General features: G+C 44.9%; 1 protein-coding gene across 3 annotated transcripts; it reads left to right on the forward strand.

The window, feature by feature from the left end:
* The first annotated feature begins 21,837 nt into the window (after nucleotides 1–21,837).
* GRIK5 (glutamate ionotropic receptor kainate type subunit 5) lies at nucleotides 21,838–467,961 on the forward strand. 3 transcript variants are annotated; one of them, XM_073570753.1, is made up of 20 exons: nucleotides 21,838–23,281; nucleotides 182,800–182,942; nucleotides 215,602–215,766; nucleotides 290,524–290,621; nucleotides 307,283–307,448; nucleotides 323,170–323,348; nucleotides 323,422–323,475; nucleotides 323,804–323,965; nucleotides 324,483–324,635; nucleotides 338,848–338,952; nucleotides 339,152–339,259; nucleotides 339,583–339,786; nucleotides 380,748–380,861; nucleotides 390,791–390,900; nucleotides 410,926–411,099; nucleotides 411,221–411,386; nucleotides 411,523–411,748; nucleotides 428,547–428,675; nucleotides 466,236–466,357; nucleotides 466,803–467,961. In XM_073570753.1, exons 2-20 carry the CDS (start codon nucleotides 182,852–182,854, stop codon nucleotides 467,256–467,258), a joined length of 2,982 nt encoding a protein of 993 aa, XP_073426854.1. In that variant the 5' UTR covers nucleotides 21,838–23,281; nucleotides 182,800–182,851; the 3' UTR covers nucleotides 467,259–467,961. The 3 variants fall into 3 exon arrangements, with proteins under 3 accessions (XP_073426854.1, XP_073426855.1, XP_073426856.1); XM_073570754.1 differs by lacking the exon at nucleotides 21,838–23,281 and adding an exon at nucleotides 179,138–179,224; XM_073570755.1 differs by lacking the exons at nucleotides 21,838–23,281; nucleotides 182,800–182,942; nucleotides 215,602–215,766 and adding an exon at nucleotides 290,137–290,441.
* Nucleotides 467,962–576,716: the final 108,755 nt, after the last annotated feature.

Consider the following 576,716-nt stretch of genomic DNA (forward strand, 5'->3'; position numbering starts at 1 on the left):
AGGAGGGGTCAGCTGCAGCTAAGAGAGGGAGAATTTCCTCATAGTGTTCAGATGGGCCTGGGTGCCCAAACCGCCTGCACGGGCATAAGAGCCCAGGATTATAGCACTGACTTAAGTGTCCAGATTCGAAGCAGTGACCACGCAACATTATGCTAAGTGAGGAGTCCAGCCATCTGCTGTAACAGGCCAGGAAAGCAGCAAGACAGAACTACAGTGGGCTACAGCAGTGTGGTGCAGAAGGAAAGGCCAGGAGAGAACAGGGACGTAGGAGACTCCTTGATGTGGCAGTTTATCGCATGGACTGATGCCCTCAGATCCAGGTCAAAATGACTGAGGGAATCCCCAACTGCAGTGAGTGAAAGCAAAGAGGACACTGCATTACCATTATAGGTGGTAGGTCCCCATAATATACTGAAGGCCATAGGAAGTACCACCGGACAAGTTGTGACAGTGCAGAAGGGCAGGTCACTCACCATGTGGCAACTGACTTTGAGAAAAGATGATCTGATGTCTGGGGCGAAACAGACAGAGTGTCTAACTGTGGCAGAGCTAAACAGGGAGGATGCTGAGGAACCATATGAGATGGTCCAACCTGAGTATGTACTGTGTGACAGTGAGAGAAGTACAGGGAAAGAGGAATTACAACATTAAAAATGTGATTAATGCTGTGAAATACATGGATGTGCTGAGAAATGAAAACAGTAAAGTTGTTCAGTTTCAAGTTGAAATGGACTGTGTCTCATTCCATGCGAAATTGTTTGCAGACAGCCTTCAGTGGCGTAGAAGAGAACCTGATGGTGCTGGACCTGAAAACACAGGTATGCTGACTAATGGACACTATGTTTATGTGAGGGGAAGTCAAAGTGTGATGGAGCAGAAGTCCTCAGCCACGACTACCACCCTGGCAATCCCCCACAAAGGGACCATTGACTTTAACAATGCAGAAAGAGTCACTTTAAGCTCTGTCTAGCATTTGTTTTGACACTTCTTCAGGTGTGCACCATGTGACTTTATCTACCTATTTAAAGTAAATTACTTACAGTGGTTCCGCTCAAATCCCGTTGTTTCAGGGTTTCAGACAGAAGTCCCGATGGAGTCGCCGACGTGTGGTCCAAATGCAATACGACCACAGCCTCAATTGTAATATCAGGGAAGGTGAAACACGTCTCCCTCAGGTGCAACAGCTCCTGCTGCTATGCAGACATTTTATATATGAGAAATCAGAGAAAGTCGATTTCCATCAATGTTAAAATATTTCAGGGCTAACCACCCAATAAATGGTCCAACAACATAATAAAGTAATAAATGCTTATCAAAAAATGTGGCGGGGGCTACAAACCGGGCAACTAATCAGGACCAGTCCATCTTACGATAGGAGCTGTCACTCATCCGTCTCAGACTCTTAATAGGCACGTTTGTCATTTAGAAGGAGCAAAAAGTTCTCTCTGTATGAATAATTCCTGGAAGAAAAAAACTTGCAAAAAGTCTCATAAAAAGTGACGGCAGCCATATTGGTTGTCAGTCATCTTTCCCTGGTGAAGGGTTTATTGCCGGAGCAAAATGCCCACCGTGGGGGAGATTAAAAAAAGGTTTTGCGTCCCTGTTTGGAGTTAAATAAAATGCAAGCTCTTGGCATAATGTGCGTATAATTGAAAGCGCTGTGTGTATAATCATGATAGATTATTGGATTTAGGGGGCGCTGGGTATGTGGTTGGTGTACCAGGCACTAAGATGTATTTAATAAGCCAGCTGGTCTTCATCTTTCTGCAAAATGCTGCTGCTGAGGATAATTGTGTGTAATTGCTGGCTGTGCAGCAGAAAGATGCCGGATGGGTATGTGTGCGTACGTAGGCAGGTTTTAAATCCTCACCTGCTTGCTGTCAGAGAATAAAATCATTCATTATTTATAACAAATCCTTCTATGAAAACCTTACTTGATCAAGCTGGGCACAGCCGTATGACTTTTTTTAAAGAGGTATCTTAAATACTGATAATATTTCCTGTAAGACCATTCTGTCATTGTAATATGGGTAGGGGTTGGACCTCCATGACCACCATTAATCACTATAGCCAAATGGCAATTTACGGTCTCTAGAGAAGATGCAAAGATGGTGGTTACTCTCTCACTTCGTGGGCAACAATTTCATAGTTTTTGGTTAAGGCCCCAAGATAAGCGATGGCTCTTGCCTAAACCCATTGCTACTACGCAGGGTTGGCTTTTGTCGAGTCGAAATCAGTAAGTATGTAGTCACTCTGTGGGACGTATGAATCCCCCAGAGCATGGAATGTTTCCAGCCCGTGACCGGAGAGTATGTATGTGTTATACATATCAGCTGTCAGTGGGCGCAGCCTTGCTCTCCATACACCTGCATGGAGCGAGGCTGCACCCTCTGGTCGGACACGACCACTGGCTGTCTGCTTTATTGGTCGGGGCGTGGCCTTGGCTCCATACAAGTGTATGGAGCGAGGCCGCGCCCACTGGCCGGGAGTATGTAGAACACACACATACCCTCCGGGGCCGGGTTGGAAACTGGCGAATCCAGACATAAGTCTGCAGACTTATCTATTTGGAACGGACAATCCCGTTAAGGGAGTTAAGACTGGGCAATTGCCCAGGGCATCAACTCTCTTACAGGCCCCCAGGATCTACAGTAGGATCTAAACTAATAATACATTACAACACTAACACTTAAAAAAACACATACTTGATATCGCTGTGTTTGTATATATCCGATCTATCAAAATAAAACCTGTTCGCAGAGGATTATTCAGGATACTCTCCAAGCGTGTGACAACAGAGCATATTTATTCAGGAACAAACAGGAACAATATGTGATAAGCTTAATAGATCAGGAATAAATCATTTGTGTGTCTCTATCTGTGCGGCATCTGCAGCAGGCTGCTTCTCTCATACACAGACACAGGAAAAACAGGAAATACAGTCACATGCTTTCCCTGTGTGAGCCTCTGGGAGATTTTTTTGTTCTAACTTTATAAACAGCCTCCAACTCTAGTAACTAAACACTCATAGACAAGAATGGAGTTGTTGCACCAAACATATTCCAACACCCCCACTCAACAACTACTTACCCTGTTAGTCCCATTGCGGTCCTGAAGTCCACAAACCGGGCTCTTGATAATGGCTTTGTCATCCCATCAGCTATCATCTTGTCAAATCGCAATAAACAAACTCGAGTACACCACGTTCCACTAAGTCATGTAAGTGGTGATGTTTTACATCAGTGTGCTTAGTCCTTGCATTATTCTTCTCACTGCTAGTAAGTTTAATGCATCCTTGGTTGTCCTCATAGATAACTGTTGGTTGAGCTAATGGCTTACTGAAATCTTCCAAAAGTTGTTTCAACAAAATTACTTCTTGACTTGCATAAGCAGCAGACATATATTCTGCTTCTGTAGACGATAGTGTGACTTTCACTTGTTTTCTGCTGGACAAAGAAATTGAATTTTCTCCTAACTTGAACAAATAACCACTTGTTGATTTCCGATCACTTGAATCTTCAGCCCAATCTGCATCCACATAACCTCTGAGAGTGAGATCTTCTGATGTAGATATCTTAAGATTTAGCCTTTGAGTTTCTTTAAGATATTGAAGAATTCTCTTAATTGCATTCCAGTTACTTTGGCGTGGCTTGCTTACACGTCGGCAGAGAATTCCAACTGTGGCTGTGATATCCGGACGAGTTGTGGTTGCTATGTACAGAAGCACCCCCACTGCTTGTCTGTAACTCTCATTGCTGGGTAGCAGATCTTCTTCCAACTTTAAGTAGGACGGATCTATTGGTGTTGACGCACCTTTGACATTCCAAACTGGTTGCAGAATTTTTAGAACTTTGTTTGAGAAGAAAACTCCCATCTTCCTCTCTCTGGATTTGGATTCCCAAAGAATATATCACATTTCCAAGGTCCTTAGTCTCAAAGTGCTGGTTGAGAATTTCACCTTGCTTTGCAATTTCTTTTTCATCTTGATGACACATGATTAAGTTGTCTACATTTAGGAGGAGAACATACATCCACTCCTTCGCTACATTTTTTGTATACAAACATGGATCAGCTTGAGATCTTTTAAATCCTTAATACATCAAAACTTTGTTCATTTTCGAGTTCCAAACTCTTGCTGACTGCTTAAGTCCATAGAGAGATTTCTGCATTTTACAAACAAGGTGCTCTTCACCCTTTTTAACATATCCCTCGGGTTGGCTCATATATAACTCTTCTTCAATGTCACCATGTAGGAAGGCTGTTTTGATGTCAAAATGTCTCACTGTCATCTGTTGACCCGCAACTACAGACATTAAAGGGAACCTGTCCAGCGCCTCCCATCTTCTTGCAATGCCGCCCTCCTGCTTGCTTCATCGCTCCCCAGCAAAGTGCTCCTGCGCAGGCGTACTTCTGTGCCCTGTAAGAAGATGAATGGGACCAGGGATACCTCTCTTGCGCCGTTTCTGGAATTACCGGGACTGTCACCAGTGTTGCATAGGGGAAGCTTTTAAACCCAGACCTACCTTTGCACTGGACAGCAGGGGGCGGGTCTGAGATAAAAAGGGCTGTGCGTGGGAAAAGGACAGGAGACCAGGCGGGAAGTCTGAGCTCGCAGCAGATTGAGGTGCAGGTCCTCACAGCAGAGCATCACGTGAGTGCAGGCCTACTTCGCATATCTCCTGCTACCGTGTCCGCTGTTCACGTGCATCAGACTGTTAAATCCCTGTTGAGTCCTAACCCTGGAGGTGACTCACACTCTGGAACAGTTACTGCTGCGTGAGTGCGGTCCCGCCCGGAACAGGTGACTAGGCCTGAGCCACGCTCCGGCGGTATCTCCCATTGGACTAAGCCCTGTACAAGGAAACCGTTGGAACAGAAGCCCACCTAGGACAACAATGATCCGCTCTTGCATCGAGAATCCGGACCTTCGTCTACTCAGGACAACCCCGGGATCTCACGTGCCGCTGGTGTTGGCGCCACTGTTGGAAACCGAGACGCTGCAATAAAAAAACCGACAGAATGATAAGTTTACTCTCTTTTGAACATTCGCCTTATCCCTGTTCCCCCCACAGATCCCTTCTGTCATCGCATTGCTCTTTACTTGACCTCCCATACACCCTTTCTCCCTGCGTGGACATTAACTCTGTTAATAAATTTGCTAACTGTTGATCTGCCTCCTGTCCGTGACGATATCCCAATCTTTGCAGTTCTTCAGCCCTGTTGACGGCAGAGCAAAGTACTGCAGTGTGCAGGCGCCAGGAAAGGTCAAAAAGGCCCGGCGCCTGCCCACTGCAGGAATCTGCTCTGCCTGCGCAGGAGCGCAATTTCAGGGAGCGATGAAGCAAGCAGGAGGGCGGAATCGCAAGAAGATGGAAGGTGACGGACCCGGACCTGCGACACCCATTGGACCAGATCACACCGGACCGCCCCCCCGGGTGAGTGTAATTAAACTTATTTTTCTTATCTTTCAGGTCAGACCAGGGGCTTATATACAGCATTATAGAATGCTGTGTCTTTAATGCTGTTTCTGCTCTGGATTTATTACTGCTGCTTACATTCTGTGTTTTTCTCTTGAATTCATCCACAAGTTTGCCTTTAACATACTCTACTGTCAGCTTATCATTTGGCTGTGCATCTAGTGCAGTCACAAGTGTGTCATAACTCTCTCACTTAATAGAAGTGCAGCAACATGAAAATCTTTAATTTCTTCTCCAATACCCCTGAGACGCTCCACAATCTCTAGGGTGTTTCTTACACAGTCCTGCATATTCTGTCCATCACTTAGCTTAGATTGATACAGCTTTCTCATGTGATAAAGCTTATTGCTGAAATTTGATCTTTCATGCACTTTCTGTAACTCATCCCATATCTCCTTTGCATTTGCACACTTGCATATATGCACAATCTGATTATCATCTACACTGAGGGAGATCGTGCATTGTGCTTTCTGATTCTTTTCTAGCCAATCATCTGGTAATGGATGAGGCACTTGTTTCTGAGTATATTTCCACATACCTTCTCTTAAGAGCAACATCTTCACCTTGAATTTCCAGGACTGGTAGTTCTAGTTAGTGAGGCTTGGTACTGAGAACTTGACAGGATTGCTGCTAGTGGACATCTTCTCTGTTGCTCTGTGCTGCTTTTGCTCTGAGCTTCTGTTGCTGTGTTACTCTGGGGTTCTGTGTGACTCTGGGCCCATAACCTGTTCGCAGAGGATTATTCAGGATACTCTCCAAGCGTGTGACAACAGAGCTTATTTATTCGGGAACAAACAGGAACAATATATGATAAACTTAGGAATAAAGCATATCTGTGTCTTTATCTATGCAGGATCTACAGCAGGCTGATTCTCTCATACACAGACACAGGAAAAACAGGAAATACAGTCACATGCTATCCTTGTGTGAGCCTCTGCAAGTTTTTTTTGTTCTAACTTTATAAACAGCCTACAAATTTAGCAACTAAACACTCATAGACAGGAATGGAGCTGTTGTACCAAACATATTCCAACAGACTTCAATATTGTCACGGATAACGATCACATCGTATTGCAAAATGATCGCCATCGGTGTTATACGGCCACATGTCTGCGTCCTTCAACTCAAAGTAGCAGAGCCAATTTTAGACAAAGTGGGTAAAAGTTAAAAGTGAGGTCCTAAATGCTCACATATTGCACTATCACACAAACATGTACCATCTGACTGCGTGCTAAGGGAAGCTACTCCCTAACATGGCATAAACCCTTTTAGTGTTGATTTGGGAGCTGCTCTAGCCACTTCTGTCAGCAGAAAAATTCCCGGTTGGATGAAACTTGAAGGCTGCAGCCAATCAGTGGCTACTGATTGGCTGCAGCCATCAAATGTAAATGTCAGAAAACCAGTCGGGGACAGGGGGTAGCCTTTAAATTTCCCATTAGCCCCTACACAATAAGTTTAAAGTAAAGCCAAAGAAATGATCTGTAAAACATATTGGTATAAGTGCGATGTGTAGGTGCACATTCACACTGTGGCCATAAATGGGATAACGAGCAAATAACCAGCAGTAAGTAAATAGATAGTAACAGTCCATGTAAATAACATAGGGTACTTAGTTGACAATATTTTGATAAAAAACGTGTAAAAGCCATCCCACCTCGACAATCAGGATGGTCCTTAACCCTTGTAGTTCACCACGCTATGTACCAGTGAGACTCAAAATAGAAGGGGGCTGAGGAATAAATTTAAAGTAGGGAAAAACACCATTAATAATTACTGTATATACCTGTGTAAAAGCCGACCCGAGTATAAGCCGACCCCCTTAATTTTTTTGCCACAAAAAACTGGGAAAACTTATTGACTCGCGTATAAGCCTAGGGTGGAAAATGCAGAAGCTACTGGTAAATTTCAAAAATAAAAATAGATCCCAATAAAAGTAAAATTAATTGAGACATCAGTAGGTTAAATGTTTTTGAATATCCATATTGAATCAGGAGCCCCATATAATGCTCCATATAGTTCATGATGAGCCCCATAAAATGCTCCATGCAAAATACACCCCATATAATGCTGCAGAAAGGTTAATAATGGCCCCATAAGATGCTCCATAGAATGAAATGCCCCATATGCTGCCCCATAAAGGTTATGGCCCCATAAGATGTTCCATAGATTATGCCCCATATACTGCCCCATAAAATGCTCCATAGATTATGCCCCCATATGCTGCCCCATAAGATGCTCCATAGACTATGCCCCATATGCTGCCCCATAAAATGCTCCATAAATTATGCCCCATAAGATGCTCCATAGATTATGCCCCCATAAGATGTTCCATACAAAATACACCCCATATAATGCTGCACAAAGGTTAATAATAGCCCCATAAGATGCTCCATAGAATATGCCCCATATGCTGCTCCATAAAGGTTATGGCCCCATGAGATGTTCCATAGATTATGCCCCATTTGCTGCCCCATAAGATTCTCCATAGACTATGCCACACATAATGCTCCATAGAATATGCCCCATAAGAGGCTTCATAGATTATGCCCCCATAAGATGCTCCATAGATTATGCCCCCATAAGATGCTCCATAGATTATGCCCCCATAAAATGCTCCATAAATTTTGCCCCCATAAGATGCTCCATAGATTATGCCCCCATAAAAAAATGACATACTCACCTCTTGTCGCTGGAGGTCAGGTGCCGGTGTCACCGCTGGCTCAGGACCCCGGCACCTGAGATATTCACCTGTCCCCATTCCAATGCTGCTCGCTGCTGTCTGCTGGGTCCTCTATCAGTGACTGAACGTCACTGACAGAGGACCCGGAGGACAGCGGCGAGCAGCGTTCGACCGGGGACAGATGAATACTGCATATACTTACCCCCTCCTGGCATGGTCTGTGCAGCTCCCCCGCTTCTCCCACGGTCTCCCTTCCTTCCTTCAGTGGTCACGTGGTACCGCTCATTAAAGTCATGAATACGCACATATTCATGACTTTAATGAGCGGTACCACGTGACCGCTGAAGGAAGGGAGACCATGGAAGAAGCGGGGGCTACAGAGACGCGCCGGGGGGGTAAGTATGATCTGACACCCCCGCTCCCCTTTTCCCGTCAAACCCCTGGCATATATGACTTGCGTATAAGCTGAGAGGGGGACTTTCAGCCCAAAATAATGGGCTGAAAATCTTGGCTTATACGCGAATATATATACGGTATGCAGTAGACAGGGAAATATGAAGAAAAAGTCAAAAGTGGTCTCAAAGTATCATCACTGAGCTTCAAACCCAGCTTTTATAGCATCAGCAGCAGTTTCAGAACCGATCACCAAACTGCAATCAAGCTTTTCCATTGTCAGCAACTTTCTGAGATCATATTATAAATCAGATGTAACCAAGCTTTCCCAGCAACAACAGCATTCTCAGAACATAGTACTAAGCTGCAATAAAACTTTCTGCTCATCTGCAGTCTCAGAACTTATTTCATCTGCTGTCTCAAGACCTTTGCAACCTTATTATTGCAAAACATATTGAAGGCATTGGTTATAGAGAATTTCTAAACTACTGAAGGCGCCAGTGAGTACTGTAAGGAGGTGGCGGGCAACCTCACATGCCTCCACTCCCACTGTTCACACGATTACCTGCAGCACCTCATTGTTATTAATGTGTAGTGTAATGTTTATGTACTGCAATGTCTTGTATCTGCAAAGGCAGCATGTAGATGGGAGGGGCACAGAGCAGAGCAGCACAGAGCAGGGAGATATAGGAAAGGCACTGACAGGGAACTGGGGATGCTGAAGGTACAGATGGGACACAAACTGTACAAAGATGCTGCCCGGATGGCAGAGGAAAGGAAAGCACAGACAGGAAAGAGTCTGGCTAGAGTAAAGAGAGAGAAATGACAGATATACTAGTGTCTGCCAGGAAGGCAGGGAATGGACAGGAAACGTTGCCCTGTGTGAACTGTGCTGTCAATGTGAAGAATGCTTTACTTTTAAGTAAAGTTCAACTGTTAGATAAGAACCATGATTTTGTGGTGTTTCATGGAACCTGGGAGCCAGAAGCTGGAGTAACATAGACTGAGGGAATTCCAGCAACAGAAATGAGTACTCTACTGTACCCATCTTTCCATGTGCAAGGTGCTGGGGTGCTCACTGACTGTGACTTAGTAGACTCGTCCACAACTACCACCCCATGCCCCTTTGTAATAGGCCCATAACCCGGAAGTGGAAAGAACATCAATTCAACATAAACCGGACACAACCAGGTGCTCCCCGCAAGATTTCAGACAGAGGAGTGAAAAGAATTATCAGAAGAGTTGTCCAAGAACCAAGGACCTCCTGTGGAAAACTACAGAAAGACGTGGAATAAGCAGGTACAATTGGTTCAAAGAAAACTATAAAGAAATGCACTCAACCTCCGTGGCCTGTATGCATGCTCACCAAGAAAGACTCCATTGCTGAACAAAAAGCTTGTTCAAGTGCATTTAAAGTTTGTTCAACAATATTTAGACAAACCTGTGAAATACTTTGAGACTATAGTGAGGTCAGATGAGACCAAAATTGAACTATTTGGATGCCATAATGCACACCTTATTTGGAGGCCAAAAGGAACTATGTATCACCCCCAAAAACACCATACCTAGATTGGGGGTGGGAACATCATGGTGTGGGGCTGTTTTTCCCCATACGACACAGGAAAAGTTCATATGGTTGAAGGAAGGATGAATGGACAAATGTATGGAGTCAGTCTTAATAAAAATCTGATGCAATCTACCAGGATGATGGACATAAGGCGAGGGTAGAAATTTCAGCAAGACAATGACCCCATTCAAGGAAACTCTCGATTGTTTTTATAAAGAGAAAATAAAGCTGCTAGAATGACCCAGCTAATCACCTGACCTGAATTCAATAGAAAATGTATGGAAGGAACTAAAGATCAGAGTTCATAGAAGGAGCCCCAGGACCAGGATGTGAAGATTGTTTATGTGGAAGAATGGAACAAAATCACACCTGAGCAATGCCTGTGACTAGTTTCTCCATACAGGAGGAATCTTGAGGCTATCATCACCAACAAAGGCTTTTGTATGAAGTTTTATGTAGAGGAATACCCCTTTATTAAAGGGGGAAAAGTTGTTTCAGAAAATTAATTGAAATACAAAAAGCCTAATTACTGAACTGTAACAACTTTCCTAGCATCAGCAGCCGATTTAACTTAGCTTTCCCAGCATCAACAGCAGTTTCAGAATTTACCATCACTGGCCTGCAACCCAACTTAAAGTAGCATCAGTACAGTGCCAGCAATGGGAAAGCCGAATTACAGATGGGTAGTGACCTTCGGAGCTTGGTTACAGCCCAATAGTCGAGAGTGGACTGCCATTATCATGAGGCGCTTAGAAGCAGCCCGGCTCACCCATGCACTTGAGAGCTTAATTTTGGCTACCCATTCATGTGATTTCAATGGAGAGGTAGGGGAAAGCTACTTTCAGACACTTCTACTCTCTTCTAACTTTATATTAATCTAATACACTGCATCGTGGCCTCACCCGTCTTTTATATACTGGGAGCACTCAAAAGGTAGAGAGCGTTAGATCAGTAACTAGGTAAGAAAGGCTAAAACATTATACCAAAAGTCAGACAATCCTGTAGGAAGGTGCAGAGCACGTTTTTCCTAAAAAGAAATCTTATAAATATTGATACTGTAAAAAGAAGTAAACATCAAAAAATGCAAAGTGCTTGTAAAAAAGGCAACTTTGTAGTTTTAATCTAATTAAGAAATAAAAAGGGATTTTTTATTATATTGTTTAATGCTCCTCGTCTAGGTTACTAGCCATCTCGGAAATCTAGCAGCAGTGGCTGAGAAAGTGCCACACTTACTAGTCTTTTTAAATAGAGCATGTAAGCACTGATCTTAAGCTCACTGTATCAAATTTAGTGTCACTGCGCTCTTCCACAGCCGTGCTGCTTGTCTAATTTTCATGAGCATATGGCCCTTAACAAAGCCAGGAGGCAGTGGATAAGTGCCCCTGGGAAAGCCATGAGGCAATGTCGAAGTGCCCCTGCCAAAGCCAGGAGGCAATGGAGTGGTGCCCCTGACAAAGCCAGGATGCAATGGAGTGGTGCCCCTGACAAAGCCAAGAGTCAGTGAAGTGGTGCCACTGACAAAGCCAGGAGACAGTGAAGAGGTGCCCCTGACAAAGTCAAGAGACAATAGAGATGCACCTGTGACAAAGCCAGGAGGCAGTGAAGTTGTGCCCCTGACAAAACCAGGAGCCAGTGGAGAGGTACCCCTGATAAAGCCAGGAGACAGTGGAGAGGTGCCCCTGAAAAATACAGTAGGCAGTGGAGAGATGCCACTGACAATGTCAGGAGGCAGTGGAGAGGTGCCCCTGACTAAGCCTGGAGGCAGTAGCGATTCCCCTGAAAAATACAGTAAGTAGTGGAGAGATGCCCCTGACAAAGCCAGGAGGCAGTAGATTCCCCTGAAAAATACATTAGGCAGTGGAGAGATGCCCCTGACAATGCCAGTAGGCAGTGGAGTGGTGCTCCTGACAAAGCCAAGAGGCAGTGGAGAGGTGCCCCTAACAAAGCCAGGAGGCAGTGGAGAAGTGGCCCTGACAAAGCCTGAAGGAAATGGAGTTGTGCCCCTGACAAAGCCTGGAGGCATTAGAGAGGTGCTCCTGACAAAGCCAGAACACACTGGAGTGGTGCCCCTAACAAAGTCAGGAGGCAGTGGAAGATGCTTCTGACAAAGCCAGGAGGCAGTAGAGAGATTTGCCTGACAAAGCAAGGAGGCAGTGGAGAGGTGCCCCTGAAAAAGACAATAGGCAGTGGAGAAGTGCCCCTGACAAAGACATGTGGCAGTGAAGGGGTGCGCTCCAGAAAATAAAACTTTAGAGCCACCCTTTAAAGCCTTATCTGTTCATTCTTATTTATCTGGCTTATGTACAAATAGCCTGTGCCACATGGAGCTAAACCACAACCACTAGCCAGGACAGTGAAAAGTGGATGAGTGCCTTTCATCCCGACAGAAACTCGCTCACCTATGATGATTCGTTATATCACATGGAAACTAATAATTGTGAAGATTGTTTTGCCACTATTCCTAATGCTCAATCTTCAGAGCCTCTCCTACCTGATGTAGGAGGAGTACTGCAAATATATTGCCATGTATCCAAAATTTAGCAATAAATGCAGAATTGTTAGTTATCGAAGATGAGGACTTCTGACTGCACAGCACACGTAACGGTTATCATACACTTTAGGGCCCTGGATGTAGAGGTGGCCACTCATTCATTTACTATGGCACCGACTATTCTGTGTATAGGTAATAACTTGTTGGGAAAACCCCCTTAAGCTGCTGAATACAGATTATGGGAAGGATTTTGTTAGACTGGTGTTTCCCATGCCAGTCTTAAAGGGGATGTCCAATACCAAAATTGAGCATCCCCCATGTCGAGATCTTGCTCTTGTTCCCATTTCACGCCAAAGACTACATTTCCCATAAACGTGAAAGATGGCTCCTCAGCCAGCACCCACTGCACTGGTGATGCTCCCTCTTTCAATGAAGTACCACCCCATTCCTTGCGGACGTATGAGTCATTGCATGTTTAAAGTGGGCAGTTTTTGCTCTTGTTTTATTCCGGCTGCTCCTCTGAATATCCCAAATTTTTCTTTAAAATCCGTCATGGGGTTCTGCAGATAACCACCTTTTTATTCACTGCTCATTTTTATAGGCTTTACCAGGGGGTGTGGCTCAGAGGATCCTCTGGGGCGTGTCTGTAAGCCGCTCAGCATGGCCAGATGTCTGGTACTGTATGAAGAGTATAAAAACAAATAAACAAAAAATAATGTATTACTCAGGGGAGAAACAGGAGGAAAATCGGAGCAAAAAACTGGCTTCTTTTAGCAGGATGAAATATTTAGGCCAAAGTTATTAGAATCCCTCAACCACTTCAGACAAAAAAAAAATCAAGTCATGTATTAATTTGGCGCAACACAAAGAAGAAACAAAATTTTGGGTAGCTACACGCCCAGGCGCTCTTACTAAGTCTCACCATTTTTATTTTTTTTAAGAACACAGGTGTGGATACATTTTTTTTTACTTTTTTCCCACCAGAATTCTCGCAGACATCCTTTCACAAGTTCCCCTCTGGGGTTGACTGTTTAGCTGTTACATCAGTGGTGGCAAGAACCAAACACGGGATGGGCCATACATCCCCACCTGGGTCAAAACCCACAAAGAGTGTCCACCACGGGGAGCCGCTGAAAACCTTCTGAATCTGGACTCTTGGAAAGTTCAGAATATAGTCATATGGTGAGACCACATCTCCAAATATCATAAAGCATAGAAGGTTGGGCTAGATGTGCGTTTAGGAGCAAATGGACTATGATGGGAAGAAACTCCAGCAGTAGTCAGGGAAGGAATTACAGGAATGGTTAATGAAAGAACTCCAGCAGTGGTAGAGGAAGGAACTCCAGCAGTGGTAGAGGAAGGAACTCCAGCACTGGTCGAGGAAGGAACTCCAGCAGTGGTCGAGGAAGGAACTCCAGCAGTGGTAGAGGAAGGCACTCCAGAAGTGGTTGATGAAGCAACTCCAGCAGTGGTCGAGGAAGGAACTCCAGCAGTGGTGGAGGAAGGAACTCCAGCAGTGGTCGAGGAAGGAACTCCAGCAGTGGTCGAGGAAGGAACTCCAGAAGTGGTCGAGGAAGGAACTCCAGCAGTGGTCGAGGAAGGAACTCCAGCAGTGGTCGAGGAAGGAACTCCAGCAGTGGTCGAGGAAGGAACTCCAGCAGTGGTCGAGGAAGGAATTCCAGCAGTGGTCGAGGAAGGAAGTCCAGAAGTGGTCGAGGAAGGAACTCTGGCAGTGGTCGAGGAAGGAACTCCAGCAGTGGTAGAGGAAGGCACTCCAGAAGTGGTTGATGAAGCAACTCCAGCAGTGGTCGAGGAAGGAACTCCAGCAGTGGTGGAGGAAGGAACTCCAGCAGTGGTCGAGGAAGGAACTCCAGCAGTGGTCGAGGAAGGAACTCCAGAAGTGGTCGAGGAAGGAACTCCAGCAGTGGTCGAGGAAGGAACTCCAGCAGTGGTCGAGGAAGGAACTCCAGCAGTGGTCGAGGAAGGAACTCCAGCAGTGGTCGAGGAAGGAATTCCAGCAGTGGTCGAGGAAGGAAGTCCAGAAGTGGTCGAGGAAGGAACTCTGGCAGTGGTCGAGGAAGGAACTCCGGCAGTGGTCGAGGAAGGAACTCCAGCAGTGGTCGAGGAAGGAATTCCAGCACTGGTCGAGGAAGGAAGTCCAGAAGTGGTCGAGGAAGGAACTCTGGCAGTGGTCGAGGAAGGAACTCCAGCAGTGGTCGAGGAAGGAACTCCGGCAGTGGTCGAGGAAGGAACTCCAGCACTGGTCGAGGAAGGAACTCCAGCACTGGTCGAGGAAGGAACTCCAGCAGTGGTCGAGGAAGGAACTCCAGCAGTGGTAGAGGAAGGAACTCCAGCACTGGTCGAGGAAGGAACTCCAGCAGTGGTCGAGGAATGAACTCCAGCAGTGGTCGAGGAAGAAACTCCAGCAGTGGTCGAGGAAGAAACTCCAGCAGTGGTCGAGGAAGGAAGTCCAGAAGTGGTTGAGGAAGGAACTCCAGCAGTGGTCGAGGAAGGAACTCCAGCGGTGGTCAAGGAAGGAACTCCCGCAGTGGTCGAGGAAGAAACTCCAGCAGTGGTCGAGGAAGGAACTCCAGCAGTGGTCGAGGAAGAAACTCCAGCAGTGGTCGAGGAAGGAAGTCCAGAAGTGGTTAAGGAAGGAACTCCAGCAGTGGTCGAGGAAGGAACTCCAGCAGTGGTCAAGGAAGGAACTCCCGCAGTGGTAGAGGAAGGAACTCCAGCAGTGGTTGAGGAAGGAACTCCAGAAGTTGTGGAGGAAGGAACTCCAGCAGTGGTTGAGGAAGGAACTCCAGCAGTAGTAGAGGAAGGAACTCCAGCAGTGGTTGAGGAAGGAACTCCAGCAGTAGTAGAGGAAGGAACTTCAGCAGTGGTTGAGGAAGGAACTCCAGCAGTGGTCGAGGAAGGAACTCCAGAAGTGGTCGAGGAAGGAACTCCAGCAGTGGTAGAGGAAGGAACTCCAGCAGTGGTCGAGGAAGGAACTCCAGCACTGGTCGAGGAAGGAACTCCAGCAGTGGTCGAGGAAGGAACTCCAGCAGTGGTAGAGGAAGGAACTCCAGCACTGGTCGAGGAAGGAACTCCAGCAGTGGTCGAGGAATGAACTCCAGCAGTGGTCGAGGAAGAAACTCCAGCAGTGGTCGAGGAAGGAAGTCCAGAAGTGGTTGAGGAAGGAACTCCAGCAGTGGTCGAGGAAGGAACTCCAGCGGTGGTCAAGGAAGGAACTCCCGCAGTGGTCGAGGAAGGAACTCCAGCAGTGGTCGAGGAAGGAACTCCAGCAGTGGTCGAGGAAGAAACTCCAGCAGTGGTCGAGGAAGGAAGTCCAGAAGTGGTTAAGGAAGGAACTCCAGCAGTGGTCGAGGAAGGAACTCCAGCAGTGGTCAAGGAAGGAACTCCCGCAGTGGTAGAGGAAGGAACTCCAGCAGTGGTTGAGGAAGGAACTCCAGAAGTTGTGGAGGAAGGAACTCCAGCAGTGGTTGAGGAAGGAACTCCAGCAGTAGTAGAGGAAGGAACTCCAGCAGTGGTTGAGGAAGGAACTCCAGCAGTAGTAGAGGAAGGAACTTCAGCAGTGGTTGAGGAAGGAACTCCAGCAGTGGTCGAGGAAGGAACTCCAGAAGTGGTCGAGGAAGGAACTCCAGCAGTGGTAGAGGAAGGAACTCCAGCAGTGGTAGAGGAAGGAACTCCAGCAGTGGTCGAGGAAGGAACTCCAGCAGTGGTCGAGGAAGGAATTCCAGCAGTGGATGAGGAAGGAAGTCCAGAAGTGGTCGAGAAAGGAAGTCCGGCAGTGGTTGAGGAAGGAACTCCAGCAGTGGTCGAGGAAGGAACTCCAGCAGTGGTCGAGGAAGGAACTCCGGCAGTGGTCGAGGAAGGAACTCCGGCACTGGTCGAGGAAGGAACTCCAGCACTGGTCGAGGAAGGAACTCCAGCAGTGGTCGAGGAAGGAACTCCAGCAGTGGTAGAGGAAGGAACTCCAGCACCAGTCGAGGAAGGAACTCCAGCAGTGGTCGAGGAATGAACTCCAGCAGTGGTCAAGGAAGGAACTCCAGCAGTGGTCGAGGAAGAAACTCCAGCAGTGGTCGAGGAAGGAAGTCCAGAAGTGGTTAAGGAAGGAACTCCAGCAGTGGTCGAGGAAGGAACTCCAGCAGTGGTAGAGGAAGGAACTCCAGCACTGGTCGAGGAAGGAACTCCAGCAGTGGTCGAGGAATGAACTCCAGCAGTGGTCGAGGAAGGAACTCCAGCAGTGGTCGAGGAAGAAACTCCAGCAGTGGTCGAGGAAGGAAGTCCAGAGGTGGTTAAGGAAGGAACTCCAGCAGTGGTCGAGGAAGGAACTCCAGCAGTGGTCAAGGAAGGAACTCTAGCAGTGGTCGAGGAAGGAACTCCAGCAGTGGTCGGGGAAGGAACTCCAGCAGTGGTGGAGGAAGGAACTCTAGCAGTGGTCAAGGAAGGAACTCCAGCAGTGGTCGGGGAAGGAACTCCAGCAGTGGTAGAGGAAGGAACTCCAGCAGTGGTGGAGGAAGGAACTCTAGCAGTGGTCGAGGAAGGAACTCCAGCAGTGGTCGGGGAAGGAACTCTAGCAGTGGTCGAGGAAGGAACTCCAGCAGTGGTCGGGGAAGGAACTCCAGCAGTGGTAGAGGAAGGAACTCTAGCAGTGGTCGAGGAAGGAACTCCAGCAGTGGTCGGGGAAGGAACTCCAGCAGTGGTGGGGGAAGGAACTCTAGCAGTGGTCAAGGAAGGAACTCCAGCAGTGGTCGGGGAAGGAACTCCAGCAGTGGTAGAGGAAGGAACTCCAGCAGTGGTGGAGGAAGGAACTCCAGCAGTGGTAGAGGAAGGAAGTCCAGAAGTGGTTAAGGAAGGAACTCCAGCAGTGGTCGAGGAAGGAACTCCAGCAGTGGTCAAGGAAGGAACTCCCGCAGTGGTAGAGGAAGGAACTCCAGCAGTGGTTGAGGAAGGAACTCCAGAAGTTGTGGAGGAAGGAACTCCAGCAGTGGTTGAGGAAGGAACTCCAGCAGTAGTAGAGGAAGGAACTCCAGCAGTGGTTGAGGAAGGAACTCCAGCAGTAGTAGAGGAAGGAACTTCAGCAGTGGTTGAGGAAGGAACTCCAGCAGTGGTCGAGGAAGGAACTCCAGAAGTGGTCGAGGAAGGAACTCCAGCAGTGGTAGAGGAAGGAACTCCAGCAGTGGTCGAGGAAGGAACTCCAGCAGTGGTCGAGGAAGGATCTCCAGCAGTGGTCGAGGAAGGAATTCCAGCAGTGGATGAGGAAGGAAGTCCAGAAGTGGTCGAGAAAGGAAGTCCGGCAGTGGTCGAGGAAGGAACTCCAGCAGTGGTCGAGGAAGGAACTCCAGCAGTGGTCGAGGAAGGAACTCCAGAAGTGGTCGAGGAAGGAACTCTGGCACTGGTCGAGGAAGGAACTCCAGCACTGGTCGAGGAAGGAACTCCAGCAGTGGTCGAGGAAGGAACTCCAGCAGTGGTAGAGGAAGGAACTCCAGCACCAGTCGAGGAAGGAACTCCAGCAGTGGTCGAGGAATGAACTCCAGCAGTGGTCGAGGAAGGAACTCCAGCAGTGGTCGAGGAAGAAACTCCAGCAGTGGTCGAGGAAGGAAGTCCAGAAGTGGTTAAGGAAGGAACTCCAGCAGTGGTCGAGGAAGGAACTCCAGCAGTGGTAGAGGAAGGAACTCCAGCAGTGGTGGAGGAAGGAACTCTAGCAGTGGTCGAGGAAGGAACTCCAGCAGTGGTCGGGGAAGGAACTCTAGCAGTGGTCGAGGAAGGAACTCCAGCAGTGGTCGGGGAAGGAACTCCAGCAGTGGTAGAGGAAGGAACTCCAGCAGTGGTGGAGGAAGGAACTCTAGCAGTGGTCGAGGAAGGAACTCCAGCAGTGGTCGGGGAAGGAACTCCAGCAGTGGTCGAGGAAGGAACTCCAGCAGTGGTCGGGGAAGGAACTCCAGCAGTGGTCGGGGAAGGAACTCCAGCAGTGGTGGAGGAAGCAACTCTAGCAGTGGTCGAGGAAGGAACTCCAGCAGTGGTCGGGGAAGGAACTCCAGCAGTGGTAGAGGAAGGAACTCCAGCAGTGGTGGAGGAAGGAACTCTAGCAGTGGTCGAGGAAGGAACTCCAGCAGTGGTCGGGGAAGGAACTCCAGCAGTGGTCGAGGAAGGAACTCCAGCAGTGGTCGGGGAAGGAACTCCAGCAGTGGTCGGGGAAGGAACTCCAGCAGTGGTGGAGGAAGCAACTCTAGCAGTGGTCGAGGAAGGAACTCTAGCAGTGGTCGGGGAAGGAACTCCAGCAGTGGTAGAGGAAGGAACTCCAGCAGTGGTTAAGGAAGGAACTCCAGCAGTGGTCAAGGAAGGAACTCCAGCAGTGGTCGAGGAAGGAACTCCAGCAGTGGTGGAGGAAGGAACTCCAGCAGTGGTCGGGGAAGGAACTCCAGCAGTGGTCGGGGAAGGAACTCCAGCAGTGGTAGAGGAAGGAACTCCAGCAGTGGTAGAGGAAGGAACTCCAGCAGTGGTCGAGGAAGGAACTCCAGCAGTGGTCGAAGAAGGAATTCCAGCAGTGGTTGAGCTCCCCAAACCTTAGAGTGGATCCTGTGGCACCAGCGAGGTAGCTTTTTGCCTGGCTGTCAGCCCGATTTCTACTTGAGCATTATAGAGTTAATAGCGGGAATAAACGATGAAGCGTCGAATGTGTGTCCCGGTCGCAAGGTCAGAATGTGCACTTATGTAGGAGGAGGAGTCCCCGCTGTGTATCCGGGCTGGAACCAAGGGGGCCGTCACCCAGGTTCCTAGGGAGACTGTTTCAGGGGGACACAATTGGGGGACGGACCGCAGAGAAAGGTTGGGGGAGGAGCTACTATAAAAGGGGCTGAGGACGCCAGCAGGAGTCAGTCGACGCAGCAGGAGAGGAAGCTAGAGGGCGCCAGAGCGAGAGCCAGAACCAGAGCAAGGAGAGCCGAGCAGCGACGGGAGAGACTGAAGGGAGACTCACCACTAACAGAAGGGAGACGACACCGAGCCGTCCAACGGAGAGCCGCCGCCCGGCTCCAGCCTGCTCCCGCCCGCGGTAGCCGACGCCCGACTCCACCCCGCGGGTGTGGCCCGTTCTCGGGTGCCCGCGGCTGCCGCTGCTCCACTCCAGCCCACAGTTGCGGCTTGGCTGCTGCCGCCTGCGGCTCCTGCAGCTCGGCTCCGGCCCGCGGCTGTGGCCTACGCCGTCCGGACCCCGGGCAACGCCTTCCCACCTCCACCGGGAGGTGCGACGCAGAGGAACTTTTCAGGGGCCTGCTGTGCCCCCACTTCGCCGCTGCGTAGGAACGCCCAAAGTCTCCGCCAAATCCACGTAGTCGGCCATACCGCAGCCCTATAGTGACCGGTCTTTGCCGGGTTAGTCGTGTTTGTGTTACCACTGTAATCTTTTGTTGATCCCTGCGAGGATAACTGCTGTTAACGTGTTTGGTTGCTCGAGATAGCCCCTATAGGCATATATATATATATATATATATATATATATATATTAAAAGTTACATCTTAAAGTTCCTCCCGTCTCCCGCCTCGTCACTGCATCCCGCGTTCCTGCGATTACAACACTTACACCAAGGCCGATAGGACGGTAAATGGGTGAGTACGGGAGAAGCTCCGGTCAAAATGACATCATGCTTCATCCTAATCCTCCTGGTTCATGTACTTCCAAGAATTTGGATACTGGCGGTAGAAGAAAGGGAGCTGGGCAAATGTCAGATTTAAATAATTTTTCATCCTGATCTGCCTGACTCATGCACTTGCACAGTCATTGCATTAGGGGACAGAGAGCAGGACGGATGTTAGATTTTCACAATTTTTTATCCTGATCTGCCTGGTTCATGCACTTGCAAAGTCAGGGCAGTAGAGGACAGAGAGCAGGACGGATATCAGATTTACATCATTTTTCATCCTGATCCTCCTGGTTCATGTACCTACAAAGTCAGGGCACTAGGGGACAGAGAGCAAGACAAATGTTAGATTTACATCATTTTTCATCCTGATCTGCCTGGTTCATCCACTTGCAAAGTCAGGGCAGTAGGGGGCAGAGAGCAAGGCGAATATCAGATTTACATCCTGATCCTCCTGGTTCATGTACTTGCAAAGACAGGACAGTAGGGGACAGAGATCAGGGCGAATGTCAGAGTTACATAATGTTACATCCTGATCTGGTCTGGTTCATGTACTTGCAAAGTCTAAACAGTAGGGGACAGAGAGCAAGACAAATGTTAGATTTACATCATTTTTCATCCTGATCTGCCTGGTTCATCCACTTGCAAAGTCAGGGCAGTAGGGGACAGAGAGCAGGGCGAATGTCAGATTTACATCCTGATCCTCCTGGTTCATGTACTTGCAAAGTCAGGACAGTAGGGGACAGAGATCAGGGCGAATGTCAGATTTACATCATTTTTTCATCCTGATCCTCCAGGTTCATGTACTTGCAAAGTAAGGACAGTATGGGGACAGAGAGCAGTGCGAATGTTAGATTTACATCATTTTTCATCCTGATCCTCCTGGTTCATGTACTTGCAAAGTCAGAACAGTAGGGGACAGAGAGCATGGCGAATGTCAGATTTACATCCTGATCCTCCAGGTTCATGTACTTGTGAAAAGAAACTGAGAATATGATTTTGATCTATGGCCAAATTCACGTTTTGAACCAAATTTTGCTTCGGATACCAAATCTGAAAAGGCAAACGCCATTTCCATGCGGTGCACACCTGCGCGGATTTTCACCACAGTAATTCAAGTATCACAATCCTTATTTTCCATTAATTCCGGATGGGAAAAAGATAAAAATTCTCCCCATTAAATAAGGCTCCAGAAATCGAATGGATGGAATGTGCACATCTACAGAGCGGTGGCTTTCATCTGCAGCTGAGGCAGGGGCCATGCAGCCCCCCAGATCATCGCACCAATCTATTTTTCCCCCGAAGCCGCATACATTTTTTTTTTCCTTAATTTTAATGCCAGTCAGTAAATTTACTGACATCCGTCCTCCGTACACAGTGGAAGCCTCTATGAATAAATCAGTGCATGGATTTATCTGACCGACTGCAGCAGCAGAACAATGGGGGTCTATGTGCGTGAAATAGAGGGTCTATAGTAAAAGGGGATCTGCATGTATAATGTACACGGGGGTCTGCGGGAGGGGCGGGTGGGTGTAAGAATAATTCGATGACATTTTGTGCGGACGTGAACGTGACACAATGCGATGTGATGAGTATCCTTCATGACTCTGCTGCATCGCTTCCCCTCCAGCAACCCTTGAATGAATGAGGATCGAGGAGGGGGGCGGGAGGGATGAGGACGACGTCTTCTGGTGTGGACACAACCTCAGCACCCGTGCAAGAGGACGCAGGGATAACGCAAGGGAACTAAGTGACTCTAGCAAGTGGGAAAAAAAAGGGATGAAAGAGAGCAAGGATGGATGGATGGAGGCGTGGTGAACTGATATAGGGAGAAGTGCGAGACTCCTGCAAAGGGAGGGAGATAGGAAAGGAAACGACTAGGAAATGGGAATAGAGACGGCAAATCTGGACTTGTCCCTTTGCTCACTGCACCCTCCTGCGCACCATGTATAAGTATACAATCTCCGCTCTGCTGCATCCTCTGCACGATGGCACCGCCGCTCTGCATTCGTAGCTCCCTCCGCCTGCACACCGCTCTTCAGCCCTGCTGTCCATTTCTCCGCACCGACAGCCACTTTACATGCAAATTCCGCTCCGTTCTGCACACACAGCTGTACTAGGGATTTTAAAGGAGGCCTACAGTCTGCATCCCACCCTCCTGGCGTTGCCCGTCTTCAGCTCGCCGGATGGAGAAGATCTTCTTTGTGAGCCAAAGACCTCCAACCCATTGACTTTGGCCCCCACACCCATATTTGGCCCCCATTTCTCAGGATTTTCACGTTTCTATGCTACATCCAGTCTTCCTGCGGTGAGAACCTTGATCTACCTCTCCTCCTCCTCCTCCTCTCCATCCCTAGGAAGTCTACACATCTGTATTTCGCAGCCCCCTGTGGACTCCTGGCTCTATGGACATCAATTTCCCATCTGTCGGGACTTGGTAGCAGGGTGGGTATCAGCATGGCCTGCTATAAGTGCCCCCCTTTTAGACTTCTAGTCCTGTTCTGCCAGATCTGTGCCATCGCAGGGGGATTGTCGTGATCGCCGGCTAAGTCTAGGGGGGGCTTCGAGGTTTGTTTAGTCCCTCTTTCTGGTACCATCACGTCAGCGGAAGCCCCCTCTCCTGTGGGACTCTGTGCCTTAATGACATTACCATAGTCTTGCATCGGATTGCTGGGGGGATAAAAGAGTGTCAACTGCCTACTCCCCACCCCTCAAAAAAGGACGTGATTGTCCCTTTTTGCAGATCAGGCTGAATATCACCCCCCACCCCTCCGCGCGCTGTCTCCGGGAGACGAAAAGGAATTGAGGAGGGAGAACTGAATTGTGTAGACGAGGGAATGGATTCCTTGTGTTTTGTCTTAGGGGGCTCTTGGAAAGGAGTGTGATCCACCTCTTCCTCCGTCCACATCATAATTCCCCCTCCAGCTTCCCTGCATCCCACCGGTGTGATCTACTGAGGAACCAAGGACCAGAGAGGAGAGGGCTCCCCATCCTGCACTGCTCTGGCTGCATCCTCATCTCTCTGTGAGTACATCCTACTACTCCTTCTTTGGGGGGGAGGCCCAGAAAATAGGGAAAGGAGGGGTGAACATTCACAATTGGGTGGGCAAAAAGAAGGTGATATGAAAATTCATTAAGGGGCCCTTTAAAAATGGCGGTGCAGTTTAGCATCACAGGTTTGGGTCTGTAGAGAAAGGGTAGAAGAAGGATGGGGTACAACTGCAAATATTATATTCATTAGGATAATCCCCCCATTATTTATTCATCTCCATTGCCAGCCTTGACCATGAATGAGGATGGTAAAGATTCAAAGTGGGGGTGCAGTTTTCCAAGTAGCTCCCCAACAATCTTCAGTTAGGCCTGGTTTGTAGAGAGGGTACAGAAGCTTCTTAGTGTCTCTGACACTTGATGAGAAGTCATGGTGCCAAGTTGGTGGCAACCTATGGGGGGCAACGCCACTTAATGAACCATCATTCTGTCAGGTTGATGGCAACCTAAGAGTGTCAACGTCACTTAATGAACCATCATGGTGTCAGGTTGGTGGCAACCTAAGAGTGTCAATGCCACTTGATGAACCATCGTCGTGCCAGGCTGGTGGCAACCTAAGGGTGTCAATGCTACTTGTTGAACCATCATGGGGCCAGATTGGTGGCATCCTAAGGGTGTCAACACCACTTGATGAACCATCATGGTACCAGGTTGGTGGCATCCTAAGGGTGTGAACGTCACTTGAACCATCATGGTTACAAGTTGGAGGCATCCTAAGGGTGTCAACACCACTTGATGAACCATGATGGTGTCAGGTTGGTGGCAACCTAAGGGTGTCAACGTCACTTGATGAACCATGATGGTGCCAGGTTGGTGGCAACCTAAGGGTGTCAACACCACTTGATGAACCATCACGGGGCCAGGTTGGTGACAACCTAAGGGTGTCAATACCACTTGAAGAACCATCATGGTGCCAGGTTGGTGGCAATCTAAGGGCGTCAACGCCACTTGATGAACCATCATGGTGCCAAATTGGGGGCATCCTAAGGGTGTCAACGCCACTTGATGAACCATCGTGGTGCCAGGTTGGTGGCAACCTAAGGGTGTCAATGCCACTTGATGAACCATCATAGTGCCAGGTTGGTGGCATCATAAGGTTGTCAACCCCACTTGATGAACCATCATGGTGTCTGGTTGGTGGCAACCTAAAGGTGTCAACACCACTTGATGAACCATCATGGGGCCGGGTTGCTGGCATCCTAAGGGTGTAAACACCACTTGATGAACCATCATGGGCCCAGGTTGGTGACATCCTAAGGGTGTCAACACCACTTGATGAACCATCATGGGCCCAGGTTGGTGGAATTTAAGGTTATTGGCATTTTATGGGTTACACTTAATGAGCCGTCATGGTGCCATGTTTTGGGGATATATTAAGGCTTACTTAATCACTTGATGAAGTCATGGTGCTGTGGCATTTTAAGGGTTACAGAGCCATTTGATGAGCTGTCATGGAGCAAAGTTTGTAGCATCTTATCGGCCTACAGTACGTTGCCACTTGGTGAGGCCTCAGGGTACCAAGTTGGTGGCATTTTAACGGTTACATTGCCTCTTGATGAGCCATCATGGTGCCAAGTTTGGTGACATTTTAAGAGTTACATTGCCACTTAATGTGTCATCAGGGAACCAAGTGGGTGGCATTTTAAGGAGTTGCACTTTGACGTGAGGCTTCATGGTACCAGGGTGATGGTAATCTAATAAAGTTGACATGTACTCAACAGATGTAAGGGCGACAATGCCACTTGATAATACGTCATGGTGCCAAATTGGTAGCGTTTATTGGATTACATTTCCACTTGACGAGGGTCTTGGTACATATTTGTTCTCATTCGTACATGTGCACAGGTTGGGTGTGAATATTCTACGCTCGTCTCGCTCTACGTATATATGACTTGTACTCTTGTATCCCTTGTTGCAGTTGATACATTGTTACATATTTCTTCCCACCTATATAACAATCTCCATCTTTCCCGATGGTCTATACATCATATTTTTATTCCGCCGTCTGGCTTTGTGCACATTTACATGACGGATAATGTGGTTCTCCGCACTTTTGTCTGGCGCTCTGGATGTATAGAAAGAGAACTGTACACGGAACATGCGGTCTCATGAATCTGATACAATCTCTTATGGAGGGAAGTGTTTCCAGAGTCGCACACAGGAGACCACATGAACGCACGCTGCCGCCGACCAGATGGGATTCTGGATGGAGACGGATTTTTGATGCTTCATGTCAGATATATTGACGAAAGATAAGATTTATTCCTGGTTTGATTAAATCCCGGCAGTGACATCTGTATCCACTCGATCTTATCCTGACCTCGGCTGAGGTCTCTGGATGAGCAAAATGTCTGCTCACCGATATCATGTCATGCTCAAGTGTGCGCTGCACCGGCAACCGAGCCTTACAGGGTTTTATAGGAAGAGTCATTACTACAGGAGTTTAGATTTTTATAAAGAAAATTGTTACCCTCCAAAATAAACAGGTGATCTGTATTATAGGGTTATTGCAAGTATTGTATTACACCTTCCATTAGGCCACTCACTGGGCAGATGAATTATAAGAAAATCCATCAAAGGAAAGAAAAACTACAGCCGCCATAGATACATGAAAGTAATATACTTCAGAGCTGCACTCACTATTCTGCTGGTGCAATCACTGTGTAGTAGTAATCTAATGTATGTACACGTTGACAGCAGAATAGTGAGTGCAGCTCTGGAGTTTAATACAGGATGTAACTCAGGATCAGTAATGTATGTACACAGTGACTGCACCAGCAGAATAGTGAGTGCAGCTCTGGGGTATAATACAGGATGTAACTCAGGATCAATAATGTAATGTATGTACACAGTGACTGCACCAGCAGAATAGTGAGTGCAGCTCGGGGATATAATACAGGATGTAACTCAGGATCAGTACAGGATCAGTAATGTATGTACACAGTGACTGCACCAGCAGAATAGTGAGTGCAGCTCTGGGGTGTAATACAGGATGTAACTCAGGATCAGTAATGTAATGTTTGTATGCAGTGTCTCCACCAGCAGAATAGTGAGTGCAGCTCTGGGGTATAATACAGGATGTAACTCAGGATCAGTAATGTAATGTATGTACACAGTGTCTCCACCAGCAGAATAGTGAGTGCAGCTCTGGGGTATAATACAGGATGTAACTTAGGATCATTTCAGGATCAGTAATGTAATGTATGTACACAGTGACTGCACCAGCAGAATAGTGAGTGCAGCTCTGGAGTATAATACAGGATGTAACTCAGGATCTGTAATGTATGTGCACAGTGACTGTACCAGCAGAATAGTGAGTGCAGCTCTGGAATTTAATACAGTATGTAACCCAGGATCAGTACAGGATCAGTAATGTGTTTACACAGTGACTCCACCAGCAGAATAGTGAGTGCAGCTCTGCTGTATAATACAGGATGTAACTCAGAATCAATAATGTAATGTATGTACACAGTGACTGCACCAGCAGAATAGTGAGTGCTGCTCTGGGGTATAATACAGGATATAACTCAGGATCAGGAATGTAATGTATGTACACAGTGACTCCACCTGCAGAATAGTGAGCGCAGCTCTGGGGTATAATACAGGATGTAACTCAGGATCAGTAATGTAATGTATGTACACAGTGACTGTACCAGCAGAATAGTGAGTGCAGCTCTGGGGTATAATACAGGATGTAACTCAGGATCAGTAATGTAATGTATGTACACACTGACTGCACCAGCAGAATAGTGAGTGCAGCTCTGGGGTATAATACATGATGTAACTCAGAATCAGTACAGGATCAGTAATGTAATGTATGTACACGGTGACAGCACCAGCAGAATTTTGAGTGAAGCTCTACGGTATTATACAGGATATAACTCAGGATAAGGTGGTAAATGCAGATTTATAAGTCACGAAGGGTCTACAGAGAACTGAGTGTCATCTTACAAAAGTAATAGATTTATCCAATGTAGAATATATGGAGGAAACTAAGAAGCACTATAGTATTAAGCGATTCACAGAAGATTTCTTTGTCAGGGCAGTTCAAGCGTTGTGGATTTGTAGAGAACAGCGAGGTATTTTGTATGATAAGTGATGCTGAGCACTTTATTACATAAGTCGTATCTACAGGGAGAAAAGATTGGACTTTACAATGTCTCAGACTAGAATAGGCGGGTGTGTGACGTGTGCCTGCCCGGCTCTGCACATCTCTGCTTGCTTTAATATATTTTATTATAGAAAAAATAATGGAAAACAACTTTACTCCTGACGACATATCGTCTGTGGACCATTGTCAGCGAAAAGACTGCAATCACCCAAGATTAGTCGCAGAAATGTGAAGTAGATTTGAACACTTGGTAATTGCCTCTCTTACTTCTAAGTAGTTCTCATGTCTGAACAATCTGACATTTTTTTACCCAGCAGAGACTGGAAGTTCGAGTCATTCAAGGAGTTATCCTCAGAGTCAGCCATATTTGATTAGTAAGGATATGCAAAGCAAAGGTGTCCACCATCCTTACCACTCGAGGCTAGTTCCGCTTTTGCAATTATTTTTATTGCTTCTGTTCATCCACAATTAAAAAAATGAAGCAAAGTTGCCAACAGACATGATTAAAAAGCTTCTGCCGTTTTTTGTATACAGCTCCTTTGCATAGGTATGTGTTGCCATGGTTACAGCCTTCAAACAATCTTTGTGTAGTACAGTCTGATCCTGCAGTCCACAGCTCTGTACATTGTCTTGACCATGAATGGTACTGGCGGCTTCTTATTTTCTCTACAGTGGCCACTATAGGTGAAAAGGGGTATTGCAGAGCACCCATTTAGATTATTAAGCAGCCAGCAATTTAGATTATTAGGCAGACGCTCACTGAAAGATATTTGTGTAACACACTCATAAATACCATAATTGTAGAATATATTACCGTTGCTTTCTTTAGGATAATATGTTAGTCAAACTATATCCTAAATATTTTAAAGATTACAGATTCTGAGAATATCTCGCAGATCCTTACATACACCGGGAACTAAGGCCCGGAGTTGGGTTTATGGCTCAGAGCTGTTTTAACTGTATGACTTATTTATATGGTATTAATTATAAGAAATAACAAATAAACATCTAATTAGAATATTAATTAACACGACGTTCCCCCGACTCTGCAGTAAATCCCCACAGGCAGGTGTGTGCTCTGCATTGCAACTGACTGATCATTCACTGACCATACTTTGAGCCCAAAGACATTGAATTGTGAGATTGCAGCTAATGATTGACATTGGGGTGTCACTGGGATGAGCATGTTCCAATGAGACCAGAGCAAAAAAGTCACAGATTTCGAAGCAAGTTATCAGAAACTTGCTTGCATATTATAGGCGGATTGCACCAATTGAATGTGGCTAATCTGTACGTAAACCCCTTGATAGTTAAGCGTCAAATCCTCATGAGAAATTTCAGTGTCCACCTCGGATTTCTGCCACAGATTTCATTGTACTCGTAATTACATAAGAGCATTGCCTAGGAGTTTAGTGACATGACCATATAGTGGCTATAATTTTGTTCTTGGGCATAATTTATAACCTGACTTTGGTTCTCAAGACTTGAACTAATGGCATCATAGGCATATACTGTATGTTGTTGATGGTTTCAGGACTCAAACTCACTGTTGGGCTGGGACTCGCGACTGTAATATGGATGATAAAATATTAAATTCCTGTGGCACATGCCATCTTGCCTTCACGTTGCCGAATCATCTCAAAGCAGATTTAGGTCCAAACCAGAACTTAATTAAAAACTTTCAGGAATTTCACCTTACAGATGTTAACCTTTCCAATCTATACATTTAAAACATAATTTGGGAGCCATAAAAAAATAACCCAGAGGCCTTTAACCCCTTTACCCCAAGGGTGGTTTGCATGTTAATGACAAACCAATTTTTACAATTCTGACCACTGTTCCTTTATGAGGTATTAACTCTAGAATGCTTCCATGGATCCCGGTGATTCTGACATTGTTTTCTCATGACATATTGTACTTCATGAAAGTGGTAAAATTTCTTTGATATACCTTGCGTTTATTTGTGGAAAAAAATGGAAATTTGGTGAAAATTTAGAAATTTCTCAATTTTCCAAATTTGAATTTTCATGCCCTTAAATCACAGAGATTTTTCACATAAAATACTTATTAAGTATCATTTCCCACATGTTTAATTTACATCAGCACAATTTTGGAACCAAAATGTTTTTTGTTAGGAAGTTATAAGGGTTAAAAGTTAAGCAGAGATTTCTCGTTTTTACAACACCATTTTTTTAGGGACCTCATCACATTTAAAGTCACTTTGAGGCGTCTATATAATAGAAAATACCCAAAAGTGACACCTTTCTAAAAACTGCACCCCTGAAGGTGCTTAAAACCACATTCAAGAAGTTTATTAACCCTTCATGTGCGTCACAGGAATTTTTGGAATGTTTAACAAAAATGACCATTTAATTTTTTTTCACAAAAAATTTACATCAGATCCATTTTTATTATTTTACCAAGGGTAACAGGAGAAACTGGACCAAAAAAGTTATTGTGCAATTTCTCCTGAGTACGCTGATACCCCTTATATGCCGTTTGACTTTTCAATGCAAAATTGGCTGGAATTGAGATTGGATGCCATGATGCGTTTGGAGAGCCCATGCTGTGCATAAACAGTGGAAACCCCCATAAGTGACACCATTTTGGAAACTAGACCCCCTAAGGAACTTATCTAGATGTGTGATGAGCACTTTGAACCCCCAAGTGCTTCACAGAAGTTTGTAATGTAGAGCCGTAAAAATAAAAATTCATATTCTTTTCCCAAAAATTATCTTTTCACCCCCAATTTTTTATTTTCCCAAGGGTAACAGGAGAAATTGGACCCAAAGAGTTGTTGTGCAATTTGTCCTGAGTATGCTGATACCCTATATGTGGTGGTAAACCACTGTTTAGGCGCATGGCAGAGCTCGGGAGGGAAGGAGCTCCGTTTTACTTTTTCAACGCAAAATTGGCTGGAATTAACATCAGACGCCATGTCGCATTTGGAGAGCCCATGATGTGCCTAAACAGTAGAAACCCTGCACAAGCAACACTATTTTGGAAACTAGACCCCCTGTTATGAATGAATCACCGAGGAGGAAAAACAAAAACATGCTAAGCCACAGAAAACCAGAGAGGCTGGTAACTAAGCGGATTGCAGACCCCTGATCCTATCCACACAATTAGCAGTAGCCGTGGAGCGTACCTACGATGATCCGAGACGCCTTGTCACAGCCGGAGAACTAAATAAGCCTAAAGCAAGAAAAGGGGAAATCTAAACTGCCCCAGATCAGACCCCAAAGCAATAGACAGCCCCCAAACATGTATTGTCGGTGAGACAAGATGAAAACACAAACACAGATAGAAAAATAGGCTGAGCAAACGAAGGGGCCCACACTAACTAGAAAGGACAGGAAAGGAAAGATGCTGTCTGCAATCACGCACAAAACCCTGCCAAAAAATGTCCAACACTTTCTGATAACAAAAACCCTGAAGTCGCTAGACTACAATTCCCTATATCAGCACTCTGGTATATTCTGAAGACAGAGCAAAAAGACCAATCTGATCAGGGACAAAAAGCAAACTGGCATAAACAGAGACATAAGAATGGAAATTCAGCACAGCCCTAGCAGGGGCTGGCTGACCACAAAAACTGAGTAAACCAGACCAAATCTCATGTGAAAAAATAGCAGAGCACACTTAGCTTGAGAAGGCAAGAACAGAGCTGGAAACCAGAACCTCAGGGCAGGAAAAAATCACCAGCACAAAATAAGGGAGTCGGCTGTCTTAAATCCAGTCAGAGACTCCTGATGTCCACTCACAGTCCTCCTCCTCAGGTGGCAGGTCTCTGCCATTTAGATCAGCTTCATTACCTACTGTCACCACTAGAGGGAGCCCGGATGGAGAACTCACGACTCCTCTGTTAACACAGCCAGCTCCACCACCCTCACCAGAAGCCAGAGGTAAACCAGAAAATGAGTTCACAACAGTACCCCCCCTTGAGGAGGGGTCACGAACCCTCATCCACGCCACCAGGCCGATCAGGATGGGCCCGGTGAAAAGCACGAACCAATCTATCGGCATGAATGTCAGAGGCAGAGACCCAAGAATTGTCCTCTGGCCATAACCCTTCCACTTGACCAAATACTGGAGTCTCCGTCTAGCCAGACGAGATTCCAGTATTTACCTCATATTCCACATTACCTTCAACCAACACAGGGTCAGGAGGTGCCGCCATAGGAACCACTGGCTCAACAAACCTCTTCAACAGAGACTTATGAAACACGTTATGGATCTTAAACGTAACTGGAAGAGCCAATCGAAAAGAAACCGGGTTAAGAATCTCCAAAATCCTATAAGGTCCAATAAATCTTGGCTTGAACTTTGGAGATGCAACCTTCATAGAGATATTTTTTGACGACAATCAAACCATATCACCCACTTTAAACCGGGGACCAATGGTCCTATGCCGGTTGGAAAACCGCTGGGCCTTTTCTTGAGAGAGGGACAACTTATCCACCACTTGGTCCCAAATCTGCTGCATTCTCTCTACCATAGTGTCAACACCTGGGCAGGCTGAAGATTCCACTTGCCCTGAAGAAAATCGAGGATGAAACCCAAAGTTACAGAAAAAGGGTGACATCAATATGGCAGAACTAGCTCTATTATTTAGGGCGAATTCGGCCAAGGGTAAAAATGAGACCCAATCATCCTGATCAGCAGATATAAAACATCTCAAATAGGACTCCAAAGTCTGGTTTCTTCTCTCAGTCTGCCCATTGGTCTGTGGGTGAAACGCAGAGGAGAAGGATAACTGAATTCCCAGCTTGGAACAAAAAGCTTTCCAAAATCTGGAGACAAACTGGACTCCTCTGTCCGACACAAAGTTCTCAGGAATCCCATGCAACCGAACCACCTGTTGTAAAAACAAGGGCACCAACTCTGAGGAAGATGGCAGCTTTGGGAGTGGTACAAGATGGACCATCTTAGAAAATCTATCACAAATCACCCAGATAACAGTCATTCTCTGAGATACAGGAAGATCAGAATTAAAATCCATTGAGATATGGGTCCATGGCCTCTTGGGCACCGGCAAGGGCATCAACAACCCACTAGAATGAGAACAGGGTTTAGACCTGGAACAAGTCCCATAAGACTGCACAAAATTCCTGACATCACGAGCCAACGCGGAGCAATGAATTTCAGAAATCACTCTCTTCCTCCACTGGTCAGGAACATACAATTTTCCCATAGGACAACGCTCAGGTTTGTCCTCCTGAAATTCTTCCAGGGCATGTCTGAAATCGGGCAAGATGGCAGAAAGAACTACCCCCTCACCTAGGATGGTAGTAGGTTTGGTCACAATAGGAGAATCAGCAAAGAAACTCCTAGAAAGGGCGTCTGCCTTAACATTCTTTGTGCCCGGAAGAAAGGAGACCACAAAATCAAAACGCGTGAAAAACAAGGCCCACCTAGCCTGTCTAGGATGCAAGCGTTTGGCCGACTCCAGGTAAATCAAATTCTTGTGGTCAGTGAGGACCACAACTTGATGTCTAGCTCCCTCCAACCAATGTCTCCACTCCTCGAATGCCCACTTCATGGCCAACAATTCCCGATTCCCCACACCATAGTTGCGTTCAGATGGGGAGAACTTTCGGGAAAAGAAGGCACAGGAATTCATTTTAGAAGTCACAGGATCTTTTTGGGACAAAACAGCTCCTGCACCAATGTCCGAAGCATCTACCTCTACCTGAAATGGAAGTGAGACATCAGGTTGCAGTAAAACCGGAGCAGAAGTGAACCTCCGCTTCAGCTCCTGAAATGCCAAAACAGCCTCTGGAGACCAATTCAGCACATCAGCGCCCTTATTGGTCAGATCAGTCAGTGGTTTGGCAATACCAGAAAAATTAGCTATAAATTTACGATAAAAATTAGCAAAACCCAAAAACTTCTGGAGAGCCTTCAAAGAAGTGGGCTGAACCCAATCATAAATGGCCTGTACCTTGGCTGGGTCCATTTCAATAGTTGACGGAGACAAAATAAATCCCAAAAATGAAATCCTCTGTACACCAAAAAGGCATTTCGATCCCTTAACATACAGGGAATTCTCTCTCAAAATCCGGAACACAGTCCGAACATGTTCCACATGAAAATCCCAATCACTAGAAAAGATCAGAATATCATCCAAATAGATGATCAAAAACTTATCCACAAAGTCCCGGAAAATATCATTCATGAAGGATTGGAAGACATAAGGGGCATTAGTGAGCCCAATTGGCATCACCAGGTACTCAAAATGTCCCTCCGGAGTATTAAACGCCGTCTTCCATTCATCCCCATGCTTGATGCGAATAAAATTATACGCCCCCCTGAGGTCAAGCTTAGCAAACCAGCAGGCACCTCTAACTTTGGAGAATAAATCAGAAATCAGGGGTAACGGATACTGATATTTAACCGTAATCTTGTTAAGGGAACGATAGTCAATACAAGGCCTTAATGAACCATCTTTCTTAGCCACGAAAAAAAACCCAGCACCTAAGGGTGAAGAGGATGGTCTAATATGACCCTTCTCCAACGACTCCTTAATATAAGATCGCATAGCCTCGTGTTCAGGTACAGATAAGTTGAAAAGCCGACCCTTGGGAAATTTACACCCAGGGCTCAGCTCAATTGCACAGTCATAACTCCTATGAGGAGGCAGGGATGCAGACTTACTCTCACTAAATACATCATAAAAATCAGCCAAATAGTCAGGAACATCATGAGACTGGGGAGAGGTGGAGAAAACAGGAGTGTCACCAAGAGCACACCGACAGCCCCAACTCACCAAAGACACAGATTTCCAATCCAAAACTGGATTATGGATTTGCAACCAGGGAAAACCCAGAACAATAGTATCATGCAAATTATGCAGTACCAAAAATCTACCATTTTCTTGGTGGTCTGGGGCGACCCACATTATCACCTGGGTCCAAAACTGAGGTTTATTCTCCACCAAAGGAATAGCATCAATACCCCTCAAAGGAATAGGTGTCCGCAGAGGTATCATGGGAAAACAACAACGTTTAGCAAAATCCAAACCCATCAGATTCAAAGCCGCTCCTGAATCCACAAAAGCCTTGGCGGAAAATGTGGATAAGGAGCACATCAGTGTAATTGCCAAAAGAAACTTAGGTTGCACGCCACCCACAGCAAAAGTGTGTGCAAAACGTTTCTCTCGTTTAGGGCAGACAGAAATAATATGAGAGGCATCTCCACAGAAAAAACACCTTCTACACGCCTTCTATACTCCTGACATTGCACCCTAGACAAAACTCTATCACATTGCATAGGTTCAGACATTTATTGAAAAGGTGGCAGCGCCTCCCGTGTAGTTTTACGCTCACGTAAACGCCGATCAACTTGAATGGCTAATGACATAGAATCGTCAAGACCAGAGGGAACAGGAAATCCCACCATAATATCTTTTACGGTTTCTGATAAACCCTTGCGAAAGAGAGCTGCCAAGGCACCATCATTCCATGTAGTAAGGACCGCCCACTTTCGGAATTTTTGACAGTATAACTCTGCAGAATCCTGACCCTGGTTCAATGCCAATAGGGCTTTCTCAGCTTAATCAATAGCATTAGGTTCATCATACAACAACCCCAAGGCTTGAAAAAATGCATCCACATTAGTCAGAATAGAATTTTCAGGTGTCGCTAGCAGAGCAAGGGAGAATGATGAGAGCCATGTTCAGCACCCAGCATCTGGCACTGGGGAACAGCGCTTACTGTAACGCTTGTTCCCTGGCACCTGTCCTTGTGGTACTGATGCGACACACGCATGCCAAATGTGTGCTGCAAGTATTACACACACGGATACTGATATCTCCAATACCGGAAATATCAGGACATGTAAAATAGGCCTTATAGCTGGTTTTTATGTTTGGCTGCTATCACATGCTAAAAGATGCTTTTTATTGCAAAAAAAATAGTTTTTGCATCACCACATTTTGAGAGGTATAATTTTTCCATATTTTGGCAGAGTCATGTGAAGGCTTGATTTTTGGTGGACGAGCTGATGCTTTTATTGGTACCATTTTCGGGAACATAACATTTTTTTATTGCTTTTTATTCTGATTTTTGGGAGACAGATTGAGCAAAAACCAGCAATTCATGAATTTCTTTTGCGGGGGTGTTTACACCCTTCCGTGTGTGGTAAAACTGATAAGACAGTTTTATTCTTTGGGTCAGTGCGATGACAGCGATACCTCATTTATATTTTTTTTATGTTTTGGCGCTTTTATATAATAAAAACTATTTTATAGAAAAAATAATTATTTTTGCATTGCTTTATTCTGAGAGCTATAACTTTTTTATTTTTCCGCTGATGGAGCTGTATGGTGGCTCGTTTTTTGTGTGATGTTTTCAGCAGTACCATGTTCATTTATATCCATCTTTTTGATCGCGTGCTATTCCACTTTTTGTTCGACGGTATCATGATAAAGCATTTTTTTTGCCTTTGTTTTTTTTTATTGTTTTTCACTAAAGGGGCTAACTGGGACAGTTTTATAGGTCGGGTCATTGCGGACGTGGTGATACCAAATATGTGTACTTTTATTTTTTAGATTTTTTTCATTCAAATATTTATTTAGTGATAGATTATATTGATTTTTTTTATTATTATCTTTAATTTGTTTTAAAATATTTTTACAATTATTTAAAAAAATTTTTTTTTAACTTTTTCCTAATGTTTACACTTTGTCCCACTATGGGACAATCAGCTTTTTGCAGGCTGATCCCTTCTATAGCAAGCGGATGAAGCAGCATCTGCATACCATAGAAGCTGTCAGTGATGCACTGACACAGGAGACTTGCTGATCATGCACTGAGCATGATCAACAAGTTTCCTAGCTCTGGTGATGACGACATCCGCTCACTATGGCAATGAGCGGGACCCCACGTCACGCCGCAGGGTCTCCGATCTAAAGGCAGAGGGGCTGTCAGCCCTGCGCTGGCTCCCTGAATGCTGCGATCTTGTTTGATTGCGAGAATCAGCTGACACCCGGCCGCGGTCGGCCGAGCCCCCGCATGAGCGCGGCCGATCGCGATGACTTACTATTCCGCCCATGGTCAAATTGTGCAAGGTCACATGGAAAGGGGTTAAAGGGGATCTGTCACTAGGGGTTAAAGGGGATCTGTTACTAGGTCAAATGTGACCAGTTTTTATGCCTATTTTTATTATCACTGCTCCCCTGAGTATCCTATTTTTTTATTTTTTATTAAATATGCCATACGGCTCCAGAAATATGGGCCTTTTTATTGGGTAACATTTTTATGGTCTTTACAAAGGGTGTGGCTCGCAGTGTAATTATGCAGCCTAAAGACACGCCCCAGAGGATCCTGTGAGTCACGACCCCTGAATAGAGACTGTTTAAAAGTTAACACTAAATATAAAGGCCCATATCCCTTGAACCGTATGGTGGATTTAAAAGAAAACAACAAAAAATAAAATACTCAGGGGAACAGAGGGAATAAAATAAGGATGAAACTGGACACTTAGCTTGTTGACAGATCCTCATTAATGAAGTATTTCCTTATGGAAAACCATTTTTTTTAATTAAACAGCTCCAGTGATCAACTGATCACCATAATCTCATTGGCAAGCACCACCACTGAGGGGAAATATAGTATTATAAAGTTCTTAAGTTAAACATCAGTGACTCTACTATGGCTCATAGAGGGGGTCCTAAGTAGGGGAACACCCACCTTTAAAGAAATTTTGGAATTTGGGTTTACAAAGAGGTAACGCCCTCAAATTATTCATAAGGGAAAAAAAAGAAACAAGGAATTTGTCAGCAAATTGTGACTAGTGTATTATTCATGTTAATGAGCGGATTGGAGGGGGGTGGGGAGGCCACAGATCAATAGCTTATTAACAGAAGAGGCAGCGACAAGCGTGCCACAAGTCATCCTCCGGGAATAGAAATGCTCACAGTCATCATTCCCAAATACACAGAATAGAAACAGAACAAACTAGTTATTCTATTCTATTTTCTATACAAATAATATACTTTCTATATTTCCAAACTATTTCTTACATTAAATATATTTTTTGCACCTTTTTCACAGTATAAGAAAGTGCTGGCAATCACTGAGAAGTGAGAAAGAGAGAATTTATGGCCGATATGATTTTATATTGCATTGACATGATATAAATGTAAAAATGTCAACACTGCACATTAAAAATGTGATGAAGAAAATAATAAAAAATCTAATCCAATTTTAAACACAGCTTAAAAGTTTGAATTGGACAACTCCTTTAACCCCTTAATGACCGAGCCAATTTTGACCTTAATGACCGGGCCAATTTTTACAATTCTGACCACTGTCACTTTATGAATTTATAGCTCTGAAATGCTTCAACGGGCCCTACTGGTTCTGAGAATGTTTTTTCGTGACATATTGTACTTCATTTCAGTGGTAACATTTCTTTGATAAGACTTGCATTTATTTATGAAAAAAAACCCAGAAATTTGGCAACAATTTTGAAAATTTTGCAATTTTCAAATTTTTAATTTTTGTGCCCTTAAATCAGAGAGTCATATAGCACAAAATAGTTAATAAATAACATTTCTCACATGTCTAGTTTACATCAGCACAATATTTGAAGCAGAATTTTTTTTTTTAGGAAGTTATAAAGGTTAAAAGATGACAAGCAATTTCTCATTTTTCCAACAAAATTTACAAAACCATTCTTTTTAGACACTACAACACATTTGAAGTGACTTTAAGGGGTCAACATGACAGAATTTAACCAAAACTGACACCATTCAAAAAACTGCACCCCTCAAGGTCCTCAAAACCACATTCAATAAGTTTACTAACCCTTCAGGTGCTTCACGAGAACTAAAGCAATGTGGAAGGAAAAAATTAACATTTAACTTTTTTAACCAGAAATTTACTTTAGACCCAAACTTTTTTATTTTTACAAGGGTACCAGGAGAAAATGGACCACTAAATTTGTTGTGCAATTTAACCTAAGTATACCGATACCTCATATGAGGGGGAAATCCACTGTTTGGGGGCATGGCAGGGCTCAGAAGGGAGGGAGCACCATTTGACATTTTGAATGCAAAATTGGCTGGATTCGATGGCGGACGCCAAGTCGCATCCTGAGACCTCTGATGTGCCTATATAGTGGAAAACCCCCAATTCTAACTCCAACCCTAACACAGCCATAAATCCAACCCTAACCCCAACACACCCCTAACACTAATCCCAACCATATCCACAACCCTAACCCCAACACAACTCTAACCCCCAACCCTAACTCATAATCCTAACACAACTTTAACTCCAACACACCCTTAACCCCAACCCAACCTTAATCCCAACACAACCTTAACCCCAACACAACCCCAACCCTAACCAGAAACACCAACACAACCCTAACACAACCTAACCACAGCTCTAACCCCAGGTCTAACCCCAGTGGGTCTATTTCAGTGCTCAGAATGAACCAATAGGAAAAATCTCCTGTTGCTGTTGGTAACGACTGGCAGATCGTGCCTGCCATTTTCTTCCAGGAAGATGACGTGGAGGACCGGGGGATGGAACAGGAGGATCCAGGGATGGCGAAGGTACTGGGAGGGACTCGGGGGACCCCATTTCTCTCTCCTCTGGTATACTAGATCATATCAGAGGAGAGAGAAATGAATGGAAAATCTGGCTTTTTTTGTGATCGCCATTATTCACTGATCACGTGAAAGGGGACGATAAAAACCGCCCCGAATTTTCCGATGCTGAGGAATTAATACCCTTAATGGCAGCCATTAAAAGGTGTATCGGCAGTTGTTAAGGGGTTAAAGACTGGCACAATGTTTTTTGTACATTACTTTAAAAGACTAAGTGGATTCAAAAGGTGTTGAAAATATAAAAAAGGAATAAATAGTTATCCTGGCTGCTGGATACTGTGACTTGGAGTAAAAAAAAATAAATGTGTGCGCTTTTCAGCATTAAGTGGGATGGGTACTAATTTTAATGTGTCCTGGGGGGTTAAAAGAAACAAATTATGTAAATAAATGTATTATTTATTTATATACAGTCATGGCCAAAAGTGCTGTCACCGTGGAAATTGTTCCAGAAAATCAAGTATTTCTCCTAGAAATTTATTGTAATTGCACATGTTTTGTTATACACATGTTTATTTCCTTTGTGTGTATTGGAACAACACAAAAAAAAGGAAAAAAAGGCAAATTGAACATAATTTAACACAAAACCCCAAGAATGGGCAGGAAAAAAATGTTAGCACGCTTTAGAAAATTGTGGGTAAACAACTTTGTTTCAAGCATGTGATGTTCGCTCAAACTCACCTGTGGCTCATAACAGGTGTGGGCAGTATTAAAATAACACTTGAAACCAGATAAAAAGGGGAGAACTTGACTCAATCTTCGCACTGTGTGTATGTCTGTGTCACACTAAACATGGAGAAGAGAACTGTGTGAGGACTTGACAACCAAAATTGTTGAAAAATATCAACAATCTCAAGGTTACTAGTACATCTCCACAGATTTTGCTGTTCCTTTGTCCATGGTACACAACATAATCAAGACGTTTACAACTCATGGCACTGTAGCTAATCTCCCTGAACATGGACAGCAGAGAAAAATTGATGAAATGTTGCAATGCAGGATAGTCCAGAGGGTGGCTAAGCAGCCCCAATCAAATTCCAAAGAAATTCAAGCTGCCCTGCAGGCTCTAGGTGCATCAGTGACATTGCAAATTATCTGTCCACATTTGAATAAAATGAAACACTATGGCAGGAGACCCAGGAGAACCCCACTGCTGACACAGACATAAAAAGCTATACTGCAGTATGCGAAAATGTACGTAAGACAAAATCCTTCTGGGAAAGCGTCTTGAGGACAAATGAGACCAACATAGAGCTTTTTGGTAAAGCATATCATTCTACTGTTTACTGAAAATGGAATGATGCCTACAAAGGAAAGAACACAGTACCTACAGTCAAATATGGTGGAGGTTCAAAGATGTTTTCCTGCTTCTGGCACTGTGTGCCTTGACTGTGTGCAAGGCATCATGAAATCTGAAGATCCCCAAATGATTCTGGGGCATAATGTAGTGCCCAATGTGTTAGGTGTTGTGTTCCTGTCTCTGCACAGCAGGTATCCTGAGCCTTGCCGTCTGCAGTCTCCCATTCCTCTCCGGCCGCAGTGGAGCCTGCTTAGGAAAGACATCATTCTCGGCGTCTTGCTCAGTCTGCTGCTGTTGGCTTGGCTACTGCTGCTAATCAGGGTTCAGCTATTGTAACCTGCAATAGCCAGCAGCGAGCAGCTCCTGGGACTAAGTCCTTCTTTCGGCCCACTGAGAATGCCCGTGGGAAGTCCTCTCATTGGAGGTCTGAGGTCACATGCTCAGGTCCTATTGCTGCTCCCATTGGACCACTAGGAAGGTCCCGGAAGGACGCTGCTATAAAAGAGTTGCATGGCCGCACGGCCATGTGCTAGTATAGACAGTAATGGATAGTGATGTGTGTGATGATAGATGCTTGTGAACCACTGAATGACTCAACAAGAAACCCCTTCCCTTTGATACATATGTTGGTAGGGTTTAGAGTCTGAGTCAGCGCCGAGCGGTGGCACTGAATAGCTCCCCGCAGTGCTTCCAGCACCTCTCGCACATTAAGGCAGAGAGTGTAATCTGCACAAGATATCTCTGTACCGCATACGCCACAGTGTCTGTCTCAGTGGTGCCGTGCGCAGTTACTGCGCTTTCCAGCGCTAAGCTTAGACTGGTTAGTGGAATTCGCCAGGGCGGCACGGTACACACGCAGTGTGGTAACACAACTGTCGGCTGCGCCCTGTGATTGCTAACAGGGCACAGCGTTTCTCTGGGGTTAATCCCTGGCTCCGCAGTAGCGGTTCCCTAAAGCCGTAGTCTGTGAGGTAACAGGCCTCGGCGTCTCTTTCTGCGGCTCTGTGCTGTAACAGAGTTCGCTACTGTGCACACCGGGTCAGCGGTTACTCCGCCGGGGTTCAGCTAGCGTCCGCCATTACCGAGCAGCAGGTTACCATCTCTGCACGGTGGACTCCAGGTTGCGATCGCACTTTATTGTATTTTATATTTAGTGCGATCCGCAACCCTAACACAATGTCACAAAATTAGGTTCACATCCTAGGTCATGTGTCTTCCAGCAGGACCCCAAACATACTTCAAGAAGCACCCAGAAATGGATGGAAACAAAGCACTGGCGAGTTCTGAAGTGAACAGCAATGAGTCCAGGTGTAAATCCCATTGATCACCTGTGGAGAGATCTTAAAAATGCTGTTGGGAGAAGGCACCTTCAATATGAAAGACTTGGAGCAATTTACAAAACAAGAGTGCTCCAGAATTCCAGTTGAGAGGTGTATGCCCAGGTTCATATTGCGTTAGAGCAGTCCGTTCATCGCATGCGTTAAACAGACTGCGCTAACGCACCTAACGCGATCGCGGCAGCGCAGATGCTCCATGTGCGCTAGAAGTGATGGATCCTCGAACGCTGCAGGCCGCGTCTGAGGGTCTGTCACAGAATGACGGCAGAAGCCGCGGAGACACCATCACGTGTTTCTCAACGCAAGCAATGACCAGCCAGGTCTTTGCCCGGGAAGGAACAAGGTGGTTTCCTTCATTGGAGACTGCCCTTCCCGTGGTTGTTCCTTCCCGGGCAAAGACCTGGCTGGTCATTGCTTGCGTTGAGAAACACGTGATGGTGTCTCCGCGGCTTCTGTTTTGCATGTTTTACATATTTCCCATAAGGGATGGGGGCAGTGCTCTAGAATCACTGCGTTGAGAAACACGTGATGGTGTCTCCGCAGTGTCGGATGTTGATCTCCATGAGTTCATTCATCCTCCTCTTCATAGTCTTTTTACTAGGCATTGCTCCTACCAGCCAGTTTCCTACTCCACACTGATGAGGGGCAATACCCCGAAACAGCTGTATGTGGATGGATACCATGTTTTGGCATAGGTGGTTTCCTTCATTGGAGACTGCCCTTCCCGTGGTTGTTCCTTCCCGGGCAAAGACCTGGCTGGTCATTGCTTGCGTTGAGAAACACGTGATGGTGTCTCCGCGGCTTCTGTTTTGCATGTTTTACATATTTCCCATAAGGGATGGGGGCAGTGCTCTAGAATCACTGCGTTGAGAAACACGTGATGGTGTCTCCGCAGTGTCGGATGTTGATCTCCATGAGTTCATTCATCCTCCTCTTCATAGTCTTTTTACTAGGCATTGCTCCTACCAGCCAGTTTCCTACTCCACACTGATGAGGGGCAATACCCCGAAACAGCTGTATGTGGATGGATACCATGTTTTGGCATAGGTGGTTTCCTTCATTGGAGACTGCCCTTCCCGTGGTTGTTCCTTCCCGGGCAAAGACCTGGCTGGTCATTGCTTGCGTTGAGAAACACGTGATGGTGTCTCCGCGGCTTCTGTTTTGCATGTTTTACATATTTCCCATAAGGGATGGGGGCAGTGCTCTAGAATCACTGCGTTGAGAAACACGTGATGGTGTCTCCGCAGTGTCGGATGTTGATCTCCATGAGTTCATTCATCCTCCTCTTCATAGTCTTTTTACTAGGCATTGCTCCTACCAGCCAGTTTCCTACTCCACACTGATGAGGGGCAATACCCCGAAACAGCTGTATGTGGATGGATACCATGTTTTGGCATAGGTGGTTTCCTTCATTGGAGACTGCCCTTCCCGTGGTTGTTCCTTCCCGGGCAAAGACCTGGCTGGTCATTGCTTGCGTTGAGAAACACGTGATGGTGTCTCCGCGGCTTCTGTTTTGCATGTTTTACATATTTCCCATAAGGGATGGGGGCAGTGCTCTAGAATCACTGCGTTGAGAAACACGTGATGGTGTCTCCGCAGTGTCGGATGTTGATCTCCATGAGTTCATTCATCCTCCTCTTCATAGTCTTTTTACTAGGCATTGCTCCTACCAGCCAGTTTCCTACTCCACACTGATGAGGGGCAATACCCCGAAACAGCTGTATGTGGATGGATACCATGTTTTGGCATAGGTGGTTTCCTTCATTGGAGACTGCCCTTCCCGTGGTTGTTCCTTCCCGGGCAAAGACCTGGCTGGTCATTGCTTGCGTTGAGAAACACGTGATGGTGTCTCCGCGGCTTCTGTTTTGCATGTTTTACATATTTCCCATAAGGGATGGGGGCAGTGCTCTAGAATCACTGCGTTGAGAAACACGTGATGGTGTCTCCGCAGTGTCGGATGTTGATCTCCATGAGTTCATTCATCCTCCTCTTCATAGTCTTTTTACTAGGCATTGCTCCTACCAGCCAGTTTCCTACTCCACACTGATGAGGGGCAATACCCCGAAACAGCTGTATGTGGATGGATACCATGTTTTGGCATAGGTGGTTTCCTTCATTGGAGACTGCCCTTCCCGTGGTTGTTCCTTCCCGGGCAAAGACCTGGCTGGTCATTGCTTGCGTTGAGAAACACGTGATGGTGTCTCCGCGGCTTCTGTTTTGCATGTTTTACATATTTCCCATAAGGGATGGGGGCAGTGCTCTAGAATCACTGCGTTGAGAAACACGTGATGGTGTCTCCGCAGTGTCGGATGTTGATCTCCATGAGTTCATTCATCCTCCTCTTCACAGAATGACGGCACACCGCTAACGCATGCCGATTATGACATGCGTTAGCGATGCACTACCTTAAGGGAGAAATGCTTCATTTTCTAGAACAATTTCAGGGGTGCAAACACTGTATAATGATAAATTTTTTTAACCACTCAGGATCCATTAAAATTAATAGGTAACCCACAAAACATATATATTACCAATTCTCCATTCTGCTGCTGGTGTACTCCCCTGGGTTTATGGCTTCCTCCTCTGGTAGGGGCGTCACAAAACAGTTCCTTTCAAGCTGAAAGAGAAAAAAACAGCAAGAAAACACACATAAAAAAACTGCCATTGTAACCCCCTTTCCCCCCAGAAGTGGAAGCCAGGAGTCAGCGGGGAAACGTGGTAACAGAACAAGAGGTCCATTAGAAGACAACTCCCAGCCCCAGAGGATTTAGCTATAAACAACGGTAAGCTGAGAAATTGGAAATGAAAAACTAAAGTATTTAAATACCCTACCCCGAGGCGCAACTCCACAAAACATTCGGAACAACTGGAAATTGGCTTTAAACATTGGAAAATGCCAGGAAATAAATACAAGCCCCGAACAAGAAGAAGGATATACAATTGATTTACCAGGCTATGAAATAAAGATGTAATTATCACATAAAATATAATAATATACAAATAAAAAAAGCGGAAGAAGAGAAACGCAAAAATGATTCTCTCGTTAGAAAGGATATATTTGAAATTTGTTATAGCAAATTTCTCCCCTCCTCCACCCTCAGTGACGAAGCTCAGGCCGGTGCAGCCATTGTGCTGGAAGAGGAAGGACAATGTGAAAGTTGTATAAAAATAACTTTATGAATGACTCCAGGAGAGGTTTAATTACACAAGGTCAGGACCAGCCGGGGTGTACATTTCATGCCATAATATTTACTCTCCTTGTTATTCCTTGAAATAGATTCCAGGACGTTTCATTCTATGACCTGACTAGGTCACAATGTGAAAAGTAACAGGAGGAAATCAGAAGAAGAGCCGATGTGTGAACTTATTTGCAGAAATGATAGTGACCTTCTGTTTCCATGTGGGGCACATACATTCTAAGCTGAGAATTTTACATGTGATAGGAAGAAAAGTGCATAAAATAGTGAGCTGCACTCTGCTGGAGTCACTGTGTACAGTACATACATCACATTACTGATCCAATCCAGAGTTACATCCTGTATTATATCCCAGAGCTGCACGCACTATTCTGCTGGAGTCACTGTGTACATACATTACTGATCCTAATTATATCCTGTATTATACTCCAGAGCTGCACTCACTATTCTGCTGGTGCAGTCACTGTGTACATACATTACTGATCCTGTACTGATCCAGAGTTACATCCTGTATTATACCCCAGAGCTGCACTCACTATTCTGCTGGTGCAGTCACTGTGTACATACATTATATTACTGATCCTGTACTGATCCAGAGTTACATCCTGTATTATACCCCAGAGCTGCACTCACTATTCTGCTGGTGCAGTCACTGTGTACATACATTACTGATCCTGTACTGATCCAGAGTTACATCCTGTATTATACCCCAGAGCTGCACTCACTATTCTGCTGGTGCAGTCACTGTGTACATACATTATATTACTGATCCTGTACTGATCCAGAGTTACATCCTGTATTATACCCCAGAGCTGCACTCACTATTTTGCTGGTGCAGTCACTGTGTACATACATTACATTACTGATCCTGAGTTACATCCTGTATTATACGCCAGAGCTGCACTCACTCTTCTGCTGGTGCTGTCACTGTGTACATACATTACATTACTGATCCTGTACTGATCCTGAGTTACACCCTGTAATATACCCCAGAGCTGCAGTCACTATTCTGCTGGTGCAGTCACTGTGTACATACATTACTGATTCAATCCTGAGTTACATCCTGTATTATACTCCGGAGCTGCACTCACTATTCTGCTGGTGCAGTCACTGCGTACATACATTACATTAAGATTCTGAGTTACATCCTCTATTATACTCCAGAGCTGCACTCATTATTCTGCTGGTGGAATCACTGTGTACATACATTACATTACTGACCCAGTACTGATCCTGAGATACATCCTGTATTATACTCCGGAGCTGCACTCACTATTCTGCTGGTGCAGTCACTGCGTACATACATTACATTATGATTCTGAGTTACATCCTGTATTATACTCCGGAGCTGCACTCACTATTCTGCTGGTGCAGTCACTATGTACATGTGGCGCCCCTGAGGGTTCAGTCGCCACAGAGGTACTGCACCTTGTAACGCCGCTGTTTGGACCTTGATTCACGGCGTTACTCTGCATCTCTGCTTTAACCCTTCACTCTTTTTCCCTCTAATGTGCTGGAATGCTGTTGTCAGTTATCTGTGTGAATGCTGCCCTGTGTCCGGCACCGCCGCATAGCCGTACATGCGTGCGTGGTTCCTCTGCGCTGCATGACCACCTGTGTGTGCGGTCCCTGGCAGCCACCCATGGGTTAATAGGTCTGCTACACATTGCGTGACTTACCACTGTGTTCAGGCTTCAGCTTCTGCCAGGTGTCCTTTGCATTGCTGATTATGTTCTGTCTTGCTTAGGGCACACGCGGCCACACCTCCCTTCCTTTTATCAGGAATGGGTGTGTGCTACAATTGCTGCTCCAGCCTATGGCTGTGTGGCAGCTCCTATATAAAGGTCCCTCCCCCTTTGGGGCGTTGCCAGAGCTTCGCATTGAGTTCCTGAACCTTGCTATGTGAGTCTGTGTTCTGCTCCTGCTCTAATTCTGTTCAGTTCTGGGGGAGCTGTTGCTCTTTATCCCTCTGTGAACTGTATCTCGGCCTGCTCTGGGGGCATAATACCCAGATCGCCTTTCCTGGAGGCTGCATATCCAGGCCTGTCTGAATTGTGTCTTGTTTCTCCGCCTGATCTGGGGGCAGTAATTCCCAGATCGCCCTTCCTGGAGGCTGCATATCCAGACCCCATGCATGTTATGTGTTGTTTCCTGAATCCTGGATCTGCTCCTTTACCTGACCCTGTCTGAACTGTGCTCACTGTGTGATGTTCCTGAGGTCCTTCCGTGCCTTGAACCCTGTGCCCAGTGACTGAGACTCTTTGTTACCTGACTTTCTGTGATCTAACCTGGGTTCATCTAGGAAGTAGGAGTCCAGTGTGTCCACTGAGTTTCTGCTACTCAACTCAGTACTCAGCTGGGGATTCGGTGCAATTCCCTGCTGGCTCCTGTCCAACTGGCAGGGTTTGCACCAGACCGCTTGGGTTCCTTTCTAGGTCGTCTCCAGATGTTCGGAGCCTGATGACCGTGGTCTCTCATCCGGAGCCTGTCGTCCACGGCCTGATGTCTGGTGTCTGACGACCCCTTCCAGATGTCCACCTGATGTTCTGATGTCCACCTGGCGTCCAGATGTCCTGATCTCTGATGTCTTCCTGATGTCCACCTGGTGCCCCGATGTCCGACCCGGTGTCCTGATGTCCACCAGATATCCTGATGTTCACCAGATGTCCTGATGTCTTCCTGGTGCCCCGATTTCCGCTCCGTGTTCCCGATTTCCGCTCCGTGTTCCCGATTTCCGCTCCGTGTTCCCGATTTCCGCTCCGTGTTCCCGATTTCCGCTCCGTGTTCCCGATTTCCGCTCCGTGTTCCCGATTTCCGCTCCGTGTTCCCGATTTCCGCTCCGTGTTCCCGATTTCCGCTCCGTGTTCCCGATTTCCGCTCCGTGTTCCCGATTTCCGCTCCGTGTTCCCGATTTCCGCTCCGTGTTCCCGATTTCCGCTCCGTGTTCCCGATTTCCGCTCCGTGTTCCCGATTTCCGCTCCGTGTTCCCGATTTCCGCTCCGTGTTCCCGATTTCCGCTCCGTGTTCCCGATTTCCGCTCCGCATCCAGATATCCAGTCCATGGTTCTGGTGGTCCAAGTTGTGCTCTTAAGCCAGTCCCGTTCTCCTTCCTGGATGGAATCCTCCTCCATGGTTTCCGGGAGTTTCCAGCTCTGCTCCCTGGTGACGGTCCCACCTGCGAGCCCTGGATCTGACCAGCCTATGGCCGGTGCTGTAGTGACACCACTTCTGGACCTGCGCTCTCCGAGTCCTGTTCTGTTGTCCTGCCGGTTCCCTGGGGTCTTACCCGTGATGACCTCTGCCATCATCTGAAGTCCGCCTGTGGTCGGCGTCTGACATTCTCCTGCTGTGCCTGTGCTACGCCTGTTGCCGTACATGCGTGCGTGGATCCACTGCGCTGCATGACCACCCGCACGTGCGGTTCCCCCTGGTAAGCCCGTGCCAGACAACCCTGGACCGCGTCAACCCATGATGACCTCCTGCTTCGCCTGTCAAACTGAGATGGGTTTCCTTCATGATGTGCATATTCCGGAACCTGGTGTTTCTATGTTTTTGCCTTATTTCAGTAAACTTTGTTTTTTCTTCATACCTGAAGTTGTGCGGTGTCTTTTAGTCCTGCTTATGGCCATCTTGTCCACAAGCTCAGCTGCCACAGACCCCGGTCGCTACCCTTCCCTAGTCCGGGTCCCCCCTGTTGCCCAGTGGGTCCACATTCCACAACCGCCTGGGACGCATACCCCGTCGTCGTTATAGCTCGACGACACGGGAGCGTTGGCTGTAAGCCATGCTGCGTCCACGATCGTAACACACCTCCTCCTGAGATGTGGTGCCCCACCATACAGGTAAGGTGAAGACACCTGACCACACTCCAACACCTGCATCCCACATAACATAGTAGTGTAGCAAAGCACCTTTGGTGGCTCCCTGCTTGGAACCCGAAGAGTGCTGGGAGGTGGGTGGAGCTTAGTCTGCACTGAAAGATTAGGAAGAGTTTAGGATTTAGTCAGTCAGAGAGTCTAACTTGGTGAGGAGGAGAGAGAAGATCCCCGGAGAGGGATGGACGAGGGAAGTGCTGCAGCTGACCTCAGTGACCTGGGTCTGCTGGCACAGGAAAGAGACATTGATGGAAAGCCTGACTCTTTATAAGAAAGATAGATTTGAACGGAACATAAGGAGAAGAGGAGGACTGAGGATTAGGGTTAGAGCAGAACCCTTCCCAAGTTCACAGCGCAAGGCCGGGGTCCGGTCCCCGAGGTTGTATGGATACTAATGGTCCTGCAGCAGACACCGGAGGAATAGAAGTTGTCACCACTTTATTCCCACACAAGACATGCGGGCACAACAGCAATGTGAGTGAGCCGAGACTTAGTAGCAAGGAGTCCCCGAAGCAGGCTACAGCTGTCTGCCGTACAAGTAGAGTTCATAGGTACATCTGACAGGAGGAACTCCAGTGTAACTCAGTACTGAGAGTACTTCACTATAGGCGCAAAAGGGAGACGTTCAGAAAAGGCACATATGTTGGAACGGAGTACTTCATCTTGCCTGGACGTTGGCTGAGCTCCAGACCCGGAGGACACGGCACGGATACGGGCACCTGTAGGCAAAACAGACTGTGAGTAAATCTTTGGATCGACATGCCCTGGTGTCCTCCGCTTATTCCCGTGCCAACACCCTCAGCACTGCTACATCTCTGTGCCTGACACTGCACCATCTACGTCTCTCCCCTATCTCTCCACCTACACTGCCCTGGGACTACTGCCCTACCTGTGGAGGGCCACAACATCATTGCTGCACTACACCATCTGTTCCAGAGGATCTGTCTGCAGCATCGGCTTAACACCTTTCTTGCCGAACACCACAGGTGGCATCTCGAATCAGTCAATGAACATTTCTGCTGTTTACAATGGGCGCCTAGGGCCACGGACCGAGTCATAGCTGCTGTGACAACAACCCCACTCGTGGAGATCCGCGGGCCCGGTACCGAGTACCCCACAGCCCTGGATGTGAGGGCGACCCAAAACAAGGCGTCACGAACAGGATAACGAAGTCCCGTACCACCGGGTTCTGTGTGCTGAAGATTTATTGGACTTAATTACTGAGAATGTGCAAAATAAACAAATTGATAGACTGTAAAATGGACTCTCAAAATGACCGCCGGTGCGGTGAAGAAGGGCGTGATAACATGGGTGGTCCTAAGAAAAGAGCGCGGACTATCCTGGGCCTCCCCTGCCTTAACTTCTATGCTACAGCAACATGGCCCACCCCCAGAGGGGTTCATATACTGGCTTGGTATGGAGGAGTAGGAAGAAGACACCGCCCCCAGAAGGAGGAGCGAGGCCCGGTGGCGGGAAAGAAGCCCGGGAAGGGAGAAGAACGCCAGGACACCATGATGGAAGAAGGAAGGAGGCCCGAAGAATGCGAGGAGGTCGAGAAGAACTTCCCCGGCGCAGAAGCTGAAGGCTCTGACCCTGCTTCCAAAATGGACTGCCAGCAGCTGGAGGATGAGATTGCCCAGCTGACACACCGCCTGCGGCTGAGACAAGAGGCTCTCTGGGCCCTGAACCTGCGGCGCGCCCAGGAGGGGCCTATATCTCCGGTACCCCCACCACCAGTACCCACCGTCGCTGCTGCAGTTCTTCCTCAGGCAGCACCTGTGGAGCCCGCAGCTGTTGAGATATCACTGGCCGTGTCTGTCACCACCTCCACGCTGCCACTGCCGCTGGGCGCTGCCTGTCTGGAGGAGTTATCGGAGGGCCTGGGAGCTGAAGCTATGCTCCTGCCTGGACCTAGCGCGGTTGCACAGGTCCCACCGGAGACCCCTGCAGACCCGGAGCCGCCATGTGCTCCACCACCATCTCCAACCTTGGACTGGGCAGCCTCCGTCACCACCGCTGCCACCGGTAGCCATCCAGAGCCTGCACCGGAGCCAATATCACCATGCCAGGAGGCTCCAGGTATGACCGCCGCTCCTGTCATCGGGTTGCCACCTGAGTTGTTGCTTACTGTGACCAGCATGCCTGAGCTCCGCAAGGGACAAATGGAAGAGCTGTGTTCTCAATTTAGAAGCACTAAGCTGACCGCAATGGGGAAGTGGAAGAAGTCCCTGTTGAAAAGAGTGAGGCTGGAGCAAGCGCGTCCCATTCAACATCTTCTGATCGCAGCAGAGGAGTCTGAACAGCTGATAGGTGTTACTATGCATCATGGGTTCCCCCTTCCAGAGATTCATGATCCCCGCGTTTCACCCTACAAGCGGCCACAGGCAAAAGATTCACCTGCGGTCCGACCAGAAACCAAGGCAGCAGCACTGTTGGCTGTCGTATCATCTGGAAATGAAAGGCAACAGCCATTAGTACCTACCATGGTTCCTGTAGAATCACCAGCAACAGTTGCATCAGCTGCCACTCCATCTACACCGGCAGAGACTAATCTCACTCCATGGTAAAAAGAATATATGCAATTTGTGGATAACAAACAGGAAGAGGATGTCCACAAGTTCTCCCCTGGAAGCAGCTCAAGAAACCAGCTTCCATCACCCCAGAAGGGAACCCGCATTAAAGAACATGCCCAAACTAACTAACTGTTACCCAGGAGGGTATTGGCACCATTGTGCCCCATTGTTTACAATTATGTTCCAGTTTTCTTCAAGCTGCCTAGTTGCGTTGGCAGCCTTTATTATGAAAAATTGAACTGCAGTGATCATGAACTTGGAGTGAATCACAAATTTTCTTGTATATAGTTGCGCCTCTTTAGGTGCCCTTTCTTGGTTTTACGTAGGCTTTCTAAGAGTGAAGACTACCTCAACCTGGAGCATTGCTCCAACCTAAGGACACTGCAAGAAATCCCGGCTGGGAGCGGTGTCCAGCACTTACAAGAATTGTGATGTTTTAATGTGAAGAGTTATATAATGTGTCTTATGAGAGTATAGTTATAGAATAGCTTTTATATAAAGTTTAAACTGATAGTAATGACTAGGTATCTAACTAGGAGTAAAGAGATGAAAATTTAAATAGAGAATATTCAGGTGACGAACCAGGTACCAGCGGTTGTCACTTATGGTTAGGAAGAAGTGGAAATGTGATAAAGGGTATTGAATAGCACTTTAAAATAAGGTAATGCAATAAATCATAGTTAAGATGTTTGTAACGTTCAAAGTGAGTGCCTCCTACAGTGGGAAGTTTAGATAAGAATTGTTTATCAGCATTCAAAAACTTTTGTATGTTCCTTTGTTTGTCTAACTTTATTCACTTGCAGCCCGCGGACGTGCTGTGTTTAACAGGGGGGTATGTGGTGCCCCTGAGGATTCAGTCGCCACAGAGGTACTGCACCTCCTCCTGAGGTGTGGTGCCCCACCATACAGGTAAGGTTGAGACACCTGACCACACTCCAACACCTGCATCCCACACAACATAGTAGTGTAGCAAAGCACCTTTGGTGGCTCCCTGCTTGGAACACGAAGAGTGCTGGGAGGTGGGTGGAGCTTAGTCTACACCAAAATATTGGGAAGAGTTTAGGATTTAGTCAGTCAGTCAGAGAGTCTGACTGGGTGAGGAGGAGAGAGAAGATCCCCAGAGAGGGATGGACAAGGGAAGTGCTGCAGCGGACCTCAGTGACCTGGGTCTGCTGGCACAGGAAAGAGACATTGATAGAAAGCCTGACTCTTTATAAGAAAGATAGATTTGAACGGAACATAAGGAGAAGAGGAGGACTGAGGATTAGGGTTAGAGCAGAACCCTTCCCAAGTTCACAGCGCAAGGCCGGGGTCCGGTCCCCGGGGTTGTATGGATACTAATGGTCCTGCAGCAGACACCGGAGGAATAGAAGTTGTCACCACTCTATTCCCACACAAGACTTGGGGGCACAACAGCAATGTGAGTGAGCCAGGACTTAGTAGCAAGGAGTCCCCGAAGCAGGCTACAGCTGTCTGCCATACAAGTAGAGTTCATAGGAACATCTGACAGGAGGAACTCCAGTGTAACACAGTACTGAGAGTACTTCACTATAGGCGCAAAAGGGAGACGTTCAGAAAAGGCACATATGTTGGCTGAGTGTTGGAACGGAGTACTTCATCTTGCCTGGAGGTTGGCTGAGCTCCAGACCCGGAGGACACGGCACGGATGCGGGCACCTGTGTGCACAACAGACTGTGAGTAAAGCTTTGGAACGACATGCCCTGGTGTCCTCCGCTTATTCCTGCGCCAACACCCTCAGCACTGCTACATCTCTGTGCCTGACACTGCACCAACTACGTCTCTCCCCTATCTCTTCACCTACACTGCCCTGGGACTACTGCCCTACCTGTGGAGGGCCACAACATCATTGCTGCACTACACCATCTGTCCCAGAGGATCTGTCTGTAGCATCGGCTTAACACCTTTCATGCCATACACCACAGGTGGCGTCATGAATCATTCAATGAACATTTCTATTTACAATGGGCGCCCAGGGCCATGGACTGGGTCATAGCTGCTGTGACAACAACCCCACTCGTGGAGATCCGCGGGCCCGGTACCGAGTACCCCACAGCCCTGGGTGTGAGGGCGACCCATACATACAGTGTTAGGGCCTGTGGAACGCACCAGATAAAATAAAAGGAGATATGAGGTGAGTTCACAGCCCGGGGTCCACCGTGCAGAGATGGAACCTGCTGCTGAGTAATGGCGGAACAAGATGGTGGATGAACGCTTGCTCACATGTGGGTTAAATTCACCCAGTGTGAATGGAAGCGAACTGTGTTGCTCCACAAAGCCGCTAAAACAAACAGAGCTCGGCTGGGGGAGCGCTAATTAAAGGTCACAGAACTCGGCCCCTGAGGCACAGGACTAGAGTTCCTCTAGACCATCAGCGCTCGGGGCCGCGACTGCGGTGCCAGCAACAGGATGCAATATATACAATCGCGCCAAGTGCACACAGTACCGCTTCGGCGGACGCCACTAACCACCCAGGGTAGGGAGGAAAGCGTACACACGGCATTGCACCGGCGGTTACTGCTACCTGGCGCAGTACGACAGTGCCCTGAGCAGGGAGGCAAAATTGGACGTTAGATAGTGCAGAGGACTGGGATGCACTGTGGCGTATAGCCTAGCCACTGACAGGCGCTGACTCTAACCTCTAAGCCCTAACAACAGACACAACCAAGGGTAGGGGTTCCATAATGAGTCATTCGCAGTAACAAACATTCGTCATCATACACACCATAAGCCACAAAAGTCTATACTAGTGCATGGCCGAGTGGCCATGCAAACCTTTTATAGCAGCGTCCTTCCGGGACCTTCCTAGTGGTCCAATGGGAGCAGCAATAGGACCTGAGCATGTGACCTCAGACCTCCAATGAGAGGACTTCCCATGGGCATTCTCAGTGGGCTGAAAGAAGGACTTAGTCCCAGGAGCTGCTGGCTATTGCAGGTTACTATAGCTGAACCCTGACTGGCAGCAGTAACCAAGCCAACAGTAGTAGACTGAGCAAGACGCTGGGAGTGATGTCTTTGCTGAGCAGGCTCCTCTGCGGCTGGAGTGGAATGAGAGACCGCAGAAGGCAAGATCTGGGATTCCCGCTGTGTAGAAGCAGGACGCTGATGCCTAAAATACAGACAGTGGAACAAGCATTGAACACCTTATCTAAGTAAATATATTTTGAAAGATGCTATTTACACAAAATTCCCACCAGATGTTGTTAACAACCCATCCAATCCACACACGCAAAGAATCAAACCATCGATGTCCATAAATTAAAGGGTTTTTTTCCCATGAACAATAATTTGTTCCACAATTGGATGAGTTTATATAAATTATTCCTGTGCTGAGATAATCTTATACATGTGTCCCTGCTGTGTACTGTGTAATGGTCGTTTGTGACTGTGCAGTAACATGGTCTGAACATACCACAGCTCCTGGGCAGGGGAGGAAGCAGAAGAAGGTATACAGATATTACAGCACGGGATCGCAGCTGATGCTTTTTGTGAGGCAAAACATTTACTTGCCTGTTTTTCAACAGTTCTTTAATTCAAAGAAGGAATCATTTGTGATCCTGAGCTGTAATGTCTGTATACGTTTAAGCTTCCCCCTTGCCCAGGAGATGTGGTATAATGACACCTTGCCCTTGTATAGTCAGACACGACCATTACACAGTACACTTCAGGGGCACATTTATAAGATTATCTCAGCACAGTAACATTTTATCTCAACTCATCCAATTGTGGAACTTCTTATTATTCCAAGATCTATTGATTAAAATGAACTTTTCTTCTTTGGAAAACCCCTTTAAATTATCTGTAGTAATGGAAAATGACACAGAGAAAAGTATTGAACACCCTTACTGAAACTTAAAGGGACTCTGTCAGCAGGTTTTTGCTACCTCATCTGAGAACCACATGATCTATATAAAGAGACCCTGCCACAAACAATGTATAATTTAGTATACAGAGTGCAGCGGGTCTGACATAATCAGGGTTTTTAGATTTAGCAATGCGGCAGAGCTGAGAAAGCTAACACCGCCTACACCAGACTGGACCCTGCCCACACTAGGCCTCTGTATGTACATTGACTATAAACAGTGAGCTGCTTATCACTTTAGGGGCTCAGAGTCAGACTATCATGCACACACTGCTGTAGTCTGGCAAATGATAATCACCAGGTGAAAAACCTTCATTGTAGGTAAGCAACAGCACATAGCTTGATAAATGACACCATTAAAATCTATGCTTTAACCACAACCTCAGGCTGTCCTCAGATTACACAGTAAAAACTTGCTGACAAATTCCTTTTAATACTTCATACAAAAGTATCTTTTGGTGATGACAGCTTCAACATGCCTCTTGTATGGAGACACTAGTCGCAGGCATTGCTCAGGTGTGATTCTGTCCCAATCTTCTACCCAAACACTCTCACATCCTGCTGGTCCTGTGGGCTCCTTCTATGAATTCTGAGCTTTTGTTCCTTCCATAAATTTTTTATTGGATTCATGTCCAGTGATTGGCTCTGTCATTCTAGCAGCTTTATTTTCCCTGAAACCAATGGAGAGTTTCCTTGGCTGTGGGTTTGGGATCATTCTCTTGCTGAAATGTCCACCCTCGTTTTATTTTATCTTTATAATCCTGGTAGATAGCAGCAGATTTTTAAAAAGAATGTCTCAGTGCATTTGTTTATTCATCCTTCCTTCAATGATAAGATGTTTGTCAGTGCCATATGCTGAAAAACAGCCCCACACCATGATGTTCCCACCTCCACACTTCACTGATGGTATGGTGTTTTGGGGTGATTTGCAGTGCCTTTTGGCCTCCAAACATGGTGTGTATTATAGCATCCAAAGAGTTCATGTTTGGTCTCATCTGACCAGACTATATTCTCCCAGTATTTCACGGGCTTGCCTAAATGTTGTTGAGCAAACTTAAAATGCGCTTGAATGGGCTTTTTGTTCAGCAATGGAGTCCTGCATGGTGAGTGTGCATACAGGTCTCAGAGGTTGAGTGCATTGCTTTATACTTTTCTTTGAAACATTTGTACCTGCTGATTCCACGTCTTTCTGTAGGTCTCCACAGGTTGTCCTTGGCTCTTGGACAACTCTTCTGAATTATTTTCACTCTTCTGTCTGACATATTGTGGGGAGCACCTGTTTATCGCCAGTTTATGGTGACATGATGTTCTTTCCTCTTTCGGACTATGGTCCCAACAGTGTTCAGTAGAACCTTCAGTAGTTTATAAACTCTTCGGTAACCAATACCATCAGTATGTTTTTTTTTAACAATGAGATTGCAAAGGTTTTGAGACAGGTTTAAACCAGTGAGCTATCATGAGATGTTTCTTGTGTGGCACCTTGGTAATTACACACCTTTTTATAAGCCATCTGTTAAACTTGCTGATATTTTTTTTTCACTAAGTGGCAAAATTGCTTTCTAATTACTTGCTTTTTGTGCCTCTCTTGCTACACCTATTCTATTAGTTTATGGACATTTAAGGCCCCATCTCACATAGCGAGATCGTTAGCAAGATCGCTGAAACGTCACAGGTTTTGTGACGCAACGGCGACCTCGCCAGCGATCTTGCTACGTGTGACACATAGCAGCGACCTGGCCCCCGCTGCGATATCGCTGATCGTGCTCGAATGTCCTAGGCCATTTTTTGATCATTGGCGTTCCGCTGGCCAGCATGCATCGCTGTGTTTGACGCCGACGAGCGACCTCGTTGGCGACTCAGAACTCAGGGACGCAGGCGTGAGTCGTCAGAATAGCTGCTGTGTGACAAGGTCCCAAAGATCGCCGAGGTCGTTATACAGATTGCCGGATCGTTGCTGAGTCGTTGAGTAGATCTGCCTGTTTGACAGCTTACTAGTGACCATGTAGCGACGTACCAGCGATCCTTACCAGGTCGTATCATTGTCGGGATCGCTGGAGTGTCGCTATGTGTAGCAGGACCCTTAGGCTGTGTGTGCATTTGCTGTGCAAATTTGTCACAAAACTTAAAGGAAGTCAGTCAAAAACGCTGTACAAATATTGGTCTAAAATGATTTTGGATTGGCTGCATTTTTATAGCGCTTTGGCTTGCTTTTTTAGACATCAGTGAATTCTATAGAGATAAATAATTACCTTTTATGGCCTCAGTGTCAATAGGAGAGTAAAATGCACTCTACTTGCCCCTGGAGCCCATTCATATGGTAACTATTCTCCTGCATTGCCTACAGGTGTATTAAACATATTATAATGGTTATATGTGTTTGTTACTTGATTTTGCACCTTTGTTGGCACTGGCTGAGTACTCCCTTTGTGAGACTCCCATACTCTGGGATCTTGGAGCATTATTTGCACATACCATGTTGTTTGCTTTCTTCGGTTTTTATAGTCATGGTATATTTATTTTCTCTATGCATCACACTGCCATACATTATTTAAATGTCATTTACATTGTGTGTGTGCATCCCTTTCCATCTTATATTTACAACCAATGTGGTGGTTCAATTCAGAGGTCACCAGGTATATATGGATGGTATTTTGTTGTAAATTTTAGTTACCAGTACCAACAATGTTTTTATATTGTTTCCTAGGTCTGGTCTTTGCATCCTTTGCATTTTTTTAATGTTTTTAATCTGTATATCCCTTTGAATTGATGTACCAATAAAGGATTTTTACATTAATCATTGGAGAAGAGTCTCTTTTTTCCTGTTGGATCTATAGAGGTAGATAATATATAGATAGAGAGAAATATAGACATATAATTGCACAACCCCTCGATAGTTAATAAATTGCACCCTGCTTGTTGAACAGGTTTTTTTTAAATAATTAAATAAATGAAAAAAACAACTTTTTTTGTAACCAGCAAAGGTAAAGCAGACAGCTGTGAACTGATATTATGAAGCTGGAAGGTCCATGGTTTTTGGGCCCTTGCCAGCCTAAATATACCAGAATGCATTCACCCTAGAAATGGAGTATCACATTAGATGCGCCAATTCTGGCTTTTAGAAAATTGGTGCCGTGTTCAATACTCATTTCACCCACTCTACATAACATTAGGAATTTGATCTTAACTGGCTAGAAGGAACGTTAACAATAGCTTGATTACAAGGTGTTCCTATGACATTAACTGTAATCTGTGTTGAGATCTAGCAGAAAGTGTGCAATTCCTCTGCAGTGCCCCCGCAGGAAAAAGATATGCATTACACTTTGCCTATTCAAAGGTCTGAACAACATGAGAAAAGACGCCCAGCGGCATCTTATTTTCAGTAGGTCGCACACCCTACCGGGCACAAAATACGATAGCTGCCAATAATCTGAATACTGTTAGGTACTTGTCTCCCATTAACGTTTAATATTATGGCTGATCAAAAAAATCAGTGTGGCAGCTCAGCCAGTAAGCAGGGTAATGTTATGTTGTTATCGACTCCCTAAAAGGTTCACTTAACATTTCCTTCAAAATCATAGATTAACCCCTCCTCCCCCGAGGAAGAAGGAGGTTGGCTGTCATCCCATATTTACCAGGTCTGGAGTTACCATTAATGAAAACTCAGGCAACGGTATATTTCTTGTAGTGGAGGATGCAATATAAGGAGCGATGAGTGAATTGATTCGCCTGATTTGCTGATCCAGTGACCCACTGATCCGCCAAGAGAATAGATGAGCGAATCAATTTGCAGATTATTTGCTTTGATTCACCCAAGTGAACCACAAGCATTTTAAATCGCCCAATGTAACCTAATGATGGACAGATGGAGTGTCAGCAGACGCAACATTAACTCTGAAGCGAGGAACGGCCTATATTCAATTTACTTGAAATGGTTTTATGGTTTTAGACCGCTGCTTTTTCAAGTTTCCATGACAGTTTTCATTTCCAGTATACCTTAGGGCTCATTTACATATATGGTGCCGGAGAATTATATATATGGAAGCAGACCTTGTCTTTGAAGAAGTGTAGGACACTGACTAAAATTGCACAAACCTGTTATATAATGCCAGTCCAGTGCCCACTCTGACCTCTCCTGAGAATGACTTAACTATTTGGTGCCACCAAGAACATCTACAAAGAATGAGATGGCTATATGGTGCCACCTAAAACACAACTATGAAAAATGAGACGCTTATATGGTGTCAAAGAAACCACAGCTACTAAGAAGGAGATGGCTATATGGTGCCAACTGCAACACTAATAAGAAGGCAATGGCTATATGCTGCCACCTGGAACACAACTACTAAGAATGAGATGGTTATAAGGTGCCATCTGTAACACAACTATTAAGAATGAGATGGTTATATGGTGCCATCTGGAACACTACTAAGAATGAGATGGTTATATGGTGCCACCTGGACCACAATCATTAAGAAAGAGATGGTTATATGGTGTCATCTATGGAAGATACTAAGAAGTAGATGATTAAATGGTGCCACCTGGAAAAACTACAAAAAATGAAATGATTATATGGTGCCACATGGAACACAACAAATAAGGAGATGATTATATGGTGCCACCTGGAGTGCAACTACTAAGAAAGAGATGATTATATGGTGCCACCTGGAACACAAGTACGAAAACTTAGATGGTTATATAGTACCCCAGAACATGGCTCTTTAGATTATAATGGCTACATGGTGCCAAGTATAACATCTCCTGAGAATGAGATGGTTTTATGGTGCTACCAATAACACGTTCTGGAGAATAAAATGGATATGTACTGTAGTGCCATTTGTAACTAATTTCTTAATAAAGATATTGTTATATGGTACCAACTATAATATGTCTCCATGGTGCCACCTACAATGTGAATTATTTGGTGCCAATTGACAAATATAAAAATGGATGAATGTATTGGAAAAATAGTACTAACCAAAATATCTAGCTATCACCATATAGCCTTTTCATTTTCAGGAATTATATGTCATGGTTGGCACTATTTAACCAAGCCATTCATCCATTTTTTTCCGCAAGTCACATTATAGGTGGCACTACGTTGATGTGTTATAGTTGGCACCATATAACTATATCTTTGTTAGGAAATGAGTTACAGATGGCACTGGGGACAAGTTATAGGTGGCACCATAAATTGATTTAATACTCAGGAAACTAGTTATAGTTGGCATCATATTATCATGTTGTAAAGTTTTTAAGAAAATTGGTGAATTGTTTACGGTACATCCTTTAATTTGTCCTCTGGATCCTGGTAAGTGCAGCTTCATAGACAGGATGACAGGTTGTCGTTTACTTATTCATAGGTTGTAGATGATCTTATGACACTTGTCCCCAGTGGGGGTGCTGCAACATGGATACATTTTGCTTTGATGTATTGGCATGGATCATGGCACACAGCCATCAGTTTGTAAGAAAAGTTAGAAAGGCTGAATTATTTGATTAGAGACTAGAACGTAGTCCCGAGTGTTGCAGTAGACATGTAGTTGATGCAATCCTGGTATAAGCAGTTGGAGGAGTTGGCGCCACCTTTATCTATAGGTCAATCGACGTGGGACAGGTTTCAGCAACAAGTCTATAAAGCAGAATTACTCTCTGATTAATTCTGGGGAGAACTTCCATTCTAACAAGCCAACCCGCTGCTCTGCCGAACATGATGGACTCAAGTAGCGAAAACATAAAATCTCAGAAGTATATTCTCTGCTCAGAAATACAAATTGTTCAATATATACTCATGTCAAACACCGGCCTTACTAACGCTGGGGCTGAAACATCCCTCAAATGTCGTCTTGTGGATACACAGGCTGTGTGAATTTATATTAATGAATCTGTACATGTGCCTTGAGAATATCCGTACGTGTGTCTGGAAGGAAGAGGAATATATTTAGCTCATAAGAGAAAATTTATATATATATATATATATATATATATATATATATATATATATACACACTCACTGGCCACTTTATTAGGTACACCTGTCCAACTGTGTGTTAAGACTTAATTTCTAATCAGCCAATCACATGGCGGCAACTCAGTGCATTTAGGCATGTAGACATGGTCAAGACAATCTCCCGCAGTTCAAACCGAGCATCAGTATGGGGAAGAAAGGTGATTTGAGTGCCTTTGAACGTGGCATGATTGTTGGTGCCAGAAGGGCTGGTCTGAGTATTTCAGAAACTGCTGATCTACTGGGATTTTCACGCACAACCATCTCTAGGGTTTACAGAGAATGGTCCGAAAAAGAAAAAAAATCCAGTGAGCGGCAGTTCTGTGGCCGGAAATGCCTTGTTGATGCCAGAGGTCAGAGGAGAATGGGCAGACTGGTTCGAGCTGATAGAAAGGCAACAGTGACTCAAATTGCCACCCGTTACAACCAAGGTAGGCAGAAGAGCATCTCTGAACGCACAGTGCGTCGAACTTTGAGGCAGATGGGCTACAGCAGCAGAAGACCACACTGGGTACCACTCCTCTCAGCTAAGAACAGGCATCTGATGGCTACTTTCAGCAGGATAATGCGCCATGTCATAAAGCTCGAATCATCTCAGATTGGTTTCTTGAACATGACAATGAGTTCACTGTACTCAAATGGCCTCCTCAGTCACCAGATCTCAATCCAATAGAGCATCTTTGGGATGTGGTGGAACGGGAGATTCGCATCAGGGATGTGCAGCCGACAAATCTGCGCCAACTGTGTGATGCCATCATGTCAATATGGTCCAAAATCTCTGAGGAATGCTTCCAGCACCTTGTTGAATCTCTGCCACGAAGAATTGAGGCAGTTCTGAAGGCAAAAGGGGGTCCAACCCGTTACTAGCATGGTGTACCTAATAAAGTGGCCAGTGAGTGTATATATATACATATATATATATATATGTACTTTTCAAATCAAATATTTTTTAAACGCTATTTTTTTATGGAATCCAAGTGTCATGACGTTCATGGTTGGTTTTCTAGTTCCCTATGCAATGGGAGGTATGGTATAACATTTATATTATTAAACCTATGTAGGATTGAGATCCTCATGGCAATCTAGACTACACGCACTAAGCATCTTGCCTTGGATAGAAGTCTAAACGACAAGCAATAAGCATCTTGCAATGGGTAGAGGTATACCATCCTCAAGCTTCTTGTCTCGTGTAGCGGTCTACCAGCAATGAACGTCTTGCCTCAGGTGTTAGTCTACCAGCAATAAGCATCTTGCCTGAGGTGTCAGTCTACTAACTAAGCATTTTGCCTTGGGTGACAGTCTACCAACTAAGCATCTTGCCTGGGTGTCGGTCTAACAGCTAAGCATCTTGCCTTGATTTGTGTTTTACCAGCTAAACATCTTGAATTGGGTGGTGGTCTATCAGCTAAGCATCTTGCCTTGGGTGGTTGTGTACCAGCTAAGCATCTTACCTTGGGTGGTGGTCTATCAGCTAATTATCTTGCCTTGGGTGGTGGTCTACCAGCACTACAGGGGGTGATAATTTAGACCTCCACAACTCTGCCCATATTTGGGTCATTATGGATGTGCAATAAACACTATTACATTCACAAAACCCCGCCTGAGTGCGAGTCTACTGACTTAATGGGGCAGAGGGGCCTTTTAGCCCCCTCTGACTTTATACCCTTAGTGCAACAGCTCTTTCCGTGCTCCCTACAGTTACAGCATATACCTCTATGTACCTCATTTTCTATCATTTGTTACATACGCATCCAAGTTATGTACTTTGAAAATACCCATATAGATGAGACAAGTGTCTGGCTGGTGGCCAAGATGGTAGAATCTGAAATGCAATGTGCATCGTATGGAAATAGACAGGACTCAAGAACTGCAGTCTCAGAGGTCTCCTTGCAAAAATAATTTAATTTGTAGGACATGACATCCATTAAACACATCTAAAAACATTCGATTCTGCACCTTTAAAATCAAATTTACAGAGTGGTATTTTAACATCTTATGTATAAAATATGTTTGTGGATGGAAGAATGGAGTCGCTCGGTCTTTTGAAATGGCACAGTTTGCACAAACCCATTTCTAACTTGTTCTCGATACGAAAGTAGGAAGTTATTGGCTTTGCACCAGTTTTTTTTGGAGTAAAAAGCCCACAAATTTATGCTAAAATTATGATTTTTTTTCCCTTTTTCCTTTTTGTGAGAACAGTGGTTTGGAGGGTACGTGGAAGACGGAGTTCCTCTATTGGCCCGATGGAGTTATTAAACCTTTGCCAGCAGTCAGTCTCTAAAAAACTTTTTCTTTTTAGGTTTTTGAAAAATGATGAAAAATGTTTTTTTTTTTTAAAATCATAAAAGAGTATCTGTGAAGGACTTTGTAAGCTGTTGCATTACACTGTCAATTAATACCAATGACAACAGCGCCATGCCTTCTTGTTCTTCCAGTGCAAGGAAATTGAACACTTGCTTTCAGGTTCCACCACAGATCACAACTGATCACTGGGGGATCGAAGCAGAGGAACACACTGTGATTGGGTTATTATCAGAGGAGCATTTTACAAAAATGTATTTCATAGAGAACAACTCTTAAATATTTTGAGGAGCATGATACCGCTAACCGAGTCTTAGTCTTGTTTTCTCAAAAAGTTTTCCCAAAGCTATAAAGAAAGTGTCATGGTTTGAACAGGGTTCTTGCCCTGCACTCACAGGGTTAAGTGTTCGTTGCCTCTTTCTGGATCTGGGAGGGGTATTTATACTCACTCTTTACCAGGGTTCTCTGTCAGCTATACTGTTGTTCTGGTGTGTCTGGCCCCTGGTGTGCGTGTATTCTGCGTTGCTTGTTTGCTTCCCGTGTATGACCCGGCCTGTTCCCTCACTCTGTACTCCGTTTCTCGCTTTGGTACTATTGTCTTCTCCGGTTCTGACCTCCTGGCTTGGCTATCGTTACTCCGTTACAGTTTGTCCCTATTGTACCGTCTATTGCCCATTCTGGTTTTCTGACCTATTGCTACGTCCTGCCTATCCATTCTGTCTAACCCTTTGGTACTGTATTGCTATCTTGTGCTTTGACCCTGGCTTCATCTGGTTTCTGTCTCTGTCTATGCCCCTTGGTAACATTGTCCTGTAGGTACCTTTCTAGGAGTTTTCCTGCAGCTCCTAGATCTGTGGAGCTTAGGCCACGCCCCCAGCAGTCATGTGCTTCAGGTCCTGATACTCTGAAGCATGCTGCCTTGCTCCACAGGTATCTTTGAGCACTGTTTTTGTACTCAGGACACCCGCACTGACTCAGTGAGCAAGTGCAGTGCGGTGCTCCTGACAGATAGAAGTCATGATACATTTTTTTTAAAGAGAGCCCAAAGTAGGAGACCTTCAAAATAAATGGTTCTAATCCACTATTGAAAAAGTGGAAGGTGTGGAGTGGACCTTTAACATTACTGACCAAGGTCACCAGTAGACTATAGATTAAAAAATTGGGTACATTTTAGATTTAACAATGGAAAACAGATCCATGGTTTGGACTCCTGGTCAGAATAAGTTTTATACGTAAGGATGGAGAACAAGGGTTTTCTTGGAATGATTCTTGAAATCATCTCCATGTAAGGTTCATTTTTCTTCCCTGCCTCAAGAAGAGCAAAGTCTCACTTTAAAGTGTGTCTCGTGGCTTTTTCTAAAACCCCACAAAAACTTTTTTTTATTCCAAATCTCCACTAGTTTTCCAGCCTTGAGGAAGAAAAGTTTATCCCATACGTCTGAGGAAAAGGCTGTTTAAATTGAATTTCATTGGTTGCACCAACACCACCCTTCTCCATTCTTGAAAATATCAGTGTACCCCTTCTATAGCGCAATAATTGACCTACAGTTGCAGTCTTGGTGCTGTGGTGTAATGACCACTGTGTCCGCTAGGGGGCGCTGTGTGGATGTCCCAAGAGAGAGGATGAGTGGCAGAATATGGAAGGACCGTTATGTATCTCAAGGAGGGTGGCCTTGAGATGGAGACTTATGTATGTGTGTGGATCAGCAAAGACATTGCTGAGGTGTTGCTTCAATGTGTCAGGGAGAATTCTCCAGGTAACTAGAGAGATGGGCGGACCTGGTTACCTACAAACCCACCCAGGGTGTGTGTTTAAAGAACACTGTTGTAAAGAGTGTGTAAATGCTTGAAGGACCTGTGATGAGGTCAGAGTCATGTGACCCGGTGGGCGTGGCTATGGACCATATAATGTGGCCAGGGTAGGTCACATGAGATGAATGCTGGGACCTGGTTTGCCCAGTGTGGAAAGCCCTGTCTGAGAGAGAGATGGGGGCTGCCTTTTGACAGCAAGTGAACGCTGTGTGTAATGGCTGCACGTGCCTGGTTATTCCCTGGAGGGAATGGACGTCTGCAGTATGCTTAGGGTATGTGCACACGCTGCGGATTCCGCTGCGTTTCCGCAGCGGTTTTGGCCACTGCGGACCCGCAGCAGTTTTAGCTGCGGTGTACAGTACCATTCAAATGAATGGGAAAAAAAACCCGCTGTGCTGACGTTGCGGAAAAATCCGCGCGGATTTGCTGCGGTTTTGAAACCGCAGAAAGAATTGACATGTCAATTCTTTCTGCGGAATCCGCAGCGGGTTCCTATCTCCCCCATTGTGGAGATGGTGAATCCGCAGGACCAAATCGCAGGCAAAACCGCAGATAATCCGCAGGTCTTTTGACCTGCGGATTATCTGCGGTTTTTGCAAAATCCGTGCGGATTAATCCGCAGCGGATTCCGCAGCGTGTGCACACACCCTAAAGGAACCATGAGTGACCCTGACGTGGGTGAGATAACCGAGGCTAGAAAGCCTGTGCATGTTTAACCTGTATGACTACAGAGTAACAGAGCTGAACTCTGTCACGGACGCTATGCTGTTAAGTGAACTTTATGTTGCTGTTATGGGTTTACGCTGCTGAATAAACCACATGGACTGTTATGTCTTTATGGAAAACCTGTGCCGGATCTGATTTTGTGGCTGCTGAGCGAGTATCCCCTACTTGAATGACCGCACTACCTCACAATTGGTGGAGAAAGCTATGGGCATTATTGTAGCCTTGTTGCTGGGAGCAACGGAAGAGGACTGCAAAGTCGGTTGCTAAGAGCAACACTGAGCCAGGAAGGCTGACGGTTGGGGAAGCCACTGCCTGGCTGTGGTTCTGGAACCATAGGGCGGCCTAGTGAGTAAGGCACGGTCCAGATCAGTGAGCCCAGTGCGGCCATTTCCCCAGGAGAAAGAGACTTATAGGATACCTCTGCGGTAGAGGGGTCCGAGAACCTGCGCGGCCAGCAGGTGACGGTTGTGAAAACCGTGTTGTACTGACCGGGGTCAGAGAGAAAGAGACTGGTGATTGCTATAGGGTGCCTCTGTGGAGAAGAGGTATCCGAGGACCTGTGCGGCCGATACAGGTAACGGACAGGTGTTCGTGTTGTACTGACCGGGGTCAGTGGGAAAGACTGTGTACCTGGAGGGTTCAGTGAGCAAGGTCCTGGAGGGTCAGTGTTGGGAGGTTCTGGGAGAAGAATCGGATCCCTGGAGCACGTGGTATGACCTTGGACCTGGTGAGGCGTGAGTGTTGGGCAGTCTCAGGAGGAGATGGATGTCCTGAAGAGCATCCGCTGAGCCCCTGGACCTGGTGAGGCTGGTGTGTTGAGAAACCCTGGGAGGAGGGTCGGCTCCCTGAATAGCACCCGGTGCGCCCTGTGTGTTGGGAAGGAGTCTCTGGTAGACTAGAGTCAGGTGACTCTGATAGGAACGCCTCTTGTTTTATCTCTGACCGAGAAAAACGCCAGGGTTCGCTGTAAACATGGGGTCACGGTGAACTATGCAGTAGACAGAGTAATGTTCGAGGGGACCAAAGGTGGTGAGTGCCAAGGGGGCGGGATACCACGGGACTTAATCTATGCCTTGGAGAGGGGCCGGGACTTTGTTTTGTTTGATGATGTATGGTCGGACAATGGAGATGTTTCGACTGTGGGGCCAGCAGACACTGAGACAGTGACGGCTCCTGACGTGGACAGGTCTGAGGTAGAACTGACCAGAAGAAGTACATCTGCCCAACTTACGGACCTGACGTCTCATGATATGACGGATGGTGGGCTGGGAGATGAGACGACTGGGGGGAAAACACGGTTAAACGGTAAAGGGACGGTTCACTCGGCTGACGGGACTGACCCAGTGGTACCCTTTGACAATATAATCAATGAAGTAGTGGTGCGACACGTGCTGGCCAAAAGGGAGCAAGATCATGAGATACAGTTGATAAAAGAGACAGTGGAAGAACATCTCGAACGAGAAAGAGTCCTGAGACAAATGGCCGAGCACAGGGTGGAGGGGCTCGAGAAAGAAGTCTTGGAGCTCAGAGGTCACCTGTCCACCTGGCAAAGTGTGAACAAGAACCTCAAGGAAGAGATGGAGGAACTCAGAGGAGTAGTAAAAAGTCTTCTGCGGGAGAAGTTGGATGAAGACTTACCGCGGGTGAGCGCGAGTGATAATAAGACAGAACTGTCAGTAGCCATTGTGGCAAAGGGTCATGAAGTGATCAAATCGTGTGAAGTTGGTGAGTTAAGAACTGAAGAAGACAGTCACCCGGTCGGGTCAACAGTAGTGAGGGAAGTGTCTGTGGTAAAGCTAGAGCCTTCGGTCCAGGAAGGGAGCAAGACCACGACCTTCCAGTCTGTGATTGATGTACCAGAGGACATGCAAGAAGCCTGTGCTGAGGAAGGTGTGCATGAGGCTTTCAAAGAGGCGGTCAAAGCGTGTAAGGTGCACTGGGCACCTGAGACTCGGCAGTTGGTGATAGTCTCAGCCAGAGAAAATACATCAAACCGAGTAGCTGTCCTGAAAGAGATGCATCTACAATGTCTCCGAGCCAAACAGCTGGTTAGGCGGAGTAATGTGAAGGCTGCTCGACGCCTAGAGTTAGCAAGGGAGGCTATGGATTGGCTGGGTTTGCAGAAAGATGTGGTTCCAGTACCCAAAGCTCTGATTGGGAGAGTCATTGGAAGATACGGGAAGGTAATGCAAGACCTTGTGAATATCTCCGGAGTGGTGAGGGTGATGATCCCTCCTGATGATGAAGACCAGGTATCAAGTGAAGAAGGTAGGATTCCTGTCCTGGTGGTTGGCTCCGTGGAAAGCCTGAGAAACTTTTGGATGCTCTTGGAGTATCGAGTGGGCTACCCACAAGAGATTGAGCAGTTGAGGCTGGACCGCCGACAAATTAATAAAGAAGTACGGAATACCAGGTGGCGGCCGCCTTCAACTCAACATGTAAGGACCCGAAGGGTTCCTCCAAGTAGTGACGTGGCAAGTGGCCGAAGAATGTCAGCAAGTGGTAGTTCGACTGGCAGGATGACATTGAGAGACCATAGTTCCTGTGAGACACTGAATGAGTCAGACTCAGGCCAGACAGTAGGCCCAACTAAAACTGATGACCGTACCAACCAGGGGAGCTGGTCGGGGAACGGAACAAACAGGGAGAGGAATGTGGTGACTAGACAGTGTCTGATGACGCAGACAGACTGTAACTGGAGGGCCAAAGATCAGGGCCGATATTCTGACCGCTGGGAGCGGGGGAGGTCTAAAGTAGAGATGAGGCCGTATGATAGAAGGAAACGGCTGTCTCGACCTGTGGGGCAAGGTGTAATGAGTGCCCGGTCTCGAGAGCCTGATGTAAGGTTGTGTGTTCAACTCCACAAGTTTGAACAGAGGGGGGAGGTATGTGGTGTAATGACCACTGTGTCCGCTAGGGGGCGCTGTGTGGATGTCCCAAGAGAGAGGATGAGTGGCAGAATATGGAAGGACCGTTATGTATCTCAAGGTGGGTGGCCTTGAGATGGAGACTTATGTATGTGTGTGGATCAGCAATGACATTGCTGAGGTGTTGCTTCAATGTGTCAGGGAGAAGTCTCCAGGTAACTAGATGGGCGGGCCTGGTTACCTACAAACCCACCCAGGGGGTGTGTTTAAAGAACACTGTTGTAAAGAGTGTGTAAATGCTTGAAGGACCTGTGATGAGGTCAGAGTCATGTGACCCGGTGGGCGTGGCTATGGACCATATAACGTGGCCAGGGTAGGTCACATGGGGTGAATGCTGGGACCTGGTTGGTTCAGTGTGGAAGGCCCTGTCTGAGAGAGAGATGGGGGCTGCCTTCTGACAACAGGTGAACGCTGTGTGTAATGGCTGCACGTGCTTGGTAATTCCCTGGAGAGAATGGACGTCTGCAGTGTGCTAAAGGAACCATGAGTGACCCTGACATGGGTGAGATAACCGAGGCTAGAAAACCTGTGCATGTTTAACCTGTATGACTACAGAGTAACAGAGCTGAACTCTGTCACGGACGCTATGCTGTTAAAGGGAAGGTGCCATTCAAAAAAATTTTTTTCAGCAATTGAAAAAATGTGAAGAATGAATGTTTACATTTTCTTAAAAAATATTATCATGTTTTTAATTTTGTAAAATATGAAAAATAATTTTAAAAAGTTTGGCATTTCCACTTGTTAACACTAGGGGGAGCAGCTACTGAAATTTGGCACAAAAACCTAGTGTACAACTAGCTCACATTACTGCACTGCAGTAATTAGGGCAGAATCTGCTGACATGGGTGTGGTGTCATTCCTCTCCTCCCCTTCTGGGTGTTTGCTAAGAGAAAAGAGAGGATGACATCTAGGAACACAGTGAGCAGCCATTTTGATGGGGCCTGCAAAGGTACTGACTGTCTTTGCATGCAAAGTCTGGATCAGGGCAGGTCATCAATCAGCAGAAATGTTTCCTGGATTTCTGTGGAGCAGACAAGCAGACGGTTCGTCCATGTGTATAAAACACAGCGCTCTATGTACAATCCCTGGCACTGAACAGGGCACCCCCCCATAGACCAGCACACTGCTCTCCTGAAATACTCTGTGCTGCTGTCGCTCTGCTCCTTCCACCATATATCAGGCCCCTGTCGCCTCGCTTTCACACATCGCCAGGACGGGATCTGAGGAGAGGAATGGGGTTTTCGGTCACCGAGGATGGCAGGCAGCAAGGATTCTGGGAGTAGGGTGACAGCAGAACAGAGTATTTCAGGAGAGCAGTGTGCTGGTCTATGGGGGAGGTCACAGAGGGAGATATATGGCGGAGGAGCAGGGTGACAGCAGCACAGAGTATTTCAGGAGAGCAGTGTACTGGTCTATGGGGGCACAGAGGGAGATATATGGTATATTTTCTTTTTTACATTAAATTATGAAAAAACACGGCACATTCCCTTTAAGTGAACTTTATGTTGCTGTTATGGGTTTATGCTGCTGAATAAACCACATGGACTGTTATGCCTTTATGGAAAACCTGTGCCGGATCTGATTTTGTGGCTGCTGAGCGAGTATCCCCTACTTGAATGACAGCGCTACCTCACAGTGCATACAACTCCCTTTGATAGTCACTCAGCCAAATGTTAAGCTATGAAAATTCACCATATAGCCTGTCTAATACAAGACCATACTGGATGTCCATGAACAACGTTGTCCTAACTCCTGCCGAATACGCTGTGAGACTCGTCTGTTCTCCATTCATGAAAATGAATATTGTCCTAGATATTGCCCATAAATTGCATATTGTATTATTGGACCACAAGTGTTTTAAACTAAATTTTGCACTATATATCTGAAGAGGATGTTTCCCTGATATGCACTGCAAGGAATCTTCTAAGACCCAAATTAATATGCATTCTCAGTGGGTTTCTGTATTAATATTTCATATTGATTTGAGCTCTGAATACTGACAAATTGCATTCTTCTTTAGAATTACAATAGTTGGATAGTTCAATATTATTACTCACCGCACAGTTAGGTCTGAAGATGATGTGACCCAAAATTCTTTGCAGGGATTGTTCTTTTTTGTCAACTTTTGTAAATGGTTAGAAGATAGGGTTTGAGAGCAGTGAAGCACGCAACTGATTTTCTTGGCCTATACATGTTTCCCGTTTTATGGACCACGACTCCTTTTCCATTACACCCCCTTGAAAATGTATATGGAAATTAGTGCTCGGCATTTCTGTGGAGGAAACTTTAGAGGATTACTGCCTTATGGAGGATTGGGTCCCCCTTGATTGACTCACCACCTCTTCTGGAAGTCTAGGATGTCTCTCCTTCTTGGAGGTACTTGTTCTGGAAGATTTGGAAAGTATGAAATTGTTATAGGATAGCACTTGTTCTCAAATATTCATAACAAAGTTTCTACATGTTTGATAAAGATATTATATGAAACGCATTGCGTGTATTTTAAAGGCTCCACACATGGAAAATAAAGTCATAGTAAAAGAAGCATCTTATTGTAAGATGTTTGTGGAGGATACTTGCCGACTCTTTTGGGTGTACAGGTTCTCTCTGGTTCGGGGACAGAAGTTTTGGAAAAGTTGGCAAGTCTGGGATTGTTACAGAAAGGCACCTCTTCTACAATCATAAGAATGCGGACCTGTTCACACTGCGTTCATCAGTGCACTCAGGAAGTCCACTAAATTTTTGTGCCCATGAATGGCCACTGCTAGAGTCAAACGCTTGATACTTTGCGCTACGTTTGACTTATTCAATCTAATGGCTTTTTCAGGGCATACTTGAAGCCAGTTTTTTTAGGGACTCATATAAAACATGGAAAAAAGAATGTGCTTCAAAACGCTCTGTGACCAAGTCCGACAGTTATCTCTATATGTTCGATAAAGATATTACCTGAAACGCGTTGAATGTACACTTATAGTACCACAATTGTTTTACACTGTGAATAAAGTAATGTCGAAGTATATATTGGAAGAGCACTATATTGTGGAGAATTTATGTGGCTGTCAAGTAGACTCACTAACTCTCCTGAGAGTCTAGGAGGTCTTCTCCATTTGGGGGAGCCTTTTGGATGTTACGGGAGACTTGGCAAGTATGTTATTTTGACGCGATGGCACCTATTCTTCAATCTCTAAATTAATCCTTGTTTTATACGTTTGATGAGGGTGTAACCCGAAACAAATTGAATTTACAGTTATTGAACCACAACTGTTTTACATTGAGAATTAAAAGTTATGCTGGAGGTTTGTGTAGTGCAAGGTAGATTCACTAACTCTCCTGGAAGTCCAAGAGGTCTTCACCATTTAGCAGAGCCTCTTGGAGGTTATGGGAGAGTTTGCAAATATGCCATTTTTACACGACACCTGTTCTCCAATCCTGAGATTAATGCTTGTCCTCTATGCTTTATGAGAATGTAACCAAAAACGTATTGAATGTATGTTTGTGGGACTACAACTGTTTCACATTGAAAATACAGTCATTTCGAAACAAATATTGGAAGACCATCGGAATGGAGGTTTGTGTAGCGCTAGGAAGACTCATCAACTCTCCTTTTAGTCCAGGAGGTCTTTCACATTTGCTGGAACCTCTTGGAGGTTAAGGGAGAGTTGGCAAGTATGTTATTCCTGTTCTTTAATCTCAACAGTAAAGTTTGTCCGACATGTTTGAAGAGGATGTAACCCAAAATACGTTGATTGTACAGTTATAGCACCACAATTATTTTACATTGAGAATAAAGTCATGTAGAAAGCAATATTGGAAGATCACTGGTTTGTAGATTTGTATAGTGCCAGGTACACTCATCAACTTTCTTGGGAGTTCAGGAGGTCTTCCACATTTGTTGGAGCCTCTTGGAAGTTATGTGAGAGTTGGCAAGTATATTATTCCTGTTCTTCAATCTCAACAGTATGGGTTGTCCTAAATGTTTGAGGAGGATGTAACCTGAAACGCGTTGATTGTACAGTTATAGGACCACAATTTTTTTACATTGAGAATAAAGTCATGTAGAAAGAAATATTGGAAGGTCACTGGATTAGAGGTTTGCATAGTGTCAGCTAGACTCACCAACTTTCTTGGGAATTCAGGAGGTCTTCCACATTTGGCAAAGCCTCATGGATGTTAAGGGAGAGTTTGAAAGTACGCCATTTTGACACGATGGCGCATGTTCTTCAATATCAAGATTAAAGCTTGTTCTATAGGGTTGATGCGAATGTAACCCAAAACACGTTGTATGACTTCTTACAAGACCATTCTCAGTAGGGTATCCTTAATAATGTTATATTGATCGGGGTTCCGAGAAGAGGAACTAATAATTGCATTCTTCCTTAGAATTAAGTTGGCCTTGCAGTATGGTTGCTCATTGCGCAGCCATATTTGTATTCTAACCGTACGCCCATTTCCCTGCTAAAAGTGCCGTGGTGAGATAGCACTTTATGGTGCTGGTATATGGCTCTTTTTATAATGGCCTACCATGGACTACTACTGTTTTACAGTGCTAATTTACTACAGCAGTAATGGACCATCCCGATTTACTGCAGAAGGAGGAGTGCATCAGATTAGTGTTTGTGATAACGTGGGAAAACTGATGTTCCAAAATTGAAGCCATTAAAAACACACTGTTTTATGCCACCTACTAGCCAAAGGATACAAAGCTCTGAAGTGCATTACTGAGCGCTGTGGATATATGGTTCACTTACTTACCGGGAAATGTATGAAATTCCTGCAGCGCTATACTTTTATATATATAAAAATCAATTAACAGGAAGCATTTGTTCACGGGGAGAGCGCTTGTTGTGCGTTTCCTACACATAAAGTTTGATGTAATTTATGAGCCCGTTAATGTCTTTGTTTTTTTCCCCATTTGTTTCAACATTGTAAAAATAAGAAAAATGAAGACCGAATAACGATAAAGAAAAAAAAATCTGAATCAGACGGGGGCATTTAAAGGACAATTCTTATCAAATTTGATACTTATATCAATAACATAGGAAATAATTCTAAGTCAAATGCAGCCAAAATTTAGTTCAAATATCCTTCCCATGATGCGTTATGTTACAAAAGAGATTTCTAATGGGAGGAGTTTGCTTCTTGGTTCATCATTGCCCCCTGCTGGGTAATAGTGCCAGTGTATACGTTCTGTTGTGTTATGCCCCCCGTGTACAGATCATGGGCTTGAAACTGTAGTAGGATGCTCATCTGAGTTTGCCGTTGTAAGTTTTTGTTCACTTTCTTCTTACCTTGATGTTTTACTCATACAAGGATTCATTTTATAAGATGCAAGTTCTTACTTTAAATAGCATCTTTAATTTTATCATACTGCATAATATTTTACAAAACTGAAAAAAAAATAATTTGGAGGTGAAATTCTAAAAAAAAGGAATTATGTTATTGTTTTTTGGGTTTTGCTTTTTTTATCAATTGCTTTCATTTTGCTTCAGGTATCTACGAATTTGGCAGTTCCAAAACTGTACAGTATTTTTTAGGTTTTACTATTGTTTAAAATCGGAAACTATAAACACTTTTTAGAGATCTTCATTCTGTACCAATTCTACATTACATACTGCAGTATACTCCAGAGCTGCACTCACTATTCTGCTGGTGCAGTCACTGTGTACATACATTACATTGCTGATCCTGTACTGATCCTGAGTTAAATCCTGTATTATACCCCAGAGCTGCACTCACTATTTTGCTGGTGCAGTCACTGTGTACATACATTACTTATCCTGTACTGATCCTGAGTTACATCCTGTATTATACCCCATAGCTGCACTCACTATTCTGCTGGTGCAGTCACTGTGTACATACATTGCATTACTGATCCTGTACTGATCCTGAGTTACATCCTGTATTATAACCCAGAGCTGCACTCACTATTCCAGTCACTGTGTACATACATTACATTACTGATCCTGAGTTACATCCTGTATTATACCCCAGAGCTTCACTCACTATTCTGCTGGTGTAGTCACTGTGTACAAACATTACATTACTGATCCTGAGTTATATCCTGTATTATACCCCAGAGCTGCACTCACTATTCTGCTGGTGCAGTCATTGTGTACATACATTACATTACTGATCCTGTACTGATCCTGAGTTACATCCTGTATTATACCCCAGAGCTGCACTCACTATTCTGCTGGTGCAGTCGCTGTATACATACATTACTTATCCTGTACTGATCCTGAGTTACATCCTGTATTATACCCCAGAGCTGCACTCACTGTTCTGCTGGTGCAGTCACTGTGCTGTACATACATTACTGATCCTGAGTTATATCCTGTATTATACTCCAGAGCTGCACTCACTATTCTGCTTTTGCAGTCACTGTGTACATTCATTACTTATCCTGTATTGAAGCTGAGTTACATCTGGTATTATACTCCACAGCTGTACTCAATGTTCTGCTTTTGCAGTCACAGTGTACATACATTACATTATTGATCCTGAGTTACATCCTGTATTATACTCCAGAGCTGCACTCACTATTCTGCTGGTGCAGTCACTGTGTACATACATTACATTACTGATCCTGATTTATATCCTGTACTATACCCCAGTGCTGCACTCACTATTCTGTTGGTGCAGTCACTGTGTACATACATTACATTACTGATCCTGATTTATATCCTGTATTATACCCCAGAGCTGCACTCACTATTCTGCTGGTGCAGTCATTGTGTACATACATTACATTACTGATCCTGTACTGATCCTGAGTTATATCCTGTATTATACCCCAGAGCTGCACTCACTGTTCTGCTGGTGCAGTCACTGTGCTGTACATACATTACTGATCCTGAGTTATATCCTGTATTATACTCCAGAGCTGCACTCACTATTCTGCTTTTGCAGTCACTGTGTACATTCATTACTTATCCTGTATTGAAGCTGAGTTACATCTGGTATTATACTCCACAGCTGTACTCAATGTTCTGCTTTTGCAGTCACAGTGTACATACATTACATTATTGATCCTGAGTTACATCCTGTATTATACTCCAGAGCTGCACTCACTATTCTGCTGGTGCAGTCACTGTGTACATACATTACATTACTGATCCTGATTTATATCCTGTACTATACCCCAGTGCTGCACTCACTAATCTGTTGGTGCAGTCACTGTGTACATACATTACATTACTGATCCTGATTTATATCCTGTACTATACGCCAGTGCTGCACTCACTATTCTGCTGGTACAGTCACTGTGTACATACATTACATTACTGATCCTGAGTTACCTCCTGTATTATACTCCAGAGCTGCACTCACTATTTTGCTGGTGCAGTCACTGTGTACATACATTACATTACTGATCCTGATTTATATCCTGTACTATACCCCAGCGCTGCACTCACTATTCTGTTGATGCAGTCACTGTGTACATACATTACATTACTGATCCTGATTTATATCCTGTACTATACCCCAGTGCTGCACTCACTATTCTGCTGGTACAGTCACTGTGTACATACATTACATTACTGATCCTGCATTACATCCTGTATTATACTCCAGAGCTGCACTCACTATTCTGCTGGTGCTGTCACTGTGTACATACATTACTGATCCTGAGTAAGGCCTGTTTCACACATCCGTTTGTGACCATCAGTCAAAATCCGCCGTTTTGGAAAAAAAACGGCCGTCCGTAGCATCCGCATTTTTGCGGATCTGCCAATATTTTGGCGTCCGCTGACCTGACCGAACGGACCCTGTAATGTTTTTTCTCCCTCCGTATCTGCTATTCTGTGTTTTAACCCGCAATTCTGTCTGGCTGCTGGATGAAAACTCTCTCTCTCCTTACCGTTCCAGCGAAACCCCCACATCACGGCTGGTGCTCAGTATATCCCTCCCGCGATCCATCGCAGCTACTCATGTCACCTGGTCCCGCGAGATCACGGCCGCTACATTGCTCCTGCTCCCACCCCGGCTCCCGCGAGATCACGGCCGCTACATTGCTCCTGCTCCCACCCCGGCTCCCGCGAGATCACGGCCGCTACATTGCTCCTGCTCCCACCCCGGCTCCCGCGAGATCACGGCCGCGACATTGCTCCTGCTCCCACCCCGGCTCCCGCGAGATCACGGCCGCTCCCAGAGAACACTACATCACCGGTATTTTTTCATTTTTTTTCCCAGGCGCGGTTCCTTTAAATTTTCACCATCGGCGGATCCGTACATCCGCCGATCCTCGGCCACACGTTTCTATCAGTCCGCCTGTGGATCCGTTTTCCGCTATTTTGGCGGATTTGGACTGACAGAAAAAACTGAAGTGTGAAACAGGCCTTACATTCTGTATTGTACTCCAGAGCTGCACTCATTATTCTGCTGGTTGCCACTGGAAACAGTCTAAAAAAAAACTTATCCGAGCCAACATGACATTTCCATATGAACTGACAAAATTGCGACTTTTGCTTTTACTCGAGGAAACTGGCACAAAGCTGATTCTAAATCCCTCTTAAAGTCTGTGTAGAGAGCTTGGATCTCTGTAAAACATAAATGTAATTCAATTATAGATAAATTCAGAAATTGATCACACAGAATTTCAGATGTATTTAGACGTAAAAAAAGCAAGAAAACAGCTTCAAGAGTTAACATTCATTTTAAAAGTTGTTTTCCAAATCCGTGTAAATTTCCTGAGCGAGTTCACTTCTAGAAGGGGGCTGGAGGGGGCACAGCCTAAAGGAAGCCCCCCATGACTGCAATGGGCGGGTAGGTTTTTGAATTTGTTTTGGCCGGGCAATAATGGTTGGCTGGGATGGGCCAGGGGAGGGGTTTGGGGTGGGGGGGGGCAGCCTGGTCAGGGAAAAGTGCGGGAAAGCCACACTTCACCAACGAATCTGAAGGAGAGAAGACCCACCCACCCTCCCTTTTTTTAGGCAGCAGGATTGAATTAAAGGTGTTTAGGGGAATTTTGTAATTAAAAAAAAAAAAAAAAGAAAAAGGAGGAAAAAGTAGCAGAGGCATTTTGGTGTGAATTTATGCGAGGCGCTGCTTGTTGCTGTCGTCACAGTGGCTAAGGGGCGGGGGGTGGGGTTCTTGGAGTTGACGGTGATTGGTCGGGGAAGGAGTTGGATGTAATATTCCCGACAGTTTAAAAATGGTATGGGGGATCTGGCTTTTTGGTTATGGGCTCTGGACGGGGTTTTTACCTCGGGAGCTCTGGTGGTGAGTCTCCCGGAACGGGAGTTACGGTGCCCTTGAGCTGGGTTGGACGGCTGGGGGTAACATGGTGGTTTAGTTTTTGGTCTTGGGCCAAAAAGGTTTTCTATAGCCAGATCTTTTAGCTCCAAGAACCCTCCCCTCATATTATTTGTATTTAATATTTGGATGTTTATTGTTAATATTTGATTGTTTGTTAATAAATTGGCCGCTGTGGCCATAATTATCCAAAGGAAAAGTGGTAGTCTGCGTTATTTTAAGAGTATGGGATACGAGGAGTCGGGGTGGTTTTTGGGAGAAGAGAGAAAAACTGGATTCGCCATATGCGGTCAAGCACTCTCATTTCCTGGAAGCTCAGAGTAGAGCGACTGTTACACTAAATCTTTTATATGCAAAAATCTCTATATTTACCTGTACTTTACCTTTATTCTAAGGTCTATTGTATAGAAAAAAACAGCATTAAAAGGGCACGTATCCCCACCCCTCCTAAATTGGATAAAAAATATGGAGTCCCTAAAGTTAGAGTAATTTTTTTCCATAAATCAATAGTACACGTGAAAGAAAGAAATGTTTTAATTTATTTTATCAGCTAAATCTATTTCTTTCGTCTGGACTGATTATTCAAACTTTATATTCTCAATTCATCCGTAAAATGTTTCTTCAGTGAATACAGAATTCCCCATTACTGAGATAGGAGATGACATTTGGTGCACATAAAGTTCTATGGAGAACTGTAACTCCTCTCCCTCCATAGAATTTTAAAAGCAACATCTCTCATCTCCTATCTCAATAATGGTAAATTTTGTTGTGGAGACTTGGGGGGGGTCAGTGGGTGCTCTTGCCGGCTGGCCCGAGACAGCATGGACCAGAGCTCATCCCACTGAACACCTGCTATCCTTTTAACATGGGCATAATACTACCCAGACAACACAGGGTGAGGACAAAAACATTGTGGCAATACCTTATTGAACTACTAAACAGACAATAACATATATAATAGTACCAGCAAAATACCCAAGATGATGAAAAATTACAATCTCACCCTTCCGCTGACTCACCGAGATTACAGCTGCAATTTCAAGGCTTCCATGGCTGACTATCCCCACCCGTTGCACCCTGCTTTTGGTGGGCACTGACAGAAAGGACATAACGACAAGCTTAGGAAACTGACAGTCCATTGAGGCACGTGACCAGGTGACCGAATGGTCCCAAGCTGGCTTCTCCGAACGTCTCCATGGAGCCAGGTGATCGGAGGGTACCCACCTGATTTCTCTAAATGTATCCACAGGGGTCAAGTAACCAAAGGGTCCCAATCCTGACTTCTCCAAACGAATGCATGGGTTCCAGGTTACTGAAGGGTCAGAACCTGGATTCTCTCAACTTCTCCATGGAGCCAGGTAATCGGATGGCCCCAACCTGGCTTCACCAAACGTGTCCATGAGTTCCAGGTGTAATCAACATATTAACTAATATCAATTGTTCAACTAACCTATGTCCTGGTCCTGCAAAGATAGCAGACAATGATTTGCATCTAACAGCAGCTCAAAAGTCAACATCCAGGCTTATACGAACAATAGTCTGTGTTTCTTGACCAACCAAAGAAAAACACAAATTCAAAAGTCACCATAAAGATAATAGCCTATGTCTCATGGCCTACTGAAAATGGATGCCTGGATAATTAAGATTAAATGATGTGTTTTCACATTTGTCTTCACTGAATACAGATTTTACCCATGAATTGGGAGTGAAAGATCAGTCCAGGAGGAGAAAGAAGTAGATTTCTCAATCAAGATATATTACAAAGTTGTCTATTTTCATATGTACTATTAATTTATGAAATTAATTAAAACAAGTGTTACTCTTTAACATTTCCCTTTAACATCAATGCTGGAAATCAAGTGGTGCTAAAGAGGTTATCCTATTGTGGAGTGATGCTCTGAAAAGAGTAATTCTTTATGGAGGACTCATTGCAACGAGTGCCATGTAAAACCACATTTCACCTACAGTGGCCGCTAATCAGCAGAAGTTGCAACTTCTAAACCTGCAGTGATTATCTGATCATCAGAAGGTGCAGGTGGGATAATCCTTTAGAATGCTCCACTGTATCTTCCTTAAAAGGGCATTCCTGTTTCTATCTTTTACAGCCATAAATGCCTAATAAGTGCAGGTAGACCCTCAAATAATCGAAGAACTTGGGTCTGCATAAGGTTTAATAGATGGTGCTGCTCTCGCAATCAAAATTCTATATAAATTGCATAAAGCACCAATGGCAGCTACTTTGGCGTCCTGATATTGGGGAACAGCGGGGGGTCCCCTATTAGGCATTTATGGCTTAAATAATGACCTCAAATAACTGCGAGACTCATTGCAGTGCAAATATTGATACTGATCTCCATCCCCCTATGGAGCAGTGGATTGGGTGTCTACTGCGGGGCCGATGTGGATGCAGCAGAGATAGAGGGGGTTTTATGAGGTTCAGAGAGTGCAGCCTGGGTATTAGCAATGTAATTATTATTTGTGTATAAATCCAATATTTTCTGCAAAGCTTCTAAGTCCCTAGAGCTGGCGTAAAGGACAGGGCACAAAGGCCCAGAACATGTTTTCTAAGCCTTTTATTCTGCAGCTGTGAATTCATGCTTTTCCTAAACTGGAATTCTAGAGTTAATTGTTGCTCCGTGCTGGAAATACGGGTCGGATAATCACACTTTTCAGACTTTTGGATGTTGGATTAACAAAATGTAACTGTACTTTTGGGATGGGAACAATCTAAAACCCCTGCAGTATTGTACAATGGATAGCTGGTAGGACAGAGTTAAGTCATAGCTCTGCAGGATTTGATTAGATGCACCTGCCTAACTTTGTACAGCAACCACGGCCTGTGTTCGTGTGAGGTGAGCCAGAGCCGTAGTCGTGGCTGACATAGATTGCTCAAACACGCCCTGGTCTCTTGCCACATACATGCAATGTACGCTTTGCAGCGTACCTTCTTTAACGCCTTTGGTGCCATCATGGTCCCCTCTGATCTGCTGTGGGATCACTCCTATTGACTTCACACAAAGAGAGACAGAGTCTAGTTTCAACTTGTAACAGACAACTTTACTTGAATCCTTTTGCAGTACATCCAGCTCAGTTACAGCAACTTCACAGGGAACATCACAGTACACATGCTTGGCTGATCCTATGCTTTTCCCTACTTCTTCTAGAATGTACAGTCTTGTCCGGAACCGCAGCGTTCCTGTCCAGCTTAACTACTTTCAGTAGTTCCCCTGTCCGTTTCGCCCCAGACATAAGGGCATCTGCTCACATAGTAAGCTGCCACATCTTGGTGCTCCCCGGCATGCCTCTGCTGCTGTGACTTTCAGTTCCCAAGCCCTGGGCGACTGGCCTCCTAGCTTGTAATGTTTCAGGGTCCACTGTGTTGTCCTGGGCTCTAAGGCACTACAGGACTGTCTGGGCTACCTGGCCCTACTAACTACCTTCAGGAAATACTCCTGTCTTACCCCTCCTATATTAACTATTTGTTATACTAAACTCCTATTCCTATCCTACTAAGCCTCCTTCTAGTGGCTAGCCCTATAACTGCACTGTCCCTATCTACACAACATACACACACCTATATATATAGCAACATACAATAGATGAACAATATAATACCAACAGGAGAAAAGGGAGTGGACCATCACGTGATCTTGGTACACCCCTTACATTCATTAGGTGTATCAGTCTGCTGGATGCTGAGCAGAGACGAGTGTGCTGCTGGTAAGTGACCAGCCAAAATGCAAGCTGTAGCTGAGATAGATGTGCTGGGTTCTCTCTCTGGATGGAGACTGCATGGGTCAGCTAGAAAAGTTGAGCAGTCTGTGTGTTGGACTTGCAGAGAAACTGATGGAAGCTGCAGCTAGCCTGTTCAGTGTGAACCGTGCCAGGGGTTGAACACTTCTGCTTGGGGCTGGTAGCTGCTGGAGCTGAAGGGGATACTGAGACTGTTGGGATCGGGCCTATGCTGTGCATGAAGTTTGCTTCAGGAGAAAGTACTGTAATCTGTTCAGGTGAGCCCACACTGACATATGTGCCCTCCTGAATGAACTGTTTATTTGTTGTGATACCTTTGTTCCCAGAAGAGGCTGTTTTTGATTTTGAATACCTTGGAGTTTTAAGAAAGCAATAAAACTGCACCTGTTTGGACCAAGCTGTATTGTGTGTGTGAACGCTACCTAATGCCTACCTTAGAGCATGGATCCCTACTGGTGGTATTATTGTGGACTATATAAAAGTATTATGTGCGGAGTACTGCATATTTTTGGAGCACTATATTATATGGGATACATATATAAATTATAATCTTGACCCCCATATGTCGGTATTATGTGGTCACACACGTTTGGATAAATCAACAGTACAAGTAAATTTAAGAAACTTGGTCTTATCAGAAAAAAAACTGAGGGATTAGATGACAGTTGCTAATTGAAGTCCATCTAGAGGGGAGAAGACAGGATTATGCTGCTGCTTTCTTGTAAGTGTTTTAACTCACCCTAGTGCTGGATTCACAGTTACACTGCTGTATAATGACGTCCATGCCTCTACTGCTATATAAAGATTGGCGAGCTGGAAATCCTCACGTCAGTAACCTCTCCATCCACTAGCTCAGAGACAAATGAAAATTAGAGATAGAGCCTTCAAAGGGAATAAATGCAGGATACAAGTCACATATATTACAAGACAGTATTATTCCTTTGAAATGTGGTATTGAAGAAGGATGTCATTAATCCCATGGATGGCAAGAGGAATAAATAAATTAATTTTGAAACAAATCAAACTAGACATGTCAATCGAAGCAAGATTTACCAATCTACGACTTGCCTACTTTAGACACATCATACAAAAAGAGTAATCACTGGAGAAGGACATCATGGTCGGAATAGAAGGAACAAGGTGAAGAGGAAAACCTGCAACCAGATAGGTTGATACCATTAAGAAGAACCTGATGGACCTATCAAGTCTTACACAAGATGGATCTTCCTACAGATCGTCCATCCATCAAGTCGCCACGGCTCGAGATCGAGGCAAAGACCATTAACAAAAAATAAATGATTACTCATGTACAGTCACACGACAGCTTATTCTATAAAGTCAACTTAACGGAGAGGACCACCAAGTCCAACTGCCATAATGAATTTAATATCTTTTTTTTTTTTTTAGATAATGGCCTATCTGGTTGGCATGAGTTTGACGAGAAGTTTGGGTACTTCTCTGTTTTGTTTTCATGCAGCATTGGAGCTACTAATTGGCTGATTTTTCATACAATGTCAGAGTTGTCAGTGCAGATAGCACTGTGAAATGGTGGTCACACAGCAACACAATGTAGCTTCTGAGCAGCAATATCATCAAGGGACCGAAAACTAAATTGTCATATAGAGTAAAAAACAGACAGCCACATAGAGAATGCTTACAATGTACAATGGCCGAATCTTGGCACTCAGGCCAGTTTTAATCAAGAAAACACAGTAATCATTTTTTGTGACTGTATTATGGCTGAGTGTTCCAGCCTCTGCATGGTGTAATAGGGGTCTATGATTCTGTCTGTTGGGGTGATTAAACTCATAGCTGAGCATGGCACTTAGACTTAATAGAGGCGCAAAAAAATATACCATATGCTTTTGTTAAAGCCCGTCTAGTTTTTCTTAAAATTGTGGCAATTTTTTTGGAGGGGAACAAAAATGCATAATACCAACATGAGAAAAAGGCTAGAGCTTCCGTTCTTACAGATGGTGCCAAAATGCAGTTCCTCTGAGGAGGGACAAGTCCTGCACAAATGCTTTCCACCCAGCATAGGGGACTGGACTAATCAGAAATTGTCCTCCTCCCTCCACGGATCCCAATGCAGCTGAGTGATCTAAATTGTAGGTATACCTTAGAAATGCTGTGGTTTTTGAAATAGCAGGATAGCCACAGGTTTAAGACCACTGTTTTTTCAGTATCAGCTGCTCTTTTTAAAGTTACATTACTATGAAGTAAACTGATTGTGGGTCTATAAGTTTCAGCCTGCTCTGCCCAACTACTGCTTGTTTCTAGCAATACAAAAAAAAATAAAAATATATAGATTATTTTTTTATGACAGAACAGATTATTGCTAAGAAACCAGAAGTCTTTACGGAGAACAGAGATTAATTGGTTTACTATTGATTCATTAATTACTGCGAGATTTAATGAACATCCAGTTTCCTCACATCTTAAAATTTAATAATATCCTTCACTAAATCACATGGTGTACAAACAATAAACAGTTGTGTACACATCATATGAGAGAAAGACTTAGTTTTCGATTGTGGGGTTCATTGAACAATCTATGTACAGAGTCCGAAGCAAAAACAAAACATTAATTATAGCTAACATTGTCAAATCTGTAATCAATTCGATCAGAAGATTAAGTATCCATATTAAAGGGGTCATTTGCATGAAAGCTGAGTCCCAGCATCCCTGGAGCAGGTTTCAGCGTGGCCCTGGTAAGACCTAATGGTTCCTTGAGAAATGCAATAGAAGGTGGGACAGGTGAAATCTCACCCAATGGTTCCTTGAGAAACACAATAGAAGGGAGGACAGTGAAATTTGATCCAATGGTTCCTTGAGAAATGCAATAGAAGGTTGGACAGGTGAAATTTAACCCAATTGTTCCTTGAGAAACACAATAGAAGTTGAGACAGATGAAATTTAAACCATTGGTTCCTTGAGAAACACAATAGAAGGTGGGACAGGTGAAATTTGACCCAATCGTTCCTTGAGAAACACAATAGAAGGGAGGACAGGTGAAATTTGACCCAATGGTTTCTTGACAAATGCAATAAAAGGTGAGACAGGTGAAATTTAACCCAATGGTTCTTTGAGAAACCCAACAGAAGGTGAGAGGTGAAATTTAACTTAATGGTTCCTTGAGGAATGCAATAGAAGGTGAAACGTGAAATTTCACCCAATGGTTCCTTGAGAAACACAATAGAAGGTGATACAGGCAAAATGTAACCCAATGGTTCCTTGATAAACACAATAGAAGGTGGGACAGGTGAAATTTGACCCAATGGTTAATTGAGAAACACAACAGAAGGTGAGACAGGTGAAATTTAATCCAATGGTTCCTTGATAATCGCAATAGAAGGTGGGACAGGTGAAATTTGACCCAATGGTTCCTTGAGAAATGCAACAGAAGGTGAGACAGGTGAAATTTAACCCAAAGGTTCCTTGAGAAGCGCAAAAGCACAAAAGAAGGTGAGACAGGTGAAATTTAAGCCAATGGCTTCTTAAGAAACACAATAGAAAGTTGGACAAATGAAACTTAACCCAATAATTCCTTGATATACGCAATAGAAGGTGAGACAGGTGAAATTTAACCCAATGGTTCCATGAGAAACACAAGAGAAGGTGAGACAGGTGAAATTTAACCCAATGGTTCCATGAGAAACACAAGAGAAGGTGAGACAGGTGAAATTTAGCAAAATGGTTCCATGAGAAACACAAGAGAAGGTGAGACGTCCTGGCCTGACTACGGGACACTGATTCTGTGTGTACTGTAGTCACAAAACCCCTGGTTGGGCAGGGACACTTAGCCTTAATACAGGCCCAAAAGTGTGAATGTAGTACGCCTTTGTTGAAGCATAACTAGCTTTTCCTAAAATTGTGGCACATTGTTTTTTGCTGCCATTCGATCTCTTGCAAATTGTATCAAAATTGAATTACTACCTGTGTGAAAAAAGGAACTCATGTGATCATCTCAAATTACCTGCTACCTTTTTCCTAGTCTTCTTTGTCAAGCAAGATGGTCTACAATCAGCTTTACACATGGAGGCTCATAGTCTACCAGGGTTGTCCTGGAAGACCAATGCACATTTGGTCCCCATGCACGTTTGATATTGTCGGGTTTAGCCAACACTAATGTTTTCGAGAACCCCGGACAATTTATTGTTGGGGAGAAATCAATCTGGCATGTGCAATTTCGTATTGCTTCCTAGAGATATGCCACCAGACATCTCGCAGTGAACAAAGGAGAGCTCAGACAACCAGCTTCTGCGTATGTGAAACCGGTCGAGATAGATACCAGCCATATGACAACCATCTCATGTGTATGGTGGGCTTAAGGGGAGAGGTATTCTGGACTTGAGGGGCAAGGTATTTCTAAATGGAGAACTTCTCATTCACCGAGCTGTGGGTGCTGACAGGGCACCGGTTCCGGAATTGCTGGGGTCAACCCTCTTGTTGAAGAGCACTTTCAGCGACTGGAACAAGTGCTAAGTCAGCTGCAAAGCCATGGTCTGAAGGTAAAGCCGCAAAAATGTCAACATCTTCGTAAGCAGATTGAGTATCTGGGGCATGTTGTATCCGGTGAAGGAGTGAGATCCACGCGTGAGAAGATAGAGGCTGTACAAGATTGGCCCACGCTGACAACAGTGAAAGATGTTCGGGCCTTCTTGGGGCTTACTGGGTACTACCAAACATTCATAAAAAAAACTTTACCTGCCTTGCCAACCCATTACTAGAACTGCTAAAATGAGTGCTGGTCGGCTCGAAGAACCGAACTATTTAATGGGGAAGCAGTCAAGAAGAAGCCTTCAGAGCCTTGAAAATGGCCTTGACAGAAGCTTCAATACATGCCTATGCAGATTTCTCACAGCCCTTCATTCTCCACACTGATAGAAGCTTAAGTGGTCTGGGGGCAGTTTTATCACAAATGCAGGGAGGAAAGGAACGAGTGATAGACTACACAAGCAGGTCTCTTCATGACTCTACACAAGTAGGTCTCTTCATGACTCGGAACGGAACCCTCACAATTATAGATCCTTCAATTTGGAACTGCTAACGTTGGTGTGGGCAATGACTGAGAAGTTCGAAGAATACTTGTCTTGGTCAGAAGTCCTGGTACGGACGGATAATAACCCTCTGGCCCACCTGGAAAATGTGAAGTTGGGGGCCTTAGAACAATGATGGATGGTCCGCATGGTGAAGTATCAGTACAAGATCGCTTACCAGGCCAGGGCTGAGAACACCCAAGCTGAAGTCTTCTCAAGGGTGACTCATGAGCGACCCGAAAGTGACCGAGATGAAGAGTTGGAAGCGGAAGAGACAGTGGATGGTCCTCAAGCAACTTCCCAGCCAGTGAGAAAGAGATGTGCTGCCTCCAGGAACTCTGCGGATTCTGAGACAGTATGAGAGACTGCAGTTGGAAGATGGGTTGCTATACCAGAGAGTACAGCTGCTATGAGAATTGGGGGTCACTTGGCAAGTAGTGCTCCCGGAAAAGTTGGTCAGCGTAGTGGCTACAGAGGCCCAAGAGAGGGACGATGGCCTGAGTTCATGGCTGAGTTAGTATGGGTGTACAACAATTGAGTGCACAGTACAACGGGGTTCACTCTGTATACCTTGTTGTTCGGGAGAAAGGCGCGAGATATCACAGAGTTGGAGTTGAACCCTGAGGAGGTCTACCCATGGATGGGGGTGTCTTCTTGGGTACTAGAGCACTGACATTGGCTGCAGACCCTCCGCCGGCTGGAGCAAACAAAGTTTCAAAGAACTGAAGCATCATGAGGCGTCACCTATTCGAGGGACAGCTCTGAGACCAGGGGACTGGGTGTTTGTCCAGAACAAGCAGCCCCAAGGAAAGTTGGAAAGCAGATGGGAGGGGACCCCACATCGAGTGATACGAGTCGGTTCTGACGGGCAGGTGTATGAAGTCCAGCCTGAACGAGTAGGAGCGCCTACCAGGGTTGCACGGAAGCATGTTGCATCTCTGCCTGTCCAAAGGGCCCGAGAGTGGAGAAGAATCGCCGAAAGCTATCAATTTGCCCATTTTGACGGTTCTCGACTTGGACGAGGAAGAGATGCCGGCCTCACCCCTAGACGTCAATGGTCACTGCATACCACTCCCAGGGAAATGAGCAATACGGAGCCAGTGCTTGAAGCTCCAGGCGCGGCAGGCTCATCCAAAGTAGCTCCCCACCTCCCATCAGTCAACCTGGATTATGCCGATCCGAGTGAACAACGACTGGAGTGCCCCCCACCCATTATGAGCAAGATCAATTCATTTGGCAACAAATCATTCGAGAAGTGGAAGAATGTGAACTTCTGGTGAAAGAGCTCTTGCCCATGGAATGGTGAGTTAAAGGAGATCGGGGGTGTAGGGGAGAAGACCGGGCTGTGCGTGCTGACAGAGCACCGGGTCCGGAACTGCTGGGGCCGACCCTGCTGTGGCAGGGGGGAAGGAAATTGAGGATGGAGACACATGACCTGTGTAGAGGGGGCATGGTGAGCCAGGAGAGCTTAAGGGTTTTTGTGTGGGAAGGCAGAAGGGGTTTCCGCCAGAGAGAAGTGAGAGTGAGGACCTTCATTGCACCGCGAGCAACAATAGGCCATGCGGCAGCGATAAAGGTCGTGTGCAAAATTGACTCGGGGACATCGTCGGACATGCAGCAACTGGGAGATTGCTGTGAGAGACTCTTGGCTGCAGCGCAGCGTAACGGACAAGGGGCTCATCGGGTCAGACCAGTGACCGCCCGCTGCTGACAGAAGAGAGAAGACTGAATAGTTAGGCAGGGAAGCCGGAAGACCTCAGCACCGGCCTTAGCCAGCATTCATTTCAGAAGAAGTGACAAGCATCGGACTCACGCTAAGTGAAATAGACATACATATAAACTTCCACCTTAAGTTGCTCCGTTCTATTGTGATTCTTAACATTAATCTAATTTATCCTCCGTCACTCCCTGCGAGGAGATTTCTTGAGTCCCTGTAACAGTTAAATCAAACAACTGTTTACCCCTGTTATCCCTTGCTCTGTGCCTCTGTGTCATTGCATCCAATTACTTGTGTTACACACCTACTGGATACAGTGGTAAGGGTGGTCTCCTGGTGCAGATAGTTGCCTTACTGAAATATTTTGTCTAGTGCTCAGCAACTCATCGATCTTCCTTTTCACATTTTGGTCCTGATTCATCAAGGCTGCTGATTAGTATGTCAGTCTTGAGGAAGAGTGCCATGTCGTAAAGGTTCATTTAGACGAATGTCCAAATCTGTCCAAAATTAGAACGCCATGCATGGACTAGCTGTGTCCCTGGAGTGCCCGCAAGGGCAGTGGGGATACTCGGTACCGGGCCGCTTTTTAAAGGGGCGGTGTCACGGCAGCGGTGACCCGGTCTGTGGCCCTGGGTATCCAATAAAAGGGGAATAGTGAAAAAGGGAAAAATAAAGTGCTTGTAATAAAGTGTTCATGACGCCACCTGTGGTACTCGGTAATAAAGATGTTAGCCTACGCTGCAGATTCAGTCCACTGGGACAGTTGTTGATGCAGCAGAGTTGGTTCAGCTCTCCACAGGCAGAGCTATGTCTCAGGGCAGTTAGGATATTAAAGATAATGTTGGAGGTGAATGTGGTGCAGGGCAGATGATGCAAGAAAGATTCAGAAGACACAACAGAGTGCAGTTTCCTTTACCTTTTACTGAGCTGTGCAGGTACAGTCCGGGCTCAGGTTACAGATGGTTCTGGAGTCGGCCAGCCTGTAAGCAATTTGGGGATCTCCTTATTCAGGGGGGTTGTGAGGCCTCCTTCCTAGCGCTATTCTCTGTGGTACTTGCTGCTGTAAACTCTATTCAAGTTCCTCTCCCTGTCTGCTACTTAGGTAGTACTCCACTCGCATGACAGGCAACTGTAGCCTGCTTCAGGGATCGCTCCTGTGTGGCGTCTCCGGCTCACACGTGCTGCTGTGTCATCGAGTATCAGTTGGGGACAGAGGATCTGCGGTCTTCTGTCCTCCGGATTCGGCTGCTGGGACTTTAGTACCCACACAGCCTCCGGGGCCCGGTCTCTGGCTCTCAAGCCTGGGGGTGAGCTCAGCTATAGCTCCTGTCCCCCAGCTCCTTTCCACACATCCTCTCTCAACCTCATTCAGGCTCTAATTCACTCTAACTTCCTCCTCCAGACCAGAGAAAGCAGCTCCCCTGAAGTCGGGTTTAGAGCTTCCCCTGCTGGCCTGGAGCAGGAACTGTGTTGTATGCTGGAACTACCTGTCAAGGGGATCCCTTCTTTGCTTCCAGGCATGACATCACTCCCCCCTGGAGGGAGGCAAGGCCATTGGGGCAACCTAACTCCTGGGGTACCATATCTCACCCAAGCATGACAACCTCATAGAAATACATGAAGCTGTCATGGTCGGGTTGGGAGACTCGCGGCCAGTCCATGCATTACAGGGCCATGCTCGGACCGATTTGCACGGATGTTTGCATGAGTTCTAAGATTAATCTAATTCATTGAGAGGTGTGCACCTCTTAATGAATTAGACTCATTTTTTAGCTGCTATGTGCCAACCCAAAAAATGTACTCCAGTTACAGACACATTTCTGACACCATTTTTGAGCATAAATTATCATGAATTTGTTGACCACTCTTGGCCTCCACTTGGGTAAATTCCAGGCACTTTATAAAAAGATGCAGGAACTGGTGTAAAAACGAGTTGATGAATTGATGGGCTTAGTCTTGACATTTACTATAATTGAAGGGATTCATTTTCTGTTACCTCCTGTCTTCCTTGCTACACTAGTGTCTCCCCAGTTTCTATTTAGTTACAGCGCTGCGTAATTCTTCACATTTCTTTCCTAATCCAACAGCAGCAGCGTTCGCACCAGTAATTAGGTAAAAACTAATGTTTTCTGTTGCAGCCCTGTTTCAGACATCATTAAGTATTACCCTTGTGACTGAATGTTCCTACCAGAGATGCACACACAAGAGCCAAATTCATAGGAAGCCAATTAAACTTTCAGTATGTTTTTGGAGCATAGGAAGAATCTAAAGCCTCGTGTATGCAGAAGAAATAAAGAAAATCATCAATATTTTATGTCAGAAGAAAAAAAGGAAAAAAAGTGCCCTCGGGAGGGAAATGTGATCTTAGACTAGGAAAGTAATGAAAAAATTGTAATGCAGGGGCGTAACGAAAAATGGGGTTGGTCTTGAGTAGGCATTGGCTCTAGTGGTTGGGGGGCGGGAAGAACTTGCAAGTCCCCGTGCATTGGTCCAGGGTATGAAGGTAAAAGTTCCAGCTTTACAAGGATTCAATTTACTGAAACATCAGTGCACACTGACACAAAGGTGTCCCCCTGTATGATGGTGGCACGTTCTGTAGTAAAATTACAACAGGACCAAGTCAAGGGGTGCAGAGTATGGATGGCACGGGGCACAGCCTGCCTACGCACCCTACTTATACTAGTCCTCCCCAAATTAACAATTTCTACAAGGCTAGAATTTTTTCCAGCCCCCCACCCCGAGCTGCGGGACGCTGCACCAATCGTCACAATCTGCTGACTCCAATATCCTGCTTCATCAGACATAAAGCATCAGAATCTTTTCTTGTACGTAGGGAAACATGGTGCAGTATGTACAATCAGGGCTGCATAGCTCATTAGTTGACATCGGTTTCTCGCCTCAGGCGGCACTCCATCCCGGCGGTGGACATTTAGCCTCTAGCTCTATACACATTTGTGTCTTTAGGGATTATTGAAGAATGTGTGTTTTTAGGGTTTTCTACAGATAAGATGACAGGACCATATTTTTTTAAGGTCCTCAAGCCCGGGGCACGACAGTATAAGCTCCTCATGGGAGGATCAGGAGAAGACAGTGAGCTTGTGTGTTATATGGCTGTGTGATGTGTTTAGGGTCTAAATATGGTTCCTGTATTATTTTAAGGGTTATAGGGTCTGTATTTATTCTGGGGTCTATATGCATTAATGGGTCTTGGGTTTGCGCTAGTTTAGGGGGTGTCTATTTACTCTGGATAACTGCTAACCCTAGAGAAGAGCCCAGACGTCTGGAACATTGGACATTGATTTTGGGGTCTGTAGTTATTCAGGGGTTTAGTATTGGTTTGTGGGACTGACATATTTTGGGTTCTATTTATTCAGGGGTTTGTATTTTTTTAGGGGTCTGGATTTGGGGTTTGCATTTATTTTAGGGTCTGGTTATTCAGGGGTGTGGTTTGGGATGGGCATTTCTTCTGGGATCAGTCATTCGAAGGTCTGGATTTGGGATCTGCATTTATTTTAGGTCGGTAGGTATCTAGGCATCTGGATTGGAGGGTTTGCATATATTTTAGGGGTCTGTATTTATTGCCAGGTGTACTCTGGGCATCATATTATTTTGTAACAGTTCTGAATTAATTTTAGATCTGAAATCTTAATTTTGAGGAGTGATGCCATAGTGTATGTGCAATGTTGTGAGTGTATTTCACTTTTCTCCTCGAGCTGCAGAAAGTCCATGAACACCCCAACCTCTGACCACCCTAATAGGGAACAGTTAGTCTAAAGCTTGGAAGTTTAGTACTGGAAAATCAGACAGCGGAGAACCTGTAATTCAGGGGAAGTAGTAAGTAAAGAGCTGAGCGATAATTATATGTGATGTCTGGAGAAAAGAAGCTGAATTGAGCCGAATACGATGTTGGTCTAGTGAGATGGGATAATGAAGATGTAACTGCCATAACGTTATAGGCGATAGTGAGATATTTAGTGGAGACGAAGCAGCTTTGACAAGTCGTCTTCCAGTGAAGTAGAAGCTAATTAGTGTTGCCGGGAATGGAGAACAAAATGATGTGTTTTGATTATATTTCAAAAATATCGAACGTCATTGGAAAATTTTTCAGAGAGTTCGAGATGGCGTTTTAGGCCGATTCCCTGGAAAATGGGGGAGAGGGCAACCTGACCTGACGCTGTCACAACACCTGAAAAACGAACATAAGACAAAGGTAAGAAAAAAGTTGTCCGCTCGCTTCAGAAAGCAGCTCACTTGGCCGAATGCTCTCTCGCGACCATACTTTACGTGCGTATGCTCAGCTCCCAATGCTCATGTGTGGGGAAAGGGGGCTCAACTTCTTCTGGCAATGGATTATATCCCAATCCACAAAGGTAGGACCCCAACCAGTCCTAGAGATGGATCCTAAAATGCCCCAAAGAAAGAAACAGTGACCATGCATGTGCACCATGGCTCCACTCATTCTGTTAGGGCCGGCATTAGGGGAGGGCTGACTGGGAACTTGCCAAAAGGCCTCTTATCCTGTGCATGTGCACCATTACTCCACACTGGGCACTTGCCCAGAACTCCATATCCTCTGCATGTGCACCATCTCTCCACTCATTCACTTAGGACCGGTGTTAGGGGGAGGGCAGACTGGGCACTTGCCCAGGGTCCCTTATCCACAGAGGGGCAACCTGATGTAAGCTCACACAGTATTTGCTTGTAACTCCATCACAGCAGCAGAACTTGGGAGTGCACTGTTCACCTCAAGAGATCCCAAGACTGTAGAGATGAGCATTGTTCTCCTGACATCTGGCCGTGATAGAGCGGCACTCACCAGGACCAGAGGCAGAGAGGGTCAGTGGACATACTGGTAATATTATTTGACTGAAACATTTGCAACCCCACTTTTATTTTTTCCCTAGGCATCACTTTGTTTAATACCGGCCCTGCTGTCAAGTACAGCCGATGGGGAAACTCAGAGCCCTGTTCTTAAGCTTAGTGGGTGTCCAAAGTGTCAGACCCCAATGATATGCAAGTTACAACGAATTCTTTGGATGGATGATAACTTTAAGGTGCAATCACATGAAGATTTTGGGATGAGTATTTTTCAGCATGAAAAACACAGGATACGACCAAAAAACCGCAGCAAAGGTTATGAGCTTTTTTTTTTCCGCCAAGCCATATAGACTTCAATGGGGAAAACTGTGATAAAAACACTAACAAAGGCCTTATTCACACGTATCATTCCCCATCCAAGTCCCCCCACCTTTTCATTAAAAAAATGACAGTACAGTAAAAGCAAAATAGAGTGAGATTTCTCAAATCTCGTTCATATGATGCATTTTTCCTTTTTCTTGTTTTTTCCTCAATTCTCAGTGTTTTTACAGCAGTTTTCCCCCTATGAGATAAAACAGACTCATACAAAAATAAGTTAAAAAACAACAATGCATCTAAAAATGGTTTCTGGTCAAAATCTGCATTTCTAATGCAAAAAAAGGATAAAAAAAATAAAAATTACCTTGTGAATAAAAAAACAGTGTAAAACCGCAAGGAAAAAAAGGCCTAGTGTGATTGAAGTGTTTTCTGTAATTGTAAAATGCTGCCTTTTATTCTTCCACCCCACAAAAAAAAAGATCATAGTGTGAATTTGCTGCTTCACGCAAATGGGGTTTATTCTTGTAAGGGTATTGCAACAAAGTTTTTGTTTGTAGTCACATAAATGTGTCTTTGAACTGAAGAATGCTGAAATACAATACCAGATTCAACCTGTGGAGAGGGGTGGCACTGTTCCTGGAAGAAAGCAGCCATGTTTATCTAATCTCGTATAATCTCTACAGATTTTCTGATTCTAGTAAATGACAGTCATATCCACATAATTATGTACAAGTGGATGCTCAGCGGTGCCGGCACTGACCTTCCTGGAGCGCGTCATGGGAACCTGATTTCTGTCCATGGGAATACCTGTAGGGGAATTTGTCGTCTTTACCTGTGTGTGTGGCCCTCATCCAGTTTCTCTAAAATTTCCACCTACAAATCCACTGTTAGGTTAATTGACTCCCAATGAAATGATTTGTGTTTTTGGGCTGCGCAGATTGGCAAATTGAACCTGATGTAAATCATTAATCATCGCAAAGGAATAAAAGAAAATATAAAAAAAACAATAAAATGTGAATTTCAATAATAAACCAATCTTTTAAATCCACAAAACCCAGAACCCAGTCATTAAAATATCAGATTGATATCAGAGCTCCGTCACCTGCAGAGATGGCTGAAAATAAAAATAATTTAAAAAAAGCGCATGCGCAAGCAAAAAAAAGTGCCTGTGCAAGCAAATCCTTCTACAAAGATGTAGTAGAGGATGAAAAGAAAATTCAAACGGGATAAGCGAAGAGACGGCAGGTAGGAGTGCACAAAGGATAGGGGATGAGGACGGCTGCTACACGGAGGCGACATATCACCGGCAACACGTAACTTGCATTTGCTGTCTCCGAGTTGAGGGATTGTAATTAGTGGTGAGTGAACGTGCTGCGATAAGGTGTTATCTGAGCATGGTCAGGGCCTCACCCAGTTATTTCGGCGTGCTCGAAAAATAAGTTAGAGTCCCCGCAGCTGCATGTCTCGCGGCTTTTCGACAGCTGCAACACATGTGTTGCGGCTGTCGAAAAGCCGCGAGACATGCAGCTGCCATCTGTTCGTTCTCCATTCGGCTTCTGCTCCGAAGATGCTCCAAACTTTACACTTCAAGTTAATAGGAAGGCAGAAAGAAAAAAAAATGCCCAGAAGACGCCTTTTTTGAGCATATTAAGTGTTTTTGCCTAAAAAAAATAATGTTTTATTCAATGCTCAATGGATGTCTGAAAATGTCAGCGAAATCCACCCAAAAACAAAAAAATCTTGAAAAAGTGAACAAAAACATTCCAGAAAAAGAACAAACAAAAAAAATTCTTTTTTTTTTCCCCGAAACAGTCTCAGCTTGAAAAATAAGTCGGTTTTGACCACTGAAAAAAAAAACTTAGTGTGAACATGGACTAATCAATATGGAGCATGACCGGACAGTTTCAAAATATATCGGGGAGATACTAAAGAGAGTCATAAAAGATGCTTTTTATGGCATTTTATTTGCTTTTTTAGGTGCAGTGAACACTTATGACTATTTCCGTTTTCCGTCTTTAGAATCAAGCACTGTGCAGCCGCTGGGTTATTTAATTTTTTTTTCTAATTGTTTTTTATGCCTTTTATTATATCCAAATTGTAATTTTTTTACCACCTTATAATCAATGCGTTCATTCCATATTTTTAGTATTTAATCCCATCACCTCCATAGGGGGTCTGGTTTGTGGTAAATCCACCTGTGCCAGTCATCTGATATCACAGCGCAAACATACATTATATGTACATATATATAAATTCTATATTTTAAAGTAAATAGAACGGTCTCATCAGGTCTACGAGATCTATTGTATGTATATTAGAAAATCAGAGATCAGAGGTCGGGCAGATTTCACAATCCAACTGCATACATTATTAAATTGATGTCTTAGACCTGATGAGGCTGGCGTGCTTACTATGAAAATCCATGTCAGAAAGGCTGTATAATCCTGATGTTAAACTTTAACGAGTCCAGCTATTTTAGTTTTAGGAAGGGCATAAAAAAAAAAATACACTGCTGTTCTGACATGGATTTCAACGTAAGTAGAACAGCCTTATCAGGGCTACAAGATGTATATGTCTGCAGCAAAATCTCTAGTGGACGATTCACAACATTGATCTTGCTGCGGAGATGCAGTGGAGTAACTTACACGTTGTAAGGTTGCAAAAGTAAAATTGACAGCGTCACTCAATTTATACTGCTGTTTTCTCTTCAATGTGTGGATGAGATTTCATAACATCTGGTTGTGTCTCACCTGGTGTGGTAGATTCTCAAATCTCCGGGTCCAGAAGATCAGTTCTTGAGCAGCACGGACAGTGACACGGAAGAGCAGGATGGAAAGTGGGTTGCTGCCAAGCCGATGTAGCGGGATTGGCATATTGATGACTGGTATAGCAGAGCCAGATCACTGGTGAAGCAGAGTAGTAGAACCGCAACACTGATGTAGCAGAATTGTATTGTGATGCAGCAGTGTTAGTACAATAATGCAGTGTTGAGCCTCTGATGTAGGAGAATTGACACAGAAATTTGGAATTGATGTAGCAGAGTTGATTTTGCAATGAAAGTACACTGCACCAGATATTTTACAGCGATGTAGAAAAGTTGAGTTTGCAATGGAGGTGCAGTGTAGCAGAGCCGGAACAGCAATGTAGCAGAGTTTAGTTTGCAATGGAGCTACAGTATAGCAGAACTGGAACAGCAATGTAGTACAGTTGAGTTTGCAATGGAGGTACAGTAATACAGAACTGGAAAAGCAATGTAGCAGAGTTGAATTTGCAATGGACATACAGTGTAGCACAGCTGATACAGCGATGTAGCAGAGTTGAATTAGCAATGGAGGTACAGTGTAGCAGAGCTGGAACAGCAATGGAACCGAGGTGAGTAGTGGCAGGATGTCAACTACTTGAGTAGTCAGGCGGTGCTCTGCTGCCTAACTGGAGTTAAATGTCCTGATCCTGGTGATACCTAAAAAACACCCAAAAAACATATTCTGCCAGAGCTGCGCTCTTCCAATTCTGTTACAGATGTCTGTTGAGTTGCTTTTTACCCGACATGGAGAAGAGGAGATGTAGATGGGAAGCCATACACAGTGGATTTCCATAATTTGCTGCTGCTTTTAAAAATATGCTACATAGATACCGGAGAGCAGGAATCCCTCATGTCTGTGTGCGCTGTGTATGGGAGACAGCATAGCAGCAAGTCTCCACCCACCAGCTCAGAGACAACTGAACTTGGAGAGACTGTAAAGAGGAAAACTGGTGAAAATACAGCATACAAGTATATAATGGCCAGAAATTGTCTTATTTCGCACACGTGACGGCTTATTCTGAACCGTCACTTTAAATGACAGGTCCTCTTTAAATGCAGGATCGCGCAGCCTTTTTTGAAAAATCTGAACTTGAAAAACGTCACCTGCGAAGCCAATTCTCCCCCGTCTAATCATCTCCTGTTTGATAGGTTGTTATGGATTCTAGAAAATGTGTTCTTTTTATTGCTTAAACCTCCAGGTGATACTAAAAAAACACCCAAAAAAACATATTCTGCCAGAGCTGTGCTCTTCCAATTCTGCACTATACAAATGCAATAGTTATTGGGTCTCTACATTACGGCTCGTCCCTCCGAGTGGATACATGTTATTTATACAAATTTCTCTTTTGCTTTGGACTTGGAGACAAGCTTTCCCCACGGTCCCATAAGGTCTGGACCCAGACATTAGCAGCTGAAAAAAAACCTCAACCCAAAATGACAGAGCAGGGAAAATAAAAAAGTAATAGGTTATTATGGCACAGAGATAAAATACATAATGTGCAGAATCTTCCTAATAACATCACATCTGAGCTGGCGTTTCTGGAGATACCTCGGGGTGCTGTAGCGCCGCTAGACTTGGCTGCTTGCAAGAAACTAATTTGCTAGAGTGGATATACTCAGAGCACTGACCAGAGGTGGGAATTCTCCGGCTGGCTTCAAGGGCAGCCAGGTTGTGATAGGGATGGTGCATTGGGTATGCAATGTGGTTTGGAGGAAGCTATGGACTCAAGTGTTAAAGCAGAGTCCGAGATGTGATGTATTAGAGGCAGATGAAGGGCGACATGGCTAATATGGAAGGAAAAGGTTTCTACTTTGGAAATATAAACCATGCTAACAGTCACTGAAAACTCAATCTGTTCCCAGCACGGTGGCCGACATAGAAGCCTGATTTATTTACCTGCAAATAAGAATTCAATGTCTTTGGGAACGGGCACCAGGAATGAGTCCGTGTCACCTATTACAGAGGCGGCTTGTAGATGACTTAATATAAAGTGAAAACAAGCTGTTGTATTCCATAGCCAGATCTGGTTAACCGGTTAGAGCAGGTGTCATCGCATTAGATTATGAGAAGAAGCTGTGAAAAAGTGCTGGTGGGTCCATTACTCCTTCATTACCCATGGTGCATATATATATATGTGACGAACAGTCCACGGCCGTTCGTCTACTTACGGGCGACACCAACGGGGGTCCCGCTGCCACCAAAACGCGACGGACAGCGGACCCTGTGTCACCACTATGTCACAGTCCCACCACTGACACAGGTGTATCAGCGGACGGAGGGGCGTGACACGGTGCCGGCACACGGCTATCACAGGCGCAGTGGGGCTTATCTTAGTTATCCCAACACTGGCACCATGTGACCAAAAATATCCAGCAAGCTAATCTCGCTCTACAATTTGCCGCAGGGGGAGTTTAATTTGGATACCCCACCACTGCTATCAATCTTCCAAGCACTGCGGGGATTTATGTATATCCCACTTTCTCAGTTCCACTTTGGAACTCGCAGCTCTCCGGCGCCCCCCCTTACCCTCAGGTCAGTCAGGGAACTGCACCTAGGATAATTGGTCGCCGGACGGGCTGCCTGTTGTGAACCGGCAATTAGGCTTCTGCAGTAAGGGAATTATCAATGCTGTGGCTGAAGCCCCTTACTCAGCAATATAAGACCCTTCTAGACTGCCAGCAAGCCGTAATAGCCGTACACAACGCGCTGCCACCAGTCACGGTTACTTAATTCACAGTGTTAAATTAAGAGGGTCCGTGGCAAACCCCTCGAATTAGTAGCGATTATCTAACAAAGGCGTATAGTTCGAGTCTTAGAGCATAGAGACAGATCTAAATAATTATTTCATTTATTTTCCGAAAGAGGACAGTGATTACAGATAAAAGTTGCTATAAAATTGAGACATAAAATATGTACAGTACAGGTATAAAATAAAAGTGGAGAAAACAAAGAGATTACACTCACAGTTCCATATTGTTCCTTAGGCAGACCATGCGGCTAAGGTGGGTGGAGGCGGAGCTGCACTTCTCCGCTCATCTGAGTTCCTGTCAGCACGGACTCTGCAGCTGTTCTGAGCTGGTTTGCCCAGGGAATGCCTTATAGGCTTTGCTTTGTGACATCACGGAGAGATGCATTCTGGGTTGATCCCTCCTCTCTCATCCGAGTTATGTTTTGGCTACAAAACTTAGATTAGCTATAACTTTATGGGAGAAGCTGGTATGGACTCATCAGTGGTATCATGTTTCCCAGCGTAATGAGCCTATCAAGAAAACATCAAACATCTATGCGATATGACCATCCATTTGGGCGCAAATCCTATCTCATGTTCTGGACAGGGTAGAACTTCGAAACATACGCGGTCTCGAAGCTGGGACCGCTCAGGTTAAAAAATATGATTTTCATATCTCTACTTGGTACGGTTTTCGCAGGGCAGGCTCTTAAAGTTTTATTTCAAACAAAGACCTTTTCCCGCATTTTTCTTTCAGCTGAGAGAAGCCAAATGGTGTGAGGAAGATGGTCTAGCTAATTAACATTCCTGCTCTTCCAGAGGAAGTGGCAGGGTTGGTAAAACCTGGGGGGAAGGAATTCCTACTACTGACAGTTTACAATGTCCTAGGATGGAGGATTTGTTAGCACATTGCAACAGAAAACATATCTTGCAGATATTGTACATCACACCTCCCCCCTTAAGAGGGCGCTAAGGAGGCATTACCTCTCGGTAATCGGCCATGCGCACCTCAGCGGGTTCGCCCCGGCGGGACAACCCATCGGCATTGCCGTTTTCACTGCCCTTCCTGTGTTTTACAGTAAAATCGTACTGTTGAAGGGCAAGGCTCCAGCGGAGCAATCTTCCATTGGTTCCAGACACTGTGTGCAACCAGCTCAGAGGGTTGTGGTCGGTTACCACCGTGAAGGCGCGCCCATACAGGTAGGGCTGCAAACGCTGCAGTGCCCACACCATGGCCAGACACTCCTTCTCGATGGTCGAGTATGCCACTTCCCTCGGCAAAAGTTTCCGGCTCAGGTACAACACGGGGTGCTCTTGGTCCCCCGAGTCGACCTGGCTAAGCACAGCACCGAGGCCAAACTCGCTGGCGTCGGTCTGTACCAGAAACGGGCGACTGCTGTCGACTGCTCTCAACACTGGAGAGTTGCACAGGGCTGCTTTCAAAGCTTGGAAAGCCGCCTCACAGTCATCTGTCCAGTTGACTGTTTGGGGTAGCCTCTGCTTGGTGAGGTCAGTCAAGGGTTTGGCAAGGGCGCTATAGTCCTGGACGAACCGCCTATAGTACCCTGCAGTGCCCAAGAAGGACTTCACCTGTTTCTTGGTCCTGGGGGTGGGCCAGGACACGATTGCGTCCACTTTTCCTGGCTCCGGACTCATGGAACCCCCGCCTACCCGGTGCCCCAGGTAGTGGACCTTGTGCATGCCTATCTGGCACTTCCCCGGCTTGATGGTCAGGCCTGCCTTGTGAAGACGCTTGAGCACCTCCTGGAGGTGCTGAAGGTGTTCCTCCCAGGTGGAACTGAAGACGGCAATATCGTCTAAGTACGCCACTGCGTACTCCTCCAGTCCCCGAAGCAGGTGGTTGACCATCCGCTGGAAAGTGGCAGGGGCATTCTTCATGCCGAAGGGCATGACCGTGGACTCGTACAGTCCAAAGGGGGTGATAAAGGCGGATTTCTCCTGCGCCTCAGGGCTCAGGGGAATCTGCCAGTATCCCCGACTCAAATCCATGATGGATATGTAGTTGGCGTTTGTCAACCGCTCGAGCAGATCCTCGATGCGCGGCATTGGGTGGGCATCAGGGGTTGTGATGGCGTTGAGCCCCCTGTAGTCCACGCAGAACCGGGTGGTTCGATCCTTTTTAGGCACGAGGACTACAGGTGAAGCCCACGCACCTTTTGACCGTCGAATCACTCCCAGCCTTAACATCTCATCGACCTCTTGGCGCATGACTTGTTGCACCGTTTCAGAGATCCGATAAGGTGTTCGCCGTAATGGGGCGTGATTCCCGGTGTCCACCTCATGAACCGCTAACTCCGTCCTCCCAGGACGGTTGGTGAACACGGGCCGGAAGAGTTCCAGGGTGGCCATCAACTGCAACCGCTGGGACACAGTGAGCGAACCACTTATCTCCATGTCCTCAATGGACCCATTGGCCTTGGCCTGGGCCAGCATGTCCAGGAGGGAATCTTCCTCCCCATCCTCTGGCAGATTGCAGACCGGTAGGATGCAAGCTTCACGTTCGTAGTGCGCCTTCAGCATGTTGACGTGAAAGGCCTTGCGCCTACCCCGAGCATGGTCAAGCGTGACCACGTAGGTGACCGGGTTGAGCTGTTGGTGGACGACGTACGGGCCTTCCCAGGCTGCCTGAAGCTTATCCGTTGGTACAGGGACCAGCGCCCACACCTTTTGACCCACCTGGTAGGTCCGCTCCCGGGCGTTCTGGTCATACCAGTGCTTCTGGTCAGCCTGAGCCTGCGTCATGTTGTCATGCACCAACTGCGTCAAGGTCTGCATCTTGTCACGGAAGCGCATGACATAATCCACGATGGACACTTCTGTGGGGTTTGGCTCATCTTCCCAGGATTCTCTTATCAACCCAAGGGGTCCCCGGACTCGCCTGCCATACAGGAGCTCGAAGGGGGAGAACCCGGTCGAGGCCTGCGGAACTTCTCTGTAAGCGAACAGCAGGTGTGGGAGGTACCGCTCCCAGTCGCGCCCTTGGGTCTCAACCAGTATGCGGAGCATCTGTTTGAGGGTACCGTTGAAGCGTTCACACAAACCATTAGTCTGTGGGTGATACGGACTCGATACCAGGTGCGTCACCTGCATTTTCTCACAGAGAGCCTCCATTAGGCGAGACATGAATTGGGGCCCTTGATCGGTAAGCGTCTCCCTGGGAAATCCTACTCTTGAAAAGATGGTCACCAGTGCGTCAGCCACCTTATCTGCCCTGGTTGAAGACAGAGCTACTGCCTCTGGGTACCGGGTAGCGTAGTCTACCACGGTGAGAATGTATCGCTTTCCGGAGCTGCTGGGGACGGACAGCGGTCCTACAATGTCCACCGCGATTCTCTGGAAAGGCTCCTCTATCACCGGCAAAGGAATAAGGGGAGCCTTAAGAGCAGGCCCCGCCTTACCCACTTTTTGACAGGTGGCGCAGGAGCGGCAGTAGTGTGTTACATCTGTCCCCATCTTGGGCCAATAGAAGTGTTGAGACAGCCGTGCCTTTGTTTTGCTGATCCCCAAGTGTCCAGCGAGTGGAATCTCATGGGCAATCCGCAACAACTCGGTTCTGAACTGATAGGGGACGACCAGCTGTCTTTCCCTCAACCACTCCTTTTTAGGATCTCCGGGTACTGTCTCCCGGTACAACCTTCCTCGTTCCCAGAACACCCTCTCCTTATCAGACTTGGAGGTGGGCGTCCCGGCGAGACCTCTCAATTTCTCCAGGCTGGCATCTGAGTGCAGAGCAGCCTGGAACTCCATGCTGGAGGCTGCCAGAAGTGACGTCAGGGTACCTCCTTTACTGGGACCCTCTGGAACCGGCTCTGGGTTCACCTCTGGTTCAGTCTCTCCTGTAGCAGCAGAGGGTCCAGAAGACAGTGCGTTACCTGCGATCTGGGCACTCTGACTGCGTGTGACAGCTGCTATGTATGCTGTCTCCCTGGGGATTTCTACAGACCCACCAGCTGGTGCTGCCCTGGGCTCTACCTCCCCATCCACCCCCAACACTTCAGGAGCAGTGCTACTTATGGGCCAGTTACCTTCCTCGGTGGCACTGGTCAGCTGCATGGCATTACCTTCCTCATGGTCCCCATGCACCTCCCCATTTCCTTGAGCACCGTTGCTTACTCCTGCCAGGGGTTCCTCAGCCGTCTCACTCCGCAGAGTGACGGGGCTGAGCACCTCGGTACCTGTGGACACATCTACCGCTTCAAAGAAAGGGTTAACGGGTTCAGTCGGCACAGATACATCAACATCATCATTCCTAGGAAAAGAATGGTTATCAGTTTGCTTTGGTACATTCACATCAGCATCAGCATCGTACCTGGGGAAAGAATGGTTGTTAGTTGCATCATTACTCATCAAGGCATTAGCAGGTAACACATTCAGTTTCCCGTCATCATCATCATCATCAGGGTTAACGTTACCCTTATTATCAGTTTGGGGAAGGGTGTCAGGGACATAGTAGGCAACCATCCTCCCCAAGTCAGTCCCCAATAAAACATCAGTGGGCAAATTTTCAGACACTCCCACCTCCCTCAACCCACTCCCGGCACCCCAGTCAAGAAAAACTCGTGCCACTGGCAAGGGACAACGGGTGCCTCCAATCCCGGTGACAGTCAGGGTTTCCCCCTCAACAAACTCTTCAGGGGCCGCCAGTCCAGGACGGATGAGGGTTCGTTCAGCCCCGGTGTCCTTGAGGCCTGTAGCAGGACGGGCCCCCACCTGAACAGGTTGAACGTTGTCATCAGCCCTCCCAACCACACCTCCCACCAAAAGAACAGAGGCGTTGGGCCCGGGGGCCTTGGCTGGGGGGTTCTTCGGCCTATTCGGACAGGTGTAAAAGAAGTGACCAGGCCGCTGGCAGTGGTGACACAGGCGACTGTCAGTAGCCGGCCTGCTGTTGGCAACAGGGACTGGGCCTCCGGAGGGACGGCTAGCTGGGGCATTGGGGTTGGTTGCTGGCTTACCCCCTTTCCAGCTGGTGGCGACTGGCCTCCGCGTCTCGGGCTTCCGGTTGGCCTCGTGGTTGTCGGCGATCTGCGCCGCTTTGTCCGCGTTCGTTGGTTTGCGGTCCAGGATGAACTGTCGGACCTCAGCTGGGCAGAGATGCAGGAACTGGTCTTTGATCATCAGGTCCCGTAGCTGCTCAAAGGTTTCAACGGACAGTCCATGGATCCACTGGTCAAAGTGGGTCCTGAGTCCTTGCACCACATCACTGTAGCTATCATGTGGGCCACGTTGGAGGTGCCGGAACTTCTTTCGGTATACCTCAGGTGTCAGCCGGTATTTGGCGATCAGCGCCTGCTTTATGGCATCATAGTCATCATCGGCTTCTGGCGGAAGAGAAGCAAATGCCTCCAGGGCTTTGCCTTTTAGCCCTGGGGTCAAGTACCTTGCCCATTGGTCTCTAGGCAGCTGGTACTGTCTGCAGGCTTTCTCAAAGGCTCGCAGAAATGTGTCCAAGTCCCCATCCTTTTCCATCACGGGAAAATGCTCTGGCCGGGGTTTAGGAGTCTGGACGCTGCTGGGCTCACTGCTTCGGGCTGTGGGGGCATTCCCACCCCGCTGGAGTACCTCCAGTTCATGGGCCCTCTGCGCCTCCCTCTCGGCTCGCTGCTCTGCTCTCTCAGCCTCAGCTTGGCGCTCACGTTCGGCTTGGGCCTCCTGCCGATATTGCTGGATCAGCCTCACCCGCCCATCCCTGTCTTCGGCGGGGAGTTCGTCCAAGGCCATTTGCAGATAGGGGTCCACCCCGTTCTGGTTGAATGTGGGGCCAGCGCTCAGGAGTGGAGCCTCTGCTGCAGCCCCATTGCAACTTGGGCCAACTTCTGCGCTCGCTGGATTCTGGTCGTTGTCCAGCTGCACTAGAGCCGCGATCATTTGAGCTCTGTTTTTGTTTGTGGCGTCAAGGCCTTGGTACGTGCATAACGCAGCAAGAACTTCCTTTGTCTGCCGGTTGTACCAAGGTTCTCCTTTTGCCGCCATGGTTGCCAAATAAAAGATAGAAAAAGAAAAACGAAGAAATGGGAGGGAATACTTGTACGTACACACAAATGTCTCAGAACTAGTAACCACTGAGTCTGTTCTCCAAAACCTATGATGCAGGATTCCCGCAGGAACTGTGCAGGTTTTTAGTGAGAGGAATGATTGCTCAAACCAAATCACTAATGCTCTAGGATGATCCCACCGCTCTGCCACCAATATGTGACGAACAGCCCACGGCCGTTCGTCTACTTACGGGCGACACCAACGGGGGTCCCGCTGCCACCAAAACGCGACGGACAGCGGACCCTGTGTCACCACTATGTCACAGTCCCACCACTGACACAGGTGTATCAGCGGACGGAGGGGCGTGACACGGTGCCGGCACACGGCTATCACAGGCGCAGTGGGGCTTATCTTAGTTATCCCAACACTGGCACCATGTGACCAAAAATATCCAGCAAGCTAATCTCGCTCTACAATTTGCCGCAGGGGGAGTTTAATTTGGATGCCCCACCACTGCTATCAATCTTCCAAGCACTGCGGGGATTTATGTATATCCCACTTTCTCAGTTCCACTTTGGAACTCGCAGCTCTCCGGCGCCCCCCCTTACCCTCAGGTCAGTCAGGGAACTGCACCTAGGATAATTGGTCGCCGGACGGGCTGCCTGTTGTGAACCGGCAATTAGGCTTCTGCAGTAAGGGAATTATCAATGCTGTGGCTGAAGCCCCTTACTCAGCAATATAAGACCCTTCTAGACTGCCAGCAAGCCGTAATAGCCGTACACAACGCGCTGCCACCAGTCACGGTTACTTAATTCACAGTGTTAAATTAAGAGGGTCCGTGGCAAACCCCTCGAATTAGTAGCGATTATCTAACAAAGGCGTATAGTTCGAGTCTTAGAGCATAGAGACAGATCTAAATAATTATTTCATTTATTTTCCGAAAGAGGACAGTGATTACAGATAAAAGTTGCTATAAAATTGAGACATAAAATATGTACAGTACAGGTATAAAATAAAAGTGGAGAAAACAAAGAGATTACACTCACAGTTCCATATTGTTCCTTAGGCAGACCATGCGGCTAAGGTGGGTGGAGGCGGAGCTGCACTTCTCCGCTCATCTGAGTTCCTGTCAGCACGGACTCTGCAGCTGTTCTGAGCTGGTTTGCCCAGGGAATGCCTTATAGGCTTTGCTTTGTGACATCACGGAGAGATGCATTCTGGGTTGATCCCTCCTCTCTCATCCGAGTTATGTTTTGGCTACAAAACTTAGATTAGCTATAACTTTATGGGAGAAGCTGGTATGGACTCATCAGTGGTATCATGTTTCCCAGCGTAATGAGCCTATCAAGAAAACATCAAACATCTATGCGATATGACCATCCATTTGGGCGCAAATCCTATCTCATGTTCTGGACAGGGTAGAACTTCGAAACATACGCGGTCTCGAAGCTGGGACCGCTCAGGTTACAAAAATATGATTTTCATATCTCTACTTGGTACGGTTTTCGCAGGGCAGGCTCTTAAAGTTTTATTTCAAACAAAGACCTTTTCCCGCATTTTTCTTTCAGCTGAGAGAAGCCAAATGGTGTGAGGAAGATGGTCTAGCTAATTAACATTCCTGCTCTTCCAGAGGAAGTGGCAGGGTTGGTAAAACCTGGGGGGAAGGAATTCCTACTACTGACAGTTTACAATGTCCTAGGATGGAGGATTTGTTAGCACATTGCAACAGAAAACATATCTTGCAGATATTGTACATCACATATACTAGCTTGGCCCGTGCAAAATTTTCACACATTGGTTGTCGGGGGTGCAGGCAATTTCAGTAAAAGCAAGCTGGTCAAATGTAGATGTATTTCATGAGATGATGAACACAGACAAGTATTTATATATGTACATTGGTAATACAATAAATTGGTTTGATAAGTAGAGGCCAAAAAATGTCACCTGCAGGTCATTGTGTCTTTCTGCAGGTTTATGAAAATGAATGTTTAAACTGTATTTAGTGATAATATCGTGAATGTGTGGTTTGTTTGGCTCTTTTCTTGCTGAAGGGAGCAAGTTTACCTTTCAAATGGTGTATCATTTGTGTGTGTGGGGCGAATTAGTCAGTGAAAAAGCAGTGCATATTTACAAAAGTGTTTGCATATGTGACTCACCATTTGTGTGTGTGGGTCGAAGTAATCACCGAAAAAGCAGTGCATGTATACAAATGTGTTTGCATATGTGACTCACCTGCAGTGAAGTGTGTAATCCTCCAATGTGCCTGAAATAGGCTGGGCAAGCACTTGAGCAAGCTGGAAGGACCCCAAGGCATGCACAGTACCGATTATATGCTTTGCCCACAGTTGGGCAAAGCATACTGCGAAAGAGCCGGAGGCCTTTTGAATGCGCAAGCGCGGAAAACTATGGCATCTGTGATATTCACAGATGAGATTACGTTCAGCAAGCCGAGGAGGGGGGGAGAAGGTGAATAAGCCCTGCCCATCGGACCGGACCACGGTGATTTCCATACATCTCAACCAAGATAAAAATGGTATTTATGCATCAAAGGTGCGGGGTCAGGGGGAATCAAAAATCCTAATAGAATCCTTATGTGACACAGAATTGAATGATATCTTTATATGATATCACTAAAAATGGGTGACAGATTCACTTTAATGACCAGGCCAATTTTTACAATGCTGACCACTCTGGAAAGCTTCCATGTATCGTGGTGATTCTGACTTTGTTTTCTCGTGACATATTGTACTTCATGATAGTGGTAAAATGTCTTTGATGTGACTTGTACTTATTTGTGAAAAAAATGGAAATTTGGCAAAAATTCAGAAAATTTTGCAATTTTCCAACTTTGAATTTTCATGTCCTTAAATAACAGAGATATATCACATAAAATACTTAATAGCAACATTTCCCACATGTTTACGTTACAGCAGCACAATTTTGGAACCAAAATTTTTTTATTACGAAGTTATAAGGGTTAAAAGTAAACAGCGATTTCTCATTTTTACACCACCATTTTTTTAGGGACCACATCACATTTGAAGTCACTTTGATGGGTCTATATGATAGAAAATACCTAGAAAGTGACACCATTCTAAAAACTGCACCCTTGAAGGTGCTCAATACCACATTCAAGAAATGTATTAACTCTTCAGGTGCTTCACATGAATTTTTGGAATGTTTAAAAAAAAATGAACATTTAAATTTTTTCACAAAAAATTTACTTCAAATCCAATTTGTTTTATTTTACCAAGGATAAAAGGAGAAATTGGACCCCAAAAGTTGTTGTATAACTTGTCCTGAGTACTGTGATATCCCATATATGCAGGTAAACCACTTTTTGGGTGCATGGCAGAGCTCGGAAGGGAAGGAGCGCCGTTTGACTTTTCAATGCAAAATTGGCTGGAATTGAGATCGGACGCCATGTTGCGTTTTGAGAGCCCCTGATGTGCCTAAACAATGCAACCCACCACAAGTGACACCATTTTGGAAAGTAGACCACCTAATGAACTTATTTAGATGTATGGTGAGCACTTTGAACCCCCAAGTGCTTCACAGAAGTTTATAACGTAGAGCCGAAAAAATAAAAAATACTTTTTTACAAAAATTATCTTTACACCCCCAATTTTTTATTTTCACAAGGGTAACAGGAGAAATTGGACCCCGAAAGTTGTCCAATTTGTCCTGAGTACGCCGATACCCAATATGTGGGGGTAAATCACTGTTTGAGCACACAGCAGAGCTCAAAAGGGAAGGAGCACCGTTTGACTTTTTCAACGCAGAATTGGCTGAAATTGAGATCGGATGCCATGTTGAGTTTTGAGAGCCCCTGCTGTGCCTAAACAGTGGAAACCCCCTAATTCTAACTCCAACCCTAACCCCAATACACCCCTAACCCTAATCCCAACCCTAACCATAACCCTAACCACAAACCTAACCCTAGCACACCCCTAACCCTAATCCCAACCCCAACCCTAATCGTAATCCAAATCCTAACCCCAACTCTAGCTCCAACCCTAACTTTAGCCCCAACCCTAACCCTAAATTTAGCCCCAACCCTTACCCTAACTTTAGCCCCATCCCTGACTTTAGCCCCAACCCTAACTTTAGCTCCAACCTTAACCCTAACTTTAGCCTCAACTCTAACCCTAACTTTAGCCCCAACCCTAACTCAAACCCTAATGGGATAATGGAAATAAATACAATTTTTTATTATTTTTCCCAAACTAAGGGGGTAATAAATGGGGTTTTGATTTACTATTTTTTTATTTTGATCACTGTGATAGAGCCCATCACAGTGAACAAAATGAACCCAAAAGACAAAAACTTCTATTGTTGCCTGGTGCCGGCTGGCAAATCTCGACGGGCACACTGCGCATGCGCCCGCCATTTTCTCCTGGAAGAAGCCGGAGGACCAGGGGACCTCAGGGGGGCCTGTAGGGACAATGGAGGTATGGGGGGGTGATCGGGTGACCCAATTTCTCTCTCCTCTGATGTGCCTTCACATCAGAGGATAAAGAAATTAAATGGAAAATCTGACTTTTTTTGCAGTCGCCGTTACACTGTTAATAATGGCGATCGCAACACCGGGGTCGGTAAAAACCTACCTGAATCATGTTCTCTGGGGCCTCGGCTACCCCTGGCAGCTGAGACCCCAGAGATATTCTAACGCTGGGGGGCATTATTACCTTAAACCTCAGCGCTATTAAAAAGCGGCGCAGTGGTTAAAGTGCCCTTAAATGCCGCCATTAAAAGGCGTATCAGCAGGGGTTAAATGTAACTCATCATTCTCCCCTGCTCTCGCTGATCGTGGGCAGAGCGGGGGAGAATGATGAGAGCCGTGTTCATCACCCGTTGCCGGGAAACAGCGCTTACTGCTGGCTTCCTCCCTGGTGCCCGTCCATGTGGTACTGATGCGGCACACACATGTGCCGCAAGTATTAAACACGGACACTGACATCTCCGATACCGGAAATATCAGGACATGTGAAAGAGGCCTTATAGCGTTTTAATGTGGGAAAAGATGATGTTTTCAGCGGTACCATGTTTATTTATATCCGTCTTTTTGATCACGTGTTATTCCACTTTTTGTTTGGCGGTATGATGATAAAGCATTGTTTTTTGCATTTTTTATGGTGTTCACTAAAGGGGTTAACTAGTGGGACAGTTTTATAGGTCAGGTCATTACGGATGCGGCGACACCAAATATGTGTACTTTTATTGTTTAGATTTTTTTTCATTCAAATCTTTATTTAGTGATAGAATAAATATTGATTTTTTATTATTATTATTTTTAAAAAAATATTTTTACAATTATTTTAAAAACTTTTTTTTAACTTCATTCTAACTTTTACACTTTCTCCCACTATGGGACAATCATTTTTTGCATGCTGATCGCCTCTATAGGATGCAGATGAAGCAGCGACGTTGACTCTTGATTGAGTCTTCGGTACTTGAATGGTGTAGCCTGAACTCTCGGTCTCACTTAGTGTTGCTGGGGTCCGGTCTGAAACCAGACAGCTGCCCACTAACACACGCTTTTTGATCAGGTCTGTCACTTTGGCTGCAGCATCTCCTCCTGAACACACCTGGTCAACTCTCTCCATTGATACTAAAACCAACTCCGGTTTGGAGATCAGACCCTTTATATTGAGAAACTCTGTCATCAAAAGCATCTGACTAGGTGTTACATCCAAACTCGTTCTTCCTGCAACTCTTCCTCTTCTGGTTAGTTCCGTATGGTTCCTTCTGAACAGTGGGAGACAGCCTTCTAAAAAGGGGAAAATTCACATGCGCCAACATGACAGTTTGGACACGGCCAATCGCTTATCACAATTTTTAAAGGGATGGTTCATAAATAATCTTTTAGATCTTTCTGATGATCTTTCCGGTATGTATCGGATAAAAACAAAGGCTAAATCCATTAGAGGATGAGAAATATATCTGCCCTTGTCTTCTACATCTTCAGGAATGGATACAACTTTTTCTGTAGACGTTTTGGAATTGCATATTTGTTGTTACTGTTTTGAGGGATCAACATAACATATATATTTACCAATCGCTGCAGATACAGTAAATTGAGGTGATCTTTTTCCATCAGTGGCAGCACTTCTTGTAAGATGCTTTTCACAAACTCATCCCTTTAGCCTTGAGATTTATCCTTACAGCAGTAAGGCGCTGATGGTTGTGTCCAAAGATGTATAAAGGGCTTTACAGGGTTGTTGAAAAAAGCAAAATGTATTTATTTCTGCTCACTGGAATAACGCAGCACTTTAGTGTATATATATATATATATATATATATGACTTGTATGACACATGCAAACTCTGCACACAAACTGATATAAAATGAGCAATGCAAATTATGCAGAGACTTGAGCTGACATAACGTGAGCAATGCAAACTGCACACAGTCGAGCTGATGTAACATGAACAATGCAAACTGCACACAGCGGAGCTGATGTAATGTAACAAGGTGGCATGGGGTGGTAAGGCACAATCAGTCCACACCCCGGCCCCTTGCACATGAATAAACAAGACAGATACAACCCCAGGGGATTTATATCTTCTCCTCGGTCACTGTAGCCCAGCCAATCAGGATCCAGAAGCACAGTTATGATCCAACAGGGAAATTATTTATTTGTGAACAAATGAGGTAGAAAAGGGTAGAAAAAAGTAGTTGCAGTAATCCTATACAATTTCCTGCTCTGTCCCTATTGCTAGTCACTGCAGTGTCAGAAGCAGCAGAAGTGGAGTTGCTTCAGTGGCCGGTATCTGGACGCTTATAGCCCTTCAGCAGAGCACTCACAAAGTCCTATTGCCTTCTTTACTGCCCATGGGTCTGGGGCAGCACTCCTCTCCCCTCCAGGGGAGCCTTTTCCTCCTCACAGTCCTGAGTACCTGCCCAGGGCAAACATACCTGGGCAACTGACTGGCTTTTCTGGCTGCTAGTCCAGCCCTTATGTTAACCCTTCCTGTCCCTGCCTCTAACAAGTACAGGGCAACACAATACAATTCAAAAGTGATACATTACAGACTAAAAGAAACATCACACATTGCATTAATACAAATGGGAAACATTGCAAATAAACTATATTACAATACATGTTAATAACAGTGCATAAACGGTATGCAACTTACAGGTACACCACACGTGTACCAAATAAAGCACACTGGACCTGCACATGGGAGAGAGGAGAAGCAATGAGATTCTCTGCCACCTCCTTACAGTAACATGAGCAATACAAACTACACATAGTCGAGCTGATGTAACATGAGCAATACATACTGCACGCAGTCGAGCTGATGTAACATGAGCAATACAAACTGCACACAATGAAGCTGATGTAACATGAAAAATACAAACTGCACACAGTCGGGCTGATGTAACATGAAAAATACAAACTGCACACAGTCGGGCTGATGTAACATGAGCAATACATACTGCACACAATGAAGCTGATGTAACATGAACAATGCAAACTGCACACAGTCGATCTGATGTAACATGAAAAATACAAACTGCACACAGTCGGGCTGATGTAACATGAGCAATACAAACTGCACACAGTCGATCTGATGTAACATGAGCAATACAAACTGCACACAGTCGGGCTGATGTAACATGAGCAATACAAACTGCACACAGTCGGGCTGATGTAACATGAGCAATACAAACTGCACACAATAGGGCTGATATAACTTGAGCAATGCAAACTGCACACAGACAAGACGATGTAACATGAGTATCGCAAACTGCACACAGTCCAGCTGATATAACCTGACGTAATCATATGTTCAAACAGCCCATGCAGCAAACAAAGCTGGTGTCTTCTCAAAAGCTCAGTTTAACACTTACCACGACTGTGTCTAGACTATAGCACAATGCCCTTTTAGTGAAATACCATACCTCATATACATGTAAATATCTGCACATTACCAACTGCATTGAGCATGAGGATCAGCCTTTATTATATTCCTAAATTCGGCTAGATCTTACACCAAGAAATATCAGAATGTTCTGATTACAGCAGACAGGTATTTACAATGTGGGCTTGAGATACTGCAGAAAAAATAAATCACCGTCAAGAATGACAAGAGGAATTCATCCTGAGAGCCACCGCTGAGTTGAGTAGACAGAGTGAATGAAACACAAAGATTGAAGCGTGTTTAAAACAAGCAGGTGTCGGAGCTCACACGCCGCTCCTTTTATTTTAGTGCAGCGGAAATGTCTCGTTTGTCTATGGGCGTTCGGGGATTGTTGTCATTTTGGGTAAGGAAAGATGCAATGGGATTAGTAACCTGATTTAATGACATCTATTTTGTAGCAAAAGGTGATAAAAACAACCGTTTTGCTTCTCGGTGCGATGCTAAATTCTGAAAAATTACATAAATAGTAGAAGTTTTGTATCCAACAAATGTGTATAAAATGGCCCTGTGAAAAAAAGGCAAATGAGGACTGTCCTAGCTTGTGATGGACCAATTCCTAGAGCGACTGCTGAACTGCGCGTGTGTGCACTTGCACTGGTACTGGCTGTGCTGGTGGCTCATGTGCACAGTGGCAGTGTGCGTTCTCCTTTCTGGTTCCTTGGCTTGTGCACCAGAAAGTGGCGTCCGCAGAGAGCCGGATAAGAGAATGTGCCCACTCACTGTGTGTGCTCGGCTGGTACAGTTAGGGGGTATAACAGTGCATACATTGGGGGACACAGACAGAAAAGGGATCTTGTACAAGATCAATATATTGGCCCTTTGCAGCCCAAGAGCTCTTAAAAATGTAAAAGTGCATCTTATTTGGAGGTAGAAATGGGCCCTATTACCTCTTGGGCCCCTGTGGGGTGGCATAGGTTGCATCAATGATGTGTTCTCCCCACGGTGCAGAAAACATTTTGGCCACACCATGGGTACACTGTTATGCCCCCTCAATTTACATTTTTGGTGACTGCCCTAGCTTGTGATGAACAGCACTCACTTCAAGAGAGAAAACAAACAGGAAAACAACAAAGAAAAAAAAAATTCTGGACACAGTCCATACATTTGTGGGTAGCTGACCGCTCTGTAGCACGACAGGTCCAGTCTATCCTCCCCTGGACACAAACCACCGGAGATCCTTTCTCCAGTCCTGCTGAACCAAGTCTGCCTCTGGAGCCCAGCTTTTTAAGCACCAGACCACACCCTGGGGTAGAGATAAGGTGGACATCCTCCCACCCATTCTATGGATGTCCACATAAAAGCCAGCCCATTATATAAATTAGCTTAACCCCTGACAGCACTTAGTGTGCTTGAGGATAAAACTCTGGGTTTTATATCACTGATGCCATTAGGCTAGTGACACATATCTCCTCTCCAGAACTTTACCAGTGACTTTGTCACAGTGTATACATAGAAAATGTTGGAGGTTAGTAAGGCGACAACGTGTGTAGGTTTATGAACCATGGAGTAGAAATAACTCAGATATAATTGAAACTTGAAGTCCATGAGAGTAGCCTGGATGGATAAAAGTGTTAACAGCACGTCTTCCATACCTGGGAAAATAATAATAAACTGGTTTCATAGCGTCAGTCTAGGCTGAACGATTGCATATACCAGCATTGAATGACAGAAGGGAAGAATGTGAAAAAAAGGAGGGAGAGGAAAGAGAAAATATGAAAATAAAAGAGAATCATAGAGCAGGAAACATGGGGCTAACTGTATGTTGGTGTCTCCAAGATCATTGTATATTGTATCATTGAATTTTGTATATTCAATCCAAAGGGTTCCCCTTTTGAGCATTCATAATTGACCAATGGAGTCGAAAGCATCCAACAATGGGGACAAGGTTTTGGGGAGCCATTGTTGTCTATTCTCCAACTGCCCAGCTCTTCTCACTTTGATCTTGTCATGCGTCTGGGTTCAAACCCTAGAGCCTGTGCTTTGTGGTTGGCTTCTTTTTTGCCAAACCAGAGCACATACACCTTTTCTCCCAGTGTTTAGCTTCTGTTATCCTTGCTTCAGTCTTTTTAAGGGTGAGAGGTGTTTTCATTTTCTCATTTGTCTGCCCTATCACCTTTTAGGTGCTGCTTTATATAAGTTCCCTCTGCTGGTATTTCCTGCTGGTGATAGTCTCATTTAGATGTCCAGCAGTGAAAGATCAGCTAGAGTTTATCTCTTAGCTGTTTTTTTCTTTTTCCAGTACTTAGTCCTTTATTTTGTATTTTGTGATTTTTTTTTTACTCACTCTGGAATCTCTTTCTATTTCAGTATACTTTCCCTTCTGTAGGTAATTTACACTCTGCTCTGCCCTCCGATTCTTTAGGAGGAACGTGAAGTGCTCAATGGCCTTTCAGGCAACATAGGTCCGAGTTGCCATCTTCTAGTCTGTTTTGGGGCCATATCTGCTCATGGAGGAACTACTAGGGACTGTGGGGTCAGGATCTCTAGTCTATACATGAACTGGCAGGATCAGTTGCAGTTTCTAATGTGTTACCTATTTTCTCGAGTGAGTTGCTACACTATCATAACACATCTTTCACGAATAATTTTAATCCAGAGTGGTTTGCTGTAACTAAAGTCGTTAAGTGGTTGGATTAAGTGGTTGGATTAAGTATTTGGTGGCGGCTATTTGATGTTTATCGGGGTGAATTCTTAATGATCTAAACTTTTGACATTTTAACTTTTTGTTAAGAATTTTGTACAGCATGGAAAGTTATCAAAACTTTTCAAATCGCTTTATTAGTAGTGATGAACGAACCTGCTCGGATGAGGTGTTATCCAAGCATGCTCGGCTGCTAACCGAGTGTCTTCGGTGTGGTCGAAGAATATGTTCTAGTCCCCAAGCATAACACAAGCAAGGATTGCTTAACAAACAGGCAATCCCTGCATGTGTTGCGCCTGTCGAACAGCTGAGGCGACTTGGATGTTTTTTTTGAGCACGCTGAAGACACTCGTTTAGCACCTGAGCATGCTCACCTAACATCCTATCCGAGGACGTTTGCTCATCACTAGTGCTCACCCATCACTGCCATCATTTGTACTCCACATGAATATGTATGTACTGATATCATTGCATCTGAAGACAATGGAATAGACTGGGTAAAATCCAGGGTTTAGAAACCACTTACGTGCAATTTCTTTTTATGAGAAATCCTCCTAATAAAGTAATTTGAAAAGTTTTATAACTTTCCGTGCTGGACAAAATTATAACAAAAAATGAAAGTTTAGTTACTTTTTAAGGATTGCAACCTGAGAGTTCACATCAGGCTCTACTGCTAAAATATAAGGCTTTGCACAAAAGACTTGTGACCAATACACTGTTTTCCCAGGGAAGCAAAAGTTTGTATTGCACAGGGTGCCATCTAGGGGCGTAGCTACAATAGGTGTAGGGGTTGAAATCGTACCTGAGCCATGGAGCCTAAGGGGCTCAATAAATCCCTTTGGCCTATACAAAGGGTCCAATGCTTTAAAAAACTAGCAATAATTGAGGGCCCCATTGGAGCTTTTGTATTTGGGCCCATGAGCTTCAGGTTGTGTAAGTGCTGCCATCCAGACCCTATTGAAGGCAATGGTTTTTGTTTGCAATACCGCACATCTATGGTGTCCAACGTGCAACTTTCTGGTTGTCCCAAGGATACAACTCCCAGCCGAAGGCCACCATTGAGACTCCATAGACTGAAGAAGTCTTAGTCATTGATGAGTTATTGAAAGAAAAAAAATGAAAATGATCCATGTCAGATATATTTTGGCATTTCTTCTCTAAATTCCTTCCTGTCAGACATTTTCAGGCCTTACGGCTGATGCCGTGTAGAGATTTACTGTGCATATAAACGGCCGGTGAAGACAATGTGCCTGACGATACATCTAATCAGACGACGAGATTAGCTAAAGACTGTAAAAAGTCCCCCAGGCTTCTGCTCACCGTGAAGAGGACAGAACGGAGAAGCCCATCTCCACCCATGTTACCGGCTGGAAGTAAACTTCGGGGCATTTACATGGAAAAACACCGGAGTGCAATCTGTGCTTTAAAGGGACGTTGTAGGAAATAAAGATTCGCTCTGAAGACTGGATTCAGGTAATTCGCTAAGTTCGTTCCAGGTGTGCGGGAGGATTAATGATGTGATTGTGCACCGATTATATCATCCCGTTTGTTAGCATGCAAATGACATCCACTGCAGGGTAAATGGTGGCAGCTGCTTTTGCACATGGGTTGTTTAATTAGCTTCTATCTCTCTTCCACATTTTGGAAAAGTGAGATGTGTATCCTGCATGAAATACAAAGAGGTAACGTTTCTCCTTAAGGTGAATGACATGTCAAGCTTGACATGCCAAAGAGAAGAGACTTAAGCCTTGCAATGCTCCTCCAAAAGCATAAAAGATTCTTGTACTAGGCGTTATTACAAGACCCTTAGATCTGCTATGCGGCCCCCTTAAGGAAATAGGTTAAGCTCTCAGTTCCTCTAGGGCGGAAGCTTTAATCCATGACCTTCGTTGGGGCCTTCTGGTCTTGGGGGACAGGGAAGGGTTCATTGGAGGTCCCATTCCTTTTTGGAGCGGGCTATAAGAGACAGTGATCAACAAGACTTGCAGGACCATAGACCAGTGACAATCATGCTGAACCTCTGATAGGCATGAGGTGTCAACAGATCATATAATCAGAAAAGATGCCTGTAGGTTGGAGGAGGTTCACAGAGCTCGGACTTGGGTAGTTCAATCTGGCCACACATAGAACATGACATTGGGCAAAGAATAAGCGATCTTCTCCGATAGCTGCATTCATGGCGCTCCATTGACTCTACTACCGGATTGCAAATTGGTGCCATCTCTGGATCCACAAGTATGTGTTCTGCATACATTTGGTCACGTGCCAACTAGACATGCATGGCCTCACTCAGTGCAAGTGTATTGAGTTTGGCCGGACATGTCTCGTCGGAATGTGGCTGGAAATATGCAAATCACATACTTGCTGTTAAATGACTGAACGCTCTGACATACTGTGCGGATTCACAAGTCTGCAGTCACATGGAGTGACTGCAGACCTGAGCCCCAAGTCTGGACAATCCCTTTAACATCAGTTTATGTAGCACCTAGTTATTATAGTTTTGGCTTCACCCATCATATTTCATCTTTCTATTGACCTCCTAGATTGGATAAGGCATCAATATCAGATCAGTGGGGTCCGACTCTAGGATGCATACAACAAGCTGTTTAAAGACCCCCATTCTTAGTAGACTAATGACAGCCAAACCCAACAACATTGGTGGGATCGGCCAACTTCCATGTGTAACTCTCCTGACCAGGGAAAGGAGGACCGGCATGTCCGATTTTGAACTGCCAATCCATTAGGATATAAAGGGGTGTCAAGGACAATATATGGGCCTTTTGCAGTCCAATAGCTCATCACCTGCTCCTTTACCCCAATTCCGCTACCACCCTCCACTACTCTTCCCTCGTTTGAGGTGCACTCCATCCGCATCTACTCCCCCTCCAACCTCCAGCTGGCTGTCATCTACCGCCCCCCAGAACTAACCATCTCCACCTTCCTCGACCACTTCACCACCTGGCTACTTCATTTCCTTTCTGTTGACATACCCACTATCATCATGGGTGACTTCAACATCCCAATCAACACTTTCACCTCAGCTGCCTCTAAACTTTTATCACTGACTGCCTCCTTTAGTGTCGCTCAATGGGCCTCCATGGCCACTCACAAAGATGGCCACACACTGGATCTTATCTTCACCCGCCTCTAATCTCACTAATTCACCCCTCCTCATGTCTGACCACAACCTACTGACATTCTCTTCCCTCTCCTCTCCTAGTGCGCAACCCCCACTCCACAAACTCACTCCTTACCTTTTGGAAGTGCATTGAGCAGCAGGGTGGTTTGCTGGTAAAAGGGAAAATCTCTTTTAAATCTTCTGCCTGAGCGAGTGTGAACGAGCTGAGTGTGACCTGAGAGTAAGTGCGAACTGTGCTGTGTGACTTGTGATTCAGTGACTTTGGATTCAGGGAGTTTCCAAGGGAGGTATTACTGAATTACTGTTTTATTTTATTAATACTTTTTATTTATTTTTACTTATCTTTTCTGTCTAGTGCAATCCCATTAGGATGTGCTCCACTATTGCCAATGCCATCCAGTGTACATCTTGCCGCATGTATGAAATCCTTGAACAGATGGTCGAGGGTGCATACTGCTGTGTGAGATGTGAGCACATTGTGCATTTGGAAGCCCAGATACTGGATCTAAATGTGCAGCTGGCAACACTGAGATCCATAGACAATATGGAAAGGAGTCTTCTGCTCAATGGGATAGATGAGGGGGGGATACTAGGTTGGAGCTGCAGGACAGTGAAGCAGCTAGTTGGGTGACAATTAGAAGGTGGGGTAAAGGGAAGAGCACCAGGGAGGCTAGTCCTGATCTGGCACACCGCAATAAGTTTGCTAAGTTGGCAGTTGAGGGGAGTGTTAGGGCAGGAGTAGCACTGCTGCAGCAAGGCATGTCCTCTGAAAGCTGGAGGAGTGTCTACTCCAGTAAGGGGGGAAATAGGAGAGCAGGGCAGGCCAGACAGGTGATTGTAGTGGGTGACTCAATTATTAGGGGAACAGATAGGGCAATCTGTCACAAAGACAGGGATCGTCGAACGGTGTGCTGCCTACCTGGCGCTCAAGTCCGACACATCTCTGATCGGGTTAACAAATTACTGGGAGGGGCTGGTGAGGATCCAGTGGTCATGGTGCACATTGGCACAAATGACAGTTAGAGGTAGGTGGAAGGTCCTTAAAGATGATTTCAGGGAGTTAGGCTGCAAGCTTAAAGCCAGGAGCGCCAAGTTGGTATTTTTGGAAATACTTCCTGTACCACGTGCCACGCCAGAGAGGCAACGGGAGATTAGGGAGGTTAATAAGTGGCTCAGGAATTGGTGTAGGAAGGAGGGGTTTGGGTTCCTGGAGAACTGGGTCGACTTCTCAGTTGGCTACAGGTTCTACGCTAGGGACGGGCTGAACTTCAATGTGGAGGGTGCAGCTGTGCTGGGGGAGAAAATGGCTAGACGGTTGGAGGAGTGTTTAAACTAGGGACTGGGGGGGAGGGTATTCCTTTTATAGGAGGGGAAGACAGTGCAGATAGAGACCTGGGCACAAATGATGAAATTGGGGGTGGGGGTGGCATGGGGGGTGGGGTTAGAACCGTTAATAATTTCAGAAAGAATAGAGGTACAGAGAGATACATAAAGTGCATGTATACTAATGCCAGAAGCCTCGCCAACAAAATGGAGGAATTAGAATTAATTTTGTTGGAACATAATTATCATATGGTGGGGATATCTGAGACATGGCTGGACGAGAGCCATGACTGGGTGGTTACTTTACAGAGCTATAGTCTGTTCAGAAATGACAGTACAAATAAGCGAGGGGGAGGTGTGTGTTTATATGTAAAATCATCCTTAAAACCCACCCTGCATGATAATATATGAATCTAATGACAACGTAGATTCCCTGTGGGTGGAGATAAGAGGAGGGGGAAAAATAATAAATTACTGATAGGGGTTTGTTATAAGTCTCCAAAAATAATGGAAACAATGGAGAATATCCTCATAAAGCAAATAGATGAAGCTGCGACTCAAGGAGAAGTCATTATTATGGGGGACTTCAACTACTCTGAAATACATTGGGGAACGAAAACCTGCAGTTCCTCCACACCTCGCTCCCTGTCTGTCGGTGTTCCCTAAGGCTCAGTTCTAGGACCCCTACTCTTCTTCATCTACACTTTCGGCCTGGGACAGCTCATAGAATCACACGGTTTGCAGTATCATCTCTATGACAATGACACGCAGATTTACCTATCTGTACCTGACATCACCTCTTTACTGACCAAAATCCCACAATGTCTGTCCGGTATTTCATCTTTCTTTTATGCTCACTTTCTAAAACTGAACATAGAGAAAACAGAATTCATCATCTTTCCCCCATCTCACTCTACCCCTCCACCAGACCTATCAACGTCAATGGCTGCTCACTTTTCCCAGTCCTGCATGCTCGGTGCCTTGGTGTGATCCTTGACTCTGCCCTCTTTTTCAAGCCACATATCCAAGCCCTTGCCTCCTCTTGCAGACTCCAAGTCAAAAATATTTCCTGGATCCGTGCTTTCCATGACCAAGAAACTGCAAAAACGCTCGTGCACGCCCTCATCATCTCCAACCTCGACTATTGCTCCCTCCTACTCTCTGGTCTCCCCTCTAGCACTCTTGCACCACTCCAATCTATGCTAAACTCTGCTGCCCAACTAATCCACCTGTCTCCCCGTTATTCGCCAGCCTCTCCTCTCTACCAAGCCCTTCACTGGCTTCCTATTGTCCAGAGGCTCCTGTTCAAAACCCTAACTATGACATACAAAGCCATCCACAACCTGTCTCCTCCACACATCTGTGACATGGTCTCCAGGTATTTACCTACACGCAACCTTCGATCCTCTCAAGATCTCCTTCTCTACTCCCCTCTTATCTCTTCTTCCCACAACCGCATACAAGACTTCTCCCTGCTTCCCCCATACTCAGGGCCAGCGTTTGGGACAGGCAGACCAGTCAGATGCCTGGGGCCCCCACTTACAAAGGGGGCCCCCTGCCTCTGCAGCCCATTTATCAAGTGCCCAGAGGGTGTACAGCAGTGAATAATGCTGTGCATTGCTCTGAAGTCTTGGAGCATCTCTCGCAAAGCCCCTTGAGCCCCCTGTCTTTCTCCCTGCAGTTAGGTTAAAAGTTGAGAGAGATGGGGAGGGGCCGATTACAGCACAGTGACAGCAAGGAAGATGCCTGAAGCTCTGTATGTCTACTCCTGAGTCCTGATCATGGCTGCTCCTAGCACTGACCTGAGAATGGATATGCCTAAGTGAAGCTGGAGAACCTGGTAAGAGCAGCAGTAACAGGTCAGAGTGCAGTGATTTACTCACTGTGGTCCCAGAGCTCTGTGCTGATCGCTGCAGCATCAGGATTCACAGCCACATACAGCAGAGATCAGCATCAGCTCTGACCACAGTCACTAATCACTGCTAGTCATGTGACAGGGCGACCTCCTATCACTACTGTCTGGATGGCACAAGACAGGGATATTGTCTGCTGAATCAGGGGATTTATGTTATAGAAATAAATGAATTCCCATGTGAAATAATAAGGGTAAACCATACATATATATAGTACAGGTGTGCATTTGAATCAGGGTTTTTGGTGCATTTTATTTTTTTGCTGCCAAAGCCTGCTCTCTTGGCAGTAAAAACACTGCTTTCAAAATACCCATTTTTTAGGGTATGTGCAGACGATCCGGAAATGGCAGCACTTTGGACGCAGTGGACATGTGCTCCGTCTAAAGTGCTGCCATCTTACTCAGGTGATTCCACATGTGTTCATCCCATCCACTATGCTGTAACATCTGGCCGCTGCGGGTTGGATGCTGCGGATGTACGCAGCATCCAGAGTTTACTGATCGTGGACACATACCGTTAGAGCTTTTGCTGTTTTTTTTTTTTTTTACAGTATGCATTTTGTCTACAGTATATGTTTAATAAAGTTTGTTTTATTCACCAAAAACAGAGCGACAAACAACGTTGTGACATTTGCAGCTTTTCTATAACTTTTTCATTGCTTTCTACGGGTGAAAAAAATTGCTGAAAGAAGTGACACGCTGCAGATTTCAAAAACACTGCAGTCGTGAAATTCAGTCAGGGGAAAATAAAAGGAGGAGATTCCTGAAAATCTCAGTCTTTGCTTGTGCTGTAAAATGCTGTAAACTTCTCATTTGCAGAAGAAAAAGCTGCAAAAATTCTGCATATGAACGTGGCCAAAAGCTGCTTTTTAAAGTGCCAGCAAAACATATGAGATTTCCGAAATCTCCTGCATGCGCTTGTTTTTTTCTGACTGAATTTCAGAACTGTACCGTTTTTTAAATCTGCAGCGTGTCACTTCTTTCAGTGTGTTTTCACCCGCAGAAAGCAATGAAAGAATATAAAAAAAGAAAGCTGCAGATATTGCAACGGCATTTTTCGCTGCAATTTTTTAAGTGGTTTTGGTGAATTAAAATATTAAGTGTCGTTCACACGTTCAGTATTTGGTCAGTATTTCACATCAGTATTTGTAATGCAGAAACAGCAGTGGAACAATCAGAGGAAAAGTATAGTAGAAACACGTCACCACGTCTGGATTTCTCACCCTCCTGGTTTTGACTTGCACATACTGATGTGAAATACTGACTGAATACTCAACGTGTGAACGTGGCCTTAGACATACTGTAGACAAGCAAACATCCTCACTTTAAAAAAAGCTGAAAAAAGTGTAAATAATACCAGAAAACAAGCTGAAAAACAGGTGTTTTGAACGCAACATTTTTACTGCCAATAGAACAGGTTTTGGCTAGTGAAAAAAATGCATGTGAACATAGCCATAGCGTTTCAGAGTAAGACTATCTGTGGTGTTACATAGGACTGCAGGTGACATCTACTATATTATCTGTTCTCAGAGAGTTATCACTGCTATCTCTGGTGTTACATAGGATGAGGTCACAGTCATGTGACTGGTTCACTTGAGCCACGAAGGGCTTCTGTTCTGGAGTGTGCTGTGCATAGAGGGAATTGCATGGCGATCGTTACACAGTCTTTTCTGAAATGACAGGTGGGCGTGGCGGCTGATTTGCAGTGCGGGAAAACTACAATCCCACAGGTGGGAGTGTGAAAATCGGGACTGTCCCGCTGGATCCAGGACAGTTGGGAGCCCTGCAGTGTTAAAAAAAAAATTAAGAGGGGGTTTGGGGACAACTCTATGTCTTTGGGGCTTGGGCCCCCCAATCTTTTCTGACCCTAGCAACACTCCTGTGTAATGCTAATAGTGGCAGACCCGTCGGCCGATGTAAGGCCCCTGAATATGGAGGCCACAGTGCCAGCACTGGCTCCAGGCCCCTCTGCCAACTGTTCATGTAATGTAACCTAAATGTATGATTTTACAATGTTAACATTTGGAGCCCCACTTTAAACTTTTGCCTAGGGCCTCACTTTGTCTAAAACCGGCCCTGCCCATACTCTGGAACTCTCTACCCCATCACATCAGACTTTCCCCTACCACGGAAACCTTCAAAAGGAACCTGAAGACCCACCTCTTCCGGAAAGCCCACAACCTGCAGTGATCCTCAGCCTACTGAACTGCCGCATGACCAGCTCTTCCCTCTCCTAGTGTATCCTTACCCATCCCCTGTAGACTGTGAGCCCTCATGGGCAGGGTCCTCTCTCCTTTTGTACTTCTGTGTGCCTTGTATTGCTCATTTTTATTGTACTTGTCTTTGTATGTCCCTTTTGCACAAGTAAAGCACCATGGAGTAAATGGCGCTATAAAAATGAATAATAATAATAATGCACAATTCCACATCTTTTCAACAAATGGCCCCCTTACCTCCTGCGCTTCTGTAATGCTGCACAGGTTGCACCAATGAAATCCGCCCCTGTATCTCCATACTCGTCTCTCCCGTTAAAGGTGCAGATCTGCAGCGACGACATGCTTTACATATTCCAGGATTCCTTGCTGGAAGAAATCAGCAGGAGCATAATATTTGATATCTTCTGGTAGAATCCACCTGGATGTCAGCAGCACTCTACTTACTGACAGTGTCAACCTGGATATTGGATGAAAAAAAAACCTTCTTTCCAGAAGTGACTTAATACAATTTGCAGCTCTTAAAATTGGTTATTCATGTACAGAAGCACGAAAATAAAGTGGATCATTAGTAATAAAAAAGTGGATAGCAAAGGACAGGAGCTGGGAGAATGTCTGGCTATTACTAGGAGACATTTTGAGAAATGGCAGACATGTGGGAGGTAGGAGAATTTGTACTACACCCAGTGTGCAATATTGCTGTCTTGCTTAGAAGGTATAGCAGGATTCTTAAAGGGTTTTTTGCATTTTCATAGATGGATATTTTTGGATAGAGCTTGGAAAAACAACCACGGACAGCGCTGGTTATAATTTAAAGGGTTTTTCCCATGTTTATTGATTTGATATGGTCAGATAGAGCTTGTAAAGAAAAGCACTTTTGCAATTTACTGATTTTTAAAATTTGCATCCGTTCTTGAGATATTAACACTTTTCCTTTGTTTACATCTCGTTGCCTAGGAGACCGACCACCACTTGTAAGCATTGCGATGAAGCTAGCCTGGATTAGTAGGTAACAGTGCACTCTAGCAATCCTGTCCAGCTTCAAAACAGAGCTTACAAGCTCTCTAAAGAAGAGCTTGTGGATACTATGCATGTTCTGCTGTCTAGCAGGAGTGGTCGGTCTCCAAGGCAACGAGATGTAAACAAAAGAAAAGTGTTAATATCTCAAGAGCGGATGAAAATTTTAATAAGCAGTAGATTGCAAAATTACTTTTCTTTACAAGCTCTATTCAACCATATAAAATCTATGAGCACAGGAAAACCACTTTAAGCATATCAGGCACTGTCCGTGGTGCTGAATGTGGCTTACAGCCTCCTTCCGTTGACTGCACCTAATTTCTACAGCAGCTGTGACGGGCGGTATAATTCCTAGTTTCTATGACAGGCAGTCTGCAGTCAATGCTGTTGTGACATTTCAGTAAATAAAAAGCAGGCGCTCAAGATGGAGTTCTTCTCTCCGCCAGGAGTCTCATTCATATAAACAATGCACATACCAGCGAGACCGTCTATTATAATAAGATTATGCACTATTCATTACAACTGGATGAGACTGCATGCATTATAATGGGACTGATTGGAAATCTGCACCTTGAAGCTTCCAATGTTCTCTGTAGGTCACATTTTTAGGCTGTTGCTTTTGAAAATTAGCTGATATTTGGCTTGAATTGATCAAACCTCACCCAAAATGTGCTTGCTAATTTTGTGGATGCAGCAAGGCTGTAAAGTTAATGGATACATCTTTTGCTGATTATTGAAAGGTGTGTAACGGCTGCGCTTCATTCTAGATGATTGCATCATCTCAGATTGCACATCCGCAGCTTATCAGATTGCACATCCGCAGCACATCAGATTGCACATCCGCAGCACATCAGATTGCACATCCGCAGCATCTCAGATTGCACATCCGCAGCACATCAGATTGCACATCCGCAGCACATCAGATTGCACATCTGCAGCACATCAGATTGCACATCCGCAGCACATCAGATTGCACATCCGCAGCTTATCAGATTGCACATCCGCAGCACATCAGATTGCACATCCACAGCACATCAGATTGCACATCTGCAGCACATCAGATTGCACATCCGCAGCATCTCAGATTGCACATCCGCAGCACATCAGATTGCACATCCGCAGCACATCAGATTGCACATCTGCAGCACATCAGATTGCACATCCGCAGCACCTCAGATTGCACATCCGCAGCACATCAGGTTGCACATCCGCAGCACATCAGATTGCACATCTGCAGCACATCAGATTGCACATCTGCAGCACATCAGATTGCACATCCGCAGCTTATCAGATTGCACATCCGCAGCACATCAGATTGCACATCCGCAGCACATCAGATTGCACATCTGCAGCACATCAGATTGCACATCCGCAGCATCTCAGATTGCACATCCGCAGCACATCAGATTGCACATCCGCAGCACATCAGATTGCACATCCGCAGCACATCAGATTGCACATCCGCAGCACATCAGATTGCACATCCGCAGCTTATCAGATTGCACATCTGCAGCACATCAGATTGCACATCCGCAGCACATCAGATTGCACATCCGCAGCACATCAGATTGCACATCCGCAGCATCTCAGATTGCACATCCGCAGCACATCAGATTGCACATCCGCAGCACATCAGATTGCACATCCGCAGCACATCAGATTGCACATCCGCAGCACCTCAGATTGCACATCCGCAGCACATCAGGTTGCACATCCGCAGCACATCAGATTGCACATCCGCAGCATCTCAGATTGCACATCCGCAGCATCTCAGATTGCACATCCGCAGCACATCAGATTGCACATCCGCAGCACGTCAGATTGCACATCCGCAGCACATCAGATTGCACATCCGCAGCATCTCAGATTGCACATCCGCAGCACATCAGATTGCACATCCGCAGCACATCAGATTGCACATCCGCAGCATATCAGATTGCACATCCGCAGCACATCAGATTGCACATCCGCAGCACATCAGATTGCACATCCGCAGCACATCAGATTGCACATCCGCGGCACATCAGATTGCACATCCGCAGCACATCAGATTGCAAATCCGCAGCACATCAGATTGCACATCCGCGGCAAATCAGATTGCACATCCGCGGCACCTCAGATTGCACATATGTGGAGTATCAGATTGCACATTCGTGGCAGGAATCTGTGCCGGAAATTCCCTAGCAAAATGGGCAAATATATCCAGCATTCGACTCGCATTTTCCCAAAATTTTACCATTCTAGCACTAGATTGTGATGAAGAGGGGGCTAAACAATGAGAAAAAAGATGGAGCTAAAGTGGGGTGGAAATGAGGCACTGATGGATGTCGCAACCATCTAGAAATGTATTGGCTCTTTGTTGTTGCAGCAAGGCATTGGACGTAGGTGTACAATTAGCCAATGTTCACACTGAGTTTTTTGTGAACGGATCCTCTCCAAAAACTTCCTCTAAAACTGCTTCAAAAACTCTTGAAAATCCCTTCTAAGGGTATGTGCACACAGCATGTTTTAAACCGAGTTTTCCAAGGCAAAGGCGCTTCAGGAAACACCAAACACCGGAAGTTTTTCCTGATGCATATTCGTTGGTGTTTTTTCCATCATTTTTGCAGTGGCTCTGTCTGTAGCTTTTTTTTTTAATTAAACTTTAAATAGTTAATGAACATGCAACTTTTCTTCTTTACTGTTACCGAAGCCTGAAGCGGTTAAAAAAAGAAAAGGAAGGAACAAGTGTGTGCACAGCAAGCTGTTTTTACATTGCTGTTCATTATCTTGATTTTTGTGGCGTTTTTTAGAGTGTGCACATACCCTAAGGCTTTTTTTTGCTCACTTTTAGAGCAGAATCTCTCCAACGCTCCAATCAAAACTCACAGTGAACATACGCTAAATCATTTCTATGAGTGATCCACTTTGTGGTTCATATGAGGAGTTTTTTTTTCTTTTTTGCTACTGAAGAAGTTTTAAAAATAAGCCTGATGGCCAAAAAAAAAAGAGGAAGGGCATGCCATTTCTTTGACGAGGATTTTGAAGAAAACTCCACACTAGGCACTGTCCAATCAAAATAGTGAAAAAAAACAACTCACCAAACCCTTCAAAACAAAAATTATCTCAGCAAAACAGTTTTTTCTTGCTTGAAAATGCTAGGAATTTGAATGCATCAAAAAACTCAGTGTGAACAACCCCTTAACCATGATGTGGGGTCAACGTGATCAGGTCATAGTAATTTAAAGACAACAAGGTGTCCACTGAAGTTGGGAATCTTATCTCCAGGAGTTGCAGTGACGCCGAGGATCTCGGCACGACATATGGTGAGAGGTGTTGACATGTCATTATACTGGAGTAATGCTGTTTGTATGGTTTTCTTGTTCTTTTGTGCATCTGTATATGTTTTGTGTGATCTTGTGTGATTAGGCTGCGGATGAACATCTCCTGACTGTGCACCTGTATCCTGTCTGTATCGCTGAGAGATTGCATCTACTTTGTGTATGGAGCTGACAGACTAAGTAGGTGGGTGTTAGACTGCTCTGCTAAAAATACAGTCGCTGTGAGTGAATGTCAGAGATATGGTGCCATCGGATGCCATCACAACTGTTCATTGTCATTAAATCGCGCTCCATAGACAGAGTATTATGTCTAACCCACTGACGCGGGATGAGATCTTGGGGAGCAAGAGGGAAGTGTCCCTAGTCGAAAAAAATGGCCTGTCACAATGAGATACCCATTTCTTCCTGGGACAAACACTTTTTTTTTTACATGATAATTTGGTCCATCCATATTTGGATAAGCAAAGCAGGACTCATAGGCTTTCTCTATGAGTGAGTGGCAGAAGAAGAACTCACAGGCTTTCTACATGAGTAGTTGAGAGAAGCAGGACTCACAGGGTTTTTCTATGAGTGGGTGAGAGAAGCAGGACTCACAGGTTTTCTCTATGAGTGGGTGGAGGGAGCAAGACTCACAGGCTTTCCCTATAAGTGGATGGGGAAGCCGGATTCAAAGGTTTCCTCTCTGAGTGAGCAGGACTCACAGGCTTTCTGTATGAGTGGGTGGGAGAAGCAAGACTCACAGGCTTTTTCTATGAGTGGTTGAGAGAAGCAGGACTCACAGGCTTTCTATATGAGCGGAAGCAGGATTCACAGGCTTCCTCTCTGAGTGTGCAGGACTCATAGGCTTTCTGTATGAGTGGGTGGGAGAAGCAAGACTCACAAGCTTTTGCTATGAGTGGTTGAGAGAAGCAGGCTTCACATGCTTCCTCTCTGAGTGAGCAGAGGGAGCCGGACTCACAGGTTTTTTCTATGAGTGGTTGAGAGAAGCAGGACTCACAGGCTTTCTATATGAGTGGGTAAAAGAAACAGGGACTCACAGGCTTCCTCTCTGAGTGAGCAGAGGAAGCAGGACTATCTGTTATTTGCAATGTAGGACTTATAGCCTTTTTCTATGAGCGGGCAAAGGAAGCAGGATTTAATGTGCACAACTGTAATGTAAGAAAAGCTACTTGAAAATCTGTAAATGATGAGAACCCACATGTCTGGCCCCCCTTGTGTATCACCATTAGAAAGTAATTTTCCTGATGGATTTAGGACACCCATCACTGGACATTGATGGATGAGGGGTGACCAATGCCATTCCTTAAGAAACTGAATATAAACTCATCTCAGATGTGACGCTTCCAGGCTGTAGACACATGAATCCTGATAGATTTACCAAGTTCTGATGAATTTAGGACAGCGATTCCTATAGTCTGACACACGTACACATTATTATGGGACAGTGCCGGCCTGCGATACACATCTCTTGTGTTTATCACCAATGGGATGAGAATCCCCATGTGTGCCATTATCACATCCACGACATACATCTACGTCTGAGAAGTCGTTTTCGCGTAGGAAATGCTCCTCAGCCTTGTGTGACACTAATGGGGTACAGATCCCAGTCACATGGACACTATATAGGGGGGGCACAGTTGCAGCCGCCCCTATATGTCATCTCTGTGACAGTGACACATTCAGGCGTTCAGTGGAAAAGAGTGAAAAGCGAGTATGCCAGCCAGCCGGCAGGGTGACATGTCACTGTGGGCAGTGCTCTCACTTGCGGCTGCTGTCCCCGCTACACTGTAATTGCAGGCTCTCTGGTGCGTGAAAATTAACTTTAATTAACCTTAACTGGATGAAACCCGAATTACAGAGCAAGAGGCGCAGCCAAGTTATAGCGTATGTAGAAGAGAGACTGCAGGGTTCTGTCCTCGCCATGCCTTCATCCAACCTCTCTCATTATACAACCTCATTACAGGGGCCAACGTCGTCGTGACCAGGGCACGGCTCTCACAGCTGGGCAGATGTTTCCATTCACCAGCGTGGACCCTGATATCCCTCATCCAGACACAGGGCATACAACGATCCTCTGCATAATCGCAGGTGACTCAGTCGGCCGCTTCTTCTCACTAATAGAGCTGTCTTTGTAAATGATAGGGCTGTCTCTCTCCCATGCCGCGGTCTCTCTCATCTTTCCCTGATGAAATTCTCATCATCTCATTAGTGGTGCTGTTTGTCAATGGCGGCTCTGTATTTCTAATACGACTGCTGGGTTTTGTGTCAGCCTTGTCTCTGTCGATGTCCCTTCTTCCATCCTTGACATCGTCTTCTACAATTTTTGAGTTTTTCTTAACAAAAAGCAAAAAAAAAAAAAACCGTCTTGGATAATTTCTTGCGTTGGCACTCGTTTGCCTTGCCCCGTGTCTCTCTCACCAGCTCCCTGGCACTGTGCATATTGATAGGCTGCATAGACATCAAACAAAGGGGGTGAGAGCGAAGAAGGATGAAAGAAAAAGCATATGGGTGAAGATGTAGGAAGAAGGGGTGTTGCAGAGAAGGGAGATGGACGGAGTCAGACCACAGGGCGTCATTTGTATTCTCTTTATAGCTCCATCAATGTGCAAAGAAATGTCAGATTAGAAGAAGGTGCGACTCCTGGACTCTCTTACATCCAATGAAAATGGATGATTATACTACTTCAGTGCTCCATGTATGCCCCTTCCAGTGATCTCCAACTCTAGAAGAGCACTGGGAAGCCCATACCAATATCTGAGATAAAGTAGTGCTCATGGAGGAATACATTTTTTAGAAATATCCTGTTAGATATAATCCAGGATCACTAGTCAGCCTCTCCCAAAAACAAAAAGGGTTTTGCGGTGTCCTTAAATCCTAAGTATAGGGCTTGTTAGCAGATAAAGTGGTCAGTTTTTGCTCTTACTTGGTTCTCGATGCTTTCCAGACTACTCTGGTTTTTGTTTTTTGTAACTCCACCATACGGTACCAGAGATATGGGCTTTTACAAGGGGGCATTTCATACAAGATCCTCAGGGGCGTGTCTTTAGGCTATTCTGCATAATACCCATATGAGCTACACCTCCTCCATAAAAATTAGTATTAAATAAAAAGGCCCATATTTCTGGAACCGTATGGTGGAATTTTAAAAGACAAAAAGTGGAATACTCAGGGGAGAAGCAGGAATAAAGTAAGAGCAAAAACCATATGGTAGCCAAAGCCTCCTCTACATGGTGATTAGTTACAGTTAGAACTGTGCAGCAGGAATTAATTTGAGCATTAGATTTTTTACATCGGTCAGTAAATCAGTCAACGCATTGACTGCAGGTCAAGAATGATAATCTACAATACCGGGTAGAATCCTGTTGGCCTTGAAAGGTTTACAGTGGGTTGCCTGCTCACCCCTGTTATTTTCTGTAATTGTACCATGGGGCTAAGAATTTAGAGATAGGGCTACTGAGGAATAAAAAATCCTGATCCAGGTTTTGAGAAACAGAAACCGTCCGTTCTGGGGTTTATGGAATTTAAAGGTTGAGTCTGGGGTTTGAGAAATATGGAGGTTTGGTGTCTGAGGGATTTATGATCTCGTCTGAGATCTGAAAAATATGTGGGTTTGATCTTGAATCTGAGAAAAATAGAAGTGTGTTCTGAGGAATTTAGGGACGGCGGAACGCACTAAATATTAAATAATAGAAAGTGCGTTCGCCGCCCAGGCTCCACCGTGCAGTAAGTGTTAAAACCGCTGCTACACAATGTCAGACACGCTATATGGCGGTATAGCACACGCGGGTTATACGTCACCCGATGTGCGCTGGGCGTACTCTGTTGATTCACAGAGTCGCCTAAGGCATGAACATAAATGCCGTGCCTGTACCCCTCACAGAACTCAGCGAAGTGCACGCACGGTATGTGGTCACAGGACTAAGCCCAAGACTCAGGGAGATGTTCGTCTAGACCTACCGTGCGTACGGCGTCGCTACCGCGGACGCCAACTAGTGCTGCTACAGCAGTGCAGCAACTGACCCAGCTGCAATGCGACAGTGCCCAAGAGGGGCGCACTGTCGGATGCTAGCACTGTGGAGGATGTGCCGTGTGGCCAGTAACTTGCCACTGACTGGCGCTGACTCTATAACTAGATCCCTAAACGCACTTGTAATATCAGAGGGAGGGGAATCTTAATGAGTCATTCGCAGTCCATACATCCATCACCATTCACACAGTAGCAATTAGAGTTTATACTAGCGCATGGCCGAGCGGCCATGCGGGCCTTTTATAGCCGTGCGCTTCCGGGACCTTCCAGATCTCTGATATGGACCAATCAGATCAGGAGAAGGACCTGAGCACGTGACTCCCGATCTCCGATGGGAGATCGTCTAGTGAGCATGCCCAGTAGCACGACGAGAGGACTTAGCCTCTGGAGTAGCTTGCTGCAGGAGAGCCTGCGCCGCTATTGCTGACCCAGAGGTGGCAGCAACAACCAGTCCTACAGAGCTGGTCTGAGCAGAGCGCCTGGGATGCTGAGATTGCTGTGCAGGCTCCTGAGCGGTTGGTGGAGAATGGGAGACCACTGGATGCAAGGCTCTGAATTCCCGCTGTGCAGCTGCAGGAACCCGACGCCTAACATTACTCCCCCTCCTAGGGCCCCCTCCTCTCTGATCAGGAGCAGGGCGTGGATGTTCTTCACTGGCTCCCAGGTCCGGGCCTCAGGACCATGACTCTTCCAGTCCACCAAATAAAATTTTTTGCCACGCACAATCCTGCGTCCCACAATGGCGTTGACCTCAAACTCATCCGAGGACAGGTCTGATGTCCCGGCGGATGACTCGGAAAACCGAGCCATGTGAACAGGCTTGAGAAGGGACACGTGGAAGACGTCAGAGATGGCAAAGTGTGATGGAAGAGCCAGACAGTAGACCACTGAGCTGATGCGCTCGAGGACTTTGAATGGACCAATGTATCGCGGAGCAAACTTGGAGGACTCGGCCCGCATCTTGATATTTCGGGAGAGCCACACCAAGTTGCCAGGGGCAAAAGTTGGAACGGACGCCGATGTGTGGTGGCTGACGCTCTCATTCTCTTTTTAGAGGCTCAAATAGCATCCTGACTGTGATCCCAAATGTCACGAGCCTCCACTGCCCAGTCTGCCACCCTGGAATCAGTGGAAGACACTGGCATCGGGACAGGGACGCGCGGATGCTGGATGTAATTAAGAAGGAACGGCGTATGACCAGTGGAATCAGCCACTGCATTATTCAGGGAAAATTCAGCACACGGTAGTAAGGATGCCCAGTCATCCTGCCTGGCAGAGACAAAATGTCGCAGGTACGTGACCAGATTTTGATTGGCTCTCTCAACCAACCCGTTCGTCTCGGGGTGATAGGCGGAGGACAAGTTTAGCTCAGTATTGAGTAGACTGCAGAGCTCCCTCCAAAACCGAGACGCAAATTGGGGAACTTGGTCACTGACTATTTTGTCCGGCATACCGTGCAAACGAAAAACATGCTTTAAGAGCAGTGCGGCGAGACCGCGAACGGAAGGCAGCCGTGCGCGTGGCACCAGATACACCATTTTAGAAAGATGATCGGTAACCACTAGTGTTGAGCATTCCGATACTGCAAATATCGGGTATCGGCCGATATTCGCTGTATCGGATTTCCGATACCGAGTACCGATATTTTTACAATATCGAATACCGGAATCGGAAGTTCCCATACTGCAATGAGCCAGTTGTGTTAGCCATGTTAACTAATGGCATGGCTGTGATTGGCTGCTGAAATTATGTCATCATGATGCGCGGTCTGTGCGGGCCCGCCGGGGGTCTGTGTGGGCCTGCCGGGGGTCTGTGTGGGCTGCCGGGGGTCTGTGCAGGCCTGCCGGGGGTCTGTACGGGCCTGCCGGGGGTTGTGTGTGTGTGCAGGCATCGTCCGATGGGACTACAAGTCCCATCGGGCTATGCCTGCTACAATGACAGTGATTGACACATTAGCCAATGATGGGACAGTAGTAGTCCCATCATCCGGCTAATATGTTGAATGTAAAAAACCCCCCCAAAAAAACATATATACTACATACATACTACATATATACAACATACATACATACTACATACTACATTCATTCAACATACATACATACTACATATATACTACATTCATACAGCATACATACATACTACATAATACATACATACATACTACATTCATACAACATACATACTACATATATACTACATTCATACAACATACATACATACATACTACATACATACTACATTCATACAACATACATACTACATAATACATTCATAGAAAACAAAAAGCAAAAAACACAAATATAACTAAAAAGTAAAAAATATACTGCAAATAATGCATAAAGGTAATGATAATAATAAGGGTATTTAGTAAACATAATTTTGATCAAAATAATGTACAAGCCATCCCGCCACGTCACGGCAACCCTTGTGGGACAGTCCCTACTCTAGTATTTAAAACCTTTTCACTTGCCAAGTGGCGTGAATGTGAATAAGGGTCGAGCGACTGAACCACTAGTAACAGCTTAGGCCAGACTGGATGGCTTTCCCAGCTCAGAAAAAGGGCGGTCACACCCATATATGCACTGAATGCACAATGAAATGAATAAAAAACAAATCTGAACTGAGAAAAGTAAGTTAATGCGTATGCACAATGTAAGTGCATATTAACACATGACCATTAACCAGAGAAAACAAAAAGCAAAAAACACAAATATAACTAAAAAGTAAAAAATATACTGCAAATAATGCATAAAGGTAATGATAATAATAAGGGTATTTAGTAAACATAATTTTGATCAAAATAATGTACAAGCCATCCCGCCACGTCACGGCAACCCTTGTGGGACAGTCCCTACTCTAGTATTTAAAACCTTTTCACTTGCCAAGTGGCGTGAATGTGAATAAGGGTCGAGCGACTGAACCACTAGTAACAGCTTAGGCCAGACTGGATGGCTTTCCCAGCTCAGAAAAAGGGCGGTCACACCCATATATGCACTGAATGCACAATGAAATGAATAAAAAACAAATCTGAACTGAGAAAAGTAAGTTAATGCGTATGCACAATGTAAGTGCATATTAACATATGACCATTAACCAGAGAAAACAAAAAGCAAAAAACACAAATATAACTAAAAAGTAAAAAATATACTGCAAATAATGCATAAAGGTAATGATAATAATAAGGGTATTTAGTAAACATAATTTTGATCAAAATAATGTACAAGCCATCCCGCCACGTCACGGCAACCCTTGTGGGACAGTCCCTACTCTAGTATTTAAAACCTTTTCACTTGCCAAGTGGCGTGAATGTGAATAAGGGTCGAGCGACTGAACCACTAGTAACAGCTTAGGCCAGACTGGATGGCTTTCCCAGCTCAGAAAAAGGGCGGTCACACCCATATATGCACTGAATGCACAATGAAATGAATAAAAAACAAATCTGAACTGAGAAAAGTAAGTTAATGCGTATGCACAATGTAAGTGCATATTAACACATGACCATTAACCAGAGAAAACAAAAAGCAAAAAACACAAATATAACTAAAAAGTAAAAAATATACTGCAAATAATGCATAAAGGTAATGATAATAATAAGGGTATTTAGTAAACATAATTTTGATCAAAATAATGTACAAGCCATCCCGCCACGTCACGGCAACCCTTGTGGGACAGTCCCTACTCTAGTATTTAAAACCTTTTCACTTGCCAAGTGGCGTGAATGTGAATAAGGGTCGAGCGACTGAACCACTAGTAACAGCTGTTACTAGTGGTTCAGTCGCTCGACCCTTATTCACATTCACGCCACTTGGCAAGTGAAAAGGTTTTAAATACTAGAGTAGGGACTGTCCCACAAGGGTTGCCGTGACGTGGCGGGATGGCTTGTACATTATTTTGATCAAAATTATGTTTACTAAATACCCTTATTATTATCATTACCTTTATGCATTATTTGCAGTATATTTTTTACTTTTTAGTTATATTTGTGTTTTTTGCTTTTTGTTTTCTCTGGTCAATGGTCATGTGTTAATATGCACTTACATTGTGCATACGCATTAACTTACTTTTCTCAGTTCAGATTTGTTTTTTATTCATTTCATTGTGCATTCAGTGCATATATGGGTGTGACCGCCCTTTTTCCTGAGCTGGGAAAGCCATCCAGTCTGGCCTTAGCTGTTACTAGTGGTTCAGTCGCTCGACCCTTATTCACATTCACGCCACTTGGCAAGTGAAAAGGTTTTAAATACTAGAGTAGGGACTGTCCCACAAGGGTTGCCGTGACGTGGCGGGATGGCTTGTACATTATTTTGATCAAAATTATGTTTACTAAATACCCTTATTATTATCATTACCTTTATGCATTATTTGCAGTATATTTTTTACTTTTTAGTTATATTTGTGTTTTTTGCTTTTTGTTTTCTCTGGTTAATGGTCATGTGTTAATATGCACTTACATTGTGCATACGCATTAACTTACTTTTCTCAGTTCAGATTTGTTTTTTATTCATTTCATTGTGCATTCAGTGCATATATGGGTGTGACCGCCCTTTTTCTGAGCTGGGAAAGCCATCCAGTCTGGCCTAAGCTGTTACTAGTGGTTCAGTCGCTCGACCCTTATTCACATTCACGCCACTTGGCAAGTGAAAAGGTTTTAAATACTAGAGTAGGGACTGTCCCACAAGGGTTGCCGTGACGTGGCGGGATGGCTTGTACATTATTTTGATCAAAATTATGTTTACTAAATACCCTTATTATTATCATTACCTTTATGCATTATTTGCAGTATATTTTTTACTTTTTAGTTATATTTGTGTTTTTTGCTTTTTGTTTTCTCTGGTTAATGGTCATGTGTTAATATGCACTTACATTGTGCATACGCATTAACTTACTTTTCTCAGTTCAGATTTGTTTTTTATTCATTTCATTGTGCATTCAGTGCATATATGGGTGTGACCGCCCTTTTTCTGAGCTGGGAAAGCCATCCAGTCTGGCCTAGCTGTTACTAGTGGTTCAGTCGCTCGACCCTTATTCACATTCACGCCACTTGGCAAGTGAAAAGGTTTTAAATACTAGAGTAGGGACTGTCCCACAAGGGTTGCCGTGACGTGGCGGGATGGCTTGTACATTATTTTGATCAAAATTATGTTTACTAAATACCCTTATCATTATCATTACCTTTATGCATTATTTGCAGTATATTTTTTACTTTTTAGTTATATTTGTGTTTTTTGCTTTTTGTTTTCTCTGGTTAATGGTCATGTGTTAATATGCACTTACATTGTGCATACGCATTAACTTACTTTTCTCAGTTCAGATTTGTTTTTTATTCATTTCATTGTGCATTCAGTGCATATATGGGTGTGACCGCCCTTTTTCTGAGCTGGGAAAGCCATCCAGTCTGGCCTAAGCTGTTACTAGTGGTTCAGTCGCTCGACCCTTATTCACATTCACGCCACTTGGCAAGTGAAAAGGTTTTAAATACTAGAGTAGGGACTGTCCCACAAGGGTTGCCGTGACGTGGCGGGATGGCTTGTACATTATTTTGATAAAAATTATGTTTACTAAATACCCTTATTATTATCATTACCTTTATGCATTATTTGCAGTATATTTTTTACTTTTTAGTTATATTTGTTTTTTGCTTTTTGTTTTCTCTGGTTAATGGTCATGTGTTAATATGCACTTACATTGTGCATACGCATTAACTTACTTTTCTCAGTTCAGATTTGTTTTTTATAATACATTCATACAACATACATACATACTACATACTACATACATACTTCATATATACTACATTCATACAACATACATACATACTACATACATACTACATTCATACAACATACATACATACTACATACATACTACATTCATACAACATACATACTACATATATACTACATTCATACAACATACAGTGGGGCAAAAAAGTATTTAGTCAGTCAGCAATAGTGCAAGTTCCACCACTTAAAAAGATGAGAGGCGTCTGTAATTTATATCATAGGTAGACCTCAACTATGGGAGACAAACTGAGAAAAAAAAAATCCAGAAAATCACATTGTCTGTTTTTTTTTCATTTTATTTGCATATTATGGTGGAAAATAAGTATTTGGTCAGAAACAAAATTTCATCTCAATACTTTGTGATATATCCTTTGTTGGCAATGACAGAGGTCAAACGTTTTCTGTAAGTCTTCACAAGGTTGCCACACACTGTTGTTGGTATGTTGGCCCATTCCTCCATGCAGATCTCCTCTAGAGCAGTGATGTTTTTGGCTTTTCGCTTGGCAACACGGACTTTCAACTCCCTCCAAAGGTTTTCTATAGGGTTGAGATCTGGAGACTGGCTAGGCCACTCCAGGACCTTGAAATGCTTCTTACGAAGCCACTCCTTCGTTGCCCTGGCGGTGTGCTTTGGATCATTGTCATGTTGAAAGACCCAGCCACGTTTCATCTTCAATGCCCTTGCTGATGGAAGGAGGTTTGCACTCAAAATCTCACGATACATGGCCCCATTCATTCTTTCATGTACCCGGATCAGTCGTCCTGGCCCCTTTGCAGAGAAACAGCCCCAAAGCATGATGCTTCCACCACCATGCTTTACAGTAGGTATGGTGTTTGATGGATGCAACTCAGTATTCTTTTTCCTCCAAACACGACAAGTTGTGTTTCTACCAAACAGTTCCAGTTTGGTTTCATCAGACCATAGGACATTCTCCCAAAACTCCTCTGGATCATCCAAATGCTCTCTAGCAAACTTCAGACGGGCCCGGACATGTACAGGCTTAAGCAGTGGGACACGTCTGGCACTGCAGGATCTGAGTCCATGGTGGCGTAGTGTGTTACTTATGGTAGGCCTTGTTACATTGGTCCCAGCTCTCTGCAGTTCATTCACTAGGTCCCCCCGCGTGGTTCTGGGATTTTTGCTCACCGTTCTTGTGATCATTCTGATCCCACGTGGTGGGATTTTGCGTGGAGCACCAGATCGAGGGAGATTATCAGTGGTCTTGTATGTCTTCCATTTTCTAATTATTGCTCCCACAGTTGATTTCTTCACTCCAAGCTGGTTGGCTATTGCAGATTCAGTCTTCCCAGCCTGGTGCAGGGCTACAATTTTGTTTCTGGTGTCCTTTGACAGCTCTTTGGTCTTCACCATAGTGGAGTTTGGAGTCAGACTGTTTGAGGGTGTGCACAGGTGTCTTTTTATACTGATAACAAGTTTAAACAGGTGCCATTACTACAGGTAATGAGTGGAGGAAAGAGGAGACTCTTAAAGAAGAAGTTACAGGTCTGTGAGAGCCAGAAATCTTGTTTGCTTGTTTCTGACCAAATACTTATTTTCCACCATAATATGCAAATAAAATGAAAAAAAAACAGACAATGTGATTTTCTGGATTTTTTTTTCTCAGTTTGTCTCCCATAGTTGAGGTCTACCTATGATGTAAATTACAGACGCCTCTCATCTTTTTAAGTGGTGGAACTTGCACTATTGCTGACTGACTAAATACTTTTTTGCCCCACTGTACATACATACTACATATATACTACATTCATACAACATACATACATACTACATATATACTACATTCATACAACATACATACATACTACATACATACTACATATATGCTACATTCCTACAACATACATACATACTACATATATACCACATTCATACAACATACATACATACTACATAATACATACATACTACATATATACTACATTCATACAACATACATACTACATACATACAACATACTGTGATAAAACACTCCGGGATCGCCTTTGCTGGGGTCAAAGGTCACGTGCATTCAGCATGAAACTCAGGCGCACAGCCGGGGTCCGGGTATAACTGACACTGGGTCAGGTTTATTAAAGGTGAAAGCAATGCATAAAGGAAAAAAAAAACATAAAACAAATCCTTGCCTGTCCGGCACTAACTAAACAAGGTACAACCTAACTACCAACTGGTGGGCTTCTCCCGTCCAGCCAAACCACAGTTACAGTGGGCACTGCTTTCACTCACGTCTGTCTCTCACACAGACAGGCTCTCTGTGTCCCCAGGCTGAGACACTCACACAACCACCTGGCATCCTTTTATATCCGCCTCCCATTATTCATTAGTAGCCAGGTGCGATACTGACCAGACTAGGCCACATAGGAAAGGTATCTGGGCGAGATATACCTGCCCTCATCCACTGTTCCCACATGATTCTCACATATCCCCCCCCTCTGCTCAGACCACTCCGGTCGAGCAATGACACCCGCCAAACAGTGCACTCGGTACAGGGCATCTGCATTCCCCATCTGTACCTCGGGGCGGTGCTCCACCGTAAAAGTGTAGGCCTGCAGGGCAAGGAACCACCGGGTCACCCGGCTATTCCGTTCCTTGTGCAAGTGCATCCACTTGAGAGGGGCATGGTCAGTGATCAGCCTGAACTTTCGGCCCATCAGGTAACATTTGAGGGCCTCTAGAGCCCACTTAATGGCTATGCACTCTTTCTCTACGACTGCATACTTTTGCTCATGTTTATTCAGCTTCCTGCTGAGATCGAGGACTGGGTGTTCCACTCCGTCCCTCACTTGTGACAGTACGGCCCCGATACCGGTATCCGAGGCATCCGTTTGTACCACAAACTCGCTGCAGAAGTCCGGAGTCACCAGTACGGGTTGAGAGCAAAGTGCCCGTTTTAGGCTATGGAAGGCTTCTTCAGCCGCTAAATTCCATTTAATCATGACGGAGTCTTTCCCTTTGGTAAGATCCGTCAGGGGGGCAGCGATGGCTGCAAAATTGGGTATGAACCGGCTATAATAGCCGGCGATCCCCAGAAAGGCTTGCACCTGCTTCTTGTTGACAGGTTGCAGCCTGTCCTGAACCGCTTGAATCTTATCAACCTGGGGTTTAACAACACCCCTCCCAATTACATACCCCAAATACGGGCTTCTTCTAGCCCGATGTCAGACCTCATCTGGAATATTGTGTCCAGTTTTGGGCACCACATTTTAAAAAAGACATCAACAAACTGGAGCAAGTTCAAAAAAGAGCGACCAGAATGGTGACCCGTCTGCAAACCCTGTCTTATGAGGAAAGGTTGCAGGATTTGGGAATGTTTAGTTTGCAAAAGAGAAGACTGAGAGGAGACTTAATAGCTGTCTACAAATATCTAAAGGGCTGTCACATTGTAGAAGGATCAACTTTATTCTCATTTGCACAAGGAAAGACTAGAAGCAATGGGATGAAACTGAATGGGAGGAGACACAGATTAGATATTAGAAAAAACTTTTTGACAGTTAGAGTGATCAATGAGTGGAACAGGCTGCCACAAGAAGTGGTGAGTTCTCCTTCAATGGAAGTCTTCAAACAGAGGCTGGACAGACATCTGACTGGGATGATTTAGCGAATCCTGCTTTGAGCAGGGGGTTGGACCAGATGGCCCAGGAGGTCCCTTCCAACTCTACGATTCTATGATTCTATGATTCTATGATTCTATGACATTTCTTGAGGTTCGCGGTTAGACCTGCCTCCCACAGGTCGTCAATCACAGCTTGTACTTTCTGGAGATGAGTCTCCCAGTCCAAGCTGTAAATGACAATGTCATCCAAATAGGCTGAAGGGTACTGCCTATGTGGCCTCAGGACGCGATCCATCAGTCTCTGGAAGGTCGCCGGTGCTCCGTGCAGTCCAAACGGCATATACACATACTGAAATAGACCTTCCGGCGTAGCAAATGCCGTCTTTTCTCTGGCCGCCTCCGACAGAGGGATCTGCCAATACCCCTTTGATAGGTCTAGGGTCGTAATATACCGGGCTTTTCCTAACCGATCTATTAACTCGTCGACCCGGGGCATAGGGTAGGCATCAAATTTTGAGACCGCATTCAGTTTCCTGAAGACATTGCAGAACCGGATTGTGCCGTCCAGTTTAGGAATTAACACAATCGGGCTGGACCAAGCACTGTGTGATTCTTCAATGACACCTAACTCTAACATTGCCTTCACTTCTCGGGAAACGGCTTCACGGCGCGCTTCCGGAATTCTGTAGGGTTTCACGTGAACTGTGACACCAGGTTCCGTTACGATGTCATGTTTCATTAGCGTAGTCTGCCCGGGTTTTTCTGAGAAAAACTTTTGGTTGTGAAGTAGAAACTGCCTGACCTCAGTCTTTTGCCGCTCCGAGAGAGTCTCTGCCACCCGTACCTTTGGTACGGTATGCGAGCAGACGGGACGGGCCAGCTCCGCTGACAAGGCAGACCGATCTTTCCAGGGTTTTATCAGATTTACATGATAAACCTGTTCAGGTTTCCATTTGCCTGCCTGGTATACTTTGTAGTTTACTTCACCAACTCTTTCCTTAATCTCAAAGGGGCCCTGCCACTTTGCTTGGAACTTACTGTCCACCGTGGGGACCAGGATCAACACCCTATCTCTGCAAACGTACGGATCTTGGCGCCCCTATCATAGATTCTTTTTTGGGTTCCTTGAGCCTGCATCATGTGTTCTTTGACGATAGGCATAACAGCCGCCATACGGACCTGCATTTGGGATACGTGATCCATCACCGTTTTAAACGGAGTGACCTGACCCTCCCACGATTCTTTGGCGACGTCTAACAGTCCGCGAGGACGTCGGGCGTACAATAACTCGAAAGGCGAGAACCCCGTGGAAGACTGGGGCACTTCCCTGATGGCAAAAAGCAAATACGGAAGTAAATAGTCCCAGTTCTTCCCATCCTGTCTATCGCCTTTCTCAGCATCTGCTTCAGAGTTTTATTGAACCGTTCGACCACCCCGTCTGTTTGAGGGTGATACACGGATGTGCGTAACGGTTCGATTTGTAACAACCGGCAGAGCTCCTTCATTACCCTGGACATAAAGGGAGTCCCCTGGTCGGTGAGTATCTGTTTTGGTATACCGACCCGACTAAACACATGCACCAGTTCCTTGGCAATCGTCTTGGTGGCCGTGTTACGCAAAGGGATGGCCTCCAGGTAACGAGTGGCATAATCCAAGAGGACGAGGATATGTTGGTGTCCACGTGCAGACCGTGGAAGGGGCCCAACTAAATCCATCCCAATCCTCTCAAACGGGACCTCAATAATAGGTAGGGGTACCAAAGGGCTACAGAACCGGGGCTTAGGCGTAGAGGCTTGGCAGTCAGGACAAGACTCGCAATATACACGAATATCGTGATGCATGCCTGGCCAAACAAAACAGTGTAATATCCTTTCGGTGGTTTTCTGGACACCCAGGTGATCTCCCATCACATGTCCGTGGGCCAGGTCCAGCACCTATCGCCGGTAGGGTTTTGGCACGACTAATAGTTGCACCGTGTCTTCCCCCTTTTTCTCTATCTGATATAGTAAATCATTCTCCAGGACCATGTAAGGATATGCCATCCTAGAGCCAGGTTCTACAAGTACCCCATTTATCACTTTTACATTTGTCCTAGCCTGAGAAAGGGTAGGATCCTTTATTTGCTCGCTTTGGAAGTCATCTTACCGAACTTCCAAATCCGGCAAACGGGGAGGTGGACGGCTGTCGGCCTCCTCCTCTTCTTCCCTGGTCTCCTCCGTATCACCCTCCATGACTGAAAACGGGAACTGCAGGTCATTTCCAGCAGACTCTTCCCCCGAGTCTTCCGGGGGGACCTCTTCCAGGGGTTCGCGACCCACACGCGCCCTGGGAGAAGAATCATGTACACTATTACCCGGGGGCATCAACTGATTCTCCCACAATTGTCAGAAGTGGGGAAAATCCCGGCCCAAGATAACATCATGCAATAACGCAGGGACGAGTCCCACTTTATGTTGCACAGACCCATAGGAAGTAGTAATGTATATGACCGTGGTGAGGTACGAACAGGTGTCTCCATGCACACACGTTACAGAAAATTTGTCTGATGATCCAGTCGGGACTGACACCAGACTGACCTTCACCAGAGTCACCACACTTCCCGAGTCTAACAATGCCACCACATTTTTGCCATCAACAGTTAAATCACACAAGTGTTTTTCCACATCCTTTTGACCGCCATTCACACTCACTACCCGTGCAACCATAGATATGCGGTTTTTAGAATCTGTGACGTCGCACTGCATGGGTTCAGTAGTGACCGGACAGTTCGCAGCAATGTGGCCCATCTCTTTGCAGCGGAACCACCTAACGGGCCCCTTGCTTAGACCATAGTTTGTTACTCTTGGCCTTGCATTGCGGACAGTCCCGGTTTCCTCCCCCTTTGTCTTAGGGATTTTTCCTTCTCCCCTACTCCCTGGAACAGTCTTACCGGTTCCACGTGGAGATGATGAAGAACGAGGAGAGGTAGCGTCGTCTCGGAGTCCTTCCGCCACGGAGTAACGTTCAACCAGATCCACCAGTTGATCTGCCGTCGTAGGATTTCCATGGCTTACCCACTTCCTCAGGGCTGGCGGTAGAGCTCTCAGGTACTTGTCCATGGATCAGGTCGAACATCTGTGACCGCGGTGGTTTATCCGGCTGATAAGTCCATTGATGCCATCTCTCTGTGCACGGACAGCGGTCGTCACTCCCAGCCGGGCCAAGATCTCAGCTTTCAGTTTGTCAAAGTCCTGGCGGCTTCAGGTTCTAAGTCATAATAAGCCTTTTGGGCCTCACCAGAAAGAAACGGGGCAATCAGGCCGGCCCATTGTGCCTTCGGCCATTTTTCTCGCACCGCCGTCCGTTCAAACGTGGTCAGGTATGCCTTGACGTCATCTTCGGTCGTCATCTTCTGCCAGTACCGACTCACGTGAATCACTCTCGACTCGGCTTCCAGGTTAACCTCAGGTAAGCCTGCCAGGCGCTGCGCCACCTGCTGGAGAAGCGAACGATCGGTAGCTGTCATGTCCACCTACTCCTTCAGCTGGGCCATCATCACCCGAGTAGCTTCTTGCTGGACGGCGGTGGACTGTAACAGCGCTTTCACCACCTCCTCCATGCACATGCTTCCAACGTGATGCCTGCATTCTCCACCACAATGTGATAAAAAACTCCGGGATCGCCTTTGTTGGGGTCAAAGGTCACATGCGTTCAGCATGAAACTCAGGCGCACAGCCGGGGTCCGGGTATAACTGACACTGGGTCAGGTTTATTAAAGGTGAAAGCAATGCATAAAGGAAAAAAAAACATAAAACAAATCCTTGCCTGTCTGGCACTAACTAAACAAGGTACAACCTAACTACCAACTGGCGGGCTTCTCCCGTCCAGCCAAACCACAGTTACAGTGGGCACTGCTTTCACTCACGTCTGTCTCTCACACAGACAGGCTCTCTGTGTCCCCAGGCTGAGACACTCACACAACCACCTGGCATCCTTTTATATCCGCCTCCCATTATTCATTAGTAACCAGGTGAGATACTGACCAGACTAGGCCACATAGGAAAGGTATCTGGGCGAGATATACCTGCCCTCATCCACTATTCCCACATGATTCTCACAATACATACATACTACATACATACTACATATATACTACATTCATACAACATACATACATACTACATATGTACTATATATATACTACATTCATACAACATACATACATACATACTACATACATACTACATACAATACATTCATACATTCATACAATACATACATATAGACATACAGTACATATAACATAGAGTACATACTCACCATCACTTGTCACTTTGATCCCCGAAGCCCGTGTCATTCTCACTGTAAAAAATATTAAAATAACAAACAACCAGTATACTCCCTGATCCACAGAAATCCACGAGTGTCCCACGACGATCTCCTGCAGTGCATCACTGAGAGGTTACTATAGTTCACTGGTCTCACTTTATGGCAAAAGCTGCGGGGGAACTTTCTCACACAGCAATGCCAAAAGTGAGACTAGGGACTATTTTTTTACAGTGGCGGAGGAATACAGTGCGGAAGGATACCTACCTCCCGTCATTGTATTCCTAGGGTCCCTAGAGAGCGGTCGCATCAGCTGATGCTGCTGTTCTCCATGGGAGATCGTCGTGGGACACTCGTGGATTTCTGCGGATCAGGGAGTATATTGGTTGTTTGTTATTTTAATATTTTTTACAGATGACACTGGCTTTGGGGATCAAAGTGACAAGTGATGGTGAGTATGTATTCTATGTTATATGTACTGTATGTCTATATGTATGTATTGTATGAATGTATGAATGTATTGTATGTAGTATGTATGTAGTATGTATGTTGTATGTCTGTAGCATGTTTTATGTATGTTGTATGTATGTAGTATGTATGTAGTATGTACTATGTATGTTGTATGTATGTAGTATGTATGTATGTTGTATGAATGTAGTATATATGTAGTATGTATGTAGTATATGTATGTATGTTGTATGAATGTAGTATATATGTAGTATGTATGTATTATGTAGTATGTATGTATGTTGTATGAATATAGTACATATGAAGTATGTATGTAGTATGTAGTATGTATGTATGTATGTTGTATATATGTAGTATGTATGTATGTAGTATGTAGTATGTATGTTTTTTTTTACATTCAACACATTAGCCGGATGATGGGACTACTACTGTCCCATCATTGGCTAATGTGTCAATCACTGTCATTGTAGCAGGCATAGCCCGATGGGACTTGTAGTCCCATCGGACGATGCCCGCACACACACAACCCCCGGCAGGCCCGCACAGACGCCCGGCAGCCCGCACAGACCCCCGGCAGGCCCGCACAGACCCCCGGCAGCCCGCACAGACCCCGGGCAGGCCCGTACAGACCCTCAGCAGCCCGCAAAGACCCCCGGCAGGCCCGTACAGACCCCCGGCAGGCCCGTACAGACCCCCGGCAGGCCCGCACAGACCCCCGGCAGGCCCGCACAGAGCCCCGGCAGGCCCGCACAGACCCCCGGCAGCCCGCACAGACCCCAGGCAGGCCCGCACAGACCCCCGGCAGCCCGCACAGACCCCCGGCAGGCCCGCACAGACCCCCGAGAGGCCCATACAGACCCCGCCCGCACACACAGACGTGCACAGTCTCCGCCTACGCACCGCCCACACTCTTCCCCCCTCCCGAACTGGATGTGCAAGGAAAGAAAGGGTTTATTTTTATTCCGATATTTGTGCCCCATTCACTTGCATGGGTTTCCGGTATCAGAATCGGCGATACCCGATATTTTTGGGGTATCGGTCCGTTCCAATCCGATCCGATATTTCCCGATATCGGAAGGTATCGCTCAACACTAGTAACAACCCAGATGACCGTGCTGCCACACGACTTGGGCAGGCTGACCACAAAGTCCATGCTGACCATCTCCCAGGGTCTGTCTGCCACCGGCAAGGGATACAGCAACCCAGCCGGCCTCTGCCTAGAGGACCTGTTCCGAGCACAAGAGACGCATGCTAGAATGTACTCTTTTGTGTCCCGAGCCATGTGCGGCCACCAATAAGACCTTGCCAGGAGTTCTGTGGTCCGCTTAATGCCAAAGTGACCACCCACCCTGGACGCGTGTGCCCACGCGAGGACCTCCGGCCGCAGGCGAGGAGGGACAAAGGTCTTGCCTGGCGGAACTGCCTCAAGAGCGACCGGAGCCACGGTCCTCAGGCTCTCCATGGGGACGATTAGCCAAGGCTCAGCCTCCTCTTCCTCCGCTGAGACCACCGAGCGAGAGAGAGCATCCGCACGGACGTTCTTCTCTCCAGACAGATAGTGCAAGGTTAAGCGGAAGCGGGAGAAGAGCGACCACCTAGCTTGACGAGAGTTCAAGCGCTGGGCCGTTTCAAATAGACCAGGTTTGGTCAGTGTACACCTGGAATAGAAACCGGGCTCCATCCAGGAGATGTCTCCACTCAGTTTCATGGCCAGCAACTCCCTGTCCCCGATGGAGTAATTCCTCTCCGCCGGTGAGAAGGTCTTTGAGAAAAAGAAGCAGGGATGCTTCCGACCTTGAGCCTCCTTCTGGAAAAGGACTGCTCCTGCACCGACGGATGATGCATCCACCTCTAGAATAAAGGGTTTATCCACATCGGGACGGTGGAGGATAGGAGCGCCAGCAAAATGGGACTTCAGAGAAGAAAAGGCCGTGGAGACCTGCTCTGACCAAACCTTAGGATTGGCTCCTTTCTTGGTAAGAGTGACCAAAGGAGCTACCAGTGTGGAGAAATGGGGAATGAACTGACGATAATAATTAACAAACCCCAAAAAGCGCTGCACCGCTTTCAAAGAATGGGGCTCCTGCCAGTCTATTACTGCTTGCAATTTGGCAGGATCCATAGCCAACCCCTGGGCCGAGATGATGTAACCCAGGATAGGCAAGGACTCCTGCTCAAACTGGCATTTCTCCAGCTTGGCGAAGAGAGAATTTGCCCGCAAACGGTCGAAGACCTTGCAGAGGTCAAATCTAGAGAAAAGATGAGAATGTCATCCAGATAGACCACCACCGAGGTGGAAAGCATATCGCGAAAGACGTCATTTACGAAGTCCTGGAAGACAGCGGGCGCATTACAGAGGCTGAAGGGCATGACCAAATACTCGTAGTGGCCATCCCTGGTATTAAAGGCTGTCTTCCACTCGTCTCCTTCGCGTATGCGGATCAGGTTGTACGCCACCCGTATAGATCCAATTTCGTAAAGATCCGGGCCCCTCGCAACCTGTCAAACACCTCAGAGATCAAAGGAAGAGGGTATTTGTTTTTTTACAGTAATGGTGTTGAGACCTCTGTAGTCAATGCAGGGGCGCAACTCTCCACTCTTCTTCTGCACAAAGATGAACCCTGCACCAGCCGGCGACACTGATTTTCTGATAAAACCTCTTGCCAGGTTCTCCCGGATATATTGTGACATAGCTTCCATCTCGGGGAGAGATAGAGGATACACACGGCCTCTAGGAGGTTCCGCGCCTGGCAATAGGTTTATCGGGCAATCGTATGGACGGTGTGGCGGAAGTGTCTCCGCAGACTTTTTGGAGAAAACGTCTGCGAACTGCCGGTAGTGTGTAGGAAGCGCGGAAAGGTCCGCGGGCACTTCTGTGGAGGCTACTTGGATACTGCCCCTCATGCACCTCCCCTCACAGTCCTTGCTCCATTAACCACCCTGCCCCGGAGTCCACTGTGACCTCTACCTCCCAGGTGGAAGCACTGCTATCTAACGTCCCTCGGAATACCGGTTTGGGAGAAAAGGGTTTCATATCAGATAGACCCCCTCCTACGACCACGGGGTGTGATCGTTTTTTCGACCGCTGTGGACACGTGTTAGCCGAGTGACCAAACTGCCGGCACTGATAATAGTGTGCGGCGTTTCGCACCAGACGCGGCTTAGAGCCAGTGCGAGACACCTCCATGGGTTCAAGAGGTATAGAGAAGGCAGGAGCCAACCTAACCCTCTGTTTGGATTGAGCTTGCTCCAACCCGCGCTCAATATAACGGAGATCAATGCGGGTGGAGATAGCAATCAACTCCTCCAGAGTTACGGGAACCTCCCTGGTAGCTAGAGCATCTTTGACATGCTCCGCCAAACCCCTCCAGAACACAGGGACGAGCGCCTTATCAGGCCGCTCTAACTCGGAAGCCAGTGTCCGAAAACAAACGGCGTAGTGGCTGACTGAGAGGGAGCCCTGTGTTAAAGCTAATAGCTGGAGAGAGGTGTCGTGAGTGACCCGTGGTCCCAAAAAGACCTGTTTTAGAGAGGTTAGGAACTGAGCGGCGCTCAGAACCACGGGATCACCACGCTCCCACAGCGGCTTTGCCCATTCTAACGCCCTGCCCGACAAGAGGGAGACGATAAACCCCACCTTAGCTCGCTCTGTAGGGAATCGCATGGCCAGTAACTCAAGCTGGATAGAGCCCTGGCTCAAGAAACCCCTGCAGACGGCGCTGTCACCAGAAAATTTATCGGGCAACGAGAGGCGGGACATTGTCGGCACAGGCGTGGGTGTGGGCACACGCGAGACTGCCTGGGCAGCGGCCACTGTAGCATTCGCAGCGGAGGTGGAGCTCTCAATAGCCGCCAATCTGCTGCAGGTCCGCCATTACTAGCCAGACCCTGGCGCTAGTATAATGTTAGGGACGGCGGAACGCACTAAATATTAAATAATAGAAAGTGCGTTCACCACCCGGGGTCCACCGTGCAGTAGGTGTTAAAACCGCTGCTAGACAATGGCAGACGCGCTATATGGCGGTATAGCACACGTGGGTTATACGTCACCCGATGTGCGCTGGGCGTACTCTGTTGATTCACAGAGTCGCCTAAGGTATGAACATAAATGCCGTGCCTGTTGACCTCACAGGACTCAGCGTCGCTACCGTGGACGCTAACTAGTGCTGCTACAGCAGCGTGGCGACTGACCCAGCCGCAATGTGACAGTGCCTAAGAGGGGCACACTGTCGGATGCTAGCACTGTGGAGGATGTGCCGTGTGGCCAGTAACTTGCCACTGACTGGCGCTGACTCTATAACTAGATCTGTTGTGAATGAGTCACCAAGGAGGAAAAAACAAAAAGCAAGCTAAGCCCAGAACACCGGAGAGGTTGGTAACTAGCGGATTGCAGACCCCTGATCCTATACACACAACTAGCAGTAGCCGTGGAGCGTGCCTATGGTGGTCCTAGATGCCTCGTCACGGCCGGAGAATTAAATAAGCCTTAAGAAAGAAAGGGAAAATCTAAACTACCCCAGAGCAGACCCCAAAGCAATAGACAGCCCCCAACAAGTATTGTCGGTGAAACAAAATGAAAACACAAACACAGATAAAAAGATAGGCTGAGCAAACGATGGGGCCCTCACTAACTAGAATGGACAGGAAAGAAAAGCTGCTGTCTGCAATCACGCAAAAAACCCTGCCAAAAAATGTCCGACGCATCTGATAGAAAAAGGCCCTGAAGTCGCTAGACTTCAAATCCCTATATCAGCACTCAGGTATATTCTGAAGACAGAGCAAAAGAGATCAACTGATCAGAGACAAAATGGGGATTCAGCCCAGTCCCAGCCAGGGTTGGCTGAACACAAAAACTAAGCAAACCAGATTAAAACTCATATGAACAATAGCAGAGAAAACTTAGCTTTAAGAAGGCAGGAGCCAAACTGGAAACCAGAAGCCACAGTCAGGAGAAATCACCAGCAAGAAACTAGGGAGTTGGCTGCCTTAAATCCAATCAGAAATTCCTGATGTCCAATCACAGTCCTCTTCCTCAGGTGGCCGGTCTCTGCCATTTAGATCAGCTTCATTACCTCCCTTCACCAACAGAGGGAGTCCAGATAGAGAACTCACTACTCCTCTGTCAGCACAGCCAGCTCCATAACCCTCACCAGAAGCCAGAGGCAAACCCGAAAATGAGCTCACAACAAGATCCCTAAACGCACTCGTAATATCAGAGGGAGGGGAATTTTAATGAGTCATTCGCAGTCCATACATCCATCACCATTCACACAGTAGCAATTAGAGTCTATACTAGCGCATGGCCGAGAGGCCATGCGGGCCTTTTATAGCCGTGCGATTCCGGGACCTTCCAGATCTCTGAGATGGACCAATCAGATCAGGAGAAGGACCTGAGCACCTGACTCCCCATCTCCAATGGGAGATCATCTAGTGAGCATGCCCAGTAGTGCGTCGAGAGGACTTAGCCTCTGGAGTGTCTTGCTGCAGGAGAGCCTGCGCCGCTATTGCTGACCCAGAGGTGGCAGCAACAACCAGTCCTACAGAGCTGGTCTGAGCAGAGCGCCTGGGATGCTGAGATTGCTGTGCAGGCTCCTGAGCGGTTGGTGGAGAATGGGAGACCACTGGATGCAAGGCTCTGAATTCCCGCTGTGCAGCTGCAGGAACCCGACGCCTAACATTACTCCCCCTCCTAGGGCCCCCTCCTCTCTGAGCCTCGGTACGCTCAAATGCCGTGATCAGGAGCAGGGCGTGGATGTTCTCCACTGGCTCCATACAGTATTATGGGAAACCACATAATACTGTATGAGATTATACATACTATTACACACTGCATAGGTGACCACTGTGGGGGTCCCCCACGGTGGTCACCTACGCAGTGTAATGGTATATTTCACCACCCTCCCTGGAAACTGTGCCGGCTACCTGTTGCCTATGCAGTTTAATAGTATATCATTCTCGTCACCATGCTCCCTGGAAGCTGTGTCGGCTACCTGATGGGGCCCCAATGAGAGGAAAAATAGGTTTCTGGGGGCCCCAGAAACCTATTTTTCCTCTCATTGGGGCCCCATCAGGGAGGGTGCAGAGACATCAGAGCAGCTCACCACGCCAGGCTAGCCATCATTCTCTGCACAGGGCAGGCTGCAGGGCAGGAGTCAGACAGGGAGCCCGGCGGAGAGCAAACACCACCACCACCACACAGCCGGGCCGGCACTGCAGGACAGCGGTAGTCAGGGGCTGGCAGAGCAGAGCTGCCTGACTCCGAGGAGGAGGACACTGGATGCAAAGGGCAGCCCGCAGGGCTGCAGGAGTCAGACAGGGAGCCCGGCACAGAGCACACACCACCACACAGCCGGGCCGGCACTGCAGGACAGCGGTAGTCGGGAGCCGGCAGAGCTGCATGACTCCGAGGAGGAGGACACTGGACGCACTGGGCAGGCCGCAGGGCTGCAGGAGTCAGGCTGGGAGCCCGGCAGAGAGCACACGACACCACCACACAGCCGGGCCAGCACTGCAGGACAGCGGTAGTTGGGAGCCGGCAGAGCTGCATGACTGAGGAGGAGGACACTGGACGCACTGGGCAGGCCGCAGGGCTGCAGGAGTCAGACATGGAGACCGGCTTAGAGCACACAACACCACCACCACCACACAGCCGGGCCGGCACTGTCCGGCACTGCAGTACAGCGGTAGTCGGGAGCCGGTCGAGCTGCATGACCGAGGAGGAGGACACTGGACGCGGCATTGGGCAGGCCGCAGGGCTGCAGGAGTCAGGGAGTCCGGCAGAGAGTCCACTACCACCACTCACCACCACACAGCCGACAGAGAGTCCACCACCACCACCACACAGCCATCAGCTGAGGACATTGGACTAGTCTGTGACTGTCTGTCTCCCCCAGTGTCCCCTGGACCCCTTCCCCTGCTATTTTATACACTCACCGGACCCGTGGACCGCAGGGCTCAGGGCTGCCTGGCTGTTAACACACAGGAGCGGGAGCAGCAGGATGAGCGGCGACGTCCTCTTCTGTTCTGTGTGTTGGCGCTGCTATTAGCCAGGCAGCAGCCAGCTACAGAAGAGGAAAGAGCGCGGGGTGGTGACTCACCCGCCCATCAAGAACAGGCCGCCACCGCGCGAAACACTGCAGCAAGGTCACGCGGCGGCCAGGGTGAGAGTGATTCATCGCGCTCTCATCAGAGATCAGACGCTCAGGAGATGCCGCCGAAGACAGCCAGCCAGGGGGCCGCCTCCAGACCGCGCGCATTGCGCGTAAAGCCGCTGCCAAGGTATGTGCACACGCGCTCTTAAAGGGCCCGGCCCCTAAACATTTAAAGGGGCAGGAAATTTAAAGGGCCCCACGCGACCCTTGGGGCCCACCGGGCATTTACCCGGTACCCCGCCAGGCCAGACCGAGCCTGGACTCCCATATATTGTCATCTCTATACATAAAACTGAATGTATGTATGTATGTATGTGTGTGTATCACCAACCAATCACAAAGCATCTTTCATTTTACCAGAGCTGTTCAAAAGAAGCTGAGCTGTGATTGGTTGCTATGAGCAACAGTTTTCCTTGCAACCAATCACTAAGCATCTCTCATTTCACCAGAGCTGACATGGTGGGAGAAATCTTGCATCCCCGTAAACATAAGCTCCCAGCCATTGTCTGCCCCCCAAAAAGGAGCAGAGAGCACATGACAGAAATGAATCCCCCCTCCCTGCCCATATACCCATCACACATCCTCTATCCCATAGGCACATCTTCCCTCGTAAAGGGATCATTGGCATGGAAGTCAGAGCAAATCCATCCAGCGCTGTGGTTCTGACCCCAGGGATCATTGGTATGGAAGTAAGGGCAAATCCACTCTGCGCTTTGGTACTGATCCCAGGCCTTTCTTAAAGGGATCTCCGGTATGGAAGTCAGGGCAAATCCATCCAGCGCTTTGGTTCTGACCCCAGGCCTCTCTTAAAGGGATCCCCAGTATGGAAGTCAGGGCAATTGCCTTCAAATGCTCTGGTAATGACCCCAGGCTCTCTTAAAGGGATCTCCTGTATGGAAGTTAGGGCAAGTTCCTCAGCACTCTGATTCTGACCCCAGGGTTCTATTAAAGGGATCATTGGTATGCAAGTCAGGGCAAATCCACTCAGCGCTCTGGTTCTGACGCCAGGCCTCTTTTAAAGGGATCCCCGGTATGGAAGTTAGGGTAAATCCCTCAGCGCTCTGATTCTCACCCCAGGCCTCTCTTAAAGAGATCCCCGGTATGGAAGTTAGGACCGTTCCACTTAGCGCTTTGGTTCTGACCCCAGGCTCTCTTAAAAGGATCCCCAATATGGAAGTTAGGGCAAATCTACTCAGCGCTCTGGTTCTGACCCAAGGCCCCTCTTAAAGGGATCTCCAATATGAAAGTCAGGACAAATCCACTCAGCGCTCTGATTCTCACCCCAGGCTTCTATTAAAGGGATCCCCGGTATGAAAGTTAGGACCTTTCCACTCAGCGCTTTGGTTCTGACGCCAGGCCTCTCTTAAAAGGATCCCCGGTATGGAAGTTAGGGCAAATCCACTCAGCGCTTTGGTACTAACCCCAGGCCTCTCTTAAATGAATCTCCGGTATGGAAGTTAGGGTAAATCCCTCAGTGCTCTGATTCTCACCCCAGCTTCTATTAAAGGGATCATTGGTATGGAAATCAGGGCAAATCCACTCAGCGCTCTGGTTCTCATGCCAGGCCTCTCTTGAAGGGATCCCTGGTATGGAAGTAAGGACTGTTCCACTCAGCGCTCTTGTTCTGACCCCAGGCTGACGGGTTGATGTGGGATATTAGGGGTAGTAGTCCGGTGGCTCTGGCTGACGGGATGATGTGGGATATTAGGGGGACTAGTCCAGTGGCTCTGGCTGACAGGATGATGTGGGATATAGTAGTCCGATAGCTCTGGCTGACGGGATGATGTGGGATATTAGGGGTAGTAGTCTGACGGCTGTGACCGGATGATGTGGGATATTAGTGGTAGTTGTCCGGTGGCTCTGGCTGACGGGATGATATGGGATATTAGGGGTAGTAGTCAGGCGGATGTGACGGGATGATGTGGGATATTAGTGATAGTTGTCCGGTGGCTCTGGGTGACGGGATGATGTGGGATATTAGGGGTAGTAGTCCGGTGGCTTTGATGGGATGATGTGGGACATTAGGGGTAGTAGCCCGGTGGCTCTGGCTGACGGGATGATGTGGGATATTATAGTGAATATGGCTATGCGTAGTGGGCGGGGCTCTACACTCAGCTTTATATATATAGATATAATCATTATAATTTGTTATAACTAACCGTAGTTAGTTACTATGCCCGGGTAGCACCGGGCTCTTCAGCTAGTATATATCTAATATATAAAGCTCAAGTGTGTGTATGTATGTATGAATGTGTGTGTATGTCCGGGATTGACATCCGCACCGTCGCAGCTACAGCCACAAAATTTGGCACAGTCACACGTCTGGACCCCGAGAGTGTCCTAGGCTATGTTGTGAGGCAAAATTTTAACCCCGCATGTTCCAATTCACCAAACAATTTTGCCCCTATCTACATAATGGGGAAAAAGTGTGTGTGTGTATCAAGCCCCGCCCCTCATTATGATGTCATAATGGTTGCCATGGCGACGCTGATGTCATCAAAGGTTGCAAGCCCCACCGCTCATTATGATGTCATAATGGTTGACTATGGGATGGAGGATATGTGATGTGTATATGGGCACTGGACTATGGGATGGAGGATATGTATGACGGGTATATGGGCACGGGACTATGGGATGGAGGATGTGTGATGGGTATATGGGCACTGGACTATGGGATGGAGGATATGTATGACGGGTATATGGGCATGGGACTATGAGATGAAGGATGTATGATGGGTATATGGGCACTTGACTATGGGATGGAGAATATGTATGATGGGTATATGGGCATGGGACTATGGGATGGAGGATGTGTGATGGGTATATGGGCATGGGACTATGGGATGGAGGATGTGTGATGGGTATATGGGCACTCGACTATGGGATGGAGGATATGTATGATGGGTATATGGGCACGCGCCTATGGGATCGTGGATATGTATGATGGGTATATGGGCACGGGACTATGGGATGGAGGATAATTTTAATTTGCCATAACTAACCACAGTTAGTTACTATGCCCAGGCAGCGCCGGGCTCTTCAGCTAGTATATATATATACACTCACTGGCCACTTTATTAGGTACACCATGCTTGTAACGGGTTGGACCCCCTTTTGCCTTCAGAACTGCCTCAATTCTTCGTGGCAGAGATTCAACAAGGTGCTGGAAGCATTCCTCAGAGATTTTGGACCATATTGACATGATGGCATCACACAGTTGGCGCAGATTTGTCTGCTGCACATCCCTGATGCGAATCTCCCGTTCCACCACATCCCAAAGATGCTCTATTGGATTGAGATCTGGTGACTGAGGAGGCCATTTGAGTACAGTAAACTCATTGTCATGTTCAAGAAACCAATCTGAGATGATTCGAGCTTTATGACATGGCGCATTATCCTGCTGAAAGTAGCCATCAGATGTTGGGTACATTGTGGTCATAAAGGGATGGACATGGTCAGCAACAATACTCAGGTAGGCTGTGGCGTTGCAACGATGCTCAATTGGTACCAAGGGGCCCAAAGAGTGCCCAGAAAAAATTCCCCACACCATGACACCACCACCACCAGCCTGAACCGTTGATACAAGGCAGGATGGATCCATGCTTTCATGTTGTTTACGCCAAATTCTGACCCTACCATCCGAATGTCGCAGCAGAAATCGAGACTCATCAGACCAGGCAACGTTTTTCCAATCTTCTACTGTCCAATTTCGATGAGCTTGTGCAAATTGTAGCCTCAGTTTCCTGTTCTTAGCTGAGAGGAGTGGTACCCAGTGTGGTCTTCTGCTGCTGTAGCCCATCTGCCTCAAAGTTCGACGCACTGTGCGTTCAGAGATGCTCTTCTGCCTACCTTGGTTGTAACGGGTGGCAATTTGAGTCACTGTTGCCTTTCTATCAGCTCGAACCAGTCTGCCCATTCTCCTCTGACCTCTGGCATCAATATGGCATTTCCGGCCACAGAACTGCCGCTCACTGGATTTTTTTTCTTTTTCGGACCATTCTCTGTAAACCCTAGAGATGGTTGTGCGTGAAAATCCCAGTAGATCAGCAGTTTCTGAAATACTCAGACCAGCCCTTCTGGCACCAACAATCATGCCACGTTCAAAGGCACTCAAATCACCTTTCTTCCCCATACTGATGCTCGGTTTGAACTGCAGGAGATTGTCTTGACCATGTCTACATGCCTAAATGCACTGAGTTGCCGCCATGTGATTGGCTGATTAGAAATTAAGTCTTAACACACAGTTGGACAGGTGTACCTAAAAAAGTGGCCAGTGAGTGTATATATATATATATACATATATATACACACCCTACATGACAACACCCTTACTCAATCCTATGTTACCATGCAGGTTGTAAAATATTATATTTTGCATGACAAAAAAAGGGATCAGATTGGTTCCTATCAGTAGAGAAGACCCATTTGCCTATTTTACTTATGGCATAAAAGAAAGTTCATATATAATTTTCTCCAAACTATTCTTTGCAACCTATTGAGAGCATCGCTGCTCTACCATGCTACAAGACAACTGTGGTTGTGCATATGAAATAAAAGGACTACTTCATACACGACCCAGAGTGACCAGTATTACATATTACATAATACATACATGTTTCCGTAGACGCATATATACATATATATATATATATATATATACTAGCTGAAGAGCCCGGCGTTGCCCGGGCATAGTAACCAACTGTGGTTAGTTATAACAAATTATAATGATTATATTGCACATAAAAACATTTCACATCATATATTCAACACTACAGATTTGCAACACAAATTAACTAAGCTATTACCCAAGTATCCTCTCCTGTGTGATACTTTCTGCTGAGCTGTGTATCTAATCCTTTCCTGTGTGTTACTGACTGCTCATCCGTATATCTAATCCTATCCTGTGTGATACTGACTGCTGAACAGTGTATCTAATCCTATCCTGTGTGATACCGTCTGCTGAGCCGTGTATCTAATCCTATCCTGTGTGATACTGACTGCTGAGCCGTGTATCTAATCCTATCCTGTGTGATACTGATTGCTGAGCCGTGTATCTAATCCTCTCCTGTGTGATACTGACTGCTAAGCCGTGTATCTAATCCTATCCTGTGTGATACTGACTGCTGAGCCGTGTATCTAATCCTATCCTGTGTGATACCGTCTGCTGAGCTGTGTATCTAACCCTATCATGTGTGTTACTGACTGCTCAGCCGTGTATCTAATCCTATCCTGTGTGATACTGACTGCTGAGCCGTGTATCAAATCCTATCCTGTGTGATACTGACTGCTCAGCCGTGTATCTAATCCTATCCTGTGTGATACTGACCACTAAGCCGTGTATCTAATCCTCTCCTGTGTGATACTGACTGCTGAGCCGTGTATCTAATCCTATTCTTTGTGATACTGTCTGCTGGGCCGTGTATCTAATAGACGATAACACCGTAGAAATGATAAGACTAATAGGCCTCAGTTACCACAACTATCTACAAAGAAAACTGTTGCTGATAGCAACCAATCACAGCTCATTTTTCATCTTTTAAACAGCTCTGGGACAGCGTGGCGAGTTTTGAGTGGCGACTTTTGTGTTTTGACTTTTATGTGGCGAGGTTGGTGTATGTGTGGTGAAATGTGTGCTGAGGGTGGTATATGTGTTGAAGCACGTGGTAGTGTGTGGCGCATTTTGTGTGTGTGTTCATATCCCCGTGTGTGGTGAGTATCCCATGTCAGGGCCCCACCTTAGCAACTGTATGGTATATACTCTTTGGCGCCATCGCTCTCATTCTTTAAGTCCCCCTTGTTCACATCTGGCAGCTGTCAATTTGCCTCCAACACTTTTCCTTTCACTTTTTCCCCATTATATAGATAGGGGCAAAATTGTTTGGTGAATTGGAACGCGCGGGGTTAAAATTTTGCCTCACAACATAGCCTATGACACTCTCGGGGTCCAGACGTGTGACTGTGCCAAATTTTGTGGCTGTAGCTGCGACGGTGCGGATGCCAATCCTGGACATACACACACACATATATACACACACCCACATTGAGCTTTATATATATATATATATATATATATATATATATATATATATATATATCGAGTGGAGGAGTTGTGCTGATATGAGCATTGTCCCATTTATCACAGGAGAGCTCCATCTCCATATAATGACCTGGGGACACTAATGGAGGCCATCACTCAGTGTGACAGCTCCGAGCTGGAGCGTTCCTCGCTGGGTCACTTTTTTGCTCTCTTGCCTTAAAAATCCTATCTCTTCCTCTGTGTTCGCAGGTGTTTTCCTGTGTCCTACTGTAGCAGTAGGGTCATATTGGTGGTTGCTAATAATAGGAATAGTCATCCCCTTAACCGTTACATTATTGAGAATAGAATTGAGCATAGAACAATATTGGTAAGGAAAATTACAAAAGACATCGTGGATTGCCTTGGGAATGTGCATACGTCACATAAAACTCCACTTCTGAGAATTGTTCCGTATGCGTTTCAATAAGTGTTTCTTCTGGCCATTCGTGCTGCAGAGGGTTGATAGACATGAGGGCAAACACTTACAAAGTGAACTCTTTCAAGGCTACTCTCTCAGCTTAAATAGAAGATTGGTTCGATAGCCTGTAATGGACCACAATGGTCAAGCAGAAGACAACCCATATTGGAGGTAACTTTGGATATAAACATTTGAAACTAGGGTTGTTTTCTTCTTCACGATTCACGAATAACCATTTTGATTTTTATCGATTATTGGCTTTCTGTCTACAAGGATGGGAGCAAGTTTTGTAATACAATATATAAAGCAGGTATGCTCATGTATTGTAAAAATGGAGGATGGGCCCCAAAGGAATTCCAGTCTGACATGGATCCCTCTAGATAGAATTTCAGTAAGTCTGAATATTTCTGAATCTTGACTTCTATACTTCCACTCTCAAGATCGTGAACTGTAGGGTGCACTTAGACAAAAAAAAATTGCTTTAAAAGATTAAAGAACCTGAAGGGATTTGAAAATCTTCCCAGAGGCTGCCATGTTCCTTTTTTGCTCTCACTTTTGATTATAGTACAATTTAGTTAACACAGTTGACATCAGGAAGAGATGGATGGAGAAGGCAACCTAGTGTGGACCACCAGTCACTGGAGCTCTTTGTTGTGCCAATCTTACCAATCCAGCTGGAAAGGTAATAACTTGTAGACCGGTTGTAGTTCTAACCACTGGGACCCCATCAATTGTGAGAGCTTAGGGTTTCATTTTCCCCATAAATTGGTAGATCCATTGTAGAAAAACTTTTAATGTCAGGGTGTGATACCTTCCCACTAGAAATCACTTGAATAAATATGCGAGAGACCACCCAATCTCGACATAACATAATTCATCATCTTTCCCTCATCTTACTCAACTCCGCCAACAGACCTATTCATTAAAGTAAATGGCTGCTCACTCTCCCCAGTCCCATAAGCTCACTGCCTCAGGGTAATCCTTGACACTGATCTCTCCTCCAAACCACATATCCAAGCCCTTTCCACTTCCTGCTGACTTCAACTCAAAAATAATTCTCGGATCTGTACATTCCTCAACCAAGAATCTGCAAAAACCCTAGTCCATGCCCTCATCATCTCCCACCTTGTCTACTGCAACCTACTGCTCTGTGGTCTCCCCTCTTACAATCTCGCACCCCTCCAATCTATTCTAAATTCTGCTGCCCGACTAATCCACCTGTCCCCCCGCTATTCCTCGGCCTCTCCCCTCTGTCAATCCCTGCACTGGCTCCCCAATACCCAAAGACTCCAGGTCAAAACCCTAACCATGACATACAAAGCCATCCACAACCTGTGTCCATACATCTGTGACCTCGTGCTTACCTGCACGCAGCCTCCGATCCTCACAAGATCTCCTTCTCTACTCCCCTCTTATCTACTCTTCCCACAATCGCATACAAGATTTCTCCCTCTCATCACTGTACTCTGGAACCCTCTACCCAACATATCATACTCTCGCCTGCCATGGAAACCTTCAAAAAGAACCTGAAGACCTACCTCTTCCGACAAGCCTAAGATTTGCAGTAACCACCAATCCACCAAACCGCTGCACGACCAGCTCTACCCTCACTTACTGTATCCTCACCCATCCATTGTAGATTGTGAGCCCTCGCGGGCAGGGTCTTCTCTCCTCCTGTACCAATTGGGACTTGTATCGTTTAAGATTACTGTACTTGTTTTTATTATGTATACCCCTCCTCACATGTAAAGTGCCATGGAATAAATGGAGCTATAATAAATAATAATAAATTGCTTTTTGACTGTAAGGGTTATGCAATTGCACCTAGGAGCCCCCAATCAATAAAGACTTATTATTTACAGGGGTGTTCTAGTTAGTGGATAGGTGATAATTAGTGGATGGGTGAGTTATGATCACCAAGACCTCATCAATTGCTGAATGGGGAAGGGATTTCATGTCCTTCGTGTAAATGAAGTGAAGGTTGAGAATGCACCCTACTTCTCCAGACGTGGTTCATAAGACTGCCAGATATAGTCGAGCTCTATACTTGTCTCTCTCCATCAACTTCATAGTTAATGTGTCCTTATTGATTATGGGCATCTATGGGCAAAGGTATCAGAACATTTTAAAAAGTGATCAGATATGTTGCACTTGGTTTGTATCATATTTGGTTGGTCTATGGTTGGTCCATGGTTTTGCCATTGATGTCATGTCTTAGTGTTTTCTTAGAGTGTAAGGACTATATAAGTAAATATGCAGCAAGAAGGTAATTCTTATGCCACTCACAATCCGTTCCTTAGACATGAAAAGAATGACAAACATGGCAAACGAGACCTCGCCATCACTAGGTATCTGGATGATGAATCTTCAGTTCTACGTGAACCTCCAAAGTATATGCACAGAAGGATTAGCATCTCTTGAATGCGGCAAGTGTGTTTACTGTATTTGCACAATAAGGCACATAGCAGGCGTCTTTGTAGAGAATCCCCAGTGTCCCGAGACGACGTTCAAAGACTCGGTGCATTCAAGAGCTTGTGCGGAGGTTGTTTGTACAAATCTACCATCTATCTGCAATGGAGATGTATGGGAAAATCTGAAGGGCACACAGTACCAAAAGTATCCAAAATTAGAAAGAAAAAATAGACTCTAACTATGAGGAAAACAGGAAACAAATTCCTAATGAGAACCTGTGACCAAAACACACTCTTTAAAATTCTGTTAAAAAACAATGGTGTACATAGAGCATGGCAGGGTTTCACTGAAAATATATCAATTAGAATCCTTACAGGCTCTGCTTGCTATGACTCCATTGCTAACCACCCACGTCAAGAGATCATGGTCCCCATCCCATTTTTATCTCTTCATTTTCCATGTATGTTGCATTTATTGCGGCACTTATGGAGACCACCTCCATGTCCCGATTTTTTTTATGAACCTAGCTGACCTTGTAAGTTTAATAGTATCGACCAAGTAGTTCTCCAAAGTGTTGATCAAATGTGTGGCCACCATGATAAAATAAGTCACTTCATCATCCGCTGTCTGCCAACTTCTCGTGCTAAAAGAACTTTCAACTCTTGCAATTTACAAGAGAAAAAGCAGTAAATGGATGATGAAGAGGCTTTTTTACCACGGTGGACACACATTTGATTAACACTTTGGAGTATTATTTGGTTGATGGGACGTCTGTCTGAGCCACAGGCTCAAAAAAGTTTTGGGCAAACCCGTGGATGTTCGGGTCTGGCAGGTTCGGCCGAACATCTAAAAAAAGTTTGGTTCCAAGACCCAACTGAGATGAATGAAGGGCCCGAACATCCGTTGTTTGCTACACGACAGCATGAGCCAGCAGCTGTGACTGGCAGTAAAAAGGTTACTGCCGGTCATAAGCAATGGCTGATGAGAGAGTAGTACTCTCATCAGTGTTTTCCATGCTGTTGCTGATAACAGTGATATCAGGCACTGCTGAGGGGAGTATTCATCAGCCAGTGCCTGTGCTATAAATAAATAATAAATCTTCATGTCGGGCAGGTGAGGCATATGGTTGCTTATTATTTTTATTCCTTTACAGGGGACATGTGCTTCAATGGATTATGCTTAAAGGTGAGTATAACTGTGTTTTTTTTTCAAATAAAGGTGTCAGTGTATTTATTTTAAAGGACTTTATTCTGGCTGTGTCTTTTTGCAATCAAACTATGGAGTTAGTAATGGGGGTGTCTTATAGACGCCACTGCATTTCTATCCCCTGGGCTCCTTTTGTGGGGTGGCTGCAGGCCACTATTTTTAGGCTGGGGGTGCCCAATATCCATGTCCCCTTACCAGTCAGACAATGCCATCCTCCAGCTGTCAGCTTTAGTTTGGCTGGTTGTCAAAAATGGGGGGACCCACGCTAGTTTATTAAAATTATTTATTTAAAACATTTTAAAAAGCCCTCTATTCTTGATAAGCAGCCACGATAAAGTTGACAGCTGAAGGTTGCAGCCTGCAGCTGTGGGTTTTGCCTGCACTGGTTATCAAAAATAGAATAGATCCCACATAATTTTTATTATTTTTTTTAATTTCTTTATAGCCTGGTCTGTTATCAGTGATAGCAGGCGTATGCTGATGAGAGTAGTACTTTCTCATCAGCTGACGTATGTGACTGATGGTAACTTTTTTACCATCGGTCACAGCTGCTGGCTCCCGCTGTCATCTGACAAAGTAGGAACTGCAGCTCTATGACCGGTGGTACCTAATTTACCGCCGATCACAGCCGTTGGTGTTTCTTGCGCCGTCATACATATGACAGCGTGGAAAACAGCTGATGTTTGGGATTCCGAACCTGAACAGTAACATGGACTTCCTGGAGAAGTTTGTGTTCGGGGTCCATCGATGGACGCTAGGTGTCCCGTACGGACCCCAAACTTTACTGTTCTGGTTCACTCATTACTTGTTATCTTACGAAGATATCTGTGTATTTGCATGCACTATTAGGACACATAAACATAGACAGCTACCATGTCATTCTACACTTCTCTAACAATAAATGCTGTGGGAAATATGCTTTGCAGATGGTGGCTTCCTTAGGATCAAGGGTGCCAAGAACAGGCCTCCATAATTGCCCCATGAGCTGCATTCCGTTTGTGTTGCCTGATATATTTTAGGTAACATTGTATCACCACTCGTTGCATGTATTTTCAAACATGAAACATCTTATTGCCATCTACATTTGCAAATCAACCCAGTGTTTTGACTTTGGACGTATCGTTTGTGGTCTACCCTCTCGTGAAGCAGTGAAGTGGCGATGCCGAAGAGGACAATTTTCTATAAGAACATTAGAGGAAAATGAAGTACGCAATTTTCAGAACTTCAACATTATTGTAAATGATTGAAAATAAATTTCTGAAATTCAGTTTTTGCAGCGATTCAGATGCCAGGAGTTTAAATGAAATGATAAAAACATAAAGGGGATTCTGACAAAGAGGAACGCAAGACAAGAGGAATGAATGGAGCAGAAGAGTCTATTAGAAGCTTTCGTTATAGATTGGAGCGTGGATAATCTAATGCGCTCTTGGCCATGGGTAGATGAAGTAATGTGTACTGGATTTTGGCTGTCTTGAAGCATAACCTTGCAGGTAAAAATGACAGGTGATGAACACGAGTAAAGGAAAATATATTGTACATTAATATTGCTCTGAAATCATCTAGGAGCATTGGAGAAAGAAACAGCACAAATATCTGAAGGCTTGTAGAAGTCCATACTTCTTTCAACACTTTAAATCAAGAGTGAATGGTGGCTCAGTGGATAGCATTGCAGCGCTGGAGTCCTGGGTTCAAATCCCACCAAGGACAACATCTGCAAGGAGTTTGTTTGTATGTTCTCTTCGTGTTTGCGTGGGTTTCCTCCGGGTGCTCCGGTTTCCTCCCACACTCCAAAGACATACTGATAGGAAATTTAGATTGTGAGCCCCATCATGGACAGTGATGATAATGTGTGCAAAACTGTAAAGCGCTGTGGAATATGTTAGTGCTATATAAAAAAAAAGATTATTATTATTATTTACTAAGGAGCTAAAGGAGAGGTATGATTAACCCCCTGGTGGTGTCATCTTCAATGGTGCATGTGCCATAGAGGAAAACCATATGGTCTTCCATGCCCTGGTTGGTCTCATCTTGTAGTGAGAACCTGTACATAGCTCCCAAAGAAGTAAGGAGGGGAAAAACTGGCAAAGTCTTTTGGCCAAAGTGGGAAAACCCAACATCATAATGGATGACCAAGTTTGATCTTTGCGATAAAGCCCCTACTTTCCTGTCCACCTCCTTCACTTTGTTGCCCATATATCTGAGTCAGCCAAAACGTAAAAAATTGCTATCTTGGATGACTTCCATAGTTTGGAAATTATACACAAACGAAGGAGATTATTGTCTGCCAAAATGTGGACGCATCAGGTTTGTTTGTAAAAAAAAAGCACATAGCATGATCAGCCGAATTTGGCCTCTTATTTGTCACTTAGCTTGAGCCCACTGGATTTTTTATTAAGCTTTTTTCCTTATTCTACGATGTTGATGGTCTGATCAATCAAACGACAGACGATCGATCAATGACATTCAAAGCCCCATGTGCATAGACAACTTTATGTCACTTGTGGAAGGGAGGAATTTGCTCTGAAAGGTTGGCTCCATGATGATTCTTTCAATAGCAAGTCTATTCCTTCCCCAAACCATTTTTTGTCACATGGTTTATTTTTTTCTAAAGTTTTATCGTTTCCATACATCCATTTTCCTGACATTATAAATAAAGGATTCTGATTCATTTACACAAAACCTTGATGAATTTCTTGGAAAATTCTCCACCCTCCTATGTTGTTGTTGAATGGAGGCATTGCTAGCATGAATTGATCCAGTAAGAGCGCTAACAAAAAAACACAGCATGGTACTGTGATAATGCTGCACTTAACATGTCAATATACCTACAAGATGAGATGAACCTTAGATCTCCAACAGCTTTACCTTGTGGACGGGATATCTACTTGATCTTTTCAATTTGGACTACTGAATCCTTGATGGCTTTACAATGTCGATCAATATATCATCTGTGTCTTTATAATACACAAATCAAGTCTTGGATTGTCACATAAACCAAATGCATTATTATTCTTAGTTATGGCTACCGCGGTCTCACATCATCTCCTTGCAGCTGGGCTGCCAGGGAACAGTTATTAAAGCTATGGCTCCAATCCCCAAACAGTTTATTACTGATGTGCCAAGACCATCTGCTCCATGTCAGGGCTTCTTCTTCTGCAGACTAAAATGACATTGTTTGAAAAGATGCAATATTTTATGCTGAAGATGAAGGGAGGAAACCATATGCATGACACATGTGACCAGAATTTGCTGGCCATCAAAAGCAAACCTGTATCAATACATAATATATATATTAAGTCCTAAATGCAGGTAGTACATCATAGAGCAAGAGGAGGTGAGAAGATTGATATATAGGATTTAGGGAAAAGATCCAAGATAAAGTATATGGTAATTTATTGATTTAAATAGCTGCTTAGTCTGGAGTCCCATGTGCTGACCTGCTTAGTTTGGAGTCCTGTGTGCAGACCTGCTTAGTCAGGAGTCCAGTGGGTGGTCTTACTCAGTAATTGACAACTATGCTTAAGAAAAGGCTATTAATTGTTTGGTAGGTTCATCAAAAAGAAAAGAGGAGACACATGGGAAAAATTACAATTTGTAATGCAATTTGCAAAAAAAAATAAAAATATAAGATATTATGAAAGAGTTTTTGGAAGGTGTGGAAGAAAATGTTGCAAAATTAGAATACTTCCAAAAATAGAAGTTTTAAAGATGTAACGTGAAGGAACAAAAGAGCCATCTAAATCAGATCAATATCTGGTGATCGTCCTTTGCCTTCATCAGTTCTTCTCAGTACTTGCACACAGTTTTTGATGGAACTTGGCAGGAGGTTGTTCCAAACATCTTGGAGAACTGATATCATTTGTGCAAATCCTTCTGTTCCTCCATGTGATCCCAGACAGACTTGATGATGTTGAGATCAGGGCTCTGTGAGGGCCAAATCATCTCTTCCAGGACTATTTGTGGTTAGTTCTCCAAGATGTTTGGAACAACCTCCATGCTCCCTCTCTGAATTCCTTTAAATACTACATGCAAGTGCTTTCATACTGTTTTGAAGGCAAAGTGTGGCCACACCAAATATTGATTTGATTTAGATTTCTATTATGTAGTGTTCCCTCCCCTTCTTTTGTAGCTATAAGAGCTTCCACTCCTCTGTGAAGAGTTTTGACAAGATTTTTCTGATGTCCATGGGAATTTTTGCACTTTCACCAAGAGGAGTATTTGTGAGATCAGACACTGATGTTGGACAAGAGGCAGGGCTCCCAATCGCCATTCTAGAGTAGGGGGGAAGATAAAGATGTCAGGGCAGCTGTTATGCCAGAAGGTCAGTGGTACCAAAACCCTGTAAGGAAGATGTCAGCCGGGTCTCAGTGAAAGGGAAAAATGATGGGTTTCAGGGAAGCTGTTATGCCAGAAGGTCCATCGTACCAACAGAGGAAGATGAAGCGGGGCAAGGCCGGGTGCAACGGAGTCTAGGATTGATAATACACTAGACAAAAGGAACATCATCCGAAGTGGATTCTGTCTCATTCTGTGTGCCGCAACCGCATGTTTCTGAATTGCACAGTAAAGCTCAATCTGTTGAACTGGACCTAAGGTCTCCTGTCTTATCTGTAGCTGTAACCAGTCTCATGGATGGAGAGATAAGAAAGACTCCCAAACAACACCCTAAAGGTACTGTCACACTAAGCGATATCGCTAGCAATATCACTATAACTTGTGACGTTATAGCGATATTGCTAGCGACATCGCTGTGTCTGATACTTACCTATGACCGGCTCCCCCGCTGGTTATCGCTGAACGTCCAGGACTGTTTCTCGTCGTCTGCTTCCTGCAGCGCTTCCTGTGGAGAGACGAGCGACGAGCGTGGAGCCGGGCGGGAGGACGCAGGATCGCCTAGTGTGACAGGTAAGTAGCGACCCCCATCCCCAGCGATGTCGCTGGTGAGATCTGCCTGTGTGGCAGCTCACTAGCGACCACTTAGCGATGTACCAGCAATCCTGACTGCGTCATATCGCTGGTCGGGATCGCTGGTACATCGCTAAGTGTGACAGTACCATTACAGCACATCACACTCAACTCTATAATTCCTGTTAAGAAGAGGGGTTTCAGGGCCCACAGCAACCGGCCCTAGTTCATCCTAAAGGTGTTGGATGGGGTTGAGATCCGGGCTCTCTGTGGCCATCATGTTCTTCCACATCAAACTCCCCTAACCATGTCTGTATGGACCCTGCTTTGTGCATTAGGCACAATAATGAGAAACAGAAAATGGCCTTTCTCAAACTGTTCCCATAAAATTGGGAGCTACAATTGTCCAAAATGTTTTGGTGCGCTGAAGCATCAAGATTTCACAGGCGGCATGGTGGGGGTCAGGATCTTAAACACACGGGGTGAAGGTCCGATGTTATACATGGGGGTCAATGTTGCCGAATGTTATACACTGGGGGAAATAGGGCCAGATGTTACACATGAGGGGAAATGGGGCCTGATATTATATACTGAGAGCAGTGGGGCTGGATGCTATACACTGGAGGCGATGGGGCTAAATATTATACACTGGAGGCGATGGGGCTGGATATTATACACTGGAGGCATTGGGCAGATGTTTTACCCTGGAAGTGATGGGTGGATGTTATACACTGGTGGTGATGGGGCCGAATGTTATATACTGGAGGCAATGGGGCCGGATAGTATACACTGGAGCCAATGCAGCCGGATATTATACACTGGAGGCGATGGGGTCGGATATTATACACTGGAGGCAATGGGGGCGGATATTATACACTGGAGGCGATGGGGTCGGATGTTATACACTGGAGGCAATGGGCTAAGGGAAAAAACATGTTTCAGTAATTAAGATGTTTGTTCCAATACTTACAGATAGGCAGTGTCTATTAACCTTTCTTCTAAGCGTTGAACAAAAATGTATATTTATGAAGTGAAATCCTAAAAAAAAGTCACAAACCAAATGAATGTACAACACCAGTGCTAACAGAGAAAATCTCATTGAAGTCCATGCCTTGTACACAGCCGAGCTCCATTAATTTACCATGGAGTCTTCATTACAGCCTTAGACAAGACTAAATAGTGCAGTATTTTAGGAAATAGATTTTTTTTTTTAATTACATGCAAGAGATGATTCCCCGGTACAAGATTTGATTTTTTTTTTCCGGTCTTGTTTACGGTTTAGCACAATGCACCACTCCAAGCTTTTCCTCTTCCCACACGTTGGGGCTTGTCTCTTGTGGGGGTGTTACTTGTGAACAGAGTGGGTGACCGTTGATGTGCGCTGGATGGACCTGATAGATTTCCACATCACCCGCTCTTCATATCTCAGGTCATCATTGACAGCCGGCTTCTTTTTTACCCATCTGAGTTATAGGACCTGATACAATATGTAACAGATTAATGGAATCACGGTGCGATTATATGGAACGTGGTGGATTATTTTGTTCTGTTTTCTCCAGAAGCTCTTTGATATATCTGACACATTACAAAAACATCTACAGGAGATGGAGAGAGTATAATGTTCTCTCCAGCTTCCACAAATCTGATGAATAACCCTTGTGCTACACCCCGTATTATGCCGCAAGCGCATTCTCTCCTCTTACTGGTCAGGTTTTTCCCACTTGTCCCATTTTGCCTTTTAATGGCTGCCTGTAGTTCTTCACAATTATTGTTTTACTTCTTTTTTTATTTCTTATGTTCTGTATTATTTAATAACACCCGTGCTTGCTGTCTGCTGCTTCTGCTCTGTGAATATCGCTGCAGTCGATGGCACATAGAAAAGGAAGGTGTTTATGGGACTAGAGGTGGCTGTGGAGACACGGGGATCGGCAGGCACCTTGGTCAGCTAGCCAAAACTGCATGGACGAGGGATCGTCCCACCGCACACCCGCTCTTCCTTTAACGTGGGCAAAACACTACTCAGACAACACAGGGTGAGGGTGAAACAGTGTGGCAATACTTTATTGAACCACAAAACAAACAGATAACACATAGAACAGTCCCAGCAAAATACCCAAGATGGTGCACATTACAGAGTCTCACCCTTCCACTGATAAGAGCAGCTGTGACTTCAGAGCTTCCAGGGTTGACTACCCCATCTGTGGCAAGCACACAGAGAGGAGGTAACGACGAGGAAGATGACAGTCCATTCAGGTACAAGACCAGGTGACTGGAGGGTCAAAACCTGGCATCTACAAACACATCCATGGTGGCAGGTGACTGGATGGTCCCAGCCTGGTTTCTCCAAACGTATCCATAGGTGCCATGTGACCAGATGGTTCCAACCTGGTTTCTCCAAACATATCAATAAGTGCCAGGTGACCAGATAGTCCCAACCTGGCTTCTCCAAATGAATCCATGGGTTCCATGTGACTGGATGGTCCCAACTTGGGTTTCACAAACGTATCCATAGTTCAGCGATGGTCCATGGAGCAGATCTATATTCTTCCAACCGGGTCCGAGGTCCACTAAGTTGGCATCCTGTAGAAGTATAATTCTGTTACCCTCGTGATGGAACCATGATGTATTCTCTGCGGTCCTGTCTCTGGTCCTTTGGATGTTTTGATGCCTTGGCTGAATCTCTGTGTGTCTCGCTCTCAGAGACGCATATCACCTATTTTTTATTATATCAAGTGTCCTTCAATCCAGCATCACAAATAAGGGGAAGAATGGTGACAACCAAGTCGCATTGTTTGATTATGTAATCTATTTGCATAGATTTTCCTCCTCTGTTTGGAATTTCAACAAACTATCTGGCCTAGACAAAGCGTAATTAGCTTATCGCTAAACATCAAGGATAAGAGCACAATGTTACATCAAATGTCAACTTACAAGTCAATATTTCAGGCATACACAAGCAAAAGTCTGTTTTCTTGACCAATCAGAAATAAACACATACATTCAAAAGTCAACATATAGATAACAGTGCATTCTTTCTGGCTTGCTAAAAATAGTCATCTGGTTAATTAGGATACACTGTGTCTGCACAGTGGCCATACACATTACATTGTCAGCCAAACCCATTGTTATCAAAGGGAGATCAAATATCTAATATGCATGGGAGGGGGAGGATGTCTAGTGAAAGGATTGGCAAGATAGATTGCAACATGCCTGATCCTTTTGTTCTCAGAGGAGATAAACCATTGCCGGAGCTCCTTTTGTTCTGTAAGTTGTATATTCACTTCTCCCTGTACAGAATAAATTAATTCTTGACCTAGCTGAGTGTGTTGCCAGTCAGATGAGATATTGCAGCTCTTAGACAAACATCCATTTGGCCAACAGGTGCCTAAGGATTATGGGCAACATAAAGGCCCTCTTACACATTAGATTAAAGTTGGCTAAACTCACCGATATTAGTGGGATCAAGTCTGATGAGATGGCATTCTGCGGAACGATCGTTTTCCTGACCGTGATCTAATTTCTTTGGCCAGCTAAATTCTTCTGGCCCATTTGGCACATTTCCATTGGCTCCTCAGTTCTTCTTCCTGACCCATAGCATAGCAGCTCTCAAACACATCTAGACTAGTCTTTGAGTTCTTGTCTTTACAACATGCAGCACATGAACATATCCCTGCTCCATATGTCCTTCGTTTCACACACTATGTAAGCCGTAGATGCCATTTCTTCCAGAACATTTACAGTTGTGGCCAAAAGTATTGACACCCCTGCAATTTTGTCAGATAATACTCAGTTTCTTCCTGAAAATGATTGCAATCACAAATTCTTTGGTATTATTATCTTCATTTAATTTGTCTTAAATGAAAAAACACAAAAGAGAATGAAGCAAAAAACAAAACATTGATCATTTCACACAAAACTCCAAAAATGGGCCAGACAAAAGTATTGGCACCCTCAGCCTAATACTTGGTTGCACAACTTTTAGCCAAAATAACTGCGACCAACCGCTTCCGGTAACCATCAATGAGTTTCTTACAATGCTCTGCTGGAATTTTAGACCATTCTTCTTTGGCAAACTGTTCCAGGTCCCTGATATTAAAAGGGTGCCTTCTCCAAACTGCCATTTTTAGATCTCTCCACAGGTGTTCTATGGGATTCAGGTCTGGACTCATTGCTGGCCACCTTAGAAGTCTCCAGTGCTGTCTCTCAATCCATTTTCTAGTGCTTTTTGAAGTGTGTTTTGGGTCATGGTCCTGCTGGAAGACCCATGACCTCTGAGGGAGACCCAGCTTTCTCACACTGGGCCCTACATTATGCTGAAAAATTTGTTGGTAGTCTTCAGACTTCATAATGCCATGCACACGGTCAAGCAGTCCAGTGCCAGAGGCAGCAAAGCAACCCCAAAACATCAGGGAACCTCTGCCATGTTTGACTGTAGGGACCGTGTTTTTTCTTTGAATGCCCACTGGACTTATATGAGTAGGACCGCCCAATGGACTCATGAGTAGGACCACCCACTGGACTCATATGAGTAGGACCGTCCACCGGATTCATATGAGTAGTACCGCCCACTGGAATCATGTGAGTAGGATCGCCCACTTGACTCGTATGTATATAAAACCAGGGAATTTAATGAATAAAATACAATTTATACTGAATCTTTTCCAACAAACCACCACATATATCTTTCTGCTCAGCTTCTCCTCCTCTGTACTATGCTGTACAGATGGGACTTGCTATACAACATGACAGGCCCTCTTTACAGTCCAACAGGCTTGAGTATTTGCATCAGTTGTGTCTCGTGCATTGCAATGCAACTGTTTTGACAGTCATTAGCTGCAACATCACAAAGTGACATCATGATCTTCAACTTTGCACCTCTTGTCATCCTAGCCCATAGTCTAGGTCCTGGATAGCCCATAGCCCATCCATAGTCTAGCTAACTTTTTTTTTGCTTGTGTAAATCTCAAACATATTTCATTGTGTTCATTTTAAGTTTTTGGTAAGTTTTTTAGAAATATTTTTCAATTACTTTTTACATTTTTTATTGGACTCCATGATGCACTTACCGATTATCGCTTTTACAATTCAATGCAAAGTCGTAATATTGCAGTGTATAGTAAAGTTACAATATAGCGTCCATTCACAGCCTGGGTCTGCTGGATACTGGTGCCGGATTTGCCTAAGGTCACGTTCACTTGCTCAGTACTTGGTCAGTACTTTGCATTTGTAAACCAAAACCAGGACGGGGTAAAAAATGCAGAAATGGTGACGTGCTTCTATTATACTTTTCCTCTGATTGTTCCACTCCTGGCTTTGACTTACAAATACTGATGTAAAATATTGACGAAATACAGAACGTGTGAATGTGGCCTAAGGCTACTTTCACACATCAGGTTTTCGGCGTCAGGCGCGATCCGGCGTCGTGCCGGAATGCCGGATCCGGCAAATGTTTTGTAAAACCTGATGTGCCGGATCCGTCTTGTTCTTGACAGACAAAACCGGATCCGTCTCATCCGGTTCATCCGTTTTTCTATCCGTTTTTCGACGGATTACGCCGGATCCGGTTTTTAAAATTGACCCTTGTGGCCCCTCAAGGCAGAGTACACTGGCAGGATGACAGAGTGTGAAAGATTTGTGCCCTAACCAAACTTGTGTACCTTCTGGACCAACAGTATATACCTTTGCCAACCAAAGTTGGCTATCTTGTCATGGTCTACTATTTTTAGCTTTAGGCCACAGGTGTGTACCTGGTTGTGTTTTATGCAAAGTATTTCACCTTTTAACAAAAGTTGTGTACATTGTTAGGAAATCACCAACAATAAACACAACTTTTTAGGTGAAATACTTTGCTTCAAACACAACCAGGAACACAACTGTGGCAAAAAGCTAAAATTTACCCACAGTTATATACCTGGTTTTGAATACCTTTTTACCTTTGAAATACCCTGTATTTAACCTTTTTTTTAAACATAGTTCGCCGCAGAAAGAAAAGACAGACAACCATTGTGAAACGATAATTTAACTTTTATTTAAAATTTTTTTTTTTTTTGTAAAATGTTTTTAAGGTGCAAAAAACTTTTTTAATAAAGGTTTTAAACCCAATGGGCATTTTTATTAAAAAACACACATTACAAATCTGTGTAGTGTGGGGTGGAAATACTGCTGGAGGGGCTGCGGGACACTTCGACACTGGGTGTGTGGAGAGAGGACTGGGATCGTGGTGGGGAAGGAACAGTTAGAGGTGAAGGTGTGGAAAAAGCTACAGAATGGGTGGACATGTTGGAGGCAGAAGAGGTGGTGGGCGGTGGAGTGGAGGGTTGGGCAGGGACTGTAGGAGCAGATGATGTTGATGGAAAGTTGTATGGGGAAGGAGTTTGGTACGGGGAAGGAGTTTGGTACGGGGAAGGAGTTTGGTACGGGGAAGGAGTTTGGTACGGGGCAGGTTGCTGGAAGTGGGGAGATGTCTGGTACTGGGGAGGTTGCTGGTACTGGTGAGGTTGCTGGTATGTAATAGGAGGGGGAGGATGGAAAGTGGCTGGAGGGGGAGGATGGAAAGTGGCTGGAGGGGGTGCAGATGTAATAGGAGGGGGAGGATGGAAAGTGGCTGGAGGGGGTGCGGGTGGAGGAACTACAGTGGTGGGAGGTGGAGGTTGGGAGGTAACCTGCTGTAGAGCACCGTGGCACGAATGCATTACATGCATCTGCTGGGTAGGAGATAGTGTTGCCATGCGCTCCACAACAGACCTGAAAAAGGTGTGGTTTGGCGAAGATCTTGCTTCTGAATGCATGGTTTGCAGAAGTGTCTTCACCTCCAGAATGCTGGAGTTGATCTGCTGAAAGCCTGCGAGATTTGCTCTGACAAGACTTTTAGACAGTTCTGGAAAGATGCATTCAGATGCAAGAACTCTTGCGCATAACTCTTTTCCTGACCCCTCTGCCGCTGCCGCCCAGTACCCGCAGGTGTACTAGAGGTGGCAGGGGCAGAAGGGTGGGGTAAAGGGAAAGCGATCTCCTCACCAGCAGCTTCATGTAATGTAGGCGGCCACGATGCTCCTGTGCTGGTGGATGGGACAGATGGGTCGAATGTGTGGGAAGGCTGGGAAGGTGCAGATGTACCGGGGCGGTCGAAGTGTCCCTCGGTGCCGGTCTCCTCAGGGATCGCCTCAGAAGGGTCCAATCGTGCAGGCTCCCGAGTGCTGCTCACCATGCTGTGGAATAAAGAGAAAAAAAAACAATTAAAATACTGACATGGTATGGCCCTGGCTGAAAAAAAAAAGTTACATCTAACATTTTTTTTCACATGTGGTGTGTAATATTTACCTTCTGGTGAGCATTGTTTCCTGGAGGAACGACAGGGCTTGTGCGTACTTGTACTTGCTCCTGCGTCCTCCAGATCCACTCGGGGCCCGCATCTCTTTATTGAACTCCTTCTTGAAACGATCCCTCACAGACCGCCACTGATTCACAATTCTGTTCTCTGAAACGAGAAAGGAGTGGTTAGTATACAACATCAGTGTTTCACAAACTCCAGTCCTCATGGTCCCCAGGGGTCATGTTTTCAGGATTTCCATAGTAAATAGAAATCCTGAACACATGATCCGTGGGGACCACGAGGACTGGAGTTCGGGAAACACTGGTTTACATCAAGCAACCGGTACTGTATATACTTACGCTCTTTAATCTGGGCCCGAACATCGAGGTCCTCCCAGCGGCCCACAAGGAGCGAACAGATTTCCTCCCAGAGTTGTCGGGTAACGATAAGGTCAGCGTGGCGGCGGTCAGCCATATTCCAGAGCGGCTCCCTTTGTCTGACGAGATCGATGAGGTGGTCCACATCGAGTCCTCCATCCTCACCGTCAGAGTCGTGAGCACGCTGTGAAGGCTGTTAAAGAAAAAGACAAAAATAACATTAGCCTCCACAAAAGAAGTGAAATAAAAAGTGGAAAAAAACAAAGCAAAAATATTTATACTTACACGCTGGTGACCGCCGCGTTGCTGTCGCCGACGACCCTGGGAGGCACTGCGAGGACCTCTTGGCCAAGCACCAGATTGGGAAGACTAGAGAAGAAAACAAAAAATGTTATGTCTTTGGATGTAGGCATTTGTTTGCTGTGTGTGGTCTGCAGAACATTGTTTTCTATGTGTTGTGTGTAGTGTGATGTTGTGTTTCTGCGTTTGATGCAAAAAACTTACCAATTGTGAGCCCACTCCAGGTGTCTGTCCACCCCTTCCTTCTTCTTCTGGGAGCTCCTCTTCATCTTGTGATTCAAGTTTTGAAATAAAAGGCAATGAATAGACATATATTACAGAGATGATGGATTTTGGAAATAAAAACTTACCGGTAAACGCTGATGATGCGAGGGAGGGCTCCCAGAAGAAGATGTGCTGTCCTGTTGATGGCCAGACTCCATGGCTGTGGGTATTGCTGCTGCTGTTGCTGCTGCCAGTGATGCCATTTCTGCTGCTGCTGCTGCTGCATCTCTTTGGCGGCTGTTGAATAAAGAGAAACAAAGGGCCAATGAATATCTTGATATTCCATGGCCCTAGTTTGGAGGAATGGGTGATTTGATAATTACCGTCTCTCATCTGCTGCTGGACTTCCCTCCTCAGCATGTTCCATTTGCTGCTCCATTTGGGGTGGTGCTGATGGTGCTGCTGCTGTCTGCTGCCTTCTCCTGCTCCTGGTTCTTGGCTTGGGTGGCATGTTGGGTGTGGCTGATGGTCCCATTGTCTTGCTTTTATATATCTCCTGTGGGCAGAGCTACTGAGCATGCTCAGACCAAAAAACTGGATCCGGCGCATTGCGGCGCTCATAGGCTTTCATTGTGTGAAAAAGCCGGACGCGCCGGATCCGGCGTGTCCGGCTTTTTCACCGGAGACAAAAAACGTTACAGTAGCCGTTTTTTCCAGACGCCGGATCGCGACACATTGCCGGATCCGGCGAAAACCGGATGAAACGCATGGCCATCCGGCGCGATCCGGCGCAAATGCAAGTCAATGGGGGGGAAACCGGATCCGGCATTGCATTTCGCCGGATCCGGTTTCTGTCAAAAGCGCCGGATCGCGCCTGACGGCGAAAACCTGATGTGTGAAAGAGGCGACTTCAATATTTCCATTGAAGAGCACTACAAGCATGCTCCATAGACCAATAGGGATTGTTCACACATAGTGTTTTTAATACATTTTTTCTTCCGTGCTGAAAAAAAACTGCATTTTACGGTAGCAGCAAAATAAATGATATTTCTAGAATCTCATTCACAAAATGCTGTTTTTATCCTTGCGCTTTTTTTCAGCTGCGGGTGAATTTTTATTTTTGAACCTCAGCAAGTCAATTCTTTCATTGTTTTCCCTTCAGTGTGAAAATGACTTCAAGCAGCGTAAATTATTTGTTTTTGTTTTTGCAGGATTCCGCACCAAAATGTGCAACTGCAATCTTCTCTGATTGTTGTGTTTTTGTTGTTTTTTTTTATGGGCTCCTCCTTTATTTTAAGCGTTTTTGGTGCAGATTTCAATTACCTTTCTTTAGTTCAGAAAAGCATTCATTCTGTACTGGATATTTTTTGAATTTTTTATTTGTAAGGCTCCCCATAAAAGCTTACAGAGAAAAGCCGCACCAAAAAACACGAGCTTTTGTGAAATAACATCCTCTTTCCTTGGACAGTTAAATGCAGACTATTTTCTGCATAAAAAACTGCAGTATGTGATCATGTCCCTACACGTTGATCCAGTTTTTAACGTTTTCACCCTATTTTACATTGCAGATAGCGAGGATCGCCGCATCCGCAAATTCTACGTTGCTGCCGTCGTGTTTCTTTACGTACAAGAATGGTGGACGTCTTCCTTGTCCACCCCCCCCAATCTCTGACAGGATCTGTCTCTTCTGCCGAGATGGTTGGTGTTATATAGATCCACTGGTGTCAGTCAGGCCTTCTCCTTCATGATGTGCCGTCATGTCATCTTGTCTCTCCTAATGTCGATAGTATCTGTACGGAAGACGCCACAGTCTGCCTGAAGGTGATTAACCTGTCTTTTCTTCCCTCTCGTCTTAGTCCTCCTTTTCTCATTGCATATCCTTCCATCACATTGCATCTTCAAGAGGAGCCATTGTCATCCTGCCACCGAGGTGTCACCATGTCACACAGCCCTTTTCCACGTAGACGGCGCCTGGTGCTGCCCCGTCTCCGCGAGGCGTGTCACCCAGTCCTTCGTCTCTGCACACAATGTCTGCTTGTCCTACATCTCATACTATGTAGGTCACCACATCCAGACACGCGGCAACAGTGGTGACATGCTTTCTCCAAAAAGGACCTTCACGCTGTCCTCTATCTCTACAAATTTAACTACGCTTCCCTTAGTCTAAATCACCCTGCGGATTACCAACTGCACAAATCTACGACTCTCACCGTATGGATTACTGTAGTTTTACTTTCGCCATTGCAACCAATAACAGGGCAGCTTCCGTTTTCCAGGAGATGTTTAAAAAATGAAAGCTGAACTCTGATTGGTTGCTATGGGCAAAACAGGCAGGTTCTCTTGTCGACAGTTTTCATAAACCTGCCCCATGTCTACCTTTCCTTAATTTTCCTCTGTGTTGACAACTTTTTACAGAGAATCTTCTACAGAAGACCACCCCAATCTAAATTTAGCTCTAGATTTCCCTTATAAGCTTTATTTATTGGCCCTCTTCTTTGAGAGTACCACCCCTGTAAGAGACCATTGTTATTGTGGGTGGTGTGATATCAATATTGTTATGTTATTTTGGATCGAGTGATAATATATCGTTTTACTACCAGTGATAAACGTACTCTTAGGCTCCGCACCTGTCCTTACCCGGTCTGTACTGCTTCCTGGGTGAAGCCTAAAGGGGTTTTCTCCTCAACTTTGCATTTTACCTCAAAAATCTTGAGGATGGAGAACAGTTTTTAATTCTAAAGCTTACCCACTCATTGCCTAGTTACCCGCCACCTTTGGAACCCCTGCACTTCTCCACGGTTTCATGGGAGATTGCACAGTACGGACCAGTGCACAACCATGCTGCTGGTCCGAACTATCTGTCTTTAGGAGCGCACTGACCTCTGACAGTCAGGAAGCCTGTAGGTAGGGGAGCGCTGTGCTCCTGAACACAGAAGGTTCCCTCTAATGTTTACAGGGCACTAGAGGTGTTGGCATCTTCATGTAAATACAGTATGTGATAGGGTAAATGCATACAAGGATGACATTATCATCTCATTAATGGGGTGGGTGCAGCTGAGCTTGTGGTTGGTGAGACATCATGCTGGTGCTCATTGACTAGACAATCATGCTGTGAAGCTCAGACATGTTATATGTTACATCCCTTTATCCGAACCAGCTTTCTATCCACAGAAAGAAAGCTGTCTATCTGATGACACCTATCAATGATAGTCTGGATGTGAGCTCTGTGTGTCTCTCCCAGTAATTTAGTCTGAATGTGAGATCTGTGTGTTTCTCCCAGTAATATAGGCTGGATGTGAGGTTCATGTGTCTCTCCCAGTAATATAGTCTGGATGTGAGCTCTGTGTGTCTCTCCCAGTAATATAGTCTGGATGTGAATTTAGTGTGTCACTTCCAGTAATATAGGCTGGATGTGAGATCTGTGTGTCTCTTAGTAGTATCGGCTGGATGTGAGATCTGTGTCTCTTAGTAATATGGGCTGGATGTGAGGTTCGTGTGTCTCTCCCAGTAATATAGTATGGATGTGAACTCTGTGTGTCTCTCCCAGTAATATAGTCTGGATGTGAGATATGTGTGTCACAGTAATACAGGCTGGATGTGAGTTCTGTGTCTCTTAGTAATATAGTCTGGATGTGAGGTCTGTGTGTCTCTCCCAGTAATACAGTCTGGATGTGAATTTTGTGTGTCACTCCCTGTAATATAGGCTGGATGTGAGATATGTGTGTCACAGTAATACAGGCTGGATGTGAGTTCTGTGTCTCTTAGTAATATAGTCTGGATGTGAGGTCTGTGTGTCTCTCCCAGTAATACAGTCTGGATGTGAATTTAGTGTGTCACTTCCAGTAATATAGGCTGGATGTGAAATCCGTGTGTCTCTTAGTAGTATCGGCTGGATGTGAGATCTGTGTCTCTTAGTAATATGGGCTGGATGTGAGGTTCGTGTGTCTCTCCCAGTAATATAGTATGGATGTGAACTCTGTGTGTCTCTCCCAGTAATATAGTCTGGATGTGAGATATGTGTGTCACAGTAATACAGGCTGGATGTGAGTTCTGTGTCTCTTAGTAATATAGTCTGGATGTGAGGTCTGTGTGTCTCTCCCAGTAATACAGTCTGGATGTGAATTTTGTGTGTCACTCCCTGTAATATAGGCTGGATGTGAGATCTGTGTGTCTCTTAGTAATTTAGGTTGGATGTGAGCTCTGTGTGTCTCTTCCCGTAATATAGTCTTGATGTGAGATCTGTGTGCCACTCCCAGTACTATAGTTTGGATGTGAGATTTTTGTGTTTCTTCGAGTAAGATAGTCTGGATGTGAGCTATGTGTCTCTCCCAGTAATATAGGCTGGATGTCAGGATTGTGTGTCGGCGGGGTGCTGAGGTTCTGCTGTCTTGCATAGTAACATAGTTATTAAGGTTGAAGGGAGACTTTAAGTCCATCTAGTTCAACCCATATCCTAACCTACATGCCCTAACATGTTGATCCAGAGGAAGGCAAAAAAAACCCATGTGGCAAACAGTAAGCTTCACATTGGGGAAAAAAATTCCTTCCCGACTCCACATACGGCAATCAGACTAGCTCCCTGGATCAACACAATATTAAGGAAACTAGTGTATATACCCTGTAATATTATACTTTTCAAGAAAGGCATCTAGTCCCCTCCTAAATTTTAGTAAGGAATCACAACATCATATGGCAGAGAGTTCCATAGTCTCACTGCTCTTACAGTAAAGAATCCGTATTTGTGAGTATGATTACACCTTCTTTCCTCCAGACGTAGAGGATGCCCCCTTGTCCCCGTCTCAGGTCTAAGAGTAAAAAGATCATTAGAAAGGTCTTTGTATTGTCCCCGCATATACAGTATTTATACATTGTAATAAGATCACCCCTTAGCCTTCGATTCTCCAAACTAAATAACCCCAAGTGTAATAACCTGTCTTGGTATTGCAGACCCCCCAGTTCCCTAATAACCTTGGTCGCTCTTCTCTGCACCCGCTCTAGTTCAGCTATGTCTTTCTTATACACTTACTTTTTGTATCAGCACATTTTTTATCCTGCACTTATTTCTTCTCTATATGCCTTCCTCCTTGTAAGTAGCTTGTATTCTCTGCACTCCCTGAGATACTTTCTCCCCTCTCTGCTTCCTCCAGCTATATACCGAGAGAAGGGAGTGGGGAACAGAGCACTAAATGTATTAAACGTTGTACAAATGCACTGGAGCAGCAAAATGGTAGAAAATATTTAATGAAGTCTATTCAGAAAGTTGCATTTAGGAAGCAAATGAACAATAAAAAAAAATTCATTGCAATGGTGTACATGGCCTTTAACGATTCAGCCATATAGTCTCGCCATGGTGTTTAACCCTATAAGTAATAGCACATTATTTCTCGTCCTGACAGGTGGTGTCAGCCTGGCTGCGCCTCGATCCGTCTCCATGAGGAGTAGAAGAAGATGCTGCAACCTGAGCTGGGAGCTCCGCTCCTCCTACTGCTCCTGAGCCTCACCTCCCCTGGTGCCTCATTGCTGTCATCCCTACGTGTTGGTAAGAACTTTTGATTATTGTACCTGTTTGTTGCATGGTCGATGGATGAAATATGGTGTAATTCAGGTAAAGACAAATAATTGCACATTTTTTGCAAGTTTTTTTTGCATTTTTTGTTCAAAGTTGTGCACAAATGTTGCGGCTTTTCGACATTTTTTTACCACAGTCCTGGACAGTGGCACCACATAGACACAACTCTTTCTTTACTGCAGGACATATCTGTACAGGTAACCTTTAGGGCCACATTCATACACGGCATTCTACATGACCGGCCTAATGATGGCGCCTAAACGAGTAGGAAGTGGAGAATTCATTAGGAAGTGCACGCCACGTAATGCTACTCCAGTCTGTACTAAAGTGGCGGAACTTATGAAGAATTCGGTGGGCGCCACCACACCCCGTCCTGCAAATGTTCAGCCTGCTTTGGCGAAACTGGCCGAACCTGGTGTGAAAGTACCAAAAGACACAACATTTTTGCAAAACTTCATGAACCTCACACACCTCAGCTGCTGCAGAACCTCGTAATACACCTCAGCTGCTGCAGAACCTCGTAATACAGAATACAGAATACAGAAGATTAAATAAATTCTGTAAAAAGCAAATCAAGACAGCAAAGATTGAGACAGAGAGACTCATTGCCAGAGAAAGTAAAAATAATCCCAAAATATTCTTTAACTACATAAATAGTAAGAAGCTAAAAAATGATAGTGTTGGTCCCTTTAAAAATAGTCTGGGTGAAATGGTGGATGAGGATGAGGAAAAAGCCAATATGCTAAATGACTTTTTTTCAACAGTATTTACACAAGAAAATCCCATGACAGATAACATGATCAGGGATAAAAATTCTCCATTAAATGTCACCTGCTTAACCCAGCAGGAAGTACGGCGGCGTCTACAAATCACTAAAATTGACAAATCCCCGGGCCCGGATGGGATACACCCCCGAGTACTGCAGGAATTAAGCACAGTCATAGATAGACCACTATTTTTAATCTTTAAAGATTCCATAATAACAGGGTCTGTACCACAGGACTGGCGTATAGCAAATGTGGTGCCAATATTCAAAAAGGGGACAAAAACTGAACTTGGAAATTATAGGCCAGTAAGTTTAACCTCAACTGTGGGTAAAATCCTGGAGGGTTTTCTAAGAGATACTATACTGGAGTATCTGGAGAAGAATAACCTTATGACCCAATATCAACATGGGTTTACAAGAGGCCGTTCCTGTCAGACTAATCTGATAAGCTTTTATGAAGAGGTATGTTCCGGACTGGACCAAGGGAATGCAGTGGACGTGGTGTACATGGACTTTTCAAAAGCTTTTGATATGGTGCCACACAAAAGGTTGATACATAAAATGAGAACAATGGGGATAGGGGAAAATATGTGTAGGTGGGTTAAGAGCTGGCTCAGGGATAGGAAACAAAGGGTGGTTATTAATGGAGCACACTCGGACTGGGTCACGGTTAGCAGTGGGGTACCACAGGGGTCAGTTTTGGGCCCGCTTCTTTTTAACATATTTATTAATGACCTTGTAGGGGGCATAGAGAGTAGAATTTCAATATTTGCAGATGACACTAAACTCTGCAGGGTAATTAATACAGAGGAGGACAATTTTATATTACAGGAGGATTTATGTAAACTAGAAGCTTGGGCTGATAAATGGCAAATGAGCTTTAATGGGGATAAATGTAAGGTCATGCACTTGGGTAGAACGAACAAGTTGTATAATTATGTGCTTAATTGTAAAACACTGGGCAAAACAGTCACTGAAAAAGACCTGGGTGTATGGGTGGACGACAAACTCACATTTAGTGGCCAGAGTCAAGCAGCTGCTGCAAAGGCAAATAAAATAATGGGATGCATTAAAAGAGGCATAGATGCTCATGAGGAGAACATAATTTTACCTCTATATAAGTCACTAGTGCGACCACACTTAGAATACTGTGTACAGTTCTGGTCTCCGATGTATAAGAAAGACATAGCTGAACTGGAGCGGGTGCAGAGAAGAGCGACCAAGGTTATTAGGGAACTAGGGGGTCTGCAATACCAAGACAGGTTATTACACTTGGGGTTATTTAGTTTGGAGAATCGAAGGCTTAGGGGTGATCTTATTACAATGTATAAATATATGTGGGGACAATACAAAGACCTTTCTAATGATCTTTTTACTCTTAGACCTGTGACGGGGACAAGGGGGCATCCTCTACGTCTGGAGGAAAGAAGGTTTAAGCATACTCACAGACGCGGATTCTTTACTGTAAGAGCAGTGAGACTATGGAACTCTCTGCCATATGATGTTGTAATGAGTGATTCACTACTAAAATTTAAGAAGGGACTGGATGCCTTTCTTGAAAAGTATAATATTACAGGGTATATACACTAGTCTCCTTAATATTGCGTTGATCCAGGGAGCTAGTCTGATTGCCGTATGTGGAGTCGGGAAGGAATTTTTTTCCCCAATGTGAAGCTTACTGTTTGCCACATGGGTTTTTTTTGCCTTCCTCTGGATCAACATGTTAGGGCAAGTTAGGATAGGATATGGGTTGAACTAGATGGACTTAAAGTCTCCCTTCAACCTTAATTACTATGTTACTATGTTACTATGTAATACACGTCAGCTGCTTCAGAGCCTCATAATACACCCTCAGCTGCTGCAGAACCTCGTAATACACCTCAGCTGCTGCAGAACCTCATAATACACCTCAGTTGCTGCAGAACATCATAATACACCTCACTTGCTGCAGGACATCGTAATACACCTAAGCTGCTACAGAAAATCATAATACACCTCAGCTGCTGCAGAACATCGTAATACACCTCAGCTGCTGCAGATCATAATACACCTCAGCTGCTTCAGAACCTCATAATACTCCTCAGCTGCTGCAGATCATCAAATTACACCTAAGCTGCTGCAGAACACCATAACACACCTCAGCTGCTGCAGAATCTCCTAATACACCTCAGCTGCTTTTGCAGAACATCATAGTACACACTGTGGCTGCTGCGGAACATCATAATACACCTCATCTGCTGCAGAACATCTGATGTATACGTCGGCCATGACTGGCGGTTTCGGTCTTGCTGGATATTGAGGTGGGCAGTGCACTATTCTCTGTGCTCCAATGTAATCTATTAACCCTTTCCTGCACTGCGGGCAGCACACGCCTGATGTATAATTGCTTTTGGCACAGTGGCATCATGTCTGTGAATATTAGATCCCGGTTTGGCAGCTTTGCCTTTGGCACTTGTCAGATGCTCGGCCTGATTGCCAAAGGTTGCTAGGGCAAGCTGTAAAAATGCTGGCTATGCACTGAGCAAGCTCCTGAGTATGTACCAAGACGGCTCCGCAGCTTCTCTCCTTCCTTCCAGTGGTTAAAGTTATTACACCATTGTTCTCCGATCTGATTTACCCTATTGATTATCCTCAAAGATGTTATTTTAGCTGAGGACAGTCCCAGACATCAGTACTGCTGCCAAATCCATTTACTTTTCCCCTGCTATCTGCAGGTTATTTCATAGCGCATCAGGGTATGAGGACTGGATTACCCAGAATTCAACAAACCGGGGTCTTTCATGATCAAGATGCATGGACTGACTATAAATGATACGGTAGGCTATGCTAAAAAATTCTGCTGTGCTGCAGGTGCATATTGTATATTCTGCTCCCTTTAAAGAAGTCCTGCAAACTTAGGAGTGAATAGGCATATCCTTCCCGTGTGATGTCAGAGCTTTGCTATGCGAGCTGAGCCAATCAGATATCTCCCTATACTGTCTCCTCCTCTTTTTTTCTGTGAAGCATTGAATAAGAAACTGCAGCTGCATCTCCCTCCTCCCTCTCTGTAACTTTCCTTTTCGCACCAGACTTCTGTTCAATGAAGGGATTGTCTATTGTTTTTTTCTTGTAGCCTGGAGATAAATTACATTTATAAAGGTATGACATCTAGACTACTGCACTAATTATCCCGGCATGAGCTATAATCCAGGTGATAATGTTCGACATTTCATAAAGGCATATCAAAAGTTTTTATTTGTAAGGGTTTAGGGGCTAAAACACAGAGATGGAAGAGATCAGAAAAGTACTGCACTCGTCTAGAAATAATGAAAGTATGTAGAGTACATATCAATTCTTAAAAAAAGGACTCAGCTGAGAGGTTTTGTAGTTCCATTTTGCTAATTTGTGGTCACAATGTTTAGCAATACAAAGTTATGACGTGTCGCTTTAAGAGCAGACGTCTCTTCCTGCAGGGCTTCCTTAGGCACGCACAGGCCTGTTAGAGTGCCGGATAGTGTTTTAGTGTCATAGATCTTAACTGAGTTCTGCAGCTCCATATTATTGACCGGTGGTGCTCACTGTCATCAATCAAAACTTCTATTGCATCACTTTAAGAGCATATACCCCTTCCTGGAGGGCTGCCTTATGCACGGGCCCGTTACTATGCCAGACAGTGTTTTGGTCCCATATACTGTATGTTAGCTCAGTTTCTGCGCTTCCATTTTAGTGAATAGTGGTAGCCACCTTCACCGGTAAAAGCTTACTACTTTAAGAGCAACACCCTTTTCTGGAAGACTGTCCTAGGCAGAGGCCTGTTAGAGGACCAGACAGTGTTTTAGTCCTTTAAATCATAGATAAGGTTATGCACCATCATTTTAGTGATTGGCAATGGTCATCACCTAAAACTTCTGACATGTCAGTTTAAGAGCAGATGCTGTTTCCTGGAGGGCCGCCCTAGGTACAGGCTTGTTAGTGAACCAGAGTTCTTGTCCCTTAAATCTTAGTTGAGGTTCTGCACTTAATTTTTAGTGATTGGTGGTTGTTGTCAAGTTCATCAATTAAAATTTCTGAAATGTAACTTTAAGTGCAGACGCCATTACTTGGGGGGCCGCCCAAGGTACAGGCCTGTTAGAGAGCCAGTCAGTGTTCTTTTCCCTTAAAACTTAGTTGACGTTTTACACCTTCTTTTTAGTGATTGGTGTCAGTTGTCAACTTCATCAATTAAAACTTCTGTCATGTAACTTTAAGAGGAGGCGCTGTTTCTTGGGGGGCTGCCTTAGGTACACACTTGTTAGAGAACCACACAATGTTCTTGTCCCTTAAATTTTAGTTGGAGTTCTGCACCGTCTTTTTAGTGATTGGTGGTGGTTGTCAACTTAATCAATTAAAACTTCTGACATATAACTTTGAAAGAGTAGATGCCCTATCCTGGAGGGCAGCCCTAGGCATGGGCCTATGAAAGTCCCAGTGTTTTGGTCCCATAGATTATCTTGGCAGAGCTTATTGTTATTAGCTTGGGCAAATCAAACCATAAAGCTTTTCTACATCAAGCAGATCCATAGTTCTCTCTAAATATACAGCTTTCTGGGCACCGATGTGTCATATTTCATTGGCCCTTTTAGGTTCATGATTCCACGTTCAGTTTATTGGCTATGAATCAGTTCTTTAATGATGGTGTCTTGTTCCTTGTGTCTCAGTAATGTCCTTGCGATTTGATAAAGTTCAATATCGGTTAATTCTATAAAATGGCTGATATCACAACAAGGTGTCAATATGCCAAAAATTTCACTGGCCTGGACATTTACTGCCCTGGGGGACCAAACTGAACTGTCCATCAAAATGACTTGTCTATTGATTAACGCTCTCGGTTTTAGGTAGGAAGATCTATAGAGTGCAGTATGCGAGGAGCCTTTGAAGGCTTCAGCTATTCCCCATCTGCTTGTGCTCGGCAATCTGCTCCGATTCATTTCCATGATTCAGGTTTGTCCTTACTCCTTTGTGATCCTTCCCTCAGGCTTGTCATATTGGCCTTGGTGTATTTATTTCGCTCTGTTTTTTGGGGGGCTACCGGAGGAGATAATGGGCTTGAAAGCACCGGGAGATTCATGAGAAGCGAGAGAAGCTGTCCTAATTTAGGTTATTTGTTTCCCTCTGTCTTTTTCCTAAAGAGCAGATGAGAGCGAGGCATCCGTGAGCCGGCAGGACCCTTGCTGCGTTTATCATCATGGTGGATGCTCGCTCTTCTGATGCAATGAGCTCTCTTTGAAGCTCAGACTCTCTGGCAATAAACTAATTCATGGAGCTTGGTTAATGTAGGATTAATTACGTAGTGTGTATTTATCTTTGCTGTTCCACATTTCTTTTGGATTTTGCTATGTGTACTTATTGCCAATAAAATCGGCATGCGTGATACTACCTGTCCCGGAGTCATTAAAGATGGGATTAATCCTGTAGGCACGTTATTTCTTACAGCTCGATACTTTATTATTGACCATCTATGGGAGGAACACTCCCTAATTTTGACCCAAATCCTTCTCCTTCTCAGACCCTTCCTTACTGAAATCTTCAATCTTCTTGGAATGAACATTTATCCATAGAAGTCCTGCATGGCTGCTTTTTCCCCCTTGCAGATGGCTAGGTTGGCTTTGATATGATACAAAACCCTCCTTGGTGTCCCTCTTTGACAGTCTGAAACGATTGGAGTAAAATGAATAACAATGGATAGTTTGCAAAGTCGATAAATTGCTCATGAGCTTTGCACCTGTTGCATTGGAGGCTACTCCCAACACATTGGTTTATATGATGAAGCTCATGGCTGGATTATTGAAGGACATGAAGCACTTGCCTGATGGCTTCTACCCTTTGTGGCACAATGAAGCTTTCCATACCCACTAAGCCTCCCTTTTCTGATATCCAAACCCAACAAATTGCTTATAAGCCGTGCAAACTTCATTCGTGGCTCATAACTCAAGTCATGGCACTTACGACATTTGAGGCTACTCCAAACATATTGACCAACATGATAAAGATAAAGACCTCTACATCTTGGGGACTGAGGGAGCTTCCCTCACCCACTCACCCTACCGTTTCTAATCTACAAACCCAATACATTGCTCATGAGCCTTGCAGAACTTGATTTTGAGGCTTCTACCAACACATTGGCGAACGTGTAAAAATTCATGTCTGCATTTTAAAGACAGACATAGAGCTTCAACCAAAGACCTTGAGTTTGGAGCTTCTCCTAGCCACTCAACCTACGTTCTGATCTGGTTGTTAAAACAATACTTAGATGAGAACCAGTATTTCAGAACGTGTAAGAGAGCCTTCATCTCCCTATCCCATCATCCCCCTAGTCTAGTGTTACGAAGAAGGGTAAGATAGCAATTACTAAGTATTTTTTAGCTATGTATCCAATGTAACTAACCGTAATTTTATATGAGTAGTGAAAAGAAGTAATGAGGTTACCCTTTGGTTCTCTGTCCACTGAGGTCAAAGGGAGCAGGTGGGATGGAAGTCTCTCCTGTTTCTGGCTAATATAGGGGTCATATAGCAGTCAGGTCCCATAGTTTGCCCGCAATCTCCACCATTTGTAATCCAGTCCTATGCAGACTCTGCAGAATGATATACAAAATTGACGCCACAATTTTTTTCTATAGATGATATTTGAGTGTAATGACTTTTATTGTCTTGTGAGACATCATATTGGCAAAGGAAGCCTGTCAATGATGGAGAAATCGTGATGACTAGCTCTTATTTTGGAGTGGCTTGTGTCCTCAACATAATGAACTCTCTCTAAAATTGCTTTTGGACTGAACACGATGCATTTGCAGAGTAATATTTCTGTCCCGACTCCAAAAGCACTCTCTAGGACACCGTATTGGCTCCAGCACAATATACGTTTCTTTTCCCCATGACAGTCCTTTGGACTGAACACACCGCTGTTTCTTGGGTAACCGTCATGAAACACTTTGCATTCTCCAGATGAGTTTTACTTAGAAAGCTTTCCAGCTCGACCACTGTAGACTGCTAAAAATGTTTCCGTGTGATTTGTAGGAGCCGCTCACAAGCTAAATTCATTAGGACATAAAGCCGTTACCTACAAAGAGTGGAGTGAGCAGAAATGCAGAATTTTAAGAGAAGCCTTCCTGATCCATCAGATATCAATGGATCTATCTCTTTCTATTGCAACTCATCCCACAAAAAGGAGATGGGAGATAACGTGCTGATTTGTGGGGGTCCGACCTCTGGGACATGCTCCGATCAGCGAATCAAGGAACTAATATCACCGTTACAAAATGTACTGGTAGATCAGACGCCTGGCTACCGCTGCAATCATTATGTATGGGGCGTCCAGAAAAAGCCAAACGCAGTGTGCGGCAGCCCAAAAGAGAATGAGTGGAATAGCGGTCGAGCATGCACACTCAGACTTCATGCTAACAAGGATGAAAGTTTCCTGTTCTGCCAATCGGTACAGGTAACAGCGGACAGACCCTCACCAATCAATATGTTTTCACATGTCCAGGGGATAGGGGGTCCACCATTCACAATAGGTGATGTTACAACTCACCTCCTCCTCCTGTACAAAGACTGATAACACCTCTATATACAGTAGATAACACAGGATCCACCATTCACAATAGGTGATGCCACAGCTCACCTCCTCCTCCTATACAATGACTGATATCACTTCTATATACAGTAGATAACACAGGATCCACCACTCACAATAGGTGATGTCACAGCTCACCTCCTCCTCCTGTACAATGACTGATAACACCTATCTATATACAGCAGATAACACAGCATCTACCATTCACAAAAGGTGATGTCACAGCTCACCTCCTCCTCCTGCATAATTACTGAAAACACCTCTATATACAGTAGGTAACACAGGATCCACCACTCACAATAGGTGATGTAACAGCTCACCTTCTCCCCCTCCTATAAAATGACTGATAACACCTCTACTGTATATAAAGTTGATCACACAGAATAACACAGGATCCACCCTTCACTGCAGATGTCACAGCTCACCAGAAACCTTCTTTCTCCATATCATGATCTTTATTAATAAGAAAAATTAGTATGTTTTCCGTTTTCATACTGACCAATTGGATTATTCTAAATTCTTACTTCCTGTACGTTCAGGAAGAGTTTTCAGAACGCTCATTATCACCAAAGGCAGGATTACAATAACAGGTGACACCTCTATACACAGCTGACAACACAAGATCCGCCAATCTCAAAAGACAATGTCACTGCTCTCCCTGCCTTTGCACACGCTCATTAGATGCATCAATACAAAAGATGCGGCTAATATATTTGTGCATTTCCTGAAACAACAGGAAGTTTGAGTCTAGAAAAGCCCCTGTGGCCAGTGTGAGAATTACAAGATTTTTTATTTTTAATACAGATTGTGGTATGGAAATAAAACAAAAACAAACAAGAAGTAGCCCAAACATTTTACTAAAAAATGTACTTAAACATTTCATCATTTTTGATGACACATTTCCTTTTAACGAAGTGTGTGAAATAAAACATTAATTCTAGTTCCAACAAAATAGACTGGACCAAATCTAGCTTTATAGACTGGTGCCATATGAGGGCAGTCACTTCCCATTATCCCAATAATAGCACATGCCCCGAGCCTATGAATGCTGGGCGTCCCCGCTCGAGGAGCACAGAGCGAAGAGCCTTAAAGGCACCCCTATAATTGGTCTGCAGGAGTTATTATAGGCAGGGGAAGAGGCAGTGCGGTGGGGTTAATACTAGGGTGGGGTGTCTTTTGTATGTTTTGTGTTCTGCTCTGCTCATAGAAGCTGTAATAAAAAGACACACATTTAATACTCTACAATTTGTGAAAATTAACATATCAAAAAACTCAGAAGAAAGAAATGTAATAAATCCCGAATAAAGAAAAGAGATGAAAAGCTTCAAAGGATCTGCCGATCCTCCCCCCGATATCACCCGTAGCTGTTCTCTCTGCGGAGAGCCGAGGACGGAGCTGGTCTGAATAGTGCAGCAAGGGACTTGAGTCACTACTACCGAATACCTCGTGTCATGCGACTCTGGAGTGATTCTTCAGATGTGCGCCATCATCACTGCTGAGTGTCTGAAAGCGACAATCGGTAAAATCCAATGTTTAATGCCTGGTTATGATATTCTCAGCCAATGAGGTCTGTAAGGGAGGCGATACCAAGAGGTTCTCATGTTCTGGAGGACCCAGCTAATTCGTGCATTACAAGAACGGTGTAATACTTTTTTTCCCCTGCGGAGGTGCTGCAAAGAATTGGAACATTTGCTGTCATTAGCTGATTTCTGGTGGTCCTTACTGTGGAGCATCTTGTGATCAGATCCTTGTCAAAGGATCCTCCAAAGAAAAAGGGACTGTCCAAAAAATACTTCTTTACAGCTCATTGTGTGCAAGAGCCACAGAAGAATAGTGAGTGCTCGTGCAGTCACTATGTACATACATTACATTACTGATTCTGAGTTACATCCTGTATTATACTCCAGAGCTGCACTCACTATTCTGCTGGTGCAGTCACTGTGTACATACATTACTGATCCTGAGTTACATCCTGTATTATACCCCAGAGCTGTAGAATAGTGAGAGCAGCTCTGAATTATAATAGAGGATGTAACTCAGGATCAGTACTGGAGAAGTAATGTACGTACACAGTGACTGCACCAGCAGAATAGCGAGTGCAGCTCTGGAGTATAATACAGAATGTAACTCAGGATTAGTACAGGAGAAGTAATGTAATGTATTTACACAGTGACTGCACCAGTAGAATAATGAATGCAGCTCTGGAGTATAATACAGGATGTAACTCAGGATCAGTAATGTAATGTATGTACACAGTGACTGCACCAGCAGAATAGCGAGTGCAGCTCTGGAGTATAATACAGAATGTAACTCAGGATTAGTACAGGAGAAGTAATGTAATGTATGTACACAGTGACTGCACCAGCAGAATAATGAGTGCAGCTCTGGAGTATAATACAGGATGTAACTCAGGATCAGTAATGTAATGTATGTACACAGTGACTGCACCAGCAGAATAGTGAGTGCAGCTCTGGGGTATAATACAGGATGTAACTCAGGATCAGTAATGTAATGTATGTACACAGTGACTGCACCAGCAGAATATTGAGCGGCAGCTCAGAGGTATATTACAGGAGGTAACTCAGAATCAGTAATGTAATGTATGTACACAGGGACCTCCACCAGCAGAATAGTGAGTGCAGCTCTGGAGTGTAATACAGGATGTAAATCAGGATCAGTAATGTAATGTATGTACACAGTGACTGCACCAGCAGAATAGAGTGCAGCTCTGGAGTGTATTACAGGATGTAACTCAGGGTCAGTAATGTAATGTATGTACACAGTGATTGCACCAACAGAATAGTGAGTGCAGCTCTGGGGTATAATACAGGATGTAACTCAAGATCAGTACAGGACCAGTAATGTAATGTATGTACACAGTGACTGCATCAGCAGAATAGTGAGTGCAGCTCTGGAGTGTATTACAGGATGTAGCTCAGAAGCAGTAATATAATGTATGTACACAGTGACTGCACCAACAGAATAGTGACAGCAGCTCTGGGGTATAATACAGGATGTAACTCAGGATCAGTAATGTATTTCATGAGGGTCATTCAATTCAAATGAGGATTAAAACATTGAATGTATCCATTTTTCTGTATATCTATATGCACACATGCACCAATAGACGGGGTCTGATCCTATCTTTTGTTTTGAGTCATCTTATAAGCTTGTGCAAAGCTCATTGTGAAGAGAGGTTGAGTAGGGTGAGCTGTGACATCACCTATTGTGAATGGTGGATCCTGTGTTATCTACTGTATGTAGAGGTGTTATCAGTCATTGTACAGGAGGAGGTGAGCTGTGACATCACCTATTGTGAATGGTGGATCCTGTGTTATCTACTGTATGTAGAGGTGTTATCAGTCATTGTACAGGAGGAGGTGAGCTGTGACATCACCTATTGTGAATGGTGGATCCTGTGTTATCTACTGTATATAGAGGTAATATCAGTCATTGTACAGAAGGAAGAGGAGGTGTGCTGTGATATCACCTATTGTAATTGGTGGATCCTAAGTTATCAGCTTTGCATAGAGGTGTTACCTGTCAATGTAATCCAGCCTGTGTTGATAAGGAGCCTGCTGAAAAGGAGAAGTATGAGTCTAAAATCACTCCAATGGTCAGTGTGAAAGTTCTAAGATCTCTAATTTTGTTTTTGTTTTTAATAAAGTAAATCATGATTAAAAATCATGTAACACAATCCTGATTTAAACAATGTGTGTTTTTCTGATGACGCATCCCCTATAAATTGGCTTTGGATCCTCCGAGCAGCAGCTCCGCAGACACTCTTGCCAGTTGGTATAAGACGCGGTTTATTCTCCGGGGGGTCTATAGTTAGACTTCAGGATCTGCCGAGCGCTGTGCCGTCTGGGAGCCTGACGACCATTAATGAAGTTTAAAATCTGTCAGGAGGACGGTAAAAGGGCAAATCCTGTGAAGGCTTTGCAGCAGAGGTAGGGATTAGCATTTATACAAGACAGGGCGTGCGGCCCTTTTACCAGGGCGAGAGTCTTCTCTTTCAGTAATGTTCGCTCCGTCTAGACGCCAGCGAGACCTCGGCGAGGTGATCTATGACTCATTCTGCTAATTTACCTTCATTGTTTGGGCTTTCAAAAAAAAAAGCAAAAAAACAACAACCATGTTGGCAACTCGCTAAAGGTCTCGGCTTTGTGTCACCTGCTAACTAGAATCCGAAATCGGGAGCCAGAACTTCCAGGTATAATAATAACCAAGAAAAGTAAAAAATAACATATATCTGTATTAATGCGCCAATTATCGAATTTTACATGATAGGGGGGAAAACATGGGTCCATTTTCCCCTTATCTGACCAATGCCTCCATTTTTCGGACTTGTTAAATTGCCATAAATTGCACAACTTTCCCTTCTGAGGCTGGTTTCACACTTGCGTTTTTTTGCGCTGGATTTTAGCGCTAAAAAACGCATGCATTTTTTTCCCTATATTTTGCATGGGATGCGCTTATGTGCACATACACATGCGTTTGTATGCGTTTTTCCGCGCATGCGTTTTTTTGCGGTATGCGCTCGGGCGCACAAAATACATCCTGTTGCATTTTTTGGGCATCCGACTTGCCTCAAAAAAACGCATGCACGCGCAATGCGTTTTTTTTACAGCAAGACACCCATTATAAGTCTATGGGTGCGCATATGTGCGCACTGGCATGCTTATGTATGCGTTTTTTTGCGCATGCGTTTTTTTTTTTACCATTAGTTAGACAATGGAATTTAGGGGTTTGGGTTAGAGTTAGGGTTAGTTAAGGGGGTTTAGGGTTAGCGTTAGCTAGGGTTTAGGGTTAGGGTTTGGGTTAGGGTTAGTAGGGTTTGGTTAAGGGTTAGGGTTAGTATGGTTTGGTTAAGGGTTAGGGTCAGGGTTAGGGTCAGGGTTAGGATCAGGGTATGGTTTGGTTAAGGGTTAGGGTTAGGGTCAGGGTTAGGGTTAGTAAAGTCATGGTTTGGGTTAGTGTGAGGGGCCACCTAATGTTGGAAAAAAATGCAAACGCGGTAAAAACGCACTAAAAATGCATACAAACGCATAAAAACGCTGCATTTTTTCATGCATGCTCATAAAAATGCTTGAAAAAAATGCAGCATTTGTATGCGTTTGTATGCGTTTTTTCAATGCGTTTTTTTGCGGGAAAAACGCGCTGCAAAAAAAAGCAAGTGTGAAAGTAGCCTCACAATTACATTTTCTTGCAAAATAAATAAATGAATGTTAAAAAGTCATTAAACTCAGTAAAAATACTTTTTGTTTGCCTTTTGATTGCTTTCTGTAAATGGAAACAATGTTTTCGCTCCCAGCTGAGGGTTTGTTACAGTTGCATCCAGTCTAGACAATCTGTGTTGTAACTGATACATTGTAGAAACCAGAATTATAACATAGTTACAGGGCCCCATTAAAGGCAGCAAAAATATCTTTTTCTGTGCTTTTCTGCTTGCTGTCTATGAATGGGAACCTTGTTTCCATTCACAGCTGAGGGTTTGTTACAGTGGTATCCTGTCTAGGCAATCATCTAAAAGCCTGGAGTTCAGACTTATACATTGTAGCAAGCCACCACACCCTGAAGATCAGGACTGCCAATGGAAAATCTGTAAAAGGGGCTCTTAATATTCAGACATTAGGGGGTCAGGTTCGACTGCTGCCCGCACACACCCCAAATATTATACCCCTATGGCAAACATGAAAAATTAGACCACTTGATATTTATGACTTATAAGGAATCTGTCACCTAATCATCATGTAGGGGCAGAGACCCTGATTCCAGTACGGTGTCCATTACTGGGCTACATGCCATAGTTTTCATAAACTCACTTTTTCAGCAGGAGATTATCACCAGAGGACTAGTAAACCTTCTACTATGTAGTCCTCCATATTCATGAGCTCTGCATAACCCTGCTCCCAACACTGATTGGCAGGTTTCTGCCTGTGCACAGAAAGCAGCCAATCAGCGGTGTGGGTGGAGTCATACAGGGCTCAGCATTCAGAACACTGTTAGATCTGCAGCAGAAAAAGCAGAGATGTTATCAAAACTACAGCAAGCAGCCCAGTAAGTGAGGCATCACTAGAATCAGGGCTTCTGCCTCTATATTTTGTTGCTGTCAAATATGGTAGCAAAAAACTAGTGACAGATACCTTAATAGATATGTGTGTAGAAAATCTTCATCTTTAAGAAGTATTTAGTTTTTATTGACTATCAGTAAGCCGAGATATTAAAAATGGCAATACAGGTGCATCTCACAAAATTAGAATATCATCAAACAGTTCATTTATTTCAGTTCTTCAATACAAAAAGTGAAACTCCTATATTCTATAGAGTCATTACAAACAGAGTGATCTATTTAACGTGTTTATTTCTGTTATTGTTGATGATTATGGCTTACAGCCAATGAAAACCCAAACGTTATTATCTCAGTAAATTAGAATACTTTATAACACCAGCTTGAAAAAATGATTTTACAATCCGAAATGTTGGCCTACTGAAATGTATGTTCAGTAAATGCATTCAATACTTGGTCGGGGCTCCATTTGCATTAATTACTCCATCAATGTGGCGTGGCATGGAAGCGATCAGCCTGTGGCACTGCTGAGGTGTTATGGAAGCCCAGGTTGCTTTGATAGCAGCCTTCAGCTCATCTGCATTGTTGGGTCTGGCGTCTCTCATCTTCCTCTTGACAATACTCCATAGATTCTCTATGGGGTTAAGGTCAGGCAAGTTTGCTGGACAATCGAGCACAGGGATACTGTTGTTTGGAAACCAGGTACTGGTACTTTTGGCAGTGTGGACAGGTGCCAAGTCCTGCTGGAGACTGAAATCTACATCTCCAAAATGCTTGTCGGCAGAGGGAAGCATGAAGTCCTCTAAAATTTTCTCGTAGACGGCTGCGCTGACTTTGGTCTTGATAAAACACCGTGGACCTACACCAGCAGATGACATGGCTCCAGAAACCATCACTGATTGTGGATACTTCACACTAGACCTTGGAAATCAAGGTCCCAGAGTCTGGAGGAAGAGTGGAGAGACCACAATCCAAGCTGCTTGAGGTCTAGTGTGAAGTATCCACAATTAGTGATGGTTTGGGAGCCATGTCATCTACTGGTGTAGGCCCACTGTGTTTTATCAAGAACAAAGTCAGTGCAGCCCTCTACCAGTGCTCTCTGGGAAAGAGTATGCAAATCAGGAGTAGGAGTTGACACTCTAGTGCCACCTAGTGGATGTGAGTCAGATGATCATTGTAACATGACTTAGGATATTTGCCCAAACCAGATCCTTCTCCTGAGGGCAGGTGCAGACGATCGTTTTTCCCTCCATCTGAGAAAATCGGTCTGATTATGCTAATTAGACTCTGATCACAGTGCGATCCGATTTTCTCAGAGGTGGCGAAATATAAAAATGTCTCTGTAGACATTGTTTCAGTCCGTGAAAATCGGAGTGCACTCGGATGCCGTAGGGACAGTTCTTGGGTTGATCTCATCCCCCTCTCTTTCTCACTGAAGATCAGGGCTTTCCTTTGGACCAGTACCCAGTTCTGGGCACCACATTTTAAAAAAGACACTGAATTAAAAAATGGAGCAAGTTCAGAGAAAAGCGACCAGGATAGTGAGCGGGCTGCAAAGTATGTCCTACAAGGAACGGTTAAAAGATCTGGGAATGTTTCACTTGCGAAAAAGAAGGCTAAGAGGAGACTTAATATCTGTCTTCAAATATCTGAAGGGATATCACTGTGTAGAGGGGTCATCCTTATTCTCATTGGAAACACGAGAAGTAATGGAATGAAACTGAAAGGGGGAAGACACAGACTAGTTATTAGAAAAAACTTTTTGACAGTGAGGGCGATCAATGAATGGAATAGGTGGCCACGAGAGGTGGTGAGTTCTCCTTCAATGGAAGTCTTCAAACAGAGGGTGGACAGATTTCTGTCTGAGATGGCTTAGTGAATCCTGCATTGAGCAGGGGGTTGGACATGATGACCCAGGAGGTCCCTTCCAACTCTAACATTCTAGGATTCTATGAGAAGGGGGAATGTAAATGACAAGTTTCTTGAAATATTAATTATTATGGCATAAAAATGAGTATTTCCCTCTGCAACCGTAACACTGAAAAATTAATTTTTTATTATGAAAAATTTCAGAGCCTTTTCCGTAGTTTATCTTGTATTTTTTCGGGTTGTGTCTATCTAGACTTTGCATATAATCTCGGCTAGCTGCCTGATAACAGCGGCCCCTGAGCTTCTAAGCCCCTGTTTACAGCCAGAGCCACTGCTGCTCCGTCAATGGGCTATTGTTTAACTCATAATTGTACATTGCTCCAGTGACTTCTACCTTCATGGTTTGGTGATCTGCATAGAAATTGGATGTTCGTTTTTCGTGTCCTGTTTTGTAGTCAGAGCACTGGCTCCTCGGCTGTGCGCTTATGTACGCTCTTGCTGAGCCACAATGTCCATGCTAATACGTATATTGACTCCAGCCAGATAGTCGGCCTGAGTCTTTATGCCTGATCACTTTTGCTTCCTTATGTAACCTCCTTTTAGTCACTCTTTATCCAGAGGGTTAACCCCATACGCCACCATCATCAAGGCTCCGACTCATCATTTGCCTTTTTGTACGTCACTTTCCTCCTTCTTTGTCGTTTGGTGTTCAATACTGTTTTTTTTGCCCCCAATTTTTCCAAGATGGCAGTTCATGAGTTTTGCGCAAAGTCTTTTTTTCTGTCTTGAAACAATTTTTTTCTTTTGCTATAAAGTAAAAAGTTTCCCATAATGGTGCAAAAATTGCGCCAATCGCTTATGGGAATCAGCGGAGGGACTGGAGTGCTTTTGCACCAAATTTTGTGATTTTTTTTTTTAAAGTCGCACATGAAGGATTAGCTGACCATATCAGGAATATACTAAACAAGATGGAAAATTGACGCAAATGCAATGATGAATAGACTTTTGGATGAAAATCCTGTTTTCTACGTATCACCAATTATAATATTTTGTCTTTTATTAGTCTCCAGTTAAAACAATCCAGTTTTCTCCTGTTCTCCAGTTAAAACAATCCAGTTTTCTCCTGGTCTCCAGTTATAACAATCCAGTTTTCTCCTGGTCTCCAGCTATAACAAACCAGTTTTCTCCTGGTCTCCAGTTATAACAAACCAGTTTTCTCCTGGTCTCCAGTTATAACAAACCAGTTTTCTCCTGGTCTCCAGTTATAACAATCCAGTTTTCTCCTGGTCTCCAGTTATAACAATCCAGTTTTCTCCTGGTCTCCAGTTTTAACAAACCAGTTTTCTCCTGGTCTCCAGTTATAACAATCCAGTTTTCTCCTGGTCTCCAGTTATAACAATCCAGTTTTTTCCTGGTCTCCAGTTATAACAATCCAGTTTTCTCCTGGTCTGTCTCCAGTTTTAACAAACCAGTTTTCTCCTGGTCTCCAGTTATAACAATCCAGTTTTCTCCTGGTCCCCAGTTGTAACAAGTTTTCTCCTGTTCTCCAGTTATAACATTCCAGTTTTCTCCTGTTCTTCAGTTATAACAATCCAGTTTTCTCCTGGTCTCCAGTTATAACAGTCCAGTTTTCTCCTGGTCTCCAGTTATAACAGACAAGTTTTTGCCTGTTCTCCAGTTATAACAATCCAGTTATAAAAAGAAAATCCCAGAACCACACAGGGGGACCTAGTGAGTGACTTGCATAAAGCTGGACCACCGTAACAAAGGCTACCATCAGTAACATATTACGCCACCAGGGACTCAGATCCTGCAGTGCCAGACATGTGCCACTGCTTAAGGCAGTAGATGTCCGGGCCCGTCTGAAGCATTTGGATTATCCAGAAGAGTATTGGGAGAATGTCATATGGTCTAATGAAACCAAAGTAGAAACAAAACTCATCATGTTTGGAGGAGACAGAATGCTGATTGTATCCATAGAACACCATACCTACTGTGAAGTATGGGGGTGGCAACATCATGCTTTGGGGCTGTTTCTCTGCAAATGGACCAGAACGACTGATCCGTGTATATGAAAGAATGAATGGGGCCATGTATCATGAGATTTTGTGCGCAAACCTCCTTCCATCAGCAAGGGCATTGAAGATGAAACATGGACGGGTCCTTCAGCATGAAAATGATGCCAAGCACATCGCCAGGGCAACAAAGGAGTGGCTACGTAATAAGCATATGAAGGTCCTGGAGTGGCCTAGCCAGTCTCCAGATCTCAACCCCATAGAAAACCTTTGGAGGGATTTGAAAGTCCGTGTTGCCCAGCAACAGGCCCAAAACATCACTGCTCTAGAGGAAATCTGCATGGAGGAATGGGCCAACATGCCACCAACAGTGTGTGCCAACCTTATGAAGACTTACCGAAAATGTTTGACTTTTGTCGTTGCCAACAAAGGATATATAATGAAATATTGAGATGAACTTTTGTTAATGACCAAATAATTATTTTCCTCCATAATTAGAAAAATAAATCTTGCCAAATCAGACAAGGTGATTTTCTGAATTTTGACTCTCATAGTTGTGGTCTGCCTATGATGTCAATTACAGGCCTCTCTCATCTTTATAAGTGGGAGAACTTGCATAATTGGTGGCTGATTAAGGCTAGGTTCACATTACATTAAACAGCCCGTTCAACGCATAGCGTTGACGGGCTGCATTGACGGTACAGCATAACGCGATCGCGTTATGCTATATTCTTTAGCGCAGATGAATCATCTGTGCTAGCACAGATGATTCATCTGCGCTAGCGGTGACGGAGCCTCAGACGCTGCAGACCGTGTCCGAGGCTCCGTCAGTGAATGACAGCACATCGCGAACACGTGCCGCTTTACGGCATGCGTCGCAATGCGCCCGACAAAGGGGCTGAATGGCAGCGTTAACGGACTGCATTACACCGCGTTATACCGCGGTGTAACGCAGTCCGTCTAATGGACGGCCTAAACGTAATGTGAACCCAGCCTAAATACTTTTTTCCCCCACTGTACATACTATAGAGGCAGACCTCATCATTGCTGTGTGGTCCTTGAAGAGTGGGATCCCACCTCTGATTAATCCCATTATATTGGCTTATTGTGCAAAACTTCCTTATAAGCAGCTTCATTTTTACGAAACTAAGATAGTGGAAAATTGTTAGGTTCACTATGTGGGGTGGACACTCAAAGCCCAAGGCCCAGGTGGGTACACGGGCCTCGGGTGTTGGTGCAGTAGGCAGTTAATGAACTAGGGAAACAGGTATCAGAGGTACGAGAGACCATAGACAGACAGAACTCGAGGAACAGATAGCGGAGATCCTGGAGACCGCAGACAGATAGCAGAGGTCCTGGAGACTGCAGATGGGATGCAAAGGTCCTAGATACCACAGACAGTTTATGGGGAGGAGGACTCCCAGACAGTGAAAGGACAGGTACCCAGGGGATCGCCATAAGGGTTCCTGAGGGAACGATACTGGGAGGACAGTAAAAGGAATGACTTGACTGAAGTTGTCAGGGAAGCAGGGGCGGCGCGCTGAAGTGGCAGTTGACAGAGAGCAGGACAACAGACAGGAAGCCGTGTGAGACAGAGAGGACCGAGGGAGCAGACGGTGTGTTGTGGAGAGACCGACAGGGGCCTGTGAAAGGAAAGCTGCGGACTCACTGACTAGTGACACGGCCGCTCCCCGCATACGTTCCCATACAGCCACTCCCGCTGCTTCCCACCCTGTTGTGACAAGGCGGCTACCTCAGGCGACCGCTGCGATGACAGACCATTCCTTTACAGCGGTCAGGATACTGCCCCCCTGCCTTCTCCCACAGCTGCGGCCCTGTCATCACCGGCCCCAGGGGGCGCCACCTTGCTACAGGCGGTAGTAGAGGCCCCCGTCCGGTTTGCTAAGGGACCCTGAGCAGAGTTTGGTGAACGGTTATATTTAGAGACTGCGTCATTACCGCGCCCCATCAGCACCGTTTCTTCAGGGCCTGTTGCGCCCCACCAGTATCGCTTCTTCAGGGTCTGTTTTGCCCCACCGACACCGTTTCTTCAGGGCCTGTTGCACCCCACCGGCATCGTTTCTTCAGGGCCTGTTGCGCCCCACCGGCACCGTTTCTTCAGGGCCTGTTGCGCCCCACCGGCACCGTTTCTTCAGGGCCTGTTGCGCCCCACCGGCATTGTTTCTTCAGGACCTGTTGCGCCCCACCGGCATTGTTTCTTCAGGACCTGTTGCTCCCCGTCGGCACCGTTTCCTCAGGGCCTGTTGTGCCCCACCGGCATTGTTTCTTCAGGGCCTGTTACGCCCCACCGGTATAGTTTTTTCAGGGCTCGATGAGCCCAAACCTTCCCGGAAGATCGAGGCGTCAAGGTAGCCGCATCAGCGACCTCTAAGCGGCCGCATCTGCAATCTTGAGCGACGCATGGAAGGATAAGTGGACTTTTGAAAATACGTGTTATAGTTTGGCCATAGTCTGGCTTCCGTCACCCGGACTAGCCGGGTTACTCGTAGTTACACAAAAAGTACCGTTTAGTTTATTGAGTCCCTGCGAGGACAGATTGCTTGTTCCCCCGTTTTGTCTGTTCAGTATAGCCCAAGTGACTTCAATTTATAAAAGTTCATTATACAAGTCATACCCTGTCTCGTGTCTCGTCACTGCATCCCGAGAATCTGCCACCGACCCTACACTTGGCGTAGTCAGCAGGATGCAGTCTCTGAGCACAGACAGTGGTGCACCAGATCAGGGTAGAACTGTAAACTCTACAAATGATGAGGGTCCCCGTACCAGCATATCATTGGGGGCCATGCTGAACAACCTGCCTACATTTTCTGGCTCCAATACTATGTTATGGAGCTGGACACAGCGGATGCGGGGGCTCTTTCGGATGCACCCAATGACCCCTGATCTGGAGGCTGAGGTGGCACTCATGGCACTGGACGGGGAGGCGCGGAGGTCAGTGATGTTGAAACCTCCGGGTCACCGCAACACTTTTGAAAAAGTGTTACAGATAGTAGAACAGACCCATGGGGACCCTACTGATGTGGGAGAGTTAAGAACCCGTTTGTTTAGTCGGATGCAAGTAGAGGGGGAGACGATCACAGTATGTCCTCCAAGAATTGCATACGGCTATAGAAAGAAAAGACGGGGTAGGGGCAGGACCTGTTGACATTACCCTACGTGACCTACTGGTGACTGGTTTGCAAGATCCATTAGTCAAACAGGCACTGCGGGAACAGATCAGGATGAATCCCCGAATAGATTTTTCAGAGGTGGGAAGTCAGGCACGTGCTCGAGAGCAGAAGCAGGGGATGGCAGTCCCCATGGGGAAAGTCCGAGGTGTGGAGGCCTCCGCGAATGTAGTCAACGAGCCTCAGTGGGTGGAAGAGATGAAGCAAGAGCTGAAAAGTATTAAGGGCGAGTTGGTCGAAGTAAAGAGAAGAACCGAGATCGGGACTGGACGACCTGGCTTTAACCCCGGCTTCTGGGGATCACGCTCCCCGCGGGGTGGTCAACCTACACAGGCCCAGTGTTTTGAGTGTGGAGAACCAGGCCACTTTGCCCGAGAGTGTCCGCGGCGTGGGAGATACCCACCCTGGCCGCCATTAAACTAAAGGGCTCCGGGCTGGGGGGACGCCGCTCGGAGCCGAAAACCACAATTAGGGGTGGTGGAAGTCCCGAAGATTAGGTAGCAAAATGCCCGGTGGTTTGGGCAGAAGTGGAAGGCCGGGCCGTCCGGTGCCTGGTGGACATGGGGTCACAAGTAACCACTATGCCCGCAACGTATCTTCAACAGAACTTCCCGGAAGCAGCAAGGCCTCAGTGGGGGCCCGTGATCAGACTAGTAGCTGCCAATCAACTGCCGGTCCCAGTTGCCGGGGTGGTGTGGGTGCAAGTGACACTGTGCGGTAAATCCCTTGGTCGCAGAGGGGTGGTACTGACTCAAGGAGAAGCTGATAAGCAACACCCCGTCACCCTAGGCATGAATGTTCTACGAGAGTTCGGCAACCTACTGCTCAATGACCCTACACAGAGGATTCTGAAGCAGTGGGGTTCTCGCACAGTCTAGGGACAGGTATTCCAGCAGCTGGTGCGGGGAGCATGAGTACATCAGGACCGCCAGGAAGGCGAGGCTCTGGGTAAGGTCATCATGCCAGCGACTCCCCTGCTTGTGTTACCTCCTGGACAGACTGTGGTGGCCCTGCCCCTTCGAGCCCCAATACCCTTGGAGGGCGTGGAGGTGCAGGTGGAGCCGTGTCACTCGGAGCGCTTACCTCCTGGCATACTGGTGGCCTGTTCCCTGGCTACCGTGCAAAAAGGAGCCGTCCTGGTGCGCTGCGTTAACCTTGAAGACCAAGACACCGTTCTGAAAGCATGGACTGTGCTGGCCAAACTAGTAAGACCTTTAGAAGAAGTGCTGCCAGCTCCTGCGGTTCAATTACAAGTACACCCCGAGGATCCTTGGGAAGTCACAATACGAACCTTACAGGCCCATGAAGTCTCGGCACAAGAGAAGGGCCGAAAGATTTTGGAGCAGATGCGGGCCGAGCTTTCTGGATTAACTGCAGCCCAACTCTCACAGATAAAAACATTGCTGGGACAGTACCATGAAGTATTTGCTAGTCATGCGGACGATTTTGGGTGTACTACCGCCATCACTCATGAAAACCCCACAGCAGGAGAGGCCCCTATCCGGGAACGATATCGACAGATTCCACCACAACTATATCAAGAGGTGAAAACTTTGCTGGCCCAAATGCTGCGAAAAGGGGTGATACGGGAAAGTCAAAGCCCCTGGGCGGCCCCAATCGTGTTGGTCCGGAAGAAAGATGGTACACTACGATTTTGTGTGGATTATCGTAAACTGAATGCTTGCACTATTAAAGACTCATATCCACTGCCCCGTATAGAAGAATCCCTGTCCGCCTTGGGAAAAGCAACATATTTTTCAACCCTGGACTTGGCCAGTGGGTACTGGCAGGTGCCCATGTCAGAAGAAGATAGAGCCAAGACGGCGTTCATATTGCCCATGGGACTGTTTGAGTTTAATCGGATGCCGTTTGGGCTGGCCAACGCCCCCGGGACCTTTCAGCGATTGATGGAGCGGTGTCTGGGAGATCTCAATTTTGAGGCTATGTTGATCTATCTGGACGACATCATCGTCTATGCCGCCACCTTTGAGGACCACCTGAAGCGGTTGGGACAGGTACTCAGCCAGTTGCAAAAGTACGGGTTGAAGGTGAAGCCTCAGAAATGCCACCTATTTCGCTCCCAGATTGAGTATCTGGGTCATGTCGTTTCGGCAGAGGGTGTGAGGCCATCCCGGGAGAAGGTTGCTGCTATCCAGGAATGGCCTACCCCCGAGACGGTGAAAGATGTGCAGGCTTTTCTGGGGTTAGCCAGATATTACCGTCGCTTCGTAAAGAATTTTGCATGTCGAGCTCGAGCCCTGCATGACCTGCTGAAGGGGGCTCCCGCTGGGGCCAATGGGTGAAAAATCCAGTGGCAACACCCTCAGGAAGAGGCCTTCCGAGACCTCGGATGCCCCAGTGTTGGCTTATGCGGATTTCTCCCAACCGTTCATCCTGCACACTGACAGGAGTCTTCACGGGCTGGGGGCTGTGTTGTCACACGTTCAGGAAAGCCGGGAGAGAGTGATCGCATTTGGAAGTCGCTCACTCCATGACTCCAAGCGTAACCCTGACAATTACAGTTCTTTTAAGCTCGAGCTCCTCGCAGTGGTGTGGGCTATGACGGAGAGATTCGCAGAGTACCTAGCGGACTCCGAGGTGGTAGTGCGAACTGACAACAAACCCGCTGGCTCATTTGGAAAACGCCAAATTGGGGGGCTCTGGAACAGCGATGGGTGGCCCGGATGGTGAAGTACAATTATAAGATTATCTACAAAAGAGGGGCCGAGAATGTCCATGCAGACGCCCTCTCCAGAATTCGACATACAACTCCAGGACAGAATCGAGACGAAGAATTAGAAGGAGAGGAAATGCTGTTCGCTCTCACTGCGGCCGTGCTCACAACTGACAATAAAAAAATATCTTCCTCTGAGACCCCAAGGGGCATATTAGAACATCCCGGGATAAGTGGATACAACAGCAACAAGAAGACGAAGAGGTTGGCCTTCTCAGGACATGGGTCGCCGCTGGGCAATTACTCCCTGACTCTCAACAGCAAAATTTGACTCATGACCTGTTGCTTATGCTGCGACAATGGGAGAGGTTGGTTATCCGAAAGAGATTATTGTATCGTAAAATAACATCACAAACAACCTCAATGACGGTTTAGCAGGTGGTTAAGCCAGGAGCCCAACTTCACATACTGGCTCGGGAGGCTCAAGAAAAAGGGGCCCATTTCGGACCAAAAAAACCTTTGCAATGGCTGCAACAGAAAGCTTACCACCCGCGCTTGCCGGCTGTTGTGGACGAAATTTGCTGGACCTGCCGCTTGTGTGAACTAGCCAAACCACCCGCTCAGCGAGCCACAACACAGACTATTGTGACCTCAGCGCCCCTTGAGCTCCTGACGGTGGATTATCTGACCATTGGGCCCGCATTTCAGGGATACGAACACTGTCTCGTTATGGTAGATCATTTCACCAAGTTCGCTGTGGTCACCCCCACTCGGGATCAGACCGCAGAATCAGCTGCCTCCGCCATTTGTAGAAACTTTATACAAAGTATACGGCTGTCCTCAACGAATACATTATGATCAGGGAGCATGTTTTTTGGGAAAAGTCATGGAAGAACTACATCACCTCTATGGAATTGACAAATCCCGGACTACACCGTATCACCCGCAAGGGAATGGGGCATGTGAACGATTTAATCGGACATTGATTCAGATGTTGCGCACTCTGGAGAGTGACAAGAAGGCCCGTTGGCCCGAATATGTTTCCGAATTAGTTTGGGTCTATAACAATAGGGTACATCGAGTGACTGGCTATACCCCCTATTCCCTGTTGTTTGGGCGAGAAGGTAAAGGGATCACGGAGGTGGAGTTAGACCCCGAAGAACCTCAGCCCTGGACTGCAGTGTCGTCTTGGGTCCGAATTCATCGCCATCGGCTGCAAACTCTTCACCGAATTGTACACACCAAGCTCCGAGACTGGGAGCACCCAGGGAAGAGTGCAACCCCACCTCCTCACCTCCAAAGCGGGGACCGGGTGCTTGTACTAGATCAACGCCCCCAGAACAACCTGGAGCTGCGTTGGGAAGAAAGTCCATATCGGGTCTTACGCCGTATCCATCCGGACGGACCGGTGTACGAAATACGTCCCGAGGAGGATGAAACACTGCCCACTCGTGTTGTGCATCGTAATATGTTACGCCCATGTACTTCCTCCGACCCGAAGCAACCGGAGCCTAATAGGTCGACATCTGAACCGTCTTCCGTATGTTGGGACCCGGACGACGACGAAGATTGTCTCCCCGGACCCGGAAGCCCTCCACTCAGTAATAAATCATCTGACACAATTAACCCACCCGCACCAACCAGCCCACCGATGTCCACCACCCCAGATGACTCTACCTCAGTCGAACTTAGACGCTCCGAGCCGGCAAACCCCCTGAACGATATGAGCAAGATCAATTCATATGGCAACGAACATTGAAACCTCTACAGACCGATCTCAATAGACTAAGGCCCTCGCCCGAGGACTGGCGAGCTTACAGGGTGGAGGAGTGTGGGGAGGAGGACTCCCAGACAGTGAAAGGACAGGTACCCAGGAGAACCTGCCACCGACCCTACAGGGTAGCAAGGATCCTAGAGCCCACAGACAGGTAGCAGAGGTCCTAGAGACCACAGACAGGTAGCAGAGGTCCTGGAGACCTCAGGTGGGTAGCAGAGGTCCTAGAGACCTCAGACCGGTAGCAGAGGTCCTGCAGACTTTAGAAGGGTAGCATAGGTTCTGGCCTGCAGACCTTAGACGGGTAGCAGAGGTCCTGCAGACCTCAGACATAGCAGAGGTTCTGCAGACCTCAGATGGGTAGCAGAGGTCCTGGAGTCTTCAGACAGGTAGCAGGGTTCCTAGAGACCTTAGGCAGGTAGTGGTGGTCCTGGAGACTTTAGACGGGTAGCAGAGCTCCTGGAGACCTCAGAGGGGTAGCAGGCACAGGTCCTGAAACCAGCAGATGTTAGCAGATGTCCTGGACTCCTGGAGACAGGTAGCAGAGGTCCTGGAGACCGCACACGGGTAGCAGAGATCTTAGAGCCGCAGACAAACTAAGAGTCTTAAATAAAAAAAAACACAGCTGTGTTTCTTGGGAGGCCTTATCTAGGCCCAGGTAGATGATCACATGTGAGCACACCAGGCTACTTGCAAAGCCTGACATGGAGCAGCACAAGAGAGTTTAGAGGAATGGGGAAAGGAGCAGAACCCAGACCCAGGACAGGTGTGTAATAGAAATTGGCCCTAAATTTAGAAAGTAACATGTTGGGGAGGAGGGGGCAGCAAATCAATAGTTTGCCAATCAGAGCAACTCTCATAGCTTATAGATCTTTTTGCCTCTCATTTAATGTTTTTGGATATACTCTTCTTGGTTGTAAACGTCTTCGCTGGCTGGATGATGTTGATTGTGCGCCTGCTGTGCGTTTCTTCTATGTGCCAGCCCCTTGTTTTACCGCGGCGCTCCTGTGTCTAGTCCCTGGTTATAATGCTTGTTTCTGTTTCTGATCCTCCGCTATAATGTTCTTGTTTTTGAGTCTCTGCTATTCTGTTGATATAACATTCTTACTTGATATTCATTATTTACAATGACAGCTTTAGCTTGGATGACATCGGCTACATCAACCATTTCTAAAGCAGTGTTTGCAGGTTCTTTGATGCTGTCATGCTCATGTAATAGCATTCACAATATTAATGCCATGTAATGTATTCTCTTTTTCCATCTCTTGTAAATACACGCCCTTTTCGGGTCCTTTGTGACATCTGCCTTCATGCAGTGACATATAAGAACAAGCTTTATTTTTTTGGTTCCCGTGAACTGAAATAGCTTATCCTCTACTTCATGACTGAATATATTTCCCCGGTTGGTGTGTAATAGTTTCATCTTTTATTAATTTTATGTTCATTGTCCATTTCTGTATTGATCTTTAGTTATCCGTTTTCTTTTTATCCAATGCAAACTCTTTAAAGAGTAATAGCAAAAGTTTTGATAGGAGGAGATCCGGGTGCTGAGATCTGATTGCTGAAACAGAGGATAAGAACTACTCTCCTCTTAAATTTAAAGGGTTATCTAGGAATAAGTTTGTACTATGGGTCTAAAAACTAACAGACAGTCAATTGCTACCTAATTGCCTGTTACGGTCGGCGTCGATCTCTATCAGCACAGCGTGGTTCCAGACCACTCCTGCCAGTAATTCAGTAACTTCTGCTGATATCATGTCTACAGCGTAGGGGCTTTTTTCTGCTCAGGTCTGTTGACGTCTTTGCTGATTGACAGCCGGCTCCCCGCTTCCTAACTGCGGGGAGCCAGATGTCAATCAGCATGACGTCAGCAGTCACTCCATGTTGACAGAGCAGCCAAGAAGAGGAATAGCTGCTCTGTTGATGTGGAGCAGCTGAATAGCTGGCAGGAGCGGTCAGACACTCTGAGCTGGCACCGTGTAGAACAGGGGTCCTCAAACTTTTTAAACAGGGGGCCAGATCACGGTCCCTCGGACCACTCGAGGGCCGGAATATAGTTTAAAAAAAATTAGGACCAAATTCATATGCACATTGCACATATCTTATTTAGAAATAATAAAACAAAATGGGAACAAATACAATATTAAAAATGAAGAAGTAGTTAAATTATCAAACTTACCGATTTTTTTGGGGTTCTTCGAATATCCAACACTTCGAGTCAATTTTTTCGCTTTCTTGATATCATTGTTTCCTAGGGATTCAAAATTGCTATTAGTAAAATACCAACATATATACAGCGCTACAAAAACAATATACCAGCAATAAAATTTCCCACACAGAGACATACAGACTGCACTGCCCATCAATGCGGCCTGATCAGCGCCCATCAATGCGGCCTGATCAGAGCCCATCAATGCGGCCTGATCAGCGCACATCAATGCGGCCTGATCAGAGCCCATCAATGCGGCCTGATCAGCGCCCATCAATGCGACCTGATCAGTGCCCATCAATGCGGCCTGATCAGTGCCCATCAATGCGGCCTGATCAGTGCCCATCAATGTGGCCTGTTCAGTGCCCATCAATGCGGCCTGATCAGTGCCCATCAATGCGGCCTGATCAGGGCCCATCAATGCGGCCTGATCAGCGCCCATCAATGCGGCCTGATCAGCGCCCATCAATGCGGCCTGATCAGCGCCCATCAATGCGGCCTGATCAGCGCCCATCAATGCGGCCTGATCAGCGCCCATCAATGCGGCCTGATCAGTGTCCATCAATGCGGCCTGATCAGTGCCCATCAATGCGGCCTGATCAGAGCCCATCAATGCGGCCTGATAAGTGCCCATCAATGCGGCCTGATCAGCGCCCAGCAATGCAGCCTGATCAGCGCCCAGCAATGCAGCCTAATCAGTGCCCATCAATGCGGCCTGATCAGCGCCCAACAATGCGGCCTGATCAGTGCCCATCGATGCAGCCTGATCAGTGCACATCAATGCAGCCTCACCAGTGCCCATATTGGTGGAACTCCACTTTTACCACAGGCTCAGACTAGTGTGGTGCAAGAATCCCCAATAGGCAGCATTGGTCCCTAAAAGGTAGGTAAATGTCCCCAATAAGCAGCACAGGTCCCCAATAGGTAGCACAGGTCCCCAATAGGCAGGTAAATGTCCCCAATAGGCAGCACAGGTCCCCAATAGGCAGGTAAATGTGCTCAATATGTAGCACAGTTCCCCAAAAGGCAGCACAGTTCCCCAATAGGCAGCACAGTCCCCAATAGGCATCACAGTCCCCAATAGACAGGTACAGGTCCCCAATAGGTAGCACAGATCCCCAATAGGCAGCACAGGTCCCTAATAGGCAGGTAAATGTCCCCAATAGGCAGCACGGGTTCCCAATAGGCAGCACAGTTCCCCAATAGGCAGCACAGGTCTCCAACAGGCAGCACAGGTCCCCAATAGGCAGGAAAATGTGCTCAATATGTAGCACAGGTCCCCAAAAGGCAGTACAGTTCCCCAATAGGCAGCACAGGTCGCCAATAGGCAGATACAGGTCCCCAATAGGCAGGAAAATGTGCTCAATATGTAGCACAGTTCCCAAATAGGCAGCACAGTCCCCAATAGGCATCACAGTCCCCAATAGGCAGCACAGGTCCCAAATAGGCAGCACAGTCCCCAATAGGCATCACAGTCCCCAATAGGCAGCACAGGTCCCCAATAGGCAGAAAAATGTGTTCAATATGTAGCACAGGTCCCCAAAAGGCAGCACAGTTCCCCAATAGAAACGCACGTAGGGGCTACACGTGTGGCATACTAATCAGCTATGGGTAAGCGTTTTTGAACAGGTTTTCAATATGTGGCCTCCAAACTAAGATTTTGAGCTACTATGCTGTGACGGTTTATTACTGTGAGGGGGTCACTTTGTGGGATGTTTTGGATATCTGAGAGTAAGACTTGAAGCACTGGCACTTTATTCATTTCTGTATATCCATTATACACACTTTTTACTCCATTGCTCTTAGTATTGCTGCATGTGTGTTTTTTCTGCACCTGAATTCTTCATCATATGGAGCTCTTTAATCATGTGACCCGTCTTTATGTGTTTCTTGTTTATATCATGAATCTTTGAGAATAAAACTATTTTAATTATTCTTCTTGGTGGATGTCTTTACTCCAAGTGTTTTTGTATACAAGGTATTGGGAGTTATTCCACAGCTCCACAGCTAGTGCATGTTATGGGGTGGTCACCATGGGTCAGGGCCACCTGTAATCATATGTTCACTGCCCTTGAAATCTTGTTTGCTACAGTTCCCCAATAGGCAGCACAGGTCGCCAATAGGCAGCACAGGTCCCCAATAGGCAGATACAGGTCCCCAATAGGCAACACAGGTCCCCAATAGGCAGCACAGATCCCCAATAGGCAGGTACAGGTCCCCAATAGGCAGCACAGGTCCCCAATAGGCAGGTACAGGTCCCCAATAGGTAGCACAGGTCCCTAATAGGCAGGTAAATGTCCCCAACAGGTAGCACAGGTCCCCAAAAGGTAGCACAGGTCCCCAATAGGCAGGTAAATGTCCCCAGTAGGTAGCACAGGTCCCAAATAGGCAGGAACATGTCCCCAATACGTAGCACAGGTCGCCAATAGGCAGCACAGGTCCCCAATAGGCAGATACAGTTCCCCAATAGGTAGCACAGGTCTCCAATAAGCAGCACAGGTCCCCAATAGGCAGTTACTGGTCCCCAATAGGTTGCACAGGTCCCTAATAGGCAGGTAAATGTCCCCAACAGGTAGCACAGGTCCCCAATAGGCAGGTAAATGTACCCAGTAGGTAGCACAGGTCCCAAATAAGCAGGAACATGTCCCCAATACATAGCACAGGTCCCCAAAAGGTAGCAGAGGTCCCCAGTAGGCAGCACAGGTCCCAAATAGGCAGGAACATGTCCCCAATACGTAGCACAGGTCCCCAAAAGGTAGCACAGGTCCCCAATAGGCAGCACAGGTCCCAAATAGGCAGGAACATGTCCCCAATACGTACTGTAACAGGTCCCCAAAAGGTAGCACAGGTCCCCAATAGGCAGGTACAGGTCCCCAATAGGTAGCACAGGTCCCTAATAGGCAGGTAAATGTCCCCAACAGGTAGCACAGGTCCCCAAAAGGTAGCACAGGTCCCCAATAGGCAGGTAAATGTCCCCAGTAGGTAGCACAGGTCCCAAATAGGCAGGAACATGTCCCCAATACGTAGCACAGGTCGCCAATAGGCAGCACAGGTCCCAAATAGGCAGATACAGGTCCCCAATAGGTAGCACAGGTCTCCAATAAGCAGCACAGGTCCCCAATAGGCAGTTACTGGTCCCCAATAGGTTGCACAGGTCCCTAATAGGCAGGTAAATGTCCCCAACAGGTAGCACAGGTCCCCAATAGGCAGGTAAATGTCCCCAGTAGGTAGCACAGGTCCCAAATAAGCAGGAACATGTCCCCAATACGTAGCACAGGTCCCCAAAAGGTAGCAGAAGTCCCCAGTAGGCAGCACAGGTCCCAAATAGGCAGGAACATGTCCCCAATACGTAGCACAGGTCCCCAAAAGGTAGCACAGGTCCCCAATAGGCAGCACAGGTCCCAAATAGGCAGGAACATGTCCCCAATACGTACTGTAACAGGTCCCCAAAAGGTAGCACAGGTTCCCAGTAGGTAGCACAGGTCCCAAATAGGCAGGAACATGTCCCCAATACGTAGCACAGGTCCCCAAAAGGTAGCACAGGTCCCCATTATGCAGCACAGGTCCCCAATAGGACCCGGAGTTAAAAAGGAAAAAAAAAACAGTACTCACCTATGTCCCCTGCTGCTCTGAAGAGGCGCCCGCTCATCTCTGTCTTCTTCCAGGACAGGCACAGGCAGCGTGACGTCATCAGGCCGCGCAGGCGGCGTTATGATAATCACGTCGCCTGTGTGGTCTCTGCTGCACACTGAGGGCTGCGCAATGACTTTCCTCGGTGCCTCGTCCCGCCCGCGATTACAGGGCCCGTCGGCCCTGTAATCAGTGCAGTTTAATGTCGGCCTGGCCAGGGGCCAGATAAAAGTCCTTCACGGGCCGCATGCGGCCCGCGGGCCGTAGTTTGAGGACCCATGGTGTAGAACAGGCAGGTAGCTGCCTACCTGCCTGTTAGTTTTTAGGCCATAATAGAAAAAAATAAAATAGTCCTAGGCAATCTATTTAAGATGAGTTCAATAAAACTGCGTGGTTGACTCAGCACCGATACTTCCCCTCAAACTTCTGATATGTCTGTATAACCGGGCAAAAGTTTTCTAAAAGTGTAGTTACATTATAAAATGTAACTGTGCTTTCAACAAACTTTGCATAATTCAATAGTACAGATGAATCTAAGAAACTTTGTAGCATACTCTATCAGAGAAATCAGCTTCATTCCCCACTTCTCAGACACTTCTTCACTTCCCAACTACATCCTGAACATGTCATCTATTCAGGAAAAAACAGCTCAGATCAATCTTGCTCAGTGAAGATGGACAGCAAGCTCCCTCTGCAGCTCATTATACTCTATAGTGAAATGAGTGAGGAGCAGGGAGAGTAAACAGGCAGAGGAGAAATAAAAAGATTGATGTGAGCTTTCTTACAAGTCTATTACCTCACCCTAGAGCTTTATTCATATTCAAATTTCATATTCTTCCTTTACAGCTGCAATCCTTGACGATCAGACTGTTTGTGGTCGAGGTGAAAGGTTGGCATTGGCGCTTGCCCGGGAACACATTAACAGCCACACACAAGGATCCACGAGTGGTCGTGTAGAGGTGGAGATCTTCGAGTTGCAAAGGGACAGTCAGTACGAGACTACAGATACAAGTGAGTGCTGGATAGTATCACTTTAAAGGCAATCTCCCTCTTCTATAAAATCGTAATTGTTGAATGAAGCTGTAAAACTGTATCTATAGCAATCTATCAGCACATACTGTATGCTTTTTAGAGATGATCAAAACTATTTGAGGTCTGTATCCACAGGATGGGAGCCTTGCAGACTGCTTCCTACCTTCCTGCATGCCCAGGTCCTCTTTTGATTTACCAGCCTGGTGTGACGTCATCATTGCAGAGTGATGCACCAGGGCGGCTAAACCAAAGAGGGGCTGCGAAGGCAGTTCCGCCTAAACACCCATAGAATATAGATATAAATGCTGGACTAATGTCCTATGAATTCACTCACTCATCTTTTACACTTTTTATCTTTTGTGAAGCCACATAAATAAAAGTTACTTGTAGGTGAGAATGTTTCTGTGGTATTGTGCCATATGGATGCAAACGAAGGTGTAACTTAAAGCACTTGGGCCCCAATGACAGTTTTTAACAGGCCCATCACCTACCATGGTCGATTTATAATGTTTTGTGTCCTCATATGGGGCGTTGGGCCTTTGGTTTCTTCAGGCACTCAAGTTTTGGTGCGACAACTACAGCCCTGAGCCCATGCCCCCAATGGTACTATAGTATGCAATTGTTTTGCAAAAAGTTTTGTAACATAAAACGCTCAATCGAATACTGTTTTTTTGGCTATTATCCTGGTATCTCAGGGATAGACTCACCAAGTGAGGCTGATCCCCAAAGCTTCAGCTCTGTGTGAGCACACGTGTGGGTAGAAGGGCCCCCGGCGAGTGTCCGGGCCGGAACCAAGGGGACCGTCACCTAGGTCAGAGTTCAGGGACGGACCGTTGAGATGGACAGATGGGCTGGGGGAGGAGCCAGTATAAAAGGGGCGGGGAACGCTAGTCACCGTGAGTCAGCAGACTGGGACAGAAGCAGCAGGAGACCGTGGGAGCAACCGAGAATCAGAGCGACTTATCAGAGCCAGGAGAGACGTTCCTCGAGGATATCAGAGGGACGGCGCCCAGACGACCGTCCGAGAGCCACCCGCGGCCGCTCTGCTCTTACCCGTTGCCGCCGGCGGCCACCACTGTCCTGCTCTGGTCCGCGGCAAGGGCGGGGCCGTTGCTCGCCGCGGATTCCCCGTCGCAGCTGGTAGCTGCGCAGGTGGCCTGCCCCTCTCCACCCCACATCACTGCCGCTTGCCCCAGTCCGGGGGCTGCGGCCCACCCGTCCAAGGAGTCCTCCGGGGCCTGTGGTGCTCCAGTGTCATCAGAGCGCCGGAGTGCTCGAAGACTTCGTCAACGCTTCAGCAACTGGGCCCAGCGACTACTACGCCGAAAGACCACCATCCCAAACGGCGAGGGACATCTGGATGGCTAAGTTGATTATATAATTAAGGACCCGTAGTCGGCCATACCGCGGCCCCATAGTGACCGGCTCTTGCCGGACGTAGTCGTGTTCTACCCCATTTGTGTTTGCTTGTATAGAGCCCCTGCGAGGGCAATTCTTGTTACCCCTTTGGTTGGTTAGGCTACAACTGAGGCCAGTTACCTCTAGGCCTTTAAACGTCAATATTAAAAGCACTAAACTGTCTCGCGCCTCGTCATTGCGTCCTGCGTACCTGCGAGTACCACATTTGGCGTAGTCGGCAGGATGCAGTCTCCGAGCGCAGACGGCGGTGCGCCCGACCCAAGTGGGGCCGCGGGTGCTGCTAATAATGGGGGCCCCCGCTCCAGCCTCTCTCTGGGGGCTATGCTAAGTAATTTGCCCCGGTTTTCTGGCTCCGATACGCTGTTGTGGAGACCCCCGGGGCACCACAACACCTTTGCCAGGGTCTTGCAGATTCTGGAGGAAACCCACGGGGATCCAACAAACGTGGGAGAGTTGAGGACCCGGTTGTTTAGTCGGATGCAGGGGGAGGGAGAGACCATCACCCAGTACATGAACGGGCTCCAGGAGCTATACACAGCCATAGAGCGGAAGGACGGAATAGGGGTAGGGCCCATCGACATTACCCTGCGTGATCTGTTAGTGACCGGACTCCGGGACCTGTTAATCAAGCAGGCATTGCGGGAGCAGATCCGAGTGAACCCACGCATAACCTTCTCTGAAGTGGGGAGTCAGGCCCGGGTGCGAGAGCAGGAGCAGGGGATGACGATTCCCGTGGGGAAGGCCCGGAGCATGGAGGCTTCCGTAAGCGTTGTCGGAGAGCCTCAGTGGATGGAAGAAATGAGACAAGAGTTGAAGAGAATCCAGGGCGAGCTGGCCAAAGTGTAGAAGAGAATAGAGCCTGGCCGGCCTGGCAACCATCCCAGGCCTTGGGGGCCTCGCAATACCCGGGGTGGTCGGGCCTCACCACCGCGGTGTTATGAGTGTGGAGAACTGGGCCACTTCGCACTAGAGTGTCCGGCATGGGAGACACCCACCCCGGCGGACATTAAACTAGAGGGCTCCGGGCATGGGGGACGCCGCTCGGAGCCAGAAGCCACAACAAGGGGTGGTGGAAGTCCCGAAGATCTGGTCGCTAAGTGCCCAATAGTGTGGGCCGAAGTCGAGGGTCGTGCTGTACGGTGCCTAGTGGATATGGGGTCACAAGTAACGACCATGCCTGAGACTTACTTCCGGCAGCACTTCCCGGAAACGGCAAGACCCCAGTGGGGGTCCATGATACGACTAGCAGCCGCAAACCAACTGCCGGTGCCTGTTGCCGTAGTGGTGTGGCTCCAGATGACGCTGTGTGGGAAATCTCTCGGTCGCCGGGGAGTGGTTCTAACCCAAGGAGAAACTAACGACCATCATCCAGTTATCTTGGGAATGAACATACTGTGGGAATTCGTCAATCAACTCCTCAACGACCCCACGCAGGAGACCCTGAGCCAGTGGGGTTCTCGCACGGCCCAAGGGCAGGTTTCCCAGTGGTTGGTGCGGGAGGCGCGAGTGCTCCAGGAGTGCCAGGAGGGTGAGGCACTGGGCAAGGTCATCGCGCCGGCGGCTCCCCCACTCGTGCTTCCTCCAGGGCAGACGGTGGTGGCCCTGCCGATCCACGCCCCGATGCCACTGAAGGGCGTGGAGGTGCAGGTAGAACCATACTACTCGGAGCGCCCTCACCCTGGCATTCTGGTAGCCCGCTCCCTGGCCACAATGCGGGAGGGGACCATCCTGGTGCGTTGTGTCAACCTGGAAGAAGAAGATATCGCCTTGAAGCCCCGGGCTGAAATGGCCAAACTAGTGAGGCCCTTGGAAGAGATGCTGACGAACCCTGCGGTCCAGTTGAAGGTGCAACCCGAAGATCCTTGAGCACTAACGGTATGAACTCTACAGACTGCCATATCCTCGACCCAGGAGAAAGGTCGAGCTATCCTGTAGAGAATGCGGGCCGAACTCTCCGGCCTAGCGCCAGCCCAACTTCTCCAGGTAGAGACACTTCTCGGACAATATTACGGTGTCTTCGCCAGCCATGAGGATGACTTCAGGTGTACCACGGCCATCACGCATGGGATTCCCATGGCCGGAGCGGCCCCCATCCGGGAGCGATATCGGCAAATACCACCGCAGCTATACCAGGAAGTGAAAACCCTATTAGCTCAAATGCTTCGGAAGGGAGTCATATGAGAAAGCCAGAGCCCCCGGGCAGCCCCCATTGTACTGGTTCGCAAAAAAGACGGTACTCTGCGGTTTTGTGTGGATTACCGAAAGTTGAACGCTTGCACCATCAAGGACTCGTATCCGCTGCCCCGCATAGAAGAGTCTCTGTCCGCCTTGGGGAATGCGACATACTTTTCGACTCTGGACCTGGCCAGGGGGTACTGGCAGGTTCTAATGTCGGAGGAAGACAGAGCCAAGACGGCATTTATCCTTCCCATGGGACTGTTCGAGTTTAATTGGATGCCGTTCGGGCTGGCCAACGCCCCAGGAACCTTCCAGCGGTTGATGGAGCGATGTCTGGGAGACCTCAACTTTGAAGCCACGTTGATATACTTGGACGATATTATCATCTATTCCGACATGTTCGAGGATCACCTGCGGCGGTTGGGGCAGGTGCTCGGCCGGTTGCAGAAGTACGGGTTGAAGGTAAAGCCCCAGAAATGCCACCTGTTCCGCACCCAAATCGAATATCTGGGGCATACCGTCTCGGCGGAAGGTGCCAGACCATCCCTGGTAAAGGTTGCTGCCATTCAGGGGTGGCCTACCCCTGAGACAGTGAAAGACGTGCGGGCCTTCCTGGGGTTGGCCGGCTACTACCGTCGGTTCGTAAAGAATTTCGCATGCCGAGCCCGAGCCCTGCAGGACCTGCTGAAGGGGACTCCAGCCAGGGCGAATGGACGGAAGGTCCAGTGGCAGCAACCACAGGAGGATGCGTTTCAAGATCTCAAAGCCGCCCTCTCGAACGCCACGATATTGGCATATGCGGATTTCTCGCAACCGTTCATCCTGCATACCGACGGGAGCCTCCAGGGACTAGGAGCTGTGTTGTCACAGGTGCAGGAAGGCCGAGAGAAAGTGATCGCCTACAGCAGCCGGTCGCTGCACGACTCCGAACGCAACCCGGACAATTACAGCTCCTTTAAGCTGGAGCTCCTTGCAGTAGTGTGGGCAATGATGGAGAGGTTCGCAGAGTACCTAGCGGGCTCCGAGGTGGTAGTGCAGACTGACAACAACCCACTAGCCCATTTGGAGAATGTCAAACTGGGGGCTCTGGAGCAGCGGTGGGTGGCTCGGATGGCCAAGTTCAACTACAAGATCATCTACAAAAGAGTGACTGAAAACGTGCACGCTGATGCACTCTCCAGAATCCGACACACCACCCCAGGGAAGAATCGAGACGATGAATTAGAAGGAGAAGAGACGCCGTTCGCCCTCACCACCGCCGCACTTACAGCCAATGCACAAGAAGCACCTCATTCGGAACCCTTAGGGAGAATGCTGGAACAGCCGCGCGACCAGTGGATCCAACAGCAACAGGCATATGGAGAGATTGGACTCCTACGTCGATGGGTGGCCACCGGCAAACTGCCCACTGGCTCATAGCGACAGACTATGACCCAGGATATCTTGCTGATGTTGCATCAGTGGGAAAAGCTAGTCATCAAAAAGGGACTTTTATATCGGAAAGCTGTGTCACGAACAACATCTGCTACCATATGGCAGGTAATCGTGCCCGGAGCCCACCTCAGCCAGCTGGCTCGGGAAGCCCACGAAAAGGTGGCTCACTTCGGTGCAAAAAAAACTTGGCAATAGTTGCAGCAGATAGTGTACCATCCACGCTTACACACTGCTGTAGAAGAAGTTTGCCAAACCTGCCACCCGTGTGAGTTTGCTAAACCTCCCGCGCAACGAGCCCCGGTGCAGACAATTGTAATATCAGCTCCCCTTGAGCTCCTCACGATGGACTATCTGACCATAGGTCCGGCCTACCAGGGGTATGAACATTGTCTCGTTATGGTGGATCATTTCACCAAGTTTGCCGTGGTCACCCCCACCCTATACCAAACAGCGGAGTCAGCCGCCTACGCAATTTGTAAAAACTTTATCCAAGTGTACGGCTGCCCGCAATGAATACACTCGGACCAAGGAGCGTGCTTCCTAGGAAGAGTCATGGAAGAACTACATCATCTCTACGGTATTGATAAGTCTCGGACTACACCATACCACCCGCAGGGAAACGGAGCCTGGGAACGATTCAATCGGACACTGATCCAAATGCTGCGTACCCTGGAGAGCGACCGAAAGGCCCGCTGGCCTGAATATGTTCCTGAGCTGGTGTGGGTATATAATAACTGGGTGCACCGAGTGACTGGTTACACCCCCTACTCATTGCTGTTCGGACGGGAAGGTAAAGGAATCACAGAAGTGGAGTTAAACCCGGAGGAACCCCAGCCCTGGATCGGAGTGTCCTCGTGGGTCCGAAATCACCAGCACCGGCTGCAGATCCTCCACCGAATTGTCCATACAAAGCTCCAGGATACAGAACACCCGGGGGGAACGCTGCCTCCACCGATTGACTTCCAAACTGGGGATCGGGTACTCGTGCTAGATCAACGCCCCCAAAACAAGTTAGAACCACGGTGGGAGGAGAATCCGTACCGAGTGTTGCGCCGAGTAAGCCCCGACGGGCCTGTGTATGAAATACAATCCGAAGGGAACGACACACCTCTCACTCGTGTTGTGCACCGTAACATGTTATCACCTTGTGCGTCCACTGATCCCCCTACAACCCGAACCGATCCCGCAGGTCCCTGACCCCCCACCCATGATCTGGGACCTGGACGATGAAGAGGACCCCCCAACTGCATCCGCGGGTCACCCAAGTAGTAACACCACAGTGGACCCGGGCATCCCACCAGAATGGACTTTCCTACCACCATCCACCACCCAAGAAGACTCCATCATACCCGAGCTTCGACGCTTCGAGCGATCAACAGCTGGCAAACCCCCTGAACGTTACGAACAGGACCAGTTTGTATGGCGACAAGGATTGCCATCTCGAAAGGCTAACCTGAGACTACTAAAACCCTCACCCGAGGACTGGCGAGCATACAGGATGGGGGAGTGTGGGAAGAAGGGCCCCCACTGAGTGTCCAGGCCGGAACCAAGGGGACTGTCACCTAGGTCCGGGGGAAACTGTTCCCGGGGGACAGAGTTCAGGGACGGACCGTTGAGATGGACAGATGGGCTGGGGGAGAAGCCAGTATAAAAGGGGCGGGGAACGCTAGTCACCGTGAGTCAGCAGACTGGGACAGAAGCAGCAGGAGACCGTGGGAGCGACTGAGAACCAGAGAGACTTATCAGAGCCAGGAGAGACGTTCCTCGAGGACATCAGAGGGACGGCGCCCAGACGACTGTCTGAGAGCCGCTGCCCCGCGGCAGCTGCCACCTCACCTCAGCTCGCGGCCGCTTCCCCGTCGCAGCTGGTAGTTGCGCACGTGACCTGCCCCTCGCCACCCCACATCGCTGCCACTTGCCCCAGTCCGGGGGCTGCGGCCCATCCATCCAAGGACTCCTCCGGGGCCTGTGGTGCTCCAGTGTCATCAGAGCGCCGGAGCGCTCGAAGACTTCGTCAACGCTTCAGCAACTGGGCCCAGCGACTACTACGCCGAAAGACCACCATTCCGAACGGCGAGGGACATCTGGATGGCTAAGTTGACTATATAATTAAGGACCCGTATTCGGCCATACCGCGGCCCTATAGTGACCGGCTCTTGCCGGACGTAGTCGTGTTCTACTCCGTTTGTGTTTGCTTGTATAGAGCCCCTGCGAGGGCAATTCTTGTTACCCCTTTGGTTGGTTAGGCTACAACTGAGGACAGTTACCTCTAGGCCTATAAACGTTAATACTAAAAGCACGAAACCGTCTCGCGCCTCGTCACTGCGTCCTGCGTACCTGCGAGTACCACACACGGACCCTGGGTGTTGGTGCTGCAAGCAGGATGGTACATGGGAAGCGAGGACTTGGCACATTCGGGAGTCGCATGAGCAGCAGGACAAATTAAGTCGAACCCAGCATGGATGGAATCAGGTTGAAGCACAAAAGGGGGAGCACATCAAACAGTTGTCTAGAGCCTCAATCCTAAGACACGGGTGTGTGTCCTAATGTTCTTAAATAGGATTAGGAAGATGGTCCACACTGGGCAATCTGCAAAACCAGACATGGAACTCGACAAAGGGCAGCGTACCAAGGTGAAGGAAGCAGAGCTCGGGACAGGTGTGTAACACCCGGTCTACAGGTATTTCAATGTCCCCCACCACCTTTCTGACAAGAGTGGTCATTCAACAATACTTAACTCTTGAAATGAAAAATCAGTGACCACCCCTGTATAAGCTATACGTCACCCATCCTTCCTAAATATACAGTATTTCTGAACATATAAGGATAACTCAAGTTTTATTCCTCTAGCCTACAACATGTTCGTCCCAAATTGCAGGACATTTTAAGACCCCCTTTGTCACAGAAATGCTAGGAAAATGGTACAGAAATTCATTTTACAAGACTTTACTATAGGGTTACAGATGTTGGCAGGCAGGGCCAAAATATTAGCAGGGCATACCAAGAAATAAACCTAGTGGACTTTTGCCATTTACTTTCATGCTAAAATTGTAACTTGGTCTTGAGAAAGTTTTGTTGGTGCAAGGGACAAACTGCTGATCTCAAGGGTGGAGAGGTGGTCATGCGGGAGGACTTCCCATAGGAAAGTCCATAGAAGTCACTTGCTTGACTTTTCCTATGCTTCATCATGGTGATGAGGCCACCATGGTCCACCATCACCACCCTGGCGGCCCATGAACTGCCTTCACCCTTAATCTGGTCATTTGAGGAGGTTTCAAAATGATTAAATTCTGTCGGCATAACTCATAGACAAGTCGATCGGCGCCATCTAGATTTACCGTGAAAAAAAAATCTATTCTTCAAAACGTGAGTCTCTTTGAGTGTAGGCGGAACATGTGCTGAATATAAACTGAATCTATAAGCAACATTTGGTATTTATGCTCAGAGGTGATGTGATGTATTTCACTGTGAAGTAGTATAAGGGAAAGCAGATGGCATTTTGTTATGTTTTTGTAGCACATGAATTCCCTAGAGGTCTCTGCATGACATTCCAGACCCAACTAATGGAGGTGGTACGCATCTGCCATGGCTTCTACGGGCATCCTGGAACGGCCTTCATTTTTTTAGCGAGGCAGGTCACTTTAACCGATCTTTTCATCTAAATGTAAGAGAGATAAAAAAAGGCGCCAGGAGCTTCTTTACAATAAACTGATTTATCGTACAAAGAAACAGGTACTGGAGGACGATTCATTGCAGCTGCCAACACGGAGGCAGCGGTTCATTCACTTTGCGCTGTCTTTTCCAAGCCTATTAAAGGACTCTTCCAAGGACCGAACACAAGAAGAGGCCTCTTTTAAGTTTTGAGATGACAACAGTCATCAAGGGCTCAATTCATTATTGCATTTGTCCCTTTTTTTCAGTCTAATTTTTGGAGTTTTTTATTTTGCGTCTCTCTTCTTTCAATTTGCATTTTTTTTAAGTTATATGTTCTCCTGTGTTTTTATTTTATAATTAAGAGCGAGGTTTGGTGGGATTCCAGATTTTTTACACTGATTCAATTGCGATTTTTTTTTTTTTAAAAAGTCACAATATTTTTGTGTAAATGGACTCCAGTCCCTCCTCAACCGGAGTGATTTTATGTATGTCCAACCTGTTTTTAACAGTTTTTCAGCCTAACTTGACTTTTTGCATTAAAATGTTGCAAATCAGGTTAAGGACAAAGATAAAATTCTGTTTTTATTTTGAGCATAAGTCACAAACTACATATACCGTTTTGAAGAATTTGGCACAAAACACATCAAGAATACCACAAGTCAAAGAAAGAGAAATTAATCCAGCTCACCGCACTGCCTTGCTGGTAGGATCCAGATCCTGCGCACGGATTTGACTAGGCAGTCAATCAATAATAGGAAAGAAAAAAGAAGTTCCAGCGCCAGGAATGGAAAATTAAAAATCCATTTTATTGTGCCATTGCATATTAAAATTCCAGCAGGTACAGCATATCTGTCGGATGTCTACAGAACAACGCGTTTCGACGCCACATGATTAAGACCCTAGGCGTCGAAACGCGTTGTTCTGTAGTCATCCGACAGATATGCTGTACCTGCTGGAATTTTAATATGCAATGGCACAATAAAATGGATTTTTAATTTTCCATTCCTGGCGCTGGAACTTCTTTTTTCTTTCCTACAAGTCAAAGAAAGTTGAAAAAAACAAATAGAGAACAATTAAAACTTAATTGAATTAACGAAAAAGCAAAACTATCCTTTACTCAACCTCCCCAGGTCCAGTTCAAAGTCTCTGTCTCTGCTGTGATGATTTTTTTTTGTCTACAGCATTGATGTCAAGTTGATAGCGCTGCTGCCGACCAGTGATCTCAGCGACTCTGTGTGGCTCGTGCCGTCAACTAAGGCAGAGTTGCAGAGCTCAGTTATTGGCTGCAGCGCTGTGGATGTGGCATCAATAACAGACACTAGGTGCAGTGGTGGAGATTCAGTGCTAGACCCGGGTAGAGTAAGTAGAGCAGAGATTTTTATTGGCTGTCTGTCACTTTAACACTGATGGCCTATCCTTGGGATAGGTCATCAGTGTCTGATTGGTGGAGGTGCGACCCACCGATCAGTTGTTCCCAGTGTCAGTGACTGCCAGAGTTGCACATCATACTTCCGTCAACAGAATAGTGACCACGGCTGAGTACTGCATATCTTGCCCCCTATTGATTTGAATAAGGGGCAGATCTGCAGTACCCAGCCGCGACCACTGTACAGTTGATAGAGCGGTGTAGCTCCGCAACTGGGCAGTTCTGGCTATCACCAGCAGCGGGATGAGCTGATCAGCGGAACGCCAGGTGTTGTACTCCCACTGATCAGGCATGGATGACCTATTCTAAGGATAGAAAATGTTAAATCCCTTTAACACAAACTGCAGTGCAGTAGGGGTGTGAAAGTGTTTTCGGAAAATCAATTTAAGACTCCCACACACATTTGAAGTCGGATTTTGAGAGGCGCATACTCACATATGAGCATACGAAGGAGCCCCTTTAAATCCTTACAATTTCTCACAGGTGTTGTGGCCTACAATTTCCCTAGGAATATAGCAATGCCCCCGATGAGTATTCTTAAAGAGTAACCCTTTGTCACTGCAGAACTTTTTCTATGTACTAGAGATGATTTGATCTTTGGTGGAAATCTTCTTCGAAGAGCTTAGTAGACGACTGAGTCATTATCATTTGGGTTTGCTTTCCTCTAGGATCTTTTCCAGCCCAGCTGTCCTTATTTTCAGTGCTTTGCATCTTCCATTCAGTAATGGTCACAACGAGAATCATTTTGGATGAAGACCCAAGCTAGTTTTGCTTGGCAGTAAAACCACTTGTCCTGACCATTCGTACTTGCCCAATAACTCCATTACAGAGGTTTACATTGATTAGGAAACTGTAGGAACTAACACCACAGAAGTAAATTAGCTCTAAGTACTCTACAAAAACTTCTCCTGTTTGTTACCTTTCTCTGTGACTTCCATAGTTGTAATCTCTTGATGTATTCTGAACATCTCCACAATAAAGCAGCAGGAATCTGTTATTGTGCCTTTCCATAAAAATAAATCAAGAAAGCTCATTAACCACAAAGAGCTGCCTTAACAAGAACAAAAAAAGTTTTGTAATTATTGCCAACTTTATAACATACGTTACAAATAAAGTATAAACTGCACGTGTTAAAAATTGGTTTCCTCTTCTGATATAAATGCGGAAATGAAGCTTGAGACTAAGATTCCCAATAAAGGATCAGTACGAAATGTCATAGTATAGGTGTCAGATTGTTAATGGATCCAGCTCCCAAGGTGAGCCTAAGTCTCAGGTCTGGGTAGGCGCACGAACCCAGGACCTTGATGCAACAGGCAGGATTGCATATGTGGAGCGAGTACTTGGCATGCTGGAGACCACAGGAGGACAGGTAAAGAGAGGCCACAGGCAAGTCAAAGCAGCAATCAAGGGAGGCAGAAGAATCACACGCATGGTTCAGGCACGAAGGCTCAAAATTATCAGAGTCCAACTGCAGCATCGTAGTCCACTGCAACCGAGGGGTAAATCCAGGAGGTGGAAGGCAGAAGATCGACCAACAATGCAAAGGTGATGCAAGGTGAAATAATACTTGCTGAAGGTGGATCACACCAAACAAAAAAAACAAAGAAGTCTCAACCCAAGACACGGGTGTGTAACTTAAGGTACTGTCACACTTAGCGATGCACCAGCGATCCCGACCAGTGATATGACGCGGTCAGGATCGCTGGTGTATCGCTAAGTGGTCGCTCGTGAGCTGCCACACAGGCAAATATCACCAGCGACATAGCAGTGGTCGGGGGTCGCTACTTACCTGTCAGACGAGGCGATCCTGACGTCCTCCCGCCCGCGTCCACGCGTCGGCACCACAGGAAGCTCAGCAGGAAGCTGACGACGAGAAACGGCCCAGGCTGTTCTTGCGCGATCAGCGATAACCAGCGGGGGAGCGGTCGGAGGTAAGTATCAGACATTGCGATATCGCTAGCAATATCGCTATAACGTCACAAAACCAGTGACGTTATAGCGATATTGCTAGCGATATCGCTTTGTGTGACAGGCCCTTTAGTGGACCTTAAATAGGCCTAATGAGATGAGGTCATAGAGCCATGCTGGGCAATTTGCAAAACTTGATGTGGAGCACAACAGAGGGCAGCTTCCTTCAGACAGATGAAAAACTTCTTCCACTTACTGTGGACACAAGAAGACTCACGCCACCTTCCTGTAGACAAAGACTCTCGCCACTTACTTTAGACAGATGAAGACCCTCCACCATTTTCTGTAGACAGATGAAGACCCTCCCCCTCCTCCTTTGGACTGATCAAGAGTCGCCATTGCTTTCTGTACACTGACTACCAGCCACCTTTTCCTATAGACTTATGAAGACCATCCACCACTTCCTGTAAGCTGATGAAAACCTGCTCCCAATTCCGGTAGACTAATCAAAACCCACCTCCACTTCCTGTAGAATGATGAAGACCAGCCCCACTTCCTATAGACTGAAGATGAACTTCCCTCTCTTCCTGTAAACTGATGAAGACCAGCACCACTTCCTGGAGACTGATGAAGACCAGCCCTCACTTCCTGTAGACAATTTATAGAAAGTGGGGGCTGGTCTTCATCAGTCTCGGCATCTCTTCTAGAGATGCATTACAATTGACAAAAGACAGTGGACAGCAAGTAATTCAGAATGGAAACACCAAGTGGCCAGCTCTTTGGAATAATTTTTCTCAAGGGTAAGATGATCCAAATAAAAAATAGATTAGCAAATTTTCTATTTATCCCATTATCTATCAAATACGATCTAGTTGTTTTAGTGACGACTAAGGTTACAGAATACAAAAGAGACAACTAATTTGCACGATAAATGATAAATGTAGTAGCTATTTAAGTCAAACTTTGAAAGCAAACACTGAAGGGGGCAAGATAATTACTTTAACTTTATATTTCAGAGATTTGAGGTTTCCACTCAACAGTTGCCTTCCAAAACTTCACACCAGGCTTTAAAATGAGAATTCACCCAATTTAGCAGAAATTCCTTTCTTGTACTGCCTGGAAGAGCACTAGAGAGGAAGCTAGATGGACCAAGTGCTCCCTCTCCAGAACATACTTGGTGGTCATCTATTAAAAATACCTAGGAATTCTCGTTTTCAGATACAATCAGACAGTGTGTAGAAGTTTGTCGATCACTCGACAAATGGGCAAAATGCTTGTTTGTTGGATGAAATTTATTTTGAGCTTGCTTAAAAATCATCGTTCTCACCAGCACATCATCCTGTGTAACCAGGACATGTGCTGCCGAGAACAATGACAGTTTATGCACATAAAAGACCATTCTGCGTAGATGTGAAACGCGTTAGATCTGTCTAAAGAGGCTGTTAAACGACTGCCGATCGAGGTTGAAAAAGTGAAGTGAATTTTGTGCACCTATAAGAAAATGATCAGCATAAAAGGCGACGGATTCTATCCTTCATTTTCGCTCTTTCAATAGGACCTCGCCTTGGCAACTTCTCTAGGTTGGTCACAGTTGCTGACTCACACGTTTCACGCCTCCAGTTTATCATCTCTATAAGATACAGTATATGCTACCTTGGTGACCGGATTAAGGAGTCAGAATGCCTCAAGGGTCTTGAACTCAAGAAGCCATTCATACATGTGGTGAAATATCCGTCTTAGCACCACAGTATACTTTAAGACATGTCTAATCTTACTTTTCTCAGCTTCCCTTTAATGTAAGGAAGTGTCTCCGATAAATATTGTGTCAACATGTTGACAGAGCTGTCATTAGGTGTTTCGGTTTCGTCAGAGTGTGTGAATTTGGCTCTGCTTAAATAATTAGCTCTTTTTCACATGTCTGTTTAAAGCACAATATTCTGTTTCAAAGCCCATGGCTTACATAGGAAAAAAAATAAAGATTCAGCACCTCCACCAGTGTTTTATCATTCCACCACACTATGTTGCTCCTGGTGGAATGGAGACCAATGTATCTTTCCCAGATTCAGAAGATGGGAACAAGTATGATATGGAGACATGGGGGTCGGCGGGCGCCCTAGTCTGCTAACCGAAACTGCATGGACCAGGGACGTCCTACTGAACGCCCGCTCTCACTTTAATGTGGGTGTAACGCTACTCAGACAACACAGGATGAGGGTAAAACAGTGTGGCAATACTTTTTTGAACCACAAAACAGGCAGATAACACATAGAACAGTCCCAGCAAAATACCCCAAGATGATACACATTATAGAGTTTCACCCTTCCACTGACTTGCCAGGACATTAGCAGCTGCTACTTCAGATTTTTCAGGGTCGATTACTTCACCTGTGGCACGCACAGAGAGAAGGTAACAACAAACTTAGGAAGATGACAGTCCATTGAGATACAGGGCCAGATGAGCCGAGGGTCACAACTTGGCTTCTCCAAACATCTCTATGGATTCAGGCGACCAGCAGCTCCCAATCCTTGTTTTCTCCAAACATATCCATGGATTCGCAATGGTCAATGGAGCAGACCTATATTCTTCTTGCCAGAGCCGATGTCCTCTAAACCAGCATCCTGTAGAATAAATCTATGTCCCTTGTGATGGAGCCATGATATCTTGGCTGTAGTCCTTTAGAATCTTCTGGATATTTGGATGTCTTGGTCAAATCTCTGGCTCTCTTTGTCTCTCTGTAGAGGCATGTAACCTCTTTTTATAATTAACAAGTGTCCTTCATTCAGTATTTACATAAAGGGTAAGAATGGAGATGAGATCAAGTAGCATTATTTGATTTTTTAAACTATTTGCATAATTTTTCCTCCTCTGTTGTTGAAGTCAACAAACTATCTGGCCTAGACAATGCATAATTAGAATATCAGTAAACATCACTAGTCATCAAGGATAACAGCTCAATATGTTATATCAAATGTCAACTTACAAGTCAATATTACAGGCTTACAAAAGCAAATGTCTGTTTTGTGGACCAACCATAAAGTAACACATAAACTCTAAAGTCAATATATACTGTAGATAACAGTATATTCTTTCTGGCTTGCTAAAAATAGACATCTGGTTAATTAAGATACAATGCTGTGTCTCCACAGGGTACATTTAGGTTGATACTAGGATTTTAGGTAAACCAATGCCTCTCTATAGGAAACATAACACCTAGTGCATAGTGATGAATGATTATGCGTGGATAAGGTGTTATCTGAGCATGCTCTTGTGCTAACCGAATGACTTCCGTGATCTCGAAAAATATGTTTGAGTTCCCATGACTACATGTCTCGCGGCTATTCGACAGTTGCAACACATGCAGGTTCTTGTTTGTTAGACAATCCCTGCATGTGTTGTGGCTGTCGAACAGTTCCGAGACATGCAGGTGCGGGGAATCGATCATATTCTTCGAGTGTGCCAAAAACACTCGGTTAGCACATGATCATGCTTAGATAACACCTTTTCCAAGCACGTTTGCTCATCACTACTAGTGTATCAAGAAAATACAAATTTTTGGGCCCATAGCAAAACTTTGAATTGTCTAACCACTTAAGATGCTGAGGTTGCTGTTGAGTACAGAAGCTAAGGGGGTTAAGATGCTGTGATCAGAGCCAGCTCGTGTCCAATCATGTGGGCGTCTGCCATACAAATAAGTCAGCACCTGCTAAGTGTGAACAGGGTTTGACACATGAATCCGCTATATACAACTCCTGTGTATGCAGCCGTTTTACACCAGGCCTTCTCTATCACAGCATTACAGGCAGTTGCTTAGTCTGATTTCATTGGTGGTATGCCACTCCTCATAACTATGATAGATATACTCTTACTCTATGCTTTGTAGCTGTTGTTCACCTTTGGGGTCACTTTGTTTTATTTTCATACTCAAATGCATGTATTTTTGGCTAAAAATTATTTTTTGTGATAGGGTTTCATTAAAAATGTTTGCACCATTTGCCTTTTCTAGTCTCCGTGTTGCCAACTCTATTTCTGACCACATAATGAGATAACCGAGCATCTGTTGGTGAACTCATTTTGTGTTGGAATATGTTTGGTGCAACAATTCCATTCCTGTCTATGAGTGTTTAGTTGCTAGATTTGTAAACTGTTTATAAAGTTAAAAAAAACTCCCAGAGGCTCACACAAGGAGTGCATGTGACTGTATTTCCTGTTTTTCCTGTGTCTGTGTATGAGAGAAGCAGCCTGCTGTAGATGCTGCACAGATAGAGACACACAAATGATTTATTCCTGATCTATTAAGCTTATCATATAATGTTCCTGATTGTTCCTGAATATAGAAGCTCTGTTGTCATACACTTAGAGAGTACCCTGAATAATTCACTGCCAACATATTGACATTCCAACGGCAGATTTGTAGCTTTTTTATGATTTTGCTGGCTTTTTTCAGCTGATTTATGAACACAGACCACATCAAAGTTAAATGTGCAGGGAAACAAAGAACTCGTAAAGCCAAACGATCCAAAGTTTTTAATGAAACTGAAAAACAAAAATAATTTTTAGCCTCAATTACATGAATTGAAGTAAAAAAAGAAATGTCCCCAGAGGAGGACTGATTACTATCGTATTGATTGTATCAACATGCTTGTGTTCAGTGGTGGATTGGGAACTTAAAATGGCCCTGAAAACATAGTCTGATCTGTAGGTAACTCCAAAACAGGAGCAGGAGGGGACAACAACATAAATAGGCAGGGCCACTAAACCATTATTAGTATCCACATTTCTAGAGGTCAGTAGAGAATTTGGACTTAAGGGGGGCAGCATTGGAGTAGAAATTCTTCTGGAACTGTGTCCTATGACTTTCCCATGGAAACACAGAGAGTGGTGCCACTGGGTGGAGTACCACTCTCCCCAGCACAGTTCTTTCTAGTGATGTCCACTAATACCCAATGGTCCCAGCATCCATGCGCAAAGGTGAAGGACATGGCCCACTGCACAAATCCTATAGAAAGCTAACTCCTTTTAATCCTTCCTGCAAGCATGATATATGATGAATCATTGGGTTAGGTGGATATACTCAGATCTTCCTTCAGCTCCAAGGACAGTACCTAAAATCCAGGTATCTTGCATGGTTGAAATACTCAATTCTGCATGATGTCACGGCCTAGGCCCAATGCTCAATCCATCCCATAAGGCTATAGAGGTAGCTATTTTGTTGGCATGACTGTCTACCGGGAATATTTTTGTGAATACATGTCAGTGACATTTTAGAGGGGTCACCTTTTGATCATCTTACTGCACGGGAAACCTCTAAAACAAAAATTAAAAACATTGTCCTAAGCTCTCATAAAGACAACTGTGGAGGCTCGAGGATCAGTGAGTACTCTCGTCTGCTGGCCCAGCTGTATTAAAAAAGACCGCATGGACCAGGGCTCATCCCACTGAATGCCAGCACTCCTTTTCCGTGGGTAGAATACCCCTCAAACAACACAGGGAGAGGTTAAAACAGTGTGGCAATAATTTATTAGATTAGATCATTAGATCTAATCAGAGCAGCTGCGACTTCGGGATTTCAGGGCCGACTACCCCCACCAGTGTCACTCCACTTTTGGCGGCCACCCACAGAGAGGAGGTAATGACAAGCTTAGGAAGCTGACAGTCCATTAAGGTAAATGACTAGGTGATCTGATTGTCCCAACCTTGCTTTTCTGAACAACTGCATGGGGCAAGGTGACCACAGGGTCCCAACATGGCTTCTCCGAACGTCTCCATGGAACCAGGTGACTGCAGAGTCCCAGCCTGGCTTTTCCGAACCTCTCCAAGGGGCCATTTGACTTGAGGATCCCAAATTGGCTTCCCCGAACTTCCTACATGGGTTCAGTGATGGTCAATGGAGAAGATCTTTATTCCATCAGATAGAGCCGTGACCTGTTAAGCTTGCATCCTGTACAATGTCAAACCTGTATTTCTCTTGATGGAGCCATGGTGTTTTGACTGTTGTTCTGTAGAGTCTCTCTGCATTAGGATATAGGTCCCTTTTTATACTGTGAGGTAGCGCTGTCATGTAAGTAGGGGATCACTCGCTTGCAGCCACAAAACCAGATCCGGCACAAGGTTTTCCATAAAACATCATAGTCCATGCGGTTTATTTAGCAGCATAAACCCACAGAAGCAACATAAAGTTCCTTTATCCAGCATAGCGTCCATTATAGAGTTCAGCTCTGTAATCCCTGTGGTCACACGGGTTATATATGCGCAGGCTTTCTAGCCTCAGTTATCTCACCCACGTCAGGGTCACTTATGGTTGCTTTAGCATGCGGCAGACGTCCATTCCCTCCCTTTGCTGTGTCTTCCTGGCTGACATTATCACCAGCTGCTGAGTCTCAGGCGCCCAGTGCACCTTACACGCTTTGACCGCCTCTTTGAAAGCCTCATGCACACCTTCCTCAGCACAGGCCTCTTGCATGTCTTTTGGTACATCAGTCACAAACTTGAAGGTCGTGGTCTTGCTCTCTTCCTGGCCAGGAGGCTCTGGTTTTACCACGGACACTTCCCTCACTACAGTTGCCCCGACCGGGTGACTGTCTTCTTCAGCTCTTAGCTCCCCAACTTCACGAGATCTCATCTCTTCACGACCCTCTGCCAAGACGGGCACCGGCAGCTTCGTCCCACCACCAATTGGACCCGGCCGCTGTTCATCACTGTCCAAGTTCTTCTCCCGCAGAAGACCACTTACAGTTTCTTTGAGCTCCAAGACTTCTTTCTCGAGCTCCTCAACCCTGTGCTCGGCCATTTGTCTCAGGACTATTTCTTGTTCGAGATGTCCTTCCACTGTCTCCTTTATCAGCTGTATCTCACGATCCTGTTCTCTTTTGGCCAGCACGTGTCTCACCACTACCTCTTTAATTATATTGTCAAAGGGTACCACTGGGTCAGTCCCACCAGTCGAGTGAACCCTCCAGTTACCGTCCACCACCAATGTGTCTAGCCCAGTCGTCTCATCTCCCAGCCCACCATCCGTCATATCACGGGAGGTCAGGTCCGTAAGTTGGGCAGATGTACTTCTTCTTCTGGTCATTTCTACCTCTGACCTGTCCACGTCAGGAGCCATCACTGTCTCAGTGTCTGCTGGCCCCACAGTCGAAACGTCTCCATCGTCCCACCATATGTCATCAAACAATACAAAGTCCCGGCCCCTCTCCAAGGCATAGACTAAGTCCCGTGGTATCCCACCCCCTTGGCGCTCACCACCTTTGGTCCCCTCGAACATTACTCTGTCTACTGCATAGTTCACTGTGACCCTGTGTTTACAGCGGACCCTGATGTTTTTCTCGGCCAGAGATAAAACAAGAGGAGTTCCTGTCAGAGTCACCTGACTCTCTGAGTCCAGTCTACCAGAGACCTCTTCCCGATGCAGCATCACGGTACACACCTGTGGCCCGTCATTATCCGGAAAATACATGCCGCACTCCTCAAAACTCATACGGACACACTGCGGTTCCCTAGACATACCCACTGAGGCAACCAGTGCTGCCATTTCCTGAACCACCCCAATTTGGGTCACCGCCCCCTCCCGGGACTCCACCCCTTTTTGGGTTACCACCCCAATTTGGGTCACCGCCCCTTTCTGGGACTCCACTTCTTTTTGGGTTACAATCCCCTTTTGGGCTACCACCCTGATTTGGGCCACCGCCACCTTTCGGGATTTCTCCATGTCCGTTATACCGGTCTTCTCAGACCACAGTTCACACAACACAGTTTGTCTCTTTTACGATACCCCACAAGTCTTTGTTGGCACCACCTCAGCTCCTGCTGTCACCGATCACTGACACCACCGGCTGATGTTCACACACAGCGGCTGGTGTCCTCTTCGTAACCCCGCCGAGTTACAGGAAGCCGCTTGTCCCCTTTGTAACCCCGCTGAGTTACCGGAAGCCGCTTGTCCCCTTCGTAACCCCGCCGAGTTACAGGAAGCCGCTTGTCACCTTCTTGACTCCCACTGAGCCACCGCAGGCTGAGTTGAGAAAAGAAGAAAAAATCACCACACAAAACTCACGTGTCCTGTCTGTGTGCTATTCAGGACATACCGTCTCCGCCTGAGACCGTCCAACACACAGGGCGCACCGGGTGCTATTCAGGGAGCGGCCCTCCTCCCAGGGTTTCCCAACACACCGGCCTCACCAGGTCCAGGGGCTTAGCGGGTGCTCTTCAGGACATCCGTCTCTGCCTGAGACTGCCCAACACTCACACCTCACCAGGTCCAAGGTCATACCATGTGCTCCAGGGATCCGATTCTTCTCCCAGAACCTGCCAACACTGACCCTCCAGGACCTTGCTCACTGAACCCTCCAGGTACACAGTCTTTATCACTGACCCAGGTCAGTACAACACGAACACCTGTCCGTTACCTGTCGGCCACACAGGTCCTCGGATACCTCTTCTCCACAGAGGCACCCTATAGCAATCACCAGTCTCTTTCTCACTGACCCCGGTCAGTACAACACGGCTTTCACGACCGTCACCTGCTGGCCGTGCAGGATCTCGGACCCCTCGACAGCAGAGGTGTCCTATAAGTCTCTTCCACTGACCGGCTCTCCCCGCTCAACGTTGCCAGCACTGCACCATGTGCCTTTGGAAACCGTTGCCCTTAGCAACTGAAATTTTGCAGTCCTCTTCCGTTGCTCCCAGCAACAAGGCTACAACACTGCCCATAGCATTCTCCACCAATTGTGACGTAGCGCTGTCATGTAAGTAGGGGATCACTCGCTTGCAGCCACAAAACCAGATCCGGCACAAGGATTTCCATAAAACATCATAGTCCATGCGGTTTATTTAGCAGCATAAACCTACAGAAGCAACATAAAGTTCCTTTATCCAGCATAGCGTCCATTATAGAGTTCAGCTCTGTAATCCCTGTGGTCACACGGGTTATATATGCGCAGGCTTTCTAGCCTCAGTTATCTCACCCACGTCAGGGTCACTTATGGTTCCTTTAGCATGCGGCAGACGTCCATTCCCTCAAGGGAACTCCCAGGCACGTGCAGCCATTAACACAGCGTTCACTTGCTGTCAGGAGGCAGCCCCCATCTCACTCAGCGGGACCTTCCACGCTGGACCAACTAGGTCCCAGCATTCACCCCCATGTGACTCACCCTGGCCACATTATATGGTTCATAGCCACGCCCACCGGGTCATGTGACTATGACCTCGTCACAGGTCCTTCACACACACATTTACATTTTACAATAGTGTTATTAAACACACCCCCTGGGTAGGTTTGTAGGTGACTGGTCCCTGACACATTGAACCAGCACCTCAGCAGTATCACTGCTGATTAACACACACATAAATCTCCATCTCAAGGCCACCCACCTTGAGAAACATAACGGTCATTCAGTATCTTGCCATTCATCCACTCTCCTGGGACATCCATACAGCGCCTCCTAATGGACACAGTGGTCACTACACCACAATACCCACATCTGTGTTTCAGGCCATCATCCACAGTTCAGGGGGGAATGTGAGATGAGATTAAATTCATTTTTTGAGTATTTAATCAATATGCATAGTTTGTCCTTCACTGTTTTGCGGGTCAACAGGCTACATGGACTAATAAAATGAGTAATCAACATATTAGCAAACCGATTGTTCAGTGACTCTGAGTCCCTGTGCTCCAAAGATAGCTCCAATAAACTGTAGGATCTGATATATTAGGTAAACAGCAGCCATTCAACAATTCACAAACATCAATTCAACAGTCAGAGTTCAGACTTATGTGACCCAATCTGTCTCCTGGCCTACTGAAAATATATATGTCTGGCATGATCAGGGCTGCCACTAGGAATTTCGGGGCCCCATACTGGCAAAATTTTCGGGGCCCCCTTGAGACTCCGCCCAGGCTCCACCCCTCAAACTGTCCAAAGTCCCACCACTCTCTCTTGGAAAAACTCCACTTCTCACCAATCACACATTAACAGTTCCCATCGCCAGATTACACATATAGCCGGCAGCTTTTGTTTTGGCCAAAAGATTTTTTAAGCCGCCACCATAACACGGTAGACTCTATGGCCGTGCCCTAATCTACTGTAACCTATTAAATATTTGTTAAAATATGTGATACAATTTAGGTATATTTTTATTTTTCAATTTTGAAAATGACCAATAATAGCACATACAAGGGAAAAATACCACCGCACCATGTCCAAACCACATAGTGACCTATAATACCACACAGAAGGAACAATTACCGCCAGACCATGACCAGACCACATATTACTACCACAGTGACCGAATAATATCACATACAAGGAACAAATACCACCGCACCATGACCAGACCACATATTACCACCATAGTGACTGAATACTATAATACTGATCAGTATTAAAAAAAACGCGATACTATCACCATAAGTGCCATTATACACAGGAGATCTGTACTTAATATGCAGTGTCTGTGTTTAGGTAATACAGTGATCAATGACATTATACACAGGGCCTCTATACAGTGTATAGTGTCAGTGTATAGGTAACACACTAACTCACCAGTCACGTCTCTAGGTGAAGTCCTTCATCTTTGTTTTTCATCTTCCATCCAGCACAGATCGCCATCACATCTTCCAGCCAGGGCTCATCTCTGCAGGAAATAACACAATTTCCTAGAGCTCCGCTTGCAGAACACATTACTTATTTTTCCCAACTTCTACATTATATCACATGAAGAAAAAAAGGCGACATAGTGTCGCTCTACACAGTAACAGTACCGCCCCCCCATTTAAAACAGTATACTCAAAAAATAAAATAAATACATCACTACAGTAATAATATCCCTTAATTAGACCCTGTGGTAATAATATCCCCCATCCTAGCCCCCGTGTGTCTCATTCCTGGCTTCAGCCATACGTTCTCCCATCCCACCCTAATGAGTATCCATTCTGCCCCATATGATCTCCCCATCCCGCCCCATCTGTCTCCATCGTATCCATCCTGCACCATGATCCTGCATGACCTGTCTCCAACCCTGCCCCATCTGTCTCCAATCCTGCCCCCAGTGTCTCCAGTCATGCCCCCATGTCTTTGATCATACCCCGTGTCTCCAATCATGCCCCGTATCTCCATTCTGCCCCGTGTCTCCATTCATGCCCCGTATCTCATGCTGCCCCTTCCTGTGTCTCACTGTCACATTCTGCCCCCATCGTGTCCAGCATTCTGCCCCCATCATGTCCAGGATTCTGCCCCATCGTGTCCAGCAATCTGCCCCATCGTGTCCTGCAATCTGCCCCATCGTGTCCAGCAATCTGCCCCATCATGCCCAGCATTCTGCCCCCATCGTGCCCAGCATTCTGCCCCCATCGTGACCAGCATTCTGCCCCCATCATGACCAGCAATCTGCCCCATCGTGTCCAGCAATCTGCCCCATCGTGCCCAGCATTCTGCCCCATCGTGTCCAGCATTCTGCCCCCATCATGTCCAGCATTCAGCCCCATCGTCACCAGCATTCTTCCCCATCGTCACCAGCATTCTGCCCCATCGTGTCCAGTATTCTGCCCCCATCGTGTCCAGCATTCTGCCCCCATCGTGTCCAGCATTCTGCCCCATCATGTCCAGCATTCTGCCCCATCATGTCCAGCATTCTGCCCCATCGTGTCCAGCAATCTGCCCCCGCCCCCATTGTGCCAAGCATTCTGCCCCATCATGATCAGCAATCTGCCGCATCGTGTCCAGCTATCTGCCACATCGTGCCCAGCATTCTGCCCCATCGTGCCCAGCATTCTGCCCCATCGTGTCCAGCAATCTGCCCCATCGTGCCCAGCATTCTGCCCCTTCGTGTCCAGCATTCTGCCCCCCATAGTGTCCAGCATTCTGCCCTCATAGTGTCCAGCATTCTGCCCCATCGTCACCAGCATTCTGCCCCCATAGTGTCCAGCATTCTGCCCCATCATGTCCAGCATTCTGCCCCATCGTGTCCAACATTCTGCCCCCATTGTCACCAGCATTCTGCCCCATCGTCACCAGCATTCTGCCCCATCATGTCCAGCATTCTGCCCCCATAGTGTCCAGCATTCTGCCCCATCATGACCAGCAATCTGCCCCATCGTGTCCAGCATTCTACCCCCATCATGTCCAGCATTCTGCCCCCATCATGTCCAGCATTCTGCCCCATCGTCACCAGCATTCTGCCCCAACGTGTCCAGCGTTCTGCCCCCATCGTGTCCAGCATTCTGCCCCATCGTGTCCAGCAATCTGCCCCATCGTGTCCAGCAATCTGCCCCCGCCCCCATTGTGCCAAGCATTCTGCCCCCATCATGATCAGCAATCTGCTCCATCGTGTCCAGCTATCTGCCACATCATGCCCAGCATTCTGCCCCATCGTGCCCAGCATTCTGCCCCCATAGTGTCCAGCATTCTGCCCCCATAGTGTCCAGCATTCTGCCCCCATAGTGTCCAGCATTCTGCCCCATCGTGTCCAGCATTCTGCCCCATCGTGTCCAGCATTCTGCCCCATCGTCACCAGCATTCTGCCCCATCGTGTCCAGCATTCTGCCCCATCGTGTCCAGCATTCTGCCCCTTCGTGCCCAGCATTCTGCCCCCCACAGTGTCCAGCATTCTGCCCCCATAGTGTCCAGCATTCTGCTCCATCGTCACCAGCATTCTGCCCCCATAGTGTCCAGCATTCTGCCCCATCGTGTCCAGCATTCTGTCCCATCGCGTCCAACATTCTGCCCCCATTGTCATCATCATTCTGCCCCATCGTCACCAGCATTCTGCCCCATCATGTCCAGCATTCTGCCCCCATAGTGTCCATAAGAAAAAAACTAACTCGTGATGTGAATGGGAGAACCAGAATAATGGGAATGTGTATGTAAAGCACAAAATAAAAACAAAAATATATACAAAAATGTGTGTAATAAAATAAGCCTTTTTTGTAAATTTTGGCCAGACAACAACAACGGCAATTGAAAAATATATATAAGAACATATAATAAAAATGGCAAGAAGACCGCACAATGATTTAATTATGAAGTATTTATACTTGTAATAATGTCACCACTATATAGCAGAAATTCAAATGAAGCATATGTAATAATCCCCATGTGGAACAGCAAAAAAGATAATAAAATGAGTGCAAAGAATAGTGAGGTAGTGAAAATTATATATACAGTGGGGCAAAAAAGTATTTAGTCAGTCAGCAATAGTGCAAGTTCCACCACTTAAAAAGATGAGAGGCGTCTGTAATTTACATCATAGGTAGACCTCAACTATGGGAGACAAACTGAGAAAAAAAAATCCAGAAAATCACTTTGTCTGTTTTTTTTTCATTTTATTTGCATATTATGGTGGAAAATAAGTATTTGGTCAGAAACAAGCAATCAAGATTTCTGGCTCTCACAGACCTGTAACTTCTTCTTTAAGAGTCTCCTCTTTCCTCCACTCATTACCTGTAGTAATGGCACCTGTTTAAACTTGTTATCAGTATAAAAAGACACCTGTGCACACCCTCAAACAGTCTGACTCCAAACTCCACTATGGTGAAGACCAAAGAGCTGTCAAAGGACACCAGAAACAAAATTGTAGCCCTGCACCAGGCTGGGAAGACTGAATCTGCAATAGCCAACCAGCTTGGAGTGAAGAAATCAACTGTGGGAGCAATAATTAGAAAATGGAAGACATACAAGACCACTGATAATCTCCCTCGATCTGGTGCTCCACGCAAAATCCCACCCCGTGGGGTCAGAATGATCACAAGAACGGTGAGCAAAAATCCCAGAACCACGCGGGGGGACCTAGTGAATGAACTGCAGAGAGCTGGGACCAATGTAACAAGGCCTACCATAAGTAACACACTACGCCACCATGGACTCAGATCCTGCAGTGCCAGACGTGTCCCACTGCTTAAGCCTGTACATATCCGGGCCCGTCTGAAGTTTGCTAGAGAGCATTTGGATGATCCAGAGGAGTTTTGGGGGAATGTCCTATGGTCTGATGAAACCAAACTGGAACTGTTTGGTAGAAACACAACTTGTCGTGTTTGGAGGAAAAAGAATACTGAGTTGCATCCATCAAACACTATACCTACTGTAAAGCATGGTGGTGGAAACATCATGCTTTGGGGCTGTTTCTCTGCAAAGGGGCCAGGACGACTGATCCGGGTACATGAAAGAATGAATGGGGCCATGTATCGTGAGATTTTGAGTGAAAACCTCCTTCCATCAGCAAGGGCATTGAAGATGAAACGTGGCTGGGTCTTTCAACATGACAATAATTCAAAGCACACCGCCAGGGCAACGAAGGAGTGGCTTCGTAAGAAGCATTTCAAGGTCCTGGAGTGGCCTAGCCAGTCTCCAGATCTCAACCCTATAGAAAACCTTTGGAGGGAGTTGAAAGTCCGTGTTGCCAAGCGAAAAGCCAAAAATATCACTGCTCTAGAGGAGATCTGCATGGAGGAATGGGCCAACATACCAACAACAGTGTGTGGCAACCTTGTGAAGACTTACAGAAAATGTTTGACCTCTGTCATTGCCAACAAAGGATATATCACAAAGTATTGAGATGAAATTTTGTTTCTGACCAAATACTTATTTTCCACCATAATATGCAAATAAAATGAAGAAAAAACAGACAATGTGATTTTCTGGATTTTTTTTTCTCAGTTTGTCTCCCATAGTTGAGGTCTACCTATGATGTAAATTACAGACGCCTCTCATCTTTTTAAGTGGTGGAACTTGCACTATTGCTGACTGACTAAATACTTTTTTGCCCCACTGTATATATATATATAAAAATAATGTAATTAACAAAAATGTGAAAATCACTGGTAACACAGGGTATATACACTCACTGGCCACTTTGTTAGGTACACCTGTCCAACTGTGTGTTAAGACTTAATTTCTAATCAGCCAATCACATGGCGGCAACTCAGTGCATTTAGGCATGTAGACATGGTCAAGACAATCTCCTGCAGTTCAAACCGAGCATCAGTATGGGGAAGAAAGGTGATTTGAGTGCCTTTGAACGTGGCATGATTGTTGGTGCCAGAAGGGCTGGTCTGAGTATTTCAGAAACTGCTGATCTACTGGGATTTTCACGCACAACCATCTCTAGGGTTTACAGAGAATGGTCCGAAAAAGAAAAAAAATCCAGTGAGCGGCAGTTCTGTGGCCGGAAATGCCTTGTTGATGCCAGAGGTCAGAGGAGAATGGGCATACTGGTTCGAGCTGATAGAAAGGCAACAGTGACTCAAATTGCCACCCGTTACAACCAAGGTAGGCAGAAGAGCATCTCTGAACGCACAGTGCGTCGAACTTTGAGGCAGATGGGCTACAGCAGCAGAAGACCACACTGGGTACCACTCCTCTCAGCTAAGAACAGGCATCTGATGGCTACTTTCAGCAGGATAATGCGCCATGTCATAAAGCTCGAATCATCTCAGATTGGTTTCTTGAACATGACAATGAGTTCACTGTACTCAAATGGCCTCCTCAGTCACAGATCTCAATCCAATAGAGCATCTTTGGGATGTGGTGGAACGGGAGATTCGCATCAGGGATGTGCAGCCGACAAATCTGCGCCAACTGTGTGCCATCATGTCAATATGGTCCAAAATCTCTGAGGAATGCTTCCAGCACCTTGTTGAATCTCTGCCACGAAGGAGGCAGTTCTGAAGGCAAAAGGGGGTCCAACCCGTTACTAGCATGGTGTACCTAATAAAGTGGCCAGTGAGTGTATGTATATATACACCGATGTAGGTGAATAATACGAAAAACTAATGTGAAAATTTTATTTTTTATATATACTAAAGACCAAAAACACTCAAAATGGTGAAAAAACAATTTTTTGCAAGAAATAGATGCTGAACTCACACAAAAAATGCTGGGAGAAATATAATAGAAATAGCGCTGTATAGAATAGGATGGCTGTATATGAAAATACAAAAAATAATAAATATAATAATACTAAAAATGATAATGCCCGTGTAAGATTAGTAATAAATGTGCACCATATAGTAGCTATATAGGGGGCCACTTAAATATGCCATACAAAGCGCTATATGGTAGAAATGAGCCAGAGCCAAGAACCAGACAGCACACACGCTTAACAATGCTGCACAAGTAACATGGGCCACAATGAACACAGACCTAATATGTACAAATGGATAATGAAGCGCTTGTGCAACAAAAAGCTGGCCCAAATTGAGCAGCACGATACAGCGCGATGTGCTGCCTGGAAGGCAAATAACCAGAAAGTGGTAGGAGCGGTATGTCAATGGAACACGCATGACGTCAATGACGTCAGACGCCGGCGAGGTGCGCGCTGCGGCGGACGTCAGCTGCCAGCCTCCGATTGGCTGGCGGCTGTTAGCTATTGACGTGCGGGCGCGGGCCCGCATGTCAATAGCGATCATCTGCCGCCGCGCCGAGGACCCGGTTTAGCGTGCCGGTAGGGCCCGGTGAGCAGAGGAGAACGGGCCCGAAGCGGGCCCCCTCTGCCCACCAGGCCCCATACGCCAGTCAGGGCAGTAATGCCCAGATGGCGGCACTGGGCATGATGAAGATTAAATGCTGTGTTGTCATAACAACCCTTGACTACATACTCTGGTTCTGGTGTATCGACATCACATAGATGGGGCTCTTCAGTTTGGGTAACAGTGTCTCCTACTCATGTTGGTCTGGGCATTTCCATGTATTAAACGACCTGCAACTGCAAAAAATACCCCAACAGATGGTAAATTCTGTCTCTTGTCATCGGCGAACGTGCGATATCTTATCGGAACACTGAATTTTGAAATATGAATTTGAAATGAATTCCAGAATAATAGAACCTGATGTGAATGACGTGGGATCTGCAGGTGTCTTAACAGTCCTCACGTCGAGGCTTCTTCGCGAGACGATCGGTTTGAGCTGCTGACTTTTTGCAGCTGTTTATTGCTGGTTGTCCTAGCACATTTTTGCAGGTTGGAGGGGGTACAGTGAAAAGTCGAATTTGCTTTCTTATTAAGATCCACCAATAGTTTCCATAGAGACATTGGTGGTTCGGGCTCCGGGCCTGCTTGTTAACAGCTGTGAAATCAGACACTGTGAAACAGTGATTTTATTCCTCATAAGGGGATTGTGTGTTATGCAGCCCGCCCTGACCAAGCCGGCAGTTAGGCTCTATATTATTTGCTGGAAAGCCTCCCATGGGCAAATGCGCTTTATTGCAATGAAAAAGAGAGCGATTATCAGCGTATGCAAGAATGACTATCACCGACGGTCCTGATGAAAAATGCATGATAACGGGCAATGCAGATTTTAACCCTTGCTAGGGAAAAACGTGTAGCTGAAACGTAAATTGCAAATGAGACCGATATTACAGGAACATCCATAGATGCAGCACTACTTAATGCTGAAAATCAGGAATCATAGGAGATTAAAAAAAAAAACCTATACTTTTTCTGGGGGCTTTTAACCCCTTCACAACCAAGGGTGGTTTGCACGTTAACTCCCGGGCCATTTTTTACAATTCTGACCACTGTCCCTTTATGAGGTAATAACTCTGGAACGCTTCCATGAATCCCGGTGATTCTGACACTGTTTTCTCGTGACATATTGTACTTCATGTTAGTGGTAAAATTTAATTCATATAACTTGCGTTTATTTGTGAAAAAAATGGAAATTTGGCGAAAATTTTGAAAATTTCGCAATTTTCCAACTTTGAATTTTTATGCTCTTAAATCACAGAGATACGGCACTCAAAAAACTTAATAGATAACATTTCCCACCTGTTTACTTTACATCAGCACAATTTGGGAACCAAAATTTTTTTTTGTTAGGAAGTTATAAGTGTTAAAATTTGACCAGCGATTTCTCATTTTTACAACACCATTTTATTTTTAGGGACCACATCACATTTGAAGCCACTTTGAGGGGTCTCAAAAGATAGAAAATACCAAAAGTGACACCATTCTAAAAACTGCACCCCTCAAGGTGCTCAAAACCACATTCAAGAAGTTTATTAACCCTTCAGGTGCTTCACAGGAATTTTTTGAATGTTTAAAAGAAAATGAACATTTAACTTTTTTTCACAAAAAAAATTACTTCAGGTTCAATTTTTTTATTTTACCAAGGGTAACAGAAGAAATTGGACTGCAAACATTACTGTGCAATTTGTCCTGAGTACGCTGATACCTGATATGTGGAGGGAACCACTGTTTGGGCGCATGGCAGAGCTCGGAAGGGAAGGAGCGCCGTTTGACTTTTCACTGCAAAATTGGCTGGAATTCAGATTGGACGCCATGCCACGTTTGGAGAGCCCCTGATGTACCTAAACAGTGGACCCCATTTTGGAAACTAGATCCCCCAAGGAACTTATGTAGATATGTGGTGAGAACTTTGAACCCCCAAGGGCTTCACAGAAGTTTATAACGTACAGCCGTACAATTAAAAAAATCATATTTTTTTCCACAAAAGTGATCTTTTCACCCCCAATTTTTATTTTCCCAAGAGTTACAGGCCCCCAAAAGTTATTGTGCAATTTGTCCTGAGTACACTGATACCCCATATATGGGGATAAACCACTATTTGGGCACATGGCAGAGCTCGGAAGGGAAGCAGCGCCATTTAACTTTTTTGGCTGGAATTGAGATAGGACGCCATGTCGCCTTTGGAAAGCCCCTGATGTGCCAAAACAGTGGAAATCCCCCAATTCTAACTCCAAACCTAACCCTAACCCTAGCCCTAATGGGAAATAAATAAAAAAAAAATTATTTTATTATTTTTCCCTAACTAAGGGGGTGATAACAGGGGGTTTGATTTACTATTTATGGTGGGTTTTTATTTTTGGCAGCTGTCATAGGCTAAAAGACGCTTTTTATTGTAAAAATAGTTTATGCATCACCACATTTTGAGAGCTATAATTTTTCCATATTTTGACCCACCGAGTCATGTGAGGTCTTATTTTTTGCGGAACGAGTTGATGTTTTTATTAGTACCATTTTCGGGCACGTGACATTTTTTGATCGCTTTTTATTCCGATTTTTGGGACGCAGAATGAACAAAAACCAGTGTTTCATGAATTTCTTTTGGGGGGTGCGTTTACACCGTTCCGTGTGCGGTAAAATTGATAAAGCGGTTTTATTCTTCGGGTCAGTACGGTTACAGCGATACCTCATTTATGTCTTTTTTTTATGTTACAGCGGTTTTATGCAATGAAAACAATTTCTATATAAAAAATAATTATTTTTGCATCGCTTTATTCTGCGAGCTATAACTTTTTTTATTTTTTTGCTGATGACGCTGTGTTGTGGCTCGTTTTTTGACAAGATGACGTTTTCAGCGGTACCATGGTTATTTATATGCGTCTTTTTGATCGTGCGTTATTGCACTTTTTGTTCGGGGGTATGATAATAAATCATTATTTTTTGCTTCGTTTTTTATTTTTATTTTTTAAGGGGTTCGCTAAAGGGGTTAACTAATGGGACAGTTTTATAGGGTGGGTCATGATGGACGCGGCGATACCAAATATGTGTACTTTTATTGTTTTTTTGTTTTTTTATTTTCAAAAAATGAATTTATTAGGGAATATTTTTTTTTAATTATTTTTACACTTTTTTTTTTTTTACTTTATTATAATGTCCTGTGACAGATCAGCGATTTGTCACAGGCACTGCTGCAGGCTTCCTCATGCCTGCGCTCTCCGGGCAGTGAGGAAGCCAGCTCCCTGCAGGCCCCCGTCGCCATATTGGATCAGGGGACCTGCAGGGAAAGTGACCCACGCAGCGGCGCGGCACATTGCGCTGCTGTGGGGGGTCGCAGGGAAGCACGGAGGGAGCCCCCTCCCTGCCGATGCTTCCTTTAATCCCCGGTACACCGCGATTATGTTTGATCGCGGTGTGCCAGGGGTTAACGTGTCGGGGGCGGTCCGTGACCGCCCCTGACACATTGTGCCGGGTGTCAGCAGTGATAATCAGCTGACACCCGGCCGACCACGTGAGCGCCGCTGATCACATTAGACGTACTATTCCATCCTTGGGACTTAGGTCGGAATAGTACGTCCAATTTAGGAAAGGGGTTAAAGGGGTTAAATACTGTACATTTCATGCCGTTTTTGTTGTATTTAGTAGTGTTTTTTTTCCTGTTCTTTACAATTCTATCATGCATTTTATTTTTTTCAAGGCAAGTGGAGAGGAAAAAAAAGAAGAAAAAAGCCAAATCCAAAGCAAACAAAAATAAATGTTGATCCTAAAGAAACCATAAATAAAAGAACATAATTTGTACTTTATTCAATACTGATTTGAAGATACACCTGGCTGTAGTTTATTGGGGAAAACAGGAAAAATGGCATAAAATAAGTGAATTTTTCAGCAAAATATGAAGCATTTTCTGCAGACTTAAATCGGCACGTTACAAAAGGTAGAATATGCAATGAAAATCAAAAGAAAGAATGAACGTGCCATGGTTTTCAAAATTCGCCCCACAGGTCAATTTTCCACATGATTATATTTTTGCAGTGTACAGATGAGATTTCTAAAACTTATTTGCAGTAGTTAGTATTGCATTCTGCTGCAGATTTATCTTTAGCAAATGGGGTAAGTAGGAATGTACCTGTCAAGGATCACAACCTGGGAGTTTGCGCAGTTCACACGCTGTTATCTTCTTGTCACAAACAGCTCTCCGCTGCCCGCTATCGTCCAGAAAATTACGCGATTGACCGACAATTAACGGAGGAGGTCTTAGGCTGTTTCCACTAATAGGCCGGTTATTGGGAAACTAACAGTGAGCGTATGGTATATATTCTCATATTCCAACGCGTGGAATATATAAATACCCCAGTATGGTCACTGCTAACTCCGCAATATCCCAAGAACTACTCTCTGCCACCACCAATCGTTTATACAGGCCTATTGGATACCCGACATTTAGTGTATGGCTTTGGGGTGTGGTTTACAGAGCAAAAGGAACAGAATTGTTACATCTTATATTTAATGCATAAAGATAGGCAGTGTTTATAAAAAAATATCCCAAAAATTCACAAAGGGGACAAAACAATAAAGCATATACAGTTACATAAAATAAAATGGATTAACAGAGAAACTTACTATGCTGATAACTGATGGCTCAGCTAGTGGATGGAAGCAATCTGAATGAAAATGTCTGGTTAACGTAGATCAAGCCTACAGTGAGATGTATTTTCGTTAGCATTGAACACCGATCATAATTCACCTTGACCTTTTATCAGCACCTAAGTTACACCCACACACTTCCCCCTGACGACCTCACGTGGGTCAGGTTGCGGGATGTTCTCAGCCCTTCAGGACTTTGTGAAATCCCCAACATTAACAATATCTTCACTCCTGATGACTGCAGAAATTTGAAATTGTCGCCATATTTTATATCGGTATTTTACCTTTCCATAGATAATAAACATGACATGGCTTGTATCAGTGATCTGACTATTGATTTGCAGCTTATAGGCAGATGTCACAGTAATGAGAAAATATGCATGTTACTCCCCGATTAGTCCTAAAGTTGAAAATACATGTCTCATCATTATCGGATCTAGAGAAACTCCAATTTTCATAACTTTCCATCGATGCCCATCTGTCTATTGTAGATATTTTGATGAAAGGAAGCTCATCCTGAAGAGCACAATAGTATCTTGCCTTAATTGTTTGTTAGTCACTTCCCTTCCTTTCAAAACTTAGACTCTATGGCTGCCTCCCTACAATAGATATGCTCTTTCAGTCACCTAGTCCGGGTTTCAAAAGGAATTTTAATTAGATTGGTCACTTCCAAACAATACGCAATTTCCCATATGTCAACTGGGCAATTCTTTTTCAAAGAGACTCTTAGATTGCAAGCTCTTTCTTCTTCTGTAAATTCTGTGTGTGAGAGGAGGTGGATGAATACCCCCTGAATGGAATTGTTTTATGGATTTCAATGTTTTCTATGACAGTACCTTATTCACTTCTTAAAGGGGTTGCCAAGGCTTGGAACTCAAGTCTATATGTGACTGCAGACTTGTGAATCCTCACAGCGCGCAGGGTGCATTCTGTTAGGATTCTCTGGTGCGATATACTGTACATACTTCCGGCCACATTCTGGAAAGACATGTCTGGCCTCACTCAATACACTAAGGTCACACATGTCTAGTTGGCACGTGACAACATATAAGCAAATTACAAATTACATATGTGCGGTCACACGACTGCCTACTTCTGGCACCGACACTGCAGAATCCTGACAGCGCACACACTGCATACTATGAGGATGCAAAGGTCTGTTATCACATAGAATGACTGCAGCTTGAGCCCAAAACCTGGACCACTGCTTCAAGTTTTTATCATCTTATGTGAGTAGAGGCAAGGTTCACTGCCATAGGTCACCCAGAGAAGAAGAGAACCCATCATTGGGGACCCAAGAGGGAAAAGAAATAAAGAACAGAGAAAGAAAGAAAGAACAGAGAGAGAAAGAAAGAGGGGAAAGAAAGAACAGAGAATGAAAGAAAGATAAGAAAGAAAGATGGGAAAGAAGAGAGCGAGAGAAAGAGAAAAAAAGAAGAACAAAGAGCGAGAAAGAACAGAGAGAAAGAAAGATTAGAGAGAGAAAGAAAGAGGGGAAAGAACAGAGAGAGAAAAAAAGAAAGATTAGAGAGCGAGAGAGAAAGAAAGAAATGAGAGAGAGAAAGAAACAAACAGAGAAAGAAAGAAAGATTCTATAAAGATACTATAGCAGCCTGGCTCCCATTGTAAAGCCCACCTGAGCCTCCCAATGCAGGACATATCATGATCTGCTCACATGGCCGGAATCCCCGATTCCAAGGCAATCCCGCTGTCCGCGCTGTCGGAGGAGGACACGGTGATGGATCTGAAGCATTCCCTGAAGTGCCTCCATGGTTCTGTCACAACCTCCTCCCAAAATTACCTCATTTCCAGTCAGCTTCTAGCACGTCACTTCCGGTGGAACATCACGTGCAAATTTTAAAGTGCTCCTTGGGGCTCCGCCGTGTACTCCTGTGTCCGCAGGAAAAGTAAGCTCACGGCTGGGACAGACTCTCTCTCAAAATCGGGACTGTCCCACTGGATCCGGGATGGTTGGGAGGTATGAATGCTCCCCACCATACACCTTGTACATGCATGGCTCCGCACACCTCATGCACACACGGTTACGCTTTGTATGCCTCGTACACACATGGCTCCGCTCCGTACACCTCACACACACACACGGCTCCACTCAGTACACACAGGGCTCCACTCCGTAAACCTCGTACACATGCGGCCACGTTCTGTACACCTTGTACATAAATGGCTCCACTCCGTAAACCTTGTACACATGCGGCTTTGCTCCATTCACCTCGTACACATGTGGCTCCACTCCGCTCCGTAAACACATGGCTCAGCTCCATACACTTTGTACACACAGGGCTCCATTCCATAGACCTTGTACAAACATGGCTCTGCACACCTCGTACACACACGGCTCCGCTCTGTACACATCTCCGCTCAGTACACCTCATACACACGTGGCTTCGCTCTGCACACCTTGTACACACACATCTCCACTCCATACACCTCGTACACACGCATCTCCGCTCTGTACACCTCGTACACACGAGGCTCTGCTCTATGTACTTCGTACACACGTGGCTCCGCTCCATACACCTCATACACACACACACGGCTCCGCTCCATACACCTCATGCGCACACACATGTGGCTCCGCTCCATACACCACATGCACACACACGTGGCTCTGCTCCATACACCTCTTACACACAAACGTGGCTCCGCTCCATACACCTCATACACACACACACACACATGGCTCCACTCCATACACCTCATACACACACACGTGGCTCCGCTCCATACACCTCATACACACACACACACATATGTGGCTCCACTCCATAGACCTTGTATACACGTGGCTCCGTTCCATACACCTCGTACACGAACGGCTCCACTCCATACACCTCGTACACACATGGCTGGCTCCGCTCCGTACACAACATACACACGTGGCTCCGCTCCGTACACCTTGCACACACGGCTCCGCTCCATACACACGCTGCTCCGCTCCGTACACCTCATACACACGCGGCTCCGCTCTGTACACCTCGTACTCACGCGGCTCCGCTCTGTACACCTCGTACACGCGGCTCCACTCCGTACACCTCGTACACACGCGGCTCCGCTCCGTACACCTCGTACACATGCGGCTCCGCTCCGTATACCTCGTACACACACGGCTCTGCTCTGTACACCTCATACACACACGTGGCTCCGCTCCGTACACCTCGTACACATGCTGCTCCGCTCCGTACACCTCGCACACACGGGGCTCCGCTCTGTACACCTCATACACACACGTAGCTATGCTCTGTACACCTCATATACACGTGGCCCCGCTCCGTACACCTCATACACACGTGGCTCCGTATACCTCGTACACACATTCATGGTTGTGCTCCATACACACGTGGCTCCGCTCTGTACACCCCGTACACACACAGCTCTGCTACATCACCCTGTTAACCCCTCCTGACCCCACACAGAAACTTCCCCTCACCAGCATCATGACAACCAGCCAGCAGAGTCCTGCATACACCAAGACCCTGATCATGTGACTTCTGACTCCTCCCCTCTTGTGACCTCATCACAGGTCCTGTGCCGCTGCCGCACAGATACAACAGACTAGCAAGTCATTGCCGGCTGTGGGGGGCACTGCGGGGGGTTTCTCTGAGCGTGAGGATGAGGTCGGTGCATAGGGGGGCGTGGCGGCTCAGTGCAGTGCGGCTGTGTGGGAAAAAAAGAAGCCCACGTGGGACAGTGGGACAGGCAGTCAAAAACGGGATTGTCCCGCCATAACCGCGACGCTTGGGAGCTATGGTTTGGCCATGAGGCAGAATAGTAAAAAGAGACTCCTGCAGTTACATCTGTAAAGTCATCTCCAGCTTCTGCAAATCAGAACAGACATCAGAAGATCTGCTTACATCATATAGCTACCATCAGCTTGTATCAGCCTGTGTGCAACATAGCCCCTCCCCCAGCCTTCACCCTGCAGTGACTGTGGCAGCTCATATTACACAGATCTCAACTGCCTGTGAGCTACAATGGCTGAAGGACAGTCTGCAATATCTTTACAAGAATTCTCAGCCAGCGACAGACCAAAGCGCTCGCCATCAAGGAAAGCTATAGAGAACCTTGAAATCATTAAACATGAACTTTCTGGTAATATATCCGTCTTATGGCAAAGACTGCACTGCAGAGTCACATTAACAGCTTCTCCCAGTATGCCTTTCATGAGTTACCACCAGAGGGAGCCCTTGAACAATTGTACTCTGCATATCAGTCTTACAAAGACACTTGCAAAAAATACATCTCAACTCTACTGAAATTAAATATGCCAGAGTCAATAAAGGAATGCCAGGTCTTCCAACAGCTCAATGCCGAACGAGATAGCACTGTGCACGACATCGTGAACAAGACAGAAGCAAAAATCGCACAGATGTCAGAAGCTGCATCGCACAGATCCAGGTCCGCTAAGAGCTCAAAGCACTCAGTCAAGTCAAGCTCATCAAGGTACTCAACCCTCAGTGAGCAGTTCATAAGAGCACGTGCTGAAGCAGAATCTACGAAAGTGCAAGCCATTTTCGCTCAAAAGAAAGCAGAGAGGGAAATGGAATCTTCACGCAAGAAAGCAGAGATGGAAATGGAATCTGCATGCAAGAAAGAAGATGGAAACGGAATCTGCATGCAAGAAAGCAGAGATGGAAGCTGAATCTGCACGCGAGAAGGTGGAAATGGAAGCCCTGCAGAAGAAATACGAACATGCAGCAGCCATGGCAAAAGGTAAAGGTCTTTGAGCAGGCTCTAGGTGGGAGCCAAGGAGGCAACCTCAATTCGTATGAAGTTGACACGGAATACCCACTTAAGCGCACAAGAAATTACATGCTGAGCCAAACCAACGAACCCCTGACCACCAACAACATTCCCGTCAACACCGACCTCTCTCTAGAGCATCAGGACATTGATCCTCCTGCAGCTCCCAGCTTTCAAGGTCAGTCCAATGTACCACAAACATTCAAACCCGAACCTCCTTGATGTGTCAATACACGGCCTGACCCTACACCTCAACAAACACCATACGCCAACGTCTACATGCAACCTAACATGCCAAGGCACTACGCTCCCGACAACTGTGTGGTTCTAGCTTCGCATATGGATCGCCCACTCCCAGGGCTGGTGGGGTACTTGGAACCGGGCCCGTTGGTTTCAATGGGAGTTGTCACAGTGGCAGTGACCTGGTCCGTGGCCCTGGGTGTCCATTGTAAAAGGGGAATGTCTAGCTTGTGGGTGATGCTTAAAGTTTGTGAATAAATGAGTCGTGACGCCACCTGTGGTGTTCGGCAAGGGAGATGTTAAGCCGACGCTGCAAGCAGATCCTCTGGGACAGATGGTATAGTGCAGCAATGATGGTGTAGCCCTCCACAGGTAGGACAGTAGTCCCAGGGCAGAGTAGGTGAACTGACGGTGAGGGGAGACGTGGATGGTGTAGTGTTAGGCACAAAGATGTAGCAGTGCTGAGTGTGTTGGCGCAGGAATAAGCGGAGGACACCAGGGCATGTAGTTCCAAAGCTTTACTTACAATCTGTTGTGCGTACAGGTGCCCGCATCCGTGCCGTGTCCTCCAGGTCAGGAGCCCAGCCAACTTCCAACACTCCGCAAACATATGCCTTTTATGAATGTCTCCCTTCTTGCGCCTATAGTGAAGTACTCACAGTACTGAGTTACACTGGAGTTCCTCCTGTCAGATGTTCTTATGAACTCTACTTGTACAGCAGACAGCTGTAGCCTGCTTCGGGGACTCCTTACTACCTAGTCCCGGCTTACTCACGTTGCTGTTGTGCCCCCAAGTCTTGTGTGGGAATAAAGTGGTGACAACTTTTATTCCTCCAGTGTCTGCTGCAGGACCATTAGTATCCATACAACCTCGGGGACCGGACCCCGGCCTTGCGCTGTGAACTTGGGAAGGGTTCTGCTCTAATCCTAATCCTTAGTCCTCCTCTCCTTACATTCCGTACTAATCCTTCTTTCTTATGGAGAGAGTCAGGCTTTCCATCAATGTCCCTTTCCTGTGCCAGCAGACCCAGGCCACTGAGGTCGGCTGCAGCACTTCCTTCATCCATCCCACTCAGGGGATCCTCTCTTCTCCACTGACTCTATCAGACTGACTAAATCCTAACCTCTTCCCGCTCTTTTGGTGCCAACTAAACTCCATCCGCCTCCCAGCACGCTTCGTGTTCCAAGCAGGGAGCCACCAAAGGGTGCTTTGCTACACTACTGTGTTGTGTGGGATGCAGGTGTTGGAGCGTGGTCAGGTGTCTCCACCTTACCTGGATGGTGGGGTACCACACCTCAGGAGGAGGTGCAGTACCTCTGTGGCGACTGAACCCTCAGGGGCACCACACATACAACAGAGATCATATGCCACAAACCGGTTGCTGGTCTAAACGCCTACACCACTCCATATCTTCCCATGTTCTTGAACCAAGAAGCTCCGACTTATGCTAACAGCATCACTCAGTCAGCAAATGTTTCTCCAAATTCAGAAAGAACAGACATGTCCGAGCAGCCTGAGAATTACAGAGGTTGGAAATGTTCCTTTAAAGCTGCAATTAGTGACCTTGGCATCACTGCTGCTGAAGAGCTGGATCTGCTAATCAGGTGGCTCGGACCTCAATCCACAGAGCGGGTCAAGAGGCTCAGATCCGTCCACATCAGCAAACCAGCAGCTGGTCTCATTACTGCATGGGAAAGACTGGAACATAGCGTTGGCAGTCCTGAAGCCATAGAGAATGCACTTTTTAAGTGTCTACAGGATTTCCCCAAAATATCCTGCAAGGACAGTTCAAAATTCCTAGAGCTCAGCAACCTGCTCCTAGATCTCCAGTTAGCCAAAGCAGACATGCACTTACCTGGTCTCAGCTACCTGGATACTGCTCGGGGCGTTAACCCAATAATTTCTAAGCTGCCATTCAATATACAAGAGAAGTGGACAGCTATTGGATCAAAATACAAAAGGGCCAATCAAGCCTCTTATCCTCCATTTTCCTTCCTCTGTGATTTTATCAAGGATATTGCAGAGCGTAAGACAGACCCAAGAGGAGATTCCAACGCCAGAGGCTGCTCTTCACCACCCTCATCTAATGATGGTAGCCAACAAGATACCAGCTCTTGACAAGAGTGCAGATATCCTGATCCCGCTCGGTAGAGACATTCTCCGACTACACAAGGTACGTCAGCAGATCAATGGACCGCTTGATATTCCATTTGCTCAACGCTTTGATCTAGGCTGGGTTATCATAGGCAACGTTCCGTATAGACAAAATGAAGAGGTCTACAAAGATTTACTCATGTAAGACTCATGTCTTGCCAAATGGTCAAAGTACATACTGTCAACCATGCCCACATGACTACTGGGTGAAAGAAACGCTGAGTGACTGTAAACTGCAGCGAGAAACCCATGACAACATGAACATGTTCTGGTCCCTCGACGACAACCTCGGATCAACGGTGTTTGATTCTACAAATGAAGATAACAAGTAGGCACCAGCAAGAGAGGACAAAGAACTCATTAAGGTCATCAACAAGGAATTCACTCATGATGACTCATAGTAACATAGTAACATAGTTATTAAGGTTGAAGGGAGACTTTAAGTCCATCTAGTTCAACCCATATCGTATCCTAACTTGCCCTAACATGTTGATCCAGAGGAAGGCAAAAAAACCCCATGTGGCAACAGTAAGCTTCACATTGGGGAAAAAAAATTCCTTCCCGACTCCACATACGGCAATCAGACTAGCTCCCTGGATCAACGCAATATTAAGGAGACTAGTGTATATACCCTGTAATATTATACTTTTCAAGAAAGGCATCCAGTCCCTTCTTAAATTTTAGTAGTGAATCACTCATTACAACATCATATGGCAGAGAGTTCCATAGTCTCACTGCTCTTACAGTAAAGAATCCACGTCTGTGAGTATGCTTAAACCTTCTTTCCTCCAGACGTAGAGGATGCCCCCTTGTCCCCGTCACAGGTCTAAGAGTAAAAAGATCATTAGAAAGGTCTTTGTATTGTCCCCACATATATTTATACATTGTAATAAGATCACCCCTAAGCCTTCGATTCTCCAAACTAAATAACCCCAAGTGTAATAACCTGTCTTGGTATTGCAGACCCCCTAGTTCCCTAATAACCTTGGTCGCTCTTCTCTGCACCCGCTCCAGTTCAGCTATGTCTTTCTTATACACCGGAGACCAGAACTGTACACAGTATTCTAAGTGTGGTCGCACTAGTGACTTATATAGAGGTAAAATTATGCTCTCCAACAACAACTGCACAGCACCCTTTCGTTCTCCAAGGACAAGGTTGCCAAACAATCTGTAGCAAGAAACTGCAAGACTTGCATCTTTAAAACGCACTTTAAAAAAGAAACCAGAGATCGAAAAACATTTCATCGACTTCATGCAGAAGGTCTTTGATAGAGATCATGCGGAGCCTGCTCCACAACTAAAGGAAGGAGAAGAATGCTGGTATCTTCCATTCTTTGGTGTCTACCATCCTCACAAACCCAATCAAATCAGAGCGGTGTTTGACTCCAGTGCTCAGTATGAAGGTATCTCTCTCAATATCCTGCTCCTCACCGGACCCAACCTGAACAACAGTCTCATAGGCATACTGGTTCGCTTCAGACAAGAACCCGTTGCAGTAATGGCCGACATCCAACAAATGTTTCACTGTTTCATCGTGAGGGAAGACAGTAGAAACTACCTCAGGTTCCTATGGCACAAGGACAATGACATCTGCAATGAGGTAATAGATTATAGGATGAAGGTACACGTCTTCGGTAACAGCCCCTCACCTGCTGTGGCAATCTATGGACTGAGACGGACAGCCCAACAAGGTGAGAGAGAGTATGGATCGGATGCTCGTCTATTTGTGGAAAGGAACTTCTACTTTGATGACGAACTTAAGTCTTTGCCCAGGAGTGAAGAATCAATTGATCTGCTGTGCAGAACACAGGAAATGCTGTCTGCAGCAAACCTCAGACTGCACAAGATTATCTCCAACAATCAGGAGGTAATGAAAGCATTCCCATCCGAAGACCATGCAACAAGCCTGAAGGACCTTGATCTGGGTTCTGATGTCCTTCCCATGTAACGTAGTATTGGTCTGTTGTGGGACATTAAACAGGACATGTTCACATTCCAGGTATTGGCCTGTGATAAGCCTTTCACCAAACGAGGAGTCTTATCCGTGGTCAACAGCATTTACGATCCCCTTGGATTTATAGCACCCATCACTATCCAAGGCAAGATACTGATGAGACAAAATACATAAGAGAGACAGAAGATTCGGCACTGCTTCTTAACCCCAAAGCAGTTCCATGACTGCTATTCAAGTTGAAAATCACACACCTGGACCGACAGCCAAAATACCGTCAGAACGAGTGCTCAATCCAGAAAAGCAAATATGTAATCTGATTTTGTACAAAAGAGAAAAAAAAAAGTGATGGCACCCAGCGTTCTGTTGTGAAAATTCTTTATTAATTAAAAGGCATTGGCACGGGAGGAACGTACAGAGAGTGGACAACGGCTGTTTCACGCACTAGCGCTTCAACGGGTCCTGAGGCTGGAATACAGGCAGGTGGGAATTTAGAAGCGCACACATGTGGACACACCTCCTGATTTCCGACTCATACTCCCCCAATGGAGTGAAACATGTGAACTAATTAGTCAAACACAGAATTAAAAACAAGGGTTAAAAAATCTCTATCATAATAAAATGTGGAAATACAAACACTGAGCAGTTCCTACAAAAACACCGCCATATCTATTTTCTCATTCAACCCTAAAGGTCCTGTGGCATTCGTTCGTAGAATCCACTTAGATTCTCTTTGTAAGAGAATTCTATGATGGTTTCCCCCTTGGGTTGGCTGTGATACTTTTTCTACACCTGCGAACCGCAGCGACTCTGCATTACCCACATGCACTTTTTTAACATGCTCTATCAAACGAGGGACCCCTTTTCCTGTGGAAATAGACTGAAAATGCTCTCTAAATCTAACATACAATGGACGAATAGTTTTTCCTAAATAGTTTTTACTTCGGCGACTCGCAAATAGATTGTCAAGAGAGGTCCTCTATTTGCGAGTCGCCGAAGTAAAAACTTAAAAGACCTTCTGGTCTGCAACAGATATAAAAGTGATAAAAAAAACTGGCTAGGTCTGAACAGTCCTGTAGGCAATTATAAGTGCAAAAACTGCCCCTTCTGCCCCTTTAAATTGACAGGAAAATCTCTCAAAATCGGAACAATTCAGCATGAGGTCCAGAACTTTATTTCTTGTAAAACAACCCACGTTGTGTATGTCATCTTCTGTCCCTGTGGTTGTTATTATTTAGGAAAACTATTCGTCCATTGTATGTTAGATTTAGAGCGCATTTTCAGCTGTAAAAAGAGACAACTTTATGCAAAAAAATTTCGAAAAGTTGACAAATTTGGCCCATGCTCATAGCTACAATAGAGCTGTACATAGCTGTATATAGGACAAGAGCTGTATAGCAAACGTAGAACACAATTTAACCATGATAAAATGGGAATCATCTGATAAATGGACTTGGCCTAAGAAATGTAAATGGAATATCTTGTCACATTGATTTTATGATTATCGCTAGAGGATTATACAGCCTGCTGGGTTACAGGTGCCGCATAGCTCCATATTGTGATGAATGGCATCTCAAATTCACATTACTAAAAAATGCTGAGTCCGTGTATCGTGTCTTGACACTTGTTACAGATTACCGGTAATGATGTCACTTCATTACGCTCTGCGGGACGGCAAGAGAAAACACAGGTTGGCATTATAAATCTCGTCCATCTTATCGTATTTTCTATTCATTTCCATTCCCAATTAGCAGACCTCGATCCGCTGCCCCCATCTCTTGGTTTTATGCACAGCGATTCTCCAGATCGTGGATGTTTGCTGGAATATTCAGGTGTAGAAATGAGGGAGCAGAAGCACGGTTTTGGTGCTATTTCCAGGGTCCAGCTGGAGCTAGACTTTCTTTCACCTGGACCAAAAGGTTCAATATTGCACCCTTACCGTGTATCTACATACCCTGCCCAAGAAAAATGTATTATTGGTGTCTCTTTCTTGACACTCAGCAAAGGACCTCCAATAAATCTCCACCTGACTATAGGACTGTTGGAAATAGCTGAGTTCAGGGCCGTTCTTGGGATCACAGGATTCCCAGCACGTTGGATCCATAGTGGTCAGCATCCCCTATCCTATAGATTATAATGAAAGTCACAACAAAGTCCAGATCTAATGTACAATATATCTTGAAGGTGCCCAAACGATTGACCCATAACGGGATTCTTCGGTTTGGTCGTGTTTTCTGACCTTGTGATGGGAGAAATATGACTGTCTCCAAAAGAGCTTTACTAGCCTTTGGCCAACAATTTTATCACTTCATTAGAATTAGCTCCACTATTACAGTAAGTGATGGAAGGGCACAGAGACATGTAGTGGTGGCCAAGCATCAACAGGTGAACTGGCTACAATTCTGGGCAGTTTTCAAATTAATCATTAATAAGAGTCTGTCAATGCAAAATGACTGCCCAAACCAAGCAAAGACTCGTGGTACACCTTTGACAGTGGTCAAACAGTTCAGCACACCTTCCCACCTACTTCCGCCTCGCTATTCTTGGATTGACAGCTATGGATTTACAGGAGGCAGAAAAGGGTGATGATAGATGTAAAACATTAGGTGGCAAGAAGGCGCCAAGTGTTTCATTAGTTTGAGCAGTCATTTTGTGCTGGATGTCTCCTTAGTGGCCAAGGTGGATTGGCAAATACACACATTTTTCCACTTTAGATTCTTCATACCCCAAAGCATGGTCAAGAAGACCCTTTGCCAAGACCCCACCTCCACTACATCCCTTTTCTGTGCCTACATGCCTGAGTCCCTTCCTCCACGAAATTTCAAGGTATTGGAGTTGAGTCGGAAGATCAATATTTATCTACACCAGACTCCAGTCCCTTACTCCATGGCAGCTAGACCTAGAATGTCTTCACTCCTCTGCCCAGAATACACCTCTGGCAATGTCCTCCTGACATCCTTTGTGCTTGCAAGTTTTGGCGCTCCAGGAGGTAGAAAATGCAAAAGGCACCTAAGAAGTACAATGGTAGTTAGCTGTGGCTTGTAATAGTGTTCTTGGCTGCTTCGAGTCAAAGTGGGAGTCAGGCAGGGGCTTTGTTCGCATGGGGGCTTGGTGGGGTATGCATTCTTGCAACAGATGCAGGGATAATCAAGCCAAGTAGATGGGATTTAGCAATATCAAGCTCAAAACTAGACACCTTGGGGGCGTGTTGGGCATTAGTAGGGCTTAACTGGGCATGATCCTACGGTGCAGGGCACCAAGGAGCAGCAGAGGCACTAACGAGCCTTTCTTCTTTGGCCAGAATATTTAGATGAAAGGCTAAATCAATGTTCTTGCCTCCAGGAAAGGAAAGCATAGCCATGCCTCTGGGGGAATTGGGTAATTGTATTGCTCTATGACCCCATTGTTTGTTTTTTTGGTGAGCTACAAGTCTAAGTGTTTATAAACAGTCAAAATCCGACAATTTATATATCCAGTACATTTGCTTTTCACCATTTTTAAATTGTTATTAACAAAAATCAGGTGCTCAAAATACTAGCAAATCAAATTTTTCTAAAAGAACATCACTGTTTTTGTTCCATTAGAAGTGAAAAAAGCCAAAAGTTCTCTCTTCTTTTTTCTTTCTTCTTCTGCAGTTTAACAATCACCACCATAAAATATCCTGATTGGGGTGAAAGCAATGCCTAATCCTAAATTCTAGAGAATGAAAGCGATGCATTTTGTGCTAAACTCCACGCGTTTTGGTTCCTGCTGGTCGCCATGCATTATAGATGACAGTCTTTTTATTACCTTATTTCCCATATAACAGTGTTTACAGCACACCCTTCATTGTGCGTTGCCTTTTTCTGAGACTCGCATCCCTGCCGGTATGTTTTTTTTGGGAGTGTGAGAAGGAATTGGATGATATGTATAATTATAGAAAAAGTCAATACAAGGATCAGTAAAGTGATTTGTACCGAGGCTTACAACAATAACAGGGGGTACTTCTGCCTGCAGAGTTAAGTAGCTTTCACTATTACTTTACCAATTGAAGTGATGAGGGCTTTAACTAGTTTTAGAAATGGTTTGCATACCTTTTAACACTTTGCAATGGAAACATCAATATAAAATGTCCTGTTAGGTGAATGGGGAGTACATTAGCAATGTTTTTCCATGTCACTGCTTTCAAAAAGATGAAAGAGATTTTGTTATCAGAAAATGACATATTGTTTAACCACATTTTAAAACATTGAAGAAAAGGCGAAAAATAGGAGTAATGGATTCAAAAAGTAATATAAAAAAAGCAAATTTTATTTAACAAATGCAAAGACAAATATCGTATAAATAACATGATTGCAAAAAGTACAGAGACACAAGCAGGACAAAATGGGGAAGCGCCCAGTGTGAGCATAAAAAAACGCGCGTCGGGGGTCGCCCTGCTGGATCTGGGTAACTGTGCACCATTTGGTAAGCTGTCTGCCTGATTTATTCACTATTCATCATGGTTATATTGATACTTCTTATGGACATGACTTGCCACCATTACCGCTAGCACTTTGTTGTCTTGCCTGGCATCTTCGCCCCTATTCAGACTACATGTGCATACTATGGCCTGATTTTTACTTTTTGATATGGGTACTTGTATATGCCACATCCTGATACCTTTACAACCTCATGTGCTATTGTGTTTATGGTTCTTGGTGCACAGGGCTATTTTTATTCCCCTTCCCTATTTTGTCCTGCTTGCGTCTCTGTACTTTTTGCTATCATGTTATTTATGCGATATTTGTCTTTGCATTTGTTAATTAAAATTTGCATTTTTTATATTAATTTTTGAATCCATTACTCCTATTTTTCGGCTGTTCTTCAATTATATATGGAGTGGAAATTTCACTATAATGGCAGTTTATTTGATTAGGTTACCGCCCTTTTTCCTCTTATATAGTGTTGGGCTCCCTTTTTTGTTTTAACATTTTAAAACATTTGGTTATGGATTTTTTAAATTTTCTGCATCACTATCTACACTCACTGGCCACTTTATTAGGTACACCTGTCCAACTGTGTGTTAAGACTTAATTTCTAATCAGCCAATCACATGGCGGCAACTCAGTGCATTTAGGCATGTAGACATGGTCAAGACAATCTCCTGCAGTTCAAACCGAGCATCAGTATGGGGAAGAAAGGTGATTTGAGTGCCTTTGAACGTGGCATGATTGTTGGTGCCAGAAGGGCTGGTCTGAGTATTTCAGAAACTGCTGATCTACTGGGATTTTCACGCACAACCATCTCTAGGGTTTACAGAGAATGGTCCGAAAAAGAAAAAAAATCCAGTGAGCGGCAGTTCTGTGGCCGGAAATGCCTTGTTGATGCCAGAGGTCAGAGGAGAATGGGCAGACTGGTTCGAGCTGATAGAAAGGCAACAGTGACTCAAATTGCCACCCGTTACAACCAAGGTAGGCAGAAGAGCATCTCTGAACGCACAGTGCGTCGAACTTTGAGGCAGATGGGCTACAGCAGCAGAAGACCACACCGGGTACCACTCCTCTCAGCTAAGAACAGGAAACTGAGGCTACAATTTGCACAAGCTCATCGAAATTGGACAGTAGAAGATTGGAAAAACGTTGCCTGGTCTGATGAGTCTCGATTTCTGCTGCGACATTCGGATGGTAGGGTCAGAATTTGGCGTAAACAACATGAAAGCATGGATCCATCCTGCCTTGTATCAACGGTTCAGGCTGGTGGTGGTGGTGTCATGGTGTGGGGAATTTTTTCTTGGCACTCTTTGGGCCCCTTGGTACCAATTGAGCATCGTTGCAACGCCACAGCCTACCTGAGTATTGTTGCTGACCATGTCCATCCCTTTATGACCACAATGTACCCAACATCTGATGGCTACTTTCAGCAGGATAATGTGCCATGTCATAAAGCTCGAATCATCTCAGATTGGTTTCTTGAACATGACAATGAGTTCACTGTACTCAAATGGCCTCCTCAGTCACCAGATCTCAATCCAATAGAGCATCTTTGGGATGTGGTGGAACGGGAGATTCGCATCAGGGATGTGCAGCCGACAAATCTGCGCCAACTGTGTGATGCCATCATGTCAATATGGTCCAAAATCTCTGAGGAATGCTTCCAGCACCTTGTTGAATCTCTGCCACGAAGAATTGAGGCAGTTCTGAAGGCAAAAGGGGGTCCAACCCCTTACTAGCATGGTGTACCTAATAAAGTGGCCAGTGAGTGTATATTCAAAAAAGATCTTGAAATTTTGCAGTTTTCACTCTGAGTCTCATTAACAGAGTGATCTTACCTGTTTTATAGAGATCACTTCTCAGCAGTCAACTGATTACTTACATATAGACAACAAAGGATCTGCCCCTGAAAATAGGATCAGTTCTCTACCCCCATTAAATCAGATAGACAGGGTTGACAGCAGTGTGAGCAGCCTCTTCTTACATCAGAACTCCTGGTAACTCCAGTATCAGATCAGAAAGACTGGGTGGACAGCAGTGTGGGCAGCCTGTTCTTACCTCAGTACCCTTAGTAACTTCAGTATTAGATCAGAGAGACATAAGGACAACAGTGTGAGCAGCTTCTTCTTACCGCAGCACCCCTGGTATCTCCAATATTACATCAGATAGACAGGGTGGACAGCAGTGTGAACAGCCTCTTCTTACCTCAGAACCCCCAGGTATCTCCAGTATTAGATCAGATAGAGTGGACAGCAGTGTGAGCAGCCTCTTCTTACCTCAGTACCCCTGGTATCTTCAGTAATAAATCAGATAGACAGAGAAGGCAACAGTGTGAACAGCTTCTTCTTACCTCAGCACCCCGGGTATCTCCAGTATTATATCAAATAGACAGGGTGGACAGCAGTGTGAGCAGACTCTTCTTACCTCCAAACCCCCTGGTATCTCCAGTATTAGATCAGATACATAGAGTGGACAGCAGTGTGAGCAGTCTCTTCTTACCTTAGCACTCCTGGTATCTCCAGTATTAGATCGGATAGAGTGGACAGCAATGTGAGCAGCCTCTTCTTACCTCAGAACCTCTGGTATCTCCAGTATTAGTGGACAGCAGTGTGAGCAATCTCTTCTTACCTCAATAGTCCTAGTATCTCAAGTATTAGGTCAGATAGACAGAGTGAACAGCAGTGTGAGAAGCTTCCTTCTTCTTACCAGTATTGGATTAGATAGACAGGGTGGAAAGCAGTGTGAGTGTTAGGAACGGCGGAACGCACTAAATAAAAATAATAATAAAGTGCGTTCGCTGTTTGGGGTCCACCATGCAGTAGGTGTTACAACCACTGCTGAGTAATGGCAGACGAGCAGTATGGCGATATAATGCGCACGAGTTCAACTTCACCCGAAGTGCGCAGAGCGGGCTCTGTTCACACACAGAGGCGCCGCAAAAAACATACAAAAGGCTGAGCCTGTTAGAGTCACAGGCCTCAGGTAAATGCACACACGGTATAAGGTCACAGGAGCAGGAACTAAGGCAGACGGGCTGCGTCCGTCTAGACCTACCATGTGTGCGGCGTCGCTAATACGAAGGCCAAGAAGGGCTGCAACTGCAGCGCGGCGCAGGACACTGCTGCTGGACGACACAGCTACAAAGCAGGCGCTATGTCGGACGCTAGCGCAGAGGTGCGGTGTGCACAGTGGCCTAAAGCTTGCAACAGACTGGCGCAGACTACTGAACTAATTCCCTAACCACAGGCATAACATCAGAGGGAAGGGGTTTCATAATAAGTCAGTCACCAGAATCATACATCCGTCACCATTCACTCATAGCAGTATAGTCTGTTGTGAGTTCTGTTGTGAGTTCATTTTCCCCTTCGTCACTGAGGTCTGGTGAACTCCCTATTCTGGTAAAGGAAGGTAATGAGCCTGATTGTCAGGCACCTGAGCCTGATGAGGATGACTGGCTGAGTGGAGTCACGGACTGGATATAAGGCTGCCGACGCCCTTCTGCCGTGCGGGTGATTTCTCTGTGGACTTCTTGGACACCAGTCTGATTCCTGCTCCTCTAAAGCTAAGTTTTCTGCTTTTTCCTGTAATATTTTTGTTTTGTTTTTTGTTTTCCTTGCTTTTCTGTATTCTGCCATTCCCTGCTGGGGTGAGCTGAATCTCCTTTTGCCTGTAGCTCTGTCTTCAGAATATTCCTGAGTACTGACATAGCTTTTTTGAAGCCTAGCGTCTTCAGGGCCTTTTTCACTGTCAGTCTGTTGGCTCTTATTTTCATAGGGTTTTTCACGGATTGCAGACAGCAGCCTTCTTGTCCTTTTCTATCTAGTTAGCTTGGGCCCCGTCTTTGCTCAGTCTATCTTTCTGTCTGTGTTAGTATTTTCATCTTGCTTCACCGTCATTATATGTTGGGGGCTGCCTTTTGCTTTGGGGTCTGCTCTGGGGCAGTTTAGATTTCCCCTTTCTTTCTTTAGGCCTATTTAATTCTCCGGCTGTGATCGAGGGGTCTAGGGCATCGTAGGAACCCCCCACGGCTACTGCTAGTTGTGTTGATAGGTTCAGGGGTCTGCAATCCGATCGATAGCTGCCAACTTCTCTGGTTTTCTGGACTTAGCTAGCATTTCTGTTTTTGCCTCCTACGGTGACTCAATCAAAACAGAGTTCATTTTCCCCTTCACCGTCAATGTCTGATGAACTCCCTCTTCTGGTGAAGGAAGGTAGTGAGGCTGATTACCAAACACCTGATCTGGTAGATGATGACTGGGTAACAGGAAAATCTGACTGGATATAAGGCAGCCGACACCCTTCTGAGTCGCTGGTGAATTCTCTGCTGGATTCTTGGAGACCAGTCTGATTCCTGCTTCCCAAAGATATGTTTTTGCTCTGCTATTGAACTTATTAGTTTTGTTTTGTTTACCTTGTTTTTTGGAGTTCAGCCATCCCCGGTCGGGGGTGTGCTGAGTTCCATTTTTGTCTCTGATCAGTTTGTCTCTATGCTCTGTCTTCAGAATTTACCTGAGTGCTGATATAGTCTTTTTGAAGTCCTAGCGACTTCAGGGCCTGTTTTTCCTATCAGACGGTTGGGACATTTTTTGGTAGGGTTTTTTACGGATTGCAGACAGCAGCTTTTCTATCCGGTCCTTTTTAGTTAGCTTGGGCCCCATCGTTTGCTCAACCTATCTTTTTATCTGTGTTAGTGTTTTCATCTTGCTTCACCGTCATTATCTGTTGGGGGCTGCCTATTGCTTTGGGGTCTGCTCTGGGGCAGTTTAGATTTCCCCTTTCTTTCTTTAGTCCTATTTAGTTCTCCGGCTGTGATCGAGGGGTCTAGGGCATCGTAGGAACCCCCAACGGCTACTGTTAGTTGTTGTGGATAGGATCAGGGGTCTGCAATCCGATAGCTACCAACCTCTCCGGTTTTCTGGACTTAGCTTGCATTTTTGTTTTTTCCTCCTTCGGTGACTCATTCATAACAGAATCACCAGCCATACCGCAGATTCTAGGGTACTCAATAGCCGGAAAGAATTGTAAAAAAAAAAAAAGTGTCAGAATTTTTATTTTTTCTTTTTGTGTATATTTTTTCCTCTATTTCTCTGAGGCCGTAGGAGGAGTTTTTTCTCAATGGAGATTAAGCCATTGTCTGATCATGTGGAGCAGCTCACTGCTGAAGTGCGGGGAATTTCTGCCTATCTTGCTCATTCACATGCTGCTGAACCAAAGATCCCTACTCCTGATGTGTTTTTTGGGGATCGGTCTAAATTTTTGAATTTTAAGAATAATTGTAAATTATTTTTTGCCTTGAAGCCTAACTCATTGGGGAGCTCCGCGCAGCAGGTTAAAATTGTCATCTCTTTGCTGCGCGGCGATCCCCAGGATTGGGCGTTTTCTTTGAAACCTGATGATCCTATTCTGACTGATGTGAATGCATTTTTTCAGGCCTTGGGGTTGTTGTATGATGAACCTAATGATATTGATCAGTCTTGACGATTCTATGTCATTAGCCATTCAGGTTGATCGGCGTTTGCGTGAACGCAAAACCGCACGAGAGGTGTTGCCACCTGTTGAACAAATGTCTGAACCTATGCAATGTGATAGAGTTTTGTCTAGGGCGCAACGTCAGGAGTTCAGAAGGCGTAATAAGCTGTGTTTCTTCTGTGGTGATGCCTCGCATATGATTTCTGTCTGCCCTAAACGAGTGAAACGTTTTGCATACACATTTGCTGTGAGTGGTGTTCAACCTAAGTTTCTTCTGGCAATTAATCTGATCTGCTCCCTGTCCACATTTTCCGCTAAGGCTTTTGTGGATTTGGGAGCAGCTCTGAACCTGATGGACTTGGATTTTGCTAAACGTTGTGGGTTTCCTATGACACCTCTGCGGACGCCTATCCCTTTGAGGGGTATTGATGCTACTCCTTTGGCGAAGAATAAACCTCAGTTTTGGACCCAGGTGGTAATGCGGGTTGCCCCAGACCATCAAGAAAATTGCAGATTTTTGGTGTTGCATAATTTGCATGATACCATCGTTCTCGAGTTTCCCTAGTTGCAAATCCATAATCCAGTTTTGGATTGGAAATCTGTGTCTGTGGTGAGTTGGGGTTGTCGGTGTGCTCTTAGTGATGCTCCTGTTTTCTCCACCTCTCCCCAGTCGCATGATGTTCCTGACTATTTGGCTGATTATTATGATGTATTTAGTGAGAATGAGTCTGCGTCTTTGCCTCCTCATAGGAGTTATGACTGTGCAATTGAGCTGAGCCCTGGGTGTAAATTTCCCAAGGGTCGACTTTTCAATTTATCTGTACCCGAACACGAAGCTATGCGATCCTATATTAAGGAGTCGTTGGAGAAGGGTCATATTAGACCATCCTCTTCACCCTTAGGTGCTGGTTTTTTTTTCGTGGCTAAGAAAGATGGGTCATTAAGGCCTTGTATTGACTATCGTTCCCTCAATAAAATTACTGTTAAATATCAGTATCCGTTACCCCTGATTTCTGATCTATTCTCCAGAATTAATGGTGCTTGCTGGTTTACAAAGCTTGACCTCAGGGGGGCGTATAATCTTATTCGCAATAAGCATGGGGATGAATGGAAGACGGCGTTTAATACTCCGGAGGGACATTTTGAGTACCTGGTGATGCCTTTTGGGCTCACTAATGCCCCTTCTGTCTTCCAGTGCTTCATGAATGATATTTTCCGAGACTTGGTGGATACATTTTTGATCATCTATCTGGATGATATTTTGATCTTTTCCAAGGATTGGGACTCTCATGTGGAACATGTTCGGACTGTGTTCCGGATTTTGAGGGAGAATTCCCTGTATGTCAAGGGATCGAAATGCCTTTTTGGGGTACAGAGGATTTCATTTTTGGGATTTATTTTGTCTCCGTCAACTATTGAAACGGACCCGGCCAAGGTACAGGCCATTTATGATTGGGTTCAGCCCACTTCTTTGAAGGCCCTCCAGAAATTTTTGGGTTTTGCTAATTTTTATCGTAAATTTATAGCTAATTTTTCTTGTATTGCCAAACCATTGACTGATTTGACTAAGAAGGGTGCTGATGTGCTGAATTGGTCTCCGGAGGCTGTTTCTTCCTTTCAGGAGCTGAAGCGAAGGTTCATTTCTGCTCCGGTTTTGCGGCAACCTGATGTCTCACTCCTGTTTCAGGTAGAGGTGGACGCTTCTGAGATTGGTGCAGGAGCTGTTTTGTCCCAAAAAGATCCTGTAACATCTAAAATGAATCCCTGTGCTTTCTTTTCCCGAAAGTTCTCCCCATCCGAACGTAACTATGATGTGGGGAATTGGGAACTGTTAGCCATGAAATGGGCATTTGAGGAGTGGAGACATTGGTTGGAGGGAGCTAAACATGAAGTCGTGGTCCTTACTGACCACAATAATTTGATTTACCTGGAGTCGGCAAAACGCTTGAATCCTAGACAGGCTAGGTGGGCCTTGTTTTTCACACGTTTTGATTTTGTGGTCTCTTTTCTTCCGGGCACTAAGAATGTCAAAGCAGACGCCCTCTCTAGGAGATTCTTTGCTGATTCTCCTGTTGTGACCAAGCCTGCTACCATCTTAGGTGAGGGGGTAGTTCTTTCTGCCATCTCGCCCGATTTGAGACGTGCTCTGGAAGAGTTTCAGGAGGACAAACCTGAGCGTTGTCCCATTGGAAAATTGTATGTTCCTGACCAGTGGAGGAAGAGAGTGATGTCTGAAGTTCATTGCTCTGCATTGACTGGTCATCCAGGTATTTTTGGTACTAGAGATTTGGTGAGTCGGTCTTTTTGGTGGCCCGCCTTGTCTCGTGATGTCAGGAATTTTGTGCAGTCCTGTAGGACTTACTCTCGGTCTAAACCTTGTTCTCGCTCTAGTGGATTGTTGATGCCTTTGCCGGTGCCCAGGAGGCCATGGACCCATATTTCAACGGATTTTATCTCTGATATGCCTATCTCTCATAGAATGACTGTTATTTGGGTGATTTGTGATAGATTCTCTAAGATGGTCCATCTTGTACCACTCCCTAAGTTGCCATCTTCCTTAGAGTTGGTGCCCTTGTTTTTGCAACAGGTGGTTCGTTTGCACGGGATTCCTGAGAAGATTGTATCTGACAGAGGAGTTCAGTTTGTGTCTAGATTTTGGAGGACTTTCTGTTCCAAGCTGGGAATTCAGTTGTCCTTCTCCTCTGCTTTTCACCCTCAGACCAATGGGCAGACGGAGAGAACAAACCAGACTTTGGAGTCGTATTTGAGATGTTTTATTTCTGCTGATCAGGATGATTGGGTTTCATTTTTGCCCTTGGCCGAATTTGCTTTAAATAATAGAGCTAGTTCTGCCACTTTGATGTCACCTTTTTTTTGTAATTTGGGTTTCATCCACGATTTTCTTCAGGGCAGGTGGAGCTTTCTGCCTGCCCAGGTGTTGACACTGTGGTGGAGAGAATGCACCAGATCTGGGACCAAGTGGTGGATAAGTTATCTCTCTCCCAGGAAAAGGCCCAGCGGTTTTCCAATCGACATAGGACCATTGGTCCCCAGTTTAAGATTGGTGATATGGTGTGGTTATCATCAAAAAATATTGCTATGAAGGTGGCTTCTCCTAAGTTTAAGCCTAGATTTATTGGACCTTACAAGATTTTGGAGATTATTAATCCGGTCTCTTTTCATTTGGCCCTTCCTGTCACATTTAAAATCCATAATGTGTTCCATAAGTCCTTGTTGAAGAGGTTTGTTGAACCAGTTGTTCCTGGGGTGGCACCTCCAGACCCTGTATTGGTTGAAGGTAACATGGAATATGAGGTAGAGAAAATACTGGATTCCCGTCTGGCTAGACGGAGACTCCAGTATTTGGTTAAGTGGAAGGGTTATGGTCAGGAGGATAATTCCTGGGTCTCTGCCTCTGATATTCATGCCAAAAGATTGGTGCGTGCATTTCATCGGGCTCACCCTGATCGCCCTGGTGGCGTGGTTGAGGGTTCGGTGACCCCTCCTCAAGGGGGAGGTACTGTTGTGAGTTCATTTTCCCCTTCGTCACTGAGGTCTGGTGAACTCCCTATTCTGGTAAAGGAAGGTAATGAGCCTGATTGTCAGGCACCTGAGCCTGATGAGGATGACTGGCTGAGTGGAGTCACGGACTGGATATAAGGCTGCCGACGCCCTTCTGCCCTGCGGGTGATTTCTCTGTGGACTTCTTGGACACCAGTCTGATTCCTGCTCCTCGAAAGCTAAGTTTTCTGTTTTTTCCTGTTAGCATTTTTGTTTTGTTTTTTGTTTTCCTTGCTTTTCTGTATTCTGCCATTCCCTGCTGGGGTGAGCTGAATCTCCTTTTGCCTGTAGCTCTGTCTTCAGAATATTCCTGAGTACTGACATAGCTTTTTTGAAGCCTAGCATCTTCAGGGCCTTTTTCACTGTCAGTCTGTTGGCTCTGATTTTCATAGGGTTTTTCACGGATTGCAGACAGCAGCCTTCCTGTCCTTTTCTAGCTAGTTAGCTTGGGCCCCGTCTTTGCTCAGTTTATCTTTCTGTCTGTGTTAGTATTTTCATCTTGCTTCACCGTCATTATATGTTGGGGGCTGCCTTTTGCTTTGGGGTCTGCTCTGGGGCAGTTTAGATTTCCCCTTTCTTTCTTTAGGCCTATTTAATTCTCCGGCTGTGATCGAGGGGTCTAGGGCATCGTAGGAACCCCCCACGGCTACTGCTAGTTGTGTTGATAGGTTCAGGGGTCTGCAATCCGATAGCTGCCAACTTCTCTGGTTTTCTGGACTTAGCTAGCATTTCTGTTTTTGCCTCCTACGGTGACTCAATCATAACAGAGTTCATTTTCCCCTTCACCGTCGATGTCTGATGAACTCCCTCTTCTGGTGAAGGAAGGTAGTGATGCTGATTACCAAACATCTGATCTGGTAGATGATGACTGGGTAACAGGAAAATCTGACTGGATATAAGGCAGCCGACACACTTCTGAGTCGCTGGTGATTTCTCTGTTGGATTCTTGGAGACCAGTCTGATTCCTGCTTCCCAAAGATATGTTTTTGCTCTGCTATTGAACTTATTAGTTTTGTTTTGTTTACCTTGTTTTTTGGAGTTCAGCCATCCCTGGTCGGGGGTGTGCTGAGTTCCATTTTTGTCTCTGATCAGTTTGTCTCTTTGCTCTGTCTTCAGAATTTACCTGAGTGCTGATATAGTCTTTTTGAAGTCCTAGCGACTTCAGGGCCTGTTTTTCCTATCAGTCGGTTGGGACATTTTTTGGTAGGGTTTTTTGCGGATTGCAGACAGCAGCTTTTCTATCCTGTCCTTTTTAGTTAGCTTGGGCCCCATCGTTTGCTCAACCTATCTTTTTATCTGTGTTAGTGTTTTCATCTTGCTTCACCGTCATTATCTGTTGGGGGCTGCCTATTGCTTTGGGGTCTGCTCTGGGGCAGTTTAGATTTCCCCTTTCTTTCTTTAGGCCTATTTAGTTCTCTGGCTGTGATCGAGGGGTCTAGGGCATCGTAGGAACCCCCAACGGCTACTGTTAGTTGTTGTGGATAGGATCAGGGGTCTGCAATCCGATAGCTACCAACCTCTCCGGTTTTCTGGACTTAGCTTGCATTTTTGTTTTTTCCTCCTTCGGTGACTCATTCATAACAGAATCACCAGCCATACCGCAGATTCTAGGGTACTCAATAGCCGGAAAGAATTGTAAAAAAAAAAAAAAGTGTCAGAATTTTTATTTTTTCTTTTTGTGTATATTTTTTCCTCTATTTCTCTGAGGCCGTAGGAGGAGTTTTTTCTCAATGGAGATTAAGCCATTGTCTGATCATGTGGAGCAGCTCACTGCTGAAGTGCGGGGAATTTCCGCCTATCTTGCTCATTCACATGCTGCTGAACCAAAGATCCCTACTCCTGATGTGTTTTTTGGGGATCGGTCTAAATTTTTGAATTTTAAGAATAATTGTAAATTATTTTTTGCCTTGAAGCCTAACTCATTGGGGAGCTCCGCGCAGCAGGTTAAAATTGTCATCTCTTTGCTGCGCAGCGATCCCCAGGATTGGGCGTTTTCTTTGAAACCTGATGATCCTATTCTGACTGATGTGAATGCATTTTTTCAGGCCTTGGGGTTGTTGTATGATGAACCTAATGCTATTGATCAGGCTGAAAAGGCCCTGTTGGCATTGAGCCAGGGTCAGGATTCTGCAGAGTTGTACTGTCAAAAATTCCGAAAGTGGGCGGTCCTTACTACCTGGAATGATGGTGCCTTGGCAGCTCTCTTTCGGAAGGGTTTGTCAGCAACCATAAAAGATACTATGGTGGGATTTCCTGTTCCCTCTGGTCTTGACGATTCTATGTCATTAGCCATTCAGGTTGATCGGCGTTTGCGTGAACGCAAAACCGCACGAGAGGTGTTGCCACCTGTTGAACAAATGTCTGAACCTATGCAATGTGATAGAGTTTTGTCTAGGGCGCAACGTCAGGAGTTCAGAAGGCGTAATAAGCTGTGTTTCTTCTGTGGTGATGCCTCGCATATGATTTCTGTCTGCCCTAAACGAGAGAAACGTGTTGCACACACATTTGCTGTGGGTGGTGTTCAACCTAAGTTTCTTCTGGCAATTAATCTGATCTGCTCCCTGTCCACATTTTCTGCTAAGGCTTTTGTGGATTCGGGAGCAGCTCTGAACCTGATGGACTTGGATTTTGCTAAACGTTGTGGGTTTCCTATGACACCTCTGCGGACGCCTATCCCTTTGAGGGGTATTGATGCTACTCCTTTGGCGAAGAATAAACCTCAGTTTTGGACCCAGGAGGTAATGCGGGTTGCCCCAGACCATCAAGAAAATTGCAGATTTTTGGTGTTGCATAATTTGCATGATACCATCGTTCCGGCAGCACGGTGGCTCAGTGGTTAGCGCTGCAGCCTTGCAGCGCTGGCGTCCTGGGTTCGAGTCCCATCAAGGACAACATCTGCAAGGAGTTTGTATGTTCTCCCCGTGTTTGCGTGGGTTTCCTCCGGGCACTCTGGTTTCCTCCCACACTCCAAAAAAAAACATACTGATAGGGAATTTAGATTGTGATCCCCATCAGGGACAGTGATGAAAATATGTGCAAACTGTAAAGCGCTGCGGAATATGTTAGCGCTATATAAAAATAAAGTATTATTTTTATTATTATTTCTCGGGTTTCCCTAGTTGCAAATCCATAATCCAGTTTTGGATTGGAAATCTGTTTCTGTGGTGAGTTGGGGTTATCGGTGTGCTCTTAGTGATGCTCCTGTTTTCTCCACCTCTCCCCAGTCGCATGTTGTTCCTGACTATTTGGCTGATTATTATGATGTATTTAGTGAGAATGAGTCTGCGTCTTTGCCTCCTCATAGGAGTTATGACTGTGCAATTGAGCTGAGCCCTAGGTGTAAATTTCCCAAGGGTCGACTTTTCAATTTATCTGTACCCGAACACGAAGCTATGCGATCCTATATTAAGGAGTCGTTGGAGAAGGGTCATATTAGACCATCCTCTTCACCCTTAGGTGCTGGTTTTTTTTTCGTGGCTAAGAAAGATGGGTCATTAAGGCCTTGTATTGACTATCGTTCCCTCAATACAATTACTGTTAAATATCAGTATCCGTTACCCCTGATTTCTGATCTATTCTCCAGAGTTAAAGGTGCTTGCTGGTTTACAAAGCTTGACCTCAGGGGGGCGTATAATCTTATTCGCATTAAGCATGGGGATGAATGGAAGACGGCGTTTAATACTCCGGAGGGACATTTTGAGTACCTGGTGATGCCTTCTGGGCTCACTAATGCCCCTTCTGTCTTCCAGTGCTTCATGAATGATATTTTCCGAGACTTGGTGGATAAATTTTTGATCATCTATCTGGATGATATTTTGATCTTTTCCAAGGATTGGGACTCTCATGTGGAACATGTTCGGACTGTGTTCCGGATTTTGAGGGAGAATTCCCTGTATGTCAAGGGATCGAAATGCCTTTTTGGGGTACAGAGGATTTCATTTTTGGGATTTATTTTGTCTCCGTCAACTATTGAAATGGACCCGGCCAAGGTACAGGCCATTTATGATTGGGTTCAGCCCACTTCTTTGAAGGCCCTCCAGAAATTTTTGGGTTTTGCTAATTTTTATCGTAAATTTATAGCTAATTTTTCTGGTATTGCCAAATCATTGACTGATTTGACTAAAAGGGTGCTGATGTGCTGAATTGGTCTCCGGAGGCTGTTTCTTCCTTTCAGGAGCTAAAGCGAAGGTTCACTTCTGCTCCGGTTTTGCGGCAACCTGATGTCTCACTCCTGTTTCAGGTAGAGGTGGACGCTTCTGAGATTGGTGCAGGAGCTGTTTAGTCCCAAAAAGATCCTGTAACATCTAAAATGAATCCCTGTGCTTTCTTTTCCCGAAAGTTCTCCCCATCCGAACGTAACTATGATGTGGGGAATCGGGAACTGTTAGCCATGAAATGGGCATTTGAGGAGTGGAGACATTGGTTGGAGGAAGCTAAACATGAAGTCGTGGTCCTTACTGACCACAATAATTTGATTTACCTGGAGTCGGCAAAACGCTTGAATCCTAGACAGGCTAGGTGGGCCTTGTTTTTCACACGTTTTGATTTTGTGGTCTCTTTTCTTCCGGGCACAAAGAATGTCAAAGCAGACGCCCTCTCTAGGAGATTCTTTGCTGATTCTCCTGTTGTGACCCAGCCTGCTACCATCTTAGGTGAGGGGGTAGTTCTTTCTGCCATCTCGCCCAATTTAAGACGTGCTCTGGAAGAGTTTCAGGAGGACAAACCTGAGCGTTGTCCCAATGGAAAATTGTATGTTCCTGACCAGTGGAGGAAGAGAGTGATGTCTGAAGTTCATTGCTCTGCATTGGCTGGTCATCCAGGTATTTTTGGTACTAGAGATTTGGTGAGTCGGTCTTTTTGGTGGCCCGCCTTGTCTCGTGATGTCAGGAATTTTGTGCAGTCCTGTAGGACTTGCTCTCGGTCTAAATCTTGTTCTCGCTCTAGTGGATTGTTGATGCCTTTGCCGGTGCCCAGGAGGCCATGGACCCATATTTCAATGGATTTTATCTCTGATATGCCTGTCTCTCAGAGAATGACTGTTATTTGGGTGATTTGTGATAGATTCTCTAAGATGGTCCATCTTGTACCACTCCCTAAGTTGCCATCTTCCTCAGAGTTGGTGCCCTTGTTTTTGCAACAGGTGGTTCGTTTGCACGGGATTCCTGAGAAGATTGTATCTGACAGAGGAGTTCAGTTTGTGTCTAGATTTTGGAGGACTTTCTGTTCCAAGCTGGGAATTCAGTTGTCCTTCTCCTCTGTGTTTCACCCTCAGACCAATGGGCAGACGGAGAGAACAAACCAGACTTTTGAGTCGTATTTGAGATGTTTTATTTCTGCTGATCAGGATGATTGGGTTTCATTTTTGCCCTTGGCCGAATTTGCTTTAAATAATAGAGCTAGTTCTGCCACTTTGATGTCACCTTTTTTTTGTAACTTTGGGTTTCATCCACGATTCTTTTCAGGGCAGGTGGAGCCTTCTGCCTGCCCAGGTGTTGACACTGTGGTGGAGAGAATGCACCAGATCTGGGACCAAGTGGTGGATAAGTTGTCTCTCTCCCAGGAAAAGGCCCAGCGTTTTTCCAACCGGCATAGGACCATTGGTTCCCAGTTTAAGGTGGGTGATATGGTTTGGTTGTCATCAAAGAATATCGCTATGAAGGTGGCTTCTCCAAAGCTTAAACCTAGATTTATTGGACCTTACAAGATTTTGGAGATTCTTAATCCTGTCTCTTTTCGATTGGCTCTTCCTGTTACATTTAAGATCCATAACGTGTTTCATAAGTCTCTGTTAAAGAGGTTTGTTGAGCCAGTAGTTCCTGTGGTGGCACCTCCTGACCCTGTATTGGTTGAAGGTAATGTGGAATATGAGGTTGAGAAGATACTGGATTCTCGCCTGGCTAGACGGAGACTCCAGTATTTGGTTAAATGGAAGGGTTATGGTCAGGAGGATAATTCTTGGGTCCCTGCATCCGATATTCATGCCAAAAGATTGTTTCGTGCCTTTCATCGAGCCCATGCTGATCGCCCTGGTGGCGTGGATGAGGGTTCGGTGACCCCTCCTCAAGGGGGAGGCACTTTGTGAGTTCATTTTCCCCTTCACCGTCGATGTCTGGTGAACTCCCTCTTCTGGTGAAGGAAGTTAGTGAGGCTGATTACCAAACACCTGATCTGGTAGATGATGACTGGGTAACAGGAAATTCTGACTGGATATAAGGCAGCCGACGCCCTTCTGAGTCGCTGGTGATTTCTCTGCTGGATTCTTGGAGACCAGTCTGATTCCTGCTTCCCAAAGATAAGTTTTTGCTCTGCTATTGAACTTATTAGTTTTGTTTTGTTTACCTTGTTTTTTGGAGTTCAGCCATCCCCGGTCAGGGGAGTGCTGAGTTCCATTTTTGTCTCTGATCAGTTTGTCTCTTTGCTCTGTCTTCAGAATTTACCTGAGTGCTGATATAGTCTTTTTGAAGTCCTAGCGACTTCAGGGCCTGTTTTTCCTATCAGACGGTTGGGACATTTTTTAGTAGGGTTTTTTACGGATTGCAGACAGCAGCTTTTCTATCCGGTCCTTTTTAGTTAGCTTGGGCCCCATCGTTTGCTCAACCTATCTTTCTGTGTTAGTGTTTTCATCTTGCTTCACCGTCATTATATGTTGGGTGCTGCCTATTGCTTTGGGTCTGCCCTGGGGCAGTTTAGATTTCCCCTTTCTTTCTTTAGGCCTATTTAGTTCTCCGGCTGTGATCAAGGGGTCTAGGGCATCGTAGGAACCCCCCACGGCTACTGTTAGTTGTTGTGGATAGGATCAGGGGTCTGCAATCTGATAGCTACCATCCTCTCCGGTTTTCTGGACTTAGCTTGTATTTTTGTTTTTTCCTCCTTCGGTGACTCATTCATAACAGTAGTCCATACTAGCGCATGGCGGAATGGCCATGCGCGCTTTTTATAGCAGCCGGGACCTTCCGGAAGCTTCCAGATCTCCGAGATGGACCAATGAGATCGGAGCAGGACCTGAGCACATGACTCCCGATCTCCAATGGGAAACCGTCTCATGAGCATGCTCAGTAGTAGGACAGAGGGACTTAGCCCCTGGAGAGATTAGCTGCAAGGCAATCTCCTCTGCAGTAGATAAAGAGCAAGAGACCGCAGAATGTAAGGGTCTGGATTCCTGCAGAGCAGACACAGGAACCTGACTCCTAACATTACCCCCCCTCCTAGGGCCCCCTCCTCTCTGAGCCTTCCAATCCACCACCCTGTGCCCATCAGAGGCATAGGCCTCAGACTCGTCCGAAGGCAAGTCTGATGTCCCGGTAGGTGACAAGGAAAACTGGGACACGTGGAAGGTATCAGAGGTGGCAAGATCGCCAGGTTTAAGAAGGGACACGTGGGAGACAACGGGAGCGGCAAAACCGCCCGAAGCATAAGTTGAAGTGGGACGCCGTGGTGTGTCGGCGAACCTCTCCACTCTCTGTTTAAGGAAGCTTACCTGAGCACACGAGGCGCATGCCTGAATATATTTCTTAATGTCCCGAGCCCTGTGCGGCCACCAATACGACCCTGCCAGGAGTTTTGTGGTCTGCATGTAGCCACAGTGATCATCCGCCCTGGACGTGTGTGCCCACGCGAGGACCTTCGGCCGAAGGCAAGGGGGACAAAGGTCTTGCCCGGCGGCACAGAGTTTGGCCATTGCGGGGTCCCGATAACCTGGTGAACAGAGTGCTGACAGTGGCAGCCGCAAGTGGAACTTAGTGTCGGACGTACCGCGAAACACCTCCGTGGGCTCTGGGAGTGAACACTCTGGCTCGGGTGATTCCAGAGGTTCAAAGAGGTTGGGAGCCGGAGTAACCTTCCGTCTGGATTGAGCACGCTCCAGCCCGTGCTCCGAAAAACGGAGATCAATACGGGTGGCAATGGCAATCAGCTCCTCCAGACTTGCAGGAACCTCTTGTCACGTGGACCCGTCCTGTTTGACACGGCTCGCAGTCTGGTAACTAAAACAACAGGACGCGGCACGTGATACTGTCCTGTGTGACACGGCTCGCAGGCCGGTAATTAAAACAACAAGACAAGGGGTAGGGAAACAGTTACAATGGTGGGCCCTGCGATAGGGAAAGGGGATGTGGAGACCTCCTGCACTCCCCTGAGTCAGTGTCCCTAACGCTCCTAACGTTCCCTATGCCGGTTCCGCACCAGGCGCCGATCACAAACCTGTCGCCCTAGCACACCCTACACCTATCCCTTGCTAGGGAGCTGGGTAGCGCAGGCACTGGCCCCACCACTGTACTAATACACACTAAGGAGAAAACACATACGGGGAAACACAGCTTAGCTTTACTCTGTTGCACTTGCTCCTGGCAACAGAGTCCACCACCAGCATGCAGCTCTCCTCCTGAATCGCTGCCACCAAGCTCTGTCAGAGCTACCAGGAAATCCCCTATGACTCCTTTCACACCAAGGCTCTGACTGAGCTGCCAGGACCTCTCTCTTGATCCTTCCTCCACCAAGGATGGTTGAAATGAACACTATCACCAACACTGATTGCAACACCTGTGACTCTTTTATAGCAGAGCCAGCAATCACACCTGCATTATAATCATGTGCACTTAACAAACGAAACTAGAGTGCAATGATGCTCACCACCATCGGGGGGAAAACTTAGAACAAATGACACACAGTGCAATAATCCTAATGGCCACCGGGGGCAAAAACACCTTAAGCACAGCTTAGGAAAAAAAAAAGGTTACCTGTGCTTTATATCAGTCATGATCCAGCATGGATCATGACACCTCTCTGGTAGAAAGAGCATCCTTAACATGCTCAGCTAAACCTCTCCAAAACACAGGGATGAGGGCTTTGTCAGACCACTCCAGCTCGGAAGCCAGTGTCCGAAAACGAACGGCATACTGACTAACCGAGAGGGATTCCTGAGTCAAAGCCAGTAGCTGTAGATAGGTGTCGTGCGTGACCCGTGGTCCCAGGAAGACCTGCTTAATAGCTGTTAAAAACTGAGCAGCGGTCCGAACCTCTGGGTCACCACGCTCCCATAGTGGCATAGCCCACTCCAACGCTTTGCCTGACAGAAGGGAAACAATAAACCCCACCTTGGCCCGCTCCGTAGGGAATCGCGCAGCCAGTAACTCCAGCTGGACAGAGCACTGGCTGACGAAACCCCTACAGGAGGTGCCATCGCCAGAAAATTTATCGGGCAACGGGAGGCGGGTAACTGTCGGCACGTGGGAGGACGTGGACATACGAGAAACCGCCTCTGCGATCGCCTGTACAGCAGCCCCCGAAGACTTTGCCGCTGCGATAACTGTTGTGAGTTCATTTTCCCCGTCGTCACTGAGGTCTGGTGAACTCCCTATTCTGGTAAAGGAAGGTAATGAGCCTGATTATCAGGCACCTGAGCCTAATGAGGATGACTGGCTGAGTGGAGTCACGGACTGGATATAAGGCTGCCGACGCCCTTCTGCCCTGCGGGTGATTTCTCTGTGGACTTTTAGGACACCAGTCTGATTCCTGCTCCTCTAAAGCTAAGTTTTCTGCTTTGCCTGTTAGCATTTGTTTTTGTTTTCCTTGCTTTTCTGGATTCTGCCATTCCCTGCTGGGGTGAGTTGAATCTCCTTTTGCCTTTTGCTCTGTCTTCAGAATATTCCTGAGTACTGACATAGCTTTTTTGAAGCCTAGCGTCTTCAGGGCCTTTTTCACTGTCAGTCTGTTGGCTCTTATTTTCATAGGGTTTTTCATGGATTGCAGACAGCAGCCTTCCTGTCCTTTCCTATCTAGTTAGCATGGGCCCCGTCTTTGATCAGTCTATCTTTCTGTCTGTGTTAGTGTTTTCATCTTGCTTCACCGTCATTATATGTTGGGGGCTGCCTATTGCTTTGGGGTCTGCTCTGGGGCAGTTTAGATTTCCCCTTTCTTTCTTTAGGCCTATTTAATTCTCCGGCTGTGATCGAGGGGTCTAGGGCTTCGTAGGAACCCCCCACGGCTACTGCTAGTTGTGTTGATAGGTTCAGGGGTCTGCAATCCGATAGCTGCCAACTTCTCTGGTTTTCTGGACTTAGCTAGCATTTCTGTTTTTGCCTCCTACGGTGACTCAATCATAACAGAATCACCCGCCATACCGCAGATCCTAGGGTACTCAATAGCAGGAAAGAATTGTGTTTAAAAAAAAAAAAAAAAAAGTGTGTGTATATTCTTTCCTCTATATCTCTGAGGCCGTAGGGGGAATTTTTTTTTTTCTCTCAGTGGAGATAAAGCAATTGTCTGATCGTGTGGAGCAGCTCGCTGCGGAAGTGCGGGGAATTTCCGCCTACCTTGCTCGTTCGCATGCTGTTGAACCAAAGATCCCTACACCTGATGTATTTTTTGGGGATCGATCTAAATTTTTGAGTTTCAAAAATAATTGTAAATTATTTTTTGCCTTGAAGCCTAACTCGTCAGGGAGCTCCGCGCAGCAGGTTAAAATTGTCATCTCTTTGCTGCGTGGCGATCCCCAGGATTGGGCGTTTTCTTTGAAACCAGATGATCCTATTCTGACTAATGTGAACGCATTCTTTCAAGCTTTGGGGTTGTTGTATGACGAACCTAATGCTATTGATCAGGCTGAAAAGACCATGTTGGCATTGAACCAGGGTCGAGATTCTGCAGAGTTGTACTGTCAAAAGTTCCGAAAGTGGGCGGTCCTTACTACCTGGAATGATAATGCCTTGGCTGCTCTCTTTCGGAAGGGTTTGTCAGAAGCTGTAAAAGATACTATGGTGGGATTTCCTGTTCCCTCTGGTCTGGACGATTCTATGTCATTAGCCATTCAGGTTGATCGGCGTTTACGTGAACGCAGGATTGCACGAGAGGTGTTGCCACCGGTTGAACAGACGTCTGAACCTATGCAATGTGATAGAGTTTTGTCTAAGGCGCAACGTCAGGAGTTCAGAAGGCGTAATAAGCTGTGTTTTTTCTGTGGAGATGCCTCGCATATTATTTCTGTTAGTCCTAAACGAGAGAAACGCTTTGCACACACGTTTTCTGTTGGTGGTGTTCAACCTAAGTTTCTTCTGGCAATTACTCTGATCTGCTCCCTGTCCACATTTTCCGCCAAGGCTTTTGTGGATTTGGGAGCAACGCTAAACCTAATGGACTTGGATTTTGCTAAACGTTGTGGATTTCCGATGACACCTCTGCACACGCCTATTCCTTTGAGGGGGATTGATGCTACTCCTTTGGCTAAAAATAAACCTCAGTTTTGGACCCAGGTGGTCATGCGGGTTGCCCCAGACCATCAAGAAAATTGCAGATTTTTGGTGTTGCATGGTCTGCATGATGCCGTTGTTCTGGGGTTTCCCTGGTTGCAAATTCATAATCCAGTTTTGGATTGGAAATCTGTGTCTGTGGTGAGTTGGGGTTGTCGGTGTGCCTTTAGTGAGGCTCCGGTTTTTTCCACCTCTCCTCAGTCGCATGATGTTCCTGACTATTTGGCGGACTTTTATGATGTATTTAGTGAGAATGAGTCTGCGTCCTTGCCTCCTCATAGGAGTTATGACTGTGCAATCGAACTAAGCCCGGGGTGTAAATTTCCCAAGGGTCGGCTCTTCAATTTATCTGTACCCGAGCACGAGGCTATGCGGTCCTATATTAAGGAGGCGTTGGAGAAGGGTCATATTAGATCATCCTCTTCACCCTTAGGTGCTGTTTTTTTTTTTGTGGCCAAAAAGGATGGTTCTTTAAGGCCTTGTATTGATTATCGTGCCCTCAATAAAATTACTATTAAATATCAGTATCCGTTACCCCTGATTTCGGATCTATTCTCTAGAGTTAGAGGTGCTTGCTGGTTTACCAAGCTTGACCTCAGGGGGGCGTATAATCTTATCCGCATTAAGCAGGGGGATGAATGGAAGACGGCGTTTAATACTCCGGAGGGACACTTTGAGTACCTGGTGATGCCTTTTGGGCTCACTAATGCCCCTTCTGTCTTCCAGTGCTTCATGAACGATATTTTCCGAGACTTTGTCGATAAATTTTTGATTATCTATCTGGATGATATTTTGATCTTCTCCAAGGATTGGGATTCTCATGTGGAACATATTCGGACTGTGTTCCAGATCTTGAGGGAGAATTCCCTGTATGTTAAAGGATCGAAATGCCTTTTTGGAGTACAGAGGATTTCATTTTTGGGATTTATTTTGTCTCCGTCAACTATTGAAATGGACCCGGCCAAGGTACAGGCCATTTATGATTGGGTTCAGCCCACTTCTTTGAAGGCCCTCCAGAAGTTTTTGGGTTTTGCTAATTTTTATCGGAAATTTATAGCAAAATTTTCTAGTATTGCCAAGCCATTGACTGATCTGACTAAGAAGGGTGCTGATGTGTTGAATTGGTCTCCGGAGGCTGTTGCTTCCTTTCAGGAGCTGAAGCGAAGATTTACCTCCTCCCCGGTTTTGCGGCAACCTGATGTCTCACTCCCGTTCCAGGTAGAGGTGGATGCTTCTGAGATTGGTGCAGGAGCTGTTTTGTCCCAAAAGGATCCTGTAACATCTAAAATGAATCCCTGTGCTTTCTTTTCCCGAAAGTTCTCTCCATCTGAACGTAACTATGATGTGGGGAATCGGGAACTGTTGGCCATGAAATGGGCATTTGAGGAGTGGAGACATTGGTTGGAGGGAGCTAAACATCAAGTTGTGGTCCTCACTGACCACAAGAATTTGATTTACCTAGAGTCGGCTAAACGCTTGAACCCTAGACAGGCTAGGTGGGCCTTGTTTTTTACACGTTTTGATTTTGTGGCCTCTTTTCTTCCTGGAACTAAGAATGTCAAGGCAGACGCCCTCTCTAGGAGATTCTTTGCTGATTCTCCTGTGGTGACCAAGCCTGCTACCATCTTAGGCGAAGGGGTAGTTCTTTCTGCCATCTCGCCCGATTTGAGACTTGCTCTGCAAGAGTTCCAGGAGGACAAACCTGAGTGTTGTCCCAGTGGAAAGTTGTAAGTTCCTGACCAGTGGAAGAAGAGAGTGATGTCTGAAGTTCATTGCTCTGCATTGGCTGGTCATCCAGGTATTTTTGGTACTAGAGATCTGGTGAGTCGCTCTTTTTGGTGGCCCACCTTGTCTCATGATGTCAGAAATTTTGTGCAGTCCTGTGGGACTTGCTCCCGGTCTAAATCTTGTTCTCGCTCTAGTGGGTTGTTGATGCCTTTGCCGGTCCCCAGGAGGCCATGGACCCATATTTCAATGGATTTCATCTCTGATATGCCGGTCTCTCAAAGAATGACTGTTATTTGGGTGATTTGTGATAGGTTCTCTAAGATGGTTCATCTTGTACCACTCCCTAAGTTGCCATCTTCCTCTGAGTTGGTGCCCCTGTTTTTGCAACAGGTGGTTCGCTTACACGGGTTTCCTGAGAACATTGTATCTGACAGAGGAGTTCAGTTTGTGTCTAGATTTTGGAGGACTTTCTGTTCCAAACTGGGAATTCAGTTGTCCTTCTCCTATGCTTTTCACCCTCAGACCAATGGGCAGACAGAGAGAACAAACCAGACCTTGGAGTCGTATTTGAGATGTTTTATTTCCGCTGATCAGGATGATTGGGTTTCATTTTTGCCCTTGGCCGAATTTGCTTTAAATAATAGAGCTAGTTCTGCCACTTTGATGTCACCTTTTTTTGTAACTTTGGGTTTCATCCTCGATTTTCTTCAGGGCAGGTGGAGCCTTCTGCCTGCCCAGGTGTTGACACTGTGGTGGAGAGAATGCACCAGATCTGGGACCAAGTGGTGGATAAGTTATCTCTCTCCCAGGAAAAGGCCCAGCGGTTTTCCAATCGACATAGGACCATTGGTCCCCAGTTTAAGATTGGTGATATGGTGTGGTTATCATCAAAAAATATTGCTATGTAGGTGGCTTCTCCTAAGTTTAAGCCTAGATTTATTGGACCTTACAAGATTTTGGAGATTATTAATCCGGTCTCTTTTCGTTTGGCTCTTCCTGTCACATTTAAAATCCATAATGTGTTCCATAAGTCCTTGTTGAAGAGGTTTGTTGAACCAGTTGTTCCTGGGGTGGCACCTCCAGACCCTGTATTGGTTGAAGGTAACATGGAATATGAGGTAGAGAAAATACTGGATTCCCGTCTGGCTAGACGGAGACTCCAGTATTTGGTTAAGTGGAAGGGTTATGGTCAGGAGGATAATTCCTGGGTCTCTGCCTCTGATATTCATGCCAAAAGATTGGTGTGTGCATTTCATCGGGCTCACCCTGATCGCCCTGGTGGCGTGGTTGAGGGTTCGGTGACCCCTCCTCAAGGGGGAGGTACTGTTGTGAGTTCATTTTCCCCTTTGTCACTGAGGTCTGGTGAACTCCCTATTCTGGTAAAGGAAGGTAATGAGCCTGATTGTCAGGCACCTGAGCCTGATGAGGATGACTGGCTGAGTGGAGTCACGGACTGGATATAAGGCTGCCGACGCCCTTCTGCCCTGCGGGTGATTTCTCTGTGGACTTCTTGGACACCAGGAAGGAACTAAGACAGAGGGGCTGCGTCCGTCTAGACCTACCGTGTGTGCGGCGTCGCTAATGCGAAGGCCAAGAAGGGCTGCAACTGCAGCGCGGCGCAGGACACTGCTGCTGGATGACACAGCTACAAAGCAGGCGCTATGTCGGACGCTAGCGCAGCGGTGCGGTGTGCACAGTGGCCTAAGGCTTGCCACAGATTGGCGCAGACTACTGAACTAATTCCCTAACCACATGCGTAATATCAGAGGGAAGGGGTTTCATAATAAGTCAGTCACCAGAATCATACATCCGTCACCATTCACACATAGCAGTATAGTCTATACTAGCGCATGGCGGAACGGCCATGCGCGCTTTTTATAGCAGCCGGGACCTTCCGGAAGCTTCCAGATCTCCGAGATGGATCAATAAGATCTGGAGCAGGACCTGAGCACACGACTCCCGATCTCCAATGGGAAACCGTCTCATGAGCATGCTCAGTAGGAGGACAGAGGGACAGCCCCTGGAGAGATTAGCTGCAAGGCAATATCCTCTGCGGTAGATAAAGAGCAAGAGACCGCAGAATGTAAGGGTCTGGATTCCTGCAGAGCAGACGCAGGAACCTGACTCCTAACAGTGAGCAGCCTCTTGTTACCTCAGCACTCCTGCTATTTCTAGTATTAGATCTGGTTGACAGGGTGGACAACAGTGTGAGCAGCCTCTTATTACCTCAGCACTCCTGGTATCTCCAGTATTGGATCAGATAGACAGGATGAACAGCAGTGTGAACAGCCTCTTCTTACCTCAGCACCACTCATATCTCCAGTACTAGATAAGATAGACAAGGTGGTTAGAAGTGTGATCTGCATCTTCTTGCGTCAGCATCACTGGTATCTCCATTGTTAAGGCAAATAGACATGTTGGACACCAGTGAGAGTGTGCTCTTCTTACCTCAGTACCTAGTGTCTCCAGTATTAGATCAGGTAGACAGGGTGAACAGCACTGTGAGCAGCCTCTTCTTACCTCAGCACCTGCTATCTTCACTATTAGATCAGACAGATGGGGTGGACAACACTGTGAGTAGCCTGTCCTTATCTCATCCCTACTGGTATCTCCTGTATTAGATCAGATAGATGGAGTGGACAGCAGTGTGAGCAGTCTCTTCTTACCACAGTTCCACTGGCTATTTTCAGTATTAGATCAGACAAACAGGGTGGACAGCAGTGTGAACAACCACATTTAACCTCAGCATCCATTGGTTCAGTATATCCTATGGTAAATCCAAAAATGTTTGATCCTTCTTTTGTGCCCTCATATAGAAATTTTCAATATTATCAGCAGATCTTCAGGATTTGGTAGCAGACCGAAAACCATTACTAAGTTGATATTTATATTTAATTTACTCTTCCTGTTTGTCTATTCTCAGTATCTTGAGTGCATGAGGGTGTTTTGTTCATAATGGGCTTTTAGAGTATTTGGCACAATAGCTCTGCAGCTGAGCTAGATATAGAAATTCTTCAAATTTGATAACCAGGTGTATGTGTCCGATTAGAGCAAAAGGAAATTATAGGGTCGGCTTTACTCTGTCTGACAATCTTGCTACGAATATGGAGCACATGGATGCCCATTCATTTTCCCATGCAGTGGCTGCCCACGGTTTCCATTCATGTCTTTAAGTGGCTGATATAAGTGGATAGCCCCTCTGTAAAGCAATCAAATAACTTATTGCTGCGGGTTGCTGAAATTGTTTTCAAGAAAACAGTGATTCTCCGGGACATTGTGCATTTAATAAACTTTTATTCATGTGGGAAAAACCCTTTATTTCAGAATTTCTCAATGCATACGTTATTTTGTGAAAATCTTAATTTATTAATAAGTGACTCATAGCAAAATATTAGGAAGTATTGTGAACTGTCATTATTCACCAACCTACATGTTGATGGTTTCCACATTTTTAATGTAAACTGTATGTGCTAACTGTTTAGCTAATGTTAATTGTGGGGTTCGGGCTGCTGAGATCCCACTGATGCACATGAGCTATGGGACTGATGAAGACACCTGTGTACAGCTCTTAATGAGAATGGTGGGGTCTCAGCGTCGGGACCCTACTGATCTAGTAGTTATCCCATGAATAGCTGATTACTGTTTGTAACTCTAACATCCCTTTAAGGTCGTTGCCTTAAATTATGTTCACCTGTCAAGACTGCAGAGTTGATACAGGGGAACTAAACTCTCAACAGAGTCCAATGCAGAGCTTTCAGAGGTGACGCAGAGTTACCAAGCTTTGTAGCAGAGCTGTGTTTGTCACAAAGTATGAATCAGACCTGGCCAGCTAGTATAGCTAATAGTTACCCATTGTTGTACTGAGCTGGGTTCATCACAAGGTCTGAGGTAGAACTGGCCATCTGTATAGCATTGCTACCTAGTGTTGTAGCAGAGCTGGATTTGTCACAAGGTCTAACCTAGAATTGACCAGCAGCATAGCAATTACCCACAGTTGAAGCTGAGCTGGGTTTGTCACAAGGTCCAAGGCAGAACTGACCAGCAGTTTAGCAGTTACCCAATGTTGTAGCAAATCTAAGCTTGTCACAAGGTCTAAGCCAGAACTTGCTAGCAATATACTGTAGCAGAGTTATCAAGGGTTGTAGATGAGTTGTCTTTGTCACAACGTCTAAGCTAGAACTGACCAATGGTCTAGCAGAGCTAAGCAGTGTTGTAGCAGAGCTGGATTTGTCACAAGGTCTAAGACAGAACTGGCTGGTTAACCAGCATTGCTGGATTTGATGTGAGGTCAAAGTTGGAATTAGTAAGGCCGCTTTCACACTTCAGGCTTTCGGTATCCGGCATGGTGCGGTGAAAAACCGGACTACCGAATCCGGCCGCAAACGCAGACACCGGATCCTTCTTTCTGCTGGATATGTTCCTGGCAGAGAAGGTTTCCGGGCATGCACAGTGCGAAGAACCGGTCCGGTGTTGGGAAAAAACGTTGCATGCAAAATTTTTTCCAGACGCCGGACCGGCTATTTTCTCCGGATCTGGAAAAAAACGGACGCGCCGCATTGCCATCCGGCGCAATGTGGCAGCATTGATACAGCACGGGGAAAAAGCCGGATCTGGTCGTAACAGGCGCCGGATCCGGCAGTCCGGTTTTTCGCCGCACCATGCCGGATACCGAAAGCCTGAAGTGTGAAAGTGGCCTAAGAGGTATAGCAGATTTTCTCAGCATTGTAGCAGAGCTGGATTTGCCATAAGGTCCAAAGCTGAACTGGCCAGAGGTATAGCAGAGTTACCTAGTGTTGTAGCAGAGCTCGGTTCGTCACAAGGTCCAAACCAGAACTGGCCAGTCGTTTAGCATAGTTACCGTAAATAGTGTTGTAGCAGAGCTGGGTTTTTCACAGGGTCCATGGTAGCACTGACGTGTTGTAGCAGAACTGAGTTTTGTCACAGGGTCCAAAGCAGAACTGGCCAGAGGTATAGCAGAGTTACCTAGTGTTGTAGCAGTGCTGGGTTTGTCATAAGTCCCACTGACCAGTGGTTTAGCAGAATTTCCCAACATTGCAGCAGAGCTAGGTTTGTCAGGAGGTTCATGCAGTCCTCAGTAGCGGAGTGGATGGCAACTACCGGAGTTCATGGGGATTTTTGGCTGACTGGCAGATCTGCAGGAGGATTAGCCTCATTGAATTGTGTTTTTCCAGGACATAATTATGGAGAACATACCTCCCAGTGATATTTTTTTTTCTCCGGCATGGGTACTTATCTACTATGCATACAAATCAGGTCACAAAAATCCCTTAGCCTTGCAACGGAGGCAGAGTGTGTGCAGCTTTGATGAGGATTTCAGATTGGAGTCCATACCGGAACATGTAACCCGGCGCTGACTACAACCTGCAGTATAATACCGCAGATCGCTACGCTGTGACGCGACTCGTAAGGCAGCGATTAGGGGTTTAACAATTACAACAATCCAATTACACTAAAAGAAGGGACAGGATCAGGAGTGAAACGTTCCTCTATTTGGCCTAACGAAAAACCCTTTTACAAAATGCTGCGATGACAGAATTTATAAGTGCGGTGCCGGGAGCGACTTTTACCATTATTTTATTTTTCTATATATATATACAATTAGCATTTCCTTTCCTTAAATGACAAAATAAATGTCCCTCACTGTGTAAATTAAGCTCTAATGAGCGTGTTCTGTCCAGAGCGGTGTTTGCCGAGTGTCGGGTTGTAGAAGATGATGGAGGCGGGCGAGCCAAGGCTAGAATGCAGGGGACACAATTATCAACTATGACCCAGACCCCTGTATTTAATCAGAGGGGGCGCCCTCCATAATGTAAAGCCACGGCTGCTGGAAATGAATGTTCAATAACCTACAAGGAAAAGGAATATAAAGCGAGGGGAAACTAATGAGATGAAAATAATGGACCGGCAGCCATAACTGCCTGCACCGCCGCCGATACTGATTGATGATCGAAATGGGAGAATGGGGTAAAGGAGGGAGCCGCGGCAACTGTCAGTAATTTGGCCTTTGTTTTGCTGATTTTGTTTATTTTTTTTTCTTTTTCAACAGTGTGTCAAATCTTACCAAAAGGGGTAGTCTCTGTACTGGGACCCTCGAGCAGCCCGGCCTCTGCATCTACCGTCAGCCATATCTGTGGAGAGAAGGAGGTAAGAATATATTCAGGTAGAGACAATGTGGGCTTTTACTCTCCTCCCATTTCCCTCTTCTTTCATTTTTTAAAGAAATTTCTGCCATAATTTCCATCTGTCCTAATTGTTTAGGAGATCTAAGCTCCATGTTTCATAGGTTATAAAGGGATAGGGGGCGCTATGTAGACGCAGCGGATCTCAGTAATTGGGTTTCATCTCAGATTTATTTTGCAGTTAATTTCTTTTCCTCTGCCAACCGCATTGTAAATTATTCTTTTAAAAAAGAGGTTCTTCAGCAGCTGTGATGCCACAGAACATCATTATACACACCACAGCTGCTGCAGAATCTCATAATACACCTCAGCTGCTGCAGAATCTCATAATACACCTCAGCTGCTGCAGAACCTCATAATACACCTCAGCTGCTGCAGAATCTCATAATACACCTCAGCTGCTGCAGAACCTCATAATACACCTCAGCTGCTGCAGAATCTCATAATACACCTCAGCTGCTGCAGAACATCCTAATACACCTTAGCTGCTGCAGAACCTCATAATACACCTCAGCTGCTGCAGAACATAATACATCTCAGCTGCTGCAGAACCTCATAATACACCTCAGCTGCTGCAGAACATCGTAATACACCTCAGCTGCTGCATAATCTCATAATATACCACAGCTGTTGCAGAACCTCATAACATACCACAGATGCTGCAGAACATCATAGTACACCTCAGCTGATGCAGAACCTGATAATATACTTGAGTTGCTGCAGAACCTCATAATACACCTCAGCTGCTGCAGAACTTCATAACACACCTCAGCTGCTGCAGAACATCATAATACACCTCAGCTGCTGCAGAACCTCATAACACACCTCAGGTGCTGCAGACCCTCATAATACACCTCAGCTGCTGCAGAACGTCCTAATACACCTCAGCTGCTGCAGAACATCATAATACTCCTCAGCTGCTGCAGAACCTCATAAATCACCTCAGCTGCTGCAGAACCTCCTACAACTCCCTTTTGCTGCATTATTCCGCTGTTGCTGTGCAGTGGTGTGATCGGTCCTTCTCTCCTGTCTTCCTTGCAGATCATTTTCCTCCCTTTCTCCAAATTTCACACTGGGGACAATGTTATATGAAGCCAATTATCCTGTAGAGAAAACTGGAGTAAACGCACAGAAACAGCATAGAACCAGTAACCCCAGTACAAAGTGCCAGGGCCAATAAATAAGCGGCCAGGCTTCACCAGTAATTCAATGACACATGGCAGTATTAAGGCTTCGTGCACACGTCCGGAATTCCTGCTTATTTTATGAGTTTTTGCTGCGTTTTTTCGCCGCGCAAACACATAAAATAAGCAACCCATTGAGTTCATTGGCATTCCGCACATGCTGTGCTGATTCTGCGTATTTTTCCGAGGCAAAATCGCATTGCGGAAAAATATGCAGCATGCTCATTCTTTGTGCGGAATCGCGGCAATTCCGCACACATTGGAATGCATTGTTCTGCCTACTTTCCCCATGTGGCTATTCCCACCATGCGCAAAGTAAGCGGAAAATGTGCGGATGGTACCCAGGGTCTGGAGGAGAGGAGATTCTCCTCCAGGCTTTGGGTACCATATCCCTGTACAAAATAGGCCTCAGTGATGCTCCCAGCAACTCCCGTTCCCAGCGATGTCTTGCGACAATGACCTTTGATGACGTAGCGGTCTCGCGAGATGCTACGTCATCTGGGGTCATTGTCGCAAGGCATCGCTGGGAACGGGACTTGCCGGGAGCATCACTGAGGTCTGTGGACTCTGCGTGGGACGCCGGAAGGTGAGAAAAACATGACTTTTTATTTTTAGGCAGGGAGTGTATGTGGCTATATACTGTAGATATCATTGCATACATCAAGAGGATCCATTCCATTACTGTCTGCTGCTGCTGCCCATTACATATATTGAACGTATATATCTAGCCCCAGGTATCAGTGGCCAGGAATAATTTTTTTTTCATCTTAATCCTGATTTTTTTTTTTCCAAAGCAATCAAGAACCCCTTTTTTTTTTTCTCCAATTGCTTTTTGACACTGCAGACTACAGCCAGATATTTTTCATAGTACAGCATGAAAATCCAGCAATTTTAAATGGGTTAGCCCTACCCAGGCATCACATCTGAGTGCGCAGAAAAATCTACAATTTTTTGTGGTACTGCAGAATTTTTTTGGAGTGTCTTATACAATTTTTTCACACCATTTTGCTGCCAAAGAAATCTTAAGCTACAGGGCAGATATTTTACACTGGGTTGTGTCCGCCACACGGATCCCATTTCATTGCGCTCAAAATGTTGCCATTTCAGGCCTCCATACAATTTTTTTGTTGTGTCATAGCCTACTTATTGACACAATTTTGCTGGCCAAAAAAAAAAAAATACAGGGCAGATATTTGAAAGTGGGCTATCTCTGTCAGACGCCTCATCTATCTGTGGGCTACAAATTGTGGCATTTCAGGACTCCATTCCACTGTATTTGCCCTCTGTTACCCTAGTTCTATAGACTATTTTGGGGTAAAAAATAAAAAATACATGCCACATATTGAACAGTGTGGTATCTCCGTCTGACTCCTCATCTATCTGTGGGCTGCATAGTCTCACTGCTCTTACAGTAAAGAATCTGCGTCTATGATTATGCTTAAACCTTCTTTCCTCCAGACGTAGAAAAGAAGGTTTAAGCATACAATACTATTCCTCTCAGCATACCTTCATCTCCAGATTCGGACCACAATAGACTGCTTCCCAGTTCCTTCGAGGTCTGACCGCACTGTTTCGCCCCAGACATGAATTCATCAATTACTACGTTTGGTGACCCCTGGTGAAGCACCCTGCCCATCTGTACCAGTCTCGTCGAAGCTCCAACTCCTTTCATCTCCTTAGTCCAGCCAACTGCTGCCCTAAAAGCATTAGCCCAGGCGGTAAGACTCCACATCTTCCTTTTCCTGTTCTGACCCACTGCTAAGGCATGGAATGGCCATGGGTAATGTGGGCAATAACGACTTAACGTTACGTGACTGCCGAGCTGTCCGTGCCTATAGCCCATGTGGACATTTGGGCGCCCTGGCCCCCATCTGACTAACCATTCTTCATCACTAACCTTCTCTCAGCAGCCCCTCCTACAATTAACCCTCTAAGAACCTCCTATCAGGCCCCACTAGTATACCCCCATCTAGTGGCCTGCAACATAATTGCAACTACCCAGTCTATGGGGGAACTATGTACTAAGAGTGCCCTCCTCTAATGTCCCAAGAAGGCATGAACTAACTTTCCATGACAGTACATACACAAATAACACATAATATTTATGCAACATTATCATACAGGAACACAAGACAATATATAGTTTTCTATATAATGGTAACATATTCAAGTGGCAATACCATAACAATGAGCAGTAATACAAAATTATAAATGTAGCAGTACCGCAGGCAGTAATCATAAAACACGTCTGTAAACATTAAGAACTGGAAGACAATCAGAGGGAAGGGACACATCATATCTTACCCCCTTACACTAATATCCTCCAAGATTCCTCTGTGCCTTTTAATTATTGGGTCTCAAAGCTGGATATGTGGCATGAATTGGCTCTCTACGCCTTGGAGGTCCTGGCCTGCCCTGACGCTAGCGTTTTGTCAGACCATGTCTTTAGTGCCGCTGGTGGAATTATAACTGATAAGCGCATCCGCCTGTCAACTGACAATGCTGACTGGCTGACTCTTATAAAAATGAACAAGGGCTGGATTGGGCCAGACTTCTGTACACCACCGCATGATAACAGCGAAGCATAACCTCAAATCCAGTCTTTTTTTGGGAGGTATATTCACACCCACACATGGGTATACGCTTCCTGTTATTGGCTATTTGCTGTTATCCTCCTCCTTCTCCTCATCCTCATCATCCACCACCAAATCACCAGGGTGACCGTGGTCCGTGATGCAACAGCCACTAGAAATTTTTGCAAGGGTGTTTATGATGCCTGTTCCAAAAATGTTTACACTCTATGTTGAGGTGTCCCCCCCAGGGGAGAATGTTTTTCAACCTATACACTTAGTGTATGAGCATTACAAGTATAGGAGACCCGTTCCTTTAAGCTGGGAAAACATTTTTAGGAGGCCATCCTCCATGTCCCTTCAGACACCACCACTACTGTAGATCACCAGCATGAACGTGTTCCGTGATGTAATTGCCAAGTAATTTTTTTCAAGGGTGTTTATGATGCCCGTTCCAAAAATGTTTACACTCTATGTTGAGGTGTGCCCCCCAGGGGAAAATGTTTTTCAGCCTATACACTTAGTGTATGGGCATTACAAGTATATGAGACCCGCTCCTGTAAACTGGGAAAACATTTTTCGGAGGCCATCCTCCACGTCCCTTCAGACACCACCACTAGAACACGAGGGTGAACGTGTTCCGTGATGCAACAGCCACTATAGTTTTTTGCAAGGGTGTTTATGATGGCCGTAACAAAATTATTTACACAGTAGGTTGATGTGTACCCCCCAGGGGGAAATATTTTTCAGCCCATACGCTTAGAGTATGGGCATTACAAGTATAGGAGATCCGCTCATGTAAACTTAGAAAACATTTTTCGGAGATTATCCTCCACATTTCTTCCTTCTGGGATTGGAGTGTGTGCAAATTTTGGGCAGTGCTTGTATTCACTTCATGGGCAAACTTTAGGTGACTTAAAAAAACCAGAACATTGTGAACTTGGTTTTCATGTGGCCATCCAGTACGTGGCTTCAAAGGCTTATTGGGGTGCGTGTAACTTTAGTGCAGGGCAGGCCTTGCATTCAATGCATAAGCAAACAGTATGGGAATACCAAATGAATACTTGGAACTTTGTTTGCATGTGGTCATCCATGATATCTGTTCAATGAGTTGTTGGGGTGCGTCCAAATTTAGGGCAGCCCTGCCACTCACTGCATACGCAATAACAGTATGAGACCCACTGTTTAATAATGGTAACATCAAAGTATAGCCGGCTGATGGTTCTCTAAGAATAGTGAGGGCCGACTGCTGGCCCTGTAAAAATAGACTTTGTGACTTTCAGAGTCCCTCCTTCATTAATGAAACATGATGTGTCTGATGATGTGTCACACACCACATGGCCAAAGAAGGTTGTAAACTGTTAAAATGACATTTCCCAATGACTGCATTTGTCTTGGTTGAAAGCAATGCTAGAGTTGAAAAACGCATCAAAAACGCTGTGTGTGAACATAGCCCAAGTGGTGGAGGAACATTTTTGTTTTGGGTTAATTATTTTGCCTTATATAAAAGTCATTACCCTGGAAAGGATGTTCCTTAACATATTTCATAGGCAAATCCATTTTGGTTTCGTTTTCGTATGTTTTTGGATGCGCCTGTAAAAATGGCGTAAGACTCTGACAGCATTGTTCACAGCTGTGACCTAGGAGTCAGGAATGCTTCCGCATGATGTTCCCGTGGCATTTGAGCACTGTTTCCATCATTTTCAGATGTTTTTAGACTTTAAAAGGACCCCCGGGGGGGTCGCGGTAAAAATACTCGGTTTTTCGATAGACTTACATTGGGCTCATTGCTCGGGTCGAGCACCCAAGCATTCCAATTTGCTCGACCTGAGCAACGAGCACCCGAGCATTTTAGTGCTCGCTCAGCAATATTAAATACATATTTTCACATATGATTACATCCCTTTTTAGGAGGAATTTCTTAAAATCATTATTGTGCTGCTAAAAATTGCCATATTTTTCGGACCATAAGACGCACTTTTTTCCCCAAAAATTTTGGGGAAAAGTGGGGGGTGCGTCTTATGGTTGAAATATACTAACCTCCGGAGGCTGGTGTGGGTGCCACGGGGCTCTGTAGTGCGGTGGTGGCAGCGGGCTGTGCTCCGATGCAGGGGTAGCGACTCTCTGTGTTCCGGTGCAGGGGCGGCGGCTACGCCGGCATTTCCTCCAAGCCCGGAGGCCCCCGCACATCCCTTGCTGGCCGCCGCCATGTTGCGGTGGCCTCCGGGAACATGGACGCCGGGAAGACGGACGTCGGTCCGGGGACGGCGCATGCGCAGGTTCAGATCTCGTCCCGAGATCTCTGGGGACGAGATTCAAATCTCGGCAATGAGATCTCGTCCCCCGAGATCTCGGGATGAGATTTGAACCTGCGCATGTGCCGTCCCCGGACCGGCGTCCATCTTCCCGACGTCCATGTTCCCGGAGTCCACCGCAACATGGCGGCGGCCAGCAAGGGATGTGCGGGGGCCTCCGGGCTTTGAGGAAATGCCGGCGGAGCCGCCGCTGCCCCTGCATCGGAGCACAGAGAGCCGCCACCCTCACCCCACAGAGCCCCCCTGCTCCTGCCCCAGCACAGCACAGCCCAGCTGCCCCAGCACAGCACAGCCCAGCTGCCCCAGCCCAGCTGCCCCAGCACAGCTGCCAAGCCCAGCTACCCCAGCACAGCTGCCCGAGTACAGCTGCCCCAGCCCCAGCACAGCTGCCCCAGCACAGCCCAGCTGCTCCAGCACAACCAACCTGCCCCAGCACAGAGCCGCCACCGCACGAACCTGGACCACTGAATGACCCCTGTGACCACTCCTCCACCTGTGCTGGATCCCTTCCCAGGTAAGCTGAATTCAGACTGTAAGATGGACCCCCATTTGACACATTATTATTTTTTTCCCTATTTTCCTTCTGAAAATTGGAGTGCGTCTTATGGTCCGGTGCGTCTTATAGTCCGAAATTCTTTGGTTTGCCCTTGCTACTTCTTTATGAAATTCCCTTATGTTCAAAAACTTTCTTCGTGAAACAAGTTTAATCATATTTATTAATAAAATTTTTTGGAAATTTTAAACTTTTCATGTTGATGTCTCTTTAAATCCCTTTGAATGAATTGGGACTTTGTGTTTTGATCCTCCTGTCACTAGTCTGCTGCTGTCACACATATTATACTGCTTCTCTTGTCACTAGTCTCCTGCTGTCACACATATTATACTGCTCCTCCTGTCACTAGTCTGCTGCTGTCACACATATTATACTGCTTCTCTTGTCACTAGTCTCCTGCTGTCACACATATTATACTGCTCCTCCTGTCACTAGTTTTCTGTTGTCACACATATTATACCGCTTCTCCTGTCACTAGTCTCCTGTTGTCACACATATTATACTGCTCCTCCTGTCACTAGTCTCCTGTTGTCACACACCTTCTTATACTGCTCGTTAATGTCAGTCTCCTATATTCACACACCTCCTTATACTGCTCCTCTTGTCACTAGTCTCCTGCTGTCACAAATATTATACTGCTCCTCCTGTCACTAGTCTCCTGATGTCTCACACCTTTTTATACTTCTCCTGTCACTAGTTTCCTGCTGTCACCCATCTTATACTTCTCCTCTTGTCACTAGTCTCCTGCTGTCACAAATATTATACTGCTCCTCCTGTCACTAGTCTCCTGATGTCTCACACCTTCTTATACTTCTCCTCCTGTCACTTGTCTTCTGTTGGCACACACCTTCTTATACTGCTCCTCCTGTCACTAGTCTCCTGCTTTCACACATCTTATACTGCTCCTCCTTTCACTAGTCTCCTGTTGTCACACACCATCTTATACTGCTCCTCCTGTCACTAGTTTCCTGCTGTCACACATCTTATACTGTTCCTCCTGTCACTAGCCTCATGCACCAATACTAATCATTCTGGCTGTTGCGTTGGATCTAATGGATGCGCCATTTCTGGGGCATCTGAGAGCTGCTATATATAAGGCTGGGAAGGGGCCAATATCCTTGACCTTCCCAATCTATTAATATCAGCCTGCAGCTGTCTGCTTAGCCTTTGCTGGTTATTAAAAATAAGGGGTGACCCGATACGGATGATGCGCACACGGATTGCCCACTTGACGTCATCCGTGTGCAGGGGCGTATTGAGGTCCGTGCTGCAGGAAATAAACTGACATATGCGCAGCCCCATAGATTATAATAGATGTGAGTGTGTAAGTCTCTCTAGTACATGTGGAAAGTGTCACCACAAGGACCAGAGAAACTGAAGTGTGAAGGGAGTCTTATACTGCATAACCCCACCCATGCCCAGCGCTTCCTGCACCTGACATTGCGGAGATGACCTTAACACCATATTATGCGATATATTGGATGTATCCCATTGAGCAGCTGATGGATGGCACGTTCTAGGTCACCGATCCTGTCTCCTTTACAGGCAGATTTTTTTCTGAGATCATTTTCTGCCTTACATTTCAATGTAGGCGCAGAGGCGATCAGTAGCAGATGAAGCAGAGCTGAGTTTGTGATTTACTATAAAACCATGAATGTTATGTTATTTTTCAAAAGGGGAGACTTTCCAGACTCCCATTTACCACCACAGTCTAAAAAGTGGCACTTCCACATAGCTTCCTGTTGCTTTCTCATTGGTAGGAACTTCAGCGTCAAGATGCTCATTTTGGAGGTGGAAAAAATGGGATTGAATTGGTGAGACCATTATTGTGGGTGCAAAGTTGGGAAAACACCTTATAATCGCCTTCAGGAGCTCCACAAGTTGTCAAATATTTTTGTTAGAACATTAAATGCTGTCTACTTTCTGAATGATTACTTTAAGGTGACTATCCCTTTAGAAACATTCAGGGACAGGAAGTGTCAACAAAGAGATAACATTTTAAAGAGTTCTTGTTTTAATTGCAAGCTTCAATAAAATTTAACAAAATATAAAAAAGGAATAAAAGTAATATAAACATGTAAGAATTTCTATGTAGACATCACTAAAACTTTGCCATGAATCACTGTAGACATAACGAAGCCCCCGCCATGCATCATTGTAGGCATTACCAACCACCACCATGCATCATTGTAGAGATCAAGAAGCCCCTGCTATGCTTCACTGTAGTCATCACCAAGCCCCAGCCATGCTTCATTGTAGACATCACTAAATCTCCACCCTTGCTTCATTGTAGGCATCACTGAGACCCCGCCATGCTTCACTGTCATCATCACCTAGCCCCCACCATGCTTCACTATACACGTCAATGAGCCTCCATCATCTTTCAGAGTAGACCTCACTGAGCCCCTGCCATTCTTCACTGTAGACATCACTGAGCCCCAACCATGCTTCACTGTAGGCATCATTGAACCACTGCTATGTTTCACTCTAGGAATCACTGAGCCACCACCATATTTCACTGAAGACATAATCAAGCCACTACCATGCTTCACTAGACATCACCGAGCCACCACCATGCTTCAATGTAATAATCAATGGACCACTGCCATGCTTCACTGTAGACATCACCGAGGCACCACCATGCTTCACTGAAGTCATCACCAAGCATGCGCCATCCTTTACTCTAGATATCACTGAGCTCCCACTATGCTTCACTCTAGACATCACCAAGCCTCCACCATTCTTTACAGTAAGCATCACCAAGCCCTTCCATGCTTCACAGCAGACATCACCAAGCTGCCTCCATGGTTCACTGTAGGCATCAATGACCCACCACCATGCTTCACTGTAGGCATCAATGAGCCCCCACCATGCTTCACTGTAGGCATTACTAAGTTCCCGCAATGCTTCACTGTAGGCACTGCCGAACCCTTGCCATGCTTCACTATAGGTATTAACAAGCCCCAGCTATACTTCAGTGTAGGCATCATCAAGCCACCTAAATGCTTCACTGTAGGCATCCCTGAGCCACTGACGGCTATGATTTACTGTAGACATGTAGACATCACCAAGCCACCACCATGCTTCACTGTAGGCATCAATAAGCCACCACCACACTTCACTGTAGAGATCACCAAGTCACCGCCATGCTTCACTGTAGGCAGGGTATTCCTTTCAGCATATGCTTCATTCTTTCTCCTCCATACTGCTGATTGTGAGCATATTAGATCCTGATTTTCTTGTACTTTCGGGTCAGTATGGTGTACGTCTTTGGGCATGGAGAATTTCAGCTTTTAGCATATGCCTTATTGTTCAAACTGAAATCTCCGTCCCAACGGCACCAAATCTTGCTGCAGATTTTTTGCTGTGAATTGATTTTTGGAGCACCCTTCTTACAACCCAAGAATATTAGTGACTTGGAAGCCATTATCCATGAGGAATGGGCAAATGCTCCTTAGGAATGCTGCCAGGAGCTCGTGCCTGGCTATGCATCACATCTGCAGCAGGTCATAACAGCTAGAGGTGCTCTACTAAATACCAAAGACACTTTTCATGTAGGGGTAAATAATCCTGAGACTGCAGTAGTAAGGAAAAGTGACATTTTGTGCTGAATTAGGAGAAACCACTTGTTATATTAGTTGTTTGAGTTATTTTCATTGACAGTTTATTGCAGATGTCAGAAGGTTTGTAAAAATATATAGAACTTAATAATAAATAAGTAACCACAAGACAAAAATGAGGAATAATTTATGTTAACATTAATATTTAAATAACAAGGGGATTGTATTAGAATAGAAATAGGTTTCCCCACCCCCCAAAAAATAGCACCTCTATTGTCAGTGGCTGGTATAGCAGACATATACCGTATAAGTGAATGTAGCAGAGTTGCAATACCATATATAACCTATGGACAAGAGTGCCTCTATTACTAAAATAATCCAGTCTTCTTTTTTAATCTTATATCCACTTCAAAGACAGAAAGAATTGTTAGCCAGAAATCTAGTGGTTGTAATATGAAAGGGAGCGCTCATGAAATGAACATGACTATTCCCAATTGTTCCTTTCCAGGAACTCCGTAATTGCCTCCTGTCCCTTGTGGTGGTCAATCGAAGCATATAACGAGGATACATTACAGTTAACCAATTTACATATGTGTGGAGCTACTATACAAGCTCATTACATTGCCTGCACCTGGACTTCTAGGGTGAAACTGCTGATTCTATTAGAGCATTCATTTTGCTGTTTTGTGGCGCTTTTGTCTTTATAATCTTTTTATAGATCTTACGTTTTGGTTGGCGGGTTCTATAGAGGTGCAAAATATCCTGATGAAAGGAAGTCGCTGAATAGGCTTTAGACTAGATGTGAACCAAGTGATGGTTACCGAGTCAAGCGATAGAGGAGATGCAGGTCAGAGGATATTTTTTGCAATGGGCACGGCCGTATTTAGAGTTTATGCTGCCCTAGGCACTTTTAGTGCTGCCTCCCCCATTGGTGAGTATGACTAATGCAGACACTTTGGCAAAAATCGCTGATGTGAAAGTAACCTTTCTCCCCAGTGCAGCCGTCTCCCCAGTGCAGCCGTCTCCCCAGTGCAGCCGTCTCCCCAGTGCAGCCGTCTCCCCAGTGCAGCCGTCTCCCCAGTGCAGCCGTCTCCCCAGTGCAGCCGTCTCCTCAGTGCAGCCATCTCCCCAGTGCACCCGTCTCCCTAGTGCACCCGTCTCCCTAGTGCACCCGTCTCCCTAGTGCACCCATCTCCTCAGTGCACCCATCTCCCATTGCACCCATCTCCCAGTGCACCCATCTCCCTAGTGCAGCCATCTTCCCAGTGCACTGAGTGCAGCCTCCGCTCATTCTCCACCCGGTTCACTCTTCCCACACGCCGCTCACTCTTCCCCCACCACGCCGCTCACTCCCCCCCCACGCTGCTCACTCTCCACCCCCCCACGTTGCTCACTCTCGATTCGGCTCACCTGGCTGCTGCTGCTGCATGTCTCCTCTAGCCAGGCGCCGGTATCTGTTCTTCCTGTTTGTGTGAGTGCGCGGTCACGTGGTACCGCTCATTAAGCTCATGAATATGGGTGCCACGCCTATGAGAGTGGAGTGGCGTCCATATTCATTACTGTAATGAGCGGTACCACGTGACCGCGCACACAGTCAGGAAGCATAGCGGTGCCGGAGATCATCGGTGCTGCAGGCACCGCTGGAGGTGCCAGGAGGTGAGTATGATGTCATCGAGGGAGGGGGAGGAGGGGGGGAGGGATGGACCGACCGGAGGGAAAAAAAAACATTGCTGAGGTGGCGCCCCTCCGCAGAGTCCCACGCCAGGCACAGGTCCACGAGTGCCTAATGGGAAATACGGCCCTGGCAATGGGGGAAAAATTTTTTTGGTCCCCCAGGATATATATATATATATATATACTTATAAAATATAAGCACGGTGGCTCAGTGGATAGCACTGCAGCCTTGCAGCTCTGGAGTCCTGGGTTCGAATCCCACCAAAGACAACATCTGCAAGGAGTTTGTATATTCTTCCCATGTTTGCGTGAGTTTCCTCCGGGTACTCCGGTTTCCTCCCACATTTCAAAAACATACTGATAGGGAATTTAGATTGTGAGCCCCATCAGGGACAGTGATGACAATGTGTGCAAACTGTAAAGCGCTGCGGAATATGTCAGCGCTATATAAAAATAAAGATTATTATTATAAAATATATAACTTTAATCATGACTTCCTAAGGACATAGTAAGCTGCAGAGACCCCAGGTAGAGAACTGCTGCATACTCTGCCTTGACTTGGAGGCTGTGGAGGACCGAACTGGACACTGGAGTACATTTCTATTTTAAGAGGGTCTGGCATCTCCACTTAGCAGCTGTTTGCAGCTTTACTGGATGTGCATAGTGGTGTTCCAGCTGTGTGGTGGCTAGAGATGAGCACATTGATTTGATATACAAATTTAATTTGAATAAAATGTTGGGAATCGCCAAAAACATGTCCACGTCAGTTTACATTTTACAGAAGATTGCATCAGCTAGCTGATGTCAGATGCAGCCTTGAGGGCTTCGTCATAATGCCTTGCAGATATCACATCACGTGGACTGGCACAATCAATCAGGGAGGACTGTCAGAGCCAGTGTAAAAGCCAAGGTAGGGAATGCAGCAGCCATAGTGATTTAGAATAGTGAGAGGATGTCAGAGCTCACATCTCAGCAATAATGATTGTAAGAGAAAGCCATGAAACATTAGGCAAATATTATAGACAGCATTTCATTGCACCCTATTCACCATAATGTCTTGCAGCTATCACATTACGTGGACTAGCACAGTCAATCAGGAAGGACTATCAGAGCCAGCATAAAAGCCAAGTAGGGAATGCAGAAGCCATAGTGATTTAGAATAGTGAGAGAACGTCACAGCTCACAGCTCAGCAATAATGATAGGAAGAGAAAGCTATGAAACATTGGACAAATACTATATATAGTAATGTATTGGACAACTATTTCGCCATAGTGCCTTGCAGCTATCACATCCTGTAAATGGCACAGTCAATTGGGAAGGACTACCAGAGCCATTATTAAAAGCCAAGGTAGGGAATTCAGCAGCTATAGTGATTTAGAATAGTTAAAGGATGCCAGAGCTCACAGCTCAGCAATAATGATAGGAAGGGAAAACCATGAAACTTTGGACAAATACTATAGACAGTAATGTGTTGCACAACTGCAGCAGTGAAGAAAATCAGTTTAGTAGTCTGGGAATAATTAAGAGATTCAATTGATCGGGGGAGCGAGAGATAGCAGAGGTGCGGGACTTAGTGTGATAAATCAGTGATATGGTGTAGATGGGCTGGCAGCTTGTCCTGCTGTGTTTGCATTAAAAAGGTTTAAAAGGGTTGGATGCAGTCCTATGAGACTTCAGAGTGTTACATGTCTTTTCCTGGCAATTGGAGGCTTTGCAGTATTGCGATTTTTCAAACGTTTTGCGGCTAATCAAAATTTTAGGAAAAATTTGGTGAAGCTGGTGAATCTCCAGCATTGGCCATTCTCGGGTATTGCTACTCAGCTCCCAATCACTTTAAAAGAGAGCTGAGGTGCAGTGGTCATAAGTCCTTTTACTGGCATTACCAGCAACGGTAGGAGCCATGATGCTAGTAATATAGCATGTGACCGCTGCAGCCAATCAGTGTTTGCAAACAAAGTCTTGAAACACCATTGGAGGGTTAACACTGGTGGGTGAGTAGTACTGCCCCATTATTCTTCAGGGCCAAGATGCAGTTACAACCTCTTTGCCAACTTTAGTTCTGGTGTTCATTGATTGTGCCCCTATTGAGACAGGACGCACCCTAGCCGCTTTCTCTTTCTTGCCCCGGAATGTCCGCTAAGACTCGTCATCATAGCAGTGAAAAATATTGGGAGAGATCTTCTTTCTAGAGGTTCCTGGAGGATTCTTTTACTGCCATGAAGAGTTGTCAACTCTCCCAGGAGTCCGGGAGGTCACTTTTATTTTAAAATCTCCCAAGCACAGCCCCTTTAATAAGCATTTGTCCTGCTCTGGACCCAAATTACTCTGTGTTAATGGCACTAAAAGACATATTGGGGAGAGCCGATTTGATTTTCTGAGGATCAAAAAAGACCATTTCATGGAGACATCACACATATGGAACAAAGAGATACTCTACAGTACATTAATTAAGGCAGCATTTAAAAGTAAATAGGATTATTAAAAAGTAATTATTGCTTTCCTTTACAGCAGCAGAGAGAGAGAGGCAGTGAAATGAGGCAGAGGAAATTCACTGTGCCCATACATTGCAGAAAGGACACATCAGCCAGCAGCCTCTCCAGGCTCACACAAGATAATTACTCAGCGGCAGAATAGGGGGATGCAAGAATATTTAAAAACCGCAGTGAAATATTATTAAAGGGGACTCATAGCAATTTGGTGCTCACATACTGGGTATTACAAATCATGGCTCCCCTACCAACCAGAAGATGCACTTGGGTGTATAATCCTGTAACATGGCGCGGGGCGGTAGGAGAGGTAATTGTCTTCCAAGCCCCGGCACCCTGCATGAAAATGGGGATCCTGGCTGGATGTGTAGACTTTGTCTGCAGTGTTGCTTAGCCCTTGCAGGCATGGGGACTATGCCTTTTGCCCCAGAACCCGCCTCCGTTAAAATACTTGCGCCTTCTGTCAATTTCTCTTGCCTCTTTCCTGGATCTCCCTATCCCTCGGTCTCCAATCACATCAGGGACACCCACTTCATGAGTCTCGGCTTGTTGGTCAAACCATACATCTGCCTTTACTGCACGATGGTCCTTATCTGATCTCCTGACAAGAAACTGTCTCTGTACCTTCGGCTTAGCCCATCCCACTGAGGGCTAGTCCCAAACATTATCCATAACACTCTCTACTGTCAGGTAAAATACAACATTGTCACTGATACCACATTTCGCTTTATACATCACAACAATACGTGTGTCTTCAATCGGTAACGTGGGCGAAGTATGTCCATCTCCTTACAATCCGATAATGTATTGCCACTCGTGTAGTATAACCACTCCCATAAAATCCACCAGGTTGGGTTCACATAATTTTTTTATATTCTTACAAAAAAAGAAACATTGCACCAAAAAGTACATCTAAAGAATTACTGTAGTTAAGCAATGTAGATACAAATAAAAAAATGTTTGTCTTCCATGCTTGTTGCCCCTTGTTGGCTCACCTGGTGAAGTAGATTCGCTATGCCCCAGGTCTGGATGAGCAGCGTAGACTGGAGGCGTTGGAGCAGCTGATTGAATAGAATTGGAAAAGCTAGATGGTACAAGCTCGATTTTCAGGACAGCACATTGAAGTGGAGCTGGATATGCTGGATAGCATGTGGAATAGAGGAATTGGAAATGCAGATAGGCACCGTAATATAGCAGACCCTAGTGGGTGGACAAGCATCTTTAAACAGCAGAGTCTTGTATGAAGACAGGTAACTTGATACAGCACAACTAAGTGTGCGGATAGGCATCTTGAAAGCAGATTTGAGTGCTGAGTGTGCAGATGAGTACCTTGGAACAGTCAAAAGGCACAATAAATAGAAATACATGGTTGACAGAATGGTCTCTACCTGAATATTCAGGCAGTTTGCTGCCTGAGTCAGCCTAAAAGGCCTAGGGGACTGACGTCACAGGCGTGCACCAGGTTATCATTCTAACCCAAAGAGCATTAGAACAGAGCGAGATGGCCCCCAGTGAAGAAAAATATGGAGTCCTGTGGTGGATCCGGGACAGGGAACACTCTTGCTAAACTTTGTGTCCCAAATCTGACATTTGTTGGACCAAGATTATTCAGAGATGCCTAGATTACTTATATTTCAAAAGTATTTCTTGCAATCTTATCGGAAATCCTCTTCAGATACCGATTGCATACCATTTATAGTTTTAGATATTAATTGACTGTAGCTACCATTTTTAAGACATTGATCTAATTACCCGACCCACAAGTAATGACAATTAGTAACATACTTTAAATGGTGTCCACCATGAATAATGTGAATCCTTACTGAGACAACTGCCAAAAAAATGTTGGTTTTTTTTCTACAGGGATTTTCATCTCAAAGTAGAGACTCAAAATACATAAGACGTATGGGAACAGAAAATTCATTTCATCACTAAAAAAAAACCTGTTGAGACCAGTTGTGGTCTTCTCAAAAAGGGAGAGGTCCTTTTGGAGAAGTTTCACTCTACTGAAATGGCCAACTCATAAGCTTTGGTAGACAATGACCAAAGATGACCATGGTTGTTCTTCAAGTGTCCATTTTCCAATGTAATACATAAATTTTTTGGTCTGAGAATCAGTTAGGAGCATCTTTTCCAGTTTGGTTTGCATTATGCATCCACCCAATATCTCCACCCTCAACCTTACCACCTCATTTGGTCATGCCATTAATGGATCTTCTGAGCTGGTTAGAAATATGTAAGTTTGTAATTTTTTTTTCATATTGCTTTTCTCTCTTCCTGTAGATTCCTCATATAAAAGTAGGACCAGAAGAAGCACCCAAGCTACAATATTTACGGTTTGCATCGGTCAGCCTGTACCCGAGTAATGAAGACATAAGCCTTGCTGTGTCACACATACTGAAGTCCTTTCACAACCCTTCCACCAGCCTTATCTGTGCCAAGGCCGAGTGTAAGTCTAAACTCATATATATATTAGCATCATTACACCCAGAAGGATAGCTATGTACCTATGAGCTTAGGTGGTCAGTAAATTAAAGTTTTTTTTTCCCCTACTCTGCAAGTAATCACCTACTTTACAGGATAGGCAACAACTTGTAGATTGCCTGGGGTCCGACCACTGAAACGTCCACTGATCCCAAGGATGGGGCTCTTAGGCTACTTTCACACTAGCGTTTTTTTGCGCTGCGCTGTGTGCGCAGTCCAAACGCATACAAAAACGCATCAAGCGTTTTGCATGCGTTTGCTTATTTTATGCGCATGCGTTTTAACCAGTTTGACTCTTAAAACGCATGCGCTTTTAAATGCTGACGTGCGCATGTCCATGCACACGCCAGCGTTCCCATAGACTGTAATGTGTTTTTTTTGCGCATTCCATGCGCATTTGTGCGTATGCGTTTTTTTGACACAGGTTGGGCGCACAAAAAATGCAACAGGGTGCGTCCGGCATGCATAGGCGCACACTGCAAAAAAACACATGCGCACAAAAACGCATACAAACGCTTACAAACGCTAGACAATGCACACCCATGTTAACCATAGGGGCTAGGGGCGCATGCGCATGTATGCGCACGCAGCGCAGCGCAAAAAAACGCTAGTGTGAAAGTAGCCTTAGCCAAGTACATCCACCGTTCCATTCTAACTCCGGTAGTCCCTTAGACATTGTTTAGAACAGTGGTGAGCATGTGTGGCTACCCCTCCATTCTAAAAGAGCACTTCAGAGCCCGGTTTTTCAAATAGGTGTGGGTCTCAGTGGTGGTGTAAGCAGGTTCAGGGATGCAGTAACGCAGGGAATGCAGAGCAAGGGTTAACAACAATGCGGTTTATTTTATAACAATAATGAACTCCTCGCAGGGAGGCAACAGCTAATTAACAATAGAATTACGGTATAACACAACAGTCTTGTTATTAAACTTCACTAATCGTGACTTCTCTATTCCTCAATTACATGCAGTCTGGTGAGAGTTGTAATACCAGCAACGGCAGGTACAGCGTATTCAAGCGTAATCCAACAAGCGATCCAGCTTCTGGTGGCAACGGGTGTTCACCGGTTTTGTCCTTTGAACCCCTAGTTCATTAATCTGTAAAGCCAAAGTAGGTAATGCCGTGGAAGTCTCTATCCGGGGCAGACTCCGGCGCACGCCTGTCAGCAAGGGGGAATAAATCTCTCGATCCTGCACCTGGCACTCGCTTCACAATGCGAGCACCGCACACTGTCTGTCTGAGCGCCCAAAGCTCTGCCCTCTCACTGGTTCGGCGGGACCCTCACGTAACCTCTGTTGGGTCTCAGCTCTGCACTCACTCTCCCCTCACAGAGTGCGGCGCACATCTGCTTCCTCTCGCTGTCGGCAATAAACTCTTTTTTCCCGCGCTTCATGCTCTCTCTCCTGTCTCGCCACGCCCCCTCTCACCAGCTCATAGGTCCTGTCCGGCTCCCCATTCTTTTCGTCCGGCAACACTGGACGCAGCCTCGTGAGTTCCGGACCCAGCATTGTGTAGGTACCCGCAGCCCAGTCTTACTCCGAGTCCTTACAGTGGAAACATCAGTATGGATAGATGATAACTTGCCGAGTTGGAACCACCCCTAGTTTTCTAGTCTTGGGGGAAATTTTGGCTAACAATGCAGCTTGCCAAATTCTAACAGTATGAAATATACAAGCTGTTAGGACTTCACTTGCCGATTCCAGTGGTCGTCATGTATTTGCAGTCATGTGCCAACTAGATTCTCACACTCCATTTCTCTCAATATATCTTTAACTTCACATGTCAAAAACATTAAGAGAAGCCGATGAGAATCTAGTCGTCGCGTGCCCGCAAATTTGAGAACCGCAGCAGAGCCGATTCTTAACAGTGTGCATATTTCACACTGTTAAAATTCGGCAAGATGCAACGCTTGTCTGAAATTTCAACAGGGCTGGACCTTCCCTTTAAGGCACAGTAGGAATGATTGGTTACCTTTTATATGGACTAAGTTACTTTCTTTTTTTAATTAGTTTATATCCTAATATAACATATTTTAGTAATATACCACATTAATAGTATCCTCTATGATCTGTTGTGATGTGGTGCTTGGTTGCCCTCCCAGGTAGGGTGAATTGCTGCTTTTAACAGCTCATGCGTACAGTTTGTGCAACGTATGTGCAATAAGGAGCTGTATTTCAGATTCACTCATGATAAGATGTACATTGTAGATGCGCCCATATCTCATGCACAATTGACAGCACATTAGAGGACCCATCACTGGAAAAGGGGACAGAGCTTCACATGACCATATCGAGGCTATAAAGTCATTAGTCCTAAAATTCCCATTAAAATGGGTCCAAGTTGAAAAGTATCATGGAAATTTAACACATTTGTTGAATTCTCAAAAACTTTTGGAGCTGTAATGGAAGCCATATTGGGTGTTGGTATTGTAGATAATGCCAGATGACGGTTCTCCAAATGATGCAAAAATAAAGCTCCCGCGAAGTCCTGGACTTCCCTTTAAAATGGTTCAAATTTGAAAAGTACTACCATAGAAACATGGAAATGTAACACATTTGTTGGGTTCTCAACTTTTGGAGCTGTAATGGAAGCCACATTGGGCATCAGTACTGTAAATTATGACAGATGGTGGTTCTCCAAATGATTCAAAACTACAGCTTCTGCAAGTTCCTAGAATTCCCTTTAAAATGAGTCCAAGTTGAAAAGTACTACCACATAAACATGGATATTTAAAACATTTGTTGGGTTCTCAACCTTTGGAGGTGCAGTGGAACCCACATTGGGTATGGGTACTATAGATAATGCCAGATGGTGGTTCTTCAAATTTTGCAAAACTGAGGTCCTGGAAGTGCCATAGGGTGAAGACCTCTGTCCTAGCCTATTTAGGTAATATTGTAATGCCAAATTACTAAAAAAAAATGCCAATTAATAGTGATAATTAAAAGAAGTACTATTTAATATATTCTATCACTCGGGAGGCATGGAGATGCTCTATTATACGGCACTTTATTTGCTGTTGCTGTATTATGCATGCATTTATACTCAAGTGTTTAGTACCACAAGTCAGTACGGGCTGACCTGTTTATTAATGATGTAACTTAGAAGTTGTGTCTCTAGTATTTCCCTAACTGACATATTTATGAATATTTGATTCACGTGTAAAATCGACCTCATCTTGTAAAATCAGAAAAAAATCATAGCACATCTCATTAGGAGCTCTGATTATTTCAGAAGCGAATTAGGAGAAGAGCGCTGTTACCGTGTTCAAATATTTGAGATGTGTATGTCGGTATTATGAGGGCACAGTTTGGCGTTATTATTTAGGCACTTTATTTAGGCATTAAATAGGCATTAGCTGAACATTTTGGCATTTTGCATGATATAGTAGTAGTGATAGCATAGTAGTGTGGTATTGTTTATGAGGATATTATTAGGGCACCATTTGGCGCTATGATTTAGGTACTATATAGGCAGGTTAGCTCAGCTCGGTTGAGGGCACTTTTTGTGCATTGCATAATATATTTATTAGATCTAGTGCAGTGGTATAATTTTAGCCAGCGTATGATGACAGTGCTATTTTGTTATTGTTATGTAGGCACTATATTCTTGTCTTATTTGGGCATTGTGGTGCCAATTGCCTGTGTATTTGTATGGTGAAATTACACAAAGGAACCAGAATTGAAATCCAGATAGAGAAAATTGTAAGAAATGTCTATAACCAAAATAAAAATGGGAGTTCAGACCGGATACTTTGCTTTAAATTGTAATAGATGTAACACTTCAGACAGATTCACAGTAAAGCAAAAAGCGGAAAGTTCAGTGCTCACCTTCCAACGGTGGGCATTTCTCCAAAGCGCAGCGTATGAGGTCTCTAGGAATATTTAGACCAATCTCATTGGTTTCCATTTGCTGTTGGTCAGTGTGCAGTCAAAACTAATAGATACTCTGAAAACGAGCATTAAATAGGTAGATACATCTCCAAAATGCTGTTGTACACTATTAAGGAGAAAGTACCTCAAACCAGCTGCCCACAAACAGGTTTCTGGGTGCATCTGCCCGTAGATGAGCATCTGTGTACAGCTGCATTTAGATGGGTATCTGGCTACAGCTGCACCTAGATGGGTATCTGTGTACAGCTGCCCCTAGATGGGTATCTGACTACAGCTGCCCATAGATGGATATTTGTGTACAGCTGCCCCTAGATGGGTATCTGGCTACATCTGCCTTTAGATGGGTATCTGGCTACAGCTGCCCCTAGTTGGGTAGCTTGCAACAGCTGCCCATAGATGAGTATCTGGCTACAGCTGGCAGTTGATGGGTATCTGTGTACATCTGCTCGTTGATGGGTGTCTGGCTACAGCTGCCCCTAGATGGGTATCTGTGTACAGCTGCCCCTAGATGGGTATCTGTGTACAGCTGCTTGTAGATGGGTATCTGGCTACAGATGCCCCTAAATGGGCATCTGTGTACAGCTGCTCGTAGATGGGTATCCGTGTACAGCTGCTCGTAGATGGGTATCTGTGTACAGCTGTTTGTAGATGGGTATCTGGCTACAGCTGCCCCTAGATGGGTATCTGTGTACAGCTGCTCGTAGATGGGTATCTGGCTACAGCTGGCAGTAGAAGGGTATCTGTGTACAGCTGCCCCTAGATGGGTTTCTGGCTACATGTTAGCCTAAAGAGAAATCCTAGTGAAAGAATGTGAAACCTAAAACAAACATGGGTGTCAAGGAATGGCTAGATGTAAAACGTATGTATACAGTATACAGGATTAGAGAAACAACATCAAATTTATTAACAAAAAGTACACATACAGTATTTATAATATACATAGTAGTTGGTGAGATAGACAGCTAAAAAATAGTAAAGGGGAAAGGATGGAAAAAAGAAAATCCCTTATGGAGACCCGTTTCTTTCCTGAAGCCACATGTCCTTGACAGGTAAACCTATCGTTTTGTAGCAATATCAAATGCAACTGAAATAATGACTGGTCGATATGCTGCATAACATTAATGGGTATAGATTAACCCAAAATATTCAGTTGCTAAAAGATATTGCACAAATACAATTGAGCCGTGCTGAAGGATATATAGCAATGAATAAAAGATGGAAACTATAACCCAAGGATATAAATAAGAGCACTGAAACAGTAAATACTGTAAAGGGGTCATACATATGGCAATGTGACAGAGTAGATATAATACCTAATAGAAAAGAACCAGTGACTAACGATAACTCCTATAGATCTCAATTGCTATGAAGAAGCCATTAAAACAAACCAACTAGCATATAAATGGGAGGAACACTCACGCTGTTGAGCCTGTCATAGAATAAAGTGCATAGAGTGAGCAGGAATGCATTAATGGAAATGTTACTTCTGGATAGAAATACCTTGTGTCACAGTGTCGGCACCTAGGCGTGTGGCAGGAGATAAGACGCACGTTTCACCTGGGGTGGCTTTATCAGGAGGCGTGGTGTAAGTTAAGAGCGATGGAGTCTAAATAGTGATGTGTTAAATTGTCTGGGTAATCGGCGTGCTACTGGCATGTTGTGCCTCCCGTATGAAGTGGCGGGGCGGGAAGTGCCACGCGCGATGGAGGCGAGGACATGCATCATCACCTCCATCCCAACGACAACCAGCCCGGCCCGCGATGCCACACGGGAGGAACAGCACATACAGCACATGTCTGCACCGAATGTGAAGTAAGCAGGGGTAATACCGTAAGTGAAGTCATGTGTCTACAAGCGCACTGTGATACTGGGGTATCTGGCTCCAGCTGCCCGTAGATGGGTATCTAGCTACAGCTGCCTATAGATGGGTGTCTGGCTACAGCTGCCAGTAGATGAGTGTCTGGCTACAGCTGTCTATAGATGGGTATCTGGCTACAGCTGCCCGTAGATGGGCATCTGGCTACAGCTGTCAGTAGATGGGTATCGAGCTACAGCTGTCTATAGAAGAGTAACTGGCTACAGCTGCCAGTAGATGAGTGTCTGGCTACAGCTGTCTATAGATGGGTATCTGGCTATATCTGTCTGTAGATGGGTATCTGCCTACAGCTGCCAGTAGATGAGTATCTGGCTTCAGCTGTCTATAGATGGGTGTCTGGCTACAGCTGCCAGTAGATGAGTGTCTGGCTACAGCTGTCTATAAATGGGTATCTGGCTACAGCTGCCCGTAGATGGGCATCTGGCTACAGCTGTCAGTAGATGGGTATCGAGCTACAGCTGTCTATAGAAGAGTATCTGGCTACAGCTGCCAGTAGATGAGTGTCTGGCTACAGCTGTCTATAGATGGGTATCTGGCTATATCTGTCTGTAGATGGGTATCTGCCTACAGCTGCCAGTAGATGAGTATCTGGCTTCAGCTGTCTATAGATGGGTATCTGGCTACAGCTGTCTGTAGATGATATCTGACTTGGCTAATATTCCCACTCATGTTCCAAGATTTGTTAATGGATCAGATACCATATTGACTTATAGGGTTGCTACTTCCAGTATGGGTCCCTAGTATTTCTTTCTTTCAATGAAAGAGCTATGTTGTTGCTGCTTAATCCAAAAATGTAGTTGATGTTTAAGGACCCTTATTTGGTACGTAACTTATTTTTTCTTGCACTCCTCTCCATATGGTCTTCTGCCAGCTGTAGTTAAAAATTGTGTATTACTTCAAGTGTGATTTTATTTGCCTTTTCTGGAGACAGGGTAGCTGAAATGAAATCTGTGAAATTCGTTGAACACGTCTTATTTTCTTAACCTCATAACCTCGGCAGCTATGAAACGCTGACTTACGTTAAGCATGAGCGGAATAATCTCAGTTGACAGCGCAAGTGTTTTTTTCATAGTCTTTATGGACACTGAAGTAAATCCGAGAGTTTTACAGAATGAGCCAAGCCACGCCAAATGCTACTAAAGCCAGCGAACGACCTCGATTAGATTCAGATTTAAAGCCACACGGCCGGCACAGTCCTCAGCTTGCACCCGCTACTAGTCCTGATGGAAATATTGGGCCACACAAATGCCTACAGTCTGTGAGTTGTCCTTACTGTACAGTTTTGTCTTATCTTGGCCGGCACTTAAGTTTTCAAGTATGTATCCTGCAGGGAAAGTTCTTTTGTTCCCGGAGATTTCCCACAGGTGCCTTTAAAAATTCTGTCAGACGCTCCCTGGCAACTGACTGCACGCTGGCACTTTGGTAGTAAGTAGATTTTATCACAGTCATGTCACATTCCGCTGCAAAGAAGCCTCGGACAGAATTTTGAATGTCAATCTGTCATTCAAGTTTTCTTTTAAAGTGATGATCGCTATAAAATGCCATTACTTTACAATTTTCACAATGGCGTAACTTGTAGATAGGTATCTGACTTCAGCTGCCCACAGATGGGTATCTGACTACAGCTGCCTCTAGATGGGTGTCTGGCTATAGCTGTCCATAGATGGATATCTGGCTACAACTGCCCGTAGATGGGTATCTGGCTACAGCTGCCCGTAGATGGGTATCTGGCTACAGCTGCGTCTAGATGGGTGTCTGGCTATAGCTGTCCATAGATGGATATCTGGCTACAACTGCCCGTAGATGGGTATCTGGCTACAGCTGCCCGTAGATGGGTATCTGGCTACAGCTGCGTCTAGATGGGTGTCTGGCTGTAGCTGTCCATAGATGGATATCTGGCTACAGCTGCCCGTAGATGGGTATCTGGCTACAGCTGCCCGTAGATGGGTATCTGGCTACAGCTGCCTCTAGATGGGTGTCTGGCTATAGCTGTCCATAGATGGATATCTGGCTACAACTGCCCGTAGATGGGTATCTGACTACAGCTGCCCGTAGATGGGTATCTGGCTACAACTGCCTGTAGATGGGTATCTGGCTACAGCTGCCCGTAGATAGGTATCTGGCTTCAGCTGCCCCTAGATGGGTATCTGGCTACAGCTTCCTGTAAATGAGTATCTGGCTACAACTGCCCGTAGATGGATATCTGGCTACAGCTGCCCATAGCTGGGTATCTGACTACAGCTGCTCGTAGATGGATATCTGGCTACAGCTGTCTATACATGGGTATCTGGCTACAGCTGTCTATAGATGGGTATCTGGCTACAACTGCCCATAGATGGATATCAGGCTTCAGTTGCCCGTAGATGGGTGTCTGGCTACAGCTGCCAGTAGATGGGTATCTGACTACAGCTGCCCGTAGATGGATATCTGGCTACAGCTGCCCGTAGATGGATATCTGGCTACAGCTGCCCATAGATGGGTATCTGGCTACAGCTATCCATAGATGGGTATCTGGGTACAGCTGCCCCTAGATTGGTATCTGACTACAGCTGTCTATAGATGGGTATCTGGCTACAACTGCCCATAGATGGATATCAGGCTTCAGTTGCCCGTAGATGGGTGTCTGGCTACAGCTGCCTGTAGATAGGTTTCTGGCTACAGCTGCCCATAGATGGGTATCTGGCTTCAGCTACCCGTAGATGGGTATCTTGCTACAACTGCCCATAGACGGATATCTGACTACAGCTGTCTGTAGATGGTTATCTGGCTACAGCTGGCCAAAGATGGGTATCTGGCTACAACGGTCCATAGATGGATATCTGGCTACAGCTGCCCATAGCTGGGTATCTGACTACAGCTGCTCGTAGATGGATATCTGGCTACAGCTGTCTATAGATGGGTATCTGGCTACAGCTGTCTATAGATGGGTATCTGGCTACAACTGCCCATAGATGGATATCAGGCTTCAGTTGCCCGTAGATGGGTGTCTGGCTACAGCTGCCAGTAGATGGGTATCTGACTACAGCTGCCCGTAGATGGATATCTGGCTACAGCTGCCCGTAGATGGATATCTGGCTACAGCTGCCCATAGATGGGTATCTGGCTACAGCTATCCATAGATGGGTATCTGGCTACAGCTGCCCCTAGATTGGTATCTGACTACAGCTGTCTATAAATGGGTATCTGGCTACAGCTGCCCATAGATGGGTGTCTGGCTACAGCTGCCTGTAGATAGGTTTCTGGCTACAGCTGCCCATAGATGGGTATCTGGCTTCAGCTACCCGTAGATGGGTATCTTGCTACAACTGCCCGTAGATGGATATCTGACTACAGCTGTCTGTAGATGGTTATCTGGCTACAGCTGGCCAAAGATGGGTATCTGGCTACAATGGTCCATAGATGGGTATCTGGCTACAGCTGCCCCTAGATTGGTATCTGGCTACAGCTGCCCATAGATGGATATCTAACTACAGCTGTCTGTAGATGGTTATCTGGCTACAGCTGCCCATAGATGGTTATCTGGCTACAGCTGGCCAAAGATGGATATCTGGCTACAGCTGCCTGTAGATGGATATTTGGCTAAACCTGCCCATAGATGGGTATCTGGCTACAGCTGCCCATAGATGGATATTTGGCTGCAGGTGCCCATAGATGGCTATCTGGCTACAGCTGCCTATAGATGGTTATCTGGCTACAGCTGCCTGTAGATGGGTGTCTGGCTACAACTGCCCATAGATGGGTATCTGGCTTCAGATGCCCATAGATGGGTATCTGGCTACAGCTGCCTGTAGACTGGTATTTGGCTACAACTGCCCGTAGATGGATATCTGGCTACAACTGCCCATAGTTGGGTATCTGGCTACAGTTGCCTGTAGATGGGTATCTGGCTACAGCTGCCTGTAGATGGGTATCTGGCTACAGCTGCTGGTAGATGGATGTCTGGCTACAGCTGCCTGTAGATGGGTATCTGGCTACACCTGCCTTTAGATGGGTATCTGTCTACAGCTGCCGGTAGATGGATGTCTGGCTACAACTGCCCATAGATGGGTATCTGGCTACAGTTGCCTGTAGATGGTTATCTGGCTACAGCTGCCGGTAGATGGATGTCTGGCTACAACTGCCCATAGATGGGTATCTGGCTACAGCTGCCTGTAGATGGGTATCTGGCTACAGCTGCCGGTAGATGGGTGTCTGTCTACAGCTGCCCATAGATGGGTATCTGGCTACAGTTGCCTGTAGATGGGTGTCTGGCTACAACTGCCCATAGATGGATATGTGGCTACAGCTGTCCATAGATGGTTATCTGGCTACAGCTGCTCGTATCCTATCAAAGAAACTGGAGAACTCTATTTAAAACAATTTAAACATCTTTATTAATACAATGATTACAAAACATAAAGGTTACATGATGATATATGATCAAACAATACATGGTGCACTCTATTGAAAAAGTAGTTCTAATTTATTATACAATAATTTCTTTATTATTTCACATAGAAAATGATTTGCCTTTAAATTGTGCATGCGAGAACTTCAAAGTCCATCCCCTCTAACAAATTATTAGAGAAAGTTACATACTAAAAGGGGGAGTACGCCAGTTATCCAGGTAATAGGGGAATATTTAATGGAAAAAAGGGGAAGTGACTCCATATCAAATTAAATTGTCAATTTCACATAATTAAATTAATCACACCCAGAGCTCCATTTAGTCAAAGTATATGTTTATCAAATGATGAAACATAAGGGAGTGGTATCCCATAAGCATTACTATTCCCACCTAAGCCTAGATATAAGTTCCCTTTGTGGATTGTTAAAAAACAGCTGCCAAGATACCAACATGGTTTTCAAAAGTAGAAGGTCTGAAAAAGGTGCCAATAGTGCATATGCAAGTGCTTATGGGATACCTTTCCCTTTTGTTTCATCATTTGATAAACATATACAGTATACTTTGAATAAATGGAGCTCTGGGTGTGATTAATTTACTTATTTGAAATTGAGAATTTGCTTTGATATGGAGTCACGAGTTGTAACCCCTTGTGTTTCAATTAAATATTCCCCTATTACCAGCACAAGCAGGATTACTGGTGTACTCCCCTTTTAGTATGTAACTTTCTCTTAAATTTGATAAAGGGGATGGACTTTAAAGTTCTCGCATGCACAATTTAAGGCAAAGTCATTTTCTATGTGAAATAATAAAGAACTTATTGTGTAATAAATTAGCACCACTTGCTCATTACAGTGTACCCTGTGTTGTCTTATCATATACCATCATGTAACCCTTATGTTTTTTAATCATTGTCTTAATAAAGATGTTTAAATTGTTTTAAATAGAGTTCTCCAGTTTCTTTGATAGGATAATTTGGTAATTTGGGAGATACTATATATTTATTTGGCCCATTTATCGGATATTTATACAGCTGCTCGTAGATGAGTATCTGGCTACCGTTTGGCGCAAATGCAAAAAATTCAACAAAGCCATCCAACTATTCGGGGTCATTAACAGCATTGGTCTTTTGGGCAAGGTACCACTTGGATCCCTGTTGGCTCTAAAACCCTGGTACAACTGGCACTGCTGCACCTTTTAGTGTTTCACCCCTGATAATCCTGCCTTTGGGACTGACTCTGAGGATGCTCAGGATGAAGCACTGGTATAGCGCCACATTCCCATCCAATAGTTTTGCTGCAGAGCAGCTCTCCCAGACATGTGATTTCGAGGCTTGATGCAGTTTCTTACATAGTTATGTTATGGCAGATGGCCGTGCAAGGTAAAAAAAAAATGAAGGGGGATGCAGAGCTGGTGTAGTCAGTAGGTAAGGATAGTTGCAAATTTATAAAAAAAAATGCATATTGACCTGTTCTAGCCACAGTGACAATTTTAAAGGAGTATTCCAACAATTGAAAAATATTACCTATCTTTTTAATAGGGGACAACTCACTGATTGCTGGGGTTCTAACCGTTGGGACCCCCAGCAATCCCAACATTGGGGCTCTAACTCCCTAGAGTGAGGTTCTGCAGAGTCCTGTCTGGAGTGGAGCAGAGGTGTTGAATGAATGGAGCAGAGGTCGAGCCTGCTCTGCAGTCCTGTTGTTGAGAGTCAGTGCCCCTTTCTCTGTCTCGCCGTGGGTCCTGGTGGTCGGTTGCATTTAGCGATATCTCACTTTTTGCATTGGTTTTTGTAGAAATATTGTCGTGTGCTATTATAATATTTACATACCTTTTTTTTCTTTTACTTTTAACCTACTTTTTGGGAACTGGTAGACACTGTTCCTTTCTTATTTTTCATTACATAAAATCCTCGAGCTTCTCAGCAGTCCGTGAGCTAGGGAGCTGCGTCGGCTGCGAAACGCGTGTGCTAGGTGTCAAGTGTAATTTAAGTCAGATGCTAAGAGTGAAATTAAAATAGAACAGTGATGTTATGCGGCGTTGGCCTCTCATGGGCACATTCCGTGCTCTGCCCTCACCCATACTTCTATTCTTATTCTGCCAGCCGGATGCAACTTTCCTTACGTCATCTATGGATTTTATGTAAATCGCTTTGTTATATTCAGCACTGAATCCTATTGTTTACTGGTAGAGTCTTTGTCATTATTTTTGGAAAAATGTAGAGAAGAAGCCTGTGCCGATGGTATATAGAAAAGATGGGGATTGTTCTATAGCAAAGACCTTGATATTGATGGCTAATGCTTAGGATAGATCATCAATGTCGGGTCAATAGGTGTCAGTGTACGGAGTCGGACGCTAAAGCTCCACATAGTGGTCATTCTTGGGTACTGATGCTCAGCTCCTATTAAAGTCAATGGTAGCTGAGCCACAATGCAACCTACTCTACAGACAACCCATTATTTTTAAGCCCTGACAATCCCCTTTAACCCATAACTAAGCCTCTGTTCACGTAGGCGGCATGGCTTTGTAATCTCCTGATCCAAATCCAAATTGATCCTACTGATTTGAAACTGGAGGGGAATATCCCAACCATATTACTGTCTACATGGATCTAGGGAAGAGAAAACCATGGGACCCCCTGGCTTTCATCCTTTAACCATGGTTCATGGATCTGAACTTTGCTGCAAGGTTTACCAGGACACCGAAATGTTTGGCCAAGATGAGATCGGAGAGAGTATTCAGACAAGCAGAAAGTCAGGACAGGCGGATGTCACTAGTAGTAGGTCAGACCTGGCGGCAGTCAAAAATGAAGGTCAGGACATAGCCGAATCGATAACTGGAAATTAATCTCATCTTTACATATTAAGGAACCAACCAGGAGCATACAGATCAACTGTCCCAAATTTGCCTGGACTGTCCTGATTTTACAAAAGCAGTTCCTACAAGCTGGATTTTCCTGAACCAAAAGGGTTGGGGTTTATACACACTCTGCCCACAATGTGCATTTTGGGAGGGATTGAGGTGGGGCATAATAATGCTTCTAAAGCATCTCTAAATTGCCAATACCAATGTTGGTAATTACAAAGAAGCATTGGGGAGCGCCTCTTAAAGTGTCACCATGATTTTAAATTTTATTTCATACATCAATAGTAGACATAATAATAATAATAATAATAATAAATTTTATTTCTATAGCGCCGACATATTCCGCAGCACTTTACATTTCAGAGGGGACTTGACATGAAAATAATCAGCTGTGTAATATATCTTATCAGAGAAATCTGCTTCTTTCTCCTCCTGGACTGATCTTTCAATTCATGGGCAAAATCTGTATTCCGTAAAGGAAGATTTTACCATTACTGAGATAAGAGATGATAGCTGGTGCTTTAAAAGTTCTATGGAGATGGAAGGACTTCTGAAAACGACAGTTACAGTCGCCTCTAAGGGATGACAGTTGGTGCTTTTAAAATTTTATGAAGAGGAGGATCTAGAGGCAGAAACAGACATTCTGCTGACACGACAGTTACACTCTAAGTATCCTGGGTCAGCAGATTATGGGTGGCAGAAAATAATCTTTAAGATACTGGAAGTCAGTGGCTTGCACCTTAGAGGCAATACCAGAGGAAAATGACCACAACAAGGTGCCATGACGATGATCTATTCGATAGATCAATTATGATCTGCTTTTTCCACATTGACTATTTATGAGCCCGTCAGGATCCTGTTCTATATTTTTTTTTTTCATTCCTTCCTAGATTGATTAGTGGAGCATGCAGCTGGCTGTCTAATAGCAAAAGAAAGCCGGCGCTCAATGCTGATCTAATGACAAGTGGCAACTGAGGGTTATAATTTATTCAGTACTGAATGATTTATAATTGATCTGAGACAGGTTGAACTTGATAGACGTCCATGTAACTATGTGACTCAAGTGTGAATGGAAGGCTTAGATCTTAAAGGGGGGTTGTTTCTTAGAAGACAACCCCTTGTCTTTGTGCCCTATTAGTGATGGGAATCATCTATCGAGCTGAGTAGCTCTGGCTAACGAGGACCGTCCATATGTCACACGGTCAGACATTTCTACAAACGTATAACAGTAATGGTAGCTTCAGTTAATCATCAAAGACCGGAATAGATGGTGATTGTGCAGTACCCGGCCACGGCAACAATTTTGCCGATGGAGCTGTGCTGCTACACAACTGAGCAGTTCAAGCTGACACAGGGAACAACTGATTGGCGGGGTTCCCCACCGATCAGACATTCATGACCTATCCTAAGGATAAGCCTTCAAGGATAAAGTCCCTTTCAGACCGATTGGACACCAGCCTACAATTCCCGGCATTGGTAATAACTCTGATCCTGGCAGTTAACCTCTTTAGATGCCACGGTCAACAGCGATTGCAGCATCTAAGCAGTTAAAGGGGGCTATCTCACCAACAACCTCCACAATGTGATTACAGGGTTCCAAGAGGGTTGCCATTGCATCCAAGAGCCAGACTATGGAGAAATTTTATGGTATATTGCAGTAGCAATTGAACGATCGCATGTTCAAGTCCCTTAGTAGGACTAAAAAATGTAAAAAAATGTAAAAAATTAATAAAGCGTTTAAATAGCCCCCTTTTCCGAATCTTATAAAAAATATCAGCTAACCACGACCGTCGTTTCTACCTCCATAAATTGTACCAATGAATACTACCACTCTTACAGAGCTCCATTGATGGTGAAATATAAAAAATGTCTGAAAATAAAAAGTTTATTTTAGAAAAGTAGTAAAATAAATAAATAAATTTGGTATCGCGGTAACAGTACCAAATAAGGATTTCATTTTAAACTTGTAGCTGTAACTGTTAGAAATTACATAAAAAATAAGTTTTTATTTTAATTATTCCACTCTATGAAGTCTTTTTTTTTATTTTCCAGCACATTATCTAATATATTTAATGGTTACATTAAAACGTGTAAATGGACCCTAAAGAAATATAAATTCTCACAGGTCTGTCAATGGAAAAAAAAAGTTGTATGGCTTTCAAGGTGGGAAAGGAAAAATGAAAAAAAAAAAAAAGTATAACAGTCTTGGCGGGAGGTGGTTAAAATCAGCACCGTGGGTCAATTTTAGCACTGGAAAATTCTGCAGCATGGGGAAGAGATTGGTTAAAAAAAAATCTTATCCACATGCTCGCTGCTGTATTCCGCTGTGGTTTTTTTTTTACCTCCGCAGCTTTTCCAACCAGTGTGGACCTATCCTTAGGGAAGAAAAATCACCGCTGAGCACAGTGTTTCCTCCAAGTCACAGGCTGGCTCGGGGGCAGCTAAAGCTCTCACATGTCAAGTGACAGCAATATGTGTATGTGCTTGGGGCTACCGGATTCATGCAGAAGGATACAAGATTATTCTAGTAATTTATAGCGTCTATCACCGGCAAAAAAAAAAAGTAACTTTTTACTGCTTATCTTCTCTAAATCTATTGCAAATGTTCCAGTTCTGCCTAGAGCAGTGAATTCCCCATTGTGCTCCCCAGCCATCTCCTTCTTCTGTTCTCCAGGTTTACTGCGGCTAGAGGAGTTGGTCCGTCAGTTCCTAATATCAAAAGATACACTTTCTGTGCGGATGTTGGATGACACGAATGATCCCACGCCTTTATTAAAGGAAATTCGCGATGATAAGGTGTCCACCATCATTATCGACGCCAACGCAACCGTGTCCCACCTCATCCTGAAGAAGGTCAGGCTTCTCTTTAGTTTTTGACTTTGATTTGTTTTTCCCAGTTTTCAATCAGTTTGTTTTCTTTGCACAGGCCTCCGAGCTCGGGATGACATCCGCTCATTACAAATATATCCTGACAACAATGGTGAGAACTGGTGGTCAATGGGGGGGGACCATTCATATGTGCGTTAAGGGGTTTCCACTTCTCTTAAGGTTGGGTATTGGAAAATGGGCCAGTCAAGACGTGACTTGATCCGAGTGCTCATCCACATGTCAGATGGATGCCTGAGCTGCCTTTCATGGCATACATTATTCCGATGCATAAAAACGGACCAAAATAATGTATACTGAGATGTTTTTCCATGCAGAATGGGTCCATGTGCTCTACGTGTGAGGTCCATGTTGCTTGCCCTAATCCATATAATGAGTCGAAGTTGGATCATACTTGACTACATCTGTTTTTTTACCCCTAGGATTTTCCCTTGTTATCATTGGAAGGAGTGGTCAGTGACCATTCCAATATCCTAGGCTTTTCCATGTATAATAGCAGTCATCCTTTCTACTTGGAATTCCTAAGAAGCCTCAACATGTCCTGGAGAGAAAACTGTGAGCTCAGCACATATCTGGGACCAGCGGTGAGCCATTACATTATACTATTAATTTCTGCAATTTTTGCCAAGGTCACAAGTTCGTCCATTCCTTTGTCTTCTAGAGGTTGACCATGACTTATGTGCAACTATCTTTCAACTTATATCCCCATCCTTAGGCTAAAATTCAACAAAACTTACCCAGAATCTACATGAAAATGAACCAAAAAATATTGATGGTTTTGGTGTGGATTCTTCACATCAGATTCAAACGACAAAGCTGAAAAATAAAAAAATATGTTTGCCTTTTCCTAGTTGAGCCTTCCATGGTTTGCATACTCCTAAGTTCAGTGATGGCCTTCACATGTAGCCAACAAAGATGTAGTGGGCATGTGTCGACACAATGCGTTATTGGAAGAGACGGAACAGGGGGACAGGGAAGACTAGTAATGGAGTATGAAGTCCCATTTTTCAGTCTGATTTTAGGGTAATACTATGAAGATATTGGTGCTCTTGAGACTCGTCTTAGATGAGTTTGCTGACATTGTCCATCTCTTTTCCTCAGCTCTCGGCTGCGCTCATGTTTGACGCTGTACATGTTGTGGTCAGTGCCGTAAGAGAATTAAACCGGAGCCAGGAAATTGGTGTAAAGCAGCTGTCCTGTAGTACTTCACAGATATGGCAACACGGGACCAGCCTCATGAACTATCTACGAATGGTATGGAGAAGCCGCCACACACAGGCGTGACAGAAATGGTGGCATTATTAGTTATTGCTTAATACTTTGTTTTATTAGAAAGCACTAGACTAAAGTATGAGCAATAGTATTGGTAGAAATAGTAGTAGTCAAAATAGTAGAAGTAGCAACAGTTGTAGTAATAGTAGTAGTACAGGTAGAAGACAGTAGTTTAGTAGTAGCAGCAGTAGACTAGTATTAGTAGGATTTATAGCAGTAATATTAGTAATTGCAGTAGATGTAGTAGTAGCAGTGGTGTAAGAAGCAAGTATTAGCAATGGAAGTAGAACAAGTAGTAGAAGAAGTGGTAAAATGGCTCACTGCGCCATTTTGCTAGAGAAAAAAAAATTGTCACCACTAAGATGGCAGTAACATCTATCGGAGAGAAAAAATTTTTCTGAATAAATTTATATCAGCAAATAAAATAAGTAAATGCATATTATACATGAGGATTATGCCGCCGGCGCCTGCCTGCTGAATGGGATTTTTTTTCAATACATATAATATTCAGTATGTTAAATGGGGGACAGATCACTAAGGGATCAGTGACCTGTCAGAAGCCATCAGTATGAATACCTAATCAGAACACCACATAAAGCCCCTCCCACAGCCCCTCCCACAACTACACCTATAGGTCGCCCCTGAGCAAGAGCATATCATTAACTAAAAACTGAAAACAAAGATTAAACAACAACCACAAGATGGATTTCATCACCAGGTATCATTTTAATTTGTATAACAGCGCCAACCTGACACTGTCTGGTCCTCATAAACCACATCACAGGAAAACATTACAGGTGTCATGTCCATTTTTGGATTTGTGGCAGCTCTGGTTCCACTCTGTTTAAATGGAGCTTTTTTCCTTTTGGGCCATGAGGGGTTAATGTCAGTTTTTCCCTGCTGACAATCTGGTGTAACTGCAGTGCTGCTGGGTCAGCTGATGTGGGTGGTGACCACTCCCACCATCCTTTTAATGGTTACCTGATGCATCAGCTGACTGTCGGTGATAGAGCAATCTTCAGTGACCAAGCCTGAGTAAGGAGGTCTCTGGGTGCAGTGTTGCTTCGGCTGGGTTCGTTATCCTGTGCCTTTATTCTGCTGTGTGGTGCTTTCCTGCAGAGGAAGCTAAAAGATAAGTTGTTATTTCCCCGTCCCTTTTGCGTTTTCCACTGTCCCCTGTGTGGTAATACCTGCAGAGGTGAAGCTAGTGCCCCTTGTCGGCCAGTGTACTAGCCAGGGCAGTGTGAGGTTACAGCAAGGGTTGAGGTTTCCTGATGGCGGTGGGGGGAAGAACCCACTTAGGACATTAAGGGAGTGCAGGAACAGGATCAGGATAGGGCTCAGGGGTGTCCCTTCCTTCATTTCCCTATTGCTTAAGGCCTTACTCCCCCCTTTTCCATCCCATTTGTTTGTGTGTTGCACCGTCCACTGACCGACGACCAGTTGGGTCGTGTCACACCGTGACAACAGGCTTTTGTTCCCCACAAAGTGAAACATAAAGTAACAAGTCCATACAATTAGAGTCCAGCTTCTTAGTCCTTTAGCAAAGCCACTCAATCCAGGAGATCACACACAGCCATGTGTCAGCCAAAGAGCTCTCAATTTGCAAAGTGAACCACACCCAGGGGTGGAGATACGCCACACAGCCATCTCTCCCAACTCATCAGCTGCTCACAATCAATCTGTCATGGCCGATTAACCTCTTTTAGTCCTTTATGTATACTAAAGCATTACTCCAAGTTTGTCTCCTAACCACTAGGTGTCCAACAGCCACCTTACAGTAGTATAGTAGTAGTAGTAGTAATAGTGGTAGTGTAATAGTAGTAATTGTGATAGTGATAGTAATAGTGGTGAGAGCAGTAATAGTAGCAGGAGTAGTAGTATTGTAGTATAGTGGTGTAATAGTAGTTTTAGTAATAGTGGTAGTATAGTAGTAGTATATTGGAAGTATAATAGTAGTAGTACTAGTGATAGTGGTAGTATAGTAGTAATGTATTTGTAGTATAGTGTAATAGTGGTAGCAGTAGTAATAGTAGCAGGAGAAATAATATATTGGTAGTATAGTAGTAATAATAGTAGTGTAATGGTAGTATAGTAGTAGTAATAGTGGTAGTAGTAGTAATAGTAGCAGGAGCAATAGTATATTTATATTATAGTGAAACTAATAATAGTAGTAATAGTAGTATATTGGTAGTATAGTGGTAGTGGTAGTAGTAGTAGTAATAGTAGTATATAGGTAGTATAGTAGCAGTAATAGTGGTAATAGTAGTAATAGTAGTATATTGGTAGTAATAGTGGTAGTAATAGTAATAGCAGGAGTAGTAATATATAGTAGTAACAGTAATATCTTGGTAGTATAGCAGTAGTGATAGTGGTAGTAATAGCAGGAGTAGTAGTAATAATAGTATATAGGCAGTATAGTGGTAGTAGTAATAATAATAGCAGGAGTAATAGTAAAGTAGTAGTAATAGTAGTATATTGGTAGTAATAGTGGTAGTAAGGCCGGCATCACAAAACCGTAGAATACGGCAGAGTGTTAATATATGGGCAGATCACATCACCGTTTATTTTCTCAGCCATATTCGGTATGCGTGTAAAATCGCAGCGTACTGTGATTGTCACCGAGAATCGTCCGCGACTTGCCAATGCAAGCCTATGAGTGCGAGAAAAAGGCGAACGGCACTCGGACCATGCAAGTGCTGTCCGATTTTTACGCACCAGTGTCCTTTGAATAGCCAACAATTCATGTGCGGTATACAGTAAAATCACACTGACAGGTTAGAACAGAATAGATAGAATACATAGATATATAGATGTCAGTGACACACACTTGTATATATATGTATGTATATTACATATATAGATAGAAGAAAAGCCGGCAATACATCTGCCACGTAGTGTAAAATCACAGCGTGACGGATTAGAATAGAATAGATAGAATAGATATATACACATAGAATACATAGATATATTGATGTCAGTGACACCCACATATGTGTATGTATATATATTAGATATATAGATAAATAGATAGAAGAAAAGCTGGCTATTCATCTGCCGTGTTCTGTAAAATCACTGTAGGAGTCTGTCATTCTTACAATCAAAGGACTTTTTTCTGGGTGTCTGTGTTTTCATACAATGTGATTATGGGCCTAGTAATGGAGGTGTCTTATTGACGCCTCTACATTACTAACCTCAGGGCTTGATGTCACCTGACAATACAAAGGTGTCATCAACCCCCCTAACTATCACCCCACTTGCCACCGCTACAGGGCAAGTTGGAAGAGCAAGGCTAAGTGCCAGAATTGGCACATGTTGGAGATGCACCTTTTCTGGGACGGCTGAGAGCTGATGTTTTTAGCCTGGGGTGGCAGTATCCATGGCCCTTTCCTATGCTATTAATATCAGCCAGCAGCTGTCTGTATAGCCTTTGCTGTTTATTAATTATTGGGGGACCATACGTCATTTTTTAGGGTCCCCCGTTTTAATAGCCAGTAAAGGCTAAGTATACAGTTGTAAACTGACATTAATAGCCTGGTAAGCTCCATGGGTATTACCCCCTTCCCATTCTATTAACATCGGCACCCAGCCATCAGCTTTCCCTCTGCTGGTTATGAAAATTGCGTGGAAGCCCAAGCCATTTTTTTTTTTTAAATCAACTTTTATTAATTAAATACATGTACAGTAAGCTGCACACACAACTGTACTAATTGTATATGTCACTAACATCTATATACCTACCTATTCTATATGTATTTACTGTATGTAATCCATCTCTTCTATCCTGTCGGCTCCTGCAGTGATTTGATGCACGGCAAACGAATTGCCAGATTTTCTTGTATCTATTATTCTATTCAATATATATACATGTATGTATATATGTATATGTGTGTTTGTCACTGACATCTACAACCTCTGGCAAAAATTATAGCATCACCGGTGATGCCATAACTTTTGCCAGGGGTTGTATATATCTATGTATATATCTATTCTATTCTAACTAGTGTTGAGCATTCCGATACCGCAAGTATCGGGTATCGGCCGATACTTGCTGTATCGGAATTCCGATACCGACTTCCGATATTTTTTCAATATCGGAATTCGGCATCGGAATCGGAAGTTCAGTTGATTGACAGCCTGACGTCATCATGATGCGCGGTGTGTGCGCATCATGATGCGCCGTCATTTCGGGCCTTCCGGGGGTCTCTGCCGGCCTGCCGGGGGGCTGTGCCGGCCTGCCGGGGGGCTGTGTGGACTGCCCGGGGTCTGTACCGGCCTGCCGGGGGGCTGTGCCGGCCTGCCGGTGGTCTGTGCACCCTGTGGGGGTCTGTAACGGCCTGCCGGGGGGCTGTGCCGGCCTGCCGGTGGTCTGTGCACCCTGTGGGGGTCTGTACCGGCCTGCCGGGGGGCTGTGCCGGCCTGCCGGTGGTCTGTGCACCCTGTGGGGGTCTGTACCGGTCTGCCGGGGGGCTGTGCCGGCCTGCCGGGGGGCTGTGCTGATGTCCGGGGGTCTGTGCAAGCATCGTCCGATGGGACTACAAGTCCCATCTGGCGATGCCTGCTACCATGACAGTGATTGACACATTAGCCAATGATGGGACAGTAGTAGTCCCATCATCCGGCTAATGTGTTAAATGTTAAAAAAAAAAAAAAAAAAAAAAATACTACATACATACTACATGCATGCTACATACATACTACATGCTACATACATACTACATATATACTACATACATACTACATACATGCTACATACATGCTGCATGCTACATACATACTACATACATACTACATGCATGCTACATGCATGCTACATGCATGCTACATACATACTACATGCATGCTACATACATACTACATACTACATATATACTACATGCATGCTACATACATACTACATGCTACATACATACCACATACATACTACATACATGCTACATACATACTACATATATACTACATACATACTACATGCATGCTACATACATACTACATACATACTACATGCATGCTACATACATACTACATGCATGCTACATACATACTACATGCTACATACATACCACATACATACTACATACATACTACATACATACTACATGCTACATACATACCACATACATACTACATACATGCTACATACATGCTACATACATACTACATACATACTACATGCATGCTACATACATACTACATACATACTACATGCATGCTACATACATACTACATGCATGCTACATACATACTACATGCTACATACATACCACATACATACTACATACATACTACATGCTACATACATACTACATATATACTACATGCATGCTACATACATACTACATGCTACATACATACCACATACATGCTACATACATACTACATATATACTACATGCATGCTACATACATACTACATATATACTACATGCATGCTACATACATACTGCATGCTACATGCATGCTACATACATACTACATATATACTACATGCTACATACATACCACATATATACTACATACATACAATACATTCATACAATACATACATAGACATACAGTACATATAACATAGAGTAACATACTTACCAATACTTGTCACATTGTTCCCCGAAGCCATTGTCTTTTCCGGAATAAATATTAACATAACAAACCACAAAAATACTCACCCACGGAAGGTAGGTATCCTTCCGCACTGTATTCCTCCGCCACTTAAAAAAAAAAAAGTCCCTAGTCTCACTTTATGCCATTGCTGTGTGGGAATTTGTAGTCCCATCGGACGATGCCTGCACAGACCCCCAAAGCCTGCACAGCCCCCCGGCAGGCCGGCACAGCCCCCCGGCAGGCCGGCACAGCCCCCCGGAGCCTGCACAGCCCCCCGGCAGGCCGGCACAGCCCCCCGGCAGGCCGGCACAGACCACCGGAGCCTGCACAGACCCCCTGGCAGGCCGGCACAGCCCCCCGAAAGGCCCGTACAGACCCCAGAGAGGCTGTACAAGGGCAGGAAAGGGTTTTTCTTATTCCGATACCGGAAGTCCCATAGACTTGAATGGGACTTCCGGTATCGGAATCGGCGATACCGATACTTTTTTTAAAGATCGGCCGATACCATCCGATACGATACTTTGAAGTATCGGACGGTATCGCTCAACTCTAATTCTAACCTGTCATGCCTTGATTTTACATTATGAGGCTGCGGAATTGCAGGCTTTTCTTCTATCTATCTATCTATCTATCTATCTATCTATCTATCTATCTATCTATCTATCTGTCTGTCTATGTAATATACAGTATAGACATATTGTATGTGTGTGCAACAGACCTATATATCTACTGTATGTGTATATATCTATTCTATCTATTCTATTCTAACCTACCACGCAGTGATTTTGCTGTACAAGTATGGCACCTGAATCGCCAACTTTTATTCTATCTATCTATTATACAGCTCTGACAAAAAATTAAGAGACCACTGCAAAATTTTCATTGTGTTTGATTTTTCTCTTTCTAGGTATATTTTTGAGTAAAATGTAAATTGCTCTTTTATTCTGTAAACTACTGACATGTCTTCGAATTTCCAAGCACTACATTTTGTATTTATTTTCTGAAAATGAGAAATGGTCAAAATAACAAAAAAAAATGCAGTGCTTGCAGACCTCAAATAATGCTAAGAAAACAAGTTCATAATCATTTCGAAACAACAATACTAATGTGTTAACTCAGGATGAGTTCAGAAATCAATATTTTGTGGAATAACCATGATTTTTAATCACAGCTTTCAAGCATCTTGGCATGCTTTCCATCAGTCTTTCACACTGCTTTTGGGTGACCTTATACTACTCCTGGTACAAAAATTTAAGCAGTTCTTTGTTTGATGGCTTGTGACTATCCATCTTCCTCTTGATTACATTCCAGAGGTTTTCAATGGGGTTCAGGTCTGGAGATTGGGCTGGCCATGACAGGGATTTGATGTGGTGGCCCTTCATCCACACATTGATTGACCTAGCTGTGTGGCATGGTGCATTGTCCTGCTGGAAAAACCAGTCCTCAGAGTTGGGGAACATTGCCTGAGCAGAAGGAATCAGCTGTTTTTTCAGGATAACCTTGTATGCGGCTTGATTCATACGTCCTTTGCAAAGATTGACCTTCCCAATTCCAGCGTTGCTGAAGCATCCCCAGGTCATCACCGATCCTCCACCAAATTTCACAGTTGGGTGCAAGATACTGTGGCTTTTCAGGTAGCTGTCTAACCATTAGATGACCAGGTGTTGGGCAAAAGCTGAAAATTAGACTCATCAGAGAAGATTACCTTACTCCAGTCCTCTATGGTCCAATCCTTATGGTCTTTGGCAGACTTCAGCCTTGCTCTCCTTTGCTTCTCACTGATGAAAGGCTTTTTTCTAGCTTAACATGACTTGAGCCCTGCCTCTTGGAGCCTGTTACAAACTGTTCTTGACGTGTATTTCACCCCAGCTGCCATTTGCCATTCCTTTTGTAGGTCACTTGATGTCATCCTGCAGTTGCTGAGTGACATTTCAACAAGATGACGGTCATTTCGGTCAGTGGAGAGTGGTTTTCGCCCTCTGCCGGTCTGTAGCTTTGTTGTCCCCAATGTCTGCTGCTTGACCTTGTTGTAATGGACTACTGTGTTAGAAATTTGAGCCCTTCTTTTCCTCAGTCAAAACTTTTCTTTTCAACTCCTTTGGCATGGTTAAAAGTTATTTTTTCTTTCCTATTACTTTTGGGATATTACTAGCACCTGTGTCACGATCCATCCTTAGATCCATGGCAGATCTGGATTCTCACATATAAACCTTTTTCCTTTCATGCCATCGGTGGTTAATGTCAGTTTTTTCCCCCGGTGGCCGCTGGTGTAACTACATGGCTGTTGGATTTGCTTATTCAGGTGATGACCACTCCCACCTCCCTTCAAAGGGTCACCTGATACATCAGCTGGCAGTCGGTGTTAGAGGTCATTCTGCAGCGACCACTCTGGGAGAATGAGCTTGCTGGGAATGGTGGTGCCTCAGCTGTTCATGTTGTATCTGGTGTTGTGATCCCACTGTGCGGTGGTTTACAGCAGAAAGGGAAGTGTTGTTTGTCTTTACCTTGCTTGCCATATCTTCCCTTGGTGTTGTATTAGTGCAGCGGTGGGACCAGTGTCCGCACTTGCCAAATCCCTACTTAGGGATAGGTGCAGGGCAAGCGAGGGCTAAGGTATCCTGCTCAGCGATGGTTTGAAAGAAACCATATAGGGACGTCAGGATAGACCAGGGAACAGCCTCAGGAGAGTGCAGGAGGTGTCCATTCCCCATTCCTTATCGCAGGGCCCACCATTGTAATTGTGTCCCTGGTGTTTCCTTGTTTATTGTGTTGTTGGTGACCGACCTACTGGTGGGTCGTTTCATACCTGGTCAGTCATTATTGTGACAACTTGTTTTGCCATCCAGCTTGTCCTATTGCAAGAGGATTGTGAACACCACAGCAGGGTTTTTTATGCTTTCCTTCATTAAATAAGATTTAGTTCAGGTGATCACCTAATCAGAAGCACATTAAGAAGAATGAGGTGTACTCTTGAATTCAACTGACACTGGAATGGAATGGCTGTCAGACATGTAGAGAAGCTGATTTTTATAAAACTGTGCAGTGGTCTCTTAATTTTTGACAGAGCTGTATATATATATAATGTGTGTTTTGATGAATATTTCCTTTGAAAATGATGTGCAAATGACATAGAGAATTTCTCTATGTAAAAACTAAGTTAAAATCGCATTGCAATTGGATGTAAATCGGATGCTAGGTTTGAAAAATCGGATTGTACTCACATGACACTTGTATTACACTCCTGCGACTCTCGGCAGGGAGACTCAGGCTGTGTGCCCACGTAGCGATTTTTAAGCGTTTTTGCTGCGATTTTCGGCGCGAAAACGTTTAAAAATCGTGTACAGAACGCCCCCCATGCATTCCTATGGCATTCTGCACATGCTGTGCTAATGCTGCGCTTTTTTCCGCGGCGGAATCGCATCGCGGAAAAAATCGCAGCATGCTCATTCTTTTGTGCGGAATCGCAAAGAATTGCCGAGATTCCGCACCCATAGGAATGCATGAGAATCGCTGACTTCCCGCATGTGGCTATGCCCACCATGCGAGAAGTTAAGCGTCTCATGTGCGGTTGGTACCCACGGTGTGGAGGAAAGGAGACTGTCCTCCAGGCTCTGGGTACCATACCCCTGTAAAAAAAAGAATAAAAAATAAAAAATCGGGGTATATTTACCTTCCGGCGTCCCGCGCTGCATTCCCGGCCTAAGCGTTCCCAGTAATGCCTTGCGGCAAGGTCCTGTGATGACGTAGTCTCGCGTGACTCTAGCGGTCTCGCGAGATCGCTATAGCAACGCGAGACTACGTCATCACAGGTCTCGCAAGGCATTACTGGGAACGCTGTGGCCCGGGAATGCAGCACGGGACGCCGGAAGGTAAATATACCCCGATTTTTTTTATTTTTTTTAGCATTTTAACATTCTATCTTTTACTATTGACGCCGCATAGGCGGCCTCAATAGTAAAAACCTGGTCACACTTGTCAAACACTATGTTTGACGAGTGTGACCAACCTGTCAATCACTTTCCAAGCGATGCTTCAAATCGCTTGGAAAGTGCTTGAATATCGCACACGAAAATCACGGCAAAATCGCGATCATAATCGCGGTGAAATCGCGCGGAAAAAAACGCGCGATTTCTGGGAAGGAGTCCGGTTTTTGGTGTGCGTTTTAACACGCACCGTGGGCACATAGCCTCAGACTGATTTTTCATACGTTTAGTGTGAGTTTGGCCTAACAGTAATAGCAGCAGGCAGGGGCATAACTACCGCGGTCGCAGCCGTCGCAGCTGCGACGGGGCCCGGAGTGCTTAGGGGCCCGCTCATGAGTTTGCACTTCAAAGGTGAGATGTGTAGTGGGCGTGTCAGGGGAGTAGCAGCCTCTGGGAGCTGCAGCCACTCATTGGCTGTGCAGCTCCGTGCTTTGATTGGCTGCCAGGCTGCAATTGGCCTGACGCTAATTTGTTCATTAGGGCAGCGAAGGCGCGCATTCAGGAGCACGCTCAGTCCCTGAGGCAGGCTAGAAGGTGGAAGGTGTGCATTCAGGAGCGCGCTCAGTCCCTGAGGCAGGCTAGAAGGTGGAAGGCGCTCATGCAGGAGCGCGTGATGGCTGTTCTGTGCGCACAGGACCTGTGATGAGGTCACAGGAGGGTAGCAGTCAGGAGTCACATGATCAGGGGCCTCACTGTATGCAGGACTCTGCTGTGCTGGTTGTCATGGTGCTGGATGAAGGTAAGTTTATGTGTGGGGACAGGAGGGGTTTACAGGGTTGATGTAGCAGAGCCGTGTGTGTACGAAGTTTATGGAGCGCAGCCGTGTACGAGGTGTGCGGAGCCATGTGTACGAAGCGGAGCCGTGTGTGTACGAGGTGTATGGAGAGGAGACACGTGTGTACGAGGTGTACGGAGCGGAGCCACGTGTGTACGAGGTGTACGGAGCTGAGCCGTGTGTGTACGAGGTGTACGGAGCAGAGCTGTGTGTGTACGTGGTGTACAGAGTGGAGCCGTGTGTGTAGGAGGTGAACGGAGCGGAGCTGCGTGTGTACGAGGTGTACAGAGTGGAGCCGCGTGTGTACGAGGTGTACAGAGTGGAGCCGCGTGTGTACATTTGAAAGTTCGCACCGGGGCCCATAACTTTGTAGTTACGCCATTGGCAGCAGGAGTAGTAGTATAGTAGTTGCAATAGTAGTAGTAGAAGTAAAAGTTGTAATTAATTTTGCATTTTAAGAATACAACCAGACATCATGATGTAAACATTCTCCAGAAGAGATATATAATCAGCTGAAGCTGGCCAATGTCAGTAACTTTACATTTCAGGCAGCCAACTCTACTAATTTCATGCCAGCTGTTGTCTCCATCACTGATGGCACCAATGCATTTCACTTCCCAGGAGAAATGTTTTTTTCTTCTTGTTTGCACCAGTCCCCAACACCATTTTTTTTTTTTTTTTAAATGTAAACCATAAAGACTAACAATTCAAGCGATTGTTCAGGACTTAAATGTTGATGGCCTTACCATAAGTCATCACTATCACATTAGTGGGGGTCTGACACCCAGAACCAGTTATTCGCAGGTCCTATGGCATGGGAGAACATGGAAAATACAGAGCCAGAACACCAGAGCTCCGAGCACTGCATACGGACTGTTCTATGGCATGACGGCTCTGCTCACATTCACTTCAATAGGAGCTGAAGTGGCCATTGTTCTGCCTCTCTACACTGTGCGGTTGCAGAAAATTGTGGGGCTGCCGTGCCAGGTGTCAGTCCTCCATCAACCTGATATTAATTAGCTTTCCTAAGGAACATCCTGGACATTCCCTTTAAGGCGCCGGTCTTTCTCTATTCCGGCAACACTGTCTGTAAGCAATCAGTGTGTGAGTATGTATCCCCAGAGCTAGTTATGTATTTGTAAGTATGGGGCGCGTCAGCGCAGACAGATGAGGCTGACAGCGCACGATACTACGGGATGATATACAGACACATTTCTGTTATTAGTATGTTACTATTTCATTGCAATGTCGTAGCGAGTGATCTGAGTGACGCCGCACAGCACCAGGAGATCATTATAGTGCAAGACAGAAAAAAAATATAATAAAAGTAGATATTGTTCTGGAAATATCACACAATTTCTTCCTTAAAGAGAACTTTCAGAAAACTTAACATGCTATCGAGATCCCCACCAGTCACTTTCAACAAAGGGTCAGAAGCGTTCAACCAAGCATTGATTCTCCTCGTTAGCTGAAGACGAGCTCATAGACTATTAATCCCGTCTTTTGTCCTGGAGGAGAGCAGCGCTCTGCTGAGCTCTTTTTTTTCTCCGTTTTAGCAATTGGTGTGGTCTCGGCACCTGGACCCCCACCGTTCAAAGCTTCTGACATATATCTATGACAAGTCAAAAGTTTTGTGAAAGTGAAGCTAGTCTTCAAGTCACGCTGTGCCAAATCAGAGGTGGGGGTCCCAGAAGTTGGACTTCAACAGATTAGGATATTCTAGTGATATTTTATCACTTTATATGATGGGAATACGTCATATAACAATTAAAGAGATATATCGCAATAGTACTCCAAAAACAATGATGGACTAAATACCACTACAACATGGAAACAGCGAGAGGCACAGTCACCCAACACAGAGGCCACTCCAGCATCACCATAACAGACATTAACAGTGCCAACCTCGGTGCCCCGATAACAAAAAACAGAGTATTCTCCAATTACACAGCTACAGTTTCCCCATAACAAGTCAGACTCACTTAACCTGTGTTATCTGCACCTCAAAAACATTTCTAGAATTCGACCCTTTCTTACCTTTGACTCTGCAAAAACTCTTACTGTTTCTCTTATTCATTCTCGTCTGGACTATTGTAACTCTTTACTAATCGGTCTCCCTCTTAACAAACTCTCCCCTCTCCAATCTGTCCTAAATGCAGCAGCTAGGATCATGTACCTCACCAGTCGTTATACGGATGCCTCTACCTTGTGCCAGTCCTTACACTGGCTACCCATCCACTCCAGAATTCAGGATAAACTTATTACCCTCACCCACAAAGCCCTCCATGGCTCAGCACCACCCTACATCTCCTCCCTCGTCTCAGTCTACCACCCAACCCGTGTCCTCCGTTCTGCTAATGACCTGAGGTTAACATCCTCATTAATCAGAACCTCCCACTCCCGTCTCCAAGACTTTTCACGAGCCGCGCCAATTCTTTGAAATGCGCTACCCAGGCTAGTACGATTAATCCTCAAACCCCACAGTTTTAAGTGTGCCTTAAGAACTCATTTGTTCAGACTGGCCTATCGCCTCAACGCATTAACGTAAATATCCCTGTGTGGCTCATTTCTACATTTTTTACCATAACCAGGTTCCTCGCATCATGTTCTCACATGCTTTTTGCATTTAATAGCCCTCTGTGTCTGTACTGTTACATAGTTAGACTGTTAACTGGCTCATGCAGCAACAGGAACACCCGATTCTTACACTAGGGAAGGTCCAAACCATAAAAACAATAAAAGCAATTGTTACCATCCACCTTTCGTGTCTCCCCTTTTCCCTTATAGATTGTAAGCTTGCGAGCAGTGCCCTCATTCCTCTTGGTATCTGTTTTGATCTATGTGTTTATTGGTATGCTATGCTGTAATGTATATTGTCTGTACAAGTCCCCTCTATAATGTAAAGTGCTGCGGAATATGTTGGCACTATAGAAATAAAATTATTATTATTAGTTATTATTAACCTATTAATAGAGGCTGTCACAGTGCCTCCATAACAGAGAAAATTACTGTGCCTCAGTTCCAGAGCCAGACACTGTGCCCCGTACCAAGGCCAGCCACCCAGCCACCATGTAGGTCAACTAAACCAGCCACCATGCCGCCCCTATACCAGAGGCAGCCATCGTGCTATACCAGAGGCAGCCACGATGCCCCTATACCAGAGGCAGCCACTGTGCCCCTATACCAGAGGCAGCTACTGTACCCCTATACCAAAGGTAGCCACCGTGCCCCTATACCAGAGGCAGCCACCATGCCCCTATACCAGAGGCAGCCACCATGCCCCTATACTAGAGGCAGCCACCATGCCCCTATACCAGTGGCAGCCACCATACCCCTATACCAGAGGGAGCCACCATGCCCCTATACAGAGGCAGCCACTGAGCCCCTATACCAGAGGCAGCCACTGTGCCCCTATACTACACTTCTGCAGACACTTTGTTCGGAGCCAATGGCAGCCACAGTAGCCACATCAGAACCAATTACAGACCTCATTATAAGTCAGTCCGTTATGCAAAGGATCTGGCAGAGTGCAGTGACTTCAGTTAAAATCGGGCGTCACAACAGTAGTGAAGCAGTGATAAAGACTTGGGTGACCAAGTCCTCTGTACCAAAATATGGAGTAAGACCTCATTGTGGTGATTTGTGATGGAACTAATGACGTGGACATATCTTCTGTTTTAAGAAATTCTGAGCTTTTTTTTCTGGAGGACTTTATGGTTTCTATCATCCCACCACATCATAACCTCATCGGTCTTTATTAAGAAGGTGTTGTCAACAGTTGTTCCAAGTTCTTAAGTTCTTCTTTGACGTTCTTTTATTGTCTTTAATCCTCCCAGGTAGAGTATGACGGACTGACCGGACGAGTAGAGTTTAACAGCAAAGGACAAAGGACAAACTACACTCTACGCATCCTGGAGAAGGCTGGAGATGGCCATAGAGAGGCAAGTATTGGTATCTTTCACGGTTGTTTATTGTGGATAGATTTTCTAATTTGGCCACTTAGACAACTTTTGAAGACACCTCTTTGGTCAAAGTTTGACCATTTAATCTTTTCACTTTGAATTAAAGAGAAAATTTAGGTAAAATATTGAAAAATTTGGGTAAAATTTTAGCAATTGTTATTCAATTTTGTTCTTGCAGGTTGGTGTTTGGTATTCAAACCGTACGTTGGCCATGAATGCCACCAGTTTGGATATAAACATCTCGGACACGCTGGAGAACAAGACCTTAGTAGTAACCACAATTCTTGTAAGTTCCTTATAGCTTCTTTAAAAACCTCTACGTATGTGAAATCCCATATATATATATCTTGGCCAGTGTGTATAAATATTTTAGCAGCTCCGTAAATCTGGCGAGATTGCTCTAGATGTTATATCTCGGCTACCTGCAGGTTTATATAACACAGTTGACAATCTCATTCTTCAGCTTATTTAGTTCGGGGTTTTTTTTTATAGCTCTGCATTTTGATTTCTTCTGTTTTCATCCCATCTCTAGAAGTAATCACACATTCAATGCCTTTTTTTTCTCACCATCTGATCCACCTGACCGTGTTATCTACTTTTTCCTTCCAGGAGAATCCATACATGATGCGCAAAGCAAATTACCGATCCCTATCTGGCAATGACCAATATGAAGGCTTCTGCGCGGAGATGTTAATGGAGCTAGCTGCACTCCTGAGGTTCAACTATAAAATAAAGCTGGTTGAAGACGGGTTGTATGGAGCTCCTGAGTCTAATGGCTCTTGGACAGGCATGGTGGGAGAACTGATCAACCGGGTGAGTAATAGCATGTGGATAACCCAGCTTTCAATTAAATCCAACCAAGTCTTTAATTTCATCAATTTTCATATTCACCCTGGAATTTTTGCGGGGAGAATTTTCTTTCACAATCACATAAAAAATTTTTTTGCATTAATGCATGTATTTTGGGCTAAAAAAAAAAACATTTTTGTAATTTGATTTCATTATAAATTTTGCACCGTTTTGGTTTTACAGGATTTTTGCTCTCCTGCAGATCCCACTTTATTGTGGTCTTTGGTCATAAATCAGCTGAGAGGACCTAAGAAAATGATAGATAAAGAAGTTACAAACTGAACAGCAAACTGAGGAGTCACAAACTGCCCATCAGAAATACTGAGCTTACTGACGGGTTCCAAATTTAATAATTCTGGAGTCAGCAATAGACAGTGCAGAGGCTGTAGATGGGAAAAGGTGCAACATTTTTAATGTATCCCAATTGCAAAAAGGATTTTTTTTTACCCATAATTACATCAATTTAAGTAAAAAAAATGCATAAAATTGGGGCAAAATTTTTAAAATCTTGGAAACTCCTTTAACTTCCCTTTTCTCTGCATGGTATGGAAAATTTTGTAAAGGTAAAATCTCTAGTTTGTTAATTTTTGTAAAGTTATTTAGCATTCTGCCTGGTATGGTTATTTGGACACCTTATAGCGATGTTTTATGGGCACCATATTGTATGGCTCTTTAGGCAGGAAAAGTATCGATGGAAGGTAATAGTCAAGTAAAGACCAATACCACCTATAGTTGTAGTCCCTTCGTAGGCCAATAAAATAACAAGAAATTGCCTTTTTTTTGGACCTGAAGGTCCAATGTTCATTCTCACTGCTTCACCTTTCATTATTTCAAGAAAAGAAAGCTTGGCTGGCCCATGGATTGGTACCATGATGTAGTACCTTTGGGTTTGAGGATTGGAAACCATTAAAAATGGCGTCTCTAGTAGAAATGGAGTTCTACATCCTGGTCAACCATGAATGGGCAAATATGTAATACATGGACAGAGCAGATCTGTCAGAGCAGAAGAGGCTCAAACTTTATGCCTCGTTGCTTTGGTTAGGAGAAGTTGATTCGTAAGAATGTAACCCTCCTCCACTGCAATGTTCACATGCCCTTATAAAGGGGGCAAGAAAATAACTCTAAATAGGATCTTCTTCCATAACTGCCAAATTGTATAAATGATGTGTGTTTTTTGTATCAGGATCTTTAATGTGACGCTGACCTTGCCGTCCTGAAGAATGTGTTGGCGTCCATGCTTCGTTTGCTTGCTTAATCATGTAATCAGTGTTATGCACATAAGGTCCATAATTATTGATGAAAATGAGCAGAGATTACACGAAGCTGCTCGCTCAGTGGAAACATCACTTGCCGCAATTTTCACATTTATAGATTTTGAATGTAGGATATTCAGAAAAGCTAGGACTGCTACAGGCCTGAGTAGGGTCTGGTGTGTTCTCGCTACATACAAAGACATATTCTCACACCAAATTGCTGAGCTACAGCTATAACCACAAAAGTATAATACCTTTAAGAATCTGAATCATAAAATTGGTCCACAATGTCCCAGGCCAACAAGGCAAGTAGTACTACCAGCACTGTGAGAGGTGCCTGGAGTTCACAGCATTAAACTGCTCTTCAACCATTCTCCAATTTTAGAATTGACACAGGGTTACCCATTTATCTAAATGGTTGTCCTCAGGGCCTATTCATTTTGTTTGCTGCTTGGTTTGGCAGCATATGGGACAAATTACTGTTTCCTATGAAGGAATACAGCACAAGAACCATCATCAGTACATGAATACATGAATACATCACCAAAACCACTATCAGTAAATGAATACAGCACCAGGACAACTATCAATACATTTAATAAGAACCAGAATCATGTTTAGTACATGAATACAGTACTAGAACCTCCATCAGTACAAAAATACAACACTAGAACCACCATCAGTACATGAAAACAGCACCAGGACCACCTTCAGTACAGTACATGAAACAGCACTAGAACTGCCATCAGTATATTAATACAGAACAAATCTTAGTGCAGCAATCAATTGCAATGTCAGATCAGCCCCTGTGATATAATTTTTTACTTGATAAACTTACAACTCCTAGTATATCCTTAACAATGATAAGGATATACTGGGATTTGTAATTACTAGTCATTATCAGACTGTGGACCATACAAGAACCACAGTACTGATCAGATGCCTTCAGTATCTACTATATAATCGTCTAATTCTGTCTGTCTGTAATGGAAATCCTGCGGCGCTGATTGGGGTCGCGCCCGGCCAGCCGCGACCAATCAGCGCATTCGAACGAAGCATGCCTCTGTCGGGAGATCTGCGGTGCGGGTGGGGGAGAGAGAGAGAGAGAGATTCTAGAATACCCTATGTGTTAGAATCGGGCCACCATCTAGTCATACATAAACATTTACATACAGACATCTTCCTGGTGAAATCTTCTTTGTTTGGAGTCATTTGTTTTTACTTTATCTTGTTCAAACACCATGAACACAACTCATCTCCGAAGACTACATCTTTTTCTGGTCTTCTGCAGCACCTTTTGTACAAATTTCAAATAAAGCAAAGGAATTCAATCAAAGTGTGAACATATATTCCCTTAGAAATATTCTTTTAATAACGATATTAAAAACACACCTGTCCCAGTGAACAACAAACTGGAAAATACCACAATACCTAGACCAAAAAGCCCTACAAAGCCCAGCGATAAGCCACATTAAAGATCACTTATTGTGCATAGGGATGTATCCTGTGCACAATAAGTGATCTTTAATGTGGCTTTCTGTTTTGCTGTTTTTAATGCATTAACTATATTGGGCTTGTAATTCCATTTTCCAAATAGCTTTATTGAACATTTTTTAAATTAGAAGACAAAGGGGAGGAGAGGGTAAGGGGTTCGGAAAAGGTTTAAGTTGCTTTATTAAAGACATACAAAGGACAAAGCAAAAGGAGAAGGTAGGGGAGGGTAAATATAACAGTAATGTTACATTTTAAAGAAATAAGTAGAGATACATGATATATATCTATAAATTATTAGAAACTAACAATATCGTGTCTCTTCGATATGTTTGGGGATTACGGTAAATAAACCCCTATAAGGAATAAGACAAGATATTAGAAACTAACAGTATTGTGTCTTTTCAATATGTTTAGGGATTAAATAAACCCCTATAAGAAATAAGACAAGCATACATATATCATTACACCTGTAAAAAGAAAAAGGTATCATAACCGCTTAATACATTGCTTAAAAATAAATATTAATTCCGCTTAGTAAACTGCTTATAAACAGAAATGCTTATACAAGTAAAAATATCCTCAAAATAAAATATATGTAAACTTGTCGCGACTGGTCCGAGTACCCTGGTAACCCAAAGACCAAAATGGAGGAATGTTTGGCTTCTTTCTCAAATTATACTAGTGGAATATGTACACCACAAATCATTAAAGTCACTTTTTCGAGGTAACTACTAATTGTAATCCAAAATAGCGAGTAATTAACTTTGACAGTCCACGATAGTGAGCATCCTTGGCAGTCCACAGAGTTCAAGTATGGTGAAGACGAAGGTCCTGTGCAGATGGATGGAGAGTATTGGGAGGAGATATGTAAGGGATCAGTTCGGCATTTTTAAGAAAGTCAATACCCTCTTCTGGAGATCGAATGGGAATTAGCTTCGAGGCAAATTTCATGAGCAATGTGGACATTTGGGACCAGTTATAATTAATACCAGCACGCCGAAGCTCTTTTGTTGTCTTGTAAAATGACCTGCGTTTTTGTATAGTATTCCTAGATAAATCTTTAAAGAAAATTAAATTTGATTCTTTAGAAATACCAAGGAGGGTGTTTCTCACCCAATTAGGGTAAAACGAGATGATGACGTCACTAATTAGGTCAGACGGCAAGAAAGAAGGTCTTCGAATCCTGTATACTTTCTCGATGAGGTTTTTTCCTTTAGTTTCCGGTATTAGATAACACACCATTGAGGAGACGTATTCTCTCAATCGGGATGGATGAATTGACTTCGGGATACCTCTGACTTTCACATTATTCTTTCTCTTTAAATCTTCATAGTTCGACAAACAGCATCTAAAAGAGGCAATATCTTTCTGAATATTTCTCAGAGAATTCGAGAGTTCATGAAGATTTGAAAAGTCTTTAGAACACAAGATTTCATGGTTGTTAATCACAGATTTCGCGTTTTGAAGAGAGATATTGGGTGTGCTATTAGGTTTTACTTCAATATCCTTGACTATTATTGATAATGTGTCTTTAAAAAGTTGCTTGATTAAACTTTCTGATGCTTTGACTTTGTCTCTTCCTGAATTACCCTCACTGTTGATTCCCAAGTTGTTCAACGAAGTTAAAAAAGCTTTACGTAACTTTACCAGAAAATTTTCAGTAGGATAATTTTCAGAAACTGGGATATTATCTAATGAAAGTGAATTAAGAAATGTCTCTTCAGAGCCCACATCAAGTTTCTTTTGGGCCATAGTAGGCCTATCAGCTTGAAATATCTGTTCGCCTTTAATATTCTCATAGTTGACAGAATTCTCCGAAGAAAAAGAGCAAAGCGAAGAAGCCTCATCAGAATCACTCCTATCAATCAAGTTGCTTTCTGAATTTTTAGCAGAGATCACCTCCTCAAAAGATTCTTCTGAATTAACACTTTCTGACTCTTCCTTGTTATCAGAAGATATGTCTGATTCATAATATGTGTTATAGTTTAAGTCTGACTGGTCACTCATTAACATGAAGCTCCTTGGAAATATGTGTAGAAGAAGGATCTTAATGTCTAGAGTTATTAAATCGACACTTATTTTCCTCAAATATGGCAGTTAAACAATCAATTGATTTCTTACAGGTATCTGCAATGAGCTCGCGAACAATAGCTGTTGAATTAATGCAACTATCACCTATAGAATGATTAAAGGAAGCATCAAAAGATTCCCTCTTTTCTGAAGAAACGAAAAATAATTCCTCCTGTACCACATTCGATAGGATTATAGACCCATTCTCTTGCAGTCCCTCATTAATGTTAGTGTCCACTAGTAATTTGCCCCTCTCATTATTTTGATATTCCGCCTGAGTATTTAACCCAGAAGAGGATTGGACCTCACTATAATTTAGTAGCGGTTTTTTACTTACTTCCCCATTTAATAGCTGATTAGAAGCGTTTCCTGATGACTTTTCCTCTTTGAGAAAAGTGTCGATGGGGAGTTTCTCCCTATGTCCCGATTGGATCTGAAGCTGTGGTACCTCCTTGTTATTATTAAGAGATCCTCCCAGTGTGTTATGCTGCTGCAAGGATTCCCTCTCCACCACCAATCCCTCCGATAACAGCCGGCTTTTCCTTATACCCGCGGCACCCGGCACAAATTCCGCTGCATCATGCCGCAAATTGCTGCTGAAATACCTGTTGGAGGATGAGGGTCCAGCGGGTCTAAGTAGCGACAGATCAAGAGCTTCATGGCTGTTATTCCCCTGCAACTGCAGGACCACGGCAGTCACTGCAGTCTCCCGGTGTTTCTTTAAATCCTCATCGACTGAAGCCAGGGCCAGGCTGAGCCCAGGGGACCCCGTCGCCAATGTCCGACAGGCTGGCTGGACTCCAGGTGGACCCGGGTTCCTCTTACACCGGCTGAGGGAAGATGGTCCGGCAGGTTCATATAGCGGCGAAGTAGGCGTTTCAACACTGATATTCCCCTTCAGCCGCACGGCCGCGGCTCTCACTGCGGTCTCCTGGCTTTTCTTCTGACCTTCATCAGCTGAAGCCGGGACCGCGTTAAGCCCAGGGGACCCCACCGCCAATGTCCGACTTGCTAGCTGGACTCCAGATGGATACGGACTTCTCTTATACCGGCTGAGGGAAGATGATCCGGCAGATTCACATAGCGGCGAAGCAGGAGTTTCATCATTGTTGTTCCCTGCAGCCGCACGGCCGTGGCTCTCACTGCGGTCTCCCGGCTTTCCTTCAGATCTTCATCAGCTGAAGCCGGGACCGCGCTAAGCGCAGAGGACCTCACCGCCAATGTCCGACTTGCTGCCTGGACTCCATATGAACTCTTTTTCTTCCTCCTGCCGCGTGGATCAATTGTATGAAGCGAAGGCTTGTCTTGTTTACCTCCAGCAGGAGGAAGGCCTAGGCCGGACATCCTCCCGGAGCTTCTTAGTCCTGTCAAATGATCCTTCTCCAAAGGAACTGCTTTTTTCTTCCTGTATCTCCTTCCAGGCATGTTCCCCTTAAATTAGGGAAGTGCAGGAGCTCCCGAGAAACAGGACCGCTCCCTTCCCTTGCAAGCCACGCCCCCTTTGGGCTTGTAATTCCAAAGCCATATTTATCTTATGTTTTTGGTGCTACTTATTGTTCATGATGGTGCATGGGAATAGCATTTGGATTTGATCCTATGCATGCTAAGTGATTTTGAATGTGGCTTTTTGTTATTGCTGCTATCAATGCATTGACTAGATTGGTCGCAGGCTATTTAAGCTGATGTTAATGGTGTCACTTGCTGCTTATGTTAATGCATGGGAATAGGATGCTCATTGTTTTAATGTATGTTGGTCCACAAATTACCTGCTAGTTTCCTTGTTTCTGCTTCCTTCATCTCTTCCCTATTATTGTTTTCCCACCTTTTTAAGTAGGGTGAGATAGGGGAGTGAGGGACAGTCTTCGTTGAGTTGGGGAGCCAAAACCGTTTCTTCTTAGGGTGCCAACCTCCACAGCAAGGAAGGTGTCAAATAGGCTTATCGCAGGGCTTTGTAGGGCTTTTTGGTCTAGGTATTGTGGTATTTTCCAGTTTGTTGTTCACTGGGACAGGTGTGTTTTTAATATCTTTATTAAAAGAATATTTTAAGAGAATATATGTTCACACTTCTGCAGCACCTCCCGACATGATACCCCCAAAAAATAACTGTTTTTTTAAGGACCTAAGGCTGGTTTCACATTTGCGTTTTTTAGCGCTGGAAAAAAACGCACACCTGCGGATGCGTTTTTTCCCCTATATTTAACATGGGTGCGCATACCTGCGCACTGGTCAGCGCATGTATGCGATTTTCATGCGCTGCGTTTTTTTGGGGTGTGCGTTGGTATTTTCCAGACGCAGCATGTTGCATTTTTTGGCCCTGCAAAAAAGCGCATGCGCACATATGCGCACGTTTTGCGCTAAAAATGGCCATTATAGCCTATGGATGCGCATATGTGCGCACTGGCATGCTCATGTATGCGTTTTTTTGCATATGCGTTTTTTTTTTTAAACCATGGAATTTAGGGGTTTGGGTTAGAGTTAGGGTTAGTTAAGGGGGTTTAGGGTTAGGGTTATGGTCAGGGTCAGGGTTAGGGTTAGGGTTAGGGTCAGGGTTAAGTATGGTTTTGTTAAGGATTAGGGTCATGGTTAGGGTCAGGATTAGGGTTAAGTATGGTTTTGTTAAGGGTTAGGGTCAGGGTTAGGGTTAGGGTTAGGGTCAGGGTTAGGGTTAGGGTCAGGATTAGGGTTAAGTATGGTTTTGTTAAGGATTAGGGTCAGGGTTAGGGTCAGGATTAGGGTTAAGTATGGTTTTGTTAAGGGTTAGGGTCAGGGTTAGGGTTAGGGTTAGGGTCAGGGTTAGGGTTAGGGTTAGGGTTAGGGTCAGGGTTAGGGTCAGGATTAGGGTTAAGTATGGTTTTGTTAAGGATTAAGGTCAGGGTTAGGGTCAGGATTAGGGTTAAGTATGGTTTTGTTAAGGGTTAGGGTCAGGGTTAGGGTTAGGGTTAGGGTTAGGGTCAGGGTTAGGGTCAGGATTAGGGTTAAGTATGGTTTGGTTAAGGGTTAGGGTCAGGGTTAGGGTTAGGGTTAGGGTCAGGGTTAGGGTTAAGTATGGTTTTGTTAAGGGTTAGGGTCAGGGTTAGGGTTAGGGTCAGGGTTAGGGTTAGGGTTAGGGTCAGGGTTAGGGTCAGGATTAGGGTTAAGTATGGTTTTGTTAAGGATTAGGGTCAGGGTTAGGGTCAGGATTAGGGTTAAGTATGGTTTTGTTAAGGGTTAGGGTCAGGGTTAGGGTTAGGGTTAGGGTCAGGGTTAGGGTCAGGATTAGGGTTAAGTATGGTTTGGTTAAGGGTTAGGGTCAGGGTTAGGGTTAGGGTTAGGGTCAGGGTTAGGGTTAAGTATGGTTTTGTTAAGGGTTAGGGTCAGGGTTAGGGTTAGGGTTAGGGTCAGGGTTAGGGTTAGGGTTAGGGTCAGGGTTAGTTAGGGTTTAGGGTTTGGGTTAGGGTTAAGTATGATTTGGTTAAGGGTTAGGGTCAGGGTTAGGGTTAGGGTCAGGGTTAGGGTTAGGGTTAGGGTCAGGGTTAGGGTTAGTAAAGTCATGGTTTGGGTAGTGTGAGGGGCCACCTAAAAATGTTGGAAAAAAACGCAAACGCGGTAAAAACGCGCTAAAAACGCATACAAACGCATAAAAACGCTGCGTTTTTTTCATGCATGCTCATAAAAATGCTTGAAAAAAACGCAGCAGTTGTATGCTTATGTATGCGTTTTTTCAATGCGTTTTTTTGCGGGAAAAACGCGCTGCAAAAAAAAGCAAGTGTGAAACTAGCCTTAGCGTAAAAATATCTACCCATACTAAGAACACTGAATAAATAATTGTACCTACAAAAATGTGAACTCCACACTATAACTCTTATGTCTTTCTCCTGTGGTAATTACATAACTGGTCTTTTTTCTGTGGTAGGTACATCACTGGTCTTTCCCCTGTTGTAGGTACATTATTGGTCTTTCTCCTATGGCAGGTACATCATTGGTCTTTCCTCTGTAGTAGGTAAATCACTGATAATTTCTTAGTGGTGGGTACATCACTGATCTTTTCTCTGTGGTAGGTACATCACTGGTCTTCTCTGTGGTAGGTACATCACTGGTCTTTTCTCAGTGGTAGGTACATCACTGGTCTTTCTCCTGTGGCATGTACATGATTCGTCTTTCTCATGTGGTAGGTATAGCAAGGTATAGCACTGGTCTTTTCTCAGTAGTAGCTACATAACATCTATTCTCTGTGGTAGATACATCACTGGTCTTTACCTTTTGGTAGGTACATTACTGTTCTTTCCTCTGTGGTAGGTACATCACTGGTATTTCTCCTGTGGTAATTACATCACTGGTCTTTTCTCTGGTAGGTACATCACTGGTCTTTCTCCTGTGGTAGGTACATCACTGGTCTTTTCTCAGTGGTAGGTACATTACTGGTCTTTCTCCTGTGGTAGGTACATCACTGGTCTTTTCTCTGGTAGGTACATCACTGGTCTTTCTCCTGTGGTAATTACATCACTGGTCTTTTCTCTGGTAGGTACATCACTGGTCTTTCTCCTGTGGTAGGTACATCACTGGTCTTTTCTCAGTGGTAGGTACATCATTGGTATTTCCCCTTTGGTAGGCACATCACTGGTCTTTCTCCTGTGGTAGGTACATCACTGGTCTTTTCCTTCTTGTAGGTACATCACTGGTCTTTTCTCAGTGGTAGGTACATCACTGGTCTTTCTTCTGTGGTAGGTACATCACTGGTCTTTCTTCTGTTGTAGGTACATTACTGGTCATTCTCCTGTGGTAGGTGCTTCACTGGTCTTTCCCCTCTTGTAGGTACATCACTGGTCTTTTCCCTCATGTAGGTACATCACTGGTCTTTCCCCTCTTGTAGGTACATGTCATGTCGGACACTGTTCACACCAAGGTGTCCAGCAGACAGCGGTAATACCCTGTTGGGTATTCTGTTCCAGTCGGGATAGGGTTAACCAGGTTGTCATGCTGGCTGAGGGCTGGGCCACGCCCTTGGTCTTTAAATAGTTCGTCCTGACTATGGGCGTCGCCGACTATAGCTTTAGCCTAGTGCTAGCAATACCAGTCAGCAGTGGTGGTGTTGGAGCGTCTGATATCTGGTGCAGTATATCCCTCAGTGGTTCTTTCTCAAATCTGTTATATATATGTTTGGTTGCCCTTGCACATTATTGTATTCCCTTGTGTATTAACTGTGTGGTGTTTCTTTTACCCCTGTCCATACGTATTTGTGGGGTCTGGTGTCTGGTCCCCTCACTGGGTGGAGGGTGGTGGGTTCAGCTTAGGGCTGGACAGGAGACAGGGACAGGGTGGAGGCTCAGGCAGGCACACCTTCAGTGTAAACCCTGGGTAGAGGGACAGACAGGGTTCCCCTAGTCTGAGGGACATCGCAGGGGTCCCGGGGTTTTTGCCTAAAGTAACCTAGGCATACCATGACATTATAGTCGGCCCAAATAATAAAGTGAAAAAAAAAAATAAATAAATAAAAGAAGTTATAGATAGGGAATATAGGGGTTACTTACGATGGATCCTATACTTTCCCTAACCAAGCAGCTGGAGGCTCTATCCATACAGGTCACTGAACTTAGGGGGGCGGTCCAGCAACAAGGCCTGTCAGCTCCTGCAGTACCTGCTGAGGCTGCAGCCAGGGCAGCTGACCCCAAGTTTCCCCTTCCAGAACGATTTGCTGGTGATCGTGGTAAGTTCACGGTGTTTCGTGAATCATGCAAATTGTATTTCCGTATGCGTCCACATTCCTCAGGTAATGAGGCTCAATGCGTGGGCTTGGTGATTTCTTTGCTGAGTGGTGACCCACAGGCTTGGGCCTTTTCACTCCCTTCAGACTCACCGGCATTTGAATCTGTAGATTTTTTTTTCTCTGCTCTGGGTTTGATCTATGACGATCCGGATAGATTAAACTTAGCAGAGTCTAAGATACGCTCACTGCTACAGGGTGATCGACCAGCTGAGGATTACTGCACGGAGTTCCGGCGCTGGGCGGTGGACACGCAGTGGAATGACCCTGCGCTTAGAAGTCAATTTTTGCATGGGGTTTCTGGAAGGGTTAAACAGACTCTCCTAATGTACGAGACTCCCGCCTCTCTGGAGGCTGTGATGGCACTTGTAGTACGCATAGACCGACGTCTCCGTCAGGGGGCGCTGGTTTCGTTGCCTCCGGGAGGTGGGGGAGTGGTCGGTGAGGTTGCCGCGGGTGAATCCGTGGAACCCATGCAGATCGCTGGTATAGCACAGTCACCGAGTAACAAGCCTAAACGTCCTTGGCACAGAAGGCAGGGGCTCTGTTTGTTTTTTGGCAAAGGAGGACATTTTATTAACGCTTGCCCCCTGGTACCTAAGAAGGGCGCGCCCGCGGAAAACTGATAGGCTCAGAGGGTTTGGAGGAGTCTAGTCTGAGCCTTTGTGTATCCTCCGTCATGGTTTCCCAGTGTATGCTCCCTGCTAGGGTGGTACTTGGGGGGCAAATGCTCTCTATTACAGTATTTATTGATAGTGGCTCAGCTGCCAATCTCATTGATGAGAGGTTCGCGCATACAGCGGGATTTCCGGTGGAGAAATTGCCGAACCCCATCCGGGTGGTTACCATCAATGCTTCCCCGTTGTCTCAAGGGGAGATCACAGAGTGTGTGTTGGATGTACAACTCCACATCGGAGTATTACACTCAGAGTGGGTAACTTGTAAGGTGCTTAGTAACTTACTGGCTCAGATGGTTCTGGGCTTTCCATGGTTGTCAATGCATAATCCTGTTATTGATTGGAAGACCCAGGACATAATTCAGTGGAGCAGGGAGTGTCAGGAGAGGTGCCTGGCTACATGTATTTCCGCTTTGACCCCCAGTATCCCGGAGCCGTTGCTGGATTATGCGGATGTATTTTCTGAGAAGGGTTGTTCGGAACTACCACCGCATCACCCCTATGACTGTGCTATTAGGATGAAACCAGGGGCCAAGTTACCTAAAGCTAGAATGTTTAATATCTCAGGTCCCGAGAGGCTAGCTCTCAAGGAATACATTGCGGATAGCCTGAGCAAGGGTCATATTAGACCTTCCTCTTCTCCTCTGGCTGCTGGCTTCTTCTTTGTTAAAAAGAAGGATGGCGGTTTACGCCCGTGTCTGGATTTCAGAGAACTCAACCAGATTACGGTCCATGATCCTTACCCTATGCCACTTATACCCGATTTATTCAACCAAGTGGTTGGTGCCAGGTGGTTCTCCAAACTGGACCTCAGGGGGGCGTACAATCTTATAAGAGTCCGTCAGGGGGATGAGTGGAAGACAGCGTTCAATACCCCTGAGGGTCACTTTGAGAGTTTGGTAATGCCGTTTGGGTTGACTATGGCACCGGCGGTCTTTCAACACTTCATTAATGATGTCTTCTCTCAGTTGTTGGGGAGGTTCGTTATAATTTATCTTGACGACATCCTCATTTTCTCTCGCGACCATGATACACATATAGAGCATGTTAGACAGGTTCTGCAGTTGCTCAGAGAGAACAGGCTCTATGTCAAGCTTGAAAAATGTGTGTTTTTCGTACAGGAGCTACCGTTCTTGGGTTATATAATCTCCGCCTCAGGTTTTAAGATGGACACCGCAAAGGTGCAGGCGGTACTACATTGGGATCGGCCTGATAATCTTAAGGCGCTTCAGCGATTTCTTGGCTTCTCCAATTACTATAGGAAATTTATTAAGAACTTCTCTATGATTGCCAAACCACTGACTGACATGACTAAGAAGGGTACCGACTTTTCTGACTGGTCTGAGCCTGCGGTACAGGCGTTTGAATTCCTCAAGAATAGTTTTGCCTCAGCGCCCATTCTGGTGCAGCCCGATGTCTCCTTACCATTTGTCGTGGAGGTGGATGCATCGGAGGTTGGAGTGGGGGCTGTACTGTCTCAGGGCCCTTCTTGGGCCAAGTTGCATCCGTGTGCCTTCTTCTCCAAGAAGCTGTCGCCTGCGGAGCGTAATTATGATATTGGCAACAGGGAACTATTGGCCATCAAATTGGCATTTGAGGAGTGGCGACACTTCTTGGAGGGGGCTGTTCATCAGATTACTGTGATAACCGACCATAAGAATTTGCTTTATTTAGAATCTGCTAAGCGCCTGTCCTCCAGACAGGCTCGCTGGGCATTATTCTTCACCCGGTTCAACTTCATTGTTACCTATCGACCTGGGTCGAAGAATGTTAAGGCAGACGCTTTATCCAGGTGTTTTCCTGGTGGAGAGTTATGTGAAGAGCCGGTGCCTATTCTCCAAAAGGGTGTGGTGGTATCTGCCATCATGACAGAGATTGAGGCAGAGATTGCGGAGGCTCAGGAGGTGGTACCGCCGGGGTTGCCTGCTAATAAATCTTTTGTGCCGCTACATCTACGCTCTAGAGTGTTGGGCGAACATCACGACACGGTACTGGCAGGTCATCCAGGGGTTAAGAGCACTCTGGAACTGGTATCGCGTCGTTTTTGGTGGCCTAAAATCCGGCAGGATGTGGCCTCATATGTGGCTGCCTGTACCACGTGCGCACGGGCCAAGACTCCTCGTTCCCGTCCCGCTGGTAGCTTGCAGCCTCTCGGGGTGCCCAGTAAGCCATGGACTGAGATTTCCATGGATTTTATTACTGACTTGCCCGCCTCGGCAGGGAACTCGGTCATTTTGGTAATTGTTGATAGGTTCTCCAAAATGTCACATTTCGTTGCTTTACCGTCTTTGCCCAATGCTAAGACTCTTGCTCAGATATTTATTCGCGAGGTGGTCAGACTTCATGGTGTCCCGTCTGACATTGTGTCTGATCGAGGTACGCAGTTTGTGGCAAGGTTTTGGAGAGCTTTTTGTTCTCGCCTTGGAATCAAATTATCTCATTCATCGGCTTTCCACCCTCAGTCGAATGGACAGACTGAGCGGATGAACCAAAACCTGGAGCAATACTTGCGCTGCTTTATTTCCGACAATCAGGAAGAGTGGTCAGCGTTTCTTCCTCTGGCAGAATTCGCAATAAACAACCATTGCCAGGAATCGTCTGGGGAATCTCCTTTTTTTTGGGTGTATGGTCAACATCCTCAATTTTGCACCTTGCGTCAGGGGTGCTCAGTTGGCGTCCCTGAGGAGGACCAGTTGGGAGCTCAATTGTCGTCTGTTTGGAGGAGAGTCAAGCAGCGCTTGTTGAAGGTGGGTTCCAGGTACAAACGGGTGGCTGACTGCAGACGTGTGCCAGGTCCGGACCTGTGTGTGGGTGATTGGGTGTGGTTATCTACTAGGAACATTAAGCTCAAGATACCGTCACTTAAGTTGGGTCCCAGGTTCATTGGCCCATTTAGAATCTCCGCAGTGATCAACCCCGTGGCATTTCGTTTGGAGTTGCCGGCTGTGTATAAGATTCATAATGTATTTCACAAAGCATTGCTAAAGAAGGTCGTGGGTTTGGTGGATGGTTCCCCCGGGCCACCACCTCCCGTCTTGGTGGATGGCGCGTTGGAATTTGAGGTGTCCAAAGTGGTGGACTCTAGGGTTGTGCGTCGCACTCTACAGTACCTGGTCCACTGGCGTGGCTATGGTCCTGAGGAGAGGACATGGGTGCCGGCCTCTGACATTCATGCTGATCGACTGGTTACTATGTTCCATCGTCGCCATCCGTATAAGCCAGGTCCTCGACATGGTGAGGTTCCGGAGGTCCCTCGTAGAAGGCGGGGTACTGTCATGTCAGACACTGTTCACACCAAGGTGTCCGGCAGACAGCGGTAATACCCTGTTGGGTATTCTGTTCCAGTCGGGATAGGGTTAACCAGGTTGTCATGCTGGCTGAGGGCTGGGCCACGCCCTTGGTCTTTAAATAGTTCGTCCTGACTATGGGCGTCGCCGACTATAGCTTTAGCCTAGTGCTAGCAATACCGGTCAGCAGTGGTGGTGTTGGAGCGTCTGATATCTGGTGCAGTATATCCCTCAGTGGTTCTTTCTCCAATCTGTTATATATATGTTTGGTTGCCCTTGCACATTATTGTATTCCCTTGTGTATTAACTGTGTGGTGTTTCTTTTACCCCTGTCCATACGTATTTGTGGGGTCTGGTGTCTGGTCCCCTCACTGGGTGGAGGGAGGTGGGTTCAGCTTAGGGCTGGACAGGAGACAGGGACAGGGTGGAGGCTCAGGCAGGCACACCTTCAGTGTAAACCCTGGGTAGAGGGACAGACAGGGTTCCCCTAGTCTGAGGGACATCGCAGGGGTCCCGGGGTTTTTGCCTAAAGTAACCTAGGCATACCATGACAGTACATCACTGGTCTTTCTCCTGTTGTAGGTACATCACTGGTCTTTTCCCTCTTGTAGGTACATCACTGGTCTTTCCCCTCTTGTTGGTACATCACTGGGATATCTCCTGTTGTAGGTACATCACTGGTCTTTCTCTTGTTGTTGGTACATTACTGGTGTTAGGAACGGCGGAACGCACTAAATAAAAATAATAATAAAGTGCGTTCGCCGCTCGGGGTCCACCGTGCAGTAGGTGATATAACCGCTGCTAAGTGGTGGCAGGAGCAATATGGCGGAAATGCGCACAGGGTTAAACTTCACCCAGGTGTGCAGAGCAATCTCAGTTAATTCACAGGGATGCCAAATAAGTACAAACACAAAAGACTTGGCCTGTTGCGGTCACAGTACTCAGTAAAAACGCACACACGGTATCAGGTCACAGGAGTAGCCCCAGACGGCGGCGCTACGTCCGTCTAGACCTACCGTGTGCGGAGCGTCGCAACTGCGGACGCGAAGGGGCTGCTACAGCAGCGCGCCGTGGACACTGCCGCTAAACGACAAGGCTAAGGCGCAAGTGCAATGTCGGACGCTAGCAGCTGTGGATATTGCAGCAGAGGAGCGCTGGCGCTGATTCTAACTCAGTACATAACCACATGCGTAATATCAGAGGGAAGGGGTTTTATAATGAGTCATTCACCAGAATCATACATCCGTCCTCATACACACAGTAGCAACTAGAGACTATACTAGCGCATAGCGGAACAGCCATACGCGCCTTTTATAGCAGCCGGGACCTTCCGCAAGCCTCCAGATCTCTGAGATGGACCAATGAGATCTGGAGCGGGACCTGAGCACATGACTCCCGATCTCCAATGGGAGATCGTCTCATGAGCATGCTCAGTAGGAGGACAGAAGGACTTGGCCTCAGGAGAGATTTGCTGCAAGGCAATCTCCTCTGCAGTAGATAAACAGCAGGAGACTGCAGAATGTGAGGGTCTGGATCCCTGCGGAGTAAACGCAGAAATCCGACGCCTAACAACTGGTCTTTCTCCTGTGGTAGGTGCTTCACTGTTCTTTCACCTCTTGTAGGTACATCACTGGTTTTTCCTCGTGTATAACATTGAAAATAAAGCTTCTCAATCTTTTCCAAAAGCATTGCCACCTCATTTGATAGGTTGTGTTTGATTTTGCAGCTCAGCCCCAGTCAAGTGTGCAAGCTGCAATATCTAGTCTTGCCTATAGGATTGAGAATCTCTGTTTTTGGAGGAAGACAGCCATGTTTTTCTAATTCCTTACAATCCCTCAAGCTTTTTGTTTTCATTACATGATCCTATTTTCAGCCTATATCCTTCTTCATATGCAGCGAGGATCTAGTGTAATTATAATTTATTGAAGGCCACGATGGTTACAGTTCGGTCATTCTCGGGAAGCGCGATCTCTGATCAGAATTCCCAGCATTAATCAGCAGCTAATATCCATGTATACTGGCACGGTGACAGAAAACAAGATTTTATTAATGAACACGCCGTGGGTGGAGGTGGAGATCTCATCTCTCTAACCGTGGCAGCAGAGATTGGAAAGACTTGAGGCCTGCTGGCTATAGCGCGGGGGAAATGGGATTTGCCTATTTCGAGCCCAGGCAGTTTAATATGGAAAGTATGATGGAGCTGTGGAGGGTCCTTTCAGGTTTTTCTACTAATAGATGGTATTACGGGGACAATTGTATCTGTCAGAGGTGCATCGGGATCAAATTAGCTATCTCAGTGATGGAAATGGCCACTTAGGCGGCCCTGATGGGAGATGGAAGGTGACATTTATGAAAAAAGGGCTCTGGCTCCTCTATATTGAAAAAACTGTAACATTTTATCGGAATAGGCAGCCATTAGATAATTATTTGTTTGTGCAGATAATATATGGATGCATTATATACACTGATTCACATAATCCCCTGCCTATACATAGCTGTAACTGCAACGACTTGTATGGAACGGGTTTAGGAGCTGATATATTTGATTTTACCTTATGCATAATTACCCAAGCTAACAAAATGTTAAAATATTTATCCCACAAGATGGCTGCCGATGCAAAAACAATAAATAGCAGTCACCACACTTTTCCAAAAATGCAATTAAAAGGCAATCAAAACTTCATATACACACCAAAATGGTATCAATAAAAAAATACAGCTAGGTGCCAAAAAATCACGCACTCATACAGTGCGACAGAAGAATATGTTATAACTCAAAAAAGGGTAACAAATCACAATTTGTTTTTTAATCAAAGTTCCAAATTTTTGAATCACTAAAATGTGTGTCTATGTATAAATAAAATGTTTGGTATTTTCGTATTAGTACTCACCTGGGGAACCAACTTATCAGGTCGTTTTCACAACACTTCTGACTCTATAAGGGTTTTTATTTACCATTTCACAGCAAATTAATTTTTTTAACATTTTTTATTACATTATATGGTAAAATGAATGATGTCATTCAAAATTGGTCAGCAATATATATATATATATATATATATATATATATATATATACTTTTGTAAAAAGGGGAGGAAAAATACAAAAGAACAAAATAAAAAATTATCAGTGTGCTAAGGAGTTAAAGATGCACTTGCACTATTTTTTTTTGCCTATTTAGTGTAGTATAGGCTATTATGAAAAATAACATGGAAGTTTTTGTGCCTTATGAATAACTGTTTTAGGTGATGTCTTGTGGATATCTGACTTGTTTATTGCTTCTTCCCCTATGATGTGTTACCTCTCATACAGCTTACAGTTCTCATAATGCCTCTGGCTCTTGAGACTTTGTTTCCCTTGTGTTTAAGTATTGCACTGCTCCAGTAGTTATAGTTCGGCGCGTTATAACTCCTTCTGTTCCCTTATTCATATGGCAGAGTTTCAATGTATTCTAAGTTAAGCAACTTCAGTCTTTCTCCTCTGTCTCCTGCTTGTGATAGGTTTTTGCATGTCAGCTTGTACAATCAGGATGCAGGCAAAACAGATTAAAGCTTTATCTCATAAAATACACTTGAAAGCATGCAAATATAATAGTATAGACAGGCATTGTGAGCCAGGCAAGATTTATAACACTGCAGCTAATCATTGCGATATGGGAGATCATTTGTTGGTCAGACTGTGATCAAATGGCAAAAGTGCCCATAAGGACGGTAACGTTACTGATCTTTCAATTGAATAGATTACATTAGTAGACAGTAGTGTACCTTGAAGCTTGTGGGCCCCAATGAAAAATTTTCAACAGACCCTCTAACTGTCACAAACTTTTAAAGGTATTGGTCTTGTGATATGGCCCAAATAGACCTTTTGGATCTCTCTAGGCTTCAGAGTTCAACCCCTTCATCTACTATAGTTATGCCCCTGCTGGTAGAATATTGGTGTTGAGTTAATATTACACATAATGTTGAAAAAATTAATTTGCTGGAGTGCTCTCACTAAAGATACCATAGTGGCTACGTAGTACAACAGCATATAGTAAGCTCCTATACTCCCAATATTGACAACATAAAAAGATCTGTCAAAAGCAGATGTTTGTTTACCAGGCTTAGGATGAGACATCAATGTTACATTGATGGGGTCTCGCATCAGGCACCCCCTATGATCCAGTGACCAGAGCCCAATACTACAGCTCCGTTCACTGTGCAGTGGCCATTGCCGGTACTGCAGGCTCTGTTCAGATTCACTGAAATACAAATATATAAACTAAATAAATGATAAAAGTAAAATTACAATGAAGAATTGAAGATTGTGAATGTCCGATATGTTACTGACCTGATTAAAGAGAACAGGCAGAATTAGTGAATGAAAATGAGAAATGTTAATCTAGACACTTGACTTTATTATGTTTAAACAGTGTAATCATCCTTGGCCTTTTTGTCATTAGACATTTTAAGTATGTTTTGATAACTAATAATTGGAAGATTTTTTTTTAATATATTGAAAACTATTAATTTTTATTTTTTAAGACTGCAATAGAATTTTTAAAGGATTACGGCTCTGATTTATCAAGCACTTTTTGCCAGAATTCTGGAATAAAACAGCTCAAAATTTCACAAAAATATTTTCACAACTCGAAGTTCTGCAGACATTTTGTGGATTTTGGCCTTTTTACGCCAGTCCCGATCAGGTCCGCTCAAGTTTTGGGAAGAGGGAGGGGCTTCGAAGGAAGTGATCGTGGCCGATCACATCACAAAAGTAATGTAAATAATGACAAAAATCTACTACATCCTTGGCTGAAGGACATTTCTTGTGATGGCGCGCAGAAGCTGGAAGATGCAAAAAATTCTATAAGACCTGATGTTGTAGAGCTGAAACAGCAGAGTTGTTGTAGTGGAGACTTGATATAGTAGAGCTGGAACAGCTGAGCTTTGGTAGAGGAGACATAATGTAGCAGAGCTGGAACAGCAGAGTTTTTGTAGTGGAGACCCAATGTACCAGAGTTGCAACAGCAGCGTTGTTTTAGCAGAGACCTAATATAACAGAGTTGGACCAGCAGAGTAGTTGTAATTGAGACCTCATATACATAGCTGAAAAAGCAGAGTTGTAGACGCAATGTAGCAGAGCTGGAACGACAGTGTTGTTATTGTGAAGTCCCAATGTAGAAGAGCTGGAACAACAAAATTGTTATAGCATGTCCTAATGTAGAAGAGCTGGAAGAGCAGAGTTGTTATAGTGGCGTCCTAATGTAGTAGAGCTGGAACCGCATAGTGGTTATAGTGATGTTCTAATATAGCAAAGCTGAAACTTAAAGTGGGTTTTATTGTAGAAGAGCTGGAACAGCAGAGTTGTTATATTGGAGTCCTAATGTAGTAGAGCTGGAACAGCAGAGTTGTTATAGTGAAGTCCTAATGTAGCAGAGCTGGCACAACACAGTTGTTATAGTGGAGTCCCAATGTAGCAGAGCTGGAACCGCAAAGTTGTTGTAGCGTTATCCTAATGTAGCAGGGCTGGAACTTATAGTGGGTTTTAATGTAGCAGAGCAGGAACAACAGAGTTGTTATAGTGGTGTCCTAATGTAACAGAGCTGAAACAGCAGAGTTGTTATAGTGGAGTCCTAATGTAGCAGAGCTGGAACCGCATAGTGGTTTAAATAGTGTCCTAATGTAGCATTGCTGGAACTTATCGTGGGTTTTATTGTAGCAGGGCTGGAACAGCAGAGTTGTAATAGTGGAGTCTTAATGTAGCAGGGCTGGAACAGCAGAGTTGTTATACTGTCAGTCCTAATGTAGCAGAGCAGAAACAGCAGAGTTGTTATAGTGGTGTCCTAATGTAGCAGAGCTGGAACAGCAGAGTTGTTATAGTGGAGTCTTAATGTAGCAGAGCTGGAACCGCATAGTGGTTATAGTGGTGTCCTAATGTAGCAGAGCTGGAACATATAGTGGGTTTTAATATAGAAGAGCTGGAACAGCAGAGTTGTTATAGTGGAGTCCTAATGTAGCAGACCTGGAACCGCATAGTGGTTTAAATAGTGTCCTAATGTAGCATAGCTGGAACTTATCGTGGGTTTTATTGTAGAAGAGCTGGAACAGCAGAGTTGTTATAGTGGAGTCCTAATGTAGCAGAGCTGGAACAGCAGAGTTGTTATAGTTGAGTCCTAATGTAGCAGAACTGGAACAGCATAGTGGTTATAGTGGTGTCCTAGTGTAGCAGAGCTGGAACAACAGAGTTGTTATAGTGGAGTCCCAATGTAGCAGAGCTAGAACCACATAGTGGTTTAAGTAGTGTCCTAATGTAGCATAGCTGGAACTTATAGTGGGTTTTAATGTAGCAGGGCTGGAACAGCAGAGTTGTTATATTGGTGTCCTAGTGTAACAGAGCTGGAACAGCACAGTTGTTATAGTGAAGTCCTAATGTAGCAGAGCTGGAACCACAGATAGGATAAAGTAGTGTCCTAATGTAGCAGAGCTTGAAATTATAGTGGATTTTAATGTAGCAGAGCTGGAACAGCAAAGTTGTTATAGTGGAGTCCTAATGTAGCAGAGCTGGAACAGCAGACTTGTTATAGTGGAGTCTTAATGTAGCAGATCTGGACATACAGTGGGTTTTAATGTAGCAGAGCTGGAACAGCAGATTTGTTATAGTGGTGTCCTAATGTAGCAGAGCTGGAACAGCAGAGTTGTTATAGTGGAGTCCTAATGTAGCAGAGCTGGAACAGCAGAGTTGTTATAGTGGAGTCTTAATGTAGCAGAGCTGGACATACAGTGGGTTTTAATGTAGCAGAGCTGGAACAGCAGATTTGTTATAGTAGTGTCCTAATGTAGCAGAGCTGGAACAGCAGAGTTGTTATAGTGGAGTCTTAATGTAGCAGAGCTGGACTTATAGTGGGTTTTAATGTAGCAGAGCTGGAACAGCAGATTTGTTATAGTGGAGTCCTAATGTAACAGAGCTGGAAAAGCAGAGTGGTTATAGTGGTGTCCTAATGTAGCAGAGCTGGAACAGCAGAGTTGTTATAGTGGAGTCTTAATGTAGCAGAGCTGGAACTTATAGTGGGTTTTAATGTAGTAGAGCTGGAACAGCAGACTTCTTATAGTGGAGTCCTAATGTAGCAGAGCTGGAACAGCAGAGTTGCTGTAGTGATGCCCTAATGTAGCAGAGCTAGAACAGCAGAGTTGTTATAGTGGAGTCCTAATGTAGCAGAGCTGGAACAGCAGAGTTGTTATAGTGGAGTCTTAATGTAGCAGAGCTGGACATACAGTGGGTTTTAATGTAGCAGAGCTGGAACAGCAGATTTGTTATAGTGGTGTCCTAATGTAGCAGAGCTGGAACAGCAGAGTTGTTATAGTGGAGTCTTAATGTAGCAGAGCTGGACTTATAGTGGGTTTTAATGTAGCAGAGCTGGAACAGCAGATTTGTTATAGTGGAGTCCTAATGTAACAGAGCTGGAAAAGCAGAGTGGTTATAGTGGTGTCCTAATGTAGCAGAGCTGGAACAGCAGAGTTGTTATAGTGGAGTCTTAATGTAGCAGAGCTGGAACTTATAGTGGGTTTTAATGTAGTAGAGCTGGAACAGCAGACTTCTTATAGTGGAGTCCTAATGTAGCAGAGCTGGAACAGCAGAGTTGCTGTAGTGATGCCCTAATGTAGCAGAGCTAGAACAGCAAAGTTGTTATAGTGGAGTCCTAATGTAGCAGAGCTGGAACTGCAGAGTGGTTATAGTGGTGTCCTAATGTAGCAGAGCTGGAACATATAGTGAGTTTTAATGTAGCAGGGCTGGAACAGCAGAGTTGTTATAGTGCAGTCCTAATGTAACAGAGCTGGAACAGCAGAGTTGTTATAGTGGAGTCCTAATGTAGCAGGCTGGAATCGCATAATGGTTATAGTGGTGTTCTAATATAGCAAAGCTGGAACTTATCGTGGGTTTTATTGTAGAAGAGCTGGAACAGCAGAGTTGTTATATTGGAGTCCTAATGTAGCAGAGCTGGAACAGCAGAGTTGTTATAGTTGAGTCCTAATGTAGCAGAACTGGAACAGCATAGTGGTTATAGTGGTGTCCTAGTGTAGCAGAGCTGGAACAACAGAGTTGTTATAGTGGAGTCCCAATGTAGCAGAGCTAGAACCACATAGTGGTTTAAGTAGTGTCCTAATGTAGCATAGCTGGAACTTATAGTGGGTTTTAATGTAGCAGGGCTGGAACAGCAGAGTTGTTATATTGGTGTCCTAGTGTAACAGAGCTGGAACAGCACAGTTGTTATAGTGAAGTCCTAATGTAGCAGAGCTGGAACCACAGATAGGATAAAGTAGTGTCCTAATGTAGCAGAGCTTGAAATTATAGTGGATTTTAATGTAGCAGAGCTGGAACAGCAAAGTTGTTATAGTGGAGTCCTAATGTAGCAGAGCTGGAACAGCAGACTTGTTATAGTGGAGTCTTAATGTAGCAGATCTGGACATACAGTGGGTTTTAATGTAGCAGAGCTGGAACAGCAGATTTGTTATAGTGGTGTCCTAATGTAGCAGAGCTGGAACAGCAGAGTTGTTATACTGGAGTCCTAATGTAGCAGAGCTGGAACAGCAGAGTTGTTATAGTGCAGTCTTAATGTAGCAGAGCTGGACATACAGTGGGTTTTAATGTAGCAGAGCTGTAACAGCAGATTTGTTATAGTGGTGTCCTAATGTAGCAGAGCTGGAACAGCAGAGTTGTTATAGTGGAGTCTTAATGTAGCAGAGCTGGACTTATAGTGGGTTTTAATGTAGCAGAGCTGGAACAGCAGATTTGTTATAGTGGAGTCCTAATGTAACAGAGCTGGAAAAGCAGAGTGGTTATAGTGGTGTCCTAATGTAGCAGAGCTGGAACAGCAGAGTTGTTATAGTGGAGTCTTAATGTAGCAGAGCTGGAACTTATAGTGGGATTTAATGTAGTAGAGCTGGAACAGCAGACTTCTTATAGTGGAGTCCTAATGTAGCAGAGCTGGAACAGCAGAGTTGCTGTAGTGATGCCCTAATGTAGCAGAGCTAGAACAGCAAAGTTGTTATAGTGGAGTCCTAATGTAGCAGAGCTGGAACTGCAGAGTGGTTATAGTGGTGTCCTAATGTAGCAGAGCTGGAACATATAGTGAGTTTTAATGTAGCAGGGCTGGAACAGCAGAGTTGTTATAGTGTCAGTCCTAATGTAGCAGAGCTGAAACAGCAGAGTTGTTATAGTGGAGTCTTAATGTAGCAGAGATGGAACTGCATAGTGGTTATAGTTGTATCCTAATGTAGCAGAGCTGGAACTTATAGTGGGTTTTAATATAGAAGAGCTGGAACTGCAGAGTGGTTATAGTGGTGTCCTAATGTAGCAGAGCTGGAACATATAGTGAGTTTTAATGTAGCAGGGCTGGAACAGCAGAGTTGTTATAGTGTCAGTCCTAATGTAGCAGAGCTGAAACAGCAGAGTTGTTATAGTGGAGTCTTAATGTAGCAGAGCTGGAACTGCATAGTGGTTATAGTTGTATCCTAATGTAGCAGAGCTGGAACTTATAGTGGGTTTTAATATAGAAGAGCTGGAACAGCAGATTTGTTATAGTGGTGTCCTAATGTAGCAGAGCTGGAACAGCAGAGTTGTTATAGTGGAGTCTTAATGTAGCAGAGCTGGACTTATAGTGGGTTTTAATGTAGCAGAGCTGGAACAGCAGATTTGTTATAGTGGAGTCCTAATGTAACAGAGCTGGAAAAGCAGAGTGGTTATAGTGGTGTCCTAATGTAGCAGAGCTGGAACAGCAGAGTTGTTATAGTGGAGTCTTAATGTAGCAGAGCTGGAACTTATAGTGGGTTTTAATGTAGTAGAGCTGGAACAGCAGACTTCTTATAGTGGAGTCCTAATGTAGCAGAGCTGGAACAGCAGAGTTGCTGTAGTGATGCCCTAATGTAGCAGAGCTAGAACAGCAGAGTTGTTATAGTGGAGTCCTAATGTAGCAGAGCTGGAACAGCAGAGTTGTTATAGTGGAGTCTTAATGTAGCAGAGCTGGACATACAGTGGGTTTTAATGTAGCAGAGCTGGAACAGCAGATTTGTTATAGTGGTGTCCTAATGTAGCAGAGCTGGAACAGCAGAGTTGTTATAGTGGAGTCTTAATGTAGCAGAGCTGGACTTATAGTGGGTTTTAATGTAGCAGAGCTGGAACAGCAGATTTGTTATAGTGGAGTCCTAATGTAACAGAGCTGGAAAAGCAGAGTGGTTATAGTGGTGTCCTAATGTAGCAGAGCTGGAACAGCAGAGTTGTTATAGTGGAGTCTTAATGTAGCAGAGCTGGAACTTATAGTGGGTTTTAATGTAGTAGAGCTGGAACAGCAGACTTCTTATAGTGGAGTCCTAATGTAGCAGAGCTGGAACAGCAGAGTTGCTGTAGTGATGCCCTAATGTAGCAGAGCTAGAACAGCAAAGTTGTTATAGTGGAGTCCTAATGTAGCAGAGCTGGAACTGCAGAGTGGTTATAGTGGTGTCCTAATGTAGCAGAGCTGGAACATATAGTGAGTTTTAATGTAGCAGGGCTGGAACAGCAGAGTTGTTATAGTGCAGTCCTAATGTAACAGAGCTGGAACAGCAGAGTTGTTATAGTGGAGTCCTAATGTAGCAGGCTGGAATCGCATAATGGTTATAGTGGTGTTCTAATATAGCAAAGCTGGAACTTATCGTGGGTTTTATTGTAGAAGAGCTGGAACAGCAGAGTTGTTATATTGGAGTCCTAATGTAGCAGAGCTGGAACAGCAGAGTTGTTATAGTTGAGTCCTAATGTAGCAGAACTGGAACAGCATAGTGGTTATAGTGGTGTCCTAGTGTAGCAGAGCTGGAACAACAGAGTTGTTATAGTGGAGTCCCAATGTAGCAGAGCTAGAACCACATAGTGGTTTAAGTAGTGTCCTAATGTAGCATAGCTGGAACTTATAGTGGGTTTTAATGTAGCAGGGCTGGAACAGCAGAGTTGTTATATTGGTGTCCTAGTGTAACAGAGCTGGAACAGCACAGTTGTTATAGTGAAGTCCTAATGTAGCAGAGCTGGAACCACAGATAGGATAAAGTAGTGTCCTAATGTAGCAGAGCTTGAAATTATAGTGGATTTTAATGTAGCAGAGCTGGAACAGCAAAGTTGTTATAGTGGAGTCCTAATGTAGCAGAGCTGGAACAGCAGACTTGTTATAGTGGAGTCTTAATGTAGCAGATCTGGACATACAGTGGGTTTTAATGTAGCAGAGCTGGAACAGCAGATTTGTTATAGTGGTGTCCTAATGTAGCAGAGCTGGAACAGCAGAGTTGTTATACTGGAGTCCTAATGTAGCAGAGCTGGAACAGCAGAGTTGTTATAGTGGAGTCTTAATGTAGCAGAGCTGGACATACAGTGGGTTTTAATGTAGCAGAGCTGTAACAGCAGATTTGTTATAGTGGTGTCCTAATGTAGCAGAGCTGGAACAGCAGAGTTGTTATAGTGGAGTCTTAATGTAGCAGAGCTGGACTTATAGTGGGTTTTAATGTAGCAGAGCTGGAACAGCAGATTTGTTATAGTGGAGTCCTAATGTAACAGAGCTGGAAAAGCAGAGTGGTTATAGTGGTGTCCTAATGTAGCAGAGCTGGAACAGCAGAGTTGTTATAGTGGAGTCTTAATGTAGCAGAGCTGGAACTTATAGTGGGTTTTAATGTAGTAGAGCTGGAACAGCAGACTTCTTATAGTGGAGTCCTAATGTAGCAGAGCTGGAACAGCAGAGTTGCTGTAGTGATGCCCTAATGTAGCAGAGCTAGAACAGCAAAGTTGTTATAGTGGAGTCCTAATGTAGCAGAGCTGGAACTGCAGAGTGGTTATAGTGGTGTCCTAATGTAGCAGAGCTGGAACATATAGTGAGTTTTAATGTAGCAGGGCTGGAACAGCAGAGTTGTTATAGTGTCAGTCCTAATGTAGCAGAGCTGAAACAGCAGAGTTGTTATAGTGGAGTCTTAATGTAGCAGAGCTGGAACTGCATAGTGGTTATAGTTGTATCCTAATGTAGCAGAGCTGGAACTTATAGTGGGTTTTAATATAGAAGAGCTGGAACAGCAGAGTTGTTATAGTGGTGTCCTAATGTAACAAAGCTGGAACAGCAGAGTTGTTATAGTGGAGTCCTAATGTAGCAGAGCTGGAACCGCATAGTGGTTAAAATAGTGTCCTAATGTAGCATAGCTGGAACTTATAGTGGGTTTTAATGTAGCAGGGCTGGAACAGCAGAGTTGTTATAGTGCAGTCCTAATGTAACAGAGCTGGAACAACAGAGTTGTTATAGTGGAGTCCTAATGTAGCAGGCTGGAATCGCATAATGGTTATAGTGGTGTTCTAATATAGCAAAGCAGGAACTTAAAGTGGGTTTTATTGTAGAAGACCTGGAACAGCAGAGTTGTTATATTGGAGTCTTAATATAGCAGAACTGGAACTACAGAGTTGTTATAGTGGAGTCCCAACGTAGCAGTGCTGGAACCGCATAGTGGTTTAAATAGTGTCCTAATGTAGCATAGCTGGAACTTATAGTGGGTTTTAATGTAGCAATGTAGCAGGGCTGGAACACCAGAGTTGTTATAGTGGTGTCCTAATGTAACAGAGCTGGAACAGCAGAGTTGTTATAGTGGAGTCCTAATGTAGCAGAGCTGGAACCACAGAGTGGATAAAGTAGTGTCCTAATGTAGCAGAGCTGGAAATTATAGTGGATTTTAATGTAACAGAGCTGGAACAGCAGAGTTGTTATAGTGGAGTCCTAGTGTAGCAGAGCTGGAACAGCAGAGTTGTTATAGTGGAGTCTTAATGTAGCAGAGCTGGACTTATGGTGGGTTTTAATGTAGCAGAGCTGGAAGAGCAGATTTGTTATAGTGGTGTCCTAATGTAGCAAAGCTGGAACAGCAGAGTTGTTATAGTGGAGTCTTAATGTAGTAGAGCTGGAGTTAGAGTGGGTTTTAATGTCGCAGAGCAGGAACAACAGATTTGTTATAGTGGAGTCCTAATGTAACAGAGCTGGAAAAGCAGAGTGGTTATAGAGGTGTCCTAATGTAGCAGAGCTGGAACTTATAGTGGGTTTTAATGTAGTAGGGCTGGAACAGCAGACTTCTTATAGTGGAGTCCTAATGTAGCAGAGCTGAAACAGCAGAGTTGCTGTAGTGATGCCCTAATGTAGCAGAGCTAGAACAGCAAAGTCGTTATAGTGGAGCCCTAATGTAGCAGAGCTGGAACTGCAGAGTGGTTATAGTGGTGTCCTAATGTAGCAGAGCTGGAACTTATATTGGGTTTTAATGTAGCAAAGCTGGAACCGCAGAGTTGTTATAGTGGAGCCATAATGTAGCAGAGCTGGAACAGCAGAGTTGTTATAGTGGAGTCCTAGTGTAGTGCAGCTTGAACAGCAGAGTTGTTATAGTGGAGTCCTAATGTAGAAGAGCTGGAACAGCAGAGTTGTTATAGTTGTATCCTAATGTAACAGAGCTGGAACTGCATAGTGGTTATAGTGGTGTTGTAATGTAGCAGAGCTGGAACCTATAGTGAGTTTTAATGTAGCAGAGATGGAACAGCAGAGTTGTTATTGTTGTATCCTAATGTAACAGAGCTGGAACTGCATAGTGGTTATAGTTGTGTCCTAATGGAGCAAAGCTGGAACTTATAGTGGGTTTTTATGTAGCAGAGCTGGAACAGCAGAGTTATTATAATGGAGTCTTAATGTAGCAGAGCTTGAACAACAGAGATCTTATAGTTGTGTCCTAATGTAGCAGGGCTGGAACAGGAGAGTTGTTATGGTGGAGTCGTAATGTAGCAGAGCTGGAAAAGCAGAGTGATTATAGAGGTGTCCTAATGTAGCAGATATGCAACCGCAGAGTTGTTATAGTGGTGTCCTAATGTAGTAGAGCTGGAACTTATAGTGGGTTTTAATGTTGCAAAGCTGGAACCGCAGAGTTGTTATAGTGGAGCCATAATGTACCAGAGCTGGAACAGCAGAGTTGTTATAGTGGTGTCCTAATGTAACAGAGCTGGAACCGCATAGTGGTTATAGTGGTGTTCTAATGTAGCAGAGCTTGAACTTATCGTGAGTTTTCATGTAGCAGAGCTGGAACAGCAGAGTTGTTATAGTGGAGTCCTAATGTAGCAGAGCTGGAACCTCAGAGTGGTTATAGTGGTGTCCTAATGGAGCAAAGCTGGAACTTTTAGTGGGTTTTTATGTAGCAGAGCTGGAACAGCAGAGTTATTATAATGCAGTCGTAATGTAGCAGAGCTTGAACAGCAGAGATCTTATAGTGGTGTCCTAATGTAGCAGGGTTGGAACAGGAGAGTTGTTATAGAGGAGTCTTAATGTAGCAGATCTGGAACTTATAGTAGGTTGTAATACAGCAGAGTTGTTATAGTGGTGTCCTAAAGTAACAGCTGGAACAGCAGAGTTGTTATGGCGGAGTCGTTATGTAGCAGAGCTGGAAAAGCAGAGTGATTATACAGGTGTCCTAATGTAGCAGATATGGAACAGCAGAGTTGTTATAGTGGAGTCCTAATGTAGCAAAGGTGGAACCACAGAGTGGTTAAAGTAGTGTCCTAATGTAGGAGACTTGGAATTTATAGTGGGTTTTAATATCGCCAGGCTGGAACAGCAGAGTTGTTATAGTGGAGTCTTAATGTAGCAGGGCTTGAAAAGCAGAGATCTTATAGTGGCGACCTAATGTAGCAGATCTGGAACAGCAGAGTTGTTATAGTGGAGCCATAATGTAGCAGAGCTGGAACAGCAGAGTTGTTATAGTGGAGTCCTAATGTAGAAGAGCTGGAACAGCAGAGTTGTTATAGTTGTATCCTAATGTAACAGAGCTGGAACTGCATAGTGGTTATAGTGGTGTTGTAATGTAGCAGAGCTGGAACCTATAGTGAGTTTTAATGTAGCAGAGCTGGAACAGCAGAGTTGTTATAGTTGTATCCTAATGTAACAGAGCTGGAACTGCATAGTGGTTATAGTTGTGTCCTAATGGAACAAAGCTGGAACTTATAGTGGGTTTTTATGTAGCAGAGCTGGAACAGCAGAGTTATTATAATGGAGTCTTAATGTAGCAGAGCTTGAACAACAGAGATCTTATAGTTGTGTCCTAATGTATCAGGGCTGGAACAGGAGAGTTGTTATGGTGGAGTCGTAATGTAGCAGAGCTGGAAAAGCAGAGTGATTATAGAGGTGTCCTAATGTAGCAGATATGCAACCGCAGAGTTGTTATAGTGGTGTCCTAATGTAGTAGAGCTGGAACTTATAGTGGGTTTTAATGTTGCAAAGCTGGAACCGCAGAGTTGTTATAGTGGAGCCATAATGTACCAGAGCTGGAACAGCAGAGTTGTTATAGTGGTGTCCTAATGTAACAGAGCTGGAACCGCATAGTGGTTATAGTGGTGTTCTAATGTAGCAGAGCTTGAACTTATCGTGAGTTTTCATGTAGCAGAGCTGGAACAGCAGAGTTGTTATAGTGGAGTCCTAATGTAGCAGAGCTGGACCTGCCGAGTGGTTATAGTGGTGTCCTAATGTAGACGAGCTGGAACTTATAGTAGGTTTTAATGTAGCAGAGCTGGAACAGCAGAGTTGTTATAATGGAGCCTAATGTAGCAGAGCTGGAACAGCAAAGTTGTTATAGTTGAGTCTTAATGTAGTAGAGCTGGACTTATAGTAGGTTTTAATGTAGCAGAGCTGGAACAGCAGATTTGTTATAGTGGTGTCCTAATGTAACAGAACTGGAACAGCAGAGTTGTTATGATGGTGTCCTAATGTAACAGAGCTGGAAAAGCAGAGTGGTTATAGAGGTGTCCTGTTGTAGCAAACCTGGAACAGCAGAGTTGTTCTAGTGGAGTCCTAATGTAGCAGAGCTGGAACCACAGAGTGGTTAAAATAGTGTCCTAATATAGCAGAGCTGGAACTTATAGTGGGTTTTAATGTAGTAGGGCTGGAAAAGCAGACTTCTTATAGTGGAGTCCTAATGTTCCAGAGCTGGAACAGCTGTAGTGGAGTCCTAATGTAGCAGAGCTGGAACTGCAGAGTGGTTATAGTGGTGTCCTAATTTAGCAGAGCTGGAACTTATAGTGGGTTTTAATGTAGCAAAGCTGGAACCGCAGAGTTGTTATAGTGGAGCCATAATGTACCAGAGCTGGAACAGCAGAGTTGTTATAGTGGAGTCCTAATGTAGCAGAGCTGGAACTTCAGAGTGGTTATAGTGGTGTCCTAATGGAGCAAAGCTGGAACTTTTAGTGGGTTTTTATGTAGCAGAGCTGGAACAGCAGAGTTATTATAATGCAGTCGTAATGTAGCAGAGCTTGAACAGCAGAGATCTTATAGTGGTGTCCTAATGTAGCAGGGTTGGAACAGGAGAGTTGTTATAGAGGAGTCTTAATGTAGCAGATCTGGAACTTATAGTAGGTTGTAATACAGCAGAGTTGTTATAGTGGTGTCCTAAAGTAACAGCTGGAACAGCAGAGTTGTTGTGGTGGAGTCGTTATGTAGCAGAGCTGGAAAAGCAGAGTGATTATACAGGTGTCCTAATGTAGCAGATATGGAACAGCAGAGTTGTTATAGTGGAGTCCTAATGTAGCAAAGGTGGAACCACAGAGTGGTTAAAGTAGTGTCCTAATGTAGGAGACTTGGAATTTATAGTGGGTTTTAATATCGCCAGGCTGGAACAGCAGAGTTGTTATAGTGGAGTCTTAATGTAGCAGGGCTTGAAAAGCAGAGATCTTATAGTGGCGACCTAATGTAGCAGATCTGGAACAGCAGAGTTGTTATAGTGGAGTCCTAATGTAGCAGAGCTGGAGCAGCAGAGTGGCTATAGTGGTGTCCTAATGTAGCAGAGCTGGAACAGCAGAGTTGTTATAGTGAAATCCTAATGCAGCAGAGATTGAATTTATAGTAGGTTTTAATGTAGAAGAGCTGGAACAGCAGAGTTGTTATAGTGGAGCCTAATGTAGCAGAGCTGGAACAGCAGAGATCTTATAGTGGTGTCCTAATGTATCAGACCTAGAACAGCAGAGTTGTTATATTGGAGTGGAAATGTAGCAGGACTGGAACTTATAGTGGGTTTTAATGTAGCAGGGCTGGAACAGCAGAGTTGTTATAGTGGAGCCTAATGTAGCAGAGCTAGAACAGCATAGATCTTATAGTGAGTTTTAATTTAGCAGAGTTGTTATAGTGGTGTCCTAATGTAGCAGAGCTGGAACCTCAGAGTGGTTATAGTGGTGTCCTAATAGAGTAAATCTGAAAGTTATAGTGGGTTTTTATATAGCAGAGCTGGAACAGCAGAGTTATTATAATGGAGTCTTAATGTAGTAGAGCTTGAACAGCAAAGATCTTATAGTGATGTCCTAATGTAGCAAAGCTGGAACAGGAGAGTTGTTATAGTGGAGTCTTAATGTAGCAGACCTGGAACTTATAGTAGGTTGTAATGCAGCAGAGTTGTTATAATGGTGTCCTAAAGTAACAGAGCTGGAACAGCAGAGTTGTTATGGTGGAGTCGTAATGTAGCAGAGCTGGAAAAGCAGAGTGATTATAGAGGTGTCCTAATGTAGCAGATATGGAACAGCAGAGTTGTTATAGTGGAGTCCAAATGTAGCAAAGGTGGAACCACAGAGTGGTTAAAGTAGTGTCCTTATGTAGCAGAGTTGGAACTTATAGTGGGTTTTAATATCGCCAGGCTGGAACAGCAGAGTTGTTATAGTGGAGTCTTAATGTAGCAGAGCTTGAACATGAGAGATCTTATAGTGGTGTCCTAATGTAGCAGAGCTGGAACAGCAGAGTTGTTATAGTGGAGTCTTAATGTAGCAGAGCTGGAGCAGCAGAGTGGTTATAGTGGTGTCCTAATGTAGCAGAGCTGGAACAGCAGAGTTGTTATAGCGAAATCCTAATGTAGCAGAGCTTGAACTTATAGAGGGTTTTAATGTAGCAGAGCTGTAACAGCAGAGTTGTTATAGTGGAGCCTAATGTAGCAGAGCTGGAACAGCAGAGTTGTTATAGTGGAGTGTAAATATAGCAGAGCTGGAACTTATAGTGGGTTTTAATGTAGCAGAGCTGTAACAGCAGGTTGTTATAGTGGAGCCTAATGTAGCAGAGCTGGAAAAGCAGAGTTGTTATAGTGGAGTGTAAATGTAGCAGAGCTGGAACTTATAGTGGGTTTTAATGTAGCAGGGCTGTAACAGCAGAGATCTTTTAGTGGTGTCCTAATGTATCAGACCTGGAACAGCAGAGTTGTTATAGTGGAGTGTAAATGTAGCAGAGCTGGAGCTTATAGTGGGTTTTAATGTAGCAGGGCCGGAACAGCAGAGTTGTTATAGTGGAATCTTAATGTAGCAGAGCTGGAAAAGCAGAGTTGTTATAGTGGAGCCTAATGTAGCAGAGCTAGAACAGCATAGATCTTATAGTGATGTCCAATGTAGCAAAGCTGGAACAGCAGAGTTGTTATAGTGGAGCCTTAATGTAGCAGAGCTGGAACAGCAGAATTGTTATAGTGGTGTCCTAATGTAGTAGAGCTGGAACTGCGGAGTGGTTATAGTGGAGTCCTATTGTAGACGAGCTGGAACTTATAGTGGGTTTTAATGTAGCAGAGCTGGAACAGCAGAGTTGTTATAATGGAGCCTAATGTAGCAAAGCTGGAACAGCAGAGTTGTTATAATGGAGTCTTAATGTGGTAGAGCTGGACTTATTGTAGGTTTTAATGTAGCAGAGCTGGAACAGCAGATTTGTTATAGTGGTGTCCTAATGTAACAGAGCTGGAAAAGCAGAGTGGTTATAGAGGTGTCCTAATGCAGCAAAGCTGGAACAGCAGAGTTGTTCTAGTGGAGTTCTAATGTAGCAGAGCTGGAACCACAGAGTGGTTAAAATAGTGTCCTAATGTAGCAGAGCTGGAACTTATAGTGGGTTTTACTGTAGCAAAGCTGGAACCGCAGAGTTGTTATAGTGGTGTCCTAATGTAGCACAGCTTGAACAGCAGAGTTGTTATAGTGGTGTCCTAATGTAGCACAGCTTGAACAGCAGAGTTGTTATAGTGGAGTCCTAATGTAGCAGAGCTGGAACAGACGAGTTGTTATAGTGGAGCCATAATGTAGCAGAGCTGGAACAGCAGAGTTGTTATAGTGGAGTCCTAATGTAGCAAAGCTGGAACAGCAGAGTTGTTATAGTGGAGCCATAATGTAGCAGAGCTGGAACAGCAGAGTTGTTATAGCTGAGTCCTAATATAGCAGAACTGGAACCGCAGAGTTGTTATAGTGGAGTCCTAGTGTAGCAGAGCTGGCACAGCAGAGTTGTTATAATGGAGTCCCAATATAGCAGAGCTGGAACCACATAGTGGTTTAAGTAGTGTCCTAATGTAGCATAGCTGGAACTTATAGTGGGTTTTAATGTAGCAGGGCTGGAACAGCAGAGTTGTTATAGTGGAGTCCTAATGTAGCAGAGCTGGAACCACAGAGTGGATAAAGTAGTGTCCTAATGTAGCAGAGCTGGAAATTATAGTGGGTTTTAATGTAGCAGAGCTGGAACAGCAGATTTGTTATAGTGGAGTCCTAATGTAGCAGAGCTGTATCCACAGAATGGTTAGTGTCCTAATGTAGCAGAGCTGGAACTTATAGTGGGTTTTAATGTAGTAGGGCTGGAACAGCAGACTTCTTATAGTGGAGTCCTAATGTAGCAGAGCTGGAACAGCAGAATTGCTGTAGTGGTAGTAGGGCTGGAACAGCAGACTTCTTATAGTGGAGTCCTAATGTAGCAGAGCTGGAACAGCAGAATTGCTGTAGTGATGCCCTAATGTAGCAGAGCTAGAACAGCAAAGTTGTTATAGTGGAGTCCTAATGTAGCAGAGCTGGAACTGTAGAGTGGTTATAGTGGTGTCCTAATGTAGCAGAGCTGGAACATATAGTGAGTTTTAATGTAGCAGGGCTGGAACAGCAGAGTTGTTATAGTGTCAGTCCTAATGTAGCAGAGCTGAAACAGCAGAGTTGTTATAGTGGAGTCCTAATGTAGCAGAGCTGGAACCGCAGAGTGGTTTAAATAGCGTCCTAATGTAGCATAGCTGGAACTTATATTAGGTTTTAATGTAGCAGAGCTGAAACAGCAGAGTTGTTATAGTGGTGTCCTAATGTAGCAGAGCTGGAACAGCAGAGTTGTTATAGTGCAGTCTTAATGTAGCAGAGCTGGAAATGCATAGTGGTTATAGTGGTATCCTAATGTAGCAGAGCTGGAACTTAAAGTGGGTTTTAATATAGAAGAGCTGGAACAGCAGAGTTGTTATAGTGGAGTCCTAATGTAGCAGAGCTGGAACCGCATAGTGGTTTAAATAGTGTCCTAATGTAGCATAGCTGGAACTTATAGTGGATTTTAATGTAGCAGGGCTGGAACAGCAGAGTTGTTATAGTGCAGTTCTAATGTAGCAGAGCTGGAACCGCATAGTGGTTTAAATAGTGTCCTAATGTAGCATAGCTGGAACTTATGGTGGGTTTTAATGTAGCAGGGCTGGAACAGCAGATTTGTTATAGTGCAGTTCTAATGTAGCAGAGCTGGAACTGCATAGTGGTTATAGTGCTGTTCTAATATAGCAAAGCTGGAACTTAAAGTGGGTTTTATTGTGGAAGACATGGAACAGCATAGTTGTTATATTGGAGTCCTAATGTAGCAGAGCTGGAACAGCAGAGTTGTTATAGTGGAGTCCCAATGTAGCAGAGCTGGAACAGCAAAGTTGTTATAGTGGTGTCCTAATGTAGCCGAGCTGGAACATATAGTGAGTTTTAACGTAGCAGGGCTGGAACAGCAGAGTTGTTATAGTGTCAGTCCTAATGTAGCAGAGCGGAAACAGCTGAGTTGTTATAGTGGTGTCCTAATGTAGCAGAGCTGGAACAGCAGAGTTGTTATAGTGGAGTCTTAATGTAGCAGAGCTGGAACTGCATAGTGGTTATAGTGGTATCCTAATGTAGCAGAGCTGGAACTTAAAGTGGGTTTTAATATAGAAGAGCTGGAATAGCAGAGTTGTTATAGTGTTGTCCTAATGTAACAAAGCTGGAACAGCAGAGTTGTTATAGTGGTGTCCTGTTGTAACAGCTGGAACAGCAGAGTTGTTATAGTGGAGTCCTAATGTAACAGAGCTGGAACTGCATAGTGGTTATAGTGGTGTCCTAATGTAGCCGAGCTGGAACATATAGTGAGTTTTAACGTAGCAGGGCTGGAACAGCAGAGTTGTTATAGTGTCAGTCCTAATGTAGCAGAGCGGAAACAGCTGAGTTGTTATAGTGGTGTCCTAATGTAGCAGAGCTGGAACAGCAGAGTTGTTATAGTGGAGTCTTAATGTAGCAGAGCTGGAACTGCATAGTGGTTATAGTGGTATCCTAATGTAGCAGAGCTGGAACTTAAAGTGGGTTTTAATATAGAAGAGCTGGAATAGCAGAGTTGTTATAGTGTTGTCCTAATGTAACAAAGCTGGAACAGCAGAGTTGTTATAGTGGAGTCCTAATGTAGAAGAGCTGGAACCGCATAGTGGTTTAAATAGTGTCCTAATGTAGCATAGCTGGAACTTATAGTGGGTTTTAATGTAGCAGGGCTGGAACAGCAGAGTTGTTATAGTGCAGTCCTAATGTAACAGAGCTGGAACAGCAGAGTTGTTAAAGTGGAGTCCTAATGTAGCAGAGCTGGAATTGCATAATGTTTATAGTGGTGTTCTAATATAGCAAAGCAGGAACTTAAAGTGGGTTTTATTATAGAAGACCAGGAACAGCAGAGTTGTTATATTGGTGTCCTAATATAGCAGAGCTGGAACAGCAGAGTTGTTATAGCTGAGTCCTAATGTAGCAGAACTGGAACAGCAGGGTTGTTATAGTGGAGTCCTAGTGTAGCAGAGCTGGCACAACAGAGTTGTTATAGTGGAGTCCCAATGTAGCAGTGCTGGAACTGCATAGTGGTTTAAGTAGTGTCCTAATGTAGCATAGCTGGAACTTATACTGGGTTTTAATGTAGCAGGGCTGGAACAGCAGAGTTGTTTTAGTGGTGTCCTAATGTAACAGAGCTGGAACAGCAGAGTTGTTTTAGTGGAGTTCTATTGTAGCAGAGCTGGAAGCACAGAGTGGATAAAGTAGTGTCCTAATGTGGCAGAGCTGGAAATTGTAGTGGATTTTAATGTAGCAGAGCTGGAACAGCAGAGTTGTTATAGTGGAGTCCTAGTGTAGCAGAGCTGGAACAGCAGAGTTGTTATAGTGGAGTCTTAATATAGCAGAGCTGGACTTATAATGGGTTTTAATGTAGCAGAGCTGGAACAGCAGATTTGTTATAGTGGTGTCCTAATGTAGCAGTGCTGGAATAGCAGAGTTGTTGTTGTGGAGTCTTAATGTAGCAGAGTTGGACTTATAGTGGGTTTTAATGTCGCAGAGCTGGAACAGCAGATTTGTTATAGTGGAGTCCTAATGTAACAAAGCTGGAAAAGCAGAGTGGTTATAGAGGTGTCCTAATGTAGCAGAGCTGGAACAGCAGAGTTGCTGTAGTGATGCCCTAATGTAGCAGAGCTAGAACAGCAAAGTTGTTATAGTGGAGTCGTAATGTAGCAGAGCTGGAACTGCAGAGTGGTTATAGTGGTGTCCTAATGTAGCAGAGCTGGAACTTATATTGGGTTTTAATGTAGCAAAGCTGGAACCGCAGAGTTGTTATAGTGGAGCCATAATGTAGCAGAGCTGGAACAGCAGAGTTGTTATAGTGCTGTCCTAATGTAGTGCAGCTTGAACAGCAGAGTTGTTATAGTGGTGTCCTAATGTAACAGAGCTGGAACCGCATAGTGATTATAGTTTTGTTGTAATGTAGCAGAGCTGGAACTTATAGTGAGTTTTAATGTAGCAGAGCTGGAACAGCAGAGTTGTTTTAGTGGAGTCCCAATGTAGCAGAGCTGGAACCTCAAAGTGGTTATAGTGGTGTCCTAATGGAGCAAAGCTGGAACTTATAGTGGGTTTTTATGTAGCAGAGCTGGAACAGCAGAGATCTTATAGTGGTGTCCTAATGTATCAGACCTAGAACAGCAGAGTTGTTATAGTGGAGTGTAAATGTAGCAGAACTGGAACTTATAGTGGGTTTTAATGTAGCAGGGCTGGAACAGCAGAGTTGTTATAGTGGAATCTTAATGTAGCAGAGCTGGAAAAGCATAGATCTTATAGTGAGTTTTAATTTAGCAGAGCTGGAACAGCATAGTTGTTATAGTGGTGTCCTAATGTAGCAGAGCTGAAAGTTATAGTGGGTTTTTATGTAGCAGAGCTGGAACAGCAGAGTTATTATAATGGAGTCTTAATGTAGCAGAGCTTGAACAGCAGAGATCTTATAATGATGTCCTAATGTAGCAAAGCTGGAACAGGAGAGTTGTTATAGTGGAGTCTTAATGTAGCAGATCTCGAACTTATGGTAGGTTGTAATGCAGCAGAGTTGTTATAATGGTGTCCTAAAGTAACAGAGCGGGAACAGCAGAGTTGTTATGGTGGAGTCGTAATGTAGCAGAGCTGGAAAAGCAGAGTGATTATAGAGGTGTCCTAATGTAGCAGATATGGAACAGCAGAGTTGTTATAGTGGAGTCCTAATGTAGCAAAGGTGGAACCACAGAGTGGTTAAATTAGTGTCCTAATGTAGCAGAGTTGGAACTTATAGTGAGCTTTAATATCGCCAGGCTGAAACAGTTGTTATAGTGGAGTCTTAATGTAGCAGAGCTTGAACATGAGAGCTCTTATAGTGGTGTCCTAATGTAGCAGAGCTGGAACAGCAGAGTTGTTATAGTGGAGTCTTAATGTAGCAGAGCTGAAGCAGCAGAGTTGTTATAGTGAAATCCTAATGTAGCAGAGCTTGAACTTATAAAGGGTTTTAATGTAGCAGAGCTGTAACAGCAGAGTTGTTATAGTGGAGCCTAATGTAGCAGAGCTGGAACAGCAGAGATCTTTTAGTGGTGTCCTAATGTATCAGACCTGGAACAGCAGAGTTGTTATAGTGGAGTGTAAATGTAGCAGAGCTGGAACTTATAGTGGGTTTTAATGTAGCAGGGCCGGAACAGCAGAGTTGTTATAGTGGAATCTTAATGTAGCAGAGCTGGAAAAGCAGAGTTGTTATAGTGGAGCCTAAAGTAGCAGAGCTAGAACAGCATAGATCTTATAGTGATGTCCTATGTAGCAAAGCTGGAACAGCAGAGTTGTTATAGTGGAGCCTTATTGCAGCAGAGTTGTTATAGTGGTGTCCTAATGTAGTAGAGCTGGAACTGCAGAGTGGTTATTGTGGTGTCCTATTGTAGACGAGCTGGAACTTATAGTGGGTTTTAATGTAGCAGAGCTTGAACAGCAGAGCTGTTATAATGGAGCCTAATGTAGCAGAGCTGGAACAGCAGAGTTGTTATAGTGGAGTCTTAATGTAGTAGAGCTGGACTTATAGTAGGTTTTAATGTAGCAGAGCTGGAACAGCAGATTTGTTATAGTGGTGTCCTAATATAATAGAACTGGAACAGCAGAGTTGTTATGATGGAGTCCTAATGTAACAGAGCTGGAAAAGCAGAGTGGTTATAGAGGTGTCCTAATGTAGCAAAGCTGGAACAGCAGAGTTGTTCTAGTGGCGTTCTAATGTAGCAGAGCTGGAACCACAGTGTGGTTAAAATAGTGTCCTAATGTAGCAGAGCTGGAACTTATAGTGGGTTTTAATGTAGTAGGGCTGGAAAAGCAGACTTCTTATAGTGGAGTCCTAATGTTCCAGAGCTGGAACAGCAGAGTTGCTGTAGTGGAGTCCTAATGTAGCAGGGCTGGAACTGCAGAGTGGTTATAGTGGTGTCCTAATGTAGCAGAGCTGGAACTTATAGTGGGTTTTAATGTAGCAAAGCTGGAACAGCAGAGTTGTTATAGTGGAGCCATAATGTAGCAGAGCTGGAACAGCAGAGTTGTTATAGTGGTATCCTAATGTAGCGCAGCTTAAACAGCAGAGTTGTTATAGTGGAGTCCTAATGTAGCAGAGCTGGAACAGAAGAGTTGTTATAGTGGAGTCATAATGTAGCAGAGCTGGAACAGCAGAGTTATTATAGTGGTGTCCTAATGTAACGCAGCTTGAACAGCAGAGTTGTTATAGTGGAGTCCTAATGTAGCAAAGCTGGAACCGCAGAGTTGTTATAGTGGAGCCATAATGTAGCAGAGCTGGAACAGCAGAGTTATTATAGTGGTGTCCTAATGTAGCGCAGCTTGAACAGCAGAGTTGTTATAGTGGAGTCCTAATGTAGCAGAGCTGGAACAGAAGAGTTGTTATAGTGAAGTTCTAAGGGAGCAGAATTGGAACAGTGGCATTTTTTGTAGTGATGGCCCAGATGAAGCAGACATGAGTCTTGGTGAATGGATAAGTAAAGTAGCTGCAGGACTGGCAAATTCCTGAATACTCAGGCGGCGTCCCACTGGCTGATTTGTGTTTAAATGACCCTATAGCATGACTGCAGCAAAGTGTGTCGGGCTGCTGTGACTTTAGAGAGAGGAGTGATGCAGAGCTCAGAGCTGGGACATTTTTATCATCATAATGGACAGTACTCAGATTAAGAATAACACTTTGAAATGCAAATGCCCACATCAAGCTTTTTGTGAATACCTAACAGTTTTTAGAAGATTAGGAGATTTCAGCTCTGAAGGCTGCTACACTATGAATTCAGCTCTGAAGTATAATACACACTGTTGTAATGACAAAGATAATTCACTTTTAATGCAGATTAATTCTACATAGTGTATACGTGGCAAAATTGTCTCATAAGTTTATATACGGTACACTTTAGAGATCATCAAGGAAAGTATCTGCTTTTTGATGGTTTCTAGATAGCTTCCGCCGCTGCTCACTACAGGAGCCATGCTGTAGGCTGCTACATCTTGACATCCATCTTTAGGTACAATTTTACAGTTTTCATACTAAGTTAATAGCAGGTTGATATGCAGGGCATCACATCATCGTATCCGCGGCTGTAGAGAGGGGGCGAGAGATGGGAATAGGAGGGAGGATAGCAAGCTACATGAGTTAGCTAGTTAGTAGTAATAAGGATAATAGTTAGCGGGGGCAGCGTGCGAAAAATGAGTGAGCGGTAACTGATACGGTCAGGAGCTGCACAAGCCTCACTACCCATAAACAACCCATGATGAAACGCACACACCTGACGGACAATTTATTAGCGCATCCATCTTCGTAATCTACATCTCCATCAATTGGAGGCATTACATCCGCGCCCACGTCTTCGGGCCGTAGCTTCGATAGGATGAGAGAAATCAAGTCGGCTTCAGTATCCATCTCTGAAGACAAAGGCTTCAGTCGCCTATTACGAAGCAATGGATAGCTATCCAGGATGAAAGCTAATGAGGATAGCCTCCAGTTTTGTATGACAGCCATTATTTCTCATTAACTGGCTTTTTTTTATTTCTCTCTCCGCAGAAGGCAGACCTGGCAGTCGCTGCATTCACCATCACGGCTGAGAGAGAAAAAGTGATTGACTTTTCCAAACCTTTCATGACCTTGGGGATTAGTATTCTGTATCGGGTTCAAATGGTAGGTAACTACTTGCACTCCTATCCTAATACCATTCTTCCCCTTTTTTGTTGCATGTAACCAATGTGTATGTGTGCCTAAGAAACCTCACAAACAGCAAGTCAGAAGAAAATTACTTTCCCCCGAAAAACACATCCAATAAATATACTCATCTGATACATGATATGATGAGTAAGTGCCCCTTGGAAAAAAAAGTGTCCAGTTTTTGTTCTTATTTTATTCCCTCTGCTTCCCTAAGTATTCTGATTTTTGTTTATTTAAAATCCCTCATACGGTTTCAGAGATATGAGTCTTTTTAGTTGGTGAGTATGCAGAGCAGCGTAAAGACACGCCCCTGAGGAGCACTTTGAACCATCTGGAACCATATAGCGAATTTTAAAAAAACAAAAGGCGTAATAGACAGAGGAGTAAAATCTTGTCACTTTTGGCCTGGTGAAAGGTCCTTTTTAAAAGGTCCTGCATCATATAAAACTCAAACACACCATGATATTTGGGTACACACATTTCTTGTCTTGTGGAATTAGTTAATTGATGGGTCCCCCCCTCCAATGTGGATTATGGGGATCTGAAATGACCCATTGAAATGGAATGGTGGCCATCATCAATGGTCATCAACTATGGGGCTGCCAGAGAGTCTCATGCAGAATGAATGTCTGCAGTCGGAAGGAGACCTGTTCATGTGATCAGGGGGAGATCGGCAGTTAGACCCATGGCGATCAGCTAGTTATAACTTCTGGTGCTATGTACATAAAGAATATTATAAATAATGCCACTAAATCATGTTACGCACATGTGCCACATTTAACACTATCATAAGTTTCTTTTCAGCCAATCACAGAGCATTTTCTAAGCGCAACTTAAGCTGTAGGCCATGTTCACAAAATAACTTTTTTTTTCAGAGATTTTAGAGCCATTTGGGTATGTACATAGAGTTTTTTATGTGGTTTTTGAAGTGGATCAGCTTAAGAAAATCCATGTGTTAACATACTTTCTCTGCTCTAAAATCTGCATCAAAAACAGCTTCAAATACTCTAAGAATAATCTTCCTATTCCTAAAATTCTCTAAATTTGACACTGGAATAAAATTAAGCAGATAAAATGCGCCATAGTAAAAAAAAAAAACACATACAAAAAATAACTTGGACCTTCCAAGTATTTTTTCTTTTTTTGTGGATTTTTTTCAGCCAGAAAAATGCTCGTCAAAAAAACATTGTATGTACATTTAGGTGTTTGGAAGTATTTATAAAATACACAAAAATCATTGTAGCCGTTGACACATTTGTATGGTGTAAACTTAGAGACATCATGAAGTGGTCGCAACATGTGGACAAGACCCCTGTCCATATGCCCAATAAGAACCACTTGGAAGGAGGATTTCACAATTTCTAGGTGGTCCTGTGCATGTTTCTCCGACGATCAGCATCTTGACCAAGAATGATCCTACAGGAAAAGGAGTTGCTTTAGACTACACTTAGGCAATGGGGTGGGTTAGATGCAGAGTTGGAAATTGGGTAGGCATGACTAGGCTAAAAGGAGTTCCCACTCAGTCTACCGGCTGCATCCAGAAATTCTAAGATGAGGTCATCATTGGACCAATGCAAGCACGTGGTACCTGAAACAATTGAGTAATTGTCATCATGATGTAACCCATAAAGCACTAAAATATCGTCTAGAAACCTAAAAAGAACCAAACCTTACCCCCCCAAAAAAAAAGAAGGGCTTCAAGCTTGTAATGGATGGCTGGTTCCCATATTGTAACTTTGAAGGAATAATAGGCACTTGGGTTAGCCTCATTGGTGTGATGGGGTTGGTGTAAGAACCAGAATCCACTAGATTCTTACAATCTGGCCCTGGTTGGTTGATTGGGTGGGTGGTAGAGTTTGGGTTGTACTTGGCTTCAGTTTACATGAGACCTTGTTGATAGTTTTGATAAATGAAGCGCTATATGACATTACGGTATGTGCCTCACTTTACCCATTGTGCCATTGAGACCATGGGCCAACTGTACCACCAAATCATGCACATGTAACACATCTACTCTGAGATATACTTTGGATAATTGAGTTTTCAGATGTTTGTGAACCCCCACCTTCCATCTTGTACATATTAGCAGACATACTCCAGCATGTCCTCCTCTATTCACCCAGCCCCTTGTCTCCTATCCGTACAATATATACGCTTTTCACTGAGCCCTGCTTCATTTTTATTCTTCTTTGTGCCCTGCATTATTTATATGTAGATCCCTAACGGTGTAACTAGTCTTCCGAATGTACGAAGTGCGATCAAAAAGTTCCAGGACTCATCATTTATTTCAAAGAATGGTGGACATGCATCATTTTTATGCGCTGTCCCCTTCAAAGTAATCTCTCCCGGATGATATGCATTTGTCCCAATGTTCCTGCCACTTTCGGAAGCAATGTTAAAGAGTCTTCAAAAGTGATGGGACTAAGCTGTGCCTGAACATTATTTCGGATGCCTAAAATGTAATCAATTTTTCTTTTCTGTTACATTTTCAGGCAGAGGGCGATAAGGTCCAGTCATGGAGGAAATTATGGAATTAATGGATTTGGGTTTAATCTAGAAATTTTTAGGTAGAGAGGGAAATAGAAGATGTCAAGTAGCAGAAATATATATTTATATAAAACCCCAAATAAGTGTCAAAAAGCACTGGACTCAAACATATCAGAATCTTGGCCCAACTTCTACCTAGCCAGAGGGCTTCAATTTCCCAATTCGAAGGTGACACATTGGACTGCAGATTCTCATGTTGCCACAACCCCTGAGATTATTGACCTCGGGATGTAGAAGTCATGATGTTAAGTGGCCCACTACATTAAGTCACTTTGCTCGTGGCCAATAGGAACCTCTTTCAGGACTTATTGGCATTTGCCCAATGCAAAGTTTCATCTGAAGAGTCTCAAGGTGTCCAAACATCTTAGATAGCTGATAGCCAAACACTATACACTGGTGACCAAAGTCACATGAAGTTGGGTTTGGCACAATGTTCATGAGTTGTTCATAGGAAGAGGAAAATAAAACAACATCAAACACCTTTGGCGGCAGTAGATTTCTGGGAACAAAAAGATTAGATGCTGAAATGTAATATGCCCCATCCTTATTTCTCCCAACATCATCTGTTGGGGGAGAATTTGGAAGTGCTAAATACATGTTGAATGATCATCTGGTCCTACAGAAATTTGCAGGTTCAACCCACACTAGTCAACACACTGTGAGCCCAGGCAAATACAGGGGTCCACTGCACTGGGGGACCACTTGGCTAAAGCTTCCAATTGCAACTAATCATATATGGAGCGGGCTCAGGAGCTCAGCCTGCTCCATACAGTGTGAGTATTGGCTGTGTTATACTGCCAGCAGCTGAGTCTTAACTTCTGCAAATGGGACTAGCAGTAAAACCCCCTTAGATGCCACAGCATTTAGGAGGTAGGAAATTAAGAGGAAAGTGTCCCTTTTGACACCCATTTGCTCCTCCACAATCCGATTTCTAGAGTGCTGAAGTAGAGGAATTTTTTCCCTATAACTTGTCCCTAAAAAAACAAGCTATGCAATGGAAAAATAAAAAATAAAGAGGTTGACCACTACTTTTTCATTGATGACCCATCCTTAGCATATGTCATCAATGTCTGACAACTGACCTTGATTTGAATAGGAGGCGGATGTGCAGAACCAAACCTTGGTCATCACCAGAAGACAGCCATCTCTGCAACTGAGAGTACTTCTGGCTGCCGCTGAAACCGACAATAGCTGATCGGTGGAGGTGCAGGGGGTCGGAACCCGGCTGATCAGTCATTGATGACCTATCCTAAGGATAAGTCCTCAATGAAAGAGTAGTGAACAACCTCTTTAAAGCACTGGGAAAGTGAGTAGGAAAAATTAATCCAAAGCGAAGAGGGGTCTCCACTGGGACTCCATTGCCCCAAACTGGAGCCAACTCTACTAATGCGTATGGGACTCCTAAAAGTATCATGTTAACGTTCTGAACAATTTTTGTTCACCTATCTTGGAATGTTGTGGTCACACGTCATATCTATAATCTCACGTGTCTTCGTACCATACTACAGTGAAGGAAATAATTATTTGATCCCTTGCTGATTTTGTAAGTTTGCCCACTGGCAAAGACATGAACAGTCTATAATTTTAAGGGTAGGTTAATTTTAACATTGAGAGATAGAATATCAAAAATAAAATCCAGAAAATAACATTGTATAAATTTGTTTGCATTTTGCAGTGAAAAATAAGTATTTGATCCCCCACCAACCATTAAGAGTTCTGGCTCCTACAGACCGGTTAGACGTGCCTAAATAACTCGTTACCTGCATTAAAGACAGCTGTCTTACATAATCACCTTTATAAAAGACTCCTGTTCACAGACTCAATTAATCAGTCAGACTCTAAAGGCCCCGTCACACTAAGCGAGATCTCTAGCTATATCGCTTAAGCGTCACCGATTTTGTGACGCAGCAGCGATATTGCTAGCGATATCGCTGTGTGATACTTACCTCCGACCGGCTCCCCCGATGGCTATCGCTGATCGCACGAGAACATCCTGGGCCGTTTCTCGTCGGCCGCTTCCTACTGGGCTTCCTGCTGTTGCCGACGAGCGACGTGTGGACGCAGGCGGGAGGTTGTCTTCATCGCCGCGTCTGACAGGTAAGTAATGACCGCCGACCGCTGCTGCATCGCTGGTGAGATCTGCCTGTTTGGCAGCTCACTAGCGACCATTTAGCGATGCACCAGTGATCCTGACCGGGTCGTATCGTTGTCGGGATCGCTGGTGCATTGCTAAATGTGACGGTACCCTAACCTCTACAACATGGGCAAGGCCAAAGAGCTTTATAAGGATGAGCTTTATCAGGGAGAAAATCATGGACCTGCACAAAGCTTGAATGGGCTACAAACCCATACATAAGGCACTGGCTGAGAAGGAGACGACTGTAGGTGCAATAGTAAGAAAGTGGAAGAAATACAAAATGACTGTCAATCGACATTGATCTGGGGCACTATGCAAAATCTCACCTTGTGGGGTATCCTTGATCATGAGGAAGGTGAGAGATCAGCCTAAAACTACACTGGGGAAACTTTATTGATCTCAAGGCAGCTGGGACCACAATCCCCAAGAAAACCATTGGTAACACATTACGCCGTAAAGGTTTATAATCCTGCAGTGCCCGTAAGGTCGCCCTGCTCAAGAAGGCACATGTACAGGCCTGTCTGAAGTTTGCCAATGAACACCTGGATGATTCTGTGAGTGATTGGGAGAAGGTGCTGTGGTCAGATGAGACAAAAATTGATCTCTTTGGCATTAACTCAACTCACCGTGTTTGGAGGAAGAGAAATGCTGCCTATGACCCAAAGAACACCGTCCCCACTGTCAAGCATGGAGGTGGAAACATTATGTTTTGGGTGTGTTTCTCTGCAGATGTCTACTTCACCACATCAATGGGAGAATGGAGGGAGCCATGTACCGTAAAATCCTGAGTGACAACCTTGTTCCCTCCACCATGACATTAAAAATGGGTCATGGCTGGGTCTTCCAGCAAGGCAAAGACCCAAAATATACAGCCAAGGCAACAAAGGAGTGGCTCAAAAATAAACACATTAAGGTCATGGAGTTTCTTAGCCATTCTCCAGACCTTAATCCCATAGAAAACTTATGGACGGAGTTGAAGCTCCGAGTTGCCAAGCGACAGCCTCAAAATCTTAATGATTTAGAGATGACCTGCAAAGAGGAATGGACCAAAATTCCTCCTGACATGTGCGCAAACCTCATCATCAACTACAAAAAAAGTCTGACTGCTATGCTTGCCAACAAGGGTTTTACCACCAAGTATTAACTCCTTCCCAACATATGACTTACTATCCCGTCCATGGGCATTAAGGTCCAGGGCACATGGATGGGATAGTATGTCATCGCGATCAGCTGTACTCACGGGGGGAGCGCAGCTGATTATCACAGCTGACACCCGGCACTATGTGCCAGGAGCGGTCACGGGCCGCTCCCAGCTCATTAACCCCCGGCACACTGCGATCAAACACGATCGCAGTGTACCAGGGGCATAGGGAAGAATCACGCAGGAAGGGGGCTCCCTGTGTGCTTCCCTGAGACCCTCGGAACAACGCGATGTGCTCAAATTGTTCCGAGGGCCTCCTCCCTGCAGGCCCCCAGATCCAAAAAGGCCGTGGAGGCCTTCCGGGTCCTGCAGGGAGGTGGCTTCTCAGTGCCTGCTGAGAGCAGGCGCTGAGAAGCCGCCTGCACTGCCTGTGCAAAGTGCCTGTGCACTTGGTGGGGGGTAAAGGGGTTAAGTCTTGTTTGCCAAGGGATCAAATACTTATTTCTCACTGTAAAATGCAAATAAATTTATATAATTTATACAATGTGATTTTCTGGATTTTATTTTTGCTATTCTATCTCTCAATGTTAAAATTACCCTACCCTTAAAATTATAGACTGTTCATGTTTTTGTCAGTAGGCAAACTTACAAAATCAGCAAGGGATCAAATAATGATTTCCTTCACTGTATCTAGTCAATATATTACCATCCTATCCTATAGACCTATTGGGGGTATGGATGGCACTAGGAGGTCCTCCTCTGGTCCTAGATATATTCAGATATTCAACATTTAGATGATTGACACGGAAAGATCCAGGAAAAGAAATATAAAATTCTGCTCTTATTACTAGAGGTCAATGTCAGTCTGCTGCTCCTAAAGCCATAAAGAAAAGTAAGTGTGAGCCCAATGGAAAAAAGTGGATGAAGGTGTTATTTCCATGTTACACGTTCATGTCTGCACTTGTCCTCATCTTCATTTTTTTTGTTCTTTTCATCGTAAATCTTGTCTAAGTGTCTACCTTGTTGACTTATTCTGGGTTTTTTTTTCGGGAAAAGAAACCTTTCATGGAATTTTTTTAGTTTTAATTTAGGACACCATTGTGCATATAGATCACCTACAACACTGCTTTCCCCCAAGTACCCAATTTGTAGGAGATCCTGTTCCGTATAGAGAAGCCCTTTAATGAGAGGTAAAGAATAATGGTAGACACGTACAGTCCTCACACGCGATAAAGCATGACATGTCCTCTACCTGATCTCTGCCATTGCTTCTACCCGCTTCCTTTCAGTCATGACACCCTCATTATTTATTCATAGCAGTGTCATGATCCTCCCGCTGGAGGAACTGATGAGAGGGGCCATGCTTTTTAGGAATCAGACCAGGAATTTGCTATGACTTTTTAATCACCTGGCTATGTTGCAAAAATAAAAAAAATAATGTGTATACTTTTGCAACATAGATTTTTTTTATGGCATCATTACAAATAAAAAAAGAAACAAGTAACTCCTATTGTACAGAGCTCTTATGCAGAACCATGTGTATCCATAATTACAGGCTACGATCCTGCTGGCATCATCTGGCAAACCTAGTACCGCCATTAAAAAGCAATGCACCACCATTTCCATAGGGGTTTTAGATGATGGATATTTGACCACTGGGGGTCTCACCTGTAAAATAGGGGTACACACTCCCATTCTACCTAGCTGCAGATGGGATGATATGGTCAGTCTCATAGACAATGAATGGGGCGCGACCATGGTGCTCTGTGCTAGTTTGACCGCAGCTCTGTACCCGAGTTTTGGGACTTCCAGTAATCACAATTCTGTACATAGGAGGGGCTTATATGAGATCAGGGGCAGGTTTTTTCTCTGAGATAGCGCCACTCCTGGCCATGGCTTGTCTTACAGTATTAGCAGCAGCCATATCTATAGAACTCGCTGTGATACTGCTGGAAGTAATGTCCTTTATTGACACATTCATCACTTCGAGCTGTCACTCCTCTGTCACTTGATGTCCTTTCCCGTTCATAAATCCACCTCCTCATCTTTATTCATGTCTCTGCTCGAGGTTCTGCACGAGTATACTGGTCAGGCCTCCTCCATGTCCTCCTCCTCACCCACACTGTCTGCAGCCTCCCGTCTTCTTCACTTTATGGCATGCTGCGCCTTCCCCATTTCCTGTATATTATATGTATGCAAAGATTTTTTTTATACACACCTCAGCTGCTGCAGAACCTTTTTAAAGATTTGAGGGTGATAGGGCTTCCTTCACACCAATCACTGATATGAAATCATCTCAACTTGTTTTTTAAAGGTTTGCATCATCTAAGTGTGTGTGTTATGATGATCTCCAGTAGCTCAGGTGTATTATGGGTTTCTGCAGCAGCTGAGGTGTATTATGATGTTCTCCAGCGGCTGAGTGTATTATGAGGTTCTGCAGCAGCTGAGGTGTATTATGAGGTTCTGCAACAGCTGAGGTGTATTATGGGTTTCTGCAGCAGCTGAGGTGTATTATGATGTTCTCCAGCAGCTGAGTGTATTGTGAGGTTCTGCAGCAGCTGAGGTGTATTATGAGGTTCTGCAGCAGCTGATGTGTGTTGTGAGGCTCTAAAGCAGCTGAGGTGTATTATGATGTTCTGCAGCAGCTGAGGTGTATTATGATGATCTGCAGCTGCTGAGGTGTATTATGATGATGATGTTCTGCAGTAGTTGAGGTGTATTATGATGTTCTGCAGCAGATGAGGAGTACTATAATCTTCTGCAGCAGCTGAGATGTATTATGATGTTCTGCATTAGCTGAAATGTATTATGATGTTCTGCAGCAGCTGAGGTGTATTATAAGGTTCTGCAGCAGCTGAAATGTATTAAGATGTTCTGCAGCAACTGAGATGTATTATAAGGTTCTGCAGCAGCTGAGGTGTATTATGAGATTCTGCAGCAGCTGAGGTGTATTATGATGTTCTGCAGCAGCTGAAATGTATTATGATGTTCTGCAGCAGCTGACGTGTATTATAAGGTTCTGCAGCAGCTGAGGTGTATTATTACCAGAGTTAAATGAATTTGTTTGGGTTCGCTCTTATTCGGCAAGCAATAGCTGATCAGTGCCGCCACTGCATGTGTCACGGCTGGGTCACAGTCACAGCACATGCATGGAGAGCCCAACACACAGGTTCTCCATGCATGTGCTGTGACTGTGACACAGCCAAGACACATGCAGCTGCGGCGCCGATCAGCTGATCGGCTGGCGCGATCCAGGAAGCCAGGTTCCAACTGCAGTTAATTTGGTAAAGGTAATCTTGCGGAATAAGAGGGGACTCGAACAAATTCGCTCAACTCTAATTATGATGTTCTGCAGCTGAAGTGTATTATGAGGTTCTGCAGCAGCTGAGGTGTATTATGGGGTTATGCAGTAGCTGAGGTGTATTTTGAGACTCTGCAGCAGTTGAGGTGCATTATGAGGTTCTGCGGCAGCTGAGGTTTATTACGATGTTCTGCGGCACCTGTGGTGTTTTATGAGGCTCTGTATTATGAGGTCATGCGGTATCATACAGGTGTATTTAGAGTTTCTGTGGTGTGTATTATAATGTTATTTGTTTATTGGGTTACACATCTGTGTAAAACATACAGCAATTGCTGCAGAACATCTTTTTTAATGTGGGGTCCTAAGCACTACATCTCAGACAATTGTTGGTTTGAACAGGCAAAAAAACTTCCTGCAAAACTGGATTGCGGCAAACTGTCTCTAGTGTACAGGAAAAGATAAGCTTATGTGATACTGCTTATGTCGGGTTAATTCTATTTCGGAAAGTATCCCCTTCACTAGGCATTTGAGGATTGTATTATGTAGCACTTTGTGCTCCATCAAAAATACTTTCCACACTAATTTTTTTTCACTTTTGGCACATATGTAATGTTACACTGTAATCTCTTCTGACTGCTAAGAACTTCCTGCTCGATTTTGTCATTGATGAGTGCACCCTTCTCACCATGCTCTTTTTTTGTATTGTACACCCTAACCCTCTCACTGTACTTCCTGTATACATATGTTCCCTCCTGTATATATTCCCATGTCTCCCACAGGGCCGGAAGCCTGGGTACTTCTCCTTTCTGGATCCTTTCTCTCCTGCTGTATGGCTCTTCATGTTGTTGGCTTATCTGGCAGTCAGCTGTGTGCTGTTCTTGGCAGCCAGGTAATAACCCTTGTTTATCCAACCTCCCTGTGCACTGAATTGTATAACATCCTCTGTAATAAGCCTGCACCTGCAAAGTAGTGAATGACCCCTTTGCATCCTTGATATTATTTTTGCACACTCCATATTTCACAATGTAATGCATGTGCCTAACCCTCTGCACCTGATATATTTTTAGTTTTGCCTTCTTTTACAAAATGTAAAATGTAGTATCTGTATGCCTGGTATCTTATACAGTTTCCATTTGGACTAAAAATCATCAGATATAGAGATTTTTCTTATATACGATGAGATTATGCATACAACTATCATCTTTTCTGCACACAGAAATATAGGGCTTGGTACCGTACCCATTACGGTTCCCTTAAATATATATTAGTTTTCATTTTCTATTACCAGGAACCAAAATAGCTACAGTTTTCAATTTATAAGCAATGTATTGTGGAATCTACTGGGTTTTTAAACTGAACCTTACAATTTTCTAACTTTATACTATACAATACCCGTGAATGTAAATATATATATATATATATATATATATATATATATACACAGCTCTGGCAAAAATTAAGAGGTAACTTCCAAATGTTCAGTTTGTCTGATTTTTCTCTTTATAGGTATATTTTTGAGTAAATTGCAAATTGTTCTTTTAGTCTACAAACTTCTGACAACATGTCTTCGAATTTCCAAGCAATAAATTTTTTATTTTTTTCTGAATAGGAGAAATGGTAAAAATAACAAAAAATGCAGTATTTGCAGACCTCAAATAATGCTAAGAAAACAAGTTCATAATCATTTAGAAACAGCAATACTAATGTGTTAACTCAAGAAGATTTCAGAAATCAATATTTTGTGGAATAACCATGATTTTTAATCACAGCTTTCATGCGTCTTGGCATGCTTGCCACCAGTCTTTCACACTGCTTTTGGGTGACCTTATGCCACTCCTGGTACAAAAATTTAAGTAGTTCTTTGTTTGATGGCTTGTGACTATCCATCTTCCTCCTTATTACATTCCAGAGGTTTTCAATGGGGTCCAGGTCTGGAGAATGGGCTGACCATGACAGGGATTTGATGTGGTGGTCCTTCATCCACACACTGATTGACCTAGCTGTGTGGCATAGCGCACAGTCCTCAGAGTTGGGGAACATTGTCTGAGCAGAAGGAATCAACTGTTTTTCCAGGATAACCTTGTATGCAGCTTGATTCATACGACCTTCGCAAAGATTAACCTGCCCAATTCCAGCCTTGCTGAAGCATCCCCAGATCATCACTGATCCACCAAATTTCACAGTGGATGCAAGACACTGTGGCTTGTATGCCTCTCCAGGTCTCCATCTAACCATTAGACGACCAGGTGTTGGGCAAAGCTGAAAATTAGACTCAGAGAAGATTACCTTACGCCAGTCCTCTATAGTCCAATCATTATGGTCTTTGGCAAACCAGCCTGGCTCTCCTTTGCTTCTCATTGATGAAAGGCTTTTTTCCAGCTTTACATGACTTGAGCCCTGCCTGTAGGAGCCTGTTACGAACTGTTCTTGCCATGCACTTCGCCTCAGCTGCCATTTTCCATTCCTTTTGTAGGCCACTTGATGTTACCCTTCGGTTGCTGAGTGACATTCGAATAAGATGGTCATGCAGGTCAGTGGAGAGTCGTTTTCGCCCTCTGCCGGTCTGAAGCTTTGTTGTCCCCAATGTCTGCTGCTTGACCTTGTTGTAATGGACTGTTGTCTTAGAAATTTTAAGGATGGAGGCAACATGATGCTCACTATATCCCTCTGCTAGTAAAGCCAGAATTGAGCCCTTCTTTTCCTTACTCAAAACTTTTCTTTTCAACTCCTTTGACATGGTTACAAGTTATTTTTTCATTTCTATTACTTTTGGGATGTTAATAGCACTTGCTACTAGCATCCAGCTTGTCCACAGCAGGGTTTTTTTTATACTTTCCTTCGTTAAATAAGATTTGGTTCAGGTGATCACCTAATCAGACACACATTAAGTAGAATGAGGTGCACTCTTGTTGGAATTCAACTGACACTGGAATGGAAAGACATGTAGAGAAGCTGATTTTTATAAAACTGTGAAGTGGTCTCTAAATTTTTGCCAGAGCTATATATATATATATATATACAGTCATGGCCAAAAGTATTGACACCCCTGCAATTCTGTCAGATAATACTCAGTTTCTTCCTGAAAATTATTGCAAACACAAATTCTTTGGTATTATTATCTTCATTTAATTTGTCTTAAATGAAAAAACACAAAAAGAATTGTCCTAAAGCCAAATTGGATATAATTCCACACCAAACATAACAAAGAGGGTGGACAAAAGTATTGGCACTGTTCGAAAAATCATGTGATGCTTCTCTAATTTGTGTAATTAACAGCACCTATAACTTACCTGTGGCACCGAACAGGTGTTGGCAATAACTAAATCACACTTGCAGCCAGTTGACATGGATTAAAGTTGACTCAACCTCTGTCCTGTGTCCTTGTGTGTACCACATTGAGCATGGACAAAAGAAAGAAGACCAAAGAACTGTCTGAGGACTTGAGAAACCAAATTGTGAGGAAGCATGAGCAATATCAAGGCTACAAGTCCATCTCCAAAGACCTGAATGTTCCTGTGTCTACCGTGCGCAGTGTCATCAAGAAGTTTAAAGCCCATGGCACTGTGGCTAACCTCTCTAGATGTGGCCAGAAAAGAAAAATTGACAAGAGATTTCAATGCAAGATTGTGCGGATATTGGATGAAGAACCTCCACTAACATCCAAACAAGTTCAAGCTGCCCTGCAGTCCGAGGGTACAACGGTGTCAACCCGTACTATCCGTCGGGATCTGAATGAAAAGGGACTGTATGGTAGGAGACCCAGGAAGACTCCACTTCTTACCCCGAGACATAAAAAAGCCAGGCTGGAGTTTGCCAAAACTTACCTGAAAAAGCCTAAAACATTTTGGAAGAGTGTTCTCTGGTCAGATGAGACAAAAGTAGAGCTTTTAGGGTAAAAGCATCAACATAGAGTTTACAGGAGAAAAAAGAGGCATTCAAAGAAAAGTACACGGTCCCTACAGTCAAACATGGCGGAGGTTCCCTGATGTTTTGGGGTTGCTTTGCTGCCTCTGGCACTGGACTGCTTGACCGTGTGCATGGCATTATGAAGTCAGAAGACTACCAACAAATTTTGCAGCATAATTTAGGGCCCAGTGTGAGAAAGCTGGATCTACCTCAGAGGTCATGGGTCTTCCAGCAGGACAATAACCCAAAACACTTCAAAAAGCACTAGAAAATGGTTTGAGAGAAAGCACTGGAGACTTCTAAGGTGGCCAGCAATGAGTCCAGACCTGAATCCCATAGAACACCTGTGGAGAGATCTAAAAATGGCAGTTTGGAGAAGGCACCCTTCAAATATCAGGGACCTGGAGCAGTTTGCCAAAGAAGAATGGTCTAAAATTCCAGCAGAGCATTGTAAGAAACTCATTGATGGTTACCGGAAGCAGTTGGTCGCAGTTATTTTGGCTAAAGGTTGTGCAACCAAGTATTAGGCTGAGGGTGCCAATACTTTTGTCCGGCCCATTTTTGGAGTTTTGTGTGAAATGAGCAATGTTTTGCTTTTTGCTTCATTCTCTTTTGTGTTTTTTCATTTAAGACAAATTAAATGAAGATAATAATACCAAAGAATTTGTGTTTGCAATCATTTTCAGGAAGAAACTGAGTATTATCTGACAGAATTGCAGGGGTGTCAATACTTTTGGCCATGACTGTATATATATATATATATATATATATATATATTCATGGTCGAAAGTGTTGGCACTTCAAGATCTCTGGAGATGGACATGTACCCTTGAGCTTGTTGATATTTTTCAACAATTTTTGTTCTCAAGTCCTCAGACAGTTCTCTTCTCCTCTTCCTGTTCTTTGTGCTTAGTGTGGCACACACAGATGCGCAATGCAAAGATTGAGTCAACTTCCTCCCTTTTCCTCTGGTTTCAGGTGTGATTTTCATATTGCCCACACCTGTTACTTGCCAAAGGTGAGTTTGAACGAGATTCACATGCTTGAAACAAAGTTGTTTACCCACAATTTTGGAAAGGTGACAATAATTTTGTCCAGTCAATTCCTGTGGTTTTGTGTAGAATTTTATACAATTTGCCTTTTTTTCATAATTTTTTTTGTATTGTTCCAATACACACAAAGGAAATAAACATGTGAATAACAAAACATGTGAATTGCAAACATTTTCAGGGAGAAATACTTGCTTTTTTGGAACAATTTCAAGGGTGCCACCACTAAGGGCCATGACTGTATATATTTGAACTCTTAACGTATATTTTTGTTTCTTACATAATGCAGTTTTTTCTTTTTTTTCTTCTTTCACATTTTGAATAGTTGGGTAGATAAATGTGAGATATGCATTGACATATAGGCAGGTTGCTTTGTCCAGCCTGATGTTGGGTGCAGACCAGACCTCCAATTTTGCTACCAGGAGACCCTGGGGATCGTTCTCTTTTCATCCGTCCTGATTACCTTACCATCTTGTTTTTTGAGGATGCAATTGACCTTTTCTCTGGAAACACAGAAATTCAGAGAATCGATTGCTTTTGTCTGACTGAAGGCAATAATTGCTCTACTAACACCTAAAAGAACTGGTGATTTGTCATTATATCGAGTGACTGAATATAAGAAAATGCTGAAATCTAAACTCTGTAAAACGCGGCGCATCACAGATATCCTACAGAATAACACATAATTGCTGGTAGAGGATCAGACACAACAGAGAAGATCTACGATTACTATTTACATTGTTTCTTTGTGGATCTTGGACGTTGTCGGTGCGCTGCCTGCACGATATTGTGTATATGACATAATATCACCTTTATTCTTACCATATCATCCCTATCTCAGAATAGTCTGCAAACCAGTGAATGATAAGAATAAAGGTGATATGTCATATACACAATATCTTGCAGGCAGCATACCGACAATGTACAAGATCCATAAACAAACTATAATATCACGGGGTGTAATATCTATAATAATAAATGCCCTAAGCAACTTCCGGTTGTAACAACTTCCGTCCAGTTGTAACCGGTGACGTCACCGCACACCTCTTTCCATGTTAACCCTCAACACACACACTCCTCTCACCTTTCACCATCTCCACTCACTCTTTCACTCCACATACGACCCTTTCTCTCACTCCGTCTCTCATACTCACGCCGTCATCGCCGCTGATCCACGATCCCCGACATCTTCTTCCGCCGGCGCCATCCTGGATCCAGACGTCCTCCACGCCGGCAACATGTTCTTGCGGCGACGCCATTTTGGATCGGCAAAATCCCGCGATAGTCAAGATGGCGTCGCCGCAAGAACATGTCGCCGGTGTGGCGAACGTCGGGATCCAAAATGGCGTCGGCGAAATCTCGCAAGATTTCACCGACGCCATTTTGGATCCCAACGGCATCCACGCCGGCGACATGTTCCTGCGGCGATGCTATTTTGGATCGGCGAAATCCCGCGATACTCAAGATGGCGTCGCCGCAAGAACATGTCGCCGGCGAGGACGACGTCGGGATCCAAAATGGCGTCGGCGAAAACTCGCGAGATTTCGCCGACGCCATTTTGGATCCCGACGTCGTCCACGCCGGCGACATGTTCTTCCAGCGACGCCATCTTGACTATCGCGGGATTTCACGATACTCAAGATGGCGTCGCCGCTAAAACATGTCGCCGGCGTGGACAACGTCTGGATCCAGGATGGCGCCGGCGGAAGAAGATGTCGGGGATCGTGGAGCAGTGGCGATGACGGCGTGAGTATGAGAGACGGAGTGAGAGAAGGGGTCGTATGTGGAGTGAAAGAGTGAGTGGAGATGGTGAAAGGTGAGAGGAGTGTGTGTGTTGAGGGTTAACATGGCAAGAGGTGTGATGCTATCGCATCCTCGCGATGCGATAGCATCGGGCCATAATCTAGTATTTTAATAAGAAGGCTCCCCCTAAAAATAAGCTGGTCTCAGAGTGTTCCACTTCTGACACAATCATTGATCAGTTGTGATCAGAGCAGGAAACCTCTAGCAAGTGTTCAATTTCCCTGCAACACCACCACAGGCTAAATGAAGCATTACACAGTTCACAATAAAATAGTTGGAATGTATGTGTAATATATAGACACTAGCTGAAGAGCCCGGCGTTGCATGGGCACAGTAACCAACTGTGGTTAGTTATAACAAATTATAATGATTATATTGCACATAAAAACATTTCACATCATATATTCAACACTACAGATTTGCAACACAAATTAACTAAACGATTACCCAAGTATTGATAGTATTTTATTTTCAACTCATTCAAGAGCCTTTTGATAAACAACATGTGTATAAACAACATGTGTATCTGTGTATCTAACCCTATCCTGTGTGATAATGTCTGCTGAGCTGTGTACCTAATCCTCTCCTGTGTGATCCTTTCTGCTGAGCTGTGTATCTAATCCTATCGTGTGTTACTGACTGCTCAGCCGTGTATCTAATCCTATCCTGTGTGATACTGACTGCAGAGCAGTGTATCTAATCCTATCCTGTGTGATACCGTCTGCTGAGCCGTGTATCTAACCCTATCCTGTGTGATACTGACTGCTGAGCCGTGTATCTAATCCTATCCTGTGTGATACTGACTGCTGAGCCATGTGTCTAATCCTCTCCTGTGTGATACTGACTGCTGAGCAGTGTATCTAATCCTATCCTGTGTGTGATACTGACTGCTGAGCCGTGTATCTAACCCCACCCTGTGTGATACTGACTGCTGAGCCGTGTACCTAATCCTATCATGTGTGTTACTGACTGCTCAGCCGTGTATCTAATCCTATCCTGTGTGATACTGCCTGCTGAGCCGGGTATCTAATCCTCTCCAGTGTGATACTGACTGCTGAGCAGTGTATCTAATCCTATCCTATGTGTGATACTGACTGCTGAGCCAGGTATCTAATCCTATCCTGTGTGATACTGACTGCTGAGCAGTGTATCTAATCCTATCCTGTGTGATACCATCTGCTGAGCCGTGTATCTAATCCTATCCTGTGTTACTGACTGCTCAGCCATGTATCTAATCCTATCCTGTGTGATACTGACTGCTGAGCCGTGTATCTAATCCTATTCTGTGTGATACGGTCTCCTGAGCCGTGTATCTAATACTATTCTGTGTTACTGTGTGCTGAGCTGTGTATCTAATCCTATCCTGTGTGATACTGTCTGCTGAGCCGTGTATCTATTCCTATCCTGTATGATACTGACTGCTGAGCTGTGTATCTAATCCTATCCTGTGTGATACTGACTGCTGAGCCATGTGTCTAATCCTCTCCTGTGTGATACTGACTGCTGAGCTGTGTATCTAATACTATCCTGTGTGATACTGCCTGCTGAGCTGTGTATCTAATCTTATCCTGTGTGATACTGGGCTCCCCCTGCAGTCTGTGTCAGAGGGTGGTCCGTGTTGGCACGGTAATAAATTGTGTTATTTCCAGCTTTACAGACGATAACACCATAGAAATGATAAGAATAATAGGCCAAATTGTTTGGTGAATTGGAACACGTGGGGTTAAAATTTCGCCTCACAACATAGCCTATGACACTCTCAGGGTCCAGACGTGTGACTGTGCCAAATTTTGTGGCTGTAGCTGCGACAGTGCAGATGCCAATCCCGGACATACACACACACACACACACTGAGCTTTATATATTAGATGTCGGGTTCTCCAGTCTAGGAGATGAACTTTGTAGCTGTGTAATAGATTAGGGTCCTGATTGAGGGAATCTCCTGTAATAACACAGAATTCCCTTATAGGATGTACAGTAGGAAAATTAGTTTTTAAATCAGACACCCCCTTTAATGCATAAACGTGATAGCTTATTTTGCAGTTTGTTGACATATACTAGACCTTGGCATGTTTCAGCTAGACCTAGGAGGTAGCTTCTCTTAAGTCAATGTTTGAAATTTTTAAGGGGTTCTCCCCAAATCACAGTTTTTTTTCCTATGAATGATAAAATTGATAACTTGGCGAATATTAGGGGTCCTTCTGCTGGGACTCCCAACGATCCTGATATTGTGGCTCTGGAAGGGCCAAGAGCGCTGCTTAAATGTAGAGGAGATGCATATGCTCAACTTCCGAGCAGGGACATAACGATCGTGGTCGCAGAGGGTGCGACCTGGCCCATGAAGGAGGCGGGCTTGCAACACCAGCGCATGTTTTAGCTGGCTCCCTGCATCTCTATACATACTGCTGGCCAATAAGATGCCATCAGCTGACATCAGCATGCCTGCCACAGACAGCGCATAGTAGTGATGTCATGTGTCGCCCATAGCGGTACCGCCGAAGTCAGCTGCCAGCCTCTGCGCCGGCTGCAGAAAAGGGCATTGCACACCGTAGGAGAGGGGGAAGATGAAAAAAAATCAATTGTTTGGGTTTTATGTACAAATATTAGAGAACAGCGCCAGAACAGTTGTACATTATAACAAGATGAGCCCAGGAGCTGCGACATTATACCAGGAAGGGGCTCAAGATGGGGGATATATATTACTGGAAGGGGCCAGGATGGGGGCATTATACCAGGATGTGGAACATTATTACTGCAAGGGGTCCCGGATGGGGAACTTTATTAATGAAAGGGACTCAGGATGAAGGATATTATATTAGGAAGCGGCACAGGTTGGGTGACCTTAGTACAGGATGAGGGACATTATTACATTATGAGGGGAGCATCACATATGTCTTTATAGGATTTAGAATGCTACAAGGGCTAATAGATCTGACGAACATGCAAGTGGGGTCCAAGGTCCAAGTTTTGCACCGGGGCCCACTGGACTCCAGTTACGCCACTGCTTTAATGCCATTTATTATCTAAGGAACTTCCAGAAAAAGTTAACTACAGAGCTCCATTGTTTCCATTAATCCAATGGACAATTAACGGAGCAGAGGCCAAGCATTAGCACCTCCTCTCTATTCTTCAGAACCCCATTTGTCAAGAGTCCAGAGCTCCAATCTTTGGATTGTGGGGGGGGTCCCATCACTTGGACACACACAGATCAGCAAGTTATTCCCCATCCAGGTGATAACTTGCAAAGTTGAGAAAACTTCTTTTACAACTTAGCCAAATCAGAAACTCATTTGCAGACTGAACTTGCCCTAAAATTGGTGTAGAACAGGGTAAGGCAAAAATCAGATTGAGCCTAACTGAACGCTCCAACATAATCCATTGTTATAGGGGTCAGAGGTTCACTGAGATCTCCTGCGTGTTTAAAGGGGTTCTCCGTTGAAAACATAATATCAACTATTCATGTCCATCTGTCTGAATGCTTCCATTTTTTTTACCTGTTACAAGCAGAGGCAGGTCAGAGGCATGTTGTAAAAAGTCCCATAGGGAATGAATGGAGCTCTGGATAAAAGTGATCAGTGCAGATCTCATTGACTCTTGCCAAATTATACTGGCAAATAGGTGATGAATTGTTTTCACCGGACAATCCCTTTACTGCTAACATGTTATCTCAGCAGGGAACTTCATTTGCAACTTCTTCCAAAGGTGACGGATACATCCGTTTGGCTGGGGAAGGTGTAAGAATAAATTGCGCTCCAGTTTACGGAATCGCTTTAGATTTACAATATATTTGACCTATTCCGATTCATATCTGTTAGATGAAAACTTGTTAGGTGGCCGAGATGGCAGAACCCGGAGGCGTAAAACACAGCTAATTTCCCTTTTACATTTCACAGTTGTTAGTTTTAGAATTTAGATCCGAGGAAGTTTCATTAAATGCAGTATAAGCGAAGGTCCGAAAGCAAGGAGGGACAGTAATAAGGTAAATTAGATGGCCTTGCGGTCCCCCATAAGTCAAATAACCGCAGGCTTAAAGATACAGTCCAGATAATGGAGGCACTCAGCCATTGTAAAAATGTCCGTGGCTTCTTCAGAACGTTTCTTTAACCCCTTAAGATGTGATGTGGTCTTTGGTCATAAATCAACCTAGAGGAAGTAAAAATCACAGATAAAAAAGTTACAAACTTTCAGTTAGAACCAGCCCACTGTTGGATATCCAGTTGACTCATTCTGCAGCCAGAAGGCAGATAAGAGGCAAACAATGCAAAATTTTTAATGAAACCGAATTACAAAAATTTTGTAACCAAAGCTAAACGAATCTAAGTAAAGCGGGAGTCACACATAGCAATCTCGCTAGCGAGATCGCTGCTGAGTCACAAGTTTTGTGACACAACAGCGATCTCACCAGCGAGATCGCTGTGTGTGACAGCGATCAGCGACCGGCCCCCCTGCCGGTATCGCTGATCGCTGCAAGAAACCTCTGGACATATTTTTCGTCACTGGTCTCCCGCTGGCCAGCACGCATCGCTGTGTGTGACAGGCGGGAGACCAGCGATCAGCTGTAAAAAATAATTAAAAAAATAAAAAATATTGTTATTCTCGCCTTCCGACGTCCCGCGCAGCCATCCCGCCTCTCTCCACGCTCCCGGTCCCAGTGATCCTTTGCACGAATGACCGCGAGACGTCGCGCTGCCGCGAGATTGTGACATTCTCGTGGTCATTCTCGCAAAGGATTACTGGGACCGGAGCGTGGAGAGAGGCAGGATGGCTGCGCGGGACGTCGGAAGGTGAGAATAACAATATTTTTTATTTTGATTCTATTTTTTTTTACAGGGATATGGCATCAGCGCTAACGAACACAGCGATGCCGGGTGCTCGGCATCGCTTTGCTGATCGCTGGTGAAGCTGTCTGTGTGACAGCTCACCATCGATCACATAGAGACTTACCAGCGGTCCTGACACGTTGATATCATTGTCGGTATCGCTGGTAAGTCGCTATGTGTGACTCCAGCTTAAGACAAGTGGATGATCTCTTTAACTTCATCTATCCCCAACCTCCATAAACCTCATATCCTACTGCCACCCCCAATTCTGAGCATGTTATTGCCCCTAGAAATTAATAATAGCCCAGAAAATGTGTTTCCTTTTAGCCTATAATCAGTAATAATGTTCCGTGAGCTCTTATAAAGTAATAATGTCCCTTGAGGGCTCGCTTAAAAAGTATTAACACCTAGAGTTCTCCTTTAACAGATAATGCCCAGGGTGCCACAACTAATAATAATGCCCATAGTGCCCTCTTTGTCAATAAGAATAATGCCCAGACTGCATCCTTAAAGGGATTGTCCAGGCTTGGTGTTCAAGTCTGCAGTCACTCTATGTGGACATGACAGATTCATGTATTTTGGGTTAAAAAATATATTTGCATTTGGGTTTTATTTTAAAATTGACACCATTTTGGCGTAACAGTCTCTTTGTTTCCCTGCACGTTGCAGGCTGCAGAATGAGATTAACTAAGAATCCATCAGTGAGCAGGTTCTTACAGAGAGTCACTATCTCTTTATCTGTATTTTTCTGAGCTTCTCTCTGTGAATTTATGACCACATGTTATATCAGAACTGAACTTTCCTGCGGTCAACTCTATCTGTGGTCTCAACTGAGAGAAGGTCAGTAAAAGCCAGTTAAAAGAGCTACAAACTATCTATCAGAAGGAGCTCACTGACATATTCTCAGTTAACTCATTATGTAACCAGCAATACACAGTTTAAGGCCGGAGTCACACTAGAGAGAAATACGGACGAGTGCTATGCGAGAGAAAATCGCATAGCACTCGGACAAATGTTAAGCTATGGGGCAGCTCCCATCATCTGTTTTTTTCTCACCCGTATAATACGGGCGGGTGAAATCGCAGCATGCTGCGATTTGCACTGTATTACGCCCGAGACTCGCCAATGCAAGTCTATGGGTGCGATAAAAAAACGGATTACACACGGATCATGCGTGTGACTTGCAAGAAATACGCACCGGTGTCCTTTAGAAAAGCCGGCAATTCAGTATGCTATACTGTAAAATCACACTGATATGTGATAATAGGATAGATAGAATACATGTATACACATAGTTTAGGTATATATATATGTCATTGACACACTATATATATATATATATATATATATATATATATATATATATATATATATATATATATATATATTTCATAGACAGCTAGATAGCAGAATAGGTGAAAATTCAATTGTCGGCATCTGTAAAATCATTACAGAACCCGACAGGATATGAGACATAGTTTACATACAGTAAACCAATGCATATCCGTTAGATTTATATATGCCACTCACTAATAATGTTAGTAGTGTGTGTGTGTTAAATTTTGGAGCTGTAGGTGTTAAATTAAAGAATTAATTCACGGAAAAAACTGGCGTGGGCTCCCTCCCAATTTTCTCCGCCAGTGACTGAGGGCAGATATTAATAGCTGAGAGAGGGACCATTGTTTTGGCCCCCACCCCCCGGCTAAAAAAATTTGCCCACAGCCACCCCAGAAAAGGCGCATCTATAAGATGCGCCAATTCTGGCACTTACCCACTCTCTTCCCATTGCCCTGCAGGGGTTGGCATATGGGTAATAAGGGTTAATGTCATCTTGCTATTGTCAGGTGACATTAAGCCTGGTTAATAATGGAGAGGTGTCAATAAGACACCTATCCATTATGAATCCACTAGTCTGAAGGGGGTTAAAAAAACACACATTAAGAAAAAAGACTTTTAATGAAATAAATAAACACACATTTTTTCCATATTTATTACACTCCCAATCCATTCGAAGCCAAAAATCCAAAATAAAAAAGCAACAACATCCCATACCTGTCCAACGTACAGTCAAGTCCCACGCCGCAATCCATCTGAAGGGGTTAAATAGTTTACAACCGGGACCGGCGCTAATGCGACCGGCCCGGCTGTAAAGTTTCTGAACATTTTCCCACGTTGGTGAGTTCACCCGAGGTCAGGCGGGGAGTCTGCGCAGCCTCAGTAACGTCAGTGGCTATGGATCCATTATATGTCCATTTTGCAAGCCGGCGAGCGTATGGATGCTATACGGAAGTCACACGGATACTTTGATGCAAGGAAATTGCATCCTCGCATTGCTCACAGATGACATACGGATCACTGAAACATTTATGCGATTCTCGTCCATGAAAAACGAACCGATATTTTATACGTCTAGTGTGACTCCGGCCTAACAAAGAGACTGTAGAAGGCAATCAGTGCAATTTTTTTAATGAAACCCAATTGCAAAAATAATGTTTAGCCCCAAATACATTTAAGAAAAAAAAGACCCCAATAGTGTCCATACCATTTAGTTAAAAAAAAATAGTGGTGAGAATTATTATCATTATTATTATTTTATTAATAGTATTATTATTTTACTATTATTTAGTATTGTTATTATTTCGTAATATTATTACTATTTAGCATTGTTATTATCTAGTACTATTATTATTTAGTAATATTATTATTCTAGTATCATTATTACTTAGTAATATTATTGTTATATATTATCATTATTTTGTATAAAAATGATGATTATCATTATGAATAATAATAATATTAATAATTATTATTATATTATTTAGTGCTATTATTATTATTATTATTATTATTATTATATTATTGTTATTATTATTATTGTTATTCTTATTTATTATTATATTATTGTTATTATTATTACTGTTATGGTATAAGAAGGTTATTATTATTACCTGGCAGCAGCATTGGAAATACTTGTATAAATATCGTCTTCCTCTGATATTGCTGCTCAACCCCTTCAGATGTATACTGCAGTACCAGCCACGTACCCAAGTGGCGCCATTTCCAGGCGAGAAAAAAAAAAAGCCTTATTTTTCTCATTTGATATAACCCCCTCCTTGTAATTATTAATGTGTGTTGATAATTCAGCTCTTGTGCTGTATAATGCCGCAACGATTAATAGGCTCAAAGGTTGACATTTGTATAAAAATATCTGTTGCACTGCTAGCTAAAATCTTTGAAAAGCCTCGATGACATTTAGCAAATTCGCTTTTCTGTGTTAGACCTTGTGGGACCAAGCGCTTAATTATGGTAAAGTGATAAAAAGGCAGAAATGTCCAAGGTTTACAGATGTGTAAGATCCCAGTGATAATGCGGATAAATATAAATAGTCGTGTGCGGATATTTCCATCTTGGCAGTTTCTCCAGTTGTACTCTCGTCAAGGACGACGCTGTCATTACACCGCTTTTATCCACAGACTAAACTATTATGGATAATAATAACAATAGTAACACTTAGCGGACCGTCCGGCTCGTCTGACGTGTCTGGTTTACTAAATCTTTGATTTTCACATGAAATATCAATATCAAGGCTGGAACAATTCTGTTGTGTCGTTCCTCTGTTATTCCTCCTGAAAATGGTTTAATTAATAATTCTTCATTACTGATTTCCCTTATCAAAGAGCCATCCCTGTGTTACTCCTGACAATAGGTTGTGTCCCCACACACAGGTCTGGACTGGCCCACGGGAGAGCAGGAGAATCCTCCGGTGGGCCACCACCCTCTTATATGAGCAGTGTTCTAATCACTATTTACAGACAAAGGCAGAATCTTATTAATTTAACAATCTACCCAGATCATTGTTATATAAATTTGTGATTGAGGATAATGTCACATTTGCATGTAGCAGCTGAAAAGTGGGGCCCTGCAGTTGGTTATTGGCGGGCCCTTGGATCCCCAGTCTGACACTGGCTATACAGCCTGTGACAGTGTCAGCATTGAGGTAGGCCGCCCTGATGAGACTAATAGTGACACTAAGTTGTCAAATCTTGTTATACTATTCCCAAAGAATAAGATTAAGAGCAGCACAAAACAGTTAACTGGCTATATATGTGTATATGCATTTGTGTGAGTGTGTAATATATACTGTATAGATCTATATCAATACACACACATTATATATATATGCCATGGACTTCTATAGCCCCATCCTGGATCTGCCCCCATCCACCTTCCTACAGCCCCTACCCAACATCCCTACAGTCCCTATCCCTATTCCCTTTTGTACACTTGCTTTGGCAAAACTAATGTGTATTTAGTCCTGCCAATAAAGCTTCTTTGAATTTAAATTTATATATATCTACATAGATAGATACATAAATGTGTATGTGTGCGTATATATGTGTGTGTGCACATATATATGAATGTGTGTATATATAAATGTGTATGTACATATGTGTGTGTCTATATGAACGTATGTATGTGGGTATGTATGCGTATATGTATGCGTGTGTATGTATTTTTGTGTACATGCGGATACAGTATGTGTATGCCTGCCTCTGTTTATGAATGTATTTATGTGTATGTTTTCGTATATGTATGCATATATGTGTATGTATATTTATATGTATTATATACTGTATGTGTGTATATTATTTATATGTATGTATATGTACCCATGTGTGTATATTTATGTGTGTATGTACTGTATGTATACATATATGCATATGTGTGTGTGTATATTTATACGTGTGTGTATATACTGTATGTGTGTGTATATGTACAAATCTGTATATAGAGGTGTGTATATTTATTGTGTACGTATGTATACATGTATGCGTATGTATACATGTATGCATTTATGTGTATGTACGGTATGTATGTGTGTATATATATATATATATATATATATATATATATATATATATACACACATGTACATGTATTCACTGAAACGGACATGTAAAAAGAGCTGATGAGACCTCTTTAAGGAGTCATGTAAAGAAAAAGTTTCAGGTGACCTACCATTGGGTATATATCACCAATATCAGATGGGTGACAGTCTGACTCTCCACTTCCCCACTGACCAGCCCATTGCCAGGGCCTCAGATGGCCGATAGTGGAACAGCGCCAAACACTGTGTAGTGGCCATAAATAGTTCCTCTATATGGACCTCTATTGTTTTGCATTGATGAGCTAACCTAAGCATAGGTCATCAAAATTAAAGTCCTACCCCCACACCTCCCCCCAGAGTTCTCTACAATATTTAAAGGTACACTTGTTTTTATATATATAGACTAGCTGAAGAGCCCGGCGCTGCCCGGGAATAGTAACTAACTGTGCTGTGGTTAGTTATAGCAAATTATAATTATCCTCCATCCCATAGTCTCATGCCCATATACCCATCATACATATCCTCCATCCCATAGTCCCGTGCCCATATACCCATCATACATAGCCTCCATCCCATAGTCCCGTGCCCATATACCCGTCATACATATCCTCCATCCCATAGTCCAGTGCCCATATGCCCATCACACATCCTCCATCCCATAGTCAACCATTATGACATCATAATGAGCGGCGGGGCTTGCAACCTATGATGACATCAGCGTCGCCATGGCAACCATTATGACATCATAATGAGGGGCGGGGCTTGATACACACACACTTTTTCCCCATTATGTAGATAGGGGCAAAATCGTTTGGTGAATTGGAACGCGCGGGGTTAAAATTTCGCCTCACAACATAGCCTAGGACACTCTCGGGGTCCAGACGTGTGACTGTGCCAAATTTTGTGGCTGTAGCTGCGACGGTGCGGATGCCAATCCCGGACATACACACATACATACATACATACACACTTGAGCTTTATATATTAGACTAGCTGAAGAGCCCGGCGCTGCACGGGCATAGTAACTAACTGTGGTTAGTTATAGCAAATTATAATTATCCTCCATCCCATAGTTCCGTGCCCATATACCCATCATACATATCCACGATCCCATAGGCCCGTGCCCATATACCCATCATACATTTCCTCCATCCGATAGTTGAGTGCCCATATACCCATCACACATCCTCCATCCCATAGTCCCATGCCCATATATCCATCATACATATTCTCCATCCCATAGTCCCATGCCCACATACCCATCATACATATTCGCCATCTCATAGTCGAGTGCCCATATACCCATCACACATCCTTCATCTCATAGTCCCATGCCCATATACCCATCATACATATCCTCCATCCCATAGTCCCATGCCCATATACCCATCATACATATCCGCCATCCCATAGTCCCGTGCCTATATACCTGTCTTACATATCCTCCATCCCATAGTCCCGTGCCCATATACCCGTCATACATATCCTCCATCCCATAGTCCAGTGCCCATATACCCGTCATACATATCCTCCATCCCATAGTCCAGTGCTCATATACATATCCTCCATCCCATAGTCCTGTGCCCATATACCCGTCATACATATCCTCCATCCCATAGTCCAGTGCCCATATACCCATCACACATCCTCCATCCCATGGTCAACCATTATGACATCATAATGAGTGGCGGGGCTTGCAACCTATGATGACATCAGCGTCACCTTGTCAACCATTATGACATCATAATGAGGGGCGGGGCTTGACGTGCACAGACTTTTTCCCCAGTATGTAGACAGGGACAAAATTGTTTGGTGAATTGGAACGCGCGGGGTTAAAATTTCGCCTCACAACATAGCTTAGGACGCTCTCGGGGTCCAGACGTGTGACTGTGCCAAGTTTTGTGGCTGTAGCTGCGACGGTGAGGATGCCTATCCTGGACATACCCATACATACATACACACACACACACACACACACACACACACACACACACACACACACACACACATACACACACTTGAGCTTTATATATTAGATAATGAGCGGTGGGACTTGCAACCTATGATGACATCAGCGTCGCCATGGCAACCATTTTGACATCATAATGAGGGGCGGGGCTTGATACACACACTTTTTCCCCATTATGTAGATAGGGGCAAAATTGTTTGGTGAATTGGAACGCGCAGGGTTAAAATTTCGCCTCACAACATAGCCTAGGACACTCTCGGGGTCCAGACGTGTGACTGTGCCAAATTTTGTGGCTGTAGCTGCGACGGTGCGGATGCCTATCCCGGATATACACACATATACACAATTCAGCTTTATATAATAGATTAGCTGAAGAGCCCGGGCATAGTAACTAACTGTGGTTAGTTATAACAAATTATAATTATCCTCCATCCCATAGTCCCGTGCCCATATACCCATCATACATATCCACGATCCCATAGGCCCGTGCCCATATACCCATCATACATATCCTCCATCCCATAGTCGAGTGCCCATATACCCATCACACATCCTCCATTCCCTAGTCCCATCCCCATATACCCATCACACATCCCATAGTCCCGTGCCCATATACCCATCATACATATTCGCCATCCCATAGTCGAGTGCCCATATACCCATCATACATATCCGCCATCCCATAGTCCCGTGCCCTTATACCCGTCATACATATCCTCCATCCCATAATCCCATGCCCATATACCCATCATACATATTCGCCATCCCATAGTCGAGTGCCCATATACCCATCATACATATCCGCCATCCCATAGTCCCGTGCCCTTATACCCGTCATACATATCCTCCATCCCATAATCCCATGCCCATATACCCATCATACATATTCGCCATCCCATAGTCGAGTGCCCATATACCCATCATACATATCCGCCATCCCATAGTCCCGTGCCCTTATACCCGTCATACATATCCTCCATCCCATAGTCCCATGCCCATATACCCATCATACATATCCGCCATCCCATAGTCGAGTGCCCATAAACCCATCATACATATCCCCATCCCATAGGCCCGTGCCCATATACCCATCATACATATTCTCCATCCCATAGTCCCGTGCCCATATACCCATCATACATATCCTCCATCCCATAGTCCCGTGCCCATATACCCATCATACATATTCTCCATCCCATAGTCCCGTGCCCATATACCCATCATACATATCCTCCATCCCATAGTCCAGTGCCCATATACCCATCATACATATCCACGATCCCATAGGCCCGTGCCCAAATACCCGTCATACATATCCGCCATCCCATAGTCCACTGCCCATATACCCATCACACATCCTTCATCCCATAGTCAACCATTATGACATCATAATGAGCGGCGGGGCTTGCAATCTATGATGACATCAGCGTCGCCATGGCAACCATTGTGACATCATAATGAGGGGCGGGGCTTGATACGCACACAGTTTCCCCATTATGCAAATAGGGGCATTATGACATCATAATGAGGGGCGGGGCTTGACGCACACACACTTTTTCCCCAGTATGTAGACAGGGGCAAAATTGTTTGGTGAATTGGAACGCGTGGGGTTAAAATTTCACCTCACAACATAGCTTAGGATGCTCTCGGGGTCCAGATGTGTGACTGTGCCAAATTTTGTGGCTGTAGCTGCGACGGTACGGATGCCTGTTCCGGACATACACACATACACACATACATACCCACATACATACATACACACTTTGAGCTTTATTTATTAGATTGTATGTGTATCAGCGATGATATAATGGTTGCCATGGTGACGATGATGTCATAAAGGTTGCCATGAAGAAGATGATGTTATAAGGGGTATATGGGCATGCAACTATGGGATGGAGGATATGTACTGTATGATGGGAATATGGGCATGAGACTATGGGATGGATATGTGTGATGGGTAAATGGGCACAGGACTGTGGGATGGAAAATGTGTGATGGGTATATAGGCACTGGACTATGGGATGGAGGATTATACGTATGATGGGTATATGGGCACGGGACTATGGGATGGAGGATATGTATGATGGGTATATGGGCACAGGACTATGGGATGTACTGTAGGATGGGTATATGGGCACTGGACTATGGGATGGAGGATAATCATTATAGTTTGTTATAACTAACCACAATTAGTTACTATGCCCGGGCAACGCTAGTTGCTAGTTATAAATAAACTCCTAAATACTTTTAATGAACAAATCATATTAGTTTTTTTTCTAGCTAGGTAATAATTAGTATGGAAGTAAAATGTCCGCTGTTTGGTTACACTGACAGAAACCTGTGCTACCATGTTAGAACCACAGCCCGTGAGCATGTGCACTATAAACTCCGCTGCTGTGAGGGAAAATACTGCAGCATTAGTCATACAGTCAGGTCCGTTGGTGGCATGGCCCTCACGTTTGCATTGTTTTGCCCTCAGATTGAGTCCTTATGAATGGTACAATCCGCACCCATGTCTGCGGGAGAGACATCACATCCTGGAGAACCAATACACGTTGGGGAACAGCCTGTGGTTTCCTGTAGGAGGGTTTATGCAGCAGGGGTCAGAAGTCATGCCCAGGGCGCTGTCTACACGATGCGTTAGTGGAGTCTGGTAAGTTCGGAGCCCCATTGATTGCCTTGTAGGTTCCCCCCTGGCATCAGCAACCCTAAGCTGTTCTCCTAGCTTTGCCTCTCCAGGATACAGACCATGTCATCCAGTGTTTCTCCTCTAGGTGGGCCTTCACTCTCATAATCATCTCTTCCTACACTGCCAACCTCGCTGCTTTCCTGACTGTGCAGAGAATGGAGGTCCCGATTGAGTCCGCCGACGACCTTGCAGATCAGACCAATATCGAGTATGGAACCATTCATGGTGGATCTACTATGACCTTCTTCCAGGTGGGTAAACTTGCTATCAATGTCAACTGCTCCCTTAAATTATGTCTATATGTATAGGGCCTTCATAAGTTTGTTGCTACAACCTCAATATCTGATTCCAATGGATTTCAATTTTAATTTTCCATTCCGTCGACAGAACTCGCGTTATCAAACCTACCAGCGCATGTGGAATTACATGAACTCAAAGCAGCCCAGCGTGTTCGTGAAGAGCACGGAAGAAGGAATTGCGCGAGTGCTAAATTCCCGTTACGCTTTTCTGATGGAGTCCACCATGAATGAATACCACCGTAGGCTCAACTGCAACCTCACCCAAATTGGGGGCCTACTCGATACCAAGGGCTATGGCATTGGGATGCCGCTAGGTGAGTGAATGGGACTGGCTGTCATTTGATCCAGTCCATCAGCCACATTAGACATCTGTGGCAGCCAAAGAGGAACCGTGAGTCGCCTCTTACATGACCGCATCCATGACTCTTCTTTTGATTTGCTGGCCCACTTCAATGTCACATGTGCCATCAGGTAAGAAGGTGGTTCTCACAGATTCCGTCCAGCAGCAGATTACTTATGTATCCAATTGATGGACTGGGTCTTGCAAATCGATTAGCGCCAACTCTACTTGTTCATCATTCCTTGAAAACGATTTTTCAGCTATCCCCAGAATAGGTGTAATGGTTAGACCAATGAGGAGGATCTCACCACTGCAACCACCACTGCTCTCATTCGACTATTTCCATATCTCCCCTAAAAAGCGGTATGAAGCTGCAACATTTAGCCTTGACCACCTCTTCTCCCAACATGTTGATGTACAGGGAGTATTGCAAGTAAGTCGGTTCCATTGTGCCGTTACTTGGCTCCATGTTATCAAGAGAATTTCCATTTTTCATGGCGAACAAGAAGCACATAGACGTACGTAAGACCCCCCACAGAATACTATGAGTGTTGCATTATACACTTTGCAGCTTGTACAAACATGTAATACAGAACTGAGCATGAGCTCTTAGCCCTGGAGGCACATTAATGCATTTGCAGAATGATAGATCTGTGAAAAATAAGGGATTATTAGAGAATGTATGCATAGATTAGCACTTAAAGCTCATGATTATGAAAAATGGCTTGCAGCTTGTTGTTGAACCCTTTCCTCCCTAACCTTCCCCCCTGCTCCCCATCATATACAGCAGTACCTCCCCATGCATGGTGCACCTTGAATTATTGCACATCTTGCTCTTATAGATTGGGTAGTTGGACCTGCTAGTAATAATACCACGTCAGAAGCCCACCAGCACTTCAGGGAACAGGAACTTGGAATAGGATCGAATATCTACTGTTATGGTGGATGAGTTATGTTGCTTAGCGGTACAGTAATTACATGTGGAGCTGAATCCATGTAACAGATCCAAACCTAGATGCCCAGTTTTATAGAATGTGCTCAGGATGCAACTGATTCCATAATTTATTGAATGGGTGGTATTTTTGGGCACCTTTTTCGCAGTGTTATTTGGGTGCTGTATGGTTACATACAACTGTATAACTTTGTAACAAATAGGTACCCCGAAAAAAGCATTAATAGAAAGTGCTACACATGGCACTATGCAGGAGCGTAACTGTAGTGGGTGTGTGGGAAGAAGGGCCCCCGCCGAGTGTCCGGGCCGGAACCAAGGGGACCGTCACCTAGGTTCCGGGGGAAACTGTTCCTGGGGGACAGAGCTCAGGGACGGATCGCTGAGATGGACAGATGGGCTGGGGGAGGAGCCAGTATAAAAGGGGCGGGAAACGCTAGTCACAGTGAGTCAGCAGACTGGGACAGAAGCAGCAGGAGACTGTGGGAGCGACTGAGAGCCAAAGCGACTTACCAGAGCCAGGAGAGACGTTCACCTAGGACATCAGAAGGACGGCGCCCAGACGACCGTCCGAGAGCCGCTGCCACCTCACCCCAGCCCGCGGTTGCCAGCGGCCGTTGCCACCCCACGTCAGCTCGCGGCTGCGTGCCCACTGTCGCTCGCAGCCGTTGCCGCCTCCAGCCCGCGGCTGTGGCCTGTCTCCCGCCACCCGCAGCCGCCCTGCTCTCACCCGTGGCTGCAGCAAGTCCAGTGCCGTCGGCGGCCACCACTGTCCCGCTCCGGTCCGCAGCAAGGGCTGGGCCGTTGCTCGCCGCGGATTCCCCGTTGCAGCTGTTAGCTCCCCCGCATCGCTGCTGCTTGCCCCAGTCCGTGGGCTGCGGGCTATCCGTCCAAGGACTCCTTCGGGGCCTGTGGTGCCTCAGTGTCACCGGAGCGTCGGAACACTCGACGACTACGTCATCTCTTCAGCGGCTGGGCCTAGCGGCTGCTACGCCGAAGAACCACCGTCCAGAACGCCGAGGGACGTCAGGACGGCTAAGTTGATTATATAGTTAAGGACCTGTAGTCGGCCATACCGCGGCCCTATAGTGACCGGCTTTCGCCGGACGTAGTCGTGTTCTAACCTGTTCGTGTTTGCTTGTATTGAGCCCCTGCGAGGGCAACTCTTGTTACCCCTTTGGTTGGTCAGGCTACCACTGAGGACAGTTACCTCCAGGCCTATAAACATTATTACAAACAGCACTAAACCGTCTCACGCCTCGTCACTGCGTCCTGCATACCTGCTAGTACCACATTTGGCGTAGTCGGCAGGATGCAGTCTCCAAGCGCAGACGGCGGTGCGCCCGACCAGAGTGGGGCTGTGGGTGCTGCCGATAATGGGGGGCCCCCGCTCCAGCATCTCTCTGGGGGCTATGCTAAGTAACTTGCCCTGGTTTTCTGGCTCCAACACACTGATGTGGAGCTGGACAGAGCGCATGCGGGGCCTCTTCAGCATGCATCCGATGACTCCTGATTTAGAGGCTGAGGTGGCCCTCATGGCGCTAGATGGGGAAGCCCGGAAGTCAGTGATGTTGAGACCCCCGGGACACCGCAACACCTTTGCCAGGGTCTTGCAGATTCTGGAAGAAACCCACGGGGATCCAACAAACGTGGGAGAGTTGAGGACCCAGTTGTTCAGTCGGATGCAGGGGGAGGGAGAGACCATCACCCAGTATATGAACGCTCTCCAGGAACTATACACAGCCATAGAGCGGAAGGACGGAGTAGGGCTAGGGCCCATCGACATTACCCTGCGTGACCTGTTAGTGACTGGACTCCGGGACCCGTTAATCAAGCAGGCATTGTGGGAGCAGATCCGAGTGAACCTACGCATAGCTTTCTCTGAGGTGGGGAGTCAGGCCCGGGTACGAGAGCAGGAGCAGGGGATGACCGTTCCCGTGGGGAAGGCCCGGGGCATGGAGGCTCCCATAAACATTGTCGGAGAGCCTCAGTGGATTGAGGAAGTGAGACAAGAGCTGAAGAGTATCTGGGGTGAGCTGGCCGAAGTGAAGAAGAGAATGGAGCCTGCGCCCGGCCGGCTTTGCGACAATCCCGGGCCCTGGGGGCCTCGCAATACCCGGGGTGGCTGGGCCTCACCACCCCGATGTTATGAGTATGGAGAACTGGGCCACTTTGCACGAGAGAGTCCGCGGCGTGGGAGATGCCCAACCCGGCGGATATTAAACTAGTGGGCTCCGGGCATGGGGAACGCCGCTCGGAGCCGGAAGCCACAACAAGGAGTGGTGGAAGTCCCGAAGATCTGGTCGCTAAGTGCCCAATAGTGTGGGCCGAAGTCGAGGGTCGTGCTGTACGGTTCCTAGTGGATACGGGGTTGCAAGTAGCGACCATGCCTGCAACTTACTTCCGGCAGCATTTCCCGGAAGCGGCAAGGCCCCAGTGGGGGCCCATAATACGACTAGTAGCCGTGAACCAACTGCCGGTTCCTGTCGCCACACTGGTGTGGCTCCAAATGACGTTGTGTGGTAAATCCCTCGGCCGCCGGGGAGTGGTCCTAACCCAAGAAGAAACGACCATCATCCAGTTATCTTGGGCTTAAACATATTACGGGAGTTCGGCAATCTACTCCTCAACGATCCCACGCAGGAGACCCTGAGTCAGTGGGGTTCTCGCACGGCCCAAGGGCAGGTATTCTAGTGGTTAGTGCGGGAGGCGCGAGTGCTCCAGGAGTGCCAGGAGGGTGAGGCGCTGGGCAAAGTCATCGCGCCGGCGGCTCCCCCGCTCGTGCTTCCTCCAGGGCACACAGTGGTGGCCCTGCCAATCCGCGCCCTGATGCCACTGGAGGGCGTGGAGGTGCAGGTGGAACCATGCTACTCAGAGCGCCTGCACCCTGGCATACTGGTAGCCCGCTCCCTGGCCATGGTGCGGGAAGGGACCATCCTGGTGCGTTGTGTCAACTTGGAAGACCAAGATATCGCCTTGAAGCCCCGGGCCGAAATGGCCAAACTAGTAAGGCCTTTGGAGGAGATGCTGCCGGACCCCGTGGTCCAGTTGAAGGTGCAGCCTGAAGATCCTTGGGCAGTAACGATACGGACCCTACAGACTGCCGTATCCTCGACCCAGGAGAAAGGTCAAGCCATCCTGGAGAGAATGCGGGCCGAACTTTCCGGCCTAGCGCCAGCCCAACTTCTCCAGGTAGAGACACTTCTCGGACAATATTACAGTGTCTTCGCCAGTCATGAGGATGACTTTGGATGTACCATGGCCATCACGCATGGGATCCCCACGGCAGGAGCGGCCCCCATCCGGGAGCGATATCGGCAAATTCTACCGCAGCTATACCAGGAAGTGAAAACCCTATTGGCTCAAATGCTTCGGAAGGGGGTCATACGAGAAAGCCAGAGCCCCTGGGCGGCCCCCATTGTACTGTTTCGCAAAAAAGATGCTACTCTGCGTTTTTGTGTGGATTACCGAAAGTTGAACGCCTGCACCATCAAGGACTCGTATCCACTGCCCCACATAGAAGTCTCTGTCCGCCTTGGGGAACGCAACGTACTTCTCGACTCTAGACCTGGCCAGTGGGTACTGGCAGGTGCCGATGTCGGAGGAAGACAGAGCCAAGACGGCATTTATCCTTCCCATGGGACTGTTCGAGTTTAATCGGATGCCGTTCGGGCTGGCCAACGCCCCAGAAACCTTCCAGCGGTTGATGGAGCGGTGTATGGGAGACCTCAACTTTCAAGCCACGTTGATATACCTGGACGATATCATCATCTGTTCCGCCACGTTCGAGGATCACCTGCGGCGGTTGGGGCAGGTGCTCGGCCAGCTGCAGAAGTACGGGTTGAAGGTAAAACCCCAGAAATGCCACCTGTTCCGCACCCAGATCGAATATCTGGGGCATACCGTCTCGGCGGAGGGTGTCAGACCATCCCTGGAAAAGGTTGCTGCCATCCAGGGATGGCCTACCCCCGAGACGGTGAAAGACGTGCGGGCTTTCCTGGGGTTGGCCGGCTACTATCGTTGGTTCGTAAAGAATTTTGCACGCCGAGCCTGAGCCCTGCAGGACCTGCTCAAGGGGACTCCAGCCGGGGCGAATGGACGGAAGGTCCAGTGGCAGCAACCGCAAGAGGATGTGTTTCAAGATCTCAAAGTCGCCCTCTCGAACGCCACGATATTGGCATATGCGGATTTCTCGCAACCGTTCATCCTTCATACCGACAGGAGCCTCCAGGGACTAGGAGCTGTGTTGTCACAGGCGCCGGACGGCTGAGAGAAAGTGATCGCCTATGGTAGCCGGTCGCTGCATGACTCCGAACGCAACCCGCACAATTACAGCTCCTTTAAGCTCGAGCTCCTTGCGGTAGTGTGGGCAATGACGGAGCGGTTCGCAGAGTACCTGGCGGGCTCCGAGTTGGTGGTGTGGACTGACAACAACCCACTAGCCCATTTGGAGAATGCCAAACTGGGGGCCCTGGAGCAACGGTGGGTGGCTCGGATGGCCAAGTTCTACTACAAGATCATCTACAAAAGAGGGGCTGAAAACGTGCACGCTGACGCACTCTCCAGAATCCGACACACCACCCCAGGGAGGAATCGAGACGACGAATTAGAAGAAGAGACGCTATTTGCTCTCACCACCGCCGCGCTTACAGCCACCGCACAAGAAGTGCCTCATCCGGGACTCTTAGGGGGAATGCTGGAACAGCCACGCGACAAGTGGATTCAGCAGCAGCAGGAAGATGGACAAATTGGACTCCTGCACCGATGGGTGGCCACCGGCAAATTGCCCACTGGCTCACAGAGACAGACTTTGACCCAGGATGTGTTGCTGATGTTGCGCCAGTGGGAGAAACTAGTCATCAAAAAGTGACTTTTATATCGGAAAGCCGTGTCACGAACAACGTCTGCTACAATATGGCAGGTGATCGTGCCCGGAACCCAACTCAGCCAACTTGCTCGGGAAGCCCACAAAAAGGGGGCTCACTTTGGTGCTCAAAAGACTTTGCAATGGGTGCAGGAGATAGTGTACCATCCACGCTTGCACACTGCTGTGGAAGAAGTTTGCCAAACCTGCCGCCCGTGCGAGTTCGCTAAACCTCCCACGCAACGAGCCCCGGTGCAGACAATTGTAACATCAGCTCCCCTCCAGCTCCTCACGGTGGACTATCTGACCATAGGTCCTGCCTACCAGGGGTATGAACATTGTCTCGTTATGATGGTCACCCCCACCCGAGACCAGACAGCGGAGTTGGCCGTCTAAGCGATTTGTAAAAACTTTATCCAAGTGTACGGCTGCCCGCAACGAATACATTCAGACCAAGGAGCATGCTTCCTAGGAAGAGTCATGGAAGAACTACATCATCTCTACGGTATCAATAAGTCGTGGACTACACCATACCACCCGCAGGGAAATAGAGCTTGCGAACGATTCAATCGGACACTAATCCAAATGCTGCGTACCCTGGAGAGTGACCGAAAGGCCCGCTGGCCTGAATACGTCCCTGAGCTGGTGTGGGTATATAATAACCGGGTGACTGGTTACACCACCTACTCATTGCTGTTTGGACGGGAAGGCAAAGGAATCACGGAAGTGGTGTTAAACCCGGAGGAACCCCAACCCTGGACCGGAGTATCCTCGTGGGTCCGAAACCACCGGCACCGGCTGCAGACCCTCCACCGAATCGTCCATACAAAGCTCCAGGATCTAGAACACCCGGGGGGAGTGATGCCCCCACCAATTGACTTCCAGACTGGGGATCGGGTACTCGTACTAGAGCAACGCCCCCAAAACAAGTTCGAACCACGGTGGGAGGAGAACCCGTACTGAGTGTTACGCCGAATGAGCCCCGACGGGCCTGTGTATGAAATACAATCCGAAGGAAGCGACGCACCTCTCACTCGTGTTGTGCATCGTAACATGTTATGGCCTTGTACGTCCACTGATCCCATGCGACCCGAACCGATCCCTCAGGTCCCCGACCCCCCGCCCACGGTCTGGGACCTGGACTATGAAGAGGACTCCTCAAACGCATCCGTGGGGCACCCAAGTAGTGACACTACAGTAGACCCGGGCACCCCACCAGAATTGACTATCCTACCACCATCCACCACCCCAGAGGACTCCACCATACCCGAACTTCGACGCTCCGAGCGATCAACAGCTGGCAAACCCCCTGAACGTTACGAACAGGACCAGTTCGTATGGCGACAAGGACTGTCGTCTCGAAAGACTAACCCGAGTCTACCAAAACCCTCGCCCGAGGACTGGCGAGCATACAGGACGGGGGAGTGTGGGAAGAAGGGCCCCCGCCGAGTGTCCGGGCCGGAACCAAGGGGACCGTCACCTAGGTTCCGGAGGAAACTGTTCCCGGGGGGGACAGAGTTCAGGGACGGATCATTGAGAAGGACATATGGGCTGGGGGAGGAGCCAGTATAACAGGGGTGGGGAACGCTAGTCACGGTGAGTCAGCATACCAGGACAGAAGCAGCAGGAGACCGTGGGAGCGACTGAGAGCCAAAGCGACTTACCAGAGCCAGGAGAGATGTTCACCTAGGACATCAGAGGGACGGCGCCCAGACGACCGTCCGAGAGCCGCTGCCCCGCTTCAACCCGTGGCCGCTGTGGCCTGCCCGCGGTCGCCAGCGGCCGTTGCCACCCGTCAGCCCGCGACTGCGGTCTACCCGCGGCTGTTGCCGCCTCGCTCCAGCCCGTGGCTGTAGGCCTGTCTCCCGCCAACCGCAGTCGCCCTGCTCTCACCAGTGGCCACGGCAAGTCCAGTGCCGTCAGCGGCCACCACTGTCCCGCTCCGGTCCGCGGCAAGGGCTGGGCCGTTGCTCGCCACGGATTCCCCGTCGCAGCTGTTAGCTGCACAGGTGGCCTGCCAATCGCCACCCCACATCGCTGCTTGCCCCAGTCCGGGGGCTGCGGGCCATCCGTCCAAGGACTCCTCCTGGGCCTGTGGTGCCCCGGTGTCACCGGAGCGTCAGAACGCTCAAAGACTACATCAACTCTTCAGCGGCTGGGCCCAGCGGCTGCTACGCCGAAGAACCACCGTCCAGAACGCCGAGGGACGTCAGGACGGCTAAGTTGATTATATAGTTAAGGACCCGTGGTCGGCCATACCGCGGTCCTATAGTGACCGGCTTTCGCTGGACGTAGTCGTGTTCTAATCTGTTCGTGTTTGCTTGTATTGAGCCCCTGCGAGGGCACCTCTTGTTACCCCTTTGGTTGGTCAGGCTACGACTGAGGACAGTTACCTCTAGGCCTATAAACGTTATTACAAAAAGCACTAAACCGTCTCGCGCCTCGTCACTGCGTCCTGCGTACCTGCTGGTACCACAGGTGCACGGGGTGCATTTGCCCCTGAACTCCCGAGGTCTTCTGGCTCTTATGTAAAGATCAAAATTATTTAAGAGAGTCTGTCACCCCCAAAATGCATATTAAACTATCCATACATTTAGATAGGGGGCTTAGCCCCTACAAAAATCATACCAGCGCTACGTTTTAGCGGTACATTGTCTGAGAAAATTAGTTTTAATTAAAATGCAAATGAGGGGTCTCCTGTGCACCCTTGGTGTGGTTATGCCCCCCTAATTTGCATTTCGAGGACTTCTGCCTTTTGTAAAAGCGAGTGCTGCCTGAAGTCAGCCCGATTGTTTCCACTAAGTGCACTGACACTGCCTGAGCCTGAGCAGTGCAAAATGGTATCAGTGGGCTTTCTCCTGCCTGGCTACTCGCTGAAGTGAGCACTGACTACAGAGAGGAGCCAAGGAGGAGAACACACTGGCCCTGACACTGTGTGCTCATGACTGGCTTCAGGCAGTGTCACTGCACATGCACAGCCAGTGTTAGTGCGCATGCATAGACATGCTGGCTGCGTTTGGGTAGCTTTTGCTCTGGGCAAGTGAGTACTGTCAATCAGGAATGAGAACAGTCCCCAAAATGCAAACAGAACAATGAGCCCTTGGCCATTCCAATGTGCACCGAAGACCCCTCATTTGCCTTTTAATTAAAAGTAATTTTCTCCAGCCCTATATCACTAAAATGTACAGTGCTGGTATGTTTCTTATAAGAGCTAAGTACAGCTCATTTAATATGCATTTTTTGGGGGGAAAGTTGGAAACCTGATACTTGGGGGTCCCGTTCGGAGAGCTTGCATTGGGTCTCATTTACATTGCAGGCACTACTCAACCTATACTAAAATTGGACCTAAAATCCAAAATGCTGTTGGTTATTTGGCATGCTTTACAAGCACTCAGAGCAGCAAAGACCACGCTGTGGCATGCTGGGGGTTAAGCGGAATATCCATTTCGAGTCTTGACTACATCTGTATTGTCAATAGCGTAAATCAAGCGATTCCTCGAGGGGGTTAGCGTCTAAATTCTTGCCGAGACGTCTTCTCTAATTTTGATGTACATCTGTCTGATCGAGTCACAATTTGCATTAACCCGCAGGAGTCGACTGCTGCATTTAGTGTCAATCAGTGGCAGAGAAGGGGGGATGGGTTTCTTCCGCCTCTTCTGCCTTGGGCCCAAAAAAATGTTCCGAAAATCAAATGTGACCGGGTCTTGCTCACAGCACGCCATCGTCAAGAATGCAGACACAATGCGCTGCGCTCACGTCAGCGATCACACACTTAATAAGTCCAGCGGCATAGTATCTCCTTGCAGAAATGCTGCACTCCCATAATGCACCATGACACTGCATAACCACTATGCACCTGGACTCACACTGTGCGGAAATACTGCTCCCTCCAGACCTGGCTCCTTGCTCCACTGATTTCTCCACTCTCGGCCTGTGCATTAAATGTCTCGAATTTGGTGGTGATGGATGACCCGAGTGGTTCGTCTAGTGCTATTCTTTGGAGCTTGGCAGGCTTTTCAATCAAATCGCCACCCTGCCACCCTTGTGATAGGAATGATGCCTGCCAAGAGCAGAAGCAACATACAATATACTGCTTGCTGCAATGTAACGTTGGCCTCAATGTGAAGAGCTCGGGCTCCCTCTGGTGGAATCGATTACGTGACTTCAGACCTGTCTAGTACATTTTCAGATTCAATGAGAATAATTTTATCTCAGACTTTTTTTAAAAATTACATTTTAAAGAGGACCTATCACTAGGTCAAAAGTGAACCATTTGTGATCTAATATTATGCCCGCTACTCCCATGATTACACAGTTTTTTGTTTTTTTTTAAATCCGCCAGACGGTTCCAGAGTTATGAGACTTTTTTTTACTTAGTGCTAAGTTTTATGGTCTTTATGAAGGGGAGTGGCTCACCAGATCCTCTTGGGCGTGTCATCAGGCTGCTCTACATAATTATCCTGTGAGCCCCGCCCCATTGTAAAGACCATAGAAATTTAGGAGGCCCATATCTTTGGAACTGTATGATGGATTTTAGAAAAACAAAAAAGTAGTAGTAGAATAAGAGCAAAAACTGGACACTTTTGAACAGTTGACATGTCCTTTTAAAATCCAAATGAGAAATGATTGAATATTTTTGATCAGCGTGTCATCACAACCAGGGGGATAGCTATGAGGGATTCATAGTTGCCAGCAATTTAAAATACTTTCCAGACTGTCATGTATTTTAAAGCTTGTTTTTTTAACAATTTTGGCAAATTTTTGGATCTCACACACTGTTAAAAACCCTATTAAAATGGGCATTCTTGCATGGTTTTGCCCTTAGTGGTGGGATTTTAGCATCTTTAGTTCACCATTTTGGCAAGAATGGAGGCAAAGAAGTAGCAGGCACAGCCTGGATATGGTGTCGAAGAGAGCCAAGGTTGCCTCCACCATGTAAGATAATAAAGTAACTTGGCACTCAACTGAATGAGCCTTTTCAAGACAAGGTTTTTATTTGGCAGTCACAATAAGACGTTTCAGCCTACAATTGGCATTCGTCAGTCTGCCGACTGCTGTATATAATGAGAGTAGAATGAAAAACTGTGTGTAAGTTCCTATTATGAGACAGTGGTTTGGAAACTACTGCAATATCCCACCGTCTATGAGGCGTATTGTGTTCTAGTAAATCGAGGAGAAATTAATATTGGTCATGAAGATTGAATCTATGAGGCTCTGTGCCTGTAGGAATATATGCCTGGTTAGTACAGGTTAATGCCTGTTGTTGCTTTATCAGGCTTGTATTGGAAGAGCAGGTTTCATGCAGCACTGTTGGCGTTTTACTAGGCTTGTATTGAAGGGTCAGGTTACATATGACGCATGCAGGTGTAGTGCCTGGGCGTGTAGACCTGAACGCAGTATCCGCTGCTAGCCCTGACGTCTACACTCCCAGGCACTACACCTGCATGCGTCATATGTAACCTGACCCTTCAATACAAGCCTAGTAAAACGCCAACAGTGCTGCATGAAACCTGCTCTTCCAATACAAGCCTGATAAAGCAACAACAGGCATTAACCTGTACTAACCAGGCATATATTCCTACAGGCACAGAGCCTCATAGATTCAATCTTCATGACCAATATTAATTTCTCCTCGAATTACTAGAACACAATACGCCTCATAGACGGTGGGATATTGCAGTAGCTTCCAAACCACTGTCTCATAATAGGAACTTACACACAGTTTTTCATTCTACTCTCATTATATACAGCAGTCGGCAGACTGACGAAGGCCAATTGTAGGCCGAAACGTCTTACTGTGACTGCCAAATAAAAACCTTGTCTTGTAAAGGATCATTCAGTTGAGTGCCAAGTTACTTTATTATTCACTTTGGTCTGGGTAACCTACTTGTGCACCCTGTAGTAGTGCCACGCTATACTTTACACGATTTTCTCCACCACGTAAGAGACACCAGTGTTATAAGCAGACAAATCATAGAATCATAGAATGGTAGAGTTAGAAGGGACCTCCTGGGTCATCTTGTCCAACCCCCTGCTCAATGCAGGATTCACTAAACCATCTCATATAGATGTCTGTCCAGCCTCTGTTTGAAGACTTCCATTGAAGGAGAACTCACCACCTCTCGTGGCAACCTGTTCCACTCATTGATCATCCTCACTGTCAAAAAGTTTTTTCTAATATCTAAACTGTCTCCTCCCATTCAGTTTCATCCCATTGCTTCTAGTCTTTCCTTGTGCAAATGATCCTTCTACAATGTGACAACCCTTGAGATATATGTAGACAGCTATTATGTCTCCTCTCAGTTTTCTTTTTTGCAAGCTAAACAGTCCCAAATCCTGTAACCGTTCCTCAGAGGACATGGTTTGCAGACCGGTCACCATTCTGGTCGCTCTTTTCTGAACTTGCTCCAGTTTGTTGATGTCCTTTTTAAAATGTGGTGCCTAAAACTGGACAAAGTATTCCAGATGAGGTCTGACCAAAGAGGAGTAGAGGGCAATATGGTCGGTGATGAGCTGTTACAGATTATGCATTGGGGTCCAGGAAAATCAAGTGGCAGGAGAGTCAGAATAGGCCCCAATATATATGATGGTCAGGCAGGCCCAGTGAAATCGGTGTTTCTCCGACCTTCATCTGATGTATCTGGGGGGCCTCTAGTAGTTCTTCTTTTATACCCGTAATGTGAAATGCCAACCAGGGTCTACTTTTCTGTGACTGACCTTGACGGCTATGATAGGCCATGTAGAAATTGAAATAAACAGACTGCACTGCCATAATTATGGTGCTTTATATCCCTTCTACAGTGTTGATGGATAAATTAAAGCTCATAGGAGTAGAGTTGGTGCGAATGCATTCGAACAACCAGGTTCATCGTCCGCAACAGTAATCTGACTGTTGAATTCCACTCCTGTGAACCACCTCTTACCCACAACATCTGTGGCTCTTCTTTTGATTTGTCGGCCTGGTGAATCATTACATGTGCAACACAATGCAACAGTGGCATCATGCCATGACGGCTAGTCAAAAGAAAAGCTGCGGATGTCGTCAGGTAAGAGGTTGTTCTCGCGGCTCCCGTCGAGTGGCCGGAGATTACTGTTCTGGCCATTGGACCAAATCGATTTGCACCAACCGTACATGGTAGCTTTAAAGACAACCATATTGTTGTCACTCAGATGTAAATGAGACCAAATTTTTAGCAAATTCAATAAAGTCCTTGAATTTTTGAGTCTAGGATAAAGTTCTTCACCTTGACCCAAAAATTGGAGAATCTTCTCTCAACCAAATTAAAGCAACTAACTCGGCCCTATCGACGTGAACCTTGTGAAGATGCCAAAAGCTGGAAACTGTTTTTTTCCCCTTCTTTATCTCCAGGAATATTAGGGGTGGTTTGTTATTGTCTAATACTGCTTATTAATTCTTTTTTCACTGTTGCTTTCCTTTCAAACTGTTTAATTTAATTGCTTTCTGGCAGATGGCCACCCTTACTGGGAACTTTTTTCGACCATCTGGGTTGATGGCGCATCAATGTCCCCATCAAGTACAGTAATTAAGACCGCACAAGCCGGGGAACTGTAGAGAATAGACCAGGCCGGCAGCACAGAAGTATAATAGAAGCAGGTGGTAGGACGTTGTGTTGAATGCCAATAATTCGAAAGTTCCTTCGTGCAAGGAAGACATCAATCCTGAGTCAGGAGACGTCTCCTTAATGTTAATGTTACATCAAAGGCTTCAAAAATTGTACCCGGCATTTTTACCATTTGATAAATTGAGATCCATCGAATTTTCACTGATAAGACTTGCCCTATGGGGCCATAAGAATGTATTGGTTCGAGGTTGTCTTCCCCTTTGGTTTCATGTACCGACCAATGGAGCAAACTCTGTGAGCCCACCCTAGATCATCCAGAAGGAAGGTGGGTGTTCATAGTTTGGTGAATGTCCTTAGTCATGTTTTAAAGTGTTTGTCCACTATTGGAAAACTCCTTATTAATGGTCATAGAGAGGTAAAAAAGAAAATAATGTTGACCTTGCAGATTGGCTACTACATGCTTAGCGACATTCCCCTGGCATTATCCTCCGGCAGGGGCATTAGTGAGTGCAAAGCCAATGAGCGGCTCTAACAGAAAGTTAATGCCAGGAGACTGACAGCTCTGAGCATGGAAGAGAGGCGCCAGCCCAGGTAGGGAGTATAGTTTTTTTCTCCACCTCCCCACCTCCCCAAAGATCTTGTCCAATAGTGAGCAAGCCCTTTATGGCTCTTTTATATTTGGAACATTGACTTGATGGGTAGGTACCTATAGGTGGCACTAGAGACAGTTTTCATCCTCCTTGAGGAGAGCAAATTTGCATCTTTTTTTCCCATGGAGTATTGCTTGTATGACTCCCAGTCCCAGCAGGATCTCTTCAATGAGAACCAAATTCCGTTTTGTTCTTATACACACATGATCAAGAGTTTTTTGCAAGTCGTCCTATAAGCAATATACCCTAATAGCTACTGTAGAGATGGGCTCCAATGTCACCTCCCAGTGGGGGTCCTATCTGCCAGACCTTTGAGACCCAAAGTGGTTGGACAAGTCAGAAGAGCACCAATGTGTCAATTACTGAGCTGATGGTTTACATTGGGCAAGTAGATCTCTTGGATTTGGCAGATTGTGTCACTCATCTCTACCTTGGTACAAGTTCAGGATCATGGTGCTGTAAAACATTCTTTCCATGAAACTTGAGTTGTGCCTTCTCACATTACAGTTGTGTCCATCCTTACTTTTCCTCTTAGCCTGACCTATCTTAAGATGACCAGCTTTGAAAATACAAATTACTAGCTTGGCCTGTGCGAAATTTTCGCACATTGGTCATGGGGGGCGCAGGCAATTTCAGAAAAAAGTTAGCTGGTCAAATGTAAATGTATTTCATGAGCTGATAGGTATTTATATACTGTAAGTAGATTGGTAATACAATAAATTATTTTGATAATGCTTGATGTGCCACCTGCAGGTCAATGTGTCTTTCTGCAGGTTTATGAAAATGAATCTTTAAACTGTATTTAGTGATAAAATTGTGAATGTGTGGTTTGTTTGGCTGTTTTCTTGCTGAAGGGAGCAAGTTTACCTTTCAAATGGTGTAATATTTGTGTGTGTGTGGGGCAAAGTAATCAGCGAAAAAGCAGTGCATGTTTACAAATGTGTTGGTAGTGTGCTTTGGGGTACTGTGGTGCTACCTGCAGGTCATTTTTCCTTACTGCAGGTTTATGAAAATTAATGTTTAAACTGTATTTTGTGATCAAATAGTGGATGTGTGGTTTGCCTATTTTCTTGCTGAAGGGGGCAAGTTTACCTTTCAAATGATGTATCATTTGTGTGTGTGGGTGCAGTATTAACGGGGATACAAAGGAATCACCGAAAAACAGTGTTTACAAATAATAGAATAGATTTTGAGATACTCTGTTAGGAGATGTTTACGCTTTATGTAGTCACCTAGTGGTTGTCAAGTGCACTGCAGCTTTTTTGCAATTTTGCTAGTCGTAGTTGAAAAAGGAAGGATGGACACATCTGTATGTATACACTACTAGCTGAAGAACACGGCGTTGCCCGGGCATAGTAACTAACTGTGGTTAGTTATAACAAATTATAATGATAATACTCCATCCCATAGTCCAGTGCCCATATAACCATCATACATATCTGCCATCCCATAGTCCTGTGCCCATATACCCATCATACATATCCTCCATTCTATAGTCCCTTGCCCATATACCCATCATACATATCCTCCATCCCATAGTCCCGTGCCCATATACCCATCATACATATCTGGCATCCCATAGTCCCGTGATTATCCTCAATCCCATAATCCAGTACCCATAAACCCATCATACATATCTTCCATCCCATAGTCTCGTGCCCATATAAACATCACACATATCCAGCATCCCATAGTCCCGTGCCCATATACCCATCATACATATCCTCCATCCCATAGTCCAGTCCCCATATACCCATCATACATATAATCCACCATCCCATAGTCCTATGCCCATATACCCATCATACATATAATCCTCCATCCCATAGTCCAGTGCCCATATACCCATCACACATCCTCCATCCCATAGTCCCATGCCCATATACCCATCGTATATATCCTCTATCCCATAGTCCCGTGCCCATAGTCCTATCACACATATCCTCCATCCAAGTTCCGTGCCCATATACCCATTATGACATCATCTTCGCCATGGCAATCATTTTGACATCATCATTGCCTTGGCAACCTATTATGACATCATCAACACCATGGCAACCATTATGACATAACCATCATCATTGCAACCTATTATGACATCATCGTCGCCATGGCAACCATTATGACATCATCTTCTCCATGGCAACCTTTATGACATCATCGTTGCCATAGCAACTATTATGACATCATCGTTGATACATACACTCGTTTTTATATAGATAAGGGTTATATGGATACTGTAAGGGTGCAATAAGGAGGTATAGAGTGCCAAATTGTAGGGTAAAACGGTAAAGCATGATCTGGTTGAGACTCTTACACTACCAGACAATTTCCAGAATTACCAACCTGCCTTGAATACTACTGAAGGGGAGTCTTAAAGACTCACACCTGTGGTGGGCACTGGGCATCCAAGGCTGGATGATATGTACAGGAAGGGCAGGTGTAGACAGATGTCATCTATTGGTTTAGATTTTGGTAATTTAAAGGAATACAGAATAAGAAAAACATGGCTGGTTTAATCCTGTCCCTGGCATGGGGCTATTTCTAGTATTGCAGCTTAGCTCCATCTTAGGAAGTAGGGTTCATCTGCAATACCATACCCATCTGGTGAACAAGTTTGGCGCTGTGCTTACAAAAAAAGAGTCATTTTTTAGGAGTGATGCCCAGTTCAGAAATGTTGATAATTTTGTAAAGCCAAATAGAAACTCATCCCCTTCTCTTACCAGAATCTCCATACAGGGACGAGATCACTCTTGCAATCCTCCAACTTCAAGAGAATAATCGCTTGGAGATCTTGAAACGCAAATGGTGGGAAGGCGGAAAGTGCCCTAAGGAAGAAGACCACCGTGCAAAAGGTCAGTGATATCTTGGTCAATGCAACAAGAAAATCTTCCGATGACCTGTGAGTTCCTCGTCTTGTGATCATCTCTTCTCTCTTTTCATCTCTTTGGGTTTCATTTTCATCCCATTGTCTCTTCGTCAGGGTGGACTAGGGAGACATCGGGAACATCTGTCAATCTCATCAAGTCTCATTCTGGTAATGCACCTTTCACTGTCTGGTACTGTCCTTATGATTGTGACTTCTATAACTTCCATCTATGATGCACACATTTCTCACTTATATTCTTCCTCCTTTTCTTCCACTTCCCACCATGTGTCCTAACTCATTTCCTAATCAATAGATGATAACTATCGTATGGTAACACAGTAGACATATATAGGTGCCTTGGGTATACAATTTCCTTTTAAAGGAGCTTAAAAGAAGACCTGGATTTTGATACTGAGGATCCTCTTCCTTGTCCTTTCCGGGACCACAGGGCCAAGTCCTCGCCTTTGGGTTTGGAAGCAATACTGCTCCTCAGGGGAGGAGATTCTTGTACTGGCCATCAAATAGCAAAGGAATTTAGTGGCACAAGTGCTGGACCCCAATTGTTCAAGTGTTTGGCACCTGTATGTGCTGTCTCTGAAGGCCATGACTAATATATCATATAAGAATATATAGATGACTTTTGCTTGCAGCTCCAGTGAACTCCAGTCTATCCTATCTTCAGCGTCACCAGCAAGACGCACAGTTTTGCCGGTCACCATAGGCACCTCCAAACCTGACAATTGCAGACCTCCACCCATGTTCCAAGCTAATAAAAAAAAATACTTATGTACCGTATATACTCGAGTATAAGTCGACGTGGCTTGCTTACACGTCATCAGAAAATTCCGTCTGAGGCTGTGATATCCGGACAAGTTGTGGTTGCTATGTACAGAAGCGCCCCCACTGCTTGTCTGTAACTGTCATTGCTGGGTAGCAGATCTTCTCCCTCCATCTTTAAGTAGGACGGATCCATTTGTGTTGACGCACCTTTGGCTTCTGACATTCCAAACTGGTTTAGGATTGTGGACTTTTTAGAACTTTGGTTAAGAGGAAAACTCCCATATTCCTCTCTCTGTATTTGGATTCCGAAATAATATGTCACATTTCCAAGGTCCTTAGTCTCAAAGCGCTGGTTAAGGCTACTTTCACACATCAGGTTTTCGGCGTCAGGCGCGATCCGGCGTCGTGCCGGAATGCCGGATCCGGCAAATGTTTTGTAAAACCTGATGTGCCGGATCCGGTTTTCTGCCGGATCCGTCTTGTTCTTGACAGACAAAACCGGATCCGTCTCATCCGGTTCATCCGTTTTTCTATCCGTTTTTCGACGGATTACGCCGGATCCGGTTTTTAAAATTGACCCTTGTGGCCTTCCGAACGGGATTGGCTACTGGAAAACTATATATAGCATGTTCCTACAGCCCTTCTTTGACAGGTTGTAGAGGAGAAAGTGCAGGTTGGAGAGAAGAGCAAGTTACTGGCGAAGATGGATGTTGTCATTGGAAATATTACCACTAGAAGTTCTGTGACGGTTTCAGTAATGAGGGACAATTTTGCACTATACTTTATGTCACCTCAAGGCAGAGTACACTGGCAGGATGACAGAGTGTGAAAGATTTGTGCCCTAACCAAACTTGTGTACCTTCTGGACCAACAGTATATACCTTTGCCAACCAAAGTTGGCTATCTTGTCATGGTCTTACTATTTTTAGCTTTAGGCCACAGGTGTGTACCTGGTTGTGTTTTATGCAAAGTATTTCACCTTTTAACAAAAGTTGTGTACATTGTTAGGAAATCACCAACAATAAACACAACTTTTCAGGTGAAATACTTTGCTTCAAACACAACCAGGAACACAACTGTGGCAAAAAGCTAAAATTTACCCACAGTTATATACCTGGTTTTGAATACCTTTTTACCTTTTAAATACCCTGTATTTAACCTTTTTTTTAAACATATTTCGCCGCAGAAAGAAATGACAGACAACCAGTGTAAACAATAATTTAACTTTTATTTAAAATATTTTTTTTTGTGTAAACTGTTTTTAAAGTTAAAAAAACTTTTTTAATAAAGGTTTGAAACCAACCAAATGGGCATTTTTATTACAAAAAAAACATTATAACTCGGTGTAGTGTGGGGTGGAAATACTGCTGGAGGGGCTGCGGGACACTTCGACAATGGGAGTGTGGAGAGAGGACTGGGATCGTGGTGGGGAAGGAACAGTTAGAGGTGATGGTGTGGAAAAAGCTACAGAATGGGTGGACATGTGGGAGGCAGAAGAGGTGGTGGGCGGTGGAGTGGAGGGTTGGGCAGGGACTGTAGGAGCAGATGATGTTGATGGAAAGTTGTATGGGGAAGGAGTTTGGTACGGGGAAGGAGTTTGGTACGGGGAAGGAGTTTGGTACGGGGCAGGTTGCTGGAAGTGGGGAGATGTCTGGTACTGGGGAGGTTGCTGGTACTGGGAAGGTTGCTGGTACTGGTGAGGTTGCTGGTATGTAATAGGAGGGGGAGGATGGAAAGTGGCTGGAGGGGGTGCAGATGTAATAGGAGGGGGAGGATGGAAAGTGGCTGGAGGGGGTGCAGGTGGAGGAACTACAGTGGTGGGAGGTGGAGGTTGGGAGGTAACCTGCTGTAGAGCACCGTGGCACGAATGCATTACATGCATCTGCTGGGTAGGAGATAGTGTTGCCATGCGCTCCACAACAGACCTGAAAAAGGTGTGGTTTGGCGAAGATCTTGCTTCTGAATGCATGGTTTGCAGAAGTGTCTTCACCTCCAGAATGCTGGAGTTGATCTGCTGAAAGCCTGCGGAGATTTGCTCTGACAAGACTTTTAGACAGTTCTGGAAAGATGCATTCAGATGCAAGAACTCTGGCGCATAACTCTTTTCCTGACCCCTCTGCCGCTGCCGCCCAGTACCCGCAGGTGTACTAGAGGTGGCAGGGACAGAAGGGTGGGGTAAAGGGAAAGCGATCTCCTCACCAGCAGCTTCATGTAATGTAGGCGGCCACGATGCTCCTGTGCTGGTGGATGGGACAGATGGGTCGAATGTGTGGGAAGGCTGGGAAGGTGCAGATGTACCGGGGCGGTCGAAGTGTCCCTCGGTGCCGGTCTCCTCAGGGATCGCCTCAGAAGGGTCCAATCGTGCAGGCTCCCGAGTGCTGCTCACCGTGCTGTGGAATAAAGAGAAAAAAAAACAATTAAAATACTGACATGGTATGGCCCTGGCTGAAAAAAAAAAGTTACATCTAACATTTTTTTTCACATGTGGTGTGTAATATTTACCTTCTAGTGACCATTGTTTCCCGGAGGAACGACAGGGCTTGTGCGTACTTGTACTTGCTCCTGCGTCCTCCAGATCCACTCGGGGCCCGCATCTCTTTATTGAACTCCTTCTTGAAACGATCCCTCACAGACCGCCACCGATTCACAATTCTGTTCCCTGAAACGAGAAAGGAGTGGTTAGTATACAACATCAGTGTTTCACAAACTCCAGTCCTCATGGTCCCCAGGGGTCATGTTTTCAGGATTTCCATAGTAAATAGAAATCCTGAACACATGATCCGTGGGGACCACGAGGACTGGAGTTCGGGAAACACTGGTTTACATCAAGCAACCGGTACTGTATATACTTACGCTCTTTAATCTGGGCCCGAACATCGAGGTCCTCCCAGCGGCCCACAAGGAGCGAACAGATTTCCTCCCAGAGTCGTCGGGTAACGATAAGGTCAGCGTGGCGGCGGTCAGCCATATTCCAGAGCGGCTCCCTTTCTCTGACGAGATCGATGAGGTGGTCCACATCGAGTCCTCCATCCTCACCGTCAGAGTCGGGAGCACGCTGTGAAGGCTGTTAAAGAAAAAGACAAAAATAACATAATTAGCCTCCACAAAAGAAATGAAATAAAAAGTGCAAAAAAACAAAGCAAAAATATTTATACTTGCACGCTGGTGACCGCCGCGTTGCTGTCGCCGACGACCCTGGGAGGCACTGCGAGGACCTCTTGGCCGAGCACCAGATTGGGAAGACTAGAGAAGAAAACAAAAAATGTTATGTCTTTGGATGTAGGCATTTGTTTGCTGTGTGTGGTCTGCAGAACATTGTTTTCTATGTGTTGTGTGTAGTGTGATGTTGTGTTTCTGCGTTTGATGCAAAAAACTTACCAATTGTGAGCCCACTCCAAGTGTCTGTCCACCCCTTCCTTCTTCTTCTGGGAGCTCCTCTTCATCTTGTGAATCCTGTTTTGAAATAAAAGGCAATGAATAGACATATATTACAGAGATGATGGATTTTGGAAATAAAAACTTACCGTCAAACGCTGACGATGCGAGGGAGGGCTCCCAGAAGATGATGTGCTGTCTTCCTGGTGGCCACACTCCATGCCTGTGGGTGGTGTTCCAGCTGCTGCCATTGCTGCTGCTGCTGCTGCTGCATCTATTGGGCGGCTGTTGAATAAAGAGAAACAAAGGGCCAATGAATATCTTGATATTCAATAGCCCTAGTTTGGAGGAATGGGGGATTTGATAATTACCGTCTCTCATCTGCTGCTGGCCTCCCCTCCTCAGCATGTTCCATTTGCTGCTCCATTTGGGGTGGTGGTGGTGCTGATGGTGCTGCAGTGGTCTCCTGCCTTCTCCTGCTGCGCTTGGTTGCTTTCTTGGGTGGCATGTTGGGTGTGGCTGTGGGTCCCACTGTCTTGCTTTTATATATGTCTTGTGGGCAGAGCTACTGAGCATGCTCAGACCAAAAAAAACGGATCCGGCCACCGGATCCGGCTTTCGCCGGATCAGGCGCATTGCGGCGCTCATAGGCTTTCATTGTGTGAAAAAGCCGGACGCGCCGGATCCGGCGTGTCCGGCTTTTTCGCCGGAGACAAAAAACGTTACAGTAGCCGTTTTTTCCAGACGCCGGATCGCGACACATTGCCGGATCCGGCGAAAACCGGATGAAACGCATGGCCATCCGGCGCGATCCGGCGCAAATGCAAGTCAATGGGGGGGAAACCGGATCCGGCATTGCATTTCGCCGGATCCGGTTTCTGTCAAAAGCGCCGGATCGCGCCTGACGGCGAAAACCTGATGTGTGAAAGAGGCCTAAGAATTTCACCTAGCTTTCCAATTTCTTTTTCATTGTGGTAGCTCAGTAAGCTCCCATGTCTGGAGTTCATGGAGGGACTCCATCTCTTCATTAGCGGCATTTATCCACTTCTGCTTCTTGTGGACAGGCAGTTTTTGCATCTCTTGCGATGACTGTGGGTTTGGTTCAGGAAGTGTTCTGACCATATAAGAAAGGCGTCTAGCTGAGATACCTTTGTTTGGCCTTTCTGATCTCCTGACTGGAGGTTGACTTGGTTCTTCTGTGTCTTCCTTGGTGGCTTCAGAGCTTATCCACACTTTTCTTTTTTGGCATCTGGGTTTTGTGGTTGAGATTCTTGTTCTTGCTTCTTAGGTTGAATAACTGGTGTAACTTCATGGAATTTGAACGATACAGAGTATTCATCAATCACTACATCTCTGATGATTGTTACTGTGTTGGTCTATGGGTGCAGGATTCTGTATCCCTTTTGGTTATAGCCCACCAGGACTCATTGCTTTGCATGTGATTCCCACTTGGAACGTTTTTCTTTGGGAACATACATAAACGTTTTGCTTCCAAATATCCTGAGGTGCTTCAGGTTAGGCTTCTCGCAGTTCCATAGCTCATATGGAGTTTTATTTGTGGCTTTACCTGGCACTCTGTTTTGAAGATAGCAAGCTGTCATGATGGCTTCTCCACAATACGTTGTAGGTAGATTCGCATCAAACAACATACATCTTCCACTTTCACAGAGTACGGCTCTTTCTCTCTGCAGTGCCATTTTGTTCTGGGTTGTATGGAGTGGTAGTCTGGTACACGATTCCATCCTTTTTCAAAGTGGTTTGCACCTTACCACTTGTATATTCGGTTCCATTATCTGCACACAGGGCTTTTGGCATTCTTCCAAATTTGTTAAACATTAGCAAACAGCAAGATATTCTTCAAGTTTCTGCGGAAATTCATCCTTACTGCGAAGCAGGTAGGCGACTGTATATCTGGAGTAGTCATCAATAAATGTGAGAAAATATCTCTTCTTGCTAGGAGTTTGAACACTCATTGGACCGCATACATCTGTATGTATCAGATCCAGTGGCTGTGCAGATCTAGTGGTGCTTATTTTAGGAAAGAATTTTCTGCACATTTTCCCTTTAAGACAGCTAGTGCACTTCATCAATTGACTACATTGGTTGATGTCAATACTAGAGTTGAGCGACTTTTGGTTTTTTAGGGCCGTGTTTCGTTTCATGAAACCCGACTTTTCCAAAAGTCGGGTCGAGCAAGATCTTCCGATTATAGGGAAAAGTCGGGGTCGTCCCGAAACACGAAACCCAATGTAAGTCAATGGGGAATAAAAGTCGGCAGTGAGAGGACAGGAAACACACCTACAGTGCCCATTTGAATGCCAAAAGCATCAATTCTTCTTACTTAAGCTTGTCAACCTTAATTAACTTCATAATACAAGTTACGCACTGAAAAATGGGGGTTATTTGGCTAAAGTTGTGGGGGGTGGGGCTGGCTCCAGGTTTTCATGTGCCCTGGGCGAAAGAGCGCCCCTTTAACACATACCAAAACTCATCATGCTCCGATACGGCAGAGAAATAGCGGTATAGTACAATGAAAAATACTTCACTTTTTACATCTCATGACGAGGCCCATCTATTTCTCCATACAGAATCATTGGTCCCATATAATGTTTGAAACAGTATATGATGAGCTCCACATAATGCTACAGTATATGTTGGTCCCCATGGATGAAGCTCCACTGTCTTATGGGCCCAAATAATGCTCCAAACATAATGGGCCCCATTTCTAATGCTCTAGTGTATAATGGGCCCTGTAAATGCTGCTCCAGTGTCTGATGTCCACCTTTGGAATGTTCCAGTGTATGGTGGGCCCCATCTATCATTCTCCAGAGTAACGTGCTCCCCAAAAATTGCTGTCCCAACATTGAAAACAATCAAATAAGTCTCCTCGCTAGGGAATCCCTGTACTTGTTTTGTTTTCTCTGGTTAATGGTCATGTGTTAATATGCACTTACATTGTGCATACACATTAACTTACTTTTCTCAGTTCAGATTTGTTTTTTATGTAATCCCTGTACTAGTCTGGACTCCTCGTCGTCCCCATCTTCCATCTCACTGCACAGTATTTCAACCTTGCAAGTGCTGTGATCCTGAGCAAGCAGGGGGGGCCCACTCGTTGGCGACGGCACTGGCACAGGGCCCCTGATAGTACGGTGGTGTGTCTGATGGCGGGTGGGCCGAACCTGCACTTTCATCTGCAGCTTCCTCTTTGTCACCGTGTAAGATGGAACTGTATATGGGAAGGGTAACCTGAGTTTCATCAGGGTCAGATTCAGGCCGTGTAGCGTGCGAGGGGAATGTAGTGGTCTGGGTCAATGTACCAGCAGATTCATCGAGCAGTGGCTGGGCATCAGTGCACTTGTGTCGCCCCCAGGAGTACGGTCGCCACAGTGGCATTACCTTCCTCCTAGGGAGTGTGATGTCATGCTTGGGAGCAACGAAGGATCTCTCTAGCAGGTTAACTGATTGGGCGGCGTTATTCCCACGAGTCATGACCCTCCAAACAGCGTTCATGAAGGCAAATTGTTTGTTTTACGTGGGCAGTATGGTTGCAAAGCTGAACCTTAAAGGAATGTCCAGAAGGGCACCACCAGGAGTGGAGCCTACGGTTAAATTCGACTCCACCTGGGAAACCTCAACCATGCCAGCTACAGAACAGATGCACACATTGCAAGCTTAATTCCGTTAACGAACGAGACTCCGTCATGCCCCGCGGTCCGAGTTCGGCTTACTAGAGGGACACGTGAGGCTCTGGAACATGAGATTGGCCAATAACTGGTGTGTCATGCCCTTACATGTCCGTGGCTGCATGTGCGCTACACTGAAAAGGCCAGCGTTTCTCGCTTACAGGTGCAGATAACCCGCTGAACAACGTTAGTGATGGGGATCACTGATTACAATTATTACCCGCGAACAATGATTTCCCAGTAAGTGCAGGTCAACTGCAGTTCCGGAATTAGGCCTAACCGTCATTCCTGAAAAAATGAAAAACTTACGTGTGCAAACCACAGGTGCTGTAGCTTGCTTAACAGCTCGCCAGCCGTTCTCACGCCCAGTATGGATTACACGTGATTGCACAAAGGTTAGAAAGGGTACCGTATCCCCAGATAACATGTATGGATAGCGTACACATTCAAAATATATGTCTCAGGAGGCAGGCTCAGACGGTGTTAGGCCCAGTATGGATTGCACAAAGGTTAGAAAGGGTACCGTATCCCCGGATAACATGTATGGATAGCGTACACATTCAAAATATATGTCTCAGGAGGCAGGCTCAGACGGTGTTAGGCCCAGTATGGATTGCACGTGATTGCACAAAGGTTAGAAAGGGTACCGTATCCCCGGATAACATGTATGGATAGCGTACACATTCAAAATATATGTCTCAGGAGGCAGGCTCAGACGGTGTTAGGCCCAGTATGGATTGCACGTGATTGCACAAAGGTTAGAAAGGGTACCGTATCCCCGGATAACATGTATGGATAGCGTACACATTCAAAATATATGTCTCAGGAGGCAGGCTCAGATGGTGTTAGGCCCAGTATGGATTGCACGTGATTGCACAAAGGTTAGAAAGGGTACCGTATCCCCGGATAACATGTATGGATAGCGTACACATTCAAAATATATGTCTCAGGAGGCAGGCTCAGACGGTGTCAGGCACAGTATGGATTTGACGGCCCAGATTACACAGCGGAGGAGCAGGGAGAGGTAAAGATTGCAAATGCTGGGGCCCTGCCCAAGCAAGGGGGGCCCACTCGTGGGCGTCGGTACTGGCAATGGGCCCCTCATAGTACAGCGGTGTGTCTGACGGCGGGTGTGCACCACCACCGTCAAAGACACTTGATTGCACTATGAGGGACCCTGTGCCAGTGCCCGCGCCCAAGAGTCGGCCTACCCACCTGTCCAGGGCAACGGCACTCGCACGGTGTCGTGCGCTAGGTGGTGACCCCTGCCATGGGGGGGGAGGCAGCACAGTTAGGGAGTTTTAGAAAGTGGCATATGTTGATGTTGGACATTCAGCTGATGCAAAAGGCGAAATAGGTCAAGTCCCAGGAAGAGGTGGACCAAAGCAAGCCATTTTTCTGTCACCCTTTGTGTCATCAGGGGAAGGTGGGACAAAATCCTTGGAAACCCATGCATGGTTCATTTTAATGAAGGTTAGATCATCCACATTTTGGGTTGACAGACGGGTCCTTTTTTCTGTCAGGATTGATCCAGCTGCACTGAAGACTCTTTCCGATAGCACACTTGCAGCTGGGCAAGCGAGCTCCTGTAAGGCATATTGGGCCAATTCAGGCCAGGTGTCCAGTTTAGCGGCCCAATAGTCAAAGGGGAATGACCTGTGTGGGAGAACATCGATATGGGAGGAAAAGTAGTTTGTAACCATGGTTGACAACTGCTGTCTCCTGTCACTTTCCATCGATGCAGTATTACCAGTTGTGTGAGCGGTATTTGAAAAATCAGTCCACAACATTGTCATGAAACCCCTGTCTCCAACGCCACTTCTGCTGTGTGCACCACGAACACCTCTGCCAAGCTGCCCCCGGCCCGTACGGCTCGTGTGAGAACCATCACCGCTGCTGTGTGCGGGGAATGCCTCAAGCAACCGATTTACCAGAGTTGCTTGTTTATTAGCCAGTATTAGGTCAAGGTTCTCCTGTGGCATGATGTTTTGTAATTTGCCTTTATAGCGTGGATCCAGGATGCTGGCCAACCAGTAGTCGTCATCGTTCATCATTTTGGCAATGCGGGGGTCCCTTTTTAGGATCCGCAAGGCATAATCTGACATGTGGGACAATGTTCCCGGTGTCAATGATGCACTGCGAGTGCTGGTTGGAGGAGCACTTTCTGGCAAATCCACATCCCTCCAGTCACGCACAAACCCTGTACCAGACCTTGCCACGCCAACATTTTCACTTGCCCCACGAGATGCATCCTCCTCCCCTAAGTAATCATCCCCATCATCATCCTCCTCCTCCCCTTCTTCCTCCACCTCGTCCAGGAGAGGTCCCTGAGCAGACAATGGCTGAATGTCATCAAGGATTCCCTCCTCCTCTTCCTCCTCATCAACATTGGCTGCAGACGCCTGCTCCTTAAGGTGCGTCAAAGTTTGCATGAGCAGACGCATAAGTGGGATGCTCATGCTTAGGATGGCGTCGTCTGCGCTTACCAGCCGTGTGCATTCCTCAAAACACTGAAGGACTTTACAGAGGTCTTTCAGCTTCGACCACTGCACACCTGTCAACTCCATGTCTGCTCTCAAAGTGCCTGGCCGTGTATCCTCCCACAAATGCATTATGGCCTGCCTCTGCTCGCACAGCCGCTCCACCATGTGCAGGGTGGAGTTCCACCTTGTTGCAATGTCGATAATGAGGCGGTGGTTGGGAAGGTGGAGCAATCGCTGCAGCTTCTGCATACGAACGGAGTGTACAGGCGACCGGCGGATGTGCGCGCACAGTCTTCGCACCTTCTGGAGCAGGGCTGTTAACTCCGGATAATTTTTGAGGAAGCACTGCACCACCAGGTTCAAGGTGTGAGCCAAGCAAGGTATGTGGCTGAGTTTTGAAAGGGCTATGGCTGCCACTAAATTACGGCCGTTATCACTAACTACCTTGCCTGCCTCAAGATGTACACTGCCCAGCCATGACTCAGTTTGTCGCTTCAAGTACTCGGCCAGCACCTCGGCGGTATGTCTGTCGCCCAAACACATCATCTGCAACACAGCCTGCTGACGCTTTCCACTAGCTGCTCGATAGGGGGACACATCGTGTGCAACAGTGGCAGCTGCAGATGGAGTGCTCGTACGACTGCGCTCTGTGGACGAGCTTTCGCTTCTGGAGGAGGAGGAGGAGGGTGGAACGCCTACAGCCAACTGTTTCCTATACCGTGGACTAGGCAGCACTGTCCCACCACCGCTGTCCCCTGTGGACCCTGCATCCACCACATTAACCCAGTGCGCAGTGATGGACACGTAACGGCCCTGGCCATGCCGACTGGACCATGCATCAGTAGTGAGGTGCACCTTTCCGCTCACTGACTGCTTGAGTGCATGGACAATGCGGTCTTTCACATGATGGTGGAGGGCTGGGATGGCTTTGCGAGAGAAGAAGTGGCGACTGGGTAGGTCATAGCGTGGTACTGCATAGGCCATGAGTTCGCGGAAAGCTGTGCTTTCCACCAACCGAAAGGGCATCATCTCAAACGAGATTAGTTTGGCAATGTGGGCGTTCAAACCCAGTGTACGCGGATGAGAGACTGAGTACTTTCTTGACCTACTCATAGTGTCTGGGAGGGTGAGCTGGACTTGAGAGCTGCATATGGTGGAAGTAGCGGTGGACAGGGCGGACTGAGAGAGGGTTGATGATGGTGATGGAGTTGGTGTTCTTTCTGATGGCCTAGAATCAGTCTTTCGTTGATATAACAGTGGGATTCCCTGACTGCTGTGGCCTTGCAACGACACCTCAACATTTGCTGCTGTGCTAACCGGTGGGCTTACAGTGGGGGAAACAATGTAGCGTTGCTGACTACCTTCGTTGTGATCAGTTGCACATGTGGCACTTGCGGTTTGGTGTTGTGTCCACGCTTGCAAGTGCATGCTGGTTAAATGTCTAAGCATGCAACTGGTATTCAAATTTTTCCGATTTTTCCCTCGGCTAAAGGTCTTTGCGCACTTCTTACAGATAACCTTGGCCTGATCATGAGGATTTTGTTCAAAAAAGTGCCACACTGCACTCTTCCTACTTTGGCAGACATTTTGCGGCCTAGCACGCTGTGATCTTTTGACCCTCTGGACAAGCTGTCCAGCAACTCTTTTGATGTTTGGAACCTGTCTTTGGAGTTCTCCGGGCCTGCCAGATAACAGCTGTTGCGATGTCGATGTCTGCTGTGGATGCTCCTCATCTGAGCTATTGGAAGCAGCACCCTCTTCCCCCAATGGATGCCAATCTGGGTCAACAACTGGGTCATCCATCACCTCCTCTTCTATGTCATGTGCACCTTCCTCTGTGTCACAGTGTATGGTGGTATAGTGTGCGGGAAGGGGCACCTGAGTCTCATCAGGGTCAGAATCTGGCTCTGTACACTGCGAGGACAATGTAGTGCTCTGAGTGAATGTACCAGCAGAATCATCCATCAGCGGCTGTGCATCAGTGCACTCCATGTCAGATTCATCTTGGCCTGGGTAATTCACCATTTCACTTGATAATCCAGGCATGGTATGTGAAAACAGCTCCATGGAGTAATCAGTAGTATGGCCTGCGTCATCCTTCAATCTTGGTTGGGGTGAAGGACACAAGGAAAGGTGTGGTTCATGAACATGAGCCTCCAATGACGACTCAGTGCTTTTACTTTTTACAACTGAAGAAGAGGAGGCGATAGAGCTGGAGGCTGAGTCAGCAATGTAAGACAAAACTTTTTCCTGATGCTCTGGCTTTAAAAGCGGTTTGCCAACTCCTAGAAAACTAAGCGTTCGAGGCCTTATGTAGCCAGACGATGACGCAGGCTCAACACCTCCTGCATTCGGTCCTATTTTGCTCTTGCCACTACCATCAGATCCACCACCAACACCATCATTACCAGCTGCCAACCCCCGCCCAATTCCACGGCCTCTTCCACCAGCCTTCCTCATTTTTGGTAGAAATGTAGACAAAATCCAACAAACTATATAGTATGTAAAACAAGGTACAAGGTGTCTATAGGACAGGGGAGATTTTGAATTTCTGCACACACTTTTGGACACTGGACACTTTTGGATTGTGTGAGGCCCAATGAATATCTGAGCGCTATGTGACAGGCTCGATGGCACAGCTGTGACCTAAGTGACTAGAGGATAAGTGAGATTTTGAATCTCTGCACACACTTTTGGACACTGGACACTTTTGGATTGTGTGAGGCCCACTGATATCTGAGCGCTATGTGACAGGCTCGATGGCACAGCTGTGACCTAAGTGACTAGAGGATAAGTGAGATTTTGAATCTCTGCACACACTTTTGGACACTGGACACTTTTGGATTGTGTGAGGCCCACTGATATCTGAGCGCTATGTGACAGGCTCGATGGCACAGCTGTGACCTAAGTGACTAGAGGATAAGTGAGATTTTGAATCTCTGCACACACTTTTGGACACTGGACACTTTTGGATTGTGTGAGGCCCAATGAATATCTGAGCGCTATGTGACAGGCTCGATGGCACAGCTGTGACCTAAGTGACTAGAGGTTAATGGAGATTTTGAATCTCTGCACACACTTTTGGACACTGGACACTTTTGGATTGTGTGAGGCCCAATGAATATCTGAGCACTATGAGACAGGCTCGATGGCACAGCTGTGACCTAAGTGACTAGAGGATAAGTGAGATTTTGAATCTGTGCACACACTTTTGGACACTGGACACTTTTGGATTGTGTGAGGCCCAATGAATATCTGAGCGCTATGTGACAGGCTCGATGGCACAGCTGTGACCTAAGTGACTAGAGGATAAGTGAGATTTTGAATCTGTGCACACACTTTTGGACACTGGACACTTTTGGATTGTGTGAGGCCCAATGAATATCTGAGCACTATGAGACAGGCTCGATGGCACAGCTGTGACCTAAGTGACTAGAGGATAAGTGAGATTTTGAATCTGTGCACACACTTTTGGACACTGGACACTTTTGGATTGTGTGAGGCCCAATGAATATCTGAGCGCTATGTGACAGGCTCGATGGCACAGCTGTGACCAAAGTGACTAGAGGATAAGGGAGATTGGATTGCTTTTAAAAAAGCAGTTTGCGGAGCAGTGGGTAAACAGCAATGCCAGCCTGTCAGGAAGCCTTAAAAGGCAGCCCAACAACCAACACTACTGATACACCACAATATAGCCTCCCCTTGCACTGCACACACAGTGACTGGTGTGTTGTGCAGGCCAAATTGCTATCAGCAGCAGAAGCAGTTTTTTTTTCTTCTCAGCAGGACAAAAAAAAAAAATTGGGCTTGCTTTTAAAAAAGCAGTTTGAGGCCCAATGAATATCTGAGCGCTATGTGACAGGCTCGATGGCGCAGCTGTGACCAAAGTGACTAGAGGATAAGGGAGATTGGATTGCTTTTAAAAAAGCAGTTTGCGGAGCAGTGGGTAAACAGCAATGCCAGCCTGTCAGGAAGCCTTAGAAGGCAGCCCAACAACCAACACCACTGATACACCACTATATAGCCTCCCCTTGCACTGCACACACAGTGACTGGTGTGTTGTGCAGGCCAAATCGCTAGCAGCAGAAGCAGTTTTTCTGTCTTCTTCCCTGCCTAACGCTCTCCCTACAGAATCAGCAGCAACCTCTCCCTATGCTAAGATCGGCAGAAGTAAGATGGCGGTCGGCGTGCACGCCCTTTTATACCCCCTGTGACGCCCACCAAAGCAAGCCAATCACTTGCATGCCCTTCTGAAAGATGGTGGTGACCCGTGCCTATGTCATCACGTTGCCCACAGTGTCCGTGGATCCTGATTGGCTGAAAAAGAGCGCAAAACAAACTTTTGAAACGCGACTTTGGCGCGTAAGTCGCCGACCTCGTGGCCGACCTCATCCTAGGGTCGGGTTTCGTTTCATGAAACCCGACTTTGCCAAAAGTCGGCGACTTTTGAATTTTTTCGACCCGTTTCGCTCAACTCTAGTCAATACCATATGCAAATTGAGCTAGCTTCCTTACTGCTTCTGGGTCTCTGTCCAAGATCTGTGCCATACATGGATACAGTTCTTATGTAGATCTTGTCTAGAACTGTACACTCTTTCTTTGCATTTTAGCTGATAAAGTTCATCTTGGATTTTTCCTTCTGCAAGAGTGTGACCCTTCTTTGAGATGATGCAGCTGTTATCTTTAAAAGTAACTACATTGCCCTTTTGCACGAGCTTCTTTACTGACAGAAGATTGTTTTCAAGGCTGGGAACATAGAGAACATCCTTTACTGAGATCTTTCTGCTTTGTGCTGAGGAAACTGGAGAGTGGAGGTAGCAATCTCCTACTCCTTCTGAAGTCATACAGTGACTATTAGCTAAGATGACCTTTTCTGACTTGCTTTCATTAAGGTCAGTGAAATAATTCTTGCTATTTGTCATATGACTGCTTGCACCAAAATCTATGCACCATATATGCTTTGCAGATGGGCTTGTACTGGCATTAAATGCAGCTTCAACACATGCAGAATCTTCCTTTACAGCTGTTTTAACCCTTCAATGACTGTTCTGCTTTTTAAGCTGACTTATTCTTGCTTTCCAAATTCTGCAGTCTGCTTTAAGGTGGCCAGGCTTTTTACAGACAAAACATTCACGAGTTTCTCTTAGATTGCTCTTATATTTAGGGAAATCCTGTGTCTTTAATACTGTTTCTGCTCTGGATTCATTACTGCTGCTTATATGCTGTGTTTTTCTCCTGAATTCATCTACAAATTTGCCTTTGACATACTCTGTCTAGTGTCAGTTCATCATCTGGCCATGCATCTAGTGCAGTCGTGAGTGTGTCATAACTTTCTGGAAGACCACTTAATAAAAGTGTAGCAACATGAAAATCTTTAATTTCTTCTCCAATACCCCTGAGACGCTCCATAATCTCTAGGGTGCTCCTTATATAGTCCTGCATATTCTGTCCATCACTTAGCTTAGACTGATATAGCTTTCTCATGAGATAAAGCTTATTGCTGAGATTTGATCTTTCATGCACTTTCTGTAACTCATCCCACATCTCCTTTGCAGTTGCACACTTGCATATACGCACAATCTGATTATCATCTACACTGAGGGAGATCGCGCTTTATGCTTTCTGATCTTTCTCTAGCCAATCATCTGGTAATGGATGAGGCACTTATTCCTAAGTATATTTAAACAAACCTTCTCTTATGAGCAGCATCTTCACCTTGAATTGGTAGTTCTGGTTAGTGAGGCTTGGCACTGAGAACTTGACAGGATTGCTGCTAGTGGACATCTTCTCTGTTGCTCTGGGCTGCTTTTGCTAGGTGCTTCTGTTGCTATGTTACTCTGGGCCCATAACCTGTCGGCAGCGGATTAATCAGGATACTCTCCAAGCTTGTGACAACAGAGCTTCTTCATTCAGGAACAAACAGGAATAATATATGGTGAGCTTAATAGATCAGGAATAAATCATTTGTGTGTCTCTGTGCAGCATCTAAAGCAGACTGCTTCTCTCATACAATACACAGACACAGGAAATACAGTCACATACTATCTCTGTGTGAGCCTCTGGGAGGTTTTTTTTGTTCTAACTTTATGAACAGCATAAAAATCTAGCAACTAAACTCTCATAGACAGGAATGGAGTTGTTGCACCAAACATATTCCAGCAGAACAGATAGATGCACCAACACGTCTTTCTTCTACTGAGGAAATACCACAATGACCCTTTATGGTCCCTTTAGAATAATGCTGAAAAAATGCATATATGTGATCGGGACCTGTCGACATCTATTGTGTATGGGGGGCTTTCCGATGTGCATCCGCAGGTACGGAGATATTAGTGCAGTGCTGGAGTTCGCAGCAGAAGTCTGCCCCCGGCATACTGTTGTTGATGAGCGCCCTTTGTACATGCGATAACAGATTGTGCCGGCTTAGTGCACCCTCTACTTGTCTGTTTCGTGATGCGACCTGTAGTTTTGCGCTGTAGACAGCGCACTGATAAGAACGGTACAGATGGATCCAGGTGGTGTGTATGGTTGAAAGGTTCTGTGATGAAAGAATCGCAGAGATATAGCGGCAGCGTGTCTGCTCCACGCAGGGCTTTGTGCACTAAGGTTTATTTTCAATGATTGTTTAGTGATGTCGCCCCGCAGATGGTCCGAGCAACGTGTTACATATACATGGCTGAACACACAAATGCTATTTCTCATGCGCCTATTGATTTCCAGAAAAAGGACCTACTTTAGCAGAGCTGGGTTTGCCATTTGTCACAAATCATCTCAATATTAAAGCAGATCGGTCGCCAGATTTTATAATACAAGTTGCATGCACTGTCAAATAGATCATAGGCTTGATGATATTGATGTACTTACTTTGAGAATTCATATCAGAATGGCTGTATAGTTCTATGCGAAAGCTTAACAACATTCTCCATCCACCCAGCCTGATTGATTGCTCCTCAGTGTCCTTCCTCCCTGCTGATGCTGAATCTCTACCCTCCTAGCCTGATTGACACATTCTCAGTCCCTCTCCTCTCTGCTGCTGCGGCTGAACTTTTGCCCATTCAGACTTATTAGCATCAACTCAGTGTCATGCCTCCTTTCTTCTGCAAAATCTACACTGACCCAACCTGATTAACAGCTCCTCAGTGATCCTCCTCCCTGCTGATGCTGAATCTCTTCCCTCCTACCCTGATTGACACCTCCTCAGTCCCTCTCTGCTGCTGTGGCTGAACCTCTGCCCATGCAGACTGATTAGCATCAACTCAGTGGCCTACATCCCTTCTTCTGCTAAGTCTACACTGACCCAACCTGATTGACAGCTTCACAGTGTTCCTCCTCCGCACTGCTGGATCTGTCCGTCCAGCCTTATGGGTGGCAACTCAGTGCCCCCCCTCCCTGCTGCTAAATATGTGCCACTCAGCCTGACTGAGAGTTCATCAGTGTCCCGCCTCACCGCTGTTGGAAACTCAAACTGCTCAGTACATGCTGCAGTTGTTAGACTGGATGGGTGGGTGAACACACTTGGACTCATGAGCTCTATTACTCTTTGGCTGGACTTATTTTAAAATCAGGAATATACATCCATTCTAACATGGATTTTCAAAGTAAATACAGCAGCCTCATCAGGTCTAATGGATCTTTTTTAAATTAAGTTTGTATTTCAAAATCTAGTGCAAAATCCACCTTTTTGGACTAATTCAGCCCAGTAGTTGATAGCATTATAGCCAAGGCTTTCTTTGCTGGGGAGTCAGTTTATGGCCTGATCCTTGTATATGGCAAAAGATGATTGGCATGTTAGCACCTAGAACCCACGTATATGCCTGTCACTTACACCCCTGTTTTAGGAGATCCTCTACTATCGTCTCTGTGTTGCACTTTTGGTTGAGGTCTTTCCCAGAAAATCTAAAAGGAGTTCAGTTTTATGTGGGACAATTGCTTATAGGACAATTCCTTCAAACATTTACAATATCAAATTGGCCTCACACTGATGCACAGAATAGAAAAAAACATCCAGCTACCACCAAAATAAAAAAGGTATGTAAAAACCACTGAAAACGATTTTTTCATAGGAATTTGGGAAAGTTATGAAATGTCCTATAAATGACTGTTCTATTCCTGATCTAAGGCTACATTCACACACAGCATTTTTGCTGCGTTTTTTGTGGATACGTTTTTCAGCTGCAAAAGCCTATCAGATTTTTAAAAAACCGCATCACCTGAAAGGTTTTTGAGCTCATAGATAATGTTTTCAATAGCAAAAGCAGATTAGAAATCTGCTCTATCTATCCATTTATCCATATCTGTCTATCCATATCATATCTGTACCAAAAAGAATGAAAGCTGGGTAGCACACAGACTGACACTTCCTGCCAGGCAAAGGAGGAGAAAAGAGCGTCTCAAACATATTAACAAGATATTTTGTAAGTGACAAAGTTACTGTAACAATGACAGCAGATATGTCTAAAAGACAGCTCATACAGCTTGTTGTGAAGGACGGTGTACCATTAACATTATTTGCACGACCAGCTTTTACAGCTCTTAATAGAGAAATGGCCCGCAAACTTGGTGTTTCTCTGGAAAGAGAAAGTATTAGAAAATTAGTGATTGAAGAAGCGCTTAACCAAAAGGAAGATCTTAAAGAGACTCTCAAAAGACGCTTCATGTTTCTTAAAATGGATGCCTGCACACGTCACAGAGTGAACTATTTTGCCATCGATGTTTGATATGTTTGTGACAACAAAAATTGTTACCAACACGCTGGCAGTAAAAGATACTAAAGCTCATCACAGCAGCCAGTTTCTCCAGGCCTTGGTGGAAAAAGTTCTGAAGGATTACGAACTCAAAAAAGAACAGGTTCTTGCTATTGTAACGGACAATCCTTCAAACATAAGTACAATTACACTGATGAATGAGAGTAATGAACAACAGCTAGAGGAACATTTAGGATTCAGTATGTTTGAGATGGAAGGCCACAGTGCTGTTCATGTAACTGAGGAACAAACAGATATTACTACAGAAGAACAGCAAAATTATACTGTAGAAATAGATGATCTTGTTGAAGCTGCTTCAAAACACTTTCCTATTCATCACATGCGCTGTGTTGTGCACACGCTGCAGCTGGCAATAAGAGATAGTCTGCAAGAGGGACATGCTGGAAATCTGATTGGAAAAGTGAGGAAATTGGTTATTGCCGCCAGAACCCCTAAAATTGATTCTATCTTGAAGAGACGTGCTGGAAAAGGGCAATTATTGATCAACTAAAACCGTTTCTTATAGATATGGCGAACCCTCAGGTAACCCTAAATGAAGGTCAATGGACACAGGTGGCTGAATTGAAGGAATTGCTTAATCACCCATTTACTGTGACTAAAAAATTACAAGCTGAGGATTTAACTCCTGGCATTTTCATGAGGGAGCGGAAGAACTTGCTATTTTGCTGTTTAATCGCAGATGGCATTTCTGCTTCAATGAAACAGAGAGAGACACAGCTATTGGAAAATAAAATTTTTCTGGCAGCTGTTTATGTGGACCCAAGTCATCGTATATTGCTTGATGATCAACAGCTTACTAAAGAAAAAGAAGCTCTGACTGAGGTAGCAGTTAGGAAGAGTGGCCTACAGGAGGACTGCCAGGTGCAAGAGGACTCGGGTCCTGACAGTGCTACTGCTGCCATATCTTCATCCTCATCAGATGAGGAGTTTGACTTTGACAAGTATTTGTATGACATGGAGCAGGCAAAGCGTTGCCGCAAGGAAAAAGACTTCACTCTGTCTCCTATAGCAAGCAGATTGACCATATTTCAGCAAAATGTTTCACTTGTTCTCAAAGAAATAGAAAAATTCAACCGTTCATCAAAACTGACTGTGTATGAGGCAATTCCTTTATACCCGGAAATTGTTAGAGATGTTGCCCATGTGGTTACGGCTTTGCCTCCAACCCAAGTTAGTGTAGAGAGGTTGTTCTCTGGCCTTAAAATTATTAGGTCAGATGTTAGGTCATCTATGAAGGAGGATCTGATGGAGGCAATTTTATTTCTTAGAACACATTCATAGACTGCACAAATGTTATTTAGTATGTTTTTGTTGAAAACTGTTTTTTGCCACTTATAGTTTATTACATAGTGTTATACAGTATATATACACATACTATATATATATATATATATATATGTAAACAATATTACATAGTGTATTACATGTTTACAATTTATTACAGTTTTTTGTATTCTAAAGTTGTATGCCAATAAATATTATGTTCTATCTAAATATCTTGATTATTGTATTATAAAAATGATGTAATGTCTGATGTTCACATTGTACTACAATAAATTTTTCACTTAAATATAAGCAATATATGTGGGAGTCGGAGTCGTGGAGTCGGAGTCGGTGTAAGGGAAATTGAGGAGTCGGTGTTGCCTTACCGACTCCACAGCCCTGATTTTGTGGCAGTAGAGATGAGCAAACCTTTCAAGGTTCGGTTCGACGAACATATCCAAACCACATTGATTTCAATGGGAGGTAAAGCAAAATGCATAGACAACGCCTTCGGGGGGCCAAAAAGCTGCCAAAACAGCTCAAATTAGTGGCAGACCCCAGGAAAAGTGGCATCAATTGACCCATCAACTGTGCTATAAATAAATAATTTAAAAATTTTTTTTATGTGGGTTCCCCTGTATTTTTTGATAACCAGCCAAGCAAAACTGACAGCTGCGAGCTGCATCCCTTAGCGTTAGCAAAGCTGGTTATCAAGAATAGAGGGGTCCCCACGCTGTTTTTTTAATTATTTAAATAAATCATTTTAAAAAACTGCATGGGTCCCCCCCATTTTTGACAACCAGCTAAGCTGAAACTGACAGCAGGGGGCTGGTATTCTCAGGCTGGTAAAGGGCCATGGATATTGGCCCCCCTGGCCTAAAAAGAGCAGCCTGCAGCCACCCAGAAATGATGCATATATTAGTTTTGCCTGGCTCTTCCCACTTGCCTAGTGGCAGTGGGGTTCATATTTGTGGTGTTGATGTCACCTTACTAATACTATAGTTATACTGTAAATACCAGCCCCCAGCTGTCTTCTTTAGCTCTGTTGGCCATCAAAAATGGGGTGGACCACACGCTGTTTTTAAAAATTTAGTTAAATAATTAAAAAATATGGCGTGGGGACCCCTCTAGTCTTGATAACCAGCCTTGCTGAAGCTGACAGCTGAGGGTTGCAGTCCGCAGCTGTCAGTTGCAGCCCGCAGCTGGTTATAAAAATACAGGAGAACCCCATGCTTGCACTGACATCAGTGAGTTCATTAGCTGTGAACTTCCAGGACCTTTCTAACAGCACCACAAGCGTGAGAACTGTCTCACGCTCACAGTGACATCATTCAGGTCATAGGAGTTCACCGCGAGACACTGAGCAGCAGTTGTACATGGTGCTCAGTGTCTTTGCTGGATGGCAGGATGGGCAGCAAGGTGGCTCAGTGGATAGCACTGCAACCTTGCCGTGCTGGAGTCCTGGGTTTGAATCCCACTAAGGACCACAACTGCAAGGAGTTTTTATGTTCTCCCTGTGTTTGCGTGGGTTTCCTCCCACATTCCAAAGACATACTGATAGGGATTTTAGAATGTGAGCCCCATCAGGGACAGTGATGATAATGTGTGCAAATTGTAAACCGCTGCAGAATATGTTAGCGCTATATAAAAATAAAGATTATTATATTTATAGTCGCATCATGCAACAATGCAAGATGTAGCAGAGCTAGACCCATGACAGGACAAATGGATTATTATCTTCTCGGAGGACAGGTGAGGATAATTGTGGTTTATTATTTTAATTCTGTTACAGGAGACCATGGCTTCTGTGGACTGTGCGATGACGTGAGTATGGGTTAATTTAGATTCTTTAAAGGATTCTGCATCATTCTTTCAAATAAAGGACTTTATTCTGGCTGTGTGTTTGCTTCTAATATAACTATAGGATTACTAACTTGTGGGCTTGATGTCACCGGACAATACAAGGTGACATCATCCTCACAAATATGAACCCCACTTGCCAGCGCCCACAGGGTGGTCAAAGCACCAGAATTGGAGTATCTAATAGATGTGCCACTTCTGGGCGGCTGCTGTCTGCTCTTTTTAGGTTGAGGGTGGGAGGGGGCAATATTCATAGATCCTTACCCGCCTGAGAATACAGGTCCCTAGCTGTCAGCTTTAGTTAGGCTAGTTGTCAAAAATGGGGAGACACCACGCCATTTTTTAAAATGATTTATTTAAATAAAAAAATACGCCCTGGGGACCCCTCTATTCTTGATAACCAGCCTTGCTGGAGCTGACAGCTGAGGGTTGAAGCCTGCAGCCGTCAGTTTTGCCTGGCTGGTTATCAAAATACAGGGGAATCCCATGTCATCTTTTTTTTAATTTATTTATTTATAGCGCTGGCGATTGGGAGTATTCATCAGCCATCGCCTGCTCTCACTGTTAACAGTTGAATACAACTCTCAACATTGTCCCCTACTACAACTGATCGCAGTGTGAGCAGGGGACAGTGATATGAGCTGTCTTCACTTCAGCACTCGATGCCGTGGAACAGCACAAATAGTATCGCTGATTCCCAGGCGCCGGTATGTGTCACACTGATTACACGTCCGTGTTTCATCAGTGTGCATGTGTGCGGGACATTTTTCGACCTGTGCTGCTACCAGAAATACTTATGTCTGAAAGGGCCCTTGGTGAACTTGGTCATTTACCGAACTTTGGCCGACTTTTGCCGATTTTTAGGGAAAAAGCTCGGGAATCCGAACACGAATGTACAACAAATTTTAGATTGGCAAACGTTTTCCAAACAAATTCGCTCATCTCTATTTGGCAGTAGCTACTGTAGATGTTTGTTTCTATTTCAATAGCTTAACTCTAATCGAAGCCAGGATCTTTTTGTGCGCCACACCCTTCATGGACGATTGCCCAACTGGAAAGCTTAAGGGAACTTTCCCTTTGCTACACTGATGCACAGAGCTTGTACAACAACACACAGAAGCTTAGCTGTAGGCACACAAACTACTGTATTATAGTGCATTGCTCTGCAGAATAAGTTGAGAAGCATATAGAGGTAGAAGTAAGACCTCATATTCTTCTTTGGGTGCTGTAATATGTCCACGATGCCTTAAAGGGAACCTGTCAGAATGCTTTAACTAAGGAAACTAGCAGTATGTCTGTACAGATCTTAGTGTAACAATTAAAACGATACCTTTCTTGCAGCAATCTGATGTGTTAGGCTACTTTCACACTTGCGTTTTTTTGTGGTGCATTTCTTGCGCACAAAAACGCATGGAAAAAACGCATACAAACGCTGCGTTTTTTTCAAGCATTTTTATGCGCATGCAGGAAAAAAACGCAGCGTTTGTATGCGTTTTTAGTGCGTTTGCGTTTTTTTGCACATTTTTTGTCCTCACCCAAAAAAAACCCCAAACAATCTGGCAACACACATGACCAATGGGACGTCAGTGGCGGTGTGGTATGTTAATATATAGACCCTGTCTACAGTATTCTTCATCATTTGCTTGATTTTTCTCGTGTCAACATGGATCTGCGCTGGAAGAGTTTTCACTTCAACTTGGATGTGTACATCGCGATGGCTAGGGCATATGCAGTTGCTTGCTATGAACAAAGGAAGAGAGACAGCGAAGACGGCAGCGGCGGCGTATGTGGATACATCCGATTGTTGAACTCCGGGAGAGCCGTGGGGCGTACCACACCCTCTACAGTGAGCTACAGGCAAACCCAGAGAAATTTACAGATTATATCCAGATGTCCCAAGAAAGCTTCAGGGATTTGCTTGCTCGTGTCCAAGAATCCATCCGGAGACAGGACACACAGCTCCGTCGTGCGATTCCTCCTGAGGAATTGCTCCTGGTGACATTACGGTACGTAATATTTAAAAACCAAGGGGTGGGGTCTGATGTTTTTTTTTTTTTACATGTACTATTCAAAACCTGGGCTAATTATTTTTCGTGAATGTACTAATTTTTTATTTTATAGTTTTAAAAAACCATATACAGAAATATTAATTTTACTTCTTTCTCTGTTTCGCAGATTCCTGGCAACTGGAGAAACCCTATCTTCACTACACTTCCAGTACCGTGTTGGAATCTCTACCTTGTCTGGAATTGTTGCGGACACCTGCCGGGCTCTCTGGAACGTTCTTTGTCCAGAATTTATGCCCCTGCCCACCGCTGAAAAGTGGATGGAAATTGCTGACAAATTCTGGACAGTCTGCAATTTCCCCAACTGTTTGGGAGCTGTTGATGGTAAACACATACGGATCATCAAACCCAAAAGAACTGGATCTGAGTACTATAATTACAAAAAGAACTTTTCAATAGTACTCATGGCCATTGTGGATACCAGATGTATGTGGACATTGGAGCATTTGGCCGTGGTAATGACTCACAGGCTTTTAAAAACTCAGACATGGGCCGGAGGTTGTATGGCAACCAATTTAATTTCCCTGTGCCACGGCCTCTTCCCCACACCAAAGCTCCGCCACTGCCCTTTGTAATGGTTGGGGATGAGGCTTTTCAAATGTGCACAAACCTACTGAAACCCTACTCCAGCCGTGACTTGGACCACACCAAAAAAATATTTAATTACAGGCTGACCAGGGCCAGAAGAACTGTAGAGTGTGCTTTTGGGATTCTTGTCTCCAGATGGCGAATTGTCGGCACAGCCATTAAAACTTGAAACAGTCGATGAGGTGGTGAAGGCGTGTGTGGTTCTACATAATTTTGTGATGGCTAAAGAGCACCCGACCTTTGAACTCGATGATGCTGCTCCTAATCCATTGCCTGAATTCACTCAGCACCCTCTCAGGTCATCCGTTGAAGTTGGCCAAATGAGGGACCAATTTGCGGCCTACTTTATCTCTGATGTAGGACGGGTGCACTGGCAAGATGAAATGGTGTAATAATGTTCGTTTGTGTTTGTTAATAAAAAACCTGATTTGATACCAGTACCGAGTGCACTATGTTTTTTTACACTCCAATAAAATAAAAAACGTCCCATGTATACCTGTGAATTCATGATGTTCTCACACCTGGGCAGGTAAATACACATATGAGTTAAACTGCAGCATCACTAGTCTGCGTGAAATATATTGGTACGCAAGCAAAGCTGCAGGTTAAATATGATGTGTGTATTAACCAGGCCATGATTGATAAATAGTTATGATTAGAGTTGAGCGACTTTGGTAGGATCGGTTTTCATGAAACCAAATTTGTTTCAAATGAAACTGGTCCAACTAGTGGAAAAAAAGTCGGAGATTTGTTCAAAACCCAACCCCAATGTAAGTCAATGGGGAAAAAAAGTCTGCATTGAGTGGATGAATGTAATCAGCTCAATTCCGACTTTTATTTCCCGTTAACTAACATTGTGGTAGTGTTTTGAACGAAACTCGCCTTTTTTTTGGTCCGAGTTTCACCAGTTTGTGTTTCATGAAACCAGATCCTAGTCGGTAAACTCTAGTTACTATACTAGGCCTTGGTATTTAACATATGACGTGTATTTTACCCATCAGTGGAATCAACACACAAGAGTATGTTGTTAATTACAAGGTATATCAATAATCCCCCTTGCCTAGTATAACAATAAGTGAAATGAGGATGGTAAAAACAGCCAATCCTCAAAACACTTTTTATGACACCTTGCAAAGTTTAAGGCGCATTGTGTGTACGACGCAGTGTGTGTAGGCAGCACCAAAAACATTAATCAAACTTTGTTATGGTGAACCAGAAATTTAAATTTATTTTTAACCACAAAAATTATAAAAAATGTTATTTTTTTCTGCGTTTGGGGGCAGATGGTTGCAAGTTGGGGTTGTGCAATGAAGATGCACAGCTTATAGTTGAAGATGGTGTTCTAGGGGAAGGGGCAACAAAACTTGTGGGGGAAGGGAGTCCAGTTATGGGAATTGAACTAGACACACTAGGAGGAGAGGAAAGAGGTTCAGCTACATTGGTAATAAGCGTTTGTCTGGCCTGCCTGGACCTACTTGGGCCCAATGCCCGCCTTGATTGTTGCCGCCTGGAACTTGGGGCAAATAATGAATGTGGGTCCCCCGTCTGCAGCTGTGGCTGCTGCTGTGCATGCTGCTGCTGCTGTGGCTACTGCTGATGCTGTGGCTGCTGATGCTCTGTGGTGGCGGTGGCAGTGCTCGTCCTTGCAGGAGGACTGGTGGCGGCAGTGATGGTCCAGGTTTGCGGAGTGGTGGTGGCAGGGCTACTACATGTTGTAGTGTTTGCGGCAGGGCTGCTCCACGTTTGCGGAGTGGTTTCTGTGGCTGTGCTCCAAGCATGCATGGGGGTGGCGGTGGTGCTCCAGACAGGAGCAGGGCTTGCCATGGTGGTGTCGGTGAAGTGACCAGCAGCACTCAGACTTGTGGTGGTGTAACGGTGGGTGTCCGGGCTTTGAATAGAGGTGTCCGTGCAGTGGTATGCAGTCGGTAGTGAGGTAAAGCGAGTCAATGGTGACACAGGTGGATGACACCACTGACTGCTGCCCGTACCGATTATGCTGCATAGCCTGCAAGAAAGCATTGTTTCAGGCCTGCAGCACATTCAGCTGTTGCTCAGGACTAAGGTGTTCCGCCATGCCCTTTTCAATCTTACTAAAAAAATGGTGAGCTGGTCTGTTGAGGTCGGCCTCCAGACGGTCAAGGTGCTGTTCGACAGAATGGAAGCGGTGTTCCATGTGGTTAAAACCACGTTCCATGAGTGAAAAACCGCTTTCCACTCTGTCTGACAGCGACTTGAGGCTGGCATTAAAAGCCTCGCTCAAGTGCATAAACTCGGGCAAGACATTCCTGTCCAAGGCCCTCTGCCGCTGGCGGGTAGTGCCCGCATAACCACTGTCAGAGACCTGGGACAGGGGAACACCTGATGGACCAGCTTCCTGGTCACCAGCTGTCTGTGTGGCTGACCTGCAAGGTGCTTCCTGGCTGTCGGATGGCTGGGACGGGTCAGAGGACGTCCGATGAAGGACCGCTCCAGGGCCAGTTTGCAGGGTGCTGCTCCAGGTGCTGAGGAAGAAAGGAAAATCATTACTATCATACCTTTACAAGAAGCATCAGCTGTGGATTAGAAAAACACGGATTAATAAAAATAAAAACCAAAAAATTATAATACTTACGATCTGGTGGGAAGGACCGGTCTTAGGAACTGCAACGCTTGATAGTATCGGTATCTTGTTCTTGTCCTTGATGCAGAACCACTGCGAACCTGGCCCTCAGCACGAACATCACTGTTGAAGCGGTCCTTGATCGAGCGCCAACGTGTTCGAACTCTGTCCACTGTTGGAAAAACAAACAAACAACGTGTAACAATTGTGTTTAATGCACGACATATGCTATCACTAAACCCAAGAGTACCATCACGAAAAAGAGTCACTGCGGCACAATACAGCAATCCAATAACCAAAGCAGTCACTGTTGAGCCAGATGACACTGTTGGGTTTCCTGCTAGAATATATCTAGCACGAAACCCAACAGTGCCATCAAGGACAATAGTCACTGCGGCACAATACATCAATACAATACCCAAAGCAGTGACTGTTGAGCCAGATGACACTGTTGGGTTTCCTGCTAGAATATATATAGCACGAAACCCAACAGTGCCATCAAGGACAATAGTCACTGCGGCACAATACAGCAATACAATACCCAAAAGCAGTGACTGTTGAGCCAGATGACACTGTTGGGTTTCCTGCTAGAATATATCTAGCACGACACCCAACAGTGCCATCAAGGACAATAGTCACTGCGGCACAATACATCAATACAATACCCAAAGCAGTGACTGTTGAGCCAGATGACACTGTTGGGTTTCCTGCTAGAATATATCTAGCACGAAACCCAACAGTGCCATCAAGGACAATAGTCACTGCGGCAGAACAGAGAAATACTTACTAAACGCCTTTTTTGAGGATGCAGTGGCGCTGTCCCAACCATCCATCAACTCTGCAGCTACCTCATTCCATAGCCGCCGGTTCACCACATTGTCCTTGTACAGCCGGTCACGGCTGTCCCACAATGGGGCACGCTCCTGGACCTGGCGGATAAGGTGCTCATTATCCAGGTATACGTCTTCATCCCATTGTGGAACCTAGACAAAACACATTCATTAGAATATTCGAATTTTGTGTGAATAAAAAGTTACAAAAAAGATCCAGAAAAGAGGAAATATATGTCATGTCGGACACTGTTCGCACCAGGGTGTCCGGCAGACAGCGGTAATACCCCATCCTACCACATGGTTCTCAGCGGCGCTGGTTGGTCTTCTGATCCGGCTTGGATTGGGTTAACCAGGTTGTCATTCTAGCTGAGGGCTTAGCCACGCCCTCTGTCTTTAAATTGCCCTGTGTGACTATGGGCGTCGCCGACTATAGCTCTTGCCTTGTGCTAAGCGATACCGGTCTGGAGTGGTGGTCTAAGGAGCATACGGTTGCTGGTGTAGTATATTCCATTGTTGCCATTTTGCCTCCCTGTGTTGTATTATTTGGTTGCCCTTGCACATTACTGTATTCCCCTGTGTGTACGCGGTGTGGTGCATTTCTGTTATCCCTGTCCATACTTATTTGTGGGGTCTGGTGTTTGGTCTCCTCACTGGGTGGAGGGTGGTGGGTTCAGCTTAGGGCTGGACAGGAGACAAGGACAGGGTGGAGGCCCAGGCAGGCACACCTTCAGTGTAAACCCTGAGTTGAGGGACAGACAGGGTTTCCCCTAGTCCGAGGGACACCGCAGGGGCCCCGGGGTTTCAGCCTAAAGTTACCTAGGCTTCCCATGACATTATAGTCGGCCCAAAAAAAAAAAAAAAGGAATTATTTACCATGGATCCTATAGTCTCCATAACCAAGCAGCTGGAGGCTCTGTCCATACAGGTCACTGAACTGAGGGGGGCAGTCCAGCAACAAGGCCTCTCAGTTCCTGCTGTGCAAACTGAGGCAGCAGTCAGGGCAGCTGAATCTAAGTTACCTCTCCCTGAACGATTTTCTGGTGATCGCTGTAAGTTCGTTGTATTTCGTGAATCCTGCAAATTGTATTTTCGCATGCGTCCTCTCTCCTCAGGAAATGAGGCTCAGCGTGTGGGCTTGGTAGTTTCCTTGCTGAGTGGTGATCCACAAGCATGGGCTTTTTCACTACCTTCTGATTCACCAGCATTTGAGTCCATAGACTTTTTTTTTTCTGCTCTGGGTTTAATCTATGACGATCCTGACAGAATGGCGTTAGCAGAATCTAAAATACGCTCTCTACTCCAGGGTGAGCGACTGGCGGAGGATTACTGTACTGAATTTCGTCGCTGGGCTGTGGACACGCAATGGAATGACCCTGCACTAAGGAGTCAATTTTTGCATGGGGTTTCTGAAAGGGTTAAACAAGCTCTGCTAATGTATGAGACTCCCGCTTCTCTGGAGGCTGCTATGGTGCTTGTAGTACGCATTGATCGCCGCTTTCGTCAGAGGTCGCAGGAGACATTGCCTGTGGGGGGAGGGGCAGTCTCTGGTGAGGTCGCCTCAGGTGAATCCGTGGAACCTATGCAGATCGCTGGTATATCACATACACATAATAACAAGCATAAATGTCCCTTGCCCAAAGAGCAAGGGGTCTGTTTGTTTTGTGGCAAAAAAGGACATTTTATTAATGCTTGCCCCCTGGTACCTAAGAAAGACATGCCGGCGGAAAACTGCTAGGCTCAGAGGGTTTGGAGGAGTCTAGTCTGAGCCTTTGCATATCCTCCATGGTGGTCTCCCAGTGTATGCTCCCTGCCAAGGTAGTTATCGGGGGCCAAGAGCTGTCGATTACTGTATTTGTAGATAGTGGTTCAGCCGCTGATCTCATTGATGAAAAGTTTGCGCGTACTGCGGGATTTAAGGTGGAGACGCTGCCTAATCCTATCCGGGTGGTTACCATCAATGCCTCCCCTCTCTCACAAGGGGTGATTAAAGAGTTTGTGGCTGATGTAAAACTCCACATTGGGGTCCTACACTCTGAGCGGGTAACATGTAAGGTGCTCAGTAATTTACCTGCTCAGATAGTTCTGGGGTTTCCATGGTTGTCTATGCACAATCCGGTGATTGATTGGAAAACCCAGGACATAATTCAGTGGAGCAGATACTGCCAGGAGAGTTGTCTGGCCACGTGTATCTCCGCTGTGACTCCCAGCATCCCGGAGCCACTGCTGGACTTTGCTGATGTATTTTCTGAAAGAGGTTGTTCAGAGCTGCCACCGCACCGACCCTATGACTGTGCTATTAGGTTAAAACTGGGGGCCAAGTTACCAAAAGCCAGGATGTTTAATATCTCAGGTCCTGAGAGGCAAGCTCTCAAAGAATACATTGCAGAAAGTCTAAGCAAAGGGCACATCAGGCCTTCATCATCTCCATTGGCGGCGGGGTTCTTCTTTGTCAAGAAGAAAGATGGCGGATTACGCCCATGTCTGGATTTCAGGGAACTCAACCAGATTACGGTTCGTGACCCCTACCCGATGCCACTGATACCCGATTTGTTCAACCAGGTGTCTGGTGCCAAATGGTTTTCCAAGCTTGACCTCAGGGGGGCGTACAATCTCATAAGGGTCCGTCAAGGGGATGAATGGAAGACGGCATTTAATACCCCTGAGGGTCATTTTGAGAATTTGGTGATGCCATTTTGGTTGACGAGCGCGCCAGCAGTATTTCAACATTTCATAAATGATGTCTATTCTCATCTCTTGGGGAAATTTATTATATACCTTGATGACATTCTTATTTACTCACGCGACCGTGATGCACACATAGAGCATGTTAGGCAGGTGTTGCAGTTGCTCAGGGAAAACGAGCTCTATGCCAAGCTTGAGAAATGTGTATTTGTCGTCCAAGAATTACCTTTTTTGGGTTATGTAATTTCCGCCTCAGGGTTTAAAATGGACACCGCTAAGGTGCAAGCGGTGCTGCAGTGGGATCGGCCTGATAATCTCAAGGCGCTTCAGCGATTCCTGGGCTTTTCAAACTATTATAGGAAATTTATTAAGAATTTTTCTATGATTGCTAAGCCGCTCACCGACATGACTAAAAAAGGTACCAATTTTTCTGACTGGTCTGAGGCTGCTGTGCTCGCGTTTGGATTCCTCAAAAACAGTTTTGCTTCAGCTCCCATCCTGGTTCAGCCTGATGTCTCCCTACCTTTTACCGTGGAGGTGGATGCATCTGAGGTTGGAGTGGGGGCGGTACTGTCTCAGGGTCCATCCTTGGGCGAATTGCATCCGTGTGCCTACTTCTCCAAGAAACTGTCGCCGGCCGAGAGTAATTACGATATTGGTAGCAGGGAATTGTTGGCCATCAAGTTGGCATTTGAGGAATTGCGACACTTCTTGGAAGGGGCTGTCCATCAGATTACTGTCATAACAGACCATAAGAATCTGCTTTATTTAGAGTCTGCTAAACGCCTGTCCCCCAGACAGGCTCGCTGGGCGTTATTCTTCACCCGGTTCAATTTTTGTGTGACATACCGACCAGGTTCTAAGAATACTAAGGCGGACGCCTTGTCCAGATGTTTTCCGGGTGGAGAGCCACGTGAGGATCCGGTGCCTATCCTCCAAAAGGGAGTTGTGGTCTCGGCTCTCACGACAGAGGTTGAGGCAGAGATTGCTGATGCTCAGGAGGAGGTACCGCCGGATCTGCCTCCTAATAAATCGTTTGTGCCACTACACCTACGCTTAAAAGTGTTAGGGGAACATCACGATACTGTCCTGGCGGGTCACCCAGGAGTTAAGGGCACTCTGGAACTTGTATCACGTCGTTTTTGGTGGCCCAAAATCCGGCAGGACGTGGCCTCATATGTGTCAGCCTGTACCACGTGCGCACGGGCCAAGACACCACGCTCCCGTCCTGCTGGCACATTGCATCCTCTCTGTGTGCCCAGTAAGCCATGGACTGATATTTCCATGGATTTCATTACGGATTTGCCCTCCTCGGCTGGGAACACGGTCATTCTGGTGATAGTTGATCGGTTCTCTAAAATGTCGCATTTCGTTGCTTTGCCATCTTTGCCCAATGCGAAGACCCTTGCTCAGGTATTTATGCGCGAGGCTGTCAGACTTCATGGTGTCCCGTCTGACATTGTATCTGATAGAGGTACACAATTTGTGGCAAAATTTTGGAGAGCTTTTTGTTCACGCCTAGGGATTAAATTGTCTCATTCATCGGCTTTCCATCCTCAGTCGAATGGGCAGACTGAGCGTATGAACCAAAACCTGGAACAATACTTATGCTGTTTTGTGTCTGACAATCAGGAAGAGTGGTCGGCGTTTCTTCCTCTGGCTGAATTCGCGATAAACAATCATTATCAGGAATCGTCTGGGGAATCTCCTTTCTTTTGTGTTTATGGTCAACATCCCCAATTCTGTACCTTGCGCCAAGGGAGCTCTGCGGGCGTCCCTGAGGAGGACCAGTTGGGAGCACAATTATCATCCGTTTGGAGGAGAGTAAAGCAGCGCTTGCTGAATGTAGGTTCTAGGTATAAACGTGTGGCTGACGGTAGACGTGTACCTGGTCCGGACCTGTGTGTGGGTGATTGGGTGTGGTTGTCTACAAGGAACATCAAGCTCAAAATACCATCGCTTAAGTTGGGGCCCAGGTTCATTGGTCCATTTAGGATCTCCGCAATTATCAACCCTGTGGCATTTCGTTTAGAGTTACCTGCCGTATACAAGATACATAATGTGTTTCACAAGGCGTTACTTAAGAAAGTCGTGGGTGCTGTTGAGGTTTCTCCCGTGCCACCACCTCCCGTCTTGGTGGAAGGCACGTTGGAGTTTGAGGTGTCCAAGGTGGTTGACTCTCGGGTAGTGCGTCACACTCTACAGTACTTGGTCCACTGGCGTGGCTATGGTCCTGAGGAGAGGACTTGGGTGCCGGCCTCGGACATACATGCGGACCGACTGATTACAGTGTTTCATCGCCGCCATCCAGACAAGCCGGGTCCTCGACATTGTGAGGTTCCTGGGGTCCCTCGTAGAAGGCGGGGTACTGTCATGTCGGACACTGTTCGCACCAGGGTGTCCAGGCAGACAGCGGTAATACCCCATCCTACCACATGGTTCTCAGCGGCGCTGGTTGGTCTTCTGATCCAGCTTGGATTGGGTTAAACAGGTTGTTATTCTAGCTGAGGGCTTAGCCACGCCCTCTGTCTTTAAATTGCCCTGTGTGACTATGGGCGTCGCCGACTATAGCTCTTGCCTTGTGCTAAGCGATACCGGTCTGGAGTGGTGGTCTAAGGAGCATACGGTTGCTGGTGTAGTATATTCCATTGTTGCCATTTTGCCTCCCTGTGTTGTATTATTTGGTTGCCCTTGCACATTACTGTATTCCCCTGTGTGTACGCGGTGTGGTGCATTTCTGTTATCCCTGTCCATACTTATTTGTGGGGTCTGGTGTTTGGTCTCCTCACTGGGTGGAGGGTGGTGGGTTCAGCTTAGGGCTGGACAGGAGAAAAGGACAGGGTGGAGGCCCAGGCAGGCACACCTTCAGTGTAAACCCAGGGTTGAGGGACAGACAGGGTTTCCCCTAGTCTGAGGGACACCGCAGGGGCCCCGGGGTTTCAGCCTAAAGTTACCTAGGCTTCCCATGACAATATAGAAGATAAAAAATAAAGAACATTATAAATCATTTGATACTTACATTCCGTATCACCACCGGGACTTGGCTTGGCTGCTCCTGCTGTTCGCCCTCACTAGTCGCGTCCGCAGAAGATGACGATGACTGAAAAAAACCAACAAACGTTAAGAGATTTGGAGAAGCAGCAAATATACTTACCAAACGCACGAAAATAATCACCTCACGGTCTGCTTGCGCCAGTTCCTGCCGGGATGGGGAATATTCAGATTCCGAAGACATACTGCATGTAAAAATAATAAAACGCATTAGTACATATACAATTTGAAAGGACAGGCATACATTTTTAGATGTAATAAAACTCACATTCTTGACGCTGAAGCTGGGATTGAAGATGGGTTCTTTTTTTTGCAGTCTTTCTGCTCTCCAGTCTGTCTCTATAGTTGTGGTACAGTGCTGGCAGACACCTCCTTTATATAGACATGATTTTTTTTGGGGTGGGAAATTTTATAACTAGTCTAATCAGTGGACACCTAAAAAAACGCATGCGCAAAAAAATGCATACATGCGCATGCCAATGCGCACGTATGCGCACCCATAAACCATAATGGTCATTTTTTGCGCAAAACGTGCGCATACGTTTTTTTAAAGCGGTTGGCCGGACCAAAAAATGCAACATGTAGCATCTGGAAAATAAGGACGCACACCATAAAAAAACGCAGCGCACAAAAAACGCATACGTGCGCACCTATGTTAAATATAGGGGAAAAAACGCATGCGCATGTATGCGCAAAAACGCAGCGCAAAGAAACGCAAATGTGAGACCAGCCTTAGAGCTGAAAAATCAAGCTTTGAAACCCCATGCAAATTTGCTGTGTTGGTGGGTGTCAGTGTCTCCCAAGTGCATTGGCACGCACCCCCTGAGGCTTTTCAAACTCATCTGGCTTCAAAGCTTGATTTCTCAGTGCTGGAAAATCCGATTACTACAAAAATGGTGTCATTTTTATTGTTGTACTGCGATTTATGCATCCATAATGCTAGTTTCCATACTAAAATCACCCTGAGGCTGTGTGCCCACGTAGCGATTTTTAAGCGTTTTTGCCACGATTTTCGGCGCGAAAACGTTTAAAAATCGTGTACAGAACGCCCCCCATGCATTCCTATGGCATTCCGCACATGCTGTGCTAATGCTGCGCTTTTTTCCGCGGCGGAATAGCATCGCGGAAAAAATCGCAGCTTGCTCATTCTTTTGTGCGGAATCGCAAAGAATTGCCGCGATTCCGCACCCATAGGAATGCATGAGAACCGCTTACTTCCCACATGTGGCTATGCCCACCATGCGGGAAGTTAAGCGTCTCATGTGCGGTTGGTACCCACGGTGTGGAGGAGAGGAGACTGTCCTCCAGGCCCTGGGTACCATACCCCTGTAAAAAAAAGAATAAAAAATAAAAAATCGGGGTATATTTACCTTCCGGCGTCACGCGCTGCATTCCCGGCCTCAGCGTTCCCAGTAATGCCTTGCGGCACGGTCCAGTGATGACGTAGTCTCGCGAGATCGCTATAGCAACGCGAGACTACGTCATCACAGGTCTCGCAAGGCATCGCTGGGAACGTTGAGGCCCGGGATGGCAGCGCGGGACGCCGGAAGGTAAATATACCCCGATTTTTAAATTTTTTTTAGCATTTTAACATTCTGTCTTTTACTATTGAGGCCGCATAGGCAGCCTCAATAGTAAAAAGCTGCTCACACTTGTCAAACACTATGTTTGACGAGTGTGACCAACCTGTCAATCACTTTCCAAGCGATGCTTCAAATCGCTTGGAAAGTGCTTGAATATCGCACACGAAAATCGCGGCAAAATCGCGATCATAATCGCGGAGAAATCGCGCGGAAAAAAACGCGCGATTTCTGGGAAGGAGTCCGGTTTTCTGTGTGCGTTTTAACACGCAACGTGGGCACATAGCCTGAAAGGTTCTCTTTAAGGAAGCAGGAATCATTTATTAGGAATATTTCATATTCTTAATACATGGAGATTGTTAACAGATGTTGTTTATGTAATTGGGTGATTTATAAAGGTGAGTCACATATTTTGGGAGTATTATACACCTTCTCAGGAGCAGCCTATAACACATACATATATAGGAGTAATTCCCCAACACAGCAATGCCCTCTGGCATCTCTCTCTCTGAATAATGGTAGCTTGGCTCGGAGCTGATAAGTGGAGGCGCAGGTGTACCGATGTGCTAAGGTTGCAGTGTGTTGACACTTTCAGCAACGCTCCCCTAATCCCTACACAGCAGCAAGCGCCGGAGCGTAAACAATGTGCATGCTCTATATCCTAACATTGTGTTCTCACAAAAGCAGGCAGCAATTACAAAACCAGTAATTATATCACTGCAAGCAGAGCTACGGGTAATCTTTTAAAGGGCAACCATCAAAAATTAAAAATAAAAGGACAATTATAATATTTGTATCAAAACACAAAAAATAACGCAGAAGTTTTTGGTTTTTTTTTTGTTGCAATGTTGCTAAGCTCGGATCCTGTAATAGTAGACTTAGTAGCCAAAAGCAGATTTTCCACAGGAAATATTGGAAATGATTCTGAGAGCACACCCTCTATTTATGCAATGGGGAGGAGTTCTGTGAGTCACCCTATAGGGTTCTTACAAGTGGCTTTATGGGACATAAGGGGTTTTCTTGTTTCATAAACCCCTTTAGTCTTCTTTATTCACCCTCCCCGAATCCAGCGCTGAGTCTCCAACACTGATATTGTCTGTAGTGCTGATGTCACATCAACAGCACTGCAAACAATCAGTGAGCCTAGCGGACTTAGATGGTATGAGCTGCTGAGCTTAATGACTGGCATGATGTCAGCACTGCAGACAAGTCGCCCCATATGCTACACGATGGCCCCGTCATACCTGAACTATCTCCAGAAATGTTTTCTGTGACCTTTGTGAGGCAGTGACTAGTGTTATATGCAAGGGTCGCTATGTGTCCCCCAGGATGCACACAGAAGCGTACTGAGGCCATGGGAGTGCATTGCTTTCACAGGCATAGCTGTGATTGCAATGCAAAATAAAATTAAGTGTTGGTCTTGGGCAAGCTATTTGTCCAAGGCAGATTTGAGAAAACCTGCCATGGGCTTTTATTTTTGAAGCGGACTACAGGATGGTAGTGAGGCGGTCCACTTCCTCCCCGGCCGGGTTTTCCATGTGGCCTACAGCCTGAGGTTCCTTGTAAGAGCCCTTGCAGCAGAGGGTTGGGTGTGTCAGTTTGGTTTGCAAGCGTGCAGAGCAGGAGGCTCCTCAGAGCTCAACCTGTGGGAAACAACACAGAGCCAAGCAGAGCCTAAAGGCCTGGCACCCCTCAGCGTACATGGCAGTGCAGTGGCCCACAGTAACTGGTCTCGGTTACGGACTGTCTTGTGTCCCGGCTGCGATCTGGAGGGTCCTATTTGCTTTCTGTTTTGTGAGTATGCGGACTATTAAAAGATACTTTGTTTTGAACTTTCCTGGGTCACTGCCTGTCTGTTACAATGCACCAACCCTGCTGTACTACACCTTGCAATGACCTTTGTGAGGTATCCCTAAACTTTGTACATGTTTGCAGGTCTGGGCATGGAGAACATTGGTGGCATCTTCGTAGTTCTCATCTGCGGCCTAATTATTGCTGTGTTTGTGGCCATCATGGAGTTCGTCTGGTCAACGAGACGTTCCGTGGACAATGAAGAGGTGAGGAAAGCTGCGTGTGCAGTGGGTGATCGCTCATGGTATGGCGCTGCTGATCCATCCACGCCTTCCATGTATTCTGTATATTTCGTAGTCTTTCTAGTTCTTCTACCACACAAGAATGCAATGTTTCCATCTTCTCTTCCCCCCGCTGGCAATACACCTGATGGAGTCTGTTATTTTCTTACACACCATTTCAGTTTTTGCCCTAGATTTGCATTAGATTTTCTTTGCTGTCCCCCAGGGGTTGTTGCGCAGCTTTTCGCCCACTCTCCTCTCCCCTGCTGCTCCTGTTTGTTCTGACGTTCTGCTCTCTCCTCATCCCACACAACTATTATTCCTTTTCCTCTTTTATATTTCTGTGTCCTGTTTTTCCTTCTTTATTCTTTTGATTTTTTTTTAGCTCAGTTTTGTTTCTTACCTTCCTTTTTGTTTTCTTCATTAATAGATTTCGGTATGCCAAGAGATGCTAAGTGAGCTCCGTAGCGCAGTGTCCTGCAAAAAGACATCTCGTTCTCGTCACCGCCGTCGGCCACCACGTCACCTTCATGGGAGGACTCTACTTTCTCTCAGCCGACCACCCCGGGCTACCAGAGAGACACGTCTCTGCAATGGGCGCCTTTACCAGACCCACCAACACCCTCCGGCTCCTACTCAACCTCCCCCTGCTCCTGGTGCACAACGGCTCCATGAGGATGCCCCGTCTTCCTCTGGTCGGGGAGGGTGTGCCCATTTTAGAATCTGTCAGGAATGTCGGCGGATACAGACTCTACGAGGCCCACCGCCACTACCTAGACCACCGCAGTCTCCAAAACCTCCACCGCCTCCGGCTCCAGAGGACCTGACGCCCCTCTCACATCACCGGAGACTGGCAGACCCTCTTGAGGCCAGTACCCCTGAGTGATGTTGGGGGTGTGATAAAGACTGGTTGTATGGACCTGTTAGTGTGACACGAGGAGGTATTAAAGACAGAGAGCATAGGGGGCATCTGGACCCTGGACATTGTCCTTCCCCCACGTTCTTCCCAACACTCTGTTTTGGGGTGGGGGTCTTTATGAAGCCTCCTCTGTATTCATCAGAAACACTGCGATGCCTCAGTCTTTTACGATGTACGCTGTGCGTGCGAAATAAACTGTCCCCTCCCAACAAACACTCCACGTGCTGTTTTCGACTATACCATTTGTTACTGCCCTGTCCTCTCGACGTGACCTTGCGTTGATCAGTGTGTGTGTAGATGGGATAAACTGGAGTAGTCTGTCCCAGCTCAGGGTCTAAGTTCTCACCACATGCATTAACCCTGACGGTAAGGAGAGCATCAATCAGGCCGGGCCAACCGCCATCAAGATTGTTGACTTAATCAAAAAGAGGGGAAAAAAAAGCAAAAACAAAAATCAAATCACATATCTAGAATGCAGAGCCCATTTTAGATTCTTATGCCGGGCGTTGTGTTTTATGTTGATCGACATATTGGCAATTATATGCATTGCCGTATTATCCATTTTTTATATGCACAAATCTGTGAGAAGACGTGGGATATTATACGTGTTTGGGAAATTGATTATGATACACCGTGCGGCTTTGATACAAAATGAATTGAGTGGAGAGTATATCGGTGTCTGTCATTTTATATTCTGCCCACACGCCTGACATTATTTTAGTATTTTTTTTCTCAATAAGGCCATATTCACACGTTCAGTATTTGATCAGTATTTTACATCAGTATTTGTAAGTTAAAACCAGGAGTGGAGCAATCAGAGGAAAAGTATAACAGAAAAACGTCACTAACCACTTCTGCATTTTTCACCCGCTCCTGGTTTTGGCTTACAAATACTCATTAAAAACACTGACCAAATACTGAGCGTATGAACGTGACCTAAGATATGTTGGTTTATACTATTTTACCTAGGAAATTTCTTGTTTATTTTGGGTTTGGACACTTTTACAACCCTAGAAGGACAAAATAAAAATCCCAATTTGTGTATACAGCTCCTATGCACCGCAATGTGTCCCCAGATTGAGTGTAGTCTGATCTTGTAGACTGATTTTTTAGTCTTTTGCATTTATATACTTAGTAGAAGGGGGCAAATGAGTGGAATAATGCACGACTACACAGAGGGTTTGTTTGTAGTCTGTAACCACAGAGATAAAAAGAACCTGAAAATATTTTGTATTAATACTTTACAAACTATTTTTCCATTATTATTTTACGTCTCATGAAAGATGGAACGAATCCGGAGATATGAGCATCAGATAGAAATAGTTTTGGATTGCAATTGGTAAGAGATGGATTTTCCAAAATGTAGACGAGGTTGAAAATGGCCAGAAAAGATGGCAGAGCATTTGCTTTTTCACACTATGCCATATTTATTCAGGAAAAATATTTTACGAACAACATACACCATGTGCAGAATTATTAGGCAAGTTGTATTTGAGCGGATTCTCTTTATTATTGAATAACAACTATGTTCTCAATCGACCCAAAAGACTCATAGATATCAAAGCTTAATATTTTTGGAAGTTGGAGTGGGTTTTTTTTTAGATTTGGCTATCTTAGGAGGATATCTGTTTGTGCAGGTAACTATTACAGTGCAGAATTATTAGGCAACTTAATAAAAAACAAATATATACCCAGCTCACTTGTTTATTTTCACCAGGTAAACCAATAGAGCAACACAAAATTTAGAAATAAACATTTCTGACATTCAAAAACAAAGCAAAAAAAAAATCAGTGACCAATATAGCCACCTTTCTTTACGATGACACTCAAAAGCCAAAAGCCTTCCATCCATACATTCTGTGAGTTGCTTGATCTGTTTACGATCAACATTGCGTGCCGCAGCCACCACAGCCTCCCTGACACTATTCCAAGAGGTGTACTGTTTTCCCTCCCTGTAGAACTCACATTTTATGAGGGACCACAGGTTCTCTATGGGGTTCAGATCAGGTGAACAAGGGGGCCATGTCATTATTTTTTCTTCTTTTAGACCTTTACTAGCCAGCCACGCTGTGGAGTATTTGGATGCATGTGATGGAGCATTGTCCTGCATGAAAATCATGTTTTTCTTGAACGATACCGACTTCTTCCTGTACCACTGCTTGAAGAAGGTGTCTTCCAGAAACTGCCAGTAGGTCTGGGAGTTGAGCTTCACTCCATCCTCAACCCGAAAATGTCCCACAAGTTCATCTTTGATGATACCAGCCCATATCAGTACCCCACTTCCACCTTGCTGGCGTCTGAGTCGGAGTGGAGCTCTCTGCCCTTTACTGATCCAGCCTTGGGCCCATCCATCTGGCCAATCACGAGTCGCTCTCATTTCATCAGTCCATAAAACCTTAGAAAAATCAGTCTTAAGATATTTCTTGGCCCAGTCTTGACGTTTTATCTTATGTTTCTTGTTGAAAGGTGGTCGTTTTTCAGCCTTCCTTAGCTTGGCCATGTCCCTGAGTATGACACACCTTGAGCTTTTTAATACTCCAGTAACGTTGCAGCTCTGAAATATGGCAAAACTGGTGGCAAATGGCATCTTGGCAGCTTCACGCTTGATTTTCCTCAATTCATGGGCAGTTATTTTGCGTCTTTTTTTATCAACACGCTTCTTGCGACCCTGTTGAATATTTGCCATGAAACGCTTGATTGTTCGGTGATCACGCTTCAAAAGTTTGGCAATTTCAAGACTGCTGCATCCCTCTGCAAGACATCTCAAAATTTTTGACTTTTCAGAGTCAGTCAAATTTTTCTTCGGACCCATTTTGCCAAAGGAAAGGAAGTTGCCTAATAATTAAACACACCTTATATACGGTGTTGATGTCATTAGTCCACACCCCTCCTCATTACAGAGATGCAAATCACCCGATTTACATAATTGGCAGTTGGCTTTCAAGCCTATACAGCTTGGAGTAGGACAACATGTATAAAAAGGATGATGTGATCAAAATACACATTTGCCTAATAATTCTGCACACAGTGTAGAAATGTTGACCCTAAAATGATTTAAAAAAGCAAAACCTAAAAATTGTCTTTATAAGTTTTAGTCCACTGAGCGCTCAAAAAGCAGGAATTATTGCTTCTTGGTTTTATGGTGTCATTTGTTTTTTTGTCTTTAGCTTGGAAGTTATTCATTATCCATGGGATATTGGAAGTACAGTATTCTAGATTGATGAGAGTCCAACCACCGATCCCGAGAACTGGGGCTCTGAGGGGCCCGTGTGAATGGACACGTGGTTGATCATGTGCACTGTTGCTCCATTAACTCTTATGGGAGTGCTGGAGAGCAGCTGAGCGCAGTCCTCAGCAATCTCTGGCACTCCCATTAACGCATTCACATAGTGTGCCATTCATACAGGGCTTCTTGGACCCCCAGTTTTCAGGATCGGTGGGAGTCCCAGCAGTCGGACCGCCACTGATCATAAAGTTGTCCCCCATTCTATAGATAGGGGATAACTTCCAATCTTGAGAATATTCCTTTAACAGAAGAAACCATGAAACAAACCACTCTAGTTTCCCCGAAATCAAGTGATAGTTTAGGAAAGGGGAATCAGGGGGAAGAAATATAATGGTTGATATATTAGAATTTTTTATAAAACCTGGGACTTGATTAGTGGCTTCAAGTGAGGCTTTTTTTCTCTTGCATTGCATGAGGATAAAATGAGTATCTTCCAAAGTCTGATGGCTTTACAGTTGTGGCCAAAAGTATTGACACCCCTGTAAATTTTGTCAGATAATACTCAATTTCTTCCTGAAAATTATTGCAGACACAAATTCTTTGTTATTATTATCTTCATTTAATTTGTCTTAAATGAAAAAGCACAAAAAGAATTGTCCTAAAGCCAAATTGGATATAATTCCACACCAAACATAAAAAAGAGGGTGGACAAAAGTATTGGCACTGTTTGAAAAATCATGTAATGCTTCTCTAATTTGTGTAATTAACAGCACCTGTAACTTACCTGTGGCACCTAACAGGTGTTGCCAATAACTAAATCACACTTGCAGCCAGTTGACATGGATTAAAGTTGACTCAACCTCTGTCCTGTGTCCTTGTGTGTACCACATTGAGCATGGAGAAAAGAAAGAAGACCAAAGAACTGTCTGAGGACTTGAGAAACCAAATTGTGAGGAAGCATGAGCAATCTCAAGGCTACAAGTCCATCTCCAAAGACCTGAATGTTCCTGTGTCTACCGTGCGCAGTGTCATCAAGAAGTTTAAAGCCCATGGCACTGTGGCTAACCTCCCTAGATGTGGACGGAAAAGAAAAATTGACAAGAGATTTCAACGCAAGATTGTGCGGATGTTGCATAAAGAACCTCGACTAACATCCAAACAAGTTCAAGCTGCCCCGCAGTCCGAGGGTACAACAGTGTCAACCCGTACTATCTGTCGGCGTCTGAATGAAAAGGGACTGTATGGTAGGAGACCCAGGAAGACTCCACTTCTTACCCCGAGACATAAAAAAGCCAGGCTGGAGTTTGCCAAAACTTACCTGAAAAAGCCTAAAACGTTTTGGAAGAATGTTCTCTGGTCAGATGAGACAAAAGTAGAGCTTTTTGGGCAAAGGCATCAAGATAGACTTTACAGGAGAAAAAAAAAGGCATTCAAAGAAAAAAACACAGTCCCTACAGTCAAATGTGGTGGAGGTTCCCTGATATTTTGGGGTCGCTTTGCTGCCTCTGGCACTGGACTGCTTGACCGTGTGCATGGCATATGAAGTCTGAAGACTACCAACAAATTTTGCAGCATAATGTAGGGCCCAGTGTGAGAAAGCTGGGTCTCCCTCAGAGGTCATGGGTCTTCCAGCAGGACAATGACCCAAAACACACTTCAAAAAGCACTAGAAAATGGTTTGAGAGAAAGCACTGGAGACTTCTAAGGTGGCCAGCAATGAGTCCAGACCTGAATCCCATAGAACACCTGTGGAGAGATCTCAAAATGGCAGTTTGGAGAAGGCACCCTTCTAATATCAGGGACCTGGAGCAGTTTGCCAAAGAAGAATGGTCTAAAATTCCAGCAGAGCATTGTAAGAAACTCATTAATGGTTACTGGAAGCGGTTGGTCGCAGTTATTTTGGCTAAGGCCGGGGTCACACTAACCGACGCAAAATACGGTCCGTAGTTTACAGGCGTAATACGGATGAATGACCCCTAAATAGTGCTCTGTATGTCATCCGTAAGCAAGGTGTGGTCGTGTATTTTGCGCATGTCAGCATCCGTATGTAATCCGTATGCCATCCGTATGGCGAGATTTTCTCGCCGCCTTGCAAAATGGACATATAATGGAGCCCTATGACAGGGTTTCTAACAGAAACGAAATAATAGATATAGACACATAGAATGCATATATACTGTGTATGTATATATATATATATATATATATATATATATTATACATACATACATACATACATACATGTCATTGTGACAAACATATATATTTATATTTCACAGAGTTCTTCATAGCAGAATAGCCGCTAATTAAATTGCCGGCTTCTATCAAATCATTCCCCAACCCAACATGAAATGACACATGGCTTACATTCAGTAAAGCATTTCATTTCATGTTTTTTTATATGTCCCTGACTAATAATTATATGAGGGTTTGTGTGCAAAATTTGGGAGTTGTAGTTGTTATTTTAAGGGGTTAATTCGTTGTTAAAAAATGCGTGGGCTTCCCATTGCCCTGTAGAGGTGGCGAATGGGTTAATCTAACAAAGGGTTAATGTTACCTTACAATCGAATGGTGACATTAACCCTTTGTTAGATTAACCCACTCGCCACCACTATAGGGCAATGGGAAGCCCACGCATATTTTAACAACGAATTAACCCCTTAAAAGAACAACTACAACTCCCAAATTTTGCACACAAACCCTCATCTAATTATTAGTCAGGGACATATAAAAAAAAACATGAAATGAAATGCTTTACTGAATGTAAACCATGTGTCATTTCATATCGGGTTGGGGAATGATTTGATAGAAGCCGGCAATTTAATTAGCGGCTATTCTGCTATGAAGAACTCTGTGAAATATATATATATATATATATATATATATATATATATATATATATATATATGTTTGTCACAATGACATGTATGTATATATATATGTATTCTATGTGTATATATCTATTCTTTCTTTCTTTATTAAACCCGTCAGTGTGATTTTACTGTATAGCGCACTGAATTGCCGGCTTTTCTAAAAGACACCGGGTGCGTATTTCTCGCAAGTCACACGTGTGGTCCGTGTGTAATCCGTATTTTTTGCGCACCCATAGACTTGCATTGGCGTATTACGGGCGTAGTACGCTGACAATCGCAGCATGCTGCGATTGGCACGGACCGTAGAATACGCCCGAGAAATATACGGCTGGTGCGAGGGACCCCATAGAGAATAATTTGTCCGTGTGTAATGCGTGCTTTTAACGCCTCTCACTCGTCCGTATTCCTCGCCAGTGTGACTCCGGCCTAAAGGTTGTGCAACCAAGTATTAGGCTGAGGGTGTCAATACTTTTGTCTGGCCCATTTTTGGAGTTTTGTGTGAATTCAATGTTTTGCTTTTTGCTTCATTCTCTTTTGTGTTTTTTTTTTCATTTAAGACGATTTAAATGAAGATAATAATACCAAAGAATTTGTGTTTGCAATCATTTTCAGGAAGAAACTGAGTATTATCTGACAAAATTGCAGGGGTGCCAATACTTTTGGCCACAATTGTATGTGATGCCATCAGCCAGAAGAAGAGGAGAAGATCCAAGACCGTGATGGAGACAAAAACAGCAACATATCCAGGAGACCAATGTCAAGTTTCAAACAAAACCTCATAAAAGAAAAGGAAAACTGGACGATGGTTTGTATGATGAGTAGTTTGCACAGAAGCTCATATGAGGTCCTAGAATTTGTGAGCTCGGTCCCGAATTTGTACATTTTTGGGTTCCAAAACTCTGTGCATCTAAAGGTGCATGGATCCCACCGGTGGTCACCCTCACTAGACAACTAGTTGCAATATAGACTTCAGTGTATGCAGGAGTAGCTCATTCAAGGTCATTTTTGCCAGGTGAGGTCAACACAGAGCCGTTCTCGTGGTTTTACACAAGGAGAAATCTCACTTTTGTAAAAAAAAAAAAAAAAAAAAAAAGAACATATCGGCATTTGAAGTTACATTATTTCTGATAGGTAAGTGGAACCTTAGATTGGTCCATATATCATGCTTTGACCTTGTAGGCATCTTGCTGGAGAAATTACAGGGGTTGCTGCTGGGGAATAGAATAGGACCGTCCATTCAAATCTGCGAAGCTGATTGAATGGAAGGGCAGAAAATACAAATGTTTTCAATGTATGCATATCACTAATAATCTATTGGAGAGATATATCAAATGCTACATTACTTCTATGAGACAGTTTTTTCAATAATACACTGGACAGATGAACGCCTATGACTTTGCAGTGTAGAGCTGCAAGGACTCTTCCATTATATCTGACCTCCCTCAGGAAATCGACAGAATACAATTTAACATAGAGAAAAATGAGCAGAAAAAACTTCTCTAGAGCACTGGACTAAAGAAATATGGAGTCTAGTCACAGAGGTAAAAAAATTAACTTTGCACCTGAGAAGCTACACACGTCAACTTTGGATTGAGGTCTTCAGTAGACTATTGAAGACCCTGGTCCAAGGGTAAAATGCACAATATTGTACAGAACATCACAAAACTGAGTACACCCCTGATGTGTTTGTAAATCTTTTATTATATCTTTTCGTAGGACAACACACAGCCATTAATGTCTATACTGCTGGCAACAAAAGTGAGTACACCCCTAAGTAAAAATTTCCAAATTTTCCCCGAAGTGTGAACATTTTGTGTGGCTACCATTATTTTCAAGCACTGCCTTAAATCTTTTAGGCATGGAGGTCATTAGAGCTTCTCCGGTGGCCACCAGAATCCTCTTACATTCCTCCATGACGACATCACCGAGCTGGTTGATGATAGAGGCCTTGCACTTCTCCACTTTACATTTCAAGAGGCCCCACAGATGCTCATTAGGGTTTAGGTCTGGAGACATGCTTGGCCAGTTCAGCATCTTTACCCTCGGTTTATTTAGCAAGGCAGTGGTCGCCTTGGAGATGTGTTTGGGGTCATTATGTTGGAATACTGCCCTGTGGCCCAGTTTATGAAGGGAGGGGATCATGCTCTGCTTCAGTATGCCACAGTATATGTTGGCATTTATGGTTAATAAACTCGCTCCCCACAGCCGGCAGCACTCATGCAGCCCCAAACCATGACACTCCCACCAAAATTCTTGACTGTAGGCAAGGCATACTTGACTTTGTGCTCCTCGCCTGGTTGCTGCCTCAGACGCTTGACACCATGTGAACCACATAAGTTTATCTTGGTCTCTTCAGACCACAGGACATGGTTCCAGTAATCCATGTCCTTAGTCTGCTTGTCTTCAGCAAACTGTTTGCGGGCATCCTTGTGCATCATTTTTAGAAGAGGCTTCCTTCTGGGACGACAGCCAAGCAGACCAATTTGATGCAGTGTATGGCGTATGGTCTGAGTATTTACAAAACTGTGAAGGGTGTACTCACTTTTGTGATATGCTGTATTTTTAAAGGTGTTGTCCATCTATGTAAATAAACGTCAACTGAAGTCATACTTGCCTTAGTGATCCCCTGACAATCTGGTTCCGAGAATTCATGGTCTCCCACCAGTCTTTGTACGTCTTGCTTCAGGGATGAAGTCCCAATAAGACACCAGCAGGGCACCAGGAAATCTTAAAGCTTGTCAGATTCAGGCTTATACTCGTAACAAGCACAAAAATACATCTTATATACATAGACTCACACATACAATACATGACTACCTTTAACTAGTGACATTAAGGAGTTTCCAAGTTGTGGAGTGTCAGGACATGCACAGAATATTTTAACATTTGCTCTCCCATGAACACAAGCCACAACTAAAAACACCACAAACTTAAAGCGGCTACCATGACTTAAGGCCCCATATGTAGGATCACTGGGGGTCTCAATGGATGGACCGCATTGATCAGTAAGTTATTACCTATCTTAATGGTAAGGGAAAACTTACAATAATAAATGTTTTAAGACCTGCGGTGGATTAAGAGTAGCCAGGGCCCCGGGGCAGTATAGAGGGAATGGGCACCCCCAGCACCTGAGGTATCACATGACATGTCACATGATCCCCTTTGAGAAATCATGTGATAGGTCATGTGATTAACACACTTGTGCACATGTGCAGATGTAAGACGACAGAGACAGTGGCGTGTTACGCGTGGCGGGTAAATTTTTTCCCCTTATGTACAGCACTATAAATAACAGCACTATACACAATAAAGGATACTATGTAATAAGAAATGGCGCTATATAAACACTGCTCAAAAAAATAAAGGGAACACTAAAATACCACATGCTAGATATCTCTGAATGAAATATTCCAGTTGCAAATTTTTATTCATTGCATAGTGGAATGTGTTAAGAACAATAAAACATAACAATTATCAATGTAAATCAAAATGAATAACCCATGGAGGTCTGGATTTCGAATGATACTCAAAATCAAAGTGGAAAATGAAATTACAGGCTGATCCAACTTCAGTGAATATGCCTCATGACAAGGAAAAGATGCTCAGTATTGTGTGTGGCCTCCACGTGCCTATATGACCTCCCTACTGTACAATGCAGGCATGCTCCTGATGAGGCAGCGGATGGTCTTCTGAGAGATTTCCTCCGAGACCTGGACTAAAGCATCTGCCAACTCCTGGACAGTCAGTGGTGCAACGTGACGTTGGTGGATGGAGCAAGACATGATGTCCCAGATGTGCTTAATCGGATTCAGATCTGGGGAATGGGCGGGCCAGTCCATAGCTTCAATGCCTTCATCTTGCAGGAACTGCTGACACACTCCAGCCACATTGTCCTGTATTAGGAGGAACCCAGGGCCAACCGCACCAGCATATGGTCTCACAAGGGGTCTGAGGATCTCATCTCAGTACCTAATGGCAGTCAAGCTACTTCTGGCGAGCTCATGGAGGGCTGTGCGGCCCTCCAAAGAAATGCCACCCTACACCATTACTGACCCACTATCAAACCGGTCATACTGAAGGATGTTGCAGGCAGCAGATCGCTCTCCACAGCATCTCCAGACTCTGTCACGTCTGTCACATGTGCTCAGTGTGAACCTGCTTTCATTTGTGAAGAGCACAGGGCGCCAGTGGCGAATTTGCCAATCCGGGTGTTCTGTGGCATATGCCATGCATCTTACATGGTGTTGGACTGTGAGCACAACCCCCATCTGTGGACATTGGGCACTCAGTCCATCCTAATGAAGTCAATTTCTAACCGTTTGTGCAAACACATGCACCAAAACATCAGCCAGAAAGCATTGGTACTGAGATGTGGTCTGTGGTCCCCACCTGCAGAACCACTCCTTTATTGAGTGTGTCTTGATAATTGGCAATAAATTCCATCAGTTATCTATTCCATTTGCACAACAGCATGTGAAATTGATTGTCAATCAGTGTTGCTTCCTAAGTGGACAGTTTGATTTCACAGAAGTTTAATTTACATGGAGTGATATTCTGTTGTTTAAGTGTTCCCTTTATTTTTTTGAGTAGCGTATATAACAAGAGAAGGCTATATAGTATGGGACTGCGCTATGCATAACAAAAAGGAATGCTACTTAATAAAGGACAGCACTATATATAACAAGAGGGCACTATATAATATGGGACGAGGCTATACATAACAAAAAGGAATGCTGCATAATATGGGACATATAAGTGGTATATATAATATATATGTTGATATATATAATTGGTTATTATGCAACCCACCATTATAAGTGAAATCCACCACTGTGCCCCCACTAACTATAAATACCGTATTTTGAAGATTATAAGACACACCAGATTATAAGACGCGCCACAAATTTTGAGGGGAAAAATAGTAAAAAAACTTTTTTTAATAAAATGGTGGTGCCTCTTATAATCCATGTGTCTTAAGGCCCAGTCACACATAGCGATCTCGCCAGCGAGATCGCTGCTGAGTCACAAGTTTTGTGACACAACAGCGATCTCACCAGCGAGATCGCTGTGTGTGACAGCAATCAGCGACCGGCCCCCCTGCTGGTATCGCTGATCGCTGCAGGAAAGCCCAGGACATTTCTTTGCGTGTGTGACCGACAGGAGCCCAGCGATCAGCTGGTAACTAATGTACATATCGGGTATCCAAGAGACGTGCATCCCTTGGATACCCGATGTGTACATTAGTTACCAAGCGCGCTGATGCAGGTACCTGGTAACTAACGTACACATCGGGTATCCAAGGGACGCACGTCCCTTGGATACCCGATGTGTACATTAGTTACCAGCTTCCTGCATCAGCGCGCTGGTTACTAACGTGCACAGCGACGCCGCGCGCTCGTCGTCGCTGTGCTGATCGCTGGTGAAGCTGTCTGTTTGACAGCTCACCAGCGATCCTGACACGTTGATATCGTTGTCGGGATCGCTGGTAAATCGTCATGTGTGACGGGGCCTTTTTTCCTTACTTGGGGTCACAGGGTCGCTGCTGGAGGAAGCAAGAGTGGCACATTTCTGCAGGCAACAGGCTGGGATGAGGGGTGTTCCAATGTGCGCCGCTGTGGGTAAAAATGGCTGCGGTGCTCTGTGGTGTGGGGGGCTCCGCCGGCATTTTGTGAAAGCCCGGAACCCACCGCATATCCATTACTGCGATGCGGTGGCCTCCGGGAAAATGGCCACCGCGGGGCGGCGCATGCTCAGATTGAGGTCTCGGCAACAAGATGTCGTCCCGAGATCTTGGCACCCGAGGTCTCGTTGCCGAGATCTCAATCTGAGCACGCGGCCATTTCTTCGGAGGTGGCCCCCCTGCACCACAGAGCACCTCAGCCATTTTCACCCGCAGCAGAGAAAGCCCGGTCGCAGGGGAGCGCAAAGGACAAGAAGGAGGAGGGTATAATTGGTAGATTTCTTCTTTTATTAAGTTCCACTACGCGTTTCGACGGATAACCTCCGTCTTCATCACATAGCATGCTGTCCATGTTCTCATCCTCTCTTGAGGCACCCGGCAGGAGCAGCATCGGATCTCAATTCACCGGCGCCCCGAGACCTGTCAGCCTGGCGCTCCACTAATCTGTCTCATCTGGACCGTTTCTATTTTCACGCGCAGCGACGCATATCGGAACACCCCCTCATCCCTGCCTGCAGCAACTCTGGGACCCCGCTCCACCGTGGCCGGTAAGGTATATCCGCATTATAAGACGCACCCCCATTTTCCCCCCGAATTTGGGGGAAAAAAAGTGCATCTTATCATACTAAATATACGGTAGCCACTATCCCCACCCAATAAATATATAAATGAATTAGTACCTGTAATATTTCCCCTAATCCATCACAAGTCACACTCCTGCATCCTCAATGCCCCTCCACCCCCATTCATTATGTCTTGTCCTTTTTCTCTCTTTTTCTCTCTCCCACTCCACCCTCTATTCATTATATTTTGCTGTCAACCACCCTAAATTCAGCATTTACTTTCCCCAACCCTCAATTCATCATCATTAGCTCTCCCCCACACTCCAACCTCAGTTCATCATTTGCTCTCCCCACCCTCTACCCTCAATATATCATCATATACTCTCCCTCACCCTCAATTTATCATTACTTGTTGTCCCCCACTCTAAATTCATCATTTACTCTCCCCCCCTCAATTCTTCATCATTTGTGCTCCCATCCTGACCCTCAATTCATCATCATTTGCTCATCCCCACACCCCACCCTCAATTCATTATTATTTGTTGTATCCCATCCCCTGCCCTCATTCATCATCATTGTTCCCCCATCCCCATTTTTAAATAATTTTATTTTTAAAAAAAGCTAACGTGTACATGCTGGTGCCTGCGCGATTGCATCATCGTGCATGTGCCGTAGCCAGCTGAACCACATCTCAAAAATAGGCGCAAGGTGCTCCCCTAGAGCTGTGCTGCCACTATGCTTTGATGGCTGTGGAGCTCCAGGTCAGATGTGATGTCACAGCAGATACTGACACAAACACAGTCGTGATGTTACAATAGCTCATGGACCAGATGAGATGTCGCAGCAGATACTGACAGACACACAGCAGTGATGTCACAATGACTCTTGGACCAGATGTGATGTCACAGAAGATACTGATAGAAGCACATTAGTGATGTCACAATGTCTCAGGCACTAGATGTGATGTCACAGTAGATACTTATAGAAATATAGAAGGAATGTCTCAATGACTTATGGGTAACATATATGATGATAAATGGGAAAGATACAACCAAGCCGTCAGGAAGAACAGAATTCTGATAATAAGAATAATAACCTGAGGCTGAAAGAGCTTTTTTTGATATGCTTGATTATTTTATTGAAAATAACAGTCACACAAATCACCCAACGTTTCGGCTTTACTAGCCTTTTTCAAGGGTATCTTATCTGTGTAACCGTGAGGATAATGATAAGATTCTCTAAGCAGGATAAGCGGAGAACAGGACAGCGCCGCAGTCCTGTTCTCCGCTTATCCTGCTTAGAGAATCTTATCATTATCCTCACGGTTACACAGATAAGATACCCTTGAAAAAGGCTAGTAAAGCCGAAACGTTGGGTGATTTGTGTGACTGTTATTTTCAATAAAATAATCAAGCATATCAAAAAAAGCTCTTTCAGCCTCAGGTTATTATTTTTATTATCAATGACTTATGGACCAGATGTAATGGACCACAATACTGATAGAAAGACAGTAGCGATGTCAAAATGAATCGTGGACCAAATGTGATCTCACAGAAGATACTGATAGAAACACAGTGGTGATGTCACAATTACTCATGGACCATATGTAATGTCACAGCAGATGCTGACATAAACACAACAGTAATGTCACAATAATTCATGGACCAGATGTGATGTCACAGCAGACACTGATAGAAACACAGTAGTGATGTCACAATGATTCAAGAACCAGATGTGATGTCACAGCAGAGATTGACAGGAACACAGTAGTGATGTCACAATGACTCGGGAACCAGATGTGACGTCACAGCAGATACTGATAGACAAACAGTAGTGATGTCACAATGACTCATGGACCAGATAAAATGTCACAGCAGATGTTGACATAAACACACAATAGCTCAGGGACCAGATGGGATGTCACAGCAAATACTGATGTAAACACAGTTGTGATGTCACAATGACTCATGGACCAGATGTGATGTCACAGCAGATACCGATAGACACACAGCAGTGATGTCACAATGACTCATGGAACAGATGTGATGTCACAGAAGATATTGATAGAAGCACAGTATTGATGTCACAATGACTCATGGACCAGATGTGATGTCACAGCAGATACTGACAGACACACAGTAGTGATGTCTCAATGACCCATGGACCAGATATGATGTCACAGTAGATAGTGACAGAAACACAGTAGTGATGTCACAATGACTCATGGACCAGATGTGATGTCAGAGCAGATACTGACAGACACACATTCGTGATGTCACAATGACTCATGCACCAGATGTGATGTCACAGCAGATACTGACAGAAACACAGTAGTGATGTCTCAATGACTCATGGACCAGATGTGATGTCACAGCTGATACTGACACAAACATAGCAGTGATGTAACAATAGCTCATAGACCAGATGTGAAGTCAGAGCAGATACTGACAGATACACAGTAGTGATGTCACAATGATTCAAGAACCAGATGTGATGTCACAGCATAGACTGACAGAAGCACAGTAGTGATGTCTCAATGACTCATGGACCAGATATGATATCACAGTAGATAGTGACAGAAACACAGTAGTGATGTCACAATGACTCATGGACCAGATGTGATGTCAGAGCAGATACTGACAGACACACATTAGTGATCTCACAATGACTCATGGACCAGATGTGAATTCACAGCAGATGCTGACTCAAACACAGTAGTGATGTCACAATAGCTCAAGGACCAGATGTGATGTCACAGCAGATACTGATAGAAACACAGTAGTGATGTCACAATGATTCAGGAACCAGATGTGATATCACAGCATATACTGACAGAAACACTGTAGTGATGTCACAATGACTCATGGACCAGATGTGATGTCACAGCAGACTCTGATAGAAACACATTAGTGATGTCACAATGACTCTGGAGCCAGATGTGATGTCACAGCAGAAACACACAGAAACACAGTAGTGATGTCACAATGACTCGGGAACCAGATGCGATGTCACATCAGATACTGATAGACACACAATAGTGATGTCACAATGACTCTTGGACCAGATGTGATGTCACAGCAGATGCTGACACAAACACAGTAGTGATGTAACAATAGCTCATGGACCAGATGTGATGTCACAGCAGACACTGATAGAAACACAGTAGTGATGTCACAATGATTCAAGAACCAGATGTGATGTCACAGCATATACTGACAGAAACACAGTATTGATGTCACAATGATTCAGGAACCAGATGTGATATCACAGCATATACTGACAGAAACACTGTAGTGATGTCACAATGACTCAGGAGCCAGATGTGATGTCAGAGCAGAAACACACAGAAACACAGTACTGATGTCACAATGACTCGGGAACCAGATGTGACCTCACGGCAGATACTGATAGACACACAGTAGTGATGTCACAATGACTCATGGACCAGATAAAATGTCACAGCAGATGTTGACATAAACACACAATAGCTCAGGGACCAGATGGGATGTCACAGCAAATACTGATGTAAACACAGTTGTGATGTCACAATGACTCATGGACCAGATGTGATGTCACAGCAGATACCGATAGACACACAGCAGTGATGTCACAATGACTCATGGAACAGATGTGATGTCACAGAAGATATTGATAGAAGCACAGTATTGATGTCACAATGACTCATGGACCAGATGTGATGTCACAGCAGATACTGACAGACACACAGTAGTGATGTCTCAATGACCCATGGACCAGATATGATGTCACAGTAGATAGTGACAGAAACACAGTAGTGATGTCACAATGACTCATGGACCAGATGTGATGTCAGAGCAGATACTGACAGACACACATTCGTGATGTCACAATGACTCATGCACCAGATGTGATGTCACAGCAGATACTGACAGAAACACAGTAGTGATGTCTCAATGACTCATGGACCAGATGTGATGTCACAGCTGATACTGACACAAACATAGCAGTGATGTAACAATAGCTCATAGACCAGATGTGAAGTCAGAGCAGATACTGACAGATACACAGTAGTGATGTCACAATGATTCAAGAACCAGATGTGATGTCACAGCATAGACTGACAGAAGCACAGTAGTGATGTCTCAATGACTCATGGACCAGATATGATATCACAGTAGATAGTGACAGAAACACAGTAGTGATGTCACAATGACTCATGGACCAGATGTGATGTCAGAGCAGATACTGACAGACACACATTAGTGATCTCACAATGACTCATGGACCAGATGTGAATTCACAGCAGATGCTGACTCAAACACAGTAGTGATGTCACAATAGCTCAAGGACCAGATGTGATGTCACAGCAGATACTGATAGAAACACAGTAGTGATGTCACAATGATTCAGGAACCAGATGTGATATCACAGCATATACTGACAGAAACACTGTAGTGATGTCACAATGACTCATGGACCAGATGTGATGTCACAGCAGACTCTGATAGAAACACATTAGTGATGTCACAATGACTCTGGAGCCAGATGTGATGTCACAGCAGAACTACACAGAAACACAGTAGTGATGTCACAATGACTCGGGAACCAGATGCGATGTCACATCAGATACTGATAGACACACAATAGTGATGTCACAATGACTCTTGGACCAGATGTGATGTCACAGCAGATGCTGACACAAACACAGTAGTGATGTAACAATAGCTCATGGACCAGATGTGATGTCACAGCAGACACTGATAGAAACACAGTAGTGATGTCACAATGATTCAAGAACCAGATGTGATGTCACAGCATATACTGACAGAAACACAGTAGTGATGTCACAATGATTCAGGAACCAGATGTGATATCACAGCATATACTGACAGAAACACTGTAGTGATGTCACAATGACTCAGGAGTCAGATGTGATGTCACAGCAGAAACACACAGAAACACAGTACTGATGTCACAATGACTCGGGAACCAGATGTGACCTCACAGCAGATACTGATAGACACACAGTAGTGATGTCACAATGACTCATGGACCAGATAAAATGTCACAGCAAATGTTGACATAAACACACAATAGCTCATGGACCAGATGGGATGTCACAGCAAATACTGATGTAAACACAATTGTGATGTCACAATGTCTCATGGACCAGATGTGATGTCACAGCAGATAATGATAGACACACAGTAGTGATGTCACAATGTCTCATGGACCAGATGTGATGTCACAGCAGATGCTGTCACAAACACAGTAGTGATGTAACAATAGCTCATGGACCAGATGTGATGTCAGAGCAGATACTGACAGATACACAATAGTGATGTCACAATTGCTCATGGACCAGATGTGATGTCAGAGCAGATACTGACAGATACACAATAGTGATGTCACAATTGCTCATGGACCAGATGTGATGTCAGAGCAGATACTGACAGACACACATTAGTGATGTCACAATAGCTCATGGACCAGATGTGATGTCAGAGCAGATACTGACAGATACACAGTAGTGTTGTCACAATAGCTCATGGACCAGATGTGATGTCACAGCAGATACTGATAGAAACACAGTAGTGATGTCACAATGATTCAAGAACCAGATGTGATGTCACAGCATATACTGACAGAAACACAGTAGTGATGTCACAATTACTCATGGACCAGATGTGATGTCACAGTAGATAGTGACAGAAACACAGTAGTGATGTCACAATGACTCATGGACCAGATGTGATGTCAGAGCAGATACTGACAGACACACATTAGTGATGTCACAATGACTCATGGACCAGATGTGATGTCACAGCAGATGCTGACACAAACACAGTAGTGATGTCACAATAGCTCATGGACCAGATGTGATGTCACAGCAGATACTGATAGAAACACAGTAATGATGTCACAATGATTCAGGAACCAGATGTGATATCACAGCATATACTGACAGAAACACTGTAGTGATGTCACAATGACTCATGGACCAGATGTGATGTCACAGCAGATACTGACAGACACACAATAGTGATGTCACAATGACTCATGGACCTGATGTGATGTCACAGCAGATGCTGTCACAAACACAGTAGTAATGTCACAATAGCTCATAGACCAGATGTGATGTCAGAGCAGATACTGACAGATACACAATAGTGATGTCACAATAGCTCATGGACCAGATGTGATGTCAGAGCAGATACTGACAGACACACATTAGTGATGTCACAATGACTCATGGACCAGATGTGATGTCACAGCTGATACTGACACAAACTCAGTAGTGATTTCACAATAGCTCATGGACCAGATGTGATGTCAGAGCAGATACTGACAGACACACAATAGTGATGTCACAATGACTCATGGACCTGATGTGATGTCACAGCAGATGCTGTCACAAACACAGCAGTGATGTCACATTAGCTCATGGACCAGATGTGATGTCAGAGCAGATACTGACAGATACACAATAGTGATGTCACAATAGCTCATGGACCAGATGTGATGTCACAGAAGATACTGACAGTTACACAGTAGTGATGTCACAATGACTCAGGAGCCAGATGTGATGTCAGAGAAGATACTGACAGTTATATAGTAGTGATGTCACAATGACTCAGGAGCCAGATGTGATGTCACAGAAGATACTGAGACACAGTAATGATGTCACAATGACTCATGGACCATATGAGATATCGCAACAGATACTGACAGACACACAATAGTGATGTCACAATCACTCTTGGACTAGATGTGATGTCACAGAAGGTACTGATATAAACACAGTAGTGAAGTCACAATAACTCATGGACCAGATATGATGTCACAGAAGATACTGATAGATTCACAGTATTGATGTCACAATGACTCATGGACCAGATGTGATGTGACAGCTGAAACTGACACAAGCATAGTAGTGATGTCACAATAGCTCATGGACCATATGCAATATCCACAAGAAGAAGAAAGTTCGTTCGGCACACCGGCATAAATGAAGAAAAACTTTATTAGGCTAATATGCCATATTAAAATGCAAAAAACACCTGACGCGTTTCTGGTGCACAATGGCACCCTTAGTCATGACTAAGGGTGCCTTTGTGCACCAGAAACGCGTCAGGGGTTTTTTGCATTTTAATAAGGGATATTAGCCTAATAAAGTTTTTCTTCATTTATGCCGGTGTGCTGAACAAACTTTCTTCTTCTTGTGGATATCTGCTGTGCTCACCAGCGAATTCGTGCACCCACTTGTGGATTAATGAACTCAGCCCAAAGTGGTTTTCATTTGGATGCGATGCAAGCTCCCAGTCCTCCCTCTCCTGCATATGCAATATCATAGCAGATACTGACAGACACACAATAGTGATGTCACAATAACTCATGGGCCTGATGTGATGTCAGAGCAGATACTGACAGACACACATTAGTGATGTCACAATGACTCATGGACCAGATGTGATGTCACAGCAAGATGCAGTCACAAATACAGTAGTGATGTCACAATAGCTCATGGACCAGATGTGATGTCACAGGAGATACTGATAGAAACACAGTAGTGATGTCACAATGATTCAGGAACCAGATGTGATATCACAGCATATACTGACAGAAACACTGTAGTGATGTCACAATGACTCATGGACCAGATGTGATGTCACAGCAGACACTGATAGAAACAAAGTGGTGATGTGACAATGACTAGGGTACAAGATGTGACGTCACAGCAGATACTGATAGACACACAGTAGTGATGTCACAATGACTCATGGACCATATAAAATGTCACAGCAGATGTTGACATAAACACACAATAGCTCATGGACCAGATGGGATGTCACAGCAAATACTGAAGTAAACACAGTTGTGATGTCACAATGACTCATGGACCACATGTGATGTCACAGCAGATACTGATAGACACACAGTAGTGATGTCACAATGACTCATGGAACAGATGTGATGTCACAGAAGATACTGATAGAAGCACAGTATTGATGTCACAATGACTCATGGACCAGATGTGATGTCACAGCTGATACTGACACAAACACAGTAGTGATTTCACAATAGCTCATGGACCAGATGTGATGTCAGAGCAGATACTGACAGACACACAATAGTGATGTCACAATGACACATGGACCAGATGTGATGTCACAGAATATACTGACAGTTACACAGTAGTGATGTCACAATGACTCAGAAGCCAGATGTGATGTCACAGCAAATACAGACAGAAACACAGTAGTGAAGACACAATGACTCACGGACCAGATGTGATGTCACAGTAGAAACTGACAGAAACACTGTAGTAATGTCACAATGGCACAGGAACCAGATGTGATGTCAAAGTAGATACTGATGGACACAGTAGTGATGTCACAATGACTCATGGACCAGATGTGATGTCACAGAACATACTGATAAACACACAGTAATGATGTCTCAATGACTCAGGAACCAGATGTGATGTCTCAGCAGATGCTGACACAAACACAGTAGTAATGTCACAATAGCTCATGGACCAGATGTGATGTCACAGCAGATATTGACAAAAGCACAGTAGTGATGTCACAATGACTCATGAACCATGTGATGTCACAGCAGATACTGATAGACACACAATAGTGATGTCACAATAACTCATGGACCAGATGACATATCGCAGCAGATACTGACAGACACACAATAGTGATGTCACAATGACTCTTGCACTAGATGTGATGTCACAGAAGGTACTGATATAAACACAGTATTGATGTCACAATGACTCATGGACCAGATATGAAGTCAGAGAAGATACTGATAGATGCACAGTATTGATGTCACAATGACTCATGGACCAGATGTGATGTCAGAGCAGATACTGACAGACACACATTAGTGATGTCACAACAGCTCATGGACCAGATGTGATGTCAGAGCAGATACTGACAGATACACAGGAGTGACGTCACAATGGTTCAAGAACCAGATGTGATGTTACAGCATATACTGACAGAAACACAGTAGTGATGTCACAATGACTCATGGACCAGATGTGATGTCACAGCAGATACTGATAGAAACATAGTAGTGATGTCACAATGACTCATGCACCAGATGTGATGTCACAGCAGATACTGACAGAAACACAGTAGTTATGTCTCAATGACTCATGGACCAGATGTGATGTCACAGTAGATAGTGACAGAAACACAGTAGAGATGTCACAATAGCTCATGTACCAGATGTGATGTCACAGCAGATACTGATAGAAACACAGTAGTGATGTCACAATGACTCAGGAGCCAGATGTGATGTCACAGCAGAAACACACAGAAACAGAGTAGTGATGTCACTATGACTCATGGACCAGATAAAATGTCACAGCAGATTTTGACATAAACACACAATAGCTCATGGACCAGATGTGATGTCACAGCAGATTCTGATAGAGACAAAGTAGTGATGTCACAATGACTCATGAAACAGATGTGATGTCACAGAAGATACAGATAGAAGCACAGTATTGATGTCACAATGACTTATGGACCAGATGTGATGTCACAGCAGATACTGACAGACACACAAAAGTGATGTCACAATGACTCATGGACATGATGTGATGTCACAGCAGATGCTGACACAAACACAGTAGTGATGTCACAATAGCTCATGGAAGAGATGTGATGTCAGAGCAGATACTGACAGATACACAATAGTGATGTCACATTAGCTCATGGACCAGATGTGATGTCAGAGCAGATACTGACAAACACACATTAGTGATGTCACAATGACTCATGGACCAGATGTGATGTCACAGCAAGATGCTGTCACAAACACAGTAGTGATGTCACAATAGCTCATGGACCAGATGTGATGTCACAGTAGATACTGATAGAAACACAGTAGTGATGTCACAATGATTCAAAACCAGATGTGATGTCACAGCATATACTGACAGAAACACAGTAGTGATGTCACAATGACTCAAGGATCAGATGTGAAGTCACAGCAGATACTCATAGAAACACAGTAGTGATGTCACAATGACTCATGTACCAGATGTGATGTCACAGCAGATACTGACAGAAACACAGTAGTGATGTCTCAATGACTCAAGGACCAGATGTGATGTCACAGCAAATACTGCTGTAAACACAGTTGTGATGTCACAATGACTCATGGACCAGATGTGATGTCACAGCAGATACTGATAGAAGCACAGTATTGATGTCACAATGACTCATGGACCAGATGTGATGTCACAGCTGATACTGACACAAACACAGCAGTGATTTCACAATAGCTCATGGACCAGATGTGATGTCAGAGCAGATACTGTAAGTCACACAATACTGATGTCACAATGACTCATGGACCTGATGTGATGTCACAGCAGATGCTGTCACAAACACAGTAGTGATGTCACAATAGCTCAAGGACCAGATGTGATGTCAGAGCAGATAATCACAGATACACAATAGTGATGTCACAATAGCTCATGGACCAGACGTGATGTCAGAGCAGATACTGACAGACACACATTAGTGATGTCACAATGACTCATGGACCAGATGTGATGTCACAGCAGATGCTGACACAAACACAGAAGTGATGTCACAATAGCTCATGGACCAGATGTGATGTCACAGCAGATACTGATAGAAACACAGTAATGAAGTCACAATGATTCAGGAACCAGATGTGATATCACAGCATATACTGACAGAAACACTGGAGTGATGTCGCAATGACTCATGGACCAGATGTGATGTCACAGCAGATACTGATAGACACACAGTAGTGATGTCACAATGACTCATGGAACAGATGTGATGTCACAGAAGATACTGACAGACACACAATAGTGATGTCACAATGACTCATGGACCTGATGTGATGTCACAGCAGATGCTGTCACAAACACAGTAGTGATGTCACAATAGCTCATAGACCAGATGTGATGTCAGAGCAGATACTGACAGATACACAATAGTGATGTCACAATAGCTCATGGACCAGATGTGATGTCAGAGCAGATACTAACAGACACACATTAGTGATGTCACAATGACTCATGGACCAGATGTGATGTCACAGCTGATACTGACACAAACACAGTAGTGATTTCACTATAGCTCATGGACCAGATGTGATGTCAGAGCAGATACTGACAGACACACAATAGTGATGTCACAATGACTCTTGGCGCTGATGTGATGTCACAGCAGATGCTGTCACAAACACAGTAGTGATGTCACAATAGCTCATGGACCAGATGTGATGTTAGAGCAGATACTGACAGATACACAATAGTGATGTCACAATAGCTCATGGACCAGATGTGATGTCAGAGCAGATACTGACAGACACACATTAGTGATGTCACAATGACTCATGGATCAGATGTGATGTCACAGAAGATACTGACAGTTACACAGTAGTGATGTCACAATGACTCATGTACCAGATGTCATCTCACAGAAGATACTGAGACACAGTAGTGATGTCACAATGACTCATGGACCAGATGTGATGTCAAAGCAGATAGTGACACAAATACAGTAGTGATGTCACAATAGCTCATGGACCAGATGTGATGTCACAGGAGATACTGATAGAAACACAGTAGTGATGTCACAATGATTCAGGAACCAGATGTGATATCACAGCATATACTGACAGAAACACTGTAGTGATGTCTCAATGACTCATGGACCAGATGTGATGTCACAGCAGACACTGATAGAAACAAAGTAGTGATTTCACAAAGACTCAGGAGCCAGATATGATGTCACAGCAGAAACACACAGAAACACAGTGGTGATGTCACAATGACTCGGGAACCAGATGTGACGTCAGAGCAGATACTGATAGACACACAGTAGTGATGCAAAATGACTCATGGACCAGATAAAATGTCACAGCAGATGTTGACATAAACACACAATAGCTCATGGACCAGGTGGGTTGTCACAGCAAATACTGATGTAAACACAGTTGTGATGTCACAATGACTCATGGACCAGATGTGATGTCACAGCAGATACTGATAGACACACAGTAATGATGTCACAATGACTCATGGACCAAATGTGATGTCACAGCTGATACTGACACAAACACAGTAGTGATTTCACAACAGCTCATGGACCAGATGTGATGTCAGAGAAGATACTGACAGATACACAATAGTGATGTCACAATAGCTCATGGACCAGATGTGATGTCAGAGCAGATACTGACAGACACACATTAGTGATGTCACAATGACTCATGGACCAGATGTGATGTTTCAGAAGATACTGACAGAAACACAGTAATGATGTCACAAAGACTCATGGACCAGATGTGATGTCAGAGCAGATACAGACAGAAACACAGTAGTGATGTCTCTATGACTCAAGGACCAGATGTGATGTCACAGCAAATACTGATGTAAACACAGTTGTGATGTCACAATGACTCATGGACCAGATGTGATGTCACAGCAGATACTGATAGACACACAGTAGTGATGTCACAATGACTCATGGACCAGATGTGATGTTTCAGAAGATACTGATAGAAACACAGTAATGATGTCGCAAAGACTCATGGATCAGATGTGATTTCAGAGCAGATACAGACAGAAACACAGTAGTGATGTCACAATGACTCATGGACCAGATGTGATGTCACAGAAGATACTGAGACATAGTAGTGATGTCACAATGACTCATGGACCAGATGAGATATCGCAGCAGATACTGACAGACACACAATAGTGATGTCACAATGACTCTTGGACTAGATGTGATGTCGCAGAAGGTAGTGATATAAACTCAGTAGTGATGTCACAATGACTCATGGACCAGATATGATGTCACAGAAGATACTGATAGATGCATAGTATTGATGTCACAATGACTCATGGACCAGATGTGATGTCACAGCTGATACTGACACAAATATAGTAGTGATGTCACAATGACTCATGGACCAGATGTGATGTCACAGCAGATGCTGACACAAACACAGTAGTGATGTCACAATGACTCGGGAACCAGATGTCACGTCACAGCAGATACTGATAGACATACAGTAGTGATGTCACAATGACTCATGGACCAGATAAAATGTCACAGCAGATGTTGACATAAACACACAATAGCTCATGGACCAGATGGGATGTCACAGCAAATACTGATGTAAACACAGATGTGATGTCAAAATGAATCATGGACCAGATGTGATGTCACAGCTGATACTGATACACACACAGTAGTGATGTCACTATGACTCATGGACCTGATGTGTTGTTACAGCAGATGCTGTCACAAGCACAGTAGTGATGTCACAATAGCTCATAGACCAGATGTGATGTCAGAGCAGATACTGACAGATACACAATAGTGATGTCACAATAGCTCATGGACCAGATGTGATGTCAGAGCAGATACTGACAGATGCACATTAGTGATGTCCCAATGACTCATGGACCAGATGTGATGTCACAGCAAGATGCTGTCACAAACACAGTAGTGATGTCACAATAGCTCATGGACCAGATGTGATGTCACAGCAGATACTGATAGAAACACAGTAGTGATGTCACAATGACTCATGGACCAGATTTGATGTCACAGTAGATAGTGACAGAAACACAGTAGTGATGTCACAATGACTCATGGACCAGATGTGATGTCAGAGCAGTTACTGAAAGACACACAGTAGTGATGTCACAATGATTCAAGAACCAGATGTAATGTCACAGCATATACTGACAGAAACACAGTAGTGATGTCACAATGACTCATGGACCAGATTTGATGTCACAGTAGATATTGACAGAAACACATTAGTGATGTCACAATGATTCAGGAACCAGATGTGATGTCAAAGCAGAAACACACAGAAACACAGTAGTGATGTCACAATGACTTGGGAACCAGATGTGACGTCACAGCAGATACTGATAGACACACAGTAGTGATGTCACAGTGACTCATGGACCAGATAAAATGTCACAGCAGATGATGACATAAACTCACAATAGCTCATGGACCAGATGGGATGTCACAGCAAATACTGATGTAAACACAGTTGTGATGTCACAATGACTCAAGGACCAGATGTGATGTCACAGCAGATACTGATAGACACACAGTAGTGATGTCACAATGACTCATGGACCTGATGTGATGTCACAGCAGATGCTGTCACAAACACAGCAGTGATGTCACAATAGTTCATGGACCAGATGTGATGTCAGAGCAGATACTGACAGATACACAATATTGATGTCACAATAGCTCATGGACCAGATGCGATGTCAGAGCAGATACTGACAGACACACATTACTGATGTCACAGTGACTCATGGACCAGATGTGATTTCACAGAATATACTGACAGTTACACAATAGTGATGTCACAATGACTCAGTAGCCAGATGTGATGTCACAGCAGATACAGACAGAGACACAGTAGTGATGTCACAATGACTTATGGACCAGATGTGATGTCACAGAAGATACTGAGACAGTAGTGATGTCACAATGACTCATGGACCATATGAGATATCGCAACAGATGCTGACAGACACACAATAGTGATGTCACAATGACTCTTGGACTAGATGTGATGTCACAGAAGGTACTGATATAAACACAGTAGTGATGTCACAATGACTCATGGACCAGATATGATGTCACAGAAGATACTGATAGATTCACAGTATTGATGTCACAATGACTCATGGACCAGATGTGATGTCACAGCTGAATCTGACACAAGCATAGTAGTGATGTCACAATAGCTCATGGACCATATGCGATATCATAGCAGATACTGACAGACACACAATAGTGATGTCACAATGACTCATGGGCCTGATGTTATGTCACAGCAGACACTGATAGAAACACAGTAGTGATGTCACAATGACTCAGGAGCCAGTTGTGATGTCACAGCAGAAACACAGTAGTGATGTCACAATGACTCAGGAGCCAGATGTGATGTCACAGCAGAAACACAGTAGTGATGTCACAATGACTCGGGATCCAGATATGATGTCACAGCAGATACTGATAGACACACAGTAGTAATGTCACAATGACTCATGGACCAGATAAAATGTCACAGCAGATGTTGACATAAACACACAATAGCTCATGGACCAGATGGGATGTCACAGCAAATACTGATGTAAACACAGTTGTTATGTAGCAATGACTCATGGAACAGATGTGATGTCATAGAAGATGCTGATAGAAGCACAGTATTGATGTCACAATGACGCATGGACCAGATGTGATGTCACAGCTGATACTGACACAAATACAGTAGAGATTTCACAATAGCTCATGGACCAGATGTCATGTCAGAGCAGATGCTGACACAAACACAGTAGTGATGTCACAATAGCTCATGGTCCAGATGTGATGTCACAGCAGACACTGATAGTAACACAGTAGTGATGTCACAATGACTCATGGACCAGATAAAATGTCACAGCAGATGTTGACATAAACACACAATAGCTCATGGACCAGATGGGATGCCACAGCAGATGCAGACATAAACACAGTAGTGATGTCACAATGACTCATGGAACAGATGTGATGTCATAGAAGATACTGATAGAAGCACAGTATTGATGTCAAAATGACGCATGGACCAGATGTGATGTCACAGCTGATACTGACACAAACACAGTAGTGATTTCACAATAGCTCATGGACCAGATGTGATGTCAGAGCATATACTGACAGACACACAATAGTGATGACACAATGATTCATGGACCTGATGTGATGTCACAGCAGATTCTGTCACAAACACAGTAGTGATGTCACAATGCTCATGGACCCGATGTGATGTCAGAGCAGATACTGACAGAAACACAATAGTGATGTCACAATAGCTCATGGACTAGATGTGATGTCAGAGCAGATACAGACAGACACACATTAGTGATGTCACAATGACTCAGGAGCCAGATGTGATGTCACAGAAGATACTGACAGTTACACAGTAGTGATGTCACAATGACTCAGGAGCCAGATGTGATGTCACAGCAGATACAGACAGAAACACAGTAGTGATGTCACAATGACTCATGGACCAGATGTGATGTCACAGCAGATACTGACAGAAACACTGTAGTAATGTCACAATGGCGCAGGAACCAGATATGATGTCACAGTAGATACCGATGGACACACAGTAGTGATGTCACAATGACTCATGGACCAGATGTGATGTCACAGAAGATACTGATACACACACAGTAATGATGTCACAATGACTCAGGAACCAGATGTGATGTCCCAGCAGATGCTGACACAAACAGTAATGATGTCACAATGACTCATGGACCAGATATGATTTCACAACAGATACTGACGGAAACACAGTAGTGATGTCACAATGACTCATGAACCATGTAATGTCACAGCAGATACTGATAGACACACAGTAGTGATGTCACAATGACTCATGGACCAGATGTGATCTCACAGAAGATACTGAGACACAGTAGTGATGTCACAATGACTCATGGACCAGATGTGATGTCACAGTAGATAGTGACAGAAACACAGTAGTGATGTCACAATGACTCATGGACCAGATGTGATGTCACAGCAGATACTGACAGAAACACTGTAGTAATGTCACAATGGTGCAGGAACCAGATGTGATGTCACAGTAGATACCGATGGACACACAGTAGTGATGCCAAAATGACTCATGGACTCTCAGATGTGATGCCACAGCAGATACTGATAGAAACACAGTAGTGATGTCACAATGACTCATGGACCAGATGTGATGTCACAGAAGATACTGATAGACTCACAGTAATGATGTCACAATGACTCAGGAACCAAATGTGATGTCCCAGCAGATGCTGACACAAGCAGTAGTGATGTCACAATGACTCTTGGACCAGATATGATTTCACAGCAGATGCAGGCACAAACACAGTAGTAATGTCACAATAGCTCATGTACCAGATGTGATGTCACGGCAGATATTGACAGAAACACTAGTGATGTCACAATGACTCGGGAACCAGATGCGATGTCACAGCAGATACTGATAGACACACAATAGTGATGTCACAATGACTCATGGACCAGATGAGATATCGCAGCAGATACTGACAGACACACAATAGTGATGTCACAATGACTCTTGGACTAGATGTGATGTCAAAGTAGATACCGATGGACCCACAGTTGTGATGTCAAAATGACTCATGGACCAGATGTGATGTCACGGCAGATATTGACAGAAACACAGTAGTGATGTCACTATGACTCGTGAACCATATGTGATGTCACAGCAGATACTGATAGACACACAGTAGTGATGTCACAATGACTCGGGAACCAGATGCGATGTCACAGCAGATACTGATAGACACACAATAGTGATGTCACAATGACTCATGGACCAGATGAGATATCGCAGCAGATACTGACAGACACACAATAGTGATGTCACAATGAGTCATGGACCAGATGTGATGTCACAGCAGATGCTGACACAAACACAGTAGTGATGTCACAATAGCTCATGGACCAGATGTGATGTCACAGCAGATGCTGACACAAACACAGTAGTGATGTCACAATAGCTCATGGACCAGATGTGATGTCACAGCATATACTGACAGAAACACAGTAGTGATGTCACAATGACTCTTGGACCAGATGTGATGTCACAGCAGATACTGATAGACACACAGTAGTGATGTCACAATTGTGTTGTACAATGTCTACAAGATATGATGTTTTCGGTTGGAACGTTCTAGAAAAAATCTGGCATTCTATGACATTTTAAACTGCCAGCCTGGCAGTGGGGCTGCAGCCCCCTCTCTTCCCCTTCTGAGTTACATGGTACACTGTTGTAGTTTCCCTTCCCCCAAGTGTTATAAACCAGGACACTTCCTGTCACACCATTTCGCTTCTCTCAGCCTCAACTGAAAGAAAAAAATGTGCTGGAAAAGGGTCTTTGTCTGAAATCAAGGTTAGAAGTAAACCTTTAAGAGCCTGCCCTGCGAAAACCGTACAAAGTAGAGATATGAAAATCATCTTTTGATAATCTGAGCGGCCCCAGCTCCGCTACAGTGTCACTTCCGCAGTTCTAACATGTCCAGACCCTGAGATATGATTTGCTCCCAAATGGACGGTCATATCGCATAGATGTTTGATGTTTTCTTGATGGGCTCATTACGCTGGGAAACATGATACCACTGATGAATCCATACCAGCTTCTCCCATAAAGTTATAGCTAATCTAAGATTTGTAGCCAAATTATAACTTGGATGAGAGAGGTGGTATTAACCCAGAATGCACCTCTCCATGATGTCACATCGCAGAGTCTATAAGGCATTCCCTTGGCAAAACCAGCAGAGAGAGCAGCCGCAGTCCTTGCTGACAAGAACTCCAGATGAGTGGAGATGTGTGGCTCTGCCTTCTTTCTCCGCCGCATGGTTTTGCCTAAAGAGCCATGAACAACCGTGAGTGTACTTTCTATGTTCATCCATCTTTTATTTTATATTTGTAACTGTACATAATTAATGTCTCAACTTTATAGCAACTTTTATCTGTAATCACTGTCCTCTTTCGGAAAATAAATGATTTGATATTTAGTCTGCCTCCATGCTCTAAGAATCGAACTATATGCCTTTGTTAGATAATCGCTACTAATTTGTCGGGTTGGCTTCGAACCCCTCCCTTGAGTCTATAACTTAAGCGGAGAAACTAGGAGCTGGTGGCAGCACGTTGTGTACGGTTATTGCGGCTTGCTGGCAGTCCAGAAGGGTTTTATATTGCTGAATGAGGGGCTGCAGCCACAGCATTGATAATTCCCTTACTGCAGAAGCCTAATTACCGGTTCACAACAGGCAGCCCGTCCGGCGACTAATTATCCTAGGTGCAGTTCCCTGACTGACCTGAGGGTAAGGGGGGCGCCGGAGAGCTGCGAGTTCCGAAGTGGAACTGAGAAAGTGGGATGTACATAAATCCCCGCAGTACTTAGAAGATTGATAGCAGTGGTGGGGCACCCAAAATACTCCCCTGCGGCAAATTGTAGAGCGAGATTAGCTTGCTGGATATTTTTGTCACATGGTGCCAGTGGTGGGATAACTACGATAAGCCCCACTGCGCCTGTGATAGCCGTGTGCCGGCATTGTGTCATGTCCCTCCGTCCGCTGATACACCCGTGTCAGTGGTGGGATTGTGACATAGTGGTGACACAGGGTCCGCTGTCCGTCACGTTTTTGTGGCAGAGGGACCCCCGTTAGTCGCTGTATCGGACGAGCAGCGGTGGGCCGTTCATCACATATTGGTGGCAGCAGTGGGATAACTAAGATAAGCCCCACTGCGCCTGTGATAGCCGTGTGCCGGTATTGTGTCACGTCCCTCCATCCGCTGATACACCCGTGTCAGTGGTGGGATTGTGACATAGTGGTGACACAGGGTACGCTGTCCATCATGTTTTGGTGGCAGCGGGACCCCCGTTAGTCGCTGTATCGGACGAGCAGCGGTGGGCCGTTCGTCACATATTGGTGGCAGCGGTGGGATAATCCTAGAGCATTAGTGATTTGGTTTGAGCAATCATTCCTCTCACTAAAGACCTGCACGGTTCCTGCGGGAATCCTGCATCATAGGTTTTGGAGAACAGACTCAGTGGTTACTAGTCCTGAGACATTTTTTGTGTACGTGCAAGTATCCCCTCCCGCTTCTTCGTTTTTCTTTTCTATCTTTTATTTGGCAACCATGGCGGCGATGACAGTGGAGTGGTATCAGCAGCAGAAAATGGACACCCTTGCTGGGTTATGCACGTACCGAGGCATAGACGCCGCAGGCGGAACCAAATGATCGCGGCTCTAGTGCAGCTGGACAACGACCAGTATCCAGCGGGCGCAGACGTTGGCCCAAGGGGCAATGGGGCTGCAGCAGAGGCTCCACTCATGAGCGCTGGCCCCACATTCAATCAGAGCACGCTGGACCCCTACCTACAAGCGGCCTTGGACGCACTCCCTGCCGAAGACCATGATGGACGTCTGGCACTGATCCAGCAATATCGGCAGTAGGCCCGAGCCGAACGTGAGCGCCAGGCTGAGGCTGAGAGAGCCGAGCGCCAGGCACAGAGGGCCCATGAACTGAAGGTACTCCAGCGGGGTGGGAATGCCCCCACAGCTCGAAGCAGTGAGCCCAGCAGCGTCCAGACTCCTAAACCCCGGCCAGAGCATATTCCCGTGATGGAAAAGGACGGGGACTTGGACACGTTTCTGCGAGCCTTTGAGAAAGCCTGCAGACAGTACCGGCTGCCCGAAGACCAATGGGCCAGGTACTTGACCCCAGGGCTAAAAGGCAAAGCCCTGGAGGCATTTGCTTCTCTTCCGCAAGCGCATGATGATGACTATGACGCCATAAAGCAGGCGCTGATCGCCAAATACCGGCTGACGCCTGAGGTATACCGAAAGAAGTTCCGGCACCTCCAACGTGGCCCACATGATAGCTACAGTGATGTGGTGCAAGGACTCAGGACCCACTTTGACCAGTGGATCCATGGACTTTCCATTGAATCCTTTGAGCAGCTACGGGACCTGATGATCAAAGACCAGTTCCTGCATCTCTGCCCAGCTGAGGTCCGACAGTTCATCCTGGACCACGAACCAACGAACGCGGACAAAGCGGCGCAGATCTCCGACAACTACGAGGCCAACCGGAAGCCCGAGACGCGGAGGCCAGTCGCCACCAGCTGGAAAGGGGGTAAGCCGGCAACCAACCCCAGTGCCCCAGCTAGCCGTCCCTCCGGAGGCCCAGTCCCTGTTGCCAACAGCAGGCCAGCTACTGACAGGCGCCTGTGTCACCACTGCCAGCGGCCTGGTCACTTCTCGTACACCTGTCCGGAAAAGCCGAAGAGTCCCCCAGCCAAGGCCCCTGGGCCCAACGCCTCTGTTCTTTTGGTGGGAGGTGTGGTTGGGAGGGCTGATGACAACGTTCAACCTGTCCAGGTGGGGGCCCGTCTTGCTACAGGCCTCAAGGACACCTGGGCTGAACGAACCCTCATCCTTCCTGGACTGGCGGCCCCTGAAGAGTTTGTCGAGGGGAAAACCCTGACTGTCACCGGGATTGGAGGCACCCATTGTCCCTTGCCAGTTGCCCGGGTTTATCTTGATTGGGGTGCTGGGAGCGGGTTGAGGGAGGTGGGAGTGTCTGAAAATTTGCCCACTGGTGTTTTTAATTGGGGACTGACTTGGGGCGGATGGTTGCATACTACGTCCCTGACACCCTTCCCCAAACTGATAATAAGGGTAACGTTAACCTTGATGATGATGATGATGATGATGATGGGAAACTGAATGTGTTACCTGCTAATGCCTTGATGAGTAATGATGGAACTAACAACCATTCTTTCCCCAGGTATGATGCTGATGCTGATGTGAATGTACCAAAGCAAACTGATAACCATTCTTTTCCTAGGAAGGATGATGATGATGTTGATGTATCTGTGCCGACTGAACCGGTTAACCCTTTCTTTGAAACGGTAGATGTGTCCACAGGTACCGAGGTGCTCAGTCCCGTCACTCTGCGGAGTGAGACGGCTGAGGAACCCCTGGCAGGAGCAAGCAACGGTGCTCAAGGAAATGGGGAGGTGCATGGGGACCATGAGGAAGGTAATGCCATGCAGCTGACCACTGCCACTGAGGAAGGTAACTGGCCCATAAGTAGCACTGCTCCTGAAGTGTTGGAGGTGGATGGGGAGGTAGAGCCCAGGGCAGCACCGGCTGGTGGGTCTGTAGAAATCCCCAGGGAGGCAGCATACATAGCAGCTGTCAAACACAGTCAGAGTGCCCAGATCGAAGGTAACGCACTGTCTTCTGGACCCTCTGCTACTACAGGAGAGACTGAACCAGAGGTGAACCCAGAGCCGGTTCCAGAGGGTCCCAGTAAAGAGGGGACCCTGACGTCACTTCTGGCAGCCTCCAGCATGGGGTTCCAGGCTGCTCTGCACTCAGATGACAGCCTGGAGAAATTGAGAGGTCTCGCCAAGATGCCCCCCTCCGAGTCTGATAAGGAGAAGGTGTTCTGGGAACGAGGAAGGTTGTACCGGGAGACAGTATCCGGAAATTCTCAAAAGGAGTGGTTGAGGGAAAGACAGCTGGTCGTCCCCTATCAGTTTAGAACTGAGTTGTTGCGGATTGCCCATGATGAGATTCCACTCGCTGGACACTTGGGGATCAGCAAAACAAAGGCACGGCTGTCTCAACACTTCTATTGGCCCAAGATGGGGACAGATGTAACACACTACTGCCGCTCCTGTGCCACCTGTCAAAAAGTGGGTAAGGCGGGGCCTGCTCTTAAGGCTCCCCTTATTCCTTTGCCGGTGATAGAGGAGCCTTTCCAGAGAATCGCGGTGGACATCGTAGGACCGCTGTCCGTCCCCAGCAGCTCCGGAAAGCAATACATTCTCAACGTGGTAGACTATGCTACCCGGTACCCAGAGGCAGTAGCTTTGTCTTCAACCAGGGCAGATAAGGTGGCTGACGCACTGGTGACCATCTTTTCAAGAGTAGGATTTCCCAGGGAGATGCTTACCGATCAAGGGCCCCAATTCATGTCTCGCCTAATGGAGGCTCTCTGTGAGAAAATGCAGGTGACGCACCTGGTATCGAGTCCGCATCACCCACAGACTAATGGTTTGTGTGAACGCTTCAACGGTACCCTCAAACAGATGCTCAGCATGCTGGTTGAGACCCAAGGGCGCGACTGGGAGCGGTACCTCCCACACCTGCTGTTCGCTTACAGAGAAGTTCCGCAGGCCTCGACCGGGTTCTCCCCCTTCGAGCTCCTGTATGGCAGGCGAGTCCGGGGACCCCTTGGGTTGATAAGAGAATCCTGGGAAGATGAGCCAAACCCCACAGAAGTGTCCATCATGGATTATGTCATGCGCTTCCGTGACAAGATGCAGACCTTGACGCAGTTGGTGCATGACAACATGACGCAGGCTCAGGCTGACCAGAAGCACTGGTACGACCAGAACGCCCGGGAGTGGACCTACCAGGTGGGTCAAAAGGTGTGGGTGCTGGTCCCTGTACCAACAGATAAGCTTCAGGCAGCCTGGGAAGGCCCGTACGTCATCCACCAACAGCTCAACCCGGTCACCTACGTGGTCACACTTGACCATACTCGCAAGGCCTTTCACGTCAACATGCTGAAGGCGCACTACGAACGTGAAGCTTGCATCCTACCGGTCTGCAATCTGCCCGAGGATGGGGAGGAAGATCCCCTCCTGGACATGCTGGCCCAAGCCAAGGCTGATGGGTCCATTGAGGACATGGAGATAAGTGGTTCGCTAACCGTGCCCCAGCGGTCGCAGTTGATGGCCACCCTGGAACCCTTCCGGGCCGTGTTCACCAACCACCCTGGGAGGACAGAGTTAGCGGTTCATGAGGTGGACACCGGGAATCACGCCCCATTACGGCGAACACCTTATCGGATCTCTGAAGCGGTGCAACAAACCATGTGCCAAGAGATCGATGAGATGTTAAGGCTGGGGGTGATTCGACGGTCAAAAAGCACGTGGGCTTCACCTGTAGTCCTCGTGCCTAAAAAGGATCGAACCACCCGGTTCTGCATGGACTACAGGGGGCTCAACGCCATCACAACCTCTGATGCCCACCCGATGCCGCGCATCGAGGATCTGCTTGAGCGGTTGGCGAAAGCAAAATACATATCCATCATGGATTTGAGTCGGGGATACTGGCAGATTCCCCTGAGCCCTGAGGCACAGGAGAAATCCTCCTTCATCACCCCCTTTGGACTGTACGAGTCCACGGTCATGCCCTTCAGCATGAAAAATGCCCCTGCCACTTTCCAGCGGATGTTCAACCACCTGCTTCGGGGACTGGAGGAGTACGCGGTGGCGTACTTAGACGATATTGCCATCTTCAGTTCCACCTGGGAGGAACACCTTCAGCACCTACAGGAAGTGCTCAAGCGTCTTCACCAGGCAGGCCTGACCATCAAGCCGGGGAAGTGCTAGATAGGCATGCACAAGGTCCACTACCTGGGGCACCGGGTAGGTGGGGGTTTCATGAGTCCAGAGCCAGAAAAGGTGGACGCAATTGTGTCCTGGCCCACCCCCAGGACCAAGAAACAGGTGAAGTCCTTCTTGGGCACTGCAGGGTACTATAGGCGGTTCGTACAGGACTATAGCGCCCTTGCAAAACCCTTGACTGACCTCACCAACCAGAGGCTACCCCAAATAGTCAACTGGACAGATGACTGTGAGGCGGCTTTCCAAGCTTTGAAAGCAGCCCTGTGCAACTCTCCAGTGTTGAGATCAGTCGACAGGAGTCGCCCGTTTCTGGTACAGACCGACGCCAGCGAGTTTGGCCTCGGTGCTGTGCTTAGCCAGGTCGACTCGGGGAACCAAGAGCACCCCGTATTGTACCTGAGCCGGAAACTTTTGCCGAGGGAAGTGGCATACTCGACCATCGAGAAGGAGTGTCTGGCCATGGTGTGGGCACTGCAGCGTTTGGAGCCCTACCTGTACAGGCGCGCCTTCACGGTGGTAACCGACCACAACCCTCTGAGCTGGTTGCACACAGTGTCCGGAACCAATGGAAGGTTGCTCCGCTGGAGCCTTGCCCTTCAACAGTACGACTTTACTGTAAAACACAGGAAGGGCAGTGAAAACGGCAATGCCGATGGGTTGTCCCGCCGGGGCGAACCCACTGAGGTGCGCATGGCCGATTACCGAGAGGTAATGCCTCCTTAGCGCCCTCTTAAGGGGGGAGGTGTGATGTACAATGTCTACAAGATATGATGTTTTCGGTTGGAATGTTCTAGAAAAAATCCGGCATTCTATGACATTGTAAACTGCCAGCCTGGCAGTGGGGCTGCAGCCTCCTCTCTTCCCCTTCTGAGTTACATGGTACACTGTAGTAGTTTCCCTTCCCCCAAGTGTTATAAACCAGGACACTTCCTGTCACACCATTTGGCTTCTCTCAGCCTCAACTGAAAGAAAAAAAAAAAGTGCCGGAAAAGGGTCTTTGTCTGAAATCAAGGTTAGAAGTAAACCTTTAAGAGCCTGCCCTGCGAAAACCGTACAAAGTAGAGATATGAAAATCATCTTTTGGTATTCTGAGCTGTCCCAGCTCCGCTACAGTGTCACTTCCGCAGTTCTAACATGTCCAGACCCTGAGATATGATTTGCTCCCAAATGGACGGTCATATCGCATAGATGTTTGATGTTTTCTTGATGGGCTCATTACGCTGGGAAACATGATACCACTGATGAGTCCATACCAGCTTCTCCCATAAAGTTATAGCTAATCTAAGTTTTGTAGCCAAATTATAACTTGGATGAGAGAGGTGGGATTAACCCAGAATGCACCTCTCCGTGATGTCACATCGCAGAGTCTATAAGGCATTCCCTTGGCAAAACCAGCAGAGAGAGCAGCCGCAGTCCTTGCTGACAAGAACTCCAGATGAGTGGAGATGTGTGGCTCCGCCTTCTTTCTCAGCCGCATGGTTTTGCCTAAAGAGCCATGAACAACCGTGAGTGTACTTTCTATGTTCATCCATCTTTTATTTATATTTGTAACTGTACATAATGTCTCAACTTTATAGCAACTTTTATCTGTAATCACTGTCCTCTTTCGGAAAATAAATGATTTGATATTTAGTCTGCCTCCATGCTCTAATAATCGAACTATACGCCTTTGTTAGATAATCGCTACTAATTTGTCGGGTTGGCTTTGAACCCCTCCCTTGAGTCTATAACTTAAGCGGAGAAACCAGGAGCTGGTGGCAGCATGTTGTGTACGGTTATTGCGGCTTGCTGGCAGTCCAGAAGGGTTTTATATTGCTGAATGAGGGGCTGCGGCCACAGCATTGAGAATTCCCTTACTGCAGAAGCCTAATTATTGGTTCACAACAGGCAGCCCGTCCGGCGACTAATTATCCTACGTGCAGTTCATTGACTGACCTGAGGGTAAGGGGGGCGCCGGAGAGCTGCGAGTTCTGAAGTGGAACTGAGAAAGTGGGATGTACATAAATCCCCGCAGTACTTAGAAGACTGATAGCAGTGGTGGGGCACCGAAAATACTCCCCTGCGGCAAATTGTAGAGCGAGATTAGCTTGCTTGATATTTTTGTCACATGGTGCCAGTGGTGGGATAACTACGATAAGCCCCACTGCGCCTGTGATAGCCGTGTGCCGGCATTGTGTCACATCCCTCCGTCCGCTGATACACCCGTGTCAGTGGTGGGATTGTGACATAGTGGTGACACAGGGTCCGCTGTCAGTCACGTTTTGGTGGCAGCGGGACCCACGTTAGTCGCCATATCGGACGAGCAGCGGTGGGCCGTTCATCTCATATTGGTGGCAGAAGTGGGATAACTAAGATAAGCCCCACTGCGCCTGTGATAGCCGTGTGCCGGCATTGTGTCACGTCCCTCCGTCCGCTGATACACTCGTGTCAGTGGTGGGATTGTGACATAGTGGTGACACAGGGTCCGCTGTCCGTCACGTTTTGGTGGCAGCGGGACCCCTGTTAGTCGCTGTATCGGACGAGCAGCGGTGGGCCGTTCGTCACAACAATGAATCATGGACCAGATGTGATGTCACAGCAGATACTGACAGACACACAATAGTGATGTCACAATGACTCATGGACCTGATGTGATGTCACAGCAGATGCTGTCACAAACACAGTAGTGATGTCACAATAGCTCACGGACCAGATGTGATGTCAGAGCAGATACTGACAGATACACAATAGTGATGTCACAATAGCTCATGGACCAGATGTGATGACAGAGCAGATACTGACAGACACATTAGTGATGTCACAATGACTCATAGACCAGATGTGATGTCACAGCAAGATGCTGTCACAAACACAGTAGTGATGTCACAATGACTCATGGACCAGATGTGATGTCACAGCAGATACTGATAGAAACACAGTAGTGATGTCACAATGACTCATGCACCAGATGTGATGTCACAGCAGATACTGACAGAAACACAGTAGTGATGTCTCAATGAATCATGGACCAGATATGATGTTACAGTAGATAGTGACAGAAACACAGTAGTGATGTCACAATGACTCCTGGACCAGATGTGATGTCAGAGCAGATACTGACAGACACACATTAGAGATGTCACAATGACTCATGGACCAGATGTGATGTCACAGCAGATGCTGACACAAACACAGTAGTGATGTCACAATGACTCATGGAACAGATGTGATGTCACATCAGATGCTGACAGACACACAATAGAGATGTCACAATGACTCATGGACCAGATGTGATGTCACAGCTGATACTGACACAAACATAGTAGTGATGTAACAATAGCTCATGGACCAGATATGATGTCAGAGCAGATACTGACAAATGCACAATAGTGATGTCACAATAGCTCATGGACCAGATGTGATGTCAGAGCAGATACTGACAGACACACATTAGTGATGTCACAATGACTCATGGACCAGATGTGATGTCACAGCAGATGCTGACACAAACACAGTAGTGATGTCACAATAGGTCATGGACCAGATGTGATGTCACAGCAGATACTGATAGAAACACAGTAGTGATGTCACAATGACTCATGGACCAGATGTGATGTCACAGCATATACTGACAGAAACACAGTAATGATGTCACAATGACTCATGGACCAGATGTGATGTCACAGCAGATAGTAGTAGTAGCCATTTGACACACTCTCCTTTACATCTCCGACGTGACATGTAATTCAGTGTCAATAAACATTCATCATTATCCCGCAGAGTGCGACCTTTTTCTCTTGGAAACTGTCACAGCAGATACTGATAAAAACACAGCAGTGGTGTCACAATGACTCATGGATCAGATGTGATGTCACAGCAGATACTGACAGAAACACTGTAGTAATGTCACAATGGCGCAGGAACCAGATGTGATGTCACAGTAGATACCGATGGACACACAGTAGTGATGTCAAAATGACTCATGGACCAGATGTGATGCCACAGCAGATACTGATAGAAATACAGTAGTGATGTCACAATGACTCATGGACCAGATGTGATGTCACAGCAGATACTGACAGAAACACTGTATTAATGTCACAATGGCGCAGGAACCAGATGTGATGTCACAGTAGATACAGGATGGACACACAGTAGTGATGTCAAAATGACTCATGGACCAGATGTGACGTCACAGAAAATACTGATAGACACACAGTAATGATGTCACAATGACTCAGGAAACAAATGTGATGTCCCAGCAGATGCTGACACAAACAGTAATGATGTCACAATGACTCATGGACCAGATATGATTTCACAGCAGAAGCAGGCACAAACACAGTAGTAATGTCACAATAGCTCATGGACCAGATGTGATGTCACGGCAGATATTGACAGAAACACAGTAGTGATGTCACAATGACTCGGGAACCAGATGCGATGTAACAGCAGATACTGACAGACACACAATAGTGATGTCACAATGACTCTTGGACTAGATGTGATGTCATAGTAGATACCGATGGACACACAGTAGTGATGTCAAAATGACTCATGAACCAGATGTGATGTCACAGCAGATACTGATAGACACACAATAGTGATGTCACAATAACTCATGGACCAGATGAGATATCGCAGCAGATACTGACAGACACACAATATTGATGTCACAATGACTCATGGACCAGATGTGATGTCACAGCAGATGCTGACACAAACACAGTAGTGATGTCACAATAGCTCATGGACCAGATGTGATGTCACAGCAGATACTGATAGAAACACAGTAGTGATGTCACAATGATTCAAGAACCAGATGTGATGTCACAGCATATACTGACAGAAACACAGTAGTGATGTCACAATGACTCTTGGACCAGATGTGATGTCACAGCAGATACTGATAGAAACACAGTAGTGATGTCACAATGACTCATGCACCAGATGTGATGTCACAGCAGATACTGACAGAAACACAGTAGTGATGTCACAATGATTCAGGAACCAGATGTGATATCACAGCATATACTGACAGAAACACTGTAGTGATTTCACAATGACTCATGGACCAGATGTGATATCACAGCAGACACTGATAGAAACACAGTAGTGATGTCACAATGACTTAGGAGCCAGATGTGATGTCACAGCAGAAACACACAGAAAAACAGTAGTGATGTCACAATGACACGGGAACCAGATGTGACGTCACAGCAGATACTAATAGACACACAGTAGTGATGTCACAATGACTCATAGACAAGATAAAATGTCATAGCAGATGTTGACATAAGCACACAATAGCTCATGGACCAGATGGGATGTCATAGCAAATACTGATGTAAACACAGTTGTGATGTCACAATGACTCATGAACCAGATGTGATGTCACAGCAGATACTGACAAACACACAATAGTGATGTCACAATGACTCATGGACCAGATGTGATGTCACATCAGATACTGACAGACACACAATAGTGATGTCACAATGACTCATGGACCTGATGTGATGTCACAGCAGAAGCTGTCACAAACACAGTAGTGATGTCACAATAGCTCATGGACAAGATGTGATGTCAGAGCAGATACTGACAGACACACATTAGTGATGTCACAATGACTCATAGACCAGATGTGATGCCACAGCAAGATGCTGTCACAAACACAGAAGTGATGTCACAATAGCTCATGGACCAAATGTGATGTCAGAGCAGATACTGACAGACACACATTAGTGATGTCACAATGACTCATAGACCAGATGTGATGTCACAGCAAGATGCTGTCACAAACACAGTAGTGATGTCACAATGACTCATGGACCAGATGTGATGTCACAGCAGATACTGATAGAAACACAGTAGTGATGTCACAATAGCTCATGGACCAGATGTGATGTCACAGCAGATACTGATAGAAACACAGTAGTGATGTCACAATAATTCAGGAACCAGATGTGATATCACAGCATATACTGACAGAAACACTGTAGTGATGTTACAATGACTCATGGACCAGATGTGATGTCACAGCAGACACTGATAGAAACACAGTAGTGATGTCACAATGACTCGGGAGCCAGATATGATGTCACAGCAGAAACACACAGAAACACAGTGGTGATGTCACAATGACTCGGGAACCAGATGTGAGGTCACAGCAGATACTGATAGACACACAGTAGTGATGTCACAATGACTCATGGACCAGATAAAATGTCACAGCAGATGTTGACATAAACACACAATAGCTCATGGACCAGATGGGATGTCACAGCAAATACTGATGTAAACACTGTTGTGATGTCACAATGACTCATGGACCAGATGTGATGTCACAGCAGATACTGATACACACACAGTAATGATGTCACAATGACTCATGGAACAGATGTGATGTCACAGAAGATACTGATAGAAGCACAGTATTGATGTCACAATAACTCATGGACCAAATGTGATGTCACAGCTGATACTGACACAAACACAATAGTGATTTCACAATAGCTCATGGACCAGATGTGATGTCAGAGAAGATACTGACAGACACACAATTGTGATGTCACATTGACTCATGGACGTGATGTGATGTCACACCAGATACTGATAGAAACACAGTAGTGATGTCACAATGATTCAAGAACCAGATGTGATGTCACAGCAGATACTGATATAAACACAGTAGTGATGTCACAATGACTTATGCACCAGATGTGTTGTCACAGCAGATACTGATAGAAACACAGTAGTTATGTCTCAATGACTCATAGACCAGATGTGATGTCACAGTAGATATTGACAGAAACACAGTAGTGATGTCACAATGACTCATGGACCAGATGTGATGTCAGAGCAGATACTGACAGACACACATTAGTGATGTCACAATGACTCTTGGAACAGATGTGATGTCACAGCATATACTGACAGAAACACTGTAGTGATGTCACAATGACTCATGGACCAGATGTGATGTCACAGCAGACACTGATAGAAACACAGTAGTGATGTCACAATGACTCAGGAGACAGATGTGATGTCACAGCAGAAACACACAGAAACACCGTAGTGATTTCACAATGACTCGGGAACCAGATATGACGTCACAGTAGATACTGATAGACACACAGTAGTGATGTCACAATGACTCATGGACCAGATAAAATGTCACAGCAGATGTTGACATAAACACACAATAGGTCATGAAACAGATGGGATGTCACAGCAAATACTGATGTAAACACAGTTGTGATGTCACAATGACTCATGGACCAGATGTGATGTCACAGCAGATACTGATAGACACACAGTAGTGATGTCACAATGACTCATGGAACAGATGTGATGTCACAGAAGATAGTTATAGAAGCACAGTATTGATGTCACAATGACTTATGGACCAGATGTGATGTAACAGTAGATACTGACAGACACACAATAGTGATGTCACAATGACTGATGGACCTGATGTGATGTCACAGCAGATACTGACAGAAACAAAGTAGTTATGTCTCAATGACTCATGGACCAGATGTGATGTCACAGTAGATATTGACAGAAACACAGTAGTGATGTCACAATGACTCATGGACCAGATGTGATGTCAGAGCAGATACTGACAGACACACATTAGTGATGTCACAATGACTCATGGACCAGATGTGATGTCACAGCATATACTGACAAACGCTGTAGTGATGTCACAATGACTCATGGACCAGATGTTATGTCACAGCAGACACTGATAGAAACAGTAGTGATGTCACAATGACTCAGTAGCCAGATGTGATGTCACAGCAGAAACACACAGAAACACAGTAGTGATGTCACAATGACTCATGGAACAGATGTGATGTCAAACAAGATAGTGATAGAAGCACAGTATTGATGTCACAATGACTTATGGACCAGATGTGATGTCACAGCAGATAATGACAGACACACAATAGTGATGTCACAATGACTCATGGACCTGATGTGATGTCACAGCAAATACTGATGTAAACACAGTTGTGATGTCACAATGACTCATGGACCAGATGTGCCGTCACAGCAGATACAGATAGACACACAGTAGTGATGTCACAATGACTCATGAAACAGATGTGATGTCACAGAAGATACTGATAGAAGCACAGTATTGATGTCACAATGACTTATGGACCAGATGTGATGTCACAGCAGATACTGATAGACACACAGTAGTGATGTCACAATGACTCATGGACCAGATGTGATGTCACAGCAGATACTGATAGACACAAAGTAGTGATGTCTCAATGACTCATGAAACAGATGTGATGTCACAGAAGATACTGATAGAAGCACAGTATTGATGTCACAATGACTTATGGACCAGATGTGATGTCACAGCAGATACTGATAGACACACAATTGTGATGTCACAATGACTCATGGACCAGATGTGATGTCACAGCAGAAACTGATAGACACACAGTAGTGATGTCACAATGACTCATGAAACAGATGTGATGTCAGAGCAGATACTGACAGACACACATTAGTGATGTCACAATGACTTATGGACCAGATGTGATGTCACAGCAAGATGCTGTCACAAACACAGTAGTGATGTCACAATAGCTCATGGACCAGACGTGATGTCACAGCAAATACTGATAGAAACACAGTAGTGATGTCATAATGATTCAAAACCAGATGTGATATCACAGCATATATTGACAGAAACACAATAGTGATGTCAGAATGACTCATGGACCAGATGTGATGTCACAGCAGATACTGATATAAACACATTAGTGATGTCACAATGACTCATGCACCAGATGTGATGTCACAGCAGATACTGATAGAAACACAGTAGTGATGTCACAATGACTCATGCACCAGATGTGTTGTCACTGCAGATACTGATAGAAACACAGTAGTTATGTCTCAATGACTCATGGACCAGATGTGATGTCACAGTAGATATTGACAGAAACACAGTAGTGATGTCACAATGACTCATGGACCAGATGTGATGTCAGAGCAGATACTGACAGACACACATTAGTGTTGTCACAATGACTCTTGGACCAGATGTGATGTCACAGCATATATTGACAGAAATTCTGTAGTGATGTCACAATGACTCATGGATCAGATGTGATGTCACAGCAGACACTGATAGAAACACAGTAGTGATGTCACAATGACTCAGGAGCCAGATGTGATGTCACAGCAGAAACACACAGAAACACCGTAGTGATGTCACAATGACTCGGGAACCAGATATGACGTCAAAGCAGATACTGATAGACACACAGTAGTGTTGTCACAATGACTCATGGACCAGATAAAATGTCACAGCAGATGTTGACATAAACACACAATAGGTCATGAACCAGATGGGATGTCACATCAAATACTGATGTAAAGACAGTTGTGATGTCACAAAGACTCATGGACCAGATGTGATGTCACAGCAGATACTGATAGACACACAGTAGTGATGTCACAATGACTCATGGAACAGATGTGATGTCACAGCAGACACTGAGAGAAACACAGTAGTGATGTCACAATGACTCTGGAGCCAGATGTGATGTCACAGCAGAAACACACAGAAACACAGTAGTGATGTCACAATGACTCGGGAACCAGATGTGACGTCACAGCAGATACTGATAGACACACAGCAGTGATGTCACAATGACTCATAGAACAGATGTGATGTCATAGAAGATAGTTATAGAAGCATAGTTTTGATGTCACAATGACTTATGGACCAGATGTGATGTCACAGTAGATACTGACAGACACACAATAGTGATGTCACAATGACTCATGGACCTGATGTGATGTCACAGCAAATACTGATGTAAACACAGTTGTGAGGTCACAATGACTCATGCTCCAGATGTGATGTCACAGGAGATACTGACAGAAACAAAGTAGTTATGTCTCAATGACTCATGGACCAGATGTGATGTCACAGTAGATATTGACAGAAACACAGTAGTGATGTCACAATGACTCATGGACCAGATGTGATGTCAGAGCAGATACTGACAGACACACATTAGTGATGTCACAATGACTCATGGACCAGATGTGATGTCACAGCATATACTGACAGAAACACTCTAGTGATGTCACAATGACTCATGGACCAGATGTGATGTCACAGCAGACACTGATAGAAACAGTAGTGATGTCACAATGACTCATTAGCCAGATGTGATGTCACAGCAGAAACACACAGAAACACAGTAGTGATGTCACAATGACTCTTGGAACAGATGTGATGTCACACAAGATAGTGATAGAAGCACAATATTGATGTCACAATGACTTATGGACCAGATGTGATGTCACAGCAGATACTGACAGACACACAATAGTGATGTCACAATGACTAATGGACCTGATGTGATGTCACAGCAAATACTGATGTAAACACAGTTGTGATGTCACAATGACTCATGGACCAGATGTGATGTCACAGCAGATACTGATAGACACACAGTAGTGATGTCACAATGACTCATGAAACAGATGTGATGTCACAGAAGATACTGATAGAAGCACAGTATTGATGTCACAATGACTTATGGACCAGATGTGATGTCACAGCAGATACTGATAGACACACAGTAGTGATGTCACAATGACTCATGGACCAGATGTGATGTCACAGCAGATACTGATAGACACAAAGTAGTGATGTCTCAATGACTCATGAAACAGATGTGATGTCACAGAAGATACTGATAGAAGCACAGTATTGATGTCACAATGACTTATGGACCAGATGTGATGTCACAGCAGATACTGATAGACACACAATTGTGATGTCACAATGACTCATGGACCAGATGTGATGTCACAGCAGATACTGATAGACACACAGTAGTGATGTCACAATGACTCATGAAACAGATGTGATGTCACAGCAGATACTGACAGACACACAATGGTGATGTCACAATGACTTATGGACCAGATGTGATGTCACAGCAGATACTGATAGACACACAATTGTGATGTCACAATGACTCATGGACCAGATGTGATGTCACAGCAGATACTGACAGACACACAGTAGTGATGTCACAATGACTCATGGAGCTGATGTGATGTCACAGCAAATACTTATGTAAACACAGTTGTGATGTCACAGTGACTCATAGACCAGATGTGATGTCACAGCAGATACTGATAGACACACAGTAGTGATGTCACAATGACTCATGAAACAGATGTGATGTCACAGAAGATACTGATAGAAGCACAATATTGATGTCACAATGACTTATGGACCAGATGTGATGTCACAGTAGATACTGATAGACACACAATTGTGATGTCACAATGACTCATGGACCAGATGTGATTTCACAGCAGATACTGATAGACACACAGTAGTGATGTCACAATGACTCATGAAACAGATGTGATGTCACAGCAGATACTGACAGACACACAATAGTGATGTCACAATGACTCATGGACCTGATGTGATGTCACAGCAGATGCTGTCACAAACACAGTAGTGATGTCACAGTAGTTCATGGAAGAGATGTGATGTCAGAGCAGATACTGACAGATACACAATAGTGATGTCACATTAGCTCATGGACCAGATGTGATGTCAGAGCAGATACTGACAGACACACATTAGTGATGTCACAATGACTCATGGACCAGATGTGATGTCACAGAAAGATGCTGTCACAAACACAGTAGTGATGTCACAATAGCTCATGGACCAGACGTGATGTCACAGCAAATACTGATAGAAACACAGTAGTGATGTCATAATGATTCAAAACCAGATGTGATGTCACAGCATATATTGACAGAAACACAGTAGTGATGTCAGAATGACTCATGGACCAGATGTGATGTCCCAGTAGATACTGATAGAAACACAGTAGTGATCTCACAATGACTCATGCACCAGATGTGATGTCACAGTAGATACTGACAGAAACACAGTAGTGATGTCACAATGACTCATGGACCAGATGTGATGTCACAGTAGATAGTGACAGAAACACAGTAGTGAAGTCGCAATGACTCATGGACCAGATGTGATGTCAGAGCAGATACTGACAGACACACATTAGTGATGTCACAATGACTCATGGACCAGATGTGATGTCACAGCAAGATGCTGTCACAAACACAGTAGTGATGTCACAATAGCTCATGGACCAGACGTGATGTCACAGCAGATACTGATAGAAACACAGTAGTGATGTCACAATGATTCAAAACCAGATGTGAAGTCACAGCATATACTGACAGAAACACAGTAGTGATGTCACAATGACTCATGGACTAGATGTGATGTCACAGTAGATAGTGACAGAAACACAGTAGTGATGTCGCAATGACTCATGGACCAGATGTGATGTCAGAGCAGATACTGACTGACACACATTAGTGATGTCACAATGACTCATGGACCAGATGTGATGTCACAGCAGATGCTGACACAAACACAGTAGTGATGTCACAATAGCTCAAGGACCAGATGTGATGTCACAGCAGATACTGATAGAAACACAGTAGTGATGGCACAATGATTCAGGAACCAGATGTGATATCACAGCATATACTGACAGAAACACAGTAGTGATGTCACAATGACTCATGGACCAGATGTGATGTCACAGCAGACACTGATAGAAACACAGTAGTGATGTCACAATGACTCAGGAGCCAGATGTGATGTCACAGCAGAAACACACAGAAACACAGTTGTGATGTCACAATTACTCAGGAACCAGATGTGACGTCACAGCAGATACTGATAGACACACAGTAGTGATGTCACAATGACTCATGGACCAGATAAAATGTCACAGCAGATGTTGACATAAACAAAGAATAGCTCATGGACCAGATGGGATGTCACAGCAAATACTGATGTAAACACAGTTGTGATGTCACAATGACTCATGGTCCAGATGTGATGTCACAGCAGATACTGATAGACACACAGAAGTGATGTCACAATGACTCATGGAACATATGTGATGTCACAGAAGATACTGATAGAAGCACAGTATTAATGTCACAATGACTCATGGACCAGATGTGATGTCACAGCTGATACTGACACAAAGACAGTAGTGATTTCACAATAGCTCATGGACCAGATGTGATGTCAGAGCAGATACTGACAGACACACAATACTGATGTCACAATCACTCATGGACCTGATGTGATGTCACAGCAGATCCTGTCACAAACACAGTAGTGATGTCACAATAGCTAATGGACCAGATGTGCTGTCAGAGCAGATACTGACAGATACACAATAGTGATGTCACAATAGCTCATGGACCAGATGTGATGTCACAGCAGATGCTGTCACAAACACAGTAGTGATGTCACAATAGCTCATGGACCAGATGTGATATCACAGCAGATACTGATAGAAACACAGTAGTTATGTCTCAATGACTCATGGACCAGATGTGATGGCACAGTAGATATTGACAGAAACACAGTAGTGATGACACAATGACTCATGGACCAGATGTGATGTCAGAGCAGATACTGACAGACACACATTAGTGATTTCACAATGACTCATGGACCAGATGTGATGTCACAGCAGACACTGAGAGAAACACAGTAGTGATGTCACAATGACTCTGGAGCCAGATGTGACGTCACAGAAGATACTGATAGACACACAGCAGTGATGTCACAATGACTCATAGAACAGATGTGATGTCACAGAAGATAGTTATAGAAGCATAGTATTGATGTCACAATGACTTATGGACCAGATGTGATGTCACAGCAGACACTGACAGACACACAATAGTGATGTCACAATGACTCATGGACCTGATGTGATGTCACAGCAGATACTGATAGACACACAGTGGTGATGTCACAATGACTCATAGAACAGATGTGATGTCACAGAAGATAGTTATAGAAGCACAGTATTGATGTGACAATGACTTATGGACCAGATGTGATGTCAGAGCAGATACTGACAGACACACAATAGTGATGTCACAATGACTCATGGACCTGATGTGATGTCACAGCAAATACTGATGTAAACACAGTTGTGATGTCACGATGACTCATGCACCAGATGTGATGTTACAGCAGATACTGACAGAAACACAGTAGTTATGTCTCAATGACTCATGAACCAGATGTGAAGTCACAGTAGATATTGACAGAAACACAGTAGTGATGTCACAATGACTCATGGACCAGATGTGATGTCAGAGCAGATACTGACAGACACATATTAGTGATGTCACAATGACTTATGGACCCGATGTGATGTCACAGCATATACTGACAGAAACACTGTAGTGATGTCACAATGACTCATGGACCAGATGTGATGTCACAGCTGACACTGATAGAAACACAGTAGTGATGTCACAATGACTCAGTAGCCAGATGTGATGTCACAGCAGAAACACACAGAAACACAGTAGTGATGTCACAATGACTCGGGAACCAGATGTGACGTCACAGCAGATACTGATAGACACACAGTAGTGATGTCACAATGACTCATGGACCAGATAAAATGTCACAGCAGATGTTGACATTAACACACAATAGCTCATGGACCAGATGGGATGTCACAGCAAATACTGATGTAAACACAGTTGTGATGTCACAATGACTCATGGACCAGATGTGATGTCACAGCAGATACTGATAGACACACATTAGTGATGTCACAATGACTCATGGAATAGATGTGATGTCACACAAGATAGTGATAGAAGCACAGTATTGATGTCACAATGACTTATGGACCAGATGTGATGTCACAGCAGATACTGACAGACACACAATAGTGATGTCACAATGACTCATGGACCTGATGTGATGTCAGAGCAAATGCTGATGTAAAAACAGTTGTGATGTCACAATGACTCATGGACCAGATTTGATGTCACAGCAGATACTGATAGACACAGAGTAGTGATGTCACAATGACTCATGAAACAGATGTGATGTCACAGAAGATACTGATAGAAGCACAGTATTGATGTCACAATGACTTATGGACCAGATGTGATGTCACAGCAGATACTGATAGACACACAGTAGTGATGTCACAATGACTCATGGACCAGATGTGATGTCACAGCAGATACTGATAGACACACAGTAGTGATGTCACAATGACTCATGAAACAGATGTGATGTCACAGAAGATACTGATAGAAACACAGTAGTGATGTCACAATAGCTCATGGAAGAGATGTGATGTCAGAGCAGATACTGACAGATACACAATAGTGATGTCACATTAGCTCATGGACCAGATGTGATGTCAGAGCAGATACTGACAGACACACATTAGTGATGTCACAATGACTCATGGACCAGATGTGATGTCACAGCAAGATGCTGTCACAAACACAGTAGTGATGTCAGAATAGCTCATGGACCAGACGTGATGTCACAGAAAATACTGATAGAAACACAGTAGAGATGTCACAATGATTCAAAACCAGATGTCATGTCACAGCATATACTGACAAAAACACAGTAGTGATGTCACAATGACTCATGGACCAGATGTGATGTCACAGCAGATACTGATAGAAACACAGTAGTGATGTCACAATGACTCATGCACCAGATGTGATGTCACAGCAGATACTGACAGAAACACTGTAGTGATGTCACAATGACTCATGGACCAGATGTGATGTCACAGTAGATAGTGACAGAAACACAGTAGTGAAGTCGCAATGACTCATGGACCAGATGTGATGTCAGAGCAGATACTGACAGACACACTTTAGTGATGTCACAATGACTCATGGACCAGATGTGATGTCACAGCAAGATGCTGTCACAAACACAGTAGTGATGTCACAATAGCTCATGGACCAGACGTGATGTCACAGCAAATACCGATAGAAACACAGTAGTGATGTCACAATGATTCAAAACCAGATGTGATGTCACAGCATATACTGACAGAAACACAGCAGTGATGTCACAATGACTCATGGACCAGATGTGATGTCACAACAGATACTGATAGAAACACAGTAGTGATGTCACAATGACTCATGCACCAGATGTGATGTCACAGCAGAAACTGACAGAAACACAGTAGTGAAGTCGCAATGACTCATCGACCAGATGTGATGTCAGAGCAAGATGCTGTCACAAACACAGAAGTGATGTCACAATAGCTCATGGACCAGACTTGATGTCACAGCAGATACTGATAGAAACACAGTAGTGATGGCACAATGATTCAGGAACCAGATGTGATATCACAGCATATACTGACAGAAACACAGTAGTCATGTCACAATGACTCATGGACCACATGTGATGTCACAGCAGACACTGATAGAAACACAGTAGTGATGTCACAATGACTCAGGAGCCAGATGTGATGTCACAGCAGAAACACACAGAAACACAGTTGTGATGTCACAATTACTCGGGAACCAGATGTGACGTCACAGCAGATACTGATAGACACACAGTAGTGATGTCACAATGACTCATGGACCAGATAAAATGTCACAGCAGATGTTGACATAAACAAAGAATAGCTCAAGGACCAGATGGGATGTCACAGCAAATACTGATGTAAACACAGTTGTGATGTCACAATGACTCATGGTCCAGATGTGATGTCACAGCAGATACTGATAGACACACAGAAGTGATGTCACAATGACTCATGGAATATATGTGATGTCACAGAAGATACTGATAGAAGCACAGTATTAATGTCACAATGACTCATGGACCAGATGTGATGTCACAGCTGATACTGACACAAAGACAGTAGTGATTTCACAATAGCTCATGGACCAGATGTGATGTCAGAGCAGATACTGACAGACACACAATACTGATGTCACAATCACTCATGGACCTGATGTGATGTCACAGCAGATCCTGTCACAAACACAGTAGTGATGTCACAATAGCTAATGGACCAGATGTGCTGTCAGAGCAGATACTGACAGATACACAATAGTGATGTCACAATAGCTCATGGACCAGATGTGATGTCACAGCAGATGCTGTCACAAACACAGTAGTGATGTCACAATAGCTCATGGACCAGATGTGATATCACAGCAGATACTGATAGAAACACAGTAGTTATGTCTCAATGACTCATGGACCAGATGTGATGGCACAGTAGATATTGACAGAAACACAGTAGTGATGACACAATGACTCATGGACCAGATGTGATGTCAGAGCAGATACTGACACACATTAGTGATTTCACAATGACTCATGGACCAGATGTGATGTCACAGCAGACACTGAGAGAAACACAGTAGTGATGTCACAATGACTCTGGAGCCAGATGTGATGTCACAGCAGAAACACACAGAAACACAGTAGTGATGACACAATGACTCATGGACCCGATGTGATGTCACAGCATATACTGACAGAAACACTGTAGTGATGTCACAATGACTCATGGACCAGATGTGATGTCACAGCTGACACTGATAGAAACACAGTAGTGATGTCACAATGACTCAGTAGCCAGATGTGATGTCACAGCAGAAACACACAGAAACACAGTAGTGATGTCACAATGACTCGGGAACCAGATGTGACGTCACAGCAGATACTGATAGACACACAGTAGTGATGTCACAATGACTCATGAACCAGATAAAATGTCACAGCAGATGTTGACATTAACACACAATAGCTCATGGACCAGATGGGATGTCACAGCAAATACTGATGTAAACACAGTTGTGATGTCACAATGACTCATGGACCAGATGTGATGTCACAGCAGATACTGATAGACACACAGTAGTGATGTCACAATGACTCATGGACCAGATAAAATGTCACAGCAGATGTAGACGTAAACACACTATAGCTCATGGACCAGATAGAATGTCACAGCAAATACTGATGTAAACTCAGTATTGATGTTACAATGACTCAAGGACCAGATGTGATGTCACAGCTGACACTGACACAAACACAGTAGTGATGTCACAATAGCTTATGGGCCAGATGTGATGTCAGAGCAGATACTGACAGACACACATTAGTGATGTCACAATGACTCATCGACAAGACGTGATGTCACAGAAGATACTGACAGAAACACAGTAGTGATGTCACAATGACTCATGGACCAGATGTGATGTCACAGAAGATACTGAGACACAGTAGTGATGTCACAATGACTTATGGACCACATGTGATGTCACAGTAGATAGTGATAGAAACACAGTAGTGATGTCACAATGACTCATGGACCAGATGTGATGTCACAGGAGATACTGACAGAAACACTGTAGTAATGTCACAATGGCGCAGGAACCAGATGTGATGTCATAGTAGATACCGATGGACACACAGTAGTGATGTCACAATGACTCATGGACCAGATGTGATGTCACAGTAGATAGTGACAGAAACATAGTAGTGATGTCACAAAGACTCATGGACCAGATGTGATGTCACAGCAGATACTGATAGAAACACAGTAGTGATGTCACAATGACTCATGGACCAGATGTGATGTCACAGAAGATACTGAGACACAGTAGTGATGTCACAATGACTTATGGACCACATGTGATGTCACAGTAGATAGTGATAGAAACACAGTAGTGATGTCACAATGACTCATGGACCAGATGTGATGTCACAGGAGATACTGACAGAAACACTGTAGTAATGTCACAATGGCGCAGGAACCAGATGTGATGTCATAGTAGATACCGATGGACACACAGTAGTGATGTCACAATGACTCATGGACCAGATGTGATGTCACAGTAGATAGTGACAGAAACATAGTAGTGATGTCACAAAGACTCATGGACCAGATGTGATGTCACAGCAGATACTGATAGAAAAACAGTAGTGATGTCACAATGACTCATGGACCAGATGTGATGTCACAGAAGATACTGATAGACACACAGTAATGATGTCACAATGACTCAGGAACCAGATGTGATATCACAGCATATACTGACAGAAACACAGTAGTGATGTCACAATGACTCATGGACCAGATGTGATGTCACAGCAGATGCTGTCACAAACACAGTAGTGATGTCACAATAGCTCATGGACCAGATGTGATGTCAGAGCAGATACTGACAGATACACAATAGTGATGTCACAATAGCTCATGGACCAGATGTGATGTCAGAGCAGATACTGACAGACACACATTAGTGATGTCACAATGAATCATGGACCAGATGTGATGTCACAGCAAGATGCTGTCACAAACACAGTAGTGATGTCACAATAGCTCATGGACCAGATGTGATGTCACAGCAGATACTGATAGAAACACAGTAGTGATGTCACAATGATTCAAGAAAAAGATGTGATGTCACAGCATATACTGACAGAAACAGAGTAGTGATGTCACAATGACTCATGGACCAGATGTGATGTCACAGCAGATACTGATAGAAACACAGTAGTGATGTCACAATGACTCATGCACCAGAAGTGATGTCACAGCAGATACTGACAGAAACACAGTAGTGATGGCTCAATGACTCATGGACCAGATGTGATTTCACAGTAGATAGTGACAGAAACACAGTAGTGATGTCACAATGACTGGAAAACCAGATGTGACGTCACAGCAGATACTGATAGACGCACAGTAGTGATGTCACAATGACTCATGGACCAGATAAAATGTCACAGCAGATGTTGACATAAACACACAATAGCTCATGGACCAGATGGGATGTCATAGCAAATACTGATGTAAACATAGTTGTGATGTCACAATGACTCATGAACCAGATGTGATGTCACAGCAGATACTGACAGACACACAATAGTGATGTCACAATATCTCATAGACCAGATGTGATGTTAGAGCAGATACTGACAGATACACAATAGTGATGTCACAATAGCTCATGGACCAGATGTGATGTCAGAGCAGATACTGACAGACACACATTAGTGATGTCACAATGACTCATGGACCTGATGTGATATCACAACAGATGCTGTCACAAACACAGTAGTGATGTCACAATAGCTCATGGACCAGATGTGATGTCAGAGCAGATACTGACAGATACACAATAGTTATGTCACAATTGCTCATGGACCAGATGTAATGTCAGTGCAGATACTGACAGACACACATTAGTGATGTCACAATGACTCTTGGACCAGATGTGATGTCACAGCAAGATGCTGTCACAAACACAGTAGTGATGTCACAATAGCTCATGGACCAGATGTGATGTCACAGCAGAACCTGATAGAAACACAGTAGTGATGTCATAATGGTTCAAGAACCAGATGTGATGTCTCAGCATATACTGACAGAAACACAGTAGTGATGTCACAATGACTCATGGACCAGATGTGATGTCACAGCAAGATGCTGTCACAAACACAGTAGTGATGTCACAATAGCTCATGGACCAGACGTGATGTCACAGCAGATACTGATAGAAACACAGTAGTGATGTCACAATGATTCAAAACCAGTTGTGATGTCACAGCATATACTGACAGAAACACAGTAGTGATGTCACAATGACTCATGGACCAGATGTGATGTCACAGCAGATACTGATAGAAACACAGTAGTGATGTCTCAACGACTCATGGACCAGATGTGATGTCACAGTAGATAGTGACAGAAACACAGTAGTGATGTCGCAATGACTCATGGACTAGATGTGATGTCACAGCAGATGCTGACACAAACACAGTAGTGATGTCACAATAGCTCAAGGACCAGATGTGATGTCACAGCAGATACTGATAGAAACACAGTATTGATGTCACAATGATTCAGGAACGAGATGTGATATCACAGCATATACTGACAGACACACATTAGTCATGTCACAATGACTCATGGACCAGATGTGATGTCACAGCAGATGCTGACACAAACACAGTAGTGATGTCACAATAGCTCATGGACCAGATGTGGTGTCACTGCAGACACTGATAGAAACACAGTAGTGATGTCACATTAGCTCATGGTCCAGATGTGATGTCAGAGCAGATATTGACAGACACACAACAGTGATGTCACAATGACTCATGGCCCTGATGTGATGTCACAGCAGATGGTGTCACAAACACAGAACTGATGTCACAATAGCTCATGGACCAGATGTGATGTCAGAGCAGATACTGACAAATACACAATAGTGATGTCACAATAGCTCATGGACCAGATGTGATGTCAGAGCAGATACTGACAGACACGCATTAGTGATGTCAAAATGACTCATTGACCAGATGTGATGTCACAGAAGATACTGACAGTTACACAGTAGTGATATCACAATGACTCAGGAGCAAGATGTGCTATCACAGCATATACTGACAGAAACACAGTAGTGATGTCTCAATGACTCAGGAGCCAGATGTTATGTCACAGCAGATACAGACAGAAACAGAGTAGTGATGTCACAATGACTCGGGAACCAGATGTGATGTCACAGCAGATACTGATAGAAACACAGTAGTGATGCCACAATGACTCATGGACCAGATAAAATGTCACAGCAGATGTTGACGTAAACACACTATAGCTCATGGACCAGATAGAATGTCACAGCAAATACTGATGTAAACTCAGTATTGATGTCACAATGACTCAAGGACCAGATGTGATGTCACAGCTGACACTGACACAAACACAGTAGTGATGTCACAATAGCTCATGGGCCAGATGTGATGTCAGAGCAGATACTGACAGACACACATTAGTGATGTCACAATGACTCATCGACAAGATGTGATGTCACAGAAGATACTGACAGAAACACAGTAGTGATGTCACAATGACTCATGGACCAGATGTGATGTCACAGAAGATACTGAGACACAGTAGTGATGTCACAATGACTTATGGACCAGATGTGATGTCACAGGAGATACTGACTGAAACACTGTAGTAATGTCACAATGGCGAGGGAACCAGATGAGATGTCACAGTAGATTCCGATGGACACACAGTAGTGATGTCACAATGACTCATGGACCAGATGTGATGTCACAGTAGATAGTGACAGAAACATAGTAGTGATGTCACAAAGACTCATGAACCAGATGTGATGTCACAGCAGATACTGATAGAAACACAGTAGTGATGTCACAATGACTCATGGACCAGATGTGATGTCACAGAAGATACTGATAGATACACAGTAATGATGTCACAATGACTCAGGAACCAGATGTGATATCACAGCATATACTGACAGAAACACAGTAGTGATGTCACAATGACTCATGGACCAGATGTGATGTCACAGCAGATGCTGTCACAAACACAGTAGTGATGTCACAATAGCTCATGGACCAGATGTGATGTCAGAGCAGATACTGACAGATACACAATAGTGATGTCACAATAGCTCATGGACCAGATGTGATGTCAGAGCAGATACTGACAGACACACATTAGTGATGTCACAATGAATCATGGACCAGATGTGATGTCACAGCAAGATGCTGTCACAAACACAGTAGTGATGTCACAATAGCTCATGGACCAGATGTGATGTCACAGCAGATACTGATAGAAAAACAGTAGTGATGTCACAATGACTCATGCACCAGAAGTGATGTCACAGCAGATACTGACAGAAACACAGTAGTGATGGCTCAATGACTCATGGACCAGATGTGATTTCACAGTAGATAGTGACAGAAACACAGTAGTGATGTCACAATGACAGGAGAACCAGATGTCACGTCACAGCAGATACTGATAGACGCACAGTAGTGATGTCACAATGACTCATGGACCAGATAAAATGTCACAGCAGATGTTGACATAAACACACAATAGCTCATGGACCAGATGGGATGTCATAGCAAATACTGATGTAAACATAGTTGTGATGTCACAATGACTCATGAACCAGATGTGATGTCACAGCAGATACTGACAGACACACAATAGTGATGTCACAATAGCTCATGGACCAGATGTGATGTCAGAGCAGATACTGACAGACACACATTAGTGATGTCACAATGACTCATGGACCTGATGTGATATCACAACAGATGCTGTCACAAACACAGTAGTGATGTCACAATAGCTCATGGACCAGATGTGATGGCAGAGCAGATACTGACAGATACACAATAGTGATGTCACAATTGCTCATGGACCAGATGTAATGTCAGTGCAGATACTGACAGACACACATTAGTGATGTCACAATGACTCTTGGACCAGATGTGATGTCACAGCAAGATGCTGTCACAAACACAGTAGTGATGTCACAATAGCTCATGGACCAGATGTGATGTCACAGCAGAAACTGATAGAAACACAGTAGTGATGTCATAATGGTTCAAGAACCAGATGTGATGTCTCAGCATATACTGACAGAAACACAGTAGTGATGTCACAATGACTCATGGACCAGATGTGATATCACAGCAAGATGCTGTCACAAACACAGTAGTGATGTCACAATAGCTCATGGACCAGACGTGATGTCACAGCAGATACTGATAGAAACACAGTAGTGATGACACAATGATTCAAAACCAGTTGTGATGTCACAGCATATACTGACAGAAACACAGTAGTGATGTCACAATGACTCATGGACCTGATGTGATGTCACAGCAGACCCTGTCACAAACACAGTAGTGATGTCACAATGACTCAGGAGCCAGATGTGATGTCACAGCAGATACTGATAGAAACACAGTAGTGATGGCACAATGACTCATGGACCAGATGTGATGTCAGAGCAGATACTGACAGACACACATTAGTGATGTCACAATGACTCATGTACCAGATGTACTGTCACGGCAGAAACACACAGAAACACAGTAGTTATGTCACAATGATTCCAGAACCAGATGTGATTTCACAGCAGATACTGATAGAAACACATTAGTGATGTCACAATGACTCATGGACCAGATGTGATGTCACAGCATATACAGACAGAAACACTGTAGTGATGTCACAATGACTCATGGACCAGATGTGATGTCACAGCAGACACTGATAGAAACACAGTAGTGATGTCACAATGACTCAGGAGCCAGATGTGATGTCACAGCAGAAACACACAGAAACACAGTAGTGATGTCACAATGACTCATGGACCAGATGTGACGTCACAGCAGATACTGATAGACATATAGTAGTGATGTCACAATGACTCATGGACCAGATAAAATGTCACAGCAGATGTTGACATAAACACACAATAGCTCATGGACCAGAAGAGATGTCACAGCAAATACTGATGTAAACACAGTTGTGATGTCACAATGACTCATGGACCAGATGTGATGTCACAGCAGATACTGATAGACACACAGTAGTGATGTCACAATGACTCCTGAAACAGATGTGATGTCACAGAAGATACTGATAGAAGCACAGTATTGATGTCACAATGACTTATGGACCAGATGTGATGTCACAGCAGATACTGACAGATACACAATAGTGATGTCACAATGACTCATGGACCAGATGTGATATCACAGCATATACTGACAGACACACATTAGTCATGTCACAATGACTCATGGACCAGATGTGATGTCACAGCAGATGCTGACACAAACACAGTAGTGATGTCACAATAGCTCATGGACCAGATGTGATGTCACTGCAGACACTGATAGAAACACAGCAGTGATGTCACAATAGCTCTTGGACCAGTTGTGATGTCACAGCAGATACTGACAGACACACAATAGTGATGTCACAATGACTCATGGACCTGATGTGATGTCACAGCAGATGCTGTCACAAACACAGTAGTGATGTCACAATAGCTCATGGACCAGACGTGATGTCACAGCAAATACTGATAGAAACACAGTAGTGATGTCACAATAATTCAAAAACAGATGTGATGTCACAGCATATACTGACAGAAACACAGTAGTGATGTCACAATGACTCATGGACCAGATGTGATGTCACAGCAGATACTGATAGAAACACAGTAGTGATGTCACAGTGACTCATGGACCAGATGTGATGTCACAGGAGATAGTGACAGAAACACAGTAGAGATGTCGCAATGACTCATGGACCAGATGTGATGTCAGAGCAGATACTGACAGACACACATTAGTGATGTCACAATGACTCATGGACCAGATGTGACGTCACAGCAAGATGCTGTCACAAACACAGTAGTGATGTCACAATAGCTCATGGACCAGACGTGATGTCACATCAGATACTGTTAGAAACACAGTAGTGATGTCACAATGATTCAAAACCAGATGTGATGTCACAGCAGATACTGACAGAATCACAGTAGTGATGTCACAATGACTCAGGAGCCAGATGTGATGTCACAGCAGAAACACACAGAAACACAGTAGTGATGTCACAATGACTCGGGAACCAGATGTGATGTCACTGCAGACACTGATAGAAACACCGTAGTGATGTCTCAATGACTCATGGACCAGATGTGATGTCAGAGCAGATACTGACAGACACACATTAGTGATGTTACAGTGACTCATGGACCAGATGTGATGTCAGAGCAGATACTGACAGACACACATTAGTGATGTCACAATGACTCATGGACCAGATGTAATATCACACCATATACTGACAGAAACACAGTAGTGATGTCACAATGACTCAGGTGCCAGATGTGATGTCACAGCAGAAAAACACAGAAACACAGTAGTGATGTCACAATGACTCATGGACCAGATGTGATGTCACAGCAGATACTGATAGACACACAGTAGTGATGTCACAATGACTCATGGACCAGATGTGATGTCACAGCAGATACTGATAGAAACACAGTAGTGATGTCACAATGACTCATGCACCAGATGTGATATCACAGCAGATACTGACAGAAACAAAGTAGCGATGTCACAATGACTCATGAACCAGATGTGATGTCAGAGCAGATACTGACAGACACACATTAGTGATGTCACAATGACTCATGGACCAGATGTGATGTCACAGCATATACTGATAGAAACACAGTAGTGATGTCACAATGACTCATGGACCAGATGTGATGTCACAGCAGATACTGATAGAAACACAGTAGTGATGTCATAATGACTCATGCACCAGATGTGATGTCACAGCAGATACTGACAGAAACACATTAGTTATGTCTCAATGACTCATGGACCAGATGTGATGTCACAGTAGATAGTGACAGAAACACAGTAGTGATGTCACAATGACTTATGGACCAGATGTGATGTCAGAGCAGATACTGACAGACACACATTAGTGATGTCACAATGACTCATAGACCAGATGTAATGTCACAGCAAATACTGACAGAAACACTGTAGTGATGTCACAATGACTCATGGACCAGATGTGATGTCACAGCAGATACTGATAGAAACACAGTAGTAATGTCACAATGACTCAGGTGCCAGATGTGATGTCACAGCAGAAACACAGAAACACAGTAGTGATGTCACAATGACTCATGGACCAAATGTGACGTCACAGCAGATACTGATAGACACACAGTAGTGATGTCACAATGACTCATGGACCAGATAAAATGTCACAGCAGATGTTGACATAAACACACAATAGCTCATGGACCAGATGGGATGTCACAGCAGATGCTGTCACAAACACAGTAGTGATGTCACAATAGCTCATGGACCAGATATGATGTCACAGCCGATACTGATAGAAACACAGTAGTTATGTCACAATGATTCCAGAACCAGATGTCATGTCAAAGCATATACTGACAGAAACACAGTAGTGATGTCACAATGACTCATGGACCCGATGTGATGTCTCAGCAGATACTGATAGAAACACAGTAGTGATGTCACAATGTCTCATGCACCAGATGTGATGTCACAGCAGATACTGACAGAAACACAGTAGTTATGTCTCAATGACTCAAGGACCAGATGTGATGTCAGAGCAGATACTGACAGACACACATTAGTGATGTCACAATGACTCATGGACCAGATGTAATGTCACAGCATATACTGACAGAAAAACTGTAGTGATATCACAATGAGTCATGGACCAGATGTGATGTCACAGCAGACACTGATAGAAACATAGTAGTTATTTCACAATGACTCAGGTGCCAGATGTGATGTCACAGCAGAAACACAGAAACACAGTAGTGATGTCACAATGACTCATGGACCAAATGTGACGTCACAGCAGATACTGATAGACACACAGTAGTGATGTCACAATGACTCATGGACCAGATAAAATGTCACAGCAGATGTTGACATAAACACACAATAGCTCAAGGACCAGATGGGATGTCACAGCAAATACTGATGTAAACACAGTTGTGATGTCACAATGACTCATGGACCAGATGTGATGTCACAGCAGATACTGATAGACACACAGTAGTGATGTCACAATGACTCATGAAACAGATGTGATGTCACAGAAGATACTGATAGAAGCACAGTATTGATGTCACAATAACTTATGGACCAGATGTGATGTCACAGCAGATACTGACAGACACAAAATAGTGATGTCACAATGACTCATGGACCTGATGTGATGTCACAGCAGATGCTGTCACAAACACAGTAGTGATGTCACAATAGCTCATGGACCAGATGTGATGTCAGAGCAGATACTGACAGACACACAGTAGTGATGTCACAATAGCTCATGGACCAGACGTGATGTCACAGCAGATAGTGATAGAAACACAGTAGTGATGTCACAATGATTCAAAACCAGTTGTGATGTCAAAGCATATACTGACAGAAACACCGTAGTGATGTCTCAACGACTCGTGGACCAGATGTGATGTCACAGCAGATACTGATAGAAACACAGTAGTGATGTCTCAATGACTCATGGAACTGATGTGATGTCACAGTAGATAGTGACAGAAACACAGTAGTGATGTCGCAATGACTCATGGACCAGATGTGATGTCACAGCAGATGCTGACACAAACACAGTAGTGATGTCACAATAGCTCATGGACCAGATGTGATGTCACAGCAGATACTGATAGAAACACTGTAGTGATGTCACAATGATTCAGGAACCAGATGTGATATCACAGCATATACTGACAGACACACATTAGTCATGTCACAATGACTCATGGACCAGATGTGATGTCACAGCAGATGCTGACACAAACACAGTAGTGATGTCACAATAGCTCATGGACCAGATGTGATGTCACTGCAGACACTGATAGAAACACAGTAGTGTTGTCACAATAGCTCATGGACCAGATGTGATGTCACAGCAGATACTGACAGACACACAATAGTGATGTCACAATGACTCATGGACCTGATGTGATGTCACAGCAGATGCTGTCACAAACACAGTAGTGAAGCCACAATAGCTCATGGAAGAGATGTGATGTCAGAGCAGATACTGACAGATACACAATAGTGATGTCACATTAGCTCATGGACCAGATGTGATGTCAGAGCAGATACAGACAGACACACATTAGTGATGTCACAATGACTCATGGACCAGATGTGATGTCACAGCAAATACTGATAGAAACACAGTAGTGATGTCACAATAATTCAAAACCAGATGTGATGTCACAGCATGTACTGACAGAAACAAAATAGTGATGTCACAATGACTCATGGACCTGATGTGATGTCACAGCAGATGCTGTCACAAACACAGTAGTGATGCCACAATAGCTCATGGAAGAGATGTGATGTCAGAGCAGACACTGACAGATACACAATAGTGATGTCACATTAGCTCATGGACCAGATGTGATGTCACAGCAGATACTGACAGACACACATTAGTGATGTCACAATGACTCATGGAGCAGATGTGATGTCACAGCACATACTGATAGAAACACAGTAGTGATGTCACAATGACTCAAGCACCAGATGTGATGTCACAGCAGATACTGACAGAAACACAGTAGTGATGTCACAATGACTCATGGACCAGATGAGATGTCACAGTAGATAGTGACAGAAACACAGTAGTGAAGTCGCAATGACTCATGGACCAGATGTGATGTCAGAGCAGATACTGACAGACACACATTAGTGATGTCACAATGACTCATGGACCAGATGTGATGTCACAGCAAGATGCTGCCACAAACACAGTAGTGATGTCACAATAGCTCATGAACCAGATGTGATGTCACAGCCGATACTGATAGAAACACAGTAGTTATGTCACAATGATTCCAGAACCAGATGTGATGTCACAGCATATACTGACAGAAACACAGTAGTGATGTCACAATGACTCATGGACCAGATGTGATGTCACAGTAGATACTGACAGAAACTCAGTAGTGATGTCACAATGACTCATGGACCAGATGTGATGTCAGAGCAGATGCTGACAGACACACATTAGTGATGTCACAATGACTTATGGACCAGATGTAATGTCACAGCATATACTGACAGAAACACTGTAGTGATGTCACAATGACTCATGGATCAGATGTGATGTCACAGCAGACACTGATAGAAACACAGTAGTAATGTCACAATGACTCAGGTGCCAGATGTGATGTCACAGCAGAAACACAGAAACACAGTAGTGATGTCACAATGACTCATGGACCAGATGTGATCTCACAGCAGATACTGATAGAAACACAGTAGTTATGTCTCAATGACTCATGTACCAGATGTGATGTCACAGTAGATAGTGACAGAAACACAGTAGTGATGTCACAATGACTCATGGACCAGATGTGATGTCACAGCATATACTGACAGAAACACAGTAGAGATGTCACAATGACTCATGCACCAGATGTGATGTCACAGCAGAAACACACAGAAACAAAGTAGTTATGTCTCAATGACTCATGGACCAGATGTAATGTCACAGCATATACTGACAGAAACACAGTAGTGATGTCACAATGACTCATGGACCAGATGTGATGTCACAGTAGATACTGATAGAAACACAGTAGTGATGTCACAATGACTCATGCACCAGATGTGATGTCAAAGCAGATACTGACAGAAACACAGTAGTTATGTCTCAATGACTCATGGACCAGATTTGATGTCACAGTAGATAGTGACAGAAACTCAGTAGTGATGTCACAATGACTCATGGACCAGATGTGATGTCAGAGCAGATGCTGACAGACACACATTAGTGATGTCACAATGACTCATGGACCAGATGTGATGTCACAGCAGACACTGATAGAAACACTGTAGTAATGTCAAAATGACTCAGGTGCCAGATGTGATGTCACAGCAGAAACACAGAAACACAGTAGTGATGTCACAATGACTCATGCACCAGATGTGATGTCACAGCAGATACTGACAGACACACATTAGTGATGTCACAATTACTCATGGACCAGATGTAATGTCACAGCAAGATGCTGTCACAAACACAGTGGTGATGTCACAATAGCTCATGGACCAGACGTGATGTCACAGCAGATACTGATAGAAACACAGTAGTGATGTCACAATGATTCAAAACCAGTTGTGATGTCACAGCATATACTGACAGAAACACAGTAGGGATGTCACAATGACTCATGGACCAGATGTGATGTCACAGCAGATACTGATAGAAACACAGTAGTGATGTCACAATGACTCATGGACCAGATGTGATGTCACAGTAGATAGTGACAGAAACACAGTAGTGATGTCGCAATGATTCATGGACCAGATGTGATGTCACAGCAGATGCTGACACAAACACAGTAGTGATGTCACAATAGCTCATGGACCAGATGTGATGTCACTGCAGACACTGATAGAAACACCGTAGTGATGTCACAATAGCTCATGGACCAGATGTGATGTCAGAGCAGATATTGACAAATACACAATAGTGATGTCACAATAGCTCATGGACCAGATGTGATGTCAGAGCAGATACTGACAGACACGCATTAGTAATGTCACAATGACTCATTGACCAGATGTGATGTCACAGAAGATACTGACAGTTACACAGTAGTGATGTCACAATGACTCAGGAGCCAGATGTGATGTCACAGCAGATAAGACAGAAACACTGTAGTGATGTCACAATGACTCAATGACCAGATGTGATCTCACGGAAGATACTGAGTCACAGTAGTGATGTCACAATGACTCATGGACCAGATGTGATGTCACAGCAGATACTGATAGAAACACAGTAGTGATGTCACAATGACTCATGCACCAGATGTGATGTCACAGCAGATACTGATAGAAACACAGTAGTGATATCACAATGACTCATGCAGCAGATGTGATGTCACAGCAGATACTGACAGATACACAATAGTGATGTCACAATGACTCATGGACCAGATGTGATATCACAGCATATACTGACAGACACACATTAGTCATGTCACAATGACTCATGGACCAGATGTGATATCACAGCAGATGTTGACATAAACACACAATAGCTCAAGGACCAGATGGGATGTCACAGCAAATACTGATGTAAACACAGTTGTGATGTCACAATGACTCATGGACCAGATGTGATGTCACAGCAGATACTGATAGACACACAGTAGTGATGTCACAATGACTCCTGAAACAGATGTGATGTCACAGAAGATACTGATAGAAGCACAGTATTGATGTCACAATGACTTATGGACCAGATGTGATGTCACAGCAGATACTGACAGATACACAATAGTGATGTCACAATGACTCATGGACCAGATGTGATATCACAGCATATACTGACAGACACACATTAGTCATGTCACAATGACTCATGGACCAGATGTGATTTCACAGCAGATGCTGACACAAACACAGTAGTGATGTCACAATAGCTCATGGACCAGATGTGATGTCACTGCAGACACTGATAGAAACACAGCAGTGATGTCACAATAGCTCTTGGACCAGTTGTGATGTCACAGCAGATACTGACAGACACACAATAGTGATGTCACAATGACTCATGGACCTGATGTGATGTCACAGCAGATGCTGTCACAAACACAGTAGTGATGTCACAATAGCTCATGGAAGAGATGTGATATCAGAATAGATACTGACAGATAAACAATAGTGATGTCACATTAGCTCATGGACCAGATGTGATGTCAGAGCAGATACTGACAGACACACATTAGTGATGTCACAATGACTCATGGACCAGATGTGATGTCACAGCAAGATGCTGTCACAAACACAGTAGTGATGTCACAATAGCTCATGGACCAGACGTGATGTCACAGCAAATACTGATAGAAACACAGTAGTGATGTCACAATAATTCAAAAACAGATGTGATGTCACAGCATATACTGACAGAAACACAGTAGTGATGTCACAATGACTCATGGACCAGATGTGATGTCACAGCAGATACTGATAGAAACACAGTAGTGATGTCACAGTGACTCATGGACCAGATGTGATGTCACAGGAGATAGTGACAGAAACACAGTAGAGATGTCGCAATGACTCATGGACCAGATGTGATGTCAGAGCAGATACTGACAGACACACATTAGTGATGTCACAATGACTCATGGACCAGATGTGACGTCACAGCAAGATGCTGTCACAAACACAGTAGTGATGTCACAATAGCTCATGGACCAGATGTGATGTCACAGCAGATACTGATAGAAAAACAGTAGTGATGTCACAATGACTCATGCACCAGAAGTGATGTCACAGCAGATACTGACAGAAACACAGTAGTGATGGCTCAATGACTCATGGACCAGATGTGATTTCACAGTAGATAGTGACAGAAACACAGTAGTGATGTCACAATGACAGGAGAACCAGATGTCACGTCACAGCAGATACTGATAGACGCACAGTAGTGATGTCACAATGACTCATGGACCAGATAAAATGTCACAGCAGATGTTGACATAAACACACAATAGCTCATGGACCAGATGGGATGTCATAGCAAATACTGATGTAAACATAGTTGTGATGTCACAATGACTCATGAACCAGATGTGATGTCACAGCAGATACTGACAGACACACAATAGTGATGTCACAATAGCTCATGGACCAGATGTGATGTCAGAGCAGATACTGACAGACACACATTAGTGATGTCACAATGACTCATGGACCTGATGTGATATCACAACAGATGCTGTCACAAACACAGTAGTGATGTCACAATAGCTCATGGACCAGATGTGATGGCAGAGCAGATACTGACAGATACACAATAGTGATGTCACAATTGCTCATGGACCAGATGTAATGTCAGTGCAGATACTGACAGACACACATTAGTGATGTCACAATGACTCTTGGACCAGATGTGATGTCACAGCAAGATGCTGTCACAAACACAGTAGTGATGTCACAATAGCTCATGGACCAGATGTGATGTCACAGCAGAAACTGATAGAAACACAGTAGTGATGTCATAATGGTTCAAGAACCAGATGTGATGTCTCAGCATATACTGACAGAAACACAGTAGTGATGTCACAATGACTCATGGACCAGATGTGATATCACAGCAAGATGCTGTCACAAACACAGTAGTGATGTCACAATAGCTCATGGACCAGACGTGATGTCACAGCAGATACTGATAGAAACACAGTAGTGATGACACAATGATTCAAAACCAGTTGTGATGTCACAGCATATACTGACAGAAACACAGTAGTGATGTCACAATGACTCATGGACCTGATGTGATGTCACAGCAGACCCTGTCACAAACACAGTAGTGATGTCACAATGACTCAGGAGCCAGATGTGATGTCACAGCAGATACTGATAGAAACACAGTAGTGATGGCACAATGACTCATGGACCAGATGTGATGTCAGAGCAGATACTGACAGACACACATTAGTGATGTCACAATGACTCATGTACCAGATGTACTGTCACGGCAGAAACACACAGAAACACAGTAGTTATGTCACAATGATTCCAGAACCAGATGTGATTTCACAGCAGATACTGATAGAAACACATTAGTGATGTCACAATGACTCATGGACCAGATGTGATGTCACAGCATATACAGACAGAAACACTGTAGTGATGTCACAATGACTCATGGACCAGATGTGATGTCACAGCAGACACTGATAGAAACACAGTAGTGATGTCACAATGACTCAGGAGCCAGATGTGATGTCACAGCAGAAACACACAGAAACACAGTAGTGATGTCACAATGACTCATGGACCAGATGTGACGTCACAGCAGATACTGATAGACATATAGTAGTGATGTCACAATGACTCATGGACCAGATAAAATGTCACAGCAGATGTTGACATAAACACACAATAGCTCATGGACCAGAAGAGATGTCACAGCAAATACTGATGTAAACACAGTTGTGATGTCACAATGACTCATGGACCAGATGTGATGTCACAGCAGATACTGATAGACACACAGTAGTGATGTCACAATGACTCCTGAAACAGATGTGATGTCACAGAAGATACTGATAGAAGCACAGTATTGATGTCACAATGACTTATGGACCAGATGTGATGTCACAGCAGATACTGACAGATACACAATAGTGATGTCACAATGACTCATGGACCAGATGTGATATCACAGCATATACTGACAGACACACATTAGTCATGTCACAATGACTCATGGACCAGATGTGATGTCACAGCAGATGCTGACACAAACACAGTAGTGATGTCACAATAGCTCATGGACCAGATGTGATGTCACTGCAGACACTGATAGAAACACAGCAGTGATGTCACAATAGCTCTTGGACCAGTTGTGATGTCACAGCAGATACTGACAGACACACAATAGTGATGTCACAATGACTCATGGACCTGATGTGATGTCACAGCAGATGCTGTCACAAACACAGTAGTGATGTCACAATAGCTCATGGACCAGACGTGATGTCACAGCAAATACTGATAGAAACACAGTAGTGATGTCACAATAATTCAAAAACAGATGTGATGTCACAGCATATACTGACAGAAACACAGTAGTGATGTCACAATGACTCATGGACCAGATGTGATGTCACAGCAGATACTGATAGAAACACAGTAGTGATGTCACAGTGACTCATGGACCAGATGTGATGTCACAGGAGATAGTGACAGAAACACAGTAGAGATGTCGCAATGACTCATGGACCAGATGTGATGTCAGAGCAGATACTGACAGACACACATTAGTGATGTCACAATGACTCATGGACCAGATGTGACGTCACAGCAAGATGCTGTCACAAACACAGTAGTGATGTCACAATAGCTCATGGACCAGACGTGATGTCACATCAGATACTGTTAGAAACACAGTAGTGATGTCACAATGATTCAAAACCAGATGTGATGTCACAGCAGATACTGACAGAATCACAGTAGTGATGTCACAATGACTCAGGAGCCAGATGTGATGTCACAGCAGAAACACACAGAAACACAGTAGTGATGTCACAATGACTCGGGAACCAGATGTGATGTCACTGCAGACACTGATAGAAACACCGTAGTGATGTCTCAATGACTCATGGACCAGATGTGATGTCAGAGCAGATACTGACAGACACACATTAGTGATGTTACAGTGACTCATGGACCAGATGTGATGTCAGAGCAGATACTGACAGACACACATTAGTGATGTCACAATGACTCATGGACCAGATGTAATATCACACCATATACTGACAGAAACACAGTAGTGATGTCACAATGACTCAGGTGCCAGATGTGATGTCACAGCAGAAAAACACAGAAACACAGTAGTGATGTCACAATGACTCATGGACCAGATGTGATGTCACAGCAGATACTGATAGACACACAGTAGTGATGTCACAATGACTCATGGACCAGATGTGATGTCACAGCAGATACTGATAGAAACACAGTAGTGATGTCACAATGACTCATGCACCAGATGTGATATCACAGCAGATACTGACAGAAACAAAGTAGCGATGTCACAATGACTCATGAACCAGATGTGATGTCAGAGCAGATACTGACAGACACACATTAGTGATGTCACAATGACTCATGGACCAGATGTGATGTCACAGCATATACTGATAGAAACACAGTAGTGATGTCACAATGACTCATGGACCAGATGTGATGTCACAGCAGATACTGATAGAAACACAGTAGTGATGTCATAATGACTCATGCACCAGATGTGATGTCACAGCAGATACTGACAGAAACACATTAGTTATGTCTCAATGACTCATGGACCAGATGTGATGTCACAGTAGATAGTGACAGAAACACAGTAGTGATGTCACAATGACTTATGGACCAGATGTGATGTCAGAGCAGATACTGACAGACACACATTAGTGATGTCACAATGACTCATAGACCAGATGTAATGTCACAGCAAATACTGACAGAAACACTGTAGTGATGTCACAATGACTCATGGACCAGATGTGATGTCACAGCAGATACTGATAGAAACACAGTAGTAATGTCACAATGACTCAGGTGCCAGATGTGATGTCACAGCAGAAACACAGAAACACAGTAGTGATGTCACAATGACTCATGGACCAAATGTGACGTCACAGCAGATACTGATAGACACACAGTAGTGATGTCACAATGACTCATGGACCAGATAAAATGTCACAGCAGATGTTGACATAAACACACAATAGCTCATGGACCAGATGGGATGTCACAGCAGATGCTGTCACAAACACAGTAGTGATGTCACAATAGCTCATGGACCAGATATGATGTCACAGCCGATACTGATAGAAACACAGTAGTTATGTCACAATGATTCCAGAACCAGATGTCATGTCAAAGCATATACTGACAGAAACACAGTAGTGATGTCACAATGACTCATGGACCCGATGTGATGTCTCAGCAGATACTGATAGAAACACAGTAGTGATGTCACAATGTCTCATGCACCAGATGTGATGTCACAGCAGATACTGACAGAAACACAGTAGTTATGTCTCAATGACTCAAGGACCAGATGTGATGTCAGAGCAGATACTGACAGACACACATTAGTGATGTCACAATGACTCATGGACCAGATGTAATGTCACAGCATATACTGACAGAAAAACTGTAGTGATATCACAATGAGTCATGGACCAGATGTGATGTCACAGCAGACACTGATAGAAACATAGTAGTTATTTCACAATGACTCAGGTGCCAGATGTGATGTCACAGCAGAAACACAGAAACACAGTAGTGATGTCACAATGACTCATGGACCAAATGTGACGTCACAGCAGATACTGATAGACACACAGTAGTGATGTCACAATGACTCATGGACCAGATAAAATGTCACAGCAGATGTTGACATAAACACACAATAGCTCAAGGACCAGATGGGATGTCACAGCAAATACTGATGTAAACACAGTTGTGATGTCACAATGACTCATGGACCAGATGTGATGTCACAGCAGATACTGATAGACACACAGTAGTGATGTCACAATGACTCATGAAACAGATGTGATGTCACAGAAGATACTGATAGAAGCACAGTATTGATGTCACAATAACTTATGGACCAGATGTGATGTCACAGCAGATACTGACAGACACAAAATAGTGATGTCACAATGACTCATGGACCTGATGTGATGTCACAGCAGATGCTGTCACAAACACAGTAGTGATGTCACAATAGCTCATGGACCAGATGTGATGTCAGAGCAGATACTGACAGACACACAGTAGTGATGTCACAATAGCTCATGGACCAGACGTGATGTCACAGCAGATAGTGATAGAAACACAGTAGTGATGTCACAATGATTCAAAACCAGTTGTGATGTCAAAGCATATACTGACAGAAACACCGTAGTGATGTCTCAACGACTCGTGGACCAGATGTGATGTCACAGCAGATACTGATAGAAACACAGTAGTGATGTCTCAATGACTCATGGAACTGATGTGATGTCACAGTAGATAGTGACAGAAACACAGTAGTGATGTCGCAATGACTCATGGACCAGATGTGATGTCACAGCAGATGCTGACACAAACACAGTAGTGATGTCACAATAGCTCATGGACCAGATGTGATGTCACAGCAGATACTGATAGAAACACTGTAGTGATGTCACAATGATTCAGGAACCAGATGTGATATCACAGCATATACTGACAGACACACATTAGTCATGTCACAATGACTCATGGACCAGATGTGATGTCACAGCAGATGCTGACACAAACACAGTAGTGATGTCACAATAGCTCATGGACCAGATGTGATGTCACTGCAGACACTGATAGAAACACAGTAGTGTTGTCACAATAGCTCATGGACCAGATGTGATGTCACAGCAGATACTGACAGACACACAATAGTGATGTCACAATGACTCATGGACCTGATGTGATGTCACAGCAGATGCTGTCACAAACACAGTAGTGAAGCCACAATAGCTCATGGAAGAGATGTGATGTCAGAGCAGATACTGACAGATACACAATAGTGATGTCACATTAGCTCATGGACCAGATGTGATGTCAGAGCAGATACAGACAGACACACATTAGTGATGTCACAATGACTCATGGACCAGATGTGATGTCACAGCAAATACTGATAGAAACACAGTAGTGATGTCACAATAATTCAAAACCAGATGTGATGTCACAGCATGTACTGACAGAAACAAAATAGTGATGTCACAATGACTCATGGACCTGATGTGATGTCACAGCAGATGCTGTCACAAACACAGTAGTGATGCCACAATAGCTCATGGAAGAGATGTGATGTCAGAGCAGACACTGACAGATACACAATAGTGATGTCACATTAGCTCATGGACCAGATGTGATGTCACAGCAGATACTGACAGACACACATTAGTGATGTCACAATGACTCATGGAGCAGATGTGATGTCACAGCACATACTGATAGAAACACAGTAGTGATGTCACAATGACTCAAGCACCAGATGTGATGTCACAGCAGATACTGACAGAAACACAGTAGTGATGTCACAATGACTCATGGACCAGATGAGATGTCACAGTAGATAGTGACAGAAACACAGTAGTGAAGTCGCAATGACTCATGGACCAGATGTGATGTCAGAGCAGATACTGACAGACACACATTAGTGATGTCACAATGACTCATGGACCAGATGTGATGTCACAGCAAGATGCTGCCACAAACACAGTAGTGATGTCACAATAGCTCATGAACCAGATGTGATGTCACAGCCGATACTGATAGAAACACAGTAGTTATGTCACAATGATTCCAGAACCAGATGTGATGTCACAGCATATACTGACAGAAACACAGTAGTGATGTCACAATGACTCATGGACCAGATGTGATGTCACAGTAGATACTGACAGAAACTCAGTAGTGATGTCACAATGACTCATGGACCAGATGTGATGTCAGAGCAGATGCTGACAGACACACATTAGTGATGTCACAATGACTTATGGACCAGATGTAAAGTCACAGCATATACTGACAGAAACACTGTAGTGATGTCACAATGACTCATGGATCAGATGTGATGTCACAGCAGACACTGATAGAAACACAGTAGTAATGTCACAATGACTCAGGTGCCAGATGTGATGTCACAGCAGAAACACAGAAACACAGTAGTGATGTCACAATGACTCATGGACCAGATGTGATCTCACAGCAGATACTGATAGAAACACAGTAGTTATGTCTCAATGACTCATGTACCAGATGTGATGTCACAGTAGATAGTGACAGAAACACAGTAGTGATGTCACAATGACTCATGGACCAGATGTGATGTCACAGCATATACTGACAGAAACACAGTAGAGATGTCACAATGACTCATGCACCAGATGTGATGTCACAGCAGAAACACACAGAAACAAAGTAGTTATGTCTCAATGACTCATGGACCAGATGTAATGTCACAGCATATACTGACAGAAACACAGTAGTGATGTCACAATGACTCATGGACCAGATGTGATGTCACAGTAGATACTGATAGAAACACAGTAGTGATGTCACAATGACTCATGCACCAGATGTGATGTCAAAGCAGATACTGACAGAAACACAGTAGTTATGTCTCAATGACTCATGGACCAGATTTGATGTCACAGTAGATAGTGACAGAAACTCAGTAGTGATGTCACAATGACTCATGGACCAGATGTGATGTCAGAGCAGATGCTGACAGACACACATTAGTGATGTCACAATGACTCATGGACCAGATGTGATGTCACAGCAGACACTGATAGAAACACTGTAGTAATGTCAAAATGACTCAGGTGCCAGATGTGATGTCACAGCAGAAACACAGAAACACAGTAGTGATGTCACAATGACTCATGCACCAGATGTGATGTCACAGCAGATACTGACAGACACACATTAGTGATGTCACAATTACTCATGGACCAGATGTAATGTCACAGCAAGATGCTGTCACAAACACAGTGGTGATGTCACAATAGCTCATGGACCAGACGTGATGTCACAGCAGATACTGATAGAAACACAGTAGTGATGTCACAATGATTCAAAACCAGTTGTGATGTCACAGCATATACTGACAGAAACACAGTAGGGATGTCACAATGACTCATGGACCAGATGTGATGTCACAGCAGATACTGATAGAAACACAGTAGTGATGTCACAATGACTCATGGACCAGATGTGATGTCACAGTAGATAGTGACAGAAACACAGTAGTGATGTCGCAATGATTCATGGACCAGATGTGATGTCACAGCAGATGCTGACACAAACACAGTAGTGATGTCACAATAGCTCATGGACCAGATGTGATGTCACTGCAGACACTGATAGAAACACCGTAGTGATGTCACAATAGCTCATGGACCAGATGTGATGTCAGAGCAGATATTGACAAATACACAATAGTGATGTCACAATAGCTCATGGACCAGATGTGATGTCAGAGCAGATACTGACAGACACGCATTAGTAATGTCACAATGACTCATTGACCAGATGTGATGTCACAGAAGATACTGACAGTTACACAGTAGTGATGTCACAATGACTCAGGAGCCAGATGTGATGTCACAGCAGATAAGACAGAAACACTGTAGTGATGTCACAATGACTCAATGACCAGATGTGATCTCACGGAAGATACTGAGTCACAGTAGTGATGTCACAATGACTCATGGACCAGATGTGATGTCACAGCAGATACTGATAGAAACACAGTAGTGATGTCACAATGACTCATGCACCAGATGTGATGTCACAGCAGATACTGATAGAAACACAGTAGTGATATCACAATGACTCATGCAGCAGATGTGATGTCACAGCAGATACTGACAGATACACAATAGTGATGTCACAATGACTCATGGACCAGATGTGATATCACAGCATATACTGACAGACACACATTAGTCATGTCACAATGACTCATGGACCAGATGTGATATCACAGCAGATGTTGACATAAACACACAATAGCTCAAGGACCAGATGGGATGTCACAGCAAATACTGATGTAAACACAGTTGTGATGTCACAATGACTCATGGACCAGATGTGATGTCACAGCAGATACTGATAGACACACAGTAGTGATGTCACAATGACTCCTGAAACAGATGTGATGTCACAGAAGATACTGATAGAAGCACAGTATTGATGTCACAATGACTTATGGACCAGATGTGATGTCACAGCAGATACTGACAGATACACAATAGTGATGTCACAATGACTCATGGACCAGATGTGATATCACAGCATATACTGACAGACACACATTAGTCATGTCACAATGACTCATGGACCAGATGTGATTTCACAGCAGATGCTGACACAAACACAGTAGTGATGTCACAATAGCTCATGGACCAGATGTGATGTCACTGCAGACACTGATAGAAACACAGCAGTGATGTCACAATAGCTCTTGGACCAGTTGTGATGTCACAGCAGATACTGACAGACACACAATAGTGATGTCACAATGACTCATGGACCTGATGTGATGTCACAGCAGATGCTGTCACAAACACAGTAGTGATGTCACAATAGCTCATGGAAGAGATGTGATATCAGAATAGATACTGACAGATAAACAATAGTGATGTCACATTAGCTCATGGACCAGATGTGATGTCAGAGCAGATACTGACAGACACACATTAGTGATGTCACAATGACTCATGGACCAGATGTGATGTCACAGCAAGATGCTGTCACAAACACAGTAGTGATGTCACAATAGCTCATGGACCAGACGTGATGTCACAGCAAATACTGATAGAAACACAGTAGTGATGTCACAATAATTCAAAAACAGATGTGATGTCACAGCATATACTGACAGAAACACAGTAGTGATGTCACAATGACTCATGGACCAGATGTGATGTCACAGCAGATACTGATAGAAACACAGTAGTGATGTCACAGTGACTCATGGACCAGATGTGATGTCACAGGAGATAGTGACAGAAACACAGTAGAGATGTCGCAATGACTCATGGACCAGATGTGATGTCAGAGCAGATACTGACAGACACACATTAGTGATGTCACAATGACTCATGGACCAGATGTGACGTCACAGCAAGATGCTGTCACAAACACAGTAGTGATGTCACAATAGCTCATGGACCAGACGTGATGTCACATCAGATACTGTTAGAAACACAGTAGTGATGTCACAATGATTCAAAACCAGATGTGATGTCACAGCAGATACTGACAGAATCACAGTAGTGATGTCACAATGACTCAGGAGCCAGATGTGATGTCACAGCAGAAACACACAGAAACACAGTAGTGATGTCACAATGACTCGGGAACCAGATGTGATGTCACTGCAGACACTGATAGAAACACCGTAGTGATGTCTCAATGACTCATGGACCAGATGTGATGTCAGAGCAGATACTGACAGACACACATTAGTGATGTTACAGTGACTCATGGACCAGATGTGATGTCAGAGCAGATACTGACAGACACACATTAGTGATGTCACAATGACTCATGGACCAGATGTAATATCACACCATATACTGACAGAAACACAGTAGTGATGTCACAATGACTCAGGTGCCAGATGTGATGTCACAGCAGAAAAACACAGAAACACAGTAGTGATGTCACAATGACTCATGGACCAGATGTGATGTCACAGCAGATACTGATAGACACACAGTAGTGATGTCACAATGACTCATGGACCAGATGTGATGTCACAGCAGATACTGATAGAAACACAGTAGTGATGTCACAATGACTCATGCACCAGATGTGATATCACAGCAGATACTGATAGAAACACAGTAGTGATGTCATAATGACTCATGCACCAGATGTGATGTCACAGCAGATACTGACAGAAACACAGTAGTTATGTCTCAATGACTCATGGACCAGATGTGATGTCACAGCAGAAACACACAGAAACACAGTAGTTATGTCTCAATGACTCATGGACCAGATGTGATGTCACAGTAGATAGTGACAGAAACAAAGTAGCGATGTCACAATGACTCATGAACCAGATGTGATGTCAGAGCAGATACTGACAGACACACATTAGTGATGTCACAATGACTCATGGACCAGATGTGATGTCACAGCATATACTGATAGAAACACAGTAGTGATGTCACAATGACTCATGGACCAGATGTGATGTCACAGCAGATACTGATAGAAACACAGTAGTGATGTCATAATGACTCATGCACCAGATGTGATGTCACAGCAGAAACTGACAGAAACACATTAGTTATGTCTCAATGACTCATGGACCAGATGTGATGTCACAGTAGATAGTGACAGAAACACAGTAGTGATGTCACAATGACTCATGGACCAGATGTGATGTCAGAGCAGATACTGACAGACACACATTAGTGATGTCACAATGACTCATAGACCAGATGTAATGTCACAGCAAATACTGACAGAAACACTGTAGTGATGTCACAATGACTCATGGACCAGATGTGATGTCACAGCAGATACTGATAGAAATACAGTAGTAATGTCACAATGACTCAGGTGCCAGATGTGATGTCACAGCAGAAACACAGAAACACAGTAGTGATGTCACAATGACTCATGGACCAAATGTGACGTCACAGCAGATACTGATAGACACACAGTAGTGATGTCACAATGACTCATGGACCAGATAAAATGTCACAGCAGATGTTGACATAAACACACAATAGCTCATGGACCAGATGGGATGTCACAGCAGATGCTGTCACAAACACAGTAGTGATGTCACAATAGCTCATGGACCAGATATGATGTCACAGCCGATACTGATAGAAACACAGTAGTTATGTCACAATGATTCCAGAACCAGATGTCATGTCAAAGCATATACTGACAGAAACACAGTAGTGATGTCACAATGACTCATGGACCCGATGTGATGTCTCAGCAGATACTGATAGAAACACAGTAGTGATGTCACAATGTCTCATGCACCAGATGTGATGTCACAGCAGATACTGACAGAAACACAGTAGTTATGTCTCAATGACTCAAGGACCAGATGTGATGTCAGAGCAGATACTGACAGACACACATTAGTGATGTCACAATGACTCATGGACCAGATGTAATGTCACAGCATATACTGACAGAAAAACTGTAGTGATATCACAATGAGTCATGGACCAGATGTGATGTCACAGCAGACACTGATAGAAACATAGTAGTAATGTCACAATGACTCAGGTGCCAGATGTGATGTCACAGCAGAAACACAGAAACACAGTAGTGATGTCACAATGACTCATGGACCAAATGTGACGTCACAGCAGATACTGATAGACACACAGTAGTGATGTCACAATGACTCATGGACCAGATAAAATGTCACAGCAGATGTTGACATAAACACACAATAGCTCAAGGACCAGATGGGATGTCACAGCAAATACTGATGTAAACACAGTTGTGATGTCACAATGACTCATGGACCAGATGTGATGTCACAGCAGATACTGATAGACACACAGTAGTGATGTCACAATGACTCATGAAACAGATGTGATGTCACAGAAGATACTGATAGAAGCACAGTATTGATGTCACAATAACTTATGGACCAGATGTGATGTCACAGCAGATACTGACAGACACAAAATAGTGATGTCACAATGACTCATGGACCTGATGTGATGTCACAGCAGATGCTGTCACAAACACAGTAGTGATGTCACAATAGCTCATGGACCAGATGTGATGTCAGAGCAGATACTGACAGACACACAGTAGTGATGTCACAATAGCTCATGGACCAGACGTGATGTCACAGCAGATAGTGATAGAAACACAGTAGTGATGTCACAATGATTCAAAACCAGTTGTGATGTCAAAGCATATACTGACAGAAACACCGTAGTGATGTCTCAACGACTCGTGGACCAGATGTGATGTCACAGCAGATACTGATAGAAACACAGTAGTGATGTCTCAATGACTCATGGAACTGATGTGATGTCACAGTAGATAGTGACAGAAACACAGTAGTGATGTCGCAATGACTCATGGACCAGATGTGATGTCACAGCAGATGCTGACACAAACACAGTAGTGATGTCACAATAGCTCATGGACCAGATGTGATGTCACAGCAGATACTGATAGAAACACTGTAGTGATGTCACAATGATTCAGGAACCAGATGTGATATCACAGCATATACTGACAGACACACATTAGTCATGTCACAATGACTCATGGACCAGATGTGATGTCACAGCAGATGCTGACACAAACACAGTAGTGATGTCACAATAGCTCATGGACCAGATGTGATGTCACTGCAGACACTGATAGAAACACAGTAGTGTTGTCACAATAGCTCATGGACCAGATGTGATGTCACAGCAGATACTGACAGACACACAATAGTGATGTCACAATGACTCATGGACCTGATGTGATGTCACAGCAGATGCTGTCACAAACACAGTAGTGAAGCCACAATAGCTCATGGAAGAGATGTGATGTCAGAGCAGATACTGACAGATACACAATATTGATGTCACATTAGCTCATGGACCAGATGTGATGTCAGAGCAGATACAGACAGACACACATTAGTGATGTCACAATGACTCATGGACCAGATGTGATGTCACAGCAAATACTGATAGAAACACAGTAGTGATGTCACAATAATTCAAAACCAGATGTGATGTCACAGCATGTACTGACAGAAACAAAATAGTGATGTCACAATGACTCATGGACCTGATGTGATGTCACAGCAGATGCTGTCACAAACACAGTAGTGATGCCACAATAGCTCATGGAAGAGATGTGATGTCAGAGCAGACACTGACAGATACACAATAGTGATGTCACATTAGCTCATGGACCAGATGTGATGTCACAGCAGATACTGACAGACACACATTAGTGATGTCACAATGACTCATGGAGCAGATGTGATGTCACAGCACATACTGATAGAAACACAGTAGTGATGTCACAATGACTCAAGCACCAGATGTGATGTCACAGCAGATACTGACAGAAACACAGTAGTGATGTCACAATGACTCATGGACCAGATGAGATGTCACAGTAGATAGTGACAGAAACACAGTAGTGAAGTCGCAATGACTCATGGACCAGATGTGATGTCAGAGCAGATACTGACAGACACACATTAGTGATGTCACAATGACTCATGGACCAGATGTGATGTCACAGCAAGATGCTGTCACAAACACAGTAGTGATGTCACAATAGCTCATGAACCAGATGTGATGTCACAGCCGATACTGATAGAAACACAGTAGTTATGTCACAATGATTCCAGAACCAGATGTGATGTCACAGCATATACTGACAGAAACACAGTAGTGATGTCACAATGACTCATGGACCAGATGTGATGTCACAGTAGATACTGACAGAAACTCAGTAGTGATGTCACAATGACTCATGGACCAGATGTGATGTCAGAGCAGATGCTGACAGACACACATTAGTGATGTCACAATGACTTATGGACCAGATGTAATGTCACAGCATATACTGACAGAAACACTGTAGTGATGTCACAATGACTCATGGATCAGATGTGATGTCACAGCAGACACTGATAGAAACACAGTAGTAATGTCACAATGACTCAGGTGCCAGATGTGATGTCACAGCAGAAACACAGAAACACAGTAGTGATGTCACAATGACTCATGGACCAGATGTGATCTCACAGCAGATACTGATAGAAACACAGTAGTGATGTCTCAATGACTCATGGACCAGATGTAATGTCACAGTAGATAGTGAAAGAAACACAGTAGTGATGTCGCAATGACTCATGGACCAGATGTGATGTCACAGCAGATGCTGACACAAACAAAGTAGTGATGTCACAATAGCTCATGGACCAGATGTGATGTCACAGCAGATACTGATAGAAACACAGTAGTGATGTCACAATGATTCAGGAACCAGATGTGATGTCACAGCATATACTGATAGAAACACAGTAGTGATATCACAATGACTCATGGACCAGATGTGATGTCACATCAGATACTGATAGAAACACAGTAGTGATGTCACAATGACTCATGCACCAGATGTGATGTCACAGCAGATACTGATAGAAACACAGTAGTGATATCACAATGACTCATGCAGCAGATGTGATGTCACAGCAGATACTGACAGAAACACAGTAGTTATGTCTCAATGACTCATGTACCAGATGTGATGTCACAGTAGATAGTGACAGAAACACAGTAGTGATGTCACAATGACTCATGGACCAGATGTGATGTCACAGCATATACTGACAGAAACACAGTAGAGATGTCACAATGACTCATGCACCAGATGTGATGTCACAGCAGAAACACACAGAAACAAAGTAGTTATGTCTCAATGACTCATGGATCAGATGTGATGTCACAGTAGATAGTGACAGAAACACAGTAGCGATGTCACAATGACTCATGGACCAGATGTGATGTCAGAGCAGATACTGACAGACACACATTAGTGATGTCACAATGACTCATGGACCAGATGTAATGTCACAGCATATACTGACAGAAACACAGTAGTGATGTCACAATGACTCATGGACCAGATGTGATGTCACAGTAGATACTGATAGAAACACAGTAGTGATGTCACAATGACTCATGCACCAGATGTGATGTCAAAGCAGATACTGACAGAAACACAGTAGTTATGTCTCAATGACTCATGGACCAGATTTGATGTCACAGTAGATAGTGACAGAAACTCAGTAGTGATGTCACAATGACTCATGGACCAGATGTGATGTCAGAGCAGATACTGACAGACACACATTAGTGATGTCACAATGACTCATGGACCAGATGTGATGTCACAGCAGACACTGATAGAAACACTGTAGTAATGTCAAAATGACTCAGGTGCCAGATGTGATGTCACAGCAGAAACACAGAAACACAGTAGTGATGTCACAATGACTCATGCACCAGATGTGATGTCACAGCAGATACTGACAGACACACATTAGTGATGTCACAATTACTCATGGACCAGATGTAATGTCACAGCAAGATGCTGTCACAAACACAGTGGTGATGTCACAATAGCTCATGGACCAGACGTGATGTCACAGCAGATACTGATAGAAACACAGTAGTGATGTCACAATGATTCAAAACCAGTTGTGATGTCACAGCATGTACTGACAGAAACACAGTAGGGATGTCACAATGACTCATGGACCAGATGTGATGTCACAGCAGATACTGATAGAAACACAGTAGTGATGTCACAATGACTCATGGACCAGATGTGATGTCACAGTAGATAGTGACAGAAACACAGTAGTGATGTCGCAATGATTCATGGACCAGATGTGATGTCACAGCAGATGCTGACACAAACACAGTAGTGATGTCACAATAGCTCATGGACCAGATGTGATGTCACTGCAGACACTGATAGAAACACCGTAGTGATGTCACAATAGCTCATGGACCAGATGTGATGTCAGAGCAGATATTGACAAATACACAATAGTGATGTCACAATAGCTCATGGACCAGATGTGATGTCAGAGCAGATACTGACAGACACGCATTAGTAATGTCACAATGACTCATTGACCAGATGTGATGTCACAGAAGATACTGACAGTTACACAGTAGTGATGTCACAATGACTCAGGAGCCAGATGTGATGTCACAGCAGATAAGACAGAAACACTGTAGTGATGTCACAATGACTCAATGACCAGATGTGATCTCACGGAAGATACTGAGTCACAGTAGTGATGTCACAATGACTCATGGACCAGATGTGATGTCACAGCAGATACTGATAGAAACACAGTAGTGATGTCACAATGACTCATGCACCAGATGTGATGTCACAGCAGATACTGATAGAAACACAGTAGTGATATCACAATGACTCATGCAGCAGATGTGATGTCACAGCAGATACTGACAGAAACACAGTAGTTATGTCTCAATGACTCATGTACCAGATGTGATGTCACAGTAGATAGTGACAGAAACACAGTAGTGATGTCACAATGACTCATGGACCAGATGTGATGTCACAGCATATACTGACAGAAACACAGTAGAGATGTCACAATGACTCATGCACCAGATGTGATGTCACAGCAGAAACACACAGAAACAAAGTAGTTATGTCTCAATGACTCATGGATCAGATGTGATGTCACAGTAGATAGTGACAGAAACACAGTAGCGATGTCACAATGACTCATGGACCAGATGTAATGTCACAGCATATACTGACAGAAACACAGTAGTGATGTCACAATGACTCATGGACCAGATGTGATGTCACAGTAGATACTGATAGAAACACAGTAGTGATGTCACAATGACTCATGCACCAGATGTGATGTCAAAGCAGATACTGACAGAAACACAGTAGTTATGTCTCAATGACTCATGGACCAGATTTGATGTCACAGTAGATAGTGACAGAAACTCAGTAGTGATGTCACAATGACTCATGGACCAGATGTGATGTCAGAGCAGATACTGACAGACACACATTAGTGATGTCACAATGACTCATGGACCAGATGTGATGTCACAGCAGACACTGATAGAAACACTGTAGTAATGTCAAAATGACTCAGGTGCCAGATGTGATGTCACAGCAGAAACACAGAAACACAGTAGTGATGTCACAATGACTCATGCACCAGATGTGATGTCACAGCAGATACTGACAGACACACATTAGTGATGTCACAATTACTCATGGACCAGATGTAATGTCACAGCAGGATGCTGTCACAAACACAGTGGTGATGTCACAATAGCTCATGGACCAGACGTGATGTCACAGCAGATACTGATAGAAACACAGTAGTGATGTCACAATGATTCAAAACCAGTTGTGATGTCACAGCATATACTGACAGAAACACAGTAGGGATGTCACAATGACTCATGGACCAGATGTGATGTCACAGCAGATACTGATAGAAACACAGTAGTGATGTCACAATGACTCATGGACCAGATGTGATGTCACAGTAGATAGTGACAGAAACACAGTAGTGATGTCGCAATGATTCATGGACCAGATGTGATGTCACAGCAGATGCTGACACAAACACAGTAGTGATGTCACAATAGCTCATGGACCAGATGTGATGTCACTGCAGACACTGATAGAAACACCGTAGTGATGTCACAATAGCTCATGGACCAGATGTGATGTCAGAGCAGATATTGACAAATACACAATAGTGATGTCACAATAGCTCATGGACCAGATGTGATGTCAGAGCAGATACTGACAGACACGCATTAGTAATGTCACAATGACTCATTGACCAGATGTGATGTCACAGAAGATACTGACAGTTACACAGTAGTGATGTCACAATGACTCAGGAGCCAGATGTGATGTCACAGCAGATAAGACAGAAACACTGTAGTGATGTCACAATGACTCAATGACCAGATGTGATCTCACGGAAGATACTGAGTCACAGTAGTGATGTCACAATGACTCATGGACCAGATGTGATGTCACAGTAGATAGTGACAGAAACACAGTAGTGATGTCGCAATGACTCATGGACCAGATGTGATGTGAGAGAAGATACGGATAGACACACAGTAATGATGTCACAATGACTCAGACTAGATATGATTTCAAAGCAGATGCAGGCACAAACACAGTAGTGATGTCACAATGACTCAAGGACAAGATGTGATGTCACAGCAGATACTGATAGACACACAGTATTGATGTCACAATGACTCGGGAACCAGATGCGATGTCACAGCAGATACTGATAGACAAACAATAGTGATGTCACAATGACTCATGGACCAGATGAGATATCGCAGCAGATACTGACAGACACACAATAGTGATGTCACAATGACTCATGGACCAGATGTGATGTCACAGCAGATGCTGACACAAACACAGTAGTGATGTCACAATAGCTCATGGAACAGATGTGATGTCACAGCAGATACTGATAGAAACACAGTAGTGATGTCACATTGATTCAAAAACCAGATGTGATGTCACAGAATATACTGACAGAAACACAGTAGTGATGTCACAATGACTCTTGGACCAGATGTGATGTCACAGCAGATGCTGACACAAACACAGTAGTGATGACACAATGATTCAGGAACCAGATGTGATATCACAGCATATACTGCAGAAACACTGTAGTGATGTCACAATGACTCTTGGACCAGATGTGATGTCACAGCAGACACTGAAAGAAACACAGTAGTGATGTCACAATGACTCAGGAGCCAGATGTGATGTCACAGCAGAAACACACAGAAACACAGTAGTGATGTCACAATGACTCATGGACCAGATAAAATGTCACAGCAGATACTGATGGAAACACAGTAGTGATGTCACAATGACTCATGCACCAGATGTGATGTCACAGTAGATAGTGACAGAAACACAGTAGTGATGTCACAATGACTCATGGACCAGATAAAATGTCACAGCAGATACTGATAGAAACACAGTAGTGATGTCACAATGACTCATGCACCAGATGTGATGTCACAGTAGATAGTGACAGAAACACAGTAGTGATGTCACAATGACTCATGGACCAGATGTGATGTCAGAGCAGATACTGACAGACACACATTAGTGATGTCACAATGACTCATGGACCAGATGTAATGTCACAGCATATACTGACAGAAACACTGTAGTGATGTCACAATGACTCATGGACCAGATGTGATGTCACAGCAGACACTGATAGAAACACAGTAGTGATGTCACAATGACTCAGGTGCCAGATGTGATGTCACAGCAGAAAAACACAGAAACACAGTAGTGATGTCACAATGACTCATGGACCAGATGTGACGTCACAGCAGATACTGATAGACACACAGTAGTGATGTCACAATGACTCATGGACCAGATGTGATGTCACAGCAGATACTGATAGAAACACAGTAGTGATGTCACAATGATTCATGCACCAGATGTGATGTCACAGCAGAAACACACAGAAACACAGTAGTTATGTCTCAATGACTCATGGACCAGATGTGATGTCACAGTAGATAGTGACAGAAACACAGTAGCGATGTCACAATGACTCATGGACCAGATGTGATGTCAGAGCAGATACTGACAGACACACATTAGTGATGTCACAATTACTCATGGACCGGATGTAATGTCACAGCATATACTGACAGAAACACAGTAGTGATGTCACAATGACTCATGGACCAGATGTGATGTCACAGCAGATACTGATAGAAACACAGTAGTGATGTCACAATGACTCATGCACCAGGTGTGATGTCACAGCAGATACTGACAGAAACACAGTAGTTATGTCTCAATGACTCATGGACCAGATGTGATGTCACAGCAGATACTGATAGAAACACAGTAGTGATGTCACAATGACTCATGCACCAGATGTGATATCACAGCAGAAACACACAGAAACACAGTAGTTATGCCTCAATGACTCATGGACCAGATGTGATGTCACAGTAGATAGTGACAGAAACACAGTAGCGATGTCACAATGACTCATGGACCAGATGTGATGTCAGAGCAGATATTGACAGACACACATTAGTGATGTCACAATGACTCATGGACCAGATGTAATGTCACAGCATATACTGACAGAAACACTGTAGTGATGTCACAATGACTCATGGACCAGATGTGATGTCACAGCAGATACTGATAGAAACACAGTAGTGATGTCACAATGACTCATGCACCAGATGTGATGTCACAGCAGATACGGACAGAAACACAGTAGTTATGTCTCAATGACTCAGGGACCAGATGTGATGTCACAGTAGATAGTGATAGAAACACAGTAGTGATGTCACAATGACTCATGGACCAGATGTGATGTAAGAGCAGATACTGACAGACACACATTAGTGATGTCACAATGACTCATGGACCAGATGTAATGTCACTGCATATACTGACAGAAACACTGTAGTGATGTCACAATGACTTATGGACCAGATGTGATGTCACAGCAGACACTGATAGAAACACAGTAGTAATGTCACAATGACTCAGGTGCCAGATGTGATGTCACAGCAGAAACACAGAAACACAGTAGTGATGTCACAATGACTCAAGCACAAGATGTGATGTCACAGCAGATACTGACAGACACACATTAGTGATGTCACAATGATTCATGGACCAGATGTGATGTCACAGCAAGATGCTGTCACAAACACAGTGGTGATGTCACAATAGCTCATGGACCAGACGTGATGTCACAGCAGATACTGATAGAAACACAGTAGTGATGTCAGAAGGATTCAAAACCAGTTGTGATGTCACAGCATATACTGACAGAAACACAGTAGGGATGTCACAATGACTCATGGACCAGATGTGATGTCACAGCAGATACTGATAGAAACACAGTAGTGATGTCACAACGACTCATGGACAAGATGTGATGTCACAGTAGATAGTGACAGAAACACAGTAGTGATGTCGCAATGACTCATGGACCAGATGTGATGTCACAGCAGATGCTGACACAAACACAGTAGTGATGTCACAATAGCTCATGGACCAGATGTGATGTCACATCAGATACAGATAGAAACACAGTAGTGATGTCACAATGATTCAGGAACCAGATGTGATATCACAGCATATACTGACAGACACACATTAGTCATGTCACAATGACTCATGGACCAGATGTGATGTCACAGCAGATGCTGACACAAACACAGTAGTGATGTCACAATAGCTCATGGACCAGATGTGATGTCACTGCAGACACTGATAGAAACACAGTAGTGATGTCACAATAGCTCATGGACCAGATGTGATGTCAGAGCAGATATTGACAGACACACAATAGTGCTGTCACAATGACTCATGGCCCTGATGTGATGTCACAGCAGATGGTGTCACAAATACAGTACTGATGTCACAATAGCTCATGGACCAGATATGATGTCAGAGCAGATACTGACAAATACACAATAGTGATGTCACAATGACTCATTGACCAGATGTGATGTCACAGAAGATACTGACAGTTACACAGTAGTGATGTCACAATGACTCAGGAGCCAGATGTGATGTCACAGCAGATACAGACAGAAACACAGTAGTGATGTCACAATGACTCATTGACCAGATGTGATCTCACGGAAGATGCTGAGACACAGTAGTGATGTCACAATGACTCATGGACCAGATGTGATGTCACAGTAGATAGTGACAGAAACACAGTAGTGATGTCACAATGACTCATGGACCAGATGTGATGTGACAGAAGATACTGATAGACACACAGTAATGATGTCGCAATGACTCAGACCAGAAATGATTTCACAGCAGATGCAGGCACAAACACAGTAGTGATGTCACAATGACTCAAGGACAAGATGTGATGTCACAGCAGATACTGATAGACACACAGTATTGATGTCACAATGACTCGGGAACCAGATGCGATGTCACAGCAGATACTGATAGACAAACAATAGTGATGTCACAATGACTCATGGACCAGATGAGATAACGCAGCAGATAATGACAGACACACAATAGTGATGTCACAATGAATCATGGACCAGATGTGATGTCACAGCAGATGCTGACACAAACACAGTAGTGATGTCACAATAGATCATGGACCAGATGTGATGTCACAGCAGATACTGATAGAAACACAGTAGTGATGTCACAATGATTCAAGAACCAGATGTGATGTCACAGCATATACTGACAGAAACACAGTAGTGATGTCACAATGACTCTTGGAACAGATGTGATGTCACAGCAGATACTGATAGAAACACAGTAGTGATGTCACAATGATTCAGGAACCAGATGTGATATCACAGCATATACTGACAGAAACACTGTAGTGATGTCACAAGGACTCTTGGACCAGATGTGATGTCACAGCAGACACTGATAGAAACACAGGAATGATGTCACAATGACTCAGGAGCCAGATGTGATGTCACAGCAGAAACACACAGAAACACAGTATTGATGTCACAATGACTCGGGAACCAGATGTGACGTCACAGCAGATACTGATTGACACACAGTAGTGATGTCACAATAACTCATGGACCAGATAAAATGTCACAGCAGATGTTGACATAAACATACAATAGCTCATGGACCAGATGGGATGTCACAGCAAATACTGATGTAAACACAGCTGTGATGTCACAATGTCTCATGGACCAGATGTTATGTCACAGCATATACTGACAGAAACACAGTAGGGATGTCACAATGACTCATGGACCAGATGTGATGTCACAGCAGATACTGATAGAAACACAGTAGTGATGTCACAATGACTCATGGACCAGATGTGATGTCACAGTAGATAGTGACAGAAACACAGTAGTGATGTCGCAATGATTCATGGACCAGATGTGATGTCACAGCCGATGCTGACACAAACACAGTAGTGATGTCACAATAGCTCATGGACCAGATGTGATGTCACAGCAGATACTGATAGAAACACAGTAGTGATGTCACAATGATTCAGGAACCAAATGTGATATCACAGCATATACTGACAGACACACATTAGTCATGTCACAATGACTCATGGACCAGATGTGATGTCACAGCAGGTGCTGACACAAACACAGTAGTGATGTCACAATAGCTCATGGACCAAATGTGATGTCACTGCAGACACTGATAGAAACACCGTAGTGATGTCACAATAGCTCATGGACCAGATGTGATGTCAGAGCAGATATTGATAGACACACAATAGTGTTGTCACAATGACTCATGGCCCTGATGTGATGTCACAGCAGATGGTGTCACAAACACAGTACTGATGTCACAATAGCTCATGGACCAGATGTGATGTCAGAGCAGATATTGACAAATACACAATAGTGATGTCACAATAGCTCATGGACCAGATGTGATGTCACAGCATATACTGACAGAAACACTGTAGTGATGTCACAATGACTCATGGACCAGATGTGATGTCACAGCAGACAGTGATAGAAACACAGTAGTAATGTCACAATGACTCCAATGCCAGATGTGATGTCACAGCAGAAACACAGAAACACAGTAGTGATGTCACAATGACTCAAGCACAAGATGTGATGTCACAGCAGATACTGACAGACACACATTAGTGATGTCACAATGACTCATGGACCAGATGTGATGTCACAGCAAGATGCTGTCACAAACACAGTGGTGATGTCACAATAGCTCATGGACCAGACGTGATGTCACAGCAGATACTGATAGAAACACAGTTGTGATGTCAGAAGGATTCAAAACCAGTTGTGATGTCACAGCATATACTGACAGAAACACAGTAGGGATGTCACAATGACTCATGGACCAGATGTGATGTCACAGCAGATACTGATAGAAACACAGTAGTGATGTCTCAACGACTCATGGACAAGATGTGATGTCACAGTAGATAGTGACAGAAACACAGTAGTGATGTCGCAATGACTCATGGACCAGATGTGATGTCACAGCAGATGCTGACACAAACACAGTAGTGATGTCACAATAGCTCATGGACCAGATGTGATGTCACAGCAGATACTGATAGAAACACAGTAGTGATGTCACAATGATTCAGGAACCAGATGTGATATCACAGCATATACTGACAGACACACATTAGTCATGTCACAATGACTCATGGACCAGATGTGATGTCACAGCAGATGCTGACACAAACACAGTAGTGATGTCACAATAGCTCATGGACCAGATATGATGTCACTGCAGACACTGATAGAAACACAGTAGTGATGTCACAATAGCTCATGGACCAGATGTGATGTCAGAGCAGATATTGACAGACACACAATAGTGCTGTCACAATGACTCATGGCCCTGATGTGATGTCACAGCAGATGGTGTCACAAACACAGTAGTGATGTCACAATAGCTCATGGACCAGATGTGATGTCAGAGCAGATATTGACAGACAAACAGTAGTGATGTCACAATGACTCATGGACCAGATGAGATAACGCAGCAGATAATGACAGACACACAATAGTGATGTCACAATGACTCATGGACCAGATGTGATGTCACAGCAGATGCTGATAGAAACACAGTAGTGATGTCACAATGACTCTTGGAACAGATGTGATGTCACAGCAGATACTGATAGAAACACAGTAGTGATGTCACAATGATTCAGGAACCAGATGTGATATCACAGCATATACTGACAGAAACACTGTAGTGATGTCACAAGGACTCTTGGACCAGATGTGATGTCACAGCAGACACTGATAGAAACACAGTAATGATGTCACAATGACTCAGGAGCCAGATGTGATGTCACAGCAGAAACACACAGAAACACAGTAGTGATGTCACAATGACTCGGGAACCAGATGTGACGTCACAGCAGATACTGATTGACACACAGTAGTGATGTCACAATAACTCATGGACCAGATAAAATGTCACAGCAGATGTTGACATAAACATACAATAGCTCATGGACCAGATGGGATGTCACAGCAAATACTGATGTAAACACAGCTGTGATGTCACAATGTCTCATGGACCAGATGTTATGTCACAGCATATACTGACAGAAACACAGTAGGGATGTCACAATGACTCATGGACCAGATGTGATGTCACAGCAGATACTGATAGAAACACAGTAGTGATGTCACAATGACTCATGGACCAGATGTGATGTCACAGTAGATAGTGACAGAAACACAGTAGTGATGTCGCAATGATTCATGGACCAGATGTGATGTCACAGCAGATGCTGACACAAACACAGTAGTGATGTCACAATAGCTCATGGACCAGATGTGATGTCACAGCAGATACTGATAGAAACACAGTAGTGATGTCACAATGATTCAGGAACCAGATGTGATATCACAGCATATACTGACAGACACACATTAGTCATGTCACAATGACTCATGGACCAGATGTGATGTCACAGCAGATGCTGACACAAACACAGTAGTGATGTCACAATAGCTCATGGACCAGATGTGATGTCACTGCAGACACTGATAGAAACACCGTAGTGATGTCACAATAGCTCATGGCCCTGATGTGATGTCACAGCAGATGGTGACACAAACACAGTACTGATGTCACAATAGCTCATGGACCAGATGTGATGTCAGAGCAGATATTGACAAATACACAATAGTGATGTCACAATAGCTCATGGACCAGATGTGATGTCAGAGCAGATACTGACAGACACGCATTAGTGATGTCACAATGACTCATTGACCAGATGTGATGTCACAGAAGATACTGACAGTTACACAGTAGTGATGTCACAATGACTCAGGAGCCAGATGTGATGTCACAGCAGATACAGACAGAAACACAGTAGTGATGTCACAATGACTCATTGACCAGATGTGATCTCACGGAAGATACTGAGACACAGTAGTGATGTCACAATGACTCATGGACCAGATGTGATGTCACAGTAGATAGTGACAGAAACACAGTAGTGATGTCACAATGACTCATGGACCAGATGTGATGTGACAGAAGATACTGATAGACACACAGTAATGATGTCGCAATGACTCAGACCAGAAATGATTTCACAGCAGATGCAGGCACAAACACAGTAGTGATGTCACAATGACTCAAGGACAAGATGTGATGTCACAGCAGATACTGATAGACACACAGTATTGATGTCACAATGACTCGGGAACCAGATGCGATGTCACAGCAGATACTGATAGACAAACAATAGTGATGTCACAATGACTCATGGACCAGATGAGATAACGCAGCAGATAATGACAGACACACAATAGTGATGTCACAATGACTCATGGACCAGATGTGATGTCACAGCAGATGCAGACACAAACACAGTAGTGATGTCACAATAGATCATGGACCAGATGTGATGTCACAGCAGATACTGATAGAAACACAGTAGTGATGTCACAATGATTCAGGAACCAGATGTGATATCACAGCATATACTGACAGAAACACTGTAGTGATGTCACAAGGACTCTTGGACCAGATGTGATGTCACAGCAGACACTGATAGAAACACAGTAATGATGTCACAATGACTCAGGAGCCAGATGTCATGGCACAGCAGGAACACACAGAAACACAGTAGTGATGTCACAATGACTCGGGAACCAGATGTGACGTCACAGCAGATACTGATTGACACACAGTAGTGATGTCACAATAACTCATGGACCAGATAAAATGTCACAGCAGATGTTGACATAAACATACAATAGCTCATGGACCAGATGGGATGTCACAGCAAATACTGATGTAAACACAGCTGTGATGTCACAATGTCTCATGAACCAGATGTGATGTCACAGAAGTTACTGATAGAAGCACAGTATTGATGTCACAATGACTTATGGACCAGATGTGATGTCACAGCAGATACTGACAGACACACAATAGTGATGTCACAATGACTCATGGACCTGATGTGATGTCACAGCAGATGCTGTCACAAACACAGTAGTGATGTCACAAGAGCTCATGGAAGAGATGTGATGTCAGAGCAGATACTGACAGATACACAATAGTGATGTCACATTAGCTCATGGACCAGATGTGATGTCAGAGCAGATACTGACAGACACACATTAGTGATGTCACAATGACTCATGGACCAGATGTGATGTCACAGCAAGATGCTGTCGCAAACACAGTAGTGATGTCACAATAGCTCATGAACCAGACGTGATGTCACAGCAGATACTGATAGAAACACAGTAGTGATGTCACAATGATTCAAAACCAGTTGTGATGTCACAGCATATACTGACAGAAACACAGTAGTGATGTCACAATGACTCATGGACCAGATGTGATGTCACAGCAGACACTGATAGAAACACAGTAGTGATGTCACAATGACTCAGGCACCAGATGTGATGTCACAGCAGATACTGACAGAAACACAGTAGTGATGTCACAATAGCTCATGGACCAGATGTGATGTCACAACAGATACTGATAGAAACACAGTAGTGATGTCACAACGATTCAGGAACCAGATGTGGTATCACAGCATATACTGATAGACACACATTAGTGATGTCACAATGACTCATGGACCAGATGTGATGTCACAGCAGATGCTGACACAAGCACAGTAGTGATGTCACAAGAGCTCATGGACCAGATGTGATGTCACTGCAGACACTGATAGAAACACAGTAGTGATGTCACAATAGCTCATGGACCAGATGTGATGTAAGAGCAGATATTGACAGACACACAATACTGATGTCACAATGACTCATGGCCCTGATGTGATGTCACAGCAGATGGTGTCACAAATACAGTACTGATGTCAAAATAGCTCATGGACCAGATGTGATGTCAGAGCAGATACTGACAAATAAACAATAGTGATGTCACAATAGCTCATGGACCAGATGTGATGTCAGAGCAGATACTGACAGACACACATTAGTGATGTCACAATGACTCATGGACCAGATGAGATAACGCAGCAGATAATGACAGACACACAATAGTGATGTCACAATGACTCATGGACCAGATGTGATGTCACAGCAGATGCTGACACAAACACAGTAGTGATGTCACAATAGATCATGGACCAGATGTGATGTCACAGCAGATACTGATAGAAACACAGTAGTGATGTCACAATGATTCAGGAACCAGATGTGATATCACAGCATATACTGACAGAAACACTGTAGTGATGTCACAAGGACTCTTGGACCAGATGTGATGTCACAGCAGACACTGAGAGAAACACAGTAATGATGTCACAATGACTCAGGAGCCAGATGTGATGGCACAGCAGAAACACACAGAAACACAGTAGTGATGTCACAATGACTCAGGAACCAGATGTGACGTCACAGCAGATACTGATTGACACACAGTAGTGATGTCACAATAACTCATGGACCAGATAAAATGTCACAGCAGGTGTTGACATAAACATACAATAGCTCATGGACCAGATGGGATGTCACAGCAAATACTGATGTAAACACAGCTGTGATGTCACAATGTCTCATGGACCAGATGTGATGTCACAGAAGATACTGATAGAAGCACAGTATTGATGTCACAATGACTTATGGACCAGATGTGATGTCACAGCAGATACTGACAGACACACAATAGTGATGTCACAATGACTCATGGACCTGATGTGATGTCACAGCAGATGCTGTCACAAACACAGTAGTGATGTCACAAGAGCTCATGGAAGAGATTTGATGTCAGAGCAGATACTGACAGATACACAATAGTGATGTCACATTAGCTCGTGGACCAGATGTGATGTCAGAGCAGATACTGACAGACACACATTAGTGATGTCACAATGACTCATGGACCAGATGTGATGTCACAGCAAGATGCTGTCGCAAACACAGTAGTGATGTCACAATAGCTCATGGACCAGACGTGATGTCACAGCAGATACTGATAGAAACACAGTAGTGATGTCACAATGATTCAAAACCAGTTGTGATGTCACAGCATATACTGACAGAAACACAGTAGTGATGTCACAATGACTCATGGACCAGATGTGATGTCACAGCAGATACTGATAGAAACACAGTAGTGATGTCACAATGACTCAGGCACCAGATGTGATGTCACAGCAGATACTGACAGAAACACAGTAGTGATGTCACAATAGCTCATGGACCAGATGTGATGTCACAACAGATACTGATAGAAACACAGTAGTGATGTCACAACGATTCAGGAACCAGATGTGATATCACAGCATATACTGATAGACACACATTAGTGATGTCACAATGACTCATGGACCAGATGTGATGTCACAGCAGATGCTGACACAAGCACAGTAGTGATGTCACAATAGCTCATGGACCAGATGTGATGTCACTGCAGACACTGATAGAAACACAGTAGTGATGTCACAATAGCTCATGGACCAGATGTGATGTAAGAGCAGATATTGACAGACACACAATAGTGATGTCACAATGAGTCATGGCCCTGATGTGATGTCACAGCAGATAGTGTCACAAATACAGTACTGATGTCACAATAGCTCATGGACCAGATGTGATGTCAGAGCAGATACTGACAAATAAACAATAGTGATGTCACAATAGCTCATGGTCCAGATGTGATGTCAGAGCAGATACTGACAGACACACATTAGTGATGTCACAATGACTCATTGACCAGATGTGATGTCACAGAAGATACTGACAGATACACAGTAGTGATGTCACAATGACTCAGGAGCCAGATGTGATGTCACAGCAGATACAGACAGAAACACAGTAGTGATGTCACAATGACTCATTGACCAGATGTGATCTCACGGAAGATACTGAGACACAGTAGTGATGTCACAATGACTCATGGACCAGATGTGATGTCACAGCAGATACTGACAGAAACACTGCAGTAATGTCACAATGGCGCAGGAACCAGATGTGATGTCACAGTAGATACCGATGGACACACAGTAGTGATGTCAAAATGACTCACGGACCAGATGTGATGCCACAGCAGAAACACACAGAAACACAGTAGTGATGTCTCAATGACTCATGGACCAGATGTGATGTCACAGTAGATAGTGACAGAAACACAGTAGCGATGTCACAATGACTCATGGACCAGATGTGATGTCAGAGCAGATACTGACAGACACACATTAGTGATGTCACAATGACTCATGGACCAGATGTAATGTCACAGCATATACTGACAGAAACACAAAGGTGATGTCACAATGACTCATGGACCAGATGTGATGTCACAGCAGATACTGATAGAAACACAGTAGTGATGTCACAATGACTCATGCACCAGATGTGATGTCACAGCAGATACTCACAGAAACACAGTAGTCATGTCTCAATGACTCATGGACCAGATGTGATGTCACAGTAGATAGTGACAGAAACACAGTAGTGATGTCACAATGACTCATGGACCAGATGTGATGTCAGAGCAGATACTGACAGACACACATTAGTGATGTCACAATGACTCATGGACCAGTTGTAATGTCACAGCATATACTGACAGAAACACTGTAGTGATGTCACAATGACTCATGGACCAGATGTGATGTCACAGCAGACACTGATAGAAACACAGTAGTAATGTCACAGTGACTCAGGTGCCAGATGTGATGTCACAGCAGAAACACAGAAACACAGTAGTGATGTCACAATGACTCATGCACCAGATGTGATGTCACAGCAGATACTGACAGACACACATTAGTGATGTCACAATGACTCATGGACCAGATGTGATGTCACAGCAAGATGCTGTCGCAAACACAGTAGTGATGTCACAATAGCTCATGGACCAGACGTGATGTCACAGCAGATACTGATAGAAACACAGTAGTGATGTCACAATTATTCAAAACCAGTTGTGATGTCACAGCATATACTGACAGAAACACAGTAGTGATGTCACAATGACTCATGGACCAGATGTGATGTCACAGCAGATACTGAAAGAAACAAAGTAGTGATGTCACAATGACTCAGGCACCAGATGTGATGTCACAGCAGATACTGACAGAAACACAGTAGTGATGTCACAATAGCTCATGGACCAGATGTGATGTCACAACAGATACTGATAGAAACACAGTAGTGATGTCACAACGATTCAGGAACCAGATGTGATATCACAGCATATACTGAGAGACACACATTAGTGATGTCACAATGACTCATGGACCAGATGTGATGTCACAGCAGATGCTGACACAAGCACAGTAGTGATGTCACAATAGCTCATGGACCAGATGTGATGTCACTGCAGACACTGATAGAAACACAGTAGTGATGTCACAATAGCTCATGGACCATATGTGATGTAAGAGCAGATATTGACAGACACACAATAGTGATGTCACAATGACTCATGGCCCTGATGTGATGTCACAGCAGATGGTGTCACAAATACAGTACTGATGTCACAATAGCTCATGGACCAGATGTGATGTCAGAGCAGATACTGACAAATAAACAATAGTGATGTCACAATAGCTCATGGACCAGATGTGATGTCAGAGCAGATACTGACAGACACACATTAGTGATGTCACAATGACTCATTGACCAGATGTGATGTCACAGAAGATACTGACAGATACACAGTAGTGATGTCACAATGACTCAGGAGCCAGATGTGATGTCACAGCAGATACAGACAGAAACACAGTAGTGATGTCACAATGACTCATTGACCAGATGTGATCTCACGGAAGATACTGAGACACAGTAGTGATGTCACAATGACTCATGGACCAGATGTGATGTCACAGCAGAAACTGAGAGAAACACTGCAGTAATGTCACAATGGCGCAGGAACCAGATGTGATGTCACAGTAGATACCGATGGACACACAGTAGTGATGTCAAAATGACTCACGGACCAGATGTGATGCCACAGCAGAAACACACAGAAACACAGTAGTGATGTCTCAATGACTCATGGACCAGATGTGATGTCACAGTAGATAGTGACAGAAACACAGTAGCGATGTCACAATGACTCATGGACCAGATGTGATGTCAGAGCAGATACTGACAGACACACATTAGTGATGTCACAATGACTCATGGACCAGATGTAATGTCACAGCATATACTGACAGAAACACAAAGGTGATGTCACAATGACTCATGGACCAGATGTGATGTCACAGCAGATACTGATAGAAACACAGTAGTGATGTCACAATGACTCATGCACCAGATGTGATGTCACAGCAGATACTGACAGAAACACAGTAGTTATGTCTCAATGACTCATGGACCAGATGTGATGTCACAGTAGATAGTGACAGAAACACAGTAGTGATGTCACAATGACTCATGGACCAGATGTGATGTCAGAGCAGATACTGACAGACACACATTAGTGATGTCACAATGACTCATGGACCAGTTGTAATGTCACAGCATATACTGACAGAAACACTGTAGTGATGTCACAATGACTCATGGACCAGATGTGATGTCACAGCAGACACTGATAGAAACACAGTAGTAATGTCACAATGACTCAGGTGCCAGATGTGATGTCACAGCAGAAACACAGAAACACAGTAGTGATGTCACAATGACTCATGCACCAGATGTGATGTCACAGCAGATACTGACAGACACACATTAGTGATGTCACAATGACTCATGGACCAGATGTGATGCCACAGCAAGATGCTGTCACAAACACAGTGGTGATGTCACAATAGCTCATGGACCAGACGTGATGTCACAGCAGATACTGATAGAAACACAGTAGTGATGTCACAATGATTCAAAACCAGTTGTGATGTCACAGCATGTACTGACAGAAACACAGTAGGGATGTCACAATGACTCATGGACCAGATGTGATGTCACAGCAGATACTGATAGAAACACAGTAGTGATGTCTCAACGACTCATGGACCAGATGTGATGTCACAGTAGATAGTGACAGAAACACAGTATTGATGTCGCAATGACTCATGGACCAGATGTGATATCACAGAAGATACTGATAGAAACACAGTAGTGATGTCACAATGATTCAGGAACCAGATGTGATATCACAGAATATACTGACAGACACACATTACTCATGTCACAATGACTCATGGACCAGATGTGATGTCACAGCAGATGCTGACACAAACACAGTAGTGATGTCACAATAGCTCATGGACCAGATGTGATGTCACTGCAGACACTGATAGAAACTCAGTAGTGATGTCACAATAGCTCATGGACCAGATGTGATGTCAGAGCAGGTATTGACAGACACACAATAGTGCTGTCACAATGACTCATGGCCCTGATGTGATGTCACAGCAGATGGTGTCACAAACACAGTACTGATGTCACAATAGCTCATGGACCAGATGTGATGTCAGAGCAGATACTGACAAATACACAATAGTGATGTCACAATAGCTCATGGACCAGATGTGATGTCAGAGCAGATACTGAAAGACACGCATTAGTGATGTCACAATGACTCATTGACCAGATGTGATGTCACAGAAGATACTGACAGTTACACAGTAGTGATGTCACAATGACTCAGGAGCCAGTTGTGATGTCACAGCAGATACAGACAGAAAAACAGTAGTGATATCACAATGACTCATGGACCAGATGTGATGTCACAGTAGATAGTGACAGAAACACAGTAGTGATGTCACAATGACTCATGGACCAGATGTGATGTGACAGAAGATACTGATAGTCACACAGTAATTATGTCGCAATGACTCAGACCAGATATGATTTCACAGCAGATGCAGGCACAAACAAAGTAGTGATGTCACAATGACTCAAGGACAAGATGTGATGTCACAGCAGATACTGATAGACACACAGTATTGATGTCACAATGACTCGGGAACCAGATGCGATGTCACAGCAGATACTGATAGACAAACAATAGTGATGTCACAATGACTCATGGACCAGATGAGATATCGCAGGAGATACTGACAGACACACAATAGTGATGTAACAATGACTCATGGACCAGATGTGATGTCACAGCAGATGCTGACACAAACACAGTAATGATGTCACAATAGCTCATGGACCAGATGTGATGTCACAGCAGATACTGATAGAAACACAGTAGTGATGTCACAATGATTCAAGAACCAGATGTGATGTCACAGCATATACTGACAGAAACACAGTAGTGATGTCACAATGACTCTTGGAACAGATGTGATGTCACAGCAGATACTGATAGAAACACAGTAGTGATGTCACAATGATTCAGGAACCAGATGTGATAACACAGCATATACTGACAGAAACACTGTAGTGATGTCACAATGACACTTGGACCAGATGTGATGTCACAGCAGACACTGATAGAAACACAGTAGTGATGTCACAATGACTCAGGAGCCAGATGTGATGTCACAGCAGAAACACACAGAATCACAGTAGGGATGTCACAATGACTCGGGAACCAGATGTGATGTCACAGCAGATACTGACTGACACACAGTAGTGATGTCACAATGACTCATGGACCAGATAAAATGTCACAGCAGATGTTGACATAAACATACAATAGCTCATGGACCAGATGGGATGTCACAGCAAATACTGATGTAAACACAGCTGTGATGTCACAATATCTCATGGACCAGATGTTATGTCACAGCAGATACTGACAGACACACAATAGTGATGTCACAATGACTCACGGACCAGATGTGATGTCACAGCAGATGCTGACACAAACACAGTAGTGATGTCACAATAGCTCATGGAACAGATGTGATGTCACAGCAGATACTGATAGAAACACAGTAGTGATGTCACAATGATTCAAAAACCAGATGTGATGTCACAGAATATACTGACAGAAACACAGTAGTGATGTCACAATGACTCTTGGGCCAGATGTGATGTCACAACAGATACTGATAGAAACACAGTAGTGATGTCACAATGATTCAGGAACCAGATGTAATGTCACAGCATATACTGACAGAAACACTGTAGTGATGTCACAATGACTCAGGTGCCAGATGTGATGTCACAGCACAAAAACACAGAAACACAGTAGTGATGTCACAATGACTCATGGACCAGATGTGACGTCACAGCAGATACTGATAAACACACAGTAGTGATGTCACAATGACTCATTGACCAGATGTGATGTCACAGCAGATACTGATAGAAACACAGTAGTGATGTCACAATGACTCATGCACCAGATGTGATGTCACAGCAGAAACACACAGAAACACAGTAGTTATTTCTCAATGACTCATGGACCAGATGTGATGTCACAGTAGATAGTGACAGAAAAACAGTAGCGATGTCACAATGACTCATGGACCAGATGTGATGTCAGAGCAGATACTGACAGACACCCATTAGTGATGTCACAATGACTCATGGACCAGATGTAATGTCACAGCATATACTGACAGAAACACAGTAGTGATGTCACAATGACTCATGGACCAGATGTGATGTCACAGTAGATACTGACAGAAACACTGTAGTGATGTCACAATGACTCATGGACCAGATGTGATGTCACAGCAGACACTGATAGAAACACAGTAGTAATGTCACAATGACTCAGGTGCCAGATGTGATGTCACAGCAGAAACACAGAAACACAGTAGTGATGTCACAATGACTCATGCACCAGATGTGATGTCACAGCAGATACTGACAGACACACATTAGTGATGTCACAATGACTCATGGACCAGATGTGATGTCACAGCAAGATGCTGTCACAAACACAGTGGTGATGTCACAATAGCTCATGGACCAGACGTGATGTCACAGCAGATACTGATAGAAACCCAGTAGTGATGTCACAATGATTCAAAAGCAGTTGTGATGTCACAGCATATACTGACAGAAACACAGTAGGGATGTCACAATGACTCATGGACCAGATGTGATGTCACAGCAGATACTGATAGAAACACAGTAGTGATGTCTCAACGACTCATGGACCAGATGTGATGTCACAGTAGATAGTGACAGAAACACAGTAGTGATGTCACAATAGCTCATGGAACAGATGTGATGTCACAGCAGATACTGATAGAAACACAGTAGTGATGTCACAATGATTCAAAAACCAGATGTGATGTCACAGAATATACTGACAGAAACACAGTAGTGATGTCACAATGACTCTTGGACCAGATGTGATGTCACAGCAGATACTGATAGAAACACAGTAGTGATGTCACAATGATTCAGGAACCAGATGTGATATCACAGCATATACTGACAGAAACACTGTAGTGATGTCACAATGACTCTTGGACCAGATGTGATGTCACAGCAGACACTGAAAGAAACACAGTAGTGATGTCACAATGACTCAGGAGCCAGATGTGATGTCACAGCAGAAACACACAGAAACACAGTAGTGATGTCACAATGACTCGGGAACCAGATGTGACGTCACAGCAGATACTGATAGACACACAGTAGTGATGTCACAATGAATCATGGACCAGATAAAATGTCACAGCAGATACTGATAGAAACACAGTAGTGATGTCACAATGACTCATGCACCAGATGTGATGTCACAGTAGATAGTGACAGAAACACAGTAGTGATGTCACAATGACTCATGAACCAGATGTGATGTCAGAGCAGATACTGACAGACACACATTAGTAATGTCACAATGACTCATGGACCAGATGTAATGTCACAGCATATACTGACAGAAACACTGTAGTGATGTCACAATGACTCATGGACCAGATGTGATGTCACAGTAGACACTGATAGAAACACAGTAGTGATGTCACAATGACTCAGGTGCCAGATGTGATGTCACAGCAGAAAAACACAGAAACACAGTAGTGATGTCACAATGACTCATGGACCAGATGTGACGTCACAGCAGATACTGATAGACACACAGTAGTGATGTCACAATGACTCATGGACCAGATGTGATGTCACAGCAGATACTGATAGAAACACAGTAGTGATGTCACAATGACTCATGCACCAGATGTGATGTCACAGCAGAAACACAAAGAAACACAGTAGTTATGTCTCAATGACTCATGGACCAGATGTGATGTCACAGTAGATAGTGACAGAAACACAGTAGCGATGTCACAATGACTCATGGACCAGATGTGATGTCAGAGCAGATACTGACAGACACACATTAGTGATGTCACAATGACTCATGGACCAGATGTAATGTCACAGCATATACTGACAGAAAGACAGTAGTGATGTCACAATGACTCATGGACCAGATGTGATGTCACAGCAGATACTGATAGAAACACAGTAGTGATGTCACAATGACTCATGCACCAGATGTAATGTCACAGCATATACTGACAGAAACACTGTAGTGATGTCACAATGACTCATGGACCAGATGTGATGTCACAGCAGACACTGATAGAAACACAGTAGTAATGTCACAATGACTCAGGTGCCACATGTGATGTCACAGCAGAAACACAGAAACACAGTAGTGATGTCACAATGACTCATGCACCAGATGTGATGTCACAGCAGATACTGATAGAAACACAGTAGTGATGTCACAATGATTCAAAACCAGTTGTGATGTCACAGCATATACTGACAGAAACACAGTAGTGATGTCACAATGACTCATGGACCAGATGTGATGTCACAGCAGATACTGATAGAAACACAGTAGTGATGTCTCAACGACTCATGGACCAGATGTGATGTCACAGTAGATAGTGACAGAAACACAGTAGTGATGTCGCAATGACTCATGGACCAGATGTGATGTCACAGCAGATGCTGACACAAACACAGTAGTGATGTCACAATAGCTCATGGACCAGATGTGATGTCACAGCAGATACTGATAGAAACACAGTAGTGATGTCACAATGATTCAGGAACCAGATGTGATATCACAGCATATACTGACAGACACACATTAGTCATTTCACAATGACTCATGGACCAGATGTGATGTCACAGCAGATGCTGACACAAACACAGTAGTGATGTCACAATAGCTCATGGACCAGATGTGATGTCACTGCAGACACTGATAGAAACACAGTAGTGATGTCACAATAGCTCATGGACCAGATGTGATGTCAAGGCAGATATTGACAGACACACAAAAGTGCTGTCACAATGACTCATGGCCCTGATGTGATGTCATAGCAGATGGTGTCACAAACACAGTACTGATGTCACAATAGCTCACGGACCAGATGTGATGTCAGAGCAGATACTGACAAATACACAATAGTGATGTCACAATGACTCATTGACCAGATGTGATGTCACAGAAGATACTGACAGTTACACAGTAGTGATGTCACAATGACTCAGGAGCCAGATGTGATGTCACAGCAGATACAGACAGAAACACAGTAGTGATGTCACAATGACTCATTGACCAGATGTGATCTCACGAAAGATAGTGACAGAAACACAGTAGTGATGTCACAATGACTCATGGACCAGATGTGATGTGACAGAAGATACTGATAGACACACAGTAATGATGTCGCAATGACTCAGACCAGATATGATTTCACAGCAGATGCAGGCACAAACACAGTAGTGATGTCACAATGGCTCAAGGACAAGATGTGATGTCACAGCAGATACTGATAGACACACAGTATTGATGTCACAATGACTCGGGAACCAGATGCGATATCACAGCAGATACTAATAGACAAACAATAGTGATGTCACAATGACTCATGGACCAGATGTGATGTCACAGCAGATGCTGACACAAACACAGTAGTGATGTCACAATAGCTCATGGACCAGATGTTATGTCACAGCAGATACTGATAGAAACACAGTAGTGATGTCACAATGATTCAAGAACCAGATGTGATGTCACAGCATATACTGACAGAAATACAGTAGTGATGTCACAATGACTCATGGACCAGATGTGATGTCACAGCAGATACTGATAGAAACACAGTAGTGATGTAACAATGATTTAAGAACCAGATGTGATGTCTCAGCATATACTGACAGAAACACAGTAGTGATGTCACAATGACTCATGGACCAGATGTGATGTCTCAGCAAATACTGACAGATACACAATAGTGATGTCACAATTGCTCAAGGACCAGATGTGATGTCAGAGCAGATACTGACAGACACAAATTTGTGATGTCACAATGACTCATAGACCAGATGTGATGTCACAGCAAGATGCTGTCACAAACACAGTAGTGATGTCACAATAGCTCATGGACCAGATGTGATGTCACAGCAGAAACTGATAGAAACACAGTAGTGATGTCACAATGACTCTTGGACCAGATGTGATATCACAGCAGATACTGACAGAAACACAGTAGTGATGTCTCAATGACTCTTGGACCAGATGTGATGTCACAGTAGATAGTGACAGAAACACAATAGTGATGTCACAATGACTCATGGACCAGATGTGATGTCACAGCTGATACTGACAGACATACATTAGTGATGTCACAATGACTCATGGACCAGATGTGATGTCACAGCAGATGCTGACTCAAACACAGTAGTGATGTCACAATAGCTCATGGACCAGATGTGATGTCACAGCAGATATTGATAGAAACACAGTGGTGATGTCACAATGATTCAGGAACCAGATGTGATATCACAGCATATACTGACAGAAACACTGTAGTGATGTCACAATGACTCATGGACCAGATGTGTTGTCAGAACAGATACTGACAGACACACATTAGTGATGTCACAATGACTCATGGACCAGATGTCATGTCAGAGCAGACACTGATAGATACACATTAGTGATGTCACAATGACTCAGGAGCCAGATGTGATGTCACAGCAGAAAAACACTGAAACACAGTAGTGATGTCACAATGACTCAGGAACCAGATGTGACGTCACAGCAGATACTGATAGACAAACAATAGTGATGTCACAATGACTCATGGACCAGATAAAATGTCACAGCAGATGTTGACATAAACACACAATGACTCATGGACCAGATGTGATGTCACAGCA

Source organism: Dendrobates tinctorius, unplaced genomic scaffold (genome assembly GCF_039654945.1).
Source record: "Dendrobates tinctorius isolate UK_male_01 unplaced genomic scaffold, ASM3965494v1 ptg000028l, whole genome shotgun sequence".
NCBI lineage: Eukaryota > Metazoa > Chordata > Amphibia > Anura > Dendrobatidae > Dendrobates > Dendrobates tinctorius.

Bases quoted from the DNA above. Each gene is read 5' to 3' on its own strand.
- GRIK5 (XM_073570753.1), top strand. From the start codon at position 182,852: ATGCTGCAACCTGAGCTGGGAGCTCCGCTCCTCCTACTGCTCCTGAGC. The intron at 339,787-380,747 runs GTGAGTAATAGC...CTCTCTCCGCAG, and splicing joins TGGGAGAACTGATCAACCGG to AAGGCAGACCTGGCAGTCGC. The intron at 466,358-466,802 runs GTGAGGAAAGCT...CTTCATTAATAG, and splicing joins GTTCCGTGGACAATGAAGAG to ATTTCGGTATGCCAAGAGAT.